The sequence below is a fragment of the Arvicola amphibius genome, chromosome 15, assembly GCF_903992535.2.
Source record: "Arvicola amphibius chromosome 15, mArvAmp1.2, whole genome shotgun sequence".
NCBI lineage: Eukaryota > Metazoa > Chordata > Mammalia > Rodentia > Cricetidae > Arvicola > Arvicola amphibius.
In genome coordinates, this window is record NC_052061.1 from 13,253,165 (window position 1) to 13,829,880 (window position 576,716).

The 576,716-nt window shown below is 41.0% G+C and overlaps 5 protein-coding genes and 1 pseudogene across 11 annotated transcripts in view; 4 read left to right on the forward strand and 2 right to left on the reverse strand.

Annotated features, from left to right (window-relative positions):
• Positions 1–86,007: 86,007 nt before the first annotated feature.
• On the reverse strand, positions 86,008–261,874 carry Phkb (phosphorylase kinase regulatory subunit beta). Of its 7 annotated transcripts, none has more exons than XM_038312373.2 (32): positions 261,737–261,839; positions 259,778–259,882; positions 235,396–235,485; positions 232,445–232,583; positions 230,955–231,054; positions 222,176–222,283; positions 215,289–215,369; positions 197,511–197,626; positions 181,577–181,640; positions 177,263–177,358; positions 175,971–176,168; positions 172,598–172,655; positions 171,447–171,524; positions 169,604–169,762; positions 162,477–162,571; positions 139,042–139,097; positions 138,473–138,566; positions 132,676–132,759; positions 132,097–132,201; positions 131,114–131,196; positions 130,533–130,623; positions 127,232–127,293; positions 126,980–127,142; positions 125,995–126,076; positions 123,965–124,022; positions 123,023–123,113; positions 118,724–118,926; positions 105,963–106,097; positions 100,238–100,367; positions 91,075–91,182; positions 88,912–89,052; positions 86,008–88,291 (listed from the first exon to the last, which is right to left on the reverse strand). In XM_038312373.2, exons 2-32 carry the CDS (start codon positions 259,827–259,829, stop codon positions 88,154–88,156), a joined length of 3,258 nt encoding a protein of 1,085 aa, XP_038168301.1. In that variant the 5' UTR covers positions 259,830–259,882; positions 261,737–261,839; the 3' UTR covers positions 86,008–88,153. The 7 variants fall into 7 exon arrangements, with proteins under 7 accessions (XP_038168301.1, XP_038168302.1, XP_038168300.1 ...); XM_038312374.2 differs by having other exon boundaries at positions 261,783–261,800; XM_038312372.2 differs by lacking the exons at positions 123,023–123,113; positions 259,778–259,882 and adding an exon at positions 121,810–121,900 and having other exon boundaries at positions 261,737–261,874.
• LOC119801767 lies at positions 192,542–193,344 on the forward strand (annotated as a pseudogene).
• An 11-nt stretch (positions 261,875–261,885) lies between the features above and the next one.
• Itfg1 (integrin alpha FG-GAP repeat containing 1) lies at positions 261,886–382,518 on the forward strand. The gene is made up of 18 exons (XM_038312378.2): positions 261,886–262,302; positions 264,361–264,433; positions 267,587–267,732; positions 269,322–269,379; positions 276,374–276,448; positions 292,734–292,828; positions 321,567–321,628; positions 324,468–324,549; positions 341,228–341,322; positions 343,569–343,741; positions 360,766–360,916; positions 363,234–363,342; positions 365,769–365,812; positions 368,562–368,640; positions 375,781–375,905; positions 376,506–376,588; positions 379,359–379,476; positions 381,198–382,518. The coding sequence occupies exons 1-18, from the start codon at positions 262,098–262,100 to the stop codon at positions 381,255–381,257; spliced, it is 1,833 nt and encodes a 610-aa protein (XP_038168306.1). The 5' UTR covers positions 261,886–262,097; the 3' UTR covers positions 381,258–382,518.
• A 12,087-nt stretch (positions 382,519–394,605) lies between these two features.
• On the forward strand, positions 394,606–451,016 carry Neto2 (neuropilin and tolloid like 2). The gene is made up of 9 exons (XM_038312931.1): positions 394,606–394,716; positions 414,036–414,092; positions 417,118–417,261; positions 417,887–418,135; positions 423,556–423,579; positions 423,689–423,816; positions 437,716–437,944; positions 448,355–448,468; positions 449,624–451,016. Exons 1-9 carry the CDS (start codon positions 394,683–394,685, stop codon positions 450,202–450,204), a joined length of 1,560 nt encoding a protein of 519 aa, XP_038168859.1. The 5' UTR covers positions 394,606–394,682; the 3' UTR covers positions 450,205–451,016.
• Positions 451,017–529,060: 78,044 nt separating this feature from the next.
• Positions 529,061–552,995, forward strand: Dnaja2 (DnaJ heat shock protein family (Hsp40) member A2). Its single transcript, XM_038312671.1, has 9 exons — positions 529,061–529,250; positions 530,498–530,557; positions 531,232–531,455; positions 540,727–540,807; positions 541,033–541,166; positions 543,240–543,436; positions 551,316–551,460; positions 551,590–551,717; positions 552,215–552,995. Exons 1-9 carry the CDS (start codon positions 529,173–529,175, stop codon positions 552,404–552,406), a joined length of 1,239 nt encoding a protein of 412 aa, XP_038168599.1. The 5' UTR covers positions 529,061–529,172; the 3' UTR covers positions 552,407–552,995.
• A 10,824-nt stretch (positions 552,996–563,819) lies between these two features.
• Positions 563,820–576,716, reverse strand: part of Gpt2 (glutamic--pyruvic transaminase 2) — a 41,818-nt gene continuing 28,921 nt past the window's right edge. The window contains exons 7-12 of the mRNA XM_038313143.2: positions 576,345–576,424; positions 574,211–574,347; positions 572,893–573,067; positions 570,319–570,474; positions 568,124–568,236; positions 563,820–566,074 (exon numbers count right to left, since the gene is read on the reverse strand). Coding sequence (XP_038169071.1) covers positions 565,984–566,074; positions 568,124–568,236; positions 570,319–570,474; positions 572,893–573,067; positions 574,211–574,347; positions 576,345–576,424 — 752 coding nt within the window. The 3' untranslated portion in view covers positions 563,820–565,983. The remainder of the gene's footprint in view (positions 566,075–568,123; positions 568,237–570,318; positions 570,475–572,892; positions 573,068–574,210; positions 574,348–576,344; positions 576,425–576,716) is intronic.

Here is a 576,716-nt window from a genome sequence, read left to right on the forward strand (position 1 = left end):
GTGGAAGACCTTTATGACAAGAACATTAAATCTTTAAAGAAATAAATTGAAGAAGACACCAGAAAATAAAAAGATCTCCCGTGCTCTTGGGTAGGTAGAATTAACGTAGTAAAAATGGCAATCTACAGATTCAATGCAATGCCAATAAAAATCCCAGCAAAGTTCTTCACAGGTCTCGAAAGAAAAATACTCAACTTCATAAGGAAAAAAAAACCTAGAATAGCTGAAACAATCCTGTACAATAAAGGAACATCTGGAGGCATCACAATCCCTGACTTCAAACTCTACTACAGTGCTATAGTAATAAAAAACACCCTGGTATTGGCATAAAAACAGACTTGAGGATCAATGGAACCAAACTGAAAACCCAGATATCAATCCACACACCTATAAACAACTGATTTTTGACAAAGAAGCAAAATATAAAAAGCAAGTATATTTAACAAATGGTAATGGCATAACTGGATATCAATATGCAGTTAAATGAAAATAGATCCATATATATCGCCATGCACAAAACTCAAGTCCAAATGGACCAAGAACCTCAATATAAAGTCACCCACACTGAACCTCACAGAAGAAAAAGTGGGAAGTACACTTGAATGCATTGGCACAGGAGACCACTTCCTAAATATAACCCCAGGAGCACAGACACTGAGAGCAACAGTTAATAAACAGGACCTTCTGAAACTGAATAGCTTCTGTAAAGCAAAGAACATGATCAGCAAGACAAAATGGCAGCCTACAGAATGGGAAAGGATCTAACCTCACATTGGACAGAGGGCTGACTTCCAAAATATACAAAGAACTCAAGAAATAGGTCATCAAAAGAACAAATAATCCAATAAAAAATGAGGTACAGACCTAAACAGAGAACTTTCAACAGATGAATCTAAAATGGTTGATAGACTCTTTTAAAAATGTTCAACACCCTCAGTCATCAGAGCAATGCAAATCAGAACAACTATGAGAGTCCATCTTACTCCTGTCAGAATGGCCAAGATCAAAAACACTGATGACAACTTATGCTGGAGAGGATGTGGGGTAAAGGGAACACTCCTGCATTGCTGGTAGGAGTGCAAACTGGCACTGTTGCTTTGGAAATCAGCATGGCGATTTCTCAGAAAATTAGAAAACAACATACCTTAAGATCCAGCAATACCACTATTGTTTATATACCCAAAGGATGCTCAATCATATCATAAGGGCATGTGCCCAACTGTGTTCATAGCAGCATTATTTGTAATAGCCAGAACCTGCAAACAACATAAGTGCCCCTCAACTGAAGAATGAATAAAGAAAATATGGTACATTTATGCAAATGTTGAGCGTAGCATTGTATTAAAGCCATGATATTGGACATAAACACCAAATACCTCTGTGTTAAATTTCCTTTTCATAATGGAGACTACAGGAGATATAATTCAACAACAATTATCAATAACATTCAAATTTTAGGTAAGCTTACAACAAAAATATAATATTTTCTGCACATAATAAAATAATTGTTATTAGGTCTTAACACAATGATCACTACGAATATCTTATTTTTCGAATAAACTTCTACTCAGGTTTATAGCATTAAGATGAAAAACATTACCTCTCTACATGTGCTCTCCTCTCTCAAAAACACGTTTTTCAAGGCTCTTATCTTGTCCGGTTTAATTTTTTTTTTCTTTTTTTTTTGGTGTTTTGGAGACAGGGTTTCTCTGTAGCTTTGGAGCCTGTTCTGGAAACTAGTTCTTGTAGACCAGGCTGGCCTCGAACTCACAGAAATCCACCTGCCTCTGCCTCCTGAGTGCTGAGATTAAAGGCCTGCTCCATTACGGCCCGGCTTTCAATTTTTTTAAAGTAGTGATTTTTTTTTTTTTTTTTTAAAGAAAAGCTATTAGTACCTTCTCAGCTTCCTTCAAGCCTTATCCATAACCAGGCTAGGCCCCTGCACTTACAATCAAGGGTCTTTTGCTTTATACTAAACATCGTGTCTTTAAAGGTAAAGACTGAGATTAAGTGTCATTAATACTTTAAAAACGAAAATGATCTGATCAGCAGTCTAACTTAAAACTGGTAATAAAGAATCTTTGTTAACTAAAGACCTGTTTTTACATGCAGATTCGAGTGTGCCTGCTTATGTTTTTTACATAGTTTATGTGGTACCAACTTAACCACATGGTCGGATGAATTAAAAAAATTAAATTATCCCAGATTTCTCTTATTCTGTAATGTAACTGAGAATTTAAAACACAAACACATGCAATCAAGCAGTCTTCTCAAGAGGCCGTCTGGTTCACTAATACCTCCACTCTGTCTCCAAGTGTTCTAGGATGCCTTTGTCTCTTGGGAAAGCATACTGGCCTTTGGGACATGGTGGCTCCTTCTCCAAGGTACAGCCTCATCCTCGGGAACAGTGGCTCTCATCTGGGGACTCTATATATCAGAGTCCTCTGACTCTGGTATCCCTACCGCCCAAAGACTGGTGCAATGCCTTAGCGCTGTGTTTTCAGCTTTCCTTGAATAGTTACTGTGTTCACCCACAGAAGTATACGTTACACAAAATAAAAACAAAACTGCCAAAATATTTATCCTGGGAGAGCGATGTGTCTTTCTAGCTCACAAGCTATTGTTCTGTAATGTAACACTTCTGGGAGGTGTTTAGCAACTCACCAGCACTGGCGAAAAGGGGATAGTGGAGCCTAGTAATTCTGTGAAGGAAATGGAAAAGCAAGCTTCTGAGCAGAGAAGGCAAAACTGATAAAGGAATAGAAAAAAAAAAAAAAAAAAACCTCAAAAAGCAGGCTGTGTCTAATGCCCTCTGGCCTCCTATTGTACATGTTCATACCATTATTGCTGGTTTTATGTCGAGAGAGTTGAGGACTCAGGATCACCCATAGACGGAGCAGGTGGGCTTCTGCGGTGTGATTTCTGGGGCAGGAAGACTCCAGGCCCCCAAATAGGTTCTTCTCCCTGACTTGACAGGGCACATTAAGTAGCAATTGCCTCAGGTTTCTCTATTTAAATGCAAATAACTCAGGAAAAGATAGTAAGTTATGAGAGTCATTAGACATCAGCGTGATTAGCTTATTAGAGTGCTTTCCTTGAAGACTCCGGAGGGAACCCGCTACAAAAAATGGCCACGGCGTAGGGATCCGTCCACACTAAGCCCCACAGTCTCAATCTCCGCCACAGTACGGACTCCAGGGCTGGCCAGGTCTGCTTCTCGGGTGTGTGGGAGTTAAGCAGGAGGCCGCGAAGCATCAGAAGCGTCTGCCCTGACAAGCAGAATCGACCACACTGAAGGCCTGAGGGGAAGGAGCACGGATCCGTGTCAGAGGTCTTGATTCGCAGCCATAAAAGCAGGCAAGGACATGAGGAGAAAGCTAAGATTTCGGTGATCAAAAAATGATTAGGCTGGATAAAATATCCAGCCTAATTATTCAGGCATGAAAAGTAAATTAAACAACAAGACACCAGATTTACCCATAAAATGAAAAAAAAAAAAAAAGGCTATAAAATGATGACGCTCGAGCAGAAGAATACAGATGAAAACGGGCGGCTGGTGGGAATACAAATTGTCTATTTAGCATCATGGATCAAAAGACCTTAAATGTGTGAACCAGCAATTCTAGCTCCAAGAGCCGACCGGAATAAATAAATGGGAATGCGCATCCAATTCAGCTGCGGGCCTTTTCCCCACAATAGTGCTTGTAATCACAGAGGTACCAGGAATTTTCTAAATGACCGACAAAAAAAAAAAATGATCATAAATCATGGTTCAAAACCACAGCTGTATACTACTCCTATTTTGAAACGCCATGAAAGTATATTTATTTAGAGGGAAAATGATTAATGATCTTCCAGACGACGGCTGTAAACCATGTACCGCGCGCATTCACGTCAGGTATTTTCTGCGTAGGTATCTCGCCTTACTGAGAGCTATTTGCTGGAACACGAAGAGTGGCTACAGATGTTGCGAAATCATGAAGTCTTTTCACTCCTTGTTTAGCTGCCCTTCTAGAAATGTCCCCAGTAACTGTGGTCGCATATGTTGGAACCTGAGTAAAGAGGCATTCAATGGGAAGAGAAATTCTCATACGAGGACAACTCTTTCGGTTTGAGCCAAGGACTTTAAATCAGCTTCCCGATGTAGTCCGTAAAACTCTGAGGAAAAGGGATAAGAAATGCGTGAAAAGAGTTTTGAAGCCAATAAATCTCCCCGTAGCATCAAAGAGGAGGAAGGCTGCAGCACCGTTATTTCCGCTCAATTGCCTGTGAAAAGAAAAAAAAAATATGGTTTCAGCAATGTTAACAGCAGGTTTCTCAGCTGAATTGGAAAACTCGCCCCAACAAAGGCAAACAGGAGGCAAGAGAGTTAAAAGCAGCCTTGAAGAAGTGCATCAATTAACACAAGGACTCGTTCAATTAGAAGGGCTGCAGAGTGAGCAGTCAGTCCAGGCACTTGTCCTTACACGAGTCTCTATCTGCTCCTATCTGTGGTGGGACTGGGTGGCTGCCTGCATTACTGTGTACCGCGCATTGCACCTGAGCATGGGGCGCAGGCAGCCCCACCACCAGCCAGAACAACTGCACACAGTAAGGTCTTCCTGATTTTGCTAACTCTGCACCCAAATTCATCCATTGCTTCACAAGTCCATGACCCAAGGAGAGTCCTGCGGTTCAGCACAGCCGCGAGAGCTGGCCACTGAGCGCTCCCCTCCAAGCCCCCTGCTCAGAGCAATCACAGCATCTCAACCCTCAGACACTGCTCCAGCAGGGGTGAAAACCATAAGCAAAGGGACTAGGAGAGCTGCCTCCAGGGTTGTTCTCTGGTCCAGGTTCCCCTCCTCTTCACCCTGTTTTTATGAAGAATAACGTCTCCCTGCTTGACTTGAGTCGCTTTGCAATTACTAGTGAGCACAGTGGTACTAGACCTAGAATCCAACACAAAAGTGGGTAGGACAAGACGCGTCCAGTCGTGGAGTTAACATTCTGGTGGAAGAAACAATGAACAACAGCGAGCTAGTAATAAGATGATGGGGTGATATGGGGAGTGAGATGGAGCCCTGGTCCAGCCTGGTAGGTCTTGGGACACCATGTAAGACCAAAATGCATTCAGTGTGGAATGGGAAGCCAGCTGGGGAGTCTTAGGATGGAGAGTAACCCGATTTACATATACACACATATACACATACATATATACATTCATATAAGTGTGTATACATATATACATATATTTATGTATATAATTTCTAAACTATTTCTAGAGCTGTTGACTGACCTACTATGGAATTTTCCATGAAGCTCTTCCAGGGTCATTATTTAAAACGCATTATAACCTTTTCCCTCATTCCCGTTCAATTAGATAACGAAAGTGCTGGGCATCTGACTGGGAGCTCTGAACCCGGGCAGAAGCATTTTATACAGCAACCGCATAGGTAAACTCAAGGGCAAATAAAGTTACCAAGATAAGGGGATGGAAACTGGTGAGGAAAGACGGTCAACCATGGAGCCAAGCACTCCTAAATTCACTCTCGGAGTCCTTATTCCCTGCCTGCTACCAGCGCAGTCTTGGCCGGCTTCCATCCTTAGAAGTTGGTGATAAAATTGTATGAAACAAGCATTCCAATAGTTGGAGATTATTGAAATGTATCTAAGCCATCCCTGTGAGTTCCTGAATTGGTACCATGCTGTAGGAGCATGTTAGGGTTTAATTTCGTATCATAACACTGAGCATGCTCAGCTAGGTACCACAGCTTCAGATGAATCAGATAGCAACAATATCTACACACTTCTTCTCTGTGCATCGTTTATTTTTTTCCCCGAAAGTGGTGAAATTTTGGAAACAGACTTTGGCAAAGAAATGTTCTTATGCTAAATATAAAAGGGAGGCTAGATATTCTAACCCACTCCGATTTCTAAGCACTCTTAAATATCAGTATGACTCTACCAGAACAAAAAAATGTTGCCTTTTGGTAAAATCTTATGCTGAATTAGTTGGCCAGGTGAGTTGCAATCCACCTCTAATCACAGAGGACTTGGCAGAGTGGCAACTGTTCTGCAGGGTGAGTAGTCTGAGGCGCTCTGATGTTGCCCCTGTGACATAAGGCTTGGCGTCATATCATGCAGTCGCCTAGGAGACAGGGCTTCTAACAGCCACTCTTGACTTGATTACAGTGTCTGCCCTACAAGTGAATTCATAGACTTTAGAAACCAATTTCATCAAATAATAAATTGAGGCGCCTGGAGAAAGTTCTACAGTGTGAAGAGGAGTGTGTGGAGAGATGCCGCTCAAGAGAAGTTCTTCTGACAGGACTGAGAGGCAATATTCCAGGATAGATTGGAGACCAAAGATGGGCAGTAAATTCTAAACCTGGAAGAGAGGTAAGAAGGCCTCAGCGTCCAACAAACCTTCCCACAGGGTTTGTCTGTCTTCCAGTATAACACCACAGCCACCCACCTCATCCAAACGAGGTGGGGAGTTACCAAGAAGGAATCGTTCAGAGCCAATACCACAGTGTTGTGTGCCAGACCATCTCAGCCGTCACTGTCTCAGATAAGCAACTGTAACACTGGGCCGTGAGGAGATGGGTCAGCAATTAAGAGTCCTTCCTGGATTGGCTTTCCAGCACCCACCTGGTGGCTCACAACCATCCTTAACTCCAGCTCCAAGGGATCCAACACCTTCGTCTAAACTCCCTGGGCACCAGGAGCACACATAGTATACATACATACATAAAGACAAAACACTCATACATACAAAATAGAATTAATTAATTAAAAAATTCTCCATCATCCTTTACCCACCTCTCTCAAACCATAGCTTCTCGCTTATCTGAAGTAAACAAACTTTTACCTTCTTTGCTCAAGAGTCAGTCATTTTTCTCTCAAAGTCCTGATACTTCTTAGAAGTTGTTTTGCTTTTACACAAGGTCTCACTATGTATCTCAGGCTGGCCTTGAGTTGGAGACATCCCTGCACCCGGCTGCTGAGTGCTGGAATTACACATGTGCATCATCATGGAAGTACTGAGATTCTGAAGGTTCTTTTCAAGTTACGTTTTAAAAAATGATTGTATGTGTGTTGGCGGTGAGGCTGCAAGGGTGGGCAGCATGTAGAGTGGCACATGCATGGAAGTCAGGGGACCGCTTTGGGGAGCTGATTCTTTCCCTCCACTCTAGGGAGGGTTCTAACTCAGGTGTCTCCATTGGAGGCCAAGTGTTTCTATCTGCTGAGTCACTTTACTGGTTCTTAAATGTTCTTTTAAGTCAGCTAAGGGCAGGCAAGAGGCTCAGGATAAGAGGCCTGGTAACCTGAGTTTGATCCGTGGCACTGACTCAAAAGTGGAAAGACAGAAATGAGACCACAGAGTCGTTGTCTGGTCTGCACACATGCACCCCTTCATGCCTGCCCCACCCACACCATAATAATACTTCTTATAATGGACTGTCTGGTCTGTATAATGAGATACTTTATCGTCAGCTAGAGAGGGAGCTAGCATGTGGGTTTTCAATGCCCAGCTCAAAGCAGGATATGTGCTTAAAGCTCTCAATAAGGTGACACTTGAATATATAAATGCACCTTAGAAATTGCTGTCACCTTCCAAACCATGACTCAAGTCATAAATGAAGAGCAGAAGGCCATTGATGAGTGACCTTGAGGCCGCTGACAAAAGATTCATAATGACTATGGAGTTCATTGTGGTAGCTGGGTATAAGAATTATTTTCCTGCTTAGAGAAGACATTGGGTTAGAACCATACACACATGGAGCATCCCTCATCCTGTCTCAGTTCTCTGGAGACAACCTCTGGGATGGAAGCAAGCATTCCACGAACTGAGAGAGCAATGTAGGAACCCATAACTGTTTGAGAGAGGTGTTGGGAATTGGCAGAGGGCAAATCTAAACTTTATTGCTGATACAAGACGAGACAGAAAAGAGCCATGGTTGAGCCATATTCTGATGGTGGGGCAGGGCATCAGTTGTCCAACCTAGAAACAATGAGTCCGGACTGTTTTCCCTCACTGGTAAATCACTGGACGGGGACTGTCCTTGGGAAGAGATGTCAACTTAGATGAGGTGGCTTCCTTAGGCAGAGGGAAATTCCTCAGGGGGGAGCCTTGGGTGGCCGCATTCCCTGCATCTGGAAGACTGCATACCTCAGTCCTAAAAACAGCAACACACATCACTGAGCTCCAGTTGGTCCAGCCTTGGAGCTGAGCTTCCCAGGAAACGCCTGAGTACCTGAAGTTCCTGCTGCCTTTGGATTTGCCTCTTCCTCCTGCTAGTCACCTCTGGTCACTGATCCCACCTGTTGTCCTCTTATTGAGAGGATCTTAAATCCAATTAAAGAGCTGTTGGTTACCAACAAGGTACATGTGTTACTACTGAACTGGTGTGGGAGGTCCTTCTGTCTCTGCGTTGCTTTTATTGGTTAATGAATAAAGAAAACTGGCTTGGCCTTTAGCATGGGAAGAGGAGGCAGAGTTAGGGAGAAGCGATGGAGCCTAAACTTTGCTGGTAGGCCACAACCTCGTGGTGATATACAGATTAAGAGAAATTGTTTAAATTCAGATGTAAGAGTTAGCCAATAAGAAGCTAGAGCTAATGAGCCAAGCAGTGTTTTAATTAATGTAGTTTCTGTGTGATTATTTTGGGTCTAAGCTAGCCTCATTGCAACACTGAACCATTAGGGTTGTTGCGTCATGCTGGTTGTTGGTGTGGTCCATAAGCATCACAACTGGATTGGACTGTTGGTTTCTTTGACTGCATGGCACTTGCTGGTAGCATAAAAGCTAATTCTCAGAGAAGAGACATTCAGGTCAGTTCCAACTCAGGTCCACTGTGTCTGAGGTGCATGGTGTCTTTGGCAATAAGAACTTACCCTCCACCTCTGGGACTACCAGGGACAATAGCAATAAGCTGTATGTTTGGGAAGTCTCTTGGACAACCTTGTCTGACAACTCAAAAGAGAGCTTCTCATGCCTGGTGTCAGGAATTTGATTAGGTGGCACTTGGATCTTGGAGGAAGTATTGTCAGTCCAGATGAGAAAACTTCAGTAAACTATCTATGTATACTTCTATATAGAATTATGTGTATTATAGATTTTAGATAATTAGTGAATATAATTACCTATGACTTTTTCAGACATCGTTTTATTTTACCCTCCTCCTTCCTTCTGTATTTATCTCTCTCTCCCCCCTCCCTATAGAGTCCCCCACTTTGCCATCTCCCCAGCTGGATTCCTTGAGTGCTGTTATTCCCTTTTCTACCACCTCCCTCCGCTACCCTGGCAATGGTCCCTTTACTTTCTTGGTTTCTGAGGTTACTCCAGGATATGTACTCACATCTGAAGATTCGGAGTTAGTGTCTCTAGCGAGAAAGAAAATGCAATGTTTGCCTTTCTGTGTCTGGGTTACCTCCTTCAATATGATCTTTTCTAGTTCCGTCCTTTTATTAGACTGGATCCTGGAGAGAAAAAAACATATTTTTTGAGACTCAAAGGGAAAGAATGGCCAATGTCTGGTTGGAAATTATTGATGGAAGATTTCCAAGGGCTGGGATTTGGGTTGTGCACACACACCCATTCTTGGTCAGTATGGGGCACTTTTGAAGAAGATGCCAAAATGCCAGCTGTCCTTTCCTCCCTTGAGGACACAGTGAAGAATCGCCATCTCTGAGCTGGGAAGACACTCTACAGACACTGAACTCTACAGGCACTTGGACCAACTCTGCAGCCTCCAGAGCTGGAAGAAAACATGTGTTCATTGTTTAAGCTAACACTGCTATGTAACAGTAGCTTGGCAGACCAAAACAATCATAAAAGACTTTCTTTTTTTCAAAGATTTATTTATTTATTATGTACACAGTGTTCAGCCTCCATATACGCCTGCAGGACAGAAGAAGGGACTAGATCTCATTGCCGATGGTTGTGAGCTGGGAATTGAACTCAGGACCTCCGGAAGAGCAGTCAGTGCTCTTAACCTCTGAGCCATCTTGGATGCCTACTCAGGTGCTCCATCCAAAAGACTGATGCTGCCCTAGTGGCTGCTGGGGGAAAGTGGATGCAAAGGGTACAGTGTCTCCCTGCCTTCTGCCTGCCCTCTCCTCCCACTTCCTGTCTCCACAGCTCCGGTATCTCCAGCTGCAGGTGTGTTTCTCTAACATTGTCTCTACAAAGGAGAGCTTGATCTACAATGGGCCCAAACAGTAGAATGGGGTGTATCTGAAAGTCAAACCAAACTCCCAGGAGCCTGTTCTCTCCTGCACCCCGAGTGACCTTTTCCTATAAATTAATCTCAGATTTTTCAAGATGCAGGCACTGAATTAAATGGAACATTTTCCATTGCAAATTTCCTTACTGTCTTGGTTACTTCATATGCCTGAAATTACTTTATTTTTAGTTAACACATTAAAAAAAACAGAATTAAATGCAAATCCTTGCAGAAATTGTCGGACTCCTGTGATGCTTAACGACATGAAATTTTCACTGTATTATTTATATCCAGATATGCTGCAGCTGAAATTTCATATGTAAATGTTCAGAATTCTAAGTTACTTCACTGAAAAAAATATTTTTTAAATCTCTCTTCAACGAAAGTCTTCTCCAACCTTTTATTAAAAAGCCTTAATGTTGATACTTTAAAACAAAACTTTGGGGCCCTCTTACGCCCCAAAGACCCCAATCCAAGCTAACAGTTCAGGTGATTCCCAAAAGAATAGAACACCAACACATTTGAAAAATGTTTAGCTTATTATGTAGACAGCATAAATGGAACAAAAGCCCTAACAAAGGTCTGAGGGCGAGCACTCTCCCTGCATACGTGAAATGAGAAAGATCTGACTTCCTCCAGTAGCTTCTCCCATCTCTGATTTTGTGCCCCTAAAGTCAATTATTAAACTTTTGACCTGTAGTGAAACCTGAAAAGAAATTAGACAGCTTGAAAATCTCCAGGGCAACAGGAGGCTGATTGATTGGGAAGAAACACGAGGGTACCAGGAAGAGAGCATGATGCTGTGTAGATGCAGACTGCCCAGCAAATACCCCGAGGGACTCGGGGTGCAGAAGGGAGGACTGGCCACAGAATCTCTCTCTTCCTTGTGCCACCACGTTCTCCATTGTCCTTTGTTTGATGTGTAACAAGGCAGCTGTTAACTGGGTTGCATACTCCACCACGTGACGGGCTCTCTGAGAGTCTAGGAGGGGGAAGTAGAGAGAGAATCGTGCACACCTGTGAAGAAAGGCCTTGCTCTGAGTGAGGACTTCTCAAGCGATGCTTCTGCCCTGGAGGAAGAGACCCCAGTGCTGCTGTCGTTTTCTCTCTACTCACATGGCCCAGGGTTATGTAATTCCAACACTATGAGCATTTCAGTGCAGGCTGGTGGTTGTCAAGTACTTCTTGGAACTCTTGAGTGCTAAGATCCTAGTAATTTGCATTGGAGTTGTAGAATAGTCCTTAGAAAGAGGCCTGGGAACTTCCTTCTTTCCCTGACTCAGTGGTGGTGTCCCACAGGCCCCAAAAGGCCCATCTTTGGAGAAGGCTTCTTCACAGCAAGCCAGCAGTGAGAAAAGGAGCTGGGTGTCTGGAGGTGCCTCATGGTGCTGTCAGAGAACACTTCCTAGAGGCAGTGAGTGATAGGAGCAAGAAGCTGGCAAATGAATGCCTGAGAAGTTGGGAGTGCCTGGGAACTAAGGAGGGAAGTCTCAGTCTACAGGAGGGAAAGGAGAGGGAGACAGGGAGACAGGGAGAGAGGGAGCGAGAGAGAAGAGAGAGAGAGAAGAGAAAGGAGAGGGAGGGAGGGAGGGAGGGAGGGAGAGAGAGAGAGAGAGAGAGAGAGAGAGAGAGAGAGAGAGAGAGAGAGAGAGGCTAGAAAAAGGAAGTGTGCCCGGATGTGCTGTAGACCTCATTGTGCAGCTGGATGGACCCAGAGGGAAGAAAGAACTAAGTAGTTTGTTCAGGCTGGCAGCTAGAAAACTATCCCACTAAAAGATGTCCCCCAGAGATCATAGAGAACCCAAGAAGAAGAACTAAGCAGTTTTGGTCAAGATGTAGTCTGGTTAATCACTAGTTCCGTTAGTTCAGTTGTGCTTCTGCCAGATGGCTTAAGAAGTCTTCATTGCTTGGGATAATCTGTTCTGCTTTGGGGCGGGTCTCATCTCTCTGTAAGGCTCTGCCCACCCTACAATCCAAGGTGATTACAGGCTTAGGACAATGACTGGAGACTTTTGGGTCTCTTTGTAGCCTGGAGCAGGATGCTGTAAAGCTGACAAGAAGATGTCTCAATTCTTGTTCTCTTTGTGCTTTCAGCATTGCAAGGGGATGAAGTGGGTTAGGTTTCCCTGGTTTTTAGACAGACATTCCTCAGTGACCAACAGCACTGGGCAGAGTCAAGCAGAAAGTCTGACCTAAACCCCAGTGTCCGGGCTAGTTCGTTGTCAGCTTGACACAATCTACAGTCACCCAGGAAGAGGGGACCTCAATTGAGAAAATGCCCCACCAGATTGACTTGAGAGCAAGCCTTAGAGCATTTTCTTGATTAACGATTGGTGTAGGAGGGTGCAGCTCAGTGTGTGGGGTGCTGCCCTGGTCAGGTGGTCCTGGGTGCTGTAAGAAAGCAGGTTGAGCAAGCCATGAGGAGCAGGCAGGTGAGCAGCACTCCCCCATAATCTCCCCATCAGCTCCTGCCTTGGGTTCCTGCCCTGACTGCCCTTCGTGATAGGCTACAAGCTGGAAAACGAAACAAACTCTTGCCTTTCCAAGTTGTTTTAGTTTTTGTTTGTTTGTTTGTCAGGGTGTTTTATCATAGCAATAGAAGTTCCAACTAAGGAATTCTGCGAGGAAAATAAGCACAAAATGCGGTTGTCTGCTTTTTCATCTTGCTTTTAGCTGTCTTGTGATCCTAAATAAGGAGGCAATGCTTCTTAGCAAAAGCATCTTCTAAGAGGCCCAGTGCCCACTGGAATAGGATTCCAGGCATCTCCCTTTAGTGTGGCCTCCACTGACACTCCCATTCATGATCTGCTGTCTTTACCAACCATGGTGGCTGGAAGAAGACAGAGTCCCCTTTAGTTTTTTTCTCCCCCCAGAGGAACCCACTTCTCCCAGATGGCAGATGCTTGCAGAGAGAAAAACTCCCTGAAGAATGTGGGTGCAATCACACAGAGATGGGTTCTGGGCTGCAGAAATGAGCAATGCACACCTTGGGGTCAGTGCTGCCCCATGGCACGGAGTTTCTGAGGGTAGGAGTCTCACCTCCCTCTTCTGGCTCTGAAGATACTGTTTCTCGGAGCCCAGAGCTTCCTGCTGGAGTTCAGAGCTGCCAAGACTACAGGAAAGCCACCCTCTCCCCCATCCCTTCACAGGTCCCACAAACACCCACTGCTGCCTGTGGTGGCACCGGAAATGAGAAGGTAAGGGAGGGAAGGCCCACAGAGACTGGAGGAAGTTGTAGGCAGGTCAGAAACTTTCCCACAAGCAGAGCAAAAAAAATGACTGCAGAGAAACCCAAGAAGAAATCATCAAATGATGTCTTAAAGAGAGACCCTCGGGCTACAGCTGACAGGTGTCAGGGACTAGGGTGGCCAAGGGAACAAACAATGACTTCACAGAACCCTTCCTGTATTTGCATACCTTGCTGTCCTTTGGGGAAGGTTTTTGCTTCCATCTGACTCCCCTTTTTCATTCCTTCCCCAGCACTGTTGGATTTGGGGGTATGGGGTGCTGGCAAGTGGAGCCCAGGTACAGGTGGATGGAGGTGGAGAAGCAGAAGGCAGGAAAGTCAGGATGCTGGGGACATCCAAGAGCTTAGAGACAAGGCTTCTGCGTCCAGCGATGCTACTGACCTTTCTAATCAGCCCTGCCAGTGGGTCTTCCTAAGCCTAAAGATTCCTTACGCAAAACAGGGAAGGGCATCCCTTCCTCCAAGCAGATGACACTGGTGGAAGGCAGGTACGGATAACCCACACCCACTGATGATGCAGGTAGGAGGCCAGTATGGATAACCCACACCGACTGATCCCACACTGACCGATGATGCTGGTGACGGGCAGGTATGGATAACCCACACCGACTGATGACGCCGGTGGGAGGCGGGTACGGATAACCCATACTGCATATTTCCACCCCTCCCTCCTCCAGGCTCCTTGTGCAGTGAAAACCCTGCTGGACTCTCTTAGCATCTTCTGTTCAGTCAAGCCTCATAGCCTTTGGACCCCTTTCCCCACCCGTTTAAAAAAAAAAAAGGAACAAGAGTTAGCACCCTGTTCAAGTTGTATGTGTATTATTTCACCCTTTTATTGTGAAATAGAATGAAAACCAGAAAACTGAAGGCGCGAATGTGAAATGTCCCATGGCTGTTTCAGAGAGAAATGAAGCCATGTCCAAGAAGAGGCCTTGGGGATAAGGCTTCTACATCAGTACTAACCAGTAATTGAGCCGGAGCTACTGAGGAACACGTTTTCTGTGGGAGGGCCTTGGTGGAGGGTCTCTTTCTTGTCCTGAACTTGAGTCTCTCTGAGATCTCTCAGACGGCCCCTGTGGCTGCTGAGCTGAGCCATAGTGGAAGGTCAGAGCTGAGCTATTGTGCTGGGCCTACCAGAAGCCCAGGGGCAGATGGGAAAGACAGGAAAAGCGATCATGGAGGAAAGTAGAGAGCCACGAGGGGACTGGTCTCATCCTCCTGCTCTGTGAGAGTAGGGGCGGGGGGGGGGGGACTACAGAAGCTAGCTAACCACTTGTTTCCCCGCTAAGACGGTCCACAGCCAAGAACCCACCCTGAGAAGCGGGAGCCCAAGTCTTCCACACACCCAGCAACTCTAAGGACTACAGACAGGGACCTATTTGAGTCTACTTGACCTAACTTACAGGAACAGTATCTGTCACAGGCGCTATGTCAGTTTTCCTTCAGGTTTGCTGTCAGCTGACTCCCAGTATCGTTGATGGTGTAGGAATCGAGCCGAATCCTTAACACACTGCTTGTCCTGAGTCTTTGTTTTATTCTGCTGCTATAATAAAACACTCTGACCAAAGCAACGCAGGGGAGGACAGGGCTTATTTCACCTTATAGGTTACAAGCCCACAATTCGGAGAAGTCAGGGCAAGAGCTTGAACAGAAAACATGGAGGAATGATGCTTACCGATTCACTCCGTGGTTCATTCATAACTAGCTTTCTCACACAGCCGAGACCACTAGCCCAGGGAATGGTGCTACCCACAGTGGGCTGGGCCCACCTATATCAATTAAAAATCAAGACAATCCCTCATAGACATGCCCAGGAAGAATGACAATTGAAGTTGATGTCTGGTCTCCAGTTACACATATGCGCACACACATGTACACATGCCCATATACACAAGTGCACACAAACACACACGCATACACAGAGTTTACCCATCATACTTTTTTCTTTTTACATCTTTTATTAACACTTATTAATTGCACGAAACTTGCATTTTATTGTTGTGACATTTTCATATGTGCATATGATATACTTTGACCCTGTCTGCTCTCCAATACTTTTATTGTACTCCCTTAACCCCATCTGCTCCCCTAAAAGTCTCCCTTTTGCTACCATGTCTTTTTCTCAATTTAGACTGCAGTTATGAGAAGAGAAAATGTGGTGCTTGTGTTTCCCGAGTCTGGCTTATTTCAAAAACTAAGCTCCACCTCCACCCATTTTCCTATGATGGCATAATCCCATTCCTCTTTATGACAGAATAGAGCTCTGTGTTTCCTGCATCTGTCTGATGATGGCTGCCTAGGCTGGAAACATCATCAGGTGACTGAGGAGCCACGTGAGCCCCAGTACTACCAAGGAATGTGACTGGACTACATGGTGGTCCTAATTTCAGGCTTTTGAAGAACCTCCACACTGATTCTTTTTTTTTTTTGGTTTTTTGAGACAGGGTTTCTCTGTAGCTTTAGAGCCTGTCCTGGAACTAGCTCTTGTAGACCAGGCTGGCCTCGAACTCAGAGATCCGCCTGCCTCTGCCTCCCGAGTGCTGGGATTAAAGGCGTGCGCCACCACCGCCCGGCCTCCACACTGATTTTTGTGCTGGCTGCATTCACTTGCATTTCCGTCAACACTGTAGAAGGCTTCCTTTCCCTATACATCCTCACTAAACTTTCTGTTTTGTGTTGTCTTGATTTCAAGCCATTTTGAGATGGAATCTCAATATAGTTTTGATCTGTATTTCCCTCATGGAAAGGATGCTGAACAATATTTTGTGTGTTTACTGGTAATTTGTACTTTTTCTTTTGCAAGTTGCCAAGTCAGTTCATTTGCTCATTCATTGATTAGAATCTTTCTTTTTCTGTAGGTGTCTAATTTTTGAGTCCCTTATGTATTCTGGGTATCAGTCGTCTGTCGGATTAGTATGCCGCCTCTCTGCGGTGTGTGTCGCCTCTTCGTCTGATAATTGTTTCTCTTGCTGTAAGGAAGTTTTTTTAATTTCACACAATCCCACTTGCCAATTCTTGCTATTACCTCCTGACGACTGGAACCTGACTGAGGCAGTTCTCGGTGGTGATTTAATGGAAATCATCGATAGATTGTGTGACCTGGTAGCAAGTCACTTAATCCCTTGATCTTAGAAAATGGCTTACTCATTTATTTTCCTACATGTATACAATGTATTTGAATCATTTCCAACCCTCATCTTCCCCTCCTCCCCCATATTTCTTCCCAGCTTCCTGTCACCTTACATTTTTTTAAATGACACATTGAGTCTAATTAGCACAACCTAGCAGGGGTCAAACTCCCAAAGAAAACTTTCTCGTCCTTCCCAAGTAGGCGTTAATTGCCAATTGCTCTCAGTTGGAGTGGGCTTTGCCCCAATCTAGGCTGAAATACCAGTTGACTTTAGTTTGCACAGACAACCACAGAAGCTGTAAGTCCATAGGTGCGATGGCTCTTGTTTGGTCAGAGGTGACATCCCAGCCCCTGGCATTCATCCTTGCAGCCTGATGGATCAGGAAGCTCCATTTCAAGCCCTCTTTCCTGGGAGTCGCCTTGGTCGGGACTCGACCTCCGGGAAAGCCAGCCAAGCATTGACCCCTCCCCAGGGAGGGTCAGGACCACTTCCACAGGCTATTTAGGCTGCTGCCCAGAAAAGGAAGACATAGTCTCCGGGTTTCGTGTGTTCTCCCCTTCTCTCTCACTCTCCCCTCGCCATGCTTTCTCAGGCCACCCGGGAGTGCGGCATTAAACGTGGGCATCTTTTATTTGGTCTAATTTGGTCTGATTGGAATTATTTGCCTCAGCAGAGAGGCTCGTTTTAAGAAATATACCTAACAGCGCTGTGAGAGATGTTTTCATAAGTACAGGAAATAGCTCAGTCGTACTGACCATGTCCTGACCTGGACCAGCAAGTCATTCTCCAGTGACAGAGTCCTAAGGGGAATGACCAGGGGACGAGAAAATAAAAAAGATTAAAAAGCTTGGAATCAGGAGGTCTCACACAGCTAGTGGCTCAAGCAAACAAGTTTATTTAAAAATGCAACATCTTATTTACAAGAAAAATGAAAGGAAAAATGGGATAGTGTCAGCAGCAACAGCACCAACAACCAAACAATGGAGCGAAGTCAACAAGAAGCCAATAGCAATGTCATTGCACAAAGGGAACACGAGATACCTCAAGGCATTGCAAGGCAAGCACACAACAGCCTTAGCCCTGACAACTCCAGTCTCTTCAGGGGGAAAGTCAAGGTTCCCAGGAAGCCTTAACTCCTAGGAGGCCCTGGTCCCAAGCTTCCGGCCACCAGCCCCAGTTCCAGCCCAGACCTTGCTGAGTCTGCCCTGGGAAAGGACACAGCCCTAGTTTCTTTTGGTCCTTTCATCAGTACCTCTGAAAAGCCGTAAGTCAGCTTGGCTGTCAACATCATCCAGTGTTTACCCAAGAACCAGAAGAAGTCAATCCTTCTCCAGGTCCTTGAGAAAAAGTTGCTAAAGTCTCAGATCCACAGCTCATCACACTGCCTCTTTGAAGATATGACACAGGAATTTTTGCACAGCGGATACAAGGTACAGATATCCAGATATCCATGGCAGAGTGCGTACCATTCCCAGACAAGTAGAAGATTAGAAAGAATCTCCAGCTGCTGGGGTCATTTGATGACGGGGCCTGAGTTTGTCAGGAAGAGTAAAGAGCTTTCATTGATGCTCGTCTCCAAATATTAATAACAAATGAGTAAGAGCAGTGAGTCGGAGTCACCTGTCTACACAGACACAAATGCATGCATCGAGGCAAGCCAAACAGAGCGTGAAATGGGTATTAGTTTTCCATCCCTACAATGAAATACCTAAGACACCTAATAAAGAGAAATGGTTTGTGTTGCTTGTAACACGGAAGATTCCAATCCAAGATCAGAAGGCATGGACGACCTCTCTGGAGAGAGCATCACGCCATAGCCAGAACATGTAGTAGAACAAGGTGCAGACAGCACCATTCAGGAAGTAGAGAGACTAAGACTGTAGGCATGGCCCCCTATAACTGAGGGGCCTCTCATAGGTCCCACTCCGTAAGGGTCCCACCATTCTCCAACTGCAGCACCCTGGGGGCAAACCTTTTATACGTGGACCTGTTGGGAAACACTCATCCAAAACGTAGCAAAAGGACTGAGGGGGATTTGCAAACTTTAGATTGCCCAGTGTGTCGATGCTGGACCCTGTGTTTTTTATTCCTGTAGTCTGAGTCAGGAAAGAAAGTGAGTTTGTGTTCCCACACTGAAAATGGCAGAGAGTAATGAGAGATCAGCAAGCCCCGCCACAGCAAAGTTGGCCCTTCCCATGCATCCTCCAGGGAACTAAACGAACTTGAGACCGAGGGGTGGCCTTGTGAGCTGGCTTAGAGCTAAAGGATGCTCAGCACTGAGCAAGGGCAGGGAGAGAAGTATCTGCAAGTCCCTGGTCATGGGTCTCTTTCCTGTACCGGTGGGACAGCCGTAAAGTAATGATGCTGACATGTCTGTTTCATGTATGTTCCTGCAACATACAGAGCGACTGACCACAAGAACAATCCGACATGCCGCTATTCTTCACAATCACCCACAAGCTGCCACTTCCCTCCCAGCATCTCTTGGGTGGATAGCTTTCTCTGGCCTCCCCAGGTCTCCTCTTGCCCTGCCCTCTGTGCTATGAGGCAAACCTCTAGAGGCCACATTGACAGTTGTCTACGTCATCTCAGCCAGTGAAGATGTACCAGGGGACCTAGAGAGAGGGACTGAAATCAAATCGGCACTCCCACCCACCCTGCAGGTCACCCTTATGCACAGCCACCACCTAGAAGAAAAGCAAGTGTACTAGTCTGTGCAGGTGTCTATGGATGAACAGGAAATGGTTTAGAAGTGTTGTCTTCTTTCTTCATTATTGCTGCCTTTTAAGCTATGGCTATCCTAGTCAGCAGCTGCACTACCAGCACGGGGGGGGGGGGGGGGGGGGGGGGAGCAGCCTGAGGAAATTCTGTTCCCTCAGGCACCGACTCTTTCAAAGGTACAAAGGGAATTTATCTAAATCTCTGTCCCTCTAAAAAAACTCAAGATTCAAAGGTTGAGGTAGAAGTTTGCTCCCCAGAGAGGCTGAATAGCAAGCCACTCACCTAGCTCACCTCATCTCCTAAGAACTCCTCGTGTTTCTCCTCACCCTTCCTTAAAAACCCTTCTCCATCTGGCTCCTCCTTACAACTTCCAGTCAGCTAGTTGCTGCTGTAGTCTCCTGACCACAGGTCAATTTTATTTAGTCAAACATATCTTTGCATCATTAAGCAAATATTCCAGAGCATAAACAAAAATAACATACCTTAAAATAATATTCTACAACATACACTAAAATTGGAAGTCAACTATGGGGAAACTGGTAAGATTTGAGTAGGGCAGAAGGTACAAATTTCGGTTTGGATATTTTTGATGGCATATATTCATATTCCTTTTGTAACTATAAGTAGTTTGTATTGGACATTTGCGGTGTCTGAGGACCTCAAGGCTTGGCATCTCTTAAAAACTTCATTCCATTTGCCTCTGTGGTCACACTGTCTTGCTGAAACCATCCAGTGATCCCGGATTGGCTAATCCCATTCTGGTATACTTTCCAGTACTGCAGAAATGGTGGCTGTCGTGATAACTTCCACCCTGTGGCAGGGGCAGTACTTTCTCGATTGCCTAGAGCTACAGTTCAGTTTTCAGAGTTACTGGAAGATCTGCCTAGACTCCCATTAGTTAGGATTCTCCAGAGGAAGAAAGTCATTTGGAAAGAAGGGATAGATCAAGGCTTTTTATAAGGAAATAGCTCATGTGATTGTGGAGGCTCGGCGAGTCCCACCAGCTGCAGAGAGTAATTAGAAAAGAGATAAAGGTCAGTTCAAGTCCAAACAGGGAGAGCAGCTGACCCAATTAGAAGACAGTCAGGCAGCGTGAATTCTTCCTGGGTAAAGAAATCTTTTTTTTTTATTTAGCTGATGGGACTTTAACTCGCATTACAGAGGCCAATCTTCTTTATTTAGTCTACTTATTTAAACATTAATCTTAGAAAAGACCTTCACAGAAACATCCAGAATAATGTTTGACCAAATATCTTGGAATCCTATTGTCTGGTCAAGTTGAAACTCTGATTGATTTTGACATCTATCCACAGCTCTTAATAAATGTTTTCCCCCTTAAATTAACTTAGTTTGGCTAAGAGTTTCACTCAATAAAGTAAGCCATGATAGATTGCTTCTTAACTAAAGTCTTCGGGAGAGTGAGAATACAGACTTGGCTGTGCTTGGGCATGAAGACAATGAAGACTTGTGGCATTTTGCTGCCATTACATTGCGTCTAGCCAGTAGTCCTGGGACCAAAGAGTAATACATACTATTTTATGTAGTCACCTGAAATTGAAGACCTATTGAGATCAAGGCTCAGGAGGGCAGAATGGTGGATAGGATAAAACATTCTGGGCACATGAAGAACATGAGGTATTTCTCAGTATGTTAATAACTTGAAAAGAATTAGCTTTTTTCAGCACGAAACATAGTAGTAGATCAAGGGAAGTTTTAGAACTGTTACAGAAGATGATTTGTATAATTACACAAAATATGGTTTGTAAGATTGTATAAAATATGATTTGTATGTCCGTAGGATAGACACAAGCAAAATCTGAATAAAAGTCAGGCCTTGTGGTGTTTGTACCCACATAGTCTTCCAATGTTTTCTGTCAACATTGGGTATAAGCGAGGAAGCATGTGACCTTTTGGATTCAGTTGGCGATTTTTGATGAGGTGACTGCCTCTGGGTGTCTTGAGCCTCTCTCTAAGCTTTGCTGATATCATCATGCATTAGAAACAGCATCCCTGCTCTGTCTGCAGATTGTATTCTGCTTCTATTGAGGAACTCGTAGTAACTTCGCCCGTAGGCCTTTAGATTGCAAGGGACATTAACTGACCTCATGCTCCACGTCCAAAACCTTCCTTTGCTTTCGGGCTGGACTCTCAGCTACAGAGTCAGACTAAACTAAAAGCCAAGCCCCAGAGAAGACACCAAACACTAAAATAATAATAACTTCAGGCTTTGCATATTTCTTAATAACAACCTGGGAAAATATCTGGATTGGACTTTGGAAGTGCATGACACAGGGGGCAGAAGCAGTTTTGTTCCACATACATCTACATATGCAAATGTGTTTTCAGACACTGGATCCAGTGGTCCAGCTCAACTCACTGAGGTTCTATTTGCTTATTTCACAAACTGGCTTTTATTTTGTCCCAAAAGTCGCGAAATGTCCCTCCCCTAAAGAGTCTCTCCTCTCATTTATCTTATCCTGCAACTTCCCCAACCTCAAAAAGCTGAATTATGAGCCTGTCACCCCAGCCCCCCTAGTCTTTGGCCAGTAATAAACTTTCCCTCTGTTTGATCAGTACTTGGTTCTTTTACCAATTACAAGAGAAGAAAGAAGCCAGTTTGGGTCACAGAAAGAAAGTGGCCCAGATGACATTTCTTTCTTTAAATAATGAAAAATACATTGTTGATCCACATCTCCAAACCCTTAAATGAATTTTGACTCTTCTCTCTCCAGGGCCACATTGAAGCAATACGCAGATCACCACGGTCCTGCCTTCATAATCTATCCACAATTCAAGTGGGCCTCACCCTGTCCACTGATCCCTCTCCCCTGGGATGCTACACAGGGCTCGAGACTTATCCCCTGAACCTTCTGCGGTTCACCCTTATTCCACCTCCCAGACAATGTCTACAGTGACCCTGTGCTGTGTCTTTTGTTCAATAATCAATCCCCAGTTATCCGTTATCAACTGGATTGCCTGTAATTCAATTCAGTTGTGACACTAACTCAAAATTTTCACACATCCCCACATGTTAAAGGTTTGATCCCAGAAGACTGCCTCCACTTCAGAACCTAGCTATGGTCAGCTGGGGTTCTCAAAATACCTGCACTTTGGTGCAGTCTGTAGTTGAAGGTTACCCCAACTCAGTTGCTCCCCTCCCCAAGTCAGATAATTTGCTAGAGGAACTCAAAGATCTCTGGAGTGTGCTACATTTGCCTTTACAACTTTTTTGGTTTTGTTTTTCTGTTTTGTTTTGTTTTTTTGTTTGGTTTTTGTTTTTGTTTTTTGTTGGTTTGGGTTTTTTTTTTTTTTTTTTTTTTTTTTGGTTTTTTGAGACAGGATTTCTCTGTAGCTTTGGAGCCTGTCCTGGAACTAGCTCTTGTAGACCAGTCTGGCCTCAAACTCATAGAGAGCCACCTGCCTCTGCTTCCCGAGTGCTGGGATTAAAGGCATGCACCACCACCACCCAGCTTGCCTTTACAACTTTTTAACAAACAATGGTTTACCTCAGGACCCAACAAATGGAAGAGCTGCAGAGGGCAAGGTGGGTACACTACACCCTCTTCAGAGCCCCTAAATGTGGCTCAATGACCGGCAAGCTCTCCCGGTCTCCGTGTTTCAAGCTTTAGTGGAAGCTTCATTACACAGGCACCCTGATTAAATACCCATTGGTGAATGAACCACATTCCACTCTTGAGAGGTGGGGCAAAGCCGGAAGACCTAACCCCTCAAACCTGTATACTTGGGTTTGCTGGTGATTGGCAACTGCTCTGAAACTCTGGAGGGTTCCTTGTTCCCCCATCACCTCATTAGTGCACAGAGCCACTCCTGTCACTGTGTCAAAGACTTCAGTTCTTTCTTCGAATGCACACTTCAAAACGTTGACTTTATTCTTATGATCATAAACAGACCTCCAGGCTTTTCACCTCAGAAACTGAAATTCTGGCCATTAACTCCTCATTTCTCCACCTACTCCACACCACACACAAACCAAACCCTAGAACCTTCTATGAATTTGTCTATTTTAAGAATTCCATGTGCGTAGAAGGATATGGTATTTGTTTTGTGGGGAACTGGCTTATTTCACTTATCATGACGTCATCAAGAGTTAAATGTATTATAGCATGATTCTATTATTCCTTTTTAAAGCTGGGAGGTGTGTGCACGTGTGTGTGCATGCGAGTGTGTGTGTACATGTGTGTGTGTGTGTAAAGAATTGTGTGTCTGCTCATTCATCATCAGTTGAATTTTGGTCACTTCCACTTCTCAGTTATGTGGTGATGTTACTATGAACACAGACATGTGATAAATATATTGGAGACCCTGATTTAACTTTTCTTGAGTAGGGTTGATGGCTACGTTGGTAAGTGCTTACCATGCCCTGAATTTAGATTCCCAGCAGCCACGTAGAAAGCCAGGCACAGCAATGCATTGGTAGAGCAGAGACAGGCAAATCCCTGAAGCTCATTGACCAACTAGTCTATGAAATCAATGCGCTCCATGTTCAGTGAGAGACTGTTTGAAAAAACAAGAGAGATCAAGAAAGACACCTGACATTGACCTTCAGCCTCAACATACACTCCCACACTACCCCTCATACAGAGATAAGTACATAACAAATAAACACATAAACACATACATACATACATACATACATACATACATACATACATACATAAATTCATTCTCTTGAGTTAATCCCTGGATTAAAGTTCCTGGATCATATGATAACTCATATAATATTTTTAATATTTTGAAAAACTGTGTAATACTTTCCATAGTGGCATCAACATTGCACAATCTCACCAGCAAGGAACCGTGTTCCAACTTCTCTACATCCTCACCAAAACTTGTTTCTGGGCTTGTTTGTTTTTGATGGTAGCCGTCCTAGTAACTGTGATGTGACATTGAGCTTTTTAATGCTTGTGCATTTGTGTAGCATCTTTGGAGAAACGTCAGTTAAAGTGTCTTGCCTACTTTTTTTTTCAAACAGGCTATTTAGTTTGTAGATATCCCATAAAATATACAAAGTCCTTTGAGGAGCAGAGTTGGACTGCATCAGCTTTCTTTAATATTTGTGTACTTGATGTATGGTCCAAGACAAGTCTTTGCTCAGTGTGGCCCAGTGAAACTGAAAGTTCAGACATCCCTAACCTAAAGCAGTCGTAAGGGAGATGTAATGTGGAGACACTTAAAATGTTGATAAACAAATGGATATACATTTTGGAAATATTGTATATATTGTGTATATATCAGGCAATGTATAGAAAGTCAAGTACAAAAATTGAAGAAAACAAAAAATATAGATTTAACCTGGAATATGTATTTTCATCCCCTGTAATTTTCCATAATCAAGAGCCATACAATCAAACTACAATCAAAAAAAAATCACACGTTTTAGATAAATTTATGATTTGCAGTTAGACTGAATTCATAGTTATTTTGAGCTACAGGTTTTCATGCCTACTCCAAGTCTTGCATCACACACACATGCATAAATACACACATATGTGCACACACATACATGCATTCATACATATGCACACATCACATGCACACATATGTACATACACACATACACCCATATATAGATCTTATCAAGCCTCAACCTACATGCCAACAATTTAGCAACATAAGGAAATAAGCCTTACTTCCTTGTGCTTTCTATTTCCACATGTAATTTATATTTCTAGCTACAACAGACTATAATATTTTGGCTTCAAAAGAATATAATTTTTGTGGGCAGTAGTGGCACACACCTTTAATCCCAGCACTCAGGAGACAGAGGCAGGCAGATCTCTGTGAGTTCGAGGCCAGCCTGGTCTACAACTAGTTCCAGGACAGGCTCCAAAGCTACAGAGAAATTCTCTCTTGAAAAACATATATACCTTTAATACATAAGAAAAGGAAAAATCTGTTGTTCCAGTCATATTTTTCTCTTATATCACATTCTGACTTCCTTGCTGATATTCTGAGATTTCTACTTCTTTCTAATTAAAAACTTGACAATTTTATCCATTCTGATAACTCTCACACCCCCACTCTCTTATCTTCCTCCTCCCTACGAGTCCTTTTCCCATGTTCATTCTTGTGTTACTGTGTTTTGTTCTGGTTTATGACTCCCTGGCTTTAACCAGGCCATGCACATGACCATGGATGTGGAACTGTTCACTGGAGCCTGCTGGGCCCACCAGGGAGTGCACAGCTACAGACAATTCCCACTCCCCATCATGCTCACTGACAAATACTACACTCAACCCTGAACACAGTGATTCTCTTTGCAGCAAACTATGAAGAATTGCAGAGACTCTTGACTGCTAAGGTATTGGGAATAAACCATAGCTGAGCGCACAGCCCTAAAGAGGACATTTATACCACCAGCCCTTACCGGTCCAGGAACATTGCGGAAGAGGGGGTGGAAAGAGTGCAAGGACCAGATGATATGGAGAAGGGCTGCGAATGTTGTCTCCTGGGTGTGACACCACCACCCACAGCAGTCGCTGCCTTCACTGGGCCTGCATGAGCTTAGACCTGTCAACAATTAGTCATGGGTAGAGGAGGGGCTAGTGAGCCCTATCTCTTTCTCCTGAACTATTGGCTATTGGTTCCTACATTTAACCTGCTTTTCTGTTTAAAAGTCATTTTTATACAAGCAAATTAGACAATAAATTCTCTTAGATTTTTTTTTAGTCATGAATATCATGATTTCTCCCTTATTCCTGAAAAGTACACACCCTGGGTTTGGGTCTGGGAGCTCTTTCTCTTCTGTATTAGAATGTACTGGGCCACTTCCCTGCCTTGAATTTCCCCAGCATTTTCCATTTGCCGGTTTCTATCTGTTGGCAACTTTGGGGACATTCCAGCCATTACTTCTTTCGGTTCACTGTCAGCCAGGTGCTTTCCCCTCCTTCTGAGATGTCAACGACACAAACAATAGACCCACAGTAATAGACTCCCATGTCCCTGATGCTGCCCAGGGTTTTTGACTTTTCTCTCTGTTGTTTAGAGTAAGCAACCTCTACTGCTCGACTTTCACTTTTTCTCATCTTCCTCCCGCCTTCTGCTGTACACAGCATCCCTGGGATTGTCTTCAGCTACTTCATTTTTCAACCCTAAATTTGCATTTCATTGTTTATATTTTCTGTTCCATTGATGTGTCTATTTCTTCACTTCTGACATAATGTTGATAATTGTTCATTGAGCTTCTTTTATTACTGTGTCATAGAAATCTAAAATTTCTGTGTCAACATGTATTGGTTGTCATCTTTCATTAAGTTTGATATTGTTCTGAATCTCCTTCTTATAAGATAATTTGTAATAATATTTTCATTGATCCTGTGGACATTTTAGACATTACACAGAATATTTTTTTTGGTTTTTTTCGAGACAGGGTTTCCCTGTAGTTTCTAGAGCCTGTCCTGGAACTAGCTCTTGTAGACCAGGCTGGCCTCAAACTCAGAGATCCGCCTGCCTCTGCCTCCTGAGTGCTGGGATTAAAGGCATGCACCACCACCGCCCGGCTATACAGAATATTTTGATCACCTCCACCAACCACTACTTCCCTCCAGCATTTTTTCGTGGCCCCACCTCATCTCCCTCAGATAAATGCTTTTTTTTTTCAAATTGGACATTTTTATGTACATTGTAAAACTCAAAATACTCTTTTAAATGTTTTTAGTTGTATTTTCTGAAGCTTCTCTGGTAGGGAAGGGGTCCTGCCTTGCTATTACCAAGAGGGAGTGTAAGCTGAAGGTCCCCGTTCAGTCTTTGAACCTCGGTGTTGGGGGCCCCTCGTCTCTGCCAGCAGAGGTAGACTCCCCCTGTGGCCTCCATATGCTGTGTCACAGGTGGCAGTAGAGAAAGCCCCAGCTCTCTCCTCTTCCTGCCTTCACACCCACCAGAGGGGAAGAAGGGGCTCCATGTAGTAATTGCCCATGGCAGCTGCAGTCCAGAAGCTTCACTGACACCATGGGGCAGAAGGCACCAGATCTCCCTGCGCCATCTCTTTGGTTTGGGTACTGGGGCCTTTGTACAGGTCTTGAAGATGACAGTTAATTTTCTAACTTGGTGTTTGATGGTACGTGAGGGAATAGGGGGCCATTCTTTTCCCATGGTGCTCAGCTAGAGCAGAGAAGCCATTACTTAAGGGTTTTCCACCATTATCACTTTGAACCTGACATCTTCCTCATGGACTTATGATCTGAGCACTAAATCCCGGTTTACAGAGCTATTTTGTAGGCTCTGGAGCCTTTAGGAGGCAGAACTTCCTAGGAGTCACTAGCAAGTTTGCTTTGTTTCTTTGTTTGTTTTTATTTGTTGAGACAAGGTCCCATTATGTAGCCTTTGTTGGCCTAGAACTCAAAGTGTAAACCACACTGGCCTCAGACTCAGAGAGATCCGCCTGCCTCTGCCCCGAGTACTGGGATTAAAGGTGTATGTCACCACATTTCACAAGAGCAGGCTTTTGAAGGCAGTCTCTTCCCCTGCTTCCTGCTATAGTCTCTGCTTCCATAAATGTGTCATGAGATGCTCAGTAGATGCACACTTCCATCATGATGGGTAGATTCCTCCTGCTATCACGTCCTCCCTGGGTAGCAGACTGAAAGCCCTCGGATGCTATGAGCCCAGGTTCACCTTCCTCCCTTTCAGCTGTCTCAGATCACAACTGTGTAAACAATACCACACAACTTTTCTGGACTCTTTCAGGTTCTCGGTGAGGTCTCCTGCTGCTCTTTGTTTAGGACGTTGTATCTATTGTTATTTGCAAGCTCCTTCCTCTGCATGTCAGGGGTATTCAAAGCTGGAGAACTCAGCGTCCTGAAGTCCACCAGAGTCAAGGTCTCTCACTCACCCATCCTTCATGTTTCCCCTGAGGGTTGTTTGTATGTAAAATCCAGGGAATGTTAGTTAAACTCAGAAAGGGGAACAGGAAAAAGTTCATATACTTCACTTTCTGGAAATGAAAAACTGTTGCCCATTTTTAAAATGGAGACATTTTAAATTTTGAGTTTTAATAATATCTTTGTTTGCTAGACATGAAATGTTTTCTCACCTTCTTGTTTTCTTGTGTGTGTGTGTGTGTGTGTGTGTGCTTTATTGTTCGCAGCCTTATTATTTGAGATAGGGTCGCTTTCCACACCTGAGCTCACTGTCTCAGCTAGACTGGCTGGCCAGCCAGTTTTCAGGATCCACCTGTCTCTCTCCCCTCCCTTCCTCCCTTCCAAAAGCTGAGAATATAAGGACACACAACATTTCTGACTTTTGACATGGATGTCTGGGATCTCAGGCCCGCGTGCTAGTGAAACAATCAACTGAGCCACCTCTTCAGCCCCTTCTTGTGGCCTTAAGAGTATATTTTGAAGAGTTAATGGGTGGTTTTGATTCTAATGAAATCAAATTGATAAATTTAGAGTGTTTTTTTCAAAGATTTTTACTTTTAATTATGTGTATGTTGGGGGGTGTGCACATGAGTATGGATGCCTGTGAAGGACAGAAGAAGATGCTGAATTCCTGGACAAGGAGTTAAAAGCACTTGCGCATTGATAACCAAATTTCCTCCTTTGGAAGAACAGCAAGTGATGCACGATGAATAAAAACTCAGAGACAGATACTGGGGTTCCGTCTGATGACTAGAAAAGCCAAGCAGCCAGCCAACTGGCTCTTACCTCTACCTCAGTCCAAAACGGTGATCCTGCCTCCAGGAATCTCAGAATGAGATTGAGATTGAGAGCTGTCTCCTCCATTTTATAATCCTCTCTAGATCTGAGATTTAAGGCGTGCACTACTGTAATTAAAGGCATGCACTGCCCGGTTTCTATGGCAACTAGTGTGGCTACTGGAATTAAAGGTGTGTGTTACCATTACCTGGTCTATCAGGCTGACCAGTGGGGCTTGTTTTACTCCCAGATCTTCAGACAAGCTTTATTTATTAAAATACAATTGAAATGTCATTGCAAGCAAGTTCTCCTAAGAAGCACTCTCCAGCTCCATAAGCTTGTTTCTGTTTTTGCTGTTATTCTGGTTTGTAAATGCCATATTTACGATTTCGTTGCTCTTGTTAGATATTGTTTGGTTGTTGTGGATTTACATTTATATCCCATTTTGCACCATAACCTCTCGCTGCATATTTGGATATGCCGTGATAGAAAGGTCAGTCCCCGGCGAGGATTTTGTGCTCCTCTACCACTCTTTGTCATAAAATTAAGAGACAGTTAATAAGGCGAATTATAGGTGCTTGGTTTTCAAAAGTTCTATGAACTTGGCGTTTCTAGCCTAAGAATATTTTTGGTCATGAAAAGTGATTTTGAACCCAGCCTTTGGAGGCAGGAGATCCACCATCCAACAGCTTCCTTTTTCCACATAGGCTGATGCCACTCGTGGTGAGAGCGGACCACTGGCAATGCTTTTCGGGCTGAAGAGAGCTGACCTCCATCTATTCAATGGGTGATGATGCCCATGCATCTGAACTAATACCTGCTGGAAGATGGTTATCATTGAATTCCCAGAACAAAGCAATGAACAGCACTGGTCCTGCTTGCCTTGTATGATTAATGATGCCAAGGGTCTGAAAACAGGACTCGTTTGAGTCTGTGAAATAAAAAAAAAAAAGAATGAATCCTATTACTGAAAGCCTAAGTCTGTTGTAGATGCACAGGCACTGGGTGAAAATGTGCATTGAGACGATACAAATGCTTGCATGGGATAGTCTGCTTTCCTGCCGCCAAGGGACTAAAGATCAAGATAACTCTCCATTAAGGACGTGAAAATACTAGAGCGGCTGGGAAGCGAGTGGACGGCAGCTGCTGCATAATAACAATAATAAGGAATATTTCTGGATCCGGAGGAGCCTCAAGGGAAGCATCTGGCCCGTGCAGCACTGGGACAGTCTCGGTGGGGGTGTAATCCAACTATGTAAAGAGATGCCGTGACTCTCCTTCCTGCCTCCCAGTAGCTACCTGGGAGCATAGGAAGCCAGACCTGACTATCCAGGAAACCATCTCTCTCCCTTTGCCTTCCTTGCTCTCTCTTCTCCACTTTTATCTTTTATTTTGAGATAGAGAGATGAATTATGAATGAATTGGAGGCTTTCCTCCCAGCTGTGCTGCCCATAGAGAAAGGCACGAGCTGTCCACTAACAACTATTTTGCCATAGCACAAACAGCTTCACCAACCTCACCCTACAAACCTTGGATTGTCAAGTAAAAAATGTAACGAATTTGCTGGGCAGTAGTATTAGCACACACACCTTTCAGCTCAGCATTGGGGAGGTAGAGGTAGGGGATCTTTGAGTTCTAGGGTAGCCTGGTCTACAGAGTGAGTTCCAGGACAGCCCGAGTTTCACAGAGAGACCCTGTCTTGAACTCCACACTACAAAAAAAAATCATTTATCCTGATAGCCATAGTATTGGAGAGTCTCTGTTCAAATCCCAATACATACTCTAATGGCCAACTCATTTCTGACGTGGTCTCATGTTTCACAGTTCAGGATCACTGGGGGATTCAATAGTCTCCTTTATTGGTAGAATCACTACAATTTTAAATTCTCCTGGATTAATAAATAGTGCAGCCCATCTTCAGCTCCACAGAAGCGAATGGAAAGGGGTTGAGATTTTATGAAAACATCACTCTGAGGAAGATGTACAGTTAGCCAGATGTTCTCCCACTTTTAGCTGATGATGGGACTAACCAGATTCCTCTGAAACCAAATAGATGGCCAAGCCTTGACCAAGAGGATGCACACATGTGAAGCTTTCAGACTTTGTACACAGTGCAAACATGGTGAGGAACTGACTCTGCTAGTGAGTGAGGGGAGCACTGTAGAGCTAGCAGAAGATAGCCTATCAGAGTCGGGGAGAAAGTCTATCTTATGGAAATAGCTCTGGTGGGTACAGAGAAGATCTCAATAGAGCCCATTTCTTGTCACTACAAAAAAAAAAGTGAATTTAATGCTTGCTTTTACAAAAGAAGATGTTTGTTTTCCTCCGTTTTTGAGGTTGAAAGTCAAAGATCAGGGCTATCCATCTGCTTGGCTCCTAGTGAGAGTCTCTTGTTGGAATGCAGCATGGTGATGGGACCAAATGCAGGAGATTAGGAGTCAGAGAGAGTCAACCATCAAATTTGCTGTTTTGTGACAGTGCAGGCTCCTGGGAGCTAACCAGGGTCCTGAAAGAATTATCTTAAGCTAGCAATGTCATCGGAGGGAGATGCTCACAATGACCTAATCACCTCCTGCTAGACCCTGCCTATTAAAGGTGCTACCGACCCCTATCACCCCCAATTTACCACCACTCAAGACCAAACTTCGAGTATGCAAAATCACTGAGAGATACATTCAAATCGCAGCTAAGCAATAGCAGACAGCCCAATCAATCTTGTAACTGATCACACGTTATGTTGTCAAAGTGTAACGTATGTTGTCAAAAATGTAACTGAGATAGGAAAAAGAAAAACCTGGCTTAAGAGTCAGGAGAAGGTGTCTTTCTGTAGGGTCACAGAAGTTGTAAGGTTTCTGTATGGGTGTGATTGGGACAAGTCCTTTTGCTTCTGTTGGTCTCAATTTCTCCTTCTAAAATGGAGTCTGGACAGACAAGACCAAGACAAGAGCATGCCATACCAAGCACAGCAATGCATAAAAGGAAAAAAAAAGTGTAGTTGAGTGTGCCAGAGGTGAGCAAATCATCAGGAGCAATTTTTTTAACATGTATTTTATAGGAAGAAATTCATGCTTTTTCTCTCCCTCCCACCCTTGGTGTTATTCTCTAAGACATTTGTGTTTTTGAATAAACCTTATACATTGAGTGCCAAAATTCCATCTGCATCCTCCTGCTGAGAAGTCATAATGCCATGTTTATGACACCAGGCTCTGTTTCCATGGGGATGAGTGTGTCAACGTAATTCTAGCATATGACTTCTGGGTATGTCTGAGAAGATGGGTGAAAGCAATAGAAAAATCTTCGGATACACACATTTATTTTTTGATATTCCAATTACTGACAGCTACAAGAATGATGTTGCTGAAAATAGCAAGGCTCAGAGAGATGAGTGAGAAGCCTGAGATTGTCTTTCCCTTGTGCAGAGGGCACTTACTCCCTCAGCCCTTCCTCTTGGATTTGGATCTGCATCATTTTCTTGGTTTTGTTTGTTTCTAATGTAACATCATGCGCACGAGGCGATAGTCAGGCTCTCCCTGCCCTGCCTTGTGCCCCAGTTTCCCATCTGGGTGGGACTGGGCTGCACGAACCTGCACAATGGCGTTTTATTTAAATTCACTACTCAAATTCAGTTTTACACAGAAGCCATCCCTCCCACTCCATCTGCAAATCTGGAAAGTCAAATGTAGAATCTCCTCATGAAATTTCCCACAGAGGGAAACGTAGCCATTTAAACGTGTGCTGTGGGCAGTGCAGATTTGATGAAAAATACCCTTTTCAAGAATTTATTTGATTTCGGTATAAAATTGTGGTTTTAAACTTTTCCTGATTATTAAAGTAATTTGTGTTCACTATGTCAAAAAAATAATAAATCGAAAACTGAAGCTAGAACAAAAGCTACTCTGAAGAGCTAGCTCCTATAAAAACATCTTTTTATTACAATGGTTCTTTTCTAAATTTTAAATATAAAAAGCATGAATATTTACATCAGTTGAGTCCTGTGATGCAGCACAGAATGAAAGACAGAGGTGACCACGACACACTCCCTATCCTATGGTCTCTCCCAGGCCTTCCCACTCCCTAGCAGCAAGTGTTGCCTATCTTGCTGAGTTAGAGCAGGCTTTTAGATTGCTTCAGTACCCAGACTATGAAGATATAATGTTAAGCTAGTTCCACACACACATCTTGACTAATTTGGCCACTCCCACTTTCTGCTCATTAGCAGCTTCCCCCTGTTATGGATGTAGGACTGCCCTGGCACCGCCATGCTGTGAGGAAGCCCAAGCAAGCCTGCAAGAGGAGATTTCTGGCTGGAAAGTAAAGACATCTGATTGCACTGGGGCACCGGCCAGCTGTTCTGTCCCAGTTCCCACAGCTTTGGGCCGAAGACAAAGCATCCAGGGAGCCCCGGGCCCACTACAAAAACAGAAGGGCTTAGCTGCTCTTAGCCCCTAGATAATAGGAGTGTTTGTTACATTACCTACAACCATACCACACTGTGGTCTTTTTAAAATGTGTAAACAAATTTAAAAGTTCTCGCCTCTTAGATGGCCTCACATTGTCTGTGTCTTTAGTTGATTTACCCGTCTCTGGTGTGGGTGCTTTACCCGTCTCTGGTGTGGGTGCTTTAGCCTCTCTGGTGTGGGTGCTTTAGCCTCTCTGGTGTGGGTGCTTTAGCCTCTCTGGTGTGGGTGCTTTAGCCTCTCTGGTGTGCTACACTGAAGTGAATGTTTCTTTGTATTATCAAATCATATCTGTCGGACCTGAAGGATGCGTTTCTTATGTTGCATTGCTGAGATAAAAGAGAACTGAAGTTGCTTTTGGTATTGCCAACCTGATTATGCTTCAGAAATAGACATATTTGTCTTCACCCCAGGGTTCCAGGAGAGATTCTCCCCTACATATTTTTATCAGCCTTTGCAATCCTAGCCAAGCTGCTGTGGTTGGTGTAACTGAATTTCTATATTCATTTTTATAATTTTATTTAAAATTACTTTTATTTTTTTATAAGCACTGGGCTGGTGTCACCTTCCTGAATTTGAGCACTTAGGAAGTTCAGGTAGGAGGATTCTAATTCCAAGACTAGGCAGGGTCATTTAATGTAATCCTGTCTCAAAAGAAAGAAAGAAAGAAGGAAGGAAGGAAGGAAGGAAGGAAGGAAGGAAAGAAAGTCCTCAAATAATACAAAAACTAAACAAAAAGCCATGTAAATCATACTTGCTTTAGTATAGTGTTATAAATGCATATATTTATCTATATCTTTATGTAACAAAACCAAGGTTTTGTCTTATATATTATACACGACATAGTATAGAATAGCTTATTCTCCAAAATATTTATTGCATATTATATTTAATGCATAAAAATATGTTGAATTCAGTGCTTTGCTGTTCACCAGCATGGTCTTACTTTCTTCTTAGTCCTTAGACTTATATATGTCATGTATCTCGATTTAAGAAAAGAAAAAGGGCCAGATGATGTGGTACACACCTTTGATGCCAGCATTTGGAAGCCAGAGACAGGTGGATAACTGTAAGTTCAAGGTGAGCCTGATCTGCGGAACTAGTTCCAGGATAGCCAGGGCTACACAGAGAAACCCTGTCTTGAAAAGCAAAACGAAATAAAATAAAAAAAACAAGCAAACAAAGAAAAGGGGGCATCCATATCTTGAGAAAACCCTGGATTTGTGGTAGTCTGGTCCTCTCCCCTTACCTCTGGACCCCTTCACCCCCCCGCGTGGCAGCAATCATGACAACGTATTAGTAGGGAGAATGGAAGTTTTAGCTAGCGCAACCAGAACATTTGCTGAGGAAGTCTCTCAGATCCTCACACTTTGTATGAGCAAGACATGAGTTTTTGATTATTAATATGGAGATACTGGGTAGCTTATTAATCGAGTAGCCTCATTCAAGCCTTCCTAAGCACGTCCCAGCTGTGACCCTTTCCATTTGAGAAATCTTCACATGGCCTCAGATATGCAGGTACACAAATAATTACCGATGATAAATCCCCCCAAAATTTATTTGGTATACACATCATTCTAGGCTTTACTAGAAACAAAAACAAGTTAAATCCCAGCTGAACTTTGGAAGCATAGGAAGCTGAACAGCTTCAGGGTTTTAGACCAGTGTTTCGGGAAATGGCTGGGAGCACCTCTTCAAATAAATACCCAGTACAAAATGGCAGAAATATTTTTAGGCCATCTCAGACACTGCCAGAAATTCTGACCTAGCCTCAAGCCAAAATTCATTTGATGTTTTCTTTTTTAATGGAGTTTAAGTAAGCAACTGTATAGCAGGATTTTCACATAAGCAATGTGCTATGGGCTAATTTGATACTTACATGCTGAGGAATGGCAGTAGGGAGTTAGGGAGAGCATTTTCCCACAACTAAACTGTGAGATATCTGAAAGAGCCAAGCAGTTGAGCTCACTGTAAAGCCACTGAAATTTCCCAGCATACGCTTGTCTAGAATCCGAGCCAGATGTTTCCAGCAGTGTTCTTCCTCAGTGAATGGCAGCAACGCCAGCAGGGTGTTCATGGTGTGTGTTCAGAACCAGGGCTGTGGTGCAGTCAAGGGAAGCTATATGCCTGGGTACTGCCGGAAACACCCTGGATTCATAAGCATTTGCTTTTGAGTTGTTTATTGTGACACACAGCCGCAGCTGTGCATTGGGGCAGTTAAGTCCCAATGCAACACATATGTGGACAGAGATGAGCTTTTCCAATCAGAACTTACTGCTTGTCTTGTTGGTTTGTTGCTTGGGTCCACCAGCCACCTACGCGGCCAATGCTGATGACATGACGACCTTCAGAGAAGGGTTAAAAAACTGATCCAGCTTCCTTTGTTTTGCCTTCATGCTCATACCGCCATTCAAATAGAAATGTGTCCACGCAGTTTGATTTTACTTTGTTTTAGGAAAAACAAATAGACTGTTTTACATCTTAATGTCTTACTCCATAGTAAGTGGCAGACAAAGCCACCCACTGGTAGCTCCAAATCATTCATTTTGCTGATGGCTCGATGGAACGTTGCGTGTGGGTAGCAGAATTTACTGGGTATTTGCCTCTTGATGGACACCCACTGTGATCTCGTTTCTGTGCCGTTAGACACAGCACAGCAATAAACACTGCATTGTGTTGATCTGTCTGTTTTCATTCCCATTGGCTTTCTCAGTGGGGACCTAGTAAGGTTAAATGACACATACGATGTGGCTTTATTTTTCATAGATGTTAGATTACTTATGCCAAGGACCATGACACAAAACACTTCCATCAGGATGTGTCTGTGTTGTTTTCTTTATGGTCCTCTGAGGAGAAAGTGCTACAGCTCCTCCTAATAAGTGCAAACTGGGACGTCACCGCCCATTGACCCTGTATCCCTTCTGACTTTAACCATCTCTTCATATACCTTAAGTTATCTGAATTTACTCTTCTCTGAGACTTCTTGAGCTAACTTTAGACAGTTTGGTGTTTGTTTGCTTGTCAGTTTGGACAAGGATTTTGAATATACGGATTACTTATTTCTATGTGTCATTTATCTACATTATTTTTTTTTCTTGATGTCCTTGTTTTTTAACTTTAATTGCCTTCATAGTCACATAAAAATATTATCATTCCTCCCCGACCCCACACTGGAGATGGCGCCTAAGGCACCGTAAATACTCAGCAAGCACTCTACCCCTCAGCTGTATCCCCAGGCCTCTTTTTTACTTCTTATTTTGAGACAGGTTATCATGAAGTTGCCCCAGCAGGCCTTGAACTCACAAGTAGTTGGAATTATAATCATAAAATTGTATTCTTACTTAAGCTAAGAATGTTCCCCCTGATTCTCAACATTGCAAAACTTTCTTGAGGGTTTTTTTTTCAAACTTGAGCACATTGGTAATAAAAAGTTTAATTTTTCTTTTTAAAATTAAGTTATTTATGTAAAATAAAGCATCCATATTTTAAGTATACCATGTGATAAGCTGTAATTACTTATAGATCACATGGTAACCTTAGTCACCATGGAAGAACTCCAAATCAAATATTTCCTACCCTCATCCCCTCAACACTCAATCCAGGTGATCACTGCTCTGCATTCTGATACTATGGTTTTTCTGTTTTCTGGAATTTCGTGCAAATAGATCAATCAGCATAGATGTGCATGTTGAATTTCTCACTTACAGGGTTTCTGAGACTCAAACATGATGCAGAATGCATTGGTCATCTGATTCTTGTTGAAGTCTAGAATTCCATAGAAGAGATAAACCACAATTAGCGTCTCTCTTCACCGTTGTTTGACAGAAAGTATCCCAGTATAAAGTTGTGTGTGTGTGTCTTTGTGGATATCTTTTTCTTTCTCTTGAGTAAATACCTAGGAATGAAATTTCCGGAGCACATGTCAAGAATCACCACTATATTGTTTTCTTTTTTACTATTCTTTTTAAAGTTAATTTATTGTATGACAATTTCATGAACATAGAGTAAAATAACAGTAGTTTGCTGCCCCTAGTCTTTAGAGTCTCTTCAGCCATGGTCCTTTGTCCAGGTCCACAGTATCAAACATAAACTTCCTCCTACATACATCCAATCAGAAAATAGCTGGTTAAATAATCAATCAAGTCACCATCACATCAGTAAGAGCCTCTTAACTGGAGGCTGGTGATACAGTACACAAGGTCTAAAGTTGAGAAAACTCACTGGTGACTGGTGGGATATTAGTTAAAGATGTGATGCATTTGTTTCTGCTGTGGAACGTTTGTAAATGCTGCAAAGATGTATTGCATCCTGTCCATTTCTCTGCAGTTTTCATTGTTTCGTTTTTCTTTACAACTGAATAAAATTCCATTGTGTTTATGCACCCGGTTTCCATTATCTACTGCCTGTAGATGGGCTGGCTCTGTTTCCCAGCTGTTGTGAATAAGAATGGCAATGAACAAGGATGCGCAAGTACTTCTCCAGTTGGATCCAGAGTCCTTCGAACATCTTCGGTGGTGCAGGGTATTGCCAGTACTTACCAGTGAAACAGGATGTAGGTTTTAACTGGGTTTTCTGTGATGAACAGTGGTATGAAGAATTCTTTAATATGCCTTTTGGTTATCTTTGCACATCTTCATTTATACAATGTCTGTTTACAAATCTAGCCCTTGTTTTGCAAAACACATTCTTCAATTTTTGTAAGATAATTACTTTTTCAGTTATAGTTCTTTGTGTTTCCTAGGTTCAAGTCCATTATCTAATGCTTGCTTTCCAAAATTTTTTTCCTCTTTAATCCCAGCACTTGGTAGGCAGAGGCAGGCAGATATCTGTGAGTTCGAGACCAGCCTGGTCTACAAGAGCTAGCTCCAGGACAGGCTCTAAAGTTGCAGAGAAACCCTGTCTCGAAAAAAAACAAACAAACAAACAAAAAATTTCTCCTACTCTGCAGATTGCCTGTTTATTTGCCTGTGTTGTTTTTAATTCAAAAACATTAAACCTGAACAAAGTCCATGTTTTTTATTTTAATTTTCATTTAATTTACATTTTATGCTTTTTGTACCCTATTCACAAGGTTTTCATGTATGTTTTTCTCCAAAAGTTTTATAATTTAAGTTCTTACATTGAGATTCACTTGGAGTTAATTTTGTATAGTGTAGGCCAGGGTGTTAGTTCATATTTTTACATGTGAATATACAATTGCTCCACCACCGTTTGAAAAGATGATCCCTTCTCAACAGTCTTGACACTCAACTGACCACACAAACAAATGTGGACTATCCTGAATTTTACCTTATTCTGTTGGTCATATGAGCGTCTTTACGGCAGTCTTGGCTGCTACAGTGTTAAAGCAAGTCTTTAAATCAGATAGTGTGAGTATTCCAAGATTACTCTTGCTTTTCAAGTTTATATCGACTGCGAGGTCCATTGCTTTTCAACACTAGGTTATAAATCTGCTTAATATCGATTTAAAATCCCATTAGTTACCAAAAGATGAACCCTGAGTTCTCGGAGCACCTGGATGGCCTGGTTCGGACTAGGGGCAAGAGCTAGTGAAGGAGTGAGAGGGAACCGCTAACAATCGAGCAAAGCATTATGGGAGAGTCTCAAGCTGTTGGCTGCTAGGTTAAAGATAGTGATCCCTTGTCTTGATCTTATCCCTGTAAGTAGGAGGAGCCGTGGAGCACTTAAGTATGGTCCGGAGATGGGAGGGAGGGGCTTGGAATCACCTGGCTACAAGCCAAAGAGTTGGGAGCAAGGGATGTCCGGGCGCTGCCAGAGCAGAGCGCCAGTGCTGTTCAGCACACGGGTGTGAGAAGAGCCTTCCAGAAGAGCAGAATAATACCTGTTCTCACTATCTGAAGTGGAAAATTCCGGAATCCTAAGGCTCTGGAGAACACTCAGAAGAGTTTCGCCTTGTAGAGGAGACCATTTTGCCCTAAACAGATGTTGCCCCAATGCTTCTGCTATCAAATCTTAAGTCAGAGCTGGCAGGATCAAATTGTTTCCAAGAAATAAAACTTCACCCCCTAGTGTGGCTCACGTATATGTGAAAATATAATAATTTAAAGGACCCACGAAGAAAAATTTGACAAAATTTGGCAAATATGCAAAAATTACGAAGTGAGCAAAGTAGGCCACGTCTGGCCCATAATGAGGAAAGTCAATCAAACTGACCCAGAAACGACACTGATGATAAAGCTCCAGAAGAGCAGCATCACGAGGCGCTGAGTAGACCAGGAAGCCTGACCATAATGCTATATGGACAATATTTAAAAATAAAACCTACAGGGCCAGCGAGGCCGCTCAGCAGGTAAAGGTGCTGGGCCCCAAGCCCGATGACCTGAACGACATCCCTGAAGCTCATATGGTGGAAACAGAATTGACTTCCACCCACAAGCTGTCCTCTGATTTCCAAATATGAATATGAACTCTCTCCCTCCCTTCCTCCTTCCCTCCCACCCCCCTCCCTCCCTCCCCCATCCCCCCCCTCTCTCTCTCGTGCACACCCCCCCAAAGAAATGCAAGTGAATACGTGAAACATGTAACTCAAACTGTTTGCCTTCCCAATATTTTTATTTCTTAATTTTATCACTCGAGTTTAACACTCTGTCTTCAATTTCTTAATTTTCTTCTGCCATATCTGTTTAGATTTTAAATCTAATCACTGAATCCTAAATATTTTTATTTTTCCATCCTAGGAATTTCCTATTTTTATGATGATATTTCCTTGTCTGTCCGAGACTTTCGTTCATTGACAGTTTGTTCTGTCTTATTTTATTGAAGGCAAAATTATTACCATAGAATAGTCACAGTTTCTTGAGAATGTGATCTGTTTTCTTGCTTCTTTTGTGGTTGTTTTCGGGTGGTTATTTGCTTGTTCTTTAAAGAAAAGTCAGGCTGATATAATGAATATAAGGAATGCACTATTCAGACCAAACTGTTCTTGAATTTATGATCTTTTGGCTTCAAACTCCAAGGGCTAACCTTGCAGGCCTAAATCACATTAGATAATCTTGGATAGAATCCAGAAGTTATGGTAACACTTCTATCATGAAAGTTATTGTAACAATTGCCAGTTCTGCTACACAGAGGTATTTTTCCCTTCATTCTTGCAGATCCTTTTTGGACTGTATTTAAACTCCAATAGCTGCTTCTCGGCAAGCAGCCTTAGTCTCGGTAGGCCTAGATCTCAGCTGCCACTGGTGTTGCTCTGAGTCTTCTGCACACTAACAAATTTGGAAGCCAAGCACAGCCATACCTAACCCCCTCCCACATCTTCTTCAGTGTGTGTAGTAGCCCAAATTCAATTTTCTTGCTCCCTAGGCCAGAATGAAGACATATTTGACCACACACACTGTTCTCGTATAACTTCTCATCTCCCTTCCTGTGAGTAAGTGGCTGCTTCCCACCCTGACTCTCTGCTGCCTCAGGCTTGAAGGCCTTAAAATTATTTGTTTTCTACAGTGGAAGGGACTGCCTTTGTCTGTTTTCTGTTGTAAAATTCCTGAGGCCAGATACTTTATAAAGAAAAGAGGTTTCCGTAGCTCAGTATGAGGAGCATCTGTCCCGTGGACTTCATAGTCCCACTGATTGTGTCACAATGTGGAAGATGGCATCATTACAGAAGCATTTGTTTAGCGAGATCAGATACCAAGATGGAAGCCAGAACAAGTCGGGGACCAAGCTCACTCTTTCTAATACTCTCCTTTGTGGGGGCTACTTGGGGGCTCAGGAAAACTATAATTATACCTTCTAGGAGTGGTGCCTCTAATGACTTAATTACTTTACATCAAAGTCCATCTCTTAAGGTCTCACACCCTCCCAATGTGACTCAGTATAGACCGGGCTTCCAGGAAATGAAAACACTGGGGGACACGCTTACAACCACAGTTGTGTGCTAGCTAGCATGGGGTCTATATTGTGTGATATTTTAATTGTGTTCAGACAAATAAAGCTTGCTTGGAGTCAGAGGACGGAGATTGTACCAGCTAACCCAAATTAACCAAAGAGGTTTGGAGGATTGTAAACAGAGAGGAGACAGGAAGTGGTAAGGCGGGGCTAAGAGAGGATTTCTGATGGAGGAACAGGAAGAAGTGGGAAGCAACTGGCCGCTGCTCTCTGTTCTCTGATCTTTCAGGATCTTACCCTGATATTTGACTCACAATCTTTTATTGATAGAGATTGATTAGATTAATGCTTCAGTTCTATCCCATTGTACTGAAACTTGGAGGAGTCTGTGAGAAGCTTATTTTTGAAGGAGCATAAGAATTAATACATCTATATGTACAATTGTTCCGGCACGTTTATTAAATCGGCCATCATCTTTGTCCCCACATAAATAACCATTTTTGTCTTATGTCATGTTTTCAAACACGAATTCAGACTTGGAAGTCTCTTTTCTATTTCTCTGGTCTTCAAGTATGGCACTGATTTACAGTGATTTTACTTCATAATATTTAGTTATTTGTGTGTGTGTGTGTGTGTGTATGTGTGTGTGTTCATTCATGCATGTTCCATGGTGTTCATGGAAGGTCAGAGGTAACCTGCAAGAGTCGTTCTTTCTTCCACTATGTGAGCTCTGTAGGCAAAACTTAGGTCGTCAGGAATGGAGGCAAGTGCCTTTACCCGGTGAGACATCTGGTCTTACTCATAAAAACATGATCTGAAAAGGAAATTCTCCATCATCTTTATTCTTGGTTTATATTCTTGGTTATATCATGATTTTCTAGGTTATTCTAGAGACTTGTTCTTTAACATATATTCTGAGATTCTTTTGGGGGTTTCACAACGTATCCATATTTAGGAGTTGCATAATATCCCTATATTCATTTAGGAAGAACTGACTTAAAATGAGTTCCCATTTAGACGAGTTTCTCTGGAAGATAGCTCTCATATCAGCACAGGTTTGTAATTGTCAATCAAATAGATCCCGGAGCTTTAAATGACCCATTTTATTCCATAGCACTGTATAACTTGCTATTTATAATAAAGATCGCCTTGAACTCTACCTCCCAAGCACAGGGATGACAGGTGTGTGCACCAAGCCAGATTTTATGCTCACTTTAAAGACTCACTATAAACACTGTCTGGACTCACGTTCTTGCTATCATTGCATTGACTGCAATTTGTTTGAGTTTAATTCATTTTTGTTGTTTGCATCTGTGAACCCTTATCCATCCATCATCATAACTCTATTTTCTCTTCCTGCTATTTGCTCACAACTTTAACAGCCACTAAATTCTATCAAATATTTTTCTATCTACTGATCTGACTCTTGCTTTATGTCATTATTGTTATAAAATTACACTGATAGATGACAACGTAATCCTTCGTTCCTTGAATAAATCACAGTTATTGCTTTGAAATAAAAATTCGACACATACTGGCAAAAGTCTAAAAATGATTTTGTATTTATAAGTAACATTTGTTAAAGGAAATTTTACGGAAAACTATCATGAACAGTGCTAAAATTGCATTGACTTTTACAAAGTGAGTGTGAAGGTTACATTTTCCATGGCCTCAAATGTCTAACAAGTGCCATCCTAATTTATCCTTGGGCTCGAGAGATGGCTCTGTCAGCTACAATTTGGATCCCAGCATCGTTCAAACATGGTGGGCATCTTACGCATGCTGCAGCCCGATTCAGGAGGGGCAGACACAAGAGAGTCAATGAGGTGTGCTAGCTTCAAGACTAGCTGAGAAAATTGTGAAGCTCCTGGCTCAGGAAGAGGACTCTGCCTCTAAGGAATAGTCATGGAAGACCTCTCCTGGCCACTGCACATACAGGTATGCAACAGCTACACACACCAACACAACACACACACACACACACACACACACACACACGCACGCACGCATGCGCGCGCGCAAGAGCACGCTTACCGTGGACACAGACATACAAAGTGAATAAATAATTTTAAGAGAATAATTTATCCTCTAGGGAATAATCTCATCTCAACCATACTGAGTTTACCAGGATAGAAAATTAAATAAGATTTTAGATCTTCCTTACAGTCTTTGTTCAGCCAAACTATTCTAACCCCTGATTATATTTAGTCATTTTATTTTTCTAAAAATTCCTATTCCTTAGGCTCCAAATCTGCGTGCCACAGAGTTACACACAATTCTTATTTGTAATTTTTCAGATGGATACAGCCTCTTGCTCCTGCCAAATGTTGCCTTGGTTGTTCTTTATTGCCTTAATTGGGCTCGAAAGCGACAGCGTTTTTCAAAGAAGCCAGTATTCTCAGTTATCTCCTTCACGTCTTGCTTACCACTCAGCTTTCATCGTATTAATCCCCTCTTCTTAGTTATTTGGTTTATGTTGTTACTTTCCTAATGTAAATGAAATTGCGGAGTGCTTTGCTTTTTGAAGTGTTTGTCTGTTTTTGTTTGATATTAAAGTTTTATCCATGACTAACTTCAGTTTTATGAATATGTTTTCAAAGGAAAAATGTCTTTTACACTGGAATGACATAAACATTTGCTTGCAGTTACCTGATCAAGTGCATATGATCAAATCCCCCCCACACACACACACACCTTGATCTTTCTCAAAGGTGCACTGCAGCCAACTTGAAGAGCACCTGCTGGTCAACCAGGAGTGATTTGAGCAGCAAACTAAATAGAGCAGAGTGGGGTGATTGTTGTGAGCTGGGAAACCTCTGTCACTTTCGAGGACCATGACGTTTTGTGCTGCCAGAGGCCCAAAGCGATGGAGCCAAGTGACCATGGACTGTTGTGGAATATGGAGTATTTCTTTACACTGTGTGAAGCTATGTCACTGTGACTGGTTTAACAAAAAGCTAAATAGCCAATAGCTAGGTAGGAGGTTTAGGTGGAACTTCCGGACAGAGAGAGGTCTGGGAAGAAGAAAGGTAGAGTTGCCAGCCGGACACAGGGGGAGCAAGATACGCAGGAGGAGAGGTAAAAGCCACAGACAATGTGGCAACATATAGATGAATAGAAATGAGTTAATTTAAATTATAAGAGCTAGTGGGAAGAGGCTAAGCTATACGCTGAGCTTTCATAATTAATAATATGTGTCATTTTTTTGTGAGCTGGAGGCCCAAAGCAAAGTCTGTCTACGGTGGACTGACACCTTTGAAACCTGGAGCCAGAGCAAATCTTTCCTTCCATTGCTTGTCACTGTGGTGTAAAGCTGCTGCCTTCTACAAAGCCACACCCAAAATATAAAATGGAGCCACAAGCTCATGTTTGCACAGAAATCCTTGGGTTAAAAATGGGGTGACATAGTGATATTTTGTTTGCAATCTAACAAATAGAGCTTGCCTGAGGATCAGAGCACAGAGCTAAACCACTAGTTAGCCATAGAGGCCAGGCAGTGGTGGAAGACACCTTTAAGCCCAGCACTCAGGAGACAGAGGCAGATGGATCTCTGAGTTCAAGGCTACCTGGCCTACACAAGATTGAACCTGTTTAAAAGAGAAACAGAACTCACACAAAGGTGATCCCAGCACTAAGGAGGTGGAGACAGGAGTGCTATAGCTGGGCTGAGAGAGGATTGAGGATTGTAAGGTGGGAGGAGACAGGAGCTCAGATGTAGTCTGAGATTTCATAGAGAAAGCAGTCTGTCTGAGGATTCTGCCAGAGCATGCAGTCTGGGGATTCGTAGAGACAGGATCACCCGTTTTCGTCTGAGCATTGGTAGAGGTGAGAACTCTCTAGTGGCTGGCCACTCTGTTTCTCTGATCTCTCAGCTTTCACCCCAATATCTGACTCTGCGTTTATGTTGGTAAGAACAATTAGAATTCATGCTACATGTTTATGTAACTTCATTAAAATCATATCCATGTAAAAACTTTTCTCTGGAATGCATTTGTCAAATAATTTAAAATCTTGGATGCTTTAGGCTATGAATAACATTTGAAGTGAACAATAGATTAACCAAAAACTTAAAAAGTTGAAGAGACATCTCCATAAGGCCAGAAAGGCTACAGTTCATGCAGGAATAGGCCTGAGCTCAAGGAAGCTAAGAGGGGCTGGGGAACTGGCTCAGTAGTTAAAATCACTTGATGCTCTTAAGAGGAACTGGTTCGGTTCCCAGAACCAGGCAGTGACCCACAGCGGTAACGCCAGTCCCAAGGGATCCAAAGTCCTCTTCTAGCCTTTGAGGATAACAGGCATTTAAATATTTGTTTTTTTTTTTTAAAAAAAAAACCATGGGTGCCGGTGCGGGTGTCGGCGCATGCCTTTATCCCAGCACTCGGGAGGCAGAGGCAGGCGGATCTCTGTGAGTTCGAGGCCAGCCTGGTCTACAAGAGCTAGTTCCAGGACAGGCTCTAAAAAAGCTGCAGAGAAACCCTGTCTCAAAAAAACAAAAAAAAAAAAGAAAAGAAAAGAAAAAAGAAAAAAGAAAAAAAAAAACATGGCATTTAGAGTAGAAATAAAAACACCAGACTCCTTTATCAGTAATTATAGCAAATATAGATGTAATAAAGGTAAAGACCAACAGAAGAGGTTAAAATATAATTCAATCATATGCTACACAAAATTCACTTTACATTCAAGAACATAAGTGGGTTTAGAGACATAGAGAGATGTAGTTAGCGTCATTAATCTAAAATATGAAACCAAAATGTTACAAAATCCAGTGCTTCATAACAGAAATGATACCAAAGTCCTCTATCTGATCTCAAAGCAGAGGCACACTAAAACATACTAAAATGACCATCGTGGGTGGGTGTGAGTCATATATGCAACAGTGAAGGGACAGGCGTGAATTTGCCATGTGTAGGCTTGAGTACCACTGCAAAGATACTTTGTTCTATAGATGGACTATACAATTACCCCTAATAGATGCAGAAAAACATTTTACAAAAATCCAATACCCTTTTATAGTAAAGGAGGAATAGAATGTCTTTCCCTCAATCAAATAAAGGGCACTTTGAAAAGCCATAAGCAGTACAAGACTGAAAGATTTCCCCGAAGATCAGGAGCAAGACATCCATGATTTTCACCTTTGCCACACAATACTGCCCCAGAAGTTCTAGTTGGGTCTAGAAAAAGAAGTACATCCAGACCGCAAAGGAAGTAAAACTATCAATAACCAACATACATTCAAAACTATTAGTGAGTTCAACAGAGTTGCACAATCTAAAGTCATGCTACAAGCTGAATATGAAGTGTCCCGCACGAGACTTGTGTGCTGAAAGCCTGACCCCAGCTAGCAGTGCTACCCTGATGAAGCTTCTGAAAGTGTGGTCTCAAATAAGTCTTCTGATGACTGTCAAGGTCATCAAAACAAAGAACATACGAGAAAAGGCTTCGGAGAAGAGAAGTCCATGGGGACATGGGGACTAAATGAAATGTGGCGTCTTGGATGGGATCCTGAAATAGAAAAGAGCATTAGGTAAAAACTAAGGACAAATGAATAGAATGTGTGTTTAGTTAATATAATGTATTATTATTATTATAATGTTGGTCCATTAGTTATAACAAATGTGCCACACTGTTGTATTTTAAGATGTTAATAGGAAAAATTGACATATAAGGTACGTAGGAATTATATACAGCCTTTACAGTTTTATCTATAACTATTCTACAATATGAATATGAGCTGGAGATAAGGCTCAGTGGTTAAAAGCACTTGTTACTCTTACAGAAGGCCTGGGGTTGGTTGGCTTACAGTCATCTGTAACTCCAGTTCCTGGGTATCCAATGTGCTCTTCTGATATCCATGCATACCAGGCACATATGTGATACACAGACATATATGTAGGCAAAACATTCATATACATAAAAGAAATTAATATATCTTCTTAAATTTTTTTTAAAAATCCAAATGAAATTATAGAATTGAGTCATGTTCTAATTTTGCCTTCTATTGCTGTGGTAAACCACAGCCCTCAAAAGCAATCTGGAGAGGAAAGGGTTCATTTCAGCTCACAGTTTTAGTTCATCATTAAGAGAAGGCAGAGCAGGAACTCAAGGCAGGAACCTGGAGGCAGGAATTGCTCAGGTTTCTTGTTTTTTTCCAACATAGTATTTTTTATTGATTCTTTGGGGATCCACATTATACACACCTATCACATTCATTTCCCGGTCCTTCCCTGTTCCCCCCTCCACGCTTGTGACCTCTCCTCCCCCCAAGCAAAAAATAAAGTCCAATTTTTGTTTTATATATATATATATATATATATATATATATATATATATGTGTGTGTGTGTGTGTGTGTGTGTGTGTATATACATATATACATACGACATACACTATATACGTATTGTACTATATATATCTATATTATATATATATAATATATCTATATATATGCTATCAGTGGTCTGCCCCTTAAATGGAACTGAGTTCTTCCCCCAGCCATTTTCCTGCACCCACTGCAAGAAGCCATCGATGTGGAGAGAGATACTTCAGCACCCATTACAGTTTTCAGAGTTCTTTTTGATGGTTTCCTGTTTAGGCTGTTACTGTCTGAGGGTGGTGGGGTGTTGGGGTGGAGGTAGGGACCATCATAGAACCTTACATTTCTCTTTTCTCGAGTGTGCACCTGCAGTCATCAATCTCAACACCCAAAGTCCATGCTCCTTACAGTCCACGGGAGCATGGATCCACATGGTTTCGGTTGACATCACAGATTACAACCCATTGCTATAAGGCTTACAGGCCAGGAAAGGCCTGTGATACATCTGGGATCATGAACATCAACATGGATTCAGGTCATAGCGTTAGGACCATGGGAATCTGTCCAGACTTTGGTGCCTAACACAGCTCACGGACATGAACACAGACCTGGCCACGGTACGATCACAGAGCCAGACGTGGCCCCTTGGCCGGCATTCATGGGTCTGGGCATCACTATAGGCCCCAGGGGGTAGCAGGACCACCCTACATCAGTGTGGTCCCCAGAGAGGGCACAGCCCAATGGACATCCCCTTTATGGCCTTCAGGCCACAGCACAGACCATGGTCACCCAATGGCCTTCAGTGGTGGCATATGAGCATGAACATCAACAAACCACCCCAGCTGCATTAAGGACTGTGACTTGGCTTTCTTATACCATCCACCACAATGACTCTTGCCCAGGTTCTGGCACCTCTCCCAGTAATCCGGACCACTCCCAACATCAATCATTAATCAAGGAAAATGCTTCCCACAGACTTGCCTACAGGTAATCTGATGGAGGCATTTTCTCAATGGAGGTTCTTCTTCCCAAGTAATTCTAGCTGTGCCAAGTTAACAACAAACAAACAAACAACAAACAACAAATCACACCAGGACAGACTGGTTGATCCTTGTTTCTTTTTGTTGTTTAAGACAGGATCCATGTAACCCAGGCTGCCCTCAAACTCATAATCTTCCTGTCCTCAGCCTCCAGAGGACTGAGGATGTTGAAATTAAAGGTATATACACAACCCACACTCAGTTCTGAAGAATGTCTGAGATATCCATTAGTGAGTTTTGATCAATTCATGTGTTCAGTCTTCCAGGCTCTGATCCACACGGATGTGAGTTGCTTTATTTGTATGCTGTAGTTTCTATTGTTTCATATTTACCCTGTTTATTGCTCTTGTCCTAAACTGCACACTAAGTGTTAAAGGTAAATCTGAGGTGAGCTAATTTAAGGATGACTAAGGAAAAAAACCATTAAGCAGTATTTCTGAAGGGAGTTGATTCATAATGTCCCAACCTACCATATGCACAGGTTCTATTTATAGCCAGTGAAAGGAAGTGACATACAGAAATATTCTGATAGGCTAGAGTTGACATTTGCCTTCTATGGTCATAATGTGGTGTGCTAGCTAGTTCTGTGTCAACTTGACACAAGCTATTGTCATCTGAGAGGAGGGAAATCAATTGAGGAAAAGCATCCATGAGATCAGGCTGCAGTCAAGCCTGTGGGGTATTTTCTTAATTAGTGATTGATGGGGTAATGCCCAACTCATTGTGGTTGATACCACCCCTGGGCTGGTAGTCCTTAGTTCTATAAGAAATCAGGCTGGGCAAGCCTTGGGAGCAAGCCACTAAGCAGTACCTCTCTGTGGCCTCTGCATCAGCTTCTGTCTCTAGGTTACTGCACTGTTTTAGTTCCTGTCCTCAACAACGAACAGCGATGTTGAAGTGTAAGCCAAATAAAGTGCCCTTGTTTGTGGAGCCTCATCAGAGAAATGGTAATCCTAAAACATGTGGCAATGGTTAGACCGGATTGCCTGAAGGGATGGTTGCTGTGCTTGGCCAAGCTTCAGTTGATCAGTTGTTAGAGTATTCACTTAGATTAGGGTATAACCCGCCTGCAAATCAAGATAGGTTGCTGCCTCAATATATATGGAGGTGACTTTAGTCCGAATTTCATTGTGCAGTTGAAGAAAAAGATGAGGCCAAGTTAGTCAACACTTTTAACTGCCCCAGTTTTGTGGGTCATGTCACATTGTCACATTAGTAGAGCAAGGAAGGATCTTTGAAAATTTTTATTGTTATCTTCATTCTTCTTCATAAACTACCTCATAGTCACAATAAGTTTAAGATTTCTGGAACTTTCTGGCTTCTCCTGAGTCCCCACCTCCCAGTTCTATTTCCTTATCCCTTTGTTTGAAGAATTTGTCTTTGTTCTCTTGTTTTATGATCGTCTACTTATTTATATCTGTCTATAGACATTTTGTTATCACCTCATTTTTCTGGTTTTTCTCAACTTGTTTGTGTGTGAATGTGTGTGTGTGTTTGTATGTTTGTGCATATGTATATGTGAGCATGTATACATATATGTGTATGTGTGTGCATAGATGCATTTATGTGTGTGTCTGTGGCATGTTTGTGCTCACTATTTCTATAGTGTTTTCTTCAGGGCGAGCATGCTGGTGATAAACACTTCAACTTTGCATGAAAACATATCTTTTTAGATCCATTTTTTAAATGATGAGCTACTTCATGAATCTAAACGACTCAGGTTTATAAACAATAAAAGAGTTCTCTTCTCCTTCTGTTCTCCCAGATCCAATCCTCCAGTCTCACCCCCAGCTCTGCAGCAGAACACCTGCTGTGGATCCCACAGACTTCCCCTTCCTACCTTCTTCTCCCCACTTTTGCTTTATCCCAACCCCAACTCCAACAGGCACCTCCTGCTAACCCACAGACCACTCCTGCCTGGGAAGCAGGTGGGCTGACTGTAAATCTTCTGCTCTCCTTCTGTTCCTCTACATCCAAGCCCTGGTTGCATCCCAGTGCTATGGCAGAGCCTCTGGGGTGACAGCTCTTCACTGGCTCTTCCCATTCCAAGGAGATAGAATAAACATATCCTTCCTGAAGACCCTGCTCCCTCCGTGGACTCCCTAGGACCCCTAACCTATTGCCATTCCTAAGTGTCAGCTCCCAATGCCCGGAAACACATTTTACCTGGAACTCCCAGTGGTCCAAGCTGTCAGGTCAAAAGAATAATCCCTACCAGGCAACACACGGGCATCATACTCTCCGGAAACCCAGAGAAGAAACAGAAGAAAAGGAACAGAATACCACTCAATGAAGACAAAACCAGAAATCAGCACAAAGACTAATATCAATCCAATTCCAAATGCATATACACTAGCATAAAAACACAATCAATAACATTCAGGGCAATGCGTCTCCACTAGAGCCCAGCTATTCTACCACAGTAGGCCTTGAATACTTCAATACAGCTGAAGCATAAGAAAAAGAACTTCAAACTGCATTGTGAAGATGATAGAGATTCTTAAAGAGGAAATTAATTTGAAGAATTTTATTGTTATCTTCAATCCTCTTCCTAAGCTACCTCATAATCATAACAACGTAAAGATTTCTGGAAATTTTTGGCTTCTCCCAAGTCTTAAAGAAATCGAGGAAAACACAAATTGTATATGGAAATGAATAGAACTGTTCAAGATCTGAAAATGGAAATAGAATTAAAAAAAAGAAAACTCAAACTGAAGGAATCCTAGAAGTGAATAATTTAGGATATGGAACAGGAACTACAGAGGCATGCTTTACAACAGAACACAAGAGATGGAAGAGAGAATACCAGGGGCCCTGGGATAAATAGAAGAAATAAAAAACATGTGTCAAAGAAAATGTTAAATCCAGAAAACTACTAACACAAAACATCCAGGAAATTAGGGACCACTATGAAAGACAAAACCTAAGGAAGGAATAGAGAAAGGAGAAGAAACAGCTCAACGACCCAGAAAATGTTTTCAACAAAATATAGAAATTGTTCTTATGTCTAAAAAAAGATTGGTCTATAAAGGTACAAACACCATCTAGAACACCAAAATAGACTAGACCAGAACAGAAAGTCTCCCTGGCACATAACAAATCAAAACATTATTGTACAGAACAAATAAAGAATATTAGAAGATGCAAGGCGAAAAAACAAATAACATACAAAGGCAGACCAATTAGTATTACACCCTCTCTTCTCAATGGAAACTCTAAAAGTCAGAAGGTCATAGTTGTTGTGGACTCTAAAAGACCACATATGCCACCCCAGAAAAACTTACAATCACCATAGATGAAGAAAATAAGATATTCCATAATAAAACCAAATTTAAACAATATCTATATATAAATCCAGGCTTACAAAAAGTGTTAGAAGGAAAACTCCAACCTAAGGAAGTTAACTACATCTATGAAAACACCAAGAACTACATAATCTCACAAAAGCAAAATCAAAAGAATGAAGAAGAACATACACACAAATACACACACAAACACCACCATCACCACCAACAAAAAAATAACAAGAATCAACAACCACTGGTCATTGATATCTCAATATCAATGGTCTCAATTCACCAATACAAATACACAGAATCAATACGAAAGCAGGATCCATTCTTTTGCTGCATGCAAGAAATACATCTCAACATCAAGGATAGATATTAGGGTAAAGGGTTGGAAAAATTATTCCAAGAAAATGGACATAGAACTCAAACCAAAATTAATGAAATGAGATAGGGAAGGACATTACAAGCTCATCACATGAAAAAGTCACCAAGAAGATACTTTAATTCTTAAAATCTATGTCCTAAACACAATGGTACCCACTTTCGTAAAAGAAACACATATTGATTCTCACCCACTGATGGTGGGAGACTTTAATATCCTGTTCTCATCAACAGACAGATCATCCAGACAAAAACAAAGTGGAGAAATTCGGAACAAAATAGATGTTAAAACCAAATGGATCTAATAGATATTTATAAAACATTTCACCCAAACACAAAAGAATATATGTTCTTCTCAGAACCTCATGGAACTTTCTCCAAAATTGACCATATACTTGGACACGAATAAACTCTCAATAGGTACAGGAAAATTGAAATAACGCCCTGCATCTTATCAATAGCAACAGAAACAACATAAAGCCTACAAACTCATGGAAACTGAAAAACTCTCTACTGAATGAAAACTGGATCAATGCAGAAATAAAGAAATTAAAGACTTTCTAGAATTCAATGAAAATGAACATACAGCACAGACTTGTCGGACACAATGAGAACAGTGCCAGGCAAGCTCATAGCTCTAAGCACCTACATTAAATAAAAAAAAAATTGGAGAGATTTCATACTAGCAACTTAACAGCACACCTGAAAGCTCTAGAACAAAAAGAAGTAATAACACTCCAGAGAAGTAGACAGCTGGAAATAATCAGACTCGGGGATGAAATCAATAAGATAGAAACAAGGAGAACAATACAAAGATTTGATGAAAGAAAGAGTTGGTTCTTCGAGAAAATCAACAAGATAAGCATTACCCTTATCCAAACTAACCAAAAGGCAGAGAAGAATTTCCAAACTATCAAAATCAGAAATTAAATGAGGAATCACTAACAACAGACAACCATGAAATTCAGAGAACCATGAGGCCATGCCTTTACAACATATATTCCACATAATTGGAAAATTTAAAAGAAATGAATACTTTTCTCAATAGGTGCCACTTGCCAAAGTTAATCGGACGAGATAAACAATTCAAATAAACTTATAACCCTAGTGAAATAGAAGCAGTCATTAAAGTCTCCCAAACAAAAAACAAAACAAACAAACCAAGAAAGAAGCAAAAAGAACAAAAAAGGGATGGATGATTTCTATCTACCAGACTTTTCAAAGAATAGTTAACACCAATAGTCCCTCAAATCATCTCCACAAGAATCGAAACATGAAGGGCGACTTTGCCCACTTCCTTGTATGGGGCCACAAGTTACCCTGATACCCAAAAACACTTAAAGTACCAACAAAGACAGAGAATTACAGACAAATTTTCCTCATGAACATTGATATAAAATATTCAATAAAATGCTTTCAAACCAAGTCCAAGAACACAATCAAAAAGATCATCCACAATAATCAAGTAGGTTTTATCCCAGAGATGCAGGGATAGTCAATATTAAAAAACAATAAATATAACCCATCATATAAACAAAGTGGAAGCAAAAAAACATATGTGATTCATCTCATTAGATGCCAAAAAGGCCTTTGACAAAATACAGCACCTCTTCATGATAAAAGTCTGGAGAGATTAGGGAATACAAGGGACATACCTAAATAAAATAAGGGCAATTACAGCAAACTTATAGCCAACACCAAATTAAATAGAGAGAAAATCTAAGCAAGTCTACTAAAATCAGGAACAAGACAAAGTTGTTCACTCTGACCATACCTATTCAATATGGTACTAGATGTCTTAGCCAGAGCAATAAGCCAACTAAAGTAGATCAAGGGAATACAAATTGAAAAGAGCGAAGTCAAAGCATCTTTATTTGCAGATGATGTGATAATATGCATAAGTGATACTGCAAATTCCACTAGGAAACTCCTATAGCTGGTAAACACTCAGCAAAGTAGATGGATACAAAATTAGCTCAGGAAAATCAGTAGCCCTTCTATATACAATGACAAACAGACTGAGAAAGAAAACAGGAAAACAGCATCTTTCATAAGAGCCTCAAATAATATAAAATATCTTGGGACCTCAACATAAAACCAACCACACTGAACCTCACAGAAGAAAAAGTGGGAAGTAGTGTTGAACGCATTGGTACAGAAGATCACTTCCTAAATATAACTCTAGTAATCCAGACACTGAGAGCAACAATTAATAAATGGGACTTTCTGAAACTGAAAAGCTTCTATAAAGCAAAGGACACAGTAACAAGTAAAAATGCCAGCCTATAGAATGGGAAAAGATCTTTGTCAACCCCACATCCAACAAAGGACTGATCTCCAAAATATACAAAGAAATCAAGGCTAGACATCAAAAGAACAAATAATCTAATAAAAACTGGGGTACAGACCTAACAGAGAACTCTCAACAGAAGAATCTCAAATGGTCAAAAGACACTTAAGGAAATGTTCAACTTCCTTAGCCATCAGAGAAATGCAAATCAAAACAACTCTGAGATTTCATCGTACATCTGTCAAAATAGCCAAGATCAAAAACAGTAATGACAGCTTATGCTGGAAAGGAATTGGGGTAAGGGGAACACTCCTCCATTTCTGGTGGGAGTGCAAACTTGTACAGCCACTTTAGAAATCAGAATGACAGTTTCACAGAAAATTGTGAGTTCACCTACTTCAAGACCCAGCAATACTACTTTTGGGCATATACCCAAAGGATGCTCAATCACATCACAAGGAAATTTGTTCAACTATGCTCATAACAGTATTATTTATAACAGTCAGAATCTGAAAACAACCTAGATGCCCCTCAATGAAGAATGGGTAAGGAAAATGTGGTACATTTACACAATGGAGTACTACTTAGCAGTGGAAAATAATGACATCTTGAAATTTGCAGGCAAATAGATGGACCTAGAAAAAAAACTATCCTGAATGAGGTAATCTAGACCCAGAGAAACAAACACAGTATGTACTCACTCATAAGTGGGTATTAGACATAAAACAGAGTATAACCGGCTTACAATCTACAACCCCAGAGAACTTAGACAACAAAGGGGACCCTAAGAGAGACATACATGGATCCACCTAGGAAGGAGAAAAAGACAAGATCTCCTGAGTAAATTGGAAGGGGGGCGCAGGAGAAGGTTGGAAGGGGAGAGAAGAGGAGGGAGAGGAGTGGGAAAATGTATAGCTCAATAAAAACAATGAAGATGCAGAACAAACAGTATAATGGCTGTTTATGTGGCATTAAATAAAGAAAAACAGTTACACTGAACTGGATAGATGAGAAAGTGGGGAATATCCTTGAATGCATTGGCACAGGAGACAACTTCCTGAACAGAATACCAATAGCAAAGGAACTGAGACCAACAATTCATAAATGGGACTTCATGAAGCTGAAAACCTTCTGTAAGGCAAAGGATACCATCATTCGAACAAAGTGGCAACCTACAGAATGGAAAAAAAAATATTTTTTTACCCAACTCTACATCTGATAGAGGACTCATACCCAAAATATAAAAAAGAACTCAAGAAACTAGATATCAAAAATTAAATAATCCACTTTAAAAGTGAGGTAAAGACCTAAACGGAGAATTCTCTATAGAGGAAATTCAAATGGCTGAGATTCACTTAGAGAAATGTTTGACATCATTAGAGATCAGGGAGATGCAAAACAAAACTACTTTAAGATTACGTCCTACACCTGTCAGAATGGCTAAGATCAATAATATAAGTGACAGCTCATGCTGCTGTGGATATGGAATAAGGGGATCACTACTCCATCATTGGTGAGAGTGCAAAGTTGTATAGTCACTATGGAAATCAATATGGCGGTTCCTTAGAAAGTTAGAAATCAATTGACCTCAAGATCCAGCTATGCCACTCTTGGGCATATGCCCAAAGGATGTTCCATTCCACCACGGGACACTTACTCATCCAGTATCACTGATGCTCTATTCATAATAGCCAGAAACTGGAAACAACCTAGATGTCCTTCAACCAAAGAATTGATAAAGAAAATATGGTACAATTATACAATAGAATATTACACAGCTGTTTAAAAAATAATATCATGGAATTTGTAGACAAATGGATGGAACTCCAGAAAAATCATCCTGAGTGGGGTAATCTAGACCCAGAATAATAAATACGATATGTATTCATTTATATGTTATTATTAGCCACGAAATAAAATAGACCTATAATCCATAGACTCAGAAAGATTAGCTATAGAGACAGGGGTTGTGGTAGGAGCACATGTATCTCCCTGGGAGGGAAAAATAGAACAGATTTTAGGGGTGAACTGGGGTGGGTTAGGATATGAATGGGGGTATCAGGTGGGGAGGGGGGAGATAGGTTTGAGGGAGGAAATTTTGGGAGAGACAGCTAAAATTGAGGGCATTTGAGGGATGGTATGGAAACCCAGTGCAGTGGAAACTCTCTAAAATATGAAGGTGAGCCCAGTAAGGCCTCCTAATAATGGGAGTGACAGAATCACAACTGGTCATCTCTTGTCACCAAATGAGTCTTCCAGTACTGGGAGTGGGTTGCATTCAATTGAGTTCCCATGGGAATCCCCAAACAACCTAGGCTATTGCTAAGATAAGGGTTGCTTTCCACAAACTGACTGTAGGACCCCATTGCTGAGGGCAACACCCACACAACTCATTGCACATGGAGAAGTCGAGTTGAAGCCTGCATCGAGCCTTCACCCCTCAGTTTTAGTGTCTTTGGTACATGGAGGAACTCTGCAGGCTACCAAAAGAGAAATATAAGTATCAACCCAGCTACAAAAGCTTTGAGATAATAGGTTCTACCTGTAAGATACTAGAGCAACGGTGGCACAGAACTCATAAGAATAGCCAATGAATGTCTGATTTGACTTAAGGCCCACTCCACAGATAGAACCCATAGCTGACACTGGGTGACCAAGGACTAAGGAATAGACAGCCAAGAGAACTAGGGTTAATAAAAGTCACAATAAAATGACTCCTGATAATGTTCTTCTATACTCATAGATTGGTGCCTTATTCAGCCATCATCAGAAGGGCTTCCTTCTACAGCAGATGGGAACAAATACAGAGCCACACAGCCATACTTCAGAGAGAGAGAGAGAGAGAGAGAGAGAGAGAGAGAGAACGACTAATAAAAACCCAGAGACAGATATTGAGATTCAACCTGAAGGTCAAAAAAGCAAAACAACCAGCCATAGGCTATTACTCTACCTCGGTCTAAAATGGCGATCCTGCCTCCAGGAGTCTCAGAATGAGACTGTGTCTGAGAGCTGTCTCCTCCCATCTTAAATTCCTCTCTAGGCCTGGGATAAAAGGCGAATACCACTACCACCTGATTTCAATGGCAAACTGTGTGGCTACTGGGATTAAAGGATTGCGTCACCGCTGCCTGGTCTGTAAGGCTGACTAGTGGGGCTGTTTTACTCTCTGATCTTCAGGAAAGTATTATTTATTAAAATACAAATGAAATAACACTACAGATTGAATTGCATGTTTGGTTGTTATCTATTAGAAGTCCGTTCTGTTCTAAAGAGAGACAGAAAAGGAGAGGATCTAGAGAGGAGGGAAAGTGGGAAGGGACTGGGAGGAGTAGAAGCAGGGAAAGCTGTAATCAAGATATATTATATGGGAAAAGACTCTTTTCAATAGAAGAAAACGTTTAAAAATGAACAATTTAAGAACTCAGTAATGGAAAGTAAGAACGACTGACTTTTCTGTCATTTGACCTCTGTGGGATAGTTCCCATCTCATTCCTTCCTGAATTCTTGGGGACAGGTGGAGCTTTTCTCTTCCAAGAGAGACCCCCAGGGTGACAGGAGAAAGTGGAGGCTCTCAGAGGCATCTGCCTGGAGCAGTCAGAAAAATGTGCAAACACAAGGACCTCTGAAAACCTTAGCCAAGGGTTTTACCTAAGAACAAGTAAGTTATTTCCTCCCTACACATGCTGTTCCTTCTCTTGATCCCGCACTTTGGTGCCACTCATCTGGGTCTCAAGGACTCACTGTAATTTCAATACAATCACACTTTCTCAGATCACAGGAAAAGCCCCTGGAGGAGATTTTTAATTACCAGACAGACTCAGCATTTGGGCCTCTGCAGTATGGAACATCTTGGTCAAAGTCAGGCAGGTGAGTTCTGGGACCAAGTGGGAGTTTTTACAGTCTATGGAAGGCACTCAGCTCCTCTTATCCCCAGATGTGTTCTCGCCTCATCATCGGAATATGGAACATCTGCACCATTGTTCTCAATTGCATCCTTTGCTAGGAAGCTGTATAAGCTGATCTGCTGCACGGTATAGCTATTGTATCAGGATTATCATTTCCATCAGAAAAAGGGTACACTCCAGGGGGCCACATATTAAACATTTTATCTCTTCTCTTTAAAACAATCAGAGCTAAATGTTTTTACAGGTAACCCAAGATCTCATTATGGAGAGTAAATGCGCACATCTGAATGTTCCTCCTTGGCTTATTAACTCCAGTGCTTCTCTCCCTGTGTCACATTTAACCCCATTTTCTCACCCACTGAAACACACCTGAAGCATCTCTATTTGATGGAGCAATGATGGTGTCCCCCCCACGCCAAATCCAAAGACAGTTCCTATAAACTGTTTACTTAATGCCATCCATATAGCTTCACACACAACACAAAAGCTTCCTGTGATGGAGGATTCTCATTGGCTAATAAACAAACTGCCTTGGCTTTTTGATAGGGCAGGATTTAGATAGGTGGAGTAGACAGAACAGGAAGAAGGAAGTGAGGTAGATGGCTCAGACAATTGCCCCACCTCTCCTCTCTGGGACAGTCGCCATGACTCTCCTCAGTGAGCCAGATGCAATGAAGCTCCAGCCCAAGATGGACATACGCTAGAATCTTCCCGGTAAGGCACCACTTCGTGGTGCTACACAGATTATTAGATATGGGTTAATCAAGATGTGAGTAAGAGGCTGAAACTAATGGGCCAGGCAGTGTTTAAATGAATACAGTTTCCATTTAATTATTTGTGGGGCTAAGCTAGCCATGAAGCCGAGAGCCGGGCGGGATGAAAAGCAGGCCTGCCCGCAGCTCCTCACTACATTCCTGTCCTGGTGGTCAGGCTTGTCTTTATTTAATCTCCACAAGTTGCACTGTATTTTGAAGAGGGGACAAATCAATGCACCTAGGCATTGCTACCCTTGCCCCGTCCTGAAGTATTATTATTATTATTATTATTATTATTATTATTATTACTAAGACATGATTGAGTCTGCAATCACTTTCTTATTTCATTTTCTTATATATTATTTTATTCATATAATTATTTTTCCTGCATGCAGGTATATGCACCACATGTGTGGGTGGTATTTATGGGAAAGTTACAGATGTTTGTTACAGATGGCTGTGAACCTCCACATAGGTGCTGGGAACTGAACCCAGGTCCTTTGCAAGAACAAGAAGTGCTCTTAGCCGCTAAGCCATTCCTCCTGCCTGTACGCTTTCTTTGAAGGCAACAATGCCTCTTGAGTCAAGTAGTCCAGGGAACTTGTCTGTTCTCTCTACCTCTGGGTAGGCTTTGGTTTGGCTACCATGCTTTCTAGACAGACAGATATTTTCAACTCATCCTTAGCCTCCCTCTACCATCCATAGCCTCTCTTACCAGGTGAGTCATTGAAGGAAATCAGGACAAAATCTCAAGCAGGACAGGATCCTGGAGGCAGGCGCTGATGCAGAGGTCATGGAGGGGTACTGCTCACTGGCTTGCTCCTCATGGCTTGCTCAGCCTGATCTCTTCTAGAACCCGCGGCCATCATTCCAGGGGTGGCTCCACCCACAACAGGCTAGGCTTTCCATCATCAGTCACTAATTAGGAAATGCCCGTATGGAGGCATTTTCTCCAATGAGGTTCCCTCCTTTTAGATGACTCTCGCTTGTGTCAAGTTACTACAAAATTTTCCATGACCTCACTGCTGCTCACTCTTCACCCCATTCTCCATAAGACATCTGTTCTCACTCTCCACGTACCCCAGCCTGAGAGCTCCGCTATTGATCCTTGCTGCTTAAGAAAGGCAAACGGTCTGCTCAGAATCTCAGGCTCACATAAGACACGATGAACCCCCGGATCTGTATTTCAACAAGGTCCCCAGATGATCTGTTCGCACAATAATAATGAAAAAGTATTGGATTCATTTACTTGTTACAAGTTTGGCTTGCACATTGACGCCACCCGAGCAGCTCTAAAACATGCTACTATCTGAGTCCTGCTCCCAGAGATTCCGAATATGTGTAAAATGCAGCCACACTGCTGCCTACCTTTTTTTTTTTTTTTGTAGTCTCCAAGTGATCTGAATGTGTGTACACGCAGCATTAAGAACTACCGGTCTACCACATGACTCACTCCTCCCTATTGCCTCCCAGGCAAAACACCCAGCAGTTCCCTCAGCTCTGAGGCACCTGAAAATCCTTCTCACTTGCAAAGGTGGCTGAATGAGGAGAGAGAAAAATAGCAAAGTCACTAATGGTGACCACCCCAGGCAAAGAATACCTAAAATCCAAATGCAGAAAAAGTTATTCTTAAAATTTCTGGTGCTCGATCACCTATACGGTGCACGTGTGTGTAATCTACATGGAAGTAAATTGCACACATAAAAATAATCTCAAAATTCTGGTGCTGGCTGTTGTCTCTTTGATCACGAATCCTGCGTTATAGAAGTGTAGACAAGCATTTTATTTGTATCTGTGTAATATGCAAAGTCTCCCAGTGTGGAAAGTATTACTGAGGAAGAGGACAGCTAAGAGGGAGACAGAAGAGGGCGATGGGAGTGGGTATGATCACCTTACATGCTCACGTGTGAGGTCATAACAAATCTTGTCAGTCTGGCTCTGCTATTGGGCCATCTCGGGATTCCTTTGTTAGGTTATAGAGTTAACTCAGTTGGAAGTGGTACGTATTTAGAAGACAGGCCTAGCAGCATCAACTCTCAGCCCCTCTAACATCATCACTGTCTTTCCTCTTCTATTTTCAGGCCAGTGGTATGCGCTTCTAAACTTGAGTACTGGATTGAAATGTGAATAATGTTTAAATTCTGAATAACATTAAGTAATATAGCTTTTGCCTTAAGCATCTCCTGAAGGCAATGTGTTAAAGAACTGGTCCCAGTCTGGGAACTATTTGGAAGTATGGGACCCAGAGGAAGGGTGTTACATCACTGTGAGTGTGACCCTGAAAAGATACTGGTATCCTGGTGCCTTTCCCTTTCTTTTCTCACTTTCTGCCACTGTAAGATGAGTAACTTTGCTCCATCACATGCTGTCACCACAATGTCCTGCCTCACCATGAGTCCAAAGTGGTAGAGCCAACTGGACTGACACTTTTGATACCAGGAGCCAAAATAAAATTTTCTTCTTTTTAGTTGTTTACCTCTGGTGTTTTGTCACAGTGGTGGAAAGCTAATATAGAGTATAGGAATTCCTTATACAATAATTACTACCATTTGAAATAATTTTGAAAGAGATGGGAATATCACATGCCTTACAGTTTTCTGCAAACTTCTTGAGAATATTGAACTATTTTAGACTAAACTGTTTTCAGCAGTGCTGGGACTTCTGGAAACCACTCTGATATGTAGTTCAAATGACAAAAGAAAGAAAAAGCATGCCGTCATTTCAAAGATCCCACGGGCATCACAGACTCGGGCTTGTCTTTTCCTCGCTCTTCGTACGGCTCCCTACCAACAAGACGAAGCAGAATTTCTGAGCGCTGTACTTTGCATGGACCGTGGTCCAGAGCTACTGATTTGTTTCTCTAGGAGGTAGAGAAGTTAAAGGAGGCCATGGAGAAGTCAGGAAACCAGCAGAGAGATTGAAGTACCATTTATTAGATAATTAGATACACTTTTAGAAGTATGACCAGGCTGGGCTGGATGACTCTCTGTGTCAATATGTACCAATACTCATATGCACCAAGCGTGAGTACTCATGTGCACAAGCATGACCACACACACATGCAGTTGTTGTTTTTACTCTTTTGGCTCTTTATTGGGGTGCCTGCCACCCAGCTCTCAAATAAATACACACAGAGGCTTATTCTTAGGTATAAATGTCTGGCCTTAGCTTGGCTTGTTGTTAGCCAGTTTTTCTAACTTAAATTATCCCGTCTACCTTTTGCCTCTGGGCTTTTTCCTTTTCTTATTTCCACATATCTTACTTTCACTCTGACTCCTTGGCTGCCTGTGTGGCTGGGTGGCTGGTCCCCTAGTGTCTTCCTCTCCTCCTTTTCTCGTTCCTTGATCTCTCCTTCCTTTCAAATCTCTCCTCCCACTTCTTCTCTTTTCCTGCTGTCCCCACCTATCCTTTCCCACCAGTCTATTGGCCATTCAGCTTTTTATTAGACCAATCGGGTGTTTTAGACAGACAAAATAACACAGCATCACAGAGTTAAACAAATGCAACATGAAAGAATGCAATGCATCTTTGCGTCATTAAACAAAAATTAATCCACAGCATAAACACCTTAAAATAATATTCTAGAACACACACATACACACCGAAGCATTTGTCTCATTGAACAGCCCCCGTCTTCTGAAGATCTCTGGGAGACAGTATTGTAGTCACTGCCATTTCCTCATGTCACCGTGACCTAGAAAACACGTGGGACAGGTAGGCTCCTAGAGGGAGAAAGGGCCCCAACTGTTACCAGTGCGGTGAGAGCACTCCATACACGGGAACGAGAAACACAGCAGTACCGCGCCTTAAAAGTCATGTGGCAGGTCCCTGGGGAGAGCAGTTCTTCGAAAGCTCTGTATGAGATGCCATCTGGGTACATCATTCTCATCACAGAGATACAATAGTACTCGCTCCCACTCTATCTGTGATTATATCTCAGAACCGTCTATGCTTCCAAGTTGTCTGAGACTCTGTTTCTAAAAACTAAGGAAACTTTATCTTCGTACAGTTGGTTTGCAATACAATTGCAATCCATTTCCCCAGATCCCAAGGAAAGGAGAAGTAATTTACATTTGAGCTAGGAATGTGTGAGGTTTTTAGAATATTTTCCTTCTTGCTTCCTGAACGCGTTCTTACTTAATTGGATAGTGAAGATATGTTAGCTCTGTGCTCAGGCAGACACAAGCTGAGTGTGCAGAGAGGCACGCGGTGGAAGCTGGAGGGGAGCCAGGCTGACTCAAAATTTATCAACAGCTCTTTAAATTCCACACCAGTGAATATTCCTGACTTCCTAGAGAGCTGGTCACTAACATCCAATAAGACAGAATCCACACGAGTGGGACGAGGAGTGGTCTTTGAAGAGGCCCAGTGGAGTTTAAATACAAATACCACACTCTCGTCATAACAGCTTGCCGACCTAGAGATGGCAACTGCCCCTGGTAGTTTATTAAAATGAACCTCTCCTAATTTTATTGAGTAAACCCCACCAACTAACCATGCCACAAACAACCTGAACCCTGTAGCATGGGGCATCCAGATGTCTCTATTAAACTGTAACCATCACGCAATGACCCTACAGGCTTCCTCACACCTCTCTAGAAACCAGACCCGAGAAACACAGAAGGGGAACAGGCTTCAGTTTGCTCTCAGGTACACAAAGAGTAGAGTACCACAGTAAGGCTCTCGCTCTCCTGTGGCGTCTTCTCAGGCAGGGGCTGCAACTCAAGCCTCAATGCCGCTCTCCATGGGGCATCGCTGTGCCCCAGCCGGCTTCTCCACTAGTCCATCTCCTCGAGGCTGACCTGGAGGCTTTACCTTGGCTACCACACCACAGATCTGCGTGTGGCTATAGCGTCCTTCACTGACCATGTCATTCACCAGGAAAACCATTCGCTATGCTTGATTGCATGACCTGCAGTGCTTTGCAGTTGTGCATGCAAATGTCTCTTTATAAAAGAGAGCCAAGTGTCTGTGTATGGACTCCCTTTTAAATGTAAACCAGGGCATATGGGATAGCTCACATGGTAAACATGCTTTCTGCCAAGCCTGACCTCTGTGTTTGATCCCAGGAATCCACATGGAAGAAGGAGAGAACCAGCTCCTAAACTTGACCTCCATTTGCATGTCATGGCATACATAAGTGTGCACACACTGTTGAATAAATAAATGTAATACATGGTTTTTGTGGGTTTTTTCTTTTCAAAAATTTATTTGTTTATAATGTATACAGTGTTCTGTCTGCATGTATGCCTATATGCCAGGAGAGGGCACCAGATCTCATTACAGATGGTTGTGAGCCACCATGTGGTTGCTGGGAATTGAACTCACTACCTTTGGAAGAGCAGGCAGTGCTCTTAACCACTGAGTCATCTCTCCAATGCCCTTTTTTGTTTGTTTTGTTTGTTTTGTTTTGTTTTGTTTTAAGAAATGTAGGCAATAGAAAGATAGTTCATCAGCTAAGAGTTCTTGCTGCTCTTCCAAAGGACCAAAGTTTGGTTCCCAGCATCCACATGGAAACTCACAACCATCTATAACTCCATCTCCAGGGGACTTGACTATTTTGGTATTAGCGCCTGAACATTTGGCATATATACACACATAAATTAAAATAAAGATAAATCTTTAGAAACAGAACTGTAAACAAACACTCTGGCCCACAGAGATCACTCTGATAGCACCAAAGCATGTAGGGAACATGATCTCACTCCATTTTAACAACTTAACATTTAGACTTTAAAGTTTAGAGTTTATAAACAACGTGAAGAATAATCAAAATTCAAAGTCATCCTCCTTGACACAAAGAGTTTGAGGCTAGCCTTGGTTACATGAAACATTGTCTCAGAACAAAACAAAATAAAACAACAAAAACCAGAAAGACAAAAAAGAAAAAAAAGAAAAGGAAAGAAAAAAAAAGGAGGTGGCCGGCCGTGGTGGCATCCACTTTAATCCTAGCAGTTGAGAGACAAAGCCTGGTGGTTATCTATGAGTTCAAAGCCAGCTTGGTCTTCGTAGCATGTTCTAGGTTGGCCAGGGCTACACAGTGAGAGCCTTAATCACAAGCAAGCAAACAAATAAATAAATATGGATTTGGGAAGTTGAGGAGCTGATTCAGCGAGTAAAGTAGTTGGCATGCAACTATGAAGTCCTGAGTTCAAATCCCCAGAATCCATATCAAAGTCGAACCAGTGTTACATGTCTATTGTCCCAGAGCCCCATGACTAGATGGGAGGCCAAAACAAGAGAATCCCTAAGGTTTAAAAGCCAGTCAAGGTACATACAATACCCAAGATTTAGTTCCCACACTTGTATACACACACACACACACACACACACACACACACACACAAGAAAGATTGGTTGACTGAGAAAGGAAATCCAGATTCCGTCCATGTTGGCCCAAAAGACAACGAATGGGGTGTGGTTGTCTGTACAGAGCAGCTCGACAGAGCCTTCCAGCTCCATCCCCATGACTAAGGTATTTGAACCTGGCTGAGCTGTGACGTCTTCATCTCTAGGGTACAACTTAGATGCGGTAAGAATGCATGAATAGCATGAGACACAATGGAAGTATTAAGCTAGTGCATGCTGTTATTTCTTATACTATTTCCTTAGTTTAATCTCCTTTCAGTCCCTTACTGAAGTATCCTGAGAACGGTAGGTAAGTGACTTCAAACTAATTTGAGATCATTTTTCCATGGTGGTGACGGAGGATTAATTAAATTGGAAATAAACACCCAAACTCAACCAGACAGGAGGGATCTGGTAGATAAGCCAGTCTACAGAAGAGCTGGGCTCTGGTAAGGCTGGAGCTGGAGGCAAAGCGATGTGGGGGTAATAGAAGTGGGGAACACTCATCAGACACAGCTTTCATTTTGACTGTGGCTGCTCTTTGCACTGTGCCCTTGAACAAGATGAACCTTGGATGTGGGGTGTGTTGCAAGAGTCCCTGTTTCAATCTGCTGACTCCCAGAGCCAGCCATCTGCCACATCTGACTGGGGAGTAGAGATAAACATCACTCCCTCACTCCTAAGAAATCAGAGGCTGGCAGGCCAGTCAGCTGTTTGCGGACGGTTCTATGCATATGGCGTAGAAAGAGGTAGGGCTGCCACAGTGGGAGAGTTGTACCTCCAGGAAAGACAGCATCCCACAGCAAAGTGCATAAAAGAAACCATTATCCTGTTGCTGTGTGTACATCTCTGTATTGTCAAGGCTTCCCAAACCAGAAGAATTGTGCATAGCTTTTAATATATACATATATGAGGGGCATCTAGGAGTACACAAAATGAAATAAACACGTTTGTTTCCAAGGTAACTGATTCAAGGTTAACTTCATTAACAGTCTTCGGGTGTCACAGTGCGATCAAATATTCCACAACATCAGAGTTTACATAGATTTAGAGGAAAATAAGTTTATTTTTACAGTTAGGGAGTTACTTGCTGGAATGTGCCCATGGGAGTTGTCTTCTTTAAATAAAGTCATGGAAAACAGGACTGATATTCTTATGATTGTGACAGCCCACACGACTCTCTCAAAGTTCTTCCAACCCGTGTCCAAAGTTGGAAAGGATAATGTCATTCAGCCAGGTGGGCCCTGGTTGACAGACACAACTCCAGTAGGAAAGCAAGTCCTTGAAGAATCCAGTCAGGATAAAACTTTATCTCAGTGTGGCTTCAATTAGAGAAATAAGAGTTTCAAATGTGCAAAGAACCCTAAGGGTACTTCTGGGCAGACACACATAGGCTTCCGAATGTCATAGTCGCGAGCATTATTTCCTAGTAAGATAATGAGGTAAGTACCGCTCTCCTTATTTTACAGAGTGTAAGTGTCAAAGAAAGAGCCAGTGCAATGTTTCTGTGTTTTTGCTTTCCTGTCCCTTCCCATAATTCAGCTAGAAATAGGTGAATACATGTGAAAAGTATGATTGCCCATTAAAACAGGTGTCTTCAGGAAGTCTGAGCTGTTATATGGAAAACAAAGCGAGCCCTCTCCATCTGTATTGTTTCTATCTCCCCATGCTCAAAAATGGTCTGCCTCTAAAGCACCTCTACTCGGCCCTCTGGACCAGATAGATAGCATAACCCCACCCCACGCCCTTCTCTCCACAGCGAGCCAGACAGTATGACTCCCCACCCCAGCCTCTCCTTTCCATGTGTAGACAAATAGAAGATTCACCTCACTCCACCCCCTCCTCCACACAGTGAGCCAGACATGACCCCCACACACATCCCAGCCTCTCCTCTACACAGCAGAGAACCAGCAAGTTACTGAGTACAACTTTCCTTAAGACACAGTTAAAGGAGTCTAGATTTCAGTTTATAAACAGTGGGGAGCCAAGGGAGTTTCTGGTCAGAAGAGGAACTCGGGCTGGGGCATGTGGCAGCAGTCCACAGCAAATGCAGTTCTTTTGCGGAGGGAAGTAAAGGTAGGGACTGGGTGCTTTTGTTGATGGTGTTTTATCCCAGCAGCAGCAAGAGAGACCCTACCATGAGATGGTTGATTCTTCCATACATAGAGTCATTAGCAATATGCATGAAGTTAACAAAACCCCAGAGATTATGAGTTCAGAGGAAAACTGCTACAGTGTAAAATGGACATGAGTATCTGGGGACAAGGTCCTTCTGGGTGAACTAGTTTGCTCCTCCGTTGCTGTGATGGACACCATGACCAAGAGCAGCTTAAGGAGGAAAGGGTTATGTTGCTATTTTACAGTCTAAAATCCACTGCTAAGGGAAGGCAAGGCAGGAGCCAGGAAGCAGGAACTGAAGAGGGACAGGTAGGGCTGCTATTTACTGGATTGTTCTCTATGGCTGGCTCTGTTGGCTTTCTTGTATAATCCACAACCACCTGCAGACATTTTCACAGTTGAGATTTCCTCTTCCCAGACGACCCCAGCTTGTGTCAGTTTGACAAAAAAGAACTAACCAGCACACTGGGAAAGAGGTACTAGAAGCTCTCAAAATCTAGCAAAGGTGTCTCTTACTTTCCTTTGCTGGGAGAACCATCATCAGAGAGAGTCTTTGCCAATTACATCAATCAAAGTCCCCATTGGTTTTCTCTGGTGCCAATATCCTAATTCAGAGGTGTTAGCCTCCAAAGCTACCCTGCTGGCTCCCTGAAAAGATGGCAGATGGTATCTTGCGCCTGTGGGGTTATCATGTTTTTATGAGTAACATTTTATAAATGTGTAGACTAGACTTTAAAATCATCAGCTCTACTATCCATTGTAGGCCTCACTCAAAGCTAACCCTGTGCCCTGCTTTCTCCACCTACTACAAAAATAAGAGCTGTCTAAAGATCTATTTCCTCTTCCTGCCCCCATTACTATCACCTTAACCGTAGCTGTTAAAATGTGACTGGAGAAAAGCATGCTATAATTCTTTAGCAGCTTGGCAGGGATGCTGCTGGGAGCCAATCACAAGGAAGCAAAGGAAAATGCAGCATTGAGATTCATCAGAAAGTTGCACCTCCCTTGTGCACCGCGACCCAGACACCGACCCTTACTTGTGAAGGACATAAAGGGTTTGAGTCTACACATCACAGGAAAATAGCGTGTTGGAGGCTGTTATTTTTAAGTGTTGAATTTTTCATTTCTCCCCTGCCAAAAGAGTGATGCATTTTAGAAATGATCTGATTTCTTATCTATAATCAGCAGAAAACAAAGCACAATTTAGTTTACTTTGGGTAAATGGTGTTTGGACCAGAATCCCCAAGCAGATAATGTGGCTGGTAGGCAAGTCCCCCGCCTCCGAGGACTTGGCAAGAGCTGCAGAAGAGCCTTGCCTGGCATTTGAAAATGTCTCTTGAAACCATTAGGGACCTGCCCACGTCTTGACAGGGAGCCGGGAAGGAGAGGCCTTTTAGAGGAGACTAGGCAGTTCTGGAAGCCTGCCGACTTGTCTGGTGGCAGTAGTTTTAGAGGCAGAAAGCTAACTCTGCAAATGTGGCCAAATAATTTTAATTAAGGCCAGAGCTTCTTCATTAAAAGAAAATAGAACCTGAGTTCAGAAATCCAATATAAGTTGCTGCAACGAGATCGAAAGGGTGGAGGTCACTGGCTAAACTATAGAACCGAAAGTAGGGAGGATTTGGGGCACGTTTTCTTACAGCTTGTCTCAAATGAAAAGCCAAGGATTTAACTGGGAACACAAGAGGCAGTATGCTAAGAAACAGGGAGTCTGAAACTTGGTTCAGATGCTACACACACTCGCACTGTCCTCGGCCTGGGGTGGAACTGTCCCTCTGTGTCAGAACCCTGGCTTTAGTCCTCTAAGTTCTTCTGGTTCTCTGAGGCATTATTCCTTCCCACGGACTCTTACAACTCACCAAACACTTCACCTGTTATTTCTGCTAAGCGCCAAACCATAGCCAAGGTCTGCACACTTCCTGCCTAACCCTCTGAACGCATACCTCCTCATCTTTTTGATCTTTAGTATCCCTCGACTCTTTTCTGTTCATGAACACAAGCAATCTGTTCCTGCCTAGGGGGGGGCTTTGCATTAAAATCCTCTGTCTCTGGAATGGTTGGACTATTCTCTGGGTATAACTAAGTCCTTCCCATTATTCAGTTCAAATATGCCCTGCGCTCAGATTTCCTGAACATTTATCTATCCACGATGTTCTAATCAGTCCTCTGGGCTGTTTTTGTCTTCAGCATCTACCATCATGTTTCCTTGCTTGCCTATTGTCCTCTCTTCATCATAGACGGTAAGTTCACTGGGACAAGAAGCCATGCCTCATCTACCACTAGATCCTTTATAACAGGGCTCTGGTTATCCTGAAACGAATGAGTTTGTTGAGAGACTCATTGTGATAATTTTAAATTTTTTTATTTATGTGTATGTGTACCTGCATGAGTTTATATGCACCATGTCTGCTCAGGTGCCCGCTGCGGGCAAAAATTGTCGGATCCCCTAGAAATGGAGCCACAGATGATTGTGAGCTCCCTCGATGTGGGCCCTGGGAACTGAACTCTGAACCTCGCTGGAAGAGCAGCCAGTGTTCTTAACTACTGAGCCATCTCTCCAACTCTTGTCACAAGTGATTTAAACTTTAAGGAAAAAAAAATCTCTAAAGATCTTGCAGCCATCAGGTGAGTGTATCCGGGGTTACACCAACTGGCTATGCTCTAGAGAAAACCAGCATTTGAATCCTAGTCATCCCAGAAACCCCAGCACTTTGCTCTCCCAGCTGGCCCTTAAGGGAGTACAGTGAACTGGGTGTTCACTAGTTGGTGAATGAAATCGCTCTTCAGACCAGAACAGGAAAATGGCTTATTGACAGGCTGGAGAACAGAGATCTAACTGGATGGAAAAGATTCTGGGCTGCAGGGGTTTCCACTGGGGAAAGGTAACTTCAGGTTACTGTAAGTTTCTTCGTGGGGTTTCCTGCCCATGTAATTCATGCCGTGTGAAGGTATACAGTCAAGATTGGCTGGCATAGAGTCATGGGAGGACTCTATACACGTAGACACTGTGCAAACTCTGCTATGCAAATAATAGGGGCCATACAAATAGGGGCCATGGGAAGGACCGTGCAAGTAAGAACAGTTCCGGTCAAAGCACAAGTCAGGGAGCAGAGGTGATCCTTCTGCAGCATCCGATATTAGAATCCCACAGGCTAACAGTGTATAACTCCTGGACCATGCCTGTGAAGTGCCAGTGGTCGGACTTGATATCACTTCGGGTGTGATGGAGGTGAACAGTAAGTGTCAAGGAGTGCCAATTTTAAGCAACTAGGAGGTGCAGATGGGGTGGCTCTTAGGTCAGGCATATCTGAAGTTCACTGTGTTTGCCCTATAGAGAATGTCCTAGCATCCCCAAAGTAGTTGTTCAGGCTCCTTTGTTAAAGGTTGTACTTCTACTGACTTCTACTGATACTGTTTTTGTTTTTGTTTTGTTTTGTTATTTGAGATGGAGTCTTACTATATCGCTCTGGCTGGCCTAGAACCTGCTATGCAGATCAGGATGATCTCAAACTCTGTCTCTGTCTCCAGAATTCTGGGAGTAAAGGTGTATGTGAACCCTAGCTGGGCTTTTGTTGTTTGGTTGTTTTGCTTTATTGTTTTGGTGGTTTGAATGAAAATGTCCCCAAGACTCATAGGGAGTGGCACTATTGGGGGTGTGGCCTTGTTGGAGTAGGTGTGGTGTTATTGGAGGAAGGGTATCACTGGGGGTGGGCTTTGAGGTCTCTTTAGCCCAAGCTACACCCATTGAGACAGTTCACTTCCTGTTGCCTGCAGATCCAGATGTAGAACTCTCAACTTTCCCTCCAGCACCGTGCTGCCTGCACTCCACCATGAGGACAATGGACTAAATCTCTGAAACTGTAAGCCAGACCCAGTTAAATGTTTCCTTTATAAGAGTTGCCATGGTCATGGTGTCTCTTCACCGCAATAAAACCTTTACTAATACAGTTTTAGTTTTGAAAACAGTTATTAAGCTTTACAAACACGGTTAAAAAGAACAATTAAAGAAAACAAATTTGAAAATTAGTTACCTGTCTGCAGATCTACCAATATCTATTAATTCTTAGAAGGCTTTTTATAACATTAGAGGTGTGTTGTTAGTTCTTTTGGCTTTTTACTCTTTTTGCTTTTTTGAACGTTTTGTGGGGGGACATCTACCACCCAGCTCCCAAATAAATCACTCACAGGAGCTTATTCTTTACTATGAATACTAGGTAGTAGCTTGGCTTGTTTCTTGCTAGTTTTTCTAATCTTAAATTATCCTGACTACCTTTGGTCTCTGGGCTTTTACTTTTCTCTTACTTTTGTGTATCTTACTTTCCTGCTTATTCTGTGTCTACCTGGGTGGCTGGGTGGCCGGCCCCTGATGTCCTTCTCTCCTTTCCTCTCATTCCTCCTCCTCTTCCAGACTTTTCCTTTTATTTATACTCTCTGCCTGCCAGCCCCACCTATCCTTGCTCCTGCCTCACTATTGGCCATTCAGCTCTTTATTAGACCATCAGGTGTTTTGGACAGGCACAGTAACACAGCTTCACAGAGTTAAACAAATGCAGAATAAGCAAAAGTCACATACCTTAAAATAATATACCTCAACAAAGGTATATATACATATCTATATAGAACTGTATAGAAGCCCTTTATGTATTAACTTTGCTTCTAGATATAAAGCAAAATTTAAAATCTTTTAGTTCAGTAGGATGAATCTATAGCATTGACAAACAGAATTTTAGAGTGTTTACAAATTCAGGGAACAAAGATAATTACTACAAACAAATAATATGCAAGTATACTTAATATTTACAATGACAATACACTTAGGGCAAACAGTATTTCAAATAGAAAACTCACCCACATGGCAGGTTTTTGCTATGAATATATTGAAAATAGCACTTACTGATCTCTTCAAATATAGTAAACTTTTGTGACAACCTTTATAAGCACTGAATGTTATATAAAGTTCAAATACATAGTTATACATACATCCATCTCATGGAATTCAAGTCAGGAACTTGGAGCAGAAACCCGATGGGACACATACCTGGGGTCACTAGACCCCACGCCAGACAATGGTCCTTAGTCAGGTGGCCCCCATGTTCCCTTATTGAGTTAAACCAATTCTCTGATAAGCAGAACATGTTTCTTCAACAGTCCAAGGGACTGTGGTTCTCAGATATGATATTTAATCAAACAAGATGTTATTTGGATGACTATTTCTCACTAATGGTTCTCCTCTTGAGCTATGTAGATAGATAGATAGATAGATAGATAGATAGATAGATAGATAGATAGATAGATAGACAGATAGACAGACAGACAGATAGCCCATAATCTTTGGCTTAATTCAGCACTGTAGTGTCTATCTGTAGCTGAGAAAAACAGGCCTAGCATCTTAAATGCTGAGGTCAAATCTAAAAGACAAAGCAAAAACAGAAACCATATTAACCAATTGTGGGATACTGTTTCTTTCTGGAAGAGCGCTTCCCACATGATGTGTCCCTCTGCGCCTAGCCACCATGTTCCCAATTCGAGGAGGCTGTTGTCAAACTCACAGGTTTGAGGAAAGTTTTCATGATGCAAGAGCAGAATGTCCTTGGACAATCCCTTAAAATAAAAGATGTATTTCTCTTCCAGATTGTCAATTAGACACTGATGTATGGTTGTGACCTCATCAAATAGAGCTCGATTTCTCCCAGGTTTGGCCCTCGGTGTTCCTGCCCACTGGACCTCACACCTGGTATACAGGTAGAGGCATCTCTTGCTAGGAGGGCATTGGTTACCTCTGGGACAGTCCCTTGAACTGACTTCTCTTACGGTTTCCTGCCCTTTGCTCCTTATGCAAGAGTCTGGTGTAACAAACCCCTGTTGCACGGTTACATTGACATGCCAAATAAAACTTATATCAATCTAGATATAGAGAAGATGATTTCTCTGACCTTATCCATCCACAGGGCTCCAGAACACAGTCCAAACAGCTGCACAATCATGCTCTGGCTTGCTAAACGAGACTTGTGTTAATCGTAATGGCAAAGAACTTTCCTCATTAACTTTGTCTGTTAATGTTCTCCACAAGGCTGGAGAGGAGACACAACAGTCGACTTTCTGAATTTCACACTGGCCAGGAAAAACCATCTCAAGCTCCCGAGCCTTAGTCAGGATCTACATCTTGTAATGGACATGTCCTCTTGCTTTAATAAAGGCAAAACTGCCCCAATAATTTCCTAACTATGCTCTCAGTGGGAATTATAATGTACTAATAGTTTCGCTTTCTGTGTTACAGGTGCTCACATGCAAGCCATGTTCCAAGGATCCACGCTAGCACCACATGGTTCTTAGGCTCTGAGTCTTCAAATCTGTTCATCTACATCACAGCACCTTAGATAGATGAGTCTGAGACATTGACTGCTCGCCCTCCATCACTCCTTTTGACGCTCATAGACGCTACAGTGGTCACCTCCAAACTCCTAAGTACAGCTAGGGTGACCTCTGAGAATCAGAGAATGAGGGACTGGGAGCTAGACAGACTCCCTGGTAGGCAGACAGATAGGGAAGGGGGACCATGACTTGATAGTAAAGACGGCAAGCTTCCAAGATGGCTGGATTCTTCCTCACACGCCTGACCTGAGACAAACCTGGCATCTTACAATTAAGGCTTGGTGGGCTTTCTCTCCCACCAGGAGGGCCCCTGTTAATGGACTCTCTAGACAAGCTCACGACTGGATCAGGACATGTTTATACAACAGTTGTGGGCCAATCAGCCATCCATCTTCCTTCAAAATGAACAAATCTAATTCAGGGAGGAAAGCCCTTTAGAGACTTTACATCAGTGGTTCTCAATCTTCCTAATGCTGCAGCCCTTTAACACAGTTCCTCACGTTGTGGTGACCTCCAACCATAAAATTATTTCGTTACTACTTCATAACTGTAATTTTGCCTCTGTTATGAATTGCAATGTAAGTATCTGTGTTTTCTGATGGTCTTGGGTGACCTTTAAAAGGGGTCATGATTCACAGGTTGAGAACGGATGCTTTAAAGTAATCCAGCCCTCACGGAGAGGCTGCACTCGAGTTTCCTGAGTGTCCCCTCTGCTTTGCAAGGGGTCTTTTTCTCTCTATTGTGTCTCCTCAGCCCCAATAAAAGGGAGGCTTTATCAGTTGGTTCTGTCCCTGCTTGTCTGTTATGTTTGAGATTTTCCCTGCTAGAATTTTTCCCACGTGCTCATTCTTTACTTGGAAGATCAAAGAAACCTGATCAACCCTTAGATGTTGTGCAGCTAGCTTGATGTCAACTTAACACAAGCTACAGTCATCTGAGAGGAGGAACCTCACTTGAGAAAATGTCTCCATAAGATCCGACTATAGGCAAGCCTGTATTTTCTTAATTAGTTATTGATGTGGAAGGGCCCATGCCATTATGGGTGGTATGTCATCCCTGGGCTCTATAAGAAAGCAGGATGAATAAGCCACGAGGAACAAGCCAGTAAGCAGCATCCTGCATGGCCTCTGCATCAGGTCCTGCCTCTAGGTTCCTGTCCTGTTTGAGTTCTTGTCCTGACTTCTTTCAATGATGGATCACATTTCAGAAGTGTAATCTAAATAAACTCTTTCCTCCTCAGCTTGCTTTTTGGTCATGTTATGTTTAGGGCAGGGTACAGGCATTGAAAACATGATCTCACAGTGACTGTGATTGCCTGCACTTGGCCTGTCAACAGCCAATCACGGACAGAGAGGAGTTCATAAGCCCTACCCTCTCCTCAATAAACTTCTGGCAACTGATGGATTCTAGGGGAGTCATTTCCTTCAGCTGTGTGCCCACCAGGCTCCCAAGGGTCCTCCTAAACCTGTCGTCACATGGGTCGTCTTGGGTAAAATCAGAGGGTCACAGAACAAGAACAAAGCACAATGTGGACGGAGATCGGTAGTGAGGGAGTCGGGAAGTGAGGGAGTCAGGATGAGATGAGTGGGGGGGAGCTGAGAGTGTGCGGTTTGAACACGCGAACAGAAAGCACTGTATGCGTGCATGAAATGGGCAAAGAACAAATGGAAACCTGAAGAAAGAACTACTCCCCAGCTGCCAAATCTGCTGGATCCGCTCATTCACTTCCCAGTTCAACAGAAGCGGAAAAATCACCTGCGGGATTAATCTGTATAAAACCTCCCAACTTCAGATGTGATTTGAAAGCTATTTTTATAAAGCAAAGTTGGAATCCTCAGCTTTTTGCTTTCAAATGACTAAAGTCATTTATCAGCTGTTCTCATAAATGCCAAGCTTACATTTTGGCTTTTTTCAAGATGAGATAAATATATACAGGTTTGCAGAATGCCTCTAACTTCACAGTCATATATAAGCCTAGGAAAACAGCCACTAGTCCTTTTCCGACTTTTAGATATGATTTTCAATCATGGCTCCCCTTAGAGAATTCTCCTTTCGTTTTATTTATTGTTCTGTCGCTTAAAACGCGGTGATCAGCAAACATTTGTTTAGCTTCTGCTGCATGTTCATCATGAACTGGGGTGTGCTGGCTGCTGAGTCAACCCAGTTTGTTTACCCTTTATTGAGTTCTGGTCTCGGAAGTCTTACGTGTCATGTAAAAGGAAGGTGACTTTAAAAAAGGAATGACTGGACTGGTGGATCCCCGTGTCTACAATGGCATGGAATGACTTGACATCTCAGGCATTCCAGGACCGAGAGACACAGAATTTCAAGAGTCCAGAGGGTAAGAGGACTTAGATGCCTCTTTAGTTAAAGACAGGTCAGGTGACACAGTTGAGGGATCCCAGCTTGATTGTGACTGTCTGAGCTGACTCACAGAGGCAGACATGAAGGACCAGGGAAGGTTTGTTTGCAAACTGAACAAAGCATTTAGAGACACCCCACTTTGCTTCAACGACTGGAAGGAAATAGTGAGACTCGAGCCTGACCATGGATAAGCAGAAGGTAAATATTTAGCAGAAGGATATGACCTCTCAGAGACAAAAATTGATCTGCTCAGCCTTTGTCTTACTTTCCTGGCAGAATCCAGAAGCAAAGGATCCTAAACGGATAGGTTGAAAAGTTTTTACCAGCAGATAAATCTCCCCACCTATGCAATAATCCAAATCAGACCAAATCAAACTGAATTAGAAAAAGCCCAGGTTTAATGGATGCCAGCGCTCCCCGGTAGGCAGGAAAGGAAGACCAGGAAACCATGATTGTTGTCTGAGTTGCGGTCTAAATACCCTGTGAGAGTGGTCTCAAGCATCTCTGGGGAGGGGTCGTTTGGCAGGCTTTCTCGGGGGTGGAGTCTGGACTGAGGCAACTCTCGGGGAGGAGGCTTGGGATGGAACATTCCACCCAAACATTCCAACCATACTCTTTGGGTATAGGGGTGCCAGGGACTGGTGTGAAGCCTTAACACAAACATTTCAGACTCTTTAGGTATATGGGTGTCAGTGGCTAGGGTGATGCTTTTAACCAAACAGGCTACAAGAGAAAAGGGGAAAGAGAATACGAATCCCCAGTAGTACCAATAGGGGAGCCATGCTATAGTTTGATTATATACAGTTAACATCAGGATCTGAGGATCCCCAGGATAACATCATTTTCTTTCCTGTAGCAGAAAGAATGTCTTTACACCTCTCTAGACCACTTTTCTTTTTGATGGTGTCTGGGGAAGGTAGGCACAGTGGAGCAGTGTTGTATCTAGTTGGAAAATAAAAGGTACCCTCCCCATGGAAGATGTGTGGTTAGCACTGGACCTCTGGGTTGAAAAAAAAACCATTTAGAATAAGCATTACCACTGGTCCTTTCGAGGTCTGCCTACCTTGCTTGCTGCCGTCCTCCCTCAACCCTCAGGGCTTTCTACTTACGAGTTTCCCTTCTAGGATTAGGGCAAGTGCATCCTGTGGAAAGCCCCAGTAGTGGTTCGAATGAGAATGTCCCTCAGGGGCTCATATGTTTGAATACTTTTTCTCCAGTTGGTGGCTCTTTGTGGAGGATTAGGAGGTGTGGCCTTGCTGAAAGAAGTTATGTCATTGGGTTTTGTTTTGCAGTTTCAAAAGGCTTATGTCATTTTTCTTTTGTTAGCTCTCACTGCCTCTTGCTTGTGGATCCAGATGTGAGCTCTCAGTTATTCCTGACACTAGGTCTTTGGCCATCATGGACTCTAGGCCCCTGGAACCATAAGGCAAATTAAAAGCTTTGTTTTATTAGTCATGGTGTTTTATCACAGCAACACAAAAGTAGTGAAGAGAGAAACTGGGACCATTATGGGTACTGCAGTGACAGACATGACTACGTTTTGGGGAGGACCATGAAAAGGTACTTCGGACTAGGAAAGCAGTTGGATGACGTAAGCAGAACTTAATGGGCCATCCCATGAAGAGTTTGGAAGGCAGTAGTGCTGGGAGCTATGCAGACCAGGGAGACCCAACTCAAGAGGTTTCAGAAGGAAATAAATTAGCAACTAGGTTAGATACCATTCTTGTGATAATTGGGCAAAGAAAGTGGCTGCTTTCTTCCCTTGTCCTGAGAATTTGCCCGAGGGTAAGTTTAAAGTGATGGACTAATTTCTTTGGAGGAGATTTCAAGGCCACCTCATATTGACTCTGCTGCACGGCTGCTAGTAATCACTGCTCTACAGGACACACACAAAAAAGAACAAGCCAGCAAGCAGCACTCCTCCAGGGCATCTGCTTCCAGGTTTTTGCCTTCCTTTGCTGATGGGCTGTGACCTCGGAATTTTAATCTGGGATAAACCCTTTCCTCCCCAGGTTGCTTATAGTCATGGTCTTTACCACAGCAATGAAAAACCTAAGACAGCCCCCATCATATCTACTCCCGACCGTGGCATGTAACCATATGGCTGAACCAATCCAGGAATTCCCTATGCAGCCAGGCTAGCCTTGAACGATGATCCTCCTGCCTCTCATTCTTGAGCATCAGGGTTACAGGTGTGGAACACTGCGCCCAGTTAAGACCATGAATAACAGTGAGCTTCTAGACAGGGAGTGATAGCAACAAGCTCTGCTGTCCCATTCAGTCAAATGCACCATGCCCACGGGAACTGTGGCTTGGGGAGAACCAACCCAAGAGACAACTCTCAGGATGCAGGACAACCAAATGTCCCAGCTCTCGGTGAGACTGTCCTTAACTGCTGCTGAATGCCCTTAAGAGCAGAGGAAATCTCGAGATGCAACGGAACAGAAACCGAGGAGAGAGAAATGGAGAGATGGTCCCACGTCTACAGCCAGGGGTTTTCTCCTGAACATTACTTCAGGATTGCTTTCTACTGGCCACAATTGTAATCTTTACAGAGGAATGCAGACGGTTTAAAAATAAACCCAAACTAAACAGTTTAAAAGGTTAAGTCAACTAGTGAAGTTCAGAGTCCAGACACAGCATCCTACAGACTTGGTTCTGACCAGCTCCATCCCTGGCCTGGCACAGTCTGTTGAACCTCTTCATTTGTAAAAGGGATGTGAGAACACTGCCTCCTCCCTCACAGAACTGGTGATGTCTTAATGAGCTACATCGTGCAAAGAGCTTAGCAGGGGTGTAGCTCAGCCTCCCAGGGTTCTTGGCAAGGAATCCCAGGCTGGTCCATAGCCAGGCTCTGATCAGGACCCCTGGGAAAGCCTCTGAGAGCGACAAGGAAGACTTGTTGGGGCTCACGGTTTCCGTCTGTCAAGATCTAGCAGCTCAACTCATGGTGGTGGCAGTGTGTCGGGGAAGGGAGTTTGTTCCAGAACTAACCAGGACGTTGGCAGCACTGCTGCAAGCGGGAGCTTGGCATAACCTGCACAGACCTGCCCCTAGGAAGTCACCGCTGCCGGCAAAGTGCCACTTCTCCAGAAGCGCCACTAGCTGGGGAGCAAGCCTCCCCAGCGTGAGACCGTGGGGGACATTCCCGATGGAAACCGTAACACCAGGCAGGCAGCTGACACCACATTCCTTGTTTGCTGCACTTGTGATGTTGTCGTTTGTATAATCAGGCAGATGAGATGACTCCCCGCTTAAGTCAGAAATGAAACGTGCTACAGACAGACCAGACAATGTGGGTCCTGGCAGTGGGAGGAAAGGGAGATGGCGGATTCTGAACAAAGTGAGAAGGTGATGGGACTTGGCAGCCCCGAAGAGGGCTCTTGAACGGGGCTTTAGGTCACAGAATAATATGCTGCCATGCAGAGGAGACCTTGGAATCCGAACACAGAATGTCTGCTGGGAAGAAACACATTCTACATTAGGAAAGATGTTTGACAAGACCCAAACAAGGCAACACCAACAGATGTGTGAGCACGGAAGGGGGAAGAAGTCCTACATTCTTATTTTATGGCAGACTCGGTGTCAAACATGTGCTGTGTGCCTCTGTGCTTCTCCGGTGCTTTGAAAGATGGAGCGAGGTCCTGGCTCTCCATCATGTATGTCTCTGGGTATCTCTTTACAAGGAAGGACTGAGCTAGGCTCCAGAGTGCATGGTTCCCACCATGCCCCACACCCATCCTGCTGTCTTCAAGGTACCTCGCGTCACAGAACAACAATGCTATTGCCAAGTGACGGAAGGGAGGGACAAGGGGGTCATCCCAGCCCCACTCCAGCTTCTAGAGCAACAGATGACCTTCTCCAGGAAGCGTCTTTGCTCTCATCTTATGGCAAGTTTGAGAACTGTCTAATGTTACTGTGTATCATCCGTTTTTAAGTTTGTCTCTGCCTGTGATGGCATTCTCTGAGTTCTGCTTTTGTAACCCAGAGACCGACTGTTCAGAGGTTTACTAATGGTGGGAGTTCAGAAAAGATAACTCTGCCCCGATTTTCTCTTCTATGTAAGATGCATACTTCTTACAGAGAGCTATGAAGTAGAGCTAAGTGCCGGGTATGGTGGCTTATGTCAGAAATCCTAGTATTTAGTCAGGGGATTTGGGGAAGGGGGGGGGGGAATCAGGAGTTCAAGGTCATCCCTAGTTACACAGCATGAGTTACACAAGCCTTGTCTCAAGGTGAACAAACAGGAGAGCTCCGGTGCCCTTTGTGTTGTGCTCGGTAAATATACGCAATTATCAGTCCATTTCTGATTGACTGGACTAATTGGTATCATAGCTAGCTCACATTTTCTTCAAGACAGCATGACTAAAGCTAATAAGGAATCGCACACGTACTTGGAGGTCGATAAGGGAGCACGTGTAAGCGTCCTCAACACAAAGCACTGGGCGGCACGGATATTATCTTGACAATGCACACATGTCAAACACCACATTACGCTGTAGATGAGAGGACTTGAATCTTAGGTTATTTTCCTGCTCATCTCATCACATTCATTCTGCTTTCCTTAGGCTCACTGTAAGTTTTACATTAAGGGGGATTGCTCCTTAATTCATTATTTGTTCTATTTTGTTGGTCACATGCTTAAAGCTATTACTTTTTCTATGAATCTGGTTTTAGCCATTATATGTGCAATAATTTGATGACAGTCCAGATAGCCTGAAAATTGTTTTGGTTTCAATTCAGAAAGGAATTTCAAGTCAGGTGTGCTGGCGCAGGCCTGTAATCCCAGCACTCAGAAGATAGATCATCAGTTCAAGGCAAACCTGGGTTCACAAGACTTTGGACAGCTTAGACTCTGTCTCAAATGAAAAATACAGGAATCTCACAATTCCCAAAGGCATGCTCCTGTCCTCTTCAGTCTGGTTATTAGTTGCTGGTTCTGCTCTTGTCTTAAAGTACGTGAAGGACCTGAATGCCTTAGCACCTGACAAGTTCAGCTTCAAGGAAATGTTTCAGAAATAAAATAAAAGGAGTCCTCTGTTTGGAGGGGGACCAGATATTTATAATTAGTGATAAGATTATCCCCACTCTTCATCTATGTCTGTTTCCCCCCTTGTTTCCAGACAGCACTTACTTAACAGTGTACTTAACACTACTGGAAAACAGACACTGCCTTGCCTCTGAGCAAATAAAACTTCACACCCTTTCAGTTTCCTAACATCCATATACCTGGTTAAAAGCCTTCTTTAAAGTCTTCCTAAGTAACTAGGGAGTTTCTATTGTCTGGACCCTGGCTCACCGCTAAGGTGGGGGGCAGGGTCTAGAGCAGCTATAGGCTGTCCTCCAGTTGGGCACCCAGATGAAAATGGTTTGGCCATCTTCTACCCCGTCTCCTGTGTTGTCATTCCTGGCTTCAGGCATGGGGAAGAGCGAGGAGCACGTATTGAGGGTAGAGACAGGACTAGTAGGGTCATGTTGACAGAGGTTTTCTGTCCCACCCAGTCCTACAGCCATTAAGTCCCAAAGAATCACACAGAAGTCTACATTAGTTATAAACTGATTGGCCCATTAGCTCAGGCTTCTTATTTACTAATTCTTATAACTTACATTAGCCCATAATTCTTGTCTGAGTTAGCCAGGTGGCTTGATACCTTTCTCAGTGAGGCAGTCACAGCTTGCTTCCTCTGAGGCTGGGTCGTGACTATGGACTTAAACTTCCCTCTTTCCAGAATTCTTGTTACCCTGCCTCTACTTCCTGCCTGGTAGCCCCGCCTCCACTTCCTGCCTGGCTACTGGCCAATCAGTATTTTATTAAAAATAATTCAAGTGACAGGATAAAAGACCGTTGTCCCACAGCAGGGTCACTTGAATTTCTGTTCCCTTTTCACAGAATGCATGGCTAGCTCAGCAGCCAGTGCCCAGCTATGGCCCTGGTGTCTGGTAGGTACTGGTACGTAGCTAGAAGTTTCTGCGGCAGCGCTGTTCTCTCATGTGCATTCTAGTTACAGGTGAATACGCTACAACCTGATGCAACGTCTGATAATGAACGACAAATTGCATTGGGTTGGGAGGCTGCCCGTTTTCTTTTATCTCAAGCCTTCCGCCCCCAGACACTTTCCTGGTAATTTAAACTTTTCAATAATAATGTTTTCTTTTTATTGAAAGCCTTGCTTATTTGCAATGGAACATGATCATGTCCACTCCTTCCCCCCTTCAATTTACCCGAAGTCCTCCTGACAAAAGTCCCTCCGTAATTCATGTCCTTTTGTTTTTGATAACCTACCAAATCCAAATTAGCGCTGCTTGTGAGGACCTCCACAGGAGCGTGAGAACTCTATCATTCAAGAGAGAATGATTCGCTCTCCCCAGCAACTCGCTGCCAGCAGCTCCTCAGGAAGGGTGAGGCCTGGAGAGCACCTCCCATCTATTCCAGAGTTTTGGCTGGATTGATCTTTCACAGGCCCTGTGCAGGAGATTGTTGATGAGCACAGTGGCTGTGTCGAGTCCAGGAGACTGTATTTCATGGCACCCCTCCCCACGCTTCTCATCTCCTCCTGAGTCAGTCTCTGAGCTTCAGTGCTAGTGTGTCAGCAGTGTGTGTGTGTGTGTGTGTGTGTGTGTATGTGTGTGTGTGCGCGCGTGCGCATGCATGTGCACTGGGGAGTGGTAAGGATGTCCCAGTTTAGGGATGCCACTCAGTCTCTTTCAGCACCATGAGGAGTTCTGTATTAACTGTGGAAAGAAGCTTCCCTGACTCAGGTGGGAGCAGTGACCGTTTGTGGGTGTATGTAACATAAATTTGCATAAGGTGTCTGATTTTGCCTTTTCTGTTGCTGTGTGTCTTTGTTACAGTTCTACTGCTGTGATAACACAATGACCAAAAGCAACTGGGGAGGAAAGGATTTGTCTCCTCTTATGGCTTGTAGTTGTCATCCAAGGGCAGGAACCTGGAGGCAGGAACTGAAGCAGAAGCTGCGGAGAAGTGCTGCTTACTGACTTGCTCTCAAGGCTTTGCTCCGACCTGCTTTCTTATACACATCAAGACTACAAGTCCAGGATTGTATCATCCACAATGGGATGGTCCTCCCACATCAATCATTAATTAAAAAAATGCACCACAAGTCATGCCCACTCCCTCCCCATCTGCCTGAGGCAAGCTGATCTTCAGCCTCTAGCCGGAGTCCTCCCCCCTCCCTTTTCTCCACTTCCCCCCCATAACCCACTAAATAAATATCCAACATCACTGTGCATGGCATGCCTATCCATCTCTCTGTCTCTGGCCTGCCATGTGGCTCCCTGCCCCGGGCAAGCCGCCTACAGAGACCTGCGGCATGGTCTCATGGCATGCCCATCTGTCTGTCTCTCTTCATGGGACCAGCTCCCCCATCGAGGCCTCTAACCCACCATGTGACTCTGCCTGGGACTTGTAGCTCGCTGCAGCCACTCGGGGAACTGCACCATCCCTGCCTGGGACTGGCTGCTCTAGGGACCCGCTGCCCACTGCCACTTCAGGGACCTGCAGTATGGTCTCATGGCCTGCTGCCCACTGCAGCCACTTGGGGATCCACAGCATTTTATTATTACATACAACCAATTATGATTCCCTCTAATGGCGAGGCTCCGTCAAGGAAGAAAAAGAAAAAGTAACTTTGAAAGCACAGAAATGTGAGAATGAAGATAAAACACACACGGAGCCTCTCCTAGAATGAGAGCTGGGCTAGTGTCAGGAAGTTAAACATAGCTAGATGGCTCTAGAGAAGGAGAACAGCAGCTGGAAACCAAGCCAACCAGACTACAAAGCAAACTGGGTTCAGCATCTTTCATTGCTGTTCTTTCTGGTATTGAGGTGGCTTTTTAAAAAATAAGATGTTTCTTCTGTTTGTTTCTTTAAAAAATATCAGTGGAGAGTTCCTAAAGGGCTCTGGCTCTATCATGCCATTTCTACAAACTTGCCTAAAAATGGGCGAGTTACCTGTTTAGAATACTTTGTGAATCTTGTTGGGCTTCATAACTAGACAAATAAAGGCTGACAAATGCCTGGACAGATGTGGTTTATTCTATCATCTGTGGAGATTTTTAGGGAGTGTGAAGACCCTTTTGAGCCGTCACCCAGGTAGAGGAAAGCACTGAGCCTGCAGTCACTCCACGGCTCAACCGTTACAGGCTTCTCATCTACACAGGCTCATCTGTTTTTGCTCAACAACCTAAGCATGAACTGCTTCACATAAATTGCAATACTGGCATTTGAGCTTTCTCGGATTCCTCCAGAACTTTCTTTTCTCAACAGCGAGCTGCTTTACTAAACTGACACCCATTTGAAATAGAAAACAACGCCACTCATGGGCAGCGCACGGGCACAGCACGGGCACAGCATGCCCGTCTTCCCAGCATCAACAAATCCCTAGGGTTGGTTCCCAGCCCAAGTGAGGAGGGGAAAACTCACGAAAGCCTAGCTCCAAGTTTCACTGAGGAACAGGGCCACATTTTCTTCCACCAGCTAAAAGAGCAGGAGTGAAGGGATAGATGTGTATCTTTAAAGCTGGCCATGTACTACTGCTGAATAGGCCACGTATGGATTGTCAGGAACATTTCACAACGCGTGTTATGCTCATGGACACAGGATCTATGCCCTTGACCAAGCAAAGTGAACACAGAACCAACAGTTTCAAATAACATCATAGGAAAACCTAAACAAATGAGGGTAGGGAGAGTGTGTATTTATCAAATGCGACCAGATCATAAGCCTTACCTTTGCAGGGGACAAGACACAGGTGAGAGATAGTCACTTCCAGACTGTCCGCTCAGACGTTACACCTTTGGAGGGATTACGGTCATCCCTGCCCCTCATCTGCCTCCCTCTCAGATGAAATGTCAAAATGCCCACTGTCAACAGTTTCCCCTGTGCTTGGGCCGCAAAACTGTGGTAGTCACCGGGGCTGAAATCCACTTCATTCTCAGCCACATGTCCTTGTGCTGTACCTGTTCAAGAAGCTTGTATTTGGGCCCTAGGGTGTGGCTGTCTAGAATGGGCTCTTCTCTAATCCAGGGGCTGGCACTGGTCCTGCTGGAGCATACGGTGGGATGCTGGAACATGTACTGGGAGAAGAGTTTTTACTCTGGAAGAACGCTGGCGCCACACTCATCTGAGACTCTGGATGCATTGGACTTTTTCATAATTTACCCATGATCCTGTTCAGCTGCTGGGAAGCTGGGATATGAGGGCCACAGGCAAATTCTTGCAGCTCTTTTGTCTTTTTGCTGTTTTTCTAAGTGTATGTGGTGCCCGTCCCCTTGTGTGAAGGCTGCTACTCTACCACTGCTGTTATAAATCTGGCCTCCCATGCACACGTTTAGTTTGAGACAGGGATCTAACAGTCTGGCTGCATACTACGATGCTGCTCCGGCTCTTCCTAGTTTGAATGGGGTGCACCTCTGCTGCTAGGGCTCTTTCCACACTGGGCTGCCTCTGAGACTTTTATGGGGCATCTATAATATTCCTGTTCATGAAGGGCTTAGCAGTGTGTACAAATATAGTCTTTAAGATTTGGGTGAGAAGTTGAATGCATTCAGATATTCAACAAATGTTTAATGATACCCATAAAATATTGGAAGCTTATGGAAGATGACATCAAGATGATCTCATATTTTGATTTTTAAAGGCTGACATGTCTCTTTTTAAGCCTTAAATAAAATGGAAGGAAGTCTGGAAAACATCTTGCTTCTAACAATGCTCTGGAAATGCAGTTGAATTTGATATGCAGGCAGGAGTTTCCAGCAGAGGCTGATTGTACAATAAACTTAGCACCGAGACTCTGCCAGTGTGACAGAGCAGCTTTAAATCAGGTTTAAGGCTTGTCATACCCCAATACATGTGCTAATATTTCAGTCAGCCTCGAGTGCAGCTGTTAAAACATGTGGGCTCTGCAGATCAAATGGGACTTCTAAATTTCATGAATTCTGTGTTCTGAGTCTCAGGACTATTTTGCTTTACTAATTAGAAAGCAGACATTGTTTCTGATAGATGAACATCAAGATTTATTGATCATCCCAAAATATCTTCCAGAACAATAAATTTTGGATTTCATAATTTAAGAAGTTGATGCACAGTCGCTGATTTTGAGCACTTTCAAGCAGCAGAAGAAAGCGCCAAAACCTCGAACATGGGACAGGAAGCTGGAGCTCACTCAGAAAGCAGATCTGCTAGTGGTGTCTGTTTCCACCAGACAGCAGTTCCTCGCAGCTTTGCTCAGCTAATCAAAAAAATTAATTCTTAAGGATACAAGTGTTTACTTTCTTCTGAATTTTAACAAGTCTTAAATATTTCAAGGGCTTTCCTCTCTGTCATTCTTTAATTTCTCTTCTCTATCCATCTACCACTGGAACTTTTTCTCCTCTATGGGCTTCATGACTCTTTTTCTGGCTTAAGTTTTGTGAGTGGCTTCCTCAGGACCATCTTTTAATAACTTCTCTTCACACACTGTCTAATTTGCAAGGCTGGATTGAGCCATTATTCCCAGGCTTGCTGACTGACACACACACAGAGTCCTATACATGTTCTATGAGCCAGCCATACTTTGACCTGGTCAGAGCTGTGTGGGACTGCTTCTTCAGTCTACACACACATTTACTTGGTATCAGTTGACTTGCATTAGGCTACATATCCTATATGACAAATCTGATTACCTAGATGAAACTCGGGAGGACTGGTCAGGAAAAAACAATGCTTGCTGGGATTGGAGCCCAATCCCAAGCAAGTGGGCCACATTGTGACATCTAGGAAGGAAATAGTTTAATAAGATTTAAACACTTAATCTACTTGCATAAGTAAATTTGGCAGCAAATTCCACTTTCCAAATGAATTAAATGAAAACATTCAGGACTGTTAAGTTCAGTGTTATGAACTTGAGCAAAGAATGTTTCCAGATACATTTGTTAGTTCAAAAACAGAACTTTTTTGACTTTCAACTTTGCTTTTACAAGGTTAACAGTCCTAAACTTAACTATTTAAACATTTTTATGTTTATTTATTATTTGCAATTATGTGTAGGTATATATGCCTGCATGTGGCATGTGCATGTGAGGGCAGCTGACACACTGCTGAACACTTCTGTTTTTAACAGGTGCTCCGAAACTGTTTGATACATTGTATCTTATCCAACTCTCATACTTAGCACAATACCAAACCGCAGTCATGTTTACAAGGTAAAAACTAAGAGTTTTGAAGAGTTATTAATAATGCAGCTTCTGAAGTTAAATATCAGCGTTCACTTTGCCTTTTTTGATGTGCGCTGCACATCTTCTGTTTTTAGTGCAACAGCGGTACACCTTCACCGTCCTCACACTACCTCCTAAGTCCCAGTACGGCCTCATCAGCTGCCCAGTTTGTTTTAATGGCTGGAAGGTGAGAATTCAGACTAAAGAAGCAGAGTTTTGATGGAATATTTGATCACAAAACATGCAGTACTGAATTTTCAATTCACAAACTATTTCTATGGTTCAGTGAAGCTGGCACAAATGGCGAAAACTGGGGTTTCACTTGATTCCAATCACTGCCTACCATTCAACTGCCGCTGGCATGCAAAGGCCTAATGCCAGCAAACAGAATACAGCATCTACCTCGCTAACACATCAGTTCGCCCATTACTGGCTGCCTGGGCTAGTTAGCTTCAACACAAAAGGCACAGCCATCACCTCCGCTTTCTGCACCCCCTCTAGCTAACCAGACAAGAGTCCCCATTGCTTGGCTTGACTTCCCCTTCCAGCAGCAAGCTCATCACAACCTTCATCAGATAGCTGCAGGTTCCTCGTTTTCCCAGTGGGGGCGTGTTGTAGAAGGAGGTCATATCATCCTACAAATGAAGAGAATAAACAAGGCCTTAGGATTGACAGGTGAAGTCAGCGGCTGCCTAAGAAGCAAACAGATTTGCAGAAAGATTTCCTCATGGAAATTACAAGCTTTCCTCACTTCGCTTTCGTTTTCCGGAGGTGTCTTCTCAGCACATAAAACAAAAGCAGACGTTTTTAGTAGCCTTCTCTCTGCTAGTAATTTTTATTTACTCAGGGAACCCTTTCACAGATAAGCATACAATATTAAGCAGAGAGCCCAGAAGGGACTACATTAGACAGTACACAGCCCCAATGATGCCCGTTCTACACTCCCATCTTCCTCTGAATTTATTTTACAGCCTTCTGGAATCAATGGTTCCTCCCTGGAAAAACACATTTTAATTGTAAGCGATATAAAAAAAATTATATCATCTTAGATTTCTTTTTCTTCTTTTGTCAGAACTTCATAGCTCAATTGACTAGCAATTAGCTAAGAAGTAATATTAGTTCCTCAAGTAAGTCTGACTGACTCTCAAGCACTCTAATTTTGTACTCTGTAGATCTGTTTGGATGGTAAGATTAGAGAGCATTTCAACAGCCGAGACAACCAGACATTCTCCAGAACACTGTCCTCTCCACTTACTTGTTTTTCCGTTCCTTTGAGCCGACTCTCGTCCTTTTGGAACTCATGAAATGCTTCTTTGACCAGTCTGTCGAGATCCACTTTGTCTTGAAATTCTAGTTCAGGGTTTCTTTCCAGCACAATGGACACGACCATTAGTAACTAGAAGAGACAGATGTCAAAAGCCACTGACATGAACGGCAATGGTGACACAGTCTAGACAGGATGTCCTCGCTGACCTGAGGGGCGGTGCTGTGCATATCAAGATTAGCAGCACATGTTCTGTTTAGAACACGCATGTTTATCACAGTATCCCTGTGGTCACAGAACATGCATGTTTATCACAGTATCCCTGTGGCCACAGAGAGGCCTTTTTAGTCACTGCTGGTGTTTTGAAGATGGCATTTTGGGGATGGAGAGAGAGCTGCTGGCGTACAAAAGAGCCCCATGCAGCAGAGAGCTCAGTTGTTGAAGAGCTTGCCTTCATCAACCTGTTTGGCTGCATCTTAATTTATTCACAGAAGTACTGCTCATTTTGAGATTCTATTTTTGATTATGTATAAATGTGTGTGTGTGTGTGAGCGTGTGCGCGTGCAGTATGTGCAAGTGAGTGCCCTGCCCACAGAGGTCAGGAGAGAAGAGGGAGTTGGATCCTCTGGAGCCAGAGTTACAGGCAATTATGAGTCACCTGATGCAGATGCCGGGGACCAAACTTTGGTGCTCTGGAAAAGCAGCAAGGCTCTTAATCACTGAGCCATCTTTCTAAGCCCTTATGATGCTCATTTTATTATTAGTTTTAATTTTCAGATTTTTTTAAAGAGGGTCTCTTTACATAGCCCTGGCTGTCTTGGAACTCACTGTATGGACCAGGCTGGCCTGGAAGTCAGAGATTCACCTGCCTCTGCCTCCCAAGTGCTAGGATTAAAGGTCTGAGCCACCACAACTGGCTTATAATGCTTGGTTTAGATAACAAACGTCCATGTCCAGACTGTAGCTGTGTATGTGGCAATTGGTAAGGGCCTTCTGATAAACCTCATGCTTTGTACACTAACCAGGAAAAACTCCCCAGTTCTAAGTTTAAGAATCTTACTGGCATCTTATTGGGTGCATTTTCTCTAAATGCTGAGAGGCAGAACCTGAAGACACTATAGTAAAATCCAGGGGCCACAATGTGGCAGACCCACGGGCGTGGCAGGCTAAAGCTAGGTTTTTGATAGTTTCAGACAGAGAATCTGGACTTGTGTTGCAGTTCTAAAGGAAAGTTCTTCAGCCAGGGCAAAGGCACCAGAGGCATCAGAGGCCAACAAGAAGCCCTAAATCCACCATCTGCCCTGGGCACTGGAAATGAAAAGCTAAAGACACAGCATACAGAAAACATCCCGCCACCTCTGCCTTTCCAGACCCCCGTCTCTGCATCACTCCTCTGTCTTCTCCTACTCCACATCCTGGGCCATCAAAGATGAGACTGAGTGTCACTCAGGTTTGACTGCAGCTCCAGAGATAATGGGCTCAGCAGGGGCCAAATTTACCTTAATATTTACTGATAGCGTCTATGTCAAAAAGACATATGACTTACTTGCAAGAATATAATGTGTGACAGAGATATTGCCAGAGAAGGAGGCAGTGAGAGGACTGGCCATATACTAACTGCTCCACTCCAGGGACTCACCACGCAAGGTTTGGGGGGGACGGAAGGGCGGGTGTGTAAATGCGTGTGCCTGGGTGCATGTACTTCAGCATTCTACACAATGTCTTCTCTTCATATTTGGAAAGACGTCTTTCAAAAAGCTAGCAGCAGTGATCTCTTGCTCCCCATAATTCTCTGGATTGTTGCAACACTCTACAACAGTAGTTATTATTCCTAGAAGTAGGAAAACTAAAAACTAACTGGAAAGAAGTGATCTCTCCCTCTGTTGCTATGGCAGTGCTGATGTGCTGAGTGCAGCTGGGTGGTGGTAGGTTTGGATTTTCCACTTAAGGGAGTTTAAGGTACTTGAACCATAGGACAAGGGGCTTGATCCAGGTCAGGGATGTCTGTCTTCTTGATGACTCTTTCAGAGAAGCTGACAGGTGATGGACAAAGCTCTTGGTCTCGGGGGAGAGGGTAGTTTTTCTATATGAGTCTTCAGTGAGCAGACAGAAAGCAAGCCTTCAGTGATCTATGTTTTTGTTTATAATACAAACCTCTACAATGATCTGTCTGTACTTTGGCTGGTCAATGTTTCCCAATATGTCTTCAACGAGGAGAGAAAAATTCATCTCATACATAGTCATATCCGACAAGGTTGGTTGCTGAAAAAGAAAAAGCCTCCACATTAACATGCTGAATGTTATCCTCTGTGTATTGTTTAATAGAGGAACTTCATTTTCTAATCAATAATCTTTCCAGTTTCTATAAAACTAGAGAGAGCATTTTCACCCCTGTGACTAAATTTTATATATGTCAAACTACTGAATCCAGCCAGCTGACTATTGTGATAAATTAAGCCTCCCACTTTTAGTAGTTATCATCATTATGTTAATAATTTTAGGAGAAAGAACTGTATTAAAAATCCATCCCATAAATAAAAGTAACAGCTCAAAATTGAGACTATGAATAGAGTGCATATTGCATTCAGAATTAACATGAGGAGTTATGCTTGCTGTTGGACTTCAGGATGTAAGGCACTGCTATTGAATTGATAGAATTTCTGGGTTTTTTTCCAAGCTTCCATCAGAAAAATGTTACAAATAAGCAAAAATCACGTGCAGAAATTACAGAAAACAGAAAAAGAGACAAAATTTAAGGAATCTTTCGCTTTGCTTTTCCTTTAGAACAAATCAACAGTCTTTTATTCACTGAGCCACCCAGTCCCATCCATATAGAAGCATGGACAGCGTACTGGCCAACTGTGACTGTCAACTTGAGTGGACTGAGAAACGGAGTATTACTGAGGCACGCGTTTGGTTGTATCTGTGAGGACGTTTCTATAATAGTTTGAGTAAGGGAGATCCAGCCTAAATGTAGGCGTCAAGAGCTGGAGTCTGAACAAAAGGGAAAAAAACCTATGATGTACTGGTATCCTTCCCTTTCTGCTCCTCGGTCAGCACCCTGAACCCAACTGTTCCCCTGCCGCGGCAGACTGTGTTCCTCTGAACCATCAGCTACAACAGACCCTTCCAACCCTTGTTGCTCTGGGCCAGGTACTTGTTGATGAGAAAAGGAAATGTAACAGAGAGCATCCCTCAGGCACGGGAGGGAGAATGATGAGGAAAGTGGATACAACAGGGAGCATCCCTCAGGAAAAGGAGGGAAAGCCCTGATGATAGGCTGGTGTGTCACAAAGCAGAGAAGGGTCATATTATCCCAAGAGATGCAGAAAGGACAAGGCCCACTTGTTTTATCTCAGTGGTTTACAGTGAACGTAGCCATAGCTTTAAAACAAAGTACATCCATTTGATCCTTAGACAGGGACTGAGGAAGTCCTTCTTCGTGACTTAAGGTGACAGAAAGGTGTTCAGTCTGGTGTGTGTTGCAGGAGCTCCTTCTGCTCCTTCAGCCAATAGCCGCTGAGATACCAGCCCATTGGGGCGTGGTCTCTTTTTTTTAAAAATGCAGCCACTTCCCTCCGTTTGCTCTCTGGCTTCCAGCTGACGACTAGGCTCCCTTCCTGATTGCGCAGAGGGCTGTTGTCTGGAACGGTGATCTGTAAGTTTTTCCCCTTTAAATAAATAACCATTCTATTAATCATAATTCCAAACTGGTGTGGGATTGTTTGTGATTTAAGCCATCATCTGGCGCCCAACGTGCTTCAACGCTGCAAACGTGACTTTGGGTGATTGTCCAGGTAGCTAGTTGTCTCTGTGATTTGTTGCATGTTTTAGAAGTTGTTTGAATGCACTTCCTAATTACTCAGGTAACATTATTTTCCTTCTCAGATCTTCGATGGGGTTGAAGACTATATAAATGTAGTTACTTTCCTCTCATGACTTGGCCAAGTTATTTATTATACAAGACTTAAGCTAGTTGGAATAGGATATTTGTGCTTATTGTATATAATTTCATAGTAGGTTTAGAACTCTCTTACTTAAACAAAAGGGGGAGGTGTTGCGGGAGCTCCTTCTGCTCCTTCAGCCAATAGCTGCTGAGATACCAGCCCATTGGGGCGTGGTCTCTCTTTTTAAAAATGCAGCCACTTCCCTCCGCTCACTCTCTGGCTTCCGGCTCTGCTTCTGACGACTAGGCTCCCTTCCTGATTGCGCAGAGGGCTGTTGTCTGGGACGGTGATCTGTAAGTTTTTCCCCTTTAAATAAATAACCATTCTATTAATCATAATTCCAAACTGGTGTGGGATTGTTTGTGATTTACGCCATCAGGTGTGATAATGCCTCAGTCCAAAATTCGGTACGACTACTGTCAGTCTAAGCCGACATACAGTTACAAGTAGTACCTGACATGGGAAACCTGAAGCTTGGCTGCCAGGACAGTTGGCTGCTGTGAGTGTCTAGATGTCTAAGAATGGGGTCAATGTAGTTCTAGAAGGAAAGATTCTTTTCTGGTTTCGTATTAACTTCTTAACAGATCTTGTTGGAAAGGCAGCCTCGCTCCTAGGCATTGGTGATGGTTTCTCGCAGAGAGGAGATGTCAACCTTGGCTTATTTTCTGCTCTTCTGCAAGGACTGAGAGTAGAGCAGAGAGGTAAAGAGAAAAAGCTCAGAAGCCAACCCATCAGGTGTCCATTCCTTACTGAGTGTGGGACCCTGGGGAAAACCATCCCACTGTTTGGTTTCCTCGTCCTGAACTGCATGGAATAATGAAGCACCTTTCTTGATGTTTGGGCGAGATGGAGAGCTAGACTTTGCCCCTGTGTGATCTGGTTAAGGACGTCAGAATCCTCACAGCCCAGTAAAGAATTAACTTCATGGAAGAAATAGATGAACAAACAAGAGTGAAGAAAGCTGATTATGTCTAACCCAGTAAACCAACTAGAAAACGCACCAACAAAATTATAGGAATTAGTAAACATCTTTACATAATAACCTTCAGTGTAAATAGTCTCAGCTTGCCAATGAAGAGACACAAACTAGATAGATGATTGGACTTAAAAACTGGACCTAACTATTTGTTGCCCCCAGGAAACACACCTCACTGGTAAAGATACCCGCCAACTCAGAGTCAATGAATGGAGTCAATCTATTAGGTGAACAGCAGCTAGGAATGAGCTGGAGTAACATGATAGCTGAGAAATTAGACTCAAATAAAAATAAAGAAAGGCGATAAATAAGGTCATTATAGCAATACTAATAAAGGGAACAATCCATCAAAAACCTGTAACAGCTGTAAATATATATGTCCCAAATGTTGGGACTCCCAATTCCATACATAAATGCTAACAAACTTAACACAGGTCCTAATATAATAGTGTGTAGTGTCAGCACCAACTCTCATCTTTAGATAGGCAGTGCAAGGGGAGCTCAGAGCTCACGATAGCTAGTTAGTTTTGATTGTCAACCTGACATAATCTACAACTACCTTGGAGTCCCAGTGAAGGACTTTTCTATATTAAGTCAGCCTGTAGGCATGTCTATGTGTGTGTGTGTGTGTGTGTGTGTAGCTATCTTGACTGATGGGAAGCCTTGTCCACTGTGGCTAACACCGTTCCCTGCACTGGGGATCCTGGAATGCATATGAGATGGAGAGAGAACAGAACGCTAGCATGCACACAATGATTCCCTGCTCTGCTCTCGACTACGGAGAGAATGTGATCACCTGCTTTAAGTCCCTGCCACTCGACTGCCCTGCAGTGATGGCCACAGTCTGGAGCTGTAAGCCAAATACACCTTCCTTTCTTCAGTTGCTCTTGTTTATCAGAGCAGCAGGAAGTGAGACCGAGAGAGATTAAACTACAACAGAGATCAAATAAAAGATATGTCAGAACATCCCACCCAACAGAATGCACAGTTTCCTCAGCAGCTTATGAAACTTGCTAAAAAACAGATCACAGTCTAGGCCACAAATCAAGTTCTTACCAAATACGAAAGAATAAAAATAACTTCTTGTGTCTCATCAAACCAAACTGCACTAAAACTAGAAATCGGCAGCAAGAAAAACTATAGAAACTGCACGAACATGGAGAGAATGAACAACACCTGAATGACCGGATGTTTGTTGAGGAAATCAAGGGGAAAATTATAAATTTCTAGACTCAAATGAAAAAGAAAGTACAATTTAGCAGAACCTTTGAGATACAGGTCAGGTTATATGATACTTAATGAACGGGTGGTTGGAGAGGTGGCTCAGTGGTTCAGAGCATATATTGTTCTTCCAGAGGAACTGAGTTCCACTCCCAGCACCATGTCAGGTGGCTCACAGCCAGCACCAATGGCAATGTGGCACCTCTGGTCTCTGTGGGCACCCACACTCATGTGGTACATACCCACCACATAGGCCTTTAATGCAGATCTTTCAAGCTGGGAAGAGACACGCCTTTAATCCCCAATCTTGAGGTTCTTTAACTTTGTCTTTCATCTTTCCTTTATGGTACTATCTCTATAACTTCTAAAAATGGCTTTCTTTCACTAAATATTTCTGTATATTTGAATGTATTAATTTACGTAAGTGGGTATTTTAATTTACGTTTGTTAGGGATAGGGTTAGTTCAAAGTGTCTAGTGGTTATGGATTCTTCTGCGTGTAGATCCAGATGTGTTTGTAAGTTAACCTACACAGTGATTATTCCAAGCACACTTTCCAGTGTGCTTACCTTGTTACGACTTGTCTCCTCTCACAGGCTGTTGACTATGAATCAGGATCCTATGTCTAATTTGAGGAGAGTGACGGGCAGAGTGTGCGTATTTCATCGCTCTATCCCTAATTTACTACTAAAGCCTGCCTAGTCCTTTACATTTCGTAAAGGATAATGTGAGTGCTCTAATTAGGAAAACATAGCCCATTCCTTCCCAGTTCATGGGCTACTGCACCTTGATCTAACATCTTTAAGGCTGTTCTTTTGCTTACTATTATTTCTTTATAGGGTTTGATGAAGGTGCAGTATATAGGCTGGGGGAAGGCACATTCCTTAGTCTAGGTACTGAGGCTGGAAGACACACCTCTAATCTGGCCTGCACCTTCTGCTGGAAGCCTATAATAAGGACATGGGAGAAAGAAGCTTTTGCTCTTGGCCTGCTTACTCCCACCTTGCTAGCAAGTCCATCCCTTCACTGGCACTAGAGCCTACTTCTTCGGGATTCTAGCAATGCTGAAGACCAGCTGAGACATGCAGACTTGTAGACTGAACAATTTCTTTGAACTTTCCATTCACAGCCAGCCATTGCTGGATTAGCTGGACTTCTGCCAGTAAGTCTTTCAAAAAAAATCCCAATTATACACATACATACATACACGCATACATGCATACATACATACATACACATATACATGCAGAGACATATTCTGTAAGTTCTGTTACCCTAGAGAAATCTGATAAATACAATATACATAGTTAAAAATAAGAAAAGTAAATAAATAAAATATTTCAAATAAATAACCTAATTATGCACCACATGGTCTTAGAAAAAAACAACACTCTAAACCCCAAAGTAATATATGAAAATAAATAATACAGAGCAGTGCAAAAATTAATGAATAGAGACTAAGAGAGCAATATGTAGAATAACTCTGGTCTATAACAATCAATGAGCCTGAAGCAGCAAAAGTCTCCACTGAAAAGTGCAAGAATGGATGGATTCACTGTCAAATTCTCCCAAACCTTTAAGTAAAACCCAATGCCAATGCTTCTCCCATCATTTCATAAAATAGATTTTTCTTATTTTCAAATTCATTCCAGGCAGCTGGCATTGCCCTCATAGTTCCATGAGATAAAGATACAACAGAAATAAGAAAATTGTCATAACATTTGCATCAAAATTGATGAAACTAGGAATGGTTTTGTTAAGCCAGACTCGGAAAGACAAATTCGAATTACTTCTCTCATAGAGAGAACCTAGATTTAAACGTGTGTGTGTGTATGTGTGTGTGTATGTGTGTGTGTATGTGTGTGTGTGTGTATGTGTGTGTGTATGTGTATGTGTGTGTGTGTGTGTGTGCGCAGGTGCCACAAAAATAAAAAGCGGATCATGAGAGGGGAGAAAGAGATCTTAAGAGATGGGGAAGTGGAGAAGATAACAGAATACATGTAATAAGAGAGCAGAAGGTGGGAAGGAAGGGAGCCATCTCAAGGGGCAGGGGTGTACAGGGAGTATAGCTGAGGAGAGGAACTAAGAACAAAGCAAGACAACATGTGCACAAAGATGCTGGGATGAAACTCATTACTCTGCATATTAACCTAAAAAATAACTAAAACAGAAAAGACACAGGAAATGAGTCAAAGCAAAAATTATTATACTAAGAGATGTAAGGTTGACTTAGACAGACCTCATGTTTTCTCTTACACATGAAGCCAGGTGAACTATACTGTCTCTCTGCGTGTGTCTACATGATGTACACACATATATAATGAAACTGGAAAGTGGATCATGAGAGGGGAGAAAGAAATCTTAAGCAAGCAAGGAAAGGGAAGGTGTAATAAATTAAAAGAAGGGACTATCTCAGAGAAGGAAGAGGATTAGCTAGAGGGAGAAGCAGGCATGGAAGAAGGCAGTGGGGGAGGAAAATGAATGAGAACAAAGTATGAAAATCAAATAATAAAACTCAGTGCTCTGTAACCTAACTTTAAAAAATTAATAAAAAGGAAAGGAAGAAGGAAGGAAGGAAGGGAGGGAGGGAGAGGGAGGAAGGGAGGGAGAAAAATGAAGGTTACCAAAACTAAATGCCACTTGAGTTTGTAAATTGAAAGACTACATAATATTTATGTACACATTTTTAATGCAAAGAGAGTGTGCTAAACATTACTGAGGCTATCACAGAATCAAATGGAACATGATAGGGTCAGTGGGGCGGGGTGGTGGGGCAGAGACAGGTGTCAACAGGTGGCCACACTGCACTGCCAATGAGGGCAGGGATGAGCAGCATCGGGGCTGACAGCAGAGGCGCTGCCATGGTTGTCAGGAGACAGACTGGCCAGAGCAGCAGCCACAGGGCAGCTGAAGAAGGCTAGAGCAACCAACTTTTGTTCTGTTTTGTTTTGTTTTTCGAGACAGGGTTTCTCCAGAGCTTTGGAGCCTGTCTGGGACTAGCTCTTGTAGACCACCAGGCTGGCCTTGAACTCACAGAGATCCGCCTGCCTCTGCCTCCCAAGTGCTGGGATTAAAGGTGTGCAGCACCACTGTCTGGCTTTAGAGCAACCAACTTTTGAATTCAGTTTTTGAGTAAGAAATAGACTTGTGACATAATTCAAACTTTGAATGGCTAAGGGGTTTCATTGCCGCGTCCACAGCAGATCCTAGAACCTCCTCCTGAGGAGAACACTGTCAATTTCCTGTGAGTTGTTCCACACTCTTGCGTCTATATCAGCAAAATACATACTGGTACATCTGAGACTATTTCTTTTTCATATAAAGAGCTACCTCAAAATTAATGTGGGTAAAGTTTCAATACTAGAAGCAGGTACAGTACTCTATTTCTGCTTCTGTATAAGCTGAGTGAGTTAAATACCAGGACTAAATAAATGATATCACATCAAAGAAGCAGGCCATTTTAGATAATCAAGAAAACCATCCATGCACAGGAGAGTCAGCACTCCTTCAACACCATCAGTAAGTCACACCACGAGGAACCTGAAAGACTATATCTCAGCCCAGTGCTATGTCTGTCTTAGCAGTGCTTCCCTGCACCACTCTGCATTGCTAGGCTGGATCTACTGCTTTTCCGCACGTTTTGGGTCTGGGAGACCCCAGCAGTGGCTCACCACTTAGCGGTGAAGAGATACCACAACTTGAAGTAAAGCTAACATCATGTCAAGGTTAGTTTCTGTCAATTTAGCACAAGCCAGGGTAATCTGGGAAGAGGAACCATAAACTGAAAAATTGCCTCCATCAGATTGGCCAGTAGGGAAATGTGTGTGTGTGTGTGTGTGTGTGTGTGTGTGTTTTGTGGGGGGCCATAAAGGGGCCAGTTCACTGTGGGCCATGCCAACACCCCTGGGGCCAGTGGTCCTGAGTTATGTAAGAAAGCAGGCTGACCCACCTGCCATCAACTGCAACACTTAGAAGAGCCAGTCCTGTACCTCATCTGGGCAATACAATAGAGACAATCCTGTTGGCCGAGGTGTAGAGGTGTGGGTGAGTATGCCCCGAAGTTGTGAGCATGGGAGAGCTGTCCCCATTACTCATCTACCATGTGGTGGCATGGGCAGGGGAAAGAAGCCCCCTACCTCATCAATGCCTGAGGCAGGTGAGAGAGCTGACCTGAGGGCCTAAGAGCAGGAGATCTAGCCCAAATGCCACCCCTGGACAATACAGTAGAGCTGGCCCTGAAGGTGTAAGTGTGAGAGATCCAACCCTGGAGACGTGAAAGCAGAACTGGCCCCACCCCTTGCTTATTGATGCAAAGGGTTAAAGCAATGCAAGAGAGCTCACCCTGGTGGTGGACAAGGGAGAGCTGGTGAGCTAACCAACCCAGCAACCACTCAGGCCCACAACCAGGATTATGAGTTGGCCCATCCCAATATCCACCCTATCTGTGATCTGCTGGAGCACGTAAAGGGATCGGTCCTGTAGACCCAAAGATGCAGGATCTCCATGACACAGGACAGCAACAGGCTAACCAAGAGGAGTTCCATGAGGGTCCAGCATTGGTAGTGTAGCAAAAAGTAGAAGCCTCAAACCAGACCAATAACTCCTTTGCAATGAACACTTGAAAGTAAAGACACATGAACAAAGGGGTTGATGTGTGACTCACTGTGTCACAGTACAGCTTCCATGATGAGATTCCCGCCACTTCTTTCTTTTCTTTTTTTTTTTTTTTAATTTTATTCGGGGGTGGGGAGAGGGCGGACACACAGGGATGGGAAATGAATGGGACCGAGATGTACGATGTGAAGGACACAAAGAATAAATAAAAAGCAAGGAAAAAAGGAAGGCTGAGCAAGCCAAGGGGAGCAAGGCAGTGGGCAGCACTCCTCTGTTCCTCTTTCAGTTCCGGTCTTGAGCTCCTGCCCTGACTTCCCTTCACGGTGGACTAAACACTGAAGATGAAATAAGCCCTTTCCCTGACAAGATGCTTTTGGTCATGGTGTTTATCATAGCAAATGATGACTTATTTTCTGGCATTTTATTCTGTCTTGAGCACCCCAGTTTGAACATTCTTAGAACAAAGAATTTTTGCAAAGAAGAAAAGTTGTCTGCAGTGCAGAGAGGAGAGAATCCCTTCCCTCCTGTTGGCCCTTTCTCCCGAATTAAGTGACCTTTACCTGTGGCAAATGCTTCCCGGCTACAACTATGCCATTAGGTGTACGTTCCAGGATCTGCCATACTCGGTCGTAGAACCCTGGGGGAGTTCTGTTCAATGACCCATCGATCTGACGTCTATCCAGCCAGCATCTGCACAACAGAGGGAAAGTCGTAATATTGAAAATCAGGTTTGTTCTCGGAGAGAGCAGGGTTCTGCGTGCCAGCTGAGTGAGCAAGAGTGAACGCTTCAGTGGCGCATATCTGCCGTGTTTAGTGCGGGAGCAAGAGGGGGAGCGTCACAGCCAAAGGAGGGGAGCGTCACAACTTAAGGAAGAGCAGGCAAAACGATGTTCTTCAGCAAGCTACGGGCTGCTTACTCCATCATCAGATGATTTCCCACATCAAAAATGGTCACAACCAGCTTCACAGTTATTTTTTTTTATTTTTATTTATTTATTTATTTATTTATTTATGGTTTTTCAAGACAGGGTTTCTCTGCAGCTTTTTTAGAGCCTGTCCTGGACCTAGCTCTTGTAGACCAGGCTGGCCTCGAACTCACAGAGATCCGTCTGCCTCTGCCTCCCGAGTGCTGGGATTAAAGGCGTGCGCCACCACTGCCCGGCTTTCACAGTTATTTTATACTGTTCTCACATTAATAAAAAAACAAGCACCAGAAAGCCATGGGAATCATATAGTTAGATCTTATAGATCCTTCCCAGAGTTGGCTCAATAAATATTTGGTAAGAAATGAACAAGCGAATGTTCAGAAAAGTATTACATAGTTACATATAGATGCATGTATATGCTCATATAAAATGAAATGATCTTATTTTAAATCTTTTTATTAAATAAGAATGTCTATTTAAATAAGGCTGAAGACTCAGTCCAAAAAACTAGTCATAAAATCTTAAATGCCAACCAGATAATTTTACATATCAAAGTTATGACCAGAATTGTAATAATAAACTTAAATTCTAGAGTAGATATTAACCTAATATACCATTCAAAATTGCCAAAGGTTCAGAACTTCCTTTGTTTTTAAAGACTGCACAATGACACAGTATAATTTTATAGAAGCTAAAAATTATGTGTGTGTGTATGATTGTTTATGTTTGTGTGTCTGTGTGTCCGTGTGTGTCTATTTACACTAGGTTCTTAAAAAGAAGGCAGATTGAAATAATCAATTATCACATGCAAGAGGTGTCAGGATCAACAAACTGACAATATTTCTAAGTACAAAAGTGGCTGTGTAGGCCAGAGTAAACAGCTAAAGACACTTGTTTTGTGGCCGAATACCAGTGCAATTTGATGAATTTAGTAATCATGAGGACTCTTTTTCCGGATGGCTAAGGTTTCCATCAACAGACCCAGACTCACACTATCGCTTTCAGTGTTTTGTTAAAAGGCAGCAAGGTCAGTGATCTAGTGGTTCCTTGATGATGTTTTTCTTCGGTCACTGAATACCCTCTGCATCTGGTTTTTAACCATATTCCTTAATACTGTTAATATATGGTGACAACAACAAAAATATATTTCAGAGCTCTATGAAGTTATGCTAATACTATAAAAGAAGCATTTGTTTAGAACATAAAAAGAATAAGAGATTACTCATAATGGAGCTGAGAAGTTATTTTAGAAGATAGTATTATTATTAATTATTAATCTGTCTGGGTATTTCACCTATATGTATGCTTGTGCATTATGCAGGGCTGGTGCCTGTGGAAGCCAGAAGAGGGCACTGGATTCCCTGACTGTGGGGTCACGGTGGTTGTGAGCTACCATGTGGGTGCTGGGAATGGAGTCAGGTCATCTGGAGGAGCAGCCAGTGCTCTTAATGGCAGAATCATTTCTCCAGCCTCCTTTAAAACTGTTGCTTCATTATGGAAAACTTTATACTTACAGAAGTCACAAAAATATAATGCCTATTTCTTCTGCCTCTTCGCTCAAGCCCTCTCCCAGTCTTACCACCATACATAATCATGGCTTAACCACTGGCACCAAGAGATCAAAAGCCATACAATAACAGGAAGTGGGCTCCAGTTCAGGATGCCATGTGTCATTTAGTTTCCATGTCCTGGGGGCTCCTTGAATTTGTGGTAATTCTTTACTCATTTATTTATGCTTTTAGCTCTCATACCTTAGCAATATCTGCTGTCTCAGGATTTTCCTCTGATTGGGTTCTATGGGGGTTTCTTGTGAAATCATGCATTTTGGGCAAGAACATCGGGAAGATACAGGGTCAGCCCCATAGGAGGCTACACGGAAGTGAAGCCTTATCACCAGCGATGTCGTCATCTGGGCTAAGGGAGTCATCAGGTTTGTCCCCTATATAAAATTGTTTTCCCTGTGCTACTGTACGGATGTTGAACAGAAATACTCAGAGGCTGTGAGAGTTCTCACTCCACATTTCTTCTAGCAATGGTTCTTGCCTGCAGCTACTGCTGCATTTTCTCAGTGATCATTTTCTGTTCCCAACCGTCTACCTGAACTTAATTAGTTCTGCTGTAAGGCGGAGTCCCTTCTCCCCCATTCACTGATCTCTATCAGCTTATCTGTTTATAATCTATTACTAGTCTATGTGTATTTCTTCTACACAAATGATTAGTTACACATTTGGGGAAAACAAAAACAAACAAAAAGACCCACATCTCAGTTGGAGTCCCGAGAGCCTCTTCCAGTTTCTCTAGTGTCCACCTGCACAACTCTGTGGTATTTTGAAATTTTTTTTTTCTTTCTGGCACAAAGATGCTCCTGGCTTACATTTTTTTTTCCTCGTATTTTTTCCTGCCTTCCTCTGAAATCAACCATTTCTCCAATAAGGGCCAATTCTTTCATTGCAATGTTTAGAACGCAACTGTTTCAGGTTTGCTCACTACTGTGGCAATTTCACGGCTCCTAGGGCTTCTCAGTAGACAGAACTAGGAAACACATGGATGCATATGTGCACACACAGACCTATGTTCATTTCTGTATCTACCAGTGCAAAATCATGACTTCATATTGGTTTGTCAACTCAAATCAACCTTACCCCCGCCCCCCATAGGAATGGCCACTAACAGTGAGGAATCTCCTTTTCAGTCATAATACACTTACTCATTTATTCAATCTTATTGTATACAGGAAATTCAGACTGCTAGTGAACAAACATTGGCGAGAAGCAAGCTTTAACAGGAGGCAGTGTTTGTGTGTGGTTTGGCTTATTCAGACTTTCGGCGTCTAGCCAAAGGAATGCTTTGACTCGGCCTCTGCCTTTGCCACCCTCCTTAGTGTGGTGCTCACTGTGTGAGCTGGGCTTATTTGTTGGTTTCCGCTCTACCATGGGCTCTTCCACATATGGACTGATTTTAATACATTTACTTAATTCTTGGCACATATAACACCCCTGCCACTTAAGAGGAGGTGTTCCATGCACAGAGGTCAGTGGGGACAGGCTTACGCTGTGCGTATTCCGTTACGCTGTAACTGCTTCACCATTCCCATTCCTTCTTACCCTTCCCGAATAGCACTAGCTGCAGTAGCTTCTGACTTATTCTTCCTGTATTTCTTCTGCACAAATGAAGGCATACATTTTAAAACTAAGAACTGATATTCTTTTGCACCTTGCTGTTTCATCTTACAATATATCTTAGAATTTCATTTTTCAAAGGCACACAGTACTCTATTGTGTAGCATACCATATTATGTTCCAATCATTTCTTGTGTATGAAAAGTCAGGTTGTAGAAATACTAACATTTTCAATTATAAGCAATGATATAATCAATGATCTTATGCACACACATTTTCATGTTGTAGATTACTAAAAGGACCTGGGTTGAAGCAGAGTTCTTTGATGTCAAATCCCACCAGCAGGGTTGTACCCCAGTTACACAGCAGTTCCTTCTCTTCACAGCCTTGGCAAATGCTCGCCACATGCTCTAACTTGGGCCCCGAGACAGGTAAGAAGTCTCCTGGCATGCCCCAGACACGGCTCTAATTGTATATTAATATGAGCATCTTTTTATAATAGTCAAAGGCCATTTTTATAAAATATACATATTGTTCATGTTCCCCTCCATTTTGATCTGGGGTGGTTATCTCTCAGTTCTTAAGAATTCTTGGATACTAACTCTTCAGAACATGTTAGGGTCCAGTTTCTTGGTTTTCTTTTGAGATTCGCCTTGCATTAAAAAAAATGTTATTTAAAATCTGATAAGCTTTGCTAGGTTCTCATCCTACCTTTGGGTTAAATCCTACTTAAGGTCTTTCCCACACCAAGGTTAAAGAGAAATTCACTGGTGTTGTCTTCTCTGTCCCATGCTTTACATGCTGATCTCTAGTCTACTTGGAGGTGGTTTTGGTCTCATAACAAGTATCTGATTTTACCTGTTTGCAAACAGCGATCCAGTTGTGAAGAGAGTTTATTTTAAAAGTCCATTCTTGATGCAGTGACTTGTGATGGCAACGTTCCCATGTGGTGGATCCCAAATGTGTGTTTATGGAAGGCTCATCTCTGCCGTCTTTCCTGCCCAGGGCCATCTGTTACCACACTGTTTTACTCACAGAAGCTATGCCCCGGTTAAAACCATCGGAGAAAGCTTTTCGTTTATGTTTCCCAGTTCTCTCGCTAGTTTTTCCACATGGAGCTCAGGAAACGGCTCTTGGGACGTCACTATGATGCCGTTACATTTACAACCAACATCTTATAATGTCAACTGTCCTATGACAAGGAGACTCACCTGTTTGTTCAAATATATTGTTAGAGAAGACAGTGAGGCACAGATCTATAATCTATAATTTCTCTCTCTATATATATGTATGTATGTGTACATATATATACACACACACATACATACACACTTTAATAGACAACCTCTCTTGTAGATAGTCCAGTTAGAATCTTCTAGGCATATAACTTTGTCATCTTGGGGATGCTTTAATGTATTTAGCAAACACACTAAATAAGTACTTGCCTAAATAATTATACTACTGTTCGTTCTGGAATTGGTGGTGGCGCACGCCTTTAATCCCAGCACTCGGGAGGCAGAGGCAGGCGGATCTCTGTGAGTTCGAGACCAGCCTGGTCTACAAGAGCTAGTTCCAGGACAGGATCCAAAGCCACAGAGAAACCCTGTCTCGAAAAAAAAAAAAAAAAAAAAAAAAAAAAAAATTTAAATTCAAGGCAATCCACAAATACTTGTTTTGTTTTTCTTCTAAGTGAAGTATATGGAAGGATTTATGTCTGATGCTTATAGTCTACTTAGGGAGACAGAGTCAGGCAGCACATCTACATAATGCTACTAAACCCAGTTTCTTCTGCCAAAGTGCTGGGAGGAGATGCCAAATACTATAAAGCTCCTGAAAAAAATTAATCAAAGTTGTATAAAGTGTTATATAGGGCACAGATAATAAAAAAATAGAAGAGTGTTGTAAACTATACCTGGAAAAAACATAAAATGCAAATCAACACAGAATCATAAATCCAAACATTTCATTCATCCGTGTCCATGCTGTCTGGCTGGGAAGGTGGCTCATGTTCTGCTGAGCCTCCTTCTGTTTTAGCCAGCCTGGGACTCATGGTACTCACCAGAAAGCCCAGACAATCATTTTGTCTTAGCATCATAAGTTCTGGGATCATAGGTATATGCCACCCTGCCTGGCGTCTAAATTTTCTTACTGATGTCATACTAATTTCTTATCCATATCAGCTGAAAGATCGGCTGTTGCTGTGTCTTTCCGTGTCTACAGGAAACAAAAGCCTCTGTTACCTTCCACTCTGCTGAGGCTGGAGAATGTCTAGGAGTAGCTGTTTAACCTCACTGGGCGAGAGCTGATACAAGTCCACGGCTGGCTCATCTCCACCGCGGATCTGTAGTTCATACTCCATGGCATGGATGATCCACCTGAAGCAAGAACAGAGAACTCTTCAAATGCAGTCACCTCACGCTGCTTCCAGCAACACCCTTCACAGCACTGATGCATCCATAGCAGAATGCGGAAAAGGCCATTTCCGTTTCCTGGATCACTGATATTTCTTCCATCCAGACTGTGACCTGATCAGAATCTTAAGGATGCTTTTAAACATGCAATTAGGTATAAGACATGGGGTAAGCTAAGGACTTAGATTCCTTCCAGGTCAGACTCACTATTGCCCTGTAATTGTGTCTGTAGCTGCTGCAGGAAACAAGCTGCAACCAAACAGCCCACAGATGATTCCTCTTAAGATAGGGCTGAGACGCGCTATCACATAAAAGTCTCTTCCTGGGAACGACAAGAATAATGATGATTTCTAAAAATACGAATTTCTTTTTTAACCTCGGAAGTCATTGACTTGGGATTGGTGGGAACATAGAAGTGCCTGTGTTTGGAACACAAGGGGCAGTGAGCTGCAACCTAACTGCAGCAGTGTGTTACAGAAAAGGTCACTGCCCCAGACAGAGGACTGTCTTTCTCCATCTGTATCCCCTTGAAGAACAACCCACCACTCTTAGGTTTGCACAGAGGTGAAAACTTAAGGCCGATGTAGTCAAAAGATCCGGTCCTTTCTGCCAAAGCTGGTCTGTAAAACACCAGTGACACTCGTTCGTGGGAAGAGTTTAATGCCTCAGTGCAAAGGATGGGAGAAAAACCACCCCAGTGAGCAACAGATGCAATCGGTAAGGTGCAGGTCCCTGTGTGCTGGGCCAAGCCACAGGCCACAGACCAAGAGCCTCGGGTCTGTGACTTCCAGTCTCTGTGGTCTCAGATGAAGACAATTCTCACTTCTCCTCTCTCCTACTGCTGTTCTTTCTGGATACCAGGAATTTGAGTACACACCATAAAATGCTTGGCTTGAGAGAAACAAATTGTTCACTTGGATCTGACCCCCAACCCATCACCACATGCACACACACACATGCACACACACACATGCACACACACACACACACACACACACACACACACACACACATCTGATGCACTCCGTAAGACTGAGAACTGGTAGAAACTTTAAAAGGAGGGTCCCGGACTGGTTTTCTGGTCATGGGATCATGTCCAAGATGGGACCCTTCCCTTTCTGCTTAGTGTCTCTTGAGTGCCAAGATTTACTCTGCCAAGTGACGCTGCTGTGTTGTGCTGCTTGCCCCAGGCCCAACAGCAATGGAGACAACTGACTATGGACAAAAACCCTCAACACTGAGCCAAAACAAGTTTCGTCTTTGTAAAGTGATTCAAATATTTTGTTTCAGTAAGGGAAAACCCAGAAAACAAGGACAGGATGTTAACAATGCACTAAAAATTATTACAGGGTTTGATTTTGTCCACCCCAACTGCCTCCAGACATCCCCAACACATTCCCATCCCCACTCATGTCCAGTTTTGTCCAGGTGACCTAGTGAGCCCAATTAGTGCTGTCTGTTGCAGTGTGGACTGATAACATGGTTTGGGTGGCTTGATATTGTTCAGGAACTGTGCACAGCTACACTGAAATCACAAGTCCAGTGGCCATGTCACATCCAGAGACAGCATTTCATAGCGGCCTCTCCACCCTCCAGCTCTTTCTTCCTTCCCCCTCTTCCTTGATGTGTCCTAAACCTTGGCGTATTTCTTTAAATCAGCTGAAAACTGAACTAAGTTTATCTATCTGGCAAAAAGTAGAATTTCTTGACTTGTTCGCCGCCTGTATTAGAGATTATATTTGCCAAAATGGTATACAAACATAACAGTCACAAGAACACAGTCATTTTGGATGCTTTGATGTTAAAGTTCCTTATAAAATTGTTGCAAACATTTTAATTAAAAAAATTCTCAACAGACTGAACCTTTTCTTTTTATAGTCTACATAAGTTTAACTTAAAGTTACTTATAATTCTACTTTATTTTCCTTTCATTTTAATGCTAAATTTTATATTTATAGTAGCTTAGAGTAATGGCCCATTATTGAGCCATGCAATGGAAAATCTGTACTCTGGTCTCTTAGAAAGCCAATGGGATAAAAAAAGAACCATGGAGTGGAAGGTACTCTTCTAGACTGCATGACTACAGATATGTACTAAAAATGCCATGTGTGGCCTTGTTTTAAAGAGGAGGCAGGAAGTCTTTTGGGGGCTAGAAATTGGATGTTTGGTGATGTTAATTTTGGGTCTGATAACAGCACTGTGATTAAGAAATCATGCTAGTTGAGCAGTGGTACACACAGTACTTTTGGTGCTTAGAAAGTAGAGGTAGGAAAACCCTGACTTTGGGGCAAGTCTGGGCTATATGGTAAGACCATGAATCAAACCAAAACAAAAACCAAACCATCAACAGAATTGAACAACAACTGAAATAGAATGCCTCCCCCATATATGTATGTACGTATGTGTGCATGTATGTATGTATGTGTGTATGTATGTACGTATGTGTGTATGTGTGCATGTATGTTTGTGACAGACTTTGAGGTTGGCCTTTGTAGACCAAGCTGGCACTGAACTTGTGATAATCTTCTGTCTTATTCTCTCATGTGTTTATATTACGGGTGTGAGCCACCATGTTTGGCTACAAACCCCTTTCAAAATGATTACTCCTTCTCTCTAAGATACTCAGGAATGAATGTCAAAACACTCAACGGCAGATGTGATGACTGCCACACTCACACGTGTAACTGACACACTAGATTTTTTATTCAGGTGCAAAGAAAAATGAAACTCTGAAGTTCTGAGGAAAATGGGTATTACTGGGAAATATACCAAGTGAAGTAGTCCCAGGCTCAGATAGACAAATGCAACTGGACTGCTCTCATTTGTAGAGCCTACCTTTGACCTCCGAGACTTGTACATTTAACTTGTAGTGTCTTTAGAGGTCAGGAAGCTAAGAAAGGGTCAATAGAGAGGGCGGATTAGGGACGGAGACAAATAAGAATATACAGAATATGGAAGTAGTTAGGGGATGGAGAGGCTTAAGCAAGGATAGGATATGGAAATAGGAGAGAGGAAAAGCTGAAGGGAAAGATTAACCAAAACTAAGCATGTTAGAAATGCCTTTATGTAAACCTATTATTTTAGAGTAAGCTGATTAAAAAACATAGTTTAAAAAAATTGAACAGAAGCACCTTCTATGAATGGATACTGCTCTTCCCAGAGGCCACAAGTTACTAAGCAAAAACCCCAGTGCCAGATGTGGTTTTCCTCCCTATGAGTTGTGGGTTGGGATGTCCCAGAAGCTTCCAGAATAAAATAGGCTATTGTCACTGCTCCTGGTTGCCCATTGAGGTAGATGTTGAAGACGCCACACACTTCAGCTGCAGGACACAGAGAAATCATACTGGGACAAGCTGCAGATCTCCACTCTGCTGACTTGCTTTCATGATGCCTGAAGTACTATGGAGGCTCCTGGGAAAGAAAAGCCATCAGCAATTCCACACAGCTGTGGACTCTGTGGGTACAACACCAGCCTGCCAGGCAAGATGTGTCCACTGGTGCACGGTGGCCTGGCTATTGTGGGAATGGGTGGCAAAGCACTTTTGCAATGCACATGAGGCCTGCCTCACTGGAGGAAGGCCATACCTGCTACTTTAAACCTGGTCAAGAGCTATGGGAGTTTGGAGGTAATTGGCCCCCAACGCTCACAGGGAGTGGCATTGTTAGAGGAAGTTTGTCTCAGTTCACTTCCTGCAGATCAAGATGTGGAACTCTCAGCTATCTCTCCAGCACCACGTCTTGCCTGTGTGGTGCTATGCCTCCTGCCAAGCTTAGGCAGTGAAGGTAACAATGGAAAATAGAAAGCTGGTGAAGAGGTAATTCAATGAGGGGGCATGTTCCAGCTCCAACAAATAGTAGAACTTGATAGCTTTGGCCACATGGTTCTGGTTTTTAGGACAGAAAAAGGGGCTGTGTAATATTCCTCCATGATTAAGGAAAGCTGCTGAATCAGGCATGCATCAAGGGTGTCCTGGAATGGAGGCCAAGAGAGGCCATTGCATGAAGCTGAGGAGGTAAAGTCTGGGTTGCCTGGTAGACCCCAAGATATTGGAGACACCAGAATCTTGGGATACCTGCCAAGGAAAGCTGCTAACAGGCAGTGGAACCAATCCAAAAGAGAGAAGTGTGTTATAGTTAATAAAGTTGAAAGGAGTTGGAGCTCTGAAGAGTTTTTGACATCAGATATGGAGATGCAGAGTTTGGAGTTTGTCAAGATGGTTTCCAGACTTGCTTTGGTCCAGCAATTCCTCACTGTGCTACCTTCCCTACATTCTGGAATGTTAAAGTATATCCTGTGGCATTATACACCAGAAGTTGATGTGGGATTCCCCTCTGTATGACTGAATATGTTTTATTACCATTGGTTATTAAAGAAGCTGTTTTGGCTAATGGCTTAGCAAAGCAAAGCCAGGCAGGAAATCTGAGCAAAAAAAAAAAAAAAAAAAATAGAGAAAGAAAAGATGGAGTCAAGAGACACCACATAGCTGCCGAAGGAGGACTCAGAACCTTTCTAGTAAGCCACAGTATTGTGGCAATACACAGATGAATAAAATGGGTAATTCAAGATGTAAGAGTTACCTAGAAATATGCCTGAGTCATTGGCTGAACAGTGTTGTAATTAATATAGTTTCTGTGTGATTATTCAGGTCTGGGTTGCCAGGAAAGAAAAGTGTACTCTCATTGTTGAGACTGTGATAGACTATGGGAACTTCTGAAGTTGGACTAAATACATTTTGCATTAAGATACTGTTACAAGGCCACAAGGGTCAGGGAGTGGAATGTGATAATTTGAATGTAACTGGCCCCCATAAGCTCATTAGTGGCACTATATTAGGAGGTATAGCCTTGTTGGGGTAGGTGTGGCATTGCTGGAGGAAGTGTGTCTCAGGTTACTTCTTGTTGCCTGTGGATCAAAATGCAGGACTCTCAGCTCCTTCTCCAGCACTATGTCTGCTTGTGTGTTGCCATGCTTCCCACCACAATAATGGGCTAGACCTCTGAACTGCAAGCCAGTCCCAATTAAATGTTTGTTTTTTAATAACAGTTGCCATGGTCACAGTGTCTCTTCACAGCAATAGAAACCCTAAGTAGTATAGACACTGAGAGCAACAATTAATAAGTGGGACATCCTGAAACTGAGAAACTTCTGTAAAGCAAAGGACATGATCAGCAAGACAAAACAGCAGCCAATAGAATGGGAAAAAAAACTTTACCAACCCCACATCAGACAGGAATGATCTCTAAAATATACAAAAAAAAAAAAAAAACCTCAAGAAACTTGACATCAAAAGAACAAATAATCCAATACAAAAATGTGGTACAGACCTAAACAGAGAACTCTCAAAAGACTAATCTCAAATAGCGGAAAGACACTTAAGGAAATGCTCAACATCTTTAGCAATCAGAGAAATGCAAATCAAAACAACTCTGAGATTTCATCTTATACCTGTCAGAATGGCCAAGATCAAAAACACTGATGACAGCTTATGCTGGAGAGGATGTGGAGTAAGGGGAACACTCCTCCATTACTGGTAGGAATGAGAATTTGTACAATCCCTTTGAAAATCAGTATGGCTATTTCTCAGATAATTAGGAAACAATCTACCTCAAGACCCAGCAATAACACTATTGGGTATATACCCAAATGATGCTCAATCACACCACAAGGATATGTGCTCAACTATGTTCACAGCAGCATTGTTTGTAATAGTGAAACAACCTAGATGCCCCTCAACTCAATAATGGATAAAGAAAATGTGGTACATATACACAATGGTATACTACGTAGTGGTAAAAAAAATAATGACATTTTGAAATTTGCAGGCAAATAGATGGATCTAGAAAAAAACATATTGAATGAGGTAACTCAGAACCAGAAAGACTAATATAATATGTACTCACTCATAAGTGGCTTTTAGACATACAAAAAGAAAAACCAGCCTACAATCCACAATCCCAGACAGCAAAGAGAACCCTAAGAGAGACGACATACTAGGTCTACATAGGAAGGAGAAAAAGATAATATCTCCTGAGTAAATTGGGAGTGTGGGGGACACGGGAAAGGGCAGAAGGGATGAGGGAAGGAAGGGGGAGCAGAGAAAAATGCATAGCTCAATAAAACGATAAAAAAAATCCTAGCTAAGATAAGAGTCCAAGACTAAGGAGATCACAGCCCTCATGAAGAACTTACTACTGTTGCTTTGCAAATGGACACGTTGTCAAACTGTCTTCTAAACACTAAGTCTGTACCCATAAACTAATGATGTTATTATTTCATCACAAACGGGAGAGCAGCTCATGAGGTCCAACCCCTGCTCCTGAGGATTACTGATCATTAATGGGCACGGGATGGTTTTTTCTTTCTTTTCTCTCTTTTTTCTCTTCTTCTTCTTCTTCTTCTTCTTCTTCTTCTTCTTCTTCTTCTTCTTCTTCTTCTTCTTCTTCTTCCTCCTCCTCCTCCTCCTCCTTCTCTTCCTCCTCCTTCTCCTTCTCCTCCTCCTCCTCCTCCTCCTCCTCTTCTTCCTCCTCCTTCTTTTGACAAGGGATCTCACTATGAAGCTCTAGTTGTCATGGGTCTCACTATGTAGACCAGCCTGACCTCAAACTCAGAGACTTGCCTGATTTGCCTTGAATGCTGGAATTAAAGGTGTACGACACCACACCAGCAGGGGGTTTCATTTTCTTTAGTGGTGTTGCTGTTGTTAAGTTGTTCATGTTTCAGCAAACATTCCATCAATGCTCATAATTAAGTAAGCAACTTAATTAAACTCAGTGGGGGAGAAGAAGGAGGAAGAGGAGGAGGGTCAGCAGGAGGAGGAGGGGTAGCAGGAAGAGGAGGGGTAGCAGGAAGAGGAGCAGTAGGAGGAGGGGGCAGCAGCAGGAGGAGGAAGGGCTGCTGGAGGAGGAAGAATGACACCAGAGTAGGACTGGGCTGCTTGTGCAGAAGAGTTTCAGCAGGAGGGGTGGGGGTGAAAGAATGTATGGGGGAGTATGTGTGCAAATGACCCAAATTTATTATTCAAATGTATAAAACTGTCAAAGAATTAAAATAAATAAGTTTTAAAAACACAGCTCCAGTTAAAGAATGAAAACTAAAACAATAACAAAACCCATCACTTACTAACTGTGCCCTACTGTTGAGTTACTTTTCAAACGGGGATGTTACTATTTCTCATCTAACTGACTATACTGTACAATAAATAAGGCCATATATATTTTAAAAGGCCCTTTGAAAGTCTAAAGAATCATAAAAATGTTAGTAAAGACTAATTTTTATATCAATTTTTAGAAAGACTAAAATAAAAACAGGAAACAACATTGCGCATAAAGTACTAAGGACAGTGTCAGACTCAGAGAAAGCAAATTACCCAGTGTGACACTGTGAAGATCAGAAGGTTGAGACTCAGTACCACTGTAACAATCAAATGCCAATGGGAAAGGAATAATAAAGGAGCTTACTTAAAGGAGAAGGTCAAGAGACATTTTATCCAGGACTACTAATAGTTTAAAAGTCCACAGGAGTCTCTACTTCTTGTCTTCATTCCCATTGCCAAGGTCACAAAGGATGTGGCAATTCCAGCAATAAGAGCATTTAATTCCCAAAGTGGGGGAAAGAAAAAGAGAAAAGTATGGGAGGTCAGGAGAATGATGCTTATCTCTGGACCGCTGCCTGAAGAACCAGACACGTTCAATTTGCCAATGAGCAGACGAGAAAGTGGCAGGCACACATGACTGACGGATCAAGCTTCAGACGTTTCACGGATGGCTGGAGGATGAGAAAGTCCTCCCTAAGGACAGCTGGAGGAGTTCTCCAGAACTGTCCAGACAACACGCTTGCCTCTGAACACACACACCCCTGTGGTGAGTGAGCGAAGGGCACCACTTGATGTGTCAGCATGCTATTCAACAGCTCGCCCTCCTCAAGGCGCGCAGTGAAAAGAGCATAGGTAAGTGACACCGCCCAAAACACTCAGCTGACGCCTTCTGAAAACACAAGCCAGAAATAACAGTCCTGGTCCCGGGCAAGAAACCATGTTAGCAATTGTTTGCATATTATTTCAAGAGAATAAGGACTGACATTTGTGCTTAAACAGCGTAGTAAATGACTGTCCACACTGTCAGTCTCTTAAACCATGCTGTTTGCTATGCTGTAACACTACCCCTTTAAATCCCTGTCTTGAAGCCCTGGTCCCAGTGGAAGCACACCTGGAGCCAGGGCCTTTGGAGGTACTAGGATTAGTTGAGTTCCCAGCAACATTAGTGAGAGAGTATCTGGCTACTGGGAGACTCTTCACCAGAGCCAGATCAACCCTGAACTTCCAGACAGTGAGAAAATTAAATCTGACTATTTAAGTCACTTTACCTGTGAGATTTTACTATGGCAGCCCAAGATGTCTAAGATTCCAGGGAACAGGAAGTGGCGAAGTTATACTAATGTAGAAAGTGTAACAGTTTGCTGAAGCAACTGAGCTTCTGGTTACAAAACTGGAACCCCCCACCCCACCCCGTGACTCCTTCCCTTTGTCCCAAACCTAATCAACGTAACAGGGGTGGGGCAGTTGTCACCTCATTTCCTCACCTCCCAACAAAGGTTCTTCAAATCAAAGGTACCAAAGGGCTCAGTGGTTAAGAGCATTGCTTGCTCTTCCAAAGGTCCTGAGTTCAATTCCCAGCAACCACGTGGTGGCTCACAACCATCTGTGGTGAGGTCTGGTGCCCTCTTCTGGCCTGCAGACATACACACAGACAGAGTATTGTATACATAATAAATAAATAAATATAAAAAAAAAGGTACCAAAATGATGCTAATGAACTTGGGTTTGCAAGCAGCAACTCTCTTCCCTTGCCCTAGCAATGCTAATCTTTGACACTGGTGGCCTTCTCTGAGCAGCAAATATGTGATCTACAGCGGCCTCCTTGGACATCAGACAGGATTCACCTGGGTCACAGTTGCTTACAGAATGCCAAGGCAACAGGAAAGGCAAGCTGAGAAAGGCCTGATAGCACACATCCCCCGGGGTTTCTCCTATAAAGCCTGACTGACAGGCCTACAGTAGAAAGCAGTTGATTGCAGGTCTTTACAGTAATGGCCTGTCAGGAACTTGATCTATTTTAACATGAAGGCTGGCACACAAATCAATAATGAGACAGCAAATCAAATCATTATAAGGCTAGGGTAGCATCCCTGTGAGCACACTGATTCTCTTCACAGGAAAGCTGAAGAGGCCTCACCAGCAGGATTAGCCTTGGAGAGGGGAGAAAACACTGGGCTCCTGGGGCAGCTGGGGCAATGTGTGATGCGAATCAAGAAACCTTGGAGAAGACTCGGGAAGGTTAAAGCACAGATAAAAGTGTGGGCAGCCTGTGGGAATTGAGGATAAGAAGTAACAGGATTAAAGCACATGCATTCAGCCCAGCCTAGTGGATACTGGCATTTCAAGAATATTAACATTAAAAGAAAATAACTGAAAAATTTAGGACAAGAATACCCATCTGAGATGCTACCATCATCTAAATAATCAAAAAATTACTTTCTTTATGTTATGATTTCAGCCACAATAAGGCTGATACTTCCGGGTTCTAGGGCCATAAATGTGCGGACAAGCCCTCAGGCAGAAGTGTCTAATGGCCTGGGGATGTTAAAGGGCCCCCACGTGACCCACGTGCGGTGTGGTTGCATCATCCATGTATGACTCAGCTAAGCCCTTGTTCGCATGCGTGAGCCCCGTCATCTGCATATGATGTAGTCATGTCAACCCTCTGTGAGCACACGCAAGGCAGCTTTTAAAAGCTGCATGCTCTCTCTCCACCCCCTCTAATAACTCCTAAACAGCTTTGTGTGTGTTCCATGTTTCCTTCTCACTAGCGCCAGGTAATTTCACTTTAAATCTTCCATTTAAAAAAAAAAAATCCTACAATTAATGAATATCTTCGAAGCAGCTACAGGTTCAATAATTTACAAAGAATTTGGCCTTGAAAAACTGTGTGAATAATTTGTTCACCAATTTTAAGCTAATCAAAAATGTTCCAGGACCTAATTTATAACGAAACATATGTTTGTGCCAGCAGGCAACCGTTAAAGGTGTGTACAGGGGAGGGCGGTCACCTAAAGGAGTAGAGATCTTAGTAAAAACTTCTTGAGCATGAGGTAAATAAAAAAAGACAAACATGTAAACTGGAGTCCCGGAAGGAAAAGCCACCAGTGTGAAGACTCTAGCAGATTAACATGTAAACTGGAGGCCCAGAGAGGAAAACGTCCCCTGAGTGAAGACTCCTGCCAGCTGACAGATCAGAACTCCCTGTTACACCAGGAAACTGTTGCTTTTAAGTACAAATAGTGACCTTGAAAATATGGCCAGATAAATCATTTTAAGCTCTTCTTATAGTTCGATTAAGACAATATAGATCTAGATTTAGACAATATAGATAGCAGAAAGATTTGCATTTTACAGTTTTGTTTTGTTTTTTTTTTTTTAAGTGTGGTTAACATGACAAAAGTCTCCTTTGCCAGAGGTAATTTCCAGTATCAGAAGGACAGAAAAGCTTACTCTAAGAACTCCAACTTTTAAGACAGCCTTACTCTATCTCTTGAAGCAGAACGGGGACTTAGAATTAGTTTCAATTCATCTGCATTTCTTGTCTCATAAGTAAAGGTGTAAAATCTCAATTTTTTTATGTTTCATTATAACCTTAGACATTCTCAATGTATAGTGTCATGATGGTGTGAAATCAACCTGAGTTTAATGGCAACCACACTTCAAATCTTTATCTGGACCAGCGATGGGTAATATCATACTTCCTCATGACTCTGGGTAGCAGGAGTATAGGTCCTAGCTACTGGTCTGTCTAATCATAGACAAAGAATTGATAACTTACAGTATACTCATGGTGTTGCAGAGAGGAAGGACAAGTAGCTATTACCGAATGAGTGTCTACACTTTGGTAGCTGTCTGAAATAAAAACTAAGAAGCTGGAAAGCAATAAATGATACAAAGGAAAATATAATAAAGGCACTTGCTACCAAACTTGACAGCCTTAGCTCAGTCCCTGAGACCTACATGGTGGAATGGGGAAACCATCTCTGTCTCTCTTTCTCTCTCTCTCACACACAAGTATAAAGGTAAAAATTGCTTATTTCAAGAAGAAATTAATATGAGAAATTGCAAAGATTTTTTTTTAAATCAACAATCTAGGGTCAAGCAGAGCAGAAACAGTGTCCTTATTTATACTTACACACCCATGCATTCGTACTCAACAAATAGAGAATGTATATTCTTTCCAACATTTGTTATTCTATGTGTTTGGATATGATCTATCTGTTTGGGTAAGGGTGTATTTATATGCCACTTATAATACACTTTATGGGTTGCCATAGTTTTTGAAGCATTTCCTTCTTCCATAGAGCACTGAGGATGATGTGGAGGAAGGTTGGGAAGGCCCAGCACCCTCCAGGGCTACAGAGCTGTAAAGGAGTAGGGCCACAGAGCTCATCACCCTACTTACACTTACCAAAAAGACTCTTGGTTAGGTATGAAAGTCAGAGAGCTTGAGCCTACTCTTGCTTTTTCAAAGTTATTGACGAGAGGACAAGAGGTCTGACTTAAGGTGTGGCTACAAACAAGATATCTTGATCTAGGATGTGGTTACTTGGTGTTTTAAGTATTGAGAAGGCCCACAGAGGTAGATCCGTCCCACCCTGACTAAAGGGCAAAGAATTCAAGCCTATTCACCTTCTTCAAGGACTTGACAGCAGGTTTGACCCAGGGAGTGACTACCTAGAGGGTACTTGATGTTGCCTTAACAATAAAATGCTTAACTTAGGACATAGTGGCTTTATGTATCAAATACTGAAGCAGGTAATTGCTCTGTTTGTTCTTTGTATCATGTTAAAACAGTCTTTTGCCTTCTCTCCCCCTTTTTGGACTGGGATATATAAGCATATGGAGAATAAATGCGGGCATATTCAGTATTCACTGGATTGTCCTCCTGGCTCTATCCTATGTCTCTGTATTTCTTTCATATATCTATTCTTCCTACCAAAATTTCTAATCCACATGCCCCTATACTGGAACAGGCAAACCCCATTGGGGTTAACCCCGTCAGTTAGGGACATTTGGAACCACCAGTACCTTACTTTCAGTTTTTTAATCTAAGTTTACAATAGCAGCAATTCAACAATAGAGTTCAGTAGAAAACACATGCAGAGTATCCTTAAAATGCCAATTTCTTACTGTATCATGTCTTCTGACATGGTTTTGCTGAAAAAAAAAACATTTTCCTATCATGGCTCATCCATTTTATTTTTAAGAATTTTCACAAGTATTTGCTTATTTATTTATTTATTTTTATGTGCTATAACTGTTGAAATCCTTGGCATTTGATTTCATTGCTATTTTTACTTGGGAAGTACATACAGGTGTGGATTCTTTTAGGCCACTGGAATTCGTTCTTTAAACCACCTGATGCTACTCCCATAGGACGGAAGAAAGGGGCACTGTCCTAAGAATCCACAGACACTGGCTTTCCATGTGAAGTCCGGATCAGCTGGAGGACCACTTGAGTTAAGTCTCTATGCAAATCAAAGCACTTACCCAATTCGTATTTTCAGCATGCCACTGAACAACTCGGGGCTATTGGAGATGATCCAGCCAATATGGATGACCAGTTCTTGCTGAATGACTGCCTCCCGTTCATCATGGGTATTACACTTATAATAGATAATGTTCTTAATCACTCTTGGAGACAGTGGATTAGAGATGACCTCCTCTTCATGTCCAAAGGCACCCAAAGTTACCTGTAATTGCCAGATTGTACTGTTAAAAAAATTCCTAGCTACAAAAAAAAAAAAGAAAAAAAAAGAAAAAGAAAGAAAGAAAAGAAAAAAGAAAAAGAAAAAAATTCAAGGTTCAGGATGACTGGCAGGCTGAAATTGCTCTAGGCAAGCTAGGGAGTTAGGAAGGATAACTGTTTCTGATATTTATTAAAATGGCTTTCAAAGCATGACTCCCACTGGGGTGCACGACGGTTCAGAGTCTGGTCTAAAATGTAAGTGCAGATGAGGGTCTCAGGGGAGTGAAGGTTGAGTAGATATAAATAACTATTAATTTGGGGTTGGGGCAATGTTAGTGCTAGAAAAGTCCCTAGAGCAGCCAGAATACACAGATAGTTGTATTCTACTATACAGTTCAGCATTTAGGAGATCTATTTTTACCGTTCTCAATAGAACCTTCTGCTCTATAACATTTCAACCTTTCCAAAGTCAGGAGGAAGGCCATGTAGTCTTGGGTAGCCCTCACTTACCCTGGTATAATGGTAGGTATCTGTGGAGGGTTATGATCCATGGTACTAGAGGGCTCACCTATGGAATGAATGGACTGGCTGCCCACAAGGCTGCCAAGGAAAAAAGCTCAGAGGGAAATGACAAAGCTCAAAGCAGAAAATGCTGACAGAGCTGGCAAGAGAATGCTCACGTCTCCCCTTTCCTTGGCCAGCTGCTTCTCAGAGGGCCTGCAGCTCTGGCTTCTTCATCACTACCTCTCATCACGTACAGCTCCTAACTGCATGAGGTAGGGAAAGCAGCAGCACCTCCAAGACACATGATTTTAGAGGTGAGGGATAAGGAGCACAACATGGTCTCTTGCTCCAATGTTGTTGTGGACTAAAGTAAGAACTAACTGGCTTGGTAGAGTGGCAAACATCTAAAAATCTATTCTCTTGGAAGCTGAGGCGGGATGATAATGAGTTTGGGGCCAGCCTGAGCTTTAGATAATACATACATATATACATATATATTTAAACCAACCAACCTCTAAGAACTACTGATTTAGCAAACACTAATGACACCAACTAGTAAATATGAATATGATTACATGGATTAAATGTCACCATGTAAAGAAAACAGAGGTACATTATTGGCGCCCAGATATAATGAGACTAAACTACTTTTATCCAAGAGAGCTTGAGATAATTTACAAGTCATTTGAGGAAACCACACTACTTCAGGCAGAAACAGATCTTAAAAATGAGCAAATGTACACTTTGCTCTATTTCCATTTCTCTGTCTGTGGAGGATGAGAATCAGTCAATGAAGAAACTGCCTGCCTCTGGTCATTAGGCTGAGCTGTTGGCATCTGGCCTCATTAGGCTGAGCTGTTGGCATTAGCCTCACCCTTTGCAGTAAGAGAATATTTCCCTGGGAGACGGTGTTGGTCTGGTGGACAGAAGTCCAGCCAGAGCTGGAGCGCGGGCTCTGAGACTTCTGAATGTGGGAGCAGCGTATTGAGGGGAGGCTGCAGCATCTTATAGATACTGTTCAGAATGGATACAACAAACCTACCCTTCTAGGGTCAGGTCAGTAACCTCCAAAAGGTCTGAGACCTATCAGCACAGGCGTGAGAACAAGCTGTACTTCAGTGCCATGGGCCTTAAACCAGGAGAGACATGTTTCTCAAACCCTGGCTAACTTTCTTTCACAGATGCAATGGTGTGGGACAAGAGCACAGATTCTAGAAATAAAAAGGTACTGGGTAAACGACTTCCTGTTCCTTGGTTTACCAAATCACTGACAGTGGTTTAAAGTTTACCTCCTAATGGAGAAAACTATACGGGAAGTAACTTTTTCTCAGCAATTTCTTATTAGAGTAATTATTCTTCATTGTTGAACAACATCATACGAGAAGGTAAATAACATTATCCCAACATCCCTAAAGCTGGGTCCTGAATGAAATTATTTCAGTTTTAATTAAGAGTCCTGAAATATGACTAATTAGTTGGTGTTATTAAGGAAGGTTAAAGAACTCCATTATTAAAGCTCACTATATCCCTAGATTAGCTGTCAGGAACACACAATAAACACATACATCTCCAAAGGAGAGACAAAGTAAACAGAGCTTCACTCTCATCAAATAACGAACCAGCCAGATGATTAGAGATTACAGAAGATGAGCAGCAGCACCCAACTCCACATGCACAGCTCAAGCCAACCCATTCACCATCAAGGATTGAATAGGAAAGAGACACAGGGCTGGAGAGGGAGGAGAGTGGGAAGGAGGGGGACAGAGAGGAGAAAGAGAGAGTGTGTGCAGCTATAGATGGGCCTGTCAGCAGAAGTGAAGAGCTGACCCTGGTGGCTAGAAAGGAGCTAGGCGATGGGGGGGGGGGGGCTGCTGGAGCGGGAAGGATGGAGGAGCAGCACAGGCATGTAGGCTCTGGCTCTTCTTTTACTTGAGTGGATCCGTAAGGAGTGGGAAGGGAGCGGTCGGGTGGAGTGGAAGGAAAATGTATCTTTGCTATGCACCTAGCTTCTGCTCTGAGCATCACGACCCTGGCTGAGTGCCCCTTTAGGTACATTATTCTGCTCTGAGCATCACGACCCTGGCCGAGTGCCCCCTTAGGTACATCATTTTGTTTTCTACACTGGAAACTGCACTGAACACAAGTAAACACGGGGGCTGAAAATGAAAGTCCCAAGGTGCAAGGCGAAAATGAGATGGCCCACTAGAATGTTCTGCTACTTTCAGACTGTGTGTGCATCTTTTGTGCTTGAGAAGAGAGACTTTTGAAGAAACCCCCAAGCCACTGGTAATCTCTTTGTGAGCCATCTATGCCATCAAGGTGTCCAGACTGAGTGTCCTAAGCAGAAACCGCTGTGACTGTGATGTGGAAAACAGATACTTACCTGCTTGCCCTGCACTAAAACATTAGTAATGGATGGGGCCAGGCTGTCCACTACTTTACTTAAAAGACTTGCTGCACGGCGTACAACCGACCTGAGGGCAAAGAAGAAAGCAGGCCAGATCTTCACAAACAGAAAAGATGAGGAGTGAATGGTGCCCTTGATTTGAGGAAACTTAAAACATATACAGCTGGGGCCTCACATGATAGAGAAGAAACAATAAACTGTGCTTAGACCTGACTCTTCGAAGACAGTCTCACCTCACCTCAGCCACCGAGCGGTGGTAAAGAAGCATCACTGGTACCAAGATCAATGTCAAAATAATATGCGAAAGAAAAAGACCAAGAGGCCCTAACTATTCTGTTAACTGGGCCAGGAGAGGGAGGAATTGAGAACATTCTGCTTGGTAGCAACAGATGCATGAGAGCATCTCTGGTGGCTGTGACTCCTATACAATTATACTACAGGTCTCTCCACAATATTATTATAACTCAGTGTATATGTGTGTGTGTGACTATGGGTACACATGTGCACGTGAATGCAGGTGCCTGCAGAGACTGACAGCCTGGAACCCATGGAGCCAGAGTTACCAGTGGTCCTTAGCTGCCAGATGTCAGGAACCAGGCCTGAATCCTCTGCAAGAGCAGTATACGCTCTTAACTAGTGGGCCAGCTCTTCCTAGCCTTGAATTATGTTTCTTTTGATACCGGGATAATCAGATGCCTGGATTAGAAGACTCAGTAGTGAATTTCAGAAGTGAATTACCCTCACTTTCTTTCTCCATAAAGACAGAATGTTGGGGGATAGAATTCACACTTCTATTTATACATTCCTGAAAAAGTCTTAGACTATCGAGAGAACAGATTTACAGCCCCCAAATTACACCACATGCAATATATACAACATTCCCCTCAGAAGTAAAATTTATGTGAACATTTAGAGAAAGTAAAATCAAAACCAATTTTTAAAAAAGAAAAATTTAGGATCTCCACAGAAATTGGCCTATAACAAGCATTTATATTTCTTAATTACAACATGAATGGACTAGTAGAAAATCAAGCCAATAGCTGAACAAGTTAGTGAGACACATACTCCCATTTCTAGAAAAACACTTTTACCGAATACTTGAACACCAAAAGACGCATATAACCCTTGGAATGCAGATAAACCCACACATATCAAGCAACTTGAGTTTCCCAAATTCTGAGCGTGTTACCTGTTTCCCATGCACCAGAAAGGTGGTAATGTGAGGGGCTATAGAGGAGGAAAATTTCTGGGTAAATGCAGCCCCGTATCGCACAGCCAGCCTGGGGGCAGTGGAAAGCCATAAAAGGGAGAATAGAATAAATAAAGCTTCCAGGACTCTAGTGTTTAAATATAACAGTCAGCATTTCTAAATGTTTGCTACTTAGTGCTTTATCAAGACATAAGTATAATGCAGAAGCAAGAATTGGCTTTGCTTAGTGCAAGCAATACTACATGTACACGTGAAACACACTATGTATAAAAACATCTACTGACTGCATGTCTTACTGGACCAACAACTTACGGTGGAAATTTGAAATATCTAAACTGGATGCTTATTTCTTTAGCAGGAAGAGTGTATTCACCATAAAGTAGAGCTGTAGTACCACTTACAAATTATTTTGTCCAGTCCCCTAATTTCAGAGAATAGAAAGCTGAGGTTTACTACCATTCGGGGAGTTTCATAAGAAACTACTTGAGACTTAATTGCATCAAAATGTATATCTGGGTACACTCTCCTCATTGTGAATTTAAACAGCTTTCTTTATGACTTTTTCAACTTAAGTGATGACATAATTACCTTTAATTATTTTTGCTAAGGATTAAATGGTATTTTACGACCTTCTAAAACAACAGAATAGATTTTCTGGACATAGGCTAGAGATGAAAAAAACCGTCCTTGGGATAGTGCAGCATGGCAGAGTGATTATCCCGCCGTCCGGCGAGGACGCTCAATCCCTGAAGAGGTTTTTATCCCATATATTTTTCTAAGTCTGAAGTCAGGGTGCCATAACTTTAGAGTTTAAATGTCAAAATGAGGATGAGTATCACCTGTAAGAATAAACTGTTATTGTTAAGGTGCCGAATATAACAAGATAAGAAATAAAATAACAACAAGGAAACTAATACGAACCAAAGCTTTTTGCTGCCAGCTCTTCTATACACTCTCTCAATGTGATCAGACACAGTACCTAGGCATAGGATAAGAAAAGTCTTCATTGAATAAAGCTTTTAACTAAATGCACAATATTTATCCCCTTAAATAAATAAGTAAATGGAAAACCACCTCTTAAATATTCATTTTGTTTTAAACTGACTGGTTTAAATACATAACCCAAATAAGCAGTGTGGTGCTTTCAAAGTTATTGCTTTCTTAACTAATATGTAATCCAACCTTTTAAGCAAATACAAGTATTATTTTACCTTTCTATAGAAAACAGAACATAGTACAATAATTAGGCAACTGAATATATACCCATTTTTTTTTCCAGTGGAAGGTTACTAAGGCCCTGTTGAGTGTGTGGAGCTGTGATAACCCAACACACCCCGAAAATTCACACTTAAGCCATGACTCGCATGTGGTCAATACACCCCCGGGATTATCGCTTTGGCCACAGCTTACATGTGGACTGGTTTGTCGGTAAGAAACAATTTGACAGAATTGAGCACCAATAAGTTAGTAAGGATAAAGAAAAAAAATCTTTCCAATTTCCTATCACTTATTTTTACAGCCATAAATTAAATCTACCCAGGTTCCATGATGCCTGCAAATGCTGGCTTGGCGGTGCAGACTGTATTCCAAGCTACTCAGCTGAGGCTGGAGGACTGCAAGTGCAGAGCTTGGCTGGAGCACAGAGAGGTCAAGGCACAGTGTGCACAACCTGGTGAGGCCACCTCTAATAAAGTGTAATAGCAGGGTTAGAGGGGCAGCTCAGTGCAGCACATTCCCCAAGCAAGCACAAGGCGGAGAGTCAACCCCCAGTACTGCAGAATAAAAACAAATTTAAAAAAAAAAAAAAGCAATTCTAAAGTCATTCAGATACCTAAGTAAAAGATGTTTATTAACAAGTTTATAAAAAATGCTTTGAAAATATTTCCCAGTAGTAAATAACCGAAAATAAAAACCCCAAGATAACTCCAAGTGTTTTTTATTATATAATATTTTAATGACTTAAAAGATTTAAACATTGTTAAATATATACTTAAAATTTTAGATTCCTAGTAACAAGTTGAAATCTTTTTTAACTTTAAAATATCTTACTTCCTTTTGGCTTAACTAAAGGTTAAATGTCAATGACTTTCCTTAATACAATTAAGACTGTCAGTGTTTAGTATTAAGACTTAAAAAAAAATAAAAGATTGTGTTTGAAATCTGCTTCATAATACTCGAGAATTATGACTGCTACAATAATGTGGAGCTACGGAGGCTTTGTCTGAGGAAGCTGAGTTCATTACCAGACTGTAACCGTGAGTCTCACAGTGGCGTTTAGGACACTTCCACTTCAACCAAATTAACACGTACCACTGAACAGTGTTTTGAGATAAGTCAGAAAATCTGATGACTAGAAGTTAAACATATTTCAACATATCCTATATTATTCTGTATTATAAAATGCCGGAAACAGATCATGATCTAGAACTCTAGGATTCTTTATAGCAGAGACCTTACATACAAACGTGGACTTCAAGGATAACTGGGTCTCCTTTCAGGGTAGAGTGAACAAAGACACAATTAGAATGACTTATTTTTTTTTATTGATCACCATCAGAGCAAAATTCTATTATTCTGTTCCAAATGGCTACAACAAACCATGAAGAAGCCATTTTTCATAAATGCAGCTATTCAATACTATTTTTGAAAAATGGCAGGAAATAAAGAGGGAAACAACAATGCCAATAAGCAGCAATGGGGCTCTCAGAAGTTCAGAGTCACAGGCAGAATTCAGGCTCAGGAACGGCCAAGCACAGAAGCAAGCCACTGCATGAGAGTCACATCTGAGTCTGCTGTGCTGGAGGGAGAAGGAATGTTTGCCATTTAAGGAGTAAGGCATTTAATGGAAGAGGAAAATAACTTAGAACAGTGGGCATATTTATGTATATCTGATAGATATTCAGATTCTAGAGGTCCTCTTATAAATATGCCCTCTGCTTATTTACTCTTACCTTCCATGGTGATGAAGTTAGGGCCTTCTCTTTTCAGCAGTATACCCAGCAGGATGGTTTGACCGGCCAGACAGCTGCAGTCCTGAAAACATCAATTGGCTTAAGAACTCGGATAAAATGAATATCAGTAACCATAGGATTTAACTAATAATAAATCATGATACAGAGAGAAAATATGAAACTGAAAAAAAAGATGTCATTGATATAATAAATATAAGATGACATTACAGACCTCTTGGTCTGAGAGCCTGGAAGGCAGAGGGTACACAGGCCAGCTTCTGGATATAGCAGGATTTAAAGATCAAATCAGATTCTACACTGTGTGCAATATTAATGTACCAGTATCTGAGACTTTGCCAGTATCCGAGACTCTTCCTGATTCTACTTATTTATTAATGGCAGATCATGCTACAGTCAGGGTATAATGAGACACATGAAAGGAAGGGACACATATAGAATGTTTGTATTTCAGGACTATTTATATTCTTTGTGGCTGCTATGTGATAGTCCTGTTTATGTGGATTAATAAGAAGCTAGTCACGACTGGAAGGAAAGTAGTCTATATGCTGAAATCTGTGTGGTCAAACAAGACCCAGAGTTCACAGTTCTACCAGTAAGGTTTAATCTCTTTTTATAAGTGTGAGGAATCTCAAGAGATTAACAAATTGCTAAAACACGCATGTGGGCACAGTAAGAGGACTATGTTCCTCAGTGACGGGAGAGACAAAGCAGTCATTGGAACTAAACCCTGGGGCAGAAGAGCTGTGAATGGAGCAGAGAGGGTAAAGGGCGCTGAGTGAGCCGCTCCGCACAACCAGCTCCGACCTGAGAGACTCCTGTAATCTACACTCTTTCATGCAGGCACACCGACCATGGCCAATAGGACAACTTTCTACTGCTTGCCCTGGATACAGAGCAGAGGACACAGACACACAGCCTGACAGAGAGGTCCTATCCTGGCAAGTGGGATTACATCTTTGCTTACATTCAGCTTCTGGAGGATTTCATGGGTGGATTTGTTTCTCCACTCGGTAATGGTGATGTCCGGTTCCTGTCTCAGCTCAGGAGTATCTACGGTACTGCTCTGTCGTTTGACTTTTGAATGCTTGGGAAATTCAAGTTCTTCAAAGCTCTTAAATTCTGGAAGTCTGGAAAGCAAAAGAAAACATTTCAGATTCCCTGCTTCCTTAATGTAATCATAAGAAATGCAAAAACCAAGTAATTCAAGGGGACTTACTTTTCTGTGTCACTAATGCGTAGAAAGTCAAGCTGTTCTACTACAGCTCCAGATATCAATGTCTGAAATGTGATGATTCAAAACGTTTACATCTGCTAAGCTACACTCTATGCTCATACTTTTCTATAAGCAATGCTGAAGTTTACTTAAATACGATTTTGAAGTGATTTCCTAAATGAACATTCCAAATTCAAAGATTTCTATATGTAACAAATGAAAACAGAATCCAAGCATCTATAAATAGACTGTATACACCAAACAACAAGTTCATGAGTCATATAAAATAGGAAAGCCACCACAAGATGGTCTCTCTGATCATTGAATTACAAGCATTTATTTATTACAGTGCTGGGGATTGAGCAGAGTCTCCACTGACTGTTTTAAACCTCCATCTTTATATGCTTTGTTTTTAAAGTAGGTCCTAAAATATTTCAGCATTTATTAAACTTTTAGAAAGTGAAGTACTAAATTGTTTGAGGGAAAGGCAATAGAAAATTATGCCTTGGATTCTGATATTGCAATATATTTCAGAGCCATCCAGTGATGTAATAATCAACTCTCTATTTTACAGGATCATGAAGGTAATGATTAGCTAAGTAATTGCTTCTCTTCCTCCCAGCACGTGACAACCCATATGGTCATTCTATATTTCACTACTTCTCAATTATAAATTGAGTAAACTAAGCTGAGTCTAAATTCAAACACATTTTTTTGCTTGTCAGTACATCATGATGAGTAGCATGAATGGATGATCATATGGAATGGCTTGTAGCTTTATCTATCACTTCTAATAATCTAAAGAAATAATCTCAGAAAACAAACTGTAAGTTATTATTATTTTTTAAATTAGGTATCCTTTTTAAGATTATCTTACAAATATTATTTTATCCCAGTTTGTTTCAAATATGAAGAAGCTGAAGGTAGGAAATATTGCTTTTGGAGGCATATGAACCCATCATTTCTCTAGTAGAAATGATGAAAGAGGAACATCCACAAATACGTTATTACAGATGCAGGGAGGACACACAACACAGGCACATAAATCTTCCCTGTAGAGCAGGAATAAGAAAGCCAAATGTCCAACTCCTGTGTACATTTCAATGACGTTCAATTATAAGCAGATTGAACATATGCAAGCATTATATTAGGTGCTAAGGATTAGCATGAAAAAGATATATGAAATCTTTGTTCCCTTAAGCTGATTGTGGTGGTTTGAAAGAAAATGGCCCTAGGGGAGTAGCACTATTAGGAGATGTGGCCTTGTTGGAGGAAGTGTGTCACTGTGGGGGCAGGCTCTGAGGTCTCTTTTGCTCAAGCTTCCTTCAGTGTGACAGTCAGTCAACTTCCTGTTGCCTACAAGATGCAGTACTCTCAGCTCTAGCACCATGCCTGCCTGCACACCACCATGCTCCCATCATGATGATAATAGACTGAACCTCTGAACCTGTAAGCCAGCCACCCTAATTAAATGTTTTCTTTATAAGAGTTGCCATGGCATGGTCATGGTGTCTCTTCACAGCAATGAAAACCTAAACTAAGACACTGCCCTTATGAGTATGTCTATGAGATGGATACTATAAATTTAGTACACATCAGATGATGTAAGTGCAAAGCAGAGGAATAAATGCTAAGTAGAAATAAGAACAGCAAGGGGAAGGGACACTAGGACAGAGAAATTTGAGGAGGCAGGTTAGCCATTATATATGTGACCAGAGAAAATTTCTCTAACAAGATTCATATAGCCGGGCGGTGGTGGCGCACGCCTTTAATCCCAGCACTCGGGAGGCAGAGGCAGGCAGATCTCTGTGAGTTCGAGACCAGCCTGGTCTACAAGAGCTAGTTCCAGGACAGGATCCAAAGCCACAGAGAAACCCTGTCTCGAAAAACCAAAAAAAAAAAAAAAAAAAAAAAAAAAAGATTCATATGTAAATCAGACACTGGAAGGAGGACTATAGCCAACATTCTGGCTGGAGGAGGATCTTAGTCAATGCTCAGGCTGGAGGAGGAGTGCGTGCAGTCAGTGCTCAGGCTGGAGGAGGACCATAGTCAGTGCTCAGGCTGGAGGAGGACCATAGTCAATGCTCAGAATGGAGGAGGACCTTAGTCAATGCTCAGGATGGAGGAGGACCTTAGTTAACGCTCAGGCTAGAAGAGGACCATAGTCAATGCTCAGAATGGAGGAGGACCTTAGTCAATGCTCAGGATGGAGGAGGAGTGTAGTCAGTGCTTAGGCTGGAGAAGGACTATCAAGTGCAAAGGTCCCAGGGCAGGAGCATGAAGGATGAATTTTAGAAGCAATAAGGACAGTGTGGCTGAAATAGAGTGGCTGGGAAGTTGGTAGCAAGCTGGGCCCATGATGCAGGTGCAGGACTTACAGATCACACAGAACCATCTTTGGGACTCTGGTCTCCACTTTTGTGGAGAAGAGAAGTTACCAGAGGTTTACAATTCATGTGACTGCTAGTGACAGGTGATTATGACAAAACTAACTGTCTCTAGTAGAATCCAGGGGGTGAAAGAAAAATCTAGTGAGGGACAATGGTAGCCTGCATCATGGTGTCAATGCTACAGGAAGCGAATTAGAGCCTAGATACACTCCAAAGGTCCAGACAACAGGGTTTAGTAAGTAATTACCATGTACAGTATGAGAAAATAAAAAATTCCTAATTCTTAAAACTGATAAAAATGTTGAGAGCACACAAATGAGACTTTTACTTAACATTTTTTACTTATATATCCTATTTACCCTTATTGGATATTTCTGTTAATAAAGTAAATGTTTGCCTTAAGTTAACTGGCTAATGCCAAATCCTATTAATATGCTACAGATTTCTGTTTTAAAACATCACTTGGTATTAGAGAGTATGAAATTAGTTAAATGCTTGATTTTTTTCTGGAAGAGGATGTTTAAAAGGAGGCAACAGTGCTCTAGCTGGGGCTTCTGTTCAGGAACTGTGTGGGCAAGGCTGTAATACTGGAATGGAACAATGATTTCTCCTGGTTGGATGTTATATAGTTCTGTAAGCAAAACAGCACATGACCAAAACGCCTGGGAAAGCCCAAGGTTATAAGCAAGACATGTGTCCACTTATGCACTCGTTTCCTCAAATACCAAAATGAAAGTTAAGCTTCCAAAGTCTAAAATTCTGCATAGGAAACAGCCGCTGTCCAGCACCTGGCTGACACAACTGGATAATCCGGGGGGATGACAACAGAGCATGGAGGTGGGCACCCCGAGAAACATGGCTGCCCCGAGATTAGCCGTTCAGAACAAGAACCACGCTAAGGTTTGGAAGGCTACCTGTAGACGATCAACATGAACTTTGACTCCTCCAATTACTCCCTTTTTAAAGGCTGCCAGCATGTCTAATATGGGGTTGAACCTGCTACCTCTAGAATAAAACAAATAAACAAAATAAATTTATTAACAGCAGAATGGGAAATTAACAATCAAATATTTGCTATATATGTGAAAGAGCTTGCAACATGCTAAGAAGAACACACAAATACCAGGAGGCCCTGCTTTCAAACGTTCTATGTTAATAGCCAGAAGGCAAGTAAAGTTTATAAAGTTTATAAATATTGTGTACTTTACTTTTAGTTATGTGATTTGTCTCTCTCTCTCTCTCTCTCTCTCTCTCTCTCTCTCTCTCTCTCTCTCTCTCTCTCTCTGTGTGTGTGTGTGTGTGTGTGAGTGTATGAATGCAGTAGCCACAAGGGCCAGAAGAAAGCATGAGGTTCTCTGGAGCTGGAGTCACGTGTTGTTGAGAGCCACCTGGCATGAGAGCTAGGGACTGAACTGAGGTCCCCTGCAAGAACTGTATAGGCTTTTAATGGCTCAGCCCTTTCTCCAGCCCCACAGCTCACTTTCCACCAACCTACCTTATGTTGTCTTCCCGGATGAGAAGAAGGAAAAGTGGGCGTCCGTGCATTTTCCAGTATTGCTTAATGAACTGTAGTGCATTCTATCAAAACATGAGATGGAAGAAGGCCGTCACCGAGTAACATCTGAGGTTACCTGGGTCATTAACTGAGCGGCAAAGAGCCTGTGACACTTGTGACAACTGATACGCAAGCCCTGGATGACTTAGGCTACTCGGAAGTGTAACATCATTTTCAGTTTAGACTTTGCTCTCTGTTTTGAGGTTCTGACTTATTGACACCTTTTTCTACCCTCTCCCTTCATGTTTCTTTCTCTCCCCCACGCTCTATCATTCAGGAGACTGTCACTGCCTTTCGCTATGGATTAGTAGCAAGAGGCGGCAGAGAGTGACCTGCACCCATGGAAACCATCAATGGCGTGCTCTCGTCAGCACTGCATGACCCTTCCCCGCTCAGTGACGAAGTGCTCACACTTGTTGAGTGTTTTACATATATGAATTCCTCGGGGCGGCCCTTTTATTATCTGCCTTTTCAGATGAAACAAGAGGTACACAGGAGCTAAGTTACTTGCCTGAGAATACACAGAGTCAAGCATTTAACAGATGCAGCCTGGTCCAGGTGTTGCAACTAAGGTTCTAAGCCTCTCTGCCCTACATACGGCGTGGAGTGGAGCAGATCTTAACCCATCCAATTATGGGTTAGCTGAAGTTCTACTGGACAGTCTTCGCAAAGAAAATTATTCTGCTAATTCAACTTTGTTCAAAAAGGGATGAACTATTAGTACCAAAGAAGCACAGTTTTAAACTGTGTCTTTTCCATTTCTAGAAAAGTGTAATTTTACTCGAGCATGGCCAGAATTCCAAACTCTGCCAAGGCGCTGCTTTACTTGGTGTCGCCCATTGTCACAGACACCCAGGAGCACTCTCCATTCAACAGCACCTGACACAAGTCAGGGCGAACACAGCCATCTCTCCCCACAGCACCTTTATGTCATCTATCAGCAGGAGAACGTCCTGGGACATGTAGAAATCGCTCAGGTCGAAGATGATGGGATAGCAGACCACGGTCTTGCCAAGGATGCGATAAATCTGCAAGAGGAAACAGAAAGCAAACAGATACAAAACACGAAGGTGTGGCATCCGAAGTCTCAACCACAATTAACACTGACACTTATTTCTGAGTAGGCAAAGTAATAGCTTATAAAACTCTTACATTTTAAAGGTTTTTTTTCTTTTTTCTCTTCTTTTTTTTTGCTTCAGCCAGTATGACAGTAAACTTAAAGTAGAACATTTCTAATAAGGTTGAAAACCCTATGCTTGAGTAAATATTATTATAAACGTTTTACAAAGCTTAGCAATAACGTGCAGTGAGATGTTCATTTATTCCCGAAAGCTTCAGTAATACGACACTCAATAAGTAAGATTTATGTGCAGAAAATAATAATTCAAACAAATGCCTCAAGCAATAATGAAATGTGACAAGGGGTGGCCAGAGGCCAAGCATGACTTCAGCATGCAGAATTACTACCCAAACCTACTCCATGAGGAAAACCGCATGCTCACCTTTGATGTGCCAAGGCAGCCAATGGGCCTATCTGGTCTTCCGGACAGTCCTAGCTTTTCATTGATACCCAGATGGAAATAAGCCTGTAAGAAACAAATCCTTTGGCTTATTAATGGTATTTCTAGAGAAAACGATACTGCAGAAGCTCCATCTAGAATCAACAAACTAGCCAAAGAATGGTGGATTTTGGATAGCTGAGTTTTTGAAAGCAAAATATTTTAGATTTACTTAGTGACATTCTAAACTGTAGCACTGTTATTGTATTGGTAGAAGTGTACAGCCTGCATGGTTTTGATTCACTACGCAATTCAAAAGAGACAAATGCTTCCCTTGTTATTACAAAAAAAAAGGAAAGAAGGAAAAAAAAGAGAAAGAAAGAAAGGAAGGAAGGAAGGAAGGAAGGAAGGAAGAAAGAAAGAAAGAAAGAAAGAGAAATCCATCCACTTAAAGTTTTAAAAAAATCAGGGCTAGCAGGCAGAGTTGGCGTATGCCTTTAATCTTTAATTTCAGCACTCGGGAGGCAGAGACAGGTGGATCTCTGAGTTGGAGGCCAGGCTGGTCTACAGAGCAAGTTGCAGGACAGGCTCCAAAGCTACCCAGAGAAACCCTGTCTTGAAAAACAAAACAAAACAAAACAAAACAAAACAAACAAGCAAACAAACACTCAGGGCCACACATCTCCCACTGAGTTTCTACGATTAAAATGGAATCGTTTTTATTGATTTGTTTCCTGATTACATGAATTTCAAAGTACTCCAAACCAACATGTTGGTCTTGTTTATTTTCATACCTTATGCAACAATTATTTGACTCTGGTATATTTTGAAAGGGGTGTATAGGTTAACTGTATAAGCCTGAAGAAGCATCGAAAGATTCTTAAAGGACACAGGTTAAACGTAAATCTACAATATATTCATGGATCAATGGGCACACATTAGCATAAATGGTTCCTACAATATATAATCTTCTTGATGTCCCAGTTGTTGGGCTTATTATGGCAGTGTTCCAGACACGATGTGGAGACGGAGCACTGGAGGGCAGGAAGGTGCCCCACAACGCAATCCTGGAATTGCTGAGTTAAAAACATCCAGCCCAGGCAGGAAGCCCCTTTTCCTATGTAGCTTCCAGTCCCCAATGAAATTAGCTCTCATTTTTTTGTCATTTAAAAAATATTTCAAGCAATATCTTTGAATGGTATGCAATTATATCCACAAGACAATTTCTTAGACTTGCTTGACCAAGGAGACCATCCTTTCTTTTTGAAATGTAATGTCTGGTTTTTCACGCTCTAGAAATATATAGCAATTTACATAGTTCTTTTATGTTCAGTCTTTTCGGGTTGAAATGACATTTCATTTTACTTCCACACTATGGCACTGGCATATTTTTGGGTCATTTTCCCAGTGTATTAAATGTGAATGTTCTCTATTTTTCATTTGTTCCCCCTTTTTCATCATATTTGTCCCTTTTTTCTGTAAGACAGTAGAGCCTTATCCTCTGAAGTAAGTATTTATCCAGTTTTTAGTGTTAGAAAATCTGAGAACTCCATAGTATGAAAAATGTCACCCACTGAGTGGTATTTCAGTATTGATGTATTTTCCAACTAGGAAATTTCATAACCAGCTATGATTTATCAGCTTTTTATGCTTTAGTTAGTGAAATCTGCCACTCATCTCCCAAACTGCTTGCTTGGGCTGGTATCCTAAATATGGCCTTTTTGTCTTAATAGGCTATGAAATACATTCCTCTATTTTTTTATTCTAAGTGATTTTATATTTAAATCAATTTGAAATACTTAAATGGAATTGGCAAGATGGCTCAATAGGGAAGGCACCTGCCTCTAGGCCTATGGGCCAGAGATTGATGTCGTGGGTCCCACTTGGCAGAAGGAGAGAATTGACAGCTGTGAGTTGTCCTCTGACCCCCACATGTGTGCTGTGGAATGCAAAATAAATAAATAAATAAAATGTAGTAACAATTAAAATACATAATGTTTAATCTGCCTAGAATGAATTTGCATTTCCATTTGATAACATATAAAACCCTAAATTTTTCTAGATGGATAATCAAACTCTTCCTGTACAATATGATTGTGATTCAAACTGTCCGCAAATAACATCACCACATACAAATCTGCTGTTGTATCAGATCTTTAAACTATTATGAATGTCCTCCCAAGCAGCCTATTGTCTGAGTAGCAGGGACTTTAAACAACTGCTCAGAATGAATACTTGGCAGCACCACACTGCCCAGGTGCACTTGAGACTGAAGCACAGCACGCTAGACTGGACACTCTTTCCCACAAATACTTTTTACATTTTCTGAAATAACTGAATGACTAAATTTTGAGAAGTAGTAAAATTAACCAATCATGCGCAAGTTAAAATTGGCCTACTTAGGTAGGACTGTTATTCTTTATTACAGTAAAAGGACTCTTCTTTTTTTTTTTTTTTCTTTTTCTGAACCATGACAAGGCAGGTCTACGACGACTAAGTAGGTGGTACCTGGCAATGCTGTCCCTGTGTATATACACCCATATATCTAGTGTGCTGAAACACATGGATGAGCCCCAACCACCCCAAAATACAGCCATGCTTCAGACTTTGTACTGTATCCAGATCACCATGACGGACATCTCACCAAGCACATTACAAGTTTAACCACATGAGGCAAAAGCCCTGCTTCCAGTTGTCTGTCCTTACATCCTCTTTTGTGTGCTGAAACAGGGTGCAGCTTCTCAGAGGAAAAGCAGCGGTGACTGGCATTAGATTATGTGCATCCAACTAAAATTAGTGAGATTTTTTTCCTTTTAAAAGACAGACTTATAACGGATACACACATACAAACACACACACACACACGCTAAACAACATATTTTAGGGGAGGAAGCCCCACATAGCAGCTAGTTTGGAAGACAGGTTGGAGCCACAACCAAAAAATACTCTTCCATCTTGACACAAGCACGGGGAAGCTTGGTTGGTCACAAGTTTGTCTTAAGTCCTATCTCACCACCAAAGCATAAATCACTTGCTAACACCATTTTAAAACAATAAAATGCAAATCAGGACATGCTTCAGATACTGTGCAATAGAATGTTTTCTATTGCCTCTGTGATCCTACAGCACTTTGTACAAATACCTAACTGTAGCTGCTATCACAGGGAACTGACATACATACATACTAGACTCAGAGGTCATTTAAGTCACACTCAATGCTTTGCATATTCCAGCAGTTTGCTGATGAATGGATAAAAGCTATATTCAAGTGATTTAGCTTTTATCTATACTGACTGTCTTTTTACATATAAATCACATGTCATCTGGTAAAAAAAAAAAAAAACTACCTATCTACCATTAAAAATGTGCTCATATTAATTAGACTTGAAGGAAGAGCTTTGGGTTACTTTGCTTTGAGGCCATACTTCTCAAGGACTAACCTTCCTTTCTATTCTCTAGCACTGCCAGGGAGAGAACAGGAAGCATCTTGGCTGACACAGCCTGTGCCTGGCTGTACTATGTGATGCTTTGGGTTCTGGCATCCTTTCCTCCCATTTTGTGTTACCATTTCTCCTTGCAGCCCCCCATTTCCTGGTCTCTTATATCATAAAACAAAACAAAACAACAAGAGCAAAAAACAAACAATAACAAAACACAAAACTCCATCATTTCCACTTAGGTATGACTTTATTTTAAGTGTTATCTATTTTAAGAATGCTTATAATTTTAACTTTATCTTTTTTTGTTTTGTTTTGTTTTGTTTTTTGAGACAGGGTTTCTCTATAGCTTTGGAGCCTGTGCTAGAACTAGCTCTAGTAGACCAGGCTGGCCTCAAACTCACAGAGACCTGCCTGTCTCTGCCTCCCGAGTTTTAGGATTAAAGATGTGTGTCACTGCCCAGACTAACTTTATTTTTCTACGGTGTGTTGAGTAGATGGAAGAAGAAGGAGGGATGTACATGTAAAAAGAGAACACGTTTAAACTTATTTATTGTGTGGGTACACACGTGCGATAGCCTGTGTGTGAAGGCCAGAAGACAACTTCGAGGACTCAGTTCTTTCCTTGCCTGCTGTGGTTATGGAGATCTAATCAAGCCCTGGGGCTTGTGGTAGCGCTCTTATCCTCAAGAGCCATCTCACCAGCCCAAAGCCCTGTGTTTTAAAGAAGAATGAGGTAGTGCTCTTCCTGCCTTGAAACCAGGTTTTCGTTTGTGCTGTCTTACTGGCAAGCCAAGTCTGACGACCACGGATTATGGGCCCCTGCATTTCCCTGAATAACACACACCTCACTTTCAGCCTTCATTCTTTAGCAACGGTCAAGGCTATGACCTCTATCATTTATGTCAATGTAACCTTGTTTCCTGGAGAGGTATTGTTGTGAACACTCTGTCCAGCAGTGGGTAGCTTGTTTCTGGATCTTTAAAACCAACTATTAAATAAGATGTGTTTATAAGTAACGAGTGGGGTTGGTAATTTCCTATATCCCACAAGCAAGAGAACCCACAAACACAGGCACCTCGGCACCCATCTTCAGACCGAAGGGTCCAAGAATAAAAATAGAAAAATGTAGATTCCAGAAATAGGAATGTAGAAATAAAGAAATAGAAAGTTGTAAGCCTGGGAGAATGGGAACAGACTGTTGGCAGCTTTCTCAGTAGCTTAGGGATTAACTATGAACAGTGGTTACTCTGCTTTACAACCCATAGCTCTATCAACAAGGCCCAAGCATCTCTCTGCAAACTGAGAGCTAGCCTACGGATATGAGCCGAGTAAACTTTTAGGAAACAGATATATGACCTCTGGGTTATGCATTATCCCTGCTATGTGAAACTGGTAGCATCAAAGGGGAGTGCTCAGGGCTTCAGCAAACAACCCCTGGAAGTAGCAAGAAAGACAGCAGATTAAGTACAAATACTAGTTTAACTGAAAAACTGTTAATGGAGATTGTAAAGTAAGGCAATCTGTATCTGAGCTTTACCTTGAGATTGTAGAAATTCCTTTGTTCAGACCCAATGCTTGGTGCCCCTACTATAAAAAGGTGGGTTCAGAAACCGGCCTTCGCCACAGCCTTACAAAATCCATCTCTGGCTGTGGGCTCAGCTAGCTGAGCTTTTTGTGCCCCATGGAGATTTTTTTTTTCTGGATTCTGGTTTCTGGAATAAAGTTTGCTTCTGGTTTATTAGACTTTGCTGGTCTGTCCCCATCTTTGCATGATGCCCCTGGACCCAACAAGACTAGTTCTCAAAGCCAACTTTTAATCTCACCCCAAATAGGTATCTAACTATGTCAAAGCCAGTTATTGCCATTAAATTTCTTTAGAGTCAACAAACCCAACATCTAAGAATGATCTCACCTTCCAAAAAGTAAAGCTTGGAAAAAGCAGGGGCAGGGGGCAGTGATTATAAAAAAAAAAAAAAAAAAAAAAAAAAAAAAAAAAAATTAATCTGAGGTTTTTACGGTAGCACAAGGAAAATAAAATAAAACTGAAGATTTCACATATGACATCGAAAATTGAGATTGGTCTATCATTTAAAGTGCTTACCCAAGTCTAGTAATTGATTTTAACAAGAAAAGAAATCAAGACCCACGAATATAATGTACAAACACACACAATGAAGGATTTTGTTCATTTTGCTTTTTAACTTAAAATATAAAAAAGTGGACTTGTTAACTTAATTACCAACTTTAAGATGGTGACCTCTCAGATTTTAAATTTAACTATGCATCTTGCCTTTGAATTAAGTCCAGCAGTTTTGTTCCAATAGCTCTCTGCACAAGGAGGAAGACACAGAATTACTTACTTTTACCAGCTCTTGCTGAGGCCAGATCTGAATAGGTTCCACCTGCTGAGGAGTTTGAGTTTGAATACCATATGTATTGAGGAAAACTTGAAGGCTAAATAGAGAACAGAGAGATGAGGTGGAGAGGAAGGAAGAGAACTATTTTTAGACATTACATTTCTAGTTCGGGAAATGTGAATGAAAGAGGTAGAAGGGAACAGACAATGCTAACTTGGAACATAGGGTAAATTTGTTATTATCTGAAATACACCATGTACACTAGAATCCGAAGGGCTCGATGGCTTCTTCCCCCAAAGTATCATGAGCTTTGGGGTTTCAGTCAGAAAGACAGGCAATGATTTTCTGTAATCTCTGTAATGTGTGGGCATTAATTTCTCATATCCACATTTACGTTTACGATTTACGGCAAGTTAAACATGAAAACTATGTTGTACAACACTAAAGGTCACACGGATGATACGCCTGAAACTGCCGAGGTTTATTTCCACCCATTCTCAACATGATAAACAGCAAGCAACCATTCCCCACCCTTCCCACAGAAGAATGCACCATTCAGCTGCATCTCATACCGCTGGCTTTCTGCTACAAGTGCGACATGAACCACCAAGTCATTTTCCAGTGGACCCTGCAAGGCACAAAAGGAGGAAGGAGAAACATTGAGAAAGATTTGATCATGACCAGCTATAATGAGAATCAAGCCCAATATTAACGATCACCAAGCAGTTCATTCAAGGGATGGACAGCAGCTGGGTCTAAGCGCTGCCTTCCTTTTCTTGCCCATCACTACCTACGGATCAATTTGATGGTGTAGACAGAGTAACAGAACACCAGGAGGGAAAGTCATAAATCTCACCAGTTCTAGAGAGGCTAGCTTGTCAGGGCTTTTTTGAATGACGCATAAGAGTGGTTTGGGAACTGAGAGTAATTTTCCATCATTTAACTCTGAAGGGAAGAGGAGGAGCTAAAAATAAAAAGCTCAATTTATGTGCTCCCCATAAAAAATGACTGTGAGTTAATACTGCTCATTTGACATCTTAACCATATATAAGCTTATTCCCTTTCTGTTAGCCATTTTTCCTTTGGCACTTTATATATATCAAATTGCTTTTTTCCTAATATTTTGTTCCTACATATTTGTCTACATAATTAGCATTATGTCATTAAATATTAGCTGTTAGTATTGGGTATTTGCTACAATTGTGGAGTCACTATGATATATATATATATTATACATATATAATTAACATATATGCTAAAATGAACCCAACTTCAAGCCTGTACAAATTATCTATATTAGCTGCTCTGAAAGTACTGATCAGCTATAACTATTTTCCAGTAACAAATCCAGCAGTCCCAATAGCATGCTATAGAACCTTTGATTTACCGTAAGTTTCTGTGGGATGGCAGACAAGAAACAGTGGAATACTTCTATTAGCAGTAAACATCATAAAATCAATAGGAGAATTCCCAGAACCATCATGAAAATGACATTACAGGCAGACTGTCATATGATTTAAGTAAATGAAGAAGAGAAATATGACTTAACACGCCAACAAAATCAAACACACCTTACAAGGTTATAAACTGATACTTGGTAAGACCTTGCAAATGACTGTTTCTCAAAACAACGAGAAAAGTTAATAATTCAGAGTCTCATCAAGATTTCAAATAACAAATAAAGCCATTAAGCCAATGAGACCTATTAATGACTTTGTTTCCAGGACAAAAGATGTTTATGGATTTCTTAGTAAACAGTAAGGCAAAACATACACTCCAATACAGATGTCACAATGAAGCCCTTCCAGCCCCCACTGATGAGCTGCTACTTCTTTCTGAATCACAGGTGGGTTAGGGTGACATTGTTGCCACTTGTCTGTGTTCAGAGTTAAAGCAGCCATTATACCTTGAATCACCATGAGTACCTAGTTAGGCTCATTAGATAACAGGGCAGAAAACCAGCATAGCACAGAGTTCTGATGCACAGTCATCTCCCAGATGCGGCTGGGCTCTGCATCGCCAACACTACCCCCAGCCCACTCCACACACAGGGGTAGTCCCATCACAACTCCACGCCTTCCACTGTCAGAGTCGGAACCATCTTTCCCATTTTTAAAAACCAACTGCTTTCTAAAGACTGCAAATTTGCTCTGACAACTTCCTTATCAGAAGGCAATTAGTACCTTCTGAGTGGTATTTTCTCGAATAATAGAGTATTTTCAACGTCTAAAGTTCTCCTCTCTCCCCTTCCCCTCTGGTCACCCCTGCGTAACCCCCACTCTCCCTTTCCCATCATGCCTCCACTTCCTCACTTGACCAAGCGCGTATTAACGCACAAGGCTCCACGTTAGACCGTATTTCAGCTAAATCTAGCTGCGTCCCTCCTTGAGGAGCTCAGTCCACTGGGAGACGCAGAGAACTGCAAGCTGTGACGTATGTCTATGATAACATAAAATCTTTCGTCGCAGTTTATTATGGTAGAGCTACCTTGTTAGGAAAACCATCTCCAGGGCATATTACATTACACAGACAGACCACACTTTACTTAAGGAATGCTTACTTTAGTAGACACTTGGGTGGTTTCTAATTTTTTTTTTGTTTGTTTTGCTTCTGCAGAAGATTTGTCGTTACTTCAGAGAACTGTCTTTCGGGGAGAACAAAGCGCTTCGCATATCTGACAGAGAAAACACTCACTGAAAGGGCTCCGCTGTTTTTACACCCACCATGGGACAGCTGACCCTCTCGGATGAGTGAAAAATCTATGTCACCCTGGATCCACCATTCTAAGACATGTAGATCGGCCATTATCATATAGATGGCTAGTTCCTCCCTAAAGAAGTTCAACATATCTCAAAAAAGTATAGTCATCTTTTATGATAATATGAATGTCTCCCTCCTTTGCTCTTTAAATGCAGATGCTGAAATTTTAACCCTGAAGCAGGACTCTAACCCAGAAGGAGGCCCACACTAGATAGCGAGCGTGCCAGTTCAGGGATGTGAGACCTGCAGCTTCCAGCACCCTGAGAAGATGTCGTTTAAAAGCTGCCTGGTTCGTAGTGTTCAGCTTCGGGAGCTGAGCAGACGGAGACACTTTTCATCTTTCTCTTCTCGAACGTGAACATAACCCTTCTGCGCCTTGCCTGTGCAAGTCTCCCTCTGCTCTGCCTGCAGGGATGCATGACCCACATACTGAGGTCCTTGGGAATGTGTGAGCACTCATTCCATTCTGTCCATTCTCAGTCTCTCTGAAGCTTCAAATTATTATCTATGAGCAGGTCTTTCTGTGATCTCTAGTATTCAACTTGCTTTCTAGTTCCAGTTCCCGCAGCTTACTTGTTTTAGGGACATTTTCCTCTAGGTTCTTTCTAAAGTGAGTTTTAAAACTTGACTCTTCATTAACCCGGCCCTCATTCCAAACAGGTTTTTATTACAACCATTTAATTGGTCACTGTCTCTCAGTGCCTCCGAGTCATCTTTGATACTCTACCCTTTAAGTCCAATTTCTACAGCAGTTTTCTGAAGTGAAAAATGACATCAGCTAATATAAGTATTGTATTATATTATATTAGACACCACTTTGTGTATAAGAGCCATTTAAGTGCTTAACAAACTATTCCTACCTTAAAGATGAGAAAAAGAAGCCCAAAAGCCTTAGCCAGCTTACATCCAAGAGCACAAAGCTAGCGACAATCAAAACTAGAATCCAGAGTCCAGCAGTCTGGGCCAGAATCTGGCCCTAACCATTCACTTGCTACAGGACCACAGAGAGGGCAGATTTGGAGACTGAAGAAATCAGTCTCATAGGATCCCATCTTCCCACCTTCAGTCGTGACTGGTCATCTAACAGGAACCTTATACTCACCCTGACGAAAACAGATGTATTAATTTCCAACAAAGGATTCTTTATTTATATGAAGCTCACATTATGAATTCTTGCTCTGTTAAAAAAAAGTTAATTCTTTTTGCCGTCTTTTCAATAATAACTAAAAAAAAAAAAAGATCAGCTCACATGAAGTATCAAGAAGTTATACTAAATTACTCATCGAAATGCCTCTATTAGATATGTTATTACAATGGCTCCATTTACTGATGAGAAAACTCAGGCATGGAGAGTTTTAAGAACCTTATGGGCTTGGGATATAGTTCAGAGGCAGAGTACTTGTGAATGCATGAGGTCCCTGTGTGTGTGATCCCAGCACCACAAAACCAACAACATTTATATAACAAAATTAAATTTAGCAAGTGGCAAGGCTGGGATAAAAACCAGTCTAGCCTATTTCTTATACGATTAGAGTGTGCTGTGCGCCTCTCTAATGTGTTGCTCTGCCTGTCCCCTCCCCCCACACCCTAAACACGTTTCAGCCCTCCGTCTGCACTGTCACTAGAATCCTACTCAAAAACGCAAGGATCCTGGACGTGGTCAACTAACTGGTCTATCTGTCCACTCAGTGCCTCCCTCCTACAGACAGGGATTTAAAAAGTATAAATCCATCATTCATAATTGGCTTCCCACCCCATCCCTACACGCATGCCATCCAAACTCTCCAATGGTTTCCTGTCATCTGTAGGTCAAGAACCAAGCTGCTTTAAGGGCCTTCCTGCTCTAGCTCCCGCCCACTTCATTCTCTCTCTTCTTTCCCACCCTGCTGTATGGACACTGGGTTCTCTCTGCCCCATCACAGGGCTTTTGCAGTGGCTGCTCTTACTTGGACTGCTTTTCCAACAGATTGTTAAATGGATGACTTTTTACCACATGGGTCCAACCATAATCCCTCCCTCTTAGGGTCTTCTCTTTCCTCTACACCTAACCTGCTTTGCCCCAGAATCTCCAGCTTCTCTCTCTATTCTACTACCTTTCAGGCTACCTAAAGGTTCTGTCAGCTCCAGAATTTGTGTTACATAGTTCATTGTTATTCAATCAGCAGAAAGTAACTCCGTGAGAGCAGGGACTCCAAGCTACCTTGTGTTTACTTTTCTGCCCCAGTGTTATTACCGTTTGATAAATGAGACCTCAGGAGAGCCTCTCAACTCAGTGTTCATCTGTAATTAGGTCTACCACACACGGAGAGGTTCAAAGTAAAACTGACGTCATGTAAAATATTCACAACCCTTGGTTTACTACAGAAATCATATTTATACTATTGTTTTTCATGTGATTCCTGAAGTCACTTTTAGCTCAATCTGTGTTTGCTTACTCAGCTATTCACCAGAAACAGTAAAAGTCTACTTCAGAATCGGGGATATAGCCAATCGGTAGAGCACCTGCCCAGCACACACATGATTCTAGACCCAATCTCAATTTCCAGTGAAAAAAAAAACCAGAAAAAACTAAAACAAAATATATATTGCATGTAATTATGATGACTACATTCACATTTCACACTGGAATCCAAGACCACTAACTCTACCGCTTTTTTTTTTTTTTTTTTGGCCCGAAAACTCAAATCAGACCAAATCAAACCCAATTAGAAGTCCAGGTTTAATGGATGCCAATGCTTTACCAACACCACCCTGGAAAACCCGGAGAGGGAAAGGAGAGACCCTGTATTGGTTCTCTGAGGAGTAGTTTAAATAGCCCGTGGGAGTGGTCTTGAGCCTCCCTGGGGATGGGTCACCCTTGGCGGGCTTTCTCAAAGGTGGAGTTTGGATTGAGGCAACTCCCAGGGGAGGAAGCTTGAAATGGAGCTTTCCACCCAACATTCCAAAGTGGATGCCAGGAGCTGGGGTGAAGCCCCCAACCAAACACTCCAGACTCTTTGGATAAAGGGGTGTCAGGGAGTTGAGGTGACGCTTCCAACCAAACAATCTGGAGTCACCCTGACAGCTCCCCTGGTGTTTTCCTTCAAGCAGGCTTCTGTCAGTCTTCTGGACTGCAGGGTCAAGTTACTGTCCTCATGTCATTGATTTGCACAAAGGAGGTAACCAATTGTTGAACAAATGAAGAGAAGAACGATGGGTAAGAGAAAGGATAGCCCTATGCTGTGTTTAGGACATGGATTCTCTACTCCACCCAGTGTCTCATTAGAACACTGCTCTCCTCTCTGTGTACATTAGAATGCTTCACAGAAAACACGGTTCGCTCTTGCCCATCTCAAGCTACTGCCTGCTGTCCTTCATGTTAGGATGCAATTCTCTTCTCTGTCTATTCACATCCTCTTCCAAGGATTTAGTCTACTCTAACTACGACTCCAAAACATCAAAGTGCTCATGCTTCTTCCATCTCTGCTAGCAAGAGCAGGTTCCCACAACAATACTGAGCACTCATCACAGACTACTTTAGGCCATTTTTTGGAAGACCTATCCGCTTATGGAATGCTTATGAGTCTATATAATGATAGACTGTTAGAAGGACCCTTTTTTTTAAAACACAGGAATGGACATAATACCTTGCTATTCATTTAAGAACTTGGAAGAAAAACATGTTTAGCATTCCTGATTGCAATATATGGATCCTAAACACGCACAGCAAATGTTTGCAAATATGGGGCTGGAGAGATGGCTCAGAAGTTAAGAGCACTGGCTGCTCTTCCAGAGGTCCTGAGTTTAATTCCCAGCACCCACATGGTAGATCACAACCATATCTAGTGGGATCTAACGCCTTCTTCTGGCATAAAGCTGTACATGCAGATAGAACACTTATACATAAATTAAAAAATAAATCTTTAAAAAGTGTAAGTCTGGCAGTGGTGGCGCATGTCTTTAATCCCAGCACTCAGGAGGCAGAGACAGGCAGATCTCTGTAAATTCAAGGCCAGCCTAGTCTACAAGAGCTAGTTCCAGGACAGGCCCCAAAGCTACAGAGAAACCCTGTCACAAAAAGGGGGGGGGGAGTTGTAAATTAAACAGAATTATTTTTTTTTTTTTTTTTTTTTTTTTTTTTTTTTTTTTTTTGGTTTTTCGAGACAGGGTTTCTCTGTGGCTTTGGAGCCTGTCCTGGAACTAGCTCTTGTAGACCAGGCTGGCCTCGAACTCAGAGATCCGCCTGCCTCTGCCTCCCGAGTGCTGGGATTAAAGGCGTGCGCCACCACCGCCCGGCTAACAGAATTATTTTTAACAATAGGAAATAATTGTAACTAGATGTATATATGTAAAGAAATGTAACATTTCTATAAATAATCATGATAATTAATGTTAACACATAGTTGAAAATATTCATTAAAAATTTTCATATCTATAAATAAAACCAGGCTGCATCCTGTTTTTAACATTTCCCACCTTGATAACAAACACATTTAACATTAATTTATAATATTAACCATTTTTAAGTAGACAGAAGAACATTTATGGAATGCCTTGCCCATCAGCTGGGTACTACTTAGATTAAAATTGCAACTCATCTTGCTTAAAATTTGAGATGATAATTAAAACATTGCACGTACGTCTGTCTAGATTCAAGTTTTTAAATTACTCACATCAGGCCAAAGTAGTAGCAGAGAAGATCTGCACCTGGGGACTATAAATAAACAGTATAAAAAAGTTCCAAGGGTGTTCAGAGAAGCCGCAATGCGGGTGTGTCCCCAGACTTTTCTCTCTCCTGTTCTTTCATTTATCTAATGCGCTTCAGAAGACAATTCACCCGTAAGAAACAAAAACTTTAAATTACACAAAGTTTTCTGAAAATGTCTAATAATTGCATCTTTGCTCACCTACTTCATCATCATCTCATAAACAGAGACCTGCAATGATTATTTATTTATAGCTCACACTAGAGTTAGCCCATGCTATAAAGCAGGTGGAATGTATATAAACATAGAGTACTTCTAGTGATTTTTTTTCCACTTAATGATTATATTTGTTTTCACATGTTAGTACAGAGAAAACAGAACATGTCTTCATATTCATTTCGTTTAGCAATCCATTTTATAGTTGATTAACACTATCTCACATTTTTAACCACTTAGAGAAGACAACCTACTGCACTGAAATCGCAGGAAATAGTTGTGCTTACATAGCAGAACCATTCAACATCAGGTGTTAATCTTGCTTTTAAGAGTTGAACACTCAACCTAACTCATTCAAGGCATTGCCTACCACTGGTTTATGTGAGTCACGAGAAAACTATTACGAGAAGCGATTAGTAGGCCCAACTTTGAAGAGGAAATGTGGCTCCTTTTTTTAAAGATGATGGCATAGAAAGATACACAGATGTTCAGTGGCAATTTATTCACAGAAAGTGCAGCTTTCTGATAAGATGCATCTCGTTATTTCTCTGCTTATTTTTGTCTTGTGTTTTTAGAATGTTCATGTTGAGAATGCTAGTGTTTCATGCCACGTGTTATTCAGCACTCTGTTGCACATTCTCATGACAATGCTTTAAAAATTAGGAAACTGGCACTGAGAGAGAGGCTATAGAATTCCCCCAAAGTCACAAATCTCATTGGTAGAAGGGGACTTGGCTGAAGCTATATCAAGGGCTAAAGTCAACATGGCATTTTGTCATAGTATATATTTTACAGACTACGTGCTGCGGCTACTGTATTTTATACTAACCAGAGTTCTCCAGAGATTCAGAACTCACACATGCACATTCACGTGGAGAGGGGCAAAGTAAGGGACAGAGGTGGGGAAAGAGAATCATTGTAAGAAGGTAGCTTGCATAGTACGAAATGGAACAGATTCCAAAGGGTACAGGATTGGCGGTACGTTCTTGTACTGGATGGTTTTTCAACAACTTGACACAAGCTACGGTGATTTGGAAAAAGACTCTCAATTAAGAAAATGTCTCTATAAGATCGGCATATAGTCAAATCTGCCAGGCATTTTCTTGCTTAATGATATGGGAGGGCCCAGGTCACTACTGATGGTGCCAATCCTGAGGATGTGGTCCTGGGTTGTATAAGAAAGCAGAGCAATCATGAGAAGCAATCCAGTAAGCAGCACTCTCCCACGGCCTCTGCACCAGTTTACTGCCTCTAGGTTCTTGCTCTGACATCAATGATGGACTAAGATGTGGAAGTATGAGTAAATGCTTTCCCTCCCAAGTTGCTTTTAGTCATAATGCTTATCATAGCATAGAAACCCTTACAGAGATAGCCGAACTCAGGAGGCAGTATCTACAGTTCGAGTCTGAACCTGAAGGGATGGGGTAGCCCCAATCCAAAGGCTGAAGGCTCAATACCTAGGAAAAGCCCAAAGGCAAGAAAATAGCCAATGTCCCAGGGAGTTTCACTAGGAGGACCCTCCCCTTATGTAGAAGGTTGGACTTATTCTATTGAGGTCTTCAACAGTTGAGGGTGGTCAAGCTACAACAGGGGACACAACCATGTTTACTTCTTGTTTGGACTGAAATATTAATGCCACTCAGAAACACCTCATAAAAAATGAGAATTGTCCAAATCCTGAGCAGTCTGAGGTCTAGTCATACTGACCCATAAAATTAACCATTACGTGCTTACAGGGAAGTGTAACATTGGTGGAGATAGGCGGAATGGGGTCAAGTCCCACCAACAGCCACTTGAGATAATTTTAAAGATAACCTGAAGAACTGCCTGTAAAACACACATTGTTTTTCAAATATGCTTTGGGAGAATATAATTTTTTAGTGCTTATCAATTAAATAAAAAACCAGAGCCAGGTGGTGGTAGTACACACCTTTAATCCCAGCGCTCGGCAGGCAGAGGCAGGTGGATCTCTGTGAGTTCGAGGCCAGCCTGGTCTACAAGATCTAGTTTCAGAACAGGCTCCAAAGCTACAGAGAGACCCTTTCTCAAAAAACAAAACAAAACAAACAATAAAAAAACAGTTCTATTAAATAATCTACATAGTATGGAAAACTCACAATTCTTTCTTCAACACTGCCCTGAGCTTTGATATAATTCGCTTCATTTTTAATATGTCCTATGCTGCATAAAATAATCTTCTGTGGCTGGCCTTTTACTGAAATAAAGACAAGTGAGGAGAGAGAGGAAGAATACAAGCAAGTCAACGCAGAAATCCAAGGCCAGTTTTGTCTCCAGGGCACAGCATTTGCAGTACCCTGTCCTCCGCACTGGGGGATTACAGACACCCACTTCTGCTCATTAGCCCTCTGCAGTAGGTCTTGCCAGCATTAGACATTTGTCATTACGTGCAGTTTTCAGCCAAACCTTATTAGCTGAAGAAACCTAGCAGACACTTTGTCCATCTCAATTCCAAAGCGAATGCTACACCACAGTGTTGTTTCCCTGGAGCTAAGGAACAGGCCACACAGTGAAGAGGCACGCTCAGCTTATGATGAAGGCTATCTGACATTCCCAGGAAAGCCAAGGCAACAACTGGAATGCCCAATAGGAACAAGAGGAAAGTCAAATAGGAGTATCAGAAATAACAGCGTCAAGCATAATTAAAAGGCTAAAACTGGCTAAAGATTAGAACTAGCCAGGGAGAAAGAGCCTGAAGGGCCCATCTATTTATTTATTAGATTAGTGATTATCTACAATTTCATTTAAAAGTAGAAAGTGAATTTTAAAAAGTATCTGTGGATCTCAGCTGCAGTTTCAGTGTCTGAAAGAACAGAGCAGGCAGGCCAAGCTTGCTGACGCTTCTTCCAGGGCCACAAATACCTTACAGGAAAATACCAGCAACCTTGACACAGAAAACTGATTTTTAAAACAGTTTTTACCTCTTTCAAAAGCACTTTCTGTCACTTGATGGTTCTACATACTTATCTTAAATGACAGAACTAAAGGTCTTGCCTCCGTCCCGGAAACAACAACAAAGCAGCCACACGGGCCAGGCTGGAGAGCCCAACCCATGCTATTCACAGCTGTGATTACATGGAAGGGAAGAGCAAATATTGAGAAACCAATAGGACAACTACAGGAAAGACCAACCCCAGGAAACATCTGTGAATGGGGATGGGAGGGGGAAGCAGTTGGAAGTGCCAGTTCAAATACAGCAGACAGGCTTGTTCTGGGTATTCTCCTCTGCGTGCTTACACTGACTGCCTCAGTTCTCTGGCATCTGAGTTAAAACTGTTGGGTTTTCTTGTAACGAAGTGGAAGAGGTGAAGGAATTCTGTGCAAGGGTGAAATAGGAAAAGCGTTTGGGGAACATTTTGTTTTCGGGGGAAGACACTCAAACACAGCTGCAGAATCAGGTAAATCTGGAAACTTAAAAAACGCTAGAAATCTGAAGAAAAGAATATCTAGACAAGGATGGTGACACACATGTCAAATCCCAGCACTTGGGAGACAGAAGCAGGGGCTCTCTGTGAGTTTGAGTCCAGCCTGTTTACAGAGTGAGTTTCAGAACAGCCACGACTACATAGAGAACCCTGCCACTACTCTCTCTCTCTCTCTCTCTCTCTCTCTCTCTCTCTCTCTCTCTCTCTCTCTCTCCCGACGTATGGAACAGGTTAAAGATGGAGGGAAGAGCCAATGAGGTACTTACTGCCAAATGATGACCTCAGTTGGACCCACAGAAAACCTTTTGGAGCAAGGAATGTGAACCTAGTCCTACAAATTATACTCCAAATTTCACATGAGCACCATGGTACATGTGCCCTCTTGCAAGAAATGAATGCAGCTTAAAAAGCTTTAAAGTTGGATGGAAGAAGGGCAAGCTAATTCCTGGTGAAGGGGCTTTCCCAGCCTTCGGAGAACTGAAAGAACCCTGCAGAAAGAACCCTGCAGACATACTAGAGGCAGAGGCAGGACCTCAGTGCACACTAGGACTTAGTGGTCCTCTTTGACTTTATTTTACAAACCTTACTGAGAACTTAAAGGTCAACCTTTCACTTTTAATAATTTTAACTTAAGAAGTATAAAGAAGAGTTCATGTTGTGCAACATGTAATTCATATTCTTGTGGGGACTTTATAGTCTTTCAGTCCCCAACACACAACATGATGAGAAGAGTCACGACCAGCATCCATTGTCCCTTTACAAACTCATCTTTACACATAATCACAGACTCCCACAATGAAAGATCTTTGTAAACAAGACTGGGAAATATGACAGCCAAAACCAATATAAATAAAATATAAATATTTGCTGAAAATTCATGAAGATTCATGAAATCATAGGAAAATCATATGAACTGTATGAATATGCAGCCTTCTAGGTTCCAAACAATTTCCAAACAATATTATTAAGCATTAAATTTGGGCATTTATAATTCAATATTTATGAGCAGATATGCAAAGATAGTGCAATCTGACAAAGGACAATAAACAAGCCATATCTGAGCCAAATCAAAACGATCAATAAGCAGAGCTAATATTTTAGTGTAACTAAAACCATAGTTTAAAAATCTGCCTAAATTAAAACAATGGCTCACATATGTATGAGTATAATCTTAATCACACAGAGATTTAAGAAAACTGACAGGTAAAATAATAAACAAAGTTTAACATTCCCTACAAGAATAATGTTCTCCACTTCATGAGGGTGGACTTCCTCATTATTACTGCAATACTTTATCAAGTCAAAGCTTCACGCGTCATTTGCAAGACACCAACAACATGTAATCCAAAAATATTATCAACTTATCAACTTATAGGAAGTAACGGGCAGAGAGCTAAAAGCAAACAGGACACTTTCCAGTTCTGAAGATCACAAAGACACCCAGAAAGTACGTTGGTTTTATAGTCTGTGAGTTGACAGTGAGTATTTACTCCCCCGCTATACAGACACTGTATTACTGGTGTGAGGAAGCAGCCATGCAAACCATGCCGTTTAGGAGGTTTATCACAGGGGGAATGCGGGGGACGAGAATGCAGGACAGTGATGTCAAATTCACATTTCCCACACGGCCCAGAAGGCCCCACATTAGCACACCTGGAGTCCAGCCCCGTGCCTGCTACCTTGTGACCTGAGAGACGTCATGTCTCTCTCAATCCCCATGCCAATTTCAAGACTTACAAACTAAAGGCTCTACCCAAGGCCTTAACAGTCTCTAACGCCTATACTGTGATATAGGCAATGAGCCTAAGACTCTGTACATGATTTTGAATTTTCTTAATGAAAGTAGAAAAATAATCCCCCTTCTGTTACAGAGATGAGCAGCTTAATGGCTTATGATTATGATGCAGGCACTTAAAAAGAAAAAAAGAAAAACGAAGCCAAAACCCCATCTCCAATTCTAGGTCTGCAACAATACTTGTAGGGAAGTTTACTGAGGGAGGCTTTCATTTGTATAAAACTATCGATGTAAATTGTTTTATCATCTCTTTCCTTGTTTTCAGGAGCTATATAGTATAAAATGTTCTATTTAGGAATAGAGAAGTATTGAGTAAATAGAAATCATCTGATGAAATCAATAGTTTTTACATGCTACAGCAACATATTTATTTGTTTGTTTGTTTGTTTTCACAACAATAAGTATCAGACCGTGGTTGGTTCCTATTAGAACCAACTTGTAGCATAGAAATGGTCAACAGTTATCTGGTAAGGGACACCTGATATGATGGTTAATCTTCATGCTAACTTGGCCTGATTTGGAATCACCCAGGAGACACACCCCTGACCATGCTGCAGGTGTTTCCAGGGAGGGCTAACTAGGGAGAGAAGATCCAGCCTGAGTGTGCATAGTACCATCAGGTGAGAGGAGTCCAAGACAAAATAAGAACAAAAGGGAAGAAAACTGAAATTAGTCTTCATAAATGAACGAAATGTGAAGAGACACCTGACATGTCGCCACAGCTAGGACAGTCTTGCTGCCACACCTCCCTCTTCAATGCATAGCACCCTCAAACTGTGAGCCAAGATGGACTGCTTCTTCCTTCAGCTGCTTTTGTCTGCTACTTGGCCACATAAACACAAAAAGAAACTGGTGCGCTTGCTATAGAGTAACACGGGAGCATTACACAGACATCTAAAGTACTTTATAAAAATAATGACTAGTAATTGAGTATCAAATATATGTTAATGATTAGAAAATGACTATCCAATAAAGATATAACCACAAAATAACGTTTACATATATCTACATATTTGTAAATAACATTTTCTCTCAGACTTATCAATATTTTCCTTATCTCTTAAATATGCAATTTGAAATAAAAGTGCATCACACATTTTCTTAAGTGTCCATACATTGTCATTTGTGACGCCGTAGTCAGGAGTTACCATTTCTATATAACAGACAAGCAAAGGCTTAGAGACATTAAATTGTTTAAGGACATAGTTGAAAACGGAAGAGATAGGCTAGGCTTATATGATACAAATACCACACTGCATCACTTCTGCAAGTGTGTGCGTGCACACACACACACACATACACACACGCTCAGTGCTTAATCTTCAGAAAGATACTTCATAGAGAATTTACGGTATTTTTCGAGACAAGATTGAAGTCAGTTTGAATATATTAAGTGATTGACTCCAAAAGGAAAAAAAAAAAACATTTTCTATGACACACACACAGACACACAGACACACACACAGTGCTTAATCTTCAGGAAGATACTTCATAGAGAATTTACGGCATTTTTTGAGACAAGAGTGTAGTCAGTTTGAATATATAAGTGATTAACTCCAAAAGGAAAAAAAAATGAAGAAAGAAACCATTTCCTTTGGTGTCATTTAACCAAGAAGGATTCCAGATTTGTGTTCTCAACTTCACCCTCCCTGGGTCTTCTATCCTCTGTCTGTTGTGTGATCCTGAATCTGTGCCTGCCTGAAGGCTGTCTTGTGAAGTGCTGTGTCTGTGTGTCTGTGTATGACTGTGTTCCTAACAAAGGGCTTCCCTCTGTGTGTGTGTATGTGTGTGTCTAACAAAGATATTCCCTGTGTGTGTTTAACGAAGGGCTTCTGTGTGTGTGTGTGTGTGTGTGTGTGTGTGTGTGTGTGCACGCAACAAAGGACTTCGCCCTGTCTTTATGAATAGCACAGAAAGCATCATGTTGGGGGAAGAATGTGATATTTTACATTAGTTTTATAAGGGATAAAGTCACTGACTCCAAAGGACCCAGAAAACAAACAGTATTCCAAACATCATTGTTTATCAAGCAGTATCCAAATGTGTTCGACATTATCCATTTATGATAGATATTCATTCACTTTGGAAGGTTGCTTTCAACTTCTGTGTTTGCTGCTTTCAGCAAATGATCCACATTCATCACCATGGACCCGCAGCACGGGAGAGCTCATAACTTAAGATAATGACTGTGCATGAGCTTAGGCTGTAAAAACTGATGACAAGGGAAATCCAAGGCAAGTAAGGCTGATTGTTACATTGTTCTAAAAGTAAGTTACACGAAAGGGTTGAGGCCTTTAATCCCAGCACTCCAGAGGCAGAGGCAGGTGGATCTCTGTGAGTTTGAGGCCAGCCTGGTCTACAAGAGCTAGTTCCAGGATAGGTTTCAAAGCTACAGAGAAACCCTGTCTCAAAAAACCAAAAATAAATAAATAAGGAAAGAAAGAAAGAAAGAAAGAAAGAAAGAAAGAAAGAAAGAAAGAAAGAAAGAAAGAAAAGAATTACATGGCAAAAATAAAGGAGGGTAGAGGAAAGTTCCAGGTAAAGCTAATAAATATATTCATAAGTGTATAGGCCAAAAAACTGTGAACCAATTTCACTTTGTGTAAAGATGAAAGAGTTTTAGCGTGCTCCGAGTTGCTGACAACAAGTGTGGCTACTTACGCTGACCTAAGTTGTGGCTACTTGGTGTTTTGAACATTTGGTCCAAACAGGTAGTTCCACTCCACCCTGACCAAAGGTCAACGAATTCTATCATACTTCTGTTCCTTCTTTTGAATTAGGAGGTTTGACCTAGGAAGTGGCTACTTTCAGGACACTTGGTCTAGGGTGAGCTCACTGCATAAACAATAAAACGCTCTTCTCAAAAATTAAGGACTTGATGTCTCAAGTACCGAAGCAAGTAACTGTTCTAGTTGTCCTTTATGTCATGTTAAAACAGTCTTTTACTCCCCCGCTCCCACATTGTATTGGGGTATAAAAATGTATAAAAAATTAAATGCAGACAGATTTCAGTATTCACTGGAACTCCCTCTCAGTACTATCCTATGTTTCTGGTTTATTATTTTCACTCGCGTCTTTATTCCCTTTATTTTTTTATCCCCATGCCCTACCCTAGTAGGAGGTAGGTGTCCTTGTCGAAGCCAGTCTCCAACACATGAGGACACTCACTGCTGTTGAGTAAGGCATCAGAAATGGTCATTAAGACAGTACCAGTGTAACGGTAAAAATAAAACCCTGTGGTTCCCCTGAGGGGCAGCAGCAGGTGCCAGGCAGGGAGCCACATGGTGGGTGAGAGACCTTGGCAGGTCAGTCTGTCCCACAAGGAGCTGAGTCAGGTGAGAGACAGAGACAGATAGGCACGCCATGCGGAGGGAGGTTGGATATTTATTTAGTTGGTTAAGGAAGGGAAGGGGAAAGAGGAGAGGGAGGGAGAATGGGGACCAGGAGAAAGGCAGAAAGAGACAGAGAGAGACAGAGACAGAGAGAGAGAGGAGGGGGGAGAGGAGAAGGAGAGAGAAGGGAGAGAGGCACAAGCTGCCTCTTGGTGGGGAGAGACCAAAAAGGAAGGGGAGAGCTCAGACTGGAAGCGGAAGGAAGAGGGGGGTGGGGCTTGTCTCTTAAAGGGACAGGACAGACCATTACAGCCAGGCCTACTACTCACTGTGTATCTTTACTTTTGACCATACATCATACTTTCTTAGTTGGATCTGTTTCCCCTTTTATATTTCATCCATGACTAAAAGAAATCATCTTACACATGAAATATTTTATTATATATCATGCTTATTACCGAGACTTAATTTTAATAAGTTCAGCAGGTTAATTAGAGTGATGTTATTAAAAGCTCTCTTTAAACATGCAACTCAACTTTCTTAGTTCTTAACTTTTTGATCAAGGTACTTAGTTTTTTAATAGGCTCTGATACAAATAGTGTTGATAAGAGAGTCATATTTCCTTTGAGAGTAGAGAGAATTACCTAAGGCTAACCCCTGCATGGCTGTGGCATAGCCAGCCTGGGTTTTCAGAAACACTGTGGATGCCTTGACTATTTTAGTCTATTTTATTATGGTAATCATAATAATTTCTATGCTCTATTAAACTTTACTCTCACACATACAGGTAAATAAATTTAGATTTTTGGTCCCACAGGAACACTTTATATTTTTTTTTTTTTGCCAAGCTAATTGAGTTAGCTTGTTTTGTTTCTTTGAAGAAGAAATTATGTCTAAAGCTGGTTAATTATTTGAGGTCATATTGATGAATCAACCCAAAGAGAAGTGGAAATGCTCCCAAATCATCCATGATCAATAAACCTTTAAAAACTGAATAGACTTGTCAAAGAACCTAAAAGGAAAAACAGCTGTAAATAATGTGGGAGAAGTGTTATATAATGTACATACTAAATTATGAGACCAGATAGTCTTTTTAAAAAATGGTTATTCATGTACATTGGTGTTTTGTCTGCATGCATTTCTGTATGAGGGTGTCAGGTACACTGGAACTAGAGCTACAGAGAGTTGTGAGCTGCCATGTGGGTGCTAAGAACTGAACCCAGGTCCTCAGGAAGAACGGCCAATGCTCTTAACTGCTGAGCCATCTCTCCAGCCCCATAACCTTTTGTTTGTTGTTTGTTTGTTTGTTTTTGCGGGGCAGCAAACTCAGCTTTCTGCACAGATGGCCTTTTGGCCATGTAACTGCTCCTTAACACTCAACAAAAATTACTCAGAGTTTACTGAAAACCTAGACCACAGAAGACAGTACTAGAAGTCAAATCTTACCAAACAATTCTAGATTTGAAGGTGACACCCACGAGGCTGGCCATGAGCGCAGACCCACCACCGAGAGTGGAAACTGCAAGAGCACTCTGCAGGGCCACAGGGGAGAAGTGGGAATGGCACCGAGACAGTGCCCAGCTCCACAGGGAGCTAGTCGGCTATGCAGCAGGGCATTTCCTCCACAGCATTAAACACACAGGCTTGTACTGCCCCCAGGCCAGCTAGAAGCTACAGCAAAGAGCACTCTTCATGTTCCCGCATTCGCCAAGGGCAGAGGGATGTGGGTCTGGATTGCTTCCTAGCAGACACTTGGCTCATGAACAAGGCTAGCCAGGAAAAACCTCCCAATTATGTTCTCCACTTCTTATAGGGGAGGAGACTACTTAATGTCTGAGAATAATCGGCACATTTATTGTACTATAAACAATCAGCTAATGAATCACTCCAGGCACATAGCAAAATAACTACCAGAAAGAAACGGAAACTCCACATTAATGAAAAGTACAAAATTATCCTGGAAATTATGCTTAGTGAAATGATCAAGAAACAGAAGAATGATTATTGTGTGATTCTGCCTACATTATTTGCCTATCATAGACAAATTCAGAGACAGAAAGTATAACAGGGCTTACAAGGTGGAGGGAGGGGGAGCTGTCATTGAATGAGTTCTTGTTAGAGACGAAGATGATTAAAAAGTTTTTAAGGGCGGTGGTGGCGCACGCCTTTAATCCCAGCACTCGGGAGGCAGAGGCAGGCAGATCTCTGTGAGTTCGAGACCAGCCTGGTCTACAAGAGCTAGTTCCAGGACAGGCTCTAAAGCTACAGAGAAACCCTGTCTCGAAAAACCAAAAAAAAAAAAAAAAAAAAAAAAAAAAAAAAAGGTTTTAGCACGGACAGTGGTTGGTGATGGCTATAAAATATTGCCAACGTATTTAAAACCAACACGCTATTTGCTTTATGAATGGTTAAAATGATGAACATTGTATATATTTACTCCACTTAGAAGCATATGTTAAAAATTACTCAGCAAATGATGGCAACTAGAGATCAAACATGCAAAGAAAGAGGTTGGATTCCTGCCTCATATCAGCTATAAAAATCCAGGAAAAATGGACAACACACCCAAATTTAAGGGATAGTACTGCAGAATTCTTAGAAGAAAAGGTAGGCGTAAGCTACAAGGTTGTAATTTTGAACTAGGTAATGGCTTTTAGACATGACACAAAAAGCAAAAGTAATCAAAGAAAAACTGGGCTTCATCAAAATTTAAAATTTCTATGCTTCGAATGACAAGAAAGTGGAATGATAGTTTACCAAATGGGAGAAAATGTTTGCAGTCATACAAAGGAATCATCTGGGACACAGAGAATTTTGGTAACTCAACTGCCAGCAAACATATGAAAATATGATTATTTTTTTGCAACTAGGGGTATGAGAATCAAACACAGTTAGGTACAACTTCACCACCCCCGCTACCTTAAAGCCAAGAAAATAAGCATTAGTACAAATGCAGAAGAATGAAAACCCTCGCACACTGGAGAAAATGCAGAATGGCGCAGTCACACAGAAGCCAGCCTGGCAATTCCCCGAGAGTTCAACTGCAGCTTAGCATATGATCCAGCAATCTCAGTCTTAGCTATATCCAAGAGAAATGAAGGCATGTGGAACCAGGGACTGCACTGCGAGGCTGGCAGCAGGATTATTCATAATGGCCGAAGCTTAGACACAATTTACATGTTCATAAACAAAATATACCGTAAACCTAAAGTGGCATGTTGTTCTACCATAAAGGGAATGGAGTGCTGTTAAGTATTGTCACTGATATAAATCTTAAAAATGTTATGCTGGGAAAAAATGCCAGTCACTAAATATTACAGATCATACAAATAGGAAAAACTCAGAGATGGGGAAGAAACAATGACAGGAATTGAGGTTTTTTTTGGGGGGGTAACAAAAAAGTAAAACTGATTTTAGTACATACAGTGCAAAAACTATTGAACTACACACTTTAGTGAATTGTATGAAGTACAAATTATGTGTTAAGCTGTTACAAAAAAATACTTTAAATGATATTATTAGTGTTTTGAAAAATAATTTTAGAGCAAGGTCAAGGAACACAAAATCCTTGTTTATTCATTAGAAGACTTACAAAATATCCATTAAAACATCCTGGTAGGAGGGAAAAGGTGCCCAAGACAGAAGATTCCAAAAGACTCTGAAAACAGGTAAGGCAGCAGGCTGGACTGCCCAGATATCTGAGTCTAAATACTGGCATCCAAGTGGGATTCTGAGACCCTGCACTCTCTAGGCTGGGTCCTGGAGAGGTTGGTGGTCTAAAGCAACAGACAGACACAGCCAAGAGAACAAAAGACAGCATTCTTTCTCTCTGTAGGAGCAGGGCACAAAAACAGTGACCACCATGCAGAGCCTCGTCCTAGTTTCTCAACAGAGGCATCAGTTGCCTACCCACGGTTCTGTACAAATGCCTATCTGAGCGTAGTTAAGCATACCTACAGTGGCTTCAGAGTGTGGCAAATCTATTCAACCCCCTACTCCATGAAGTATCAGCTGGGCCTAGTGACATAGGAGACTTAACACACAGTCGTCAGTTTTGAACTGGCAGAATTTCTCACCTGAAACTACGGAAGCCATCGACCAGGAATCCTTCCTATATTAAAACAAACAAATCCTACACTTGAGTCCTGAAGGCAACATAAAAATGCTCCCTGACAAATGGAAACTATGAAACTGGCTGCTGGAAGAGTTACCCAGAGATAATGTAAAGACGCTTCTGAAACAGAAAATAACACTGGAAGGAAATAACAATGAGAAGGTAGATAGTGAGGTAAGCACAATGCGCTGTCTTTCATTTTAATGATTTTCTTTAATCAGACTGGTAGGTGAATAGAAATTATAACAACTGGACGTTTTGTTCAATGACCAGAGGGGGAATAGTGAAATATTCACACCCAACAGCATGTCTTTTACACGGCAATGGTAAAATAAACTATAGTATAGTCATCCCATGGAGTATAACTCAGCCACGGAAAGGAGCAAACCATAGATACAACATTTAACTACTGGCTGCTCTTTCTTACAGAAGAGCTGCGTGATATTTTGATTGTGTTCTGACAAATAAAGCTTGCATGGAGTCAGAGGGTGGAGCTAGCTACTAGCTTACCAAAATTAACCATAGAGGTTTGGAGGACTATAGACAGATAGGAAAGAGGAAGTAGTAAGGTGGGGCTGAGAGAGGATCTCAGCCTTTTGGATGAAGAAACGGAAGAGGTAGGAAGTCACTGGTGGCTGCTCCCCTGCTTCTCTGATCTTTCAGGTTCTTACCCCAATATCTGACTCCCAACTTTTTATTGATAAAGAATAATTAGTTAAGGCTTCACAGAAGTGTTAAGTTATACATAAGTGAGAAAAGACAGTCTTCAAATTGATAGCTATATTCAATTATTTAAGAGTCTTGAAGTGAAAAAAATATAAATCATAAAAGAGAACACATTGGTAACAAAAGAAGCAAGCAAGGCTCTAAGATGGAAGTCTTTGTGGTGACATAGTCACCGTGCAGTGATACCAAGCTACATGTGATGCAGTAGATAGATGTAGCACTACAACTATGTGTGAGAGCAACTGGCTCAACGAAAGCTTGCACTGATGCTAGTTTTCTGTTTTTCATACTGTTTAATAAAGTACACAGGCACCGAGGGTGTAGATTCCTGGAAACTCTGTGTTCTCTGTGACTTCTTGTGTGAGGGTTGAGGAAGGATTCCTAGGAACTTTCTCTGTAATTTCCTGTGGCTTTTTATTTCTTTCAAATTAAAGAGCTATTTTTATTCAATCAATAGCTACAAATTTTGACGACTTAAACGTGTACATGACTGACACTCAGTAGGAGTCATGGGCAAGGATACCTGAGCATCTTTCCTGCGTGGCAGTGCTATACACTGTTGGATTACTAAGCACTTCTCTTTATCTCCATGGGAACAGAGGCTCAGCTTCATTTCCATAAAACTTGCCAAAACGCCTCTTCCTTTAAGGTCTTATTCGGCAGTCTTTCCCTACACTGAATTCTGTGTGTCTACTACATTTCCAAGTTTTGTGGCCTCTACTGACTTGTGAAGGCCAGAGGCAGACCTGAGACCTAACGCACCCTCCGTTCATGCCAGACCTCTCCGTTCAGGCATCATCTGTATTTTGCTCTTCTCTATTTACCTTCAGAATATCTGGCAGAGCTTAGAGCACTTGGTCAATCCCAAGAGACTCTTTACTCATGGATTTCAACATGGCCAGTCACAACCCAGCCACAAAACAAACCAAAGAGAGGGCTGCGTATCTGGTGCATTTCTGACCCCCACGTCTCACGCACTCAGCCCCAGCAACGGCTATAGGCATGTCAAGCACGCTATCACGGTAAGAAAGCAGCACAAGAGGACGTGCGTTACAGCCAGGCTCCCGATGGAGAGGGCAATCCTAGTTCCCAGCAGTTTTCTGTTGGGAATCCTCATCCTCCCTTGCAGAAACTCGGGTTAGTGCTGCACAGACACACTCTGCTCATGCTGCAGGAGAGGAGCCCCAGCCTTCACCCCAGAGAACTCTCTTAGCTAAGAAGTGGCTGAATCTAGAAGGCTTGCCAGGCATAGCCCTAGAGCAAAATAAGCAAATAATTCTGATATAAGTAGCTAGCAGGAAACCCTCTCTACAGTTCACCCTTACTGTTCTGTGCTCTGAACAAACTTTCCTGAGTAGGAGAGAAAGAACTGCAAGTATATTGTGTTCTGTAATTCACAGACAGCCTGCAACCTGCCCGACGTATGTCAAGCATGAGAAAAGGAGCACTTTTGCTAGTCACATGCCTAAACAGGCTTTGTAGTTCTATCTCCTCCTACACCTCAATTTAAGAAAAGGCTTAATATACTGTCACCCTGGAGAACTAGGTCAAGCCCGTGAAATACCGTGTAAATGACAGTCTGAATGTACACACAGTCTGGCAATAGCAGAGTTCCGGTACTCTGCTCTTTAGATAGACTCCTCATTTTATACTTCTTAAGTAAACATGAACATCTCACATGGTACAGGCTGTACACTGGCAGGACACACTGGCTTAAGATAAAGGTCAGTCCTTACCTTACAGAGGATAATAGGCCAGTGAAATTTCTTATTTCATATTAACACAAAGCTTTTTAAAAAATTTTAACTTTCTTTCTTTCTTTCTTTCTTTCTTTCTTTCTTTCTTTCTTTCTTTCTTTCTTTGTGTGTGTGTGTGTGTGCATATGTGCATTTTTTAAAATAAGCATTTGGATTTGTAAGCATATCAACAGCAAGTGCTGATACCACTTTTATTAAATGCATGCTAACTGCTTGGAAACCCAGGCACACACTCAGGTTCATTTCCTTTCTCCTCAGGCAGTTCCCACAATCTACAACATTTTCATTTTAACAGTTCTCATTACTGGTATCATTTAATAGTTGAGGATTTGCTCAAGTCAACATCAATTTTGCTGATACTGCAAACACTTTAGCGTGTGTTGACACAACACAGTCTAAATCCATGGCTGGTAAACATGAGAATTTAAAAACCATCCCTTCCCGGAACATGGCACTATGTGCTAAGAGGAACTCTCCAGGTACACAGTCCTGTCAGGGAGACACAGGAGGAGACAGCAAGCACAGGACCTCCCTCTCCCGTGGCCTCCTACTCCCTTCCATGGCTTCCTACTCCCTCTCCCGTGGCCCCCTACTCCCTTCCACGCGGCTTCCTACTCCCTCTCCCGAGGCCCCCTACTCCCTTCCACGGCTTCCTACTCCCTCTCCCGTGGTCCCCTACTCCCTTCCACGGCTTCCTACTCCCTCTCCCGTGGTCCCTTACTCCCTTCCATGGCTTCCTACTCCCTCTCCTGTGGTCCCCTACTCCCTTCCGTGACCACCTGCTTCCCCTCCCATGGCCTCCTACTCCCTTCCGTGACTGCTCACTTCCCCTCCCGTGGTCCCCTACTCCCTTCCGTGACTGCCCACTTCCCCTCCCGTGGCCTCTTACTCCCTCTCCCGTGGCCCCCTACTCGCTTCCACAGCACACTGCAATCCTCCTGCAAACACATGCACCACATCCATGACGTCTGGAATCCCTATTTTCTGGAAACGTTTATATGGAGGACACTTAATTTGACTCCCTTATCAACAAATAACCTTTGCTACTTAATCTTAAGTAAAAAGATGTCTTTCTGACAGAAGGAGCAAGAAAAATACATTTTGAATAAAACTGCTTCTTTAATGAACATTTCGATGTCTTTGGATAAATCTAAATTAAGAACTGAGTTATCTCTTTACCTGATTGGAGTATCTCATGCTCACATTACGCTGATTCTGGAGCGGGACAAAGCGCTGGACAGGGTCGATGTCTTTAGGACTGATTAACTCATCAACTGCAAAAAGAAAGCAAGTGACATTATAAACAAAGCACAGCACACCAATACACAACACCCTGAGCCAAAAGAGACAACTACAGGAAATCTCACTCAACAAGAGATGGGTATCTGTTTTCCTCAGCCCAGTCCCTGAGAGATAAGATGCGCTAGGTCATTCTCTCCCTACAGTGCAATGAAATAAGAAGCAAGTGACAAAGAGATTTCAGAAATTTACAAATATATGGAAATTCAGTAACACCTTCATAAATAACCAATGGTCAAATGCAAACTCAAAAATACCTTCAGCGTCAGGTTCAGAGCGCTCGTTAGCATATACATGGTTCTAGTCCCAGTATTCCTCATGGCCAAACAAGGGGAGGAGGAGAAAAGGAGGCAGAGGGAGGAGGAAGAGGGGAGGAGGAGGGGAAACATCCTTCAGTGTACTTTTGATGAGATGAATGAAGATAAACACATCGAACTTCAGGGGCTGTAGAAAAAGTGCTGCTCATAGGGAAAATATCATCATTTGTGTACACATTAAATAGAGCTAAAATCTAAAACCAGTCTCCTAACTTCCCACCTTCAGGTGATGGGGTGGAAAGACAAATCCAAAGAGGAGGAGTGAGAATGATGAAAGTCATAATTAGTGAGATAGAAAGACAATAGAGAATATCAAATTAAAACCGGGCACAGAAAGGGGTAAAATAACATTGGGAAATGGCTAAACCGGCCCCCAAAATAAATACACAATCAAGAACAGTGACAGAGAAAGAAATACTCAGAGACCGAAGTGGGAACGCGGATACAAAATGTATGGCCGCAAGCTAGATAACCTGTGTGAATGGACACACCCCGCAATAACACGAACTGGGTAAACAGCTCAAGGGGCACTCATACAAAGAACTGAACAGATGTATAGAAAAGAAAGTGATTGAGACTTTAAATACACACATCTTCATACAAATGCTCCTTCATATACACATACCACACAAACGACCAGCGTAAGACGATGGCAGTCCCGTGCGGCAGTGCCCGTGGAAGCCCTTTCCACGTGGCAGTTCAGTGTGGCAACTTTTGATAAAACCCAAGTACGGAGCAAGCAAGCCAACATCTAGATGGGAGGGTTGGGGTCAGGCAGGTGGGGAAGAGAGCCCTAAGTCAGTACTTCTCTGGCATTTTGTAGACCACACCTGGGTGATGGTCACCAGCACCTGAGACTTGGAGGCATTGTGTTAGGGAGAGCTGAGTGTAGGTAAGCACCCCTGAAATAAGATTCTGCCTAACTTCTTGGGATTCAAGTTGGGAGATACTATGCAAATTTGCAGGACAATCTCCACTGTAGACAAGTGTACATTTGCACATTATCTTAGTTATGTCCCCTATCTATACATGAGTAGAGTTAGAACTAAAAAGTGAAACTAATGTCTACTAAGATGCATTGGTGCACCCCTGTATTTTATTACAATTAACCTACAGAGTATGCTCATTTTACTTTTCATTTTTAGCTATACAGTGACCATCTAAAAACAATGCCACGCCACGTTCGCTACAAATGTGCTTATATCTATAGACCCTTTATTTTTTTATTTTTCAAAAAGGACAGTTCATTTTCCACAATGCTTTAGGTACTGCTTTTAGGTAATGAATACTTCTGAAAAACAGACCAGGGAGGTAATGATTGTAAAATTCTCTGCAGCTTTGGGAATATTTTTCCATTATAGTTCTATTTTGTGGTAACTCAGAAGCATGTCTGCAATGTTGTCCAAGAAACAAAATCACCAAAGGGTATTTCAGTAACTGCTGGAAGTTCTCATTAATAATAGGAAAATATTCCGAACAGCAGAAAAATCAGCAAGGGCAGGAACCCTTAAAAGGTGCTTACTAAGGTCTTACTATTGTTTAAGCGCCGAGCATGTATTAATTCTAACAGCCTGTTCATTTTACAGATCACAAAATTTGCACACAAATGCTTAAGCAAATTGTTCATAGCTATCATATAGCAGATGTACTTTTATTTGGAAGAAAAAAACTTCTTTTCCAAAATGAAAACCAAACACAGGCTTCACTGCAGTATCTACATGTAACGATTTGTTGATTTCAGTTTAGTTCATGAATCAGGGTTGATTTGTATACCCATATTCTTAAAAAGCAAATTATTCCCCTGTTCATTCGTAGAATCATTAAAATGTAAAGATAAATCCCACAATTGGCAGTATTTATAATGTGTTGCTGTTATTCTATAGAAATGAAATTCTTTCTTTATTTATTTATTCATCATTTGTAAGTGACGACAGATCAGTTAAGAAAAGCTTTCTCAAGCTTAAATGCTAATCTACTAAGACAGATAATAAATCATCTGGTTAGCAAGTCCTTGAAGAGATTATTTGCATTCCGTCTGTATTGCTTTGGGCACTACTTCTATGTGTGTGCACATTCCATTTCTACAATGTGCACTGAACACCACAGGCTGTGCACTTTTCCTCACTCCTGTATTCTTAGTACCTGGGACTCACACCGAGAAACCTCCCTAGACTGACTCACTAAACAAAAGAAACGAAACTGGTGGCATTAGCAAACATTGACACACTAATTGTCCTTGTCATTGCATTAACTTCCACAGTGGTAAACGTGACAAATGCCCTTAGAGGAGCAATGACACACGACACACACAGACACACAGACACACACACCCCACCACCACTACCACCACCACACATACATACACACACACACACACACACACACACACACACACACACACCACATACCCACACCACTCCCACACACATACCCCCTACCCTCCCCCAATCCATCATGATCTCTGTCACTCAGGAGACACAGGGACAGGTCCTCATGGTGTTAATTCAATGGCTTAAGTTTTCTCATGAGGAGAGATAATGAATAAAATGTAGTGTAAATAGTCATTTACATTTTAATATTTTAACATTACAATAAACCATGGCTGAAAGAAGAAAGGATTTCTACTTTAACAACACAATGAATGCCCAACCTCAAAGGTGGGGTAGAGACCAAGAACAGCAACTGTTGGGGAAAAGTCTTGTTATGACAGTCTGGGGACTAGCATGGAGACTCTGGTCTGGGATAGGCTTGTTCGGGTGAATCAGAATCTAGATGCCCATTGCCACAGGTAGCTTGGCTGTAGTGAGTGGGTTTGGGGAACTAAGGGCTTTTCCTAACAAACAGAAGCCCACTTCAAAAGACTGCCGAGGGAGGCTGAGTTTTGTTTACTTAGTCAGAGTCCAGCCTGAGCCGAGCCCATACTGTCATTTAGGACACAGTGGCACTGCCATATTGGGGGCCTGCTTTGGACCTAACAGGGATAACTACCTTTTAACTCCTTAAAAGAGAGGTTTAGTCGCCTTGCTGTCTGCAATGAGGTCATGAGGCATCCCAAGGTGTTTGCAATTGACAAGACGATACCACATAGTCAACATGTGAAAGGAGCACACAGTCAGAACTTATTTCTTAAAGACAAAAATAAAAGCTATTGGGTAATGACAATTCCTCATGATAGAAAAATTAATATAGATGATTTGGCAAGATGGTGATGGGGTGGAAATCTGTAGTTTGCTAATGAAGCAGCTATGCTAGAAAAATCAATCGTTGGTTAAAGCTGTGTCACACCTTCGGTAGTCTTCTGTGTCGATGGAGATATCACATTATTTCGATTCAGCTTCTCTGGAGGGAGGACATGAAAGTGTTTGCTTTTATTCAAATGGCTAGTGCTGCAGCTATGGGACTGAGTCCCAAAGACTTTCTCCTTTCTGTGAAGGTGGCTGGACATGATCCCATAATACTAAACCTTGATTAAAAACTAATTCGGAGCTGGACATGGCAGCATAAACCTTTAACCTAGCACTCGGGGCAGAGGCAAGATCTTTGAGCTCGTGGCCTGCCTGGTCCATATAGCGAGTTCTTGGCTACTGGCAACTACTTACTGGCCACAGGGGAGGAGTGGTCATTTTTCTTCAGTGATATACACACTGCTAAGTTGCCTATGCATCTGGAAATGAGCTCATGCCAAGAGCTCTGATCAAACTCCCTGGGTCGTAGAAAACAGAGTAATATAATTAGGCGGACTTGCTGGGAAAGAGGGCTCTGGACAGCGTGGTAGGGAAAACTAGAAAGGTAATGGGGCGACTGTGATCAAAATGCATTGTATATTTATGTGAAACTGTCAATGAATAAAAAATATAAGGGTAGGTTTGACTAAAACTAAGGAAAAGCCATACAGAAACCCATTATATTATTTGCTACTACTTTTAAAAGGAGTTTGGCTAGAGCTACTTTCTGTACTCCCACAAAAATATTTTAGCTCAAAGATCACAATTTCAGGCTTATTTATTTCCGTGAAAACATCAAAAAGGTACTCTGTGTTCTACAGACCAATCTTGTGGTTGGCAAGTTTTCAAGCTAAATAAGAGTTGAAAGCATTACAGATATGGGTTTAAGAAGAGTCAAATAGGTCTTAAAATACATCATGTGACTTAAACATTTATAATTTACTTATTAAATAGAAACTCTGACTTTCTAGAAGTTCATTTTCGAAGAAAAAGGATACATTGTAAAAATGAATCATTTTCTGAAAACAGTGGGTATTAAGAAAACTATACACAGGATCTTTCTTGATCACAAGAATAAGAGGCACAGTGTTGTTGCATAAAATTTACATAGGCATGCACACAGCATAGCATCCTCACTAGATTTCAGCAGGATAAAAGCTGACCTGAATTAGTGAACGTCCGAGTATTTCTAAAGATTCCCTTTTACATGATTCACACGTAAAAATATTAACTCCAGTTAACTGTCTTTTTATTTTCATTGTGGGGATATCATTCCTTTAATGATTAAATACAACTTTGTTAGTAAACACTGTGTCTAGAACCTTAATGCACACCCATGGACATTTGATGGGTAATGAAATGTTCAAGAATTCAGAGTGGCGGTTAAATTACCCAGCCTCCTAAATGCTGATCGGAACTAGCACGCATGCTCAGATGATGCGGAAGGCCAACGTGGCGGGTTACAACGCGGATTTCCCTTCTCGCAGATGGAAATCAGTACATGATCTCATGCAGCATTCCTTCTACATGCTCTTTAACACCTTCAGAACTTCAGAAGGTGGGAAAAGACGGCCTTCTTTTTGGGACAGTTCAGAAGTGTTCTTGCTCGTTTGGGCCATGAAATAGAAGTGGGGGCAGAACAGTACACATTCCTGCTCACAGGAAAATGCGACCTGCGTTAAGGAGCTGCACACATCCGACACTTAGGTTTGCAGTGAGAACAGGCAGCGCTTTTCTGCTGAGGGAGAATGTTCTAAAATCCTGATTTTAAAGGTCAGTTTGCCATGGAGAGTGCGGTTTCTTTTTTTTTTTTTTTTTTTTTTTTTTTTTTTTGGTTTTTCGAGACAGAGTTTCTCTGTGGCTTTGGAGCCTGTCCTGGAATTAGCTCTTGTAGACCAGGCTGGCCTCGAACTCACAGAGATCCGACTGCCTCTGCCTCCCGAGAGCTGGGATTAAAGGCGTGCGCCACCACCGCCCGGCGGAGAGTGCGGTTTCTTCATCCATCAGCGTTTCCCAGGGGCTTGTCTAGGCTGTCACTCTTTCCAGCCGCAGCAACACCAAGCGGGATATTTACCAGGAAGAACAGGGTTTACGATTTCAAGGCCCAGGCCAGTTTTCAGACCCAGGGTCACAGAAACATTTCATCACGTCCTCTACTTTCATACCTCACCTAGCCGCCCTCGGCTAGAACCTGTTTAACTTAGTTTTGAGTCTCAAAAACCTTTCTATTCACACGGAAGAGATGGACATGAGCTTTCTAGCCACAATAGTCTTTGATTCTTTTCCGTGAGCCTGGAAGCAGCACCTGTATCAACGGTTGCTGAGACAAAACAAATCCCTTTACCTCTTCAAAAAGAGAAAATTACATGCTCTTAATTAGGGTTAAATTTACACCAAGACTGAGAAAACAGACACAGGAAAAAAAAAAAAAAACAAACTGAAAGGAGCATCAGCTTGATTTCTCTGCCTGGTTTTTTTGCTTTTGGGTAATGCGTATGAAAAGCTCAAACTGAACCTTGGGAATCAGGCCTTGGACATCTTATTTCCTCATTGATGATGAAAACAAGCCAAAGATGCTCATTTTCCAGCACATTCCCAAACGACAAAGGCAATAGTATATCGTACAGTGAGAAGCTTTGTTTTTGTTATTCTTTTAGCTTGCTTGCTTCATAATCTGTCATACATGGATCCTGACTCTAAATCTCAACCGTTTTTATAAACTGCCAGTAATACTAGAGATGTTACAGAAGTATGGGATGGGAAAAACATTGTAAGTCTTTTGTTTTTGCCAAATTTTCTCATAGATATTCTTTTTCAGTTCTAGAAATAGCTAAAAAAAATTTTAAAATAATTATAGTTTTTATTAAGCCACTAGATAGGAAAGAAAATTACCAACACATATTTACTGGACAAAAAGACAACTTTCAAAGATGACCATGCAGTTTACTAAAGCAATGCTCAACAATGCTGGTTAGAGTAAGTCAGAAACGTTCTCATCTTACACAAAACCAGCTCAAAGTTTTCACAACCTTCTGCTAAAGGCTCCAGGCTGGATGCAGAGACCGTCACACACAGCCACAGTGCACCTGCACCTACTACACCTTTCTTCTTTTTTCTTTTTTTTTTTTTTTGGTTTTTCGAGACAGGGTTTCTCTGCAGCTTTTTTAGAGCCTGTCCTGGAACTAGCTCTTGTAGACCAGGCTGGTCTCGAACTCACAGAGATCCGCCTGCCTCTGCCTCCCAAGTGCTGGGATTAAAGGCGTGCGCCACCGCCGCCCGGCTCCACCTTTCCTTCAGGAGCTGTTGCACACCATCTTCACCTTTGCAGTCTAGAGACTCACCAAAGAACTAACAGAATCCACCCTAATCCAATTTCATCCAAAGGAAGAACATCACCCAAGCAATATTTATTGCTAACAACCTGATAACAGGGAAAGAAAATAGGCTCCCAATCAGCTCCACTTACCTAGGAGTTTCGCAATGACATAAAGAGCTTGTCCCCAAAGAAACAATTTCCCATCACGGCCACAATTACTAGGAAACCGTTTCTGACTACCAGGGTTTCTCTTTTCATATTCTACAAAGTCAGCAGGCACATAATAGTACTTTGGTACTACAGGATATCCTATAGAGTAAAATAAAACAAAATTTAATTTAGTTTAGAAGCAAGCATGTTAAAATACAACAAAACAGTATTCTTCCCAAATTTCCCTTTGAAGAAACTGTGGACAGAACAGCAGGGACAGCAGCGGGTTGTACAGGGGCAGATTCAGTGAGGTACAGAGAAGTCTAACACTCTGGTCGTTTCAAATATTGCTAGGGAAATCCATGGAGGGAAGGTTTCTTGACTTTAGAACTAATCCAATAGTATATTAGGATTTAGACAGTGATGAATGTGTATCTCCTTTAACAGCAAACACTTTTAAGTCAATATATACAGACATATGTGTTTATATGTGTGTATAATATGTGTATACATATACACATGTGCATATATGTGCATATCAAGGATATATATGTCTATATAGTATACAGATATTCAGAGTGATAAGAGAAGTTATATTAAATAAAGTCAGTCTAAGAAGCATTATAAATGAGATACTAGTGAAAATAAACCCCTATTTAAATATTCAGCCTGTCTTCTACCATTCAGTGTCCCTGAAGGCAAAAAAAAAAAAAACTCAGCCTTTTATTAAAACATATCTTTAAAAGATACATCCTTCAGCAAATAAAACTATTATTTTAAGGATATGTTCCTTGTAGGGTGAAGCAGACGGTATTTTGTAACAGAAGTCTACAGTAAACTTAATTTTTGTAATAAAATAAACAATAGCCTTGAAATTCTGCTATCTTCTTCATCCATCACTTGATAGTGAGAAATGTGTCTAAAATCAGGGAAAGCGGTGAAGAGCTATGGGGAAGACTGTGAACATCACTCTGAACATGAAGCCAAAAAGCAGAGTATGTTAGATGACCACTTCCATGTGTCAACGATCCCTTCCTGAACACTAAAAGACCTGACTGTGGAAATTTCAGATATTTCACTACTGTACTGCTTTTCCAAGAAGACAAGGGAATATTTAAAACACAAATATTGAAAACAAGTGGCTATTGAAAAAACTCTTTTTTAAAAATTAGCATTTATTTTTTAATTTAAAAATGTTTGCTGTGTGATGGTGGTGGTTGATCCCAGCACTAGGGAAGTAGAGACAGGTGGATCTCTGAATTGGAGGCCAGCCAGGTCTAGGACAGCCAGAGCTACACAGAGAAACCCTGTGCTGAAATACCAAAAAAAAAAAAAAAAAAATTCATAAACATTTCACAACTTTTAACATTATAAGCATTGAAAGGGTAAAGCAAAATAAGAAGTATTTTATTCAGGTATTCCTGGAACCTTCATCCCCTTCACCGGCTCACAATTCCATGTACAACAGGAAAGAGCCCCAATGCTGTGAATGACACTCCATGCTTTATGTCCAAAAGACTATTCATTTGTTTTGACTAGCCCATCAAAACTCAAAACATTTTGACCCACATACAAATTTTTAAAGCTATTCTCATGAGACTATAATTCTATATAATTCTAATAATATTTCCAAACCAAAGGTATCCAGAATACTGCCCTTGAGTATATATCCTTACCTCCAAGATTTGGCATTTTGATTATTTCTAAAACATTGAATCTATCCGCAAAGAATGGCATATTGGCTCAAGGAAAAGCATTCAAAACGCAATGCTAAAATCCCAGATGTGTCTCCACAATAGAGTCCCCTGCCTCAGCTGAAAGCAGTCTTGATAAAGAACTATACCTTCTGTGGTCTGATGAAGCAAAGGAGTCAAAAGGTCCTGATATTCCTTGACTTGCTGAAGATTACCTCTAAAAACACCTAAAACAGAAAATACAAAATCCAAGTCTAGCCATGCTCAATAAGCATAAAAACATTTTGACTTAAAAAAAACTTCTAAGTCCTTTTAAAATTATTGTGCCAAATTTTATATAAATGAAAACATAAAATTAAAGAGAAATGTAAATAGGTATGACATTTTTATAGAAACTTATTTCAGAAAGTCATGTTAGCATTTAGAATTAAATATTGAATTAACTGAAATTTCACTATGCTTAAGCATAAATGTTATAGATATTCAATATTATGATCATAGTATTCATGACTTCTACAATACACTTTTCTTTATAATATGAACAAGATACTGGCATTAATATTAAAGATTTCAAAGTGATTTTAAAAGTTCTTTAAACATGTGGAAGGCAAGGACTAAAATCTAAGGTTGTCCTGACTTCCAGGCATGTGTTGTGGCATGTGTACACCTGCACTCACATGAATGCATGCACACACATCATACACACACATCACACAAATACTTCACACACAGAGAGAAACAGACAGACAGAAATTTTTAAAAATTCCTTAAAGATCTGACATTCACTCAGAAAGCAGAACAACATAAAAGGAAGAGTTACCATTGCGTAAGTCTAATCCATTGCTAAATGAAAGGAATCACTCACTTCAGCAGTTCTTTTAAGATTTTATTATTTTTACTTTGTATGTTTGAATGTGGCTTATGTATGTGCTTTTATGTGCATGTTCATGAGTACATACAGGTGAACATGCATGTGTGTACACGTGTGTGGAAGCCAGAGATTGGCACTGGATGTCTTCCTTAATCCCACTCCAATTCTATGAGACGGGTACTTGAACTGAACCTGGGGCTCTCCCATTTGGTTAAGCTAGCTGGACGACGGCTTCAAGGATCCACCTATCTATGCCTCCCAGAGCTGAAATTACAGCCATGTGCTTTTCAGGCAGATGCCAGAGATCCAACTCAAGCCCTTATACCCACACGGCAAGCACTTTAGCAGCTGAGCCATCTGCCCAGCCCTCAGCTATTCTTTAAGACACGTGTATTCTACATCTTAAATTTCAGGAAAAAGGTCACCTACCATCAATCATCATGTAAAGAAAAAATATGGGAAATTCACATTCAATACCATCGAAGAGCTAAAAGAGAAAATAAAACATTAAGATATCCATGAGCAAATTAGAGCAACCCATTTTAAGTTATATGTAAGGGACTTATTTATAGTAATAAATTCAGGTTGAGAACAACCATTCTTTAAAATTTTTTCAGAACTTTTATTCAAAAGTTCATTTATTGAACTCACTAAAGAACAGTCATTAAATAAACATATACTAACTACTCACTAACGGCCAGCACTAGACAGTGTTTCTCAACCTTCTCGATTCTATGACCCTTTAATATAGTTCTTCATGCTGTGATGACTCCAACTATGAAACTATTTCATTGCTACTTCATAAGTGCAATTTTGTAACTGTTATTAATCGTAATGTAAATATCTTATATGAGGGATATCTGATATGAAACCCCCAAAGGGGTCATGACCCACAGGTTGAAAGCAGCTGAATTAGACAGAGCCCTAGAGACAAAAGTTAGACACCATGTCCCCAGAGGCGCACAGCATAGTGGGAAGACTGGCAAATGAATAAATAACCACAGTTCAGCATACACTGACCATACACATACATTAGCAACATAGACTGAAAAACATCTGGGTCTGTCTTGAGTGTGGAGAAGCGTTATATAGCAAGAAACCAGCTAAAATGTAATGCACTGAGCAAACACCAGAAACTACAGACTTACAGAGTCATAAAACATGCTAAAGAAACAATCACGATTCATTAATTCTAGAATACAAAGGCATAAGCAGTAAAAGCGGAAGCCCAGTGGATGGGCAGGAAGTCAGATCAGGATTCTTACTGCACAAAGACAGACTGATTTGGAGGTAGTCATGAACACTGAGAAGGGTCGAAGTCTTTGTTACATTTATTTCCAGGCTGGGCAGCTGGCAGTACTAAGGAGTTGAGGAACAAGAAATATGAAAATCAACTCAAAACCATAATAGTAATTCAAAGAGAAAAGATGACACCCAGAACTGCGTGTCTCAACTTTAGTACTATGAACATTTTGGGCAAATAATTCATGTGCTACATGGGCTATTTTGTATCATTCCCAGCCTCCACTAATCTGAGGCCAACATAAGCAATAATAAAAAAAATCTATAGATCCTGTTCAGTCTAGTTTGGTAACAAAAGTGTTCAAGGTTATGAACTGCTGGCTTAAGTCAAGGAGTAAGACTGAAGAAGGGGGAAATATTAGGATTTCTGAAGAGGCTAACTCAGTCACATTTTGTGAATGATAAAATTGGTTAAATGGTTGGGGCTAGCAAGACGGTTCAGCGGGAGAGATTGACACTTGTTGTCAAGCCCAAGGGCCTTAATTCCATCCCCAGAGTCCACATGGTGGAAGCTGTCCTCTGATCTCCATATGCTCACTGTAGCATACTCATACATATGGGCACATGCACGTGTGCATGTGTGTGCAGACACACCCAGTCAGTAAAATGATTAATTTTTTTAAAATGTGGTTAAGTGGCGAGGAGATGCCTAGAGTGACTCAGATATGGGCCTAAATGGAGGCAGCCTGTAGGCCACCTAAGTGAAGACGTGTGCCTAAGCAGCAGGTGCACATGTGGGCAGGGCACTTTGGGCACACTATGAGTCAGGGATAGAGTACATCATTAGCAACAATAGCCGTGAAGAAAAGCACAATGACAGTGGATCACAGAAGTAGAAGACGGAGACTGACAAGGAGAGAAGGGGTGGAGGGGAAGACGTGGCCATAGCAACCAGAATACTCCAAAAGAGAGAACAGAGTTAATAGATACAGACACCAAGATGTTCAGGAAAACCAGGTAAGAGAAGCAATAATCACTCTGACGCAGCCGCTGAAACTGCCTGAAATCAGCCGAGAGCTAGGAGGAGGCAATCACAGTGTCCCAAGTCAGTGCCGCTGTTGTGAAAGCTTGTGAGAACTTGCTGAGGTAAGGCTGGACTGGCAGCCGACAGAGCAAGGCACTAGAGGCAGGCTTTGAGAGTTATAATTCAGAGGCTTTGCTTCCAGCTCGACTGCCCAAGAAGCACATAGTTCATGCTGCCAGAGCCATGAGACATGCCTTCCTGCCTTGGTGGACTGTGTCCCTCGGACTAGGAGCCAGAATTACTCTTTCACCACACAAATTGTTTCTGTCTCTAGTTCTGTAACCCAGGAACATAACCAATACACTAGGTCTACACACAAAACACAAATCACTCTTTTCGGGGTGACGGCCATAGACAGAAGGCAGAAGATGGACAAGAATAAGCACTGAGGGATGGTTTAGTTTGGATCTTTAGTTATAGGCATTAATGTGTTTATGCCAAAGGAAAAAGTAAGTTGGGAGAAGCAAAAGGAAGGGAAGGTAGAAGTGGGGAAGATGAGGAACGCAGTCATGTGTCCTATCGGTGAAGAAAATGCTCAGTGGGCTTCACAAGGAAATGAGAAAAAAAAAAAAGATGTACACACAGAAAGAAATATATGTGTATGTGTCTGTATCTATGTAATATTTCTCCATATGTAACACCTCAAGAAAGAGCGATGGCATCTTCTATGAGGTAAGACACGGGGTAAGCACTGATGAAGGGAAAGATGCAGTGGAGTCTGCCACACAGAAACAAGGGGTTAGCAGCAGGAATAAGGCAAAGAACTGAGAGCCGGTGTCCAAGGTTGGTTTGCTTTTTAATAGGGGCTTTTTCTATAGGATCTCACAGCAGAAATGGCAAGAAGTGCAAGCAGTTACAAAGCTGAGTCCGCATAGGTATCCTGGATTTGGCACACACTCAGGCTGTGGCTTCCTCTAGCTGTCCCAGCAGGTGGAGAAGTGCGTGGAGGAGTACAAGCTGATATGTTTTTTGAGAGTGTCTCTCTGTGTAGCCCTCACTGGTCTGGAACCCACTACGGAGACCAGACTGATCTAAAACTCACAGAGATTGCCTGCCCCTGCCCCTAAGTGCTGGCATTAAACACACGAAACACGAGGCCTGGCTCAGAGTAATAGCTTTAATGAGATCATCTGCTTAATAACATAAAAGCAGATCACACATAGAAACAAAGCCATGTAAGAGAAATAGGCAAAAGACTGAAAATGCTAAAAGAATGATTTAACCAATGAATCCATGTGGCCCATGTGGTGAAAAGCGTTAATACTGTTTGATCAGTTCCTATGGATGAAGCGCAATTCTAAGCATTGATACATAAAATCATACAAGCCCCAGAAAAGCTCATGGTATAGGTGATATTATTTGTAGCAACAAATAATGCTTATTTATTATGGAGCAGGATCTTAAATCAAGAAGGCAGTCTCCTGGATCTGTGCTTTCCACCACTTGCACGTGCGAGCATGGACCAGTTTGTGGTACCTTAATTTCAGCTGGTTTGTAATAGCGTCTGTTGGGATCTTCCAGTGATGTTCTGTACCCGTCTCTCAAGAAACGCTTAAATCCATATTTCCCTTTTAATTTTCTGATCACTTTATCAAGTGTCTGGCTGAACAGAACTTCATCATCCAAGGCAAACGCAGGGTAACTGATGCATGGGAGCAGGGCAGCGTCTGTGTTCTAGGGACATTAAGACAAAGAGACTGTTGTTTTAAAAATAAATAAACAGGCAGATAAAAGATAAAGAGACTGTGAGCGTCTGCAGTGACGTGACTAACACGATACAAGAAGAATCACATCAAAGTAAAGTCAAAAACCTTATCAAGTGACAGCGACCTTAAGACAGACGGAGTTTCTATGATGTGTTTCTGTAAACACATAACAAATAACACGTTATCCTTTAACAAAAAGAATTTTCCAGCTTCAATACTAGGCTGTAACTTAAAAATTATAACTGAACAGAATGTAAAAAATGTAATACTTATTACCACAACTTAGTTAGTACAGGAATTTGCCCACAATAGTGAAAAGGAGAGAACCAACAAAAGGCCCAACAACTAACAAGTAAATCAATAGCCATTAGCATTTATATTGTAGAAGCAATTAGATTTATATTACAGAAATTTGTTTATTGAATGGAAACATGCTTGCCCATAAAAACCACTAATATAATTTTTAAAGCAAAAATTATGTTCACTAAAATATGTGGAAATGTATCAGAATGTTGCCAAAGACTATTTAAATGGTAGGCTAAATGGATAGAACATCATTAAATAAACAGATAATACTTCTTTATTGGTTTTGTATTCATTACAATCTGGAATTACTCATATAAAACAGTTAACTATTCTACTTGGTGTAGTTTTTGAAGGCAAAAACCATAAACAATCCCTGGGAAAACATACAGTCAGGTACAGGAAGTATACAAATGTTCATTAGACAAAGAATCAAACATGGTCGGCCACTGTGCCATGCTGAACACAAATTTTTTATATCCCATTATAAAAAAATGAATCCTTTGTTAAAAACAAAAACAAAAAAAAAAACAACGTCTATTTTCCCTGTGGTTTAACAAAAGACTCAAAGGACTGGACAGGTCTGCCTAACTGTTTACTTCCTGACCAGCATCGGAGGCTAGAGGAGGAGACACGTCTCCACTGCATCTCCTTATCCTGCATGAACTCAACACTGCAATGTGCACTCTTGAAAGATATAGCCAACAGCACAAGAACTGTAAACGAGAGCTCATTCTAGTTTGCGGTACATCATCTCACATGAGAGCGTGATTCTCTGGGTAACAGGGAGCACAGTGTCTGCCTGTTGCGATTGTGAGCGTCGAGATCCACAAATATCACTGACCAAGAACAGCCCTGGAAACCGAAAAAGAAACACATTTCAGGGAATTATAAACCACGTGGTATTCTTTCTGTGAGAAAAGACAATTCAAAAACTTTTTATCACTGAATGTAACTCTATAAGAGATTATTAAAGATTAAATAATAAAAATTATTATTATTATTATTATTATTATGTTTTACATATAAATAGATGCTTTGCCTGCATCTATTGTGCACCACATGACTGCCTGGTGCCCATGAACACCAGAAGAGGGCATCAGATCTCCTGGAACTGGAGTTACAGACAGTGTGGGCATCTATGTGGCTGCTGGGAATTGGACTTGAGTCTTCTAGAAGAACACCCAGTGCTCCTTAGACATCTCTCTAGCCCTTTATTTTCTTTTTGTATGCTTTCAATATTTCCTGAATTTCTCGAAGCGATCATATATCATTAGATATTATTTTAATATTTTCCTCTTTTCTTATAAATCATGTTTTGATCTTATAAGTTGTCTAATAAATACATTCATTTTAATGAAGAAACAGTTTAGCTACTATGCTGAGATAAATCAAGAAATAACTTTGATAAATAAATATGCTTGTGAACACCTAAATAATTTTGATTATATTATCAAACTACACAAGTTTAGGTAACAATCCAGAATTATGTATAAAAATATGTTACAGTACAAAGTGATGATCGGAGAATCTTCAGTAACAACACTGGCAACTCCTCTTCATATTTTCATGCCTGACTTCATGAAAAGCACATGTGGCGAGGGCTATCCCTCCAACTGATGATGGCAAACCCTTGCTCAGCAGAGTAAAGCGAGAAAATCCAGTCTGCCACAGAAACCCATTTAATGAACAATTGGGCTATATAATTTCCCTACACTTAAAAAAAAACTTTGAAGGACAAGAAATTTGAATAAAAAGACATATATAAAAAATGCCAATTGATCTGCAACATGTCAGAAAAATTTTGCCATTTAGACATTACTGCATTTCATGCTCAACAGCACAGTATAAATGAACATAACTTTAATGGGAAGCTAAATATTTTTAAAACACATAATAAAAGGGCACTAGAAAGATTGCTTCCATTACAAAAAAAAAAGTACTCAAAAAATAAATGAGAAAAACCAGGCATCATTTTATTTTTTAGGTAGTTTTACAATCACATTCTAAATCTCATCCCAATTCTACCCAACATCAAAGACTCACACACTCTGAAACGCCAAAGCCTGGACTCCATCACCTAACTGAAATTTCTAGCCTAGGAGGACCAGCCAGGAAATCCGAGTATCAGACTCACTAGTTATATATGCTTCCTGTAAACTCGTGTTCTCTGTGAGCATTCTCTTGTAAAACAGAATGATTCCTCATTCAGAGCGCCATCTTCAACAAGCCTCTTAACTCTGGCAATGATTTGATAAAGGATGAGTGAGGCTCTCTCAACAGCTATACTGCAGCTGAGCAGAGTCCTGGGCTCCCGACGTTCCTACTGGCTTTAGAAAGCATGGCTGGTAGCTGCTCTCGTCAGAGTACAACATATTCACTGTGACGTAAGCAATAATGAATTTGAACACCGCTCCAGAACACAGAACTGACCCAGATGCAAGGCACATGGTGATATATGACAACCTCACAACTGGCTTGGTGGGAAAAGTCCCTGGGTCGTGGGAGAACTGAGGATCAAAGCCAGAGCCTGAATAATGGCAGAAGCAACAGCAAGCAGACAGAAGAAAGTAAGTGGGTTAGGGGTCTGTGAATACACAAAACAACAGGAGCTAATGTATCTGTAGGCCAATAACTGTCTGGAATAAGACCTTCACAATATACAATCTATGAAAAAATAATTTATAACAAAAGAGCAAATTTGGTAAATCTATTATGTGATAAAATAAACGGTAAACTACTATTTTCTGGCCACAAATAAGTAACTTAGTTATTTAAACTCATCAAGTATTTGTTGTGGTCCCAGTTTTTATCTGTTAGTCTTGAGACACATGCCTACGGAAAAATAATCTCATGAGGTGACACCTTCTAACACTGAGATGGAATATCAGTGAACTCTACCATTTGTATAAAAATATATATCACACTATAGGCATCATGGCCCAGATTTCCAGGAGGGGAGGAAACAAAAAACAAAACCCCAAACCACACAGGAGTTAGAAGCAAGTCTTTCACGTCACTGAGGAGAGCCCTCACAGAATTATCACCCGCACATTTCAAAGGAATGCAGATGTCTGCTCTGTTTAGAACACAGCAGATCGTGAGCAATCTGTCATCACCAATTACAGATTCTGCCCTAGGTGCATTTATCAGTCCTTCCCTCCCACAAATAAACACAACAGGAAAAGAGGTGTTATGGGAATTACTTGAGAGACCCTCTTAACTTTGGCCACTTGATATTTTATGTGTATAAGTGTTTTTGCTTGTGTGTATGTTTGTACCTCATGTGTATGCCTGCTGCCCACAGAAACCAGATGGGTTGTCAAATCCCCTAGAACTGGAGTTTAGTTGGTTGTGAGCTGCCATATGGGTGCAAGGATTAGAACCTGGCAGAGCTCTTAACCACTGTGCCATCTCTCCAGTCCCTAGGTTGATTTTTAGCCTCTGCTCCGTAAAACCATAGCTCTGTAGCTATGCTGACCCTACCCAGAGCCTCCTTACAACTAACAGCTCAATCTTTCTGTTCAAGTTAGTATCTGCCATTGCTTGTTCTAATAGAGACACAAGATGATTGAACTTGACCATCACCTTGGACATGAGCTTTAGCAGTATGGAGGGCTGTCCTCTACCCTTCCTTCAGCCTCATGACCAGAACACTTCTGAGACTACTGAAATACTTGTTGATCTGATAGTTTCTGTTTAATTTTCACTTTTTCATGTACACTTTGGTACGTCAATTGGCTGGTTTTAGGTTGTGTCTCACCTGAATAGGCTTTTATGACTGTCTTTTTTCTGTATCTGTTCCCATTACTACTTGTGTGGTTAAAGGAAAAAGACCTAATTTGCTTCTATTTCTACCTGCAATAATAAATGAATAGCCCATTTAGTAACACTTAACTATGTGTTATGTTAAAAAACAGCCATGTTCTTGACTGCAGTTTAGAATTTCTGAGCATTAAAACTCTAGGGTGGCTATAGCTTCTTTTATACCAGGTCAAGAGGGAGCCTAGGTGTCATGACTGCTTTGTGAATTCCTGTAATGTTTCTAATGTGCACACAAGATCAAAAAACACATTCAGAAATAATATTGGCAGAACATTTATAGCTAAGACTCAAAATGCCTGGTTAGGCAAGTTTCAGAAAGAGTACAGCTTTGCTAATCAGGCAGGGACAGCAGTCACAGTGACAGTCTGGAAAATGCCTGGAGAAGAGGGGCATGCTGGTAAACAGCATGCATGGCCTCAGGTACTTGGAAGGGAGGTACACCGTGACCAAAACCAAGCCAATCACTACAGCCCGGACACTCAGCCCGACTCAGTTTTCTCCTTGGCAGCCTAGGCAGGTCTGACCTTTCCAAATTGCTGTTATACTAAACGCTTCTGCTTTAATCCAGGAAGCCTTGAGAAATTCTAGAGGCGTCTTGGTTCAGCCCAATTTGTTAACTTCCTTATCGGGCTTCCTTTTCTTACCACTTTAGCAGAGCCTGTCCCTGGGGTCAAGGACATCACAATAAAACTGACAGAATCAACTAAACTGGACTCACAGGGGCTCACAAGAGACTGAACCAACAACCAGGGAGCCAGCATGGAGCTGGTCTGGGCCCTTTGCATATATGTTACCGTTGTGTAACTTGGTCTTACGGACTCCTAACAGTGGCAGCAGGGCTGTCTCCGACTGTTCCCTGCTTTTGGGACCCTTTCCTCCCAACAGATTGCCTTGTCCAGCCTTAATAGGAGAGGAGGTGTCTGGTCTCACAGCAATTTGATATGCCATGACTGGTTGATGTTGATGGGGGGGGGGGCTGCCCTTTTTTAAAGAAAAAGGGAGGAGGAGTGGATAGGAGGGGGATGGGGAACTGCAGTCAAGATGTAAAAACAAACTAACAAATAAAAAAATACCACTACCAGCAAATGAAAGTTAAACCTTAATTGGCAAATTATTTCAAAGCAAAGCTGTTCAAGCATGGGCTACCACATACATTTCAGACAGTCATAAGTTTTAAGGAAATGACTTTGATAACAGACAGTAAAATTACATAAACATGCAATTAATCAATTAATTATTTTTTTTTACCTGGTTTCCAAAGAGGTTAAATCCATTAATTGCTTCTAAGGCTGCTTTTGCTAAACCAACAGAGCTAGAGAGAAGGAAAGACATTATGTTAATTTTATTTTTTATACTAATCACCCCTGAAAACTGTTTCGAGGTTAACCTTGACTTAGATTCTACCACTGAATGGGGCAATTTTATTTCCGTCCGTGAACTCCAGAAAGAATGGTGAACTTGGGGGTGAGCCTCGTGCAGTCGCCGCCAGCCGGACATTACTGAGATCAATGGAACGGGCTCTTTGGAAGTCAGTTCTGAGCCTTACAACAGAATTGTGTGTCATATACATATTACAGAATGCAATTTGGCATTGTCACTCAAATATGCACTCTCTAGGATCCCATAAAATCGGCATTACTTCATGTTCTCAGAATTACGGATCACTGTAGCTCATTCTGGGCTATATTCTGTAGTAAAATGAGTGCTATTTCCCTCAGTGTCCCACTCCTTTGGCCTCTCAGAGGCTACATATAACAGTGCTGAAAATGACTCATTCCATTAAAAACACAACGTTCTATACAAGTGTTCTAAGAAGAGTCGATTTTCATCCTTGCTTCGATCACGCCTGTTTCTGGTGGAACTGAAGTTCTCATGTCCAGTTTGCTGTACTTACTGCACATCTGTATTTATTTTACACAGAGTTCACATTATCGAAAATCAACAAACTGTCATCAAGTCAGTATTTCTCTATTATAGTCCCTAAGTAGGAGCAGCAGCAGCAGCTAGGAACATGCTAGGAATGCCAGTTTTCGCTCTTCGCTGGGGGACGGTCCCAATAAGTAATGTTTAAAAGCCCTCCATTTGTTAACATGCATGTCAAATTTCAGAATGACTGGCTGAGTGTGTGGCTCTGTTGCAGGACCCCATCCTCAGGGTACAGCATGGCTGTTGCTATCTTAATCAGAGCATGTGTGACTACGCACAAGAGATGGGGAGGGGCATTACACTCTCACCTGAAATCCCAGCCCTCTTCAGATTAGCCCCGCCCCACCCCGCCCCAGCATATCTAATTCTGGTCAGATGCATGTGGCTTGTGGAGAGGCTGGAGTACAGAGGGTAGAACGTGAACTGAAGTGGGGGTCAGAAGAATCACTCCAACTATGCAGCTGTAACATCGTCATTCATGTTGGGGTGGGGGGTTCTGGTGATGTAGCTACTGTGCTCACCTGTGTTCCCATAACTACCCAGCACCTTGCTCCTGTAAGTACGGTAAAGTCACTGGCTCACCAAGCTGAGCACGGATGCAGTGATCATTGGCTAGGGCCCTGCCTGTGGCAAGTAGTAGTTTACCCACATCTCTCCTCGGAAAAGTTCATTGGACAAGTTCAGTGCTTCCTACTTTAAGGCCTTGGACTCTTTTGGGACCTACCAAAAACTGAACAAATGAATGAATAAATGAGAACTGTCATACTAAGCTATTTATTACTGCCTTATCAGCATTTATAGATGTTTATATATAAACTGTTCTCAAGCAATTCATTATAAGGCAAAAAGTGATTAAACACTTTAAAATCGATGTGGATGTGAGGGTGAGATGGGAATGGCATTCCTTGTTCTCATTACGTAAAACAAAATCCCAGACATTACAAATAAAACACATATTAAGGCTCAAAAGACAAGGCCATAATCTTCAGAACTTCAGGAACAACAATGTAGTGATTTCCCTGGGTTTCCTTCTTTGCCTTGTAGACTGACAGCTACAGATGAACTGAAAATGCAGAGACATACCAACAAAGCACTGATAAACAAGGCTCGTGGCTAACTACCCTGGAGTATGCAGAGCAGTAGCAGAGGCAGGAACAAGGTGCACGAGAGACTGTACCCTGGAAAGTTGTGCTGTGACCCCCACACTACTTCCCAGGGCACAGCATATGTTCATACAAACACATGCGCTCTCTCCCCTCTTCTCTCTCTCTCTCTCTCTCTCTCTCTCTCTCTCACACACACACACACACACACACACACACAATTATGTGGCAAGGGAACTCATTTTTTTTTTTTTTGTTCAGCCTCTTTGATGTTCTTTAAGCTAGTTTCTGGTACCTTTATAGGCATGTTCTTCCTTAGGTTGAGAAAGTTTTCTTCTATGATTTTTTTGAATATGTTTTCTGTGCCTTTAAGATGCGATTCTTTTCTTCTTCTATCCCTATTATTCTTAGGTTTTGTGTTCTCATGGTGTCTCAGAATTCCTGGATGTTTTGTGTTATGAATTTACTGGATTTAATATTTTCTTTGACCGGTAAATCTATTTCCTCTATCCTATCTTCAACACCTGAGGTTCTCCCTTCCATTTCTTGTATTCTGTTGGTGATGCTTACATCTGTAGTGCCTGTTCGTGTTCTCAGATTTTCTATTTCCAGAATTCCCTTGGTTTGTGTTTTCTTTATTGTTTCTATTTCAATTTTCAAGTCTTGAACCATTTTCTTCACCTGTTTGTTTTTTCTTGGCTTTCTCTAAGGGATTTATTGATTTCTTCCAATTTTTTGTTTGTCTTTTCCTTGACTTCTTTAAGGGAATTTTTATTTTCCCTTTAAGAGCATCTATCATCTTCATAAACTAATTTTTAAGTTCATTTTCTTGGGTTTCAGTTGCATTGGCATGTTCAGGTCTTGCTGTTGTAGGATTACTGAGTTCGATGGTGCTATATTGCTCTTTCAATTATATTCTTACACCTGTGTTTACTCTTTTCTTCCAACTAGTGTGGTTCATGCCTGTGCTTGTTCTTCCAATTGTGGTTTGCACCTGTGCCTATGTAGTCTGCTGGGGTTGTTGGGGAGAGGGGTGTTGGTTACTGGGAGGATGTTCAGTTGCATGGCGTAGCAAAGTGGATCTTGGAGGGACAGAGTCCAGTGAGTGGCAAGGTTGGGGGCACAGCCTGGAGGCAGGTATCTCATGTGCTTGTAGGCTGGTGGGGACTACACACACACACACACACACACACACACTCACTCACTAGAACTATGAAAAAGGTTTCTCTATTTGATACTAAGGACCAGGAAACAGCAATCATTTAGATAATAGCCAGCCCACTCAGATAAAACTGTGATGCTGCCCTATTCAGTCAATGCATGCTCAGTCTCAACATCCTCAGCTTCTGTGATGCCAAGAAAGTAAAGAGAGAAAGCCAAGGGTTCAAGATGGATGGTAAGAGCCCTTCCCAATCAACCTTGGTATCAGCAAGGACTCTGGGCTCTCACCACCCCCATGATTAAATTATAGAAGTGAACATTTCTTTCCTATTAAGATTGTGTCAGAAGTAACCTAGTAGGGAGGCATTCAGTTAAGAGCAGCTGCTGCTCATCCTGAGGACCAAAGCTCAGTTCCTAGCACTCTCATTGAGTGATTCACAACTGCATGTAACTACAGCTCTAGAGGATCCAATGCCCTCTTCTGGCCTCTGGGGGCATCTGTACACATGCGCACACAGACACACAAATAACTAAAAATAAGAAATCTTTAAAAAATAAATTAAAAGAAAATGAAGAGTTAAACTACAATTTAACTACACACTGCCAGTGAAAATCTCGTTTCAAATATAACAGTACAGGCAGAAAGTAAATAGTTAGTAAAACGTATATGCCATATAAACACTATTCAAAAGAAAACAGGATGAATACAATAATGATAGATGAAGACTACTTCAAAGCAAAGAAAATAATCAGAGAGACATTATATGATAAAAGAGTCAACGCAACAAGAAGACATAGTAGTGCTGAGTATAATATATATGAACCAACCACAGGACTTCAAGGTACACGAAGTCAAAGTGACAGAACAGAGAACCATCAAAGGACAGTCACGCTGGAGACATCAATGATCTCCTTTAACAAGCTGGTAGAACAAAGGGATGAATCAGTATGGATATAGGAGGACTGAATGCAGCTACCACTGGGAAGTGGGATACAGGAGGACTTAATGTCACTACCACTGGGAACTAGGATACAGGAGGACTGAATATCATTATCCCTGGGAAGTGGGATACAGGAGGACTGAATGCTACTACAACTGGACTTGAGATACAGGAGGACTTAATGCAGCTACCACTGGGAATTGGCTTTTAGAATGATCTATACAAGGCAAACCACACAAATACTTAAAAGTTTGTTATTTATTATTGTTGCTTGCATGTACGTATAATGTGTGTGTACCATGGTGTGTGCGTGGAGGCCAGAGGACAACTACTCGTGTTGTTTCTCTCTACATACCCTTATGTGGGTTTTAAGGATCAAATTCAGGTTGTGAGGCTTTCAAAGCAGGCTTTTCACCCACTGAATCATCACATTGGCCCCAAATACACATCTTTTAAAAGTATATGCTAATATACACCAACACAGTCTATACACTGGCCATAAATGGACGCCTCAAAAATAAAAATGACTTATGTCACATTGTGTTCTCTGTTAACAGTGGAATGAGTGAAGTTGATAGCAGAAAAATAACAGAATCTGACTGTTCTCTCATAGTAGGTCTAAAAAGGCACACCCTTGCAGTTGCCACAGGGCTCACAGAGAACATCTCCATGAAATAAAGGAAACAATGGATACAGCCAACATATGACACGTCAAAACATGTGTGAAAAAGCTAAAGTATTTTATAGCATGTATTTAGAAGAGATTCAAATCAATTATCTAAACCTTCACCTTAGTTAAGCCTTCACCAGAAAAAGAGCAAATCATACCCAAATTATATCAAGAACAGAAATCAATGAAATTCAAGACCAAAAAAAAAGTCAGAAAAGTTATGAAATAATGAGCTGGTTTTTAAAAAAGCATCACTAAAAATGACAAATATCTAGAAAGACTAGCAAAAAACCACAAAATGATAGACACAGTGACCAGTATCAAACACCAGAGACACTACAGATACCAAATGGATAATAAAAAATCTCTACATGCATAAATTTGCAACTTAGAAACTCCATATTCCCCAGAAAAGCAAGAAAACATAAACTACTACTATTTTCTCAATATGAAATTAATAAATTATTAGGAGGTTTATGCACAACAGAAGAAAGCAGTTTATAATGGGAGGTTAAGGAAAGTCAATATGAAGGAGAAGGAGGAAAAAATAACACTAAGGATGCTTGAAATAACCACAGGGAATTTTACATTACTTTATATTAGTCTAAAATAACATATAACACATCTAAGTTTATATATAATATATATGAATGAAGTTATGGTTATGCCATGTGGAAAAATAATGCTTCCCCCAAGAGCCACAGACTATCAAAAATCCTAGCACCAATCATGAGAAACCTCCTTTAGAGTTTGCTAGGGGGATCCAAGAGAACCCCCAAATAATAACAATGTAGGATATTGCTATTGCCTTTGGTTGCCGCCCAGAAATTGAGCGTAGGACCATGTAGCTAAAGACATCACCAACTTTGGACACAGGACTTGGAGGACTCAAGCTTGATCTGACTCCAAAACTTCCTTCTTGAGGACTAGATTTCACAGTATTAGAAGGTCTATGCAAGCTGCCAACAGAAGAAAGCAAGCAATAGTCCTGTCCTGCGGTGACCCCTATGAATCATAACAATGATTAGCAGGGCAGGATATCCTTGAAGGTGGCATTTATGTTTAGGGAGCAACCAACAGTTATCTAACAGGACTTAAAGCCTGATCAGAGGAAAGAAATCTAGCAAACCTAGTGAGGTCCTGGGTCTTAAGAGAACAGAACCTACTGCCGCTGCTGCTTCCCAAACAGCATTCCGCATGCGTACCCTTATACCCACAGATAGTGTAGGTCTTAGCCTTCATCAGAGAAGCTTCCTTTTTCGAGTAGATGGAGACCATGACAGAATGCCACAACCAGTCAAAATACAGACAGCAACTGACCATGGAGTGTCCAGCCCCAGTTAATACATCTACAACAGAACTCCTACACCAAAGACTCAGAGAACATTGTGGAAAAGGGAGAAGAAATATCATAAGAACCAGAGGACCAAGAAGCCTACAGTGGTCTGTATCCTACAGATATGACAGGAAAGCTACACCCATGAAATTTCAACAATATGGCTGCTTAAACAAAATCTGAACAATGGCAATGCCAGCTGGCATGTCAACACAGGGGAAACCCTAAGAGTCCACCTTAAATGAATGACAGGCAATTAACAACTTCTGAGAGAATTAACCTTCCCTGAGGAGGGCCCCACTAAATGGTTACTATACCAAGTAGTCAGAACTAAAATAAGATACATAGAAGCAACACTGAGCAGACCCAGTAGATTGTATTTGTGTGAATATATATATATATATATATATATATATACATTTTTATATGCAATAATAGTAATTCAAGAAAAAGAGGCCACAAATTTTAAAGAGAATGGATAGTACAAAGAGTGTTGGATGGTGTAAAATTATGTAATTATAATTTAATTAGAGAAATAAAGGTCAAGACAAAATTTTGAGGACTATAGGATTTCATTAGATTTATGCCAAATATTTAAAATGAATAATAGAACACAATTCTCCCATGTAGAATTCATGTTATGAAGAAAACATTACCTCGACACCAAAAGATACACATAAGATACAAAATAAAGTCTATATCCTATATACCTCTCCTGAACATAGCCATTAAAATCCTCAACAACATTTGACAAGGTATTAAATAAACTTTCATTATAACTCAGTGGGAATTACTCCAGGGATACAGCCTCATTTAATAATAAAAAGGTCATTCGATGTAATCTATCATATCAACGCTCTATAGCCATATGGTTATATCAACCAATGGATAAAAAGGCATCTAGAAAAACTCAGTGTCTGTTCATAAGAAAAGTTCTCAATAACTAAAAATGAAATTTGATCTAAAAAAATCCCACAGCTAATATTCAATTTCCAAATGGCATGACTATCTATATGAGAAGTCTATTAAAAGAGATGTCAAAGCTCATCAAAATCCCAACAAGACTTTTGTAGTTACAAACAAAATTACTCTGTATTTATAAGAAGAATATAAAAATAATTGCAAAATCAAAGAATAAAGTGAAGGAAGCAGTCTATTCCATTTCAAAATTTATTATACTACTGTATAATTTATTGAAGCCCACATGGTACTGGTAGATGACAGACACACAACTCAGCAAAAGATTTGATACGCATGTCCATTTAAAAATTACTGATAATAAACTATTATCTATACATGTATATCTGTATACATACGTGTGGACATATGTACTGTGTGCCATGGCACATGTGTGGTGGGAAAAGAACAACTTTGTATTGTAGATTCCAGGGAGTGAACTGAGGCCTTCAGGTTGCATGAGAAACATTTTTACTGGCTGTGCCATCCTGCCAGGCATAGGCTCATGGCAATCAATTAACTAACTGAATTTACTTTGTCATGCGAGTGTTCAAACTCCAGGCTTTACGCATGGTAGGTAAGTGATCTCCTGAGCTATACTTCCCCATTTTATTCTTAAGAGTGAGAAAGGAAGACAGCATATGACAAATGGAGTTCAATATCCAGACAGGCAAATAAAGAAAAAGAAACTTTCCCAATCTCAATTTTCACACTTCATAGCAAATTACCTGAAAACAGATCGTGAATGTAAAACTATGAAACTTTGTGTGTCGGGGGTGTGTGTGTGGAGAAAATCTTCAGGATCAAAGAGCTATCAAGCACCACATCAAAAGCGTAAAGCATAAAATTAAGAATTGATAAACAGGTCTTCGTTGGAATGAACAACGTTCCCTTTACAAAAGGAATCCTGTATTACTGTTAGAAGGCGCAGGATGGAGAGACGGCTCAGCAGTCTAACTGTCAGTTCAGTTCCTAGCACACACATGGCAGCACCACCATCTGTAACCCAGTTCCAGGGGAGCCAATGCCTTTTCTGACCTCTGAAGGCTCCTGTGCGCATGTGGTACTCAGACACATACACAGATGCATAAAATAATTTTTAACTTTTTAAAGATAGGATGAGATGTTGTGTCTATAACACGGGGCAGAGCACTTGCCTAATGGGCATGAGGTCCTAGGTTGAGCCCCCACGATCCCAACAAATAAATAAACACTGGTATATAGATTATAAAAAGAACTCTCAAAACTCAGCAAAAAAAAAAAAACTAACTAGAACAATGACAAAAATATAGAGAAACATTTTTGCCAAAAAGGATATACAAACCACAAATAAACACATGAAAAGATGTTCAACATTATCAGCCAATGGGAAAGCCACATAAAATCAGAATTAGACATCATTATAAGCCAGCTAGACTGGCTAAAATAAAAACTACTGATGAGCCCAAGATAGAGAGACACCACATCACCGCTGGTGTTGGGAAAGCAGGTTTATACACGTATTCTAGAAGGGTTTGCAAATATCTGGACAAAACCTAACCATGTAACTATGACATGCATATAGTTACTAAGTATATAACATCTTATACTATGCATTGAGCCCGATTTCACCTCACACAAAACCTGTATGATGCAGTTTCCTTTTGTGATGCCTGTGCTTCAGGCATCAGATCCTAGAAACCATCGCCTGATCCTAGGTCACAACTGCTGTGCTTAGCTTCTTCCCGGCCAGCTATAGTTCTCCATATTATATACAGTCTTTGAGCTACATCAAGTTTATTTCTGTACATGTAAAATCCATATCTACCTATTGGTTTGCAAGTGGCTATCCATTTGTCCCATGATTCCATACTGAAAAGACTATTCTTAATTGGGTTATTGTACTATCAAAACGAATTGACCATATATGAATAGACTTACTTCTGGACTGTTAATTCTATTGATCTCTATGTCTATTTGTATTGACAAATCACACTATCTTAAATTACTGTAGCTTTGTAGTAAGTCTTGTTTTGATGGAGAGGGGAATATTTTATCTTATTTTTTTTTTTTGAGTCAGGGTCATATGTAGCCCAAACTAGTCTCAAATTCACTATGTAGCCATGATCTTGAACTGCTAATCCGTCTGCCCCTGTTCCCACCTTCCAAGTGCTGATAGTAGAAACATCAATTTTGTTTTGCTTAGTGTGGGTCCCAAATACTCAGGAGGCTGAATCTGGAGGACCATTTAAGTCTAGCAGCTGAACCATTTGTAAACATAGAAAAGGCAGTGGGGCTAGGGAGGAAGGGCAACTAAGTGGCTATAAAACGATTTGTAAATGGTTTTACAAAAGAAGTAAACACTGTATCTTAATTAAAATACACATTTACGGCTTACGTATATTTTAATCTTCTTTCCAAATATAATTAAATAAGTAATTAGACATGCTATAAATTGACAAAACACACTAATTTGTTGTTCACTAGTTATTGAAATCTTTGGCAACAGCAACTTATTTCTATTGTGATCTTACATTTAACTGACAAATAATACGTGCTGTTGGGAGAATTAAGAAATACTTCAATGGCAGAAGGAATTCATGATCCAGTTATTAGCTGTTGACTGTATTAAGTGACTGTGCAATAGAACATATGCTGAGAAGATCACTGCAAGGTGATATCGCAGGTTTTGTTCCAGCGTTCATTTAAGAAAGCTCAAATACAGCAATAATTACTTAAAGATAGTTTGTAGTAAAATGATTTGTAATAAAAAAACAAATAATTTCTAGAGAAGATGATAAAATTAAAGCTAGGTAATTGATAAGATACCAGGAAACCTACACATCGCCAGGCATGACACCAGGCTCACAGACTTCTGCTTAGACCACTTGGCCTTAGTCCTGCGCTGTTCAATTGTATTTATAGGACAAGGACTTTACAGTAGTGCAAATCCAACTGTGGTTTACAAATGGCTCCGTATGAAAAATGCATAAAGTGAAGCAGAATCATAGAGAGATGTTTATAGTCAAATTAGAAAACAAAAAGTTACTTAAGAGTTCCTAAGTAAGCCAGGCATGGTGCTACACCCCTTTAATCCCAGCACTTGGAGGCAGATGCCAATGGATTGCTGTGAATTGAAGCCAGAGCTACTCAGTGAGATTCTGCTTCAAAATAAATAAATAAATAAATAACAAAAACAATTTAAAAAAAAGACCAATTAGTTAACTTAACTAATGAATGCCATAGGAATAAAAAGGAATCAAACCACTACTTATCTAATATTTTTTTCTTTACTAGAAAACAAGAACAGAATATAAAACTTTTAAAACCTTTAAAATTGGATTTTAATTCTTTTACTTCTAATGTCATCTTTAATTTCAAACACAAGAGTTACTGAGGAAGCAAGGGGATGATTTGGTTGACTGTGAGAGTCTATTTAGGAGTCAGAGCAGGAAAAACTATCCCTTAAGGCTAGGGTTAGGGTTCAATGGATGCTTTATTAGTAAAACTTGACTTTTCACCGAGAAAAGGAGTCCAGGCTAAAACGCAGCCCCAGAGGCAATTTGAGATTAGTTGGATAGGCAACAGAGTTGAGAACTGATAATGCTATAAATAGAACCAAGGTGCTATTGGCCTCGGGAATGAACGGGAGAGCGAGGAGGAACATGGTCTGGTGGATCCCACGTGTCCTGGGAGAAACTGGAAGAAGTTCAGACTCAGAAAAAACCAAATCAGCAGAAAAAGCATGCGCCCAGCAAATGAGATGACTCAGGAGATGTTTAAGACAAGTGGTAAATTTGGAGCAATTAAGGGAGCCGTCTACTGAAGCTCTGGGAAGGGTGGGACTGCACTGATGGATTCAGACGAAGGGTTGAAGAGCATGGTTGAAAAACAACAATCTGGGGCCTTTCTAAGAAACAGTAAGTAAGCATAGACTACAGAGCAGAATGTCAAGACCTAAAGATAACCTTGTAACCACGGTGTAGAGGGTTTATGTTTCACCCTAATATTCTTGACCTGGAATCTAGTTCTGATTCTATCATTTACAATGAGTTATAATTTAAAGGGGAAAATTATATACCCCTCCAAACTTTACTTTTTCCTTTTATAAAAGGGGCTGAGACCTCTCTCCTCCAGCCCAGCAAGATGCCCAAGGGAAAGAAGGCCAAGGGGAAGAAGGTGGCCCCAGACCCCGCAGTCGTGAAGAAGCAGGAGGCGAAGAAGGTAGTGAATCCTTTGTTTGAGAAGAGGCCTAAGAACTTTGGCATTGGGCAGGACATCCAGCCCAAGAGAGATCTCACATGCTTCATCAAATGGCCCCGCTACATCAGGCTGCAGCGGCAGAGGACCATCCTCTATAAGAGGCTCAAAGTTCCTCCTGCCATTAACCAGTTCACCCAGGCCCTGGACCGGCAAACAGCTACCCACTTAAACTTGCCCACAAGTACAGGCCAGAGACCAAGCAGGAGAAGAAGCAGAGGCTGCTGGCCCGTGCTGAGAAGAAAGCTGCCGGCAAAGGGGACGTCCCAACTAAGAGACCACCTGTCCTTTGAGCGGGCGTCAATACAGTCACCGCTTTGGTAGAGAACAAGAAGGCTCAGCTGGTGGTGATTGCCCACGACGTAGACCCCATTGAGCTGGTGGTCTTCCTGCCTGCCCTGTGTCGGAAGATGGGGGTCCCCTACTGCATCATCAAGGGAAAGGCCAGACTGGGGCGGCTGGTCCACAGGAAGACATGCACCACTGTTGCCTTCACACAAGTTAACTCGGAAGACAAGGGTGCTCTGGCCAAGCTGGTAGAAGCTATTAGGACCAACTACAACGACAGATATGATGAGATCCGCCGCCACTGGGGAGGCAACGTCCTGGATCCTAAATCTGTGGCTCGAATTGCCAAGCTGGAAAAGGCAAAGGCCAAAGAACTCGCCACTAAACTGGGTTAAATGTACTGCTGAGTTTTCTGTACATAAATATAATTACAAAAAAAGGGGGGGCTGAGGCTCTCTGCATGACTGAAATACAAATTTGATAACTCTTCAATACCACAGACTGCAATTATTAAAGAACTGTTAAGCATAGATATAAAAGGGAGGACTGCAGAGTCGTCTCGGAAAACCAGAAATGAGTTGTTCAGTGGCCAAGGGCCGAAGCCTTCTGCATACAAAGTGCAGCTTAGAAGGGCACTGCTCAGTGTGCCAAGAGAAGGAAGAGCCAAAGCTTCAGCAACAGTCAGATCCCCCATCCTCCACTCCATCTTCTGCTACAGAGATCTGTAAAGCGCAGACACAGGAACGGCAAAGACTCCAAAAAGTAAGGAGAGTATACATACCACAAGCATTGCTACACACAGACAGATGCCTGATTCAAGAGAATCACAGTGACCATGAGTTTAGAACAATGCATTCACCGGCCTGGGCCTTGCCAAGTTGGCTAGGCTGGTTGACCAGCAAGCCCCTAAGATCTACTTGTCTCTGCCTCCCCAGTGCACCACCCACACCCTGCATTTTAACATGAGACCTGGTTATCAAAACAGGTCCTCAGTTCTAAGGCAAGCACTTTACTGAAGGCGCCATCTTCCCAACCCCAGAGACAGATGATTATACTGAAGCCCTACCCTACAAACAGGATTTGGGTAAATGACTAAAGGGTCCTGTTAGACTCAACTAGTTGTGCTGGTTCGAATGAGAGTGGCTTAATGAGATTAAGCACTCAGATATTTGAAAGCTTAATCACCGGGGAGTGATACTGTTTGGGAAGCCTTATGAAGTATGACCTTATTGGAGGAGATGTGTCACTGGGATTGGGTTTTGCGACTGCAAAAGCCTGAACCAGCATCACCCCCCTCCCCCCACCAGCCATCTGCTACCTGCAGATCAGTATATAATGCTCTCAGCTACTGCTCCACAGCCATGCCTTTCTGCTTCCTGCCATGATGATAATGGACTCACCTCTGAAACTGTAAGCGAGCCCTCAATTAAATGTTTTCTAAGAGTTGCCTTGGTCGTGCTGTCTCTTCACAGCAAGATAACGGTGACGGAGACGCTAGCATTTTTATTATACAGTGATGTAAAAGTGATAGCAATTAAGCAGAAAACACATTTTAAACTTTTATCTTTTCTCAGGCTAGAAATACAATTATACCCTACACAGCTCCCAGTCAGCCATGCATTATGAGGATAAACAGCTGATAATCCTTGGCATCCTATATAATGCAAAACTATGATGCTTAGTAAATATACTAGACACATGTTCTACTTATGGACTGTTCAATCTATGATAAGTCTGTCTAGAAGTAGCCCCATTTAGAAGAGCACCCATATAGATTAATTCAAAGCAGTGTGAATTAAGAGAAAAGCTTACGGATGTAGTAAGCCTTGTGAATTCTGCGGTGGTGAACAGATACAAATAGGCCCACACAATATGTAGGTATCCTGTTATAGAAATCAATGAAGGGTCATGACTTGATCCTTAGGTGGAATGAGCTCTATATTCTACTACACAGTGCAGAAAGACCCTAGTTACCTATCATTAATACCATTACTCTGTCCATGAACACAATGGAACAGTTTCCTTATTGTTTCAAAATATATTCTTTTGGCATCAGAGATGAGACACCTAAAACAGGCGCTCAGAGATGGAGGGTGTCTACGAAAAAATAATTTCGTATAGAATAAATAATAAGAGTAATATTAAATGCATGAAACCTACCAAACTCAAATGGCAAACCTCATTACCTCATTAGCTGGCCAGCTACAGTTAAAATTAATTTTTCATGGAAAGAATAGCAAAGAAAAAAAATCACAGAAAGATTTTCTAATTATTGAATTAAAATCTGGCACCTGAGTTGTAAGAAAACCACTAGACGTTTCTGTGTGTTCATCACTGACATCTCAAGATGGTCACTTTTGTTTTTTTTTTTTTAATATTTATTTATTTATTTATTTATTTATTTATTTATTTATTTAGTATGCAATATTCTGTCTTGTGTGTCTGCCTGCAGGCCAGAAGAGGGCATCAGATCTCATTTCAGATGGTTGTGAGCCACCATGTGGTTGCTGGGAATTGAACTCAGGACCTTTGGAAGAGCAGGCAATGCTCTTAACCGCTGAGCCATCTCTCCAGCCCTGTTTTTATTTATTTTTATGTTGTATTTATTATTACTATTATTTTTTGGTTTTTTTTTGTTTTTTTTTTTTTTTTTTGAGACAGGGTTTCTCTGTGCAACAGAGATCCGTCTGCCCCTGCCTCCCAAGTGCTGGGATTAAAGGCATGTGTGCACCACCATGCCTGGCTAAGATGTTCATTTTTTAATAGGGCTTTTAACCAAGAATTCTTTCTGAGTTTCTGGTAGTTTCTGTACAAGGAAGAAATTTTAGTTCAAGTATTTTAGAATGAAAATAATATAGTAGAATCAGAATAGCATCTAATTAAGTGGTTACTAAAAAGCAAGGAAGGGGCAAAAATATTAAAAAAGAAAAGTTTTAAATAACACTGTCTATACAGATCAATTTTTTTCTCATGCAATTTAACTGCTGTCTGAATGTTGAGGATGTAATTTAGAAGGTAACAGAAATAAAACATATTACACTTGTTTAGGAGTCATCAGACATAATGTCTAAATGAAGCTTTCTCAGAAAATTTCTCTACTTCACTAAATTCAATGATTGCTGCTATTCTGCTCTACAAGTAAAAGTGTGTCATGTGATAAAAATTTATACCGAACGGTCTATATACTAGCTTATCAGGATTAATTTGACAGTGCTTTTTATTTCAGTCTTTCGTACTGAAATGTTCTTAAATAAGTGATATATGAGTATTCTAGTTCTCACTAACGATAGGTATTCAAAATATATAGCGTATTTAAATTATTGTAGCAACCCTCTAGAGTAGCTACCATTAGTCCCATTTTAAAGATGAAATAGAGCCGTATGACGATTATACAACTTATTCAAGTTTACACAGCTAGGATCTGGAGGTAGCTTTAAAATAAGTATATTACATTAGCTTAATTCGTCGTAGATTCGTTATTGATTAAAACAGACAGAGTTGTAAATTCTTTTCTAAAAGGATTAATTTTATTATTTTAAGCTATGCAAACATGTGGGCCTGTTTGTGGGCCTGTGCACATGAGGTGGTGTCAGAGGACATCAGATTGCCTGGAACTGGAATCACAGGGCGGTTTGAGCCTCCAGACAATGGAGACTGAGTGAGACTCTGGTCCTCATTGAAAGACCAGCACATGCTCTTAACTGCTGAGTCATCTTTCCAGCCCCAAAGATGTAGAGTCTTAACCACTATTTTCCAGCCTTGTTTCTATTCTTCATCGGAGAGCCAACAAGTCAAACTGCTTGCTAGTGATGGATGACCTTGGCTTAAGTTTGTTAGTGCACCACCTTTCAGAAAAAGCAGAGCCCGTGGACTTGTACTGTTTTTAATCAGTCCAAAGATAACCTCCAGAGCATTTAGTTAGGATAAATGAAAGGTCTCATCAGTTATTAAAGCTATTTCTTCAACAACAATGCATACAGAAAATTTATAAATTATCAACCTCAGTCATCAGCTATTGTTGCTTTATTCGAACACAAGTTACAGATCAATATGTGATAGCAGTCAGGCTTTATTGAAAAGTATGAGCGCCCGTGCTTCGGGTAACAATGATCTCTAACATGGAAAGGAGTCTCACATGCGCTGCATATACCGCTGGCGCTTGGACATAACGTATTTGATATCTCAAGTAATGTAATTGCAAGGGAAAAGATACAACATGGTTTACCAGAAAGGTCAAGCTGTGGGTTAAAGAGAGGTCTGAACTGTGGGTGAGGAATGGAAGACGGGCCTTGCTCCTTTCAGGCATCTGTCTATGATGCCAAGCACATTGCTTTTATTGTAAGTGAATCCTATTTGGATTACGGACAGGAATAGAAGCTGTACTAGAATTAACAAGAGATCCGACTTAATGCTTTGAAGTTGCAGCTTCATATTTAAATCGATACATTTAAACAACCCTAAAATGCCCTGGAAGCTGGGGCCATACCTCGAGTGTAGTTCTGTGCTGCCATTAATCGATACATTTAAACAACCCTAAAATGCCCCTGAGGCTGGGCAGTACCTCGAGTGCAGTTCTGTGCCGCCGTTGTTGTATTTGCTTCCTCTTTCCCAGACACCAAAGTCAGGAACACGGTAAACTCGTTCTACACAAAACACAAGGTTTTGAATAAAAGAGACCTAAAAGAAAGGAAGAGAAGTGAACGTGAGAACACATGCAACACTGAGAAGAAGAATTAAATACCATGTGAAATCCAAGTATGAACTTATCTCTCAAAGTATATTATTGTCTTTCCTTTTTTTCTTAACATGGTTTTATATATTCCAGACTAACCTCTTGCTGTGTATCCAAGGATGACCTTGAATTTCTCATCCTCCAGCCTCCACCTCCCAAGTGCTGTGATTACAGGCATATGACACTCCTGGACTGGGGGATGCTGGATATTGCACCCAGGGCTTTGTGAACACTAAGCAATCACTCTACCAACTAAGCTACATTCCGGGACCCTACAGAACTTTTAAAAACACATTTAATTCTTCTGATTATTACATTATTAAGAGTCCTCTGCTATACTTAGATTTTCAAATATAATGTTTACTTTTGATGAGAACCTAATTAGTATTATACAGTATAGAAATAAAATTTAAATAATGTTCCAACTATAATTCTTCTATGAGGTAATATCACTGTTTATGAGGGCTATGTATCATATCATAAGAACTAAGTAAAACATAGAACAGTATTTTATACTGGGCAATATTTAGAAACTTAACTGTCTGTATGAATTACACACACAGGCGCACACACAGACACACACACACACACACATATACTGTAAAGCTTTGAAGAATAAAAAAATAACCATTTAAAAAATTAAATCGAGCTTTGTCTCTGTCTCTCTCTCTCCCCCCCCCCCCCTCCCTTCTCCTTTAATAAAGCTTTATTTAAAAAAATGAAATCGAGTTTTATTTTCTGCACAATTTTTGGTTCCTTGTTGATAGAGCTGGAGTTTTCAGTCCATGCTTCTGGAAAGTAATTTTCCTTCCTGTCCTTTCTGTAAATATAGATCCTGATTATAACCACAGCCCACAGTTGGAAGCTGTGCAGGACAATGGAGACTGGAGAGCAAGTGCTACACTGAGATTAACATAGAGGAAGCCACCTGGCAGCAGGCTAGGCCTTCTCCACTTCACTCTTAAAGAGACAGTAACTTCAGCCGGGCGGTGGTGACGCATGCCTTTAATCCCAGCACTCGGGAGGCAGAGGCAGGCGGATCTCTGTGAGTTCGAGACCAGCCTGGTCTACAAGAGCTAGTTCCAGGACAGGCTCCAAAGATACAGAGAAACCCTGTCTCGAAAAACCAAAAAAAAAAAAAAAAAAAAGACAGTAACTTCAGACAGTCAACCTGATTTCTCTTCCATATCTGTCTTCTTCAACCCTTTTCTGACAATAAAACCAGTTTCTTCTACATGGTCCTGAGTGGTCTTTTCAAAATCTTTGGAGGTGATACTGTCCAACTCCCAAATCACTAATGAAAGTAATTAGAGGTCAGCCATTTTTCACCTCATTTAGTCAAAAATATTTTATGAATCTTAGCCGGGCGGTGGTGGCGCACGCCTTTAATCCCAGCACTCGGGAGGCAGAGGCAGGTGGATCTCTGAGTTCGAGGCCAGCCTGGTCTACAAGAGCTAGTTCCAGGACAGCCTCTAGAAACTACAGGGAAACCCTGTCTCGAAAAACCAAAAAAAAAAAAAATATTTTATGAATCTTGACAGTGTTGTGATTTTCGCAGTGGACATTCAAGTCCTTCTTTCTCTACCCACTCTCCTCACAGGCTCTATGGATTAAACTAACCTCTGACTGGACCTGGGTTCCAGGAGGTACAATCATGTTAGTCTTGCTCATTTCCAAATGAAACTATTCTTTTTTAAAAAAAAAAAAAATTGTCCTCCATCTCAATTCAAAATGATGAAATAGCTAATAATTCTCCATGTTCTTGAAGCCATAATCACAGCTTGTTATCTTTCGTTTCACACATTGCACCCCCACTCCCTCTAATGGTACACTGGTCTACTCCTCTTGTTTGCGGGTACAAAATTCCACAAGCTCTCAACCAGCTTCTTTCCCCTTAAATCATTCTTCAGCAAAACCAGAAACTGAGGGGATTTCTGCCTAAGGATTTTATGTGACTATTCATATGCTTTATTAGAAAAATATTAATGTGAGGATTATGGAGTTCTCTCTTAAGCCTTGCTGGAACTATTGTATTTCTGAACGGTATTGCTTTTAAAATTACATTCATTTATTTTGTGCACACGTGTGTATGCGTGAATATGTATGCATCATGAGTATATGCGCACGTGTGTGAGTACATGAGTGTCACAGTACTGCATGTATATGTATGCATTCATGAGTATATGTGCACGTGTGTGAGTACATGAGTGTCACAGTACTGCATGAATATGTATGCATTCATGAGTATATGCGCACGTGTGTGAGTACATGAGTGTCACAGTACTGCATGAATATGTATGCATTCATGAGTATATGCGCACGTGTGTGAGTACATGAGTGTCACAGTACTGCATGAATATGTATGCATTCATGAGTATATGCGCACGTGTGTGAGTACATGAGTGTCACAGTACTGCATGTGGAGGGCAGATGACAACTGTGGAGGTAGAAAACCATTTCTCACCATGTGAGTGACCTTGAGATCTGAAATATACCTAACTGCAAAGGATTTTGCAAATAAGGAGATAAAGACCTGCATAACAACCCTGACTCATAAATATAAATCCTTTATGGTTTTCACATAAATACATCAACAGATGAATAGATGAGAATCCAGGCCCAGGGTTATAATAAATTATAATAAACTGAGTGGATAGAGAAAATGTGATCTAGATAAACAGAATATTATCTGGTGTAGAAGTTCCCTCTTTTCGTGTGTTGCTTTCATTGGTTAATGAATAAAGAAACTGCCTTGGCCTAGCTGACAGGGCAGAAATTAGGTAGGCAGAGAAGGCAGAACTGAATTCTGGAAGGAAGAAAGCAGAGTCGGAGAGACGCCATGGACCGTGGCCAGAGATAGATGTGCTGAAACTTTTCTGGTAGGCCACAACCTCGTGGTGATACACAGATTGATAGAAATAGAAAGAAGTTAGAGCTAATGACCAAACAGTGTTTTAATTAATACAGTTTCTGTGTGGTTATTTCGGGTGTAAGGTAGCCAGGCATCTGGGACAAACAGTGGGCCCTCTGTTGCAACAATTATCCTATAATTAAATAAAAAAAACCAAAATTACACAATTTCCAGGAAAATAGATTAATCTGGACCTCTTCCTGATAAGTTAAATGTTATTCTAGGCCCAGGGAGACAAATAGTATATGTTTTTCCTTGAAAAGGAACTGAAAGCAGAGAAAATACTTAGGAAGAGGAGGAGGATCAATGGATGGGGAGGAGGGAAGGAGAGAACAACAGGGATGGACCAGATACAAACACATGATTTGGATGAAAGAGAACATCTAACTCATCATTGCTTAAAGAGAGAGAACTGGGTACCCAAGGAGACAAGAGGTTGCACAAATGTGAGAGCAAAGATCACAACCACTTCCTAGGTATTCTTTGTGTTAACTCCAATACTGATTCTATAAACCTGTGCAAGAGTCATCCTGTTGCTGTGATAAAAAACAAACAAACAACAACAAACTTCTTTGTTGATCAAAAGCAGCCTGGGGAGGAAATTTTTTTTGGGCGGGGGTGGGAGAGAGATATGCTTCCAGGGTATAGTATATCATTTAGGGATGGGGCAGGAGCTCAAAGCAGGAGCCTGCTGGGCAGGGACCAGGGAGGACTACTGCCTGCTAACTTGCCCTCTGGGAAGGCTCACTCATGCTTAGCTAGTTTTGTCATATATCCCAGGAATTTCTGAGGAATGATGTCACCCACAGTGGGCTGGCCCTTCTAAATCAATGAATAAACAAGACAATTCCTTGCAGACAGGCCTACAGACCAACCTGATCCGGCCAGTTCCCCAGATGAGGCTTTTATCTAGGCTGTGTCGCGGCAACAAAGAAGGTTAATCAAGACAGGGACCAACGTTATTTGCCCCCTTTCTGATGCATGCCAACTTTGAAGGTATATATCGTTGAAATCTATTTTTGGAAGAAGTCCATATAGAAATATTTCTAGTAGAAACACCTTCAATATTCACCTCCAAATTATGGTTCTGTTATTTTCTAAATGTTTTATGAATATCTTTAAAAAATAACTGAAACAATTGAAATGCTTTGACAATAGGGAACAAATAAAATAATATTTTAGGACACAGTTTAATGTGGCTAACATTGTGCTAAAAGCAAAATCTTAAAGGTCTTTATAAAATTTAAGGTATGTAATGATAATAAATTTGCTATATTTGATATTAAGAGGACCTCAAAGTGAATAAACAAGTATGTTGATAATTAATTTACAATTAACTCAAAAAATTATATATGTGTGTGCATGTATACAAAACATTCACTACAATAAGCCAAATTAATCAATATGTTTAGTAACTCCTCACTTTTTAAGTTAGATTCTCAGAACTATTTATGGGTAGATGGTTAATGCTTACAAAATTCGGTTAAGAAGAATAAAATCTAGGGTTCAGTAGCACTAGGACTAGTTAGTTAAGTGACTATAGTTAGCAGTTATTATATATTTCCAAAAGCTATAGAAGGGATGATTTTGAATATTTGCAACACAAAGAAATGTGACTGATATGCTAAATTACCTATCCTAATTTGATACAATGTATAACTTGAATCAAAACATCACACTCTACACTTTGAATATACATTATGTCAAGCAAACTTTTAAAATTCACATATAATTTAAACGGCAACTTCTGAGTGAAGAAGTTAGGGCTTGAAGAGTTGGCAGTTAAGAAAATGTATTGCTATGGCAAAAGGTGGAATTGGTTCTCAGCACCCACAGTAGACAGCTCAGAATCACAATGTGGCTGACAGTGGAGGAGGACTGAGAAACCAAGGACAATGGCAATGAACATGAACTCTACAGCATGGACGGGCTCACTGTGAGCCTTGTCAGTTTGGTTGCTCACCTTCCTGGACTTAGGGGGAGCTGGGAGGACCTTGGACTAAACATAGTGAAGGGAACCCTGATGGCTCTTTGTCTTTGGAGAGGGGCGGAGTGGGGGTATGGGTGGAAGGGAGGGGAGGGAAGGGGGAGGAGAAGGGGAGGAGATGGAAATCTTGAATAAAAAAAATGAGAAAAAAAAATAAAATAAAAATAAAAAATTAAATGAAGAAATTAGGTGAGGACTGACTGAAGTTATAAATGACCCAACAAAATCATTAAGAATATCTTAACTAAAATTTACTAAAATAAAATAGATCATGGCCTAGGGAGAAAATTCAGTGGATATGAGAACTTGCTGAGCAAGCATGAAGACCTAAGTTCAAATCCCCAGCACTACAAAAAAAAAAAAAAAAAAAAAAAAAAAAAAAACAAAAAACAAAACAAAACTCCAGTGATGGTGAGCAAGGGCAGAAAAGAGGGAAAGCTGGGGCTTGCTGGTTGCCAGCCTGGCTCTAGTTTTGCTGAGAGACCCTGATTCAATAACGTAAAGTGGAGCAATAGAACCAAACACCTGATATCTTCTCTGACCTCCACAAATACAAACACTTTTACTTGCATAAACATGTGTGAATAGCAATCTAATGCACATACAAATACACATAAACAAAAATCACAGACCCAACAGTAAAGCCAAATTTTAATGACGTGTTTCTTATACTTTGGGATGGCTATTCTTGGTTGTCAATTTGGCTATATCTGGAATTCATGAAAACCCAAGCAGCTGTGCCCACCTGTAAAGGATTTTTCTTGATTGGATCATGTGAGGTGGAAAGACCCACCTTAAATACAGATCAGTTGAGGTCTGAAATCCTACGCTAAATCTGAGCCATGCCTTCTGGTGGCAGCCTAAATAAAGGGCATAGTGGAAGGAAGCTTTTAATTTTTTGTCTGCTTTCCCACACTCTCATTGGCAAAAATCATTCCTCCACTGGTACTAGAGACCAGCTCGGGATTCTGATATACTGAGGAGCAGCTGAGACATCCAGCCTCAAGGACTGGGTGAATGACTCTCGGATTCCTGGACTGTCCACTGGGAGACAGTCACTGTTGACTAGCTGGACCACAGCCACTCTAAGAAATCTGCTTTCTATATCGATACTTATGACTATATACAGACTTATTCTATCAATTCTGTTTCTCTAGAGAACTCTGACTGGAACACATGTTTAATTGGTAAAATTGAGCGCTATATTTCTACTTACTGTTTACCTTTGATAGAAATATTTCATGATTATCTTTACTCACAGTTTCAAAATTGATTATTATTATTATTATTTTAAAAAGGCATGAGGCCTCAGGCTTGGTTTTCAGTATCACTGAAAATAAAAAACAACCCCCTCTTCCCTGTTTAGCACAAAACATCAACAACAAAGTCTCAGGAGTTCTCACAATGTTCAGAAACAAAGACATGAAATCTAAGATGGATAATCATATATGGTAAGCCAGTCTCCAGGAAAACAGACATGCCAAACAGATAAGGAATGGCCACACCAGGGCAGCAATAGCTGAAACCAGGAGACTCCTCCTTCTTTGGGCACTTAGTAATGGCAGCCAACCCAGGAAAATAAGACTCCATTCCAAAGACTTTCCTTGCCCCAGGTGGCTCAGCAATGGAGAGTCTCTGTGAAGTACACTGTCAGCAAACTCCAACTGGGTTGTATGCTGAAACCTGACAGACATGATACTGAAGCTGGGACGAAGGGATCAAAGTCTGCAGATAAACCTTCACAGACTCTTCTCCCCATGACACTGAAGAGCTGCACATTGGGCAAGTCTATCATTCTAACCCGGGCCCTGAAGGAGCTCACAGACGAGAGAGCGGAACAAAGGGATGAAAGACAGAAGAAAGAAACTGAGGCATTGTGACTGCATACATCAAAACCCTACAGAGCCCACTAGAGAACTAAGAGATAACAAACAGTTAGGGCAATATGTCAAGATGCAAACTTAACATATGAAAATGCATAGCCTTCCCGTGTACCAACGACAACCATGCTGAAAAGGCAATTAAGGAAGAAGTCCTGCTCACTACCCTCAAACAAAGGAAAACAAAAGCCTAAGCAAAAATGTTGGAATAAACTTCACTAAGGAAATGAAGACCTGTATACAGTGAAAACTTTAAAATACCAAAAAAGGAACTTGAGGAAGACTCTAGAAGATGGAGAGACCTCCCATAATCACAAACTGGGATGACTATTGTGAAATGGATGGACTATGTCTGCAGATACAATTCAATCCCCATGCTTCAGAGAACCACAGAGAACAATCCAAAAATTCAGACAAAACAAAAAGATCTGAATAGCCAAAGCAACCCTGAGGGAAAAGTAATGCTGGAGGCACATCACACTCAATTTAGCAGAGTCATGGTAATAAAAATTGCACGGGACTGGGACCAAACCAGACATGTAGATTAGCTGGGGAAAAAGGGGGGACCCAGATATAAGTATCCATAGTTACACAACTAGATTTCTGACAAAATCCCCATAAATATACACTGGAGAACAAACAGTCTCTGCAAAAATGGGGCTAGGAATGTGTATCAACATGCAGAAGAAAGAAAATAGATACTTACTTCTTACCTGCATGAAAACCAACTCCATATTGATTACTACCTTGACAATAACCAGAAACTCTGAAATTATAGAGGAAAAAGGACAGAAAACACCTCAAGATATAGGCATACATCATGACTTTACGGTTGGTACTCCACATCGCTGAGGAAACACAGAAAACAACAAATGGAACCTCAAGAAACTAAAAGAGCTTTGCTATAGCAAAGTAAACAGTTCATGAAGCAGAAACAGCCTGAAGACAGGAAGAAAATCCTCTAGACCTGACAGAGGATTAATACTCAAAAATAAACATGGAAATAAACAGTACAATCAAAAAATGAGAAAAGAACTTCAAAAGAAGAAACATAATTTGCTAATAAATATTTTTTAAAATGATCAACACCCATAGCTATTGGAGAAATGTGGATTAAAATAACTTTTAGATTCACTCTCACCCCAGTTAGAATGCTGTCCTCAAGACAGCAAGGCAAGTGCACGCAAAGGCCCATGGGTGGAAGTCAGTGGATGACTTCCGTTTGTTGGCTCTCTCTCCTTCTACCATGGGTTCTGGGGATGCAGCTCAGGTCATCTGGGCTGTGATGAAAGACTTTTTACATGTTAAGCCATCTCAGTGGACTGAGAAACTTTAAAAACCCTCTTTCTCAATTCTTATTTACCAACGCAGACATGCTATCCAGAAGCTGTAACGTTTGGATAAATTGTGTCAATAATGGTACCAAACAAGCAAGGAAAAAGTATTTTACATTCTCAACAGCATACATCAGCCCAAGATGGCCGAGATGGTCTACAAGCAGAATTATTGGTGCATGAAAGAAAGCTGCTACTAACTGGCGGGGCTGTTGTTTAATTTGCAGTGAGCACAGCTTTCGTCGATACTTGATTCACTGCCATCCCCAGCGTCTCCTCCTCTTCTTACAGTCACTTGGCGTTGGTTTGAACATAATTCACGATCTTAACTTTTCTATCCAATCAAAGCAATGCATTTTTCGTTCTCTATCACACTGTGCCGTTTGAGCTGGGGGCAATGAATTTGTCTTATTTAGAAAGTGGGCTTTTTGCTAACTTCCCCAACTAACATATGCATTTCAAAAGGCGGGGTCTTTGTTTTCATTGTTCGTTATGTAGAACAACCGCCACTGGCAGAGATCCAATGAGAATTAAAGAACAGTTAATGATCAAAGGAGCACGAGAGGAATGGAAAGAGAGGACACAGGCATGGTTAGTCTATAGTTTGACATCTCTATACTAGCCGTTACTGTTGCTCTAGTTTTAAAGTTGGTTTTGCTGGGAATTGTAATTTTGAAACATATTCCTATTTGTAATAGTCAGTGCTTTCTTCCTTCTACATCCTTTGTGTTTCCTAAGGCTTTCTTTTTTTCCGGTACTAGGCAAATGAGCCAAAGAGCTTGAGCATGCCATGGGAGTATTCTATCATGGAGTATATCTATTTCCAGTCTCTTACTTTTTGTTTTTGACATGGTTTCAATATAGTGTCCAGGTTGGCTTTGAACTCATGCCATAATCCAGGTAAGCTTTGAGCTTACAATCCTGCTGCAACTTCCTGAGTAGCAGGGATTGGCCCAGACAACACTGTCCATAAATATTAAAAAGTCATTTTATGTCATTCCACAGTCCTTCCCAATGTCCAGCTTCCTTCTTTAAATTATGTCTTATTTACTGCTGTTTTATTACTGTGAAGAGACAACATGAGCAAGACAGCTTATAAAATAAAGCATCTGATTGGGATGGGCTTACAGTTTCAGAGGTTTAGTCCATTGTCAATAAGGCTGGGAGCATGTGGCAGGCAGGCAGGCAGGCAGGCAGGCATGGCACTGGGGCAACAGCTAAGAGCTTACATCTAATTCACAAGTTGCAGGCAGAGAGAGAGAGAGAGAGAGAGAGAGAGAGAGAGAGAGAGAGAGAGAGAGAGAGAGAGAGAGAGAGAGAGAGACAGAGAGACAGAGGCAGAGACAGAGAGAGAAAACCAGACTGGGCCTGGCATGGGCTTTTCAAAATCCCACCCCAATGACACACCTCCTCCAATAAGGCCAGTTGCATTAGGACTTACAGCAGAAGAGAAATGAAGAAAAAAAAAAACTAAGTGAAGCAATTTCCAGATTCTGCATATTGCATCAGGAACATTAGATAACGTGTAAATGACAGTAAATCGAGTAAGCAACTGTGACCAGTGCACAGTCTCTATGTGCACTCCCAGCACTTGACGTGTAGCCAGAATCGGTTTCCAGCACAAATTACAAAGCAGATTTTAAAGAGACTCAAATAAAAAAATAGGAAATGTCTCTTTAATCTTTAAATGCATTACACACTACACTATCACAATAGACTCCATATTTATCAACAAATTTTCAAAGTGATTTTATCTGTCATTTTCATGTTGTTACCAGTCAATTGTAAATTACCTATGTGGTTCACGGTTTCTCTCTGTAGAGAAAGCTTCTCAGCCTCCTTGTTCATCTAATGGCCACTCTGAACAGCCTTGCCACGAACAGCACAGTAATGGGGACTTTTGATATTTCTGAAAAGAACGACTACATTTGATGGGAAGAAGCTAATATCCCTCTTCTGCTTTAATTAACCTTTCAGCTTCTTGTCACTTTTTTAAAAGGCAACTTGGGATAAAAAAACAAATCAAGCTGCTAGCTATCCTCAGTCATCTTACTATATGAGAAAAATAAGTACTTGTTTATTTAAGACACTGAAATCATATGAAAAAGATGAGTTAACCTAGTATTTCGTGATTATAATTTAAGAGCTAGGTTGAAATGTAAATTACAAATAGGCTTTTAAAAACATGATAAAAGTACCATATATCCAACAAAAGTTACAAAAGTAATTATTTTAAAGTCTGAATTCATTTCTTAAAAATCAAAGACACTGATTTGGACTAATCATAAATTCATTGCCTCATCATGAAATCAATGAAATGACAGCAATTTCAAGATAAGAGCTTAATTTTAAAAATTTAAGTATCCCACCAAAAATATGAATAAATATTCAGCAGAAGATCACTAATAGCAGCATTAATACATATGTGTACCATCACAGGAAGCTAGAGTTCCAGCGAAGGGCTGACACAAACACCCTGCACAGTAGACAATGGTCTGCAGAGTTCTGACACATGGCACCGTATTAGCAAACCTGTAAAGCATTTAGTGAAACCTGTAGAATCACGTGCTTACTCTGAGAGCTTCCAAACCGTGCCCTGAAACACAAGCAGAGGGGATGACATCTCCAAAGACTAGGAGACAGAAGGACAGGAGATGGAGAAGTAGGAGGCAGACAGGTAGGGGATGCGTAGGTAGCGGATGGATAGGAGATGAACCAGTAGAGGAGATGATGGATGGGTAGGAAGACAGGGAAATTATGGCGACAGGAGGGAAGGAGCCTGTCATCCAGCGAGAATTCCAGCACAGTTAACAACTGGAGGACAGCAAGATGGCCCAGCAAGTAAAGGTGCTTGCTGCCAAGCCTGGAAACCTTAGTTTGATCCCTGAATCTCATATGGTGTTAGGAAAGAACCAAATTCTATAAGCTGTCCTTTGACCTCTATGGGTGTACCATGGCACACACATTCTGCCCCCCATAAGTATACAATAACTGTACCCCAGGCTACTATTCATTTCTTATGTAGCCATTTTATATTAAAGTAGCAATGACTTAAAGGCCTAAAGTCTGAATGTATATGACCTTGGGTAGAGCCTCACTCCTTTTCCCAGACATTGCCTAAGAATTCTAACAAAACTGTAGATGTTACAGACATCCCACCTTCCAGGATCCCCACGATACAGACTTTTTCCTTATCAATTTCAATCCTCTAACGTGCCCCTTAGGAATCACCCAGTGATGAAACAGCAACTTCAAACTCCACCAAGATTCCACATCTAGCTACTGAAAAAACACTAGCTACAAATCTCACTTGAGGAGGCCTTGCCCACTTTTAGGTATCTCTTCCTTTCTTCTGAGAGCCCACTCCGCTTCTCTCCTAGTTCTCAAGCTCAATAGAGTCTCCAATTCTGCTCCATAGATAGGCTATTCCTGAATTTGACCTGAGTAAGTCACTAAAACTGTAGAGCTATCTCATCAAGCTGCCAAGGATAACAGTGGGGAGGTGACTCCCAAACCTGGATTCCCCCAACACAGACAAATCACTTAGGAAACATGTTCAGTGATTAAGTAGGCATGAATTAACAAAGCAAACCCGTTAGCGGCCACACAGGACAAACAGTACAGAATACAGAGAATAAGGAGAAGACTCAGGAAAGATACAAGCAGCACCACAAACACAGACATCAGCACCAGCACATGTGTAAGAAGAGGACCTGATCTCCTGGGATGGCTGAATATATTAGTCAAATTGTTCATTTTCTTTATTTAAAATGCAGATCCAAGCCACTGCTGAGACTCTGTCTCAATGAAACCAAACTGCAAAAGCCATGAAAAGCCATGAGACAGACCAGGCATGAGAAGACAAAGATGCCACAAATGATCAGGTTCAAGAACCAATGGAGGAAGCCATTCGAGAACTTAGGAGTGTAAAATGATAAGGAATGTTCTGGAGAGGTGCACGCTAAACAGTTGAGGCTTGAGAGTGGAAGAGAAATGTGAACGCCCGCAACTCTAACACAAAAGGCACAATGGCTGGCTCAGTGAACAGGAGTTGGGATGAGGATAATGGACCTTTACTTGTATTTGGAAGTTTGTACCCTGCATATAAGTGACTTAAATATTGGTACCAGTCAGAAAAAAGAGAGACATGGCTGATGAATTTTTAGTTAAAGATTTTATTTGATGCTTAAGCATTTTTGCCTGCATGTGTGCCACCATGTGCATGAAGCAGCTGTGAAGGCCAGATCCCTGGCGCTGGTGTCACAGAAAACATGAGTCACCAGCAGGTGCTGGGAAGAAGGCCTGGGTCCTCCGCAAGAGCAGCAAGTGTTCTTTACCACCGAGCCTCTCTCTAGCCACAAATTTCAGGCTATTAATTTTCATGTGTATAAAATTTAGCAAGATAGTATCTCTACAATTAAACAAAACCTTTGAAGACTTTAAGATGTCAAGGTAAGCCAGATGTATTAAATTCCTGAAGAAATGTAAAAAAAAAAAAAATGACATAGTGCCCCAGTAAAATGGCAGCGCTGGTCACTGGCTATTGAGGACTAAAGAGCGCCGCTGCACTCTGAAATGCCTCGAGTTCTCACACTTAAGGGGCTATCGTATAATTTTGCCTCTGGGATTAGAACAGACAAAATGTGATGCTGACTCTTATTAGGGAACCTTCTATTTGCTGATGAGCCTATTTCAAAAGCTCAAAATATAATGCTAAAATGTTTTATTATCTATGTATATAAGCTACAAAAACCTTGTAATTAAAATGACTAATATATGATATTCTTTTACAAAGAGGACTAAGGCGTAATTTATTAAAGCCACAGTTGTGTTTAATGTTCCTAAACTGCTTATGCAAACAATATTTTTGCATAAATAGGTGTTAAGATAAACAACTTATTTCCTTCAGGGACTTTGAAATTAGCACAGAATTAAGCATAGGATGTGTGTATGATCAGTCTCAAATAAAACCTCAGCAACAGATCTTTAAAAAGTCAACTTGGTAGAGAACTTCCAAATGAGTTTGCATGGTAGATGCTAGAGGAAGCAACTATGTCCCACATGGCTATAAAAGACTCTTGCGAGCTTACATGCCAATTTCTGTAGCTTTTGTTCCACACACCCGTCCTCTTCCTGGTCTCCCTTCTATTCCTTCACTGTAAACCGCAGCTATAACTGAATACGTTGAGTCCTCTGCGTTCGCACGGACAAGCACTTGAAATAAGAGTTTGTCCTCAAGGCTTCCCATACAGCACTTTAGTTCATTATCATGGCACATAGAAGTAAAATTTCAAATAATGACTAATGGACGGACTCAAAAAAGATGTGATAATTCATTTGAAATAAATTTCAAAAGAATATAATAAAATGAGTCACTCTTTCTAGTTAATAAACCATTTGTTTTGGGATAAATGGTTTGTGGCATAAATTCCCAATCCTACCCCAGCTACTCAAGAACTTTGCTCATTCAGTTCCCAAGGACTAAATTTATTCAGTTCCAAATGATCAAATTTTTGCATCTACACTGAGTCTTTTGCATTAGTGTATCCTCTAAACACAATCCTCCCATCAGAAGATTCTCCATTGGAGTTCTTCAGTTCTTCCATGTGTGTCAGTAGGGCACGTTGAGGGTCAGGCTTAGGGCTGAACAAGCACTGACCATAACTGAGCGATAGCCCCAACCCTTTACTATCATATTTCTGTGGCCCTTTTCAGGAATACTGTTGCTGCTCCTTCTTCCTCCTCTCCACAAAGACATTGATTCTACTGAAATCCTTCCCAGAAATCTCAAGGATGACCTCAGTGATGTACAATTTGGATTTATATCTGTTATCCTCAAATAATTGCAAATACTGCCCCCCCATTCACTCTAAAAGTATTCTCACATGAGATGAGTCCCCCACTATGGCTATCCATTAAGAAAAATGGTGCTAAAATAATGGTAAATTTTCCATCCCTATGGTTGATCTTGTGATACAGCAGAGTTATTCCTGCCTTTTAAATTACTTGCTTCTATTCGCTTATAATTTGGTTCTCTTTCACTAACTTTTCGCCTTTAACATTGTTTGCTAGATACTCATTATTTGTCTTACTGACGTGATGAGGACTCAGCCCTCTTCCTTATGCTTCAGATACATGTAGTTCCATGATTTAAGTACCCTGTGTAAATGACACCAGAATTCCCATTGCCAGTCAAGCCATCTCCCCTAGACTTCTGATGAGGTTATGAAGCCCTTTCCTTCAAAGTTTCAAAGCTATCCCGAGTTTAGCATTTGCAAAGATGACCTCCAAACTGTTACATGTAACTCTTCTCCTACACTCTCTATACATCAGTTAACAATACTGATCAGCTCTGCAGGTTCACAACTGTGGGGTAATTGTTAACTCCTTCTCTCTTCCACTGCTCATCCATTCATAAATTAAAAGTACTGACTTTCTGTTATTATGTCTTAAATAAAGTACCCGCTGCTAAAACATAAATCTGTCACATCAAAAGTCAGAAAAAAACTAAGACAAATAATGCACTGATCCTTTTTAAGGTTTTAGAAGAATGAGAACCAAGCCAACCCTAAAAGCAGTAGACAAGGAGAAATAATTAAGAGCAGGGCAGAAATGAATAAAATAGAAACAAACAAACAAAAAGTACAGAGAATCAACGAAATGAAGAGCTGGTTACTTGAAAAGATTAATGAATTTGTAGCCAAATTAGCCACTGGTGTGGGTGAAGACCCAAATCAGTAAAATAAAAGATAAGATGGAGATATTATTAGAGATAACACTGAGATTTTAAAAATGACATAACTTAAAAATTTGTATTTTGCTAAACTAGAGAAAACAAAAGCAAATTGAGGTTTTGATATCTACGATAATCAAAATTAGACAAAGATGAAATAATTTTAAAATTTATAACCAACAACAAAACTGAAGTAAAAAAAAGTGTCATTCCTCCCTGCAAGGAAAAGAAAAAAACCCACCCAGAAGTAGACAGATTCGCTGTACCAGACTGTCAAAGGAGAACTAACACAAGCACTATATAATTATTTCACAAAATAGAAAAGGTAGTAATGACTCCAAGCTCTTTTTTTACAAAGCTAATATTAAAACAAAAGACAGACATAATGAAAAGAAAATTACAGACAGATTTCCCTACTGAACATTGATACAAAAATTCTCAATAAAATATTTAGAAACCAAATTCAAAATCATATCAAAATAATCATTCATCATAACTAAGTTAACATCATTTCACAAGACAGGCTTGGTTCAACATAAGTCAATAAATAAATGCAACTCAACATATAAATGCATTGATTTAAAGACAGAAATTACATAATCAACTCAATACACACAGAAAAGGTCATTTACAAAATTCAAAACTCCTTGATGATTAAAAAAAAGTTGAAAGGGTAGAGGTGGAGGAGGGATACTGCAACCTAATAAAGGCTGTGTACCACAAACCTATAGCTAACATCACAATAAATGGAAAAAACTCAAGGCATTTTCACTAAGATGAGGAATAATGTAAAGCTGTCCAGTCTCCAGTCTATCCAACATAGTGCTTGAGGACTTAGCTAGAGCAATACGCAAGAGAAGGGGGAATAGGAGATGCAAACAGAAAAGAAGTCAGACTTTCCACATTTACATAGCATAATCCTATATAAAACATTAAAAGTGCTACTAAAAAAATCTTAGAACTGGTAAGTACTTTCATCAAAGTGATAGGTTGTAAGTTAACACAAAAAGAAATCAGTAACTTGATCAATGATTAACACACTGAAAAAGAAATCAACAATCCATTCATGATAGCCGACAAATAAGTGAACAAACCCAGCCAATGATCTGAACAATCTCACAATGAAAACCTTTAAGACACTGATGAAAGAAACTGACGAAGACACTGAGAAATGGAAAGAACACCTATGATCATGAATTAAAAGAATTAACATTGCAATAATTACAATCACACCAAAAGCAACCTGTATATTCAATACAATCCCAATCAAGTTGCATGACTTTGTCAAAGAGTAGTCATACAAAGGAATATGTGAAAAAAGTACTGAGAAAATTTGTAACAGTGATTTCATTTTCATTGTGATTAAAAATTTCTAAAAGTTACGTGCTGAGCATTCCCTGAAGTTCCGCCACCTACATTACACTATGCTTGCTTGTAAACTGCAAGTGTCATTAGGAGAAAAATGGATGAACTGCACCAGACTCAGACAGACGAACATCAAATAATTTCTCTCATATGTTGTGATGGCTGGTTTTATGTCAGCTTGATACACAAGCCAGAGTTATATAAAAGGAGGACTCTTAATGGAGAAAATGCCTCCTTAAAATCTAGCTGTAAGGCATTTTCTTAATTAGTTATTGATGGTGGAGCATCCAGCCCATCGTGGGTGGAGTCATCCCTGGACAGGTGGCAGGCTGAGCAAGCCATATGAAGCGAGCCAGTAAGCATCGCCACTCCATGGCGTCTGCATCAGCCCCTGCCTCCAGGTTTTTGCCCTGTTTGAATTCCTGTCCTGACTTCCTTTGATGATGAACTATGAAAGCGTAAGTTAAATAAACTCCTTCCCCACTTAGTTTTTGGTTATGGTTTTTTTTTAACATGGTCGTACCTAAGACATATGTGGAAACTGGTTTTGTGTGTGTGCATGCACACGCGTGTGTGCATACATATGTATACATGACACATAAAACTAACAGATGGGCTATGAAAAGGGAGGAAGTCGAAAGAAAGAGAGAGAAGAAATAGAGACTAATAGGAAGAACGAAAGAGGAAGCAGGGAGGATAAGGATCAAGGCAGTATGAGGGCAGTACAACAATCTCTACCTATTGTATGAGTGCATATAAATGTTATACTGAAACTTATGTCATACACTAAAAAATTAACACAAAAGGAATTTTGGTAAAAAGATAATTTAGATTTAATCCAAAAATCTAGTATCTACTATATAAAATTTAAAAGTGCTTTTTTTGTGTGTGTGGTTTCTGGAGACAGGGTTTCTCTATGTAGTCTCAGCTGTCCTGGAACTCACTCTATAGACAAAGCCAGCCTCAAAGTCACAGAGATCCACCGGCCTCAGCCTTCCAAGTGCTGGCATTAAAGACAGGCGCCACCACAGCCTCGCTAAAAAGTTTATTTTTAATCAAATTAAAAGTAAATTGTTAAGAAAGGGAAAAATCAGATATCTTCTACATAAAGTTCAGTAACAGAGCATGTGGGCGATCATACCTCGTCTGTGTTATAGATTATCTGGACCACACCTCGTCTGTGTTATAGATTATCTGGACCACACCTCGTCTGTGTTATAGATTATCTGGACCACACCTCGTCTGTGTTATAGATTATCTGGACCACACCTCGTCTGTGTTATAGATTATCTGGACCACACCTCGTCTGTGTTATAGATTATCTGGACCACACCTCGTCTATGTTATAGATTATCTGGACCACACCTCGTCTGTGTTATAGATTATCTGGATCATACCTCGTCTGTGTTATAGATTATCTGCAGCCCTGAAGAAATCATTTCCACCAGGTACAGGAGAAACAGCGACACCGCATTTATCTGAAAACAAACAGCAACAGCTAAAAGTTAAAGGGAGAATGAAAATATTACGATATGAAATTAATATATACGCTGTAATTTTTGCCAATAGTGCCAGATACAAATAATTTCTTCCCTGTCACTAAATAAACGATATGAACCCAATACAGAACAAGGAAAACCGGCATTTTATGTGATGTGCTAAAATTCCAGATTCACTGTGCTGGTTATCACATGATGGGTCTGAAAAGGCCGTGAGGGGAATTCTTAGCATGGCTTCTGTAACATTTGTTTCCTTCAATTTCCGAATTCTGAGTCTAAAGATCTTATTTTTGGAACAATTTTGCCCCAGAGGAACGAATATGATGCCATTCATCTGTAATGAAAAAGCTACTGAAAGACAAGACATCGCCTCCATCGAGACACTATGAACAACGAGGAGTGCATCTCGAAAACATCTCACTCTAAACAGAAGTGAAGGAGTGTGTTACCTGTAATCACTGGTATGCTTTATAACGTAAAGCCACTTAGGAAAGGGTGTTAAGAATACATGAAACTATTAGTGTATTAAATGCATGCTTTGTTTGATCTAAACAAATCAATGCTTCCTAATTTAACCATAAAAGACTCGTAGGAGAATATATGAAGATCCCATATAAAAAAGGAAAATGAAGTCTCCAATATGGACACATCGTGAGTGATGATTAATTTTCAATGTCAACTTGACTAGACACAAGGACCCCAGAGTAGCTAGTAAAACACTGCCTCTGGATGTGGAACAAAAAGGCAGAGGAAGGGTGCTTTCTTTGCCAGAGCCAGAATATTCTTCTTATGGCTTCAATGGTAAACTCTAGGTTCACAAGTTTTGGGGTTCTAATCCCAGAATTGGGTCCTTTAGCCTCTAGATGAGAACCACACTTTCAGACTTGGAATGAGCATCACCATTTGAATCCTTAGTATTCCTTGTGGCTAGGCTGTTGTAAGATTTAGCGTCAATAATCAAGCGAGCAAACACGTGTGATAGAAATGCCTGAAATTCTACCATTTGGAAGGATAAGTTCAGCTATGCAGTGAGTTGCAGCTACTGTGAATAACAGTGAGGCCTTATTTCTCCAAAGAGATTAATAAAAATTTATATGAGCCATTTCCACAAATACTACCTATGGACACACAAGTCTGAACATACTGATCTCAAGCAGGCATACAAGTCTATCCTTCCTTCCCTCCCTCCCTCTTCGCTCCTTAACTAGGGAATCAAAGAAACAAAAGTCTCTCCAACATCTTATCTTATATGATTGCATTTATATATGAAATATGGGGTCCAGAAAGATGGCTCAGCGGTTAAGAGCACTGGCTATTCTTCCAGAGGTCCTGGGTTCAATTCCCAGCAATCACACAGTGGCTCACAACCACCTGTAATGAGATCTGGTGCCCTCTTATGGCCTGCGGGCATACATGCAGGCAGAATACTGTATGCCTAACAAATAAATAAATCTTTGAAAAAAAACTTTGGTATATGATGTATAAGCAGTCTATAGAGGCATAAAGTGGACTACAGGTTGCTTAAAGCACTTCAGGGAAAATGGAGAGTAGCTGATTTTGCTTAGAGTTTCAGGGCGAACAAAGGTTCTAAATTTGAATGTGGTAATTTGTTGGTGACTGGGGGACCACCAGACCCTGAATTTCTTGTAAACAACTTGTTTTCCTCGGCTCTGAGTAGCCGGCAGCAGATCTGAGCAGGGACCCTGACAGCAGGGAGTGGGTTCTGCTGAGTCTGCCACTGAAGGATCCAGAGAGCTGGGGCGTGGCCAGAGCCCCACCTAAGCTGCCCCTGAGCACAATAAAGTGGGCATTCTTAGCATATTTGCTTCAAGGACGTCCTCGTGGCCCCATTAGTCTGTCTGTGTTTGTGTGTTTTTAAATTTTCACCCTAGTTCCTATAGCGCACAACGAGTAGAGAGCAGAGAGCGGAACAGAACTGGTAAGAACTGGTATAGCCGTACAGTAACTGTGGTACAACTTAGAATATACTAAAACCACAAAATGGTACGCCTCAAATAGATAAACCATATGGCAAACAAATTATATCTCAATAAAATTTTAATTAAATAAATAAAAATTTAAGCAAAAGTATGTCAGGATACTGCAAACCTGAGTTAAAAAGTGTAAGTAAGTAACCTGCAGTTTGTATTTATATGTAAAAGACTGTCATTCCCTAACTGTGTTGCTGGTTTGCATTTCCCTATATTTCCTAATTTTCACTGAGTTACATCAGGAAGTTGGGACAGAAAATTACTGGTGCCTTTCAAAGTCTTGAACAAAGTAGTCCTGTGTCACTAAGACACTGCTGCGGGGCTTTATAGAACCTACACCTATTTTGGAGGTCTTCATAGCTCCTGGAACCCTGGAAGCCAAGTTTGTCAAGGTACAAGCGTGCCCTACAGGAAGACAGAGTATCTAGGTTTGGAACATTCTTCCTGAGCACATGCCAGAGTAGAGTTCTCCCTGCAGGGAAGCTCATCCAAAAATCTTCTATCAGTGTGAACAGCCTGCCAGGAATGATTTCAGAGAAGTTCAGTCCTGTGGGCAGAGTCACAGGAACACTTAGAAGGAGCAGAGAATTCTGTGCTTGCACGTTTAGGGCATGTATGTGAGTAACTAGTGAAAGACCTGGATAAAATCAGGTCTCCCCAAAGAAAGCCCTGGATAAATCCAGGTCTTTCCCCCCCGCCCCCAAGCAGGAAGAAAATAGCCAAAAATCTAAGCAGGGAGAGAAAAATCAGGAATCTAGGATTAGCCAGTTCAGTGACTATGTTTCAGGAACTAGCTAAAGATAAAGTTAGATTGTAATCTTGAGAATAATCTTGAGAAAGGAACTAGCTGATTAAGACTTTGGGAGTGGTCTTGAGAGGCAGGGAGTTGCCCCCTTGTGATCATCACTGGTATTCTCGGAATTTTCTACACCCTCCCTGCCCCTTTTGGATCACTGGGCAATGGTTTCTTCCCTTAAAAGCCCCTTCTCCTGGTCACTCGGGGTCGAACTCTTCCCCTGCGTGGGTTATGAGTCTCGGCCCCAGTGCACTGGTTCCCGTCTCATCTCATCATTAAACCTCGTGTGATTGCAGCAAGGACAGTCTCTCGTGAGTTACTGGGGGGGGGGGGGGGGGGAGGGGGAGGAGGGTCGTGTTATCCCGAGACTTGAGTAGAAGTCTCCCCACACTGGGGGTCTTTCACTAGGAAACTATAGCAGGATTCTGTTCAATGCCTACAATGTAAGAGGCACCGAGTTCAAATTCTGGATTACAAAATAAAGCAGGTGGCACTGAGTTCCAGCTACCTGCGAAGCTGAAGCAGGGAGGATCATTTATCCCAGGAGATTAGCACCAGCCAGTGCACTAAAAAAGATCCCATCTCTTAAAATAAAAGCAAAATAAAATAACAAAAAAGAAAGAAAATAAACAGATTGAAGCATATGTTGAAAACAGACGGACCAATGGACCTTAACTAATATTAAATCCTAAAACAAAACTTTTTTACAACCAACTGGGCTGTTGAGAAAGAACCATAGTCTCTATAATGAGCAGCACTGAGAAAGGGGAGGCTCCCATGCAGAAGAAAGAAATCTGATCCCTCACTCATCATGTACACAGCTAGACCCAAGTAGAATAATGAGTTAAACGGAAGGCAAAGAATTATAAAATCGATGAAAGGAAACACAGGGGAAAAGCTCTGGGGGCAGGTGTGGTGCCAAAGCACAAGCAGCAGTCAACAGAGTCAAGAGAAACTGCAGAACGAGAGAATCTACATAAGGGACTAATTTCTAGGATATATACAGAACTCAATGCAACAATAACAAAGTAATACAATTAAACAATGACCTAAATAGGCACTATCCAAAAGAGAACATAAAAATGAACAAAAAGTATAAGCAAGAATGGAGAAGATAAATCAAAGTGGTAATTAGATAACATCTTTTCCCAATCAGATTGACTATTATCAAAAGAACAGAAGATGAATGTGAAGCTAGGGGACTCTCAATAGTGCAGCCGTCACAGAACACCCTACGGGGCTCCTAAAACACCCCACAGCTACCATGACCAACAGTCCTAATCTTATGTGCACATGAGAAGGACAGAAGCCAACACATCAAAGCGACATGTAAGCTCCTAAGCTCACTATAGCAGCACTCACAGCTGTCAACACAACTTCAGCTGCTGATGGACGGCCAAAGAAAAAGTAGGACATGCACTCAATTCAGTGTTACTCAGCCATGGGAAAGAATGAAATTCTGCCATGTTTACCAACATAAGTGGACTAGAGGACATACATGAAGCAAGTCAGAGACAACAATGATGATGAACACATGTTCTCATACATGGATACTAACTAGGCAATCTCAAAGCAGAGACTGGATTAGCATTTACCACAGACCTGGGAAAGGCATGGAAATGTAGGTAAAGAGAGGATTGTTAACTGGCACATGGGTATAACTGAACAGAAAGAATAACACTAAATGTTCTTAACATAACAGGTTAGCTACTGTTGACAAAAATTGAGTATTTGAAAATAACTATCAAGAAAGACTTTGAATGTCTGCCACACCAAGAAATTCTAAATTTCTTAGATAATAGATATGCCAATTTGTTGGAGAATATTATTTAAAGTGTGTGACTTTTGTTTATGCCGTGTTTGGGAAATTCTGTGAAGCTGTGATTCTTTGCCTGTCTAAAACACCTCATGGTCCAATAAAGAACGAAACGGCCAATAGCAAGGCCGGGATGTCAGGCAGTGAGTATAAATAGAAGGAGAAACGAGGGAGCTGAGAAGCAAGAGAAAAAGGAGACAGGGGCATTTAGAAGCCAGCCACCCAGCCAGCCATGGAGTAAGAGCTGAAAGTAAGATAAACAAAAGTAAGAAAAGGAAAAAGCCCAGAGGCAAAAGGTAGTTGGGGAAAATTTAAGTTAAGAGAAGTTTTCAAGAAACAAGCCAAGCTAAGACCGGGCATTCATAAAAAGAGTAAGTTTCCATGAGTGATTTATTTGGGAGCTGAGTGTCAGTGGACCCCCCAAAGAGCAAAACAGTAAAACCTTACACTACACCAATTATTTTGATCTGATCACTGTATCTATTTATTGAATTACATACAATATCTCATGAATATACAGAATGCTTATCAATTAAAAAATAATTTTCATTATGCATATTCCACTAAAGAATGAAAATGGTAAATGGTAAATATGAACAGCAACAATAACCAAAACACTCTTTTGAGAGGGCTGCTCTTTTTTGATGTAAGCGCTTTGAGACTTTGAAGTCTTCTTATGAATTTAGTAATCCTAAGAATTTAAATTTTACTATATTTTAGCTCTTTGCCTATGTGCATGCAAGCATACCATAGTACATGAGTGGAGGTCAAAGGTCAGATTTCCAGAGTTGGTTCTCTCCTTCCCAGGTTCATCAGGTAGGGTGGCAGGACCTTTATGTTCTGAGCCATCTCACTAACATAACGTTTATTTGTTTAAAAGAAAGTTAAGACTACACACTTCTATTTTGATTTTGCTAATCTATAGGCAAGTTTTTAGAAAATACATTTAACTGCATCATCATTAAAAACAAACAAAAGTTTGTACTATATAGAAACGGGTACAGCATTTTCTGTGTTTGGAGACAACATACTCAAGTTTGGTATTCTTCCAAATTTATAAACATGGTTTTACTTCTGAAGATAGGTTCCATCTTCTAAGTAGGAATAATAATATAATCCTCTCAACTGATTCATTAATTTAATAAGATATTTACAACAGGGGGGAAATTATAGAAAAGAAAAACTCCAACTGGAGAGATAGCTCAGCTGGTAAAGTGCTTGCCACATATGAGAATGTCATAATCTCCAGAACCCACGCTGGGTGTGCTGGCACCGCTGGTAATCCCAATGCTGGGAAAGCAAAAATAGACAGATCCCAGGGCTCAGTAGCTAGCCGACCTAGCCTTATCAGTGAGCACTAGAGCAATGACAGACCCTATCTCAAGTTGGATAGTGCTCAAGTAACTAACTATACTGTAGGTTGTCCCTGGCTCTATATGCACTCATCTACTATATATAGATGTATGTGCACACACACACACCTGTAAGTGCAACTATACACAAGAAAAACTCTTATTTTTAGTAAGGAATATATGATTAATAAGTACCTTATTCCAAAGTAGCAGGACACACAGGTAAACAAAAATAAACTCTGTTAAGGATAAATAGTATATATAATATTTATATCTTATAAACAAGCTACAGGATATCCATCTTAAAAGACACAGACATGAGGGTGGTATTGAAAAGACACTCTATGGTACATTTTTAGCATAGGTATAGAGTTTAACAAAACACAAAGCTGACAGGTCTCAAAAATGTTTGTGATAGTCCCATAGGTGTATTTAGCCTTCCCTGGAGTAGATACACTAAAAATGATCTGTGGTCCAACAAAAACTTCTGAGTAATTGTTATACCCCTGTCAATGCTTTTTATTTCCAAGTGCAGGAATTCTTTTAAGTATATAAACAAGTTTCACTTACTGGAGGAAGAGTGGACATCCACCTCCTAAAGGGAAATAACCCATCTGATCACTCCATGAATGTGGTATGTTTTAATATTCTATGGCAGCAAATCTTTCAGCCTCATCGGTTACCAATGAACTTCCTTTTCTATTTCATGATTAATATACTCTACTATTTTAAAGTTATGAAATTTATTTTGAAAAAGTATAAGTAGCCTCAAACATGCCATGATATGAAATGTAAATGGTAGAGAAGTAAATATTTAATTTTTCCTTTACCTGAAGATGGCCATATTCTTCGTAGGTGAGTAACTCGTCTCCTGTGTGCACACTGAAAATGGAGTGGAGACACGTTGTGGGCCGTGGGTCTTGCTTAAACTGCTGGACCTGGAACCGAATATAACATATGCATGATGGTCATTCACGTGCTCATCTAAAATTAAGAGTGTTAGTTATTTTCAAGTGATTTTCTTCTTATAAAGAAAGCTAAAGCTTACAAGCTGGGGAACAAACAAAGTAGAAACAGCACCTTTCTAAGGAACCACTATAGACAAAAGTCACAATGACTAGCTTATTAGAGTGGACACAACTGCCAAATGGTAGTTCACAGCACTGAATTCGGATGAAGTCGGGAGCATGTAAGCATGACAGCAACAGTTTGTTGGCAATGTTTTGCATATTATTGATTGAGTTTTAACATATTTTATTTATAGTGTATAAACAGATTGTGTGTGTGTGTGTGTGTGTAGTTGTAGTAGTAGTAGTAGTAGTAGTAGTAGTAGTAGTAGTAGTAGTAGTAGTAGTGGTTTGAATGTGATTGGCACCATAAGCTCATAGGGAGTGACCCTATTAGGAGGTATGGCTTTGTTGGAGCAGGTAAGGACTTGTTGGAGGAAGTGTGTCACTATGGGGGTGGGCTTTGAGGTCTCATATATGCTTAAGCCATGTCCCATTGTCTCAGACAACTTCCTGTTACCTGGAGGTCACTATTTAAGAGCTCCTTCTCCAGCATCATGTTTACCTGCATGCTGCCTTGCTTCCCACCACGATGATAATGGACTAAACCTCTCAACTGTAAGCCACCCCAGTAAAATATTTTCCTTTAAAAGAGTTGCCGTGGTCATGGTGTCTGCTCACAGCAACAGAAACCTGCCTAGGACAGTGTGTATTGTGCCACACATGATACTGAAGGTCAGACGACAACATGCGGGAGTCAGTTCTCTCCTTCCGTCATGTGTGGCCTGAGGATTGGCTTGGTGGCAGGTACCTTTACCTGTTTAACCACCTTGCCAGTCAATCTTATTTGAGTTTGAGTAAAACATATGTTTCTTAGGTAAAACAAGGTCCCCGTGACAATACTTAGCTATACAGTTACCTGGAAATGCTTATTGATATGACAGTTGAATGGAAAAGTACTTTAGACTATATTCTAATGCAGTTAAGTATCCAAACTTCAGATTTGATTTCTTTCTCTAAGGATAAACACATTTTAACTATGGTACTGCAAATATATTTTCATTTCTCATCCAGACATAATTACCAGGATAACAATTCTGATGGTATTTTTATTTACTAATTACATATAATTTTCCCCCCAGTTGGCCGTCTCTTGTTATGTTGGCGAATCTGATCTCAAATAACAAGCTGAGGGGATCTATCTACTTCTTTGGAGCAGCTGGAACTATGGGCTAATGATCCTGTATTAATCATTGTAGATTACAAAGTACAAATTCTAAACAATCCAAGACATAACTCCAAAGACAGAAACGCCCATCCCCTTTCAGGGCCTGCTCAATTGAACTTAAAAAACATTTATTGATTCCAATGTTCATTCCATGAACTGTTAAAATGAAATACTGACCCTAAGGAAAACTCATGGGACCTCAAATTCATAGTGAAGTCAGATGTGGGTAACCTAGGGGCCCACTGCTTGTTAGTGGGCTCTGAAGTCAGAGGTAGTTTTAGAGTACTGAGCCTACAGCCTCTGTAATCTACATGGAGTCCAGGCAGTTGACGGTAAAATTGAATTAAACAACAGAATGCTGGATGTCTCCAAATGGAGATTTTCTTGGTGTGAAGCATCCTTAGATTTGGTTTTAGCAGTAATGGGAGTAAAGAAAGGTTCTCCTTGGTTCGCTCTCTGATAGGACTCTAGAAGGTACCTTGTCTAAAATGGTAACCCTTTTTTATGAGTGACTAATCAAATTATAATTATTTAAAATTGCATAGGCTTATAGAGTCAATTGAGAAATCTACATGCCAGAAAGTAGATTTCTGGCCATATTTCAATTGTTCCACAGTCACATGAGGAAACTATATATGCTTAATATGGACACAGCATTTCCACCATGACAGAACTATTCTAGGAGACCTGGCCCCATTGTAGTTAGCTGTTTTAACTCTTTGGGCTCTTTACTCTTTGGGGGGCATGCCACCAGGCTCACAAATAAATCACACATGGAGACTTATTATTACTTATGAAGGCCTGGCCTTAGCTTGACTTGTTTCTAGCTAGTTTTTCTTAACTTAAATTAGCCCATCAACCGTTTACCTTTGGGCTTTTTTCCTTTTCTTACTTACACTCTTATTCCATGGCTGGCTGTGTGGCTGTGTGGCTGTGTGGCTGTGTGGCTGTGTGGCTGGCCCTTTTTTTTCTCACTCCTTGTTTTCTCTTGCTTCTCCTTCCAATCCCTCTAATATTTGTCTCCTATTTATTCTCTCTGCCTGCCAGCCCCGCCTATCCTTTCTCCTGCCTTGCTATTGGCTGGTCACCTCTTAATTAGACCAATCATGTGTTTTAGACAGGCACAGGAACACAGCTTCACAGAGTTAAACAAATATATCATAAAAGAATGCAAAACGTTTTGCATAATTAAACAAATGTTCCGCAGCATTAACAAATGTAACACATCTTAAAATTATATTCCACATCACCCATGACCCTGCCGAAAAAAAAATATGACTAAAGTCAACAAAACCGAAGTCAGGCTCTATCAGCAAGATATCAGACTGAGAAAACAAGGGGATACGCAATGAAAAAAGCAGTCTTCTGGTCATGACACAATCACTGAACTCATGAATTCACTGCAGTTACAATTACCCACATAAGAGCAAGCCAACAGAGCAGTCTAAATCCCAATAGGTAGCACTAATTAGACTCAAAGGCTTACAAAAAACAAGAAATTGGGGAGCGGGGGAGGTAGAAAGGGCTGGAGACATGGCTGAGCAGGTAAGACCACTGGCTTCAAGCCATAGCAGATACATGTGGCTTACAACTTGTGTATCTCTAAGTCCTTGGGATCCAACACTCTTCTTCTAGCCTCCAAGAGCAACAGACACATATCTGGTACATAAACATAAACAAACAAACAAATAAATGCCTTTTCAAAGTAGAAGACATGAAGTGATGGTGAACATGTTAGGGTGGATGTGGTTAGAACACATTATTTATATGTACAAAATTGTCAAAGTATATTAAATAGTGTATTACAAACAACAACAAGCCAGGTAGTGGTAGTGCATGCCTTTAATCCCAGCACTCAGGAGGCAGAGAAAGGCAGATTTCTGTAAGTTTGAGGCCAACCTGGTCTACAGAGTGAGTTCCAAGACAGGCTCCAAAGCTACAGAGAACCCAGAAAAAAGAGGAAACAACTGGGGATGTACATTTTCCATTTATAAAGTAACTGAGGGACTCAGAGAAGGTAGACATTGTTTCCATTGAAAAACATAAGCAATAGCCTGGAAATGCACAAACAAAAGTCATTCCTTTCTCACTGCCATGATTATTACATTATTATATTAAAGAAATGAACATTATTCCAGACTTCGAATCATAAATATAGCTGAACTGAAACAAGACTCATGTTCCCTAATGTCCTAGTTTGCTGTGTTCCTGACCCTGAGAAACACGTCCCTCAATGATGCCAGTCTTAGATTAATCACAGCTGAGTGTTCAGCCCCAGGAGCCAGCATCTATCGTCCTAGTAAAGAATACCATGTTTCATTTCCACAAACTTCTAATCCACATATATCACAGGAACAGTCCCAATAGAGTCTTCAAGGAACTCTCAAACTTCCCTGAGATTTCACAAGCCAGGCTTCCACAGTCTGCATTTCTCTCAATACATTTATCTTCCAATCCCTCTGAGGACTCAATGGCTTTCCCAGCCAACAGTGCCAAGCTCTCCCACAACCCTCCCCCCAAACACCGTCAGGTCTAGCACATCACTAACCCCCCTCTGTCCCGGATCGCTCTTCTGCTGCTGTGATAAACACAGACTGATATTTAGCTTACGGGTTACAGCCCATCAGGAAGTGAGGACAGGAACTCAAGGAGGCAAGAGGCAAACCATGAAGCAGAGAGCATGAAGGAAGCGCTGCTGACCACAGTTTTCCACGTCTTGCTCAGCTCACTTTCTTACACAGCCAAAGACAGCATGCCCAGAGGTGACACTGCCCACAGTGGGCTGGGCCCTATCATGTTAATCATGAAGCACAGGCCAATCTGACGGAGGGGATTTGATCGAGCTTCCCTCCTATCTCAGGTCACACCTGTGTCAAGCTGACAACTAACAGCACCCCATGTAACAGGGATCTAACAGGATGAGGCTCTGTCAGGTGAATGAAGCCACTGCAGCTGTTGACAAGATGATGCTTGTCATTTGTCTTTAAGACATGCAAGAACCCAGCAGGAAACTTTATTTCTAAGCACTGTGTCAGGGGAAAACTCACTGCTAAATGATTAAAGATGCTCACATGGGAAGTTATAGAATGGCTTTGAATTTCAAAGCTGCTAAGAAGCATGCAATTTAAGATTTCAGAAAAAAATCAAATTCTGTACACTTTGAAAATTAATGGGGTATGTTGTATGTCAACTTCAAACAAAATGCACTCTTGAGAACAGTCAAGAAACAAAATACATTAATTAGTGTTTTATAGGCTACCTAGCATTTCCTAAGATCAAGAAAATGATTATAGTGCATGTTTTTAAACCATATCAGAATTTATTTTACTTGTATTTTAAATTTTTCATGAAAACTTTTTCCCACTGTGAATAAATAGTTTATTTGGAATAGCTAGTTAGTCATCTAGTCTTAATTTATAGCCTTAAAATACACACTTGGAGGAAAATAATCATCCCATCTTTGTACGTGTTCTGGAAGAGGAAATTTTACAAAAGTTCAGTGATTTCTCATTGGTTCAAAACTACTCTGCAGCATTGTGAATGAAATTAAACACGGGGCACAGCCACTGAAAGCCCTCCAGGCAAACTGCAGGGCAGCCGTGAAGCTCTGCACTTTCGTCCAAGGGCGGTGAGAAAGAGCTGTCTCGCTGGGGCTTCTACGGTGATGAAACACCATGACCAAAACCAGCTTGCAAAGGAGAGGAATTATTTCATTTACACTTCCACATCACTGTCAAAGGGAAGTCAGGGCAGGGGCCTGGAGGCAGGAGCCGATGCAGACGCCACTGAGGGGAGTGCCTACTTACTTGCTCCCTGTGGCTTGTTCAGTCTGTTTTCTTATAGAACCCAGGACCACCCGCCCAGGGGTGGCCCCACCCCAAATGGGCTAAGTCCTCTCACATCAATCACTAACTATGAAAATGCACCACAGACTTCCTACAGGCCAATACGGTGGAGGCACTTTCTCAATTGTGGTTCCTCTTCCCAGATGACTCTAGATTGTGGCAAGCTGACATAAAACTAGCCAGGACAAGAACAAACCGAGTATGAGGAAGTAAGACATTAATAAACAATAGCCCAGACAAAGTAATAAAACACAAAATGATACCATTTCATATCCTACAAATCAAGGCCAATTCCATGTACTCACTTCAACTCCCTAATAAATGTAAAGTATCTTTTAGTTAATGTTTTTACAAAATGCCCAGGAAGCACATTAAACACACACACACACACACACACACACACACTCACTGAAATGAGAAACTCAGACTTTCTAGATTCTGAATCAATTTCAGAAAACAAAGAATATAAGACTTGAGGCCAAGAAGCATAATCACACAAGTGTGCTTGCTTTAGTTGTAAGAAAGGGTGAAAAGGTCATTTCACTCTTTAAAGGCCTAGAAAGGAGGTTGCCACCAAGCCTGATCCTGAGACATGGTGGAAACTGAGAACTCACTCCTTTCAGGTGTCTTCTGCCCTCTACACATGTACCATAGTATATATGCGCACACGTGCACACACACACACACACACACACAAAATAAACACACGTTCACGGGCAGGTGAGAGCTGTGCAGGTAAAGATGCTTGCTGTCAAGAGACCTGAGTTTGTTCCTGGGACCCATTTGGTGGAAAGCAAGAACTAACTTCAGATGGTTGTCTTTGGACCTCCACACGTGTGTGCGGCACACACATGCAATAAAACAATATTCACCCTGCCATTGATACATAAAGAAAACGACTCACCCAGAAGGGAAGAAGTAATAGAAGGTGTGATGCTTAGATTACTTCTCTCCTACTGTTACCATTGTGCAGGTTTCAAAAGATAAAAACCTAGAAATCTTAGTGCAGAGTCTTTCTGAAGAATTATCTAGATCAGGTTGGCCTGTGGGAATCTCTGCCTTGATTTCTGATAGCAGTAGGAAGACTCAGCACCTTGGAAGCAGCAACACAGTCTACATGGGGATGGCCTAAACAGCACAAGAGGAGAAAGCTAGCTGTGCAGGAGCAAGCAAGAGTGTGCTTATTCTCTATGCGCTAGACTGTGGGTGGGACGTGACTTGTTGGGTGACTTCATGTCTTAACAGTCCCAAAATGATAGACTGTAATTGGAATAACAGCTAAATAAACCCCTTTCTCTACCAAAAGGCTTCTTGTCAGGATGTTTTATCACAGAAACATATATAAAACTAAAACAACTCCCTTCATCAGAGCTGCTGTCGCTACCTGGAATAGACCCTTAAGATCCAGCCTGTTGCTGGGTGTGATAGTGCACACTTTTAGTCCCGGCACTTGGGAGGCAGAGGCAGAAGCAGAGAAAGAGACAGGCAGATCTCTGTGAGTTCAAGGCCAGCCTGGATTACAGAGTGAGGTCTGGGACAACTAGGGCTAAGTAGCAGGCTTTTTCGGAACGCCAGCTCCCAAATAATGAAATGGAGACATTTCATAACATTAGTTATGAAAGTTCAGCCTTATCTTGTTCTTGCCCCACTAACTCTTATGTGAAGGATAATTAACCTGTTTCTCTTCATCTGTGTTTTGCCTCAGGGCCCTTTACCTTTCTTTCATTCTGAATGTTCTACTTTTACTGCTTCCTCCCTGTCTCACTGACTGGAGGCTGCCCGGCTGGCCCTGGGCATCTCCCTCTCATTCTTCCTGGTTCTCTCTCCTTTCCTCTCTTGAGCCTAGATTCCCCCTCCTATTTGTTCTCCCTTCCCACCAGGCCCGCCTATCCCTCTACTGCCTAGCTATTAGCCATCAGCTTTTTATTAGACCAATCAGGTGCCTTAGGCAGGCAAAGCAACATATCTTTATATGGTTAAACAAATACCACATAAACAAATGTAGCACACCTTTATATAGTTAAACAAATGCAACATAAACAATAGTAGCACATCTTTGTCTAGTTAAACAAATATTCTACACAGATCTACAAAGAGACTGCCTCAAAGCAAGCAAGCCAACTAAAGAAAGATACTGCTATATTCTGTTGGCAAAATATAATATTTTTTAAAGTTATAACTTCAAAAACAGATCTTAGAAAGATCTGCTATCACATTTGAATTTTTTCAAGTTAAAGTTAAAACAATATTTTCATATGATCATGACGTACAAACCACTAAGAGATCACTGCTGTGCATCTTTGCCCAAGTGAAGAAGCCGTAAACACGTTGGAAGGGCACAATCTAACAGGAGAGGGAAAACATTAATACTTGGAGGACCAGGACCCCAAGTGCGTTTTGTACTCTATTTCACTCTCCTCACAGGAACTGTATGAAGCAGGTATGATTGGGATTCATAGCTTACAGATAAAAACAGCAACAACAAAAAACAACACAGAAGCATGTGGAAGTCAGCTTATCTAAATGCAGCTGGTAAAATTAGAAGCCAGCACATCAACCTGTTGACTGTCCTGAAAAAAAGCTGGTCCTGTAAGTCGGCACCTGACTTTTCTTTCAGAAAAGAATGTTTACAAGTGTCACCGTTGGCCCTGTGAGCTAACTTATATTTGGAAGGGTTTCCACTATTCTCTCCTAAGAGTGGCGTGCATGTCTAAAATTGATGTGGTGTAGGCCATACCAAATTTTCTCTTAGGTGTCTGGAATTTGGTTGTTAGGTAGAGGGTATCTAAACTAATAAAAATCTTGTGGGAGAAAGAGCTCTAATGATCTACCTTGACATACAGCATCTTACATGTGCTGCTCTAGGAAGCCACCAACTATGACCTTGATGAGTGCTGTGAGAATCATTACACCTGAGTCATCTTAGGAACACTGTAAATATTTATGTGGACATGGTGTCAGGAGTTAGGGACTCAACATAATAGGTAAGTAAAGGGAACAGTGTATTATAAATATCTAGAACTTTACAGTTTAGACAAACCATGATAGGAGTATTGTTTCTTTCATTTCCATATAACATTAGAAGGCTCTGTTTGCTAACACTGTAATTCCTGGCCTCTTTGCATGCAAATGAATGAGACATTATACTTTTAAAATTCCCCTTTGCCACACCAATTCGCACATCCAAAATTAAGGTTGACAAGGATATTCTTTAAATAATAAGTTGTTAAGAACTAGTTATATTTGTTAGCTTCCCGAGAATCTGGATCTTTATCATAGAGGAAAAAAAAATCAGGAGCACAAATTCAAGTCTAAATAATAATTTTCAATCATCTCTCAATGAAGCCGCTACCTCAGTTTCAAGATTTCAAAGGCTTAGGCTGGGCAGGGAGAGGCTGATTTAAACTCCATGGACTGTCTAGGAAGTGGCTTTCCCTTTTTCAAAGTACATTCTCCACAAGATGCTATGGCAGTGCTGGTTAAATTAATCCTTTAGAACGATAGGAGAATTTCGGTGCACACGCTTTACCTTATCAGCCTGACGCATATAGCAGTAGAGAATTCCTCTCATACATTTTATAGCAGAGTGCTCCAGCTCATGGGTCCTTCCCTTGTCATCATCAATGCGCCTGGGTGAGAGAGATAACTCAGGAAACAAATTGGAATTGCATTTGAAAAGGGAGCAGAGCTTTTGATAATTAAGTATTTAACTACTGACTAATGCTGTGTTCTGGTGACATCTACTAATTCTGCCAGTGAAGTTTCATCTTCCCAGCAGATGTAGAACTGCTGCAATTTAAAAAAAAATCCTCACAGTAAAACTTGTGCAGCTTCTTCTTTGCTTTATGGGAGGGAGTCAATTCTTTTTAAATGGGAATTTTCTACAATGATCTAGCTAAAATTTAAAGCTTATTTCTACATTAGAAAAAAAATCACCCACAATTATTTTAAATTCACTGTTAAAAATGCGGACAAGCTATCTCTTTATGATATGTAAATCCCGGTTGGATTCAAAGAAGCAGAAATGCAGGTAGGCATAAGCTTTCTTTGCTGTGCCCCAGGGAATATATCAGTCTTTAAAGAGGTTCTCAACTAAACACACACCCAATGATACATATGGTATATTCTGCCATCAGTTTAATTTAAAAATGAATTGTTCATATTTTACTTCTTTTGCCTTAAAAAAATAAAACCTAAAATCTAATCATTAAAGTAGATTAAGATGTTCTTTCTGGGCAAAAAAAAAAAAAAAAAAAAAAAGTCTTTTAATTATTAATGACCTTAAAAGATACAAGAAATAACCACTGCTAAAAAAGTAAGAATATGCTCATTGTTTCACTTAAATATCCACAGATCACTGCCACTTAATAAAAACTGCCCATGCCCTCTTAATAAAGTTGCTAAATTCTGTTTCTGTAGTTATCACAGGCATGGGGGGGGGGCGGAATGTCAGAAAAGTAAATTACTCATGATTGGCACATCTTAGAGCATATATAATGTAGACATTTGTCCTGTATCCTATTTCTTCCCTGATATCAGACACAGATTGGGAGACTCAATTCTCTTCTGAGGTCTTTGGGAAAGACTACTGCCTGACTCTAGCCCCTCTGTTATATATACGCTTTTAAAACAATGTTCTGTTCCTGAGCTGTTTCAAAACTTTCAAAGGTGCAAAAAAGTTAAAAGTGGTTTACAATATAAACCACATATTCTTTACCTAGATTCACCAGCTATTAAGATTATCTTGTCTTGTATTCCATATCTAAGTATAATTTTTATTCACTATTTGAAGGCTATAAACATCATTAGAAGCATCTCCAGAGGAAAAAAAAGCCATTCTCTTACATAACCATAAACAGCATTAACTACGGTCAAGACACTTAAGAGTTAATGCTGTATTATATAATACACAGTCTATACTCGAATTTATCTTTCAATGATCTTTCAAAATATGCCTCTTTCAATGCCTTGGTTCTATAAACTAGTCTACTGGGAGCTATTAGAACAAACCCAGCTCACCTGTATGCTAGTGCCAGAGCCCAGGCGCCTGCAGCACAGTACAGGCTCTCGTGGACTTTGGACTTCTGATCTCCACCACATGTTTTAGTAGGAAAAAGCCCTGTAGTCGGACTTTGATACATCAGCATTGTTGATTTGACTACAAAACAAGAAGAAAAAAAGAAGACAAGGAATGAATGCACAAGCAGTCCTTTCTCTTGGTTTCTTCATCCTATTTTTTTTTGACAGTTTATTGTTTCTAAACTTAGCTTTAACATAAAACTTTCAAAGATGTTAAGCCACTTCATGTCACTCTGGCCAAGTGGAAATCCACACTGCATGAAGGTGTCTTTATAGTTCTGAAGAAAGCACTCAACTAATTAGAGCACTAGAAGCTTGTCATTATTATGCTGGTTAATATTAATAAATGATCCAATTCTTATTAAAATAACATCAGATATGGGGGAGAAAATACTAACCCAAAGAACCTGACTATAATATTTTGGTCAAACTCAATTAAACTAGAAAACTTAAGGCAAATGTACAATACATGATATCATTGACTTCCTAAGTCATAAGGCCAGTTCTTCTGCACTATGCAAACTAAATGATCAGCAATTTAGGTAGAAAGAAGGAAGAGCACAAAACAGGCCAGAGCCCCATGTTTCACTGATGACTGCTAGTCACCAAGGTGTTCATTTACTCATTCAACTGTGCAGGTTAGGGATCTGTTGAAATTTCAGAAGTAAAATCCCATTTTTATATAGCAAGGACAGCAACAGGGAAATGACTGTAGACAAAACAAGGGCTGAAATCAGAGCTTTGCTCTCGTTGTCAGAGTCCCAAACTAGAAAAACAGTCTACAGGACATTTTTACATTTCCTAAAAGAAACTTTATTTTTGTATAAACAAACACTGTTTTTCCCCAAATACACTAAATCAATGTAATCTACATTACAATAACAATTTTTTTCTTTTTCTATCTTTTTTCATTTAAACAATATAACAGCATATATTAGTTATATATAATGGGTTCATTATGACATTTTGATGTATACAGATACTGTATTTTGATCATATTCACCATTATCTTTTTTCAACTTGCCTCCTCTTACTTAATGCCTCATGGGTGGTCCAATGAGTTTCATTCAAGTTGCTACAAGAGTAAAGGTTTGCTTGCAGGAGTCTTGGCACCTTACCAGTGGATTATAACTGAAGAAAAATCTCTCCCTCCCCTATCAACCAAATAAAAATCTTCAGGCAGGGGTGGGGTTCCATAAGGCCCCTCTAATCCATAACAGGGGTGATGTGTGATTCCCCTCTGTATGCTGTGAAAACCATTGATTAATTAAAAAAAAAAACTGCCTTGGCCTGTTGATAGGGCAGAACTTAGGTAGGCGTGGGGAGGGGGAACTAAGCTGAAGGCTGGGAGAAAGGAGGTGGAGTCAGGGAGAAGCCATGTAGCCCACTAGAGACATATGCTGGGAACTTTACTGGGTAAGCCACAGGCATGTGGTGATACACAGATTACTAGAAATTGGTTAAATTAAGATATAACTGGTAGCCAATAAGAAGCTAGAGCTAATGGGCCAAGCAGTGTTTTAAATAATATAGTTTCTGAGTGATTATTTTGGTTCTGGGTAGCCAGGACAAACAAGCATCCTCTTACAACACAGGATGTTATTAGGCTCAATCTTACACAGATCTTTTAAGTTCAAGAGCACAACATCCATGTTGTGCTTAGAAGAAAGTTTTCCATTCTATTCCCCCAACAACTCCCCTTTTCCAGCTCTGACATTAACACTTTTTTGTTTTTGTTGTTGTTTATTTGTTTCTTAAGACAAGATCTTACTAGCAGCTAGTGTGGAATTTACAATCATCCTATCTTTACCTCCTAGATGCTGAGTTCAGGTCGGGCCACCACAGTCAGTATTGTTTTCTCAGACTAACAAATATTTCCCAGAACACTGATTATCTTTCTCATGGTAAAGAACTGGTCCCTACAGTGCAAAAGTAAATACTGGCTATTTCTTTTTAAATTACAATTAGTACTCTTTAGATTGTTATTGCTGTAAAGATAACAAAAAAGGACAATATAAGAATGCATGTCAGAATCTTGATGGAAAATAAACTGAAATAAAGCTGATACAAGGTTGAAACAGAAAAAAAAAAACATGTTTGAGGAGGTGAATAAAATTTTATACTCATTATCATAAGAGAACAATAAATAATACAAGAAGCAAGGTTGCAAAAAAGGGCATTCTAATTCATGGTTTGATGAACAAAGGATTCCATTCATATATATCTCAAAGCTGCTTACTCACATTGAAAAACAAATTTGCCACATTGACCTTGGACAAACAAAACTTAAAATCAAACAAACCAACAGCCAAAACCCCCAGATGGCTGATACTGTTAATGGGAACAATTACCTGAGACTGACTCTTTAAGTTTGGTTTGTTAGAAACTAACGATATATATGTAAATGGTCAAGGTAATACCCATATGAAACATCTGTCTATTAAACAAAAGGAAAACATACTCAAGTTTTAAAATCTATTAAGGTTGACGTGGTAGTACAGACCTTTAGTCCCAGCACTGAGAAGGCAGAGACAGGCAGATCTGTCAGTTTAAAGTCAGCCTAGTCTACATAGAGAGTTCCAAGACAGCCAGAACTACACAGAGAGACGCTGTCTCAAAATGCCAAAATTAAAAAAAATATAATCTATTAATACTTAGGAAGGTTAAAGAGATACAAAAGATATTGGTAACAAAATTATTCTTGGGCCAGATATTAGCTGCGGATTCCCTTTATGTCCCATAGACATACAACTGGAATATATAGTACTTAAACAGTAAAATTACCCAATCTCCAAGTTACAGAATAATATCTCAACATAATATATGAAATATAACTATGGACCAGTGAACACTAGTTATAGTTAACTATGATTTCCTCAGGTGGTACTTACCAATTCTGTAATAATGATCCAATTTATCCCAAAGGGTTTCATTATCAGGTCTTGGAAGATTAATGCTTTTAAGAGGTTCATAAACTGAACCTAAAAGAAAAATGAAAACTCATGAAATTAAGTAATTTTCACCTAGATAAACAATGAAATTTTCTAAATAAATGATGATGCAATTACTAACAATATAATTTTCACTTCATTTCTGAACTACCCTATTCACTCCTGGAAATAATTTCAGGAAGAGAAGAGCAGAGAAGATTCCTCACAAGCACAAAGAAGCCCTAAATGCTGTCCTGCCTTCAAAGAAACCATTCCATCCAGCAATGTGGTGTGTACCCCAGGCCTAACAACCTGGTACCCCTGACACTCTCGGAGTGGTCAGAAGCTCAATGATTTCTTATCAATGAGAAATAGATCTAACTTCGGGTTCTTAAGTCTAAATCACATTACTTATGCTAATACATAGTACACAATATCTGTGGAATGATCACAGTTTACAAACCTCCAACAATAAAGATAAGTGCACACATCCTAAAGCCACCAAGTCTATACATATTCAGCTATGCTTCAGTAGCTCACACGCCCCATAGTCACCTGCTATATATTCAGCTACATTTCATACTGGGTGTTCTCTTGCATTGCTATCTTGACTACAGGCAAAACTCACTGTTTCTCAGTCACAGAAACTATTCTAAGGCATCAGCAGAGCATGCTGCTCAAAAGCTCCAGAATACACAGTAATCATGATGATTTGCCACAAAGTGAGTAGAGAAAATTGAGCACTTGACTATGCATTTTCTTAGCTACTACATGAAAGGAAGCCACCCGAGCCATCAGCCATCAGACTAAGTACCTATCTCCACGCTTGCTAAAAGCACTCAGAAATTATAACATCTCAGTCATAATAAATTCATCTCTAGATTCAGATAATATGTTCCACATAGTTAAAAAAAACCCAGTACAAAAATTAACTTACCACTTACCAAGGTTAGATAAACCATGTTGACATACATTAAAAGTCTATTTCTAAATAAAATCAAATAATTCATGATTATAAAATTACTATGTCCAATATGTTGATTTACAGCCAGACTAGGGCTGACAGATGTCTCAACACAACAGTGCTTGCCATCAAGTTTAACAATCTGAGTTTGCTCTATAGAATATTGGGAGGAAAAACCCATTATTGTCCTCTGACCTCCACACGAGGCAGTATGGCATGCCTGCCACTTCCCACAAACAAACAAATAGAAATCTGAAATAACATGCTCTGCGTTAAGCCATTTTCTAATGGGTCCTAATAACGGTACCAACAGGAATAGCTCCATAGTAAAGAATGGAGACCTCTGCAAACGCACACTGATCCTCACAAGAACTTTCCTCCAGGTACACAGGAAACAACAGCCTAGTTCTATCCGCTGCCATCGCTGAGGACCCCTATAAATGTAAGGAAAGCTTATCATCTGGGAAAGAACAATGAGGCCCCTGTTAATTAGTAAGGAATTAAAATTTGGGAAACTATATATTCCTAGTGAAGTTCATCTAAGAGAAAAATAGCAAATGCAAATGACCACAGCTTTTAAGCATGAATGAGTACCCTAAAGACAGTGTTTTTTAGGGGAAAAGATTATAAGCATATAATATTTTTCTTTTTACTTAAGTCTTTTTTACATTATATGTGAAAAATAAAATTATCAAAATTTGAATATATGGGAATCTGAGAAGTCTCGGCTGGTAAAGTAGTAGCCACATAAACACGAGGACCTGGCATGGGATCTTCAAGAACCCAGGTAAAAAGATGGGTGTGGCAGTGCATGCACTTCTGCAATCCCGGTGCTGGTGAGGCAGGGACAGGCAGGTCCTCAGAGCTCACAGCCAGCCCATCTAGCTAAACTACTAAACTCCAACTTCAAAGAGAGAATAGCTCTCAAAAATTAAGATGAAGAGTAACAAAGAAGACATCTGGTGTCAACCTCTGACCTTCACATCCATATGTACATACCTGCATGCACAATGAACAGACACAAACCGTTATAAACACAGAGAAAACATATAGACCTACACAAAGATGAATATGTACATCTATGACAATTATGTAGAGGATGCAGCGCATTGAGTAGAAACTGAATATGAAAAATTGAAACCAATGGCAGGTGACTTCAGAGACAGTACTGATTGATCACGGCTAATACCATTGCACTTACTACTACACAGACTAAAATTATTGTCATATAATTTTTCTTTACAAAAAAAGTACCAATGAAGGTGCTTGTTACTATTTCTTTTCATGTAAAGAAACAAAGAGAAAGAATTCTTTAGAAAATACAAATCTAGTTAAAGGTAAAACATTTAGAAAACACAGGTCCTCAGTTCAACCTGTAGGGCAGTGGAGGGGGACAAAGGGACACAGAGAAGAGAGAAGAAAAGAGGGAAGAAGAGGAAGATGGAAAGAAAGACTGTTCAAAACAAAGCAGAAAAGTATAAAAGTCAAATCATCTTATTTATAAAATGTATTTATTTATAGGATTTTCATTGCATCTTCTTGAAGTCTACATGTGTTTAAGCAGCGTGACATTGCTAGTGTTATCTGGGAACAGAGAACATCAATTTAAAAAACTAACAAGACCAGATAGGCCCATGGTAAGCATTTTTTTAATTAGCTCATTGAGCCATCCCTGGGATGGTGGTCCTGGGCGCTCTAAAGAAAGAAGACTGAGTAAGCCCTTAGGAGCAAGACAGAAATCAGGATTCTTCCATGGTTTCTGCTTCGGTTCCTGCCTCCAGGTTCCTGCACTGCCTGAGTTCCTGTCCTGATTTCCATCACTGATGGACTGGCACCTCAAAGTGTAAGGAAAAATAAACCTTTACTTCCCCATGTTGCTTCTAGCCTTGGTGTTTTATCACAGAAATAGATATCCTAACTAAGAAAGAAACTGTTACTGGCAGGGGGGAAACTGTTTTAAGAGACCTGACCAAGAGTCTTTGGAAGATCGTGGTAGCAGGTGAACTTTGGGCAGTGGGGCGCTTGGAAGCGGAAGCTTGGAAGATGAGAATGTTAAAAGATACACGGGCAATGAAGGCCTGACAAGTGACATTCCAAATGGAAGTTTGAGAGCTCCTTAAAGAGTACTGGGACCATTGATGAGATACACTGAATTATGGATCTATAGTTTCAGTCAGATGGGGATGAAGAGTCGGTGTGTTAACAAGAAGCCAGCGACCTTTGCTTTATGGGGACAACTCATGCAGGTCAACAGGGGCTGAAGAATCAGCTGTGATGAGAAGAGACCAGTATTACTGATGGGAAATCTGGAAGCACATCCTCGGCGTCAGCACACAGAAATGTGGGCCCCCTCCACTGCATCTCATGCTGGCAGCAGAACTTGGTAGTGTAAGAGTCACCCAGATGGTGCTGGTTTTGAAGGCCTCAAGAGGCCATAGTGAACAGCTGAGGCTTGGCATTGTGTGGTATGGCTGCAGTCCCTGAAGATGGGCTAGGAGAGGCCAGTGGTAAGGGTACAGTCTCGGCTGCAGTAAAAGGCCCAGTATTGAGAGGGTTATAGAGAGAAGTTGAAGCGTGGCACCACCTGGCAGGGTGAAAGTCCCTGCAGAGAGCCCAGAAGTGGCTCTTGGTGAAAACAGGGCCTCGTTGCAGCAGGAGACTGCAGCATTTTGGAGATTCCAGTAGCACTGCCAAGCAAAGCAGCACTGTGGAATACAACAGGCTTGAGACTACAAGACAAGTTGTGTTGTGTTGTGAATGGCAAAGCCAGAAGTACGACTGCCCTTTGGAGGCCAAAGGAACATGAGTGAATCCCAGATAGAGGATACTAAATTATTTACACTGCTGGAGTTTAGTTTTGCTTTGTTTTATGAATGTGCCTTGATTCTTCCTTCTGGAAGTAAGCAAATATGCAACTGATTTTTGATTTTACAGGAACCCACAGTTAAGAAACTAAATTTTTAGAGAGACTGAAGAGACCCTAGCCCACTCGAGCATGTGGTTCTAGCAGGCTTTGCCCTTCTCCTTCATTCCCTCTGCCTTGGAAAACAAAAACAAAAACAAAAACCATTACATTCCCAAAGCTAGCCACCAAGGTCTCTCCCCTTATTTGACTACTCTTCCTCCTGAGGCTGACTACCAAGGTCCAGCAATCAAAAGCCCCTTTTGGCTCACCTAATTAACATGCCCAATTAAAATGAAACACTTCATCCTAACGCAGGATTTCCCATCTTTATTTTAGAAACTGCCATTTGTCTATGTGCTACATCTGTCACCCCTGTCCAGAGGCAGTCCTTTGTCCCTGTGGGACAAACACCCCTTCACCCTTTCCCTTGTCCCCTTCACCCTCTCCCTCATCCGGTATCGCCACAGCATCTAAGCCCATTCCAACACAGACCTCCCCTTCTCCTCCTAAGAATGACACCTGCAAGGTCATTTGCTGCTGTTTTCTGCCTGAGTCAGAAAGTAGTTCACTTTAACTATTTTTCCAAGCTTAATAAAGGATCTCTCTGTGAAAATGGGTGTTTGGGTGTGGTTTGTGCCTATCTGAGATCCAGGAGGAAGCCCCCACTATGGGATAGCCTTCAAAGACTGGAGTTTTACAGAGACTTTGGGGTTTTAGAGAAACTGAATATTTTAAAGAGGCCCGAACTTTGAGTATTATAAAGAGACTGGACTTTTAAGGTGTTTGAATTTTAAAGGCTGTGGGACTCTTAAAAAGTTAGAATGCTCTACTTTGTCATATTAACATGTCATCTTGAGGACAAATGAGAAAAACATTCTAGTTGAACAATGATGTATCTGAGTGGTCAAGTTGACGAGGGGCCAATTGTGCTGGTTAGATTTATGACAGTTGGCACAAGCTGGTCATTTAGAAAGAGAAAACCTCAATTGAGAAAATGCCTTCATAAGACTGGCCTGCAGACAAGCCTATGGTGCATTTCTTTAATTAGTGATTGATGTGGGAGGACCCAGCCTGTTGTGAGTGATGCCATTATCTGAGCTGGTAGTCCGGGGTAAGCAAGCAACAAGGAGCAAGCCGCTAGTGAGCATTCCTCTGGTCTTGGGCAAGGACACAGCTTTTGTTCTTTGTCCTTTCATTAGGGCCTCTGGGAAGGTTGGGGCTGCCTGGCTCCCAAAAGATCAGAGACAATGCAGGCTGTTGGTTGAAACCTCTGCAAGGAAAGGGCAGGCCTCAAAGTTTTGGTTCCTGGGAACTTGGCTTTCCCCATGAAAGGCTGTGGTTATCAGTCCTAAGACAACTGTGTCTACGGTATCTTGCATTCATTCTATTGCCAACATTGACTTAGTTCTCTACTGACCTTGGCACATTCCCCCTCCCCCCAAAATCATACTTTTTTGTTGTTATTTTTACTGAACTATACATTCCTCTCCACTCCCTTTTCTTCCTCCCTCTCCCATTCTACCCTCCCCCATGATCCCCATGCTCCCAATTTACTCAGATCTTGTCTTTTTCACCTTCCTATGTAGATGCATGTATGTCTTTCTCAGGGTCCTCTTTGTTGTTTAGGTTCTCTGGGGTTGTGAACTGTAGGCTGGTTTTTATGTGTAAAAGTAACTCATGAGTGAGCATATATCATATTTGTCTCTCTGGGTCTGAGTTACCTCATACAATATGTTTTCTAGATCCATCCATTTGCCCGCAAATTCAACATGTCATTATTTTTTATCACTGTGTATTACTCCACTGTGTAAATGCACCATAATATATTTAACCATTCTCCGGTCGAGGGGCATCTAGGTTGTTTCCAGGTTCTGGCTATTACAAATAATGCTTTTATGAACATAGTTGAGCACATGTCCTTGTGGTATGATTGGGTACATCCTTTGGGTATATACCCAACAGCGCCATTGCTGGGTCTTGAAGTAGGTTGTTTCCTAATTTTCTGAGAAATTGCCATACTGATTACCAAAGTGGCCTGTGCCTTACTTCTTAATAAACTTGCTTGACACAGCCATCACGTATGGAAAACCTCCTGGCAGCAGCTTTTCTATCTTCTTTATTTTCCCATCCCAGTTGTTCCCCTCAGGAACTTGTCACAGAAGAACTCACTGGTCCAAGGTACTAGCCTATCTTCCTTTCTTGAGGACAACTGAAAATTTAGAAAAATGAGCCCTGGCATGGTGACCTTATATTATAGGATGGAAAATATCTAAAGAAACAGTCTGGCAGAAAAACCCAAAAGGAAGCCTTAAAGAACACTCAAGACTCAAGTTTCCTCCGAAGATAGACACAACTTTATATATTGTTAATGAAATTGTACACTGTGTGTTCCTAACTGTTTTCATGTGGCTGTCTGTATGCCATTCTATGCTAAGAATGAAATAAAACTGAATCTGCCCTAAAACTGCCCCAAATAACTAATAAAATCTTTGGATGCTCTGATTTTTTTGTAAATAAGTTTTTGTGTTCTTATTTTTATTTTTAAATATTTCTTACTTCTTGGCATGTCTAATTTAACAATGTGTGCATACACATGTGAATGCAGCTATTGGGATATATAAGAAAAGGCCTAGTAAATACAGATTCATAATTGTAAATACTATTATTTCCTTAAAACCTACTGTGGTGGTGTTTGGAGCTCTATTAACTGTTTCATAGACCCTTAAAATGCTACTTGTTTCTATAGGATAACATTCAAAGGAGTCATTAAAACATTGTTAAACTATGAAATCTTATACATGGGTTTTGGTTCTGAAAGAAATAATTCTAAATCTCCTTCTAAAATCAAAGATAACAGGAAAATTATATAAAATGCTTTCTGTTAAACATACTATTTCTAAATTAACCAGGAGAGATGGCTCGGTGTCATCCAAGTGTAACAACTCAAGTCTGGAGTTTCAGAACCCAGTGCCATCTGTAGTCCAAAGCACTCTGCAGAGAGACACAAGGCAGAACCAGGCGAACTCCTCCCAGCTCATGGGCCAGTTAGGTTAACATATGCAGCTTTGAACATCAAGAGACCCCACTTCAAAGGAGAAGGCCGGGAGCAGTGCCAGAGGGTGTCCTCTGACCACACTCATAGCTTCGCACATGTGTTACATGCATGCATGTACACAAACACAGCCACACATGTACATGGTAAATACCTCTAAGAAATATACATTAAAATCCTCTTATTAGACTAATTATTATGGATTTCTTCAGAAATTTTCTTTATAAATGCTTTATATGATTATATTTAATAAAGCTATAATGCATGTTAAATGATAAATATGTCTATGAAAAATTGTTAAATTTTGTGTTCACAATAAAAATTTGAAGAAATACAATTCTGAAAATAGGAGTATTCTATGTTTTTACTATAGATATAACAAAATAGCTATGTTATTAAGTTTCAAACTACTAATAGCTAATATCTTACTTTTGCTTTTATACTCACAGAATAAAATTTAAAATGAGAAAAATATGAAAATTGTAATGATATATAATAAGATATTCTATGTGCAGCTTTAACCTAACTATAGCAAAATTAGATTAATAACTAAGTATTCAATGTCTCCAACTGTATGTACACATGCTGGTCACTGAATACCTTCCAAAAGCCTGGAAAGACACAACCAATGGTTAAAAGACCACCACTAAAGAGACTAGTGTACTTTTATTGCCTAAAGTTTGTATTATGTAAGCCTCATATAAGAATGTATTTATTTACCACGTATATAATTTTTTAAAATGGGAAAAGGAAATTAGAATGCCTAATCAAAACATATCATACAGAGTTAACATACACCATTCAGATTCTTGGCAAAGCTATGAGGATGATATTAAACGGAGACACAAGGAATGTATTAAATGGTGGTGTAAATTTGAACACAGGGCTCTCTGAAGATGAATGAGATTATGGTCTCTTGTCCTTATGACACAGTCTCATGAAACAGTTTACTGAGAAGTCTGATTCTTAATCTTTGCTTCCATTTTCTGCTTTAAATAGCAGCCTGCCACACACTGTGTATCTTCTGAACCTCCATGTTGGTATGTGTCGCCAGAGAAGAGCTAAGCTGGGTAAGAAACATCTGAAAGGAAATACAAACTAGCAAATGAGCAACATGATTGTGTAAGAAGGAAGTCAAATTTGCTTCTTCACCTAACCCGAAGATGTGGAACGGCCATGTGCCATTCACATTTCATTTTTAATAAAAAGATATTAAGTTCTTCCAGTGCCCTTTAGAGAAGGAGCAGGGCCCATAAAATCCACTTAAGGGCACTAAATACGGCTGGCATTTCATGTGTGACTTTAGAATACCAATCATTCAGTTAGTGATTCCATTTTCTCTTTTTTTATATGTTTTTATATGTTTTTTATATGTTTTATTTTTTATATGTTTTATTTTTTATATTTTTTAATTTTATATTTTATATTTTATTTTATATTTTATTATGTATATATTATATATAATATTTTATTATTTTTATATTTTATATTTTTTATATTTTTATATGTTTTATTTTTTATATGTTTTAATATCTAAGTGAGCTTGGCACATTTACCTATGTGCAATTCTCGAAATGGGTGTTGGATCCCCTGGAACTAGAGTTACAGGTGTCTGTGAGTCACCATGTGGGTGCGGGGTTACACAGGTTACAAGTATGACACATTAAATGTGCTCCGGATCACTTCTCCTCACTGCGGCAATCCTCGTGCCAATACAGTCCGGCATACAACAGTACTTAAAACATACTTAGTAAGCCATGAAGCCATCGCCCTCTGAAGCCTTCCCTTTCCCAAAGGCTTAGAATCGCATGCAGTAAATCCAGTGGGGCAGATGGACTCGAGCGTGACTCACATAGCCACCACAGAGCCTGTGACCAGAGGAGCTCAACGGGCTCAGTTACGATCTATATATGCTTTCCTGTTCTCATGAAGACACGAGTGACTGAAGCCATGAGTGAATGATTAAAAATTACCTGGGCAATCACCAGATTACGCAAATAACCTTTTACGTGGATCATTCTCTAAGGGATAGCACTAAACCTAAACACAGAAAAATTTCTCAAGAAAAATCCAGGATCACTATTTCACACTTAAAATTTAAATTTAGATTCCAAATATCTAAGATGAAAATTGTGATCTTATCCCAGCATTAACTGAAACATAAAACAAGGGAAAACCATACCACAGCATTCTGTCTTAAAAAGTAAGATTTATCATGTCTCCTGTTATCATATTAGTCTTAGCAATATTACACAGCATATTTAATACAAAAATCACTACTGCTAATTAAACAACTTCCTGGTATTACTTTACCTTATACAACTGGAATGACTAGAAGTCTTGAATGTTAAATAAAATTACAATAAGCAATGAATTATTAAAAGAGCTTCATTTGCAACATTATTTACTGACCATAAATAAAAATACTCATGATCAAAATAAAACTAGAAATATTTCTGAATGAGAGTAGAGTTTGCATGTGTTTTGTAAAGGTTTTACTGTGACAAATAATAAATGTAGTATTTTTTTTAAGAAATATGCATTAAATGGAGGAACAGTTTATTTGGGTTCAAGGTTTCAGTCCACCTTCACTTGATCCTGTTACATCTGGCCTGCAGTAACACACTATAACACAGTAGGACACACGACAGATGAGCCCTGTTCCTATCACAGTGGTGAGGATGCAAAGAGAAAGACAACAGCATTCCAATGTCACTTTCAAGGGCACAGTCATTCAACATCTTCCTGCTTACAAACCAGGCACAGTGGAGGCAGAGGCAGGCCTGGTCTACATAGAGAGCTGCAGGACAGCCAGGGCTATATAATGAGACCCTGTCTCAAACACAGTAACTTCTTCCTGGTAGGGCCCATCTCCCAAAGATTCTACAGCCTCCCAATAGCACCAGAGACTAGTAAGCAAGCCTTTAACATATGGACATTGTTTCCATGATTTCTTTCTCATTGTTTGGCATTTTTTTATACGAAGGTTACTGATTTTTGTGTATTAATCTTGTATCCTGCTACTTTGCTGAAAATATTTATCAGTTGTAGGAGTTCCCTGGTGGAGTTTTTAGGGTTTTTTATGATTATAATCATACCATCTCAAATAAAGATACTTTGACTTCTCCCTTTCCAATTTGTGTCCCCTGAATCTCCTTTAGTTGCCTTATAGTTCTTGCTAAGACTTCAAGTACTATACTGAATAGGTTTGGAGTAGACATTCTTCTCTCATTTCTGATTTTAGTAGAAATGCATGGAGTTTCTTTTCATTTAATTTGATGCAGGATGTGGGATTGTGGCAAACTGCCTTAATTATGTTGAGGAAAGTTATTTGAATGTGTAGTCTTTCCAGGACCTTTAGCATGAGAAGAAATTTGATTTTTGTCAAAGGTCTTTTTCACATTTAATGAGATAATCCTGTGGATTTTGTCTTTCAGTCTGTTTATGTGGTGGATTATATTTATTGGTTTACCTGTGTTGAAACATCCCTGGGACAAAGTCTACTTGATCATACTAGATGAACTTTCTGATGTGTTCTTGGATTTTGTATGCAAGTATTTTATGGAGAATTTTTGTATCTATGTTCATAAGAGATATTGGTCTGTAATTCTCTGTCTTTGTTGGGTCTCTGTAATTTAGGTGCTAGAGTAATTGGGCGGCTTATGAAAATAGGAAATATTCCTTTAGTTTTTATTTTATGGAATAATCTGAGGGGTATTGGTGTTAATTTATCTGTGATGCTCTAGTAGAAGTTAAGGCTGAATCAATCTGACCCTGAACATTTTTGGTTCACAGATTTTTCATTAATTGTAGTCTAGGTTATCTGGGATTGAGATTTGTGGGCTGGTTTTCTTTGCTTTATATTTAAAAACCATTTATGAATGAGTACATGTGATAATTATCTTTCTGGATCTGGGTTACCTCACTCAAAATGACGTTCTCTAGATCCATCCATTTGCCTGCAAAATTCAAGATGTTGTTTTTTTTTTCTGCTGTGTAGTACTCCATTGTGTAAATGTACCACATATTCCTTATCCATTTTTGGTCGAAGGGCATTTAGGTTGTTTCCAGGTTCTGGCTATGACAAACAATGTTGCTACGAACATAGTTGAGCACATGTCTTTGTGGCACGATTGAGAATCCTTTGGATATGTATTACTGGGTCTTGAGGAAGGTTGTTTTCTAATTTTCTGAGAAATTGCCACACTGACATCCAAAGAGGCTGTACCAGCTTGCATTCCCACTAGCAATGCAGGAGTATTCCCTTTACCCCACAACCTCTCCAGCATAAGTTGTCATCAGTGTTTTTGATCTTGGCCATTCTTACAGGTAGGTGTAAGATGGAATCTCAGAGTTGTTTTGATTTGCATTTCTTTGATGACTAAAGATGTTGAACATTTCCCTAAGTGTCTTTCAGCCATTTTAGATTCCTCTTTTGAGAGTTCTCTGTTTAGGTCTCTACTCCTTTTTTTTATTGGATTATTTGTTCTTTTGATGACCATTTTTTTTGAGTTCTTTCTACATTTTGGAGATCAGACCTCTGTCTGATATGGGGTTAGTGAAGATCTTTTCCCATTCTGTAGGCTGTCATTTTGTCTTGTTAACCATGTCCTTTGCTTTACAGAAGCTTTTCAGTGTTAAGAGGTCCCATTTATTAATTGTTTCGCTCAGTGTCTGTGCTACTGGGGTTATATTTAGGAAGTGGTCTCCAGTGCCAATGTGTTCAAGTCCAACTTTCTTCTATGAGGTTCAGTGTGGATGGCTTTATGTTGAGGTCTTTGATCCATTTGGACTTGAGTTTTATGCATGGTGATAGATATGGGTCTATTTTCATTCTTCTACATGCTGATATCCGGTTATGCCAGCACCATTTGTTAAATATGCTTTCTTTTTTAAGAACCCTTACCTCCAACTTTTTAAAAAATACATTGCTCAAAGAATGTATTTTAAAAGTAAACTTGAACGATTAAAGGTTACCAAGTGTTGCCACAACTGACGGATGAGAGAGCAGTGTCAAAATTCATCATTCTGGGCAGAGGGGGCACAAATGGCTTCGCAATCTGAGAAGAGTATCACAGCTGAAAGGTCATAAGCCATTCTGGCCCTAAGTACACACAGATGGCTTCCAGAATCTGAGATCACTGCTAACTCTTAAAGGTCGTAAGGCATTCTGGCCCTGAGTAAGCATAGCGAGAGCTCTCAGAAGGAGCAACTGTAGCAGTTTTCGTCTCTGAGGTGTTTCCGACTTCTTGGATCTGGACTCTACCAGCAGGACAGTAAAGCTGGACTCCAGGGTGAACGACCCCCTTTTCTCCCCACGTCCCCTTAGATCTCCATCTTTTTATTTAGTCTCATTACTAATGGTATCATAAGAAAGTAACTAACATTACTTGAGAACAAGTCAAATACTGTATTGGGAGCTTGGTAATTTTGTTTTAATTAATCCTCTTATAATCCTAATAAGTAGATACTATGATTTCCATTTTAAAGACTGAAAGTCAAGGCTTTGTGTACTGGAGCAGCTGCAACTTAATCATAGGAACACGGCTTATTTCTGTTTCCAGTAAAGAAAGCAAAGAAAAAGGGAGCTGAACAGAGTCACCAGTCCAGGCTTCTGAAAGAGTCTTAATTGTAAAACAATAGATTCACAGTGGAAGAAACCTTTTTCTCTGTCACAGAGGGCTATCCTGCCAAGGGCCAGCTTTCATAAACTTCTCCATCGTATGGACTCTCATGTACACGCCTGCTTCCATCCCTAGGCACCCTGGCACTCCACCAGCAGACCCTTCCCCTTCACGCCAATACCAATCAGTCGGCTGTGTCAGATTGGGAGGCTGAGCTCTCCTTACTGGAGACAGTCCCCACCTAAATCAGAATAAAAACCAAGTACACATCCCACCTGGGTGCGCTTGCTTCCTGGCTCTGGATCAAAGGGCACCTCTTTTACAACAACAACAAAAGGGGGCTTGCTGTGTTACTTTTGCTTTGTACCTGTGTTTCTTTCAACACTGGGAATTTTCCTTCTCAACAAGAGCAATATATAGCCTGTATCCAAGGCAACACTGCTCTTACAACAATTATCACCCAAACAGTAATGCATGTTCTAAAACAGTTCTGGTATTTACTTTTGTACTTTGTCAACTTCAGCCATGAAAGCAAAAATAAGTCATTTGGTGGTGATTTTATATGATGGCCTCCCCTTTACTTGGATTTCAGTTCATCTTATTTCTATTTCAGAAAAATTAAGACAACTGCAATGCACAAAAACAAAAGACCTGCCTTCCAGAATTAAATGTAAGAGTACTGAAACTCAGAGTTGAAGAAGTCTATCATGAAAACACTGTTCTTCTCTAGTGGATTATTGAGCATTGTGCTTAAGGCTTTTCCAAAGCAGATTTCATGTAATAGCGTATTTGGAGATGGGGTGAGATGAAGCTATCTAAATCACAAGATTTAGGGTGTTAATTTTTTCCCTACTTCACTTAAGAGTATCATTTCATTTCTTCACTAACAGATTCCTTATATTTAAATGTCATGTTCAAATTCCTTGTTACTTGAAGGGAAGTCTGCCCAGGGATAGACAAGGCCTATCATGTAGATCTGACCTCTTTATGCTACTAGGGACTTAAATTTTGATAACAATGTTAGTAATTAACTTAAGAGATTTCTTCCACTTCCCCTTTTAGGGAAAGAGAACCAAATATAAACAACTGACTAATGCTTTAAGCAAGAGATAGACGCCATGAGGGTCACACAGGCTGGCCTAGGCGTGTCTTCACTGCGTTCGCGTATCTGTTCTGGAGAGGGCATTTGTGCCTATGATGTATGTGTTCAGGTGGGTGGGCAGCTGAGTTTTCATGCACGGACACACATATGTGCCAGCACGTGTGTGGGAGGCCAGAGATGGACATCAGAGGTATCTTACTCAATTGCTCTCCGTCTTATTTTTTCAGACAGGGTTTCTCAGTGAATACGGACTTCATGAATTCAGCTAGGATGGCTAGCTCATGAGCTCCACGTTTCCAGCTGTCTCCTTTTGATCAGCACTCGGGTTATAGGGGAGCACCACTAACCTCAACGTTTATGTGGGTACTGGGGATCCAGACTTAGGTCCTTAAGTTTGTAAAGCACACATTTTACCAACTGACATACCCTCTAGCCCCACACATTCCTCTTTTAAACCTGACTTTAGGACTTTTCTGAGCATTAATCACTAGCGGGGAAAATACACTTTTACTTAGAATACATTTTCCCACTCAAAAACTAAAAGAACATAAATTCAACAAACAGAGAAAGTTATATAATTAGGCAACACAGCAAGAAGGCTCATTTTGTAGAAAAATCACATTAACTTTTCAGTATGCTTCATTAGCTCATTTAACTTTCATTTCTATCCAACCTGAGACTCCCTCGCATCACACCCTATGCATACATCCTACTGATCACACGCTATCGAGACAAAAGTGTAATGGATCTGTGCCCTAACCCTGAAGGATTCCACAGCCTAGTAAGGAAAATGTGTCTGTCAGTCGTTATCTATAGGAACGCAGTGATAACAAAAATCAAAGAACCATGTAAAAACTGTCATGGAAACAAGTAGAAATTGAAAACCAGGATACAGAGGTGTTACCAAGAAACACAGAGGACACGAAATCAGAGCAGAATAAAAAGATATGGTGTGCGCCAAACTACCAGGGGAAGGCTCCCTAACATACAAGAAACCTCATGATAAAAGAGCAGAAGTCGGAAGAGAAAATAAGGACAAGCTATGGGGAAAGAATCCCGAAAGGTAAGGCCTGAAGCCACTGAGCAGCAGGTTACACCTTTCCACGTTGTCCTTGAGCTAACAGAGAGGCAAGGGTTCAAAGGAGCCACAGTTTATAGAAAGGCTTGATGGCATCAAAAGACAAGAAAAACTGAGTCCTAGGAGTAAAGGTCCATTTCTAGTCAATAATCTTGAATTAAGACAGTGACATCAGATATGCAAAGAACAGGAAAAAAATATTTTTTTTAAAAAAAAGGTATTTAAAAAGTAAAAAAACAAGGAAGTCATAGACTAGATCTGGACAGCAGGGGTAATCTTTTTTAATATATTACAGTAAAATAAGAACAAGATAGACCACTTATAAAATTCTTAACCTTAAGTTTTTCATTCCTTCACGTACACTCTGCTACGATTTTTCTAACTTGCAGTTGTTCAACGAAAAACTATTATCAATGCTAAAAGTCTACTGAAAATTAGAATAAGTAGATAATTAATCAGGTCTCACTGTATATTTTCAAGAAAATATAATTATATAAACAAAGAATATTACCTGGATAGATACGAAAAAGGGAATAAAAACTCCCATAAAGAGTCCACAAAGCAAACTAGGAAAATAAGTTCAAACTTTAAATATCTCTATATTAATAATGTTTAACATGAAAAATATTTGCTATCAGTGAACCACTTAAAAACAATTTAATACAAATAAAAGATAAAAGCCTTAACACTTAAAAATTAACATAACTTCAACAAGCCATACTCAAAAGGGACAGATTTGCATGTAAAAACTCCTGCAAAAGCAGTAACAACTGATGATCTCTGTACTAGTGCGTGTGTCAACGTGACACAAGCTAATCATCAGAAATGGAGGAGCCTCTGCTCAGGAAATGCCTCCATGAGACCTAGCTGTAAGGCAGTCTCTCAATTAGTGATAAATGGGGGAGGGCCCAGCCCATGGTGGGTGGTGCCATCCCTGGGCTGGTGATCCTGGGTTCTACAAGAAAGAAGGCTGAGCAAGCAGGCCCCCTCCACTGCTTCTACATCAGTGCCTGCCTCCAGGATCCTGGCCTGTTCGAGTTCCTGTCCTGACTTCCTTCAATAATGAACAGCAATTTGGAAGTGTAAGCCTAATAATCCCTTTCCTCCCCAACTAGCTTTTTGGTCATGGTGTTTCATCTCAGCAACAGAAACCCTAAACTATGACAATCTCTATCAATACTTACCAGACTACCAAAAAATTACATTTAAGTAGGATTTAAAAAACTTCAAAGATAGATACATTTTAAAGAACTCTAAGAAAGCATGAATGTTTGCAGGGTTAAGAGAAATGTGAGTCCACAAGGCATGCATTATTTCTTACAGTCACCAAGCCTCACAATACACAGCAGATTTTCTCTACATCCTGAGCTTTCCTACAGTGGTTCTCCAGATGTAGCCTAACAAAATCTATAGCTCCTACCTGGCTGAAGTCCAAACAGTGTTACTTAGCACTCTTAGACTTATCTAGCAACAGGACTGCTCACACATTCTGTTTGTTTAAGAAGGAAGTAAATGGAGCTGGACTGATGGCTCACCATAAAAGGCTAGGCTCACAATCAAACTGACTAGAAGAAATTAAACAATAAAGTCACCTGGTATAGAAAGACAAACAAAGGCTACTTGAGATATGGTAAAATTTCTATCCTTAAAATATACCAATAAACACATCAAATATTTGAAATCACCAATTGCATTAAATTTAGAGATACAGTCTCTTGTCCTTACTTTAAAAAAATGTATTATTATGTATGTATGCATGATACGTGTGGAGACACAAGTGCCACAGAAGTGTGTGGAGCTCAGAAGACAGCTCCCCAGAGTCGGTTCTCTCCTGACTATGACTTTGACACAGTCTCAGGGATAGAATTCAGGTCTCTCAGCTTGTGCAGCAAGAAGCTATACCCACAGAACTATTTTGGAGACTCCTTAATAGTTGAAGTGTCAAAACTGTCTTTCAGTTATTCAGACGAAAATTCATGATCAAGACAGTCACACAGCACAGGAAAAAAAATAGACTAAAATCCTTCTAAACCAGAGGCTACTAAACATTCAGATGTGAGCCAGTTAGTGGTGGCACATACATGCCTTTAATCCCAGCACTCAGGAGGCAGAGACAGTTGGATCTCTGTGAGTTCAAAGTCTAAGTAGTGAGTTCTAGAGCAGGCTCCAAAGCTACAGAGAAACCTTTCTCATAAAATTAAAAAAAAAAAAATCAGATGTGAATTGTGGAAAATAATAAATTGGCCTGAAAGCTGAAACCCCCTAATTTATAAAACACCATAGAAATAAATTGAAAATAAAAAGCTAAGTTCATGCTTTTTGATGGGCTTATGAGGCGCAACTAACCCCTAAAAAATGTATGATGTCCTCTGAGACATCAGTGCTTTCAGTTTTGAATGCCTGGTTTATGTGTACAGTAAGCAGAAGAAAAAGAACAGCAGGTACAAATAGTAAAGATTTAAAAATCCTCAAATTAGGACTTTACAATATCCAGACATAATTGGAGTAACTCAATTGGCTATCTTAGATACTGTTGGGAAGAGATATCAGAACCAAGCCAATATTGTAAAAAAAGATTTAGTTGGGTGTTTGTTTACAGTTTCAGAGACTTAACCCTTTGTGATCATGGACAGGAAGCATGGTGGCGCACAGGCAAACATGGTGCTAGAGAAGAAGTTGAGAGCTCTACATCCTGATCCAGAGGCAGAAAAAAAGAGCCCAGGCCTGACAGGGACTTTTGAAACCTCAAAGCCCACTCCTAGTGACACACTTCCTCCACCAAGGCCACACCTCCTAATCCTTCTAATCCTTTCTAACAGTACCACTCCCTAATGAATAAGCATTCAAATATGTGAGCTATTCTTATTCAAACTGCCACAGAGACAAAGGCAGCATCCTCAAATCAGGGTCTTATCAAGCATGCAGCAGAAGTAAACTGGGGAGAGGTTGAGACAGTAAGCCAGAGTTCCCCACAGAACTTTTTCTCCACGGGTTAGCGTCTACTTCTCTTTTCCACTACAGGCAATTTTATACTGTGAGATAAAAACAGCTGTAACTTCTTGGGAACAGTCTACATTTTGCTATTTTCAATAACACAGTATTTTTCCTCTTGGGCTGTTTAAGTTTTTCTCTTTCCCTTCTAAGGAACCAGAAGTCAGCCTGTTCCCTGGAGAGGGGTCTTGGAGGGCACTTGGAGACAAACCTGCTTACATTTGAAATGGGGAAGACGAAGGGTAACACCATATGCAGAGCCAGCTTCTTAATGAACATAAATGGACCATGAAATTTACCAACACTATTTAGAACTAACCAACATGATATTCTAACTGCCAGAAGACCGTTATCAAAATGCATAGAAAATTCTTCAATGATTCAATGAAGAAAACAGGAAGAAATAGAGTAAGAAAGGTAACCATTTAGAGAGACTATGTTTTTAATAGATACCAAGAAGCTAAAAAATGTATGATAAAGGTCAGATACCTATTATACTCTCTACTCTCAGCTTGAGCTATAAATCTTGATATCTAATACAAATAATAGTATGGATGCTATTTGCAAAATTCATTCCTGACCTAAAACTTGAATTGTTGAAGGCTAAAAGGGGGGACTAGGATATTGTATGAAGTTACTAATGATAGAGGAAAAAAAGCTTTTACTAAATTAAAAACCAAGGATGTTCATTTTTGAAAGATTAAATCTTAGATTATAATATATCAAAATGGGGTGAGTTTTAATCATGCACTTAGAAAGGTACTGGGATTTTCAGAAGTGACGAAGTTTAGTTGCCACAGTGATTCATCTGAAAACGCCATTAGAAAGACACCCACCTTCCTGAAGTCCCCACTTGCACCCAAGCAGCCTGCGTTGAGTGCTGGGCTTGCGATAGTGTAGAAGTAGTTACTGAGTCTCCAAAGCCTGCCAAGCTGTTCACACACTCTACTGTGGCCTTGAGAAGCGTCCAGGCCACTCCTAAGGAGCACTTTGCCTCTCAAGTCTCCAAGAAGTAGATGCCTCCCCCTACTCCTCCTCCGAAAACCCAAAGGACCAGAGCAAGTGGATAATTTTTCCTGAGAAGCTCGGCCATGAGGCCATGCAAAGGTAGCCACATGCCATTAAATACTGATTAGGCCTCTACTGGGGTCTGCCAGGGCAGTTTAGTCCCTACCTACCCCTCAAACTATGCATAATTAGAAAATGCAAGAGCTTTTCACCTTTCTAGTCAGCAAAGGGATGAGTCTCTAGTAACTCACTACAGAATCTATTTACAGAAAAAGGACATGTAATAAATCCTTTGAATATGCTTAATGGCTCCACGCTTTACCTTAACATCATAATTCTGTCTGCACTGGATAGTTTGCATTCACTTGATGCAGGGTACAGTCATCCAGGAAGAGAAGCTTCAGTTCGCCCTGATCTCACTGGCCAGTCTGTCAAGTATTATCTAGATTAATGATTGGTGTAGGAGGCCCAGCCCACAGTAGGCAGTGACACCCCTTGGCAGGTGGTCCTGAGTTGTATAAGAAAACAGAATGAGGAAGTTATGGGGAGCAAATGAGTCAGCACCATTTCTGCAAGACCCCTGCTTCAGTTCCTTCTCTGACTGCTCTCAGCGACATATAAGAAGAAATAAACCCTTTGCTCCCCAAGTTGCTTTCAATCCTTATGACAACAATAGAAAGCAAACTGAGATGTCATCTAAGACATCTTTAGAGCAATGTTATCATCTAACTCACCAATAGAGAAAAGGGGAAAATGTTTCTCAGAAACTTTATGACACACAACTTGAGAACCACCAAAATGGTATATGTGATTAAATGCCAAGGTAATTAATTTCAACTCTCCCTTACGTCTGGATATGTCCTACTCTCTGATGTTCTCATGATGAACCCCCTACCCACACTTCAGTATGTCTTCCTCTCTGCAACACCCCCTCAAGGAGCCCTACCTACAGCTGAGTTGTGATTGTAATGGTCTGTACTGCCTCTTTAAAAGAGAAGCCACACCCACTCCCTCCCCTCCCCTGCCTCCATCTGCTGAGGCAAACTGATCTTCAGCTTCCAGCCTGAGTTCCCTCCTTTTCCGTCTCTCCTCCTCCTCCTGAAGAGGCAGTTTCCGTCTCTCCCTTCTCTTTCTCTTTCTCTCTCTGCCTCTCTGCTCTTTTCCCCTTCTTTCCTTTCTCTCCATAACCCACTAAATAAATATCCAACCTCACTCTGCATGGCATGCATATCCATGTCTCTGTCTCTTGCCTGCAGGGTGGCTCCCTGCCTGAGACCAGCGGGACTAGCCAGAGACTTAAGGCATGGTGGTCTCGTGGAGTGTCCGTCTATCTATCTCTCCTTGTGGCCTGCTGCTGCCACTTGGGAGAACTGCACCAATCCCTGCCTGGGACTGGCTGCCCATGGCCACCACTGGAGGGTCTGCAGCATTTTTACTTAATCCATTGCAGTGATTCTTTGGGACTCCCCCTTGAGGAGCCTTACCTACAGCTGAGTTATATTCCTTGGGACTCCCAGATGAGGAGTGCATCCCTACATTTAGATGTGCCTTCCTTCTGCCTCTGCACCAGCCTCCCACCATTCCATTCCCAGAAGCCCAAGACCATGGCTTTTCTCCTTACCTCCATGCATAAAGTCTATATTAAACTGCCTTTAGTAAAATCTCCAGCTATAGCTTTAAATTCCAAGGGCTGAAATCCTTTCCTATAAGTGCCATGAGTATTAGTTTAGTCTGACTTGACCAAAGTCCCTAAACGACTAGGGAAACTCCTAAGTTTCTGAGGGTGACAGCATGGAACTATGTTTCTGTCCCCAAGCTATGGGATATTCCCTGAGAAAAACTGCCAGAACAGAGAGGAACGAGCCCACACAGGACACAACAGGAAGGGCGGAGCTGCCAGAGCCCCTCGGAGTCCAGATGATCCCACCACAAAGCATAGATGCGAGACAGAATTTGATATGATCCCTCCCTAGGGCATGCCTCAAACAGGTTATTAATGGAAACATGCAATAAAGAACTCACTTGCAAGGACAATGTCCACAGAAATATAATAATGTAAAGCACCCAATTTCTATCATAAATGCAAGTTCTAAATGAGTAAATTACAGATGCAAATTAGCTGAGATAGTATTTTAACAAATAAATGTCTACACACTTCTTTATAGCCTTGTAAATTTTGGGGAGATGAATCTCATCAAAATGTAAACACTCAAAGCATTAGTCAAGGAATTAGTCTATAAAATGGATAATACTGGAGTTTGGTATTTTTCTACTTTGTTTCTTGATGCATTTGATTTAACAAGTTTCTGATCTCATATCTGCAAAGACTCTGTTAATGTTAAAACAAAATTCTACTTTCTTTAGCAATCTATTTACCTTGAAGTAATTAGTAAATTTAGTAGTTAAAAAAATTTCACTCTTTAGTAAGAAAATCAAAATAAACAACAGTGCCTGTGGCTGAAAAATTTACACCAACAAAAACCCAATCAACTAAGTTAGTGAGATGGTAGACAAGGGCACTTGTGTAAGCCTGTCAGTCTGAGCTCAGTCCAAGAAACCCAAGAAAGGTGAAAGGAAATAGCAGAAGACTCCACCTAGTTGTAGTCTGACCTGCACAGGAATACTGGGACGAGTACAACTCCACTTCCAACATGCCACACATCCAGACACGCACCCTGGGCTGGAGAGGGTGGTTCAGCAGGTAGTGTACACCACGCTTGGAGATGTCCCGAGTTTCACTCCTGATATCACATCCAAGGACTCTTAACGACAGTTACTCCAGCTCTAGGGCAATAGAACATCTCTGGCCAGCACATATGCACATACCCACACAGACAGACAAACATGTTGACAGGCAGAAACACACACACAAATTGAAACTAATAAAAATAAATCTAAAAACATAGGTAAGTGAAAAACAAAGACAGCCCTTCCACCCCCACCAAACGTTCCCTCCCTGAGCAGGAGCCTGCTCCAACCAAACCACAGCACATGGTCCAGGCGAGGAGGGAAAGGAAGGCCCACAGCAACACAGCCATGACCTCTTCCTACCCCTGGGGGCCTGCACCAGCAGAAGCACCGCATATGAGAACTGGCCCAGCACAGATCAGGTAAGACAGTCGCTATAACTGGGACCCTCTTCCTGTTCCAGGAGCCGGCTCCAGTTAAATCACCAAATGTGGCCCTACCTGGTGAAGAACTAGGCTGGCAGCCCTTTACCCTGTCATCTGTGACCTCTCAGCTGCACCACAGTTCCCTGTTACCCAACCACAACAGAAGACATGACCTATGTGTGCATTTGCAAAGCATTCCCTCCACTCCAACTTCCTCTTCCACCCCTAGGGCCTCTTCAGCTGATGCTCCATGAGCAGCCCAGCCAGGATCCAGTAAATCCAGCCTTCCTACCCTCCTCCAGGCTCTCATCTTGAGGTCTTACTCAATTGGCTAAATATAAATAGCAAAAGACACACACACACACACACACACACACACACACACAAACCAACAGTGTTACTCCAGATGCATGGCTCATCAGAAAAACACAAAAAAAACAAGATAGTATGCCCCCCACAAAAAGCACCAATATCATAGTAAGTGGTCCCCAAGGAGGACAACTTAGATGAAATCCAACACACAGAATTTAAAAGAACAACTACAAACAGTTCAAAGAGGACACTAGCAGTTTAAAGAGGACACTAACATCTGAAAAAATTAAGACAGAACAGGAGAAAACTGACTGAAGTCCATGAAAATAGAAATAGGTAAATGAAATAAGGGAAACAATTAAGGATATGAAAAATGAATTCAATAGATAAGAGAATTACTGGGAAAAAAAACAAAGTAAAATAAAAAATTTCATTTAGTTAAATAAAAAGTTCAGTAGAAAGCATTACTGACAGAATGAACCAAGAAAGAACACAACGATTAGAAGATAAGGTAAAGAAATTTATTCCATTCATTCACAGAAAATGGTCAAAAAATTTATATCCAAGAATGGAACATCCTTTGGGATACTATAAAAAGAACAAATCTACAAATATAAAAGGTATAAAAGGTATAAAAGGAGAAAAATTAGAAGGCAAAGGCATAGAAAATACTTTTAATAAAATCATAAAAGAAAATTTCCTAACTCTAGAAAAAGAGATGCCTTCCAAACCAAGAGGCCCACAGAGCAAAAATAGGTAAGAACAAAAAAGAGATTCCCCATGGCATATCATATTAAGACACTAAGATCATAAGATGAAAAAAAGATCTGGAAGCTGTGGGTACATGGGCCATGTCACTTGGAAAGTCAGGCCCATCAGAGGAATAACAGATTACTAGTTAGAAAGTCTTCCATCCAGAGGGCTAGGAAAGATATATTCCAACTTCTGAAAGACTACAACTACCAACCTACACTCAGCAAGGCTCTTTTATAAGTGACATTGCAGTAAAAAACTTTCCACGATCAAAGCAAACTCAAAGAATTTATGACCACTAAGCCAGCACTACAGCGGGAACTAGAAGGTGTATGTCAGAAAAAGAAGGATAACCACACAAGAAAACACAAGGACAAATAAGCAATATCAGAGCAGGCAGAAGTACTAAAGAAAAATATCAATATGACAAAACAAATATCTTTCAAAAACAACTAAATATTAACGGACTCAATCCCCCCCCCCCAAAAAAAACCAAAAAACACAGACTAATAGACTGTATTAAAAAAAACAAGATCCAACTTTTCATAGATCCAAGAAATGCGTCTTTCCTCCAATGATAGAGAACTATCTTGGACTAAAATGACACTCAGGAGGCACAGGCAGTCAGATCTCTGAGTTTGAGACCAGCCTGGTCTACAGAGCATGTTCCAGAACAGTCAGGGCTACACAGAAAAAACCCTGTCTCCAACAAACAAACAAACAAACAAAACAACCCCAAAACTTAACTCTAAGAAAACAACCTAATTAAAACATAGGCTATGCATCCAAAACAAGAATAGAGCTCTCAAAATAAAAATTATAAAAATCTAAGAAACTCTTTTAAAAGTCACCAGCATCCTTAAACATCGGGGAAACGCAGACTAAATAAAACTACTCTGAGATTTCATTTCACCCGAGTCAAAATGGCCGTCATCAAGATCACAAATGGCAAGAGAGAAAATGCTGCCATCCGTGTCAATAAAAAGGACTATTATCAATCGCTAGTGGGGTGTAAACGAATGCAGCTACCTTTAAAACAAGGCTGAAGGATTCTCAAAAGCCTAAAAATAAACCTACCATCTGGGCGTGTAGCCAGAGGAATTTATCCCACAGGACAGAGACACTTGCACAACCATGAGCACTACAGTACCTAGAAAGTGGGCAAAATCGTTTACAAATCAATCATGCAAGTCCAGCTGAGGCTCCCAGACACTAAGAAACTGCCTTCGGTCAAACAGCTTGCAATCGTCAGGACAGGGCCTCCACCACAAGACACATTCAAAACACGATGGAAACACAAGCCCAACACTAACTGAAATGGCACTGAAAGTTCACCCTAGGGGAAATAAGAGAAATGAAAAATACCATATAGTGACATCAGTCTTCGGAAACAATGATATATAAAATTATCAGTTGACCCTTTGGGGGTCTGTACACTTACCAGACCTTAACAAAGCAGGTGAAGAGAAGGCTGCATCGGGTGAGTGGGCCATTTCAGCTGGACTCTTATCATAAGCGTTGCAGCTAAACTACACCACTGTTACCACTGTTTAGTGAAGGTTAGAAGCAATCAGCATTAGATTAATTCAAAGCAGTATGAGCAGTTATTAGCATGATGCAATGTGCAAAAGACAATCAAAAATAATTTTAGTTCATCTTTTATGACTTGAAAATTTGATTTCCTTTATTTGGCAAATTAAGTTTGCTTACAGGAATAGACAGAAACATAATACCCACTTATTAAGAAACATTTCATGAGTTGCATCCTTTATTGTAAAGTTGTTATGATACTATGTAACAATGCACAGAACTCCAAAGAGGAGTCTATCTCAGCAACAGATTAATCTTTCAAACAAGGCTGTTTGTATATTCTCCTAATAGTTGTAAACAGAATCAAGTTCATTCTTTGTAATAAGCAGGGAGTAAAGAATGTGGTTCAAAAGCGTTTATTGTCTCTATTTCCCAGAGTCTAAAAATCAGAAACTGCAAAGATTTGCCTCAGCTGCTTTTTTTTTTTACTTCTATCTAAATTTTACTCTTATAAGGTAAACATATAGGAACATTCAAAATTGATGCTATTCAGGTAACTACTGTGCACGGGACTGGGTTTAAGAAACAACATTCAACAATAGCAAATAAAACAAAATTTATCCTAATAAGAAACGTAAGGTTTTCAGAGATTACTGCTGTGACATACATTTGAGCAAAACAAAGACTTGAAGAGAAAATTGAATCTATATGCTTATTAAAAAAGAATTCTGTTGCAAAAGTATGTGTTGGGGTCATTGTTCAACTCTCTAGAAGACTAGTTATTCTCTTTGCCCAGAAAGCATAACCTGGCGAACACTTTTTATACTTCCACAACCACACTATCAGTCACCAAGTCAATATTTTTATATGACATAAAAAAATTTAAGAAAAAGTAGGAAACATATATTCTGTGACTGTCAACTACTTTTGAGAAATTCAGCTTTTCATTTGGCTGCTCCATTACAGCCCTAAGTAAATAAACACAAGGATTTTCAGATGTAAAACAGAATGAAATTGGTACTCTCCACAATCTTTCCTCACTCTTTTACAAGGGAAAGGTCCTTCCTTGCTGGAAGATTTGTCCGTCCACCACCTCTCGTGTTTAAGGACGCACTATTTGCTCAAGATTCTATCCAGTTTTAACAGGGGCAGTTTCAATCTTGGTTCCCTGAGGAGTTGTTAACCAGGAGTACAACTTTTAAAGCGTCGGTGACTTTGCAATTTGAACAAGTCAGTTCAGGACACTTGAACTGTTGGCATCTTCTGACCTCCGTTGTTTGGACCCACAACTGGAAACTAGGTGCTGGGATCACTTGACTAAAGAAGAGGCCAGTTTCATTGTGGACCCTAACTGCATGCTAACTTACTTTGTGATCCAGACCCTGTCTTCCTCGATTTCTGACACACGGAACTGGCTGCGGCTCAAAATAACTGCAAAATGTGATGGGGGCATATGAAATAAGACAAGAGTAGTCTCCAGCTCTTTAGGACCTCACCAAAATTGAAGGTTTATGTTTTCAGAGAAAGAGAGGTGGTAGGTACCTTCCTTCCCCAAGAACTTGTCACTGCCATTCTTCTAGGGGCAACTTTGCTGGAGAAGTCAACTTGCCGCTAATTTTGGAGAGGAAATAACTTAGGGGGAGAAACACCGAAGTTTTCTAAATGCGGGAAGTGCGGGGCATGGGGAGTGGAGCACAGGTGGCACAAGATCATAGCACAGCCAGGACCACCTACTGTTTTCTGAAAACAACTTGGGAACACAAGTTGATCCCCCACGATCGATCCCATCTGCCTCCCGCCAAGGGACTTGAGGAAGCGCACCACCCACTGTACCCAGCAGAGACAAGGTTGTTGTCACAGGCAGCCAAACCTGAGCGCTTGGCCCGGGCTCGTCGCTCCAAGACCTTCCAGCTTACTTCGTCCATGAGTCCCTCCGCCCCAGCCATCGCACAGTGCCCACCGCCTGGGCTGCCAGTCAGCACCGCCCGCCCAGCCCCGCCCCCGCGCGCGACACTGTCGGGAGGCACGCCGGCCGGAAGTGAGCTCCCAGGCAGACGTCGCCCTAGCTCCTTGGCCTCTTGGTCGTCGGAGGGACAGCCCCAGGCGAGCGTGAGAGTGCAGAGCGAGAGAGCCCGTGAGCCCGCACCCTGAGTCTTTTCTCGGTCGGGAGGTCGCACGGTGCTTTGCGGCTGCCGTCAAGCGCGGCGGAGGCCGGCCGGGCCGAGGGCGCCATGGCGGCAGGCCTGCTGCCTAGCGCCGGGGCGTTGGTGGCGCCCCTGCTCTTGGGGCTCGTGCTGCTGAGCATTGGGCCTGCCCCGGCGCGGGCTCTGCACAATGTCACTGCCGAGCTCTTTGGGGCGGAGGCCTGGGGCACCCTGGCGGCCTTCGGGGACCTCAACTCCGACAAGCAGACGGACCTCTTCGTGCTGCGGGAAAGTCAGTGCTTGCCGGCCCTCCCTGTTTGCCCCTCCCGGTGTACCCACGCCCCCTTCTTCCTCTTACCCTCCCTCTTGCATTTCCCAGCCTTGGGGCTCTCCTTTTATCTTCATCATCCTTGACAACTTTCCCTTTCCCCGGTTTTTATCAACCCCGGGTCTTGACCCAATCACCGCACGGTTTGGCCATGAGCCCCCAAACCTTGGGAACACACCAATCGCCCCCTTCACCCAGTAGCCTGGAGCCTTCACCCGGTGCATATTCACCTGCCGGACAAAGTTCTTCCTGATTCCTAAGAGTCTTGGTTTCTGGCCTTAGCGTTTGTTTTCCCTTCTTTTGTCCAATGTTCCGCCTCCTTTGTTTGGAAAAGGCGGAACAGGACAGTTTCTTACGAGAAATGCACCCACTGCCGCTACCATTTGCTCAATTCATTTAGTCTTCCTTTTGTTAAGATCCACGTCTCTCTGAAGGCACTGTGCCTTCTTGAGTACCAAACCCACCACAGCGCACACAAGCATTTTTGGTTATTAGCTACTGATCTCCTTCTCACCCTACAGACTTAGCCAACATGAGTTGCCTGGTCTGTAGAGTACATCTGAACCTTCCTCGCCCTAGTTACTGCTGGAGTTTTCGACAGCTAATCACTGTAGTTTTGCATCTCATGTTTAGCCAACATGCCATTCTTGAAGGTTCGATAATTACGTGAAGCCTTTAAAGGGGGAAAAAAATGGATGCTAACAAAGTGCGTTCATTGGAAGATGCTGACTGAGGACCAAGGCCATGAATAAAGTTAAAAACCCATACAGAGCTGAGTGACAGGGTTCCAACAAGGACTTTTTTTTCCTCTCACTTTTAAGGAATATTTATTCATTTGTATCTTTGTGTGTTTATCTGTTGAAAGAGATTTCTGTCCCGCCTGGTCCCACAGCTGTTCAATCCCAAAGAAATAACACAGAAGCCTACATTAATTATAAACTGGTTGGCCTATTAGTTCAGGCTTTCTTATTAACTAATTCTTCCCCCCCTTATATTGATTTTTATTGAGCTCTACATTTTTCTCTGCTCTCCTCCCTACCTCTACCCTCCCCTTCAACCCTCTCCCAAGGTCCCTGTGCTCACAATTTACTCAGGAGATCTTGTCTTTTTCTACTACCCATGTAGATTAGATCTATGTATGTCTCTTTTAGGGTCCTCATCGTTGTCTAGGTTTTCTGGGATCCAACAAGGACTTTTGAGGGTTCTTTCCCACACTGCAGAACCTCTCTCTTATAAACCTGGATGGTTTCCCTGTATTTGAATAATTACCTCTGTTATATGAATGGTGCAAGCCTATAGCTAATGCATCCAAACTGGATATACAGACTCTCCTTAAATTTAAAGATATCCTGTGTTATATTAAGCACTTCTGAAAGTCTAGCCCAGTGAGCATTAATTGAGTTTCATGGACCCACCCATGTGGAAGGTAGTTCCATAGCAAGCAAAGGAGGAATGTTTAGAGGGCTCTGCTTTTTCTGCTTATGTGCTGAATTGTATTCGTATTATTTGTGAGAAGAAGATGTAGTAGGAATTCCTCCATCATTGGTATGATGAATTTGTATAATGAAATAAACAGGTTCACATAAGGGAGACCTGATTGGATGCGGAAAAAACACAAGACTAAACAGTAGCACAACAAAGAATAAGGGATTTTTGTTGGTTTTGGGGTTTTTTTGGCGGGGGTTGGGAGGTAGTGTTTTCTCCATTGCTGCAGATCAAACCAGAGTCTCATACTCGGTGTACAATAGGATAGTTTAAGACGTGTTCTTTATATAGATGGTTCTTTTAAATTAGCTCATCAGCCAATTGATGGAATCCCATGGCTTCACTTTGCCTTGAACAAGTATGTTTTTCCGTATTTCCCTTTCCTACATTCCATTAGGTTAGTGTGAGTATCCTTGCTGTCTGACTAGATTAGAATAAAAGGTTTCTCATAGAAACCATACCCAGAAGTGTTTATGCACTGACTGGATGATTTACAAAAAACCATTCTTTCTAAAATCATTTATTTGCTTCTTTTAGGAAATGACTTAATCGTCTTCTTAGCAGATCAGAGTGCGCCCTATTTTAAACCCAAGGTAAACATATCCTTGAGGTAAGTACAAATGATTATTTTTGGAAATATTAGTTCTTATAATATGAATATGCAGTACCTTGGGTTGTGTTTGAAATGAGTTCTGTACAGCTATGGTATTATGACACAAAGTTCCTGGTTCTGAAGCCTGAGTAGAAAGCAATTTGTTAAAAATAAATAAGTAAAAGAATATGTAATGACTGATGAGATGGCACTTTACTACTAAGTCTGATCCCCTAAGCTGGATCCACATGGTAGAAGGAGAAAACTGACTGTGGATTGTCATCTGATCTCCACTTATACACTGTGGTGCCAACACACACACACACAGACACACACACACAAGCATGCACGCACGCACACACATGAGAGAGAGGGGGTGTGGGGAAGGAGGAAGAGAGAGAGAAACACATAGAACAAAATGTAATTTTTTTAAAAGAAGAAACAATTGAAAATAAATTTAAAAATAATCCACCTTTACAAAACTAACTTTTGGTGGATCCAGGTCTGTTCCTTCATTCCCTTGCAGACTGCTTTCTTGAATGAACTGTGTCTCATGATAGTTCCTGCAGAAGCAGATCACTCACAAAAGTCTCACCATCTTAAAAATATTTTGCATGTGGAGGAAAAGTCAATGACCTGTCCTGTTCTGTTTTGGCTTTGTTTTTATTTTTCCTTTTGTTCTAATGGTGAGTTTTTAATATTGATTTTGACAGAAATGAAATGAAGCTTTTGAAATATCTTAATATTTAAAATGTGATTTAAATAATAGTTCTTTTTTTTTTTTAAATTATTTATTCATTATGTATACAGTATTCTGTGTGTATGTCTGCAGGCTAGAAGAGGGCACCAGACCCCATTACAGATGGTTGAGAGCCACCATGTGGTTGCTGGGAATTGAACTCAGGACCTTTGGAAGAGCAGGCAATGCTCTTAACCTCTGAGCCATCTCTCCAGCCCCCTAAATAATAGTTCTTATCATTTCTTTTTCCTGGTTGATTATTATGAAATAATGGAAATAATAATGAAAATAAATGGAAATAATGAAATCAATGGATCCCAATGATCATGAGCCAACATGATTTGGGAACTCTCAGAAACAAGTTGGATGCTCTCTCTAAGCTAATGGAGAAAGAAATGGGTCAGTGCAAACCAAAGTTGCAGTTCCAGACAGTCATGGGATTTGAGCTTAACAACATAGCTTCAATAAAATTTAGTTGATGTTGTTTGAGTACATAGCATTTAGAAAAGATGGCAATGAAAATAGCATTTTAAAAAGGTGTGAAAAGATTAACTTGACAGAAAAGGTAGAGACACTTGGGAGAATGACAGTCTGGGGAAAGGACATCAGAGCAGACTAGCATCCTTCTAAATACTGAAAATGTTTTAATTCAATTAGATGAGAAAAGAGGAGTCATCTATGTTGTACAAAACACAGATTACGAAAAATGTACTTACATTGTTTAGCCTATAAATCACATACAGTATGAACTGGGATCACAGACTAAGAGATGTGTTTTTAATTACTGCAGAAATGATAGGAAGATGGCTCGGTAAAGTGCCTGCTTCACACACATGAGGAACTGAATTTGTACTCCCATCTAGGAGAGAGGGGACAAGACTGACAGACAGAGGCTTCCACATCCAGTGAGCGAGCCCAATTGAGGAAGGCTTGCACTACCATCTCTGCATTCATGTCCCTGTGTGGACTACGTTCTGCTCAAATTCAGCAGTATCTAAAGTCAGAATGCTGTTAACAAAAACACTGGCCTTAAATTAGACTATTGGGAGGAAATTTGTAAAGGAATGAAAAATAATTTACATCCAGAAATATTTTTGGAGTAGTTGATGCCATGAATATTTAGAGTAAGAAAAACAGAAATGGATAAATACAAGAAACGAGCTAACCACCTAGAAATGAAGGTTTTTTCTTTAAGAATTATAAGTCAAGGAAATATATAAAATATAAAGGGCTTGAGTTTTAGTTTGGTTTGGTTTGAGTTGTTTTTGTTTGTTTGTTTGTTTGGTTGGTTTTTTGAGGCAGGGTTTCTCTGTGTAGCTTTGGGGCCTGTCCTAGAACTTGGTCTATGGACCAATCTGGCCTTGAACTCACAGAGATCCACCTGCCTCTGCCTTTTGAGTGCTAAGATTAAAGGCATGAGCCATAACTGCCCAGATAGTTTTATTAGATTAAATAAGACCTCCAATTTTTTTGAATTAATACATAACTGATTAATAATAATTAATGTTAGAAATTGCTGTTTTAATTTCTTAAAGATTAAGTGTGTGTATGTGTGTCTGTCTGTCTGTGTATCTGTGTGTCTGTATATGGGCATGTCAGTGAGTACGAGTGTCCAGACTGGGCTTTGGCTCCACTGGAGTCACATGTGTTTGTGAGCTGCCCTCCCTTCCTGGTGCTGGGAACCACGGTACATTTTCTTAACCACTGAACCCTTTTTTCAGCCCTTTGTTTTAATTGTTATCTAGAACACTTTTGAAAGTAAAGCTAATTGTCTTTATACCTGCACTCTATTATTCCTCTCAGATGCAACCATTTTAATCTTTAGTGTTTATTACCATATTTTCAAATAAATTTTTGCACAGTGGTTTTGTTTTTGTTTTTCTTAAACATTTATTTTTTAAATATATGAGTATACCTGAGTTTCTGCAGGTGCACCGTGTACACACAAGAGCCACCAGAGCTCAGAAAACGGCACCGGATCCCCGTGAAACTGAGCCATCTTGTGGGTGCTGGGAATCTTACTCATGTCCTCTGCTAGAGCAGCAAGTGCTCCTAACTGCTTAGCCGTCTCTTCAGAATCTTGTATTCGGTTCGCTTATGTTTAGGGGATAGTGGAAGCCAAATCCAGAGCCTCATCCATACTACACAAACACTACCACTGAGCCTGAGCTTGAATATAAATAAGTTTTCTATTGCTATAGCTTAGATTTATGGTATTATATAAACTGTTCTATATTCCATTCATTATGGTTTCTTCTGTAAACCAGAAGGTTCTACATACCTAAGGGGCATAAGATACAAAAGAAATAATAAATTTAATTTTTATATTAAATTTTTGAATTTTGAATTGAAAATATTTTGCACAGTAAATATATAGATGTCCTTTTCTTCTGTAACTTTTCTGTTATTTTGTAAATTTTTATTTCCCTTAGGAGTCACAGTGCATTAGTAACGAGTGTAGTCCCTGGAGATTATGATGGGGATTCACAAATGGATGTCCTGCTCACATATCTCCCCCAGAATCGTAGCAGCAGTGAATTAGGAGCTGTTATCTTCTGGGGACAAAATCAAACATTAAGTGAGTTTTAAATTTTTTACTATTTATTATTGGCTGGGAAAGATAAATTGTGAAAGCATACCTGATATTCTTAATGAAAATGAAAGTTATTGTTCTCAAAACAATTGAATATTCTGTTCTTGTATTCTAGTAAAATCTTCTTAAAAGTTCATTTTCTTTTGCAAACTAGCGTAGTCCATTCCAGAGAACAGGATTACCTCAAGAAGAAATATATTGTTAGCTTTTAACGTTATTGCAGTAACTAGAGAATTAACTCCAGGCCTACTATGATGGCACACACCTTTAACTCAGCACTTGGGAGGCAGAGACAGGTGGATCTCTGTGACATCCGTGCCTGCCACAGCTAAATGTGAGACTGTCTCAGGGGAAAAAGAACACTTTAGGACTTTGGGGGAATAACCCTAAGGACAATAAGGAAGATACCGTGTCCATTGGCCACGAGAAGTGGCTGGGTGCACAACAGCTGCTCTGATGATGCCCGTTCTCACCATAGTCTCACCAGCAAGCGGATGATGCACGCAGCCTCTTCATGGCTGCCAAATTCAGTGCAGGCACGCGAAGATGGGTGTACTAGAATTATAGACGGTGCCTTACCACACGTGCCAGTAAAAATCAGTCTCTCTGGTTAGCAAGTGTCTTAGTTAGGGTTTTATTGCTGTGAAGGGACAACACACTGTGACCACATAATTCTTATTTACAGTTCTGAGGTTTAGTCCATTATCATCATAAGTAGGAAACATGGTGGCAGGCAGGCAGACATGGTGCTGGAGAGGGAACTGAGAGTTCTACATCTTGAGCCGCAGGTAGCAGAAGTGAATGCAACAGTAGTCCTATCTTAAGCACCTGAGACTTCAAAGCCCACCCCCACAGTGACACACTTTCTCCAACAAGGCCACACCTCCTAAAAGTGCCACTGCCTATGGGCCAATCATTCACACACAGGAATTTTTGGGGACCAATCTTATCAAAACAACACAACAAAGCTTACATTTATTTTGCATTGCAAATGCGAGGATGTCTGGCAAACCCTCCTTTTTGCTTTTTGCAGTACAGAAAAGTACTAAAAGTATAGATTGTGAATCAATCTACTATATCCATTCACAAATATTGAAATCCTATCTGAGAAGCCAATTGATAACTCAGAAGTAGACCATCTGTTGAAAGAGTATGCAGACAATACTCTTACAGCATCCACTCATCCTTTAATCTACAAGAGTGCCTTTTGCAGTGCTGCTTATGAAAGAAGCATGGACATGCAGAGTGGGATAGGTTCAGATCTGCTATTTTATTTGTCTACATTGAAGTCTTGTTGGTTATCAAATTGTATAGAAAAAAATTCAGCCGAAAGATATTTAGATGGAAATCTCAAATGAAACATTCAATTGAATCTTAAAGTGAACTCTTGTCATGGCTTATCACTAAATGAAGCTTTTGATGTCTCCTTAGTGATAGATGTTACAGGAAATTAAAGATGAATCTTGTAAAGAATGAAAGATATTTTGTAGATAAATGCCACTTCATAGTCACAAGTATTGTATGCATGTATATGTGTGTGGATATACTCATATACGTCCCTTTTTTTTTTACAGATACTAAAAACATGACCATACTCAATAAGACTTTTCAAGACCAACCACTGATTATGGAGTAAGTGTGTGCTTGCTTTTGAACAATTTAAAACTTAGAAACATAAAATAAATCTTTTACTTAGGAGGGTATTTTGCCAAGTAAGATTGACACTAAATTCACTTCTTATAGGAATCTGTATGCATGATTACATGAGATTTGTTTGCTGTGATGAAGGAAAGGCACAAATGAAAGAAAAAAGTGATTATCTTGAAGAAAGGAATATACAGATTTGGATGACTTTGTATGTGTTACTTGTGGATCTATAATGATATGTAGTCATGTATCATTCTTTAATTAAGATAGCAGTTTTTGAGTTAAAATGTTCATTGAAAGATATAAAGAATATAGCATCCCCTCCAGAAATAAGGAAAGATTACCACATTAGAAGAAAATGTGGTCCTTCTTTATCTTCCTTTTTTTATTTATTTCCTCAAAATAAACGAGATGACTAAATCTGAATTTCAAATAAGATGATATTGGTAATGAGGTAAAGATCATTCTTGGAACATAAACTATGGTCACATTCCTGTTTCCAGTGGTGCCATTTATAGCTAGTGAAGTCATTCCCACATCATGGGTCAACGGTGGTGTGAAAGCTGAAATATAAACTTGTGTATTTTTTCATTGTTGTAATAATCAATGACAAGTTTGAGTTTTTATAGCAGCTAGGGATTCTTTTGTGGGTTAAGCCTAACATTTCCAGAAATTAGCACTGTTTCCCTCACTGTCGGGGAGAGACAGGAGCAGAACATCTTAATGAGCCCTTCCCACTTGTCCACATGACTCTGCTATGTACATGTATGATGGAGGTGTGCAAGTCAAACACGCAATGACTGTGAATCACTAAAAGCTTTACCTTAAAATAATTGGGTTTTATACATATAATTTTATTGTTAATTTAAAATTAGTCAAATTTACCTACAAAAATGAGGGTGTTCTTTTTAAACTTTACATAGCGTTGGCAGAGGCTGCTTGTGCATTCCTGGCCACTGAGACCCAAAATAGTCACACAGAAGCTATTAATTACAGCACTGTTTGTCCAATAGCATAGACATATTCCTGGCTAACTCTTTTATCTTAAATTAACTCATTTCTATTACTCTGTGCATCACCATGTGGTTGTGGCCTACCAGTAAGGTTCTGTTTGGTGTCCAGCGTTTGTCTCCTGCTGCTGCTACATGGCTTCTCCCTGACTCCGCCTACCCTCTCTCTGTATCTCTTCCAGCATGGCTATATTCTGCCCTACCATAGCCCAAAGCAGACTTATTCATTAGCCAATAAAAGCAACACATATACAGAAGGATGTCCCACAGCAACATAGGAACTAAATCTTGGCTGCGCATTTCATAGTGCAGAATGTGGAGCTTCTTCATTGTTTTCCGGAGATGATCGATATTTCATTTTCTACACATCAATGCTGAGAATGCCACTTCATATAAATTTTATATAATTTTTTAAAATGGCAGATGTTTGTTTAGGGTCATTTCAGAAATTGTTGGAAAGTCTACTTAACCCCAAGCCATTATTGATTGATTTTTTTCATGAAATTTAAGTGAACAACTTAGAAGTTAATTTTAAAAATCAAACATGCCAACAATACAATTCAAATAGCGGCTAATTTGTTACTCACATGCTGAGAAATGACAGGAGGAAAATACCCTTTTTCTCTCTGTAATAAAACGATCATGTTTCCATAGCAGCAGAAACTCTGTGTACTCAGAGGACATATCATAGTGTCCTACTGATGTGAACCCGGAGTTTCAAGCAGCAGAGCCTTGGTTGCCATTGGGTGGTGCACAATGATTGTTTTGTGTTTATAACCAAACGACAGTGCAGTTATATTATAGAAAAATACCTCAGATTCATCAAATATTTGCCTTTAAATTAATTTTTGTTTATTTCAAATTCAAAAACATTTTACTGTTGCCAAATAGTTGCAACTGCTATATCAATTATGGAATCCCTCTTGAGGTCACAACCCATCCTTTAAGAAACTAAGCCTTATATTACACAGAACTCATAGATTAACCCAAAAAGTCACAAAATAACATTAATTCCTGCTTTACGATATGTCCAGGATGGGTTAGCAAGAGGCTTTCCTTTATACTACTGCTTAGAAAGTACAGCTGTCAGAACCCCTCTGTCTCCAAAGGTAACTCATGCAAATACAGTTCTTTTAAGATTATATTATAAATACATTATTTTGTCCTTCCCTTTCCTCCATCTAAAACCCTCCCACATATCCTTTCTTGATCCCCTTCAAATTCATGGCCTCTTGTTTCTTAATTGTTGTTACATGCATATATGTATGTACCTATGTATTCCTAAATATAGCCTGCTGTGTCTCTATGGTGTTAGTTGTAGATCTGTTTAGAAGGCTGACCATCAGATACTTGTTGGTTTACTTGTCCCTGGAGGAAACTACTTCTCCTACTCTCAGTCTTCCTAGTTACCTATAGTTCTTTTTGTAGGCTTGGGGCCTCCTGGGCTTTCCCACATGCATTTGCATTTTAGCATGTCTGTTACTGTTATCCTCATTCAACTCATGTTTAGGCAATAATGTTGTCTACACTTCATGGGTATAGCATATATGACATTTTATAAAATTAAATCCTGATTATTTTAATTGTTTGGATAGGAATGTGCTGTACATTATTCCCCACTCTTCTTCCACCCTCCCACCTCCCTTTCCATCCACGCTCCAAATTTACTTAGGAGATCTAGTCTTTTTCTACTTCCTAGTCAGATCCATGCATGTCTCTCTTAGTATCCTTTTTGTTATCTAGGTTCTCTGGGGTTGTGGCATGTAGACTGATTATCCTTTTCTTTATGTCTTGTATCTACTCATGTGTTAGTACATATTATATTTGTCTTTCTGGGTCTGGGTTACCTCCCTCAGGATGGCTTTTTCTAGTCCTGTCCATTTGCCTGCAAATTTCAAGATGTGATTTTATTTTACCTCTGGGTAGTATTCCACCATGTAAATGTACCACATTTTCCTTATCCATTCTTCAGTTGAGGGGAATCTAGGTTGTTTCCAGATTCTGGTTATTATGAATAATGCTGCTTCAGGACAGCCAGAGATACAAAGAGAAATCCTGTCTCAAAAAACTAGATAGATAGATAGATAGATAGATAGATAGATAGATAGATAGATAGATAGATAGATAGGTAGGTAGGTAGGTAGGTAGGTAGGTAAGTAGGTAGCTATGAATATAGTTGAGCACATGTCCTGTGGTATGCTTGAGCATCCTTTGGGGATATGCCCAACAGTGGTATTGCGGGATCTTGAGGTAGATTGTTTCCTAATTTTCTGAGAAATTGCTATACTGATTTCCAAAGCAGCTGTATAGGTTTGCACTCCTACCAGCAATGGAGGAGTGTTCCCTTTACTCCACATCCTCTCCAGCATAAGTTGACATCAGAGTTTTTGATCTTGGCCATTCAGACAGGTGTAAGGTGGTGTCTCAGAGTTGTTTGATTTGCATTTCTCTGATGACTAAGGATGTTGAGCATTTCCTTAAGTGTCTTTCCACCAGTTGATATTAATTTATTAAGGAATAAAGCATGGTGATCCAATAAGACACAGTGGTTATTTCAATTTTTTGCATCTGTTTACGTTTGCTTTGTTACCGAGTATGTAGTTGATTTTAGAGACAGTCCCATGGGGTGCTTAGAAGAAGGTATGTTCTTTTCTGTTTGGGTGGAATTTCTATATATGTCTGTTAGGCCCTTTTCAGTCATAATATCCGTTAGTTCTTTTATTTTTCTATTGAGTTTCTCTCTGGCAAACCAGTCCAGTGGTGAGAGTTGGGTATTGAAGTCTCCCACTATTAGTGTTTGGGCCTAGATGTGTGAGTTAAGCTTTAGTAATGTTTCTTTTACGATTGTGGGTGCCCTTGTATTTCAGGCATAAATGTTCAGAATTGAGACTTCATCTTGATGAATTTTTCCTGTGATGAATATGAAATGATCTTCTTCGTCTCTTTTGACTAATTTTAGTTTGAAGTCTATTCTGTTAGATATTAGGATTGGTACTCCAGCTTGTTTCTTAGGTCCATTTGCTTGGAAAATCTTTTCCTAATCCTTTACTGTGAAGTAATTAATGTCTGCTTTGTAGTTGAGGTGTGTTTTGTGTATGCAGCAGAAGGATAAATTCTGTTTTCATATCTAATCTGTTGGCCTGTGTCTTTTTATAGGAAAATTGAGTTCATTGATATTAAGGGATAATAATGACCTGTGATTACTAGTTTTTATTATTTTTGTTTTTGGTGGTGGTGGTGGTATTGTGTGTGTGTGTGTGTGTGTGTGTGTGTGTGTGTGTGTGTGTTTCTCTTCTTAAGATAATCCCACTTAAGTGTTTTTGCCTGTGTTTTTGTGGATGTAGCTAACTTCCTTGGGTTTGAGTTTTCCTTCTAGTTCATTGTGTGGGTTTATGGCTACATATTGTTTAAATCTGGTTCTGTCATGGAATATGATAATTGAAAATAATCTATGGTAATTGAAAATTTTGCAGGGTATAGTAGTCTGGGCTAGCATCTGTGGTCTCTTAGTGTCTGCATAACACTTGACCAGGACCTTCTGGCTTTCATTGTTTTCATTGAGAAGTTGGGTATAATTCTGATAGGTCTGATTTTACATGTTGCTTGGCCTTTTTCCTTTGCAGCTCTTAATATTCTTTCTTTATTCTGTATGTTTAGTGTTTATATTATTTGTGGGGAGTGAACTTTTTTTAGGTCCGTCTATTTGTTGTTTTGTAAGCTTCTTGTATTTTCATGAGTATATCCTTCTTTAGTATTGGGAAAGTTTTCTTTTATGATTTTGTTGAATATATTTTCTGTTCCTTTGAGCTGGACTTCTCCTTCAATTCCTATTATTCTTAGGTTCAGTCTTTTCATGGTACCTCTGATTTCCTGGATATTTTGTGTTAAGAATTTGTTGGATTTAACATTTTCCATGACCACTGAATTTATTTCCTCTACTGTATTTTCAACACCTGAGATTCTCTCTTTCACCTCTTGTATTTTGTTGTTTGTGATCACATCTGATTGTTTACCCAGGTTTTCCATTATCAGAGTGTCTTCAGTTTGTATTTCATTATTGCTTCTGTTTCAGTTTTTAAACTTGAACCATTTCCTTCACTTGTTTAATTGCTTTTTCTTGGTCTTTAAGGGATTTATTTATCTTTTCCAATTTTTTGTTTTTCTATTCTTCCATTTCTTTAAGAAAATTTTTTCTTTCCTCGTTTAGTGCCTCAATCATCTTTATGAAGTTATTTTTAGTTTCATTTTCTTCTATTTCATCTGTGTTGGAACGTTCATGTCTTCTAGCTATAGAATCTCTGGTTTCTGGTGTTGCTGTATTGTTCTTTGTGTTGTTGACTGTATTCATACCTTGTTGTCTACCCATCTCTTCCTCTAATCGGTATGGATGGAGCCTGTACTTCAAGGGGTCCCTCTTCCTTCAATTGGTGTGACTGGAGGCTGTGTCTCCCTTGAATGCTCCCTCAGGTGTAGGCAGGACTGAACCTCTGGTAATCGCTCCTGCAGGTGTAGATGGGCCCAAGGCTCAGATGGTCACTTCTCTTGGTTCAGGTGGGGCCATGGCATCCGTGGTCATTCCTCCAGGTGCAGCTGGTGTCCTGTCTCTGGCGATAACTACTCTAGATGTAGGCAGGGCTGAGGCTGAGGATCTGGTGGTCGAATATTTTTGGAGGCCTCTGCTGTCACCGCGCTATGTGGGTGGTGATGCTGTGTCCAGGTGTGGCCTGGTCCTTCAACAGGGCAGGTAGTGATGCTGTGTCCTTGTGCAGTCTGGTCCCTTAAATTTTCTTTCTTTTAACTTGAGCTTCCTGTTTCTTCTCCATGTCTCCTGGAATCCCTCTTGTGACTCAAGATTTCTCCTCCTATTTCCTTTCTCTGCCCTATGACATTTTTAAGAGACACAATCTCACAGCAAACTGAGAGTCTTTTCTTCTGACTTTCCCAATCTTTATGTCCCCTTTTCTGCAATGACCCTTGAGTCTTAGGTCCAAGAGGAGTTATGTTGTAGATGCATCACTGGGAATGAGTGGTCTTCTTCTGTTGCAAAGAGAATGCATAAAGAAGTTTCCTTGATGAGGGGTGTGGACTTTGTGAGTATGAGGATTAATACTGAGAATATAATAGGAATTGTGCGGGTTTAGTAAAGTGAGATTGATAGGTTCTCCTCCAAGATCCATATGACATCACCACCTTGGGTAGTTGACTAAGTTTCCAGTACCAGATATGATTTCACTGTTGTTGAGAGGGTCTTAGTTACAACTTAATGAGCTGTTGTTTCCCACCAAGGTGTGTGTGCCACTACTGTAACCTTAGGGTTATTGTGCCATGCTGTTTGTCGTTGTGGTTCACTGGAGTCTAGCTGGGTAGGACTGTTAGTTGCTTTCCTACGTTGGAAATTTGCATTGTAACCCTTGTTACCATGAAAGCTCATCTTAGGGGAGAAGATTTCAGGTGAGTTCTAGCTCAGGGGCCTCCAGACCCTGGGTCTGAAGAGCATGGTGTCTTCAGGAGTAGGGACTCATGTAATATTTGGGGAATCTCTTGCATAGCCCTGACCAACAAGTCAAAAGAGAGCTTGCATGCCTGTTGTGGCTTTTCTTAAATGTTATTTGACCCTTGGACGAAGCATTGTTATCTTAGGTGAGAAATTTTCTTTCAAGTTAAACATATGTATATTTGCCAACTTAAAATGTATTATATGTATTTTTAGATAGATAGCTAATGTATTATTTCTGATCATGCAAATCTAATTCTTATAGACTTCTTATAGTTGGAGGTTTATTGCGGCTGGTGGGTCCATTAGCAAAACTAAAAGACTTTAGTCTGGAAGGGGCAACTGTCTGTTTCATTGGCAACAAATAGATACATGGTAATATCGAGTATGGTAATATTCCACACTCCTGAAAACTAAGTTAAAAGTAACATTTTAATAAAACAGCTACCTAATTTTTATACTATTTTCTTTTCAGCTTCAATGGTGATCTAATTCCTGATGTATTTGGTATCACAAATGAATCCAGCCAGCCACAGATACTATTAGGAGGGTGAGTAACTAGCAGTATATCTGTGTAATTAATCATGTATTCTTTTGCTGCCAGAGCTGTGTGTGGACATTGCTTTTATCTTTGAAGAAAAGCCAACTCATTAGAAATGGTTGTTTGAAAAAAACATTTTGAGAGTATTTGGTCAACATGGAAGCTTTCTCAAAGAGTTGGGATTTGATCTGTAACTGTTTTGTATATAAACCTACCTTAGTCTATTCTGCCAGTAGGATACAGGCTTTACAGATCTCTGTGTAAATAGCAGTTCATTAGATGTTGCTGGAATTTAATAAGATGAATAACTCTAGTCTACTAGGGCTATAATTGTTCTTTTAGCTCCTATACTTTAGTTCATAAATTGTGCTTCTCTATTTCATTTGTTAAATAAAAAAGTAAATGAATAATTGCCAAAATTTTAAGCACCCCCTTTAATTCTGGATACTGTTCTGTGTGAAATTTTTCATTGACCAGATATATACTAAGGTTTTCGTGATGTTTAAGTATGCAGTTCAAAGGTTTATGCCTCAATTCCTCTGGATTTCAATACAATTTTCCCCCTAACTTGGGACAAGTGATGGCATGGTACTTTTTATGAGGGGCCTTCAATATGTTTTCTAATGGTTCATTATTTTCTGCAGCTAGTAAGGCAAGTTTTTGTGCATGTATAGAGATCATATTTGTTTGATTGCTTGTTCTTTTGTTTGTTTGGCCTTTGAGGAACTGTAGAGAATCACCCTTTTCAGTATGTCTTCCAATAGTTACTTGGCACTCCAACAAATTTCTGTTTTTGAGCCATAATATGTTGTTATGATTATGTTTTCTAATGTGATTTACAGGTCGACATTAGTACATTGTATTTAAGGTGTTTCATGGAGAAATGCTCAGATTTCCTGCCATCCTTTAGTAAAAATTTTTTATAAAAAATATAAATTTTGGATACTAATCAAAATGAACTTGTAAATTGTTGTGAATCTTGAATGAGAAACCTTTCCCGTCCTGCAAACTTTACTAAATATTTGAAGCCAGTCATGCTCTAGAGATAGCTTAGAAACAGATCTTCATTTGGTTCAAGGCCATTTCTAAAAGGAACAGGATGAGTGAGAAGAAAATCATACACTCACCATCACCGCCCCAGCAGGTCGGTACTGCTCAGGAAGCCCAAGCTACTCAAAGTCAGACTTGTGACTGAGATTGTGCTGGTGACCTCTGGCTGGTTTTTCATGACATTTCCATTTTGGCACACATTACTGAAACATCATCACTGTATTTTTTTTAATTTGACAGACACTTTCATTTGTGGCATTTCTGTTTGATCCTTTTACAGATTCTCAGTTTTCTTGCTGAACTTTGCTACTGTGCTTTTGAAATTGTTGGGAATACTACTTACATCTTCATACATTCTGGTACTTTCTTATTCGGTCCTGAACTGGTTTTCTGATTTCAGTTGTCTTCTGCCACTTGAGTCCTTTGTGATCTCTGCGTCTTTTGGAAAGTAGGACTCTCAGATCTTTCTGCCATTTCCTTTTCTTTCATTTCCAACACTGAGGGCATAGGAGGCTGTGGTGGTATCATGCTAACTTGTTTCTCATGCCTTTCATTTTGTTGTTGAGTTTAATGAATTTATTGAGATAGATGTGCCTTTCTGCTAGACACTGAGATTGTTATTTCCCACCTATTTGTTTATGTTTGCCTGGTGAGTTGTCTTTGGAGATTTGCTTCCTATTGCTAAGTTAAAGGGGTAAGCAAAGGTAGGAGTGAAAACAATGGTTTGACAGCAGTCCAATGGGAACAGGCAGGGACAACACTGCTCACATCCGTGTGTCTAGTGCGGCTCAGAGGCAGAAGCCCAGCACTGGTGGGAATGCAGTCTGGGCGTTTGTAGAACTAAGGGTGCTAATAGTAAAGGACAAAGAAAAGGAGGAAAGAGGGAGTGGTTTAAGAATAGGAGGGAAAGTATATGGGTTGGAACTGTAAGAAATAATAGAGAAAAGTGTTGTAGAGAAGGTGCATGAAAAGAAAGAGGGCCAGCAGGTTGGTCCAGTGTATGTGAATGATTGTCACAAGCCTGAGGAGACATGGCTTTATCCCCAGGACTCATACTGGTAAAGGGAGAGAACCAACCCCCTCAAGTTGTCCTCTGAGCTTCACAAGCATGGTATGGCATATGCATCCTCCCAGAATAAGTAAGTGTATGTAACAAAAGTGAACAGTTATAAAAAAAAAGTCTCTAGATAGATAAAAGCTTAAACATTGCAAAAACTGAAATAAAAAACTATGATCGGAGCTCACCAAGGCCAGCTGGACTGGGACTGAAAAAGCACGGGATGAAACCGGACTCCCTGAACATGACGGACATTGAGGGCAGCTGAGAAGCCAAGGACAATGGCACTGGATTTTGATCCTACTACATATACTGGCTTTGGGGGGGCCTAGCCTGTTTGGATGCTCACCTTCCTAGACCTGGATGGAGGGGGAGGACCTTGGACTTCCCACAGGGCAAGGATCTCTTACTGCTCTTCGGACAGGAGAAGGAGGAGGAGAGAAGGTGGGGAGGGGGAGGTAAATGGGAGGCAGGGAAGAGGCAGAAATTTAAATAAATAAATAAATAAATAAATGAGATTTCCCATCAAGGTGGGGATGGTGACAAACACTTTGACTTCCAGCACTGGAAGGCAGAGAGGCAAGCAATCTTAGTGAGTTCAAAACCAGTCCAGTCTACAGAGTTAGCTCCACAACAGTCAGGGCTACACAGAGAAACCCTGTCTTGAAAAAAATTACATCATATTGCTTCTGATCGTTATGCCTCATCTAATGTTCTAAGCTTGAATATGTATAGATGATATTTGTGTGTTTTTATTCTCAAATTTAAGTTTAATGTTGCTGCAAAAGTTGGTTGATTGCATGTAGTGTGTCCTGTTAGTATTTCTTTTGTGAAATAAAATTTACTTAAGGTGAAAAAAAAACAAAAAAAACTATAAATTTTAAAAATGAAGTTACAAAATGAAATAAGAAGTATATATTATCAGTCAGTATTTCCTCCTACTTAAGATGGTTTTCCCCAGCACCTTGGTTCTGTCTTTGTGGTTGGCTCTGAGTAGAGTAGGAATACTAATCTCCATAACTCAGACCAGGTAGATCTGTATTTCAGTGCCGACAGGAGTTATTGTGTCTGTGTCAGCCTTTCTGACTTTCTTTCTAAAGGCATTTCTTAATTCTTTCTGGTGTGCTCGGATCAAACTCACCTTGTGAGATTTTATGTGGGATTTTATGGGCTTTGGGTTACAAGCCTATGCTTGGTTTCAGCTTTGCCACTGATTTTTTTTCTACCTGCCTCCATCCTACCCACAGTGTGCTTTTGAAAATATTTGTGCCCATAGGGTTCTGATTTCACGTGCTCTTGTGTTCTCATATGACTCGCCTAGGCTGTAGTGAGTGCAGCCTTCCCTGTATTCTTCAGACTAGTCATTCCAAGGCATTTGTGTAGAATCCCAGTTTAAGGTTTGCATACTGCACCTCTGCAACAGCCAGCACTGCCCTGCCATCTCTCAGCCCCGCAGTTCCCATCCTGTGATCTTGTCTCTGCAGGTCCACTCTGTCATCACTGAAAAGCTATTACTTCATTTTATTTGACTGTAAAATTTAAATTTATAAAACAGCAAAAATAATAGTTCAAAAATAAAATTCCAATGTCTCAAGGACTTAATAAAAGTTGATTTAATAAAAATCAACCAGAAAAACTCTTGAGAATAGCATATGAAAGTGCCATGTCATTTATTTTGACTTTTATTTAGGTTTTCTCTAGTGCTTCTTTAAATAGCTTTTTAAAAAGTAGTATCACTTTTAAAAATTATTCTGCCTAAAAATATGTTCCTTTATTTTTCTTATAAACTGTATTCTTATATGAAACAAATTAGACTAAAAGTCTGCTATTATATGACATCTCTCATTCAAAGTCCAGTCACAGATTAAACAGTAATTTTCTCTCCAACTTAATAAATTTTTAAAGATTTGTATGTTTGTGTGTGTGTGTGTGTGTGCGCGCGCACACAAACAAGAAAGAGAGAGTTGGGTACCCTTTATACCTAATGTTGTTCAGTTCCCTAGAGTTGGAGTTACAGGCAGTTGTGAGCTGCCTGACATGGGTGCTGGCAATTGAACCTGGGTCCTCTGCAAGAACAATATTTACTCTTGACTTATAGCCATCTCTCTAGCCCTGAATAATTTTTTAATTCACTCACACAAAAATTTCTCTTGTGGTTGGAAGTATAGTTTGTGCCTCAAATTTACTGTACCCTGGCTTGAACCCGTGAAATACTGTATCACGCTGCTTAGAAATGACACCTACCTATGAAGTGTTAGAGCATCTTCCACAGTTACATGAACTTATCATGAATAGGCATTTTCTATAACAGGGTGTTTGAAACTGATGTTAAGCTTTCAGAATACCTTTAGTATTGAAATAAAAACATTTGTGTCTGTAATATTAGTCAGGTCTAAAAATAAAGTTTTATGCTCAGGATTTCTCTGGGTCACAGACTGGATTCAGACACATTTTTCAGTCAAACCAAAGTTTTAAATTTCATAATATGTATGCAGCTACATAACAAATATATACTTTACCATTTTCTGTTTACTTCACACTTAAAAGACATGAACAGCAACTTTTTAAAGTATAAAACTTTTTAAGAGTATTGTAAAATTTTTAATAGATGCATAATTATTATACATATTAATGGTGGCAATGTGATATTTCAGTGCCTTTATACCATATGTAATGATTACATGAGAATATTTATTATATCCCCTACCTCAAATGTTTTTGTTTTTATTTTTTGAGATTATAATTACATAATTTCCCCTTTCCTTTCCTCCACCGAGACCCTCCCATATATACCTCTTCTATCACTTTCTTTTATTCATTAATTATGATTATGTAATATCTGGACATGTTTATTCCTAAATGCAAAAATATAACCTGCTCAGTGGATATAATTTTACTTGTATGCATATGTTTTCAGGGCCGACCATTTTCATACTGGGTAAACAGTTGGTTTACTCATCCGTGGAGGAGACTATTTCTCCTTGCCTCACCTTCACCTTAGTTCACTAATGACTTTAGTTCAGGAAATTTACTGCTTGTGTCTTAACTCTCAGGAAAACTAATTAACCATCTACCACAGCCTGGGGGAAGGGGGGCACTCCACTGGTGCCTCTGATAGTCATCAAGTACCCCTGGCCTGATCTTAGAGTAAAGATGTAAACTTCAGACCCAAAAAGCCCTTAGAGCTTGCTAACATTTGGCAAAAGTGATAATGGACCAAGACCATAAACTTCCCTAGTCTGTTTACATAGGTGGCCTAGTTGCCTAAGCCTGCAAGGCTTTGTAGGTCTTCATAGCTGGGTAAGGACAAAGAGAGTTAGCAGAAGCGGGAACAGAAAGAAGCTGGAGCAGAAGTTAGAGCAGAAGCATCCCAGAAATTAACAGAGATAGAAAAATAAAAAGAGGAGCAGGCAGAAGAAGAGAAGAAAAGAAGAAAAAGAATGTAACAGAATTGGGAATAGACTTGAGACAGAGAATTAGAGTTAAGACAGTTAGAACAGAAGAATTAGAATGAAGAACATGGATATAAAGAAGACCGTGAGTAGACTTCTTAACCTCACATTTTAGTTTCTTTCACTTATTGTAGCGTTTTTCTCTTGAACCCTGAGAAGAAGCCTCAGAGATTCCTTTAAGTCCTTTAAGGTTCCTAATATTTTTTGTTTTCTTTATATATTCTGGATATTAATCCTCTATCAGATGTATAACTGAAAAAAATTCCCTCCTACTCTATGTGCTTCTTCTTCACCTGGCTTATAGTTTCTTTAGCTGTATGGACATTTTTTAGTTTTATAATATCCCACATGTCAGTAGCTGGCCCCAGTTCTTTGGCAAATGGAGTCCTATTCAGAAGGTCCTCTCCTACACCTGTATCGTGGCCAGCACTGTCAATGTTTTCTTCTAGGGGTTTCATTTTTAGTTCTTTGATCCTTTGGGGGTTAGTTTTTGTGCTGAGTGATAGATAGAGGTCTTTTTATTTATGTATTTATTTATTTATTATGTATACAATATTCTGTCTGTGTGCCTGCCTGCAGACCAGAAGAGGGCACCAGACCTCATTACAGATGGTTGTGAGCCACCATGTGGTTGCTGGGAATTGAACTCAGGACCTTTGGAAGAGCAGGCAATGCTCTTAACCGCTGAGCCATCTCTCCAGCCCTAGATAGAGGTCTAATTTCATCCTATTGCATATGGATATCAGTTTTACCAGCACCATTTGATAAAGAGGTTTTATTTCCTCCAGCTTATGTTTCTGATTTGTCAAATATTAAATGGCTACAATTATGTACGTTTGGATCTTTGATTTTTAATTTCAATGAGTTCTCTCTTTGTGTCTTCTTTATTCCTTGAATTCTTTGATGAAATCTATGATTCTTCTTTTAACTTCTGTGTTCTAGAGGTCATCTAGGCAATTCTCATTGACAAACAGTTCTACAGGACTGGTGATACTGGCTTGAACTTTCATGTTTTTGGATCTGTTGGCAGAAGACAGGATAGATGCCCCAAGTGGGTTAGGCCTAAATGTCTGGTATTCTTAGGTAGAATGAAGTCAGGTGGATAGAGAGGATTGGACTGATGTGCAGGATGTCCATTCCGGTCTAAGCCTTGTGTCTTTGTTGTTTTTTGTGTTTTGTGTTTTGCTGTGAAGAGACACCAAGGCCACAGCAACACCTATAAAGGAAAACATTTAATTTGGTGACTTACATTTTCAGAGGCTTAGTCCATTATCATCATGGTGGCATACAGGCGGACATAGTGCTGGAGAAGTAGCTGAGAGTCCTACATCTTGACTCACGGAAAGTGGTCTGTCTCACTGGCTTGACTTGACTTATATATGGCTTGAGCCTGTCTCCACAATGACACACTCCTCCAACAAGACCACCCCCCCTAATAGTACCACTCCCTTTAGGGGCCATTTTCATCCAGACCACCACGCCTAGAATATTGGGCTAAATCTGACTGGGTACAGAGGTTGCATGTGGTATGGGAGGTTCAGTGGGTCTGAGGCAGACAGGGCCAATCCTGGTAGAAACCTTGTGATTGGTCCAGGCAGGGGTAGCCAGACTAAGCTGAGGCAGTGAGTATGGTATTTGGGCTAGACTCATGTGGGAAAGGGTCAGGCACTCACTGGGATATGCCATGGAAAAGGATGTGCAGGATCTGCCTGGATGGAGAGGCTGGGTGTACTGTTAAGGGGCCTGTATGTCAGGCCTGGCAGGACAGGGCCTGGCAGAATCCTGGAAGTTAGTTGCCAGTTGGTGCCAGACTAGGCTGAGGCACTGGATATAGGAGCTGCTCTAGATCTTGGGGGCTGGACATGATCAGACTGACTTATTTTGCTATACCCTGGAGAAGGTTACACAGGACTGGCTGGATAGAGGGTTGGATGTACTGTGGGGAGGGCTTGTGAGTCAGAACATGAAGGATTGGTCCTGGAAGAGTCCTGGAGATTGGTTGTTGAGCAGACACAGCTGGTCAGACTAAGAGCCCTGGAAGTAGGACGATGACTAGGTATAGTGGGTGTAGGAAAGGTCAAGCCACCTCACTGGGTTAGTCCTTGGAAAAGGATGTGTAGGATCGGGCTTGATGTAGATGTCAGATGTGGTGTGGGAAGAACCTGTGTTTGGAGGATGCAAGGATGGGTCCTGGTGAAAGCTATTATTTTTCAATTTATTACATTTTATTTATTCATTGAGTGTATGTGTGTGTGCACATATGTGCTAACACACATGTGCTTACACTTGCCGTAATGTGCATAGAGGTCAGAGGACAACTGGCAGGAGTCTGTTCTTTCCTCTTGTAGCTCCCAAGGATCAAACTCAGGTCGTCAGGCTTGTTGTCAAGCAGCTTTACCTGTGAACCCAGCTTGTCAAGCCTCACACATTTGTCATTTGTTTCTTGTTATCACCATTCAAAACTGTTTGTGAATTATGTTTTAAAATTTGTTTTATTTTTCATTATGGGTAGGGATTATGGGCATGTGCATGTGAGTGCAGGTGCCTGGCAGTCCCGAATAGTGGGTCAGAGTTCCTGGAACTAGAGTTACAGGTAAGCGACCAGGAACTGAACTGCTGTCCTCTGGAGAGCAGTGTGCACTCTGACTCGTTCAGAAAGATTATCATCATCTTTTCGGAAAAGCATAGTTATGAGCTTTGTCCAGCGAAATTTAAAAATAACATTTCACCATGAAATTAGTAACCAAAAGTGTTGTAGACAAGGCATGGTTGCTCATGCCATTAATACTAGCTAGTAAGCCGGGCAGTGGTGGCGCACGCCTTTAATCCCAGCACTCGGGAGGCAGAGGCAGGCAGATCTCTGTGAGTTCGAGGCCAGCCTGGTCTACAAGAGCTAGCTCCAGGACAAGCTCCAAAGCTACAGAGAAACCCTGTCTTGAAAAACCAAAAAAAAAAAAAAAAAATACTAGCTAGTACTTGGGCTGCTGAGGCAGGAGAATTGCCAAGAGCCTGGGCTTTGTAGTGAGTTCCCAGGCAGCCTGGATGCCAGAGTGAGACTGTCTCAAAAGAGCAGTGAGGCCTGAGCTGTGACTCTGCAGGTTACAGCACTGGCCACCAACTCTAAATGTGTCCATTTCTGTGCATGGTGCTCCACACCTGTTAGCCAGGTATTTGGAGGCTTCAGGCCAGCATGGTCTATAGAGTGAATCACTGTCTTTAAAAGTGGGGTGGGGAACTTGTTAAATATGAAAGGAAAAATATAAACTTTGATCTGTGGGTTTGAAAGTATGAGGAGCATTCTGATCACTCACAGTTTTTGTCACCACCCTTTGGGATGAAAGGCCACTTTCCCGCAATGAGGTACCCATCCTAAAGATGAAGCATTGGCAAGTAGCTAAACGGGGTTTTTATTTACTGTTTTGTGAATATCATTAAATAATTTTTGCAAGTTTTAAACAGCTTTTCACAATACATGCATTTCTTTTGTTAATGTTATAAGTTTTATGTTTAATGAAATAAAATGCTATTATATCTGATTTTTATATTCATTTATTTATTGTTCTCTGAAAGTAAGACACTAGGCCTCAGTGGACATACATTTACCGAAGGACCACTGTGTACTTCATTATACTTGTTAAATGAATTATTCCATTGTATTGAAAAACAAGGAACTATCTGACGCTCTGCATATTCTTTTTTGTCCCAAGCCCTATCTCCTGTTATCTGCTTTGACCTGAATTTCTTAAATAGTTAGCATTCAGTGATGAGATGATCTTTGATAAGTGGGTAGAAGTCATGTCGAATAACTGTTACCATAGGCAACCAAAAGCTACCTTGGCATTAATTATATGTAAATTCATCCTTTGATAAATGCTATTCTTTGAGATAAAAGCTGATGATGCCCACAAATTAGAACACTTTGATATAATTATGTTTTCTGTGTGGGAAGTTAATTGAAATCTACAAAGGTCAAGAAGTGTTAGTGAGTAAACTTAATGTTAGCTTGGAAATATCCATTTTATTTTCATCTCTGTCCTTCTGTTTTAATCAGCAGTGTGTGACATTAACCTTCAAGAGAAGCTGAACACTTATATGAGATTACAATTTTTATCTGTTCACTTACCTGCAAAATATGTTACCTGCTTTTTATTTCTAGAAGGCTGTGATGTGCACATAGAGCAATTTCAGAGATGAGAGAAGCAAATTTTATTATCAGCCATAGATTCTAAGTAATTTACTTATGATTAGACTATCCTGCTATGCACTGCCAAAATAAACATCAGCGCTTCCCTGTCCCCCGGCATCAGCTCTCATCAGTAAATGGACATTGCATATAAACCTAAGGGTTAGTTTGCTGCTACCTCTTTAAGTGATGTTCATGTAAAACAGCAGATCATAGACAAGTAGAAAGCTTAAAGCACTTAAAGAAATTGGATGCTGACTTGAAACATTAAAGAAAGCTAGAGAGTATAATTAGTACTTTTCAGGAGTTTCACATTCACATATCAAGAGGGACTCGGAAGGAAGCCCAAGAAGTAATTGGTTTGTCGGGATTGGGTCTCTAGATGCCCAGAGCAGCAGGTCTGTCTAGCAAAAGCCATTGGCCACCTGACCTACTTAATGTGCAATCTGATGGGTTGAGGGTTTAGGTAGTTTCGTTATTTATTACACCAGTGAAAACTCAAGCTGTGGGAACTGGGGTCCAACACGTTTGTGCTGACTTTCAGTCACAGTCTGTCACTCTGCACCCTTTCTTTACTGCTGGTAGCAAGTTAGCTAAGTAAGCCCCGACAAAATGTCACAAATTGAATTGTTGAAATATTTAAGCTTCAGATAAGCTAGACACTGGGGAATGAGACCTGTAGCTACTCAGTGTAGTTACGTGATCAGTCTCTTTGAGGCCAGTGCCATAAAACCTGCTTTTAATTGAGTCAGAGCTAATTTGTATGTATTTGGTTTTGATTTTACTCTCTCATCTAACTTTAAAAAATTAATATGAACAAAGATTATACAGAAAAGGCTGTTGTTTCTTGCTTTAGGGAGAGAAAGTCTTTACTTGAAAAGTGTTTATTCTTTTCCCACATTCAACCCTCAAGAACAAATTAGTTTGATCTCTTTTTGCTTTCCAAAAATATCAAAATCAGCCACAGATAAAACCTTGGTGCCTGGTAGACTCACCACTAAATACAGATCTGAGGACAGTTACTCCCTCTCTCCCAGAATCCTTCAGCAGTCAGTAATTCAACAGGGAGGTGGGCCCCAAGAGCTCCTCTCCCATTTAGGACTAGCTGTTGGCAGGTTCATTCTTGTGTGGACAGCATTATTTTTAGCACCTTGAGCAACCAACTTCTGTATTCATTCACTGCCATCCATTGTAAAGAGAAGCTCCCTAATTAATACAAAAAGCAGCTTACAATTACCATTCTGGTGGTGGTAAAGTGATTTCTCATGGTGGCTGTATTTAGCATTTCCCTAATGACTAATGATGTATGGAGTAGCCAGATTTTTGTTTTCCTTGTTGTTGGTTTATTTAAGATTTATTATTTTATCTTTTTTCCCCACCTCCATACGGAGACCAGAATTACTGGTTCATGGATTGAGTTCTTTGGTTTAATCTCTTTTTTTACTTTATTTATCATTATTATTTTATTTTATTACTTTAAAAAAATACCAATCCAATCTTTATTTTTGGTTTTTGAGACAGAGTTTCTCTGTAGCTTGGATCCTGTCCAAGAACTAATTCTTATAGACCCAGGTTGGCCTCAAACTCACAGAGCTCTTCCTGCCTCTGCCTCCTGAGTGCTGGGATTAAAGGCATGTGCCAACATTGCCCGGCTTAAGATTTATTATTTTTATTATTTTAAGTTATATGTATGTGGGGGGGGGGGCTGTGATTGTAGGTGGTATCCACAGAGGCGTAGGATTTCTTGGAACTGGAGTTATGCACAGTTATGAGTTGCCTGGTGTAGGCACTGGGAACCCAACTAGGGTACTCTGCAGGAGTAGTAGACTGTTAACCACTGAGCCATATCGCCAGTCCCTTGGCTTGATTTCTGTTTTCTTGTTGTTGATTTGGGCTTTGGTGGGGGTGATTTTGTTTATATTTGGTTTGAGTTTTTAAAACAAGGTCTCAGCTGGCCTAGGCTGGCCAAGAACTCATAATGTTACCCAGGCTAGCATCAAATTTATTAACCTTCTACCTTAGTCTTCTGAGTGCTTGAATTAGAGGCATTCATCACCATACCAAGCAGTCATAAGTCTTTGGAAAATTTTCTAGCCCTTAGCTCTATTTAAAAATAGATTGTGGGGGTGGGTAGATGGTTGACTGGGTAAAGCATATGCCATGTGAGCCTGGGGACAGTAGATCCCCAGATCTCATACAAAAGCTTAGTTGAGCATAGTGGCCTCCTATAATCTCTGCAAGTGGAAAATGGAGACAGTGTTTCCAGGCTAGCCAGGCTAAGCCAACATTTAGTTCTGGGTTCTCTATAGACCCTACTCAATATATAAGGTGGAAGGTTATCAAAGACAACTTTCACTGTTAACCTTAGGCCTCACATGCATGCATATGCACCAGCCTATGTCAAACTGACATAAACACCAACCAGCCCAGTTGACTCCTTGTCCACTTGGCATACGAACACATCACTGTTCAACTATAACCTTTCCTTTATTGTCCATCTTCAAGACCTTACAGAAATAGCAACATTGCAATATAAAATATGAGAATAACTTCTAAACTCTGTCTTTAATAATTCAAGTACTTTAAAAGTTCAATTTATTTAAAACATCCAAAGTCTCTCAAAACTTCCAAGTCTCTAACTGTGGGCTCCTGCTGAGTCACAAGTAAGTTAATACTATTTACTCAGAAACAGAGAAGCAGGCACAGTTACATTCAAATCACGGATTTACCCTGCATTATAAAGCTCAGTGTCAAACCTCTAAGACTCAGAATCTTATAGGCTCCAAAACCTTGTGACAGCGCCCATAGCTAATGTCAAAGGCTCAGGCTGGCTCCACTCCACAACTGCTGCTGTTCTTGGCAGTTGTGCCATGGTGCTGGCATCTCCAAAAGGCTGAGGTCTTCAATGTAGCTGGGATGCACCTTCACTAACAGCCTCTCCTGGGCTCTCTTCTGGGACTCTGATGAATCTGCCACACTGTCCTAAGCCTCAGCTTATCTCCATGACCCCTTCAATCCCAAGACTTCTGTCAACTAAGGTTGTATCTTCACCAGTGGCCTCTCCTAGTCTCTCACAGTGCAAGCCTCTGCTGCTGTACTTGACCCCTTCAAAAGCAGGACCAGCTGGAAAACTTCCGCATTACCAAACTTACTGTCAGCTCCTCTGCACGGCAGCTGATCATAGGAAACACTTCCCAGAAAACTTTGCCTCAATGTGCTGCTGTCTTCTTAGTCACAGCTGATTCTTCAGTTTCTACTGACCAGTGTCAGCCCAGAAAAGCAAAGATTTCACTTTATAGAGTTCTTAACTCAAAGTACCGCATGGACCACCATGATAGAGTATGGGTGGGATTTGGAAACTTTACAGGCTAGGCCTTCATCATCTGTACTTTTCTCAGAATTATGTCTAAGTTTCCACAACAGCTTTTTAAGCTCTGAACACTCGGTGACGTTTCTGACTCAGAGTCTTTCTATTATTACCCCTAAAACATGGTCAGGTCTATAATGGCAAAACCCCACTTCTAGTAATAATCTTCTCTCTTAGTACTTGCCTATTGTTGTGATAATCACCATGACTAAAAGCAACTTGAGGAGAAAAGGGCTTATTTCATCTCAGAATTTGAAATTTATTATTCAAGGAAGTCAAGACAGGAACAGAAACAGAAACCATGAGGGAACATGCTTACTAGCTCCATCCTTCATGACCACTCCTAGGTAGGTGGCACCACCCACAGTGAACTGGGCTCTTTCACATCAATCACAAATCAAGAAAATGCCCTATAGGCCAATGTTATGGGGCATTTTTCAATTTGGTTTTTATCTTCTTATGTAATTCTCACCAGTGTCAAGTTGACATGAAAAACTTATCAGTATAAAGTCCTTTTGCCTTCCTTTGATGCATAAAGTTTTTTTAATTTCTAATAGAACAGTTTGTCTGTTTACTTTTAAAGATTTACTAATTTTATTTTTAGTATTTGAGTGTATGTCTGTGCACCACGTGCATACTTAGTAGTACTTGAGGAAGTCAGAAGAGGGCATTGAATCCCCTAGGACTCTTGTTAGGAATTAAGGTTGTGAACTGTCAGGTGGGTGCTGGGAGTCAAACCCTAGTCCTTGACAGAGATAACTGTTCTTAACTACTAAGCCATCTCTCCAGCTCTCGTCTGTTTGCTTTTGTCATATGGTGGTGGGGAGACAAGGTTTATGAGTCCCTTGTCAAGGGCATGATGTTGCGTATCTTTACTCCCTGCCCCAGAGAAGCAGAGACAGGTAGATCTATGTGAGTTCTAGGTGCCTTGGATACAGAGTGAAACTCTCTCTCAGGAAAAATAATTTTCTTTGCCATATCCAAAGACATTAGTATTTTCTTTGCACTTATTTCTAAGAATTGTACAATGTTAGCTTTTGGGTATATTTTGACTTAATATATTGATTATATTGTGAAATAGGCTTTGAATTCATTCTCTCTCATGCTCCAAAGAATCATCATTCTTTTAACCACTTCTGTGAAATAAAATTTATGCCTTCTTACTTTACAGAGAATGCAAAGCCAACATGAACTAAAACCATTTTTATGACATTATATAGTACCAAAAGAATAAGTAACAGAAAGAAAAATAGATGGAATGGGGTTCATCAAAACTAAAAACTGGTTTTCTGAGATCACCATCAGAAATTGAAAGACAGCCCTGAGACTGGAAAACAATGTTGTCTAACGTCTTATGAATCAATAATAAAGCAATAAAGATACAATTTTAACATCAGCAGATGATTTGAACAGTTATTTCCCTAGTGAAGAGCTACAGATGGTCAAGAACCATGTGAACATGCTTGAGATCTTTAGACATGAGTAAAACACAAAGTAACCCCTCTGGGGTGGTAGGCAAATTATCAAAGATACGGCAGTATTGAAACATTCCTTCCCTGATGATGGGAATACAGAACGGTAAAGTCACCTTAGAAAATAATTGGTTTACTTCATCAAAAAGTAAACATTATAGCCCAGCAATTCCACTCCAGTTGAAACATTCATCCCCACAAAACTTACAGACGAATGTTCTTAGCCAGAGTAGAAATAACCCAATGTCCATCAACAGATGACTGAATAAACAGAATATATAGCCATACAATGGAATATTAAGTCCACAATAAAAAAGCATGCAGGGTTAGCTGGGCAGTGGTACTGCACACCTTAATTCCAGCACTCAAGAGGCAGAGTCAAGCAGATCTCTGGGTGGGAGGCCAGCCTGGTCTACATAGTGAGTCCAAGGACAACTACAGCTATACAGAGAAACCCTGTTTCCAAAAAGAAAAAAGAAAAAAAGGTTTATTGTTGTTTTGGTCTTTTGAGACAGCATCCAACTGTCCAACTGAACAGCTCTGACTTGTCTGTTACTCACTATGTAGAACAAATAATAAAAACCCAGAGATAGATAGACATTGGGGTTCAAGCTGAAGATCAGAAAAGCAAAGCAGCCAGGCCACCAGAGAACTCTCACCTCTATAAATCTCCAGACTGAAAGAGCTTGAGTTCCTGTCTCATCCCGCCTTGCATTCCTCTCGAGTGCTGGGATTAAAGGTGTGCACCACCACTGCCTGTCCTGTATGGCTGATTAGTGTGGCTGCTTTGCACTGATCTTCAGGCAAGCATTATTTATTAAAACCAAAATAATATACCATTATACAGGATGGCCTTGTACCCATAGAAATCTGCCTGCCTCTGCCTCTCAAATGCTACCACGCCCAGGTTAATGATACAGTTATGATGCAGTGTGGGTGAACTTGAAAATTAGAGTGGCTGCACATGAAGGGTCATCTGTGATGTGTACGTTTATGTGAAGTGTCCTGGGGAGGGGAGGAATGTGAAGGTACCAAATTAGTGATTGCCAAAGGAAGGAATTGGGGAGTGACTAGGACATCCAAAGTTTCTTTTTCTTTTTTTTTTTTTCTCTCATGGTTTATTTTTTTTTATATTTAAAAATTTCCATCTCCTTCCCTCCTCCTCCCCCCTCCCTCCGCTCCTCCTCCCCCTTCCCTCCCCTCCTTCTCCCCCTTCCCTCCCCTTCCCTCCACCCATATCCCCCCTCCCTCCCTCTCAAGGCCAAGGAGCCATCAGGGTTCCCCACTCTATGCTAAGTCCAAGGTCCTCCCAACTCCCCCCAGGTCCAGGAAGGTGATCGACCAATCTGAGAAGGCTCCCACAGAGCCCGTCCATGCAGAAGAATCAGAGCCCAGCGCCAATGTCCTTTGCTTCTCAGTCAGCCCCCGCTGTTGGCCACATTCAGAGAGACGGGTTTGGTCGCATGATCCATCAGTCCCATTCCAAATGGAAAGTTTCTTTTTCAAATGAAAATGTTTTGGACTTTGAGAAAAGCATCAACTTTACACTGTGACCACACTAAATCCCATTGAATTATATATATTAAAAATGTGGATTGTGTAATATATAAAATATATCATAATAATATTTTAAGTGATCATATGTTAATATTCTTATACTTTAGTAAAATACTCACTTAATACATGCCTTAAAAATATTTTTTTATATTTTAGAAATTTATCTTGGCATCCTGCCTTGACCACTAAAAGTAAAATGAGGAATCCACATTCTCATGCATTTATTGATCTGACCGAAGATTTTACAGCAGGTGAGTTCCATAGTAATGAAATGTATTATGATCTGCCTAAGAATGATGGGATTTTTATATCCCCATAAAAATAATTTCTTAATCACATTATGCTATGATCAAACCTTTAAAAAGTTACAATGTAATGTAGGTAGCAGAAGGTTAATATACTGGAAATAAGAGGAAGTATTTAGTGTGATGAATATGACCTTAGTTCTTACAGTTTTTGTTGATGTTAAACACCTTATATTTGAATTCTCCACTGTTTAGAGATTTTTGATAATTTGGACATATGCCACTCAATATTTTTTCCCTTTACATTTAAGTCTTTTACTAATAAATACCATAAAAAATAATGGTTGAAAAATTATTTAGCTTGAATACTGAAAAGGAGCAAATAAGAACTGTTGTTGACTGTGGAGCACTTGCTGGTTAACACTTTAACACTGAGCTCCTTCTTCAGGCCTGGAAACTCCTGTAATATGTTACACATTTACCCATTGCCTGGCTTTAAGAATTATAAGTCTACATATAGGTGGATAATTTATCTGAATGCTACCAAATGTCCCTCAGAAAATCTTAAAATCACAAATTTCTCATTTCACTTGTGAATACTTCAGTATGTACTTCTAAATGATGAGTATTTTAAAGATTCATTATGTTTATTTAGTGTAAATAAGAGTTTTGCATGTATGTCATGTACCACACACATGCTAGTACCTAATGACACTGAAAGGGGGGCACTGGATCCTGGAGTTCGGGTGACTGTGAGCCACCATATGGGTTCTGGAACTTAATCATGGTGCTCAGAAAGAGCAGCAAGTGCTCTAGACCAGCTGAGCCATCTCTTCTATCCCAAGAATGTTTTTTCTTTATTTCCACCAGTAGATTATTCTGAACCCAAAATGTTTTACAATAATTATTTAATAGTAAGTATATAGTCATTATTCAGAATAGCCCTATATACTCCCCAGGGTTTTGTTTTGTTTTTGTTTGGGATTTTGTTGTTGTTGTTGTTGTTGTTGTTGTTGTTTGTTTGGCTGGTTTTTTTTGGGGGGGGGTCGAGACAAGGTTTCTCTGTAGCTTTGGAGCCTGTCCTGGAACTAGCTCTTGTAGACCAGGTTGGCCTCAAACTCACAGAGATCTGCCTGCCTCTGCCTCCCAAGTGCTGGGATTAAAGGCAACAGAATACCATACAAAGAAATGTTACCAGTTTGCAGAAATATCTCTTTTCTGAGTCTGCTCTGGTTTGAAAGAAAATGACACCAAATGTAGCGACACTATTAGGATGTGTGGCTTTGTTGGTATGTGTAGCCTTGGTCGAGGAAGTGTGTCACTGTGGAGGCAGACTCTGAGGTCTCATATATGCTCAAGCCATGCCCAGTATCTTAGTTCACTTTCTGTTGCCTGCACAAGATGTAGAACTCTCAGCTACCTCTCCTCTGCCATATCTTCCTGTACACTGCCACATCCCACCATGATGTTAATAGACTGAACCTCTGAACTGTAAGCCGCCCCATTTACTATTTTCCTTTAAAAGAGTTGCCATGGTGTCTCTTCACAGCAATAGAAACCCTAACTAAGGAATCTGTCCCCATGGTGTTTCTGTGTTAATTTGTCCTTAGGTTTCAGTAGTTAGAGTCTGGAACATAGTCTGTGTTTTAGCTAATTAAGAAGATGCATAAATTTTTAATGTGTTATGATATTAAAATTAAATAGTCTTTTCATCTTACTAGGCATAGATCATTATATCCCCTTTCATGGATTTAGGCAGTATAGTGGTCATTGTCAAAGCCACTGTTTCAAAACAGCTAGAATGGCACTGTGACTTTCACTCCTTTACAGTGTTACCTGGAATTGTCTGTTCATAAAAAGAACTGCTGCCATTGTCTCTTTAGTCACCTGAAGTACAATCGAGTCAGGCAAAATAAATGAATAAGTGTGTTTGTTCTCTCATCCCATCAATTTTGGGCAGTTAAACCCCACAATCCAAATTTTCAATAACATTGTATTGTAAATCAGGAAACTAATTGCAGCTTATTAAATCAGGCCTGGTAACTGCTAGCAGTAAATATCTTCTTTTAATAGTATCATGTAGCCAGGTATGTTAACTCTTAGAGCCAAGGCAGGAAGGTCCCAAATTCCAGGCCAGTCTGGGCTACACAGACTGTCTCAAAAACCTAAAAGAGTGTTTGATGGCTGGCAAGAAAACACAGCAATTAAAACATCTGCAGCCAAGCCTAATTTCCTGAGTTCAATCCCTCGGACCCACACGGGAAAGGAAGAGAACTGACTCCTGCAAATCCCCTCTACCTCCCCATGTTTGCCATGGCACATGCAACATGCACACAAAATGGAAGCAATAATGTTTACCAAAAAAAGAAAAGTATTCTAAGATGAAATACTTAAATTTTATTTGAGACAAAAATTTTATAACCATATGTTAGTAGATTGTTGACTAAGAATTCTTCTAGTATATTCTCACTGTTTGCATATAATTTACAGTGTTAAGAAAATTGTAAGGAACCGAGTAAGTATGCTCTACATCTTACTAACTTTAAATAAAGAAAAAACATTCCTGTTCTGATAAGTTCATTATGCTTCAAACTTCCTGGGTCCTTGAATGTGCATCAAAATGGAGGCATTGACGAAACAGCAGATGTTCTAGTGTAGCCTGTCTGGTTTGCTAAATCATACAAAGCCTCCAGAAAAGGTTCTAAGTGTATTGTAATCAAAGCCACTCTTTTTTTTAATTTATTTTTTTAAACTATTTTTTCTTGTGTTACATACCAGTCCCAGTTCCCACTCCCTCCTGTCCACCTGCTCCCTCTGCCTCCCCCATCCCCACCTCACCCCTCATCCTCGTCTCACAGAGCCGTGGGAGGACAACAAAGTCTAGCATATTTCTTTGATGCAGGACCAAGGCCCTTCCCAATATATCTAGGCTGAGCAAGGTATTCCTCTAAAGAGAATAGGCTCCAAAAAGCCAGTACAAGCAGTAGGGATAAATCCTGGTCTCACTGTCAGTGACCCCACTGTCTGCCCCAGCCATACAACTATCAACCACATTCAAAGGGCCTAGTTTGGTCTTATGCTGGTTGTCCCCATCCCCCCCCCCCTCCACAGGGCAAGGCCAGTTCAGGCACCCTCACCACATTTGCTTAGGGTCTTAACTGGGATCATCCTTGTAGATTTCTGGGAATTTCCCTAATGCCAGGTATCTTGCTAGCCCCATAATGGGTCCCTATATCAAAATATCTCTTTCCTTGCTCTCCCTCTCTGTCCTTTCCCCATCTTGACTATCCCTTTCCCTCAAATTCTCCTCTCATTTCCCTTTTCCTGCCCTCCCCCTTTCTGTCCTCCCTTCTCCCGCTAGCCCCACACTCCCAATTTTTTCAGGAGATCTTATCTAGTTCCCTTTCTCAAGGGGATCCATGTATGTTTTTCTTATGGTTCTACTTGTAACCTAACTTCACTGGGGTCATGGATTATCGGCTCCTTTTGCTTTGCTTTACATCTAGTATTCACTGATGAGTGAGTACGTACCTTGCTGCTCTCTGCGTCTGGGTTACCTCACTCAGGATGATGTTTTTTTCTAGTTCCATCCATTTGCATGCAAATTTCAAGATGTCATTTTTTTAAACCTCTGAGTAGTACTCCATTGTGTAAATGTACCATATTTTCTTTATCCATTCTTTTGTTGAAAAACGTCTAGGTTGTTTACAGGTTGTGACTATTACAAATAATGCTTCTATGAACATGGCTGAGCACATGTCCATATAGTAGATTGAGCATCCTTTGGGTATATGCCCAAGAGTGGTATTGCTGGGTCTTGAAATAGGTTGATTCCCAATTTTCTGAGAAACCGCCATACTGATTTTCAGAGTGGTTGTACAAGGTTGCATTCCCACCAGCTAAGGATGAGTGTTCCCCTTACTTCACATCCTCTCCAGCATAAGCTATCATTGGTGTTTTTGATCTTAGCCATTCTGACTGGTGTAAGATGGTATCTCAGAGTTGTTTTGATTTCCATTTTCCTGATGGCTAAGGATGTCGAACATTTCTTCAAGTGTCTTTCAGCCATTTGAGATTCTTCTGTTGAGAATTCTGTTTATTTCCGTACCCCATTTTTTAATTGGATAATTTGTTATTTTGATGTCTAAATTCTTGAGTTCTTTATGTATTTTGGAGATCATTCCTCTGTCTGATGTGAGATCAGTGAAGATCTTTTCCCATTCAATGAGCTGCCTTTTTGTCTTACTGTGTCCTTTGCTTTACAGAGGTTCTCAGTTTCAAAAGGTTCCATTTATTTATTGTTGTTCTCAGTGTCTTTATTACTGGCGTTATATTTAGGAAGTGGTCTCCTGGGCCAATGTGTTGAAATTTAATTCTCACCTTTTCTTCTGTGAGGTTTGGTGTTAATAGATTTATATTGAGGTCTTTGATCCATCTGGGCTTGAGTTTTGTGCGTGGTGATAGATATGGATCTATTTGCATTCTTCTCCATGCTGACATCCAGTTATGCCAGCACCATAACTTGTTGAAGATGCTTTCTTTTTTTAGATCCATCCATTTGCTTGCAAATTTCAGGATGTCATTTTTCCCCACCGAGTAGTACTCCATTCTGTAAATGTATAACTTTTTTATCCATTCTTCAGTTGAGGAGCATCCAGGTTGTTTCCAGGTTCTGGCTATTACAATGCTGCCATGAACTTAGTTGAACACATGGCCTTGTGGAATGATTAGACATCCTTCAGGTATATAACCAAAAGTAGTATTACTGGGTCTTGAGTTAGATTGTTTCCTAATTTTCTCAGAAATCGCCATTCTGATTTTCAAAGCAGCTCTACAAGTCTGCACTCCCACTAGCAATGGAGGAGTGTTCCCCTTACCCCTCATCATATCTAGCATAAACTGTCATCAGTGTTTTTGATCTTGGCCACTCTTCTGACGGGTGTCAGACGGAGTCTCAGAGTTGTTCTGATTTGCATTTCTCTGATGGTTAAGGATGTTGAGCATTTCCTTAAGTGTCTTTCAGCCATTTGAGTTTTATCTGTTGAGAGTTCTTTGTTTATGTCTGTACCCTATTTTTTATTGGATTATTTGTTCTTTTGATGTCAAGTTTCTTGAGTTCTTTGTATATTTTGGTCATCAGTTCTCTCTCAGATGTGAGGTTCTGGAAGATCTTTTCCCATTCTGTAGGCTGTTATTTTGTCTTATTGACCATATTTTTTGCTTTACAGAATCTTCTCAGTTTGAGGAGATACGATTTATTAATTATTTCTCTCAGTGTCTGTGCTATTAAGGTTATATTTAGGAAGTAGTCTTCTTTGCCAGTGTGTTCAAGTGTACTTCCCACTTTCTCTTCTGTGAAGTTCAGTGTGGTTGGTTTTATGTTGAAGTCTTTGATCCTTATGGACTTGTGTTTTGTTCATGGCAATAGAACAAAATACATGTAGGCAGAAACTGCTTGTTTGTTTCCCACATGCCAAGACATGAAATAATCACACAGAAACTATATTAATTATAGCACTGCTTGGACTATTAGCTCAGGCTTTTTATTAACTACCTCTTACATCTTAAATTAACCCATTTCTATTATTCTGTGTATCGCCACAAGGCTGTGGCTTACCAGGTAATGTAGCTCTGCTGTCTGTCTCCTTCAGCAGCTACATGACTTCTCTTTGCCTTTCTCTCTATACCTCTGTTCAGATTTCCTGCCTGGATTTGTTCTACCCTACCATAGGCTCAAAGCAGCTTCTTTATTAACCAATGGCAATAAAACATACTCACAACATACAGAGGGGCATCCCATATCAGATATGGATCTATTTGCATTCTTCTACATGTTGATATCCATTTATGCCAGGACCAGTTGTTGAATATGCTTTTTCCGTTTTATAGTTTTAACTTCTTTGTCAAAAATCAGGTGTTTGTAGGTGTGTGGATTGATATCTAGGTCTTCAGTTTGATTCCATTGGTCCTCCTGTCTTTTTTTATGCCAATACCAGGCTGGTTTTGTTCCTGTCACTCTATAGTAGAATTTGAAATCAAGGATGGTGATGCCTCCAGAAGTTTCTTTATTGTACAAGATTGTTTTGGCTAGCCTGTGTTTTGGGGGGGTTGTTTGTTTGTTTTTGCTTCTTTTTTTTTATATGAAGTTCTTTCAAGGTCTGTGAGGAATTTTGCTGGGCATTGCATTGAATCTGTAGATTGCCTTTGGTAAGATTGCCATTTTTACTATGTTAATTCTCCATACCCAAGAGCAGTGGAACGCTTCCCATTTTCTGGTGTCTTCAATTTCTTTTTTCAGAGATTTAAACTTCTTGTCATACAGGTCTTTCTTTCACTTGTTTGGTTAGAGTTACCCCCAAGATATTTTATGTTATTTGTGGCTATTGTGTTGCTTCTCTGATTTCTTTCTCAGCCCATTTATCATCTGTAGAAAGAAGGGCTACTGATTTTTGGATTTTTTTTTTTTTTACTTAATCTTGTGTCCTGCTGCATTATTGAAGGTGTTTTACCAGTTGTGGGAGTTTCCTGGTAGAATTTTTGGAGTCACTTATATATACTATCATATGATCAGCAAATAGTGTGAGTTTGACTTCTTTCCCACTTTCCATCCCCTTGATCTCCTTCTGTTGTCTTACTGCTCTAGCTAGAACTGCAAGTACTATATTGAATAGATATAGAGAAAGTAGACGATCTTGTTCTCTTCCTGATTTCAGTGGGATCGCTGTGAGTTTCTCTCCATTTAGTTTCATGTTATCTCTTGGCTTGCTCTATATTGGCTTTATTGTGTTTAGGTATGTTCCTTGTATACTTGTTCTCTCCAAGACTTTTATCATGAAGTGCTGTTGAACTTTGCCAAAGGCTTTTTAAACATCTAATGAGATAGATGATCATATCTTTCTTTTTGTTTCAGTTTGTTTATATGGTAGATTACATTGACAGATTTTTGTATGTTAAACCATCCCTGCATCTCTGGGATGAAGCCTACTTGTTTATGGTGGATGATTTTTCTGATGTGTTCTTTGATTCAGTTTGTCAGTATTTTACTGAGTATTTTTGCATCAATGTTCATTAGTGAGATTGGTCTGTAATCCTTTTTCTTAATAATGTCTTTGCGTGATTTGGATATGATGGTTACTGTAGCCTCATAAAAAGAGTTTAGCCATGTTCTTTCTGTTTCTATTGTGTGGAACAATTTGAGGAGTGTTGGTATTAGTTCTTCTTTGAAAATCTTGTTGAATTCTACGCTGAAACCATCTGGTTCTTGGCTTCTTTTAGTTGAGAGACTTTTGATGACTGTTACTATTTCCTTGATGGTTATAGGTGCATTTAATTTGCTTATCTGGTCATTATTTAATTTTGGTAAGTGATATTTATCCAGAAAATTGTCCATTTCCTTTAAGTTTTCCAGTTTTGTGGAGTACAGATTTTTGAAGTATGACCTGAAGACGATTCTCTGCATTTCCTATGTGTTTATTGTTATGTCCCCTTTTCATTTCTGATTTTGTTAGTTGGGATATTATTGTCTCTCTGTCTTTTGTTCAGTTTGGAAAAGGTTTGTCTATGTTGTTGATTTTCTCAAAGAACCAGCTCTTTTTCTCATTGATTCTTTGTATTATTTTCCTTATTTCTATTTTGTTGATTTTAGCTCTTATTTTGATTATTTCCTGTCATCTAGTCCTCCTTCTTTTTATTCTAGATCTCTCGGGTTTTATGTTAACTTGCTAATGTGGGATTTTTTTCAGATTTCTTATGTAGTCATTTTGTGCTATGAACTTTCCTCTTAACACTGCTTTCATTGTGTCCCATAAGTTTGGGTAAGTTGTGCATTCATTTTCATTGAATTCTAGGAAGTCTTTAATTTCTTTCTTTATTTCTTCCTTTATCCAGGGATTATTCAATTGAGCACTGTTCAATTTCCATGAGCGTATAGGCTTTCTGCAGTTAGTGTTGTTTTAGAATTCTAAGTTTAAGCCATGGTTATCCAATAAGATACAGGGGGGTTATTCCAATTTTTTTGAATCTCTTGAGGTTTTCTTTGTTACAGAGTATGTGGTCAATTTTTGAGAAAGTTCCATGAGATGCAGAGAAGAAGGTATATTTTGTGTTTGGGTTAAATGTTCTATAGATGTCTGTTAAGTTCATTTGAGTCATGACATGTCATCTGCTCTCTTATTTTTCTGTTATGATTATGTCTGGTTGACCTGTCCATTGGAGAGAGTGGGGTATTGAAGTCTCCTACTATTCGTGTGTGGTATTTAATGTGTGATTTAAGCTTAGTAATGTTCTCTTGTATTTGGGGCATAGATGTTCAGGTTTGTGACTTTATGTGGTTTTCCCTGTGATGAAGTGTTGTTCTCCATCTCTTCTGATACAGTTTAGGTTGAAGTTTTAAAACGATTGGCTTCTTTTTATAACTCTCTATACTCTTTTGCTTCTCTTTCCCAAGCCTAAATACTTTTATCCAACACTGTGACTCATTTAGAGGTCTTTTTTTTTAACTGAATCTGTCTTTATTGTGTATCTGTGATAATTTTCTGACCAGAAATGCTTTTTTTAATGATAAGTGGGTGTGGCTAGAGCCAACATGGCCCTGCCTGCTTGCTCCTCCTAGTCCTATATGGCAGATACATGTTTGCTGCCTCAGAACCATGTATATTGCCCCATTTTTAGGCACATAGTGGGTCTATGTTGCCATTAAGCAAGTTGTATCACTGCTCACAAACCCCATTTAAATGCTTATTGGTCGGACCTCCTGAAAGAATCAGAGCCATTTGTGCTAGTGGACCAGGATGCCACCATTGATACTGCAGATCAGGAAGATCTCTCTTAAAAGAGCTACAGCATGCCACCAGAAAACAGAGCCCATCCAGGAAAAAAAAAATGTGGCTAAACTTTGCTTTTTAGTGTCTAGAATTCCTTTCCAAGCCCTCTCAGGTTTTTTGTGGATTTAGCTAGCACATGTTGGAGCACCAACTTGTTATAGGAACTCACTTATTCATTTCCCAGCCACTCAGATGCAAATAAACACACAAAAACTATATTAATTGCAGTACTGTTATCCAATAGCTTAAGCGTATTTCTAGATAGCTCTTTTATTTTTATTTAACCATTTCTATTATTTTATATTTTATCATGAGGTTTGTGGCCTGCCGGCAAGGTTCCAGCTAGTGGCTTGCATCAGGTTAGCATATTACATTTTCAACTGCCCAGTTTATTCATAACTGAAAGATATCTTTGACCTGCAGATATAACAGATAACAAAGGGAATTCTTGAAAAAATTTCTACATACTTCAAAAGTCCAAGCTCTGCTTTTTGTTGTCATTCCTTAGTTTTGGTTACGTTAAGTTTTGTGTGGCTTTTTTTGGTTTGGGGTGTGGTATGGTATGCTGTGCTGTGGTATGGTATTTTGTGATAGGGTCTCACTGTCCTCTAGCCTGGCCTTCATACTAGAAAGATGCTTCTGCCTTCCTTCCCTCTTGCTGGATCACAGGTGTGGATCACGGTGCCAGGTTAAGCATTCAGAAAGGATTTTTCAGAAATATATAAAATACTCAGAAAGTTTGACTATGTTAATCCTGCTTAAGCAATATTACAAATGATGGGGATCTTCTTTATTATTGTTATTTTATGCAAATTAAGCCTCATGATATCATGAAGTGACCATCTGATTCACTGAAATACATTGTGTTTGAAATTACTCCAATTCTGTTGTAAATAATAGGTGGTCTCTATCAGCAAAGATGAACAGACCTATTTACTAATATCTGCAGTTCTTTCTATTATATTATTTATGTTCTTTGATAAAGATGGGACACCAGGGAAACAGACTTATAGATTATTTTTATTACAAGTATGTTATGCATACAGATGGCTTTTCCAAACATTTTAGTGAAAAATTATATAGATATTATTTTGTGGCAGTCTATTTTATTAAAGATATTCTGATTATGGTTTCCCCCAACTCCTCCCTGATCTTCCCTGACCCTCCACACACCCCAAATTATACCCTTTATCTTTGTCTCTCTTTCATTAGAATACAAATAAGCTTCTAATAATAATAATAAAATAGGGTAAAATAAAACAGACAAGAATATGATGAAGAAAACAAACTACCAGGAGAAAAGGAGCCAGACAAAAAGCTCAAGAAACACTTCCCTTCTCAAGAGTGGGGCCCCATCTGGTTCAGGCACATTCAGGGAAGCTGTGTGCTGTCTCTGTGAGTTCATATGTGTGTCAGTCCCAGTGTTTTTAGAAGGCCTGTTTCCTTCGGCCCACCTGGCACTTAGAATCTTTCTGCCTCCTCTTTTGACTAGTTCCCTGAGCCCTGAGGAGAAGGGGTCGATGGAAACATCACATTTAAGGCTGAGTGTTCCAAGGTCTCTCACTCTGCACTTGGTTCCATTTACTTCAGGAAGAAGCTTGTATGATGATGACTGAGCAAGGCACTGATGTATGTCTGTAGCAGACTGCCATTAGGAGTAAGCTATGGTCCTTAAACAAAAGAGTAGTTGGATTTCCCTGTGGTTCCTGACCTATGTAGTCTCAGATTCTTGGCCACTTTAGTAGTGTTAGGCTTGGGTTCCCTCCCATGGAATGGGTCTTAAATCTAATCAGATATTGGCAGTTATTCACGACTTTTGCACCACTGTTGCATCAGTGTATCTTGCAGGCAAGTTACTATTATTGATTTAAGGGTTATAAATGGGTTGATGTTTACCTTTCTTCTCTGGTAGCATACAGAGTACTTTCTAATACCATGAATACAAGTCTGTCGTGTGAAAGCTCTGGGTAAGGCATCAACTTGACTTCTCCATGTTCACTGAGTTATATAGGGGTGTGTGTGTGTGTGTGTGTGTGTGTGTGTGTGTGTGTGTTTTCAGCAATAGGACTTTACCATCAGTTTGTGGAGAATAACTAATAGCCTTGTCAATGCCATGGGTTGTTTAGGGTTATCCATGGAGCCATTTGGCCAACAACTCAATTAGATATAACCTGTTCCTGGAACTGGAGGTGTCATTTAGTGATGAGAGATGTCTAGTTATGTCTTTGTCTTCTCCCATTATTTGGTAATTCCATTTAAATTTCTTTCATGTATCTTAAATTTTTAAGAAGTTTCTACTATATTTGTTTTCCATACAACCCCTCAAATGGCTCTTAGTTTTAGCTGTCCTACCCCATATTCCCTTCCTAACCTCCTCCTCTTTGCCCTCCCTGGTTGATCTTTCTTTCTAATCACTTCACAACCCCCATCCATCTACAACTATCTATTCTAGTTCCCCTTCCTAGGGAATTCCATTCCCTATCCACAGTCCCTTATTCTTTACTTAACCTCTGTGGTTATATGGATTATATAACCTGTTAATCAAAGATGTAACAGCGAACATTGTGGCTGTTTTATAGTGACTACGTTACGTTATCCAGCAAATAAAAGTTTAACAAAGCATTTAATTTATTAATGTCTTTTTAGTCTTTTTCTTAAATACTTGGTAGTTTGAAAGAGAATGGCCCCATAGGCTCATATATTTGAATTCTTATTTACCAGGGAGTTGCACTATTTCAGAAGGATTAGGAGGTATGGCCTTGTTGGAGTAGATGTGTCACTAGGAGTGGGCTTTGAGGTTTCAAAATCCTAATGCCAAGCCCAGTCTTCCAAACTCTCTCTCTTCCTGACTTGTTCATGGTATTAGAAAGTACGAGGCCAGCCTGGTCTACAAGAGCTAGTTACAGGACAGGCCCCAAAGCTACAGAGAACCCTGTCTCAAAAAAGCAAACAATAAATAAATAAATAGAAAGTACTCTTGTCTGTGGTATTAGAAAGTACATGCTGCCAGAGGAGAAGGTAAACATCAACCCTACTACAAACCCTTTGATCTACAATGGTAACCTGCCTGCCCTCCCCTCTTTCCCCATCCCATGCCCCTGCTATGTGTATGTGTGTTTGCCTACACATCCATATGTAGAACTCTCAGCTACTTTTTCATCTCCATGTCTGTCTGCCTGCATGCCACCAGACTCCTCAGTATGATGATGATGATGAACTACACCTCTAAACTAAAAGCAAGCCCCCAGTTAAATGCTTTCTCTCATAATAGTTGCCATAGTCATGGCATCTCTTCACAACAATAGAGCAGTGACTAAGAAAAATACAGTCAGGACTGCATAATAATAACCATCATGATTTGGACTTTTAGAAAAGCATGACCCTATTGTAAGCATTTTATGCGCATTTACTTACTTAATCCTTACATATGGAATAAGGTTTTGTAATTCTTTTTTCACCTTGTGAAGCCAACTAAAGATGTTAAATAGCTTTCCCCATAGGTACTCCTTAACTTTTTATTTCAAATGTTTGATTATAATATGTCTTTTTAAATATTTATTTATTTTATATGTATGTGCATGAAAGTGTATGTATGTGCACCACATGCATGCCTAGTGTTGACAGACATTTCTGTCCTGTCTGGTCCTACAGTCGTTCGGTCCCAAAGAAACACACAGAGTCTACATTAATTATAAACTGGTTTGCCTATTAGCTCAGGCTTTCTTATTAAGTAACTCTTACATCTTACATTAACCCATAATTCTTGTCTGTGTTAGCCACCTGAATTGGTACCTTTATCAGTGAGGCATTCTCATCCTTGTTTCCTTGCATCTGGGTGACAACTGCGGAATGAGCCTTTCCTCTTCCCAGAATTCTCTTGTTCTGGTCTCGCTGCCTATACTTCCTTCCTGGCTACTGGCCAATCAACGTGTTATTAAACCAATAAAAGCCACAAATCTTTACAGGGTACAAGGCCATTGTATCACAGCATGCCTGGTGCCTAAGGAAGTCAGAGAAGGCTAATAATATATTCTTGGGCAAATTATTTAGCCTAAGTTTCAAGCACTTTATCATGTAAAGTGGGAATGACAGCTGAGTCGTGGTTATACAAGCCTTTAGTTCCATAACCCAGGAGGCAGAGGCAAGTGGATTTCTGTGAATTTGAGGCCAGTCTGGTCTACAAAGTGAGTTCTGCAGCATCTAGGGCTATACAGAGAAACCCTTTCTTAAAACCACATGGATGGATGATGGATGGATGGATGGATGGATGGATGGATGGATGGATGGATGGATGGGGAGTATTAAAAGTGTTAAAAGTATGTGGGGCAGATAGAACCAAAAAGCCATGCCATTTTGACTGTGTTTTTTTGCTAATAAAAGCATGAATACTTGGAGAAAGAAATATTTGCAATTCTATTAATAGAGACTTTCTGGCTACTATTGAGTAATAATAAAGTATAGGAACCGCAGATGAATTTTCAGTTGGACAAAAATGTAATTTCCATATGACATGAAACAAAGTCTTTACTTGCTATAGGGAATATACATATAAAGCTAGCTATGATATATTTAAAATGTACCTTATAAATCATGTGTGCTGCATGGTATGAAGAGTGTATTGTAGTGAGTAACAGACAGAAAATATTCAATTTCTGAATTTTCTCTAATGGAAACTATTTCCTCTGAAGGTATGCTTCTCTTCTTTGAGTATTTTTTTTCTTTTTTCTCTTTTCAAGAGTTTAAGGCCTGGTTTGATACAGGGTCTTATCTTATTCCAGGGTAGCCTTGAATTAATGATCCTCCTGCCTCAGCCATTTGAGGACTGATATTTGCAATGTGTCTACACATTTGGCTTCCTTCCTTCCTTTTTTTTTTTTTATGTTGTTGGTGATGTTGTTATTTATTGCTAGGATGGACTCAGGCCCTCATGCATCCCAAGCAACCCAGCATGTAAGTGTTCTTTAACTGTTCTGTTCACCTTTATTCTTTTGTGTGTGTGTGTGTGTGTGTGTGTGTGTGTGTGTGTGTGTGTGCTCGCGCGTGCCTGTGGAAACCAGAAGAGAGTGTCAGAACCCCTGATTTTGTACTTACGGTGGTTGTGAGCCATCCGATGTAGGTCCTAGGCACTGAACTCGGGTCCGTTGGAAGAGCAGCAAACACTCTTAACCACTGAACCATTTCTCTAGTTCCTTTATTTTATTGTTTTATGTACATGAGTGTTTGCCAGTGTATTTATATGTTCACCATGTGTATGCAGTGCATGCAGAGTGCCAGATCTGCTGGACCTGAGTAGCAGTTGAGAACTTCATGCTCCACAGGAGCAGCAAATCTTTTAACCACTGACCCACTTTCCAGCCACTCATGAAGTGTCATTAAAGAAGAAAATTTAAAAGTTGCTCTCTGAAATCCCATTTAATAGTTTTAGAGCTCTTTAAATTTTTTGTTTGTTAAAGCAGTATTTCATACTAGCTTAAGCTGGCCCTGGCCTTGTACCTATCTGATTGCCTCAGTTTGTAGGTGCTGGGATTATATATTATGAGCCATCACACACCTGGCTAAAATTCTTCTAATAGCATTTCTTCATTTATAGTTTATCTCATTTTCACCGAATTTATCCATTAACAGTATCAGTTGGTTTGTGTCTTTGGTAGCAGTTCTTCAGTCTGTCTGTTCCTTGCTCTCAAATGTGGACCTGCAGCAAAAGCTCCACCTGGTTCCTCACTAAGAAAATGTTTGCCATTGTGGATTGTATTGAGCCTAATCCATGCATGGAATGTGAAGAGCTGGCCTCTCTCTCTGATAAATGTTCACTGGAGCATTATCTGATGAATACACTTTACCTGAGCATAAATAGGAATGTTGAAGTTGTATTAGCTCCCTAATGTCACCAGGGCTCCATTTAGTACACTGGAAGAAGAATAAATGACACTTTGGCATTGTGGTTGTCATTCTGAATGGAATGCCTGCCAGCAGATCAAATTCTTCTGCTGTCAGAAAGGATCTGATTCATCTGGGGATGTTACTACCTTTGTGGCCTTATCTGATGGCTTCATTTATTTTCAGGGAGCGGAACAGAAAAAGCAACTTAATATTCTCTTCGTAGGAGCAGATTGCCTCAATTATATTTAGGCTTTCATAACTCTCCATCATTACAGAAAGTAACTGCTAACTGAAGTGAGCCAAGCCAACTAAACGCAGGTGCTAGCTCAGCCTGAGCTGTTCCTGAAGAGGGGTTAAAGAGACCACAAAAGGGCAGTGCCTTAGGGTTGACATGTATGAACATTTCCAATACTAGCAGCACAGTACAGCATATGCTCAGTATTTCAGCAGCAACTTGGATGTCTCTTACATCAGTTCAGACCCTTTCTCTCCTTTCCTTTTTCTGTCTCTTGGCTTCTTCCATATCGTTCCTTGTTCTTCTCCATAGACACTGGGAATGAAAGGGGAAATTAGCCTTTTCCATATTTTCTCTGATTTCAAGTTTTGAAAGGGTACATGATACGTTGTTTAAGTATAAAAAAACCAGCTTGTGGATTGGGAGAATATTTGCAAATCTCTGATAAAGGCTAATATAAAAAAATAATAGCAAACTTATATAGCTTAAGTATAGTCCAATTATAAATGGTCATATAGCATAAAAATACAGTATAAAATAGCCAACAGGTGTAAGACAAGGCAGTCAGTTTAACTAATCATCAAAGACAGAAAAAAAGTTTACTTATGCTGGTGATATGATTGCATGTTGGTGTAGTCATTATTTTTAAAAAAGAGTATGGAAATTTATCTTAAAAGTAAAAATAGAGCCGGGCGGCGGTGGCGCACGCCTTTAATCCCAGCACTCGGGAGGCAGAGGCAGGTGGATCTCTGTGAGTTCAAGACCAGCCTGGTCTACAAGAGCTAGTTCCAGGACAGGCTCCAAAGCTACAGAGAAACCCTGTCTCGAAAAACCAAAAAAAAAAAAAAAAAAAAGTAAAAATAGAATTGCTGCATAACCTAGTCATCTCTTTTCTAAGATGAAATCACCATGTGAAAAAGGTATCTCTACTGTTAATGTTGTTGTAGCATCAGATACAACAGGCAGAACATGGAACTGACTAGAGATGTCCATCAGCAAATGAGTAGAGACAGTGAATTTGGGGTGGTTTGCAGAGTGAGTGTGCACACATAGAATGGGATGTTTCCAGACTTTAAAGAAGGAGTTCTAGTCCTCTGGCATAACACAGATGGGCCTAAAGACATCATACAAACAAAGTAAACCAGATACAGAAAATAATCTTTATCTAACTTATATGAGAAATAGTACAGAAAAGAAAACCAGAGACAGAAAATAATTCTTAATCTAACCTATATGAGAAATAGTTTTATATTATGGCAGATATGTGTGTGTATATATGTGTATATGTATGTTCTAGCTTCATTTCTATAGCTATGATAAAATACTCCAGCAAAAATCAAGTTAGGGGAGAAAGGGTTTATTTGAGTTACATTCATCATTTAGGGGAAGTCAAGGCATGAACTTCAGCAACTAGTCACATCACATCCACATCTAAGAGCAGAGAGACTCTAATAGACCCTGTGACTATTTGGTCACTGCTTATGTTCAGCTAACTTTCTTTGCTCCTACACAGTTCAGGGCTCAGCCCATGAAATGGTACAGCCAATATCAGGGTAGGTCTTTTTATATCAGTTAACCGTCAAGATAATCTCCCAAAGACATGCTTGTGCACCAGTCTCATCTAAGTAATTCCTCAGTTTGGGTTCTTTTCTCTGATGATTCTAAACTATTCCAAGTTGACACCTAAAACAAACCAGTACGAACTGAAATGTTTTTATATGTACAGACATACATGCACATACACATACACGGACACATGCATTCATACATGTGCATGCACGTGCATGTGCACACACACACATACACAGAAAGATTGAAATATTTACCATAGACAAGGCAGGAGGAAAGAAATACAGAGACACGAGTCAACGGGTATAGAGTCGCAGTTTGTGGAAGTTGAATGGTTAGCACATGACGTAGATACCTCAGCTAGAAATGAGTACATTATAGATGTTTTTGCCACAAAGAAATGGAAAACTAATTAATTTGGGGACTCAACCTGTTTCACTGTAATCATTTTATCATTATGATTATGCATCTCATGGTATCATTGTATTCTTAATGTACATAATAATTATTTTGCAGATATCTATTTTAAAAATCTGGATTTGGGGCCTAAGAGCTGTGTGTGCCTGGTGCACTGTCGATCACATGAAACCTTACAGTTCAGTTAGGAGACTTTGTTGAGCATTAAGAACTGGTTAGAGTGTGTTTAAAGTACTTATCAACAGAAAGGATCAGTATCAGCTCTCCAGTTATCTGTAAAGCCTTTCCACCTAGTGGTTTTATAGCATCCATTTGCTCAGAGACGTGAGTCACTCCTTTCGATGTCCTAGAAGAGGCTCTAGTTCCTTTACCAGCATCTATTCTTATTCCCTGGCTACCTGTCAAGTTTTGTCTCTTGTTCTCTGCTGATATCAAATGCTTCCTGAACCAGACTACTTTTTCTTGAATACCCTCTAATTTTCCTCATCTGTACTTGCTGCTTCCTGTGACTTGAAAACTCTAGTATGGTACTATTGACAGTTGAGTTGGATCGTTAGCGTAGAATGCTGTCTGCACATTGTAAGATGTTTGGCAGCATCCTTAACTTTTACTTTCTTTTTAAAATTCTTCGTGTATGTGTTTGTTTTGTGTGAGAGGAGCTGTGAAGTCAGAGGACAGCTTGTAGAGGTCATTCTTTCTTTCTACCATGTGGAGCCGAGGGATTGAACTCAGGTCATTGGATGTGGCAGCAGGTACCAACTCCAAGTCCAGTAGCAACCAAAAACGTCTTTAGACATTTCCCGTATTGACAGGTGAACTCTCAAACTTCATCTGAGATACGGTTTGTGTCTAATTTGTTCCTGTTTTCTCTTTGCTTCCTTGACTCCTGAGTTGTTTCTAGTGCCTGATGCAGGAAGCCATGCACTTGAGTTCTGTACATTCTCCATCTTACCCTTGCTGGTCCCTGTGCTCTCTTCTATACTTCTGCTCTGTCTTATCACATGCAAGTCAAAGATCAGCATTGTCAGCTACATTCATTCTGTTTTCTACAGTGTTTCCTTCACAATTAAAGGAAGCATCCTTCCAACTGTCTCAGGTAGAATGCACCAAAACTCATTCTGGTCTTGGGAAAATACCTTTACTCCTCAGAAATGATTGTGCAACTTTCCTTTGAAGCTTCTGCCTTCCAGCTCTACAACTGTCTTCTACTCTGATTTCCCACATAGACAGATTTGCTGCTTCACTGGAGACATAACTTCCTGCATAGCTATGCAGCTGTGGTGTTGTTACTTCAGAACACAGAGATGGCTCAGCCCAGCACTTACCTCCCATCCTAGCTATCTGTTCGCTCCCTGTGCCTCATGGGTACTGGAAAACTTGCTACGCTTTTTTTTCCCAAGACAGGGTTTCTCTGTATGTTTTTGAACCTCATTGTACCCTGTAGTTCACTAATTTTTCTTACTACATTATTTTCATCTTTCGCCCTCCAGTCTTTATTTCTCCTGTTCATTCTAGAAGCATTCTTACAAATACACTTAGCTCACCTATGTTCCTAGACACTCTCATCCTAGGACCATCCAGACAACTATAGTCTGTCCCCAGAAAAACACATTATAATCTCTGTTGGGAAACCATCCCTGGCTACACTTAGCCCTTTTTTATTTTCTCTTACGATTACTGAACTTTGCCTCCACTTCAGTCACAGGTTGAATTTGAGTCTTCTTTCTCCTCCGGATATATGACAGCCTTCAAATCTTGCCTCCTTTGCCTCCCTACTCCACCTCCCCTCTTCCTTCCACTTTGATGGGGCCCCTGGGGAAGATAACAGTCGCACTTATGACAACAGGTAATAGCTATACTTACCTTGTCTGGGCATTTAGCAATGTCTGTGCTCTGGGGCACTGTAGAGGCAAATGTAGCCTCTGCTTTGCCGTGATTCTTTTTTTTTCTATGACAGGGTTTTTCTCTATGTTGTCCTGGCTGTTATGGAACTCACTCTGTAGGTCAGGCTGGTCTTGAACTCACAGAGATCTGTCTGCGTCTGCCTCCCATGTACTGGGATGAAAGGTATGCACCACCTTGCTCAGCTCTCCCCTAGGATTCTTAATTGTTTTCACTCATAATTGATAGATTTGTGTTAATGCCTTAATTTTAACCTTTAAAATGTTAATTTCCTATGTGTGTATGTATAGTCTTCCACCTTTTCGAAGTAGGGTCTCACGTGGTTTTAGTTAAGTTCATTGTATGGTAAATCAGCATTGCTGAATACAGCCCCACCCCAAAGTTTGTTATTCTTTACTCATTCCACATGACAGGCTATCTTTTGCATGTTTTCACTAAAATGTAGAATTTCTGATACTGTTCCAAAGAGGCTGTAGCTTTGGATGTCTGTTCGGTATTCTGGGATGTCCATTCTTTAAACAGATCTCTGTCCCTCCTGTTATACTCAGCTTTTAGGCTCCATTAGTTGCCAACTAATTATTCTGTAGTTTCTGATAATACTTTGCTCCATAACTTTACTACTTTTCCCCACCAAATCTGTATTTATTGTGAGCACACACTTAAGTTTGAACTTCTCCACATGCTCTTTTGGATCAAGTTAGCTCTTCTTAAAGCACATCTTTGTAGTTGTCTGTGTTACAGCCTGCCTTTCCTCTAGGGCATGATCTTGAGCCATGAAGATGCCCTTCTGAATGATACCACTGTTTTACAGAAAAGTAGCCATGTTCCTTATTCTGAAAAGAAATGAATAAACATCTATTCATCCCAGATCAGGCACCAATGAACAAGGATACAATTCCATCCAAGTACAGCTTAGGGAACAATGAGTTTATTGGGCTTACAAGAGCGTAGGGAGAGGAATTACTTACAGGAGTAATGTTAACTCCCAACAGATATGTCACTGATGAGTTACAGCCCAGCAGCAGTGACAACCTTCCCAAAAGCTGCAGATGGAAGCCCCTTTTTAGACTTCCCACATCTTTTGAATATAGCTATAGCACTATCAGAGTTCACATGAAGGACTGCATATAACTAGGATACAAGATAGGGCTGAGAGGCTGGAGTCACCCAACTCCATCTATGGGGGAATGTTAACACAAGCCACATCTTGTGCTTGTTGGTAACCAGAGCTATTCAAGTTTCAAGATGGCTTGGCAGCGTCATCCTGAAGACAATACTCAACAACAGAGACAATTCAGAACGATATTGGTGCTTCTGATCATTGCCTCTTGCTCTAGAAGGGAACTTTTGCATCTAGTAGACATTTGCATACCTAAAAATTATCAATCCTAATGTCACATTAGGTGGTTTGGGTTGCATTGAGAAAAAAGATTTTGTGATGGTGCTACGTAGAGTTTTCTGTCATGTTTTTCATTCTATAAATTTTAATATGAGAAATTAGCAAAGCAGCATTGGAACTCTCTTGCCTGGCTTGATTAACTACTTTTCATTTTTGGTACAGTGTTTTAGTCAGTTTTCAGTTTAGGATGCTAAAAATTCTAGTTCTCATTTAAGACCCTTTGTCATTTAAAAAAAACTTCTAATGAAATGAATACTCTTATAATAATGTGTGAGTAGCATTTTGCTGTTAAATAGGCAGAGAAAAGAAGGAAAGAAGATAATTTAAGATTGATAGGTAACTATAAGGTTTACAGTTTGCAAATGTACATTAAATTAGGATTGTTATTTAAATTGCTTAATATATCTAATTGAATTGAAGTTTTTAAAACACGAGTTTAAATATTTCTTGGTTAGTTGTGTGTGTGTGTATACATGTATGTATATGTGCATGTGGGGGATGTGGGAAGTTAGGTGTGTGTATGTGTATGTGGGGGTGCATGTGTGCCCAGAGGTGCGTGCGTGCGTGCGTGTGTGCGTCTGTGTGTGTGTGTGTAATTCAGAAGAAAGCCTCCAGGAGTCAGCTCTTGACTTCTACTTTATTGACGAAGGCTCTCTGCTATTGTTTCTGCCATGACCTATATGTACTCCACAATAGCTTCCCGGTCAACTCAAGAAACTTCTTGTCTCGACCTCCCATCTCATCATAAGGCTGTTGAGATTACCCATCTCACTGTAGGAGTGTTAGAATTAAGTTGCATGCTGCTATGTCCTGTTTTTAACTTGGGCTCTGGGGAAGGAACTCGGGATTATGTAGCAAGCAGTTTCGCTTGTTTAAACCCTCTTGCCAGCCTTGACATTTCATTCTTTGCCAATGTTTTCCTTATTTTTCAGATAAATATCTACATTTTCAAATGACAAATTTAGGGACTACATAAGTCAAAGGTCATCATGCCGAATAAGTTACTAACTTTTCATAAGTATCAACTTCAGATTTCAAAGGTGAAACGCTTTTATAAATGTCAAGTGTCCATAGCATGCCCACTGCATTAATAAAATAAGCTCAGTTCTGTAGTTTTGTTTGGGGCCTCAGGTAGAAGATATGTGTCTCATTTTTTTTTCAGTTTCTTCATTTGATTATTTGATTTTTACTTATGTACATTAAAAAATCTTTAACATCTATAAAATGTCGCATATCAATAATGTATGCATTTCATTGATAAAAGTAGTACATTTCTGGTACTAGGGAGATAGTTTAGTGGTAAAGTACTTTCTATGTAAGCATGAGAACCTCAGTTCAGATTCTGGGACCCTAATAAAACCCAGATGTAGCAGCATATGCTTGTGTCCATGACACCTGCACCAGGATAAGCCAAACCCGTTCCAGCCTTGTCACCTGCCAGCCTTGCTGAAATGTGAGCTCCAGGTTCAGTGAGAGACCCTGTCTCAACCCCAGTTAAGAGGGACAGAGGAAGGAAGACACCAGTGTAAAAAAAAGGACACTCATTGAAAAGAAGTTTTAACATGTAAGGGGGTGAGAAGCCAAGTGGGGGGTGAAAATTATCTGTAACCACTTGTGCACCTATGAAATTGTCAAAGAACTGAAGATAAGTTTTGAAAATCAGATGACAAAGCAATTGAGGAAGGCATTCAAGCTTCAACCTCTGACCTCCAAATGCATCCATGCATGTGAGCACTCACATACAAGCACACATGTACAAGTGCAGAAGAATGACACATTTCTGCCTAACATGTATATGTCACTTCTTCCTTGATGTCTTCCCAAAATTCATCTGAGCAGATAATGTGTCCATATGAATAGGATCCGTTCAACTCTGGCACAGCCATTACTACAAAGTATTTGTCAGTTTGTACATCTGTCTTCTCAAACATCAGGGACATTCTTAATCAGTGTCTCTCTGATTCCTGTTTGAGTACCAAACATATGGAGGGTTCTTGAAGATGTTGAATAGATGGGTGGCTATAATGTGCACAAAAAGAAAAAGAAAATATCATTTACTGTAAACAAATTTTATAGCCAGAGAGTAATGCCAGGATGGCCCACACTTTACATTACCTTCTCCAAGTCCCCAGGATTTATCACATTGCAAACATTTTATCATACTACTCTAAGTTCAGCACAGACGTGATATCTGGAAGCTGTGTAAGACCTTGTTCCTGTAAGGTCACTGTCATTCTGTCGTATGAAAGTTCCTTGGTAGTAAGTAGACAGGGAACTGTGAACAGATAAGAAGAGAGTTTCTGGACTGGATAAGAACTAGCTAGAGGTCTGCTGGCTCATCCTTAGCTATATTTTGAGTTCAAGGCCAACCCGTGCTACATGAGACCATGTCTCATAAAAACAATAAATTGCAACAATAAAAATTTATTTCATATTTAACTATGCTTTCTGTGGTTTTACAAGAATAAACTGCTGAAGTTAATCTATTTTATTATGTTTTGTAGTTTATTCTGATCTAATAATTATTACAGAGAACAACGCTACTCAAATATTTTAAGTGTTTATTATTATTATTGGGTGGCAGTGGAGACGGGATGGTACTTGAGTACCACAGCATGTGTATGGAGATCACAGGGCTACCAGTAGAAGCCAGTTGTCTCCTTCCACCATGTTAGTCCCAGGAATTGAACTGAGGTACTCAGGCTTGACTGCGAGGAGCTTTATCTTCTAGGCCATCCCTCCAATCCTCTACTGATAAACTTTAAAGCATTCATCTTCTTGATTAAAATGTGTGACTTTAGAAATAAATTACTTTCAATTGAAATTGATTTTGCTTTATTTTTAATAGTTAAAATTTATAGTAAAGAACTTGCAAATTAAAAAATTACATGGTGAGATTAGCTAGAGCCCAAGACTATATGTGTCAGTGAACTTTTGTCCAGTTAGAACAGCTGTTCTGAGGCCATGGAGCTTCGTGTTGGAATTTACACTTCCACTTTCAAGTCTCTTTCTCTGCACTATCCACACCGAAGCAGTCACCGTCGTTGGCTGCTGTGAGTAGTGCTGCTGTGGCTACAGATGTCTCCTGGGTCTTGGTTTCACTTCTTTTGGTTATATTCCCAGAATTGGGAGAATAATACACCTTTCTCTTTTTTGTTTCTTTCTTTTTTCATTCTTTCTTTTTTCTCTCTTTCTCTCCAATTTTTGTGGTCCTTCCACACTGTTCTCACTAATAACTATAATGACTTACACTCCAAAACAATACAGAAAAATTTCCTGTTTCCTATATGTTCTCCCAATATTTTTTTTTCTTTCTGGCAATAGGTATTCTAACTGTAGAGAGACATCTCATTGTGCTTTTGATTTGTAGTTCTCTGATAACTGATGATGTCACGCATTATTTCTTATATTTATTGGTCACATACCCCTTTTTTCTTTTGAGAAATGTGTATGAGATTATTTGCCTATTTTTAATTTGTGCTCTTTGTTCTTTGTTGAGATTTTGTGCCCTTTCTATAACCAGATATATAGTCACTATCAGATAAATACAACCAGTATTTTGTACTTCTTCAGTCTTTTTATTTCCTTTGTTATTTGTTTATTTTTGCTTTTCATTTTTATGCCTTTGGGATCATATCCCAAAGCATCATCTGTATTTGTCCTGTGATTCCTTCTGGTATCATAGCTTTGTAATTTCAGATCTTATATTTTTCACCTTTGAAGCATTTTGAGTCAGTAACCTGTATCCCCACATTTATTGAAGAGGCTATACTTTCTCCAGTTAACGATTTTGATGCCATTGTTAGTAGCCTGTGGGTCTCTTATGGGAATTCTGTCTTCTCCTGTTTTGTGTGTGATGTTGTCAGTACCATGCAGTCTTGTAGCTTATCTTGAGACTGGGATTGGGATGCCTCAGTTTTGTTCCTGTTACTCGTGGCTACTGGTTGCTTTGGCTATTCAGCATCCGTTGTGCTTATATGGATTTCTCCCATTAGGTCTAATATTGCTGTATGTAACTGGGTAAGACAGTGTTGGGAGCATATCAGTTTGCAAATGTTAACTTACAGTAACCTTCTGTATCTCTTTTTATAATTTGTAACCTAAAATTCATTTTATTTATATATACCTACTTCTCATTTTTGTTTTTCTTTTTGATTTTACCTCTCTCTCTTCATTTTCATTTTATGTATGTCCTTCAAATGCAGTAAGTTTCTTGTAGTCAAAATATTATTCATTGGGTTTAATTTTTACCCCTTCAGGTAGTCTGTATCTTTTAACTGGGAGATTCATTTCATTTATATTGAAATTCCTTACTGCTAAATAAAAATATGCTCTTGACATCCTGTTGGGCTATTTTCTGGTTGTTCTGTCAGTCTTTTGTTCCTCTCTTCCTCTTTTGTTCATTCTTTTTGGTTTAGTAGTTTTTTTCTATTGATAGGATTTGATTTTATCTTTTTATGTGTATATCTGCTGCTTCGCTGGTGATATTTGTATGTCTACATAACTTCATGGTAGTGTTTCTGTCTTTTGCTTCTACTATAGGAGTTTCTTAAGTATTTCTTATAGAGCTGTTATGGTAGTGGTAAATTGTTTTGTCTTTTTCTGATTTTTATTTTAGATGTTTGGGTGTTTTGCCTGCATTTTTCTGTGTGCCATGTATGTGTCTTCACCTAGAACTGGAGTAACAGATTGTTGTCAACCATCTGGTGATAGGAATCGAGCCCAGGTTCTCTTGTTTTTTGCTTGTCTTTTTTTTTTTTAAAAAAAAATATTTATTTATTTATTTTATATACAATATTGTGTCTGTGTGTATGCCTGAAGGCCAGAAGAGGCTAAGAAAAAAATCTACTCCTAGATATCTGAAGTAAAACTTTGGTGTATATACTATACTTCAGTGGCATCTTTCTTTTTCTCTTCCTTCCTTCCTTCCTTCCTTCCTTTTTCTTTTCTTTCATCCTTCCTTCCTTCCTTTCTTTCATCCTTCCTTCCTTCCTTCCTTCCTTCCTTCCTTTCTTTCTTTCTCTCTTTCTTTCTGTAAGGACTTTGAACATATTATTCCATTCTCTCCTGGCCTGTAACATTTATGCTAAGTAAATTTGCTACTAATGTAAAGAGAATCCCTTACAAATAATTGTTTTATATTTAGATTTCTGTATTTGTCTTGGATTTTTCAACAGTTTTGAGTATGATATGCCTCTGCGATTGTTGTTGTTGTTGTTATATTTGAGCCCTAACGAATTTCCTTTTCCTGAAGATAGACAAGATTTATAAAATTTTCAAGAATTATTTCAATTTTTCTACTCCTCTTCCTTCCCTCCCTTCTCCTTTTGGTTCATAGGCAGCTGTAATACACATGATTCCTTGCTTCCTGATCTCCCATAAGTATCAAATATGCTCTTTAAATAATTCTTCGTCTATCTGGGTTATTTCAAGAGCTTTATCTTCATGCTCAGTAATTCTTTTTTCTAAAAGTTTTTTCTTCTCAAGCCTTACATTGTTTGTGGGTTTTGTTGTGTAGATTCTAATGCCAGTGAAGAAATGGACTTGCTAGTGAGAGCAAGAATAAGCAGAGAAAAAAAGAAGAAACTTTATTCTTCCCTATCCTTTATATAGACTTCCAGCAGAAGGTGTGGCCAGGAATAGAGGTGGATGTTCCCACCTCGAAGATCTCTGTTAGGAAGAGATCTTCTCACTTTGAATGATTTAATTAAGCAAAAACTCCCTCACATGTGTGCCCATCAATTTTGGCGCTTTACTTAATTTCAAATGTAGTCAAGGTTACAACCAAGATAGCCATTACAACCGCTCACATTTAATTGCTCAATAATAGTTTAAAAATATCATGTTTCCAAATACATAGAAACCACAGAGATAATCAATTAAGCAAGACCCCCCCCCCAAGAAAGTACGAAGACGTATGTGAATTCAGAAATTCACCATGAAGAAAATGTTGTGCCTCAAGGAAAGGGAGAAATTTGAGCCAGTTTTGAAAAATTCTTCTGTGAGGTGGTTCTGAAGTAGAAGTGTATATTAGTTAGAGATGTTGCTTCTGTGATGAACACCATGACCAAAAGCAACTTGCAGAGGAGAGGGTTTATTTGGCTTACACATCCCAAGTCACAGACCACTGAGGGAAGCCAAGGCAGGAATGCGACTGCGCAGAAGCTGATGCACAGGCCATGGACCTTATGGACTTGTTCTTCATGACTTGCTTAACCTGCTTTCTTATAGCACCAAGACCATGAGCCCAAGATGGTACCATCCACAATGGACTAGGCCCTCCCCCATCAATCACTAATTAAGATGCTCTATAGGCTACTTCCCAATCTTATGAAAGCATTGTCCCAATTGAGGTTCCCTCCTCTCAGGTTACTATAACTTGTGTCAAGTTGGCATACAACTAGCCAGCACAAAGTGCAAGTACAGATGTTCTGTACATGTAGGTACTAGTAGATAGGGGACAGCTTGGTGAAGTCCCATGGCAACTGCTCTGTGAGAGCATGCCTGTGCGAATAGTAGGGCAGGAGAAAGAAACAGATGCTAACTAAGGCTTTCCCGTGGAGGGTGAGAGGTGTGTTCTAACTCCAAATAAAAGGAACAAAGACAACTTTGATTTGGTTAATTATTCTAAGTGCAATATGGGGGATGCATAGCAAAAAGAGAAGACAGTGCTGGTAGGTATATCATCACGAAATCCCAGATGTTTCCAGAGAAATGTGAAAGTGAATGCCTCACCCAGAGTAGGCCTGTGATGAAAAAGGTATCAGTAATCTTCATCAAATGCAGTAATTCTCCATCTAGAGGTAGAGTGTCTTCAGCTTGATAGATAGCAAAGGCTGAGGTATTTGATGTGTGAACATAAAAATTATTCTCCCTGGAGCTAGGAGTCTGAGTTCAACTAATTATGAGAGTGAACAAATTAGTTAGCATTCTTTGAAGCAAGCTATAATAATTACATATACCACCTTCATAAACTTGTATAAAATTTGTCACAGAGTAATAAAATGTGTCTGCTAATTTTCTAAACATCATCTTGGGGGAAAGCATGTCTTTAAAGTATTCCTGGTCTCATGTCACAATGAGTAATAGTCATTTTAGAGCATTGGGAAACCACCTTAATAGTACTAGAGTCACCCATTAGGCTTCAGATCTTAATAATCACTACATAAAATTGCTGTTATAAAAACAGTGAATCATATTTCTCAGATAGATACTCATTCACCTGGACTTGGCATTAAGAGGGTGTTTGATTTCCCTGTCAACCTATCATTTTCTAAAGACATTTTACCTGTGCACTTTGACGTCACTTCCTGTAGTGTGGGTTTTGAGGACAAAACTTTAGTTACTCAGAGTTACTGCCAACTTATTGTGAGCTCTGAGATTTCATTTGCTGAGATGCTCTGATTAAACATAGTACTGGACTTTCCTGTGATAGACATGTGTGGCTTTAAGGGTGAAAATATAAAATGATTGTGATCAAATTATCACCTATACCTTGATATAAAAGAAGATTTACAAAGCATAGGTAACTGGTGAAGGTGAAGAAGATGGGGAGGCAGCAGCAGTTGACGTTTCCATGTTGAGTGACATGATGGGCATGTTTGACCGGCGAGCTATAGGGCCTACTTGTTATAACCTCTGGGTTCATCAGTACAGGCTAAGTGGCTTTAAATGTGTAGTTCTCCTTAGTTCTATACTCTCAACAAAAGATTTCTGCGAACTTAGGAAGTGATTTTTTTCTTTCTTTTTATTGATTTTATTGAGCTATACATTTTTCTTTGTTCCCCTCCCTACCTTTTCCCTCCCCTTCAACCCTTTCCCATGGTTCCCATGCTCCCAATTTACTAAGGAGATCTTGTCTTTCTACTTCCCATGTAGATTAGATCCATGTATGTCTCTGTTAGGGTCCTCATTGTTGTCTAGGTTCTCTGGAATTGTGATTTGTGGGCTGGTTTTCTTTGCTTTATGTCTAAAAATGACCATAGCAACTCTTACAGAGGAAAACATTTGAGGTGGTAGCTTACAGTTTCAGAGGTCTAGTCCATTCTCATCGTGGCGCCAGGCATGGTGGCGAGTACGGTGACACGCACACGTGATGGGGAGTGACTGCATTTGATGAAGATTACTGATACCTTTTTCATCACAGGCCTACTCTGGGTGAGGCATTCACTTTCACATTTCTCTGGAAACATCTGGGATTTCGTGATGATATACCTACCAGCACTGTCTTCTCTTTTTGCTATGCATCCCCCATATTGTCCCTGAAAATACAGATTGCCTTCAGAAGTCTCATAGCAAATATGCCCTTTACAGCAAAGAGTACATTTTCCTTAATTGTTCTCTTCAGGGTCATCTGCCATTTTAGAGGAGTGATCAAACTTGCTAAAATGTAATCAAACAATTTATGTTTAGATATAATTATATTTATAGCCATTCTACATATCACACTTCCTTCTGCTTTTAAATGTATATACATCAGTATGACTACAAACATTGCATAACTGTTTCTTCTTCTTCTAGATTTATTCCTCACGACATTGTCTGCCTCAGATACATTCCAGTTTGAGATATGGGAAAATTTGGTAAGAAATCATTTCTCTGAAGCATTTTTAAATTCTCACTTTCCATAAGGGCACACAATATTATAAAGTAAGATTACTGTGATCATTTGGTTGGTTTCAGTAATAAACAGAACAGCATTAAGAGCCTTTGGTTGCATTGCTGCACTCAAACTGCTGAATACTGAAGAAAGTGATTTGTTAAGCATCAGGTCCTCTGCAGGTTTTTAGGCTTGACTGCCAATTAAAGCAATAAGCCTGCTCTAATGGGGATGTTAACAGGACCCCTGCCGGCCTGTCAGCTGTTGAAAGAGGATACTGACATTTAATTTTTCAGTTTGGTGATTTGTGAACTTTTTTTAAAAAGTAATTTTTTTCTCCTCACCTTGAAACTTAGATAATTACATAGAGAACTAAATAATTGGGAGAGATAAGAACAGATAGAGTGGCATAATCAAAACACATATATCTATATGAATGTGTCAAAAAAAACCCAAAGATTTTAAAAGAATAATTAAAAACAAATGACAATTAGCTTCCAGATTGGCTGAGATTAAGGAGTCTTTCCCCATTGATGTTCATAGTTAATGAAAGGTTTTCAAGATTTGATTTTTTTTAGCTTAATATAGGTCATATGAAAGATAAATTAGTGAAGAGCAAATCACCAGAAATAATGAAAGCTCAATTTCAGGCTGCATAATGGAAAGTAGAATTTAAGGCCAGTGAAAATGGCCAAGTCGGTGACGTTTGTTGCGTATTAGTCAAATATGAAAGTCTCTTTCCTCATGGGAAATGGCATAATAAATAGCCTACCTACTCAGTAAAGTGTTTGAGAAGAAAACATAGTGGTGCAGAGTAGGCATCAAAGTTTAGTTTTAAAGGTTTTGATTTCCCACCTAATTACTCCTAATTAACTAGTTGTCTTTTCTTCAGTCCAAATTAAAGCCATAGCCTAGATCTTATGATAATTCTGATAGTAAACAATCAGTTCTAGCAAGTGTATAGTACAAACTCATGGGACGAGATTGCTGGAAAGTCCTTTCTTATCACAGGGCCAGTGCTGTTGCTCATGACTCATGAAACTAAGATTCCTCTTTAAACTAAATGCGATTGGAACACTGGCTGCCTCAAGATGACTCATGGCAGTTGGCTTTTAATAGGACAAGGGAGGTTGAGAAGGATGGTGAAGCAGAAAGTGACCTTGGTCAGTATCCTAGGTTTTTAAAAATGTAACTGCATTTTCTGTCTGATGATATGAATCTCGTTAGTGTTATTTTTTGTAGTTGACACTAAGACTCTCGCTGTTTGAGAACACTTGCTTGAAGATGGTCTTTCATTCCTACCTTGAGTAAATCTTGAGCTTAGAGCACACAAGACCTATTTGATTAGTTTGTACCAGAAATAGGCAGGCAAGCCTCAATACAAATAAGTAGAACTTATATATGAGATCATAAAGTACTTTTACATGCATAGGATCCTCTCATTCTAGCCTGATATGAAGGTAAACAAACATAGCAAAGCAAGGTTCATGAAGAATACAGATTCTTGATTGAGATTTTTTTCTTTAACATCTTTTTCTTTTGTAAAAAACAAATATTTTATTAACATAAACTAAGTTGTTTTAATAAAGTGGCAGGGTCAATAAGTAACTATTAAAGTAAAAATTATTTAAACACTTGCATAAAAAGATAGTCCTGGTGATACATTTTTTTTAATCTCAGCACTTGGGAGATTGAGGTACACATATCTCTGTGAGTTGGGGTCAACCTGCTCTACATGGCACATTCCAGGCCAGCCAAGGCTATATAATGAGACCCTGTCTCAAGCAAAAATCAAAAATAAAACAAACAAAATAGCCAGGGGGCTAGAGAGATCCCTCAGCTGTTCAGAGCAGCGGCCACTCTTCCAAGGATGCTGAATTTGAGTTCAGATCTCAGCACCCACATGGTAGCTCACAGCTTCAGTCCTCCACAGGCACTGCATGGTATGATGTGCAGTCATGTGCAGGCAGAACACCCATGAGTGTAAAATAAAAATTAAAATGGTTTTAAAAATATCTTTTTAATTAAACACTTGCTAAAGATAGAAAGACAGGTTTGATTTAGGGAGACTATTTACAATGGGGCTTTGATATGGGGATGGGAGTACTGGGCTTAACTACAAACACAAATAGAAAGTGAAATTTTTATAGTCTAGGAACAAAAGAATAATATTACTAAGAGGAAGGAATGGTCTTTGTCTGAACCTACCTAATAGGATCCTAGCTTAAGGTAGGCCAGAGCTATTAGTTAAATGAAGAAAGTAGGGATGCTAACTAACCTAATTTAGTTGCATTTTTATAATTCTATAAAGATGGGGATGAATGGCCAACTTTGGGCTAAGTAGAATTCTTAAAAGAGAAGTTACACAAAGAGACACTCTGTGTCAGTACTCACTGAGTATATCACTAATATAAATGAAGGGAAATATATGTTGAAAATTAACTCAATTAGATAACAGTATTCATAAAATAGCTTATCATTGTCAGTGAAAGACTAGTTAATACTTTTTAGTAATATATCAGTTGACAAAATAGAACCTCAGCATGTAAAAGCACACTAGCTAGTAGAGCACTGAAACTGAGACAAGTCTTTCCTAGGGCATTATGCATGCTTAGCTCAGTGCTCACACCCTGGGAAAGAGCAAGCATCTCACACACCTGTCTTCTCTGGCTCACTATGGCTTCTCTGATAATAAAGGTGGATAGGAGATTGGGGTGCTTTTAGAGAAAGAACAAAAGGATTGAATCATTTTCTCTTCAGTTTTCCACTTGACAGATGAATGCATTATGGTGGCCTAATTGAAAATATTTTGGCTTTAACAGGGTGGAAACTTCTCTATCAGTAGTGTCTTTGAAAAACCTAAAAACCTGGTGGTGGTTGGACAGTCAGCGTTTGCAGACTTCGGTAAGACTGCTTTTGCCTTTCAGTGCCCTCACATTCCCACATTCACAAAGATTAGAAATGGTCAAAATAACGGGTTCTCTCATGTCTGCCTTCCCTGCTTTCTCTTACGTGGTTATAGAGTAGGAGTGAACGACGAATTGTAGAGTGATAAAGAAGAAACTAGGTTAAAGATTTATTGCCCAATAGAGTTTTTTTAAAAAAAAAAAAAATAGTTGTAAGAATTTCTGTCCCAGAATTTCTTAGTTTGTGTAAAATTGATTCTGTCTTCAGTTACATGAACAACTCCATTAGAAAAGTCATATAATTTTACAGGATCGTTAACTCTTACAAATTAAATGCAAAACTTAGACCTCTATTATACTTAAATTGCTGTACTAAAACCAATGTAATAAAGCTGAAGTTTTGAAAATAAGATCCTTGCCTTAAACAAATATAGTGTACAAGTGGGAAGACAAAGGATAAGTATCCCAGAAATAAATACAGGAACAATGAAAAACAATTACCACATTTAAGAGGGAAAAGAGATGATAGTTTTTTCTGAGTATGGAATTGATACCACAGGAATAGTGGGAACTGTCACATGAATGGTCAGTGGGGGTGTGGACTGCACTTGGAGGCACCTGTAAGGTTCATGTAAAGTCTGCGGTGCTGTGTAAGTGTTATGGTTAGTGGCCAGTAGACACACCAGTTCGGCTTGCATGGAAAGTTTCTGTAAAAATGTAGAAACATACAGAATTGACTAAGCACTTTGGGTTATCAAGATGATTACAGATCAGCAAAGACTGGGTTTATTCTGTAGAATTTGTGGAAAATAGAACAGGTTCGAAGAGTTCTTAGTTTAAAACACCTTTATATATTGACTTCTAGAAATAAAGTTTCTGGAAGCCTTTGATCTAGTGAAATGTGTTTAAGGAAATGTTTCTTAGGCTTTGGGGAGACTGTTGGAATCTATGAGATGCCTCGAGTTTTCTGTCCAAGAGAGGCAACTGGAAGCAGTATTAGGACACTTTAGAGACGGAAACCAGTCAGGGATGGAATTACAGCCACATGAGTGAATGAAGAGGCGGGTGCAGGAACCTAGTAAGGAAGCATTAGTAACCCATCTAGTTATTTTGACACTAGAATAGATGAAAAGTAAAACTTTTGCTTTCATGTATGTATGTACACTACATGTATGCCTGGTGCCTGTGGCAATCAGAAGATTGTGCCCAGTTGCCTCAAACTGGGGGTACAAAGAGTTGTAGGCCACCATGTGGATGCTGGGAGTGGAACCCAAGTCCTTTGCAAGAGCAACAATCACTATTAACCACTGAGGCAACTCTCCAGCCCACCTAAAAAGTAAAGTAAATTGATTCTGAAAGACTTAAAAAATAATAAAGACATGTAAATAATGAAATAAAGCTAGATTGCATCCTTCGGTGCTTTAATCCTGTCACATTAATAATATGGACAGAAACAAAGCTGGAATATTTATCAAGCCTAAGCAAAGAAATAAAACCAAAGCAAGTTAGAGAATCCTTCCAGAGCCCAAATATCAGGAGCTGAATGAACTCTCTAAGGGAGACATAAAACATAAACTGGCAGAGGACAGGAGATGGAAGGAGAGCTACAGGCGGTCGGGAGCCACTGGCAGATGGAGAATGTGATGCTGGAGGATGGCAAGAAGAGGTTTATGGTTTAGTGCTGTATCAGTTTTATCAGTTACCATTTGTAGAACTCAGCGCCCTTACTGAGCTGCAACCCGCTTAGTAACAACTGCCAGTGGGGCCTCACTCGTGGAACTGTTAGTGCCGCTCAGCTGACACTGTAGGACCTGTGTCTTCTAGAAGGCACTTCGTTGCTTTAGTTTGTTTTGTGACTAGATCTCATTGTGTGGCCTCAAAGTTCTGTAATCCTTTCCCTCTGCCCTCCAAGTGTTCTAATTACAGGTATGTACTGCCGTGCGCAGCTCTGGAAGACATGTTTTATGTCTTTATTCTATTTCATCTGTATCTGCCCTTTAAATGATAATGTTAGTTTTGTCTCTTCCTACTCAGAATATCAAAGTATAGAATATCAAATAAGTCGCTTTTTACTAAATTACATAAAGCAAAAATTGGTAAAAAAAAATAAATAAATAAGGGCATTTTTCTAACAAAAAATTATATAGGGCTAGATCTAGAGAAAATGTATTAACTTTGTATGTATGCAGTACCAGATCTAATGTGAAAATCAATGAAAAGCTGTATAGCTGGGCTGAGAGATTAACTCAGTTGGTAGAGTGGCTTCCTGATATGAACAAAGCCCTGGTTCAGTCACTAGCAGCACAAGAAACAGGCATATTGGTGCATACCCACAATCCTTGCACTTGAGAAGTAGAAGCAGGAAATACAAAATTAAAGGTCATTTGCAACTACATAGCTAGTGAATTTGAGACCAGCCTGGTTTATATGAAATCTCTGGTGGTTTGAATAAGAATGACATCCAGAGGCTCATATATATACATGCTTAGTTACCAGGAAATGGCACTGTTAGGAAGAATTAGAAGGTTTAGAAATTATAGCCTTGTTGGAGGAAGTTTGTCACTAGGTGTGGGCTTTGAGGTTTCACAAGCCCATGCCAAGACCAGTATCTCTCTACCTGTCTACCTGTGGATCAGAAGGTAGCTCTCAGCCACAGCTCCAGTGCCATGCATGCCACCATACTCCCTGCCATTATGATAATAAACTGATAAAGCTCAGAGATGGATATTGGGGCTCAACCTGAAGATCCAAAAAGCAAAGCAACCAGCCGCTGGCTCTTATCTTCAACTCTGTCTGAAATGGCAGTCCTGCCTCTAGAAACTTCAGAATGAGACTGAGAGCTATTGTTGTCAGAAGTTTCTCTCCCGCCCGGTCCCACAGTCATTCAGTCTCAAAGAAACACACAGAGACCTACATTAATTATAAACTGGCTGGCCTATTAGCTTAGGCTTTCTTATTAACTACCTCTTACATCGTATATTAACCCATAATTCTTATCGGTGTTAGCCATATGGCTTGGTACCTTTTATCAGTGAGGCATTCTTATCTGTATCTGGGTGATAACTGCAGACTGAGCCTTTCCTCTTCCCAGAATTCTCCTGTTCTGTTTGCCCCACCTATCTATACTTCCTGCCTGGTTACTGGCCAGTCAGTGTTTTATTAAACCAATATAGGTGAGAAATCTTTACAGGGTACAAGACCATTATTCCACAGTAATCTGTCTCCTCCCGTTTTATAATCCTAAAACTAGGATTAAAGGTGTGCACGACTAGGACTAAAGGCATGCACCACCCAGTTTCTGTGGCAACTAGTGTGGCTACTGGGATTAAAGGTGTGTGTTACCACTGCCTGGTCTGAAAGGCTGACCAGTTCAGCTGTTTTATTCCCTGATCTTCAGGCAAGCTTTTTTTTTTATTAAAATTCAATTGAAATGCCACTAGAAACTAACCCTCTGAAACTGTAAACAAGTCCCCAGTTAAATGCTTTCTTTTATAAGGATTGCCTTGGTCATGGTGTCTCTTCACAGCAATAGACACTGACTAAGACAGGATCCTTTCTCAAAATAAAAGCAAACATGTGGCTACTACATAGCTAGAGGAAAAATGAAACCTTACATAAGATACTGACATTTTCTAAACATGGAATCACTTCAAAACTCAATATCCTCATATATCTATACTGATATCTTCATGTATCAGATCATCGTAGTATCTGATATCCCAATCTTTAACAAGAACTAGACATAACTTTGAAGCATCCATGTGTTGTCTTAGTCTCCAGGCATCCTATCTTTTTGGTTTGGTTTGGTTTGGTTTGGTTTGGTTTGGTTTGGTTGTTTGGTTGTTTGGTTGTTTGGTTTGGTTTTTCAAGACGTGGTTTCTCTGTAGCTTTGGGGCCTGTCCTGGAACTAGCTCTTGTAGACCAGGCTGGACTCGAACTCACAGAGATCCACCTGCCTCTGCCTCCTGAGTGCTGGGATTAAAGGCGTGCACCACCACTGCCCGGCCAGGCATCCTATCTAAAGAGACTAGTAAAACAGAAAACTTTGCTATCCATGAGGTTGTTAACATAGAAGAAAATACCAAACAATGTAAAAATAATGCCATTGATTGTTAGCACCATTGTACCTATCATAGTGGATAATTAAGAAGAATTAGGAAAATACTACCATAAAATTATCTTATGAAATCTGGATAATGCTTGGCAAAAAATTTTTTGTAATTTCAGGTTAACTATGGTAGACCAGAAATGATCATATCTAACCAACTCTTAGAGCATTCAGATCCACTGGGTTTACAGATAGGTGATTTAGTAATGGTCTGACAAATTTAATTTTTTTGTTATTGCTTGGTGAGGAATAAGAAGTCAGATAAGCCATATATAGAGATTTAAATTTTATATTTAATCTATATGTTAATTAGCACCTGAATGTTCTTATTCTCTCTTAGAAAAGAATTTTAAAAATTAAATACAACCAGTAGACAAGCAATAACTATATCATAAATATAATCATAGAGAGGATGTTCTAGGTAAAGTTATGTGACTCATTTAAGGATACCTTTAATTACTAATTTTCAAGTAAATACGGTTTTATTTGTTTAATTCTTATAGTTGAAATTTGGCTGTTCTCCTTCATTGTTTTCTGAAAGTAATGAACTCCAGTGAGAATCATCAATAAAGCAGAAACGTCTTGGAGATCTAAGAAATTAATTTTTAAATTTATTGCTATATCACTTTTACTACTAGTCATAACTTTTTAAGAAAATGTAGGTACTTTCATAAGTATAATATGACAAACTTAATCAAGTGATGGGTCCAAGAAATCTGATTAGCTTTTATTTGTTATGGCTTTTATATGTTATGGCTTTGAATGCATTGTATGAGTAGGCATTGGTTCAATCAAATAATTAATTCAATATGTTCTTTAAAATCATATTCCCATTTTTCTTCCATTTAGCTTCCTTCTCATTTTGTAATAAAAAGTTTATACTATGTACAAGATGTCAATTAATGTATTCTAAAAATTAACTTTGAAGGCCTGTCATGTGGATTAAATCTGTTTCACATATTTAACATTTGGCCATGAACAAAACATATGCTCATGAAATTTAAAATCTATTGAAAAGGAAAACTAAACAAATAAAGTTAATATATTTAAAAGGTATGGAAAGAGGTATGAGGAAGTAAAACGGGGTACTGAAATGAAAAATTAATAAAGGCTACTTTAAGTAATTACTTGGAGGTTGTGTTTGACCAAGACTTGGCTAAATGAGCTTGATGTTCAAAGAACAAAAAGAAGACTGTCTCTTGGCAAGGACTTATGGGTTTGTGGATATCCCTATACCCCTCCTTGCTCTCTTTCAAATCCATGCCTCATTTTTAATTAATTGATGATGTGTATATGTATATATTCATAAATACATAAATATAACCTGCTTGGTCTGTATAATGCTACTTGTATGTTTTCGGGCTGACCATTTAGTATTGTGTAAACAATTGGTGTGCTCTTCCCTGAGGAAAACTGTTTTCTCTCTCTCCACGTTACTCACTTGCTTGTAGTTCTTTGGGCAGGATTGAAGCTTCCTAGGCTTTCCCCATTCACATTAGCATGTCTGTTGTCCTTATTTGGCTCTTGACTTTGTATTAGTCAGGGTTCTCTATAGTAACAGAACTTATAGAGTGAAACACACACACACACACACACACACACACACACACACGGAGAGAGAGGAAGGAAGGAAGGGCCTCACCAGCTGCAGCCCAGCTAATTCAACAATGTTTGGCTATGAACAGAAAGTTCAAAAATCCGGTAGTTATTCATTCTACAAGGCTGGATGTCTCAGCTCATTTTCAGAATACACTGAAGAAGTAGGCTCCAATGCTAGTGAAGGAATGGACTTGCCTACCAGAGTGAGGGCAAAGCAGGCAAAGATTCCTTCTCCTGTGTCCTTTGTGTACAGACTTCCAACAGAAGTTATGACCCATATTAGAGGTAGGTTTTTCCACTTTAAATGATCTAGATTAAAGTTATGTTCCGCCTCAAGATCTGTATTAGAAGTTGACCTTCCTACTTCAAATTGTGCAAAAATCCCTCAGAGATGTGCCCTCCATTTTGGGGTTTTAGTTAGCTCCAGATGTAGCCATCACAATTGTTACGGATGTAGCTTCTGTGATGCTTCTTGGAGACACAACCTCACAGCAAACTCACTGTTCTTCTGGTGCTTATAAAATTTTGCCCCCTCTTGGAAAGATCCCTTAGCATTTTGGGATCAGAGATCCTTAGCATGATATTTGAAGACATTTAGCTACTAAATTTGAGTTTGATTCTTAAAAATCAAGTAATCAATGGAACTTTTTCATTTGTTTAATATAATTCATCAAAACTATTTAGGACACACCCTTCTCCAGGGTCTAGCCAGTGGTCTGTTCTTAGAAATCATATTGATTGAGGTGATCCAGGAAGACAAACATCACATGTTCTTTCTTATATGAGCCTCCTAGCTCTAAATCTTCAGATGCAAATTCATAACTTAGAATAACTGTTGAAACCAGGAAATTAAAAAGGGATCAATGAAGACGGGAATAGCGCATTACAAGTGATCTGAAGAGGAGATCGGGAAAACCAGTCTTCTTATTTTCCTTTTTCTAATTCTTGAATTCTGATCATTGAAAAACATGTTACTTCAGCACTTATTTTAATGGAAAATGATATTTATACAGCTACTTAATATTTTAATATTCTTTTGGTTTTTTGAGACAGGGTTTCTCTGTAACTTTTGGACCCTATTCTGGAACTCGCTCTGTAGACCAGGCTGGCCTCAAACTCACATAGATCACCTGTCTCTGCCTCCCAAATGCTGGGGTTAAAGGTGTGCACTACCACCGCCCCGCCTTCCTTTTATATCTTTGTACTGACAATTTTGTTTTCGTGTGATTAAAGTCAAAATAACCAGTTTAGACATTTCTCCTTCTATCACTCCAAAGAAAGATAATAATACTACTATAAATTTTTAGTAAAACAAACATTGCATTTATACACATTCCATGTGGTAAATGAAGTGCTGAGGTATTCTTAGAGTACTCTGAAACAAATACTCAGTGTATTCATCAGCATTCCCATACTATGTCACTTTGCAGATGGCAGCCTCACATCACCGTAGCAGACGATTGGTCCCAGAATTTCTACTTCATAGCAAAAAGTTGCACACGACATCTATTATGATGAGTCAGTAGATGCCGACTATCATTCTGATAAATAATTTGAATGATTTTATTGGGAATGGTAATTATGATGGTCAGTGTTAATTGTCAACTTGAACAAATCTGGAATCATCTGGGAGCTGAGTCTTTTAAGCATACTTGGGAAGGGTTGTCTTAATTTGCTAATTGCTGTGGGATAACTTGTATTAATTGTAGGCAGGGAACTCTAAATAGATAAAAGTGGGCAAAGCCAGCGGAGCCCTGGCCTGTATGCCTTTATTGCTCTGTTCTAATGTGCTGCGGTGTGACAGCTTCCTCGGGTCCTGCTGCTGTGACATACTTACTCTGATGGACGGGCTGCAGCCTGAAACTGTGAGCTGCAGTGAACCCTTTCTTTCTCCAGCTGCTTTTATGGAGGTGTTTAGTTATTGCAAAGGGAAGGACACCAAGAGAAGTTTATATAAGAATTATAAAATTGCTACTTTAGATTCTTGACTTTTTATATATATACTCAGCATTTAAAGCTGATATGTTTAAGGAAAAATTGGAACACAGTGACCCTGAAGGCTATGTGTAGATTTTTATATGATAAATCCTTGACGTACGAATGAGTTTTTATAAAGCCATACCTCAGACTTAATTACACAGTCTCAAACTACTGCACAGTTCACAGTTTTTAGCGATGCCTATTAGTGTGAATACAAAATTATCCCTTTGAATGTAAAATTTTTGTAGAATGATGTCTTTTACACTGTTGCATGTATTTCATAATTTAATGGATATATTCAGTGTTTTGTAATATAACACCACTTAATTGACCATGTATCACTATAATTCTGCTCTGATTAGTATAACAACCTATTTCAGTGCCCTGTGAACTTCACAATCTCTTCATTCTTTGATTTCTACAGCAGTGTAATAGTGACTACTGAAGACACCTTGTCTATTCTTAGACCTAATAGGTTCATACATCTAATAAGATGGTAAAATATATTTCTCTCTGGCAAATTATACCCGAGAGAAATTTCCTGCTGTCAGTCAGAGCATTATAGAAGCCTCGGGATGATGCGAAGGGACTAAATGTCCTGTGCTATTTTCAAACAAGTCTCGCTGTTTGTGATTACCCTTTTTCTTCACGCTACAACTCTGCAGTTTCCATTCTGTATAAATGCTTCATCCAGTAATTAGGAAAATCAGTGTTGTTTCTTAGATGTCAGTGGGTCCTCGAGTCCTCTGCTGAGCTTTCACCACTGAAGAGCTAGACGGAGGTTTAGATAGCTAGGTAAGTTACATTAATGGTGACAGGGAAGGTGAGCAGGTAAAAATGCCCTTTGCCACTTTCCTTTTGTCCAGATCATTCTATTCTGTTAGCAGCTTTCACAAAGACCTTCCATATTCCTATTCCCTTCCACGGTGGCACACATAGAGACGAATAGGCATTATATTATATGTATTTAATTTACCATGGCCTGTCATCCCATTACCCCATAGTACTAACAGTCACAACTTAATTAAGAGGAATTTTTCAAGGTTTTTTTTTATATCATTAACGTGGAAAGGATCTAGAATTAGGATATATTTATTTACTTCTCTTTTATATTAATAATACTTTTATATCAAGAACCATTTTATAAGAAATTTTTTATAAGCCAGGCATAGTGGTAAATGCTATAAGCCAACCTACATGGGAGAAAAACAAAGCAACCCCATCTCTAGGGATGTGAGGGGGTGCTGTATATGTAATTTGAGTGATTGTTCCAAACATCTCTGAGGTGAGAATTATTTATTCCACTGTACAGTTGAGATGCAGAGGTTAGGAAGCATGCTCAAGTGCTAGGATGGAAGTGCTGGAGATGGAAACGGAGGCTTAGTTCTGCATCAGCTTTGCTTGCGTAGATCATGGTCTCTTCTTCCCTACGAGTTCCTAAGATGTGTGACTGACCATCCTCACTGATGGCAACCGGCAGGGAGCTGCTGCTGTATAAGAATGGAAGGATTTAAAACCATGTATTTCTGATGATGTTTCCTTCTGCTCCTTACACCTCATGGCCTTACTCTTAAAAAAGTGTTTATGCTATATGACCATTCTCCTTAGTTATCCATTTCAAAAACCTGACACACATGTAGTTTCTTGATATATTTATTTGTTTATTGATTCTGGGGAGAAACCAAGCAGATTCTCTTACAAAATTCAAAAGTGTTGCTTTGTCTTTGGATGAGATTGCCATTTTGAAAGATTTTATTATCAAGTATTATTTTCTCATCAGTGTAAATTCACTCCATGAATTAAGTTTCTACTGCATATTATAGTCCCTAGAGAGAAATTCCTTAATTGCCCTTGAATTGGAGCATATTTTTAGCTATTTCTCTTTTCTGAATTTTTGTTCCTCATTTAGAACCAGGATTTAACTTTATCTGAACATACACTTTCCTAAATATTAAATAATAAAGACACAGAATTTCTCTTTGTTTTCTTCTTGTTTCTCATCAAGATTTTTTTGGCTTCACATTTGCACTTGTTTTCTCCTCTAAGAGTCTACGTGTGAGTCACCTACTGCCAGCTCTGCCGTGTGTCAGCCAGTGTTCTTGCCACCATACCCAGCTTTTACACGGGTACTGCGGATTGAACTCTCGTCCTCATGAATTCACAGCAAGCCCTGACCACCAAAGCCATCTTCTCAGACTGTTTTGTTCTGTTTGACATCTTCTGCCCCTAGGGTTTCTGATGACAGTGAAGAGTTTATTCAGTGTTCCTCATTCATGCTGAGCTGCTTCTCTCTGAAGGAGCTCACAGACGGGTGCTGATTCACTTCATAGTGTCTCACAGGACCCTTCAGGTCTGCTACCTGACTCCATCACACTTAATGTCCGCCGTGCTGTCTGCAGGTATACCAGCTGTTTGTCCTGCCTGCTCACCTCTACATTGACCCTCACACGCTCTCTATTGAACTCCTGTTTCATGTATTATACTTTCTTAGCTCCAGAATATTTGTTCTACAATTTTTATATTGATACCATCTTGTTCATTTTTCTAATAGCAGCCAGTTTATGATCATGTTTTCTTTGGTTTTGAACTTGTTTCAGATCATGTTTTTAAATTTTTTTTTTTTGTTTTTTTTGTTTTTTTTTTTTTCGAGACAGGGTTTCTCTGCAGCTTTTTTAGAGCCTGTCCTGGACCTAGCTCTTGTAGACCAGGCTGGCCTCGAACTCACAGAGATCCGCCTGCCTCTGCCTCCCGAGTGCTGGGATTAAAGGCGTGCGCCACCACCGCCCAGCATGTTTTTAAATTTTTAATTCAATAAATTTGGTGGTAACATTTCCACCAAGGTGTCCTGACTATTTCTTCTGTTCTCTATGTGCCCTGTGCTTTTGTTGCTGTCATTTTTGTTTACAAAGTAAACATTTCAGTATTACCATCTAGTAATGGTGGTAACTGATTCTCATCTTTTTCAGGATTTGTTTCTTTTTTGATTATTTGTAATAGTATGTTTATTTAGTAATTTTTATAAGTATTTTATAGTGTTCTTGTCATGTGAAGTCACTAGTCTCTTTCTTTATTATATATCTATCCAATGTTTTGATAGAGATTTTATTTTGAATATCAAGTGTTCAAACAAAACTGTAAAAACCAACTAGCAACAACCAAATTTTCTGCCTTTCGGGCAGTCACTATGCGGAACCACTCTTGAACATTTGTGCTGATCCTAGGGACGAGCTGGAGGTAAACCCTGAGTATGAGAAAGCTGGCTAAGTTTGGGCCAACAATACTTAAGAGTCCTCCATGGCTTCTCTTTCAGGTCCACTTGTGTTCCTGCGCTGACTTTCCTCTTTGTGGGACTATTACTTGTAAACTAAAATAAACCCTTTTCTACCCAAGTTGTTTTTGGTTAGTGTTTTATCAGGAAGAAAATCAAACTAGAACAACTATTATGTTTGTTTGTTTGTGTCTTTTATATATTATTTTCCTGACACTTTGCTGAACTGTTTAACAACTCTAAGAGTTTTCTCCTATAGCTTTCAGGGTCTCTTGCTTGTAGAATCATCTCATCTGCAGATAAGGCTGCTTTGACTTCCTTCTTCAGAAGTTACTACCCTTTACATCCCACATCTCCAGTCCTAGCTAGTATTCAGAATCGTGTTTGTTCAGAGTAGAGAAAGTAGAAAGTCTTATTTTGTTCCTGACTTTGTTGGAAATGATTTGAATTTTTCAGCTTGAACTTAATGTTAAATATGGGTTTGTTGTGTATATCCTTTATTACACTGATGTATGTTCTTTTCAGTCATAGTTTCTTCGGGACTCCTTATCAAGAAGAGCTGTTAGACATTGTCAAAGTCTTTTCTGAGTGTATCAAGATGACCATGATATTTCTGTCCTTGGGTCCAATTTATAGCATTTATTGATTTATATGTTGAATTACTCATACATCTCTATAATAGAGTCAACTTTCTTAGAACAATAAATATTGATCTTCTGGGAGTATTCTTGAATTTGATTTACACATATCTTATTAAATATTTGCATCTGTATTCATTGTAGAAATTGCTTTGTAATTTTCTCTTTTTGTTTCATCTGTTTTTGGCTTTAATATATGGGTAATGTTAGCTTCATAAAGAGCTTGGATCTACCCCTCCTTTTCCTGTTTTATGAAATAGTTTTGTTATGCCAGAGTCTGGACCCTAAGAGACCACCAAGAGACCACATCTGAACCAAAAGCAAAGAATCTTTTACTTGCAAGATCAGACCTGGGTCTTGTCCGTCTGAAGCAGTGGTGGAGTAGGAGAGACCCCGAGTAGCAGTGGGGCAGGGTATATATTGGGGATAAAGCAAGAGAGGGTCCTGGGGGCTGAACAGACTCAGGATTGGTGTACCTCTGAACTGGGGACTTCTGTCTTTGGTTAATTGGTTCATTTGCAACTGCAGGGAGATTGAATGTTTGCTGTGGTTACTACACTCTACCTTTATCAGGAAAGTGCACTCATGGCCTTCTAGCTTAGCTTTTAATTGGTTCCCTATATATAAGGAACGTCTCTGGGCTTCTTTTTAGCAATGAGTACAAGGATGGGGCACTCTACAGGGTCAGGGGCACAGCACTTCCTGCCGTATCCTGTGGAGTCAGAGGCCTACATCCTGCTAGGCCGTTCCTGCTGCCTGTCATGGCTGCAGAATGGACAAAGCAGGGATCTGAGCAAGGGCCTGGGCTCTTCAGTTTAAGAATCATTAGTACATACCATATTCATATTTTTGGTCTGGGCTATCTCACTCAGGATAGTGTTTTCTATTTCCATCCATTTGCATGCAAAGTTCAAGATGTCATTGTTTTTTACCACTAAGTAGTACTCTAATGTGTAGATGTGCCATACTTTCTTTATCCATTCTTCCATTGAGGGGCATCTAGGTTGTTTCCAGGTTCTGGCTATTACAAATAATGCTGCTATGAACATAGTTGAACAGTGCTTTTGTAGTATGATTGGGCATCTCTTGGGTATATTATCAAGAGTGGTATTGTTGGATCCTGAAGTAGGTTGTCTTCCAGTTTTCTGAGAAACCACCACACTGATTTCCAAAGTGGTTGCACAGATTGCATCCCCACCAGCAATGGATGAGTGTTCCTGTTACTCCACATCCTCTCCAGCATAGGCTATCATTGGTGTTTTGATTTTAGCCATTCTGACAGGTGTAAGATGGTATCTCATATGGTATGTACTTACTCATTAGTGGATTCTAGCCATAAACAAAGGACATTGAACCTATAGTTTGAGATCCTAGAAAAGCTAAGTAATAAGGTGAACACAAAGAAAAACATATATAGATCCTCCTGGAAATTGGAGGCAGACAAGATCGCCAGGCAAAAGTTGGGAGCATGGAGGTGGGGGTGGGGTAGGGGAAGGGAAGAGGGGGAGAGAGAAGGGAGAAGGGGAGGGCTGGGGAAAGCTGAGGGGAGTGGGATGGTTGAGATGGAGAAAGGATCTATATGGGAGCAGGGAAGGAGATATCTTGATTGAGGGAGCTATTTTGGGGTTGGCAAAAGGCTTGGCTCTGGAGGAGTTCCCAGGAGTCCATGGGGATGGCCCCAACTAGGACCCTGGGCAGTGGAGGAGAGGGTACCTGAACTGGCCTTGTCCTATAGTCAGACTGATGACTATCTTGAATATCATCATAAAACCTTCACCCGGCTACAGATAGAGATAGAGACAGAGACCCACATGGTAGTACTGGACTGAGCTCCCAAGGTTCCATTGAAGAACAGAAGGAGGGAGAATATGACCAAGGAAGTCAGGACCACGAGGGGTTGATCCACCCACTGAGACAGTGTGCCTGAACTAATGGGAGCTCACCAAAGCCAGCCAGAATGGGACTGAATGAGCATGGGATCAAACTGGACCCTCTGAATGTGGCTGACAATTGGGGGAGACAGAGAAGCCAATGATAATGGCACTGGGATTTGTCTCTACTGCATGTACTGGCTTTTTGGGATCCTAGTCTATTTGGATGCACACCTTCCTAAGCCTGGATGGAAGGAGAAGGGCCTTGGACTTCCCACAGGGCAGGATACCCTGCCCTCTCTTAGGACTGGAGGGGGAGGGGGAGAGGGGAAGCAGGAGGGAAGTGGAAGGAGGGAAGAAAGTGGAAATTTTGATTGGTATTATTTATTAAGTAATTAAAAAAGAAAAAAGAATCATTAGTATTCTAGGGTATAGTGAAATTCACCAGTGAATCCATCTGGACCCGTACTTTTTTAGGTCAGAGCTTTTTAATTACTGCTTCAATTTCACTGAATTATCTCATCTTGGTTTAATTTAGGTAGGCAATATGTATCAATTCACCATTTTTTTAGATTTTTTCCAATTTAATGGACTATATCTTTTTAAAGTAAGACCTAATAATTTTCCATATTTCATTGGTATATGCCTCATTGGTTCCCTTTTCATCCATTACTTTTATTAATTTGTCTTTTCTTTCTTTTGGTTACTTGGCTAAAGTTTTCTCAAGAACCAACTATTTTGTTGATTTTCTATGGGGTTTTGTTGTTGTTTGTTTTTTATTTCATGAATATTTGTCCTGGTTTTAATGATTTCTTTCTATGAACTGATTGAGGGTTTGGCTTGTTCTTTTCCTGAGGCCTTAACATATACCATTAATTATTGTTAGGATTTATTTTATTTCTAATTGAGGTACTTAGCACTATAAACTTCTCTATTAGAAATGTTGTCCCAGCACTCGGGAGGCAGAGAAGGCGGATCTCTGAATTGAAGACCAACCTGGTCTACAGAGCAAATTCCAGGACAGGCTCCAATGCTACAGGGAAACCTTGTCTCAAAAAGCAAAACAAAACAACAACAACAAAAATGTTGTCATTGTATCCCATGGGTTTCGTATGTTGTACTCTCATTTGATTCTAAGAATGTACTTCCCTCTTTATTTTTTCAGTGATCCATTCAATTACACATTGCTATCTTTGGGAATATGTGTGTATTCTCAGGCTTCTCTTGCTGTTGATTTATAGTCTTATCTCGTTGTGACTGTATTGAATGTGACCAATTGTTTCAATGTTCTTCTATTCAAAATTTTGTGACCTAATATTTTAGAGACAGTTCTATAATATGTACTCTGCAGTGTTTGGATGGAGTACTTGTTAAATGTCTGTTAAGTCCATTTGTTCTGATACCATTTAATTCAGCTATTTTTCTATTTATTTTCTGTCAGAATGACCCATCAATAAGAGTGTAGTATTCTGAGTTTTAAATATAAAAAGAACCCCTTTGCAGAAATTAGACAAAAAAATTAATATCATGTAATGATTGAAGCAATAGTTTTCCATTTATGCCATTTACACAATAAATAAAAATAAAATTATACTGAGTTATTCATTGTTAGAGTATATGGGCAGCTCGGTGCTGGGACATCAGGTGAGAACAGAGTATATTGAGATATTTCCCATACAGTATAACAAGATACTGTGCATTTTATAAACTAGACCTGGTGTATCAAATTTTCAAGGTTGCCAAACTGTGTAGAATATACTGCAAAGCACTTGCTATATGTATTTATATAAGGATACTCAGGAAACTACCACCATGCTGCCCCTGTAGAAGAGAACAGAGAAGAGCAGAGGGAGCGTGCTTTCTAATACATACTAACCCTTGAATGGTTTTAAAAATACCAGAAGTGATCTTAAAAAACATACTTTTTCTAACGGTCTGCCTCCATTGGCTAGATCTTTGTCCCATGCAGCCTAACTTTTTTTTCCTTTTCAAATTAATTATTGAGGTGCCTTAAACTTGTTTTAATCTTATACTTCTCTTCATATAGCTCTATACAATGAAGGCGATCTTTGTATTGATAGTCCTTTGATTTACAGCCAACTATAAATACTACATTGCACCCAAGCGAACTAATGAGTAAATCGTAGTAAATTAATTAGTGATTAAAGAAGCTCAAAAGTTGCCCCAAATTTAGAAGTTAAATTACTACTCCGATCACAGAAGGATTTAACTCTAGGCTCTCAAGCTCTCTAAACTTCAGACAGGGTGGTCTTCATGTGTGAGGGAGCATCAGAAGAGGTGATTTCAGGGTGTTTGGTGTGTCTGTCTCAGAAGGTATATACAGAATAGTAGCTCTCTAGCCAAAAATCCAGGCAGATATAAAGGAACTGTGCCAGACAACCTTGTGTTATCTATAAAGTTCACACTCAAGAACTATGCAATCTAATTACATCATTTTCAAAATGTCTCTAAGTGTTTTAATTAGTTAACAGTTGCGTTTTGGACCAGTATGCATGGGAATTGGACACAGCAGTTGAGTGTATTCCCTTCCTGTGTATCTTTATTGATGAAAATACATAGGCTTTTTTGAGAAGCCAATGAACAGAAAACTCTGTAACTCATGAGTTAAAGTTCATGCTGGCTAAAAGCCACTTAAAACTACATATATGTCCCCCATGTTTAAAATTGGCTATATAATAATGTTACTGTGTAGATACATGTGTGTCTTAATTGCAGTATAGATAACTATATAATAAAATCAAAAACTGCCTTTTAAAATAATGATTATTTAGAGTTGGCAATGTAGTTCAGGGGTAGAATACCTGATATGTGTAGACACCCAAGTTCAATCCCCGAAGCATCATCATCATCATCATCATCAATAACAATAATAATAATTCAGAATAAGTTTTGAAATGACTTTAAATCAGAATTAACTTTAATAATTATATATAATAACATCTAACCACAAAGAAGTTTGCAATTTAAAACAAGACTCAGAAATAAAATAAAGCAAGATATAGTGTTACGGATGGAGTGTTATTTTTTTAATGAGTCACCTTCATTATAAAGCTGTGTGTCAAGTTGTTAGTTTTGTCTGGATAGATGGAATCATTTAACAGATAGGACCTTTAGTTGTGACACATGAAGATGTTAATGGACTCCCGACTTTCCTTAAGATGTTAATGGACTCCCGACTTTCCTTCTGACAGATGGAGACGGACATGTGGACCACTTGCTGCCAGGCTGTGAAGATGCAGACTGTCAGAAGAGCGCCATATACTTAATGCGATCTAGAACGGGGCAGGTGTGTCAGCTGGGGGGGCGCTGTGGATGATGATATGTGCTTGAAAAGTCTTAAACCTTAGAAAACCTGTCGAAGCAGGACAGAATAAAATACAAAATTATATTATAGAATTCTTCATTTTACCTAAGTAAAATACATTTAAATCTTTTCATTCTTTCATTGAAAATGGCAGTGCTGCTGCGTTGATTTTTAGTGAAGAAACCCCATTCTGGATCCTGTAGTTAAATTAAATGTAGCATTTTAGGTGTCAGCAATATAAAAAGCACATTATAATAAAAACTTATGAGGAAGATGATTCCGCTCCTAGAGCAACTCCTGGTTTGTTTCCATGTGCAGATCCATTCCATTTCTCATGCTGACTTGTTGCCTATTACTTAGTAATTTAGAATTATGAGAGTCATAGTGGAGGATTAATATGGAAATAGTAGGTCATGACACTTTTAGATTTAACCAGCTTTATTTTCTTGGGGCATTAATAAATAATAGGATGCTGACTTTTATAGCCCTTTTGAGTAGGAAACACTACATTTTATATTCAGAAACTTGATAAAAAATCTTTATTCATTCAGCATTTTAAAAATCATTGAATTGTTTTATTATCTGACTATATTTGGATAGTCATGAATCATTTAGAACACTAGCTCAAGAGACTTTCCATAATTGGTGCATAGGAATAAAAATATACACTAAGAATACTTGAAAATTATATAGTTAACCAGGTATGGTAGGACACACCCTTAATCCCAGCACTTAGGCAGCAGAGGCAGGCAGATCTGAGTTTGAGACCAGCCTGTTCTACAGAGTGAGTCCAGGACAGCCAGAGCTACCCAAAGAAACCCTACTTTGGAATAAAGGGGGGGGGGGGAAGGAGTGAAGAAAGAAAAAGTAAAATAATATAGTTACCTAAATCTACAAAGACAAATATCATATTCTTTGATGAGTGTTATAGATAATGAATTGAGTGGGAAAAAAATTAACAGTTATCTTAACAGAAACTCTTTATCTACTGTATATTTATCCCTCATTCTTAAATTCTTGACTGCTTCAAAAATTTGGGGTTTTTTGGGTTTGGTTTCTTACTGCATTTTGTTTGTTTGTTTGTTTGTTTGTGGTTTAGGGTTCTTTTTGTTGTTATTTTTTGGTTTTTTGAGACAGGGTCTTCTCTGGCTCTGGCTGTCCTGAATCTCACTATATAGAACAGGTTGACCTTGAACTCATGGAGATCCGCTTATCTCTGCCCTAGGACTAAAGGTGTACAACTCCACACTGTACCTGGTTTCAGAAATTTGTAACAATTTAAAGTTTTGTGAAATTTCCAGCTTTCTTGCAACAATTTTTTTTCAAACTTAGGTGAAATTATTTAAATGTTTGTTTTTGAAGTTCACAAAATATAAAGTAGTACTTTTTCCTTAAATAAATTTATTCAATATCTTTGTCATTAAAGTTCCTCCTCCCTCGCCCCATGGCAAATCACACTTTCTTAGGAAAACTTATAATACATTCGAGATACTCTTTTTTTTTGCTAGACCTTTCTTTTTTAAAAGAAGCCATTTTAATATACTTTGATTTGCAGCAATAAAAATTAATCAAGTGCTTCTGAAGAGGAAAAATGCATGTGTGTGCATGTGTATGCATGTTGGCCACTACCATTTGAAGTCTGCTGTACCTGGTTCCACTTAGGACATGTCCAGGTTCAGTGCTAGCATAGGGACTCTTATGGGAACATGGGCACATCTGTGATGTTAGTGCCATGATTTCTAGTCTTCGGATTTTAGTGTTGTATTAATTTATCGAAGGGTGAAAAGAGCTGTGCAATCAGAGGAGGAGGGAGAAGATCAATTTAAAGGCAACCTGTTGTTCTCTGTCCTTTTGTCATAATCATGTAGAAATATGAAGAGTTTCTAAAGCCTTTGCTCCCAGCTATTTTAGTGTCATAGCCTCCTTGTCTGTGCTTTGCCTGTCAGGTGAGGACGGAGCTTGGTCATTCCCGAGGTTGAATACATGTTGTGAGGGACCTGTGGCTCTGTGTGCTGTTCAAGCAAAAATGCTCATGACAAAGCCTGTGGAAGACCAGCTCCCCAGTGTCCTACACATACATCAAAGTAAATTGCAGTAGCTTATCATTGCGTGAAGATGAAGAAGTAAAATGAGGCTGTTTTCAACATTTTTAATAGATCATTCCTTTGCGAATGATGACTTTTTCTGAAGTGCTTATGATTATTCTTTTTTTTCCCTTTTATCCTTAGTGGGTTCCTGTGCTTCAGGATTTTAGCAACAGGGGTACACTCTGGGGCTTTGTGCCATTTTTGCATGAAGAAAAGCCAACTTCAATACCAATTCCAATCACTCTTCACATTGGAGACTACAATATGGATGGCTACCCAGATGCTCTTGCCATATTAAAGAATACATCTGGAAGGTATGGAGAGTAAATTCGTGGCAAACACTTGTAAAATGTCTTTACCATAGCAGCTTGTGACTGGCAGCACTTAAACTGGTACAGTCTCTCCAAGATGCAATTGGTGGGCTCAGCTTAAACTTCCTTGTGTGGTCAGTGAACTCATCGCATGACTTAGGAAACATTCTTTCTACAGGCTCATTTTCTATTGAGAAAAAAATAAACATTCACTGTAAAATGAAAAGTTATTTTTTTATTCAGCTTTGTTTTTTCTAAAGACAAATGACAGTACATTTTGAGACTGAAGATTGGTAATTAAGAACTGATTCTAGACTTGAGTTTCAGCCTAGCACTTTCTGTGTGATCTTGACAGATCACCTAAACTCATGAAGTATGAAATGAGAGTAATAATTATCCCTCTGGCATAAATGAGGTAAAAGTAAATGGACAAGCCATTTAGAAAGATACTCTGTATGTATCAATGCTATTTAAGTAAATATTACGTTATGACTACTTGTTCTCTAAAAGTACCAGAATTCCCAACATGATTATTGATATGATTTATGTATATATGAGGTATGTAACTATGTTCATTATATAACCTGTGATTTGGACACTGTGGCAACTCTTTTCTTTTAAAAGATCCTAGAAGATAAGCTGAAATTCATAATTAGCCCAGTGTTGCTAGACTCCATGATTGCGACTACCACTAAGTTCCTCTTGCTTCGTTGACCTTACAACTAGTTGTATTCTTGGAGAGTAATCTTTCCTGTGCTGCTTACCCGCAGTTCATCTAAACATTATTTCATTGTTTACTTGAAAACACCCTGAGTACCTCTAAAATAGTTTAGAAAACTGTAAGTAATCATTATACTGTGTCAGTGTTTGTGTGGGCTCTATAGTGTGGACAAAAGGGGGGCCGTGAGTATAACTCTTACTTAACAACACAGTGACTGACACTGTGCTCCCTGGAAGGTGTTACCACAGATCACAGATTCCAGAGCAGCCCGGACTGTGTAACAAGATCTGTCCTTTTTGGAGAGAACAAAAGCATAAAGTCTCATGAAAACAAAGGAACATAAAATTGCTTTATTATGGACATAACTATTCACAAAATGATACATCTTAAATTCATTCAAACCTGATTTCTCATCCTTAGAAGATCATCCAAATAATTTATATTTTTCCTTTAAAAGTTTTTAAAAATTTAAAAGTTTTGTCAATTTTTCTCTTTTAAACTTTCAAATACTTGATCTGTATTCTTAAACTTTTAGCTTATAGTGATGGTATACACAGCTGATCAACTGACACAAAATGAATTTACAGCAAGAAATCCTAATTTCCAAAGCAAGCATAGGAGTTAGTTTTGTTTTGCTTTTATGTCTACTATGGGCATGGTACACATCTTGTCCCAAAAAAGGCTGAGGCAGGTGGAACTTGAGTTTAAAGTCAATGAGACTGTATAAATTAATCCTATTTCTAAAAACAAATTTTAAGAAGTCTAGATAGTTTTATAAATGTAACTATTAGGAGCCTAGAGTTTAGTTTCTTATCTGATCTTTTAGCATAGATGAGACTGGACGGGTAAATTTCATCGTATCTCAGTGTCAGTTGAACCACCAGCTGGGAAACATCCTAATTCTGCATTAAAAAGTCTTGGAAATACTGAATAAGAAAAGAAACATGGCATGTATTTGAATCATACCCCACTTGGATTTACTTTTGTTTGAGAGTTATTTATAACTTTCCCTGGCCTCAAGACTGGCAGTGCTGTGACTATCGGTGCTGAGTGGAGGATCACTCAGGAGAATCAGGAGCTCATGGCCACCCTTGTCTACCCAATGAGTTTGAGGCTGACCTGTATATGTGAGATTTTGTCTCCAAAACAATAAAATCCCTTTGTTGTGACTATTCGTTATAACTGTTAATAGGATTTGGGAAGAGTTTCATTGTCTAATTAATTGCAAACCAATTAAACAAAGCTTCCTGGGCCTTCTTGGGCTTTTATAGGAAAAGAAAACCTAGAAGTAGCAAAGATAGCAAAGTCTAAGACTCATCCATGAGAAAATATTGTTCAATTCCAGTAAATAAAGGGCCAAATAGAATGTATTGCCCGAGACCCAGACACATGAGTAAAAGCTCCTGCACCCAAGGCTGGTGACCATTATGAGTCCTAGTAACTGGAAATGGCAAGGTAACAACTAGAAACTGAGACTTTGTCAAAGACGTGATTCCTGGTAACTTCTGGTGTCAGTGTTGGCTAGTTAAACTGTCCAATTGTAATCTGCATTTTCAACTGCAACCTCTGCTTTATGAATTAATTTAGTTTGATTTTGATAACCTTATCTCTCAGCAAGAAAGGATACCTTAGACTTCAGATGCTCTGTTTTGAAGGGCAAAGAGGTTCACACTACAGGTTCCTGCCTTTCTAACACTTGTTTTTTATTTTTACTATGAAAAATAACAGATTTTCTTTATCATTTAAAATAACACATTTCTAAATTTAAATTTAGTAACTCAAATAGCTCATAGTTTCTGTTTTAAGTAAAATTTTCCTTTATTTTTTCTATGGATATGGGAAATATACATGCTTCCTAACCTGCAACAAACATTATACCATAAGCATCTCACATACTTTCTGGGAATGTTTGCTGGGTTTTGGCAAAATTAATTGTGGTTAGCTATGTCACATACCGTGTTAGTGTTTCTAGCTGTTCAAATGTTATTTAAGAAGAATAGCCTGTTTTTAATACTATAGCCTACACTATTTGCTTTTTGTTGCAGTGATCATATTTTTAAAGCATACAACAAAAATTTATTTTTAAGGAACTATTGAAATCACAACCTGAATCAAGAATTTTAACAGTCTCTTAGTTCTCTGCCCATGAGTCACTCCTAATGACGGCATTTCACTTACTGACTGATTTTCCCACTTTGTTGATATAGTTATTTACGCATAATTTCAAGATTTGATAGTTTCTTGGGTTAGCATTATGAACTGTGTCTTATTCTTTCTTAAATTCATGTTATTTTACTGGGGAAGAAGGACTGAGCAGCTTAGAGCACTTACTGTTTCTACAGAGGACTTGATTTGTTTCTGGAGACCCACATGGTGGCTCACAACTACCTATAACTCTGAATACAAGAGTTCAGTGCTCTCTTCTGGCCTTCATGGGCACTAGGCATGTGATGTATATTCATATGGTACTGAAAACATACATAAAATAATATGTGTAAATCTTTAAAATGTTTATATCATTTTTCTAGGTGGATTCTCAAGTAACTCCCTAGAAAAGTTTTCATTCTCTAAGATCTTCCCAGTCTTAAAAGTCATTTTATTTTCCTTAAAGTTCATTCACCATTGAATCTTAACTCACTTTTTCTATTAGAAAACCTCATGTAATCTATTACTCTGGTGTAGATCACCTATGCTCTTCTGTCTAAGATCCTAGACTGGTGCTTCATCCATCTGTTGTCGAAGTTACTCTGTTGGGTCCAATTATATCTCATGTAATTGGCCTTTTTTTAATGTCTTCTCTTCGTTTTCTTTTAAGTTTACACTAGAAAAGCCTTGATCTATTCTGCCTTTTTCTGCCCCTACCCTTTAATATTGTTTGCCCTTTTTTTTTAACTCTGTGTTCTAGAAAAGTCTTTTGCTCAACTGAGAAACTATTTTTATTATAAAAGTAAACAAGACAAAACTAGGATTTATTCTCTTTGTTTATTGTGAACAGGACCTTCTGATGTGTCAATATCTTACCCCTCCCCATTTTCTGGCCCTCTCCCGTCTCCCAGTCTTCCCCTCTCTTTTTTGATCTGTGCTGAGGATCAAACCTACAAAATCACTCTGCTGCTAAATGTCATTCACAGTTCATAGCATCACTTCTTAACCAAGCATTTGCTGCATTTGCTGCATTATATCAAACTTGAACTTCATAGAATAGAGACTGCAGTTGGTGTGGTTTTGTCTGCCTCAGTGCACTTGTGATGGTTAGTTTTAAGTGTCAACTCCACAACCCACAATCATCTGAAAGGAGTCTCTCAGTTGAGGAATTATCTGGGTCAAGTTGGTCTGTGGGCACATCTTGTAAGGGATTGATAGGAAGACCCGGCCCACTGTACTGTGCCATCCCTAAGTAGAGGATCCCTGCCTGTGAAAGAGAGAGAGCGGCTAAGCAGACAGCATGGATATATGTTTCTCTGCTCTTGACTGTGATGGGATGTTACCAGCGGCTTGAGTTTCTGCCTTAACTTTCACTTAATGATGGACTGTCACCCGTAGTTGTAAGCCAAATAAGCTCTTTACTTACTTAAGTTATCTTTTGTTAGGGGATTTTATCTCAGCAACAGAAATGAAAGTAGAACTGGGCCAAACCTTTTAATTTCTAATAGATTTTTTATACACTATGTTCTGATTACAGTTGCCCTCCCCCAGCTCCTCCCAGACTCTTCCCATTTCCCCACCCACCCAAATCCACAGTCTTTTTTTGTCACTCATTAGAATACAAATAGGGCCCTAAAATAGCAATGGTAATAAAATAAGATAAAAATTTTAAAAAAGGACAAAACAAACAGGAAAAAAAGAGCCAAAGAAAGCACAAAAATACATACAGGAGTTGAGACACACACATTCACATACATACACACACACAAAAAAAAAGGGGGGGGAGCCATAAATATAAGCAAAAGATTTGTAAAGTAACGTAAAAGGTAAGGTGATGTAGGCGATGGGGAAGGGGGAGGGCAAGGGGAGGAAAGGAGGAGAAGGGAAGGAACGGAAAAGAGAAGAAAGGCAAGGGAAGGGAAAGGAAGCTGTCCAGATTAAAAAAAAAAAAAAAAAACAGGAAAAAAAACTCAAAAAAAAACATTGCGTTCATTTTGTGTTGGCCGTCTACTGATGGATTTGGCCTGAGCTTAAGTCTGGTTTGTATACACAGTGAGACTCTATTGGAGAAAACCAACTGCTCTTCTGTAAGCACTTATCAATTAGAGATAGCATCTATGCTAGGGACGGGGTGTGTGTCCACTTCCTCTCTCAGGACTAAAACCCCCTGTGTCTTAGACCTGTGCAGGCCCTGTGAGTGCTGCCACAGCCTCTGCGAGCTCACACGTGCGTCAGTGTCTAGACGCCCTTGTTTCCTTGGTGTACTCCATCCACCCGACTCCTACAGTCTTTCGGGCCCAACCCTTTGAACAACTGTGTATACTTGGGAAACAGTCACTAAAGGCAAACTATATAAAATTTAAAGATAACAAAATGAGCATAGATATTGAAAGCCAGCCACATTATTTGTGAAAAATTTCACACCCCTCAGCCATAGTAGCCTCATAAGCAAAACAAATACAACAGGAATAATATTTTGTACCTCACAAGATTGTAAGGATCAAACTAAACAAGGTATCCTTGTTCTGTACCCAGCACATAGTACATAAGCAGCCTAGTGAGTGATGTGCTACTCCACATGGTCTCAAAACCCGTGGGAAAGTCCCCATCTGAGCCTAGTCAGTGACATACTGCTCTGCACCTCCTCTGGGCAGGATCTAGACTCCTGCTCTGCTGGGACTCTGGAGAGTCATTCAAATGAAGAGCCCCTGCAGAGTAGCTGAAGACTACTGAATCACCATCAGAATGCTCCCTCTAACTACCCTAATCCCTTGTCTTCCTCAAAGACAGTGGTTCATCTCTGTCCTCCTTCCTTGAAAGCCAAGCATGAGCAATCATTAGGTTAGTACTGTCCTACCTGAGCACAATTCTAATGAATGGGACTCAAACTCAAGTGGCATGATTGGTTGCTTTCCTTTTTAACCAGCACTGGGGCCAATGATCTACAAAAGCTAGAGACAAACTGATAACGTAAATGGAATCTGAGAGGAATCGTGAATAACTTGGGTATGGTGACACATTTGTTTAATCTTTCGGGGGTGAGAGACACAAGTTTTTAATCCTATTAGCATTTGGGAGAGTCAGGAGATCAAGGTCATACTCAACCACATAGCATATTTGAGACCCTGTCTCAAAAGATAAAAGAAAGAAAAGATATAACTTACCTTTGAGTACAAAAATATGGCTGTATTACAGAGGAAGAATAGCATTTACCAGGGACCAGACAGATTGTCTGGCAGCGTATACATAAAAATGCAAGAAATAGTATGTATGACATATCTGAAATTCAGCTAAACAGTTGTCATTTTTTTTCTGTTCTTTTGCAGTAGAAAGTAATACTTGACCTTTAGGTTACTTTTAACTTTGGTTCTAAGTAAACTACTATCACATATAGTTTTGATAATTTTCAATGATTTCACTTCTTCAGAATAAGTACTTCATCGAAAATTTTTTGAAATGTACATATGATTCAAGAAAATTTGGGGTGTCCATCTCCAGGTTTAAGAATGCTTCAGGGAAATCCCCTTTCCCATCAGTTGAGAAATATTTACTTCACTTGAGGATATTTTGTTTATTGATGAGATGTTAAAATCACTATGTAGTTTTAGAAACAAAATTATCCTTCCATGAATTATATCAAGCACGTGGTGTTTTTCAAAGATGTGTATCAAAAATAGCACACTCGTTCCTCTCTTGAGTCTCCAGGGAGCACAGAGTTATTGTGAGGTTGGCTTTGAGGAAGGCAAACATAGTTGACTTAGGAATTAGTCTGACAGGTAGTTGAAGAATGCACTGAAATGCTTACTAGGATGTTGGCTAATTTTATAACACTATTATTATGGGAGCATTTCTGTGTTTAAGGAATGGCTGCACTCTACAGTGCAACTCCAAGTCACATCAGAGAGGTTGAGTTTTATCCATTTGTATTAAACATTTTTGAAGTGAAGAAAGTACTTTGTAAGGATACTATGTAATAACACACTATCTGCTTAGGTAGGGTACATACAGTCATAACTAGAAGAATATATGATGTTCTCTATACTGTGATTTTAATACTTTTCATCTACTTTATTCATGTTTTATAATATTGTCTAACACCAATTATCATAAAATATGCATTGAAAATGTATAATTTTATAATCTTTGTTATGATTACAGTTTTGCATTGTTTTAGGGATTCTTTTTGCTGTGAAGAGACATCATAACCACAGAAACTCTTATAAAGGAAAACATTTAATTGAGGTGACAGCTTACAGTTCGGAGGTTCAGTTATTATCAGTCCATTATCATCGTGGGGTAGGGAGTATGGTGGCAGGCAGGCAGACATGGTAATGATGACATCTTGATCAGAAGGCAACAGAAATTGGACTCAGACACTGGGTGGTGTCTTGAGCATTAGAAAATCTTAAAGCCCACTCCCACAGTGACACACTTCCTTCAACAAAGCCACACCTACTCCAAAAGAACCCTACCTCCAGATAGTGTCACTCCCTTTGAGAGCCATTTTCTTTCATACCAGCACATACACCCATCCCCATATTTAGTTTTAAGATTTATCCCCCCTAAAATATCCTATTCTATAAGCCCTTATTTTCTAAACAGTAGAAAGCCCTCCCCCAAATATCTGCCTCTATATATTTGCCTATTCTATACCTGTCTCTATATTTGCCTATTTGAAACAAATAGAATCATAAAATATGTGACCTTTTATTATATATCACTACCTAGAATAGCATCAAATTGTGTATGTATTTCTTAATGCCATAGTAACAAGTTGCTACCAGTATAGCATCTTTTTTAAAGTGTAAATTTATTCTTTTACAATTTGGGAAGTCAGAGCTCTAAAATGGCTTTCGCTGTGATGAAGACAAAATAATTGTTTTCCTGGAGGTTATAAACCATTCTTTTCATCTTCAAAGCTAGCAATATGACATCTTGGTAAGAGTCAGGATTTCCAAACAGCAGAAACCCTAGGAAGGCTAAGGAGCAAGACATTGTAAGGTATGACATAATACTGTGTGCACTGTGCATCTTTAATACTCGAGAGCTAGCAAGATGGAGATCCAAGAGAGCCAAGTCCAGAAGACAACAACAAAAACAGTGACTTTGTAAGTTCCAGTTCAAAGCCCCATAGGATCTAGAAGCCAGACGAGTCAAAGTATCAAACCACACTTGAAGCCAAAAAAGGCTCTACTCAAACAGGGAGAACATCCTTCTTACACTACCTTTTTATCCTGTTTGACTTCTTTTTTTTTTCCAGTTTATTTATTTTTTATTAAAAATTGCCATCTCCTCCCCTCCTCCTCCCCCTTCCCTCCCCTCCCCTCCACCCACACCCCCACTCCCTCCCTCTCGAGGCCAAACAGCCATTAGGGTTCTCTACACTATGTTGAGTCCAAGGTCCTCCCAACTCCCCCCAGGTCCAGGAAGGTGAGCAACCAAACTGACAAGGCTCACACAGAGCCCGTCCATGTCGTAGAGACCAAGGACAACGGCAATGAATGTGAACTCTACAGCATGGACGGGCTCACTGTGAGCCTTAACCCTCACCTGGCGATGGATGGAGATAGAGACAGAGCACCACATTGGAGCACCGGACTGAGCTCCCAAAGTTCTGATGAGGAGCAGAAGGAGAGAGATCAGGAGAAAGAAAGTCAGAACCATGAGGGACGCGTTCACCCACTGAGACGGCAGGACAGAACTAATGGGAGACCACCAAGTCCACTTGGAATGGGACTGATGGAACATGCGACCAAATCGGACTCTCTGAGGGTGGCTGATGGTGGAGGCTGACCGAGGAGCCTGTTTGACTTCTTAATTGATTAAATGTATTTTCTCCAGCCTACTGTACCAGATGTTAATCTCATCCAGAAGCAATCAAAGAGAACTCAGAGCAAAGCTTAACCAAATGTATGGGTATTCCATGACCCTGTCAGGTTGATACATAAGTAAGTCAGCAGTTTTTCTGACCTCTGCTTCTTCCTAGGTCCCTCTCCTTTCCCCACACCTCATCTCCCTGTCTTCCTTCTCTCTCTCTCCCTCCCAGGCTCTCCCCTCATGTCCATTGTCAACTTATTACTTCATAAGGGTTCCTGTGGTCATCTGTGGGAGAATATTGTTTAGCCTTCTAGAACCACCCTCTGGCTTGTCCTGTCTGTAAAATGCACCACTTTCTGAGTATAGTGATGCATCTCAAATCTCAGCATTTGAGGCTGTAAGGTACGAAAATTAGAGTTCAAAGGCAACCTGGACCTTAGAGTAAAATCCTATCGCAAAAAAAAAAAAAAATCTTTCTCATGACCCTGACATCGCTTATAAAACAAAACATTTAATTGGGGCATTGGGGCTGGCTTACAGGTTTGGGGTTTAGTCCATTATCATGGTGGGAAGCATGGTGGCACACAGGAAGACATGGTGCTGGAGGAGTCGAGAGTTCTACATCTGAATCCATGGGCAGTAGAAAGAGAGAACCACTGGGCCTGTCTTGAGCTTTTGAAACCTCAAAGTCCAGCCCCAGTGGCATATTTCCTCCAACAAGGCCATGCCTACCCCAACTAGGACGCCTTTTAATCCTTCTAAGCAATGCCACTTCCTGATGACTAAGCATTCAAATGTATGATTTGAATGGGGGGTCATTCTTACTCAAACAGCCTCAAGTGGTATCAATTTTCTAGGCAATAATGAGGATTAAATAAGACACTATATAAACAGGTCTTTGCAATTGGTCAGGTTATAATTTTAGTACTGAAGGATATTAGCATTTATTCTGATAAAATTATACAAATATGTGGTAAAAAGGATAATGACTTCCCAATGACATTCTTGTAATGTTCCTTCAGACTTAGAAAACATGTAACCTCTATGATAAATGCCATTTTTTAGAGGTGATTGTGTCATTTGGGTGGGGGGGGGGTGTTTTGTGTTTCTTATTTGGGCACAATGTAACAGGTTCCTGAAAAGAAAGATGCTTGTGGTAATGTTAGGAAAGCAACAGGTGGGAAAAAGGTGACCTGATTTGTGGCCATATGCTAAGAATAAGGACAGCTTGTAGAAACTAAAAGAGGCAAGGAATAAATTCATGCAGGCATAGTTTAACTTCTTATTTTCTCTTCTTATTTGTTTATTTTTTTTTTACCTTTAATTTCCCACTCGTCTTATTGCTTCAGCTGGTGCTTTAAGCACAGTGTTGAAACAGAGAGTAGGGATGGACAACCCTGCCTTGTCCCTGGCTGCAGTGGGATTGCTTTAAGCTTTTCTCCATTTAGGATAGTGTTGGCTGTGGGCTTCTCACATACGACTTTTATTATGTTGAGGTGTGTTCCCTCTAGTCCTGCATTCTCTCTAGGTCTTTTATCATGAAAGTATGTTGTTGTTGTTGTTTTGTCAAAGGCATTTTCTGCATCTATTGAGAGATAATCATGCACCTTTTGTCTTTATATCTATTTGTAACACGAATTCTAATTGTTCTTAATCAAAACCTGGAGTCAGATATTAGGGAGTGGCCAGAGAAGCAGTGGCTGCCAACCACTAGAGAGACCTTTTACCTCTACTAAATCCTCAGACCAAAAGGTTGATCCTGCCCTCAGACTACCTTCTCAGGTTGCATCTTCTAAATGACTGTTTCAGACTGCACCTCAGACCACAATGACCTCCTTTCTCCTCCCACCTTATATTCCTCTCTCCGCCCAGCCATATCACTCCTGTCTCCACCTCCCTAGTGCTGGGATTAAAGGTGTGGGATCCCCAGTGCTGGAATCATCTTTGTGTGAGCTCTGTTTCTCTTTTGGACAGATTTCTATCTTGTATAGCCCGGGGTGGCTTTGATCTAACAGGGTGGCTTTGAACTCTGCCTCTGTGTACCACCACTCCCTGGCCCCTAGAGGCTAAGCTCTGCACTCTGATCTTCAGGCAAGATGTATTTGTTAGATTACAAAATATCACTGCATCTATTTATGTGGTTTATTGCATTTATTGACTTGCATATGTTGAGCCATTCCTGCATTTCAAGGATAAAGGCAGATTGGTCATGGTTGATGATCTTTTTTGCATATGTCTGTATTCAGTTTGCAGGTCTTTCATTGGGCTTTTTGAAATCTATGTTCATCAGGGAAGTTGGCCTGGAGTTTCTTTTTATTTATTGTTGTGTCTTTACCTTGTTTTGGTAATTAAAGTGATACTCCTTCTATGTAGTTTGGGATTGTTCATTCTAGTTCTATATTTTAAAAAGTGGTTTAAAAAGGGTTGGCTGAAGATATTTGGTTTAATTCTGCTTTGAATCTATCTAGCAATGGACTTTTTTATTTTTTATTGTTTTCTTTGAGCTATACAATTTTGTCCACTCCCCTCCCTTCCTCCACTCTCCCCTTTTACCCACTCCCATGGCCCCCACACTCCCAATTTACTCAGGAGATCTTGTCTTTTTCTCCTTCCTATGTAGTTCCATGTATGTCTCTCTTAAGGTCTTCTTTGTTGTCTGGGTTCTCTGGGGTTGTGGACTGTAGGCTGGCTTTTCTTTGTTTTATGTCTAAAAGCCACTTATGAATGAGTACATATTATATTTGTTTTTCTGGGTCTGGGTTACCTCACTCAATGTGGTTTCTTCTAGATCTATCCATATGCCTGCAAATTTCAAGATATCATCATTTTTTACCACTGAGTAGTATGCCATTGTGTAAATATACCACATTTTCTTATCCATTCCTTAATTGAGGGACATCTAGGTTGTTTACCCTGGACTTTTTAGTTGGAAGGGTTTTTACTACTATTTCGATCTTTTCATTTGTTGTGTGTGTCTGGGTTATTTATTCATCTCTTATTGGTTTAAATTTTGGTGCTTTGGCTGAATCTAGAACTTTAATCCATTTCCTTAGGTTTTCCAAATAATAGAGTACAGATTGTATTCCCTTTTTAAAAATTTAATGTTTGTTACAAAGTTTTTTCTGTTTGTTTCCAGTTTTGTTAATTTGAAACCTGTCTTTCTTTCTTTGCTCAGGTAGTTCAAAGGGTCTGTGAGTCTTGTTCAAAGTACTAAGTTTTAGATTTGTTGTTCATTATATTGGTTTCTTTGTTTCTGTTCCATTAATTTCTGCTCTGATTTTTATTATTATTGGGCTTGAATTTGGTTTGCTCTTGTTTTTTAGTTGTTTGAGTTGTATTCGTTAAGTAATAAATACTTGTGCTCATTCTGATTTTTTAATATAGGCAATTAAAACTACAAATTTCTCTCATGCTGCTTTCAGTTTGTCCCAGAGTTTTTATTGTGTTATGTTTTTATTTTCACTTTGTTCAGAATTTTTTTTATTATTTTTGAATTTTTTCTTTGACCCATTCACCATTCAGTAAAAAGATGTTCAATCCATGAAAATCTGTGTTTTTTCTAGAGATTTGTTTGCTATAAAAGTTTTACAGCTTTATGGTCAATTGAGATACTCAAGAGTTATTTAAATCTTTCTGAATTTGTAGATTTGTTTTGTCCCAGGGTGGGGTCTATTTTAGTGAAGCTTCGATGTGATGCTTTTGGTGTTTGGGTGGAATATCCTGTTGATACCTAAGTGCATCTGATATGATGTCATTTAATTCTAGTGTTTTTCTGCTTTTTTGTGGAAGGGGGCAGATGACCTATGTATTGGAGGAAGTATGGTACTGAAATCACCTGCCAGTATTGGGTTGGTGTTAATCTGTCTTTAATTCCATTAGTACATTTTTTTATAAGATTTGGCACAGGTGAGTTTGGTGAATATATATTTAGGATAATAATATCTTCTTGGTCCACTGGTTAGCTTGAAGTGTATCCCTTTTCTCTTCTAATTAGTTTTAATTTAAGTCTGTTTTGTCAGACATTAAAATAGTGACACCTGCTTGTTTCTCGATCTCATTTAATTGAAGTAGTCTTGTCCATCTCGAAGGCAGTGCCTATCTTTAAAGCAAAATGGGTTTCTTGCATACAACAGCTAGCCTGTTTCTTTTGATTGGAAAGTTGAATCTGCTAATAATTAAGGTTATTATTGAAATGTGTACTGATTGCAGTCATTATGTTGTTGCGTTTTGGTGTTCTTTGTGTTTAGTAATTATGGCTTCATATTTCTTTCTACAGTCTCTTGGCTGTGCTCATTCCTCTCTTCAGCCTGAAATGTTGCTTCCTGTAATTTTCTTTAGGTTTGGTTTGTTGAATATAAATTTTTAGGCTGTTTATATTACGGAAAGTTTTTCTTTCTCCTTCAGCTAATTTTTGCTGGATATATTATTTTAGTTGGCTCCCATAGTCTTTTCAGACTTGGAATGTATTGCTCCAGCATCTTCTGACTTTCAAAGTTTCCATTGAGAAATCACTGGTTATTCTAATGGGTTTCCTTTGTATGTGACTTGTGTTTTTCTGTTGAAGCTCTAAATACACTTTCTTTGTTATGTATGCTTACTTATGTATGTTATGTATGATATACCGTGGGGATTTTCTTCTATGTTCTTGTCTATTTGTTGTTCTGTGTGCTTCTTGTATGCTTGTTTCTTTCCTAAGTTTGGGGAAATTTTCTTCTATGACCTTGTTGAAGATCGGTACAGCAGCTCTGCCTGTGCTAGAACTCACTCTGTAAACTAGACTGGCCTTGAACTCACAGAGATCTGCCTTTCAGGATTAAAGGCATGTGCCACCACCACCTAGCACCTACAGAGTTTTTTGATCATGGATATTTTCTCATGATTTTTATTTTTTAACCTATTTTTATATTTTATATAAACTATTTTGTATTTATTTTAAACAAACAAACTGTTTTAGTCTTAGTTTTTTTTTTAAGCAATCTATCTCTAGGTTTAAACTTTTTATATTTCATACCAATGTTGAGTTGGTTAAAGTCCACCATTTTACTTTTTTATTTTCCTTTTTCTACTATGATTTTAAGTAGCTTTTATGATTTAATTTTGTCCTTTTTGTTATAAATATTACTTTATATTACTATAAATATTACTTTAGTGAATGTCTTAGATTTTTTTAGGCCACCTTTAAACTTTGTCTTCAATAATACTACATATCACTGATAGTTCTAGAACTTTTCAGCAGTGTGTACCTGGCCTCTTCCAGCTTTGTACTGTTTCCTCTGCTGACATTATTAGTGCTGTCCTTTAAAGAGATGTAATTTGCTTAGGCATTTCATATCTGCCTTCACACTTGGCCTTGTGTGCACTCATTGCTCTTCATTGCCTTATATAGATCTGGGCTGTTATCTGGTATTGTCTTTAGTCAGCCTGATAGACACCCTTTAATATTAATTAAGATGCCATAAAATATATTGACAAATGACCATATAAATATGTATAAAACTCTTGATGAAAAACACTGCACACAGAAATTTTTAAAGAATGGGAAGTGCTAACAAAATATCAAAGCCACAACAATAAATATTCTGAGAAAACTCCAGTAGCACATTAAATGATCCCAAGATTTCAGAAATGGAATTATGTGAAGTTACAAAGCTGCTTTGCAACAAAGGAAATATTTGCCAGTGAAAAGACAGCGTGTAGTGTGCAAATAAATCTGCCAACCACACATCAGACAGGGGTTATTATCTAGAAAATACAACAGAAGCTAAACCTTTAAATTCCTAGTCATCCGAGCAATAAATGGCTAATGAACTCGATAGTTGGTTCTCAAAAGCAGACATACAGGAGCTGGAAAGATTGCTCAGTGGTTACAAATACTTGCTACTCTTCCACAGGACCAACCTGGTTCCCAGCACCCACCTCAGGGGCTTATAACTGCCTCTACCTTCGTTCCATGTATGCAAGCACATGTGTGCACATGCATGTGAGAGTAACCCGCGCACACACACAGGAAAGTAAATCATTTTCTACATTTTAAAATTTTAATTAAAATCTAATTACGTCACTTCCTCCTTCCCTTTCCTCCCTCCAGTCCCTTCCATGATCCCATCAAATTGATGGCCTCTTTTTTTTTTTTTTTTGGGTCATTATCACTACACACACACACACACACACACACACAGAGAGAGAGAGAGAGAGAGAGAGAGAGAGAGAGAGAGAGAGAGAGAGAGAGAGAGAGAGAACATGAGGAGATGATGAAGTGTGATAAATTATATTACAACCTGCTAAATCCATTTGGTGTTGCTCGTATGTTTCAGGACTGACCTCTTTTTTTATTGAAAAACCAATTAAGTAGGTGGCCTCATCCCTGGGAGAGATTTAATTCTTCCTCCCTTGGAAGTCATTAATTGCCTATTGGTCTTTGTCTATGGGTGAGGGCCCCTATGCCAGGGCCTCAGTGAGATTTCTCCCATATCAGTATGTCTGTTTATGTTGTCATTGTTCAGATTTTCTTTAAACTGTCATTTTGTTGAAATATTGTGGGTGTAGCTTCCTTATCATTTCTTTTTTTTTTCTTTTTGTTTTGTTTTTCAAAACAGGGTTTTTCTGTGTAGCATTGGTGCCTGCTCTGGAATTAGCTCTTGTAGACCAGGGTTGCCTTGAACTCTGCCTGCTTCTGCCTCCCAAATGCTGGGATTAAAAGTTTGCACCACCACCACCCTGCCCTTCCTTGTCATTTCTAAAAGACAGTCTCACAGCAGACTTCCTGGTTCTCTGGGTCTTGCAGTCTTTTCACCCTCTCCTCAATGTTCCCTGAGCCTTAGGTGTACAAATTGTGTTGTAGATCTGCCTGCTGGGGTTGGGCTTTCCAGATCAGTTGACTGTAACCCTTGCGGTTTTCTCTAATGGGCTCTGTGAAAGCTATTCTTATCTGTGAGTACAAGGATAAGCTTTAGAAAGCAATTGGGGATAATCCTGGTCTAGTTGCCCTCTAAGGCGCAAGACTTCACTAGCTCTGGGTAGTTAGATGTTAAAATCAATGACAGATTACTGGTATAGTGGAGTTGCTATTAAAAGTGACCAGCCAGGAGGCTGAGAGATAAACATGATACAATGTCTATGGAGGGAGTTTTCAAAACTGTGTCTTCCCTCAGACTATATACATTTTCTCTATGAGTGTGCTATATTATGTAAAGGAAGAATGTTTTAGAATATATGTAGCAGAACCTAACTAGGTTTGGTGTTTTTGTTTTGAGGGAGATAGAGTACTTGCACATCCACATTTATTGCTCTACTAGTCTCAATGTATTTCCATGTACTTGCATGTACCTAGCAGTCTTAGAAATATACACACCAATTTATAGTAGTTATCTGTGGAAATAAATTATTTTTTACTTTTTAAATGTTTCTGTTATCTGAATTTTATAAAGTTCCCATAGTCATTTTGGAAATAAAACCAATTTTTAAATGATGTACTATATATATAATTGCCAAAAATTCAAACAAACTAAATCAAGACCATTCCCCCAAGGTTTCAGAAGCAAATGGATTAAAGTTTTTCTCTGTGAGGTTTAAATGAAATGTTAATTTTACAAGTAAGGCATTGACTCTCTCTATATGAAACACATATTAACAAGAGGAGTTTTAAGTTGTATGACTTCACTAAATGTTTCCATAGATTATTTATGTAGACTATTGCTTTACACTATGATTTACAAGACTTTGGGAATTCAAGAGTCTCTGAATCAAATTCAAATATTCATTGATCATTAATACACATCTGTGTGGGACTTAAGGAGATGAGAGCAGAGATCTATTCACTTTAGAAAGAGCACTAATCAGACCAAAGAAACCCATGTCTGTTTTGGTGCAACAGTGAGTTTATTGAGGATACTTAGAGGATCATAGGTGAGTGGGAGTGACCAACTGGAGCATGGGTGGCTCAAATACAGCTCCAGACCAAATAGCCCACCCACTACACGTAGTGATTCACATAAGCCATATCGCTGGGGCCCTCCTGACAGCTCTCCTCTCCCTAGCAATTCCTGACCTTTGTAAATTTCATTTTCTTATTGAGTCTTATGAGCCTCCTCCAGGAGAGAATACTTCAATTAGAGAGGATACCTGCACATTTAAAATGTTACCTCAATAACTTAAAATGCAAGGCAGAGAGGATAACAGTAGAAACGTGAGGGAGGGATGGATGTAGAAACTCTACACTAAAGGGGACAGAGCATTTCTCATCGCAATGTAGTAATCCAGAATTCTACACATAGTGTCTGGATGACAGGCACAGCTGCTGCTGCACAGCGCCAATTTTAACTGAATCCTCTTGTCTGTCACACAGCAATCAGCAAGCCTTTTTACTGGAGAATGTCCCGTGCAATAATGCGAGCTGTGAGGAAGTGCACCGGATGTTTAAAGTCTACTGGGACCTATCAGGCCTAAATCTTATCAAAGATGCCATGGTTGCCACCTTTTTTGATATCTATGAAGACGTGAGTTCAGAACTGTCCTATGTGTTTAAGAGTTTAATTGCTATCTATGTCATCTCATTGTAGCTTCATATTTTTTTACCAGAAAATGGAATGAAAATGATTCATTAAAGAAAACCTCTTTAATGTTCAGTAAGTGTGGGGCTGACTGCCGGTAGTGAAAGTCATCTCTGTAGTTGACTATGGAAGTGTTATCTCTTCTTGTGCTTATTTGGAATAAACTGCTGCAGAATTGTGCTTTAAGACTAGCAGATCTATATGTTCATCTGTTTACCCAAGCAGAACCAACAGGTACCTGCACACACAGCAAGGGAGTGCATTCACTACATTTGTCAACTGGAACGTGGCATCTGCTGACACTTTCCTGGCTCTGTCACTAGTTGCAAAGTGAGCTGGTAGAAGGCTCTGTAGGTGCCTGGCATCCACCTTTCTAAAGAGAAAGCTAGTTTACTACTTAGAAGAAGAAAAGAGAGGGGGCTGAAGGCTGGAGAGCTGGCTCAGCGGTTAAAAGTACTGCCTGCTCTTCCAGAGGTCCTGAGTTCAATTCCCAGCAACCACGTGGTGGCTCACAACCATCTGTATTGAGATGCAGCGCCCTCTTCTGGTGTGTAGGCAAACACATGGACAGAACACTGTAAACATAATAAATAAATCTTTAAAAGAGAAGAAGAAAAGCTTTTGAAGAGTATAAAGTTAATTTATCCACATACATCCTTACAGATTGTTTACTATAGAAAGGAAAAGCCATCAGAAGGTTTATATCTTCACTAACCTTTTACTCTGTTGTTCTGTTTCGCTCTGGGTTTAAGAGGCGTGAACTCGGTGGTGAGTTATTGACACCCACATTTCCTTGCTTCTTCTGCTGCCAAATTGCATTTCATTTCACTTTTCATTAGCAGTTCCCAAGCATAAAAGTAATTGGTAGAAATATTACAAGGAAAAAAATCTACAGAATTGCTTACAAATCAATATTTAACGTCTGTACATCAAAAAAACATAATAAATGAAATTTCAAATTATTTTTAAGTATGGAAAATAGAAATGCTACAAATGAATGAAGTAATTCATATCCTTATTATAAAAGTAAGTATTCAGACCAGCCTGGTCTACAAGAGCTAGTTCCAGGACAGGCTCTAAAACTACAGCAGAACCCTGTCTTGAAAAACCAAAGAAAAAAAAGGGGAAAAAAAGTAACTATTCATAGACACTGGTGTTTCACCAAAATCTCTCTAGAAAAGTATAGTCAATTTATAGAAAAAATATATTGCTAACATTTATAAAATGAAAAATGAGTAGCATCACGAGATGCAGAAGAGTATCAACTTTAAATGGGTATATGGTTTTTCTTCAATAAAATGGGCTGCATTTGTACTTGTTAGGGAGCGAAAATGTGGTGCCAGGGCCACAGGCACCACAGCGGGTAACTTGACCATATTTGCAGAGGATCTGACAGTTCCTGCACAAAATAGTGAGCTGTATCTACATTTGAAAAGTATGTGCTGCAAATATCTGGAAGCCTGACTTAGATCCCCAAACCTACTGTGAAAAAAGAGACTCAGTTCCTGAAAGTTGTCCTTGACGTCCACATTACACTTCCCATCCCCCGCTTCCCCACACATATACACACACAGTAATGATTCTAAAAATGAAATTGTAGGGCTGAATAGGGTGATGTGCACCTTTAATTCCAGTACTCTTGAAGCAGAGTCTAAGGCCAACCTGATCTACAAACTTGGTTAGCCAGTTTCAGGCCAGCCAAGGCTACATAGTGAATACTACCTTTAAAAAACTAAAATCACAGTGTATATACATACAATCAGAAGGAAATATACCAAAATGCTAACAGTTATTTCCCAGGACTGTTTTCTTTTTATTTCCTATTTAAATTGCATACATATATTTTTAGTAAACTTATTTTAGACATCAACCTACTAAGATTGTACAAATAACAAACTGCCCAAGAAAATTAACCTAAAAGGACAGAGGATTTCAGTCCACAGTCACTACGCCCTGTCTCTTGACTGGTGCAGCACAGTACATCATGACAGGACCACATGGTAGAGAAGGCCAGCTCACCTGTGGTGGCCTAGCAGCAGAGAGAGACAGCAAAAACTGAAGTCACAATACCCTTCAGGGATATCAGGAGCATACCCATTTGTAGGCCTTACCTCCAGAAGTTCCCACCACCTCCAGCAAGCTGCCAAGCAAGTCTTTAATACGTGAGCCTTTGGAGTAGCAATGACTCAAACTATAGCACAAGTCACACAGTGGTCTTTTTCTTTCACCTAGTAGTTTTTCTTACAATTTTTTGTTTTTTCAGGGCATCTTGGACATTATAGTACTCAGTAAAGGGTACACCAAGAACGATGCTGCCATTCATACGCTCAAAAATAACTTTGAAGCAGATGCTTATTTTGTAAAAGTCATTGGTGAGTATTTTAGATGTTACCAATCATCTTGTTTTCCTCTCCCCTCCCCTTTTCTCTCTCTTCCCTTCTACTCATTTCCTGGTACAAGTGCACACTCCTGTGTGGTGCATGTACAGCCCTCCCGATCAGGAAGTAAGCAGCAGCAGAGCATCGTGCTGGCCGTACATAGGCCCATTCAGATATACCAGCTGTCCCACAATGGCTCTCTTTCCCTTCTGGTTTAGTATTCTGCCCAGGATATGTTGAATATGTTGAATTTTTCACATCTTTCCAGACTTCCTCAATCTAGGACACTTTTTCAGTCATTTTCTATTTTTATCTTCATTGGTTTTAAAGAATTCAAATTTTATATTGTTAGATAATCCTCACTATCTAACTCAAGTTACCTGTTTTTGACAAAACTCCACAGCAGGGAATTGCAGAGCAGAGATGCTGCTCTTCCAGGTCACTGGAGCAGGAGGCACATAGTGCACACTGCTCACCTGCTCACAGAGAAGAACAGTTCAGTTTTTTTATATGTGTATGAGTGCTTTGCCAGCATGTACATATATGTACCATATGTGCGCTTAGTGCCCTCAGAGATCAGAAGAGGGGATTGAATCACCTTGAACCCTTGTCCTCTGTGAGAACAGTCCTCCTAACCACTGAGCTGTCTCTCCAGCCCTGAGATGATCAATTTTTATTTGTTAATTTATTTATTTTAATGTGTATTAGTGTTTTGCCTGCATGTATGTCTGTGTGAGGGTGCCGCGGCCTCTGGAAGTGGAATTACAGACAGTTGTAAGCAGCCATGTGGGTGCTGGGACTTGAACTCAAGTCACCTGGAAGAGCAGCTAGTACTCTCAACTTCAAAGCCATCTCTCCAGCCCCATGATGGCCAGTTTTATCTCTCCTATAGCCAGTCTTTCCCTTCCCTGTTTCTACAGACAGAGTTCTGGTATTGTTTGTATCCTTTTTATATCAAACTTTCACCTGCTACCACTAGAGTCTATTATCACTCCTGCCTCCGCTTTTGTCAAATAATGATTCTGCTTTGCATCATTCTTTTTACATTATATTTTTTGTATGTATTGATTGTATTGTGTGTATGGCTGCCTGAGTGTGTGTATCTCTACCACGTGCATGCAGGAACCCTTGTAGATCAGAAGGAGGGTTCTGATCCATCTATCTCCCCTGGAACCGGAGTTACAGTTGTAAGTCACCATGTGGGTTCTAGAAACCAAACCTGGATCCTCTGCAAAACCTCTTAACTGCTGAGCTCTCTCCACACCCCCATCCTTCTACATTTAGGCTGGCATTCAAAGTTTCATTTTGTACAGCCCTTGACCTGTGCCTTGAATCACACACATTTCTCCATGTATGTAAAACCCAGGCTCTCAATACTTAGTGTACATGTTAGTGGTTTGTTGTTTCTTACAGGTTCCTTTTGGACACACATAGGAAAATGGAAGTCAGGCTTCACATATATGTACGTCTAGTCATGTGCCTGATTAAGCTATGGATTTCTGCCACTGCTTCCATTTTTAATACAGCACAGTTTTTCCATGTACATCCCCTGTAGCAGTGAAAGTTTTTCCTCTCATTTCCCTGTGCTATTTCTTCTCTGTAGCCAGTTCCTTGCAGGTACCTGTCTCACTGGGGCTGGGCTCATAAAGGCCTTGTGTATTTTACTATGTATATTCCTGTATTATCTGGAAAGAGTTTAAATACTGCTGTATATTTTAATTTGGTTTTCACGTGTTCATTTTTAGTACGTGGAAATAAACATTTCAATGCAGCTCACTGAACTCACTTATTGTTTCTAGGAAGGTATTTTTTAAAATAGTTTTTTGGGAAATTTTTTCTTTATAGACAGCCATTTGTAAAGAGAAACAATTTTCTTCCCCTCTCCAATCTCTTTGCCTTTTGTGTCTTTATTGTGCTAGTGAGAAGGAATAAGAATGGACATCTTTGCCTTCTTTCCCTCATAAGCATCACATTTCACCACTAGGCACATTAGCTGTACAAGGACTTCTTGTGTCATAGTGAAAAGGTTCACTTCCTTCCTCATTGACTGGGCGTTTTATCAGGAATTAGTGTTGGAAGATAGCTATTTTTTAATACTACTAGAGTTAATCTCTGACCTCCACACATATATTGTGCCCCATATACATCTACACCCCACACACATGAACATACACAAAGATGTTAATTTTTTAACTAATTTTTAAAGACACATGTATAAAATGAACAGATTTTAAGTTTTTTTAATTAATTTTGAAAGACATAGGTATAAAGTGAAATTTGATTTGCTCAGAAATTGAAGTGGGTCCTATCTGTGGTCATGAGTCAGCAAATGTATTAATAGACTTTGAGGGAGGAATTAGAACTTATTTTTAATGTAAGCTTATATCATTAGTAATAGGCTGTTCTTTATCTTTCCACAGTTCTTAGTGGTCTATGTTCTAATGACTGTCCTCGAAAGATAACAGTAAGTAAGCTTAATTCTTTTTTTAAAAAAAGAGATCATACAATTTATTCATTAGCTCCAAAGGATAAAAGACACAGGGACCAGACAGAAACCAGATGTGGTAGATATCAATCAGAACATACCAATGATAAGTTTTAGATCTAAAAGTGCTAAATATCTTAATTAAGTCTAAGACTGTTATCTTCAAAGAACAATACAGTCCCTAACTGTATTCTGTCTTAGGATACACATGTCTTAAATAGAAGAACAGAAAAGTTGAAAACAAAGCCATGCAGAAGGGTATACCACACAGTCATGAACCAGGATGAGGGGATAGCTCTATTAATATCAGAGCAGACAGTGTGGCAAGCAGCTTAACTGGAAGCCGAGAGGTATGCCCATTACTAACTTACTGTCTGCCAGCTGCAAACCCACTGTATTCTGATACTGGAACAGAAATCTGTAGGTTTCAGTTCAGCAATCCCAGCTGGCTGGAAATGAGCTCTTTTCATACAGGGTGACTGAACCTGTGCAAGGCCGGAAGAGGGAGGTGGGCCTTTTCCGTCTGTCCTGGTCCCATGACTGAACCTGTGCAAGGCGGGAAGAGGGGGATGGGCCTTTTCCGTCTGTCTTGGTCCCACTCACAGTCGGTGCCTCTGCATGTAAGGGGCCAGGCAGCTTATCCTCTGTAGGGCTGACTCTCACAGTGCAAGAGAGCATACATGTCCTCTTTGCAAACATCACCACAGCCATACCACTCTTCTGGTTTCAGGGCAAGTAAACGCCACATTATAGACAATAATTACCACATCCAGCTTTTACAAGAGTCTGAACTTGTAGTGATGAGCTGTGGGCAGGCCTGCTTTTCATCCCACCCGGCTCCTGCATAGCTTATGCCCCGAAATAACAACACACAAATTGTATTCATTTAAACACTGCCTGGCCCATTAGTTTCAGCCTCTTACTCACATCTTGACTAACCCATATCTAATAATCTGTGTAGCACCACGAGTGGTGTCTTACCGGGAAAGATTCAGTATGTCTGACCTGGTGGCTGGCTTCATCGGTCTGACCCAGAGAGCAAAGGCATGGTGATTTATTAACTTCCCTTCCCAGCATTCTGTTCTGTCTACTCCGCCCATCTAAAGGTTGGCCAATCAAATGGGCCAGGCAGTTTCTTTATTAACCAATGAAATCAACTCAAACAGAAGACCCTCCCACATCATGAACTCAGCTCTTAAGCCTTGCAAGGCTTTAACCCGCTGAGCAATTTCCCCAGACTCAAAAAATACTAACCATCACTTATATATTAAACACTGAGCCTCAGAGAAGTTAAATTTTCCCAAGTCTTGGAGTCCAGTGAGAAATTTCAACACAATGGTAGATGTTTTGATGATAGTTTCATATCCTTACAATCCATTTAAAGCATTACAATTCCAATACTTTCATGTATGTATAGTCGAGAAACTTCTGTAGTGGAGACATCTTTACTGTACTTGGAAACAAAATAACTCTGAAGTAGTGAGGAAAGCAGGGTTGGCAGGAAGAAAGAGGTTGGTTTGCAATGCATGGAGGGCCCTAAAGCTAAGGTGATTCTTCAGACAGCCTCAACTGAAGCACAGGGTGAGGGCCTCTCAACTCCTGCGTTAATCAGATACCGCACTCAGACATGTGGCACAGCGCGCTTTAGCTGAGAAGAGTTGCCAGGTAGAATCCAGCTGTGAACTAGCAGCAGAATCCAGGAAGTAAATATCTTAGTCCTGACATGCAGGCCTAAATGAAGCAGGAATGCATGATGGTGACCCTAGCAAAGACACCTAGTAATAGGGATCCAGAGCCTGAACCAGCTCTCCTTTGTGACCAAACTAGTATCTAGCATAATTGTCATCAGAGAAGGTTCACCCAGAGACTGATAGGAGCAGATGCAGAGACCCCCAACAAATCATTAGGCAGAACTCTGGAAATCCTGGAAAAGAGAGAAAGGAAGGATTACAGGAGCCAGAAGACACCACAAGAAAACAGTGCACAGAATCAATCAGGATTCATAGAGGCTCACAGAGACTGAAGCAGCAATCAGGGAGCCTGCACGGATGTGACCTATGTCCTCAGCATATGTGATGATTGTGTAGCTTGGGTTCCTGTGGTACTACTACCAGTGGGAGTGGTGAGTGGGGGTTGTCTCTGACTCTTTCCCTGCTTTTGGAACCTTTTCCCTCCTACAGGGTTGCCTCATCCAGCCTTGATATGAGAGGACGTGCCTAGATTTACTGCAACTTTATGCCATGTTTGTTTGATATACATGGGAGGCCTGCCCTTTTCTGAAGACAAAGGAGGAAGAGTGGATCTGGAGTGGGGGTGGGGGACTGGAAGGAGAGGAGGGAGGAGAAACTGCAGTTGGGATATAATATTTGAGAGAAAAATAAAGAATTGGTTTGTTACTGATGGTAAATTGCCTATGTTCTAGTAGATGCCTATCGCCTGCCCCCCATACAGAAATGGCATCAGTAGGCAGCACTAAAGTTAGACTCATTGGACTACTTAAAAGAAGAAAACACAAAAGTGGGGTGCGGTATTGGGGACTTTGGAGCTAGGAGGGGAAAGACAGGTTAGGTATGAAGATACAGTATATAAATGTATGTAAATTTCTAAGAATTAATAAATATTCATTTTTTGCTTTGGTTTTTGTTTTTTTTAACTATATAATAAATTTTCCTGAAATTCAAATCATTTACTTACTTTCCAAGACTAATTATTTCCTTTCTCACTGTAGCCCTTTGGAGTGAATCAGCCTGGACCTTATATCATGTACACAACAGTTGATGCAAATGGATATCTGAAAAACGGCTCAGGTAAGAGCATGTGGGATGGCTACAGCATGTGTGGCATCTTCTTTCGGTGGGGAGGCAAACTGCTGTCACACTCATGTCACAGCCCTGATGAAATTTTTTTTATTGTACTTTTTCTGTGACATATATAAACAGATTTCAAGAGCTATTCAGGACAAAAATATGAACATTTATTTTTTCATTTTTTATTACTGTGATGAACCAAACCCATTATCCTTATTTTTCAGCTGAAATAACAGAAAATGAGAGGTAACTTGAGTTATCTTAAAGATTGAATTGGCAAATCATATAAATTAGCTCATTTTAAGAGAAGTGAGAGCTAGAAATTTGATTAATACTACAATCTAAACTAATCCTATATCTTCTAATGTGGAATAAGAGGTCTAAAATTTGGAGAGATGTCTTTGATATAGTTTTACAAAAGCACAATTTACTTGTACATTGCAACAAATATTATGGAGAAATTCAGTCAAAGAGGAAACAGACTGAAAGATGTCTGCATGTGACATACCTGAGATTCCTTCCAAATTACAGTCAATCCAGCTACCTGCAGAAAAAAATGACAGCCCAGCTAGGTGGCGGTGGTTCATGCCTTTAATCCCAGCACTTGGGAGGCAGAGGCGGGCAGATCTCTGTGAGTTTGAGGCCAGACTGGTCTACAGAGCTAGTTCCAGGACAGGCTCCAAAGCTACAGAGAAACCTCTTGAAAACGAAAAAAAAAAAAAAAAAAAAAAAAAAGGAAAGAAATAAAAGAATAAAAGTCCCAACATTATATGATTTCTTGAGAATCATAGAATCTTGTCCTTGAAGAAGCATAAATAGGCATGCTATAATAACCAGAAAGAATGTGTTAGTGGCCAATTTTGTATTTTATAATGGCCTTATGTAAATTAAGTATTTGTACTACAATGAGTTTATTTTGTAACTAATTATAAACATCTAAGAATTCATTGTGATGGGTGTGGTAGCACATGCCTTTAATCTCAGTATTCAGGAGTAGAGGCAGGCAGGGGGAATCTCTGTGAGTTCCAGGCTGGGTTGATCTACATAGTGGGGTCTAAGACAGCCAGGGCCCTGTAGAGAAACCTGCCACCAAAAGAAAAAGAAAAGAAAAAAAAAGAAAAAAGATGGAAGGAAGGAAGGAAGGAAGGAAGGAAGGAAGGAAGGAAGGAAGGAAGGAAGGAAGGAATACCGATAATGTACATGTACATTATTGTTAAATCTATACATACATTTACATGTGTATGCTTTACACACACACACACACACACACACACACACAAAACCTCCTGGGTTCCCTCATCCATTTTGACATGTCAGCTGGTTTTGCTACTGTCCAGGTCTTGTTTGGGCTACTGTATTGCTGAAATTTTATGGGTACAGCTTTCCTGACCTATATAGGAGACACAGTCTCACAGCAGATGTCTTATTTCTTGATAATAACCATTTCTGACCAGAGTTAAGGTAGAATCTCAAAGTAGTTTTAATTCACATTTCTCTGATGGCTGAGAATGTTAGAACCTTCTTTGAGTTTCTGTTGACCATTTGTAATTCTTTGAGAAGCTTATTCAATTTATTAGCCCATTTATGATTTTGGGTCTTAATGTTTATTTATTTATTTATTGAAGTTTTTTATAGATCCTCAGTAGCATTTCCATGCTTGACATGAAGTTAAAAAAGCTTTTTTTTCCTCATTCTGTAGCTGTCTCCTTTGCTGAGCAGAAGCTTTAGGTTCGTGTAACGCCACTTTGCAATTCTTTGGATCATTCCTATGTCCTATTTTCAGAAGACCCTGGCCTGTGCCCATTAATCTTAAAAGGCTCTCTCCTTACACTTTCAAGTCGTACATCATGGTCTGTACTCAGCTGACCTGAAATTCACGGCAGTCCTCACACCCCAGCCTCGCTAGTACTGTGATACAGGCAGGAGCTAACACATATACCCAGCTTAGTGTATATTTTGATGCCTTTTTGGTTCTAGCTGTGTGAGTTTATTTTGATTCCCTTGGTCATCATGTCTGTTTTTGTACCAGTTCACGCTGGTTCTGTGGCTCTTGAATTTGAGATCAGGTAATCTGAAATATCTTTAGTATTGACTGTTTTTCCAGCTCAGGATGGCCTTGGCTGTTTGGAATCTTATCTACTTCTCTAAGAAATTTAGGATTTTTATTCCAGTACTGTGAAGAATGCCATGGGGATTTTGATGGACACTGTGATGAATCTGCATCATTTTTTATAATATAGCCTTGTCACAACACTAATTTTGACAATCCATGAGTCTTAGAGACATTTTCTTCTGACTATGCCTTTAATTTTTTTCAGTGTCTTAAAAGTTTCCTTTGTAGAAGTCTTTTACATCCTTAGAATTATATCTGATTATTTTTGAAAGCTGTCATGAACCTTGATTTCTTCCTCAGCAAGTTTATCATATATTCTAATATATGTTGCATTTGTGTCCTGTAAACTTGCTGTATTGTAAACTTTACAAGTCTAAGGGTTTTCTACTGGGGTCTTTAGGGTCTTTGAAGTACAAGATCATTTAACATCGGCAAAAGAAATAAATTGACTACTGTTTGTAGCCCTCTTGTTACATTACCCTAAAACTTCCAGCACTTTATTGAGTTAACAGTAAAAAGCAGGAATACTATCTTTCCGATTTTTAGATGAAATGGTCATTTTTCCATATAATTATAGCTATAGATTTGTCATATGTAACTTTTTATTATGTTGACACATGTTCCTTTTATTCCCTACTTTCTTTAGAGGTTTTATTATGAAAGAACGTTAAGCATTGTCAAAGATCTTTTCTGTATCCATTGAGCTGTCCTTGTGTTTTCTGTCCTTAAGTCTATTTATATGCTATAATGTACTTACTGGCTTGCATATGTTGAACCAATCTTAGGAAAGAAACCAGCTTGATCATGCTGTATGGTTTTCTTAATGTAGTCTTAGTTAAGTTTGTCATAACTCACTGAGAACTTTCACATCTATGGAAGACCCTTCCTTCCTTAAGTTGTTTTGGCTGGGTATTTTGTCACAGCAAATGCAGACCAAATACAGCCACCAAACACATAACAGTAACAGCAAAAACAGCTCTAGGATGGAGGGCATGATAAATAATTCTAAATTTTAGTTGTCATGTTACCTAAAAAGTTAATTTTCAACAACATTTAGAGGTCATATAGATAAATAGAAATGTACCATATAAACATACCAAAAAAGAAAATGTTTCTAAGGAGCCAGATATTGGAATTAGTAAATAGAGGCTATAAATCAGCTACCTCTGTATTCAAAGTCTTAAGGAAAAATAAAGTTAAACTTACTAAGTAAAAAGTATAAATAGAGTCATTTTTTAATCAGATAGAGGTAGGAAGGCAGCCCAGTAATAGTAACTTCCAGCATGTATGTGTCCTTCAGTTTAGGCTTCAGACCTACCAAAATCAAGTAGGAATTCTGTAGTTGGAAAGTACAGTATTTGAAGATATTAGTAGATGGCTCTGTGATGTTTGAGCTAGGAAAATAATCTGAACACTTGACTATATATCAGTTGAAGGTATCCTGTCTTAAATTGTAGAAGAAAATAACAGTGACAGTCTTAGAGACTTGTGGAGACACCATCAAGCATACCAAGATATTGATAATAGAAGTATTAGGGCGAAAAAACAGGGAAAGAAAAGCAGAAATAATGTGCAAGTCATTGCTAAAACCACCCAATTTTATGACAAATGTTAATACACACATTGAGAAGATCTACAAACCCCAAATAGGATAAACCCAAAAACCCATATTCAGGCATGTCAAGTCTCAAGAAATATTCTTAAAAGCAACACGAAAAAAGGTAACCTATCACATCATCTGTAGACAAGAAGGCAGTGGATAATACATTATACATGCTGCAAGGGAAACTATCAGTAAAGATGGGCAAAACTGTCCTTCATATATGAAGTACCCTAGATATGCTCAGATAAACTGAAACAGAATTAATCACACTAGCAGAACTCTTTATCACTTAATAGATCCCCTTTAAAACTGATACAGACAGCAATTTAAATTCATACAAATCAGTTCAATAGTTATACTGAAGCAAATTTTTATATGACCTTCCAATTAGATTTCTATTAATCTGAACTAGATTTTTTTTCTGTGCTATTAACTGAAATCACTGGAAGAACCACTAGCATAGTAACACTCAAAATATATTAAAAGAAAACACTGCGGTTCTGGAGAGATGGCTCAAGTGATTAAGAGACCTTGTTCTTGCGGAGGGTCCAGGTTTAATTCCCAGCACCAGCACCCGCATGGCAGCTGCCCATGTTTGTAACTGCAGTGCCCAGATATCTGACTCTCTTCTGACCTATCTGGACACAGACATAAATTCTTTCATCAGGAATTATTTTTAAAGTAAATAAACGAAGCACTCAATCAAAAAAGGATCAAAAGATTGTATCAGAATTGATAACAAGATTATTGTGTTTATAGGGGATTCTCTAGACACTGAAGACAAAAACTGTTACTAGAAATGATGAAAAGGTGAGTCCGTGGTCTGGGGAGATGGTCAGGGAGTCAAGCTGAACAACATCGATCCCCAGGACCCAAACAGTGGAAGGGGACAGCTAACTCGTGCAGAAGGTCCTCTGAACACCACACATATGCCATGACAAGCATTTACACACATACACCAATAATAATAATAATAATAATAATAATAATAGTAGTAGTAGTAGTAGTAGTAGTAATAGTAATAATAATTTTTTCAATATGAGACCATCAGAAGATGCAACAACTCAGTGTATGTATGCACATAACATTAGCACTACAGAATTGATGAAGAATGGAAGGGATGGATAACTCAACAGTAAATAACTGGAGCCAGACATAGTCACGTGTTACTCTTTTCTGTGGTCCCAACTCCAAAGGCTAAAGTAGGAGAATCATATGAGCCCTGAAGTTCAAATATTAGGTTAGCAACATATTGAGACACACTAATTAACAAATGATTGGTTGATTGATGATTGACTGGTGAGGACATCTCTTTCAAAATGGGTCACACAACGAAGCAGTTAATCACTTAAAGATGTGAATACCTAAGAGAAATGCATAGAACACTGCACCTAGAATATGCATTGTTTTTAAGTGCACATAGAACATTTTCTCATATATGCTGTACACTATGTCATGAAACAAAACTCAGGAAATCTTAAAGGACTGAAATCATAACAAGTGTGTTCTCTAACCATATATTAAAAATCAGTAAGAGGGAGCTTAAAATATAGCTCAGCATTTAGAGCACTTGATGCTTATGCAGAAGTCGAGGGTTTGGTTCCCAGCACCCATGTTAGGTGACTCACAACCACCTGTTACTTCATTTCCAGGGGATCCGGATTACCCTCTGGGCCTCTGAAAGCATCTGTATGCATGTAGTGTACATATGTACACTCAGACACATGCACATATTCATAAAATAAGTAAATTTTCTTTAAAATCAAGAACATTTTAGAAGTCTGTAAATATATGGAAATCAAACAACACACTCCAAAAATAAATAATGGACTAGAAAAATTAAAGAAATTAGAAAATACATTGAAGTAAATGTGAACAAAAAATACAACATATTAAAATCCATATAATGCAGCTAAAATCTTTCTTATAGGAAAATCTATTGATTCAAATGCCTACATTAAAAAATAAGAATATACATGAGCAGGGATATAGTTCAGCTGGGAGAATAGTAGTCTGCCATGCATGAGGCCTGTGGATGATCCTCAGCAACTCTTAAACCTGTTTCACTGACCCATAATCCTATAGAACTCTCGAGGTGGAAGCAGGAGGTGCATAAATTTGAGATAATCCTAGATACATAGGGAATTCTAGACCGGCCTGGGCTACTGACCCTGTGGAAATAACTGTCTGTAGTGAGTATTGTAATATTTTACCTTGAGAAACTGGAAAACATAAACCATCTAAGCCAAGCAGAAGACAGGAAATAAATGAAGTAGAGAATATAGAAAAACAGCAAACCAAAGGATACTTTAGAAGCATATTTAAAAACTAGTAAACCTTTTCTTATACTGATCAGGAAAAAAGACAAAAATCAAGTTTGAAATCGATAACTACTAAGTTCACAAAAATAAGAAGACACACAAATGAACAACAAGCTCTTGAAAGAAGTTCAACATCATTTGTTAGTGGGATACAAGTTCAACTCTGATATCAGAGAAGCTGCTTCCTAGCCATCAAGGTGCTAATAACAAGTATTCACTAGGATATGGAAAATTTTGGACCTTCATACAGTTGCTTGAATGTGTATGAAATGGGACAGGTACATTTTACCTTTACATACATATATACTACATTTAATTGATACATCATGATTGTACATATTTATTTATACAATATAACATTTCAAAACATCTATAATGTATAATGATTAGATTGGGGTAACTGGCAAATCTAATACCTCAAACACTTATGATTGCTTCATGTTGGGAACACAAGCGATTGTCTTTGGTGCCTATTTTGGGATAGGCAATTAATTATCCATATTCTTAGGTATATATCTAGTAAATACAAAAATATGTATATTAATGTTCATAGCAGTATTATTTAATGATAGCCAAAGGTGGAAATTACTCGTCTATTAATGAAATTAATTAATAAAACAAATGTATGTATCATGCTGACAGCTAATGAAGTATTGAAACATACTATAGCATGAACCTTGAGAACATGTCAAGTGAAAGAAGCCAGCTACTTTATGACTATATTCATATGAAGTCTTCAGAATAGACTGCTTAGAGAGATTGCCCACAGCAGGAAATGTAGCCTGGCTGACAAGTAAAGTGTACTAGCCGTAGGTATCAAGCTTTTCACTAAAGGTCCTAAAATACATTGTGCTCACTGAGGTAAACTCTTAGGATATCTCAGAGCCATTTGCTATACTTTATAAGAAGATATTATTTATAGTATAGAAATTTTATCTCAAACAAAGCAGATTTTTGTGAACCAATAATCATTAATATTAATTAACTGAATGTTCATCTCACATATATATACCTGAATTTAACATTTTAGGACTTCAAGACTTGATGAGTGCAGTATTTTCAAAGGTGTTTATGTTTGTTTGTTTTTGTCTTCATAAATCTAGCTGGACAGCTCAGCCAGTCAGCACACTTAGCTCTCCAACTACCTTACAATGTACTTGGTTTAGGCCGAAGTGCCAACTTTCTAGACCATCTTTTTGTTGGTATTCCCCGTCCATCTGGAGAGAAGGCAAGTAAACATTTAGTTTATTACAATCTGTTTTAATATTTACCATTTAAACATTTAAATCCAATAATTTGAATATAATTGAATTTAAATTCAGATACTTTGCCTTTAAATAATTAAAAACTGATTCATAGTGACCTGTCTAAGTGTATCTGAGAATGTACCATGATTTGTTACTATATAGTTTTTCCATTTCTTCCCCCATTAAACTTTGTGACTTCTTATCCTTTTTATCTACTATTTCTTCTTAATATATATCTTACAGCATAAGTAATATCTGTTAACATAAAAGTAGCATTATTGCAATTATACACAATTTATATTTCCTGACTTGAATTTTCGCTCCAGTCAGCATTTACACATGGCACTTTGAATAATGCCTGCTAAAAGTGTCCAATAAGTATCTGTTAAGTGAATGAATTCATAACACACAAATATAATCCTCTATACTTAGGATTTCAAATTCTCAAAATACTTGAGGGTTTAGGTTTTTGTCTGGTTGGTTGCTTGATTGGTTGGTTGATTGGTTTCTTTTTCATATTTAAACTAATAATTGCTTTTTATATGTGTTAGCTATTAAATGTTATTAAATTCTCTTTTCAGTCTATAAGAAAACAAGAGTGGACAGCAATTATTCCAAATTCCCAGCTGATTGTCATTCCGTATCCTCACAATGTCCCTCGAAGGTAATATCCTTCCTTGCTTGAACTCAATTTGGTAGATACCCAGTGGCATGTTTTTATAAGCTATCATATTTATATTTGTTTCCCTGAGTGCCCAATGCCTCATTTACTTAGTCAATTTCAAATTATTAAACACACCTACCCTGGTGTTTCATAAGGGATAAATTCATTCCTATTAGGGCAAAAGGCAACTTAACTAGTAATTTATACATATTATATATGTTTAATTTTCATTAGTTGTAAATACTAATTTTATTTATTTGTTTGGGGTGTGTGTGTGTGTGTGTGTGTGTGTGTGTGTTTTACAGTGCTGGGAGTTGAACCCATTGCCTTGTGCATACCAAGCAAGCATTCTACCAGTAAGCTACTCTCTTAGCTCCGGTATTTATTAAAATTTTAGATGGGTATATGAAGTGGAATGCTAGAACCAGCACGTGTCATCTCATGAGTTCACTGTGTCCATCTTTTTCTATCTTTATTCAGTAAAGTCTTATTAAAGTCTGTTACTGTGATAGAATTTACCCCATGAAAACTAATACATGTCATAAAGCAGATTTACACACCCTGCTAGACAGCTGACTTGTCAGGACATCACTGCATGTCTAAGATAACACTAGTAAAAGTAGCTGCTTGCCTGCTTCAGAGCTGGAGTAGATTGAGGTTTGGTTTTGTTATTGTGATAAAGTCTCACCATGTTGCTAGGCTGATCTGAAACTTAGGGACTCCAACAATCCTCCCACGTCAGCCTCTTAAGGCCCTGAAACTACCATGCTTGGCCCTGGTGCCTGCTTTTGTTTGTTTGTTTGTTTGTTTGTTTGGGGGTTGCTTGTTTTGGTTTTTCTTTTCATTTTGTTCTGGTTTTTTTTTAATGGTCCAGTGTTGTATATTTGTGGTACCTTTCTCTACATGAAGTTGATAAGAAACTATAAAATGTGTCTGAAAAGCAGGAAAACTATAGAACATGTAGTAATAATAGAGTAGTACACTGTGATGACTCATTTATGTTTATTGTCATGGACATAGATCAGTATGCGACAGGGAGGGAAAAAAGAAAACAAGCAAAATGGAGAAATATATATTGTTATTTTTAAAGAAGATATCTGTACATACATGGTCATGTATGCATATCTCTGACAGAGTATACAAGAAATCTCCTGAGAAGACAACTGAAGATTAACCTTTTATTTCTCTTCTAATGAAAATGACAAATATCTCGATCTTTGGGGGAAAAGATCTATTTTTTAAAAAAATAGAACTAAGAAGGGAAAGAAACAACAGTTTTAGGGGCTAAAGAGATGACCCAGTAATAAAGAGTGATTGCTGCTCTGGAGAAGACCTGACTTCAGTTCCCAGCATCCACATTAGGTGGCTCACAACCACATGTAACTCCAGCTCCAGGAGATCTGAGTCCCTCTTCCATAGCCACACATCCATGCATACATGCGTGCACACAAAATAAACAGAAATTATTTTTAAATGTTTTATTAAAACTGGTTTTTTTCTGAACGTAATAGTTCACACCTGAAACCCCAGTACCAAGAACCTGAGGCAGGATAGATAATCTCAAGGATACATTGGGGGATATATATATATCTCCATAGCAAGACCCTGTCTCAAAAAAATACATAAGTTTTATTTTCTATTGTGAGGTCTCAACAATACTCGTTTTTCTTAAGGCTTATACTTACAAATTTCTGAAAAATCCTGTCACAGCTTTCTTCCATAATCAGAACATTTTTCATGTTTCTCTTGCTCTTTCCAAAGAAATGTCCTTTTCAAATTTATGTACATAATAAAAACCCTAATTGATTTTTGTTTGAGGTGTATTCTGAGATTTACTGACTAAAGACTAACTTATGGATCAATAAATTTTAATTATGTCAAAATACATCAATAGCTACTTGCTGTTCATTAGAATGATCTTGCCCTTATTAATCTTTTAAAATGAGAACGCAGTCGTTTCCTGTTTCCAGAGAGGACAAGAAGCTCTGTGTGCATAACTGCCCACAGAGTTAGAAATAAGACCCCAAATGTAGGCTTTGCAGTGTTTACAGGTGCTGCATTATGTTTAGTGTTTTAAGAGAGAAGACCTAATTATGTTTATGCTGATGTCATTGTCTATATATTGACATTCATGGAGAGGCTAAGTGACTTTGCTAGTCTCAACATAAAAGTTACTATGATAATTTTAAAATGCCCAACATAACATTGAAATGAAGCAAGTTTTACAGAGCCGACTCAGACATAAGATTGTTTTACTTACACTACATGTGTGGGTGGGGGCATCAGAAACTAAGGCTTAGTGAAATCACGTGACTTACAGAGCCATTAGAGTTAAAAATGTCAAATTCAACACATCAAAATGTTCTTTTTAAAAGACATCTTTAGTTGTCTAAAGTACCATTGGTAAGTTTACTTAATAATTCTGAAAATCAAACTCAAAAATACATATTATATAGCTCATCAACAATTCTACTTCAAGAAGATTGAAAATAAATCAGTTGTAAAGTGTTGGCCCTGCACACATGAAACCCTGGATTTAATCCCCAAAACCATACATGAAAAAGAAAATTCTAGTTCAGTTCTAAGAAAATGATGAACACTTTAGGATCATCAATATTCTTCAAATTATCTAAATTTAATTGCTTTTGTTAGATGAGTGAGTGATTTAACCAATGAAGTTTCATTAATTAATAAGCTTCTTTGCTTTCTGATCTCAATTTAATCGTGTTATTATGTTAAAATTTACAATTTTATTATTCTGTTTTTACAGCTGGAGTGCCAAGTTGTATCTTACACCAAGTAACATTGTCCTACTGACTGCAGTAGCCCTCATTGGTGTCTGCATTTTCATCTTGGCAATAATTGCCATTTTACATTGGCAGGAAAAGGTTTGTTTTTCAGTGTAATTTTGGTTAGTTTACTATGGTACAATGTTTCTCTTCAGAACTGAAGAGCTGGGCTATATAACTCCATGATCGAGGGAATAGGCTCAATTCCTAGCAGCACACAAAGAAAGAAGAAAGTAATTCCAGATACTCAGCCATAGATGCCAGCAATGTCCTCCAAAAAGGCTTCTGTCACAAAGGAGAGGGTTTCTCTTTTTTTCTTTGGACTGCCATGCCTACCAGAATTATGTTTTGCTAACTAAAATTGCTATTGTATCTCGCTGCTCTTGTAACTTACGAAAAAGAGAACATGTTGATTATTCTGATAAATATTTATAGATTTGTCACTCTGAAGAAAAATCACTCATGTATGAGAAATAATAACCCAAAATTATATATTCAGTTAAGTTTAGGATTGTAGACTGACACTGTACTTTGTCTAAAAGCAACATAATCCAAAGCACTCTATATTTCTTGACCTGTGAGAGGAAACTAAGTCCCTTATTTTATCAGGGTCTGACTGTGGGGTAAGTGTAGGGTCACAACAGCTCTGGTGCAGTAGCTGAAGCTGGCTGCTTAGCCATGTACGCACTGTATCACCTGGGACTCTGGGCCTTCTATTTCTTTACCCAGTTATTCACCTCTCCCAGCTGCTGCTATTTCCCATTCTCCCAATGCACCTTTCCTACACATTTGCCAAAAGCCCTCTTCTTTCTACACTTCCCAGCCTGTTTCCCCTAAAAAATCAACTATCATATCTCAAAATGTTTTCTCTTCATCGCTGTCTCTCAAAGTTTCTGTCTCCATTTCTAGTTGTAACAATGATCTATCTATACCAGGATCACTCACCCCAAAGCCAATATTCTAAACTTCCTCGCTCCCCTTTCTGACTCATCTTCAGCGTTAGTCAGCTGCCTTCCTGAGGATCCCGGCAGCTGCCCCCACGTCTCAGCTCCAGGCCGGTCTCTCCCTGGGCTGCACTGGACCCTGCGCTCATTGTCTGTCACTCACCCTCTTGCTCACTTCAGGTCACTTCCCACTGTCTAAGACACAGTGTTCCTTACCCAGGCCCTCACACTCCACAGTATCCCAGCTAGTGTGTGTGCTCCGTTTCCTTTCATGTGTTCCACATCCTACACTCGCCAGGCTTCCTCATGCTAAACTCCAGCTTGAAATGAATGCCCCTTCCCATTTCCATAAACCGTATCTTCAGAGCTTGCCCTTTCCTCACTCAAACCCAAAGTAAAGCAGTTAGGGTCAATCTGATGCGTGGTCGGTTTTGTTTTCATCCTTTCTAGGCTCTAAGTGCTTGAAGAACAAAATACAAAACTTTTACTCTCCAAGTCCTCCTGTCTTACTAGGAGAAGATGGTCAGTTAAGATCTGCTAAATCAATAAGCTAACTGAATATACTTAATAATCATCTTAATATACTGAGTGTAGATTGGTTTGTTAGCGGTAGTGGTAACAGTGCTTCTGTTCTAGCTTTCAAGTAGAGAGTAAGTAATGATAATGTAAACATTTCTTTTTGATTTTTAAATTCAAGTAATATATCCTTATTTATATAATAGCTACTAGATCTATACAAATATTTTTTAATATTGTTGAATTATGAAAATCATACCTGTTATGTTCTAAATTTCTTTGATATTTTAAAAAACTATGTTTCAGAAATGAATCTTAATATTTTCTGAGCACTTAAATTACTCTACAATTCTCTTCCAGAAAGCAGACGACAGAGAAAAACGACAGGAAGCCCATCGGTTTCATTTTGACGCTATGTGACTTTGCTTTAAGTATACATAATGGAACTCACTTGATTAGTGAAATACTACATTTTGACTCATAGTAAAAAAAAATAATGGATTTGAGATATTTATAAATTATGCCATCTTGTTAATTATTGAAAAATACTAAAATAAATATGGCCTGGATATCTCATAAAGTCTTTTTTAAGCACTTTGTATGTAATAATTGGGGTTCTTTATTCAGTAGTACTGAACATTTCTGTTCCTTTGTGGGATATGTTGCATGGACTCTTGTGTGTTTGCACTTATAATCTTACTAGAATAATGAAGGTGGAAAGACATGTAAATAATAATATTTAAATGAGCTGGGGCAGAGGCACTGTTCCACCTGAATTGATCTTGCTTCTTATCTTAAAAAATGCAAACTATACTTTCATAAATATATGGCAGATAAAGTTATTAAACTAACATTTATCACAGATCAGAGCTCTCATGAATGGCACAGAATGAGACTAATTAGCCTGGCTTTGGATCACAGTAGGACAGACTGCCTCAGACACCTGGCTCTACAACCTAACAGTTATTTGAATTTGGCGATTGCTTAGCCTCTCTGGAAGCCTCAGTTTTGTGTATATTGTGACTCATATGTACGATGTGCGTGGCTCAGTGCCTAATTGTACAATAAGTGTTCATCAGGCAGCAGCTGTCATTATTGCTGTCTAGGTGATTTTATTTGACTGCTATAGATAATTTTCAAAATATAGAGAATTGATAGTTATCTTAAACATAAGGACATATTCTTGGGAAACTTAAAATCTTGGTGGTACATATCTTAAAAAATTATTTGTTTAACTAATTGTTCTCCATGAGTAAATGTGTCCTTAAAATTGGTATTGAATGCTAATCCTTGTGCAATAATGAGAAGCGTTTGGTCTCCTGAAAGAAAGCTGTTACAGGCGGGATCCGGAAATGCACATGCGCCAGGACATTTCTGTCCTCGGGCTGGGGAGTCTCTCATCTCAGTGCAGGCCTCAGAGTTTATATTGTGAACTTCGCAGTGCCAAAGTTTACTTTAAAATTATTTAAATCTAGAGGTCAGGAGAGCAGTTATCAAATAATTATCACAGCTAACAGTGTTCTGATTAGCAAGACATGCTATGGCTGTAAAATATAAAAATTTCTCTGAGAAAGTTTTGTTCATGTTATTCATTACAGTTCACTGAAGGACGTGCGTTCATTTTTCTTTCTATCTAAGCATGTTAATATATCTTCTAATAAATCTTCCTTACTGAATGAAAGCACTGTGGTGAGCATTTGAATAATTTTTTGGCGCTTTCGAGGACAGCAGGTATAATGGCTGTGGATGAGGACCGCAGTGAAAGACTTGCCTGTTACCTCCAGGAGCCACAGGCAGGACTCAGGTTAGCCCGTACTTTTACAGAGATAATTAAGCTTAGTACCTTGCCATTGGTAAAACATGAATTCTAAAACTCACTTGGAGTCAGGATCTAGAAGGAACAGTGTTATAGATAAAATGTTTGTGACAATTAAATATATCTGGTGACAATAATATTTCTGTATTACCAAACACAACTTTGATATTTATTGGGTGTAGCAGGTTTTTAAAAAAAAAAAAAATGTGAGACCAGGTAGTGGTGGCTCATTCCTTTCATCCCAGCACTCCGGAGGCACAGACAGGTGGATCTCTAAATTCAGTTCCAGCCTGGTCTACAGAGTGAGTTCCAGGACAGCCAGGACTACACAGAGAAACTCTGTCTCAAAAAAACCAAACAAAACAAAACAGTGTCACTACACTGAGATTCCACAGAGATCCTTCTGTTAGTTTTACAAGTTCTGTTGGAGAAAGCAGACACAACTGGACACCCCAACTTTGTGACTTCTAATTAGTCACTTCATGCCAAGCTTTGGTTTCTTCATCAAACAAGGATAGTGAGAAACACCTGCCGTGAAGACCTTTCTAGAGCCAGGAATGGCAGTGTCCATACAGAAGGCACAGGGAACATGCAGCTCCTTTCCTTCCCCCGCTGACAGCGGCCAGCCATCACATCCTGGTGTTCTCTGCAGGGCTGTATTTCAGTGGTCCTCCTGAGTAATGACAAGTGATTAAGATTTACAGTCAGTCTGGAGAGATGATTCAGTGCTTAAGAACTCAAGCTGCTCTTCCAAGTTCAATTCCCAGCACCCACTGGAGGCCCATAACCATCTCCAGTTCCAGTTCCAGGGGATCTTACACCCTCTTCTGACCGCCACAGGGACCAGGTACAAATGTGGCACATAAACATACAGGTGAGCAGAACACTCGTAAATAATCTAAAAGAGGCCTAACGGTCACTCAGAAAATGCCGTAAACACGTTGCCAAAGCTCTGTTGATTTGGACTCAACATCACATTTCCTGTCATTCTTACAAATACCTAAAAGTTACTTCAAAGGAAACTGAAAAGTTAAATTATGTCCCAGAGACCTGGGTGATAAACCTGTCCTTGTAAATGACTAAAAGCCAGCCTGACTTTCCATTCCTGCTTATTTCTTAAGCTAGTAAAATAATTACCAGGCAAAGAGATGCCTGTAGTCAACAGCTGTGCCAAAGGAGACGGAAGGAAGCTGGGACAGAGTGGAAAAGGAGCCGAGCACTCCAAGGGGAGATAGCATCCCCTCTCCTGTCCACAAGGCAAAAGGCTGGATTCTACCCTCAAGTCATCAGCTTAGAAACCTCTACCAACAAAAAGGAGGGGGAGCAAGGAAACAATATGAAACATTGTGAATTGAAAAAGATAGTACAATAGAAACTGTACTTTTAAAAATGTTTTTAAAAAGATAATTTTATACCAATTAATTTAGAAGTTTATACAAAATTGATTCTCAGGAAAATATCTCCAAAATGGACTCCAAAAGAAAAATATGGAATTCTCTAGCTGATTCTGTGATGTTGTACTGAGGCCTTCTACCTCGAGTAACAGACGTATGGGAAATGAGAAGTAGTAAAAACAATAATGAAATGCATGAGACCTGAGACTAGAAGAGGAAGATCAGCAAGAAGAGGGCAAGTGGACTCAGGGCGGCAGCTGGGGAGAAACGCGCGGAATAAGAGCAAAGCACACACACATACACACACACACACATACACACAAACACACACACATACACACAAACACACACACATACACACACACACACACACGAAGGTACCGTAATGAAACCCAATGCTTTGCTACCTTGAAAATGAATTTTTAAGAACACAGAACTTATCATTTGGATGTCTGAAAATGCCAACAGTGTTTTGCTCTCAGCCTCATCTGAAGAGAGCGCATTTACCCAAGATCACTGGTCACTTCCTAATTGTTTTCAGGATGGGGCTCAGGAGGCTCAGCCCTTCCCTGAAGGGTTGCTGGCAGCAAGTGGTTGCTGGGGGAGGGGTGATATTTTCTTCAGGGTTTAGTCACTACTAACGTACCGTGCTTATATAAATAACCCCTCACCATGCTGATATATACACCCCTGATTAAAAATTCGTTAGCAAAAAAGGAAAAAAATACACGAAAATGGAAGGGCAACTAACTGGGGAGAGGAAAGAGATCAGTCGAAGTGGGAAGAGAACAAGAGAGGGTTATAGGGCGTGAATATGACCAGAGTACGTTATATTCATATATAAAATGGTCAAATCCTAAATGTGCATAAACTAAATATGTATAGTAAAAACTGACAGATCTATAAGGAAAAATAGCTGACTGTACCATTTAAATTAGTAACATTTCTCTATAGTTAATGATTAAAAACAGAAAAAAAACAACAAAACATGAAAGCTAGTTGGGATGGCTCAAATGTAAAAGTGCTTCCCATCCAAGCCTGGAAATGGGCACTCAGTCCCAGGAGCCCGCCTAAAGGTAGATGCGGAGAACTGGTTCTACAAAGTTGCCCTCTGGTCTCCATATGTGTGCCGTGGCAAGTGCACATATCAAAAACACACACCACATACACACAATATTAATAGTTTTTTTATCAGTTTAGAAATTACCTGAAAACAGTCAAACTAATTGATACTTATATAATATTCTGTCTAACAACAGGAATGGGATTAGAACAGAAATCAATGAAGTATAAGGGTGAATCATTCTATAAAAGTCAATAAATTGAAAAGTATTATTGTCCAGCTAATTAGGAAAAAAGATAATGGAGGTGAGTTAGCATAATAAACAAAGAGAAGACACCATGCTAGCCCTACAGACAGTAAAGGAGGATGAGGGAGGCCTGGGAACAAATCTATGCCCAGACATCCATCAGTAACCTTAAACAACAAGTTACTAAAGTCATCCAAGAGAAACCAATACTTTCTCATTATGATTTTCTTATAATTAAAGAAAACTTAGCAAAGGAAACTAAGGGGAAATGATCTAACTGGAAAACATTTAAGAATGAAGTACTATTTTATACATTCCTTTGGGAGAAATAGGAAAAGAAGGAATTCTTGCAAACTCCTTACAAGAGGCCAGTGAGTCTGAATAAGAAAACCAGTACAGATATTATGAAGAAATAAAATGTCTCGTTATTATATGTTATCACACAGACATACACACAAACAAAAAATCCAATAAGTAGAAAACAGTATCCAGAAATAGATTAAAAGGTAGTTCATAACCAGGGCCTCATTCTAGAAATGCAAGACTGATTCAGTATTTGGAAAACCAAAGCAGCTGATTCATCATATTAACAAAAATTTAAAAATCTTTTCAATGATGACAGTCATTCCTAATTTTTTATTATAAATCTAAAGAACTTCCTTAATAAAGACATGCATTTAAAAATCTACAGCTAAAACAATGTAAGAATGTTCTGTTCTCATTAAGATTACAGCTAGTATCCACTTATGAGTGAGTACATACTATGTTCATCTTTCTGGGTCTGAGTTACCTCACTCAGGATGGTGTTTTCTAGATCCATCCATTTGCCTGCAAATTTCAAGATGTCATTGCTTTTTACTGCTGATTAGTACTCCATTGTGTAAATGTACCACATTTTCTTTACCCATTCTACAGTTGAGGGGCATCTAGATCGTTTCCAGGTTCTGGCTATTACAAATAATGCTGCTATGAACATAGTAGAGCAAATGTCCTTGTATGATTGAGCATCCTTTGGGTATATGCCCATGAGTGGTATTGCTACTTGAGGTAGGTTGACTCCCAATTTTCTGAGAAACCACCATACTGATTTCCAGAGTGGTTGTACAAGTTTGCATTCCCACCAGCAATGGAGGAGTGTTCCCCTTACTCCACATCCTCTCCAGAATAAGCTATCATTAATGTTTTTAATCTTAGCCGTTTTGACTAGTGTAAGATGGTATCTCAGAGTTGTTTTGATTTGTATTTCCCTGATGGCTTTTATGGGGCTAGCAAGAAACCTGACACTAGAGAAATTTCCAGAAATCCACAAGGATGACCCATGCTAAGACCCTAATAGAGGAGAGGGTGCCTGAACTAGCCTTGCCTTGTAGTCGGATTGATGAATGCCACCATAGAACCTTCATCCGGCAACTGATGGAAACAGAGGCAGAGACCCAAAGCAGAACACTGGGCTGAACTCCCAAAGTCCAGTTGAAGAGTGGGAGGAATGAGAATATGAGCAAAGAGGTCAAGACCATGATGGGGTCACCCACTGAAACAGTTTACCTGAGCTAATGGGAGCTCACCAACTCCAGCCGGTCAAGGAAGGAACCAGCATAGGAACAAACTAGACTTTCTGTAGATGACAGTTGTACGGCTGGGGTAGACTGAGGGGTCACTGGCAGTGGCACCAAGATTTATCCCTACTGCTTGTACTGGCTTTTTGGGAACTCATTCTCTTTGGATGGATACCTTGTTCAGCTCAGATATAGTAGGGAGGGCCTTGAACCTTCCCCAAAGCAATGTGCCTTACCCTCTCGGAGGACTAGATGGGGGGTAAGAGGGGGAAGGTAGAGGGAATGGAAGGAAGGGAGGGAGTGGGAACTGGGATTGATATGTAAAATGAAAAAAATATAGTTTGTTTTCTTTTATAAAATAAAATAAATAATATTAAGTCTCTGTGTGTTTATTAGGGAGCCATCAGTCTTGACGAAAAACGCCTACAATGGGGCATTTTCTTGGTGATAGACGTGGGGAGGTCCAACCCACAGGGAGATTATGCTATCTCTGGACAGGTGGTCCATATTGAGCAAGCCAGGGGAACTAGCCAGTAATCTGCATTCCTCCTTGGCCTCTGCATTCCTCCATGGTCTCTATCAGTTACTGCCCCCAGATTCCTGCCTTGAGTTCCTGCAAGCTGTAGGAATAAGGGAACCTGATCCTCCTTGAGTTGCTTTTGGTCACTGGTGTTTATCACAGTATCACAGCAATAGAAACCCTAGCTAAGACAGTAGCCTACCAGCCTGGCCTTTAACTTTTCAATCCTCCTGCGTTGGCCTCCCAAATGCAAAAGATTACCGGCATGGAAAAAAAATCAAGCACACACAAAAATATTAATCAAGGATCTAATACAGTATGCATCTTATCTCTGTAGAGTAATTTATAAAACTTTAGGGATAGACACCAAAAAAGTTCTTAAATAAATCCATACCCTAGTTATAAAAATCAAAATTATAGATAACCAAATCCTTCCCAACTCCAATCAATATGCCAATACTCTAAGTGGGGGTTGTAGCTACTATCATTGTTGTTATTCCTGAAATTAATAAGTTGTTTCTTGTTTTGTTTTGTTTTTCAAATAGGGACTCTCTATGTAGCCCAGAGATCACCACTTGCCTCCTAAGTACCACCACATAAAGGTGTATGCCACCATGCTTGGACTTGCTGTTTCTAAAATGTCCTCAGAAATACAAAAAAAAAAACAGATATAACCAAGATAACTCTGAAAAAGAACAAGGACTTGTCCTACCATATGTCAAATTATAGTGATTAATAAAGTATGGAACTGCTGTTAGGGGTGTAGGGACACTCAAAGATTCACCATGACCATAAGTAAATTTTAATAGGTACTGATGCCCTAGAGCACTCCTGAGACACAGGCCCTAGCAGCATCAGCCAGAGGTTTATGAAGGCAAAACCACAAGATTACATGTATTCTGTCTACATGTAGACAGGCTCTAGTTTTAACATATATACCTTATAGCTGCTCTAGTCATCTTTTAAACAGAGTAAACAGGTTTAATTATAAAAAAAAAAATAACAGTCTTATGACCTACTATCTTTCTAAAACAACAAATTTTACAAGATCAACTGATTTAAAAATAGTCCTCAACATTGGGGGTGGGAGGAGTGGGCTGCTAGGGTACAGCCTATACAAGTTAGGGGCTTACATGTTAGAGTCTTCTTTTTTTATTTTTGGTCTCTCAAGCATACTTTACATGTAATGTTAACCATCACATTGTTAAGCAGACCAAGAAGAAAGTTTTAACAGTAAATGTAGATGAAACAAGTTACATGAAGACTAAAGCTTAATAATACTCCTAACTTTCAAGCATATTGAGAGTAAGTGTGACGTGTAAATGAATAAACTTCTGGATCTTTGGGGGTTGGGGTTGCTGTGGTTGGGGTTTTTGGTTTGAAGTGGTTTGGTTTTTGAAGTAGTCTTGGAGTAGCCAGGCTGGCTTTGAACTCTTGACCTTTTGTAGATATTTCCAAGCTCAGATAATTATTTATAGCTTAATATAAGTAACTTCATGATCCTGGAGAATCTGGATTCCAAGTCAAAACAGGCAGTAATTGCCCAGGAAGAGTGGAGGTTGTGGCAGAAGGAGCCAAAGCTGAGGGCCTGACTGAGCTACACAGCCAGGCAGCTAGCTCAAATTCAGCAGCAACCAAACCAAGAAAAGCACTGAACAGTAAGGCACTGTTTAACATCTGGAATGCACTAACATTAGCAACCTCTGTCCATCAGAGGTTGTTATAAAAAGGATGAAAACAAAAACGAAGATAATATTTTTCAGTGCATGGAACTGCTTAGGACCCAACATACAGAAATTAGACTAGAATAGTTTTTAAAGAAAAGTACATAACAATAAAAATCGAGCAAAAAGATTGACAGTCTTATAGCTGGTGCGATGTGGAGCGATGAGCCCCAGGTTCTCAAAGGCTTTGTAAACAATGGCAGCTCTTACTTTCATTGAAGTTTTTCTGTAAATTCACACCTCTATTCTCCTCTACAGAGATAAACTCTAAGCACAGAACATTCTGCATTCCCCTGCCCTCTGCAGATCCCACACATGCTTCTATCTACTGAGGTATAGCCACAACCCTAAAAATATAAAATTTTCTCAAAGATCTCTTTTTAGATAATACATCTATAAGTGAGATCCGTCACAAATCCTAGGTTCTATAGAACAAAGTGAAAATTTTGGCTAATTATAACTTTATATACCTTATACACACACACACATATGTCAAGGGTATATATTTATATATAATTATAACTTTATATACCTTATACACACATATGTGAACTCTTGGTGCTAGAGAGACAGCTCAGCAGCTAGGAGTATTTCCTGCTCCTTCAGAGGACCCAGGTTTGTTTCTAAATACCCATGTGGTGGCTCACAACTGTCCACAACTCATTCCAGAGAATCCTGGCCCCCAGGGGTACCAGGCACATGCGGTGTATGTACTTACATGCACACAAAACACTCATCTCCATGAAAGTAAATGTATCCTTTTCAAAGTTATGCTTTAAGGTTCAAATACAGTGCCATGCACAGAACTTTCCTGGCATGCATGTGCCCCTGGCTTAGATCCTCACTACAGAAAGTGGCAGAGGCCTAAGGAAAAGACAGAAAAAAAAGAGAAAATGCTTAAAGTCAGGTATGGTGGGTGGTACATACCTATAATCCCAGCACTTAGGAGGGAGACTGAGCCAGAATGAAGGTTGCAAGTTTGAGGCTAGCCTGGGCTACACAGTGAGCACCATATACCATCCAAGGCTACATAGCAAGACACTGTCTCAAAAAAATTGTTTTCATTTTAATGCTATAGTTACAAAACCAAGAGTGTGGTTCTGTGGTAGATAGAACCCTTGCCTGGCATTCTCAGGGTCCCAGACTCAATTCCCAGTACCACAAAAGAAAGAAAGTGGAGGGAGGGGAGGGGAGAGGAGGGGAAAGGAGAAGCAAAGAGAAGAGAAAAAAAGAAAAATGGAAAAAAAAAACAAAAACACCCATAGTTTCATATTACATGGATAAACAAGCATTTCTATCAGCTAACAATAGATTTAAACAAGAAGTAAACAGACATTTCAAAATGAGATTTTAGCTTTGAATTTATCTTTGAAGATACCATTTATGTTAGCAATTTTATCCTAATAAATATAACGAGTCTTTGTCTTTCACAGTGAAGTGAAAGTAACTGGTGACCAGAAATAAATTGAAGTTTTCCTGACAGAGTAAAATTTAAAAAATTACTATCAAAAAAGTCAATATTTCTTAAAACTGTCATAATTTGCAATTTTATTAAACAAAAATTTAGAAACAAGTTTTGCTGATAGTTTACCTTAAGACATATTTTTGATCCCCTTGATGGTCTTTGGGGTTACTAACAGTTGGATTCATGTATCGTGATCTGAACTGAATGACATTAACCTGTAAATTAGCATGTTGCAAATTAGTGCAGCCCTAACACCTATGTGGCTACATTTGAAGACAGGGTCTCTAAAGAGATAATTAACATTAAATAAGGTCATACTGTTGGTTTCTTTGCTAATCAGCTGGGGCCCTTATAACAAGTGGAGAAATATGGAGTTAAAAGCACTTGTAGAGGGCATGTGGTGGCCTTCAAGGTGGGAAGAGCCGGCAACAACAGGCAAGCTTGCTGGCACCTTTCTCCCAACCTTCAAGTCTCCTGGATGCCCATGGCACAGGATACTAATTTACCCAAAACATTTTTTTAAAAGGTAACTTTGCCTTTTCCTTCCCTACACTGCCCCACCACAGCTCTATAATGTGCAGTCTTCACTCACTGAGATCCTATATAATTTGGTTTTTCTCTCAATTTCATTATTATTGTAGCCATACTTGCACACTAATATAGGGCGGTTTTATTATTCTTTAATAAAATAGATTTTCTGTGGATCAGAGTTTGGTAAGTTACAAATCCCTTTGTCCTCCTTAGCTGTGTTTCTGAATTAGTCAGCTTGGGCTGCCACAAAATATTGTAGACTGAGTGGCTTAAATAGTGGCCTTTATTTTCTCACAGAGCTGGAGGCTGGAGTCCCACATCAAGGCACCAGCCAATTCAGCTTCTTACGAGGATTCTTTCTGGCTTGCAAATGACGATCTTGTCCTCGCATGGCCTTTCCTTGGTGACGGTGTGATGAGAACAAGCTTTCTTTGCTCTTATGGCGACACTCGATTCATCAGTTCAGAACTCTGCCTTTACAGCCTCTATCAACCTTCAGTATTTATTGAGACCCCCGTCTCAAAACACGACCCATGCTTTGTAAGGGGTTTAACTTCCACTGTTTAGGGAACATAAGCATTGTCTCTACGCATAGCAATGCACCTTTATAGTTAAGAGTTCCCAAACTACCAAAAAGAAACAACAAAACCCACTAAGTATACAAACGTTCTGAGAAAATGCTGCTACTTCCATCTCAAACCTCCTACCTCAGTCTTCCAAGTGCTGGGATTACAGGCATGCTCGATCATGTCTATTAATTTTTCAATGATTTGTTTCATTAATAAGTCAATGACAAATGGCTCTTTTTTCTTTTTTCTTTTCTTTAAAGACAGCGTCTATGTAGCCTTGGCCAGTCTGGAACTCACTATGTAAACCAGGCTGATCTCAAACTCATAGAAATCTACATGCCTCTGCTGGGATTAAAGGTGTGTGCCACCATGTCCAACACAGAAATGTTTCTCTTACTTGGTAAGAGAAAACCAAATCTGAACTACAGGAGCGATCCTGTGCAAATTGGCAGAGGCTGTATATGCCCAAAGGACTGGCCATGATACTACAAAAACAGGGTCCTTGGTCACCCCCAATCTGGCAAGTAATTAGGAACAGAATGGGTGTTACTGAGTGGTCTGCACAGAAAATAATAATTCGGGTACTGAGAAGGCAAACTCTTTTCCTTTTGATTTAGCTTACATATGGCCACATAGAAGTCTCATCTGTGATCTGTGCTTTATTACATTTATTTTACCACAGTACATCTAAAAGACAGGTGTCTTAAGGTGGGTCACTAAATTAGCATTCACAACTAAAGTCTACTCCCGAGCCGTTAGACTGGAGAAGTCTTTCTTTATTCTATCAACATGATTCTATCAAAAAAAAAAAAAAAAAAAAGCCACAAAGCTAAGTAAGTACAAGGCATTTACTTTTTTAATTACCGTGGTTTCCCTAATCTATCCCTTTTACCCCCTCAACTTGGCCGCCAGATTAATCTTCACAGAACTCCATGACTCCACTAATGAAAATGATTCCCTTGGCCTATAAATCAAAGTACAAACTGCTATATTTAACATTCAAGCAACCCTCCAAATCCTAAGGCGTTAGCCTCCAAGGGTTCAACAACTAATGGAGCAAACATCACTTTCTAAGTGTCTGTATTGGACACGTGCAGAGTTTCCCTATCATCTCTCCCTGACCAATAGAGAATAATTACTATTTACATATCATCTACACTGTGCTCAGTATTATAATTAACATAGAAATGATTGAAAGCCTAAGGGAGCATGTGTAGCATACATGATCACCATTTCCTCTGAAGGACTGGACATGTGCCGACTGAGGTGAGGGACAGGCGTCCTAAAACCAGTGTTTCCTGGATACTGAGAAACAGCTGTGCCTCTATATTCAAAGTCCACCTGATCTTTAATTTTTAGCTCCAGAACCTGACACTTGATGACCTCTCCTACCTCTCTCACTTCACTTCCCATTCAGAGCCTTTCCATTTTTCTTCTCTTCCATAGCCATTCTCTGATGACATCACATCTCTGATGACTGGTTTTTTTCAGTCAACAACTATGCATTATTGATCCAGAAACTCAAACGGCTTCTCAATTTCTTTACCCACTGTTGCCCAGGACTCAGACTGAATTATTACTTATTGGCCCCGTTTATCATTATTTTATTTGTGGGAGAGGTTCTGGAATACCTCATTGGCTGATTCTTGGGTGCAATTTTAACTGAACTGCAGGTGATTAGCTTAGAAACCCAAATCACACATCTTTCATAACCACTGAAGCACACAGCAAATGGGTTAAACAGCTTTATGTTAATTAATGTTAATTTGTTTTATTTATAAACTTGTGAATTACTTACACTTTTGTGCCTTTCTTGGAGACAGTCAAGAAAAGAAAGAACTTGACACCCTTTGGATATTTTGTTCCGTTGCCGGACATTCTAACTTAGCTATAATTCGCTGGACGAACATTTATGTGTCCGATCTATTACGGTAGGGCTTAATACTAGCTGTCTCCCCAACAGCATCATTGTTAAACATGCACAGGACTCGAGCCAGTAAATATGTGACGTGTGGAATACCGACTGTAGCATGCCTACATTCAAGTAGTTGCTGTTTTAATGGGATGAAGCGAGTTCTGCGACCAAGGCAATTTCAAAGCACAACCGCCAGAAGAAAACATGATAATGCCCAAACTATACAGTTGTGAACAGATGTGATTTTTTTTTTCCAGTGGCACTCTGGAAAATACATCTGTATGGCCATGGTTAGGGGGTGTCGTTGGGGTGGCCCCACCGTCTGGATTCAGTCTTGCCTCTCGTCTTAATTTCAGCCTGGACGAAAAAGTTTATTCCTCCAGCTGGTGCCGAGTTCCAGCCCACCGTGGTGAGTACTAGAAGCCATGCTCCCACCAGCGGAACGATGCCTGGCAGCCTGCTCGCGGCTCAAGAACTGCTGTGGAAGTATCAGCAACTGCAACAACCCTTACTGCTGCTCCCCTGAACTCACCAGCGCACGTCCAGGGCCCCACCGAGGTCTCCCCTCCACCGAGATCAGCAAGGCTGAGCAGCCCGTTCTCAAGCACCTGGGCTTGCGGGTCCTCGGCGAGGGGCCGGGAAGACAGCACCGGGCCGGAGGCCTCGAGGAGTCACCGGCAGGGAGGGGTCCGCCGCGCGCGAGGCCCGGGAGCCGAGGGGCGGGCGGGGCACGCGGGCGGGCGGGGCCGCGCGTGCGCAGTGGCCGCGCGGCCGGCACGCGGCGCTGCGCTCCCCGCTTAAATGAGCCGGGGCTCCCGGCGCGCGCCACTTCAAGGGAGCCCGCCGCGGGAGCGGGCGCCGCCAGCTTTCCTCGGCGCGGCGGGAGGCGGCGGCCGTCGGGGACCGGGCTCGGCGGGCTGAGGCGCTGCGCCCGCTGCAGGGAGGCGGCGGCGTCCGGCGATGGGGACCGAGCGGAGGCATCGCGCCGGGCCGTGACCGCCGCGCCGCCGCCTCAGGCGCTCTCGGAGCGCCGACGCTGAGGACCATGGCCCTGGAGCAGCTCTGCGCGGTCCTCAAAGGTAAGCGCGGGCGCGGACGGCGCCCCCTGCGGGCCAGGCCGCGCTCCGCTCCGCCGCTGCCGCCGCCTTCGCGCCCTTTGTCTGGCCCAGGCCGCCCGCCCGCCGCCGCTGCGAGCTAGCCCTAGGGGGAGCGGAGGCCGGGGGATGCCGGCGACTGCGCTCGCATCCCGGACCATTCCACGCCGCACTTCGCAAAGTGTGTGAGCGAAGGCCGGCGGTCCCCGGTCGCCACCGCAGAAAGTCATTCCGCACAGACCCCCAAAGCCCGACTCGGACGCGCAGGAGAGGCTTCCGAGAAGCCCCGCGACGCCCGCGCCTCCCGCGGGTCCCACCTGCTGAGGCCGGGAGGCTGCGACACCACTGCGGGCTCCGGCTGCGCGCGGCCGCCCTGCCCGCGACCCGCACCCCGCGCCGCCTTCCCGGGAGGGATCGCAGGGTCCTGCTGCCCAGTCTTGTGCGGAGGAGGAAGCCGGTCGTCCGCGGCCGGCCGGCCGACCGCACAAAGCTCGGAAAGCCACTTGGCGGCTGCCTCGTCGCCGAGGTGTTATGTCAGTCAGCTAAATATTTCTAGATCGTTTACATGGAAGGCAAAGTTTATTCCGGAACTCGTCCTGGATTGATCCTTTTATAAATCTCGGGGAAATGCCCCGCCATTCACTAACTGACTCCCTTTTCCCTTAATGATTTAATTGCAAATGGGATGTCTGAATGCTTTATTTTTAAAATCTCTCTTCATATTGAGAGAGACGTTAAGACAGTGATAATATGGGCATATATAGTTTTAGCACTGAATCTGAATATTTGCACAATTGCAAATGTTGGTGTTTCTCACGTCCGTGTTATCACCATATTTTCAAATTTTGTTTTTATTAGAAAGTTCACTAGAACTTTTCGTCGTTCTTGAACTAATGACGTTTTAGACAAACTTCATAACTGGACAGATATTCATAAATTCGTAATTGACGTTACAGCCTTTGAATTTAAATATCTACCTACCAAGCTATATGTATCAATACTTGTATATTCAAATTGTGCCAAGATAACCAATAACCTTCTAGCCCGTAAATATTTTCGGTTATTCCATAAATTCTTAGTGATTCCATTACTACATAAAAACAAATCCAAAATTTTGTCGTTACTTGTACCTCCTGATTGATGCAGTCATTTCCTTGGAAATGAATTTTGTTTCACTCTTTGGTAATAAACGAACCACATGCACAGCTGAATTTGTGCTGCTTTAGGGGAATTTTCTTCATTCTGATCGTGAACCCACCATGTTAATGTTGCAACATCATAATGACAAGTCCATTTGAGTGGCCTTCCGCGAGAAATCACTTGGATCTCGTACGCAGCTTTACCTGCAAAACTGGACGAAACTGAACTGGATTGGGCAATCTCCATGAGTACTCAAGGAATTGCAGCGTTCCTGCCTGTGTCTTTTCAGTGGGTACACACCGCCCTCTCTGGCCAACGCGGATTGTTGCGCCTATCCGGAAAAGATTCCTTCCGTGATGGCTGAGCTCCAGGGAAAACAGTGTAGTATCTGGCTTTTATTATTTTTTTCAAATATTATTCAACCTGAACTATTTTTTACATGGCAGAAGTATTTTTACAGCTCTAGATAATTGTGCTGTTGTGGGCTTACTAGAGAGAGTGCAAGCTATTTTTAATTCTTCTATACTATGCCTTGTAAGCATTAGAATTTGGTTTGGAAAGACTAAAAAAAAAAATATGTTAACAAAATTTGAACCTGAGAAGATAATCTGGAGGCTGAAAAAAAAGGGAGGGCTCGGGCTTTACTGCACACATTGAATCATTTGCTTTTTAAATCAAATGCATGTATTTCCTATATAAATAATACTAAAATGTGCTTTCAGACAACTACTCTTTTCCAGTGCTACTATTTCCTTGGGTACCAAGGCATGAACAAGCATCCCTTCAGTGTCTTAGAAGTGAGTTTTATCCACAACAAGAGGTTCTTCTCTGAAGTAGCCATTCAACACTTGTATAATTAGAGATGCTACAAGATCAAATCCTTGTTTTGGAATATAATGGTCAGTTTCCAGTTAAATATCAGAAACAAGTGTAAAGTCATGAGTAGAAAGTGATTTATTAAATTACGCTAATTTGTTTGTGTGTGCACACGAGTGTGTGTGGGCATATATGACAGCATGCATGTAGAAGTCAGAACCTGTGGGAGGTTGCTTTTGGGGGTTGAACTCAGATTGTCAAACTTGGCAGCAGCTTTTACAGACAAACATCTTGCCAGCCACTGGTTTTACTTTTTAAATATACCATTATTCTTTTTTCTATTTTGCAGCAGTTAGGACAAAACAATTATTTGTCTATTTGAGCCTTCCCAATATTAGTGAAAGTGGATACTTCACTTGTGTTATTAACTCCTTCGGGTATTACAGAATTTGAGTCAACCTTCTGTCTACAGTAGCTAGGCGTTGTAATCCTATGAAAATCGTCCATTGAGATTATGAAATCCTGTTAGAGCTATTGATATTCAAAGCTATATAATCTGAGGCTGGGTTTATGACATGATGGAGCTTAAGGACTCTTCGCCACATGTATTTAAAGGCCTGTCGGAAGTGAGTATTGCCTTCTGTTCCTTCATCTTAACCCTCGTCCTCTTTAACAGCAAAGCCTCTTTTTAATACAGCCTTTTTAAAATGTGACCACCACCTACGCGCGCGCGCACACACACACACACAGCTTGGAATAAATTGCTTAATTATCAATTGAAATTTCTTATTAAACAATGGCTTTATTATAATAAATGTTGAACTAGAAGCCAATTTACATTTTAAAACCACAGTGTTCCTTAAGGGGGGGAATGTGTGCATTACAAAGCAAGTTTAAATCAAAGCTGCTTTCAGTTCTTTGGGAATATGATAGGAAAATGATAGACTCCAAATTTCATACCCAGTTTTCAAACAGTATTTCAAATTTTAGAGGCTCCACCTGTTCAGCATAATCTATCATCTTCCTATGTATTCTTCAGAATAATTATTGATGTTTTAAATGAGTTTCTGGAATACTTTAAGGTTAAGATTGAGTTAAAAAGGAGGCTCTTAAAAGTTGATTTAACCAGGATTCCTAAACTTTCCTTAATGGCAGGAGCCCTTCAGAGGCACTGTAACAACAAAACCCAGAGCAGCAATTAAGAGGAGCATGGCTGTAGTTGTGGTTCCGAAACCACCCACCTTTCGGCATGTTAGTGTGTTTCTTACAAAATGACATAGTACCATATGCTAATCAGAAAGTTTAATTGTGTCCTGGTTAAGGTTGGTTGGATCACATATGCATAGAGTAATATATTAGAAATTACAACACTAGAAGATAGTGGTTATTCTTTCAGGTCTTACTTGATCACATGAAAATTTGATGACAGTTGCTATGGATGTGGAAAGTCGATTCCTTTAATCAAGGTGTAGCAGACAAACCTGCCCTGAGAGCACTCACTAACCGCATTGTGTCCCTTGTGCAGGAAGGAGAAAGCACTTCTGCTGCAGTCACTTTCTTAGAAATGTGCCTGGCAGGGGGATCAGCCTCTGTAGGCTGCAGTGATGTAATGTTCACCAACCGTCTTCATCCTCCGCCAGTAATAGAGGAGATTTAAGTTTGGGTATTTTTTGTGCTTTGGAATATAGTTGGTTTATGCTGCCGTCTCTTGTCAGATTTAACAAACCTTATATTTACTGTTTAGATGCTTACCACAGGAATACCTGGAAAGAGACATGTTTAATAATTGCTAGCAAAGATAAGTTGAGCCAAGTTGATAAACAAGAATAGTGTCTGGTATCTGAATAAAAAAAAAAAGTCTGTTCTTTCCATATCCTCCCTGATCCTGATTTATGATCAGATAAAGAGCTAGGCTGTTTACGTGCTACTTTTTAAGTGAGATGTGAGTTTGCCAGTACGTACAGCTCTCTCAGTACTGTGTGCAGTCAGATCCCTGCTTAGTCACTTCATGCCTTCCTCTAATCTGTATGGAGTACTGTTACCTGCCAGGTCAGTCTAAGCAGTGAAGATTTCTCAGTGAACCAGACAAACATGGCTCTTTAGTAAGAAGAAACTAAATAAGCACACATACACACATGAGAAATACTGGATATCATAAATAATAGTGACAGTGGAGAAAGATGATAAAGAAAACAGATTGGAGAAGCTTCACAAAATCAGAAAGGATGAAGGAGTCAGCCATGCAGAGACTAATTCTAGACATATAACATGGGTTAGTCCCTAAGACATGAACCATTTGGCATTGAAGTAATGGGAGGAGGTCTGTGGACCTACAGAGAGCAATCAGAAGAAATGCTAAGGTTCCAGATCCCACTGTACCTCAAAAGAGCATGGCGTTAGATGTAATGGGCATCTTTTGTAAGATCTAGTGAAAGGCTATGATGGGATCTAAATTATGCTTTGAAAAGATAACTGGCTGCTGTGCACCAGAGCTCTGTAGCACCACTTTTGATTTTCACCAGATAGCCATTACTCTTCTTTATTAATTCTCTGAATTTTAGTTAAAAAACGCGGTTACTCACAATAAAAATTGTTCCCAGTCTCTCTTGAGGTTAGGTATGGTTGTGTCATTTTGTCCTATATAAATATAAAATTATATGTACATCTTAAGGAAACTATTACTTTTTATTTATAATAAACTTCTTGTTTTAAAATAATTTTAGATTCTGGGAAAGTTTTGTTTTAGTTTGTGTTTGTTTTAAGGGGAAGGGAATAGCCTATGCCATGTCCTCCTGCATGTGGAGTATGATACAGTCATGGTAAATATGGAAAGTTGTAATGGCTGGCAACCTGATATCCACATTGAGTCATGAGATGACTTTGGGAACAGAAAGCCTAACTGAATAATAAGACAGAACAGTCTTGGCTCTCTGATAACAATCTGCACTTTGCTTTGACTGTTTACCTCTAATTTGCTTGTCATATATCAGAAGTTTGATAGTATCTTGTTTAAACTCTTCATTTTGGTATTTCTGCTACATAGTCCAGTCCTAATGCTAGCATATGAATGCACAAATTGAAAGGTAGCAAAGTCAAATTGGTAGAGAGCTAGTAAATAGTCCCAAAAATGAAAATGAGGATTCTGTCAAGTAAAGTTAATCTGGAAGAAGTTCTTAGAAGGAGGAGGTTTTAGACATTGTAGAGGTGATTTTCTAGATGAAAAAAAAAAAGATGTCTAACAAGTATGGAAAGTGAGAAACAATGAGAAATGTTTGTAGGGCCTTAAGAAAACAGCAAAGCAATTCTCCTGATCAACATTACAAGAACCAGTCAGTCCACTCCTGCTCCATCTGTTATTGGCCCAGACTTGTCTCTTTCAGTATCAAGGAAGAGAAAAGACCCTTTCTCTTTCTTTCCTATGCAGGGACCTCACAGTATGTATGATCCCAAGTCCAGCGGCACCAGCATCAGGAAAATGCACAGATGCTTGAATCCTGCTCTAGACCTTGAGACAGCTGAGAGTAAACCCCATTCACCCACCGCTCTCTCATCCGATAACCCCGGAGGTGACTGGTGCACACTGAACTTTGAAAAATACTCTATAATTCCTTTGTCAAACCTGAAATAGAATTGTAGGGTCAGGCCTGCACGTATTTTTGTATATATTTTTATTGTTTTTATTGAGCTATATATTTTTTGTCTGTTCCTCTTCTTTCCCTCCCCCCTCCCCTTCTACGTTCTCCCATGATCCCAGCTCCCAATTTACTCAGAAGATATTGCCTTTTTCTACTTTCCATGTAGATTAGATCCATATATGTCTCTCCTAGGGTCCTCTTCGTTGTCTAGGTTCTCTGGGATTGTGAATTGTAGGCTGGTTTTCCTTTGCTTTGTTTGTTTGTTTGTTTGTTTGTTTGTTTGTTTGTTTTGGTTTTTTGAGACAGGATTTCTCTGTAGCTTTGGGGCCTGCCCTGGAACTAGCTCTTGTAGACCAGGCTGGCATTGAACTCACAGAGATCACCTGCCTCTGCCTCCGAGTGCTGGGATTAAAGGTGTGCACCAACCCCGCCCTGCTCTCTGCTTTATTTCTAAAAGCCACTTATTAGTGAGTACATATTACATTTGTCTTTCTGGTTCTGGGTTACTTTACTCAGTGTGATGTTTTATAGGTCCATCCATTTGCCTGCAAATTTTAAGATGTCATTTTTTTTTCCACTGTATAGTACTCCATTGCACAAATGTACCACATCTTTATCCATTCTTTGGTCAAGGAGCATTTAGGTCATTTCCAGTTTCTGGCTATGACAAAGAATGCTGCCATGAATATAGCTGAACACATGACCTTGTGATATGATTGAGTATCCTTTGGGTATATACCCAAAAGTGGTATTGCTGGGTCTTGGGAAAGGTTGTTTCCTAGTTTTCTGAGAAATTGTCATACTGATTTCCAAAGCGATTGTACCAGTTTGCACTCCCACCAGCAATGGAGGACTGTTCCGGACCTGCCTACTTTTTAAACCATAGTACATTACCAGATGTAACATCCAAAAAGTTGTGCCACTTTTCAATCCAGTGGCAAAATGTAAATATACCCTTTCTAATAGCCTTAGCAACACTTGGGTGAACTTACTAAAAAGCTAATTATTCTAAAAGAATCCCAATTATTCTAGTTAGTAGGCTAACTGAACTAAATTAAAGTAAGTCTGGTAGCCATCTGTTGGCATGTATAGGGTGCTCATTCTTATTCTGTTCTTAGAGAAACCGCAAATTTTTTTTAATTTTTTGGTCCTTGCCTGGGTATATTCCTGTTTCAACTGTCAAGATAAGTAACTCCAGGACTGGAGAAATGGCTCAGTGGTTGAAAGCACTTGTTCTTACAGAGGACTTGGCTTCATTTCCCAGCACCCATATGGTAGCTCACAAACATCCATTTCCAGGGTATCTGATAAGGACACCAAGCACACATGGGTACACATACGTGCATGAAAGCAAAATACATATAAAATAAATAACTTTTTAAAAAGATAATAATCCCTAAAGTAAGTTTCATCTTTGCTTACCGGGACTAGCCAGAGTGAAAACAAGTTTAAATATCAGCCAGTCAAGCCCAGCACTTCCTCTGTGCTACCATTTATATAGCCTCGTTTATATAGGACTAGAGCCAAAGCTTTGTCTTTATCAGCCAGCTCTTTGTTCTTTTAAATCTCATTTGGATTTTGTACCAAAGGCTGTTGTTTACTCGGTTTGCAAAATACTGAAATATAGCCCCCTTATAGGCTTAAGATCTGTCTTAACAAATTTGTGTTGACATTCAGTGGTATGAGAATTGAGATCCAAAGGGCTCTTCCAGTTTTTGTACAGTATTCTGAATCAACACATATGCAAGAACAAAAGGCACTTGAGTTCCATTGTCTCCGTCGCTGTACCAGGCACACTGGGTAAGTCGCTTTTGTTTCGTGTATCCTGTGATTCATGCAGAGGTCTTGAGTTGCACGCAGAGATGTCTTCATTGGGTACACACAGAAGGGGTAAACCAGGGTTTAAACTCTCTTCTGCCACTCCAGCTTTTTTCATGACTAAGAGTCATATCCAAAAGAGTGATTGGTTAGGTCTCTGGACCTAGATAACCCACAGTGAGCTAAAACTCGTCTGTTTGCATGCCTCATTAAAACAGATAAAATGCTAAAGTCACCCCTTTATTCCCAGCACTCAGGAGGCAGAAACAGGCCAATCTCTGTGAGTTTGAGGCCAGCCTGGTCTCAGAGTGAGTTCCAGAACAGTGAAGGCTACACAAAGAAACCCTGTCTCCAAACAAAACAGGAAATAAAAATAAAAAACACTAAACTTGGCCAAAGCGTTGGGAAGCAATTTAAAGCTGGTGTTTTAGAGCTTATTAACAAGTGTGAGATCCCACAGTCTCTTGTCACAGAACTTTAAACCAAAACTCAGCAAGTTTAATGAAGAAACAGACACTTACCAACAAAGATAAAACTACATTTTCCCAGCCACCTACTCTCTGCATCCCACCCCTCCTCACACATCTCCCATTCTCCAGGCTTCCCTTTAATTTCTTCCCCTAATTTCCCTACTCCTTTCTCCAGTCTTTGAGAGTTTTTATTTTAATTGCACCCTTTAAAATCCAAATAACTAGAAGTAAAATATATTGCTGACATTCTTTATACTAACTGGAATATTCAGCAATTCTAAGAAATTTTCTAGTCCTCCTGATGGTTCTAAATTCCAAATTAATTTTATCACTTAATGTTTGTAGGAAATGGACATGCTCAAGAATGGAAGCTAGTTGCCTAGTGACAAAGTCCCTTAAATATTTTAAGCTAGCTGAGTACCTGGGATTTGGTAATTCACAGAGAGAGAGAGAGAGAGAGAGAGAGAGAGAGAGAGAGAGAGAGAGAGAGAGAGAGAGAGAGAGAGAGAACGCAACTAAAAGCCATTCTTAGTATCTTAGTATAAGACCTTCCCAAAAAGCTAACCCTGTACCCTTAATCACTTTAATATAGTAGAATGCACTTTTTTGTCAAAACTTAGAAGTTACAGAATTGTGATGAGACTTGATCTTTGGCTAGATTCAGAAGTGTTTAATCGGGGACCTTCTTAACAATTTCAGAGAGTTAGCTTGTGATCATCATGGTAGGGAGTGTGGCGGTAGGCATGGTGCTAGAGCAGTACATTCTGATCTACAAGCTCCAGGCAAGGGAGAGAGTAAGACTGAACCTGGTGTGGGTTTAAACCTCATGGCCCACCTCCAGTGACATAACTCCATCAACAAAGGCCACACTTCCTAAACAGGACCACAAACTGGAAACGGAACATTCAGCTAAATGAGCCTCTGAGGACTGTTTTCCTTAAATACAACACAGTGGATATTTTGTTCCTTATTAACCTTGACACCCTCATGTCTTCCCCCAGAGTTCCAAGTTCCTTCAGATGGTTGAGATTATTACCCAACCTGTGACAGTTTCTAAATCTCAACCATTTTTTTTTCTACTAATGCTCTCTGCTGGAAAGTCACTATGCTGCTTACTGATTGCTACAACCCCTCCCCCATGTACCTTGTAGGGAGAAAGTTTATGGACACAAAATCAAGCTCTTTCTTCCCAAAGGGAGAAACACATAATTAATCCCACCAGAAAGCCATATTCTAATACTGCCACACCTGCCTACATTCCAGTAAATTGACCAAGAACCTTTGGACTCACTCCAGTACTAATGTTGATCATATCCATTCAGTATCTCCAGGTAAAATCCAGGTGAATCCTAACAAGTTTCTCCCCAGTGTTAAGCAATAGTCATTAAGTCTGTTGGTGGCATACAACTCATAGATGATTTTACACATAAGAAATGTGTTCCCTCTACCTACTCTTATGGTATTTTTATCTTACCTGTCCACTAGCCTAATGGAAAAGGATATTTCTTCAAGATTTAATAGCTGTTAACAAAATCATTATTCCTTAACAGCCAGTGATTATTGTCCTTCATACTTTGTTGTCCAATGTTTCCCCTGAGCAGCCATTGGCTTCTATGGTGCTTTTTTCAGCATATCTAGTACATAGCCAGTACCTTTCTACTTTAACACAAAAGGATCAGCAGTCTACCTGGGAAGATAAGATGAAAACCCCACCTAATTCTTTTCGATAATTCAGGATATCTTAGCTAATATATCTTTCTAATATGGTTCAATTTTTCTTCAGTATTAGAATAATCTATTTTTATATGCCTCATCCCAAGAAGCCTGTACTGAAAGCCTCCACTTCTCTCATAGCCTGTCCTCTAGAAGGTATAAGGACTCCAATTCTGTCAAACCCTTATCAAATTTGGGAGTTAGCTCTTGATGCATAAAGATCTGAATCTTATCCTTACTGCCCTCAAGACATTTAGCTTCTCTTCCCTGCCCTGAAAGACAACTCCAGGAATTTTTAGAACTTACTACTTTTTTCCAGAACTGGCTACTAAACTTTTCTTTGGTGCTCTAATCTCTTTACAATTTACTGAAAAATTCCTGGCCTTACCATATTTAGTGGTTCTACAATGGAAAACGGTTCTTCGAGGATATCACGAAGCAACTGACATTAGCTCCCACTCTGAGACACCCAGTTACATTCTCTCTTTCCACATATTTATACACAGGAAAGGAAGGCACTAAGAATCCTACCTCAGATCTAGAAAGGTAAAACAGACCATTGGATCAGTACAGACAGCAGCTAGACCTACTGGCCCAAAGACTGTGTTCCTGTCTATATGAGGCTACTACCTCACTGAACAGTTTTCATAGGATCTTCTGTCATCTGTATCCCTCCCTCTGTCGAAGCTATTTTCAACTCTCACTATACTGAATGCTAACTAGCTAACTAATGCTGGCTGCTAACTCAGCTAGCAGCTCGCCTAGGAAAGTCTTTTCCTCCTCACCTCGTCTCACTGTCACTTGTTGAAACATGTTGGGTCCTGACTTTTTTTTTTTTTTTTTTTTTTTTGGTTTTTCGAGACAGGGTTTCCCTGTAGTTTCTAGAGCCTGTCCTGGAGCTAGCTCTTGTAGACCAGGCTGGCCTCGAACTCAGAGATCCGCCTGCCTCTGCCTCCCGAGTGCTGGGATTAAAGGCGTGCGCCACCACCGCCCGGCCTCCTCCTGACTTTTTTTGCACTAACAACGTGACTTCTCCATGACTAGATGAACAAGAAACTCCTTTGTGGAGTACATGCTACAATAATTAGTTTATAAAAGATTTTGTCTCAGATGATCCAGTAGTCATTATCAAATCAGATTTGCTATAGTTTCCTTTGACAAGATTATAGAATCCAGAACCTTTGCTAAGGCTAAAGCTCCATTCACTGATTATAGAAACCTTTATACAGACAGTAGATACATTTCAAGGGTCACATGTGTGCTGGGTCTACTCTAGAAGCCCAGAAGACGTTTACTTCCATAGGACTACCAGTGACAGTAAGGGCCATATCCTTGCCCCCTCATGTCACTCAGGTTCCAAGAGTTCAAATAAAAACTCTCTTCTAAGAAGCAAGCATATTAATGTCGTAGCCTATATAAGCTGCCCTGTGTCCTCCTCAACCTTAGGTTTGTGCAACCAACTAATATTTTCTACATGACCAGGAGTGGGGAATGGTTGGGAATGGGGGTTGACAGGAGCATTATTTGATATAAAAAAGATATCTTTGAATGGGTTTGAACTGGCATCCCATCCTGCACAATTTTTTCCTTTGTGTCTTGACTTCCTAGAATATTGGCAAAGTGGTCAAAGAGGAAAAGGAATATTATTGAAAGCCCTCACTCATCACTGCTTATGAGATATATTGACTGTAAATATGTCCCTGGTACAGCCCTGGAAAGCCAAATCATGCTTCTAGGGTCATCTCTCAACTGTCTAATGATCATTGGAAGCCTGACAAGGTTTATTTGCTGTACCACTTCACAGGATACTGGTATATAGCTGGCATGGTTTCATCTTGAGCTGAAGCTTTCCCTTACCACTAGTCTAGAACATGGGAAATATTTACCAGGAGGATCCCCTAAGAACTTTGTAGTGATGAAAGGATTCATTATACTAGACAAATTATTCCAGTTGTAAAATCAGCCCATCAGTATCTCCATTGTACTTAATATACCCAGTTGTCTAGATACATTGCACAGACCATTGGAGAAATAAATACCTAGTTGGTAAGAATTTGTGAGATATTTAGTCTGTCATTACCCAAGGTTCCTTCCCTTATTTTCCCTCAACCTTCCACTCCTATAGGAAGACATTTTTATCTCTTTTTGAGATCATTACTGGCTGAACAAAGCACTTAGCATCTAAGCATTAGACAAAGCACTTCACCAGCCTGTGCTTATTAGAGGATAAGTGCATTGCTACAAAGGGTTGCTTGACATCCTATAGTGTATTGCTACCTTTGTTAAAGATTCCTTCAACTGCATGCCCCCAGTATACAAAGCTCGCTCTTACATCCTGAAGCCTGGAGAGTTTATTAGAAATGTACTACCTCAGCTCCCTTCTAGTCCCACTAAAGGGACTCTTTCAAGTACTATTAATTAACCTATTTCTTTCCTTCTATAGAAGCTTTTTTCAACCCGTGTACAGCTATGTAAGTAGAGACTGTGTTCATTTCCCAGCTACCCAGACCTGAATAATCACACAGAGACTATATGAATTACAACACTGTTTGGCCAATGATTCAGGCATATTACTAGCTAGTACATCTTAAATTAACCCATTTTTATTAATCTATGTATTGACACAAGGCTGTGGCTTACTGGTAAGATTCTGGCTTCTTCTTCAGCAGCTACATGGCATCTGCCTGACTCCACCTTCTTTCCTCCTCTGTCTCTGCTTGGATTTTCTACCTTACTGTATTCTTCCCTGCCACAGACCAAAGCAGATTCTTTATTAACCAGTGGTAATAAAACATATTCACAACATACACAGGGGAACCCCACATCACAGCTAAATTAAAAGGTATGGCATAGGGGTTCATTTTCTAGGGTTGTGTCATTTACAGAGATTTCCTGACCCTCTCATTCTCAGCTAATGGACCTCAACTCCTGCCCTAGTATCAAAATCAAGTTAAAAAGAAAGCTTACATTCCAAAGAAATAAAATGACATCTGAGAAAGCATCTTCTCCCAAGAACCAGGACAAGAACAGCACAACTTCAAAATGAATTTGCATCTAGCTGAAAACTTAGATTTTCTTTATGCTACTTCCCCATGAAGTAGTCCTTCATAGTCCTATAACACCAATGTCTCTTTGTTATCACATTGATTGACATTCATTTCAGTTCTTCAATCTTCTTGCTAACATTTTTCTCTAAATGTCTTCAACTACCTGTGCTAGTTTGATCCACCATGAGATGAAATCATAAACAGCCTCTAGCACAGCAGTTCTTAACCTGTGGGTCACAACCCTTTGGAGGTTACATATCAAATATCCTGCATATCAGATTCTTATAATTCATAACAGTAGCAAAATTACAGTCTTAAAGTAGCAACCAAATAATTTTATGTTTGGGGGTCACCACAACATGAGGAACTGTATTAAAGGATCGCAGCACTAAGAAAATTGAGAACCACTGCCCTAGCATCTCCCTGATACTTACATATTCTCCACTCAGCTTCTCTGACATTGAAATATAATAGTGACTTTCATTACTGTTCTGCCTATCCTAGCCATCCCTTATGCCCTGCACAGATGACCATTATCTACCTCCCAGATCTTGGCTGTGAACAGAAATTTAGTGGAATACCAGACATGCCATCACACCCCTACTGAAAACTTTGGTATGAGTTTGCAACTTCACTGATGCCTGTTCTACAGTGTCCTGTCCTGAGACACTTAAGAATAAATTCTCTTAATAAGATCTGTGAAGTTTCTTCCTTAGCGTTTTTTCTTACTCTAGATTTAACTTTGTATCCTGAGCTGATGGCGGGGAGGAAGCTACTCACAAAACTAAACTTCATTGTTACCAACAGGAGCCTTCTCACTTGGACTGGTCACCTGGAAAACCTTTCTCCCTCCCATCACCCACAAGCCAAATGAATTACTACCAAGGTTTCTTCCTCAGTGACTTGGTGCTTCTTTCTTCTTACCTCCCTCCCACTGAAAGTCATCTTAACCAAAAAAAAAAAAAAAAAACCAAAAAAAAAACAAAAAAAAACAAGAAACCCACATGTCAGGGCTTTCTTGTGCCCCTGTTGGGATTATTTTCATTTGAGCTATGAGAACAGAACTTGGCAGTTAGAGATTGGAGGTACCTACCTCTTGGATATCTGGCTATGCCTTTTGCCATCTTAAAAATAGTCTGTTGTTCCCAGGCTAAATAACACAGTGTAGAGAGAAACTTTTAAAAATTATTTTAGAGGTAGTTACCATGATGCCAACCCTAAGTTATAAGGATAACAACTGTGGACATTCCTAAGGTATGGTTTACTAAGAGGAATTATCCTGGACATGGAAAAATACTGGCATCTTTGCTAGAAATTGGTACCACCTAGAATGAATTCATAATTGAAAACTTTTTCCATTCTGAGTTTTTAATTTTTCTTACTATTGTGTATGTGTGTGTGTTTTACATATACAAATTGAGATCAGAGGACAACTCTAAGGAGTCTGTTCTGAGGAAGGAATTCAGCATTATTTGGAAAGTGCTTTTACCCAGTCATCACACTGACCCCTCCTGTGCTGTTAACACAGCCACCAGTTTCACTACCCAAGACCATTAGGCCCACCAGAGCCCTTTGGACTCCTGTGCTCATATACTCCTAAATAATGGTCCTTGTTGCATGGGGCGGTGTCATTTCTGTTATATGTACCTCGAGTTGTACCTGGATACTTTGGGGCAGATTGAATTGGAAACTTTCAAACTCTTAAAGGTGGCTAAATCGTATCTGGCACTGGTTCCCTCTTGTGTTCTGCCCTACCACTTTCAGTGGTTCTCTTCATACAAGGAAGACGTTTGGCTTCTCTTTAAATGTATCATAAGCTGTTTTAACAGGTATTACAAGAGATACAACCAGACTCAGGGTAAGTTAAAACCTTTAAGACTTTGAATTCATCCCAACAAGAAACCAGAACCCAATTAACCCAAGAGATTTTGGAGATTCTAACAGGTATCTAGATGCCCTCACTGGCAGCTGGCTCCAAGAAGAGGTCCAGATGACTAGCTAGCAATAGAAATGAAGTCTGATAACAATTTGCTAACAGAGGGATGTGTTGATGTCACATTTTTCACGGAAAAATGACAAGCTAAACTTTTGGGGTCTCATGCCTAGTCATATTCCTATTTTCAGCTGCCAAGATAAAACAAATCTAACCAATGAGCTATATGACCTACAGTAAACTATGTTTTCTTTTTTACCTTTGTTTTTATTTTTATTTTATTTGTTTTATTTAAGCTGCCTACAGTTCAGAGGTTTAGTCTGTTATCGTCAAGGCAACTCACAGGCAGGACATGGTGCTGGAGAATCACAGGCAGCAGGAAGTGGTCTGTCTCAACTGGGATGGCTTTGAGCATGTATGAGACCTCAAAACCCTGCTTCCACAGTAACATACTTCCTCAACAAGGCCATACCTCCACCAGTAAAGCCACACCTCTGTTGCGGGAGCTCCTTCTGCTCCTTCAGCCAATAGCTGCTGAGATACCAGCCCATTGGGGCGTGGTCTCTCTTTTTAAAAATGCGGCCACTTCCCTCCGCGCGCTCTCTCTCTGACTTCCGGCTCCCCTTCGGACGACTAGGCTCCCTTCCTGATTGCGCAGAGGGCTGTTGTCTGGGACGGTGATCTGTAAGTTTTTCCCCTTTAAATAATAACCATTCTATTAATCATAATTCCAAACTGGTGTGGGATTGTTTGTGATTTAAGCCATCACACCTCCTGATAGTACCACTCCTTATGAGTTTATGGGAGCCAGTTACATTCAAACTACCACAGGTGTACACCCACCCCACCCAGCCTTAAGCTTTAAATATCAGCCAGTCTGTAATGAACACTTGGGCCAGCATGAGAACTTGGTCAAGAGCTTTATTTTAACCAAGCTCTTCATTCCTTTGAATCACACTAAGTTTATGCCAATGGCTCTGTATCCCCAGTTTGCCAACTACACGATTGTCTCTTTTTTTTGCCTTAAAATTTTTCCTAGCAATATTTTTCATCTTCATTAAGAACTACATTTTTTAGAGTGCGTGTTGAGAAGAGAGAGAGAGACAGAGACGAGGACAGACACGAGAGAGAGAGGAGAGAGAGAGAGAGAGAGAGAGAGAGAGAGAGAGAGAGAGCACATCTATGAAGATGTCCAAGGAAGCTGTAAGCTGTAAGAAGATGTGGGGTCCCTAGAGCTGTAGTTACAGAGTTTTGAGTCACTGGCTTTGAGTGCTGCAATATCTAGTCTTCTGGAGGAAACAGCAGCGCTTTTACTTCAGAGTCATTACTGCACCCCCAAATATACATTGTTTAATATTAATATATAAAGCTGAATTTTGTGGTTTTTTATTTGGTATATATTTCTGATGATACAACCAATTTTTCCATGTGTATATACAATAAATTTGTATATTACATATTTTAATAAAGTGTGCAAAATAAAAACATTTGTTTCTGTCTTTATTAAATTATTCACACACACCCATTTGGTTTGGTTTGGTGGAGTTGGCTTTTGTTTTTCAAGGACAGTGTTTCTCTGTATAGCCCTGGCTGTCCTAGAACTCACTCTGGTAAACAGCTGGCCTCGAACTCACAGAGATCCACCAGCACCAAGTGCTGGAATTAAAGGCATGTGCCACTGCCACCCAGCTATTTCTATAGTTAATATACTATCCCAAAACCATTGTTTTAAATTTATTTTATATGTGTGAGTTTTTATTGCTTACTATGCTTTTAGTTTTCTGACACACTTTTTTATCATAGTTTGTACTATGTGCTGTTACACCCCGAGGCCACCTCCAGCCCATGTTTCTTGTTTCTATCCTTTCTGCTTGCTTGGTGTCACTTACTTTAAAGCTATGAGTTATAAATGTGAAAACTGATAGTTTACCTGTGATTCTAGAATAAAGAACCTGAACAAAATGTATCGGAGGCAGTTGTGTGTCATCTAAATGACACACCATGGGAGCTGGGTTCCTCTGAGAGGATAATCAACATAAAGGAATGCTGCATTTCCTGAACTTCAGATTCCTAATGTTTGGGGATTATGGGATTTTTTTATCATAAATCTCTTAATTTTGTTGTGGTTATTGTTTTTAAGTTCAAGGTTCTCTTCCTCTAACTCAGTTCCAGTATAAAGATGGAAGTGTTTTGTTTTGAGATAGGATTTCACTATGTAGCCCTGGCATGTCCTAGAATTCACTAAAATCCTCTGCCTCTTGATTTCTGGGATTAAGACATGCTCCCACAACACCCTAAAACAGAAATTTAAAAGAAAAACAAAAGAATTGTTCATTCTGACATGGAGTCTTTAATCAAACAAAGCCTACAGTGGTTTTTCTGTTCTAATTAAAAGTTCAATACTTGTTCCAGGCAGACTGGTAGTATGCTTTCCACTGAATGGAAGAAAGCACCATTCATTAAAAAAAAAAGTCATTGAAAAAGGAAAGGCAGTCAATATAGTTAAAGGAGACAAAGGTTAATAAGGATTCAAGAAACCAAGGATGAAGAGGTCAAATGCTTAGATTTTAAGATGTAAACTAAGTGACAAGAACTGTATCTTTGCACATTGATAGTCTTGTTAATAGACACTGAAGATATGCTATTAAGCAAACCTGTGCTGTTACTTCCTCTGTGTGTGTGTCACTTGGCAAAGTCGTCAATCACTCTATTTCCCTCTCCCTAACATCTTGTAAGTTATAAATTGCAGTTCACTATGTCTTAAGCATGTCATTAGTCTCTCCAATTCCACAGACTTCTCTGCTTCAGTATATCACCATTACTTCGCAAAAGATTTTTTCATAAGTTTAGCCTCCAGACAACCATTAGTGAGTATTGGTCTGAAAGAAGTGGTAATATACTCTCTTGGTTTAAAAAACAATAGTGAGTGACTGGGTTTGGTGGTGCACACCTTTAATCCCAGCAGATCTCTGAATTCTAGGCCACCTAGCAGTTCCAGGCCAACCAAGACTATGTAGTATAATCCTGTCTACAAAAAAATTAAAAAATAAAATCCTATAGTGAGTAACTAGAAATGTATCTAAATAGTACTGCACCTGGGCTAGCCTGCCACAGCGCTGTGGGTTCATTCCCTAACACCACAATAAACAAACAGAAGTCTTGAGTGCTTTTTAAAAATTGTAATTGAAAGTATAAATTCATCAAATGGTATTTAAGAGTTTTTACTCTTCAGTCTTATCTTTCTTTTTTCTAACCTGCTATGCTACCATATTTCTTTCTCAGGAGTTCAAGTCCAATTAGGTCTGTCACTATATACCTCACTTCCAGATGTTTTCCTCACTCTGCCCTTTTATCTCCAAAAGAATGAATACCAGTTCCCTTCTCTGTGTTTCCATTATGCCGTCTCTAAACCTCTCTTTTCACCTGTATTTCAGGTAGTCTTTGACAGTTGACTCTAGGAAGATGATAACTTTCCCAGTATCTACCATTTACTTAGCAGAATACTTGGTACATACGATATGATATGCACACCATTGAGACTGGTCCCATCATATTAGTACATCGTCTGGATTTTGCAGATAACTAAAATGAAGCTTAAAAAGTCCTCACAGCTAGTACAGTAATATAAGACAGAAACCTAAACTCCTATAGTCACCCATCTCCTGAAGTCCTTACTGTTAGGCATTTTGCTTAATTTTGTAGCCATACCTTTGCCTTCTTAGAAGGAGATAAATGCTATTAACTAAATGTCTATCTACCAAACTGGTAGTTTGGGGCAGCCTGGTAGCACGTTTTCTATTGAATGGAAGAAGGTGCCATTCATAAAAAAATGTCTTTGAAAATCACCAAAACACAAAAAAAAGGTATATATTGTTGTTTGGGTCTCAAACGTTCGGGGTGAGGAGTGAAATAGCTTTAGTGTCTAATATGGCTTCCCGTTACAGCAAAAGCACAGCACAGTGATGCACAGTAGCAGTGTCAGTGGACTTCTAGAAGTCAGGTGAGCCACTTGAGCTTTGGCATAGCACACTGCACAGCTGACCAAATGCATAAACACACTTCAGGTAGAGTAAATGAAGAGGTTAGGCTTAGCAAAAGCCTGCACAACACATATATGTGGGCTTGTTTTCATGTTGAAAAAAATGTTTTTAACAGCACATGGTATTCATTACTTTTTATATATAAAGTACAAAATCAGTTACATCTTTTCTTTGGTTGTTTTGGAGTCAAATAGTAAATCAGAATATAACATTTATTTAGATTGTGAATATGTATGTGTGCTCATGAATATTCGCATGTTTGAGCTTTTACAAATTCCCACGGTGGTACCCATGGGAGGTCAGACACAACTTTCAGAGTCGTTCTTTCACTTATAGATTCCAAAGATCAAACTCAGGTGTTTAGGCTCAATGGCAAGCACCCTTACTCGAACAGCCGGCCCTCTCACTAGCCCAAGGACACAGCATTTCATATCTCAAAGACTCAGTGTGAATGTTGGTAAGAAATGGCGATTTTAAGCAGTATGTGCACATGTTTATAATCCCCTAGCACGGGGGAGATAAATGGAAGCCAGATTTTGAGTTCAAGGCCAACGTGGCCTCTGTAACAGTACCCATCTAAAACAGTGATTTTAGTCATTAACCCTTTATTGTCATTAGAGTTTCCTTAGAGGCGTAGTAAAATGTAAAATTAATGCGACTTTTTAACTAATTCTTTTCTGTTCTTTCTCTAGTGTTGCTAATAACAGTACTTGTAGTGGAAGGGATTGCTGTGGCCCAAAAGACCCAAGGTAAAGTATGGAGAGGTACATGGTATGTTTACAGTTTGAAAGAATTACAACTTTTGGATGCTCTTTCATAATCCTTTGTTTTAGTTTTTCTCTCTATTACTGTGATAAAATTTACCATGACCAAAACAGTTTGGGAGAGGAAAAGATTTATTTGGCTTACAGTTTCACATTACAATGCATCATCAGGGGAAGTCAGAGCAGGAGTTAGGGCAGGATCCTGGAGGCAGGAGCTGATGCAAGGCCATGGAGGAGTGCTGCTTACTGGCTTACTCTCCCAGGCTTGCTCAATCTGCTTTCTTACAGGACCCAGAATCAACTGCCCACGGTGGCCCTACCCAGTGAGCTGAACCATCTGACATCAATCATTAGTCAAGAAAATGCCCCACAAACAACTGAGGTGCCCTCGTAGATGACCCTGGCTTAGTTGATAAAAAAATACTAAAACAACACATTCCTCTTAATCATTTCAATGACCAAAAGCATTCTATTAACCTATGGATCTCAACTTAACCAGAATCAGCTATTAAATTGTCTGCACAAAGTTTGCCCTGATAAGCTTTTTAAAAAGCCAGCATCGCTAATAACTTTTAATACACTGTTAATTATACCCAAAATTTAAATGAAATTTACAGTTTTATCACTAAGAAGAATAAAAAAGTCTTTTCTAGTGTGAATAAGAAAAGTCTTTCAGTACAGTCTTCAAAGCCTTTGGTCCTGTTGTACTGTCTGACTTTGAAGAATAGCTACTGTGATTTTTTTAAAGCAAATTTTCATGTTAGAGTTAGTACATTTTTCTGTACAATTTATTTTTTATTTTTATCAAAGTTATATGTTCACATGATAAAAAAAATCAAACTATATAAACAATTGGAAAAAATTGCTTTTCATTCTATTCTTCCTGTTTCCTGCTTTATGAAAACCACGACTATTTTAAACTTTGTTTATATTTGTGTGGGGAAAGGTAGACACACATATGCTACAGTACACATCTGTAGAGCTGGATAACATTGGGAAGTGGGGTTCTCTCCTACCACTCTCTGAGTCATGCCATCATCTTGCAAAACATGAACTTTAATTCTCTAAATCAGTGGTTCTCACCAGTGGGTCAAGATTCTTTGGCAAGCCTCTAGTCTCCCCAAAAAATATTTTGCATTATTGTGGATTATGATTCATCATCATAGCAAAATTATAGTATGAAGAGTTAGCCAACAAACATAGTTTTATGACTGCGTTGGTGTGTCGGTCGATTCCTTTACCCCCGCAATTTGGGAGGCAGAGGTAGAGATCTCTAAATTCAAAACCCGAACCTGCGTCTACAAAGGTGAGTTCCAGGGGCCAAGCCAGAGCTACACAAGAAAAACCCTTCTTCCCAAAAATAAATTAAATAATAATAAATTTTTTTTTTCAGAAAAGGGGCGGAAGGAGAAGAACGCAAAAAATCAGCCATTTAAACCACTCATCAAAATTTTCAATACAAATTTGTCTCCTTTTAGGTTTAGAAATATTTTTGGTTGTTTGTTCTAGTTTCTAAAATTTCCTCATCCAGGAAGGAGGAGAAAAGAGGTCGATGTTGGGGCGGGTGTGACAGGATGGGACTGAAGGGGGAGAAGGAGGAAAGAGGAAAGGAAACTGATTGGACTGGGGAAAAATTAATTGATTAATTAATAATAAAAAATTCCTCCCTTCATTTTCTTTAGTGTTTAGGGAAATTCCCTATTATATTCTACAGCCTTTTTGGGTTTGTATTGCTGTTTTTTAAAGTTAACATACAAAGTGCTGAGTTCATTATGAATTCAACATAATGAATTCAATATATATTTAATTTATATTTTCACACATATTTTATTTCAATCTGGGGAGATTTCCTCAATTTTTATTCCATAAACTAACAATTACATAACTTTTTATGGAAAGAGCTAATAAATATTTAAGCTTCTATGAGCCTGTATCTGAAACAGTTACCCAGTTCTTTTGTTGTGTGAAAGCAACCAAAATGAGCAGTTGAAGGGTTATTGATATGTTCCAGTAAAACTCAACACACGCCTATGGAATCAGACCTCTGCTCTAAACTTTCTCACGCTTTGATTTTTCTCTGTTTGGTGGAGCTGCTTCTATTTTTTAAAAAAAATGTTTTTTGTTTTTGTTTATGACTGTATTGTTTTTCTGGTCTCTGGAGAAATTGCATGAAACCCCTGTTGTTACTCGTTGGTTGATAACCTTGGGTTTATTGTTTGTTTTCATTTTCTTGCATGAGCTTTATTTACTCAGGTTTGCTTTATGCCATGTGTCCAACATGTTTTTCATACCAGAAGCTTTCTTCAAATTCCTGGTTGTCCTTGCATATATACTTAATATTTTAATGGGGGCACTGAAAAAGCTGACCATGAGTTGTCTATAGGTATGGGTAGGAGGGTTTACCGTGGCTCTCATCTGGTATTTGAACAGACATTTGGGACTCTATGATCTGCATGATTAACCCTTTCTTATATAGATTGGCTGTTCCCAAATATAAATCTCTGTTTGCCTTGTCAGAGTTCTGTTGCTTCCAACCAGACCAAGTGGGGAGAAAGCTTGGACTGTTCAGTGAGTTCATTAACATTCACCAGCCTCTCAATTTTCAATTGCTGTTCTCACCCTCAGCTGCACCTGGTTTGTCCCAGTCCATTAATCTTGCTTTACTTTCACCAAAGTAATGGTGTGAAACTATATGGGTTGTGGAGGTCAGAGGACAGCTCATGTTTCTGTTCTTCCGATCTATGGCTATCAAGAATCAAACTCGGGTTGTCAGACTTGGTGGCAGGTGCCTTTTTGTGGCAAACGTATCCTTTACCATCAAGCCTTAAAATAAGTAAATATAGAAAAGCTTTCTTCCACCTTCTTGCTGTGATCAGTTGGTTATACTAAATTTGTCAGTGGTTCTCGTGGAGTATCTATGCACACTGAGTAGGCAATTGTTTAGGGTATTGAGGGGAGAGAAAGAATGCTTTTATATTTTGCTGTAATGATATTTAAAATTCCCTTCAAGATGGACCAGAACATTGGAATCAAGCACATTCCTGCCAACCCAGTGTGGCATTTGGGTTCGCACCAGCAATGGAGGTCATTTTGCTTCACCAAATTATCCTGACTCATATCCACCAAACAAGGAGTGTATCTATATTTTTGGAAGGTATTTAACCAAATGTTGGTGTTTTTCTTGGATAAACTTCCTATTTCACTATAAAACTGAGGACATTAGCTAAATGCCCCCTATTTAAACCAGTTAGGACAAATTTTTAAATATGTTTGTCAATTAAATTATAATAAAGATAAATATTGTAAATATCAAATACATTAACAAAATAATAGTTAATTTTTAATGAGAAATCTTGTACTTGTTTAAACTATAGTTAAAACTATGTGCATCGCTGTGTCTGAGAAACTCCCTGATAAGGACGTAAATCACCAGCGTTCCCTGCTGGGCTTCTGTTCGTGCTGAGCGCCTTGCTGTCTCTTCTGTATCACACATGACACACTGTACATTGTTTTTAAAGTAAGCAAGAATTAGCCTTTCACTTCTTCTAATTTTAGTCAATCAAATATATTTAACCTAAAGTAATGACATACACCACAGGAAATGTTACTATAACTCTACAGCATAGCATGGTATCCCTGCGAAGAGCTTTTCTTACAGCTTTTGCATACGCAGTTTTTCAGTGAGACTCTCAGATGTGAAGCACTGACGTGACTGATTTGCTTGTCTACACGTGTATATCTTGTTCATGCTGCCCTGTTTGCTTACTCCTACTTTATAGCTGCTCCTCGTCAACGGATAGAGCTGTCGTTTGACGAACGCTATTATATAGAGCCATCATTTGAATGTCGCTTTGATCACTTGGAAGTTCGAGATGGGCCATTTGGTTTCTCACCTCTCATAGATCGTTACTGTGGCATGAAAAGCCCTTCGTTAATTAGGTCAACAGGAAGATTCATGTGGATTAAATTTAGTTCTGATGAAGAACTTGAAGGACTAGGATTTCGGGCAAAATACTCATTCATCCCAGGTAACAAATTAAGTGTTCTTAAAAAATAAGTTACCTTTCAGTATTTGACTAGAATCTTAAGGTTAGAAAATGATAATTTGATCAAGGTAATCGGATTAAGACTAAAGAAATTGTCAAAGTCAAAAGAAAATCAGTCTAGGAACAAGTAAAAACTTTTTAAAATAGGGAGCAGTAGACCACATCCCAGTCTAATTCTGTGGTAGATCAGGCAAAGTTGCGTTTTCTTCTTAAATACCTTTTAGGGCACACATCTAAGACCAATAACATCAAAATAAATATATACCTTTAAATAATTGAATCCACTGTCTTTTAACAGTTCCCACAAAGGCAGATATTTTTAATTGAATTTATTATAATTACTTTAGAAACTACTTAACAATAGAAATACTCCTGCACCTGCATTTAAGCGGGCTAGATCTGGTTTGTCTTTTCTCTACCACTCAGTAGCTATAACATTGAAGCATGAAGTTGTACCTGAGACATAGGTATACGTCAGTATACATTCTGAATTCACCTCCTGGATCTGATATAACTAGTTTATACACATCTGGTAACTTAAGGAAAGAGAAATACGAGTTGTAGATCTAGAAGCCAAAAATTCCAAAATTCAGTAAAGCCTAGCTCAAAGAACAAATCTTATTTTGTTTGGGGGTACAGGTGGGAGATTGAGACAGCCTTTATGTACCCCTAAGCTGTCCTCAAACTCTCTATGTAGACCATGTTAGCCTCAAACTCTGCCTGTCTCTGTTGAGATTAAAGGCGTGCACCACCACACCCCATTAGATCTGTTCTTTAGTTCTTCCATTGTCTGGAAGACTATCCCAGCATTTCTGTGTTTGTGACCATATTCCTCTAACTTCTGACTTCACAGCTTTTCTTAATATTCTTTTTCTTTTTTATTTGTATATGGGGTGTGGGTGTGTGTGTGCGCACACGCGCGCGCGCATCTACTCTGCGTGTGTGTGCCCACAGAGACCAGAAGAGGGCATCATGTCCCATGAAGCTAGCTACAGGTGGTTGTGAGCTGCCTTATGGGTTCTGGGAACTAAACTCCAGTTCTCCCTGCAAAGAGCAGGAAGTTGCTCTAATCGATGATCCATCCTCTTCAGACTCAGTCTTCCTAAAATTCTTATTAATGTATTTTCTGTTGTAATGTAATAGTCACTCTTTTTAATAACCATATATAGTAAAATTCACAGGGATTTGGATGTGGATATATCTGGGCACTACTACACTGTCAGCCTATGCATCATCTTAGCTACACCTTTGTAGGTAAAAACGCTGATCAAATGCTCTGTGAGAACCTCTAAAGCCCTATCCGGTGAAAAGTACATGTTCTCTAATGCGGCAAAGCTCAGAAATTGGTATGTTATTGTGCCCAAGGAGTTTGCAAACATAACAGAATGAGAAGACAACCTTGTGCAGCGAGATGTTATAATCTTTTTGTTTTTGTTTTTTATGGAAGAAATTTAGTTGAAAAATTACACCAAATGAAAATAATTATAATCCTGTCATTTTATGTTTAAAATCATTGCTAACAATTGGTAGTTACCTCTTAAGATGAATTTTCTTTATTCAGTTTGTTTTTACAAAACTGGTTCATGCTACGCATTAAAACCTCTATTACCAGCATTTTTTTCATTAAAAATAAAACAACTTGTATCTGAATCATAAGCATTATGGAAGTTTTCTGCACGTGTATCATCTATCTAATATCTGAAAGGACAGTATTTCCAAACAGTAAAACTCACCTAATAAACTTTAATAACACATTTAGGATCACAACAAAACTAAGCAGGGTAATTATTGGATAGCCCCTCCAGTCCCCTATATCCACATCTTTCCAAAAGAATGGTATCTCTTTGGTACAATCTATAAACCAATGGACACATCATACTACCCAAAGTCTTTAGCTTACAATATAGTTCACCCCTTGGTATTAAATGTTTGATGAGTTTGATAAATAGCATATACCCACTGTTATACAGAGCAGTTGACTGCCTCAAATTTCCTGTGTTCCACTCACTACACATCCTTCCTTCCTCCTAACCTGCTGGCAATCACTGGCCTCTTTCTTGGTTTACATTTCTATTTCTATGTCATGCTACAGTTGGGATCATGCAGTATCTTGACACTTCTGGTCAACTTTTACTTAATTATATGAACATAAGTTTTTCCATTGAATTGATAGTCGATAGGGTTGTGTGGTGTGTTACATTTATTGTGTATATGTTTGTCACTGTGCATGGGCAGAGGTAGTAGACAACTTGAAGAACTAAGCATATTCTCTCTACTAGGTGGGCCCCAAGGTGATTAGATATGTGCTAAGGGAAATTATTTAAAAACAAAAGGCAAATCCAGTTGTCTAATTCCAATTATATAAGTTATCTAAAGTTGTTTGCCACTCTAGTTGGTAACATGAACCTGGGAAAGCGGGTTCCTAAAAATGAGGCGGACTAAAGTCTCATGCAATAGCCAATTTTATTCAGAGTATCAGACAGTTTATACCTGAGGGTTAGGAAGGATCACATGAGTAAGGTACTCAATTACAAGGACAGGCCATACTTGGCCAAGACATGCTTTTCATAGAAGCACATGAATAACAACAGCAGAAGCAAACTCACTCCTATCTGCTATACCTGGGAGAAAGGCAAAAGAACATTCTAAGAACAATTCTGTGTTTTGAAGAAACTGAGGTCACAAGACTCTTGTTTCCTTGTAGTTCTTACAGGCACTCCAAATTATCACACAACTCCATTCTCGTACTGTGGTCTGACATCAAGTAGGCAAATTTATGGAAATAGAAAGTAGAAAATGGCACTGTAATGAGTACAGACTTTCCTTTCTGATGATGGAAACTAGTTCTGAAAATAAAAAGGGGTGATTGTTGAACAGTACAACTATGTAAGTATACTAAAACCACTGAACTGTACATTAAAAAAATGTTAGCATAACTAGGAATGGTGCCACACACTTAAGATCCTAGCTACTCAGGAGGTTGAGAAATGCAGATAGCACAGCCTGGGCTATATGCAAGACTGTCTCAAAAACCTTAGTTAATGTGGTATGTTTTATTTGGGATTTATTACAGGTAAAATGTAGTAACTTGTTTTCTCAAAATGACAAAGTTAAGAAGAATGGCTGACTCAGTGATACAAAGGATAGTCTCCCTGTAAACTTGTTCACAGAGCTGGACCAGCCATTTCTAACAAAGTGTAAAAAAGTGATTTGCTTAAATAGGTCAGGCATGTAATATTTACAACCTAAATTAGCTGAAGTAATCATTTTAGTGTCGGAAATACTATTAGAAAATCTTATATATATGAATCACATTTTTACGAGTTACCTGAAACAACAAAATAGACAGTAAAAGGTGTTCTTTTCAAGGTCTGGGAAGAAGTTCCAGTGATTAAACTGCTTGCTATGCACTTGAAGGACTACACTTCCATGTAAAAATGCAAAGCTGTGTGTGTGGTGGCATACACCTGTAGCCCCAGCACTGGAACGCAGAGACCAAGGGACATCCTAGCAGCTCTGACCCATGCTGGTCCAGCCAAAACTTCAGACTCTAGTTCTGTGAGCGATTGTTAAGTTCAATGAGAGATCCGTTTCTTGTTAAACAAAACAAAAAACTGGAACATGATAGAGGAAGATACCCAAGTAGACCTCTGGTCTCTACATACATATGTAATTTTTAATAATCTTTTTAAAATATTAATCAACCAAATTTAGGGCTGGAAAGATGGCTCAGCAGGTAGAAGCATTTGCACGTAGGCCAGGCAACTGAATTAATCCACAGACTCCCACAGGTGGCAGAGAGAGCTGAGTTCTGCAAGTTGTCCTCTGACACACACACACACACCCCCTAATTAATTAACTTAAATTAATCTAACTTTATATGTAAAGACACTCACTTTGAACGAAAGTTGTTTTGTTTGTTTTGTGCTTTTTTACCGTATCATGAGAAATTTTTATACGTTTATAGGTAAAACTGCTTGGGATTTCTGGAATATTTTATCTTTGTTCCTTATAGGTCTTCTGGTACTACCTACATTAAATTTTATACTAATGGAGTAGTAGCATAAAGATTATATAATATCCTGTTTTACAGAATTATAGAGGAAGCCTAAGAATTAGTACTTTTCTATACAGTAGCAATCCAGGACTATATTGAGTTTCCTAGGTTATTTCTTCTAATGTGTCATATTTCCTTTTTCTGTAGGACAGGGATTCCCCCAGTATTTTATCTCTAAACTTAGAAAAACAAACTCATATCAATAAATATGTGATACACAATGAGCTAAAGTGCAGCTGTGTTTATTTTGCTGTATTATAAAGGCATATTTCCATTTATACACTACATACAGAGTTTAAGGCCCGCCTATACACACTACAGCACAGGTAATAGATAACTTGTGAGTTCCAGGCAAGCCTGAAAGAGACCCTATCTATAAATCAATCAATTGATCAATAAATAAATAAATATTTCCAAAAAGATCTATAGCTTTCCCCCAGTATAGTTTAAGATTTTAATTTGCTTTGATTTTTTTTCTTGCAAAAGACACTGGAGTCCACTAGTTGACTCTTTAAACAAGGATGAATTTAGTTTTAGTTTAAAAAGAAAAATCACTGAAATGTATTTGAGTTCAGCCAATAGTTTATTTCTCCACTTTCCAATATGTCATTTGGTAACTTGCTGAAATATCTTCAATTAAAGACAGTATTAAGAATGAGTGCCCTCTTACCTTGGAGTAAACCATGTATGTAAATTAGTTTTTTCAGAGTTATATTTGTTGCAGAGCATAAATAAATGTAACACACCTTAAAATAATATTCTGTAAACAAATATAGGAGTCTTATAATTAGTAATTTCTATTTAACTTAGAAATAAATGATATGCATCTGTGTAATATATTTAAAAAGAACATTTGACTGTGTTATTAAAATGAACTATTTTTTAACTCAGTAGCATTGGGTATATTATTTTGCAAATATCACTGCTATTAATTAAAGTAAATATTTTAGAAAACATTTAATATAGCTCAACACAAAGGAAATGTATTCCTTTTAAGACTAATAGTATTATAAAAAAAAAATAAACCATGAGAAAAAAAAAAAAAAAAAAGACTAATAGTATTCCATTGTATTAATGTACCATATTTTATTCATCTGTTCATATGTTAATGGACTACCTATTACATTTGACAGTTAATATTTTCAGCAGTAAAGCTTGCATAATTTTTAAAAAGTGTACAAATTTTCATTAAATGTCAACCCATAGGCATTGTCACAGATGGCTAGTGATATGCAGCATCTATCAATAAAAATGCCTCTTAATGATGCGATGTAATGAAGCTTTAGATCTAAGTTAGGTCTGAAAGCTCAGCACCAATGACTTTCTTCTCTTTTCTGTTTGCCAGATCCAGACTTTACTTACCTTGGAGGTATTTTAAATTCCCATCCCAGGTTATTTAGTATATTACCTTTTGTCTTCCTGTGACATTTTTAATTAGTTTTATTTTTCTTTGAATATCTTTTCTTTTTTTTTTCTAGATTGCCAGTTTGAGCTCTCAGGAGCTGATGGAATAATACGTTCTAGCCAGGTAGAACAAGAAGAAAAAACAAAACCTGGCCAAGCAGTTGATTGCATTTGGACAATTAAAGCCACCCCAAAAGCTAAGGTATTGTTTATTGTACGTTGACTTACTCAGAAAAAGACCTAAAAAGACATGATTTCTATAATGTACTGTTTGAGTGTACATGTAAATATTTGTGACTCTAAATTTTGTTGTTTTATTTCCTCTATTAGGCACCTACTAAGACCATAGTGGTTTTGCAGTTAAATAAACTGAGATAGAAACAATTAAAAGTTTTATACATATATTAAGATTCTTCTTTAATTTTTAAGTATTGTGTGCACAAAGACATACGTGCCACAACACACCTTGGAAGTCAGAGGACAACTTCGTGGACTTGGTTTCTCCTTCCACCTTTATGTGGGATCTGGGAGTTTAAATTCAGGTCATTGGGATTGCACAGCAATCTTACCTGCTGAGCCGTCTTATCAACTCCATATTAAGGTTTTTAATCTGGGAGTATTACAGTTTTTAAAAAATTTGTGGGAGTTCCTAAGTGATGAATACAAGTATTGATCAACCACTTGTTGGGTCTGGTTGTGTGTTTGTTTTGGTTGGTTGGTTTCAGGGTTTTGTTTCTGTGCCCGGGAAGATGGCTTGGTGAGTAAAGTGCTCGCTGTACAGTCATGAGGACCTGAGTTCAGATTCCCAGCACCCACATAATCCAGGGCCCTTTGAGGTAGCACACACACATCTGTCACTTCCGTACAAGGAGGGAGGGAACAGGCGGGCTCCCAGAGGCCGGTCTAGCTCAGGAAGGGGAGCTCCAAGGTTCAGTGAGAAACCCTGTCTCAAAAAAATAACTAGGTAATATCAAGAGAGGAATTACTGGCTACACATGTACCGACATGACACACACCATATGTACAAAATGTCTTCCCCTTATCTGGCAAGGACCTTTAGGCTGGAAGAAGTTAATGTGTCTTAAAGGGTTGGTCATACAAGTTGAAATACATCATTGAATCTCACTCCAGTCGTTCTCACTGCTGCCCTCTGTGATCGTGAACACTGTTATGGAACCATGCTATGAGAAAGAGTGCCTTTCAATGACTTTGAGGTTGATCACTGACTACCTTTGCTTTTATTTTTAATTGGTACTTCTAGGATTATCAACAGAAATAAAATGAGACTTGATGTTTGCATATGTAAAGGAGGAAGAAAAGAAAAAGGAATTGGGAGAACATACCATGATTTGGGGACCAACCTGGGCTACATAAGTGAGATCTGACCCTCCCACAAAAAATAAATAAAAATGAGATTTATAATTATGGAAATGATTAATAGCCTTAAATGTTTTAAAATAGACCAAAAACACTTGGAAATATTGGACAAAACTTACAGGTATTCCCCAGAAAGCAAATACAAGTTCAAAATAAAACCAGTAATTCTTATGAAAACAGACAGCTGTATATTAGTACAATAAAATAAAACTGATACAATGCCCCTGGCAATTTCAGTTACTCATTACTGCCGAGGGGTCAGGGATGGACATACTAGGAGTTTGGTTTTAACACTAACTCTGAAAGAGAGAGAGAGAGATAGAGAGAGAGAGAGAGAGAGAGCGCATAAGGGCTTGTGTAACCATTGTGAGGCCTTTTACACAGCCAGAACTGTTTTTTATTTTATTTTATTTTACCAATCTTTTCTCATTTTACATCCTAGTTCCCACTCCCTCCAACGACTCCAGCTCCTTCACCTTCCCCCGACCAATCTACCCTCAGAGAGAGTAAGGCCTCCCATGGGGAGTCAAACAAGTCTAGCACGTCCATTTTGATACAGGATCAAGCCCTCCACCCCACCCCGCTTCGTATTTAGGCTGAGCAAAATATCCCTCCAAAGAGAATGGGCTCCATTCAAACACTAGGGATAAATCCTGTTCTCACTGCCAGTGGCCCCACAGACTGCCCCAGCCACACAACTGTCCCCCACTTCTGAGGGCCTAGTTTGGTCCTATGCTGATTCCCCACACAGTCAGAACTCTCAAAGGGAGACGACTGCAGTGAAGGGAACCAAGAAAACATGTTCATGGCTTCTTCTGGTGACGTGAGGTTTTGTTTGTTTTGTTTTGTTTTGTTTTTGAGACAGGGTTTCTCTGTGTTAATAGTCCTAGCTGTCCTGGAACTTGCTTTAGACTAGACTGACCTCAAACTCAGAGATCCACCTGCCTCTGCCTGCCAAGTGCTGGGTGGGATTAAAGGTATGTGCCACCATGCCTGGCATTATTCTGTGATTTCATACCTAGAAGGTTACCTTTGTGTTTGGGATATGAATTGATATTGCTTGGTCAGTCCAGGAAGTACAGATCACAAAAATTAATAAGAGTCTAGTCCTGAGCTCACAACTATAAGGCAGTTAATTCATCCAAAATAGCCAAACATACTATGGAGCTTGCACCCATAAAATGCCACTGAAGGTCACCTCTCCAATCCCAGCTAAGTAACCCCTCTGCTCACAGTCCATCATGAAGTGGAAGTAGACAAAACAAGGAGAAAGAAGTTTAGTCTCCTGGGTTTTAGATTTCCAAGAACTGTATCCTACAAGAAGGAACAGAAAGATTAGAAAGAAAAATTACCAGATAGATTCTTTTAAAGGACTACATGTATAGAACATCAATAATAAAAGGAATGGTTATTTTTTTAAACTGAGGAAATTTAGTAATAGGAATGTGTAGCAGTATCTTAAGATATTTTTTCAAAAATTGATGGAAGGCTTAACACAGTGGCTCCCAAAAAGAAAGTATGTTTAAATGATGTGGAGATAGAGCTCACAGACAGGAAAAAATTTAAACAACTTGAGAATAGGAAAATGGTCTCCAAAGGATATTTACTCATTTATTGATTACATGTAGTTATTTATTATATATGTGAAGGAGACACATGCGTGCTTGGCACACGTGGAGGACAGAAGACAACATGCTAGAGTCAGTTCTCTCATTTCTCCTCTTGGGACCCAGGAATCAAACTCAGCCTTCACAGTGGTGTCTTTACCCACTGAGTTATCTTGCTGGCTTGATGCTATTTAGATTGACCCTAATAAAATAGAAGCCCAAGGAGATGGATGTCTTGAAAGTAAGAAAAATAATAGCTGGTAACTAAGTTCTATGTCTGGATGAAGAATGAAAGCAAAGCTGAGGGGATTTCTGGCTAAAAATGATAAGTGAACTAGGTGCAACATTTAAAATCCAAGTAAGTCCTATTTATAGGACAACTGTGTAAACGTTTGAAGATAGGAAGTTAAGAGATGTGTCTAGGAGTTGCCTCTGTGAGTAAAGTGCTTTCTGTGTGAGCTTTAGGAAACTGAGTTTGGTTCCTGGCACCCATGTAGGGCAAGGCTGGGCATGTCTATAACCCAAGAACTGGGATGGAAGGGGCAGGAACAGGCAAATCCCAGTAGACAATTACTCTAGCTGGAATGGGGAATCACAGATTTAGCAAGAGACCCTACCTCAAAGAATAAGATGGAGAGAGGAAAATACCCTCTAAACATCCACACACAAGTGAGCGTACCTGCACGCACATGAATGTATGAGTCACACAATAAATAAATAGTAAGACATGCCCATAAAATACCAAAAGAAAGTAGATATTGCCTATTAAAATAGGAATCTAGAGTTACTAATTGACAAGAAAAACATAATTTAAAAATCTTACAGATTATGGCTTCAAAGTATACAAAGCACAAACTAAATTTTCACTTCAATAATTAATAGACCAAGGTTAAAAAAATTATTATGGCTCTCAAGGTTTTTTAAACAACATTTGGTATCTTGATAACAGCATCTGGACAGTATATGTTCTTTCTAAGCTTAGACTTATCAAAATTGATACATGTATTAGACCAGCAGTTTTCAACCTGTAGGTCTCAACCCCTTTGGGGGTCAAATGACCCTTTTGCCAGGGTTACCCAAGACCATCAGAAAACACAGATATCCTGCATATGAAGATTGCAATCCATAACAGTAACACAATTACAGTTATGAAGTAACAACAAAAATAATTTTGTGGTTGTGAGTCACCACAATATGAGGAACTGTATTAAAGGGTTGCAGCATTAGAAAGTTTAAACTAACTGTGTTAAACTAATGTATATACAAAGTCAAATGTTTGGAAATGGAACATATGCTTCTTAGTAATTTACTTAGCACAAAAGAAATCAGGATGGAAGTTTAAATACATATAAAACTTAGTAATTAAAATACTTATATTAAAAATTGTGGGATACATTTACAACAGTGCTTTAAGACTATTTATGACCATACATGCATTTTTGGGGGGGGAAAGCTTGAATTTAATGACCTAATGTTCATCTTGAAAAGAAAAATAATAAATTTCAAGAAGGTAAAAGATAATTTTAAAAACAGATGTAAGTAAAAGCCTAAAGTCCTTGTTAGTTGTAATTGTCAGCTACCCTAGAGTCATCTGAGAGGAGAAGCATCAGTTGAGGAGTTGCTGACAGACTAGTCCATCAGCATGTCTGTAGACTGTGCTCTACCAGTTTCCTCAGCTGTGCAGCCCAGTTTTTATGTAGACCCCCTATTGACACTCGGTGCCTCTTCCTGTGCTATTGAAGTTCTTCCTGGAAAGTTCCTGCGCCCACTGCAGGGTCTTGAAGAAGGTTTCCCTATGACTTATTTGAAAGGTTCAGTGCTTCACATTCTAAATTAAGGTCTTTGATCAATTTTTGATTTTTGTATAATGTGGATGATATAAATTTAATTCTATTCTTTGGCAGGTAGAGGTCCAGTTTTACCAGCACCATTTATTGAATAGACTATCTTTTTTTGCCCCCAGTGAAAGTTTCTGACTCCTTTGTCAGTTAGGTGTGGGCATAGTTTTGCTGGTTTATTCCTGGGTTCTGATTGACCTCTCTGTAGTAGTACAAGGCAGTCTTTACCACTATAGCCCTACAATATAGTTTGAAGCCAGAAATTGAATTGCATAAGAAGAGGCACCAAGTGTCAACAGGGGATCTACATTAAACAAACAAACACACACTGCTGAACAGGTAAGGAAACTGTTGGTAGAGCACACATCCTACAGAAAGGGAGAGAATCTTTACCTCAGATAAGGAGCTAATATGCAAAAAAGAACTGCAGAAATTAAATACCAAATAAATAAAACTGTCAGTGAGCAAATGGGCTAATAGACAGTTTTCAAAGAAATACAAATGACCAATAATAATTTTCTAAAATGTTCAGCCTCCCTGGTCATTATATAAATATAGCTTAAAGCTATTTTTAAAATACCACCTCTCACCGGGTGGTAGTGGTGCATGCCTTTAATCCCAGCACTCGGGAGGCAGAGGCAGGAGGATCTCTGTGAGTTCGAAACCAGCCTGGTCTACAAAGTGAGTTCCAGAACAGCTAGCGCTGTTACACAGAGAAACCCTGTCTCAAAAGAAAGGAAGGAAGGAAGGAAGGAAGGAAGGAAGGAAGGAAGGAAGGAAGGAAGGAAGGAAGGAAGGAAGAGAGAGAGAGAGAAGAAGAAGAAAGAAGAAGAAAGAAAGAAGAAAGAAAGAAAGAAAGAAAGAAGAAAGAAAGAAAGAAAGAAAGAAAGAAAGAACGAACGAACCTGACTGGTTATAGATGCCATTGATAAGAAAGAAAAACTTTTTTTATAGTTCATGAGAGTGAAAATTAACACAACCATTATGGAAGTCAGTTTGGGGATTCCAGGGGCAGGGACTAAAAGTAGGGCTGCCATCTGACCCGCTATTTTAATCCTGGACGTAGACCCGGAGGACTCCTTTCCTATCATATTTGCATTCCCCATATTTATTGCTGCTCTCTTCACTATAACAAGGAAGTAGAACTAACCTAGTTGCCCAACAACACATGAATAGATAATGAAAATATGGTATATATTTAAAATGGAACAGCCTAAAAGAAAAATGAAACCACAAAATTTGAAGGAAAATGAATAGACTTAGAAAATATAATCTTGGTCTAGGAAGGTGAACATCCACACAGGCTAGGCCCCTCCAAAGCCAGTACATGCAGTAGCTTCAAAACCCAGTGCCTTTGTCCTTGGCTTCTCAGCAGCCCTCATTGTCCGCCATGTTCTGGGAGTCCGGTTTTATCCCATGCTTTTTCAGTCCCAGTCCAGCTGGCCTTGGAGAGCTCCCATTAGATCAGCCCCACCATCTCGGTGGGTGCGCTCCTCGCAGTCCTGATATCCTTGTTCATGTTCTCCCTCCTTCTGCTCCTCCTTTGGACCTTGGGAGCTCAATCCGGTGCTCCAATGTGGGGCTCTGTCTATCTCCATCCATCGCCAGATGAAGGTTCTATGGTGATATGCAAGATATTCATCAGTATGGCTATAGGATCGGGCCATTTCAGGCTCCCTCTCCTCAGCTGTCCAAGGACTTAGCTGGGGATATTTCCCTGGACACCTGGGAACCCCTCTAGAGTCAAGACTCTTGCCAACCCTAAAATGGCTCCCTTAATTAAGATATATACTTCCTTGCTGGAGGGGCCTAGCCTATGTGGATGCTTACCTTCCTAGACCTGGATGGAGCGGGGAGGAGGACCGTGGACTTCCCGCAGGGCAGGGAACCCTTACTGCTCTTCGGGCTGGAGGGGGAGGGGAGTAGGGGGAGAGGGAGGGAAATGGGAGGCAGGGAGGAGGCGGAAATTTTTAATAAAAAAATAAATAAGTAAAAGAAACAAATGAAAAAAAAGAAAATATAATCTTAATCAGTATCACCCAGTCTCAGTAAAAGTTCTCATGATCTTCCTCATACACAGATCCTAGCCTATAATGTATACATGTATAATTAAACAAATGACATGTCTTTATAGAAAAGAAAAATGCTTACTAATGAGTTCATTTATAGTATAGTTTGTGTAAGTGCTTTTAATGCTGTATCTAGGTTTAAGGCATTTTCAGTGCAAAATAGGTCCTTAAATGAGCAGTGTCCATATGTGATCTCATGAGGGGCTATTACTGGGAGACCTAAAGTTTAAATTATGTTTTTCTCTGAATATTCCTATAGAATGTAGTTCCTTGTAAGTACTATGTTTAATTGTGTATTTTATTCTTTAAACAAGAATTTTTAGCTATTCAAATTATAGTGTAAAAGTTGTTAGGTAAATACTTCAAAATAATTTTGAAAGCACTGAGAACACCTGGTAATATTGATTTATTGTCCCTGAATCTCAGAGTAACATTCCAGGCATTTGTTCTTTACATACTTTGAGTTTTTTTAATAAAAATATACAAATAGCCCATAGATTTCAGAAACAGCTAAGCATCACTATTAATCATAAAAACAAATCAAAATTTGACCAATTAGAATGGCTGTTTCCTAAAATTCAGTAGCAAATACTGAGGAGGCTGAGGAAAGGGTAACTCCTGTACCTTGTTTATGGAAATGTCTATTAGTTGTAGCCACTATGGAAAACAGTGTAGGACTTCCTCGGAACACTATAAATAGCACTGCCATGGGATTTAGCTCCTCTGCGACCAGATGGAGCCAAATGGAAAGCAAGTCGGCGTTCAAGGAGATGACTGCACGTTGGTGTTTCAGTGCTGTTTACAGAAGCCAAGCTATGAAATCAACAGATGTGTGAATGAACATAAAAGGTTATATATACACAGTAGAATATTATTCAAGTATGAAAATGAAGTACAGACATTCTGAGCCTAGATGAGATTAAGTTAGTCAGATACAGACAGGTGTTACACATTCTCACTTGTAATGTGGAAGCTAAAAACAGCTGGTCTCATTAGAGAGTAGACTAGTGATAAGCCAGGCTGGAAAGCAGGGAAGAGAAAGGGAAAGAATGACTGACAGGTACAGGGGTCCTGAGGGATAATTAGTTGACAATTCTCTGTGTATTGCAACAAAAATGACAGAGGTTGTTTTTACATTTCTAACACAATGGTAAATGTTTAGAGTAATAGCTATATGCTTATCAGCTTTAGTCATTACATAGTATAGTTTGAACTGAACAATTACTATGTGTTTACTAAAAATAAAAATAAACCAGTCAGTGGTGACACACCCCCTTTAGTTCTAGGACAGCAAGGCTACACAAACCCTGTCTCAAAAAAGAAAAAAAAGAAAAAGAAAAAGATGATGAAAATAAGCTGGGTGTGGTGGTATCACATGCCTGTAATTGCAAAGTGCAGGAAAGAGTGGCAGAAGATGACAAGTTCCAGACCAGCTTCAGCGAATTTAAGCCACCTGGAACTACATAGTAAAATCCTATCTTTTAAAGGGTCAGTAAAAATATAGGTAAAGGTTCTTTTTAATTCTATGTGTATGTGTTTGTCTCCATGTATATAAGTGTACTATGTATATATCTGGCACCCTCAGAAGTCAGAAGAGGGCATCAGATCCCCTGGAACTGTATTTACGGACAATTGTGAGCCTCCATGTGACTGCTGGGAACCAAGCGGAGTCTTCTGGAAGAGCAGTTAGTGCTCTTAACTACTGAGCTCTCTCTGTCTCTCTCTCCAGCCTCCTAAATAAAGATCTTTTTAACTATTGTAAGACAAACCAACCATAAAGTATACCAAATAAACAGCAGATACAAATCTGAGAGAACCACTGGATTTAGATATTAAATCCAGTAAACTCACAGAATTAAATTATAAAAGGAAATGATTCCTGAGATGATTGAAAATTTGAACACTGGTGTATTTGATATTAACAGTTTGCTTATTTGTTTTGACTGTAGCGTGGGATAGGATTTATGGGGGGGGGGGGGTGGGCAGAGGTCAGCCTCAGGTATGGTTTCTTGAAAACCATCCACTTTGCCTTTGAAAATAGGCTGTCTCACTGGCCGAGGGATCACCAGTTAGACTGAGCAAACTGGCTTCAGCAACTCTGGAGACCTATCTGATCCACCTCTCAGTGCTGGTACTGCAAGCCCACCATGCCCAACTTTCCACTTTGGTGGAAAATAAAGCAGATACTTTATTGACTAAGCCATCTCTCCACATTTTTTCCAACGTGGTGCATATAGAACCACTTACAAATAAAATTAGTGTCTAGCATTTGTCTGTAATGGGGCAGAAGTAATGAAAGACAAAAGACAAAACAGAATTTGCCGAGTTGATTGTTACTGAAGTTGAGGGGATAGTTTGTGGAAATATTATATATTTTGTCTGCTTTACATGTTTAAAGTTTTCCAGTTGAGAGTTTTTAGATGATCACAAGAATATCATGGGAAACTTTATTAATAGGTTGGTAAATAGTCTAAATTGTGATGTCTGGATTATCGAATCTCCCCGTTTCCTCACTGTGCCTCGCTTTCAACCCTGTATCTTTCTCTTCACAATAGCTTAGGAGACTAAAACTGAGGACATTCTCTCATTCTTGCCAATGAAGCTGGGGAAAGGAGGAACACTGCCAGGTCAGCTAGAGAAGACACTGGAGAGAAGTAGAGGGGACAGCACTGACTCTGCTCCTCCACTGCATGGCAAGTTACATAAAAAGCCACATTCTCAGTCTCTGAGTGGAGCATTACCTGGATAAGGGTACACAGCACAGCAAAGATCTAAATACACCCAGCATTGTGACCACCACCACATGAAGTAAGGTTGAGCTTGTAGTGGGATGCTAACAGCATTGATTGCCTGTGAAGGCGCTAGGAGAACAACAAAAATCAGTGATCTACAGGATATTTCAGTCTTACATCATAATATTCAAAGTGTCTAGGATTGACAAGTAAGTTAGCTCATGTTATAATCCCAACACTTGGGGTACTGAGACAGAAGGATGACTGTAAGCTCCAGGCCACCCAGAGCCTCATAGCACGATTCTGTCTTAACACAGAAACAGTCTAGAATAAGTTTAATGCATTCAAACAACCAAGAAAATAGAATTAATTATGAAATTAGATTCTAACAATTTCCCCACCTTAGTGGGATCCAAATATCAAATTGTCAAAACTTAAGTTCATCAGTGTAACCAAAACCGGGGAGGAGGTTGGGGGTGGTGGTGATAGGACTCAGCAGAGAAACTGACATCAGGCTGAAAGAATGTCTGAAGCTTTCAGAACTGCTGAAGATAATGTCTGTCAGAATGGAGAGAATAGAAATTCAGCACAATCAAACTTAAGTTGGTAGAAATTATCTAACGTGAATCACAGATAAGTGAGTGGAAACAGACTGATAGAGCCTCCGGCCACTGTGGGACAAAGTCAGACGGCCTCGCAGTTGCATCATCTAGTATATGAAGCGAAAGCTTATGCAGAATAAACATTAGAAGAAGTATTTGCTTTTACAATCTCAAGTTTGGTGAAAAATATAAAACTTACAGACTTAAATTCACTGTGATTTGGGCATGGCAGTGCACACCTTTAATCCAGGCAGATCTCTGAGTTTGAGGCCAACCAGGTCTCCAGAGAGCTCCAGGACAGCCAGGGCTAGGCAGAGAAACCCTTTTTCAAGAAAAAAAAAAAAAAAACCTTCATTTGCAAGGGGTTATTAATTGGAAATAACTTCTGAGTCCAGGCTGGGATCTTGTATCCACTTCTTTTGGCAATGGACCTCATCTAGCACAGACCCGTGCGGGCCCTGTATGTGCTGTATGGTGAGTTCACATGTGTGTGAGTCCTGTTGTTTAGAAGGCTTCGTTTCCTTGGTGTCCTCCATCCCACTGGCTCTTAGAATCTTTCTGCCTTTTCTCTCACTTTTTTTGAGCTCTGAGGAAAGGGTTTTAATGAAGACATCCCATTTAGGGCTGAGTGTTCAGAGGTTTCTCACTCTGCACTTTGTTCTGTTTTAGCTCTCTGGTTTTTGTTCATATCTACTGCAGTAGCTTCTCTGGGCAGCATCTCTGAGGATGATGAGATACACTTATCTATGCGTGTATCTGAATTGACAGGAGTAATTTTATTATTTCATTCCTTTAGCATAGCAGTAGTAGTTGGATTTCCCCCAGGGTCTCGGGCCTATCTAGTCTATCTAGGCTCTGGGCCACTCTATCAGTATCAGGCATGGGTTCTATCTCAGGGAGTGGGCCTTGTGTGGCTGCATTGATGCATCACTCCACAGGAAATGACCAGTTTGGGCTCCATATCCCCTGCTGCTGGAAGTCATAGCTAGAGTCGCTCTCATAGATTCCTAGGTTTCTAGCTCATCCCAGAGATACCCCGATTCCAGCTGTCTCTCCTAATATCCCCTCCTTCATCTGCCTCACAATCTGATCTAATTTGTAGTTTTAAAAACCTAATTATTACCTTCTGTGAGCAAGAATATGATAGATTATGATTTAGCATATTATCCTTCTCTATGAAGACATTACAGTAATGGAGGAGAAAATTACAGTGTTAGAACCATGAACAGAGTGTTTTTATTACATAAGTAGTAAATTAATGAGAGCTGCTTATTCTAGATACTTAGAAAGGGTTTATTTTATCTGACTACTTCCAGGTAACAGTCCATCACTGAGGAAGTCGGGTCAGAAACTGAAGCAGAAGTCATAGCACCCTACTGCTTACAGGCTTGCTCAGTTTGCTTTCTTATATACCAAGGATAATCTGCCCAGAAATGGCACCTCCTACAGTGGCCTGATGTATTACAAATTCTAATTGGTATTAATAATAAGAACCCAGAGTCAGATATAGAGTTAATGCTGAAGATCAGAGAAGTATAGTGGCCAGCAACTAGAGAGTTCTTTTACCTTTATCAATGCTCAGACCGAAGGAGCGAGCCTGCCCTCAGACTGCATCTCCAGACTGCTGCTGTCTCCCACAAACCTCAGACTGCCATGAGCTCCTGTCTCCTCCCACCTTATATTCCACCCAGCCATATCACTCCTGTCTCTACCTCCCTAGTGCTGGGATTAAAGGCGTGGAGTCGCAGGGATCACCTTTGTGTGAGCTTGTTTCTCTTTTAGACAGATTCAATCTCATGTAGCCCAGGGTAGCCTTGAACTGACAGAGATCCCCTCTGCCCTGTTCTCTAGTGGCTTAGCTCTGCACTCTGATCTTCAGGCAAATTTATTTGTTAAAACACAAACAAAATATCACTACAAGCTGAGTCCTCCTACATCAATCGTTAAATAAGAAAAACCTGTACAGACTTTCCTACAGGCAATCTGATGGAAGCATTTACTCGATTGATGTTTCTATTTCCTAGATGTCTAGGTTTGTGACAGGTTGACAAAAGCCAACCAAGACACAAACAAACAGTAAACATAATTTTTAAATTTTAAAATATACTTTATTTTAATATTAATGTTAATTATTTTTAATATTTCTACTTTTGATTTCTCACTGGGCTGCTAATATGTAGCCCAGGATGACCCTTGAACTTGACAAGTGAGGCAAGCATGAGTTCCTGGTACTCCTGCCTCCACTTCCCAAGTGTTAGGATTACAGGTGGGCACCACTTTGCCAGCTTGTTTTGGGTTTCGCTATAGGTAGTTTTGTTTGATTGGTTTGGGGGTTTTTTGAGGCAGAGTCTCATGTAGTTCAGGCTAGTCAGGAATTTGCTATATAGGATGCTGTTTTGCCATGGTTTTGTTGGGTTAAGCCTTTTAAGGGTAGAAAGACTACCACTGCCTCATGAGTGACACCTGGGAGGTGGAGTCCAATGACAAGTCAGAGGAAATGCTGCTCTTCACACAGGAAATTTTAATTACAGCACCATCAAGGCAAGTAGAGACAAAAAGTTAGAATATATGTATGTGTGTGTAAATGTAAGGCTTCCCTTAAAGTTGAGAAACACACACTTTAAACACAAATCAGCCTGAGTTCAAATTCTTACCCTTGGGGGCTGGAGAGGTAGCTCAGCAAGTAAGATCATTTGCTGCTCTCCCAGAGGAGCCGGTTCTGTTCCCAGCACCTGTACTAGAGGTTCACAGCCACTGTGAGTTCAGCGCCAGGGGTTATGCTAACCTCCTATGGCTTCTGTGGCTTCCACATACACATGACAGACACAAAAACCTACAAATACACATAAATCAAAATAAATCTATTTTTAAACTCTCTGCTCCATATGACCCTGAGCATGTTGGATCTCTTTTGCTATAAATAACACTGCTTTATAAGGTTCTGTTAGAGATTAATGCATAGTCTTTGTAGCTAAGAATGTAACAATTGACTTATTATTTATTGCAAGTTGGTTTACATTTGTCTGAAGATTTATATTTTTACATTAAGAAATTTTATAAAATGAATAAAGCAAACACTAATAGTGGTTATAATACAGATCCTATGTTCTGTCTGAAAAAGTAGAAAGTGTTATTTACAGAGTAGAATTTTAAAAATGCTTGAGTGTGTAGCAGTGGAATTGAGAGTAAATGATAGGGTGCTGTTGGGGGAGGATTGAAAGAAAGACTGTTACTGCAGAAGTGGGGTGTATTATCTTGTGCATCTTATAGTTAAACTCGGGTTCTGAGAGGTACAGAAAGGGCTGGGGATGCAGTTCAGCTGTCAAGGCCCTTGCTTTCTATGGATGCAGCTCTGGGTTTTGACTCCCAGCACTGCATAAGAGCAGGTGGGGTGGTATATGCCTGTAATCTCAGCACTGGGATGGAGGAAAGAGGAGGATTGGAAATCCAAGGTCACCCTTGGCTAGATAATGAATTCAAGGTCAGCCTAGGCTATATGAGATGTTGCCTTGAACATAGATAAGTAATAGAATGCACAGAAAAACTGAAAGTACCACTAATAACTGTTAGAATAGAAAAACTTTGAGCAATTCTTTTATTTCCTTTATATATTAATACCATGAAATTATCATTATAATGAGATTAGATTATGTAAGGATACTCTTTGTTTAACAAAAAGCATAAACTTTAGATTTCTTAATGTTTGGATCCATTAGTAAGACTGTTATTCTTAGGCCTTTAACTACTGAGGTGTCATCCTTCTGTCATTGTGTTTTTCAGTCAATCATTACAATTCAGTCTACTATGTTGGCCGAATCGTAAAATAGAAAAATTTTAAGTATTTTTTTAAAAAACTCTTGTGTTTTGATATTACAGATTTATTTGAGGTTCTTAGATTACCAAATGGAACACTCAAATGAATGCAAGAGAAATTTTGTGGCGGTCTATGATGGAAGCAGTGCTATTGAAAATCTGAAGGCCAAGTTTTGTAGCACTGTGGCTAATGATGTAATGCTGAAAACAGGAGTGGGAGTGATACGGATGTGGGCAGATGAAGGGAGTCGGCTTAGCAGGTTTAGGATGCTCTTCACTTCCTTTGTGGAACGTAAGTAACTAATTCATATCTGTTGCATAATTTTCACTCATTCACGATATGCTTACTGAATACCTACTTTTTTGACAGAAAAGTACTTTTCTAATGTAATTTTGTAAATTGTCACATCACATTTTTTAACTCAACAGAAGCATTTTCCTCACTAACTTACAGCAAACCCTTTGCCAAGTCAGCAAGTTAATTCAAGAATAAAGGTCGTCGGGCAGAATTTGGAAGTCAGATTATGGCACATGATGCAAAAACAAATGATTTTATACACCATAAAACACTAACTTTAAATACATAGTGAAACATGCTTGTTTTAAAAACATCAACATTAATTATATTACAAACCAATAAATTATCCAAAGAAATTGTTTTTTCTCTTTTAGATATTTTTATTTTACATGCATGCGGATAGATACAGATCTATTTGCATTCTTCTGCTTGTTGACATCCAGTCATGCCAGCACCGTTTGTTGAAGATGCTTTCTTTTTTCCAGTGTATAACTTTAGATTATTTGTCAAAAATCAGGTGTTTGTAGGTGTGTGATTAATATCAGGGTCTTCAATTCAATTCCGTTGTTCCATCTGTCTGTTTTTGTGCCAGTACCAAGCTGTTTTCATTACTATAGCTCTATAGCAGAGCTTGAAGTCAGGGATGGTGATGCCTCTGGAAGTTCCTTTATTGTACAGGAATTTTTTGGCTATCCTGGCTTGTTTTTTTGTTTTTTCATATGAAGTTGAGTATTGTTCTTTTGAGATCTGTGAAGAATTGTGTTGGGGTTTTAAGGGGGTTACATTGAATCTGTATATTGCTTTTGGTAAGATTGCCATTTTTACTGTGTTGATCCTACCTACCCAAGAGCATGGGAGATCTTTTCATTTTCTGGTATCTTCTTCGATTTCTTTCTTTAAAGACTTAAAGGTTATGTCATACAGGTCTTTCACTTGTTTTATTAGAGTTATCCCAAGATATTTTATATTGTAGCTATTGTGAAGGATGATCTCTGATTTCTCTCTCAGCCCGTTTATCATCTGTATATAGGAGAACTACTGATTTTCTTTTAGTTCATCTTGTATCCTGCCATATTACTGAAGGTGTTTATCAGCTATAGGAGTTCCCTTGTAGAATTTTTTGGATCACTTATGTAAACTATATATATATCTGCTAATAGTGGGTTTGACTTCTTTTCCAATTTGTATTCCCTTGATCTCTTTTTGTTGTCTTACGGCTCTAGCTGGAACTTTAAATACTATATTGACTAGATATGGAGAAAGTGGACAACCTTTTCTTGTTCCTGATTTTAGTGTAATCTCTTTGAGCTTTTCTCCATTTAGTTTGGTGTTAGCTGTTGGCTTGCAGTATGTTGCCTTTATTATGTTTAGGTATGTCAAAGGCTTTTTCCACATCTAATGAGATGGTCATATTTTTTTTCTTTCAGTTTGCTTATATGGTGGATTACATTGACAGATTTTCATATGTTGAACCATTCCTGCATCTCTGGAATTAAGCCTCCTTAGTCATGGTGTATAATTTTTCTAATACGGTCTTGATTTCTATTTGCCAGTAATTTGAGTATTTTTATATCAATGTTCATAAGTGAGCTTTGTCTCTAATTCTTTTTGTTGAGTCTTTCTGTGGTTTGGGCATCAGGGTAATTGTAGCCTTGTAAAAAGAAATTTTGAGGGGCTGGAGAGATGGCTCAGAGGTTAAGAGCATTGCCTGTTCTTCCAAAGGTCCTGAGTTCAATTCCCAGCAACCACATGGTGGCTCACAACCATCTGTAAAGGGATCTGCTGCCCTCTTCTGGCCTGCAGGCATACACACAGACAGAATATTGTTTACATAATAAAAAATAAATAAATATTTAAAAAAAGAGATTCTGAGGTACTCTCTTCCATCTCTTGTGTTCTGTAGTTCCTGATAAATTACCCAGATTTTCCATTTCCATAATTCTCTTGGTTTGTGTTTTCTTTATTGCCTCCATTTCAGTTTTCAAGTCTTGAACCATTTCCTTTACTTGTTTGAATGTTTTTTTTTTCTTGACTTTTTTTGCTTTCCAATTTTTTTTCTTTTGCTACCTGTGCTCTTACTGTGATAAACAAGAAAATCACTAATAAAAAAACAATGTCATGAAGTTTTTCTTCATCTATTTCTGCTAAGAGTTGTATGACATTAGTTCTTACGTTGGGTCTTTGATACACTGGAATATATTTGTTGTATTTGTACAAGGTGAAGACCCAATTCATTCATGTTCAAGTACATAACCAGTTTTGCCAGAGCCTTTTGGTGGAAAGATGGTGCTAGTACTCTTACCAAAACCCAGTTGACTTCTTATGAGAACTCTTGCTTCTGGCCCCTGTTCTAGTCTGCTCTTGGCTGCTTCTAGCTGTTTTGATTTGGAGTGTTGTAGACAGTCATAAAATCGGAAAGTACAGGTCTTCCAATATTTTCTTTTTCAAGACAGCTTGAACTGTTTGTTCTAACTCCCTTCAGAGTTGATGAAGTTTACTATGGATTTTCTTTTCTTTTTTTAATTTTAGCAAAATATACTACTGGGATTTTGATAGGAGTCACTTTAAATTTATGAATCAGTTCGAGTAATACTGCCATCTAAACTACATTTTCAAATCAGTGAACAATAGAATGTCTTCCCATAAATACAGACTTTTGTCATCTTTCATTTTTTAAATAATATTTTATAGTTTTCAGTTTCTAAGTTTTTCGTTACCTTTGTGAAACTTCCTTGCAGTTTATTTTAGTGCATATTTATTATGATAAAAATAGGTCCTCTCCACTATGTTAGTTTCCTGCTGCTATAAAACACTATGATGAAACAGCCTGTAGAACAGTGGTTCTCAGCCTCCCTGTGCTGCGACCTTTAATATGGTTCCTCATGATGTGTTGACCCCAACTATAAAATTAGTTTTGATACTCCATAACTATAATTTTCCTACTGTGTGAATCGTAATGTAAATATATAATATGCAGGACATCTGATATGTGATTCTCAAGGGGATCACAATCTACAGGCTGAAAATTGCTACTGTGGAAGAATTTATTTTGACTTATGGTTCTAGAACGTCCATAATGGCTTCCCTGATTCCATGGGTATTCCACCAAAAGCCCTTGCAAAAATGGGGTGGGGGGGAAGCACAGCCTTACTCTAGCAACTGTCAAAGCTTTCTTCCCCTGGTTCCTTCAGATATGGAAGTATTTCGTTGCTCCTGAGAAGCGAGAGGTCAGCCTTGCTCAGATCAGTTTTCATTTCCAATGAGAATACCTCACTCTGTGACTTTTCATTAATATCAGTGGCAGGATGATTCTTCTGAGAAAGTGCTTTTGCTGGCCAGGGCCTCCCCTTACTGTGTTTGTGGTGGTTTGAATAGGTATGGCCCTCATAGACTCATATGTTTGAATGCTTGGCCCATGAGGAGTGGCCTGTTAGGAGGTATGGCCTTGTTGGAAGAAGTGTGTCACTATGGGGACAGGATTTGTAGTCTCATATATGCTTAAGCTATGCCCAGTTTACAGTCTCTCCTGCTACCTATGGATCAAGATGTAGAACTCTCAGCTCCTTCTCCTTCTGCATGCCACCATGCCCCACAGTGATAAGGGATTAAAGCTCTGAAACTATAAGGCAGCCCCAATTAAATGTTTTCCTTTCCAAAAGTTGCTGAAATCATAGCGTCTCCTTCACTGCCTTAGAGACCCTAACACCAGGAACTGGGGAATTGCTGTGATAGGCCAGACCATGTTTTTGTTTGTAGTAATATGAACTTTGGTACTGTGATTCAGAGAACAGGTAAATGCTTTAAGTGGGCTTAATGAGTCATACTAGAAGGAACATGGAAGACTGAAGTGCTAGGGGTAGTTTGAACTGTGGGAGCCTAGGTCAAGAGGTTCAGAGAAGAATGTTAGCATGTGGCCTAGAAACATGTCTTGTGTGATATTTGGTGAAGAATGTGGCTAATTTTTGTCCTTGTCTGAAAAGTCTATCTGAGGCTAAAGTGAAGAATTTGGGATTAGTCCCATTGGCAGAGGAAATCTCAAAACAGCCTGGTATTGACTCTGTCATATGGTTAATAGTGTTCACTCTTATGAAGATATATGATAGAAAGGATCAAGCTTGGCAAGAAAAAAAATACAAAATGTACAATTTGAGGGGGAAAGAGGGAGCAGAAAGTGGAATAGAGCTAAAATCCATGTTCAAGGAGATAAAAAGATTAAAGGAAATCCTGATGTTAAATGGAATAAAAGGGAGTTGAGACCTCAGGCCAAGACCCCACTTAGCTGAGCTTCCAGCTTATGAAAAGGAATTAGAGAACAAGTTGGGCCCCGGTGTAGTAGTGCACACCTTTAATCTAAAGATGCACAAAACAGAAGCATCCCGGTCTCTGAATTCAAGGCCAGCTTGGTCTGTATAGAGAGCAAGCTTCCAGGACAGCCAAGCTTAGGTAGTGAAGGAAACCGTGGGAAACAGAAAGCTGGGGAAGACGTGATTGAAAGAGGGGGCCGTGTTTCAGTCCCAGCTAGCATCAGAACTTGGCAGCTTTAGCCATGTAGTTCCGACTTTAGAGTCAAGGATACAAGAAAGGAGACATGGAATCCCCCTTCATGACTAAGGAAAAAAGAAAGCCTCTGAGGCCAGGTACGTGGTGGGGTGTCCCTGTGTGGAGGCCTAGAGAGGCCATTGTGTGAAGCTGTGAAGGTGAAGTCTGGATTGCCTTGGAAACCCCAAGATGTTAGAGATGCCAAAGTCATGGGATACGTGCTGAAGAAGGTTGCTAACAGGGAGTGGAGCCCAAAGAAAGAAGTGTGTTGCAGTCGACAGAGATGAAAGGAGTTGGAGCTCTGAAGAGTGCTTTGACCTCAGACGTGGAGATGCAGAGTTTGGAGTTTGCCCGGCTGGTTTTCGGTCTTGCTTTGGTCCAGTGTTTCCTCACTGTGCTCCCTTTCCTCCATTTTGGAATGGTAATGCATACCCTGTAGCATTGTATGTTGGAAGTATGTGATCTGCTTTTTTATTTTGATTTTATAGTTAAGAGATTGCATGAATCTAAGAAAAAACTTTGGACTTTTAAAGATTGTGAATGACTCTGGGGGCTTTTGAAGTTGGACTAAATGCATTTTGTATTATGTTATAACTAAAAGCCCATGGGGGCCAGGGAGTGAAATATGGTGGTTTGAATAGGATTGGCCCCCGCAGACGCAGACGCGTGTTTGAATGTTTGGCCCGTAGTGGCACTATTAGGAGGTGTGGCTTTATTGGAGGAAGTGTGTCACTGTGAGGGCAGGCTTTGAGGTCTAAAAAATGCTTAAGCTACATCCAGTATACAGTCTCTCTGGCTGTCTGCAGATCAAAATGTAGACAATGTTCTTTTTCTTTTCTTTTCTTTTTTTCTAAGCAAGGTCTCAGTATTCCTGCCTGACTGTAGCTGAAGGTAACCTCCAACTCCTGATCCTACAAGCTTGAACCACACTCAGTTTATTCAGTGCTAAGGACTGAACCCAAACCTTTTTTTATTGCTTTTATTACTAAATATATTTTTCTGTGCTCCCCTTCCTCCCTCTCCCATGATCCCCACACTCCTAATTTACTCAGGAGATTTTGTCTTTTTCTACTTCCCATGTAGATTAGATCCATGTATGTCTCTCTTAGGGTCCTCTTTGTTGTTTAGTGAACCCAAGTCTTAAACAGCTGTACTTATGAAGTGAAAGGCCATAAAGCTTAACAGATTTGCAATTATAAATAACTTAGTAAATATGATCAAAGTACATTATGTGCACAGATGAAAGTATCACAATGAAACATTATTGTAATTAGTATACACTAATTTAAAGATATATAACACAATTTTATATAAAGTAGTCTGACTATATCAGTGCAGTCTTCTGGTTACTTTAAATAATATAGAGAACAATTGTAAAAGAAAAAACCCTGTATTAATGGGCTGGCAAGATGGCTTAGCAGGGACAAGTGCTTGCTATCAAGCCTGGTAAACTAAATTTGATCCCCAGGCTCCACATAGTAGAAGTAGAGAACCAGCTCCTGCAAGTTGTTCTCTGACCTCACACCTGTGCTGTGACATGCACACCCACATACGTGAATTAAAATGTAATTAAAAATTAAGTAACCTGCCGAGCAGTAGTACACACCTTTAATTCCAGCATTCGGGAGGCAGAGGCAGGTGGATCTCTGTGTGTTCGAGGCCAGCCTGGTCTACAGAGTAAGTTCCAGGACCGTCTCCAAAGCTACAGAGAAACCCTGCCTTGAAAAGAACAAAAAGAAATGAGAAATACAGAGCAGAGAACCTATCTTACAACACCTTGAAGTTAGAAAGAGCCATCAAAATGTGGCCACATGATGGTCTAAAGTAAATCAGAATACCGAGGAGCCATAATGATGTTTATAGCCTCATCAACTTGTCTTTTAAAAGTAACTTATCTCCTCTGGATCTCTAGTTATGAGCTATATAAGATAGGTTGTAGAAATAGAATGATTTTTATCGTGTATAATACAATTTGTGAAATTGTTTAGGCCATTCTTTATAATTAAAGTGCATTCATCATAGATAAGTTTTATTACATCCATGCCACAGCTAAAATAAATATATACTAGCAAATTTACAAAGTAAGTAAAATGTGATTGTGCTTTTTTATTGAAAACCTTCAGTTTTTTATATATCTAGTGCCTCTCGTCTTATGATGGCTTTCAAGCCACTAAGCACTTCGAAGAATCATAGAATCTTGAGTCTGGGGTAGAGGTTTAATTAGCAAGTATGCTTGTGCTCTTGTCCCATATGAACAAGGCCCTGAGTTCAATCCCCAGCACCCAAAATTAAATGAATGAATAAGTGAATAATCATGAAATGTTGCTTATGTAATGTTTTAAGTGATAGTGTTTAGCAGTATAGTAAATCACTTATTAGTTACATGCCTCTTTGCTCTTATATTAAAGGCAAAAGGATCCATATTATTGTGACTACTGATTACATTGCTCTGTCCACTCTTAGAACCAAGAACTCTGGAATACATCATATGCTATCCAATCTTTTATTTTTTCCTGAGACTGGGTCTCATGGAAACTCATTCCACAGCCCAGACTGACTTCATATTTGCTGCATTCACTGTCTGCTCCAACTGCTGGGATTACAGTTGTCTCTGGAATGCCCAGAAACTTTTAGGTTTATTTGTTTCATGAAACAGACTGTGTAGCTCATGATAATTAACTATGGATTAATTACCAACTGCACAGGAATTTTAGTGAATGCTACCTTCTAGGGGAGTCAGCCTTTTGTAGCAAAGAAGTTTTGGATAATTTCCATTCAACTACACTTCCAGGTTTTGTTTTGGATTTTACCTGTTTCCTGCCCATACTGAGTGAGAGTCAGCAGTGGCAGAGACTACAGCTCTGGCTGGTAGGCACTAAGATGCCAGTTATATAGCTGATACTGGGCAGTAGGAGAAAATGGCCAGGCATTCCAAAATCACCCAAAAACTGTACTCTTTAGAGGAAAAAATATTACAGCCCTAACTATATTTTAATGAAGTTTATTGTTTACATATTAAGAAAAAGACAATGATTGGAAAGAAAACTAATTTATTAATCTAGTACATTTTTAGACCTTCCTTTCACCTTGAAAGGAAACTTTTAGGATTTTGTTTACTTGACTGTTTGTTTGTTGGATCGGATTGGTTTGGTTTGGTTTGGTTTTTGTTTTTTGAGACAGGGTTTCTCTGTGTAACAGTCCTGGCTGGCCTCGAACTCAGAGACTTACCTGCTTTCTGAATCACAAGTGCTGATATTAAAGGTATGTGCCACCAAAGCCCACTGAAAAGAAAAAAAGCTTTTTAATTTATAAGTATATGTGTGTGTGTCAGTATAATATATCACAATATTCAATTCTTCCTTGAAAAATAATATACTTTCTAAAAATAAAAACTAGAGCCTTTGGAGAGATATACATTTTATACAGTTGAAAGCTATAATTTTTAGAAGTTAGTTGAATTTGGCAAGCTTGTTCTACCTCCATAATCTAGTTTAATGGTGGAAAATATTAAGCCACCTGTCTCCTTGGCCGTGTGTGTGTGTGTGTGTGTGTGTGTGTGTGTGCGCGTGCGCGCGCACTCTGGATCACATGATACTGTTGTTCTCAATTGTTTCCAGCACTGCTTTATCTTAGCAGAAGCAAGCACACTGCATCATGACCCAGCATAATAAATGTTCACCTATACATGAGAAGGTATCAAAGACAGAGGCATGGAACATTGCAAAAACACACCAGAGGCATTAACACTTCGGAGAGTAAAGGGCATTTCTCATTTATAGGAAAATATTAAAGATTTTGTTGAACTTAGCATAAGGGCTCACGCCTGTAATCCCAACACTTGGGAGATGAGGCAGGAAGATTGCAAGAAGTCATCCTTGGCTACAGGATGAGATCCTGATTCAGAAAAACAAGAAGAAAAAGATTATCTCGAAAAGCAAAAATCATAGTAACCCTTAAGAAAATGAGACATTCCTGCTTGCAAGAACTACCGACAGGTAGTACATACATGGCCAGTCTTCTCTATATGTGTGCTGTTCTTGGGGAAAAGGCCCTTTTTGTAATTCTAAATGGATTTTATCCTGACAAAAAATTAATAACACAAAACATGTTTTGGTTTTGGTTTGTTTTTTGTTTTTTTCTGTGAACCAAAACCAAGGCCTCATGCGTGCTAGGAAAGTCCTCCTCCACTAAGCCGTATTCATTTCCAGCCCCAGAACTTTTAGTTGTGTGAACCAGTGGCATCAAATACATTCACACTGTTGTGCTTGTACAACCATCACTACTGTCTCCTTTTTTTGGTGTGTGTGTGTGTGTGTGTGTGTGTGTGTGTGCGTGTGTGTATGTGTGTGCAAAGCATGATGGATGTGGAGGATAAGCTTGTGTACCCCAGCATGTGTTTGGAGGGCAGAGGACATCTTTGTGGAACTGGTTCTCCTTTTCCACCTTTATGTGTTTTCCAAGGGGATGGTAGGCAAGTCCCTAGTCTAACATAGCAAGCACCTTTGCTACTGAGCCATCTCACCTGCCCCTCCTAAGCATTTTTATCATTTCAAACTGAAACTCTTTCCTTTAAATACTATCTTGTCCCCCAGTATCTGAGAAGTTTGGTTCTATTTTTGATCTCTGAATTTGCTCAGGAGCCTCATATAAATGAGGTCATATGAATTTGTCATATGATAATTATTATCTAATTATGGGAATTGAAGTAGCTGCCTTGCTTTGCTTAGCATTATGTTATCAGCTCTCAGCCATATATGCAGCAAGATTTTTTCTTTGTCTTAATATTCCACTGTCCTGTTTTCTTTTAGCCATGATGGACATAGGGGTGGCTTCTGCCTGTTGGCTAATGTGATTAATACTGCCCTCCATTAGTATTCAGGTACAAATTTGAGCTCCTACAGAGTATACTGTTGGATATATAGCTAGCAGTGGCATTTCTGGATCGTGAGACAATCTCATGTTCAACTTTTTGAGCAGGAACCAAATTTCCACATCTTACGGATTTTCCCCCCTGCAACACATAAACAGTTCCTAATGTTTCCATGTCCTCTGTATTGGTTGCTTTTCTTGTTGCTCTGATAAAAGCAACTTAAAAAGGTATAGGTCTATTTTGGCTCATGGTTTACGGAGACAATCCATCATGGCAAGGAAGATATGACAGCAGGCGCAAGAGGTAAGTGGCCATTTGATGTCCAAGGTCAGGGAGCCAATAGCCGATGAACACTAGTGCTACACTTGCCCTCTCCTTTTCCTTCAGTGAGGGGCTCCAGCCGGGGATACCTCAGCAAACCTTTCTAGCAGCATCCTCACAGACATGTCCAGAGGTCTGCCTCCTGGGCCCTTCTTATCTCATCAACTCGTAATTAACCATCACAATTGATAGCATGGTCTTTTAAAGTTTTGAAAAATTTTGCTCACCTATGTAGAAATTCCTTGAGAAGTATGGAGCATATACTATACTCATATTGTCATTACACTGAAAACAACTTTTTGGTGCCCAGCATTTAAAAAGTTGTATGAGCCAGCATTACAGAATATGGCCCTGTTCTTACTGGTTGTATATTACATTGTGTTCATGGAAAGGTCTGTAAGCTAAGAAATTACTCTTATAATTAGTCAATTCTTTATTTACTTTGAGGCAGGGTCTCTGTACATAATCCTGGCTGTCCAGAAACTCACTTTGTGGACCAGGCTGGCCTTGAACTCAGAGAGATCCAGCTGCTGCTGCCTCCTAAGTTCTGGGATTAAAGACGTGTGACTTCACTCCAGGCTAAAGTTAAATTCTTAAGTACAAAATAAATGAAGATGAGTTTTTAGTCTTTATGTCACTGTTCTTAGCAACATTAGTTTTCTTTCTTTCTACAGCTCCCTGTACAAGCAGCACTTTCTTTTGCCATAGCAACATGTGCATCAACAATTCTTTGGTCTGTAATGGTGTTCAAAACTGTGCATACCCTTGGGATGAGAATCACTGTAAAGGTAAGTCTGATGCAAAGGCCAGCATTTCTATGAGGAGTAGGGGTTCCTTTCATAAGAAATTAACTAAAACGTCTTTTTCTACTGGTATTCTTAGCATGGTTGCTTTAGCACATAATAACATTCTTTTTTTTTTTTTCACTGAAGAATAGGTTTCTCTTTGTAGCCCTGGCTGTCCTAGAACTCATTCCATAACCAAGCTGGCCTCAAACTCAAAGATTCACCTGCCTCTGCATTCCAAGTGCTGAGATTAAAGGTGTATGCCCCCACAACCTGGTATAATAACATTCTTGAAGAATAATTGGCTTCTAAAGCATTTCTTTGTAGAGTGTATTGTCAGGTTATTCAAAAGTATATCTTTTTATCTCTTGCCCTGTATTATTGCTGAATCATGGAGTTAGATTGTTTAGAGGACAACCTCGAGAATGGAAGAACTAATAAGACCAGCTAATAGATTGTCACAGTGATGTAAAAGCAACGCATTATAGAATGCTTTTTCTTTCTTTGTTCTTTTCCCTTCATCAAGTTACTTGTGTTTCTAACATATACTCTGAAGTGCAAATATGATGATGAGAGGCCTTAGATACCTGTAGCTTGGTAATCGCATCAGTTGGAGGAATAAAACATATCTGTCTTTCATCTTCCTGAGAGTTGGATGAATAAATATCTTACTGTGGGAAGGTGTTGTACTCTGAAGGCAACACTTACTACTTGGCATGCAAGTACTTATCATTCCAAAACAATAGGCTATGGTGGTACTCCTGGATTATTAGTCTGATCCCACAGATAGGAATCAATACAGCATTTGTCAAATCTGCCTTACAGCAGAAAACCAAACTTGATAGATCAAGAGTATTTGTTTTGACATTTTCTATACTAATGTAATTTGCAGATTGTAAGCACTTATGAACCTTTTGAGTAAGGGAGCTGAAGCTGAGTTTTTCTGTTCCTCGCTAGCTATATCATGATTTGTTACTTGACTCGAAAATCATGGTTAATAGTATTTTCTGTTTGTTTAAAAAACAAAAACAATTCTTCAGTTGAATTTTCTCTGGTATGTTTGAATCAAATATCCTGTTTTACATAAAAATGTCTAGTCAATATGTGCTGGAATTCCTATTAGTGAATTGTGAAAACCTCAACATTTCTTTCTTATAGAGAAGAAGAAAGCTGGACTGTTTGAACAAATCACTAAAACTCATGGAACAATTATTGGCATTACATCAGGGATTGTCTTGGTTCTTCTCATTATTTCTATTTTAGTACAAGTGAAACAGCCCCGGAAAAAGGTAATGGCTTGTAAAACTGCATTCAATAAAACTGGGTTCCAGGAAGTATTTGATCCTCCTCATTATGAACTGTTTTCACTAAGAGAGAAAGAGATTTCCGCAGACCTGGCAGATTTGTCAGAAGAACTTGACAACTACCAAAAGATGCGGCGCTCCTCCACAGCCTCGCGGTGCATTCATGACCACCACTGTGGATCTCAAGCATCCAGTGTCAAACAAAGCAGGACCAACCTCAGTTCTATGGAACTTCCCTTCCGAAATGATTTTGCACAACCACAGCCAATGAAAACATTTAATAGCACCTTCAAAAAAAGCAGCTACACTTTCAAACAAGCACATGAGTGCCCTGAACAAGCTCTAGAGGACAGAGTAATGGAAGAGATCCCCTGTGAAATTTATGTCCGGGGGCGAGATGATTCTGCGCAAGCATCCATATCCATCGACTTCTAATAGTCAGCTTAAGGCGCTAATTATTAAGTATGTGTATGCAGCCTACACCAACACCCATTCTGTCTCAGCAACCAATCTTGTTCTGTCAGAATTTGAAAGACCTTCATAATCTATCATAATGCTGATGTTTTATTATCTCAGGCAATCTATATATGTGAAACCAACCAAGGAACTTAATGTATTCAGTGGAAAAAGTCATCATCCGTTGCTTGGTATCTTATCTACAAAATACCACCAGTTCAATAACAGTTGAGGAGCGAGTGGTCATGTTGAGCCAGGCTCAGCAGCCTGGAGGCGTTGACATCAGGATACTATTCTTGTTCGCACAGCCCCATCAATTTGATCCCACAGTAAATTTAAAAGTAAGATTTTTCTTTTTAGTCCTTTTGTCTTTCTTTTCTCCGATGTGTTTGTTTACCTGTGGTTTTACCATTTTGGTTTCCTGCATAAGGGGACAAAGCGTCACTATATTCAGCATGGGCATGTATTTGCTCTTACGTGTAGAATATGGCTAGTCCTGTGATGAGTGGCAGTTTCAAACACAGTCGTATTTCATTTCTCCCTGAATCATTTCTATACTGTTGTCTTTAATAACTGTAACTTTAGTCCTCTTTTATGTGGGAAGTAGTAGATGACATGATTTATCACCTTGAAATCATGTTTCATCTTTAATTGTGCTAGAAAAGTAACAATCCTGGGGTGTATTATTACCAGTTAATCCTGACTGGAAATTTGAAAAAGATTAAAAACATGTAGCAACCTCTGAAGTTGTTCCTGTTGGGTCTCATTCAGTGACAGACATTCATCCCAATAATCAGTCCCAGAATTCACTTGTAGACAGGCCTTTAATATGGCCTCATGCAGAACTTCACGTCAGATCTATGCTCCTATCATCTTTCCAAAAGATTTATTTGTTCTCTTGGTATTGGTTTGTCTTTGGCACATGGTAACCATGGTTACTGAAAGTTTAAAGATGTCCTCTGAGAAACTGTGTGAGCCTTTACATAGCTTCTGCTTGGAACAGTGCATTTTTCTAGCCATTATCATCAATAGAAACTTCAACTTTTTTTTAAAGCACTTTTGACCTTGTTTTATAAAGTATATAAAATGATAATTTATAAACATATCAAAACTCATTGGTTTTTTAGACTTTTGATATTATTTGATACTGTACAAACTTTATCAAACCAATATTTAAGACACACGAGACAGATTTCTTTGAATGTTCACATTAGAGACTTTGTGTAGAAATAGGCTGTGGTGGGACTGTACCATAAACTATTATAAAGACCTTGGTCGTGGGGACATGTACATAAGCTTTTTCTTTCTTTGCTGCTGTATTTAGTTGGTGATAAGTTTTTCACTGTGGTATTTATTGTTCCAAATCACAACAGAAATCTTATATTAAAGTATACATTGTTACATGATCCTTCAATTACATTATTTATAGCAGGAATACTTTGGATAAGATATGAATGGGGAAGAATCCATATATTTAATGATAGCTAATATAAATAATTTCATTTTAAAGAGGTAAATTCTCACTTTCTATATTGAACTAAATTTTCAAATGAAATAAACAATTCAGGTTTCAGTACATTTCACTAATTCTTTTAAGTACTACATAAATCTGATCTCTCAGATTGCTGAGAACTGTGACCTTCAGTGTGATGTACTTTCTGCCCAAACTGTGTTCTCTGTATGACGTTTTTATTTTTAAAAAGGAAATTATATCAAGAAGATAGGAAAACCTACACTTAGCATAAGCATGATTTTATTTTTTAAGGCAGTAAACATTCCTGCTTCTAACAATAAGAACTTGGAAAAGGAAAAGGAATTTCAAAACATAGTAATCACTGAACTTTCCAGAGAAAGATTAGTAACTGTGTTCTTTCAGCAGCTATGAAGTAGGCATTTTATTAGATGAGACTGGTGAGCCAGTATCCCAGCAGCACAGTAAATACTTAAATTGACAGCTGTGACCTCAAGAAAGAAAAATTAACATTTCCTATATAAAATTATAGCCAACATAAAAATAGTTGCCATACTCATTCTTAATTTTTATGTTATAGAGCTTATACCTTGATTTTGTTCATCATTATCACTTGTAGCTCTATTTTTATTTTAACACTGTATCCTATTTTAAAGGAATTTGAAGAGACTTACAAAACACCAGTATTTGTAGAAAACACTGGACGTAACAACAGTGTAAATTTGCATGATCTCATGCAGCTCAGCTTGGGCAGTCATTTGATTCAAAATTCTCTGACAGAAAACCTGAAAGTTGTTTCTTTGCGCAGTAGAAAACACTCATATTCTGAGGCTAAAGTGAAAGCCATAAATTTAGTAGCAACCGCCATGAAATTTAGCCTCTTATGTGAATTATTACATCCTACAGATTACCCCAGTGTTAAACATGCCTTCTGACAAAAAATGTGAAGCAGAAGTGTGGTAAAATCTGCAAGGCCGGAGAGTACTAAGTACTGGGTGTAGGATACCACCATTGCTGTCTTCCACCCAAAGGTCAGCACAGGCAGTCACGCCCAGGGCCACAGACCACACCCTACTCCTCCACCGTCTCAAAGACGTAGGAATAAACTGGGCTATTCCTTTAGCAGAGGACAGATATTCAATATAAATATTTAACCAAAGCCAAAGGATGTTCACATTTCCTATCACAGAGGTCTAAATGGCTCCTTTACTTTGATTTAATAGAACCCTTGTCACTATCCTAGCTGTGTTTTCTATAATTGAGGAACCGCAGCATCCCTGAATGCTTCGTAGTTCTGTTACTACCTAATGAGGGTGCTTGCTCATTTCCGGGGCATGTCAGATGAGAAAAGCCTGGTTGTTGTTCCAGGAATAATTAGCAGTCAGAGATTACACTTTGTGGCAAAATGGTGTCTGCTGTATGTCCATGTTTCTTTATTGAAAATACTAAATATATATATATATATATATATATATATATATATATATATATATATATATATATATATATATGCCTGATTTGGCACATTGATTCTGGACAGAAGGAACTTTAGGTTTTGTTCTTTTTAAATATCCAAAAGAGATGATGTCGTCTAGTTTTGTTAATGAGAAGACTAAACCCTAAAGACAGACTTCCCACATGTCTGGACTCCTAGCCCAGTGTTCATCCTTGGCTTCTTATTCCCTCCCTGCTTAGCGTTTAAAGTCACACAGTTCTAAATGTCAGCCTAGATGTTCTATGCAAAGCTTGTAAGTTGTTCTTACCTAAAATGTAATGCTGTAGCTTTGTTTACATTGTGGTTTCCACCCCTCCCTTTTTCATTTATATAACACTGCTAGCCTATCTTTTTTGTTACCAGGCTTTCTTGGTACCTGAAAAATATGTAATTACTGTGAATTCTTAATAAACAGTGCTGGTTAGCAGCACACAGGGTGATGCCAGAGAGGAAGCGCCTGTGCTTTCGCTTTTGTAATGTTTTTTAAGTTAAAAGAACAAACAATGTACATTATAGAAATTATAAATATTGGGGTACTGTATCTTGAGTTTTGAGAATTATTTGAGTCTGAACCACAATAAGAAAAAAAGCTGACCTGGAATATCTTTTTAGCTTCCTGCACCATCAATTACCTGTTTTATATACCTCTACTAGTAATATGCTCTTCTTTACTAAGCTTTTTAATATACTTGTGACTATATTTCTGAGATTGGTTTACTGGCTCAAAAAGCCCACCAACCTAAGGATGAGGGTGCACGTATAGTGAGTACTACCTAAACTTGTTTTCTAAAGCAGTAGATTTTTATTAGAGATGAACTTCCAGATCATGTAAGAATTCTCATGTGCTTAATCCACATTTGGCACTTTAAAGTATTTAACCCTCGAACTGCAAATAAAAACTCCTGTTTTGATTTTCTTGCTTGCCTCAATTTCTAAGGTGTATAAAAGTAGAGCGTTTAGGTCACTTTGGGCATCAGAGTTTACATGCCCTTCCTAGGACAGAGAAGGCATTCCCTGTTTGTTATTAGTTCCCAGATAAAATAGTCATAGTTGAGATTTATTTGTTAAAGCAACTTTGGATGATTATTAAAATTAAGTACCATTTTTTACTTTCAAATTAAGAGAAGATGAGCTTTAAAAAATAAAGGTATAGAATGGGAAACTGAAGAGATGGTTTAGCAGTAAAGAACACTTTACTACTCTTCCAGAAGACCAGGGCTCAATTCCCAGCACCTACATACATGGCAGCTCACAGCCACTGCAATTCCAGTTTCAGGGAATTTAGCTCCTCTTCTGGCTCTGTGGGTTCCAGGCATGCATGCTGTACACAGACAGACATGCAGGCAAAACACTCATCTACATAAAATAAAATTTGTAACTAATAACTCTCTAATTGGATTTAAGACCCACTCAGCAAGAGAGAGATCATGCCTGGTTCTGGAAACCTAACCAACTAGCCAGGGCTAGTAAAGTCGTGGATCTTGGAGGAGAACCTATAACTGCCATTTTACTAAAGCAATACAAGCCTAATTACACTTTATTTATTCCTATACCCACAGATAAGTGTAGTTCTCACCCCTCATCAAGAAAATTTCTATGTGCAATGGAAGGCGACCATTACAGAAACCACGACTGATCAAATTACAGAGTTGTGGAAGCCTGTCCCAACTGACACATCTACAGCACAACTCCTGTACTACGGTAGAGATCTGTGTGAAACAGGGTGCAACAGATACCGGGAGTTCTGAGAGACTATGTCTCCTTGAAATGGCAGAAATCTGTATTCTATATACATAACTACATAAACATGACCTGACAAGGATGACATCATAGACATGCTTGCATGGAAGGGGAAGCTCGTGAGACCTCAGCCATAGACAAAGAACTACAGGCAACTAAGGAGTGCTGAGAACTGGAGTAGTTTTCTCTGGGCAGGAGCACAGTAGTCGGTTGGTTATCCAATAGCACATGGTCAGCACTGAAAGCAAACATCAAGTAACATTATCCAGATTGAGTTAGTTGTATTACGCAATCTGGATAGGTAGGAGATAGATACATAATTATATAGATCGATTGACTGATTGATTGATGATTGATTGATTTAGGGAAATAGACAACACATCAACTATTAAAGAAAAGAGGGCCAAGTATTTAAATGAGAGCAAGAGGGGATACATGGGAGGGCTTGGAGGGAGGAAAGAAAAGGGGTAATGATATAATTAAAATCTCATTAAAAGTAAAAATATATACTATAAAATAAAAACTAAAAGTTTTTAAAGATTCTGAATCTTTAAAGAAAAGTTATAGACTGGAGAGATGGCTCAGCATGCAAGTAAGAGTTCTTACTGCTCTTCTAAATGATTGAAGTTGGGTTCAGTCACCTGTAACTCCAGCTTCAGGAGATCTGGCGCCCTCTTGGCCTCTGAGGGCACCCACACGTGGTATATCTTCACAAATAGACATAAATAAAAATAAACATGAACCTCTTTTTTAAAAAGATAACCTTTTATATGTGCGGGTGCTCTGCCTGCATGTATGTCTATAGAGCACATGTGTTGAGTGTGGAGGCCAGAAAAGGGCATCGAATCCCCTAGGACTGGAATCAGACAGGCGAGTGCTGGGAATAATCTGGGTCCTCTGGAGGAATTAGGAGTGCCGTTAACTGCTGAGCCATCTCACCGGTCACTGAGCCTCCACATTCGTTGTACATTGCTAGCAGGGTTTAGTATTTCCCATGCTGCCCTCTTAACTCATTGTGTTCCTTGAACTTTAGATGTTCCTGTATCTAGTTTCTCAGTGCTAGGATTGTAGGTATTTGCCACCAAATCCAGATTGTGTCTTGATAGTGGTAGAACCCAGGGCTCTATGCTCTACCAGCTGAGGTGTATTGTATCCTCAACCCTTGCTGTTCCTTTGAGATGCAGAAGGCATCCATCATGCCTTCACTTAATGAGGATGAACAGACAGGTCTCTGGAAGGTACACATACGCTGAGGGGTGGCCAAGGAAAGCGACACCTCTCTTCCCCTAACTGTTACAGTCACCAGACACACCCAGAAACAAAGGAAGAAGGAACAGAGGGAGCTAAAGGTTTTTCTTCACTAGTAATAACAGAGAAGTTGTACTTCCTGCATTATTTGGGATGAAGAAGCAGGTTTCTTTTGAAAGTGCTCTCGTCTTTCAATCTTTGTCTACAGTATTCAATGCTGTCGGTCTTCTCAGCCAGCAAGTATATCATTGAAACATGTCTTTTTTTTATTTTTGAGACTGGATGCTGTTGCTAGAAGGAATTTTTATCAGAAATCTAGGTATTGAACCATGCTTTCTTTTCATATCTTCTATTCATCGGTAACATGTGGCATTGTGTTAAGTAGTATTTCAGAGAACTGTTCTCAGATTTTGAAAAGGAAGAGGATGCACGTTCTTCTTGGCCCCTGGAGTTGGCACTCTGTTATGTGCACACCTCATAAGATAATTAGCTCACAAGATAGTCAACTGGCTCAGCTCTAAAACCGAAGCCTTTTAAATTCAGTTAAGGAATTCCTTAGACACTAGCTTTCAATGTAGAAAAACACTCGCAGTTGGAGACTTCTGAGACGAGACCGTCTGTAGTTCTCTATCCTTCAGTAGGACTTAGCCACAGATGTCCTTTCAGAGATAAGGTGACAGACCAACCTCGCTGTTTTGTGCAGTCCTACTGTTGGGCTTCCTGCCCAGGAAACCAATTGCAATGTTGAGAGAGAGGCCTGTGTGATAAATGGAAATTTCTGTCCAGCAGCTGAAGTGGAACTAAGGTCCGCACTGCCACATCCTGTAAAGAATGGAGTCTGTGTCCTGGCTTGGTCCCCGCTCTCAAGGAGGCAGAGGCAGGCAGCCTGGTCTGTGTATCAAGTGTATATATCAAATTCCAGGCCAGCCAAGGCTGCATAGTGAGACCCTGTTTCAAGAGGAGGAACAGCAGCATCTGCAACCATGGAGTGGCTGCAGCCAATACCTTACTTGCAGGTATGTGAGAGTCACCCAGGACACTGACTCAGAAAAACAAAGGTGTTTGCAGCTTAAAACAGCTACTAGATTTGGAAATTAATTTTTATGCAGTTATAGATAACTAATATAAAACTAAAACGGGAAGGCAGAGTCTAGAGAGATGGCCCAATGGTTAAGAACACGTGCTACTCTTTTTTTTTTTAAATATTTATTTATTTATTATGTATACAATATTCTGTCAGTGTGTATTCCTGCTGGCCAGAAGAGGGCACCAGACCTCATTACAGATGGTTGTGAGCCACCATGTGGTTGCTGGGAATTGAACTCAGGACCTTTGGAAGAGCAGGCAATGCTCTTAACCTCTGAGCCATCTCCTCAGCCCCCACTTGATACTCTTGAAGACCCAGGTTAAGCTTCTAACACCTAGATGGCAACTCACAACTGCCTGTAACTCCAGTTCCAGGAAGTCTGACACCCTCTTCTGGCCTCTGCAGGCACATGTGTGGTGCACGCACATGTGTGGTGCACACACATGCAAGCACACAAAATAAAAATCCTTAAAAGAAGGGGTGCAGGAGAGATGGCTCAGTAGGTAAGAGCAGCTGTTGCTCTTCCAGAAGACCCAAAACACACAATGGTCACAACCATCTGTAAGCTTGACTCCATTTTGCTGCACTCCACCCCTCTGATGTGCTGGAAGTAGAACCCAGGGTGGAACCATGAAATACACCGCTGATCTATACCCTCAGTGCCCACCCTGACATTTTCAATTTCTAGATGACAGTCAATAGCCATGTGTCCTGGTTATACTTTCTGTTGCTGTGATGAAACACCATGACCAAAAGCCACCTGAGAAGGAAGGGGTTTATTTGGCTTACACTTCCACTTTATAGTCAGTCCATCATTAAAAGGAGGTCAGAACAAGAACCCAAGTAAGGCAGGAACCTGGAGGCAGAAGCTGGTGTAGAGGCCATGGAGGAGTGCTGCTTACTGGCTTGCTCTTCATGGCTTGCTCAACAGTGTCTTGGGGTTTCTATTGCTGTGAAGAGACACTATACCATGACAACTCTTATAAAAGAAAACCTTTATTTGAGTCTGGCTTACAGTTTAGAAGTTTAGTCCATTATTGTCATAGCAAGAAGCATGGCATGCAGGCAGACATGGTACTGGAGAAGAAGCTGAGGATTCTATATCTTGATCCGAAGGCAACAGGAAGTGAACTGTCCCACACTGGGCATAGCTTGAGCATATGAGACCTCAAAGGCTGACCCACAGTGACACACTTCCTTCAATAAGGCCACACCAACTCCAACAAGGCCACAACTCCTAATAGTGCCACTCCCTAATGGCCAAGCATTCAAACTCAAGAGTCTATGAGGCCCATTCCTATTCAAACCACCAGTTTTCTTCTAGAGCCCAGAATCAGCAGCCCAGTGCCATCCACAGTGGACTGGGTCTTCACCCATCAAACACTAGTTAAGAAAATTCCCTACAGCTGGATCTTATGGAGACATTTTCTCAATTAAGGTTCCCTCCTTTCAGATGACTCCAGCTTGGGTCAAGCTGACATAACACCAGCACACCAGGGTTGTTGATGTGGCTTTACCGTTGTGTTTTAGAGACCTGGCCTCCACCGTGCTGAAGCTCCACCCCGCAATGGCTGTGCTCCAGAAGTACTTGAGTTTGTCATGAACAGAGCTGGAAGAATGCCTCCTGAGTGCCCTGTTACTTTTTTAAGAGAATGCACCTCTGCTAAATCCTTCCTCTCTTGCTCTTAGCACTTTCTTTCTTGAAAATCTGCTTTGGTTTCTTTTTCTTTCACTACTCAAAAGCCACACAAATCAGGCTCTGTGAAGAACAGGCCAGTCATGAAAAAGAAGGAACTAACAGATTGGGCCTGTCAGCAGTAGACTGAAGCCGTTTACAGAAATTAGCTTTACCAAAAGCCACATTTTAAAGAGTGTGCCAAAGAATGCTTCTATTTTAAGCTCCCTCCTCACCTCTCCATCCTTAGAAATAGCTAACTACTCATTGCTCCCTGATTAGGTGTTTTAATTGAAGGTTTACGTAAACTAAAATTCAAGAGCTCTGATTCATTGGCCTGTAATTGACATTCCAGGTGTGTAAGGTGGGAACTTAATCAGGACATCGCAATAACAGCTGCAGACTTTAGTCCACTGTGGAACAGCAATGTACTGCAGCCAAAAAGCCTAAGCTGTTTCTCTCACCTGCCCCTTCTTTCCCAGAAGAGAGGGAAACTGGAAGCTGCTGCCTGTCCGTGGGGCTTCACCTCACAAGAGATTCCAACCAGAATCCACTCAGCAATTTGGGCTACGTATCTGCTACTTAGCAAAGTATCACGATTGTTGTTGTCTAGCACCGTGCCAAGAGTCAGGTGTGGATCCTTACACTTGCTAGGCAGGTGCTTAGCACTAAGCTGGGGTTATCGGTGTGCACTGCTATGCTGATATAAAGGTTAATTGTTAATGCTTTAACCATGCTTCCTGGGTACTGGAGTGTTTTCCCAGTGGCTTTGCTCAAACGTTTTTATTTCCTGAAGAAGCTTATGTACACAAGAAATATTGTGAACAAGTTGCCAAGTGATAACAGCTCTGTTCCCTATGTTCTTAATGAGGAAAAAAGAAAATCTAGTTTTTGAGAAGCTTACTTTCTTGCACCGAAGGACAGTTTCTCAAGCTCATCAATGTGCCTGAGGTGGGCCTAGTGACCTTTGGCAGTGAGGAGACCACTGTGTGCATTGTAAGTAAGACTGGGAAGCCTTCCTGACTAGATGCCAGCAGCACCTGCCCCCCCTACACCTCCAGTGGTGAAAGAAGACAGTGCCCCCTACTGGAGGCTGAGAGAGAAACAGAGCCTCGCTGAAAGACATTACTGCTACAGGAAAGCTCGAGGATTAAAAGAAAAATGAACACCAATGGTGTTGCATTCTTTTCTTTTTCAATTAGTTTGGACATGATTAAATATAAAGAGCAATGAGCACCACCATACACAGACCCCTACTTTAAAAGATAGTAGTGGTCTAGTGAGATGGCTCAGCAGGTCTGGGAACTTGCTGCCAACTTGGCTGACCTGAACTTGATGCCCAACACATTGGAATCCAACTCCTACAAGTTACCTACTGACCTCCACATGCATTTCCCTCTTCCCACTCCACGCCAGAGGGCCCAGTCTTGACATTTGTAATTGTAATGCATGTACAGCTTAGAAGACGTAAATATTTTGCTTATTTTCTTAGTAAGCAACCTTATTATTTTCAGATTTTTGCGTGCATAATCAAGCAAACCTAAATTATTTCTACCCTCTTTTTGATAAGGAATTATATAGTGTTACCTGCAGCAACCTCCCCATCTTGAATAGTTCTTCAGTGTCTTAATTCAGTGTCTTGTTTGGCTCTTAGAATGGCGAACGTTTTGTTTGTGTGATAACTATTCCAAGTTTCCCTTGCTTATCAGCTCGCTCACTCTTACCTGCTTGTGTCTCACCCACCTCTGCCCTGTGTCTGTTAGAATCATTCGTGGACACTCTGGGAATCTGGTTTTCTGAGACTCTCCCTGTCATCATTGGTAGTGCACCCTGCTTGTGAATTCCTCCACCCACAATTCTGTCTCTGGGCTCACTTCAGGGTCACCTGGCTGCTGGGAAATCTGAATCCCGGAGCCTGTGATCTGTTTCTCCGTCTTTATTGATTTACAGTATTCTGTTTAGCAAGGTGTCCAAATCTAGATGTTATTCTGGTGACTTCATGGTTCTTATGATACCTTTTATCAATTTTGGAAAATGCGTTCATGTCTCGGTCTTCCAGCATTTCCATTTGTTCTTATTTCCGTTGCAATACACATTCCCTTAGCCACCGCTCAGCTTGTACAGTTAGTACGTGACTTGGATGATTATATTGCTTATTTTTAGAATTTCTATTTAGGGGACTGGAACAATGGTTCAGTGGTTAGGAACATTACAGAGGACCCCGGTTCATCTCCCGGCACCCATATCAGGGGGCTCGACATCTCCTGTGACTGCAGCTCCCTGTGAGCTAAGGGCCTGTGAGGTCTGTGGACAGCTTGCAGTCACACATGCACAGAATTTAAAAGAACTTAAGAAATTCTGGTTTTAGTGACAGAGGCCAAGCAGATCTGTGCTGGTGAGACCATCAGGTCACACAGATCTCTTCAGCCCTGTCCCCCCTCTACCCTAGTTTGCCGATTGCTTTTTAATCAGTATTGAAAGCTGTTTGATTCCTTAAACTACAGTTATCTGCTTGCCTGTTCCTCTCTTTCTGTTAGGTTTTATATTTTTTGTTTGTTTGGAATTGTTTTGAGGGGAGTTTCTGTTTTGTTTTTTTAGAGGGGTTTTTTGTTTTTCTGTTTTGCCTTTGGGGTTTGTTTTGTTTCGATACAGGGTCTCACCCTAACCTAAGCCCAGCCAGGCCTAGAGCTAGCTCTGTAGGTCTCTAACCTAGATCTTGCTCTGATCTCCCTGCCCCTTTCTCCTTAAGTGCTGGGTTAGTGCTCACCACTCCCGGCTGAGGCTTTGCAAGGTTTCAAGCTCTCTTTGTCTTATGGAGTTGAGCCCTCTGTCATTTCAGATGACTCAGCCGCTGCATCCCTGGCAATGGTTCTCACCCTCAAGTTTGATTTGTTTCTAATCAGTATATTCAGTCCAGCTTTGTGAAATTATTGTTTGTGGTATACGTTTTCATCTTAATGCTTTTAACCTCCATTGTGGAATACTTTTCACATTTGAAGAAATCTTCAGTCATTTTGTTGTTGTTGTTGGTGGTGGTGGTGGTGGTGGTGGTGGTGGTGGTGGTGGTGGTGGTGGTGGTGTGTGTGTGTGTTATATAACTAGACCTGGCCTCAAACTCTTGGGTTCAATTACCTGTCGTTTTATCCTCTGAACAAAAGGCCATGCTCTTTTTCACATTCTGTCATTCAGAGCACAGTTCACGCCCCTAGCACAGGACCAGTTTCCACCAGCTGTGAGCGCTGATGTGCATGTGTGCACACTCCTTCCCCTTCTGGAACTCAGACTAAGGATTGTGCCAAACAGTGGCAGCTACTGGTAAGACAGAGGATGACTTCGAGTGAAATGCAACATGGATTATTTTGTCACATGGTCATTAAAACATAGCTAGGCGCTTACCGTCTATGACAATTTGATATAGTAATAGACACATGCTTTGGTTTTTGACCTCAGCTTCTGGTATAACTCCCAATCTCTGAGATTTTCCTGGGTGACAGGAGCATCTTTACTTTAACGAGGTGCCCTGTAGTGGCTCAAGGACAGAGCAGGTCAGCAGAAAGCCCAAGCCGTGAAAAAGCTTGGGGCATCCCCATGGGAGGAAAAAAAGGCTGAAAGTTAATATCAACCGTGCCCATAGGAAGACATTTCCTGCAGACCCTGCTGAGTGTGGAGAGTTTCCAGACTAGGGAACTGTTTCATTCCAGAAGAGTGGCTGACCCCCCTTCGTGCAATCAGAAGCACCTGTGGTCAGGACCCTTCCAGGCCTCACCTGGTCATCTGCTTGACCAACTATTTATCCACTGTAAGTTTTTTAACAGGGTCTTCCCATATAGATCTGGCTCCTCCGGAACTCACTATGCAGCACAGGCTGGCCTTGAACTCACAGAGCCCTCCTGCCTCTGCCTCAGTGCCCCCCCAACCTGGCTCCACTACAGTATTCTTTCCAGTAAACCAGTATATGTGTCCTGAGCTCTGTAAGCCATTCTAGTGAGTAATGAAATGTGAGGATTCATCGTCCACCACATGGAACTTCTAAAGTGGGGAGCAGGGAAGGGCTGGGGCACTGTCTCAGTGGATAAAGCACCTATCCTACCAACATGATGGAGTTTGAATCTCCAGCTTCCGCAGAAATCACAGGGGTCATGGCTGCCTAACTATTATCTCAGCACTTGGGGTGAAAACAGGAGCCTGGGCCAACCCATCTAGCTAGGCTAGCCAAATCAGTGAGTTCTAGGTTCAGGGAGGAACCCTACTTCACGCGCGCGCGCGCACACACACACACACACCAGCCCCCACCACCATTATATTCCCACAACGCAATTATGGCAGCATCCCAAGAATTAATGATTGAGAACAATTTTCTTGAACAGAACTTAAGAGGCAAAGATTTTCAGATGACCAGATAAGAAAGGAGAGTGAGCAGGGGCATCCCACTCAGGCCATCCACAGTGCCTCAAGAAGTGTCCAAAGCCCTTTGTGTGAACATTCTGGCAGGAAACTGTCAGCAGAAGTTTCCTGTCCCTGCCACCCAGTCCCAAATACCTGGCAGCTGCTTCCCAAATTTCCAAACGGAGGCTTATATTAATTATAAATGCTCAGCGAATAGCTCAGACTTGTTACTAGCTAGCTCTTTACACTTATATTAACCCATAATTCTTATCTATACTTAGCCACGCAGCTTGGTACCTTTTCTCAGTACAGCATTCTTATCTTGTTTCTCTGCATTTGCTGATGACTCTCTGACTCCTCCCTTCTCCTTCCCATCATCCTTAGTTTGGTTGCCCTGCCTATACTTCCTGACTGGTTACTGGCCAATCAGCGTTTTATTAAACCAATTCAAGTGACAAACCTTTACAGTGTACAAGTGGATTATTCCACAACAGGAAGCAGTAGTGTGTCTTTAAGGAGAGTAGTAGTTTGGCCTATAGCTTAGGCTTATTCCTAAGTAGCTCTTATAACTTAAATTAGCACATATTTTGATGAATCTACCACGTAACATTTGCCTCTATCACATTTTGTGTGTCTGACTTGTTCCACATCTGGTTGACTTCTCTGCCTTCTTCTTCCCAGCGTCCTCTCTGTCCAAAAATCCACCTAGATATTGGATGTTCAGCTTCGTATTAAACCAATCAGAGTGACACATCTTCACAGTGTACAGAAAGATGATTCCACAACATAAACCTTCTCTAGATGTTTCTAGTGAGGTCACTTAAATCCCACTGTACTTCACACTGTCTTAGACAGGCCGTCAGCTTCTCTGAGGCCATTTTATCTGTATTAGAGAGATCATAAAGCAAGCAGTCCCGGTCTATCCAGTTGTGATGTAAACTAGCCTTCCTGTCAAATTGACTAACAAGGATCCCTGGGAATCATCACACTTGGAGGATATCTCCTGCCCCACAGGAGTTTCCAGAAAATTCCTCAGATCCATGGCTGTCCTTGTTTCTCTGTTCAGTGCTAACACAAATGTGCAGCCCAATCTCTCTCTCTCTCTCTCTCTCTCTCTCTCTCTCTCTCTCTCTCTCTCTCTCTCTCTCTCTCTCTCTCTCTCTCTCTCTCCTTCTGTCTCTTAGTGTCTTTGTTTCTCTCTATTTCTGCCTCTCCCTGTCTTTCTCTTCCCACTCCTCTCTGAGGTAGGGTCTTGTCTTGCTGTGTAGCACAGGCTGGCCCGTCTTGCTGTGTAGCATAGGCTGGCCCGTCTTGCTGTGTAGCACAGGCTGGCCTGAGACATGCAATATCCCAGCCTCGGTCTACCAAGTGCTGGGACTATAGTTATGAGCCACCATATCCAGCTTCAGCCTTGGCATCTTTCCCTGACCTCCCCAACAAGCCGGCTGCCTCCTATAGTCTGACCAGATTCCTCCTGTGTTTTTGAGAAGAGTCTCACACAGAGGATGCCTCACAGTGCAAGCCTACCCCAGAGCAGTGAATTAGCTTGTCCCGGGCAGAATACACACCTGTTCCTGCCCCAGAGTGAAACCTGCCCCTGATTAGGAGGACCTTTTTATTCTATTTTATTTTACTTGATTTTATTTTTGTCTTTTGTGACAGACTTACACTGTAGCCCAGCCTGTCTTGAACTCACAGCAATCCTCCTGTCTTCGCCTCCCAAGTGCTAGGATTACGGGAGCGAGACACAGGCAGGCAGTTTGTGGAGCCATCTTAGCAACCTGGGACCTCTGCCGGCACTGAGCTATACACACGCCTCTCTCCAAACAAAACAACCAGTAACTGCCTTTAACTCCCTGACAACTTCCCTTAGTGCTCAAACACATCTGGAACATATCCTGGAACCAGCAGTGAACTGATCACCCTGTACTAATTTGGGGAGCATGTGCAGTAAATTGTTTTCTCAGATTAAACTTTTCAGGAGGGGCTGGAGAGATAGCTCAGGGGTTACGAACATGTGCTATTCTTGCAGGGGACCCACATCAGGTGGCTTATAGCTGCCTGTATCTCCAGCTTAAGGGGATTCATCACCTCTGTCCTTTGGGGGCACCGAATTCAAATGCACATACTCCTACACACACACACACACACTTAAAAACAATAAAATTTAAAGTTCCTTTGGGCAGTAAATGGTGGTTGTTGCAAAAGCTCCCAACTGGTCACAGTGCGGAGAATTAAGTGTCCATGGGGTGCCCAGCCACACATGGAACATCTGCATCACCATTTGAAGAGGAGGACCCCTCCACAGGGAAGGAGAAAGACTGGAAGACCAGAGCAAGCAGAGACTTCTGGGTGTACCAGGAGCCTTGTGCTCATGAGTGCACGGTAGCTGACCTACACGAGGCCTGCACAAGATCAAGCCAATCTGCATGGATCAGGAAGAGTTTCACAGACCCCTACCCTGGAGGAGCTGTGGATACTGGATGACTTTCGGGGGATGAAGAACCCGTTTTCATTAACGGTGTAGCTTCTAGTAGATCAGCCACGCCCCCGTGGATGGCCCTGCACCTGCCCACAGGTATACTGGCAACACTGATGGGGGTTCATGGGTTACTAAGAATAAAATAAAATAAAAAAGTTGAAGGGGAGGGAGGTGAGAGTAGATGTGGGAGGAGTAAGAGAAGAGTGGGGGTAAATATGATCAAATACAGTGTGTGAAATTCTCATTAATAAAATGTGCATAGCGAACAAAGGCTTATATAACCCAAGCCTGTGAATCAAAATAGGAAACCACACACGTCTACCTCCTGGCTGCCAGCTTTCCCTTCTCTTGGACCCATAAAAGAAAGGCCCAAACACTAACTCAGGGCTCTCGAGCAAACCTTATTTGGGCCTAATGTTCTCTGACAGAATAGCTACTCTGTACTTTTGCTTTGCTTTTGAAGAAGCCTCTTCATTGCCTTGTTATTTATATGGGCTTCTCCAACTCTCTGAACAAGGGTCCAAGAACCTGGAATACCCGGTTCAGACATTGACTTCAGATAACAGCTCCGCACACTAGCTTTCCTCGTAAAGCTCTGCCATTCAAATGTCCTAGGAAGACAGGGATGGGGGGAAAGGCAGCAGTGTCCCTGCTCACAAGCTGTGCAGAGATTTGGGAGACCCATGAAGGCATGTATCCCAATAGCTACTCGACTTCACCACCCTCTGGACAGACTGGAAGGCTTTGGGGAAGGGCATGGAAGGGGACTATCAATCATACCATCTGAAGGGAATCCCAATGAGAAAATGTGACATCAATCCATGCCTGGCCTTTGGTCCTGATGAGACAGTTCTGAGATACAAGCTACGGCCCAACTCTGGGGAACATGTCCAGACCTCAGTCTAGAACTGGTGTACGTCCACATTCTCCCCTCTGCCTGCTGCCTGTTCATCCATCCTCTGCCTCCCAATGCCGTCTCTTTCTTCTTTTATTTTTTCTCTCTTTAGTGATTCTCTCTCCCTCTCTCCCTTTCTTCCTTTTTCCTTCTCTTTTGATGGTTTTACCTATGAGGCTATAGACAAACTTTTAAAAACAAGTTAGAGGGCCAGGTGGACCAGAATAAACTTGGGATCCTAGCATTTAGATCTTTAGGTAGTGATGGCAAGTGGGTCTGAGCTTGAGACTAGTTGTTGTTTGTTTGTTTGGTTTCATTTTTCAAGACAAAATTTCTCTGTGTAGCCCTGACCATCCTGGAACTCACTCTGTAGACCAGGCTGGCCTTGAACTCACAAATATCCACTTGCCTTTGTCTCTGCCTCCTGAGTGCTGGGATTAAAGGCATGTGCCTCCACTACCACTACCCAGCTAAATTGTAATAGTAATGATAATGATAAAATAATAATAATAATAATAATAATAATAGCTGGACAGTGGTGGCACATGCCTTTAATCCCAGCCCTCAGGAAGCAGAAGCAGGTGGATCACTATGAGTTCGAGGCCAGCATGGTCTACAAGAGCTAGTTACAGGACAGGCTCCAAAGCTACAGAGAAACCCTGTCTCCAAAAAAAAAAAAAAAAAAAAAACCAATAATAATAATAATGATGATGATGATGATGATGATAATGATAACAATAAATCGGAGTTCAGCCAAGGTCTCCTTATTTGGAGATGACCACCATTTTAGACAAGTCCCCCTCACGGGTTTTTTCTACGCATAGCTACATGCTTACCATCAAATCAGGAGTTCCAAAGATAACATTCCGTTGTCCCAGTAACTCCAGAAAAAGTCAGGGGTTAGGAGAACTATGGATGGGGAGGCAAGGCTTGCCTGCCACCACCTGGAGAAAGGGGACTGGAAAGAGCCTGAATGCAGGCTGTCTAGAGCAGTGGTTCTCAGCCTTCCTAACGCTGTGACCCTTTGCACAGTTTCTCCTGTTGTGTTAACCCCAAACATAAAATTACTTTTTGCTGCTTCATAACTGTAATTTTGCTACTGCTATGAGTTGTAATGTAAATGTTTTTGGAGATAGAGGTTTGACAAAAGGCTTACCACTCACACGTTGAGAACTGCTGGTCTAGAACATTGATCACCCAAGGACAAAGGACAGACTGGAGTCTCCTTTCCTACCCTATTCCCCTCAGGGAGTCTGGTTAGGGATACGACCATGAGAAAGCTTTAGCTGTACCTGTCCTCAGGTAAGAGCTGGGCAGGAAGCATTTCTGTTCTCTCCAGCCCTGGACAGGTTTCCTCTAGAAGGAAACAGGTAGAAGCCAGATGGGACCAGAACCCACTGGGCAGAACCGGGAAGACAAGCCTGCCACGCCCCACAGCCCGCCTCCCTCTGCCTTGCATCTGGACCAGTTCCCATTCTCAGATGTTGTCTGAACTTTCAACACCTCCACCCAAATTGAGCTGGAAGGGCATCCTGGCCAAATGGATCAGGATGGATCTCGGGGGCTAGCTGGGGACATTTCAGTGACTATAACAAACAGTGCAATCCCAAGGTCTCTAAAAATATTAAGCTTGTTACAGAATATTCAAAGACTGTACATTTTTATGTCACCTTCCACCTGAAGGTCAGAAGGTCCCCACAGAAGTGGCCACTGAAAACTAGTTGCCTTCTTCGAGTTGTTCTTACACATAAATAGAATATAAATGAATGTGAACTTTGTGTTTCACTTCCGCGGAAACTCCCTTCCACACCCAAGCCTTTCTCCCACCAAGCCAACAGAGACTTGCAGCAGGAGGACTGGGCAGCAATAAGGAGACACCACATGGGTGCGGAAAGCCTGGCGGCTGGACAGTCTGCTCAGGCTTCCCACCGGCAGTCCTCAGGGCCCTGCACCCAGAGGACTCCACCTTCTCCCACTGTGTGACCTTGGCAGAGTCACCAGCCCCCGAGTACCTGCCTCATGCTAGGAGGATTAAGTGAGAATCTATGGAAGGCTTGACAGAGCTCCCCGATACACAGAAGACCCAGAGTAATTAAAGTCATGATTATTATCTCAAAAGGTGGATGAACTGGGCTGAAGTTTATAGTTCACTAGTGGAGCACTGGTCTAGCATTACCTTAGAGGTAGAGCACTGACCCTAGGTTTAATAACCAGCCCACAAAATACCCTAGATAGTCTTGGGGTCACATCTTGTCCCACTGAGGGCCCCGGGGCCGGATCCTGGCTTCCCAGTTCGTTCAATAAACAAGACTACTTCGTTTGGAAGAAGGCAGTGTTGGTCCTCACTGCTAAGTCACTGCAGCAGCCTCAGTGACCACTGAGACTCCTGCTTCCTGTCGCTAAAGTTAATATATAGATATATAACCTTATTTCAGCCAATTTAGAAAATTAGAGGTCAAATTTAAAAACTGCAATTAAATATGCTTTGGAATTCTGATGCCATGCCAAGCAAGTAAGACAGCGGCCATGCTGGAATAGTCTCTCCAAGGACACCAGAAATTGAGATCCACAAATGTTTATTGAATTAGGAACGATCACCTCATCCAAAGAAGATGATGATGATAATAATAGAGCCCAGGTTTTCTAGAATGTTTAACACAAGGAAGGGGGACATCAAATCCTCCCAGAAAGCACTCCTGTTTTCCCTGTTCCCCTTTTAACTGTCTTTCCAGTCTTTGACTGAACCCCTACTTTTTTTTATTTGTTCATTTTATGTATATGGGTGCTTTGTCTGCATGCATGCCTGCCTGCACACCAGAAGAGGGCATCAGATCATATTACAGACAGTTGTGATTTGCCGTGCGGTTGCCGAGAATTGAACTCAGGACCCCTGGAAGAACAGCCAGTGCTCTAAACCTCTGAGTCATCTCTCCAGCCCCTGAACTCTTAATTTTTTAAGAAGAGCGGAGAGTGTCAGTCATGCTGATTACAGCCCCTCGCTGACAGAGCCTTCGTCATAGGCACATGTTTCCCAGCGTGATCACCAAAGTGGCTGAGCTGAACTTCTGCTTCCCAGATGTGGACGTGGAGGCTCAAGCAAGGTCATACAGTACAACTGGAAACCCATGGTGACATTCCTCCACCACCTTCGCCGCCCCGCTCTCTTCCAGTCTCCCATGACTCTGCCCCTCTGACATCTTCCCCTTCGCAGCTAGAAATCAGTATCCCAAACATCTGGGAGGAAATGCCTCCGAGAGTTCCCTTCGTAGAACATGGACTTTCTTTTCAGACACCTTTGTAAACTGGCCAAGCTGTCTCTTCCCTCCCCTTTCTCCATGCCCTCCACGCAGGGGGCTTAGCGGTAAATACTGGGGAAACACCTCTGGCCCCCAAAGGCACGATGTTTTGTGACGATTCATCCAGGGGTTTTCCTGTCTTGGTTCTAATGGACCATCTCTAGAGAGAAGCACTAGTGGTGGGGGTGGGGATCATTTCACAAGCCAGCCTGCCCTCTGCTGGCCAGAGCTGGAACTGTGGTTAGTTCATCGGGGAAACCCTTCTCCTGAAACTTCCCCTCCACCTGCAGTGACACAGCCCACCCGAGTCTTTTCCGACAGCATCTTTCTGCCCTTGCTCTTCTTAGCCACAGGAGCACCCCCAGAAGGTCCCCTCCAAAACCTCTGCTTCCTGGAGCCTTCCCGCAGCTTCCGTCAGTCAGACTTGTTGGCAGTACACAGCATCTCTTCATTGCAGCAGTCTTGCTGTGGGGTCTGCCCCTGTCTGCCCAGGAGGTAAGCGCTTCTTGCGTTCAAGCTCCTTGGGAAGAAGGTTCAGATGGTTTTCAGAGAAGCCAGAGAAGCTGTATGGTGGATGAGAGCTAACTCACCCCTAACCCACACATGGACTCAGCATCCATCTCTTAAATGATTTTAGGGTCTCTGGATGGGAATGTTAGGCAGCTATACCAATACTAGCTGGCAGGGAGAACACTGAGGAAGGACCCCTCCCTCATGGCATCCTCCTTGAACATTTATCAGAGAGCCTAAATGGTATCCCCTGATGGGCTGTAGCAGTCCAAGTCCAGATCAGTTCCCTAGCAGCTGCTGCCCTGCAGGACTGCTGGGATCCCCATCTCCCCATGAGGAATCTGGACACTAATGGATGAACAGTGATACATCTTTACCAAGAAGTCAGCTCTGGGAAGAGAAGAGACACAAAGATAAAAAGATAGAGCCGTTGCCCTCAGCAGGCCCCAGTTCATGGCTAGCCCACCAGTCTCCCATCCCTGCCGTACCCACAGCCAGCCCTCCAGCCTCCCATCTCTGTTATAAGGGGGGGTCCTCTTTCTCCCTTAAAAGTCTTTTGTAAACTTGTGTGTGTGTGTGTGTGTGTGTGTGTGTGTGTGTGTGTGTGTGTGTGTGTTTTGCTGCCATGTCTGCTTGTGCACCATGTGTGTGCCTGGTACCCACAGAGGTCAGAAGAGGGCACTGGATCCTCTAGAACTGGAACAAGGTGAGCCACCATGTGGATGCTGGGAATCAAACCCCAGTCTTCTACAAAAGAAACAGATTGTTCTTAACTGCTGACCCCTCCCTGTGGCCCCTCCTTTCCTCTTCCAGAAATTTCCTGAGTGACCTCCATGAATGCATCAGAGCCATCTTCCTTCTTCAGGCTCCTCATCCCCAAAGCCCAAGTGATATAATAGACAGCATTGCCCCTAACTACAGAAGGAACGAGGGCACCACACGGAAGAGCCCCCACTCCAGCCTGATAGCTACGCCTCCTTCCTGTGACTGTTTCCCACCTCCCACTCCTGCCCTGTGGTGACATTCCAGCTGGGATGGCATCCCCTGACCTGTGACTGTCACTCAGTTTTACAGAGTCGGTTTCCTGTTGCCATTCCCGCTGCTGGTCCTGACTTAACCATTCGCACTTGCAGTGAACCAGACCTTTGTCCCCTCGACCATTCTCCTCCCCAGCCCTGAATAAAAACCCCAGCCTGTAACAGAAGTTTGCGCTTCTGCCTACTCTCGCGAGTGCACTTCTCAGGTTTACTCTGAAATAAAACTGTCCCAACTGTTAAGCCATCTTACAGTGACATACCCCTAAAATGCCAGTGCTCAGAAGTCTGAGGCAAGAGGACGGCAAGTTCAAAAGCAGCCTGGCTACATAGCAATGTTTGTCTCATTGATTAATTAAATGGATTGGGTATGTACCACAATGCCAGAACCCTGGATTCAATCCCAGCATGACAAGAGGAGAGGGGGGGGGGAGGGAGGGGGAGAGGGAGGGGGAGAGGGAGGGAGAGAGGGAGAGAGAGAGAGAGAGAGAGAGAGAGAGAGATCTCACCCTAAAGGAGCATGCCTGTGTATTTTCAAGCGATGTAGGCCAGTTCTGCAACCTCCCCTATTCCAGTCTCTGCCTTGGCAGCACGGAATAGCGAAGCTGACCTCATGAGGACCATAGTTGCAAAGCACCTAGATTGATTTTAGCAGCAGAGGGAGCACCCACTGATGCTAGCAGCCCTTACATTTCTTATTATTTACACATGGCTTCCTGGTCTTTCTCCTAGCGCAGCACTGCATTCTGCCCCTTCATGTTTGGTTTGTTTTCTTTGGTTTTGTGTTGAAGATAGAACTAGGGGTGTAGGGCCCGGGTCTACCCTTGTTCCTGGGGCTCATCTTGAGGACAGTTTCTGGTCAGCTAACTAAGCATCCTGTTTGTTCCTGTGCTCCCTCTGCCCCACCTGGTGATTAACTGTAGGGCATTGTTGACTCCATCATTGGTATGGTAATTTCCCACCTGTCTGGGTGGAAATCCTTGCACAGCAGCGAGGTATTTAAGGATTTCCCCAAATTTAAATAAACGGCTTTCGGCTGATCTCCTTTCGAATGACCCAGGTCTCTTTGTGTTTTTTTTCAATCTCCAGGCCCTTGCCCGACTCGCGTATGGTACAGTCGCGAACTGTACCAAGGGGGTAACACAGAATCGGGTGTTACATAGGAGCAAGTGTTCTTCCATTAAACCACACTCACAAGACAGAAAAGAGATTGCCTTCTGCCTGAGCCAAGGGCGAGACAATATGCCTTCCCTGGCTGCCGTGATCTCTTGACACCGTTTCCTGTGACTGGGCCCCATTCATTCTCATTCTGGTGACCGTGCTGGGCAGGGTTTTGATGGGCAGCAGGACTCTTCATTGAGCTGAAAAGCGTGTGAAACACGGAGCCGTGTGAGACAATAAGTGCCATCGCCGTTCTGAAATATGCTTACATTTGGAAGCAGTTTGGGCTGTCATTTTTGATCACACAGCTCATCCGTCTCGGAATTCAGGGCCTTGAGACCTGTGTTCTCCCGCTCAAGCATCCGGGGGTGAGCAGTGATACCACACCTGCGCTGGAGTAGGAATCAGCCCCACGAATCAAACTCACAGTGGCTGCCCATCGCCCTTGGCCTTTTCACAGGATGGGGTCACACATGGACATGTCATTTGAGAGTTCGGCCTCAGGGTCCCTCTTCTCCTAGGCCTGAAGGGAACAGGACAATTGGGGCTATCATCTGGCCACTACTACATATTTGCTGCTTTAGCTGGTATTTGTGCCATATCCAATGCTTAATATCAAATTATCACTTGTGACCAAAAAAAAAAAAAAAAAAAACTTGAAAGTGACTGGCGTGGCGCATCTTTACACCCAGCAACTCAGGAGGGAGGCTGGGGTAGGCAGATCTCCGTGAGTTCAAGGCCAGCCTGGTATATATAGTGAGTTCCAAGCCAACTAGAGCTACCCAGTGAGACCCTGACTCAAAAAAAAAAAAAAAGAAAGAAAGAAAAAGAAAAAGAAAGGCCATGAGATTTTAATAATTGTAAAATAATAAAAATAGTCTCTTTAGCTGGTGAGATGGCTCAGTGGGTAAAGGCCCTTATTGCATGTAAGAAATATTAGGCATGAGTCTTTTCTATCAAATACTATAAATTGATGTCTAGGACAGGAATTCAAATCTTTTTATCTCTACCACCTTATGAGTCTTTTCTGCAGATTGAGCAATCAAGTAAGACTGTGAGATCTGACCCAGCCAATGAGAAAAAGGTGTAGCCACCACTTGAGCTAGAATAAACTCATGAACAGGTAGAAGGAAAGAACCAATGCACACCATAGCATGTGCCCCAGGATCATACATACACACACAAACAGGTGATGATGATGATTACGATGATGATAAATATTTTAAAAGAGTCTCTGAAATTGTGCCTTTGCTTTGCTGGGTTAAAAAGAAAATAATTGACAGGCCAGATGTTTAGGTTTCCAAAGTAACAAATGTAACATATTCTTCCACTTCTCATGCAGCTGTTCCAGAATACCATAGGCATAGGCTCTGGCTCCAGCTTGGGTTGAACCTCAAAGCCTGTGAGATAGATAGATTCGTGTGGGTACATTCTTTATAAGCTCCAAGAAGCAGAAAGAGATAGGCATGGCAGAACATACCTGTAATCTTAGCACTTGAGAGGTAGAGACAGGATAATCAGAAGTTCAAAGGTATTTTAAACTAAAAGCAAGTTCAAGGCGATATGTAACCCTGTCTCAGAGAAGAGGGGTGAGTGAAGGGAAGGAAGGAAGGGTGGGAGGGAGGGAGGGAGGGAGGGAGGGAGGGAGGGAGGGAGGGAGGGAGGGAGGAAGGGAGGGAGGGAGGGAGATAAGAAGGAAGGAAGTTAGTTGATTCTGCCCAGGAAGCCCTAAAGAAAGGCTGTGACTACACATGGCTAACCAAGGAGCCAAGGTAGGCCCAGGCACTCTGTAGTGGGCTCATGGTCTCTCCATAGTCCCCAGGGCCCCTAGGGAGATTTCTGTCTCTAAAATCAAGGTGTCATCTGATTCTCTTGACCTTCATTTTAATGCAGAAAGGAAAATAGGGAGGTAATTACTGGGTTAAATAAAGAAGCAAGGGCTGCTTAGGCCTGGCAAGTCAAATTCATTTATCCTTTTCCTTGGAAATTCAGGTTGACTTTAATGATGAAAAATTCAGTGGCTTTCAAACACATCTTGCAATGCTAATAGAACCAGACACCCTTTCTTTAAATGGACATTGACATATGCAGGAACACACATATCGTCTGCTCACTATTCCGGGCTATTTCCCTTGCCCCTGGTAATTTGAAACCACCAACACATTCACTATCTTCATAGGAGAACCATTGTCTTTATATCCAAGTAAAACAAAGGGTCTTATTTGCACTGAGAAAACTTGTGAACCCTATAGGAACTGGAGATAAGAACGAAAATCTAGGCCGGTGGAGATGTGGGAGACACTTGTCTCCTTTTGCCACTGAACTGTGAAATGGGGCACCCCAGGGAGTCAGCACCCCAGGGAGTCAGACCTCCCTTCACGCTTGGAAAGGGAAAAGAGGAAGCCTGGTGCCGGCCAAAGAAGAGCTTGTCTCCTGGAAATAGTTCACATAGTACCAATGCCTCATCAGACCACCTTGCTAGAGACAATGATGGGGAACCACACCTTGACTACATTGCTTAGCTCTGACCTTCTACATAAACTTTGTGTCAGAATCCCAAAGATGGACTAGGGGGGTCATGGATCTCTTTGTCCCTCTTCCTAATGTGGCTACATTGAATAAGTCTCCTTTTTCTGCTTTTCATTCTTCATTTGGCCCTTTGATTGGCTTACCCAGGATGTGTTGGGGACCTTGTCTTGTGGGGGCACAAGCTTTAACCCTAAGTCTGGTCACACTTCTCTTCCTCCTCAGGTTTTATTACAACATAAAAGGTCAGGGTCAGAAATTGGGGTTCAACCTGAAGATCTGAAAAACAAAACAGCCAGCTTCTGGCTCTTATCTCAACCTCAGTCTGAAATGGCGATCCTGCCTCCCAGAATCTCAGAATGAGACTGTGAGAGCTGTGTCACCCCGTCTTATCGTCCTCTCTGGGGCTGGGATTAAAGGCATGTACCGCCGGGTTTCTGTGGCAACTAGTGTAGCTGCCGGAGTTAAAGGTGTGTGTTACCATAACCCGGTCTATAAGGCTGACCAGTGGGACTGTTTTATTCTCAAGATCTTCAGGCAGTCTTTATTTATTAAAATACAATTGAAATGCCACTACCTTTAATCTCTTTGATTTCTTTGTACTCTGCTCTCAAAAACAGTCTTAAGACTATGCCGTAAACTCTTAGGATTTGTAAAAGTCGCTCATCTGGTATGCTTTAAAATCTATATAGTCTGTAATAAAATTTGGCTTTAAACTTTTAACAAAAGGCTTATAATTAAAATCTATACATAGGTGTGTGTGAGAGTGTATGTGTGTGTGAAAGTGTATGTGTGTGAGAGTGTATGTGTGTGTGAGAAAGAGTGCATTGTGTGTGAATGTATGTGTGTGAGAGAGTGTATGTGTGTGTGAGTGTATTGTGTGAGTGTGTGTATGTGTGATAGTATATGTGTGTGAGTATATGTTTGTGAGTGTATGTGTATGTGTGTGTGTGTGAGTGAGTGAGTGATTCACTGGAGTAAACAGGAAGTACAGACTAGGTGTCTTATTTTGACACTTGAAGAGTTTCAATTCAAAAATCATTATTTTTAAGGCTAAACCTAACAGGGATCAAATGTAAAGTCCTAGTCTTATGAAAGTTATTAAGTTACCATAAACTATTAAAGATATTCAGACTTGTAAGTTAATAGTCAGTTACCTTATAAATGACCAATTTTTTTTAAGATTTATTTATTTATTATGTACACAGTGTTCAGCCTCCATGTATGCCTACAGCCCAGAAGAGGGCGCCAGATCTCATTACCGATGGTAATGTGAGCCACCATGTGAGTTGCTGGGAATTGAACTCAGGACCTCTGGAAGAGCAGTCAGTGCTCTTAACCTCTGAGCCATCTCTCCAGCCCCCAAATGATCAAATTCTTATGAGCTATACTTGTAGTCATGCTGAGGACTAATGTAATTAATCACAGGAACAAGCCTTATTTAGCTTCCTGTATGTTTCCAAAGTTAGCCTAAAGTAAGCAACTAAATCAGGTATATGTAATAGATAATGGTCCTCAGACTCTTCAGAGATCTGCTGAATATGGCATTTAAAGTATGTAATTTTAAAAAAGTTTTGCATGATAGAGAGACACACCAGCTCGTGGAAGCACCCCTGCCTCCTCCAAAGACAACAATAGGCACAGAAGAACCTCCCCCTCTAGCTTGTTTTAAATGTGGTAAAGCTGGCCACTGGGTGAAAAACTTCACTTGCTGCCAGGACCCTGTCAACACTGCACAAGCGGGACCCAGAGCTGATTGCCCCACTTTGCCTAGACAAAGTAGGTCAGTTCTTCAAGTTCCCCCTCCATAGGAAAGTCTGTCAGGTTGCCTGGGCCTGATGGCCAGAGACTGATGTTGCCCTGGGACCTCTGCGCCTAAAGACCATGGAGGAACCTAATACGATTATGCCGGTAGCCAGAAAGTCTCTGTAAGTTTTAATAGATCGGGAAGCTGCGTGGTCTGCAGTTCCTGTTTACTCCAGTGAGATTTATCCTCAGTCTCCGTATTGATGACGAGGCTGGTGATAGCTTTGCCAGTTTAACAGCAACCAAGGCTTCAGCTGCCCCCTCAGATCTCTTCAAAGGTTAAAAACTGGGCCACAGGTCTCTCTCTCATAGAGCTATTGCAAGATCTAGACATGGTTTACCTTGTTAACAGACTTAGAAAAGAGATAAATCACCACACAGATTCCAAAGTGACTTTTTACTATTCCTTTATTAAACGGAACTCCATTTACAAGGACTGCACTCCATCAACCTCCCGTGTCTCCTGAGAATGGTTGTTTGAAAAAGGTGTAAGCGAATGTAAGGAGTGAGGCCCGGAAGCGTAAGTGGGGATAGGAAAGTGGCTGAAGGTGTCCAAGACTGAAACAGGCTCCAGGTCTCTTTCCCTCTCTGTGCTATTGCTATATTAAGACTTCAAAAGTTCAGAGTTTTAACATTAACCAATGGAGTTCCGAGAAGCTACTAGTCTAGGTCTGATAAGCACTGACTACTATTATCAGAGTTATAAGATCGAGGTTTTAAATCCCCTTTGGTGGTTTTCTAAGTGTAGACTTAAAAAGTGCTTCTCATGGTGCTAAAAACATCTGTCTAATCTATATATACCTAGCCTTCTGGATAGAGGAAATAGGCCCTGCTTTCACCGTCTAGAATCATACTGAAAATCGAGATCAAGTGAGCTTTTGCCCTTCTGCTCCGTGTCAGGTTTCTGTCCTCCCTGTGCTCGTTGTAAAGAGTACACATGCTTTTAACCTGAAAGACCCCCCGGAGTGGGGAGATTCTCACTCAAGTCTCGGGATAACATGGCCCCTCAGGAACTCATGAGAGACCGTCCTTGCTGCAACCACACGAGGTTTATTGACAGGAACCAGCGTGCTGGGGCCGAAACTCATTTTCCACGCAGGGGTAGAGGAATTCAACCCTGAGTAGCTGGAAGAAGAGGTATTTAAGGGAAGAAACCATAACCCAATAACCCAAAGGGGGTAGGGAGAACATCATTGGAAGATTCCGACAATACCAGTGATGATCACAAGGGGGTAACTCCCTGTTTCTCGAGATTATTCTCAAGATTATAATCTAACTTTATGGTCAGCTAGTTCCTGGAACAGAGTCACCCAACCGGCTAACCTAGATTTTTGGTTCTTCTCTCCCTGCTAGATTTTTGGCTCTATTTTTCCTGCTAGATTTTTGACTCTATTCTTTCTGGTAGAGGGGTCTGGGTTTATCCGGGTCTTTCAAACCCAAGTCATTTTCCAAGTTTCTACTATGACACAAAGGTGTGAGTCTTTTCTCCAACACAGATTTCAGTACAATTGCAGTGGTAATGGTAACATTTCTAAAATTTATCTCTTTTCATAAACATAAAAAAATTTCTTGTAGTAGGGTGGTAGTGGCACACACCTTTAATCCTTGCACTTAGGAGGCAGAGGCAGGAGGATCTCTGTGAGTTCGAGGCCAGCCTGGTCTACAGAGGGAGTTCCAGTGCTGTTACAGAGAAACTTTGTCTCAAGCACACACACACACACACACACACACACACACACACGCACGCACGCACGCACGCACGCACGCACGTGCACACACGCACGCATGCACGCTCAAATTCTTGTAAGCTTCAGGGAAGAGGCTTGAATCCACCTTTCTTGGGTCAGATGGACTCCAGAGAAGTACTTCTGTCAATCAACAGCCTAAGTTCCTCACCTACTGCCTATGCCTGAGGGTGGGAGCGCTCCCCCTTTCCTGTTCCTGGGACTCCCCTTTCTCAACTATCAGGACCATGGGCCTAAAAGTTTCAAATGTACACCTAAGGAAAGATTTCCCTTAAACTCCTTAACTTTATCTCCTGCCCCTACTATACTGTTCCAGCATCCTGCCAGGTCCAGGTGTTCCCTCCTGGGCAGCTCCAAAGTGGCCAGTCTCACAGACTGCTTCAACTAGGCCTGCATTTCCCTAGCTCCAGATGGTCCCACAGAGGCTGGACCTGAATGAAAACCCACTCTCCCAGGCCTTGGCCAGCATCCCAACTGTCCTGGGTCCCCCAAAATGTCGACACCCCCAGACAACAGGGGGCAGTCTAAAGAGCATGGTGAATCCATTCCTGCCTCACCATTTCCCCTTCCTATCTCCTCACCTTTTGTAATAACCAAAAATCAGGCATTTCAACAGCATGGGACTGTTCCCCAGGGACTCGGGGTCTCAGCAGGTACGTCATCGAGCTGCCAGCCCTTTAAAAGGTCCCTGCCATCCCAGATGGCTTTCTCTCATTCTCTGTCTCAATCTCTCCTGTCTGACACAGCCTTTTGCTCCCCACCCCAGTCAACCTTTCATGTGAGATGTTAGATGCTGTGATCTCTTTGCAGCACACCTTGGCCCCGCCCCCGATAAATCCTAACACTTTAATCCTGGCATTCAGTTCCTCCTCCTAGCAAAAATTAAGTTCGGGATCTATATCCTAGCCACCTATATTCCCTGATTATAGGAGGATGCCAGATACTGTTATTAATCTCACAGCTTTGAAAGTTATTCAGCATATCCAAATGGTATCTTTGACAATTGGTTTTGTGTCTGTATAGTCAACAAAGGATTCTATGAAGCCCTCAGGTTCTTCAAGAAGAGATGACTCAGATGAAGGAGTTTCCCACCAACCTGGACTCACCTGTTATAGGGAGCACGGAGGTCTTCATGCTCACAGACATGCATTTGGCCAGTGGTTTTCAACTTTCCTAAGGCTGCGAGCCTTTAATATAGTTCTTCACGTGGTGATAACCATCAACCATAAAATTCTTTTCATTATTACTTCGTAACTGTAATTTTGCTCCTGTTATGAAACATAATATAAATATCTGTGTTTTCTGATGACCTTAGGCAACCCCCACCCAATGGGGCTGCCACTTTGGAATCACTGTACTAAAGGAACCTGGAACATTAAGCACAGAGGGTTGTTCCCTCAAGAGAAAGAGTTAAAAACAGGTTTCCAGCTGAGAAGGCGGAAGTGGACGTGCTTTCTAGCCTGGAGACCTTTGCAAAGTCTGTGTGGCCAGAGACTTTCCGGCACCAAATCCTCCTCCAAACCCAGCTCGTAAACTTGCTTCTTTCAGTCAATCTGTAGAACTATCTTTATGGAAGGCACCCCATGTTCTCTAGAGTTTCCTTCTAACCACAGCCGTCTGTATTTAGTTTACTTCGTTCCTCAAAGAGACTTAGATGTGCTTTGTTGTGCAAAGAGAGAGACTTAGGTGTGCTTTGTTGTGCACATGGGATGAGACAATCATCACAAAATTTGTTTTCACCAGATTATGCGGTTCTTAATTACACCTAAAATAAAAGATTGGGGGGGGGTCAGACCTCTAAGTGTGAACTAACACTGGCTACTGGGTCATGCTGTACCTGTGTCTTCTTACCTCTGTAACTCATCATTCTGTTGCCTGTTGCAGAGATCCCCGGAACCAGTGGCTTTGAGACTGTGATCTAATCTCTACCCAGATAGAGAGTACACAGGCCTTGGCAGTGATGCCTGTGGATGTTTTCAAAGAAATTCTAAGGACCAATATTTGTTAAAGCTCGTTTAATCTAGTTATCTTGCTTTATAAATAATGCCTCTAAAAGTATTTTTTTTTTCAGATAGAGCAGTGTTAAGAAATATGTTTACTGTTGTCACAATGTGGTGACCTAGAGATTTGTCCATTTACAGAAAGCATAAAGAGTTGGTATCTAATTAGAGTTTCTACTGCTACGCCCAAACACTGTGGCCAAAAAGCCTTATAGCTGGGTCTCATGGATGCGTTTCCTCAGCCGTGGTGAGGCTCCTTCCTCTCTGATGACCTTAGCTTGTGTCAAGCTGACACACCAAGCCAAGCAGTACAGTTGGCTTTAGCTTTTTCTGCTAATTCAGTCTATGTTACATGTAAATTCTTTATTACAGACTAGACATGACGGCTTTCATCTGCCATCTGTTGGTTGAGTGTATAGAATGAAAATGTTGTAGGGAAATTTTAAAAGGGTCTGTTAGTGGGATCAGTTATAAAATGGTGGTTAAAGAAAGCATTGACTCTTGACATGACACTCGGTGACTCAGGATGACTTTGGATGTTTTGTAGTGTTCTAAAGAAATGCCCACTGAGGAGAAAGCAAGGTATTGTTGTCTCTGGGTGGATTTTTAAACTGAAAGTTAAAAATCACTTCTTCTTAGGGAATACAGCTTAGTTTGGGGGTTTGGGTTTTTGTGTGTGTGTGTTTTAGTTTCTAGAGACAGGGTTTCTCTGTGTAGCCTTGGCTGTCCTGAAACTCGCTTTGTAGACTAGGCTGGTGCAAACTCGCAGAGATTCATCTGCCTCTGCCTCCCAAGTGCTGGGATTAAAGGCATGTGCCCCCACGCCTGACTTTACAATTTAGAATTAAATTGCCTTTTGATATAGCCTGACAATATAAAATATACTTACTGTATAATCTTGGAACTTAGCTATAACAGTTCGATGCTAACAAAAACATGCATTGTTGTGTTTTCAAACACTGGATATTTGGGGCTGGAGAGATGGCTCAGAGGTTAAGAGCATTGCCTGCTCTTCCAAAGGTCCTTAGTTCAATTCCCAGCAACCACATGGTGGCTCACAACCGTCTCTAATGGGGTCTGGTGCCCTCTTCTGGCATGCAGGCATACACACAGACAGAATATTGTATACATAATAAATAAATAAATAAATAAATAAATACTGGATATTTAAGGTAATAGTCCCAATTTTACAATTTTACCTTATCAAATTGTTTCTAACCAAAAGTTGTGTTTTACTTAGGAAATTCTGGTTTTGTTCATTACACAATAGCTGGTGTTGTTATTATTTAAAATAAATTTACAAAGTTCACCCATGTTGCGGGGTGGTGGTAGCACACATAAGTAGTCCCAGCACTCTGGAGTCAGAGGCAGGCAGATTTATCAGTTTGAGGCCAGCCCGGTCTACAGAGTAAGTTCCAGGACAGCCAGAGCCACATAGAGAAACCCTGACTCAAAAAACAAACAAATAAAAACCATAAAAATGTTGAAAAGTTTTGCCCATGTAACCCTGTCTCTTCACGCTCCCCACAAAGCTGTACAGTTATTCCTTCCTGACCTCTGTTCTGGATCTTTGCCAACTGTTGAGTTCTGTCATGGCCCCTTGGATGGACCCTCTTCTGAGGCGTTCTAACTGCTGCTCCCCTCACCGCCCTCTGTCAGCCTTGAAGAAGTTACTGAGAGACTGATGTCGCCAAACCCCTAAAAGTGACCTCTAAAAGGACTAACGGGCCATGAGCAGCCCGACTCATCCTTGTTCTTGCCACTCTTGACATTGTTTTGGGGACTCAGAACTGAAACAGCTGGACTGAAGCCTCCTTTGCTTCAATTCTCCTCTCTGTCTCACGGGCTCAGATCAGCCTAATGGCCTTCAGGACCAGCTGGACGTGGTGCCCGCTGCAGTACTCCAAGGCTATAGGACCAGATCTGACTCCTGCTAAGGATGGGACCTGTGTCTCCTCGAACAATCCTGCTTCCACACCAACAAATCCTAAGTGGTTTGAGATGAGGACCAGGCACAGCTTCCCTCTGGTTCCCTCCCGCTCTGGCTCCTCCCCTGGGTCACTCTTTCCTCATTATTATCCGCACACCTGTGCTTTCACCTGTCTGTTAAATGTTTCACTTTCTGAGCTTCACCCTAGACCCGGACAAATGTTCCACGTCAGCTCTCTTGATAGCTCATACCCTACAGTACAGCAGCTCCATTTGCTCCTGATGCATCTGCACCAGACCTTTTGGATGCTGTGGAGAAACTGACTGAAAGAGACCTTCATCCCTCTCACCCCAGGCTAGATACAACCTTTTACGTTCACCCTCTAGTCTCTCCTGTTCCCTTCCTTTGGTGCCCTGTAGCCCCGGCCACATCCGCTGATTCCTCTGTTGTAGCAGTCCTGGCAATGGGACCGTCACGGTCACCCTCAAGAAGCTCTCTCTGTGCCCACTTCCTCCCTATCCCTCAGCCTTCCCAGAAAAATCTCCACTTTCCTCTGTAAACCAAACTCTCTAATAATTAATTTCCAATTCTCTTCAGCATGGGAATCACATGATCCATTGCAGCTAATAAGGTTTGATAAGGTTTACACTTTCCCCCAACATATAACCAGAGGACCCGCTCCTCAATGGACCCAGAGCTAAGCTACCCCCTCTGCCCCCTCTGGCAAAGACCTCCTCAGAAAAAAAAAAAAAAAAAAAAAAAAAAAAAAAAAAAAGCCCAGCTATAATGACCCTGCCCTGCATTTTTCTATCCTCTTAGTTAGGAAAAATTGTTTCCTGCCAAAAGACTACACTTCCCAGCGTCCCTTACTGCCAGACCAAGCAGTTCTGCCAGGAAGGGACCAGGGCATGGTTCTGCCCTACAAAGGGCGAATCCCATCTTCTGTAGGCATTTCTACCATCTGCACATGTGAGTGACGAAAGTGTCCCCTCGCCGTGAGTAAACACGGTCCCACACGGGCCAGCCCAGCCTGTCTCTCCGATGTCTGTCTACAGCTGCCTTAGTAATCTAACGCCTGCTAGTTATTAGAGTCCCGACCAGCTGCTGCCCTTCTGCAGCCTCCCCATCCACCCTCATAGCTGATCCTGGACTCTGTGGCCCCAGGGAGACAGACTCCTCCGTGAGAGCCTGGGAACAGACTCCCAGGTGTCCAGATCCAGCAGCCAGGCCCTTTCTCACCTCCTCAAGGAAGCTTACAGGCCTCAGACTTAGCATCAGAGGGCTGTGGCGCATCCCCTGCTGGAATGATGGGTACACCTCACTAGCTATGCCCCCTCTTCCTCACTTCCCCTACCCCCTCAGTCTTGCGTTTCTTCCCTGTGGGGAGCAGAAGAAGCCTCCAGTGAAATGTGTGAAGCCCTGGGCTGACTGGTTCCTGTGTCAACTTAACACAAGCTAGAGTCATCAGAGAGGAAGGAGCCTCACCTCAGCTGAGGAAAGGCCTCCATGAGATCCAGCTGTAAGGCTTTTTCTCAGTGATCAGTGGGGGAGGGGCCCAGTGCATGGTGGGTGGTGCCATCCCTGGGCTGATGGTCCTGGGTTCTATACGAAAGCAAGTTGAGCAAGCCATGGGGAGCAAGCCAGTGAGCAGCTCCCCTCTGTGGTCTCTGCATCAGCAGAGATCAGGATCCTGCCCTGTTTGAGTTCCTGATTTCCTTCAATAATGAACAGCAAATGTGGAAGTGTAAAGCAAATAAACCCTTTCCTCCCCAGCTTGCTTTTTGGTCATGGTGTTTGGTCACAGGAGGAGAAACCTTAAGACAAGATCAATAAAGTCTTAAGAGAATGTACATTGTTGAAGTGGTCCCAATGCCTCAGACCCATGGGAACTGCAGAACTTTACCCCACAGTAGTCTTTAGAGGAATGGCAAACCCTTCCTCTGGTCCCAGCCTGGATGTTGGCAATGTCTTGGAAAGCTAACAACACAGCTTCCTCTTTGATGTTTATATACTGGGGATGCTCGCCTACATATACTGGGGATGCTCGCCTACAGAGACCTCCTACAGGAACCAGTTCTCCCTCCCCATGCTGTACCTAAAACATGCTGAGGTTCCAGGTCGTTGCTTAGTTGGTACTCTACGTCAGAGTGCACACACCCCACCTGACCCCAGCTTTCCTGTGTGTGTGTGTGTGTGTGTGTGTGTCTGCGGTTCTGTCATTTTTTTCCCTTCCCTTCACTGCCCCGGTGAGGTTTCCAGGATACAGGATGCAGCACTTCCCCGGGATGCCCCCTGCGGCCCAAGAATCAATGACAGCCTGGCTGAGGCTTGAGATCTTCCCTTTCCCTGAGACCAATAAAGAAGTGTGAGGTCATCTAGGGTGTCAGGAATAACTGATTTCAAGAATAAAAAGAAGGAAAAGCAAGGTCTCAGCACTTGTCAAATTTATTGAAAGCAGAAACACACACACATACACACAGAGAGAGAGAGAGACAGAGAGAGAGACAGAGACAGAGACAGAGCAATATACACACATAGCAAAGCACACAGAGTCCACAGTGTTGGGAGCAGTGAGACCCCAGATCCTGAATTTCTTGTAATCCCCTGATCTGAGTGCCTACAGCTGCTCTGAGCAGGAGACCTTCAGGAGTTCCTGATGGCAGGAAAGTGGTTTCTGGTGGGTTTGGCTGGGGCGTGGCTATCTCTATAATCTGCCCCTGAATGCAATAAAGGGGGCATTCTTGGAGAATTCAAGGATGACCCGTGTCGCTGTCTCTCTGTCTGTGTGTATCTGTGTATTTTAACCTCCAGCCCCTTGCCTGAAGCTCGGTAACTGGGTTCAAGCACACGGAGCACAGACATGGGGGCGCGGTGCGCGGCAATTGGAGGTCCCCACCGAGATATAGGCACGCAGCATTGGCAGGGAACCCGAGGATGGTTCTGGAGTTGGGTTGCATATATTTGGGAAGGACCGAGAGATTGGGAAATCCAGACAAATAAAGGAAAGCTGGTTTTTCTCCCCATCCCCAAGTCTGCAAGTCCCACTCAATAGTTCTCTCTGGAAGAAGGGGGCCAAATTTTTGTTTTGGAGAGGGAGAAGAATCCTGAAACCAATCATCCTAAGTGTTTAAGTGAAAGGCATATTAACTCTCTAGGGTCTCTTTCCTGTCTGTGTGCCCGCTGGGGATCTGTCTGGCTCTTCATCCCTCAGAGGAACCCGGCCGGCCTGCTCTGCCTCATGGGCCTGAACCACTGCTCCTACCCACTTCTGTGACGTAAGCTGCTCCTTTCCTCCACCTGGCAGACACCTGGAGGTGAGACCTGACCACAGAGAATCACTGCTTACTGGGCTGCTCAGTCTGCTTCCTTATACCTCCCAGGACCACCTGCCCGGGGTGGCATCACCCACAGTGTGCTGGGCCCTTTCACATCAACCGTTAATCAACACAATGCCCCACACATTTGTCTACAGGCCAACCTGACAGGGGCATCGTCTCAGTTGAGGGAACAATCCCTCTTCTCAGATGACTCTAACTCGTGTAAGGTTAACAAAACTTAACCAGCACACCTTGTAAAGTGCATTGCATTGACCTGTGGGCCAGCTGTCTTCCGCAGACCAGTATAGGCCACCCAGCTCATATAAAGGGTTTGACAGTTTGCTTTTCCGTCTTCACAATGTGACAGAAAATGGGAGAAAGGACTGTTTTTTTTTCTTTTTCTTTTATTTTTATTGATTTTATTGAGCTATACATTTTTCTCTACTCCCCTCCCCTTCAACCCTCTCCCATGGTCCCCATACTCCCAATTTACTCAGGAGATCCTGTCTTTTTCTACTTCCCATGTAGATTAGATCCATATATGTCCCTCTTAGGGTCCTCTTTGTTGTCTAGATTCTCCAGGATTGTGATTTGTGGGCTGGTTTTCTTTGATTTATGTTTAAAGGCCACGTATGAGTGAGTACATGTGATAATTGTCTTTCTGGGTCTGGGTTACCTCACTCAAAGTGATCTTTTCTAGCTCCATCCAGTTGCCTGCAAATTTCAAGATATCGTTATTTTTTTCTACTGTGTAGTACTCCGTTGTGTAAATGTACCACATTTTCCTTATCCATTCTTCAGTCGAGGGGCATTTAGGTTGTTTCCAGGTTCTGGCTATGACAAACAAAGCTGCTATGAATATATGAGCACATGGCCTTATGATTGAGCATCCTTATATACCCAAAAGTGGTATTGCTGGGTCTTGAGGTAGGTTGTTTCCTAATTTTCTGAGAAATTGCCACATTGACATCCAAAAGGGTTGTACCAGCTTGCATTCCCACCAGCAATGCAGGAGTGTTCCCTTTTCCCCACAACCTCTCCAGCATAAGTTGTCATCAGTGTTTTTGATTTGGGCCATTCTTACAGGTGTAAGAAGGAATCTCAGAGTTGTTTTGATTTACATTTCTCTGATGACTAAGGATGTTGAGCATTTTCTTAAGTGTCTTTCAGAAGGGCTGTTCTTTCAAGTGAGCCTGCCGCTAGGAAAGCAAGCATGGTGAGCCCCGTAGACTTTAGAAGGCATGTGTAGTTTACATCTAAACACAAGGAAGCAAGTAGCTTTACAAGTTCTGGACGAAAGAATCTACAGCTTTTTCAGTCCTATTACTTAAGATACTTGAGCCCCAACCTGGGCACGGTAGCTTGGGCTGTGGTCAAAGCTTTAAAAAGAAAGTAACAGGAGGACCAGGAGGATCAGAGGTTCAAGACCAGCCTTAGCTCCATAGCAAGGGCAAGGTCAGTCAGACTAAATGAAACCTCATTAAAAACAAAAAAATACAAAGGCTCTTAAGCCTCAAATGCAGTATGACTATCACTTATACACATGTCAGAAGAGTTCAATGAGGGGCTGGAAATGAAAACAGCCCAGGCATTAAGAGAGCAAACTGCTCTGCCAGGAAACCTAAATTTAGTCCCCAGGACCCTTGTCAGATGATTCACAACCACCTCTAGCTCCAGGGGATTTGATGTCCTCTTCTGCCCTTCCCAAGGTACCTGCTCTCAGGTGCACATACCCCCAGCCAGGCACACAAACACATAATTTAAAAGAAAGAAATCTCCAACAGATTCACTAAATAGGCCTGAGAGCATCATTAGATGGTAAGAGATTCCTCCCAAGCCCTCAATTCTATATTCTTTGTTTACTTATTTTAAAATATATGCTATTTTATGATTCTTTGAGAATTTTACACATGCATAAAACACATTATATTTACCCTTCTCCTCTCTGAAGCAGCCCGGATACCCACCCTGTTCACTTTGGGGTGCGGGTCCTGAATTTAGTTTATTTCCCTTAACCTAATGTTTTCCAGCTCCACCCATTTTCCTATAAATGTTTCTGGCAGCTTTAAGAAATGTGTAGGGTGCTTTGCTGGTGTGTGTGTCTGTGCACTACTTGCGTGCCTGGGACTGGAGGTACAAATGGTTGTGAGCCACTATGTGGGTGCTGGGAATCGAACCTGGGTCCCCCGGAAGAACAGCCAGTGCTCTTAACTGCTACCATCTCTCCATTGCCCCTCTAGTAGTGTTTTTATTATTATTATTTATTGATTATTTGGGAATCACAATCATCCACCCCAATCACGCTCACTTCCCAGTCTTCCCATGTCTGCCCTCTCCCCTGTGACCTCTGTCCCCTGCCAACAAGAAAAAAGTCTATTTTGTGTTGTTTTTGTAGACACTGGAGCATGGTCAAATTCCTAGTGGCCAATCCTCCAAGGGAGGATGAATCTCCTCCCCCTCCCCCCCTGTGCCCACAGTAGGGTGAGGCCAGCTCTCCCGTGCCCATGCCACCACCTGCCTCTCCATGCTGTGGGCTGGTGGGGCCAGCTCCCATAAGGAGCAGGACCAGCTAGCTCTTCAGCGCCTATGGATATTAACAAGGCTTCAGGTAGCAACCCAGACCTCAGGCATCTGCATGGGCTTCAGTGGTAACGTGGGCCACAGACTTCAACACAGCCCTTGGCCGTATCAGGAGCACTGACCCACTCACAGCCCTCAGCGACTCTATGGACCGTGAACCTCAGCGCGGCCTCCGATGATTACACATGCCACTTACATCAGCATGGCCCCCTGAGGCAGCAGAGACCCGAGAATATCACCAGGGCATCGGGCAGCAGCACAGACTGCATGTGTGCACATGAATCTCCGGTTTCTCATAGTGTGGGGCAGCAGCATGGCCTCCAGTAGCATTGGGACCATAGAGATCCTCGGAGGAGGTCCAACCCAGGAAGCCAAACTCCGCATCTTGAGTCTCCAGTGGTAGGTTCGGGGGCTGAGTCTTCACCTGTATAAACCCCAGGCTGTTGTACACCATTGCACTGACACCCGTGCAGTGACAGCATGTCGGCCTCAGCTCTCTCGCGCATCTGTCGCCACCGTCTCCACTTCTGTATTCCTGCGCATATACTGGTTCATTTTCCTGTCTTTCCCACCTTCCTTCATATTCGTTCACTGTAGTGGTGCCAGCCACCCCGGACCATGAGGCCAGGGCAGCTCTTAGGTGTCTTCTGCTGCCCGGGGGTTACTTATATATTTTAAGATTTATTTGTTTTTGTTTGATGTGTATAGGTGCTTTGCCTGCCTTTATGTGTGCACCATGTATGGGTGTGGTGCCTGAGGAAGTCAGAAAAGAGTATTGGATCTCCAGAACTATAGTTACAGATGTGATGAGCCACCATGTGGGTGCTGGGCACCAAACCCAGGTCCTCTGCAAAAGCAGCCAGCGCTTTTCACGACTGAGCCATCGCTCCAGCAGGTGAACTATGGGGTCCAGCTTACAGAATTTCAGAAAGGAGCAATAGCATCTAAGTTAAGAGACCATTCTTGCGATATTCTGTTAAAGACTGTGGCTGATTTTTGTGCTTTTCCAAAACATCTGCCAGAAGCTAGATTGTAGAGTTTTTGGGTTAATGTCATTGGCAGTGGAATGTTCAAAATGGCCTGGTACTGGCTGTGTCACATGGTTATTAGTGACTGCTCATATGCAGATCTGAGGTGAACACAAGCAAGCAGGGCAAAAGAAACACAAAATGCATAGTTTGAGGAGAAAGGGAGCACTAGGAATTTTTTTTAAGACAAAGTTTTTCTATGTAGCCCTGGCTATCCTGGAACTCACTCTGTAGACCAGGCTGGCCTGGATCTGCTTCATCTGCCTCCTGAATGCTGATTAAAGGCATGTGCCACCACCACCTGCCATAATGTTAGAGCCAAATCCTGTGCCCAAGGGGATGAGAAAGTTCATGCTAGATGAAGTAATGGGAGCAGTGCCATCACTGAAAGACCCCACCCAGCTCACCCTGCAACCTATGAAAAGAACAGGTCTCTGCCTAAAAGTAATCAAGTCTAAGCTTATGCAAATGTAATGCAAAGATGGGACCGTGTCCCAGCCTCAGCGGAGCAGCAGAACTTGACAGTTTATGTCCTGAGGTTCTGGATTTAAGGCTCCAAGGGTTATTGATATTACTGTGCACAAGAACAAACCACAAGATATACAAGGAAACCCTCTTTAAGAGTTTTATTAATAAAGAGAAAGGAAAAGGAAAGGAGGGGGTGCACAGGCCTGCCTGAAAGCATGGTGGTGAGAAAGCTGGAGCGGGTGTGTCTTCTTGTTCCAGGCTGTTTAGCACATGCGCATAGGGGCTTACATAGCCATAAAGTTTACATGACCAAGCTGTGCACAGACTACATAGGGCATAAGGGCCTAGGGTGGTTTCTAAAGAGATAGTGGGAAAAAGCATGTGGTTAGGCACCACATAGAGGGGGACCACCGCAGAATTAATGAGCCAGAGGTCTTGAACCAGGCAGTAGGTTCTGTTAGATTTCTTTTTTTTTTTTTTCTTTTTCGAGACAGGGTTTCCCTGTAGTTTCTAGAGCCTGCTGTTAGATTTCTTAGCTGCAAGTATGGGGTGTTGAAGAAGAGGTGGGGTTAAGCAGGTTTCTTTTCCTAGGAGGTCAGAGATGATAGACTTAAGTCCCCTAAGGCTGTGGAGTGAAAGTGGGTACTGAGCTTGGGTAACGGGACCTGGTAGGATCCTGTAACTGGATAACAATGGGGAATGATGTTTAGCAACAGAAGGGTTTGGGGTGTCGCAGACTTGGGGAGAGACTGGCAAAGGCAATGACATGTTGGAACCAGTAGGGTGGAAGGCTAGGAAGAGGAGAGGATCGGCTGGTGAGCCTGGGTCAGGTAAGTGGGGGGAGCAAATGAAATAAAAGCTCCTACTTTGACCAAAAAAAATCTCTTCCCATCAGGGGTACAGGGCAGGTTGGCACAACCAAAAAATGAATGAGTGAGAGGAATACTCCTGAAAATGCAGTTGACTGGTGGGGTCCGAAGAGGTAGGCAATGCTGTCCCCCCACCCTGACATCAGGGAAACAAGGAGAGGTGGGTCCCCAACACTCGCTCAGGACCAAGTATGTGGCCCCAGTGTCCAGGAGAAAGGAGACATACCACCCTGATATCATGGTGTCTACCCATGGCCCCGTTACAGATGGCAGTGGTCTGGTCAAGGCAGTTGGGCATCCTCAGCCGTCCATAGCCAGACCTAAAAGGTAAGTCAGAGGGTGGTCTGTGTTTGATGTCTCTATGCCATGAGGTGCATGGGGGCAGTCAACTGCCCAGTGTCCCTCTTGATGACACTTTGGACATGGTCCAGAGGCCAGAGGTGAGAATTAGGGCAAGCCCAGGCTCAATGCTTGTTTCCTCCATATTTGAAACAAGGAACCAGCAGTTCCAGCCCGGGGGTCAAAGGAGCACAGGCAGTCACCACGGACAGCCAGCCACCGCTGGTCAGATGGTCTAGGCCAGAGTTTGGTATTTTTGTTTACAGGTGTTATCATCTCTTCCTTGATCCACCTTAAAAGCCAGCACTAAGACTTCTGCCTGCGGAGTCAGGGGGCCTCTCTCCAAATGCTTAGCCCTAATGTCAGGGAAGCTCTGGGAAAAGGAATGGGTCAGAAGGAGCTGTCTGCCCTCTAGGCTCTCAGGATCTAGGCTAGTATACTGCAAGAGTGCCTTAGTGAGATGTCCTAGGAACTGAGACGGAGTTTCCAGTCCGTTCTGAACCACATCCAGGAGTTTATCATTGTTTACTGGCTTGAGGGCAGCCTTATAGAGACCTGCCAGGAGGAAGGTCATAAACGGATCTCTAACTAAAAGGCCACCTGGGGTATTGTAATCCCACTGTAGGTCTCCACTGGGGGCTGCCTCCTTGGGTGTGGGGGTGGGGATAGACTGCATTAGTCTGGTGGATTTCATCTTTTTGTTCTCTAGCCTGCTCCCAAACTCGCCTACCCTTCTCAGAAAGTAGGTTGTAAGGTGATGGAGGAGGGTCATCTGTCTATGTGTTACTTTCATTGGTTAATAAAGAAACTGCCTTGGCCTTTGATAGGACAACAGCTTAGATAGGTGGAGTAGACAGAACAGAATGCTGGGAGAAAGAAAGCAGAGTCAGGAAGATGCCTCAGGCAGTTGCCATGCCTCTCTCCTCTCCGAGACAGATGCAGGTTAAGATCCTTTCCTGGTAAGCCACCACCTCGTGGTGCTACACAGATTACTAAATATGGGTTAAAGCAAGATGTGAGAATTAGCCAATAAGAGGCTGAAACTAATGGGCCAGGCAGTGTTTAAATGAATACAGTTTCCATGTAATTATTTCGGGTAAAGCTAGCCGGGTGGCGGGAAGCAGCCCGCTGCTCTTTCTACAGTTAGGATTGTGTGTGTGTGTGTGTGTGTGTGTGTGTGTGTAATATTATATAATATATAATGAAAGGTGAGACTATAACATTGGGTAATGTATTGAATTTGTTTTATAAAAGGTAGAGTTAGATGTATAAGAGCCCAGTTTCCATTCTCTCCAAGAGAGTTCTGATAATGAGAAAGGGACATGTTCCTTAACCAGTCTGTCCACTCTGGCTACCAGGTTGGTTTGGTCAGGGTGGCGTCCCTTCGCGGCATGAGAATGCATAGCAGGAGGAGTGAAAGTGGGTGCTAGAGTCATGGGGTTGCAGCGGCCTGGTACCAGAGAGGAGGAAGGAGCCAGAGGGGCTGGAGGAATAGTTGCTGGAGAGATGGGAGAAGCTAGAGAAGCCAAAGATGCAGCTGCCTTCTGGGGTCAGAAAGGTGGGGGTTCATTAGCAGGGTGCACAGTAGTAGTGGGGTGATCCTCTGGTTCAGATGGCATAGCTAGGAACACGTGAGTGGGTGAGCAGGAGGCAAGGACAGAGGGCTTGGAACTGAGACAGAGAAAACTTGGATATATGGATACTATTTCCATCTTCCTGTTTGTTGACAGAAATAAGAAAGTCCTGTAAAATGTCAGGACCTAGAGAGCTGTTTGGAGGCCACTTTAGGTTACTATCTAAGGGGTACTTGGGCCATTTCTTAATGCAAAGGCAGATAAGCTTAGGAGTTGTTAAGTAGAGCATTAAACTTACAGTTTGAGGGTTTCTAAAAGATACCCCAGAGGAGATGTTGGGTTTATATTGTTGGAAGGCGTATGTCGCATGGCTGGGTCAGAGAAAAATAAACGAGATCCAATGGCTTTATTTAATCTCAGGAGTCCCAGAGATCAAGCAAGGATCAAGTGAAACGGTACAGGCCACTCCAAGTCCCATCAGACAGGGAGCAGGGGCCAGGACCGAGAAGCCCAAGGAACAAAAGTCCGAGTGACAAGAAATGAGGGACAAAGTCCGAGACAAGAAAAATGAGGCTCAGTCCTCAGCTGTGGAAAATTGCCGGAGGTGATTGTTGGTCAAAGGGGCTAGTCATGGCCACGAAGGTGGTGACTGGATGTACCCCCATTTCCAAACACCAGAGGACACCAGATGCTCAACGGTCACTTCCACAGGTTCAGGGAAGCATTTACACTGAGAAGGGGAAAACTCAACAACTGAAGTGGCCTGTGTTGTGTGCAGTGGCCAGCAGCCTAGCAGATGGAATATGGGCAGTTGTAGATGATCGCGGTCCGCAGGCCAGGGTCCCGAGCCTCGGCACCGATGATATTACCGTGCACAAGAATAGACCGTAAGATGTACAATGAAACCCACTTTAAGAGTTTTATTAATAAAGAGAAGGGAAAGGAGTGGGGTGCACAGGCCGGTCTGAAAGCAACATGGTGAGAGAGGGTGGAGTGGGCGTGTCTGCTTTTGAAAGGCTGTTGAGCACATGCGCATAGGGGCTTACTTAGCCACATCACGCGTGACCACACTGTGCATAGATTATGTGGGGCATAAGGGCCTATGGTGGCTAGGCAGTTTGCCTGAATGCTGATGGGGCATGCGCCACCGTGGGACCTGGAAATGTTAACACCTGGGGTGAGTTGGACCTGGAAATGTTAACACCTGGGGTGAGCTAGCATTCTACCTGAATGCTGGTGGCTGTGGGACCCCGAATGTGACGGAAATAAGGACAGTTAGGGAATCTTCCCCTGCAGTTAAGGAGAGCTGCAGGCATGCGTCACGGAGTCCCTGCATGGAGGCCCAGAGAGGCCGTTCTGTGAGACTGAAAATGAAGGCCCGGACTGCATTGGAGAACCCATGATGTTGGAGCTGCCAGAGCCAGGAGATGAATGCCAACGAGAGCTCCAGGCTGGGAGAGAAACGAGCCCAAGAGAAGTGTGCGGCAACCGAGGCCGAAAGGAATGGGAGAGCTAAGCCTCGGGGCCTCAGATGCAGATCTGGAGAATGCAGAATTTGCCATGCTGGGCTTCAGTCCACCTTTGGTCCAGCATTGCCTCGCTATGCCCCTTTCCCTCCGTTTTGGAAGGGTCATGTATATTCTGTGACAATGTGTGTTGGAAGTAGGTAATATGTAATACAGTTAAGAGATTGACATGAGTCTCAGAAGAGGCGTTGGGTTTTCAGTGCCGAGGCTGTGGAAGACCATGGTGACTTCTGAAGCTGGACTGAAAGCGTTTTTGCATTGTGGTACGGATACAAGCCTGTGGGGGCAGGGAGTGGAATGTGGTGGTTTGAATGGCAATGGTCCCCACCAACTCATATATTTGAATGCTCAGTCCCCAGTTGACTGTAAACAGGAAGGGTTAGAGGTGTGTCCTCGTTGGAGTAGGAGTGCCACTGAGAGTGGGCTTTGAGCGTTCAAAGGCCCCCACGGGGCCCACACCAAGCCCAGGCCCACTCTCTTTCTGCCTCATCCCTGTGGATCAGGATGCAAGCTCTCACTACTGCGCCAGCGCCATGCCTGCCTGCTGGCATGCTCTCTGCCGTGACAGCCATGGACCAGATCCTCTGAAACTATAGGGCCCGTGGGTCTACCCCTGCTCCCGGGGTTCATTTTGAGGACAATCTCTGGCCAGCCAGCATTCCTGTTTGTTCCTGTGCTCCCTCTGCCCCCGCTTGGTGATTAGCTATAGGGCATTGTTGACTCCACCTTGGGTGTGGAAATTTTCCACGTGTGTGGGAGGTGGGGTGGGGTGGGGGGAGTATTCCATTGGGCACCAGCTAGGTACTTAAGGTTTTTCCTAAATTTGAATAAACGGCATTCAGCTGATCTCCTTTCAAATGACCCAGGTCTCTTGTGTGTTCTTTCAATCTCCAGGCCCTTGTCCGGCTCGCATGCGCATGCGGTACTGTGGCGCACGAACTGTACCGCAGAGTAACACAGGCACAGGCGTTTCCTGGAATGGCAAGCAAGTCACCAGTTAAATGCTTTCTGTTATAAGTTGCCATGGTTGTGGTGTCTCTTCACAGCAATGTAACATTAAGACACTTTTATTTTGCCCTAAATCCCAATGGCAGTGGTCTTGGGGGTTTAGGAAGGAAGGACAATCTCATCACCAAATGCTGAATGGTATCTAGCCCTTGTGCCGACCCTTGGAGGCCCTGGACATGTGCTAGCACATCAATTCACCCCATGTCACTCTTTAAGGTACTGAAGCTCCAAAGAGTGATAAAATTTGCTCAAGGGACATAGACAAGGATGAAAAACAGTTCTGAAAGATCCATCCAGCCAAATTCAAGATCCTGTGATCCCTTCCTGTCAGTAAATCTGGTGGTGGGCCTGAGAATTTTACTTAAAATTCCGTGGACAACTCTGAACACCAGCTAAGTGTGTGCATGTGCGCGTGTGTGCACGCGTGCATTCTGCTGATCCCTTATTTTAGTAAGTCCCCCTTTTTATTTTCACGTTTGTTTGTTTTCCTATGATCCACTGAGTTTATAGGTACTTGCTTGAGCATGAGTGGGAAGGTATTTACTGGAGAATAAACACCTTACCAAGTGACTAAATCAATGAAGAAAAATGATTCTCTTTCCTCCAACCACCAACCACTAAAGACTGAGCTTTCATTATCCCTTCATCTTCTAGTGGCCATCTATGCTGGTTCTGTTGCCTTACTACTGCACACACACACACAAAAAGCAGCAATGAACATCGATGTGCAAGTGCCTCTGCGGTCAAGAGTCTTTTGAGGGCTACCTGGAGGTGCTATAGCTGGGTAACATGGTAGTTTTGGGGTTTTGTTGTTGTTGTTGTTTTTTCTTTTTGGCTTTTGGGGAAACTTCCACTCTGGCTTTCACAATATTTGCACAAGTTGACATGCCCATCATCAGCAAATAAAGGTTTCTCCTTCCCCACATCCTAGTCAGCATTTGTCATTTGTTTTTTATTGATGCCCACCCCAACTGAGGTGAGACTGAATTTCCAGTGGCTTTAATTTGCATTTTCATGATGGCCAAGAATGCTGTGTACTTTATGAAGTATTTATTAGGTCTTTGTACCTCTCAAAGGGCTATTTTCCGTTCCATAGTCCAGATTTTTATTTGATTGTTTTCTTGATATTTAATTTTTAAAACTGATATATATTATATAGTTTTGTTTTTCAAGAAGTTTTCTCTGTGTCAACAACCCTGGCTGTCATGAAATTCACTCTGTAGACCAGGCTGGCCTCCAACTCACAGAGATCTGCCCACCTCTGCCTCCCGAGTGCTGGGACAAAAGGCGTGTGCCACCACCGCCTAGCTTTTTATATTTATTTTTATTTTATGTATAAGGGTGACTTGTCTGCATATAAGTCTGCGCAGCACATGCATGCAGTGTCCACAGAGGCCAGAGGAGGTCCCTTGGGATTGGAGTCACAAAAGCTTGTGAACCACCGTGTGGGGGCTGGGAACTGATCCCAAGTTCTTTGCTAGAGCAGCCACCTCTTAACTGATGAGCTATCTCTCCAGCCACCAATACTTAAGTGTTTGAGTGCTTTGAATATTCTAGATATTAACCCTCTGTCAGACAAGTACTTGGGGAAGATCTTCTCTTTCTGTAGGCTGCTTCTTCATTCAATAAACACTTTGCCTTTAAGCTTTGACTTCCCATTTGTCCAGTGCTGGTTTTATTTCTTGAGTAAGCACATTCCCATGCAGAAAGTTTTGCCTATTCTTACAGCTCTAAGTGTTCCCATATTTTATTCCTCTAGCACAGTTTCAGGAGTGATGTTAATAAAGGTCTTCGATCCACTCGGATCAAAGCTGAGTTGTGCGCGGGGTGAGGCAAGGCTCTAGCTCCATTCTCTTACATGCAGAGATCCCATTTACGCAGAACCATTGTTCAAAGATTCTGCCTCCTCTCTAGCATGTGTTTTGGGCATTTTTATTAAAAATCAGCTGTGTACACTTACATTTGGGCCCTCCGTTGTATTGATTTACATATCTATGTGCACATAAGCAGGACCCTGCTGTTTTCCGGTAGTGAAACTTCAGGTGTAGCAGAGACACCTCCAGATTAATCCCAGTGCTCTGGGTTACTCTGGCTATCGGGAGGCACAAGTGCACAGGGGCATGTGTGTGTGTGTGTGTGTGTGTGTGTGTGTGTGTGTGTGTGTGGTGTTGGAATTCTGCTGAGCACTGCATTAAGTCTGTGGATTGCTTTTGGTAAGACAGACACATTTTCACAATGCTAATTCTTCTAACCCATGAGCATGGGTCTTTCCATCTTCTAGAGCGTCCTCTCTGGTATTTGTATTGTAGAGCTATTTTACTTCTTTGATTAGGTTTATTCCAGGGGGGGTGGTGGTTTGTTGTTCTTTTGTTTGTTTGCTTTGAGGCTACTGTGAAGAGGACTGTGTCCCTGAGTTCTTTCTTAGCACGCTTCTCGCTATTGAGAGGAGACCCACACGCCTGCCCATGGTACCCTGCTCTGGGCAGTGAGGAGAAAGCACCACTCTGTCCGGTGTCATTAAAACAGAGCTTGAGGAGACCACACACCTGCCCCAAGCGGTGAGGAGAAAACACTGGCACTATTGTGGTAAGTAAATAGAGGGTGGGGTATGGGGGGGAGAGAGAGAGAGAGAGAGAGAGAGAGAGAGAGAGAGAGAGAGAGAGAGAGAGAGAGAGGAGATAGAGAGTTTCGTGTCCTGTGGAGAGAGGCAGATCTGGAGAGGTCAAGGTGATGAGGAGTGGGCTGAGGTGCATTGCTTGCTCACCACCTGGAGCCATGGTGATGTCTGGGCCTGGCCTGCTGCCAAGGCCCATGTCTGGGTCCACGGCCCTGTTGCAGCCACAGCCTGTGTTGATGTCTGTGGTTACCACTGATGGCTGAGAGGACAGGGCTGCACAGAGTTGGCCTGATCCCTCACTGGCTGCAATACTAGAGGGAACTGGCCCTGCCCTTACCAGCTGCAGCACTCAGGAGGGTCCTGTACCTCGCCTGAGCTGCACGGTAAGGCTGACCCTGTCAACAGCGGCATGGGTGAACGTGGGAGATCTGGCCCCACCCCTCAACTGCCATGCAGTGGTATGGACGAGGGAGAGATGCCTCTCACCCCGCCCCTCGACACCTGTGGCAGGTGGGAGCGCTGACCCTGAGGTCATGAGAGCAGGAGCGCCGTCCCTGCCCCTCACCAGTTACCAGCTGCACCACTCAGGAGAGTGGCCCTTGCACTTGCCTGGACACCAGAGTAGAGTGGGCCCTGGGGGTATAGGTGTGGGGGAGCGTGAGTGCAGAACTGGCCCAACTCCTTGCTGCGAGGGGTGAACTAACCGGGGCAACGCGGAAGAGCTCACCCTGGCAGTGAGGATGGGGGACATCTGGTGGGCTGACCAACCCTGCAGCCACCAGGCCCCAAACCAAGGCTATGAGTTAGTTGGCTCACCCCCAAATCCACCTCATCTACAATCTTCTGGAGCAAGTGAAAGACCTTGTCCTGTAGACCCAAAGCTGCAGGATATCCACAACACATAGCAACAATAGGATATCGAAGAGGAGCCCCAGTGGGGCCTAGTATCAATAGTATAGCAGAAACCAGAGGCTTCGAACCAGACCGGTGACTCTTGGCAATGAGCATTTGCAAGTAAAGATGCATGGGCTAAAGGGTGCACTGTGACTCATTGTGTCACACCACAGGCTCCACACTGAGATTTTTCATTTTTTTGTTTTTTTTTTTTTTTTTTTGTTTTTTTTTTTTTTTTTTTTTTTTGTTGTTGTTTTGTTTTATCGAGACAGGGTTTCTCTGTAGCTTTAGAGCCTGTCCTGGAGCTAGCTCTTGTAGACCAGGCTGGTCTCGAACTCACAGAGATCTGCCTGCCTCTGCCTCCCGAGTGCTGGGATTAAAGGCGTGCGCCACCATCGCCCGGCTTCATTCTTTCTTTCTCTCTTCTTCTTCTCTTAAATTTATACTTTTTAAAAAGATTTATTTACTTATTATGTACACAGTGTTCTGTCTGTGTGTATGCCTGCAGGCCAGAAGGCGGCACCAGATTTCATCACAGATGGTTGTGAGCCACTACGTAGTTTCTGAGAATTGAACTCAGGACCTCTGGAAGAACAGTCAGTACTCGTAACCTCTGAGCCACCTCTCCAGTCTCCAATTTTATTTTATTCTATTTTATTTTGGGGGAGGTTGCAGGGGTAGATATGAAGGGGCAGGGAGGTGAATGGCATCGGAATGGAGACACATGATGTGAAAGCTACAAAGAATAAATCCAAAGCTTTTTAAAAAAAAATCAATAATTGGGCTGGAGAGATGGCTCAGAGGTTAAGAGCACTGACTGCTCTTCCAGAGGTCCTGAGTTCAATTCCCAGCAACCACATGGTGGCTCACAACCATCTGTACTGAGATCTGGTGCCCTCTTCTGGCCTGCAGGCACTCTACACTTAATAAATAAATCTTTAAAAAATCAATAATTAAAGTTAGATATGTCTAAAAAATAAACTTTAAATAAAGAAAGATTATAAACAAGGCTTTAAAAGGAAGCATTATGGCTTAAAAATTAAAGCAATTAAATTTTTTAAATAAGGAAAAGCTATTGATTTTTATTTGAATGAAGTATCCTGTTAGTCTGCTGAAAGTGTTTATCAAGTTTTCTTGTGGAGTCTTTAGGGTATGTATAAAATAATCATATCATCTGCCAATAGGATGCTTTAATTTCTTTCTTTTCTATGTGCATCCCTTTCTCCTTCTCTTGACTTTCATGCTAAGTCATCAAGCAGTGTATTTAACGGGTGGAGAAGGGAGATGTTGCTGTCTTGCTCCTGATCTTAGGTAATGGCTTTCAGTTTTTCTCCACCTATAAGATGTTGGGTATATGTTTCTCATAATGCTGCCCTTATTATGTTGAGACAGTGTCACACTCTGCAGCCCTGGCTGGTTTGGAATTTGCTATGAAGACCAGGCTAGCCTTGAACTCATAGAGCCACACCTGTCTCTGCCTCCGGAGTGTTAATACTGAAAGAAGGGGCACCATGCCACCATCTTCAGGTTTTTTTTTTTTATTATTATGAAAGAATGTTGAAATTTGTCACAGGCCTCTTATGTCTTCATTGAAATGATCATGTGATTTCTGTCCTCAAGTTCATCTGTGTGACGTATTACATTTACTGCTTTGCTCATGGTGAATAATCCCTGTATCCAACACCTACCAGTCCCAGAATAAGCACCCCAAAATGTGGGTGATTTAGATGAAATTACATTTCAAGGGAGAGGTCTCAGGTCTGGTCATATCTCTTCGGATCCCTTCAGGGCTCTGATTACAAACACTGGCTCTGTCCTCATTCAGCTCTTGCCAATGTCATGCACACTGCTTGGAGTCTGCCAAAGTTCTGGTGTTTTCTCTCGCTCCTTCCTAGATTTTCAGCTCTTTGAATGCTATTCAAAATGCTATTCAAAAGCTTATTCAAAATTTCTTAAGTAAAAAAGAAGTGGTGTGCATGTGTGCACGTGGACATATGTGTAAGTACCATGGTGTACATGTGGAGGTCGAAGAACACCCAAGGGGAGCCAGTTCTCTCCTTCTCCCATGTGAATAATCGCCATTGGACTCAGGTGGTCAGCCTAGCAGTGAGTTTCTCCTCCCACTGAGCAGTCGTGCAGGCCTGAGTTTACTTTTGGTCTTCCTCTTACCGTCCCAATATACAGTCCTCTGTTACAGACTAAAATCTCCGCGTGAAGACAGCATGTGCTCCACGACTGTGCCTGCTCATTCCCCCAGTCCTGTGCCCTTCAGCACTGTAACATCACAGAGGCAGAAGAACGGGGACATAGGACATCAGCAGACAGGGGCAGTGTGTCTCAGCCCAGCACACATGACTTGAGAGCCAAGGCATTTGCCTTGCTCCGCTCTAGTTTGAGAGCAATGGTTCTGTGGTCCAGAGTTGTGTCAGCTTCTTTTTGGTGCCAAGACTAGATTACGAGCTGATGGCAATAAAGATTAGATTGACGAGACAGTTCTATGCTCTCCGAAGCAACACTGGACTGAGATCATCTCGGAACTTTCCAGAACAGAGCTGTCCTTGCAGCAGGAGCTGGGAGTCTCAAACAGTTTAGGCTACAAGTCATTGCTCATGGACAGAACACTTACTGAAATAAGGAAAATAATTTTTTGCCCTGTGTTGTAAGATTTTTCTCCAGGTATATGTGTGTGGCAGGGGGTGGAGCTTCTCTCCTCATAATGACAAAGGCAGGTCGGTAGGAGTCTACCAAAGTTCACTATGAGGAGCCAATGAGTTTATTAGGCTTCCTTACAGAGTACAGGTGAGGAGTGGGTCAGGCCTTAAGGCAGCCACACTGGAAGGTCTATACCCAGCGTGAATGACAGCTCCTTATGCATAAATGGAGCCCCTTTCCTGGTCTTTCCCTCCCTGTGGACCTCTAGTTCCCCCTCCCCCAGGCCAAGTGCAGTTAGGGAAAACTGTGTAGACCTGCTTGAGGTGAGTAACTGGGTACTGGGAGAAGGTCCCACGACCCTGCCTGCCCTTTCTTTGATGCGGGAATGTCAACAATCTCCAAGTCCAGCTGTGATGATCTTTTGCAAGCAGGCACGGCAGAACTCGTGAAAATGGTGTTGGGCTCAGAGGACAGTTCTGGCCACCATCCTGCTTCTGCTTTCAGAACAAAGCAGAGCAGGCTAGATTACAGCCTTTAGCAAATGTCTCTCCAAATTCCAAAGCTGGTTTCCAAATATGAACTCCTTGTGCTAAGGGCCAGGGCCTACCTCAATAGCAGCTTGTTCATCAGGCTTTGTTTCTCTTTTCCAGCGCATAACCCTCTGGGTCCCCACCACCACTCACAGGCAGCCTGCAGGAGCAAAAATTAATGTAATAGCCAAAATAAATGCTTAAATCCTTTGTGTGGGGGGAGAAGTAGGTGTATCTCCCTACTTAAGCATTTAACTATATATCGATGGCTTTCCTACTGAGACTCTTTCCTACAGAACTGCCCAGAAGAGATAACCAGAAAATATTTTAATTTTATATTTATTTTTAATATCATATTTTAATTATATATGTATATATATGCATATACATATTTTTTTATCCAGTAAAAGAGGACTGGCTTGAAGTCAAGGTGCAAGGTCCTTAGTTTCGTACTCAGGACCAAAAGAAAATCTAGGAAAAATAGATAAAATGGCAGTGTAAACAACGTTATAACATTTGAATGAAGAACTGAACTTTCAGACAATCCTTACGGATACCATATTACAAAACCTCTTTTATCTCCACTGAACTGTGTTTTTCTTAAGAAATTAATTTGAGGGGGGAGCAGGAAGAAAGTGGGGAGGAGGGGAGGAAGTGGAAATTTTGAATGGTATTATTTATAAAGTAATAAAAAATTATTAGAAAAAAGAAATTAATTTGATTTGCTTGGTTGATTTCAAGTCCATGAAGTATATCAATTTCTATTGGTGCCAGTTACCTGCCTCCTAAACATTTGGCACTGTATTCTACTTGAAGTCAAAATATCCTATTGGCAGATATATGATTACATAGGATACATAAGACACCCTAAGGACTCCACAAGAAAACTCTTAAAGGCTTGATAAACACTTACAGCAAACTAGCAGGATACTTTGTTCCAAAAAAAAAAATTCAATAGTCTATATGACAAGCATACTGAGAAAAAACTCAGGGAAACACTCCTATTTACAATAGCTTCAAAACAAAGAAACCAACAAAAGAACCACAAACTAACCTTCCCCCTACAGTCCACTTGGAATACACCTAGCCAGGGAAGTGAAATTTCTCTACAGAAATTTGGTGTACAAACACCAAAGAAGAAACTGAGACAGCACTAGAAGATGGAAAGATTTATGCTCAGGGATTAGAAGAATCGATATCATAAGACTAGCAGCCAGATGGTGCACACACCTTTGATCACAGCACTCGGGAGGTGGAGGCAGGCAGATCTCTGAGTTAGAGGCCAGACTGGTCTACAGAGTGAGTTCCAGGACAGCCAGGATTACATAGAGAAACCCTGTCTTGAAAAGCTAAAAAGGGAGGGAAAAAAAAAAAAGAAAATAATTATTCTACCAAAAGCAATCTACAAATTTAATGCAATTTCCATCCAACACCATTCACAGAAATAGAGAAAAAGTCAAAGCAAAATTCTTGAGAACTCTATGTTCATTTCATTAGGCCATTTGTTGATTGGGTTGTTTGTTTTCTTGTTTAGTTTTTTTAATTCTTTGTATATTTTAGATCTTTTTTATTCTGTCAGTTGGTCCAAATGTCTTTCACATCTCAAACATGTAGACAAAGATTAAAATCTAAAGACTGTTTCTGTGAAACAAAACATTATCAAACAACCATTCAGTGAATGGCTCAACTGAGTCTTCAAAATGACAGCCTTTTCAATTCTGAGTTCTCTAAAAATTGGTACCAAGAGCACAAACCAAACCATGGTCCAGAACTCCCTGGGTCATAAAACTGAGCAAGCAAGACTGGGAAAACAAAAACTCCTTTTCTTCAGCAATTAATCCATATGAGATCATATGCAATCAACATAAGAACTGAGAACCAGGGAAAACTGGAAAAATTCCTGGTGGGGAGTTTGCCGTGATTCAACTGTGGGAAAGGACTTTTGCTTCTGGTTGACTTCACCATTGCAGGTCACTCAGGAAGATGAGCCCACCACCCCAGTTCCCTGTTCTTTCCTTTCCTTTTTCTTTCTTTTTCTATTTTCTTTCTTTCTTTTTTTAAGGTTTATTAAGACAGGATCTTATTCTGTAGTCCAGGCCACCCTCACACTTGTAGCAATCCTCCTGCTTCACCCACTTACAGGCTTCCATACATAAGGTTTCTCTGTATTCCCAAAGATGTCAAGAAACAAAAAATGGTATAAGAAAAATTGAGTTATCCATTGTTTGTCCAAACCAGGGAAAGTTTTTCCTAAACTCCCTCTACCTTTTATTTATTTACTATGTATACAGTATTCTCAGTATTCTGTCTGCATGTATGCCTGCTGGCCAGAAAAGGGAACCAGATCTCTTTACAGATGGTTGTGAGCCACCATGTGGTTGCTTGGAATTGAACTCAGGACCTTTGGAAGAGCAGGCTTTTAACCACTGAGCCATCTTGCCAGCCCTCCCTCCACCTTTCTTATAGCAGTGTACCATATCACAGACAAGACCGGCTGGCCTGGAGAGATGACTCACTGGGAAGAGCACTGGCTGCTCTTCTAGAGGACCTGGCTTTGATTCTCAGTGCTTATACAGCAGCTTACAACTACCACAGTTCCAGCGGATCCGACACCTCTTCTGGCCTCCTCGGGCACTGGGAACGCATGTGGTGCTTATACTTACACACAGGCAAAATACCCATATGCATAAATCTAAATTTAAGAAAAAAATAAAAATAAAAAAGGCGGTGGTGGCGCACGCCTTTAATCCCAGCACTCGAGAGGCAGAGGCTGGTGGGTCTCTGTGAGTTCAAGACCAGCCTGGTCTACAAGAGTTAGTTCCAGGGCAGGCTCCAAAGCTATAGAGAAACTCTGTCTCGAAAAACTAAATGAAATAAAATTAAAATAATAAAAAAGGAAGAACGGATGAAACAAAAGCCATAAAACTGGGTGAAATCCTTTCCTGGCAGGCAAGATTCCTGGCAGAAATTATAATTGGGGGGGGGGGTACCTATTGTTCTAATGTAACTGGAGTGATAGAAGTGGATACATTCTAGAGACACTTGTGTCCCTCACTGTGACCACTAAGCTTCTGAAGGGACAGACTCTGAGAAACTGGAATCCCCCCCCCCCCCAGAATCTACTGGGGAAAGAAGAAAAAGGACGAGGTCAGGATGTTTATGCTGCATTTAACTCTGTGAAGCTGTGTGCCTTTGCCTGTCTAAAACACCTGGTGGTCTAATAAAGAGCTGAAGGGCCAATAGCAAGGCAGGAGAAAGGATACATGGGACTGGCTGGCAGAGAGAATAAACAGGAGAAGAAAAAGAGGGGTGGGGAAGGAAGCGAGATCAAGGAACAAGAAAAGAAAGGGCCAGCCAACCAGGTACACAACCAGCAACGGAGTAAGAAAGAAAGAAAAGTTATACAGAAATAGAGAAAGGTAAAAGCCCGGAGGCAAAAGACAGACGGAATGATTTACGAAAAGCTAAGGCCGGGTGTTTGTAAGAAACAGGAAATTTCCATGTGTATTTATCTGGGAACTGGGTGGCAGGCCCCCAAGAGAACAAAGAGTTAAGAGCAAAACAACCAGCTATCCCTGAGTTCAGTCAGAGGGGTGAACTTGTCTCCCAGAAAAGATACGCCACAGCATTCTTCCACCTTGTCAGACCATCTTATGAGATGAGGCAGGGGTCCAGACAGTGATGGATCCGTGGTGGGCAGGACATCTTGACCGGGACTGCTTAAATGTTCATATCCTTGGCCCTCTATTTTGTTTTTGTTTGTTTGTTTGTTTTTGAGACTAGGTTTCTCTGTTTAGCCCTGGCTGTCCTGAAACTCACTCTGTAGCCCATGCTGGCCTCGAATTCATGATCCCCTTGCCTCTGCTTCCTTCGACAAATCCTAACAGCGTGCACCACCACAACCAGTCCCTGGCCCTCTGTTTAACTTTTAATCTCACTTCAGGACTCTGAAGATGGACTTGAGGGATCAATGGGTCTCTGTCCCTCTTCCCAATGTGGCCACAATTAAAGAAGCCTCTTTGGTCTGCTTTTTACTATTCATTTGGCTCACTTTTTTGCTATCAATTGAATTCTCAACAGTGGGTGGCCAAACGTGGCTTCTTGGGATACAGTATACCTCCAAGTATGGTAACAAGAACATCCATGTTTCAATATAGTACGTAAACAAGACGCCAGAAGCAAAACTATAAAAAAACCAGACATGGTGACACATGCCTATAGTCATATATAGATGATATAGATATAGATATATAGTCATATAGATATAGTCATATATAGATATAGTCATATTTATATAGCCATATATATATATAGTCACTTGGGGAGGGGGTGATGAGACAGGGGATTGATGTGAATTTGAGACCAATATGGACTACATATTAAGAGCCTGCCTCAAACAAAATGAAGTGATAGGAACAATGGGCACAATTTTGAGGAGCAAAACTATTTATCAGACCAGAATTGATATGGAGCTGTAATAAAGAATAGATATTGTGAGTAGAAACAGGAGGCAAATTCAAAAGGGGGGATATACCCCCACTGGGGAATAGGAGTTCTTTTATATAAATTGGAAGGGATTACCAAGGCTTGCCTCTTTGGCCACTTGTTGGGGCTCCCATGTGAACTCAGTTCAAAACAGCAGCTCACTGTTTTATATATGTCATATATACATCATAATGACACTCGTCCTCCCTGTGATATACCACTTGAGGTCCCATTACTAAACCTACGGTCAAAGTCTATACTTCCAAAAATTGAGTTCAGTCACATGTCCTTGAGAATTACATAGTTAATTAAAAGTCAAATTTATAGTAAAAAGCAGAAAAAAAGCCTCACTTTTTCTAATGTGGCCACAGTGGGAAGAGAGATGAAAGGACCCCCGATCCCCCTCAAGTCTTCCTCGGGATCTGGAAGTGAGAGTAGAGGGTAAATGGAAGGCAGTGTGGTCCTGCACATTAGTGGCTCCATCATGTCTCGGCTTTGGCTTACTCTGTAAGGTGGTGGGACTGTGTGAAATCTATTTTCCAGGAAACGTTTCCCCTCTGCTGGTGCCTGGAATGTCCATTTCTTTGAGGTCCGCGGTTTCAACAGTCTGATAGTTAGACTGAGAGTACAAGTGTCTCTGTTGTATCTTCATTTCTTCCAGGCCAGTTACTGTGAGGCACCAGGGACCATTAGGAGCTAAGCTCCACTTGTTTGTATGAGGTAACACTGGTTAAGTTCCAAGCTGTTAAGGACCATCTGCCAGAGAGTGGGATTTTTTTTTTCTTTCTTGAGACAAGCTCTCACTACGTAGACCTGGCTGGCCTGGAACTAGTTATGTCAAAGTAGACCAAGCTGGCAACAAAAAAGTAGATAGCCCCTGTCTCTGCCTCTTGAGAGCTGAGATTAAATGCATACACAACAATGTCTAGCCTTGTGGTGGTCTGAATAAAAATGCCCCACCATGGGCCAATACAGAGGGGCACTACTGGGGGGGGTGGCCTTGTTGGAGGAAGTGTGTCATGATGGGGGTGGGGCTTTGAGATCTCCTTTGTTCAAGCTACGCTCAGTATAGCACACAGTTGCTTCTGCAGCCTGGGGATCAAGATGTAGAGCTCTCAGCTTCTTCTCCAGCACCGTGTCTGCCACGATAATGGACTAACCCTCTAAAACCGTAAACCAGCAACAGAAGTCCTAAGACAGAAGTTGGTACCAGGGACTGGGCTATTGTGACAGGCCTGACAATGCTTTTGTCGGGAGGAATGTGGTCTTTGGGTTACAAAGGCAGTTGAATGCTTCAGATGGGGCTTAATGGTCATATTAGTAGGAGCATGGAAGACAGTGATGCCGAGGGATTTGAACTGTGGGAGCCTGGCTCAAGAGAGTGCAGAGGAGAAAATTATTAGTATGTTGCCTAGAGACTGTTTTTATGTTTTGTTGAAGCATGTGGCTACTTTCTGCCCTTGTCCAAAAAGTCTGTTTGAGGCTAAATTGAGGGATTATACATTAACAGTTTTAGTACAGAACATTTCAAAACAATCTAGCATTGACTATGTTGTGTGATTATTAGTGCTCACTTTTATGCAGCTCTATAATGAAAAGGAACGAGCTGAGCAGGGAAAAATACAAAATATACAGAAGAGGGGCACCAGGAAGAGAAATGGAGCTAAGCCCTGTGTTTAAGGAGATAATCAGATTGAAGAAAATCCTGATTTAAAATGATGTTAAAATGAATAAAGGAAGCACAGATCCCACCCAGATGAGCTTCCACCTGGTGATAGGGAACTAAAGAAAGGCTTAGAGCTCGGTGTGGTGGCGCACACCTTTATCCCAGCACTCCAGAGGCAGAGGCAGGAGGGTCTCTGAGTTTGAGGCCAGCCTGGTCTACAGATCAAGTTTCAGGACAGCTAAACTTAGTGAAGGAAACCATCAAAAACAGAAAGCTGGAAAAGATGTAACTGAACAAGGGGGCCATGTCTGCCTGCATGCCACCTACTGTGACGCATAATGCGGAACTTGGCACTTTGGCCATGTGTTTCTGACTTTAGAGCCAAGGACAGAAAAAAGGGGAGATAGAATCTCCCTCCACGACTAAGGAAGACCACCAAGGCCAGGCCTGTGTCAGAGCTTGTGTCAGGGGAGTGTCCCTTGCATAAAGGCCTAGAGAGGCTACTGTATGAAGCTATGAAGATAAGGCCTGGACTGCTTTGGAGACTCCAAAATGTTGGAGATACTGAAGCAGTGGGACATTTGCTGAGAAAACAGGTACCCCACTAACTAACTAACTAACTAACTAACTAGGAGTAATAAAACCTATCCAAGAGAAAGAAGTGTGTTGTGGTTAACAAAGATAAAAGGAGTTGGAGATCTGAAGAGTGCTTTGACATCCCAAAGTTTAGGAAACCAAGGCAGAAAGGAGTTCAAGACCAGTTTGGGTTATAAAAAACACAACAGAATCTGTAAGACAAGATAAATAGCTAAACATTATGGCTGACCAACCTAGCAACCAGGAGGCAGTGGCAGGAGGAGCACTGTAAATTTAAGGTCAGCCTGATCTACAAAGAGTTCCAGGCAAGCCATGGGACCCTATCCAGAAAAAGAGCGGGGAGTGGGGGGAGGAAGAAAAGGAAGGAAGGAAGGAAGGAAGGAAGGAAGGAAGGAAGGAAGGAAGGAAGGAAGAAGGAAGGAATGAAGGAAAGAAGAAAGAAAGGAAGGAAGAATGAAGGAATGAAGGAAAGAAGAAAGAAAGGAACGAAGAAGGAAGGAATGAAGGAAAGAAGAAAGAAAGGAACGAAGAAGGAAGGAATGAAGGAAAGAAGAAAGAAAGGAAGGAAAGAGGAAGGAGGAAGGAAGGGAGGAAGGGAAGGAGGGAGGAAGGGAGGGAGGGAGGGAGGGAGGGAGGAGGGAAAGAAGGAAAGAAGGGCCCCCATAGCTCGTATATTTGCAAGCTTAGTCCCCATTTGGTGAACTGTTTGAAAAGATTAGGAAGGGTGGCTAAGTAGTAGTAGGTGTGTTCTTATTAGAGGAGGTAGGTCTCTGGGGGTTGGATCTGAGGGTTCGGTCTCTATTTCTCTCTGTTTGCTGCCTATGCATCAGGATGTAGCTCTCAGTTACATCTCTACTACCTGCCTTTATACCATGCTTCCTCATGATAATGGGCTAACCCTCTAAAACCGTAAGCAAGCCCCCAGTTAAATACTTTCTTTTGTAAGAGTTGCCTTGGTCATGGTGTCTTCACGGTGACAGACCAGTGGCATGAGTCCTACATGCATGCACATACAGGCAACATTAAGTAGACTCAATGAGTTTTTATTTTTTTAAAAATTTATTTATTTATTTATTATGTATACAATATTCTGTTTATGTGTATGCCTGCAGGCCAGAAGAGGGCACCAGACCCTATTACAGATGGTTGTGAGCCACCATGTGGTTGCTGGGAATTGAACTCAGGACCTTTGGAAGAGCAGGCAATGCTCTTAACCTCTGAGCCATCTCTCCAGTCCCCTCAATGAGTTTTTAAAAAGAGCACACGAAGTAGGAGGGAAAAGTGATAGGAGAAGGAATTGGAGTAGAAGGAACAAGGGAGGGGGCATGATCAAAACACATTTTATGCATGTGTGAAAATTTCAAACAGGGCTGAAGAGATGGCTCAGTGGTTAAGAGCACTGGTTGCTCTTCCAGAGGACCAGAGGACCAGAGGACCAGAATTCAATTCCCAGCACCCACTGGCAGCTCACGACTGTCTGTAACCCCAGTTCCAAGGAATCTGGCACCCTCACACAAATAAATGTGCAGGTATAACACTAATTCACATAAAACAAAAATAAATAAATCTTTTTAAAAAGTTTCAAACAAGACCAGCCTGGTCTACAAGAGCTAGCTCCAGGACAGGCTCTAAAGCTTCAGAGAAACCCTGTCTCGAAAAACCAAAAAAAAAAAAAAGAAAGAAAGAAAGAAAAAAGAAAAGTTTCAAACAATAAAAAGTATTTTCGGGAGGTTCTGGAGAGATGGCTATGGTGGTTGGAATGAGAATGGCTCCATAGGCTCATATATTTGAAAACTTGGTCCCCAGTTGGGGGAACTGTTGTGATGTATTAGGAGGTGTGGCCTTGTTGGAGGAGGTGTGTCTCTGGGGTGGGTGGGTTTTGAGGTTTCTCAGTCCACTCTCTGCCTCGTTCTCATAGGTCAGATGTAAGCTCTTGGCTACTTTTCCAGCACCATGCCTGCCTGCTTGCTGCCATCCTCCCTGCCATGATGGTAAGGGACTCTACCCATCTGGAACTATGAGCCCCAAATTGAAAGCTTTTCTCCTCTAAGTTGTCTTGGTCATGGTGTTTTGTCATGGAAGTAGAAAAGTAACTAAGACACTGCTCAGTAGTGGAGAGTACTTGCTACTTTTGCGGAAGATGTGGGTCAGTTCGCCGCACCCACATGGTGATCCACAGCCGCCTCTAACTCCAGTTTTAGGGGATCCCAACACCCTCTTCTGGCCCATGGGCACCAGGCATGTACATGATGTGCATACATACATGCACACAAAACATTCACACAGATATAATAAAATAAATTTTAAAAATAAAAATAAAGGATTTTTTTATAGGAAAGGATGTTGTAGGAGGCTGCTTGTGTGTTTCCCGGCAGCCTAGACTCCCGAAATGATACAGAAACTGTATTAATTAAATCACTGTTTAGCCAATCACTATAGCATATTCCTAGCAAACTCTTACATATTAAATTAACCCATTTCTATTATTTTATATTTTACCATTAGGCTCGTGGTCTACCTGCAAGGTTCCAGCTAGAAGCATGCATCTTTCCCCTCTGGCGGCTACATGGCATCTCACTGACTCTGCCTTCTTTCTCCCAGCATTCAGTTTAGTCTTCCCCCTGCTTAGCTGTATGCTGTTAAGCCACTGGCCAAAACAGCTTCTTTATTCATTAACAATAAAAGCAACACATATATAGAAGAATCTCCCATACCACAAGGAGATGAGAGGATAAAGGGATTAGGAGGTCATATGATTCAAATCTCTGGATGCTTCCTGCTGGATTGGGGTGGTCCCATTATCTGGTAGTGGGCAGTGTGATTTCGGTCTTTGGGTAAGTACTTTGTATCTGAATTTATCCATTAGTAGGACATTGTCCATGTGTTGTAAAGCCACTTGGAATTGGATTTGTTGAATTCTAGAAGAAATCAATCCATAAGTTTAAGAAGAAAAGGTTGAGAGTGAATAGAAAGGTTCATAGTGAATACAGAACAGACGCCATCAGAAGAAGGAATGCCTATGAAAGCCACATCTCCAGTTGTACCAGCTCCCTGAAGAATATATTTGATATTTTATTAAGTTAGAGGAGGCTGTAGGGGAAGGCATTCGAGTAAAGATAGTTATAGAATAGGATTGTTACAGATACCCTTAAGGTTAGTCCTGGCTAAATGATTTAATAGCTTTGGAGTTTCCACTAGGAAAATATATTGGCAGAGATTAGCAGACATGTTTTCATTTTTTACATGTGGGCCCCAGAGGTGGAGCTTTCATTTCCCAACTACACTGTTCCAAATAATCATACAGAAGCCTAATATTAATTACAAAATGCTTAGCTAAACAGCTCAGGCTTATTACTAACTAGTTCTTACTTCTAAATTAACCCATTTCTATTAATCTATGTTTTGACACGTGTCTTGTGGCTTTACCTGTACTCTAATACATCTTGTTCCTCTGGTGGCTGGCTGGCATCTCCCCAACTCCGCCCTTCTCTTTCCCTGTATTCAGTTTGGCTTTCCCACCTAGCTATATTCTGCCTTGCTATAGGCCAAAGCAGCTTTTATTATCAACCAATGAGAGCAACATATATTCATAGCATACAGAAGGGTTATCCCACAGCAGTATCCTAGGTTAAACAAGTGAACTTGTGAAATAAATTTCCACTATGGTCAGCTTATGAATATAGCACATTTTAAGGTACAGTCTTAAGAAAGCTTTCTGGGAAAAGATGGGTAATGATCATCGACTGGCAGAGGACCGTAATGGCTGTCTCATGTATTTCCTGTGTTTCATAAGGTCCACCCTTGAGCTGGTGTCATTTGTATGTAGCTTCAGCCTTGAGTGAAGTCAGGTAGCCAGAAAGGGTAGATTTGAAAGAGAAATAATTTAATTGTCTGGTTATTAGATGTGGGTCAACAGGGGAGGGAATAAAAGAGGCCAAAGGAAGATTTTTTTTTAGGGTGTTTATGACATCAAAAAGAAGAGCAAGGCTTAACACCAGTGACCACTGAATGCAAAAGAACGCCTTCACTCTGGCGAGCATAAGGAAGTTCTCATTCACGGTCTAGCATGGAGAGGAGTGTGTCTAGAACTCCAGCCCAGAGCACTGTGTCTCAGAGCAGCCCACTAATCACCGATTATCTGTTTGGTTGGGGAGCCTTCTAGAAAGGCATTTCATATCTTTCGCTGGTTCACATGAGGCAAGCTGATGGGCTGGCTGCTTCTGCCCAGGAGTTCTGTCATAGGAATGCGGGATCACACACAGAGGTGGGTAATAAATTGGCTATGGGGCTGGGAATAGCTCTCTGCTCTTCTGGAGGACCTGGGTTAGATCCCAGCACCCACTGGGTGGCTCACAGCCATCTGGAAAGCTGGCTCTAGGGGAACTGAGTACCCTCTTCTCTGCAGGCACTGGGCACACACATGCTGAGTCACAGACACAGACACGGGCAAAGACCCATGCACATAAAACTTCCTTTGATAATTAAAAGATTATAATAAATTGCTAAGTTGAAAGACATTAAAATAGCCCCAAATCATTTTGACTTTCATTTTAGTTAGGCTTCTATTGTGATAAATTCTATGGCCAAGAGCAACTTGGGGAGAAAAGGGTTTATTTCAGCTTATAGTTCCCACCATAAAGGGAAGTCAGGGCAGGAACTGAAGTAGAGGCTATGGTGTGGTGCTGCTTACAGGCTTGCTCCCCATGGCTTGTTCAGTTGCATTTTTCTATACCCAAAACCACTTGCCCAGGTACGGCACTACAGCGGACTGGGCACTTCCACACTAATCATTCATTAATCAAGAAAACGCCCCACAGATTTGCCTACAGGCCAATCTGCTGGAGGCAAATCCTCAGCTGACATTCCCTCTTCCTAGATGACTCAAGTTTTGTTGAGTTGACCTCCAGTACAGCTCTGGGCCTCTAATACTTTACTCTCCACAAACGCGAAGTAAGTTCCTGAAAAGTCTAATAACCAAGGTGTGAATTTTATTCTGGAACTTTAGTTTTTACCTCCCTGTTGGTCAAGCACATCATTCTGTCATTTAGAACGTATTACCGTATGTCCATTGGTACCAGAAAGGCTTATTCCTAGGATATGCTATAGATGAGGCTGAATGCAGTTGAGAGAGGTGGTTGGTAAAGCCATTAAGAAATCTGTGGATCACATTAAATCTACTAGCCATCATGGTCTGGGTCTGAGGGTTTTTTTTTGTCCTATGTATCTGACATAATATTTAGCTGTAATGTATGAGTATTATATCTAAAGTTAATAAGAACACATTGTGATCCAAAAAAGGAAAGGTAGCAGATGAGGGAAACAGGTATTTTGGAGAAGAGCTAACCCAAATGTTTGGTTATCTCTAACTTTAAGGTTATGACAACTTTAAGGTTGTCAGATGTCTGGGTATGGAATGGGACTTTTAAGAGCATTTCATTGGCTGTGTCTTAACATTCTTATTATGGGGGAGGGGTCTCACTAGCAGCCTGAAACTTGCTATGTAGACCTGGCTTGCTTTGAATTCTCAATATCTGCCTGCACTACCATAGTACAGTATAGTACTGCTACAAAAAAAAATAAACATGTAGGCCAATGAACCAGAATAGGGGACCCAGAAATAAACTCACACAGCTATGGACACCTACCTTTTTAGCAAAGATGTCAAAAATATTCACTGGAAAAAAGACCACCTACTGAATACATAGTGCTGGCAAAACCTACAAAAGAATGGAATTAGAACCCTATTTCTCAACCAGTACAAAAAGTAAAACCTGGAACGTAGAAACTGATAGAGAAAACAATTTCAGATATAAGTATAGGCAGAGACTTTCCCAATAAAGCAGGAAATAGCCCTAAAAACTGAAACACAGGTTACATTAAACTACAAAGCTTCTGCAGGGGTCAGGGAAATGGCTTGTGGGTACAGGTGCTTGGTGTGCAAACCTGGTGACCCACATAAAAGTGGAAGGAGAGTACCAACAAAGTTGTTCCCTGACTCCTCTAAGTATGTCAGGGCACACGTGCACACACAATAAATAGCTTCTGTAAGTCAAAGGAAACTTCAACAGCAGAGTGAGCAGTCTACAGGAAAAATATCTTTGCCAGCTATACGTCAAACAAAAGGTCAATATACAGACTATAGAAAACAAAGATTTGTAAAAATTAGCTAGCCAAAAAGACTATAAATGGGTCGACAAATTGAACATACAGTAAGTATTTAAAACAAATACAAATGAGCAATAAATATTTAGGAAAGTGTTCTACATCTTTAGCCATTAGGGAAATGCAAATTAAAGCAACTCAGGATTCCATCTCATGCTGGTCAGAATGGTTATAACGATGAAAACCAGTGACAACCAGTGCTTATGTGGGAGGAAAGGGAAGCCCTATACACTGTCAGTGCGAGGGTAATTTAATAAAATCTACCCAGAAGACATGGCCATGAAGCAGGCCCAAGCTCCAGGCCACGAAATTTCAAAAAGCAGCTATCCCCACCAAGGGCCCTGGAAGCAGAGTTTGAGTGTGTGAGGCCACGCCCAAAGCCTCCCACTCTCAGCTACAGAAGCTGCTCTCAGGACTCTGCGGGGCACAGACACCTACACCTACATCTGCTGCTGCTGTACCCCTGCGTCTTCCCAGACACATATAGGTTAGAGGCCCCGTCCATCCCCAATAGGACCCTGGGACTTTTACTTCCTTTCAGATCCTGGGTGGGGAAGTGTCTCTTGTTCTTCCCAATAGTACCTCCAGGACCCTTAAGAAACTCTCAGAAACTTCAATCTGGTGAAGCTTCCAGCTTCCTCGATGTAGGAAACTAGTCCTAGCCCATTTCAAGCTATAACATGTGCAACAGCCCCCTATTCCTAAAGACCTCTGGTCTGTCTCAAAAAACATTCAAACATTTGTGCCTCAAGTGGATTTATCTGCCTGCCCCCAATATGCCCCCAACAACCAAAACTGCTGCACTAAGTTTGGCATGTTCAAGCCTGCGACCTTGTGGGTCCAAAACAAAATAAATGGTGAGAGGTTCCCCATCTTCAAGTCTCCTTTTGCTTCGACTCCTGTTCTTCCCTGTTTCTCCATTCTGCACATCAGGTTTTACTAAGCTTAAACTGCTAAACCCAATTCCTGGGATCCTCTTGCAGATCCTTACTGTGACAGATGAGGCCCCTCCCTAGCAGATTTCATCAGGGTTCATCCCACTCTGCCTCTCTGCGCGCACACACCTTCCCTCCCCCACACCATCTCCACAATCCATCCACCACTCCAACTTCCTTAGCTTCTTAAATTTGCCCTCACTGTGCCTCAGGACTGAACTGCTGGTCCATAGATCTCTTTTTCTTTGACACAAAAGATCCAATTGAGATCTATGACTTCTTCCTCTTGGAGGACTCCCTAGATCCTGCCTAGAACAAAACAGTCCTGGTCCACGTGGTTGCTGATGGTTTTAATTATTCACAGTAAAATTTCATTTGTGCTATGACACTAGGCAGGAGCTGCTGGAGTAAAAGCCACGGCAGCAAGAGTGCAACGGCCCTGTCTTCTCACGGACCCCAGGCCCAAGGAGTCTCGGCAGCCTTGCCGGCCGGGAGATCAGGAGCCCCAAGGCAAAGTAGCCCAGCTAGTTTTTAGTTCAAGTCCAGCCCCTTAGCAGGACAGACTGTGTAAACTATGTAGGGTCCGAACACCTGCTCTTTCTCCTTGGCCTTGACATCAATTTCTGGATTCTTGAAGATATCTGGATTTTAAACTATTGAGTCGATTTTATATAAAAACAAATGCCGGCTGGGCGGTGGTGGCGCACGCCTTTAATCCCAGCACTCGGGAGGCAGAGGCAGGCGGATCTCTGTGAGTTCGAGACCAGCCTGGTCTACAAGAGCTAGTTCCAGGACAGGCTCCAAAGCCACAGAGAAACCTTGTCTCGAAAAACCAAAATAAATAAATAAATAAATAAATAAATAAATAAAATAAAAACAAAAAATAAAAACAAATGCCTTTTATCTATATATCATATTGGCAAATTATCATGTACTTTTAAAAAAATATTTATTTATTTATTATGTATACAATATTCTGTCTGTGTGTCCTGCAGGCCAGAAGAGGGCACCAGACCTCATTACAGATGGTTGTGAGCTACCATGGTTAAGAGCTACCATGCTGGGAATTGAACTCAGGACCTTTGGAAGAGCAGGCAATGCTCTTAACCTCTGAGCCATCTCTCCAGTCCCTCATGTACCGTTTAAGATTACTGAGAAGCTGGCTCTCGATATGTGATTTGGCCCATTTCAGACTCAAACATGAGTTTCAAAGTCCTCTGTCCTGGGTCAGGCTGGTCCCAACTCTGTGGCAAGAAAAAGAAAAAGGCTGGGACTGGCATGGGCTTTTTAAAGTCTACCCTCAGTAACACACAACTTCCAACAAGCCCACAACTCCTGATCTTCCAAAACAGTTCCACCCACTGCAGGAGAGGAGGTACTGAGGGGGCATCCAAATATTTGAGCCTTAACCACTTCCATTCAAACCACTACACCTGCATATTTAGTTAAGATTCAAATTTTATTCAAAATTCAAATCATCTTTTAAAGATAGTATTATACAACACTTATCTTCTAGGTCAAACAACTACCATTTTCATAAGAGCACCTATGGAGGCTTAAAAAAGATCATGATGGGTGGCTTGCTAAATGTTGGCCTTCCTTTGCAGAAGCAGGAAGAATGGAGGGTCCCTGGACCCTTACTCCAATGAAAACAATTCTGTCCAGAGTTAATCTGAGATGTGGGGATCCCATGGAGAGTCATGCCATACTGGGGGATAGGCTTCCTTCATCATGGAGTTGAGTTCATAAGCAGAAAGAACTTGTGGTTTGCCACCATCTTGGCTAATGACATCATAAAGAGGACAACTTCACCACCATCTTGGTTACTATACCCACATGGCATAAACCAAAATGGTGTCACCCATAAAACTTTTCCATCCCACTGTACCCTCAGGGGATCACTACAACATCCCCCCGTTTTTATTTTTTTTAATCAGAATAAGGAGGCAACACCAGACATTCAAGATTTTTTTAAAATTTTTCAGTGTTTTGTTTTAATTGTAACACTGTTTTTAAATGGCATTGTTTACTGGCTTCTACAAAGAATTTAAGATGGAGGAGGTGGAAATTTTTAATAAATAAATTAATTAAATTAAAAAATAAATTAAAAAAAAGAAACTGAAATTGAGGGACATTGAGAGATGTGTACAACTATTTAAGCTGTGATTAATTACCTTAACATGAAACATTATTAAATTACTTAACATGTAAAAAAAAAAAAAGAACTTAAGATGGGGCTGGAGAGATGGCTCAGTGGTTAAGAGCATTGCCTGCTCTTCCAAAGGTCCTGAGTTCAATTCCCAGCAACCACATGGTGGCTCACAACCATCTGTAATGAGATCTGGTGCCCTCTTCTGGCCTGCAGGCAGATACAATACTGTATACAATAAATAAATAAATCTTTAAAAAAAAAACTTAAGAGTTTTCCCACCACATGCCTCCAACACTGGCCTCCTAACAAAGGGAGCCAACACACTGAAATTTGTAGGCACCAAGGGCTGAATCCTGGTAAAGCAAGATTCCAACAGGGACCCAAAGGACAAACTGCCAGGTGTTGTCTGCCCCATGTGCCCTGGATACTCTTTTTTTTTTCCTTCACTTGTCAGTTACAGCAACAGAAAAAGAGTAAAAATACATCACCTTCTGAGTTCTTAGATATTTTTTCTGTGTTTAGTATTCTCTAGATTAAAGGGACTTAAACCCAGTTTTCATGTGTGATTGAAAGGAGGCTTTCCCTAGGTAATAAGGAGGACCCTCCTGGGTAAGCTGGAGGCGGGGGAGGGGAAGAGAGGACCTAGGCTCTCTGCCTGTGGGTGACAGTTTTGTAGCTTGGTCTGTTTGTAGGGCCCTTAGCAGTGGGATTAGGACCTGTCCGTGGTGCAGGAGCAGACTTTTTGGAACCTATTACCCACGCTGTGATGCCTTGCCCAACCTTGATGCAGGGGGAGGAGCTTGGTCTTGCCTCAACTTGATGTGCCACGCTTTGTTGACTCCCATAGGAGGCCTGCCCCTTTCAGAATGGAGGAAGAGTGGATAGGGGTGGGGGTGGGGAATAGATGAGAGGTGGGGGAGGGGATGGGAAGAGAGGAGTGAGAGGAAACTATGGTTGGTATGTAAAATAATAAAAAAAAATTTAATGGAAAAAAACGAGGCTTTCCCAGTGAATTTATCTCTATAAATTTATTTATTTATCTCTATAAATAAAAAATAATAAATAAAAGAAAATCACCATGAGTGCTTATCATGTTTGCTTCCTATCTGGGTTTCTAAAATTGTATTATGGCCTTACAGAGTAAGAAAACAATCATGAGATGGGGAGCATAAGGCAGAGGAATTCCTCTCCTTTCTATTTTAATTGGAGCAACATGCACTTTCCTTCCCGCCTCCACCTGCCGGGAACTCTCAAAGCTTAAGTCAGGCTAAGCCAGGGCCCTGGTGTGTTCTCATCAGCTAAGGCTTCTTCAGGCTGTGACTTAAGATGTACTGGGAAGAGGGACACTCCCCTCTACATAAGACAACAGGTGACTTTAGCTTCCATGAACATCACAGCAGACAACAGGGACAATCCCACTGTGGTTCTATCTCTTCAGCTTCAGGCACCTCACCCTGATCTGTCAAAGGGGACTGATGCCTACCTCTTAGAAAGCTGGGCTTCTCAACTCCATCTGCCCTAGGGAACATTAAACATATGTATACAAATGTTCAGTTTTTCAGGTCGTCTGTCTATCTGCAGGCACACACAGACTCGTTATAAGCATAAGGTCTTCCGAGTTAAACAAGGCCAGGCCACTTTCACACCTTCAGCTGTGCCTGAAATGTTAATACTCCTCCAAAGAAAGAAGAGGAGGGCAGGGCCCAGGTAAATGTATGGTAGGTCAGTAGGTCTTTCTTTTTTTTTTTTTTTTCTTTTTCTTTTTTTTTTTTTTTTTTTTGAGACAGGGATTTTCTGTAGCTTTGGAGCCTGCCCTGGTACTAGCTCTATGTAGACCCACCTGCCTTGCCTCCCAAGTGCTGGGATTAAAGGCATGTGCCACCACAGCCCAGCTATGTCTCTTCAAATATAGAAAAGTGTGGTTTTTAAAGTATTAGGCAGTAGTTAAAATACCAGCCTGGTGGGACTTACCTTCTAGCTGTTCAAGAACCATATTTGGAGACCTGTACTGATGTGGGCAAAAGGATTAAAATGAAGAACATCTTTCCCCCGCCAAGGTCAACTAGATTCCAGGGATCTATGGGAGCATCTCTTGGATGATATGTAACCATGGAGAGTCACCTATTTCTTGACCAGGGAGAGCACGAAGATGCAGTTGGTGAATTCTAACCAGTGTCCAGTCTAGTAAGAGAAAAGTTAAAAGAGCAAAACTTTCTTCCATACTTCCAAGAGAAACAGTGGTTACAAAAGGCCTCTGGGTTATCCTCACATAGATGGAACAAGTGGCAGAAGAAAGACTAGAGGAGCCAGAGGTTCCTCCCGAATCCTAAGACACCTGAGAACTAGATCTTCAACTGGAATTTGAAGTAAAATGAAAGTATTTAACTTTGGTCACCTACATGGCCTTAGAACACCCGCAGAAGAGTATAGTCAGGATTAAAATGATGAGCACGTTTCTTTAACAGTCTAAGGGACTGCACTCCTCAGATACCAGTGTATCTCTCGCTAATGATTCTCAGGGGGAAAATATTGCTCATTTGTAAAAAATGATCTAGGCTCAATTCAGCGCTGCAGTTTCTACCTGCAGCAGGGAAAACAGGCCTAGTGTCTTAAACCCCACAGTCCAGATCAAAGAGGCCCAGACTCCTGAGTGCTGCCAACAGAGGGATTGTGCTCCTCAGAAACAATGCAGCTTTTTAAACTTTTCAGAGAAGCTCAATTCTGAATTGAAGTGCCATTATCACTTGGTTCACAATAGAGGATGAAGTAGAACACTGTTTCCCCTAGAGTCACTCCAGACTCAATATGCTGAGATAAAAATGGGCCAAAGTTTGGGCTACTCAAAAAGTTTCAGGCCATCCAAGACTGCACAGCGAGATCCTATCTCAAAATACTAAAAAACAAAGAAGTAAAATGATGCATTATCCTTCTTGCTACTCAGCTTGACAGAAGCTATAGTTATCTGAGAGCAGGGAATATCAATTGAGAAAATCCCTCCATAAGCTCCAACTGAAAGGTGTTTTCTTCCTAATTAGTGATTGATGGGGGAGGGCCCAACCCACTGTGGGTGGAGCCATGCCTGGGCAGGTGGTTCTGGGTTCTATAAAAAGTAGGCTGACTGAGCACTGAGGAGCAAGTCAGTCAGCAGCATTCCCTCTGCCTCTGCCTCCCAAGCGCTGGTGTTAAAGGTATGTGCCACCACCAGTGATCTGTTTCTCGACTATATGCTATATGATCAACTCAAGCTCCTGTAGCACTGATTTCTCTGTCACAATGAACTATAGTCTCAAATTATGAATCAAAATAAGCCCTTTCTCCCTTAACCTGCTTTTGTATTGTATTTTATCACAGAAACGGGAGAAGTAATTAACACTATTTATTTGTTAATAGTGGGGATTTTGTTTTTGTTTTTGTTTCTTGGGACAGAATCGCCTCAAACTAATAACAGCCCTCTTGCCTCATTACTGGAATTATATGCCTCAGCCACTAATGGGCTATTTTAGTAGTTTAGGTGAATGTTTATTTTTGCCTCACCCACATTTCTACCTTAAGCTCAAAATATATCCAGAATATTAAACATTCTTCATAAACTCTATCATTTCTACATTAGTCCAAATAATTTCTAACCTGATCTTTTTATTACTTGGGGTCTTTTTTTTTTTTTTGGTTTTTCGAGACAGGGTTTCTCTGCAGCTTTTTTTTTAGAGCCTGGCCTGAAACTAGCTCTTGTAGACCAGGCTGGCCTCGAACTCACAGAGATCCGCCTGCCTCTGCCTCCCGAGTGCTGGGATTAAAGGCGTGCGCCACCACCGCCCGGCTACTTGGGGTCTTAAAAAAGAGTTTATTACATTTATTTATGTGTGCACACCTGAACAGCTATACACCACAGCGTGCGCATGGAGGTCAGAGAACAACTTTTAAGAATCAGTTTTCTTGGCATCACAATCCCTGACTTCAAACTCTACTACAGAGCTACAGTACTGAAAACAGCCTGGTACTGGCATAAGAACAGACAGGAGGACCAATGGAACCAAATAGAAGACCCAGATATCAATCCACATATCTTCAAACACCTGATATTTGATAAAGAAGCAAAAAATATCAAATGGAAAAAAGAATGCATATTTAACAAGTGGTGCTGGCATAACTGGATATCAACATGTAGAGAAATGAAAATAGACCCATATCTACCACCATGCACAAAACTCAAGTCCAAATGGATCAAAGACCTCAACATAAAGCCAACCACACTGAACCTTATAGAAGAGAAAGTGGGAAGTACACTTGAACGCATTGGCACAGGGAACCACTTCCTAAATAGAACCCCAGCAGCACAGACACTGAGAGAAACAATTAATAAATGGGAACTCCTGAAACTGAAAAGCTTCTGTAAAGCAAAGGACACAGTCAACAAGACAAAACGACAGCCTACAGAATGGGAAAAGATCTTCACTAACCCCACATCAGACAGAGGTCTGATCTCCAAAATATACAAAGAACTAAAGAAATTGGACACCAAAAGATCACATACTCCAATAAAAAAAAAATGGAATACAGACCTAAACAGAACTATCAACAGAGGAATCTAAAATGGCTGAAAGACACTTAAGGAAATGTCCAACATCCTTAGTCATCAGAGAAATGCAAATCAAAACAACTCTGAGATTCCATCTTACATGTGTAAGAATGGCCAAGATCATAAACACTGATGACAACTTATGCTGGAGAGGTGGTGGGGAAAAGGGAACACTCCTGCATTGTTGGTGGGAATGCAAGCTGGTATAACCCCTTTGTATGTCAGTGTGGCGATTTCTCAGAAAATTAGGAAACAACCTTTCTCAAGACCCAGCAATACCACTTTTGGGTATATACACAAAGGATGCTCAATCGTGCTACAAGGACATGTGCTCAACTATGTTCATAGCAGCTTTGTTTGTCATAGTCAGAACCTGAAAACAACCTAAATGCCCCTCAACTGAAGAATGGATAAGGAAAATGTGGTACATTTACACAATGAAGTACTACGCAGCAGAAAAAAATAACGACAACTTGAATTTTGCAGGAAAATGGATGGAACTAGAAAACATCACTTTGAGTGAGGTAACCCAGACCCAGAAAGACAATTATCACATGTACTCACTCATAGGTGGCTTTTAAACATAAAGCAAAGAAAGCCAGCCTACAAACCACAATCCTGGAGAACTTAGACAACAATGTGGACACTAAGAGAGACTCACATAGATCTAATCTACATGGGAAGTAGAAAGTAGAAAGTAGAAAAAGACAAGATCTCCTGAGTAAATTGGGAGCATGGGGACCTTGGGGGAGAGTTGAAGGGGCGGGGAGAGGCAGACAGGGGAGCAGAGAAAAATGTGGAGCTCAATAAATACCAATAAAAAATCAAGCTTACTTCAAATTTGGCTCAAAAAAAAAAAAAGAATGAGTTTTGTGGGGCTGGGGAGATGGTTAAGAGCAGTGCTGCTCTTCCAGCAGATCCGAGTTCAATCCCCAGCACCCACATGGTGGATCGTAATTATCTGCTCCACTAGTTCTGAGGGTGCTGATGGTTTCTTCTAGCCTCCAAGTGTAACACACACACACACACACACACACACACACACACACGGTGCAGTCACTCATGCACACAAAACACCCACACACATAATAAATATTTAAAAAAAAAGAATTGGTTTTTCTCCTTCTACCATGTGGGTCCCAGGGATTGAATGCAGGTAATCAGGCCTGGAATCAAATACCTTTATCCTCTCAGCCATTTCCCTGATTCCTGTTTAATGTGTGTGTGTGTGTGTGTGTGTGTGTGTGTGTATGATTATATATTATATTGACTATATATAATACAGCTTACACACCTTTTTATCATTTTCCAAATGATGTGTATATATGCATGTGGGTTTATGGATGAGTGCTGGGGCCCATAGGGGCCAAAGATATTGGAGTCCCTGAAGTTAGAATTACAGATGGTTGTGAGTTGCTTGATGTGACTGCTGGGATCTGAACTCAGGTCCTCTGGAAGAGCATTAGGTTCTGAACTATCAATCCAGCCCCTATTTTGGCATTTTTATGACAGGGTTTTGCTGAACAGTCCAGCCTGTGCTGGAACTTGGGATCCTGCTGCCCACACTTCCTGGGTGTCAGGATTCATATCTGTGGTACCATTTCCTGACTCATCAGACTGGGTTTCCTTACAACAGCTTTTCAATAAAGCTGCGCTAGTTTCAAGACGCAACTTGTAGCTTACGATTTACTCAGAGGCATTGCAGTTGCCTAATATGGGCAAAGGTCCTGAGTCCAATCCCCAGTACTGAAAAAGAAAAACAAAAACTCTTGTGACTTTTCTCTTTAACCAGAACCTTTAAATGACCTTCCCATCTCACTCAGACTTAGTCGTATTTATAATGGATCCAAATCCCCACAACTTTTCTGACATTAGCTCTTCTAAGACCTTCCTAATTGTTTCCCAGCCATACTGGCCTCTTTCCTGGAATAAGCCAGGCATATTCTGCCTTAGGAATTTCTTTTCTCAAATGTCCTCGCAGCTAACTGGCTCACTTTGTTGAGATCAGTTTAAACTTCAAGTTATCATCTTCCTTTTTCTCTAGAAGGCATATTATCGTTCAATACCTTATGGGGTTACATATTTTCTGTATGCCTTCCCCACTAGGATGTAATTTCTGAAAAGAGAATGAATATTCTTTTATGGTGTTATATCTAGCACTGAACAGTACTTGGCACATAGTAGGGCCATTATATATATGGTGGAAGGAATACAGACATACCTTCTCTATAATTTTGTGCATATGTGTGTGTGGTGTGCATACATGTATCTAAGTGAACTTGGAGACCGGGGGTTAACTTTGGATTTCATTCTTCAGGAATGGCCCACTTTTTGTTGTTTGTTCGTTTTGAGACAGGCTCTCACTACAGAGCCTTAGCTGGCTTGGAATTCTTTATGAAGACCAGGCTTGTTTTCCCCATAAGGTGCTTATTCCTTCCCCACTACCTCCCCAGTACACTTGGTTTCTGAGACACGATTATTCTCAAACCTGAAGCACACTGATGAAGCTAAGCAAGCTGGCTAACCAGCAAGCCCCAGGAAATCTACCTTCCCCTGATACCTCAGCACTCAGATTACAAGTGTGCACTACCATAAATGAGTACTGGGAATCAAACTCAGATCCTTGAACTTTCCTCTTTTCTATCATTTTCCCAACTCAGATATTTAGATAGCTAAACCTACCATGGTACCAGATGACTGACATGCAAGCTTTCAAAGGAGAGAAGCAACCAACAAAGAGTCCTACCCAGCTATGATGTCTATGAATTACAACAACCAGCAAGGCACATTAGTCCCAGGAGTACAGCAGTGGCACACACACCTTGGTGCTAACCAACAACTCTCTAATTAGACTCAAAATCTGCTCAACAGAGAAATCATGCCTGGTCCTGGAAACCTGGTCTCCGTAGTCCTAGTGACGTCATTAGTCTTGGAGCAGAACCTATAACTACCACTTTACTAAGTCAGTATAATCTGTAATACATTCTAAACATTTGTCTTTATACCCACAGACAAGTGTGGTCCTAGCTCCTCATCAACAAAACCTCTCTTTGCAACACACAGGGACCATAAAGAAAACTACAATCAACCAAAGCACAGAGTTTTAGAGCCCAGTCCCAATGTATACACCCACAAAACAACTTTTGAACCTAAGGCTCAGGGAACATTGAAAAAGAGGGTATGCAAAGACTGCAAGAGCCAGAGAATCGAGGAGTTTTCTATGAGACCGTGTCTCCCGGGAAGGTCAAAAGCGATACCCATAAAGCCTTACCAACATGACTGCATAAACATGAGCTGAACAGGGACAACAGGGACAGCAATAGATATGGGCAGGGAAAGTCCATGAGGCCTCAACCTCAACTACAGGCAACTAAGGAAGGGCTGAGGGTGGGAGAAGCAGTCTTCCATAGGGAAGAGAAAGCTAATGGGTCACCCAATACCGAGTGGTCAGGCTTGGACAAACAAAGCTTTAAAGTGAAAGCAGAATCAACAAAGCACTAGTGAACTCCTTTCTGAGCAGCCTGAATGATACACAGGACTGTCTAAATTAGTCAACTGCATATTTCTACATTCAATTACCTGTAAACAGGAATGGCCTTCAAAACAGAATGATGTAATCCATACACTCCCCCAGTCCCTGTCCATCTCTAGCTCAGCCCAAACACACGCATCCTGAATCAAAACAGAAGAACTGAACAACAATGGGAGCTTGGCAGAAATCGGAAATCACTTTAGCCTTAAATTATTTGCGTAATGCAAACAGCCCTCGGTACGCACTGTGACTCGGCACTTTCTGATCCTGAGACATGAAATGAGATGAAGGTATCGCCTCCTTCCTGGCATTAGCTAAATAACAGAGCTAAACTAAAGAAGCATCTGGAAACTCAGAAAATGTCTGAACTGTTACAACGCTCACACTGACACAGGCTTAACTCAGGTTCACGATGTCAGGAATGACAGCCTCTGTCAGATGAGGCTCAGAACTATTCTGAAATAACGTGTGGCCCTACAAAATTAGCAGATAAAATGCTGACTACAGTTACAACTCAGAAATGAACAAAATATTATTAATAAATTTTTAAAAAATGGTTTAGAGGCAAGTAATACATAAACAAATAAAATAACAGAGCTGAGGAAATTTCCTGACACTGGTCACCTGAGCATCATAAGCTAAAATTGAATCAAGTGAAGATTTTTTTTCCCCTTTACAACACAGCAAAAAGAAAAAAGATTAACTAAACTAAAAGTGAAACCAAGGGGAAAAATCCTGCTCTATTCAAACTGTGCATGGACAGAAATAAGATAAAAATAGTAACTACACAAAGGTACTTCCTGCCGTGTGCAGCAGAAACTGACTGAAAAGGGGAAAGAAATGAGAAGACTCAGCAAACAGGAGACCTGGGAATGTTAGAACATGAGAAGGGACGGAAGGGCATTAATCACATAAGGAGGAGTTGAGGAAGCATGGGAAGCCAGGCATGCCAATGAATAAAGACAGCAGGCTCCAAATCAACAGGAGGAAGGTGGGCCCAAACTGAAGTCAACACTTCACACTACAGGTATGAGCTACCACATTGCACTTTTGTGGTTCTGGGGACAGAACTTGGGACCTCAAAACGCCAATTTATTCACTAACTTATCACAAAGCCACAGCCTACTTGAGAAAATTAGAGCTGTCGCATCAGAAGTTGCCGTTGCTTTTCTACCCTTTTCTTCCTTCCCAGAGACTGAACCCAGGGCCTTTGTGCCTTCTACACAGGTACTCTCCCAACTAAGCCACATCCCCCAGGCCTGTAGATCTATTGATAAATACCATCTTACACTAAGGAAATAACCCAGAAAAGAAAAACGCTACAGCTCACTCTTAAAAGAAGGCAGAGCCAGGCTACCAGCTTACATAGTCTAACTTCACAGTTTTATACTGTCTCATAGGAATCTCTCAAATTGGTGAAAAGTGGAGATAGGCATTTCAGAGTATTACACGAGGGAGAAATCCCTGGCCAACCTTTAAATCATTTGTAATAGGACTAATGTTCTTGAATTACTGGGGGTTTTTGTAACAGCCAAAGCCGTCAGTGAATGTGGCTTCGACATCTGTCAGTAGGGTTGATCGGGTTGCTCTGAAGGTCTAGGTGTGTGTTCCCTTTCCTCTACATTTCTCCGTGTACGTGTCCTCCTAAAACTGAGTATTTGTAGCTGTGATCCCCTGTTGGAAGTTCCAAATAAGTTCCCAGGGCCATATAGATATCTCTATCCTATTAAAGAATTTAGACTGCATTTGAGACCAGCTTCATGTTATGCAGCAGAGATGTCTACAAAACAAACATATTGGGGCCTCAAATAAGACAGGAAGTTTCCCCAGGTTATGAATCAAGGAAAATGTCACAGGTGAAGGAGCATTTTGATGGGCAGAAGAAGCATCTTAATTTCTCTTCAGACTCTTTAAGTTCTCAGGCTAAATTTCAGAAGTCCTTGGCATGGCAGGAAAGGCCTTCCACAACTAGGTCAGGAACCATTGACAAGAAAGGAACATTACCTCGATTGACAGACTTGGTCAAGCATTTGCTTACCAGCTCAGGTTTCAACAGACCAGGAGTGTTTTACACTCGGAAAAACAATTGGACGGCAAGCTGTACATCCTGGCACGTGGTAGAAGCACAGCATCTTCTGAGCTAAAGCAAATGACAATCGACTGGCAGCCACTAAACGACGGCACGCGTTTAGTGCCAACCAAACCTTTGTTGTTAGCTAATTTTAAAGCTGTCAAGTGAGACACTTTAACACATGATCCCGGTGGGACAGGGTGACCTTGGTTTATCTGGACAGTTCAAACCAATCGTAAAAGGGCGCTATTGATACTGTGTAAAGAATTGTCCTTTCTTCTATGTGACAGCGTGGCTACGCCTTTAAAATCCGTCTGCTAGATTATATATATATATATATATATATATATATATATATATATATATATTTATGAATGAAATTCTTTCCCTACGCGGGGATGCTGAGGGGGAAGTTAAGGAGATGAAATGAATTGGTGAACGTGCTGATAAAATCACATTAGGGGTGTCACACGCTATTTGGGAGCCTCACACACTCACACCCACGTGCTGTTTTTCACCGCGGCCCCGGGAGTACCACCCCAGGAGGATTCCAGGCCGGCTTCTTCCTCGGGCCTCGGCTGCACCGAGTGTTCCTTCCGAACGCCGAACAGAGCTCTGCTCCACGGAGCCGTGGCTCGCTCGTGGCCGAGCGGCGTCAGGAAATGAACCCCACCTGCCGCTCACCGGCGCCCACCGCCCAACCGCCCCGCCCAGCCCCGGGGGCGGGCCTGTGCGCCTACGTCATGGCGCTGCGCCGGGTCAAGGTTCAGCCCCGCCTGCGTCCCCTCGCCGTCTCCTCGGCCTGCGCCGCCGCCGCTCGTGGTCCGGGTCGCGCTCCTTCCGCTCCGCCGCCTGCTCGCGAGTGCTGCCCGGCAGGCCGCCATGGCGAACGTGGCCGACACGAAGCTGTACGACATCCTGGGCGTCCCTCCCGGCGCCAGCGAGAACGAGCTGAAGAAGGTACTGGAGCGAGCCGGCGGGCGGGCGGGCGGGCGGGGCGAGGGCGCGGGGCCTGCGCGGTCGGGGCGGCCTGAGCCGGGCTGAGGCGCGGTGGTGGCGGCGGGGGCGCAGTCGGATCGGCTGACCTTGGGCCTCCGCCCTCCCTGTGCCAACGCGGGCCGCCAGCCCGGCGCCCCGGGCCACCCGGAAAAACAGGTCGGACCGTGGTGCCCTCGCCGCCCGGCCGGCCGGCGAGGAGCTGACCGCCGGCGCCGGTGTGGGGCTGATGGCCGCAGTCGCCGGCGCCGAAGCTCCTCCCTCCGCCTCGCTCGCCCGGCAGCCGGAGCGGCGTGGGTCTGTTTGGGAGCATTGTTCTGTGGGCAGGTGATTCAAATACCCGGTGGCAGCTTCGGGGATGAGTCGTGTGTCCCAGCCAAACACCTGAGTGTGCACTCACTAAAAATAAGACACATCGCATTGTTGTCGTTTGTAGCGGTCCAGAATCTTCTCTGGACTTCAGAGCATTGAACGTCTTGATAAAATCCCGCAGCATCTTCTCTCGCTGTCGGTATCGAATCTGAATTTGTAAACCTAGAAAAACGAGACTGTCCCGTAAAGCAGTGGGACTGGTAAAGTCCGAAGGAAAACAGACTTCCTGTTACCCTACCGGAAATGGTAGGCTGTGTTATATAATTCATGAGTCTCCGTGAAGATTTAAATGCTGCATGCTCAGATCGCTTGATTGAGAGTATGTAGTTTCCCTACCACCTCGGACCTCAGTCAACCCACCATGTGCTAGTAAAAACATGACCTAGGACCATCTGGGGTTTTTCTTCCTGTTAGAGGGCAGGCAAGAGCCAGCACAGGCAGGGGTGCTTCTACCCTTGCTTAATTTGTGCAAGTGCTTGGGTTTCTGTAAAATACAGTCACTTAATCTGGAATTTGTTAGGTTATTGTGGTCTTCTTGGTCTGGTTATGACCATTGAAGATAGTGGATAATAATGAACAAACAAGGAATGATGTTTCAGCGTCTTACTTTGTAGCTTTGTTTTATTTCTATTTTTTTCTTCACTATAATCTCTTTTTCAACAATAAATTTATTTTGTTTTGGTACATTATTAGCAAGAAAGCAGTATTGAGATGGAAAATGTCAAATAGTTCTGACAATTAAGTGGCATTTTTGGAAGACTGTAACGTTAGAACGTTGCGTTAAGTGAATTTCTTAAATTGTTGTCTGTGTATAACTTTTTAAAAATCTCTTTTTGAAGGCATACAGAAAGTTAGCCAAAGAATACCATCCTGATAAGAATCCGAATGCTGGAGACAAAGTGAGTTATTTGAAGTTTTATTCTTGGGGTTTTAGTTTTAAGCTGAAGTTAAAATAAATCACCCTCTCAGAAACAAGGAATGTGGTAGGGGAAAAATCCATTTATGCCTACAGAGCAAAACTTTTGTGTTATTATTTTAACTTATTTGAAAATGCCATATTGAAACCTGATGCTTATAATATTCTTTAGAAATAAGAAAAAAATTAGCCAGTGATGATGGTAGCCCATGCTTTTTATCGCAGCACTCTGGATGCAGAGGTAGGTGGATCTCTGAGTTCTAGGCTGTCCTGGTCAGAGCAAGTTCCAGGACAGCTAGGAGCTGTGTAGAGAAACCCTGTCTCTGAGGGGGGAGAAGGAGAGAGGTTCTAGCTATTGAGGTAGCGCACAGCCTGAGCTTGATCCGCGGTAGAAGGGAGGTTGTCTTTCCACCTCCACACGTGCTCCAACTCTCGCACAGTTCATATACAATAATGATGATAACTTTTAGAGGAGTATTTCAGTTTTACAGTGAGAATTATTAAGATTTTGAGCAATAAGTGATAAAAAGAACCAAAATGAAATCAAAGGTAACTTTAAACTTTATTAGAATTAAGTGGATTCTGAGTTTCTGAAGTCTTTTTTACGTTCTTGTGCTTAAAAATCCAATTGTTTTCATTCTTTCTTTTCCCTTATAGTTTAAAGAGATAAGTTTTGCATATGAAGTATTGTCAAATCCAGAGAAACGAGAACTATATGACAGATATGGAGAACAAGGTCTGCGGGAAGGTAGCGGCGGAGGTGGTGGCATGGATGATATTTTCTCACATATTTTTGGTGGAGGATTGTTTGGCTTCATGGGCAATCAGAGTAGAAGTCGAAATGGCAGAAGAAGAGGCGAGGACATGATGCATCCACTGAAGTGAGTCTTGTTTTTCCAAGTGGTGATACACAGAGCACAGTTGCTATAGAATAGTTCATTTATTTTAAAATTTTTACTGTGTTCTCATTAAGTGACTAAGTAAAATTGTTAATTGAATGTATTTTGCTTCAGAGCTTGCAGGATGGAGGAGGTGCCCTAGAAATGTAGGTCAAGTGCTTAACTCACACACAGAATTCTGGATTTGATTCTGGGGAGTGTGTAATAGACCAGGTGTGGTCTTTACCTATAATTACAGCACGGGGTGGGGGGGTGGAGGCAAGAGGATCGGGAGTTTCAAGTCATATGCTCAACTGAGGATACATGGAAGCCTATCACAACAAAACAGCCGAGATCTTTAATATTAATTAAATTTAAATTAATTAATATTAAATTTAATATAATTTAATTTAATATTAATCTTTAACTATTCTTTAATAGTTGATGTTTACTGAGATATGTTTTTCACGTTGTTGAGGTTGATTGTAACTATAGGATTTAAAATTTCAAGTGTGAAGATTATATTCTTTGAAGTATTTAAATCCAAGCTTTAAAAAGAATGGTTGTTTGCTTAGATTATTTACATGGTAAAGTCCCTCATTACTTGATCCTCAACACTAACTCTAAGTTGGTTTCCATGGAGCCTACTGGCTGCTAGCCTGGCATTAACCTGCCAACGTACAAATAGTGTGGACCTTGATTGTGAACTAAGACTCCACGGTTCCGCTACAAACTGAAAATAGCCATTTCATTTTAGTTTGTGAAGGTTTTCGTGAACAATGGTTTTAGTAACAAATGCTAGAGACTGAATGGAGAGAGCGCGTGCTTACAACAAGGTCTCATGTAGCCCAGGCCAATTATGAGTTCCTTTGTGGTATCTGCTTCTACCTCCGAAGTGTTGGGATTACTGGGGTGTATGGTCATGCCTGATTCTCGGGTGTTTATTTAAAATATTTCAGTTATGGTTTTTGTTATTATGGGGTCATGTGCTTGCTGTAGTTGCACTGTAGTGCACACATGGAGGTCAGAGGACAAATTGAGTTGGTTCTTTTCTTCACCGTGTGGGTTTCAGGGATTGAACTCAGGGAGGCAGGCTTGGTGATGAGTGCCTTCAGCTATAGCCATCTCACCAGTCTTGAGTTTTTGTTCGTTTAGATTTATCTATTTGATTTTGAAGTGTTTTGCTTGCCTGTCTGTATGCCTGTGCACCACACGAGTGCCTGGTGCCCAGGGAGTTCAGAAGAGGGTGACAGGTCCTCTAGAGCTAGAGTGACAGGTGGTTGTGAGCTGCATACAGTGCTGGGGATTGAACCCAGATACTAATGCCTGTGCTCTGTAGACACATTACAAACTGAACTGATCTGTCTTCAGAAGAACTCCCACCTTTCTTTTTCTTTTTCTTTTTTTTTGCTGGAGTTTATTAAGTAATCCAAGCTGGCCTACAACAAACAATGATTCTCTCTCTACAACCACCATACTTGCCTACTAACGTTCTTCTGAGTCCTTTGATTTTATTTCATGATGATTAATCACTCGTCTTTTATGTGCTGGACAGGGGCCTATAATATTGTTGCTGTGCATTTCTTTGTATACGGTTTTATCTCTCTTTGGCAGATTCCCAGCCAAGCATCCATGGCTTTCTTTCTTTTTTAAGACAGAGTATCATACTGGCCAGGGCTGTCCTTGACTTCACAGGTACTATTCCTGAGTTAACATCTATGTTTTGAAGCTGATTTTAAAAAACAACAACTAAAAACCAAACAGTCAGTTTGCTTTATAGAGGAATTTTACTAGTTTAAGCCTCACTGGAGAGTGCCAATGCTGTCAAATCATTACTTGTAGGATATTTTACTCTTCTGGCTTTTTGAGGGGCCCAACACCCAAATAAATCACATGGAGGCTTATTTTTAACTTATGAATGCCTGGCCTTAGTGTGGCTTGTTTCTTGCCAGCTTTTCTTAAATTATGTCAACTGCCTTTGGCCTCTGGGCTTTTATCTTTATTTCTGTATACCTTACTTTACTTCTTTCTCCGTGGTTTGCTGTGTAGCTGGTTCTCTGGCCCCGATGTCCTTCTCTCCTTTTTCTCTTGTCCCTGTTTCTCTATATTCTCTGCCTGCTAGCCCTGTCTATCCTTGCTTTTCGCTGTTGGCCATTTATCTCTTTATTAGGACCATCAGGTGTTTTAGGCAAGGAATCACAGCTTTACACTTAATCAAATGCAGCCTAAACAAAAGTAACACACCAGAAATTAATATTCCCCAATGCTTCCTTTTTTCTTTCTAAAATAAAGTTTTAACTTCAACATAGTAAAACTCTACACAATAAGAACAATTATCAAATAAAGATTACATTCATAATGTACCAAATTTCAGTTCATTTGTTGTCTGGTAAATTTAAAGAAAGTACTTCGTTATCTATCCTATCTTAATAAATCCAAAATTTTATACATAACTTGCTATCATATCTAAGAAAAACTACATCTATCACTATCTAGTCTTCAACTCCATCAAAGACACCAGAAGGATATAATCGTATTCAAATAAACAAAAAATGCATTGCAAATGACTTCCAAAAACTGCAAAAGTAAAAGTGACGTCTGAGTGTTTGGATAGTCAGCCGAAAGTTCCTTTGCAACATAGGTCATCCATTTCCGCCTACAGGCTCACACTATCCGGCAGACTTCAGTAAAGCAGGAAATTTGAAAGCCTGTCCTGCCTATATTGTCAGTTTGTCAGTCACTTTTCCTCTGTGTCCTGCAGAATGTCTGGCAGTTTCTTCTGTGAATCAGGAACCCTGAATGACCATCCTGCCTTGTTTTGGCAAAGTTTGCAGGCAGTCACTTCCCTGTGGGTCCTGCATATTCAGTTTATACAACAGACAGTGAAGCAGTCTAGGCAAGAACTTTTTTTTTTTTTTAAGATTTATTTATTTATTATGTATACAGCACTCCTTCCATGTATGCTTGCATGCCAGAAGAGGGCACCAGATCTCATTACAGATGGCTGTGAGCCACTATGTGGTTGCTGGGAATTGAACTCAGGACCTCAGGACCTCTGGAAGAGCAGTCAGTGCTCTTAACCTCTGAGCCATCTCTCCAGCCCTAGGCAAGAACTTTTTGCCCAAAAGGCTAGCCTTGCCACATTAAAAGCAAAATCCATAAGGAGTTTCTTCAGTGCCCATCATCTCTGAAATACATTGGTGCTGCTAGGAGCAGATCTCTCTCTTCATGAAAAGCCCTAAATTAACATTTTAAATGCTGTATCCTGTAGGTCTTTGAAATGTTTGAAGATCATCTATCTGAAATATATCTCTATGATATAGAAAACATACCTAACATCTACAAATTTGATTGTTATAGATGACTATAGATGTTAAAGATGATTAACTACTGACCTGTGTTTTTTGATTATCCTAAATAATTCATAATAGTTTTCAAAAACTAGAATTTTACCTTACATTTTTAAATGAACTGCTTCGGTACAATACCTTAAACAAGAGCAGAAACATATACAGTGTAACAAAAATAACCTTAAATTGGTATCAGTACACAAAAATCCTTTAAACAAGAGTAAGAACATATACACAGTGTAACAAGTTTGACTTTGAATTTGTATCCATAAACCAAAAGCATATACCAAGACAAAATATCTGAGAGTACTTAGTTTTTCCTTTTCTTTTTTTCCTATATTCCCCTAAATTATAACCAACATCCATGACCCACAAAATAGCCAATAGCTTTCCACATCTCACTCTTGGAAATGTGATTGTTTTCTCTATTTGCTTCCTTTTGAATGTGGGTGAAGTATTTTTAGGGTCCCAGAGAGAAAATTTGGGATAATGGCCGAGTTTTGGAAAGAGCAGTTATAATCTTTGTTGATAATTATCACCTGTCAAGTTTCAGGAGCGCTCCCTTGATCAAACCAGATCCAAATCAACGTGAAATGAATCTACAGCCTCTTGTTTCCTGTGGAAACAAAAGCAAAACCTTCTCCAAAGCATTTTTGATTTCCACTTGAGGAGTTCATTTCTTTTTAAAAGTTTTTTTGACATTTTTAAAGTATCGAGGCTCATTTATTTTTACAGTTCCTCTCTCCCTCTTTCAGTTCCAGGTGTCTTTGCAGCTGTCCTTTGCTTTTCAGCAGTCAAAAAGTTCAAAATCAACACAGTACTATACAGGATCCAGATTTCCTGTATGTTTCCAATCTTTTACTTGGCCCTTTTACATTACTTTAACTGTCTCTGTAAAGACTTTATTTTACTTTTTAAAAACTTACTTTCTATAAGTGTCTGTACCCATTTTCTTTTTTAATTCTACGTAAAATACACTGGAACCTGTTTTAGAGTTTTTTTTTCTTCTCTCTTCTGGACCTCTTTTACTGCATATCTTTTAGCCTTTTTTGACCGCAGGAGCAAACTTTAGACTGTTGAATTACACCTGTGTGCTATAGTAGCTGGCTCCGCCCACTCTGGGTTGGGTTGTGAAAGCCAAGCTCAAAACTTGCAGCCAGGTTTGGAGGTACAAGACCAGGAACTGCATTCAACCTTCCTAGAGCTCTAGAATGCTGATATGTGTGCTATGGCAGGCATTTTTACTTTGTTTTTTTGTTACTTACTGGCTGCTCAAGGACTTGCCAGCAGGCACAAATTCCTTTTTTTTTTTTTTTTTTTTAGCATTTATTTATTATGTATACAATATTCTATATGCCTGCAGGCCAGAAGAGGGCACCAGACTCCATTACAGATGGTTGTGAGCCACCCTGTGGTTGCTGGGAATTGAACTCAGGACCTTTGGAAGAGCAGGCAATGCTCTTAACCTCTGAGCCATCTCTCCAGCCCCCAGGCACAAACTTTTTGGTTTTTTTTTTTCGAGACAGGGTTTCCCTGTAGTTTCTAGAGCCTGTCCTGGAACTAGCTCTTGTAGACCAGTCTGGCCTCGAACTCAGAGATCCGCCTGCCTCTGCCTCCCGAGTGCTGGGATTAAAGGCGTGCGCCACCACCGCCCAGCCAGGCACAAACTCTTAAACTACTTTTTTTTTCCCCCTTCAGCTTTCTTAGGCTCTAGATGGATTTTTCAAACCCCATGATGGAATGCCAGAATGTTGTAGGCTGTTTTACTCTTTAGGCTTTTTGAGGGACCCAACACCCAAATAAATCACACGGAGGCTTATTATTGCTTAAGAATGCCTGGCCTTAGTGTGGCTTGCTTCTTGCCAGCTTTTCTTATCTTAAATTATCCCAACTACCTTTTGCCTCTGAGCTTTTATCTTTATTTCTGTGTACCTTACTTAACTTCTTTCTCCATGGCTTACTGTGTAGCCGGTTGGCTGGCCCCTGATGTCCTTCTCTTTTTTTCTCTTGTTCCTCTTTCTGTCTTTATAGTCTGTGTCTGCTAGCCCCGCCTATCCTTGCTTATGCCTCACTATTGGCCATACATCTCTTAATTAGGACCATTGAGTGTTTTAGACAGGCAAGAATCACAAATGCAGCATAAACAAAAGTAACACACCTGAAAATAATATTCCCCAACAGTTACTCTTTCTCCTTGTTTTGTAAGACTCAAGATATAGATCAGTATATCATTAAATTGGGTGTGATGGTGTGTGGTTGATAATTTTTCATTCATAAGTGGGTTTTAACATTTTTACTGTGTGCACACAAACCAGGGAGAGGGTGTGAAGGTCAGAGGACAACTTGTGGAGTTGGTTCTTTCCCACCATGATCGAACTTAGGTCACCAGTAAGTGCTGAGCCATCTTGCCCTCCTGTAATTGTTTCTTTATACTGCCTACCATATAGGAAAGTTTGAGCTTAAAGTAACACTTTTGTTACCAGCTGAGCGGTGGTGGCACACTTGGGAAGGCAGAGGCAAGCGAATCTCTGAATTCAAGGCCAACCTGGTCTACAAGAGTTAGTTCCAGGACATCTAGTACTATTATTCAGAGAAACCTTGTCTCGAAAAAAAAAAAAAGAAGAAAGGAAAAAAAAAAAAGATTGAACACCGCAAAATAATGTAGGTGCCTTGGAGAAAGATTTTGAACTATTTGTTCCTTTACCTAAATTCAAGGGATTTAAAGTAGTAAGGAAGGCTTAAAGTCTGGTTGTACATAGATTAGTGGCAGAGCACCTGCTTAGCATGTGTGAGGTCCTGGGTTCACCCTCAGTAGCATGGGAGAAAAAAAGATTTCAAAACACAAGAATAGCCAGGTGTGATTGCTCACACCTTTAATCCCGGCACTAGGGACAAAGGGACGGAAGCGGATCTCTTGAGTTTGATACCAACCTGGTCTGCACAGAGCAAGATCCAAACAAACCAATCAACACACACGCGAGTATTATTAAACTATAATATAGATGGATGGTATTGGTAAATAATTTTTAGAATTTACTCTTTCACAATTTCATACACAAATGATTGTTCTATTACCTTTTTCTTATACCTTCCCTCCCAGCTGAACAACTCTTTCTTCCCAACAAGCCCCTCCCACTTTCTTGTCGGCTCCTCTCTTGGTCCTTTGTATTTATAGTTTCCTGCATGAACAGGGATGGTGGGTTATTTATTTGAACAAGGGCAACTTAACGTTGGCAACATTGCTGAGAATATGAGTCCCCTCCCTCAGCAACCAATAACTCCTTAGGGAGGGGTGGGACTTTGGTTTTTTGAGGTTAGTTTGGAAATTGAGTTGTGTTTTTTTAAGTTTTGTATGTACATATACACACGTGTCCATATAGTTTATTTGCTTAAGACTCCTGTTTAACCTTGCTGGCCTAGAATTTGGTATGTAGAAAAGGGTGGCTTTGGACTTTTGACAGTTTGCCTGTCTCAGTATTGACATTATAGGTATGCACCTGGCAAATACACTTCTCAAATTTATTTATTTATTTGGTTGGTTGGTTGGTTGGTTTTTCCGGACAGTTTCTCTGTAGCTTTTGGAGTTTGTCCTGGAACTAGACCAGGTTGGCCTTGAACTCCTAGAGACCCGCCTGCCTGTGCCTCCCCAGTGCTGGGATTAAAGGCATGCGCCACCACCGCCCGGCAAATTGTTCTATTTTTAAGAAACATTTTTTTTTACTTTTTTAAAAAATAAATTTAACTTTATTTTGTATGCATTGGTGTGAAGGTGTCTGATTCCTTGAAATTAGAGTTATAGACAATTGTCAGCTTCCATGTGGTTGCTTGGAATTGAACCTGGGTCCTCTTAAAGAGCAACCAGTGCTCTTAACTGCTGAGCCATCTCTCCAGCCCCATTTATTACTTTTTAAAAATCTGTTTGGATGTTTTGCCTGCATGTATGTCTGTGAGTGCCCATGGAAGCCAGAAGAGGGTGTTGAATCCTCTGGAATTATAGTCACAGACAGTTACTCGCCATGTGGGTGCTGGGAACTGAACCCAGGTTCTCTGCAAGAACAGCAAGTAACTTTGTTGAACCGTCTCTCTAGTCTTCGGGTATATTTTTAAATAACCTTTTTTTCCCTGTACCACTTTTTGAGGTATAAATATATAAAATAGTGTATACTTTTGATATTTACAGTTGACTGGTACTTTTTAATTCTGCTTTTTGCCTTTTTAGTTAGATACTTTGAAGATACATTAAAAGATGCTCATGGCCGCCATGCCAGTGTTCATCATGAACACCAAAGTGCCCTTGCCTCCACGTCAGAGGGCCTCCTCTTGGCTCACCCAGCAGCTGGTTCAGGCCACCAGCAAGCTGACCCAGTACATCACAGTGCTTTGGGCCACTCCTGTAGCAAGCTGCTATATGACCTAGTGGCCTGATTGCGTGTGCATCGGCCCAGACCAGATCTAAATCAGCTGTGTGACTTGCCTAACCAGATCTGCAGTGCTTCTGTCTTCACTTGAGTACTGGTCTGACTTATCTGGACTGCCATTCTTGGAGCCTTGCTGCATATAGCATTCTGTGTTCATCTACCCATAGTGACGTCCACCTCCTAGCCAGCAAAAGTCAATTGTTTAGAGACCAAAATTAATAAATAAAAGTTGTTCAGATATACAATATTTATTATGATTTGGCAGGGTCTTTAGAAACTGAAAAAATTAAGTTTCTCTGTTGAAGCTATGTTTTTTTTCCTCTCTGCAATAGTGAGTAGCTTTTTAAACATAAACAATTAAGTACCTTTTTTAATTTTTAAGAAATTCTGTGTATGAGTATTTGTTTGCATACATGTCTGTGTACCACATGTATCTTGTGCCTGTGGAGGTAAGCAGAGTCAGTTGTCCTGGAACCAGAGTTACAGACAGTTGTGAGCCTCCACGTGGGTGCTGGGAATTGAATCCAGGTCTTCTGAAGAGCAGCAGTGCTCTTAGCCACTGAGCCATCTCTTCAGCCCCTAAGTGCCTATCTTAAGCTATAATATACATTTAATTATAACTATACATTGTAATCTAATACATATTAGATTACAAATGTAATCTAATTATCTATAGTTTGCCCCTTCCACCCCCAACAATAAAGCTCTGGCCTTGGTCAAGTTGGTTAACTTCTCCTTGCTTCAGTTATATCACATAAAATTGGATGATAATTACAATTATTAGCTAGGGATGTAGCTTAATTGCTTTAGTGCTTGTCTGATACAAATGAGTCCCTGGGCTTCCTTTGTTCCATATAAAACTGGGCAAGGTGGTATTGTGCCTGTAATCTAGCACTTGGGAAGTAGAGGCATGGATAGCCATTAAGTTCAAGGTGATTTTTGGCTGCATTTTGAAGCCAGTATTAACCATAAAATCCTGTCTTTATAGTGTTATTGATGACTTGGAGTCATCAGTGCATAATTTGCTGCAAGTTGCTAGCTAGGTCAACCCTGTAGGTTCAAGAATTTAATATTTTTTCCTGGGCAGTGGTAATACATTTTTAATCCTAGTACTCAGGAGGCAGGGACAGGAGGACCTCTGAATTTCAGGCCAGCCTGGTCTACAGAGCAAGTTCCAGGGGCAGCTACACAGATAGTCCTTGTCTTGGGGGCAGTTAGAGTTGGTGTGTGTGCATGTGTGCACATGCGCGCACGCATCTGCCTGCCTGTAAGTATGTGCATGTGTGTACCAGTGCCTGAGAAAACTGGAGATGAGTTACAGGTGGTTCCAGTGTGCAGTTGAGAAACTTGCCTCTGAAGAGCAGTGTTAACACCACGTGTATTGTCCAAATTCATAAAGATTTTCTTGGGTTCTAAAAAAGTCAGAGTGAAATTTGGTCTGTAAGCTATATATATCTTTTAAAAATATTGGCAAAATTTGGTTGAACCTTGTTCTTTTTCCTGCAGAGTTTCTTTAGAAGACTTGTATAATGGCAAGACAACCAAACTACAACTTAGCAAGAATGTGCTCTGTAGTGCATGCAGTGGGTAAGTGTGTTGTTGCTTAGGCAGTCTCTGCTTTTTGAGTGGCATGCTCAAAATCTATACCAGGTAAAATATTTTTTTCATTTAAAGCTTAATAAGCAGCCAGGCATTTCCTGTTACCTCTAAAGACCAGTTAAAGTGGTTACACTGGGGAGTGAGAAGCACAATTTGTTATGTTTCAATGACTAGTGGTTGTAGACAAAAGTGTGATTTATACTTTTGCTTTAGCCAAGGTGGAAAGTCTGGAGCTGTTCAGAAATGCAGTGCTTGTCGGGGTCGAGGTGTGCGCATTATGATCAGACAGCTGGCTCCAGGAATGGTGCAGCAGATGCAGTCTGTGTGCTCTGATTGCAATGGAGAAGGTAAATGTGCCAGTATTTTCATTGCTTTTATAATAGAATATGTTCGGAACATAGAAGTTGGAAATGTTTACAATTTTTCTAAGTATGCTTATATTCATTTTATTCTAAAAATGATATCTAACAGAAGATTGGCAATTATTATACCATTACTGTTTGAGTATAGTGTCTCTAACCTAGGCTGACCTTAAACTGTGTATTCAATGAATTCAAGGATGATCTTGAATTCTTTTTTTTTTTTTTGGTTTTTCGAGACAGGGTTTCTCTGCAGCTTTTTTAGAGCCTGTCCTGGACCTAGCTCTTGTAGACCAGGCTGGCCTCGAACTCACAGAGATCCGCCTGCCTCTGCCTCCCAAGTGCTGGGATTAAAGGCATGCGCCACCACCGCCCGGCTGATCTTGAATTCTTAATCTGCCTCTGCAGTGTTGAGGTATTGTACCAACCCAGCTAGAAATTAATCTTTATTACCTAACTTGTAGAACTTCAGGGGCATTCTAAAAAGTCCTAAATCAAGTTCTAAATCTGTTTTTAATAGTTTGATTTTTAAATGAAGTTGCTTTAATAAGGAAAGGAGAGACGTGTCTAGTGTAACCAAGAAATTAAGTTTTTAATTAGATTAATTTATGTGATAGAATTTTACCAGCATTGGAAAGTAAACCCAAGTCTATGAGTGTGCTTGGCAAGTATTGAACACCAGCCCTCATTCTGACTAATTACATTACTATGCTTACCCAAGCCCTGGTATGAGGAATTAAACCTAGGGTTCTTACCATTGAGCCGCACTCCCAGCCTTTCCCTTGGCTAATTGTTAGTATAGTTGTAGAACTCTTTCCCAAATTCTTGGAAGTGATCATTTTCAGAAGGCATATATTGGGCTGAGGTAATAACTTAGTTGATAAAGTGCCTGCCTCGCTAGCATGAGGAGCTAGCCGTGGTACATGGCTAACCCATGTTAGAAAAGCAAGTAGTGCACCCTTAAGATCCCCATGTTCAGAGAGAAGTTGATCCCAAGTGCTCTCCAGCTGGCTAGCCTAACCTCCTAACCTCTAGGTCAGTGAAAGATTCTGTCATAAAAAGTGGAGTGGAGGACAGCTGAGGAATGATACCTGAGGTTGTCACCCTCCTCGACTGCAAGTTATATTCCTCTGAGGCGTCTCTGCATTGTACCTTGCTAAAATTTCTAGCTTCACTATCAAGAAGCCAAAGTCAGCTGAAGCCTAACAGCGAGAAGCAGAGCAGGACAGTGAGTTTCAGGCTTGTCAGTGCAACATAACAAGACTTCTTTTTAAAAACAAGTGCACCAGTGCTCAGTGAAGAAAACCTTGCTTTTTTCCCCCATACATTGTTATATACATCTGGAGTTTTAATTTCTTATACTGTAAGCAAATATTAGAGGGGAATATCTTCAAAAGAAAACTGTTACCCTAACCTTGGTACAGAAGTGTTCAGTGCCAGCTAAGTACTCAGATATCTCTAGTTGGTTTTGAGGATTTTCAGTTATAATAAAACTACACAAAAGCAGGATTGGAGGTGGGCGGAGAGTCCATGGTAGAACCTGTGCAGAGACCTGGGCTTATCCCCAGCTAATATCTGAGCAAGGTTTAGTCTTTTGAAATAAACTTGAGTACCAACTTTACAATTCAGTAATAAGTCATCAGGGATATTTGAGGATTAAATATAGACCAGTAGCAAACTTTTCGGTTCACTAACCCCCACTGGGAAGAACAATTAAAGTTTGACTTAGGCTGTCTCTGTCTGATAATAACCTAATTGGAGGTAGAACTGAAAATTTTGTAGAAGTGTTTGTAGAAGTTCCAGCACCTGACTGCCCAAACTTTTCCTTGTTCATTAGTTTTAGGGAATAGAGCCAGGAACTAATGAAATGTCAGGGTGTTTTACTCTGTAATCTTAGGTGGCTGAGCCCTTTGGGTGACCTTTAGTAAAATGTTTTGTCATTCTCACTAACTGTAACCATTGGTGCCCAAAATGTATCTTTGAATTAAGAGCACTGTCTAGACTCAGTTTAAGATTGGGGTATTATTTCTTACTGGAAGCTTAAATGACCTCTCTTTGCAGGAGAAGTCATTAATGAAAAAGACCGCTGTAAAAAATGTGAAGGAAAGAAGGTGATTAAAGAAGTCAAGATTCTTGAAGTTCATGTAGACAAAGGCATGAAACATGGACAGAGAATTACATTCACTGGAGAAGCAGACCAGGCCCCAGGAGTGGAGCCTGGAGATATTGTTCTTTTGCTACAGGAAAAAGAACATGAGGTAATTTACTTTTGATTTACTCACTTTTTTTTCCTGCTTTTGTTTTATTCAGAATTGATCTTGCTTGTGAATAATAGGATACATGCCTTGGAGTAAAACTGAAAACAAATGAAGTTGTTAAGGGGAGTGTGACAGAGTTACTTTTTAGCTCACAGTGAGCATGGCCGTCTGTTAGTCTGTGCCCTGTCATAGCTATAACTCAGCACTCTGCCCTTAAATGATCCTATTGTCTCTGCACCTCATTTTCCTTTATGTAAAATAAAGCCATTGGACTAGGTAGTGTTAGGCAACATAATTTCACTATAGAGCTCCTTGGATGTATCGGTGGGTGGGTAGAGGCTTCACCCCTCAGCACTTCTCCATTAATTTTACTGTACTTGCTACGTTTGCTGAGGTCAGGGTTTTTTTTTCCTGTTTGTTTGTTTGTTTGTTTTTGTTTTTAAGCTGTTTTATTGGTGTGATGGGAGCACGGGTCTTACTCATGTCAGAGTATGTATAGAACAACTTTCTGGAGTCACTATTCCCACAGTGGGTTCTGGGGGGTCAAACATATTTTGTCAGTCTTTTGTGGCAAGCACTTTTATCTTCTGAGCTTTCTAACTGACCCAAGTTCTAGAGATTTAAAACATCTTTTAATTAGTTCCTGATTGAATGTGTATTGGTTATATCTATTATGATTGAGGCAAAATGAACCTGTCTAGCAGTGAGGGTCATTGTGTGCTGTTTTTATTCTGGTCATACTTCCTTTCTCTGTCCTGCACCACCATGCTTAGCTCACCTGTAATTTGTAATACCTGGTGGCCCATTTCTATAATCCCAGAATTTAGGAGGCCAAGACAGGAGAGAGCAAGATTGAGGTCAACCAGGGCTATAGGGAGACTCTTCCTCAAACAAAATTCATGCCCTCCATAGTATCTTGCCACTTCTGTCCTAAAGAGTGTGTCTGTGGCTCTTTGTTTATAAAGCTGTTCAGGAAACACGCAGTACTTACATGTGAACACTTGATAGGGTTCTGGTTTGTACTAGAGACTTATTTAAGAGATCTCTAGGCTGGAGGGATGGCTCAGCGGTTAAGAGCATTGCCTGCTCTTCCAAAGGTCCTAAGTTCAATTCCCAGCAACCATACGGTGTGGTTCACAACCATCTGTAATGAGGTCTGGTGCCCTCTTCTGGCCTGCAGGCATACACACAGACAGAACATTGTATACATAATAAATAAATAAATATTTTGGGGCTGGAGAGATGGCTCAGTGGTTAAGAGCACTGACTGCTCTTCCAGATGGACCAGGGTTCAATTCCCAGCACCCACATGGCAGCTCACAACTGTCTGAAGATCCAGTTGCAGGGGATCTGACACCTTCACACCACTGCACATAAAATAAGGTTAAATAAACCATAAAAATAAAAAAAAAATCTCTAAAAGATTGCGCTTACGTTTTACTTATTTTAGACAGACTTGAATCACTTTGTTTTTCTTGTATACTGTGCAGGGCTGGAGAGATGGCTCAGTGGATAAGAGCACTGGCAGCTCTTCCAAAGAACCAGGGATCAAGTTCCAGCACCCACATGGCAGCTCACGACTGTCTGTAACTCCAGTTCCAAGTGATCTGACACCTCACACAGACACACATGCAGATAAAACATGTAAAATTACAAAAACAAAAACAAAATCCTCATTAAGCCAGGCACTGGTTGTGTACACCTTTAATTCCAGTCCTCAGGAGACAGAGGCATGCTGATCTCTGAGTTCAAGGCCATCCTGGTCTACAGAGTAAGATCCAGGACAACCAGGACTATTAACACAAAGAAACCCTGTCTTGAAAAACCAAAACAAAAAACAAGGACAAGGACATGCTATCCACAGCTGGTTCCTGGAGACTGGTGTGGGTTCTTACAATTTGGTTGGTGTATTCTTGATAGACCTGGACAACATGGACTCCTTCCAGAGGTCAGAGTTGGGTAGCTGTAGGTCCTAAAGATGGCATCAGAGGTGTCCTTGGCAGTGTGACCATGGCAGCCTGTAGCCGCATCTGATTCAGCCGTCAGCAACAACCTCTTGTGCAGAGGAGCAGAGACAATGCCATGGCCTCCGGGGGCAAGGATGAGGTGCACCACACAGATCCACAGGGCCTGTCACCTTGCATAGAATGGTGTAGGGATTTCTAATCTTGATCCCTCAGAAGCCTTGATTTTTGGTCTGCTGGTCAGGCCAAGTCTGCTTCTGCACTGGTGTGACCTTTTGAAACCTCATCTTTGAGATGCTTGCTGGAGACTGGGAAGATAGCTCAGAGGTTAAGAGCACTTGCTGCTGTTGTAGAGGAACCTGGTTCAGTTCCCAGCACCCACATAGTGGCTCAACCTTTTTTTAACTCCCGTTTCCAGAGGATCAGATGTTCTCTTCAGATCCCTGTATACACGTGATACACATATATACACAAACACACATAGAAATAAGATTAATGTACCTAGGGCTCTCTAAAGGAACTAAACTTATAGAATGTGTATGTATGTATAACAAAGATTTATTACAATAACTTAGTCCAGCTAGTCTAACAATGGCTGTCTACCAACAGAAAGTCCCAAGAATCCAGTAGTCCTTCAGTCCATGAGGCTGGATGTTGTCCAAGCCGGTCTTCAGTATACACTAGAAGGGAATCCCAAAGAAGTGGTCTCTAATGCCAGTGAAGGAATGGACTTGGCCAGCAAGAGCGAGAACAAGCAAGCAAAGAGCAAGCTTCATTCTTTCATGTCCTTTATATAGGCTGCTGGCAGAAGGTGTGGCCCAGACTAGAGGTGGGTCTTTCCATCTCAAAAGATCTGAATTGAAGGTGGATCTTCCCATCTCAGATGATTTAATTAAAAAAGAAAAATGTGCCCAGCCATTTGGGTTTTAGGGTTTTAGGCAGTCGTGTTGACAACCAAGAGTAGTCATCACAATTAACATAGCATAAATAGAGACAGTTGCTAGGTAAAGTTTAGTAATCTCAGATTCTCTGATGGGCAGAGAGGACAAGCAGATCTCTGGGGTTTGATCTTCATGACTTTGACAGGCAGTCTAGCTTAGTTACAGGATCCTCCTTGTCCTAGGCTTTGCCTCCAAGTGCTCAACAACCTCAGCACTGGATCCTCTGGTAGCCACTATGACCTCCCAAGCCTTGGTCCATTCACTGTTTGGTGTTTTTTCCCAAGGAAGAAGCTGCAATTTTAAAAGTAAAATCACGTTGAAATTTCAGTGGAGAACAAGGTTATATTGAAAAGCACATTGTAGAAGATTTATTCTCAGAAGATTCCAACTTGCTCTCTGGACTGTCCTTTCAGATCTTAGGAAGAGGGGTGTTACTGTTTTCTGTTTTGTTGTTGTTTTGTTTTGTTTTGACTTTTCTTTGATATGACATATTTTAGATGGCTGGAAAATAACAGTTTCCAGAATTCTGCCTTAAGGTCATAAAGGATGAAATATTCATGACTACTTTTTAATAAAGCCTGGGTCTTATATGAAGGTATTAGAAAATGCTCTGTCTCGGACTGGAGAGATGGCTCAGCGTTTAAGAGCACTGACTGCTCTTCCAGAGGACCTGGGTTCAATTCCCAGCACACATGGCAGCTCACAACTGTCTGTAACTCCAAGATCTGACACCCTTACAAAGACACATGCAGGCAAAACACCAATGCACATAAAATAAACTTTAAAAAAAGGACCACTATTTATTTTTTTTAAAAAAAAAAGAAAAGAAAGAAAATGCTCTGTCTCTGAGCCACATCTCCAATATTAGTATCCACAATACCTACAAGACATAAGAGGTGGAAAGCTGACCAGATAGCAGTGAGCTACATCGTTAAAAGTAGATTAAACCTCAGTGTTTATGGAACAGATCTCACTGGGGTGTTAGAGTGTTGTAAATACCTTTAATCTCAATGCTTGGGATTAGAATTGTATGATCGCATGGAATTGATGGTCACGACTAGAAAGTAGTAAAGGGCAGTCAGTGTAAGCCAAGGGTGAGGTTTAGACAGCTTAATTCATCTCGCTTGGAAGAAAAAAACACTAACAAACTTTAGTTTAAACTAGAACATAGGGCTTGCTAAATGTTCAAGAAAAGCATTGGTTAAGTTTTGGGCCTTCTCTCTTCACTCCAAATATATATCTGAAGAAGATGAGGCCATATTTAGGTTGGATGGGTGCAGGGCTAAATCTATACATATGTGGTTAAGTCCTCTGGCAACAGAAAGAGGGGAGAAGTTAGGCATTTATTTGTTTAAATGTTAGTGTTAAATTATCAAGTCATTCATCCTCCCCAACCCCCCAAGTGACAGGTGGACCCAAGGCTTAGTGGTGACCCTGTGGGAGGTACTCATTATCATGGCAGAAGGTATTTTTTACTTGTAGTTACTTTGAATGCTTTTTGGTGGTTGGGGGTAGAGGTTTGGTTTGGTTTGGTTTGGTTTTTCAAGATAGGGTTTCTCTGTATAAACAGTTCTGGAACTTGCTCTGTAGACCAGGCTGGCCTTGAGCTCATTGAGATCCACCTGCCTTCACCTCCCAAGTGCTGGGATTAAAGGCGTGCACCACCACTGCCCAGCCAGTTGAACACTTTGATACAAGTACATGGTGTCAGGGCTGGAGAGATGGCTCAGAGGTTAAGAGCACTGACTGTTCTTCTAGAGATTCTGAGCTCAATTCCCAGCACCCACGTGGTGGCTCGCAACCATCTCTAGTAAGATCTAATGCTCTCTTCTGGCGTACAGGTGTACATACAGGCAGAACACTATATATATGATAAATAAATAAAGAAAGAACATAGTGTCAACAACAACAAAAAAAAGCTGGGCAGTGGTGGCTCACCTTTAATCCCAGCACTTGGGAGGCAGAGGTAGGTTGAAAGACATCAGCCTGGTCTCAAAAAATTAAAAAAAAAAAACTATAGGTATTTGGTAAAAATTATTCTTGGACTATTGGTATCCTGAAGCATTGGCATTTTGTAGTATATATAGGTTTCTTTTTTTCTTTTGTTTTTGTGATTTGTTGTTTTGAGACAGGGCTTTGTTTAACTGTCCTGGAACTCGCTCTGCAGACCAGGCTGGCCTTGAATTCACAGAGATCTGCCTGCCTTTGAGTGCTGGGATTAGAGGTGTGCACCACCACATTTTGGCTAGCATTTTTTTAGTAGCATTGATGCAGTCTGCTTTTTTAAGTCTGATGACCCTGTTATGAGGATCCTGAGCAAATGTGTCTGCATTCTTTGGTTCTCAAACTTGAGCTGTGATTAGAATCCCTTAGGGCTTACTAAATCTACAGGGCTGCTGGGCCAAAGTGTTACTTCTAACGTGCTTCTAGTACTGTTGAAGCTGATGTTCTAAAGCCATGCTTAGGATAATTTATTTCATGGGTAGATTTAGAATCATTTGGAAAAGAACAAATTTTTCAGGCATCTTATGAACTAGCCAAGATTTTTCTTCAGAGACGTTACGTCTCAGATTTGTGGAACCAGTAAGAGAGAATAGCAATTGACTAACGGAGGGCATTTTCACTCTTTGCTGAAATAGAAGTATGAAATGAACTTGCACGTTAAGGCTAATAAAAGAAGTGGGAGACCATCCTGGAGGGCTGACTTGGTGGATAAGAGCACCGCTCTGATATGTGTATGACAGAGATAGGATTGCTGGATATTGATGGCCACCAGCCAGAGTGCTTGCAAGACACCCAAAGTCATCCTCTGTCCTACCCATGCCTCTGTGCACACACATTTGCATATGTCACATTCACAGAAGAAATGGGGGAGGTGGCTAGTACATGGCAGAATATTCATGTGTTTTCTGAGAATGGGAAGAGATTTCCCAGAAATTTAGGTGTTAATTCTTTTTGTACTTCTTTCTAATGGTTGCCATGTCTCTTCTGGTATTGCAGGGTCAGTTAGCATACAAATGGGATTAAAAGATGGTCTGGCAGTGATTTGGGTGGCTATCTTTGGTCTGACAGTTTCTTTTAGCCTATTTATTGCCTATAGACATAAAAGATTAGCTTGGGTAGAAATAAGCTGGCTCACTTATTACTCAGCATGACGAAGACTTTTGTTTTTTGAGACAGGGTCTCTGTGGACCAGGGTGGCTCAGAGATTCTCCTGTCTCTCAAGAGCTGTTATTAAAGATGTTTGCTACCAGGCTGGAGAGATGGGTCAGTGGTTTAAGAGCACTGGTTGCTCTTCCAGAGTTCCTGAGTTCAATTCCCAGCAACCACAAGGTGGCTCACAGCCATCTGTAATGAGATCTGGTGCCCTCTTCTGGCCTTCAGGCACACATGGAAGGAATGTTGTATACACAAGGCTCCAGCACACTTTCTATTGGATAAATCTCGATGACCTTTTCACTACAGTTAATTTTATTTCAGCTTACAAAATTTAAGTATAGATTTGGCGAGTTTAAGTAAAAATTGCAAGTTGAATATTTTTAAATTGATTTTTTTTTCCCACATCAAAGTTCAGGACATTCTTGGCACTTTTTCAGTAACATTTGCAGCATTGGTGCAGAAACACAACTCAACTCCAAGGGAAGAAGAGACTATTCTGGAGCTAAATGAATGACCATAACCTGTAATGTGGATTGTGCTTACAGCAAAATCCATGTTCTAACATTGGAGCAGTAATAGAACAGAGAAAATCATAAATCAAGTTGCTATACAAATACATTGGAGAAAGTAGACAATTACCGCAAAGTATACAACCTCAGTGATAGGCCTCAGAGTCTTCTCTGATGACTCCTAACCTTGGGTTGATAGAAACTACAGTGTTGTTAATAAATTCCAAAAGGTTTTATCTGTAAAGTCAAAGGATGTTAGGTCTGACACAGCAGTGGGCAGTTGGCTAATTTGGGGTACTTAGGTAGCCTAAGGTAAATTGTCATTAGACTTTGAACCTGCAGTGTTCTGGTGTATCTGAGTCACACCAGCATGTATAGTCTATAAGCTTATACTGTAAGATGGAATAAGCCAACTTTAGCATTTGCTGTATAATTTACATTAAGCAAGTTTGAATTTTTAAAAGGTGTTTGTTTGTTGTTGTATTCTGAGATCTGGTTTTTCTGTGTAACAGTACTCGCTGACCTGGAACTCAATCTGTAGACCAGGTTGGCTTTGAACTCACAGAAATCAGCCTGCCTCTGCTTTCTGAGTGCTGGGATTAAAGGCTTACACCAGTCACTATATCTGCACTAGTTTTTTTTTTTTTTTTTAAATTATGCGTATACATGTTTTCTCTGCATGTATGAAAGTGTACCATGTGTGTGCCTGGTGCTCAGTGAAGGTCCGAAGAGGCCTTTGGATCCTCTGAAACTGGCATTATGGATAGTAGTGAGCCACCTTATGGGTGCTGGGAGCCAAACCTCTACAAGAGCAGCAAGTAGTCTTTACCACTGACAATCTCCATGCCCAAGTTTGAATCTGAAATGCGGTGGAGCTCCATTGTACATGTGTAAAGTGCAGAACTGAAGCCACAGCTTTCACAACTGGGCTTTACTGGTTGAGGTTTTTGAACACTGACCTTGGACTTCCTTCTTGCGTCATTGAGATCATGTCTGGGGACATCCCAGGCTGAGTCCGTTCTTTTGAAGCCCGTAGGGCCTTTGGTGTTAGGCAGTGGAATACAATGGCAGCAGCACAAGCACCATTGGGAGCGCCAGCATTTTTCTCAATAGTCAGCTGTCCTGATAGAAGCTTCTGTCATACCCCTGGAGAGTAGCTAGTTTTGCTAATGATAATTTTAGAAATTAGAGACAGTGGCATTTTGGTTCTTCCAAGATTCTGATATTGACTTAAGAAATGTGCAATAGGATGTTACAGGTTCATAATCTTTTTTTAAAATAAGTTTTGTGTGTGCTTTTTCTGTAGGTGTTCCAGAGAGATGGGAATGATCTGCATATGACGTATAAGATAGGACTTGTTGAAGCTTTATGTGGATTTCAGTTCACATTTAAGCATCTTGATGCTCGTCAGATTGTGGTAAAATATCCTCCTGGCAAAGTAATTGAGCCAGGTAAATGACTTCATCTGATCAGGTTGTTCGTGTATTGTTAAAATTTTTATTTATAGTGGGTTAAAAAGAATATTATTGAATACCTTTCTTGGGTAATATTCTTACCTAATTTAATTTTTTAAATAATAGGATGTGTTCGTGTTGTTCGAGGTGAAGGGATGCCGCAGTACCGTAACCCCTTTGAAAAGGGCGATCTTTACATAAAGTTTGATGTGCAGTTTCCTGAGAACAACTGGATCAATCCGGACAAGCTTTCTGTAAGCTGTTTCTGCAGTTCCTCACACAGCTAGTGTGGATGTCCCTTCTGCTGCTTCTCACTCTTCCTTGCTTCCTGTGTGCTTCTTTTCTCTTTCTCTTTGTTTTGTTTTATTATAAGGTTTCTATCTACACCCTGGGCTGGCCTTGAACTCATGGCAGTTCCTCTGTTTCGGCCTTTTGATTGTTATAGATGTGACCAACCATGCCCAGCTTTTTGGAGATTGTGTCTTCCTGCTGGCTTTTTTTGTTTGCATGGTTGATGGTTTTTTTCTGATCATTCTGAAGATGAAGTTGACTGATAGAAATGTTTATGGGGCCAATCAGGCTGGTGAGAGTCTTTGAACTCTGGAGAGCAGATCCTTCAGATAGCATTCTGTTTAGAAGTACCATGGAACATTTCTGCAGTGTAGTTTTCTAGTGTTTAAATATGGATGTTTATTTTGTGTGAATGTCAGCTACATAATTTGACACATCTCCTGTTCTTTGTTTCCTGAAGGAATTAGAAGATCTGCTGCCATCTAGACCAGAAGTCCCTAATGTAATTGGAGAAACAGAAGAAGTGGAGCTGCAGGAATTTGATAGTACTCGAGGCTCTGGCGGTGGTCAGAGGCGTGAAGCCTACAACGACAGCTCTGATGAGGAAAGCAGCAGCCACCATGGACCTGGAGTGCAGTGTGCCCACCAGTGAACTGCAGGCGGCTGCACAGGTGGAGTTCTTTCCACATTCTCCGGATAAGCCAGCTGCTGGAGTACCTGATGAGTCCAGATGAACTGACAGACATCTGTTATCTATGTGTAACTTCTAAAATTGGTATAGTATCCACAGAGTGTATAATTTAAACTAACCACGAAGCTTTACATCTTCATTTCGACTGTTCTGTAGCAGAGTAAAGCACTTGAAATAAGACTCCCTTTCACATGTGGGTTATAAGTTTCAGTCCTGGTATCTGCTTGATTTTTATCAGTTTTGTGTAGACTTTATGTTTCATATTTTAAACTCAAATCCAGCATTGTAAAGTTTGTACAATTTGTCCTGAAGCTTTGTGTTTGGCTGCACCTGCATAAGCTGCTACAAATAGAATAAAGAATTCATAGCCTGTATCTATCATTTAGATGCATGGAAAAATGGGCTTTGCACACAATGGGTTTGAAGCTGACTGGGAACAGTAGAAAAAATTACATTAGCCATGGTTGTAAAGTTTTTTGGCTTTTTTTTAAAAAACCATTTTGTGAAAGGTTTCTGAAACTTGATAATAAAAAGCAGTTGGTGTAAATTACTCTGTGTCACATTTTTAGAAAGAGCCTATTTTGAACTGTAAACAAGTATCCTTACACTGAGGCGGGACTCTGGTTCTGGTTTTAAACAGCCCTTGAAGATCCATTGGCCTGAAGCTCAGGCTTCAGGGCCTGCCCATTTTATAGTTTGCAAACACTAAAGTTGGTTGAAACAGGCTTTTTTGATTTCAGTTGATACTCTGTAGCATCAAGAACATCCAAATCATCTAACTCCCAGGTTACCCTGAAAATTGGGACCAGCCCAGGCCCTTGTTAGCTTCTTGTACCCCACTTTTTGAAAATAAGGTAATGGCAGATGAATAGTAGAACCCTGTTTACACAGACCTGTTAAAATGCAATCTTTATAACTATTGTGAAAAATTGCTATCTCATTAAGTTGAATATCTGAATTTAGGGAAGCATTGACTGGTAATCTATGTAGAAAACTAATACTCTTAGGTCAGCAAACATGCACCAAGTGGCTGAGCCAGCGGTAAGGAGGGTTCAGTTCGATCCATGCCCTGGTCAGCACCTAGCTTTAGTTACAACCATCCTAATGAAACGAAAGGATGGGTTTCCATCTTCTGGTGATTGCTTTTTTCTCCCTGAAGTATTTTTTTTTAAATATGTTCATTTGAGGTCCAAGCAACACCAGGTACACACATTTGTCAAAGGAATAACAGGACAAAAATGGAAATTCAGATTTTTTTTCAGTGTTAGACCATCTCTGAGCCTAATAGTTCTTGGGTACATTTCTAGAGATAATAGAACCTGGATGAAAAAAATGTCCCCAAACTAATCAAGACCTGTGAGGGTTAAATTACTGCCCTACTCGCTCTACCTCCATTGTACAAAAATACTTTGCAACAAGCCTGGGCAAGGTTCAGCAGCATAATAGTTTTGTATTTGAGATTATTTCCCCACAACACTTTAAGGCTAAGCAAATGCAGTGATAATATAAACTTTGTAGCCTTTCCAATAAAGGTTTATAAAACAGTTGCTCAGCAGTCTTCAGTTCTTTTGCCGTGTGTGTGTGTGTGTGTGTGTGTGTGTGTGGTGCTGGGGACTGAACTCAGGCCCATGTATCCACCAAGCAGCTGCTTTCCCAGCTTAGCAACCTACAACTGCTTACCCTTTTTACTAGAACAAAATTTGCAAGCATGGAAACTCTGACCTGGAAGTGCCTCTAACTTCATCACTTTATGGTTTTTATACCATAAAGTTTTATCTTTAAGAAAATGCCCATGTCAGTGGTCTCCATATATCAAGACTTGTGTAGCAAAACAAAAAGCACACCGAGTCCTAATTAGTCCCATGTCATTTTCTTTCCAATCCTTTATGCAATTACTAATTCTGTTTCTAAATATTGTATTGAAATGTGTTTTTGAGTTTTATTCTTACCCAGCAGATAGCTTCTTCTTAAAAGCAAAAGTAGTATTGAGTATGAGTGTGCCATGCATTTTGCTCACTTCCTAGTGGACATTTGGAGTAGACTATCCAGACTGCAACTACGGAAACATGAAAGGTTTGTGGGGGATAATTCATTTAGATGCACACCCAGGAGTGGGATTTGGTCAAGGTAACTAATGATCTGAGGAACTACCAAGCCAGGGTGGCTGTTCCTTACCCTACCAGCAGTGCAGGGAGAGTGCGGTGTGACCCACATCCCCACAGCCTTGGCAGCAGATAACTTTGGTTACAGTCATCCTAGTGGATATGAAGTAGTATGAATTTTATTTCCCTGCCGTCTAATAAATGTGCTTTAATTCCTATGTGCTTTAATTGGCTGTATCTGAAGAAGTATTCTACCTGCTGCCCCTTTTCGTGTTTCAGAATTCTGTATCCTCTGCATAGGCTCCTGTTGGCTCCGACTGGTATAACACACCTTGTTTTTGAGGGCTCTAGACACTTTTGAGGAGTATTTGTTTTGAGTTTTGGGTTTTGATATTGTTTCCTTGCCTGCCCTTGAGGAATTCAGGGCAGTTCTGCCTTAGCCTCCCAAGAACTGGGATTAAAGATGTGCACCACCGGTCCTGGCCTAGGTCCAGTTTCTTACCCTTCAACAATTCCTTTTGAATTTTGGGCCAGCACTTTACTCCCTTAAGTTTGATTGTTGTATGTGTGTGTGCTATAGGCCTGTGGGTTGCGCCAGCTCAGGAAGGTGAGTCTTTTGCACAGCTGCTCCCTGGCTGTGAAGAACCAGGAAACCCTCTCTACTCTCTTTTTTTCCTACAGACTGAGCAGCTCGTGTCTCAACAAGAATTTTGTTGAAAACAATAAAAAAAAAAGAACAAATAAAATCTAATAATATACAATAAGATATCAAATTCTTGGTGAGAAATGTAGACCAATTTGTGAAGGTAAGTATCAACTTGTTAGAACCAAATGGGTCAATAATAAGTAGCCCTGGGACTGAGAAACAGTTGGATAAAATCATGAGTCCCTGACCTGACTAACCTTGTACCGCTGTACCTTTGTGGGTTTTCTCTCTGTAAAGGGGCTCACCTTCCTGTCATGGTTTCCACAGCTCATTTGTGAAGTAGGAATCAGTGTACGCATAGGGATTTGTGATGAGACTGAAGTCCAGACAACCATGGGTCTGTAGTGGGTGGGACCACACTTTGGCTGAACTGCCTAGGTGTGCAATATCCTTGGCTCTCTATTTAATAAACTTTGATTTTACTTGAGGACACTGAAGATGGACTTGGGTTTGCTGAATCTCTTGTCCTGTGGGAAAGCCAAAGTTAAAACTAAGTTTTAGTCACTATGCCTAAGAGATCCATGAAGCAAATATGCTTCTTTGTCCAAGAACAGATACTTCCTTAAGTGCTGGAGGCTATTGTTTATGGGGGATAAGAAGCTGCCCTAAACAAGTTGGCCTGGCCCCCATCTGCATGGGATGTGGGCTTGATCACATGTGAGCAGGAAATACGTCAGAATATACACTTTCCCTTGATTGAACACATAGGTGGGAGGTATCCTGACAAGCAGGAAGTACATCAGGCCGTCTGCTTGCCTCTGGACCTCATGGGAAATGCAGTGAACTAAGGATTTGGCCTTTTTAAGCCCCTGCAAAACGTGACTTGGTGCTATTTTCTCGAAAACCAGAGATGAACCTGGCCACATCAATCTGGTCAGTATTTATTTTTTTTATTTTATTTTTTTAAAATTTATTTATTATGTATACAATATTCTGTCTGTGTGTATGTCTTCTGCAGGCCAGAAGGCACCAGACCTCATTACAGATGGATGTGAGCCACCATGTGGTTGCCGGGAACTGAACTCAGGACCTTTGGAAAAACAGGCAATGCTCTTAACCACTGAGCCATCTCTCCAGCCCTCTGGTCAGTATTTAAAGCTTGCTTTTTGACTTTAGACTGTGGTATTTGTCTTATTCTCAACCAGTGAAATTAACAGCCACACTTCCCAATGTGACCACGTTGAATAAGAAAGGTCTTTTTCTGCTTTCCACTGTTAATTTGGCTCTTTTTATTGGTTTATTGAGAACGAGTGGCCAGACTTGGGGCACAAGTTGTAACCACCAAGTTCAGTAACAAAGCCAAAATGCTGCTTCCCCACAGTGACTAAGGGATTTTCCCATAACACTTGTTTCCTTGCCACATCTTAGGATAATATTTTGCAAGAATTAACCCTAGGCACCGCCATTGTTATCACCAACTGGTTTTGTGACAGTAGCAAAAACAAGTTCATTTTCAACTTTGATGTTAGCAGCTGAGTACTTCCTCTGGTGCAGGGCCTCTCTCAAATGCATGGCAGATGGGGACTATCTCTCAAATGCATGGCAGATGGGGACTATTTCATTAATGTCACCAAAACAGTGCCCCTCAGTAAACTTCCCACTGTGTTGGTGAATCCAGATTGTCCACATGATGGTATCTTAAGTAACTAAGAAGTATGTTTCGGGGCAGGCATGTCTGTGTTGGCATTTTGGGAAGGGATAAGGGAAGAAGCCTTTCCCCAGAGCAGGCAGCACCCTCTGGCAGCTGGCACAGAAGAAAACCAGTGTTGCTTGTCTACCTGCACTGGCTCTTGCTAAGTGGGTGCTGACCTGGTTGCTGCCATCCTTGCATGACCTCTGAACTCAGATGTGCAGGAATTAATCCTGCAGGCTTCCAGTGCCAGACTGAGACTGCTGAAGTAACCATCTTTCCGGACCGAGGAGCTACTGTGTTGTTGGCCCTCATCGACCTCTCCAGTTCCTATCACGCAAGCCAATCCACATCATCTTCGTGCCGTCAGTTCTTCACCTGTAGAGAATGCTGATGGATACTGTTCTTCGGCTTCTCCACTGTAGGGGTATTCTGTTGAACCACACCGTGAATACCAGCTGTGGCTCCAAGTTTCTAGACCCTGTGTAGCTTCCCAGCTTTCTCACCTGCCATCTTACAAGATGGGAAAGAGAACTAGGTCTTTATTTTTTTAAACCATTGTTTTATTTTGTGTGTGTGTGTATGTTTCCGCTGCACATCTACTGTGTTCTATGTGGCTGGTGTCTGTGCAGAGGCCAGAAGAGGGTGTCAGTTCCCCTGGATGGAGGTATAAATGGTTGCGAGCCAGACTGTAAAGTTTCTAGGGCAGGGCATGGAACTCAGTGGCAGAGCACTTGGCCTTGGATGAGTAAGGCACTGGATTGAGTCTGCAGAACCAAACACAAAACTTCCTAGTGTACAGAATATTGGTACAAAGTAGAGTGTAAATAAATATTTACTGATGGAAGTACTTCGTGCTCTTTTTAAACTAAATTTTAGATATGGAGGATCTGAAATAATAACCTGAAAACAAATTCTAGAAGAACAATTCAGCCCTTCATTATAGGAGGATTGCAGACAGGACATGTTTCTTCTTTTTGTGTCCTGTGGCCAACTTGGAACTACAGAGGCAGCCCATGCTGGTTTTGAACTTAAGAAGATCCCTTTGCTTTCCTAGTGCTGGGGTTATGGATTCTAGGCTTGAATTTTTTTTTCCAGAGGCGGTTTTGCTGATCCCCCGTTGCCCAGGCTGACCCCAATCAGCCTCCACTTCATCACTGCACCCTGGGACTAATCTCCTGTGTCATCATGCCTGGCTCTCAAATACCTTTAAAATGGATGTCATCCTGCAGTACTGGACGCCAGCAATTTTTTTATAAACTTTTTTTTTTAACCATCAAGGCTCTCATGCTGAGATACTTGGCTTCTCAAACAAGTAGTGATTATTCGCTTTTGTACTTACGTACAATTTTAAATATAGAAAACTGTGACATAATTCATAATGGAATCAAACCCATAAAATGGGGATCTGCAACGATGTCTACCTCAGAGGATACACGAGAACACTGCGCAGAATTTGTGACTTGGACAAAGACTTATGTCATGGAAGGTCCAGAAACTAACAGCCAATTCCACACCGCTGGTATTAAAACCATTTCGACTCTTATACTTTCTTTCTCATGGGTAGAATGAGTTGGGTAATGGTTGCACTGAGAGACACAGCTTTGTTGATTTTACACTCTAAGCTAAGACCGAGGAAAGCTTGCACTGTGAAAGCAACATAAACAGATTCTAAAATACCAGACCTCGTCTGTTGTCACATGCCTGAAGAAGCTGATGTCAACCCATTATGTGATGCTCAATTAGTAAAATAAATTGAGCCTGGGCAGTGCAGGGTGGGGTGGGTACAGGATTCAGCCAAGTAGAATGCTGTGTAGGTAGCTGAGAAAAGACAGGTACTTATTCAGTGAGACAGCCACCCAAAGCCCAGAACCAACCCTGTGCCAATCCTGATACCACCAGGAGTCGAGCTCCTCTGTGGGCCACTGATTGAAAGATCAAGAGGGCATCTGATCATATGGAACTAGAATTATGGATGGTTGTGAGCTACTATGTGGGGGCGGGTAACCAAACCTGGGTCCGCTGCAAGAGCAGCAAGTTAAGTTGGCTCTTAACTGCTGAGCCATTTCTCCAGTTCCCTGCTATAGTTATGTGCTTCTTAAAGTTTTTGTATTACTTTTTTGTTTGCTTGGTTTTGTTTTTGAGACAGAGTTTCTCCGTACAGCCCTGGCTATCCTGGGACTTGCTTTGTAGACCACACTGGCCTCAGATTTAGAGTTCTGTCTGCCTCTGCCTCCCAAGTGCTGGGATTAAAGGTGTGCACCACCATTGCCCAGTTATTGTTATTTTTAACACAGGGTTTCACTCCAAAGCACTGGCTGGCCTGGAACTCACTATGCAGACGAGGTTAGCTTCTAATTCAGAGACTCATCTGCCTCTGCTTCCTAAGCACTGACATTAAAGAGTGTGCTTCCATGACCCCCTGCTCCCATGGGCTGTGCCCTCAAACTGTGAGCCTAAATAAACCCCTTCTTCCTTAAGATGCCTGTTTTGGGGTGGTTTATCATGGCAATTGGGAAAATAGTACAAAAAATATTAAGTGGGTTATTGCCGTGATAAACCCAGCTGTGTCGTGCTTGGCTCTGTAACTGGTTTAATGGAGAAATGCGGAAGTGTTTGGCATGCAGGGCTAGAAAACCCTCTGAATCCTGCAAGCAGAGTTTGATGGGTCACACCTGGGAGTCTGGAGACTAAATGAAATGAAGATAACAGAGGCCCGGTTCACGGGGCTCCAGAGGGGAGCAGGATCCAGTGAAGATCAAAGATGGAGCAGGATCCAGTGAAGATCGAAGATGGAGCCGTTCATGTCACATTCTGGTAAATATTCTGCTCGTGCCCTGCCCGTGTCTTCAGAGTCCGAATCTGGTGGGCTTTAAAGGGTCAGTGTCTCCTCTGGGCTCTGCTTACACAGCTCACGACGGTGGGAGCACACACAGCAAGAAGAGGACTAGGAAGCCAACATCGCGTCCTGGGTGCACCTCCACGTCACACATTCTTCCATTAGAGCCCACCTCCGACAAGGTCCACCGTATCTTCAGAGTGCCACAGACTGGTGACCAAGCTTGAATGCACGGCATTTTGGGGGACATTTAAGTTCCAAATCATCTATCACCCTATTCTCTCTCTGTAGACTATTTACTATCTTGATCCATTTAGGAAAAAGTTTGCCTACTTCTGGTAGAAGAGACCACAACCTTATAAATACTCAGTCCAGAGAATTAGCGCTATCTTGTAATTGACTATCTAGGTTTTCCATCCCTTGACAAACAACGTCATCCTGCCTGGCAGGCCTAGCACAAAACATCTCCCATGCAGGCTTGCCCAATAGCTCAGGTCTTTCTGCATAGAGATAGGTAGGGACTATGCCCCATTGGCCAGAAGCTGCACTATGTTTTCTGTCAGTGGGACCAAATGTCTGAAAAAGTTTTTCTCATCAAACCCCAGGCTACGCCCCCTCCCCCGCCAGAGATACTTCATTTGTACACACACTGACCGTGAAAAGGTAAATTCATAAGTGCACAATAGTACTGTGGGCTAACAGGCTTGTGTGAACCCTGTCCAACAGGCACCGCATATAGAATGACTTATACATACCAAGCTCAGCATTTAGTGTTTATACGTGCTCTTTTTTTTAAAAAAATATTTATTTATTTATTATGTATACAATATTCTGTCTGTGTGTATGACTGCAGGCCAGAAGAGGGCACCAGACCTCATTACAGATGGTTGTGAGCCACCATGTGGTTGCTGGGAATTGAACTCAGGACCTTTGGAAGAGCAGTCAGTGCTCTTAACCTCTGAGCCATCTCTCCAGTCCTATACATGCTCTTTCATTGGAAACTGACAGCAACCTATAAAGTAAGGATTTTGATTTTGTTTATAAGCAACAAAGCCACATCTCAGAGATTAAGAAATTTCCAAAAGGAGGCTGGAGAGATGGCTTAGTAGTTGAGAGCACTTGCTACTCTTGTAGAGGACCTGGGTTCAGTTCCCAGCACACACATGGTGGCTCACCAACATCTGTACCTCCAGGTCCAGGAGATCTGATGTCCTCTTCTGGATGCTGCAGGCACTGTGCACATTTGGTACACTCATTATACACACAGGCAAACACACACGTAAAATATAAAATAAATGTTTAGAAGGGGAAAAGGTAGGTCACTTGATCAATGGTGAAGAGGAAATTCCAGTTCAAGTCCAAATTCCAAAGGCCCTGTATTTCAACATCATCCAAAGAGCCATGCCAGCAACCCCAAGGAGAACAGCAACTCTCTATACTTCCAAGATAAATCTTGACTGGGGCTCTTACTGATCTTGTGTGCGTTACATGTCATCCTGAGCTAATCACTATGGTCAGTTTGCCAGGGTACATTGATTAGCCAGGACTGGTCACATACTCAACTGGGAATCTTGAGGGAGAGCCATTTTCTCCTAAACGGCAGGACTTGATAGTAACACTGCCAACATGTCCACAGAACCGAGGCTTAGGGAGTACGCGCAAGGCTCTGGATTCAGTGCTCCGTACTACACACCAGGGCAAGTGGGTAGTTAACCAGAAAGATTTGGGACGTGAAGGGGAAATACCAATTTTCCATAGTAAAGAATGTATGCAGGGAGGGGGCGCCTGTTTAGCAGCATTCCTGGGTGCCCAGTGGCACTAAGAACCTGTCGTGAGTGCTCTGCATTTGGGCCATGCAAAGTTAGAATTGCTACATTAGAAACAAAGGGGTTGGCTCTGGCATCCCTACCCATCAATACACAGCAGATTACTAGAGAACGTACTGTTCTATGACATGATGTTAGTGATGGAAAAATTTATTAATGCACCCAATATGGCTTTTTAAAGTTCAGTTTTAAAAACTATGAGCATGTGCACAAGAGTGCAGGTGCCCACAGAGGACGACCCGTGACACGCAGGCCTCGGAGCTGGCGTTGCAGCAGTTGTGAGCTAGCTGCATGGATGCTAGGAACTGAATCTGGTTCTCTGGAAGAGCAGCACATGCTTTTTTCTGCTGAGTCATCTCTCTTGTCCCTCTTTGTTGTTTTAAAAATACTGAGATGGGGTTTACTCTAGTATAGTCCATCATCGAGTGCCTGTCAATCCTCCTGCCTCACCTTCCGGAGGACAGGTCTGTGCCACCAGGTATTCTCTTGGTTTCCTGATTTTAAGAGCCAATGAAGTCTTTGTTGTTGTTCCTATCAGTTAAGCTTCCATTGTTTTCAGACAAACAGCCTTACCACACATGTGGAAAAAGGGCTCTGTAAATATTTGTCTTTGAGCTTAATTTTTAGTTAAGAGAACTGGGAGGTGGCCGTGTGTCTACAGTTACAGCTGTCCTTCTGTCAGAGCAGAAACAAAGCTGGGGCCGGCCCTGGTTGTGTAGCGTTAGACAGCGACGGGGCTGGCACGATGGCTCATTGGACAAAGGTCCTTGCTGCCAAGCCCGATGATCTGAGCTCGGTCCCTGGAACCCACATGGAAAAAGGAAAGAACCCACTCCCAAAAATTGTTCTTAACCTTCCCATGTGTATGTACTGTGACATAGGCACATACATGTACACACTAAAAAAGTGAAAAAAATAACTCATAAAAATCTGACAATAACCTGGTTTATGCACAATATAGTTTGTTAATTTTGTTAGATGTGATAATAGCATTAAAGTCATGAAAACGTGTCTTTAATCCTTAATCCCAACACTCGGGAGGCAGAAGCAGGCAGATCTCAGTGAGTTCGAGGCCAGCCTGGCCTACACAGCAAGTTCCAGGACAGCCAGGACTACATAGTGAGACTCTGTCTCAAACAAACAAACAAACAAACAAACAAACAACCACAAAAAAAGAATCCCACACATAAACACAGGGTGAGGTGGTGAACACCATTAATCTTAACAGTTGGGAGGCAGATCACTGTCTATATAGCGTGTTCCAAACCAGCCAGGCCTACATAACAAGGCCCTTCTCAAACAAATAAGCAATGTCCTTTTAAAGGATGCACAATGAACTTATTAGTGTCATAGTGCAAGGTGACCTTGAAGCAGGAGGATACATGGTGAATTCAATCCAGCCTTACACACTACCTCTAAAAAAAACAAAACTGAGGGTGGGGGTGGGGAGATACACATTCACTTTTATCTAGGGATAATAGTCAATAATGTCTAAAACTTACTTTTAAGTAATTTGGAAAAAAAAACCAACTTGTTAAAATCAGGCATGAGAGAGATACAAGGTAACGTGTGTTTGTGTGTGTTTTCAGCAAAGGGTTTGTCTGTGTGGCTCTGGTTGTCCTTGAACTTGCTCTGCAGACCAGGCTGGCCTCAAACTCAAAGATCTGCCTGCCTCTGGGCTCCCCCACCCCCCAGTGCTGGGATTAAAGGCCAGCGCCACCACTACCGGGCTCTGTCACGTCTCACTTCACTGCCAGCAGAAGCCCAAGTCCATGTTCGTTTTAATGTCTTGTTAGAGCAGGGGACGGTGGTGCAGGCCTTCACTTAGAAAGTGGAGGGGACACACACAAGGTCATCGTCGGTGTACAGTGAGTCTGAAGTCAGCCAGGGTACATAGCAGTAGTATTATGCTAGGCAGCCAGACCTTGATTCAAAGCAAAAACACAAAGAGGCCTGAAGCTTCCCTAGCTCAGCAACTTCTGTCTTTAGGGCCAAATCCTAACCAGAAGCTGTTGGTTGAAGTTTGGGGTGTTTACACAGATTTGCTGATCAAGAACAAATTAAGCTAGTGACAGCCACTCACCTATTCACTTACTATTTGTTTTTATTTTGTTTCAAGACAGAGTCTTACTATATAGGTCAGACAGGACTCAAAGTCACAGACACCCAGCCTGCCTCTGCCCCTCAGTACTGGGAGAAAAGCATATCACTTGAATCCCACTCGTCCCCATTCAACTTTTAGAATTAATTGACAGAGCTAAACAGTCACCATTCTGGGCACATAGTTTATTGTTCAGAACTTCCCAGCACAGCTATTTCCAAGGACCTCTGTCAGGGAGGCCGGAAGAACTGAGACGAGAAACAGCCGAGAACAGGCAGGTCTGCCCCTGCCCTTGCACCCAATGCAAACAATGTCTTTGCGTGTCACTGACCCAGGTCCAGCCTGGCCCAGGCTTCCACAGCACCACCCACCCACACCTCTGGAGGAACAGCAACCTCAGGAGTAGACTCCCAAGGGAAACCCCAGACGACAAACAACTGTCTTCAGTGACGCTGAGAGAGAAAAGGCGTGGGAGAAGAATCTGTAGAAAACCCAAGCTGCCACAACCAGTATTCCTACCTGACATTATTAATCTCTTAGAACACCTAAGCTTTTATTTAAAAAGCAAACTTAGCATATTTATCATCTTTTTTTTAAAAACATGTAAACATTGCAAAATTTGGAGGATTATTTATAATCTGAAGAGACTTATAAAAATTATTGGACTTGTTAGGACTATAAATACTAACCCTACCACCACCCCCCCCCAACCATGAAAAAAGCAATTGTTACAAAAATATAAAAAATAGACTAGCTTCTAGTTAACCATTCACTGAGATATCTCAGAATGTATATGCCTAGCAAGCATACACGCTACCTTTTCAACTTTTTAAGGAAAGTTCCAGAACATTCATTTTGATAAGACCGTGGCTGCTTCCTTCACAGTAATCTCGTGTTAGCAGCTTGAAGCTCTTTTAAAAACTGCGCCCCCCTGCACAGACCCAATGTGGAATCACAGCACAGGACCCCACAGCCGTGCGCATCGCTCTCTTTAGCTCCTGCGTTCCCCCAGACTCGCTGGGTACGTGGGCCCCTGAGCTGGTGGTGGCTTCCCTCACTTCTCATGAAGATGGAAGACGGCCAAGGGATGTTGGGGAGGAAAACCTGGCCTGCTGCTCCCTGTAGCACCGTCTCCTTGGCATGCACCTGGCTCCACTCAGGTCCGGTATTTAAGGACTATGCCTGCTTGGTGGCGGCTACTCCGTGACATGAGGGATGGCTGATGACGTGGGACACTGTCCACGGATGGGGAAGGAGGCAGGAAACTGCTGTAGGAGAAGTTTGCTGACTCAGACTGCACACCCCTTCCTGGCAGTTGGTGTAGCGGGCACTGTCATCAATTACAGTCACAGAATGAGCCAAATTTAGTTTGAAACAGAAGACCTGCAGGGGCTGCGCTGTCAGATTTTTAAAAAGATCCACCTCCTCCTAATGTAGGGCACTTCTCAGCCTTTGCTGATTTCTACTGCCACCAGCAGAGGGCAATCGGTACAAAGGCTCAGACAGGCCCTTGAGAGAAAACTGTCCCCAGGTAACCAGTGGTATGGATCCTCACGTCACCAAGATATTTCAGGGCTCTCCCTGGTGTCCCTGCAGCCCAGGAGACCTTCCCTTTATACCAAGGTCTCAGCAAAAGCATGCGCAGAGCTCAGGGTGCTGAGTCATCCTGCACCTGCCGTGCGGCTCAGAAGACCCAGCTCAACTTGCAGCCTGTTTTCCCCCACTTCCCCTCAGGACCTCTAACCAAGGTCATGGCCCCTGCCAATGCTGTGTTCAGTACAATCTAGCCTGGAATCTGATGTGACCCCGTGCCACTACTGACTTCAGTATTCTGGTCTGTGAGGAGCTGTCTATATCCAGACCAGAATGACACGTTTTCTCTGGGTGCTTGCCGGACTTGCAGGCTTACTGTTCAAAACGTATGTTTCCGCGCTGCTAAGGGATCTCACTGTTGATTTCTGGGCTTCCGGTCCTCACCGTGTAAAAGTCACACATTCCCAACACCCGCTTGTTTCTGTAGGTAAGAATGCTCTCATTTCAATGTACCCTGGCTGTTCAAAACCCAAAGGAACTTTCCGAACACAGGAAGGATAGGTGATTCGGAGAATCCCAGCCACATCTGCCGAGCAAGTTGACTCTACTTTGGCTGCATTTAAAAAAAACAACAGGGCCTGCGAGACATTGCAAAATCACTGTTTGCTCAAGGCACAAAGAAAGTCTCCTGGGAAACATGATGATGAACCGGGCTGACGGCCTGCATGAGATCTGAGGCAGAGTCCAAGAGGAAGGCCTGGGTGGGATCGGGACCGAGACCCTCTGGCGCCTGAGGCGTCCTCATGCGTATTTCTCCAGGAACTTGAGGTGAAAATCTTTCACCTTATGGAGCACGGTCTTCAGTTTCTCCACGGGAGGGAGAATTGTCATTCTGTCAGGGAAGAGAGCACCATCAGCCGGGCTGTTCATAGGATGAACAACAACACTCCTTGCACTGCTGAGTGAAGACGAGGTTGGGAGGTCCCTGTGCGGACACAGGGCCCCACCTTGTCGGATTTAGAGAGAGCCTCTCATTTGTGAAACTACTGTCTCCCCTAGGCCTTCTTCCCATTCTCACATGCTGTCCAGACAAGCCATGAAGCCCCGAGCCTCAGCCTCCAGGAAGCTGGGAATATAGACATATACCTCCATAGTGGCTTTGTACACAGGCATTTTCACTACAGTGAGACCTGTCTACTCAAGCAATAAACTGGATTAACTCACCAAAATGTATCTTTCATTACTGCAGAAGGCCAGTGCTTTTGCTTTGCTTGTTGAGTTTTGTTGTTAAGAGTGGGTCTCTGTATGTAGCCCTGGCTGTCCTTAGAACTTGCTATGTAGGCCAGACTGACTTTGAACTCAGAGATCTACCTGCCTCAGCCTCTTCACCGCCCCCCTCCCAACATTTTCTTCCTCTTTTATAAAACAAGGTTTTATATGGGACTGGCTGTTCTGGAATTCACCCTGCTGCTCAGGCTGGCCTTGAGGTTGCAGTAATTCTTCTGCCTCAGCATCTTAACGTGCTTGTATTACAGGCAGGTACCACCACATCCAGCTAGGGCACCACATTCTGACTAGTATAGAACTTTCTAGAATATGACCCCCTCCCCCATTTTGTGGTGCTAGAGACTGGATTCAGGGTTTCTAGGCAAATGACTCTTACTCTTTTTTTTCCCTTCTCCAGAAATTAAACATTTGACTCTTTGGGTGTGTGTGTGTGTTCCAGAATCCGGCTTCTGACAGGAAGCCAGCCAGCCTCACATCTCAGCTTTCACTTCACAGACATCTCCAGTTGCCACAGCAACCCAGCTCTTCCCCAGCTCTCCCTCTGGTCCTGACAACAGGCTTCCCAGTTCAACAGCACTTTGGGTGGCACGCAGGGCATGGAACCCGGGACTCACACTTGCCATATAACCGACCGCCGAGCTACACCGCAATCTCAGCTCTACATTTCGGGTGGATCTTAAATCACAGCAGAGGCCCTGACCAAAGGTAAAAGGGTCAGGTAGTCTGTCCCTCTTAGGGCACAACCCGTGTCCTTTGACTAAGCATAGACTTGGCTCCAGATGCCAGCCGCTCATGACATTTCCTTTTTTAGCATCTGCTACAAGATACAGTGCCACAGGGGCGGTGAAGAAATGATCGGATTCTGAACGGAGCTGGCCTTGGGGAGGAACACTTGCCGAACAGCTCTGGGAATCTGTGTTCATGTCTATCCAGGGCTGGACCAGGCATGGCTGTGAACAGCCTCTCAGAATGTGGAGCTACTTCGGTGTCAGCGTGGTGCCTTAGCAGCCTTTGGGGCCTAGGGTAGTGTCACGGCCATGGTGCAGCCAAGGGGCTACAGCGCACCTGCCCAGCTCCAGGCTGTCCTGGTTGCTTCTGCCAACTTGACACAAGCTAGTGTTATTTCACTTTACTTGAGAAAATAACTCTATCAGACTGGCCTGATGATTGATGTGGAAGGGCCCAGCCAGGCACTGGCAGTGCCACGCCCGGGCAGATGTCCTGGATTATATAAGAAAGCAGGCTGAGCGAGCTGTGGAAAGCAAGCCAGTGAGCAGGGCTCCTCTGTGATCCTGCCTCCAGGTCCCGCCTCCAGGTCCCAGTACTGGCTCTCCCTGACTGTGAACTGTAACCTGTACGTTAAATAAACACCTTCCTCCCCGAGTTGCTTTTCATCATAGGGCTGACAACAGTAACAGAAACCTAACTAACGCACAGGCTTTGCTCCGCGCATCCAGAAGCACAGAATGTGAAAGGGACAGGAGGCAGCAGAGAGAACAGCCCAGGAACACTCAGGAGACCGCTGTGCAGTGTCCCCTTTTCCTTCTCTCCGACAGGGTCTCAGCTTGCCACGGTGGGAAGCTCAGACCCCTCAGTCTCTAAAGCAGGACAAGCCAGGGACCAACACCGCCCGCCTCCACAGAAGATATTTTACCTGAAGTGGTAGGTGCCTTCTCGCTGCCCAAAGCCACTGCCGGGCACGACACAGATGCCGGTCTCCTCCAGGAGCTTCATGCAGTAAAACATGTCTGGGGCCATCTTATGGGCCTGCGGGAGGAGGACGGAACTTGAGACTCATGTCTGGCTCTACACTAGACCCGCACACATTAAATCCAAAAACAGAGCCAGAGCTGGTTTTGGTTCACACCTATAATCCCAGCACTTGAGAATCTTCAACAAGAATGACTTGAATTCAGCGCCAGCCTGAGCTACATCGTGCGGTCCCACCTGGGCAATCAAGACCCCATGAGGTGGTGATCAAAGCCAGATAGAACCAGAATGCAGGGGGCTGGAGAGATGGCTCAGCCATTAAGAGCACTGACTGCTCTTTCCAGGGATCCAGGTTCAATTCCCAGGACCCACATGGCAGCTCATGACTGTCTGTAACTCCAGATTCAACACCCTCATACATACATACACACAGGCAAAACGCCAATAAAATAAAAATAAATTAAAAAAAAAAAAAGAACCAGAATGCAGAATGCCAGGCCCTCTTTTCTGTGCCTGAGCCCTTCCTTTCCCCATCCTGCCTACAAAATGAGGCAGGATATCAGGTCACGTCAGGAAGATGGTTCTGGGGCCCAGACATCTGAGGGCCCTCCCGATCTTCATTCAAGGGTTCCAGTATTTCTTGTCCCCATCCCAGGAACTGCCAAACAGACACCGACTGCAGATACCTGTGTGCCAAGTCATAAAAATGATCTGAAAACAAGGTCTTGGGGTCTAAACCCAGTGGGGGCCTTCAGGGGATGAGCCCCGAGCTACCGCTGACTGTGCTAATGATGCAGGGCTAGTGATGGCTGAGCCAGTCAACCTGACTGGATTGGGGGAAACCTAGGGCAGCAGGGGAGCACACTTTTCCAGAGGAGCTAACGCCAGGACTTGCCCTGACTGTGAACAACTTGCCCATGGGCTAGGATATAAGGAGCAAGACAAGCAGACAGACAAAGACGGACAGACACACACACACACACACACACGCACACGCACATACACACACACACACACACACACGCACACACACACACACACACACACACACACACACGCACGCACGCACACGCGCGCGCATGCGTGCTCGCACTGGCTTCTCCTTCCTCTGCTCCCTGATCCCCGCCCAGATGTGAGCAGGCGGCCTGTGCTTCTGCCCCTGCCTCATGTGACTCCTGCCTTCTCCATCACAGAGAGCCATTTCATAAACCAGGAGCCCAAATCAATCCATTCTCCCTGACACTGTACCCTGTCAGCCGTTTGGTCACAGCAATGAAGACAGCCACAAATACAGCAGGTTATAGAACAATCCCCGAGAGTCCTGGGTCCCAACACCGGGTGTCTGATTCTGTGTATCTAGGAATTCCCCGTGTCTAACAAGGTAGCCTGGAATTTCAGGGTAGCATGAGGATGCTCTTTTCAAGCATAATACTTGGACCTTGAGCCTCTAAGTGGGGTCTGCAACATCATCTGAGGACTTGGAACTGCAGGCTCTCAACTCCCGGAAGACTCAGTAAACCGGAAGTGGCACCTTCCCAAACCCAAGGTGTCCACTGTGAGTATTCACAGTGGCAGGACTGCAACGACTGGGGCGCTGAGGGCGCTCATTGCTTCTCTCTCTCACTATCACGCCCACTTGAGTCCTGCCCCTCAGAGCTGGCATGTCTTCTTGTTTCCACAGTTTTTAAATTTATTTATGTGGATGAGTGTTTTATCTGAATGTATGACTGTGTACTGTGCACATGCCTGGTATTCTTGGACTTCAGAAGAGGGTGTTGGCTCCCTTAAAACAGGAGTTATGGATGGCTGTGAGCCACCATGTAGGTGCTTGAAGCCAGACCCAGACCTTCCATAAGCATCAGGTGTCTTAGCAGCTGAGCCACGCCTCCGCCCACGGAGCAGCACTGCAGAAGTCCACGCTGGACGCTCACGTGGGTTTGGCTTCTTGCTTGCCTGACTGCCACCATGCTCTGCGGCTGCTGGGACTCTAAGAAGCTGCCACACGGTAAACTGCATCTGTCCAAGAGGCCCACAGAGTTCAGAACCCCTAAGGCCAGCAGTGCTGCTCGCCAAAGCAAACGCCAGCCATGACCCAGACAGCTCAAGCAAAACCAGGAAGACAGCCAACCCTCCACTGACCTGAGCCACCTCCACAGCCTTGGCAGGAATGAGGATCCGGGGAAAAGCATACATAGCTCCTTGCAAGGGGTTGCACTGAATCCCTGGGACTTGATTAAACAGGTCTTCTGTCAGCTTCGCTTTCTTGGCCAGATTACCAAGAACGAATTCTTTTTCCTGACAATGGACAGAAAGCACAAGTATCAATAACCCTAGGTAAGGCTATGGAAGGCTGTACTCTCAACACATAGGTAACAGAACTCGTCGACAGAAAATGAGCTGTGTGTGCACAGCACAGTAAATAGGGCAAGGGGAAGGGGGTGGACAGGACAGATAGACAGTACTTTCTGCAGGGTTCTTTCTCTTTCTTTCTTTCTTTCTTTCTTTCTTTCTTTCTTTCTCTCTTTCCTTTTTATTTCTTTCTCTCTTTTTTAAGATTTATTTATTTATTATACATACAACATTCCTTCCGTGTATGCTTGCATGCCAGAAGAGGGCACCAGATCTCATTATAGATGGCTGTGAGCCACCATGTGGTTGCTGGGAATTGAACTCAGGACCTCTGGAAGAGCAGCCAGTGCTCTTAACCTCTGAGCCATCTCTCCAGCCCCCCTTTCTTTTCTTTTCTTTTCTCTTCTCTTCTCTTCTCTTCTCTTCTCTTCTCTTCTCTTCTCCTTTCTTTCTTTCTTTCTTTCTTTCTTTCTTTCTTTCTTTCTTTCTTTCTTTCTTTCTTTCTTTCTTATTTTTCGAGACAAGGTTTCTCTGTAACTTTGGAGCCTGTCCTGGAACTAGCTCTTGTAGACCAGGCTGGCCTCAAACTCACAGAGATCCACCTGCCTCTGCTTCCTGAGTGCTGAGATTAAAGGTGTGTGCTACCATTGCCCGGCTGGGATTTTTTTCCCTTTTTTTCTTTTCTTTTCTTTTCTTTTCTTTTCTTTTCTTTTCTTTTCTTTCTTTCTTTTTTAAAAAGATTTATTTATTTATTATGTATACAGTGTTCTGTCTGCATGTATGCCTGCAGGTCAGAAGAGGGCGCCAGATCTCATTACAGATGGTTGCGGTTTCTGGGTACTGAACTCAGGACCTCTGGAAGAGCAGCCAGTGCTCTTAACTGTTGAGCCGTCTCTCCAGTCCCCAGGCATTTTTTTTTCATTCATCAATCTGAATGGACCTGACCCTGGAAGGAATATCCTAGAAACACATCTCTGCGAGTCACCAGCCCGTCATGTCGTCCAGGGACCGCCCCTTTGCATTCTCCGTCAGTGTGGTGTACTCGGACACAGACCCAGAGAGAACAGAGTCAGCAGAGCTGGAAAAGCGTCCACAGCCGGAGTGGAATCAACCGGACTTTCGGCAAGCACTGTTGTGTGAAAGGTAGGTCCTGAAGATGAGCGGATAAACAAAAGGTGGCACAGCTGTGCCGTGACATACGACCCAGTCCTCAATCCCAAAGCGACTTCTGCTCTTCTGAGTCCCTGCGCCAAGTGGAATAAGCCAGGCACAGAGGAGCAAACATTGTATAATTCCACCTCTGCATGTACATGTTAGGGGGGGATTCATGGAGACGTAGTAGAACACTGGCTTCCAGGAAGCTATGCATTTACTGGATCTGAAATTTCAGCTGGGGATGATGGAAGAGTTCTTGAGATGGAAGGGAGAGATGGCCGCACAACAAGCTGAATGTTGTTCCTTAATGAAACTGAACTGTTTGTTTGTTTGTTTAGACAGGGTCTCACTGTGGCTCTGGCTGTCCTAGAACTCACTATGTAGAACAAACTGGCCTCAAACTCACAGAGGCCCTTCTGCTTCTGTTTCCTGAGTGCTGGGATTAAAGGCATTCACTACAGTAGGCTAGAACCATATATTTAAAAAGAGCGAAGGTTTAGTTACTTGTATTTTACTATAAGAAAGAGGAAAAAGGGGGAAGGGGGAAGGGGTGTGTGGTAGTGTATGCCTGGAATCCTAGCCTTTAAGAGGTTGAAGCAGTAGGATCGTGAACTCAAAAACAGGGCTATTAGAGCTGAGCGATGGCTCAGCGGCTAAGCGCAGCACCTGCAAGTCCACAGGTCCGGAGTTCGATTTCCGGCTGAGAAACAGCGGCTTTTGGCCGTCTGTCCCGAGCTCCTGCGCCCTCTTGTGGCGTGTGTGGGGGAAAAAAAGGGCTATTAAACCCTGTGTCAGAAAAAACAAACAAGCAAATCTCCCCCTTATAGCCTCTACCCCCCCACACACACACACAGAGAGAGAGAGAGAGAGAGAGAGAGAGAGAGAGAGAGAGAGAGAGAGAGAGAGAGAGAGAGAGAGAGAGAGAGAGAGAGAGACAGAGAAATGTCTGCCAGCCATGGGGCTCTCCTGGGATCCTCCCCACTTACAATGCACACAGGTGAGAAGAGAACATTCTTCTCACTTCTAAACACACTCAGTTGCACTTTTGGACTTAACTCATGAGAGTGGTTCAGCCACCAAGAGACATCATGGGTGACCCTTGAGGGCTGGAAGCGCACGGACACCCATAGACTGTGGCCATCAAATGTGGCTGGTAAGGAACTGTGACCCCGACAACAGCGGTGACTCAGCTAGGTCACGCGGACTCACCCTGATGAACTGCTCGAAGGACTCCTCGCCTGGGACGGGGGGATTCACGACAATGTCCATGGCGGCTTGTCCAGACACTGGCGGGCAGAGGCGAACCGACAGAAGCTTGACCAGCTGCCCTTTGATCTCAGGGTGCAAGTTAATCACCTCCATGTAGCCCCCCCGGTAGCCGCACCTGCAGAGTTGGCGAGAGGGAGCACCAGTTACAGGAAGGCCTCGCCAATGCAGCTTGGACGGCAGATTCTGTACCGCCACCCCCTGAGAACCAGGCAGGCAGCGGTGGCTTGAGCTCTTGCCAGGGGGTGGGTAAACAGGTACTGGGACGAAGACACTTTCCTACAAAGAAAAGCAAGTGCTCACTTTCCTTTCTTCCCTTCCTGTTTCTGGGGAGCCGGAGGAGACAGAGACTACATACAGACAGTCCTCACCCTAAAGATAGAGACTATGTTGAGGAAGCAGACTCGCAAGCCACGGTCCTCGAATGACCCCAAGGAGCACAGTCTTGTTTTCCTGGATTCTTTGAAGCTTCTATATTTTAGGGCCATTTTGTTATCGCTGCTTACCCTGAAACCCAATCCACATACTAGTCTACATCAAATTAAGTCAAGAACAATCTAAGGAGGCAGTTCCCTTGACCTAGGCAAAATATTCCTTCAGTCTTCATATGCCACTCCCTCTGCCTAGGACGTTCTTCCTCCAAATGTCTCCCTTTCTGCAGCTCCAGTCCCAGCTTCCGGCATTTCTACCTCCTCTGTGACCTCATCTCTCCACCTGCCACGTGACCTTCCTCTTTGCTCTTCACTCCTCAATAACATATTGGCCATGTGTGTTACATGTATGTTACAGTGTCACAAACTCGGGGTGCTCGGTAAATCCTAGTCAAATAAACAAAGATGGGCCCCAGACTGGGCCTTTGGCCTTACAATCCTGTGCTAAGGCAGCCTTGGACACGGAGCTTGGTACCTCCCAGCTTGGGCCCACCCAGCGCCTCTCTTCACGGGCCCTCAGACTTCTGTCAGGATCAGAGCAGAAGATCCCAGGCTCAGAGCTGCTATGGGAGACTGTTTTCATGTCTGTCCCTTACCCAGAGTCTGCTCTGAACATGGCTGCAGGTCACTTGAGCCCCTGCCCAAGGACGGCTCTTACACCACTAGATCTGCCAGGGGGGTGCGGCCTGTCCGTCTCCTGACTCTCAGAGCTGCAGCAAAGGATAGGGGCTGCTTTCCAACCCATGGGCCACAGGGTCAAGCAGAAAGGAGGGAGCAGAGCTGGGACTGCAGGCCCGCCGGCGGCGGCAGAGGAGGGGAGGTGAACATACTCGCCCATGTAGCCCTTGGAGGTGGAGTAGAAGGACGCGAGCTCCACGTTGCTGGAGTACTCGTGCCCCATCTGGTAAAGCACTTTCTTAAAGGAATGGAAGCGACAGTCGGCAGAGTACACGTTGTCCTGATATACCTGCGGGGGACACATGACAGGGCAGTGAGTTCTCCTGGAAAGCCTGGACAAACGCAGGCTGCAGCCGAGAGCAGCCAAGGGTCCACACCCAAGAGGGGTGCACAGGCACCGCGTGAATCTGTCGGTCAGAGGTAGGTCAACAAAGTCCGGCCTTGAACAAACCAACCAGCCCAGCTTCCAAGGCTGTTTCCCCAGATAAGCCACAATGTACCTGAAGGAACCTTCCAGAACAAGCAAGGGAAAAGCCTCAGGCTGGATGCTTCAGTTTAAGAGCTTAGGAGCTTCCCTGACATTCCTTACTTCCCATACCCAGTCTCCAGCCTGCCTGTCTGGCACATCAGGTCAGTGATGGCACCAGGGACTCCCATCCTCCCACGCAGATTCTTCTCCTAAAGCATTGTTCACTCGTCCAGGGATGCAAAGTGCCAGCCGTCTCCTGCCCTCCGCTTTCTCTGTTTTAGGGGTACACTCCGCTTTCTCTGTTTTAGGGGTACACTCCGTCAGGGGTGCTTTATGCCACTGACTGGGTTTGGAACCATTTGTCTTCGCCTCTGCTCTTTCTGCCAGAGCACGGCGTACGCGCTTCGTTCTCCCCTGGGTCTAGATCTGGCGCTCATGGCCTACAAGTACCACCTGCCTGTTCCATAACCAGGGAAACTGGCTTTCGGGACCAGTGGGAAAACCAGGCATGCTCCACCTTCAGCGGCGGAGGCCCTGCCCTCCTCCCAGACCAGTGGGGTGGTTAGTACATTGTCCTAATCCCGAGGTCTCTCTCTCTGTTGCCTTTTTTTTTTCCCCTTTTAGAAATTAAGGCTTTTAGGTCCATGGTTAATTACAACTATTTAAATGTGGTAATATTGTGGAGTGCTTAAGGAGGAGAGAAAATAGTATCTAGAAACTACGGCTAACCAGAAAACATGCAGCAATGAAGATAAACTGACAACGGAACACGGTGGGTCCTCGGTTTCCTTCTTCCAGAGCGGACAAAGAATGGGCGAGCCTAGGAGCCATGACTGGGGTTCAAGAAATTACAGTTACAGACCTGAGATCCTCACGGGCTAGCCGGCGGTTGGAGAGTGACCGAGACAGGAGATGAGAACTACAGAGAGCCCATAACTGTACACTAGGAGTGGTATCGGCCGTCTCTGCCACAGGGCAGCTACACCCTGCACTTAGGTAGGAGCCCATGGAGTTCCCTCCGGGAAGGCCCTCCCTGGCTTTCCGGGTGAATGTTGGGGAAGAGCAGGGCAGACATCCTGCACCTTGCCGGGGTCTGACCAATCTGCATATTACAACACCAGGTGACAGTGATTGCTTTAATAATCGTGGCTCAAGTTCAATCAATCAGGCATAAACTTACTGGAACCACAAGGATCAAAGATGCTTTCTAGGCTGGAAAGATAATCAGTCTGTGTATGAGGCTGACACACAGAGATGAAAAAAGGACTTGGAAGACATAATCTGAGTCCAGGGTCCAGCCTGTGACCTGTGACATCATCATCATCATCATCATCATCATCATCATCATTATCATCATCTTCTTCTTCTCCATCCTCCAAGTTGAAAGCAACTTTAAAGCTGACAACTTTAAAGCTCTCAGCACTGGGAGACTGAAGCACCAGGGTTGCTGTGAGTTTAAAGCCAGCCTGGGCTACACAGTGAGTTCTAGGGTAGCCTGGGTTACATAGCAGAGTCTCAGTCTCCCTCTCCCTATCTCTGTATACATGGAGAACGTGTGTGTGTGTGTGTGTGTGTGTGTGTGTGTGTGTCTGTGTGTGTGTATACACTATAACTAGAGTCCAAGTTAACAGAGAGATAATTCGTGTCCCAAATTCACAGGTTAAGAATGTATATCCTCATCTTTGCTTGCCCAGAATCATTCTGCCTAGAGAGTTCTCTCTGGCTATAGAATAATCAGATCTGGATCCCTCCCCTAGAAGAGCAGGCTTGCCCCCTCCCTCTCTGAGCTTGCCCACCATCTCTGGGACTGCTCTTACCTCATCAGCCAGTAGGAAAAGCTTCTCTTCCCAGGCAAAGTGAATCACATCTTCTATGCACTTTCTGCTTTGTACCTGGCCTACAAAATCCCCAAAAAAAAACCAAAATGTAGGTTGTATTGCTACCGAAGTTGTCCCCAAGTAATACTCCCACCCAAATCACTTGGGTGTCCTAAGTTCCCTGGAGATCCCAGAAGACCGCCCTCCTAGTTGCTCTGCAGAGCAGTGAAATCAAGCCCCAGTCACACCTACAGGCTCCACTCCTGCCTAATTTAATGAAGTCGGGCATGGGCAAGGAAAAGTATTCCACACCTAACTTTTTCGTTAGTCTTACGACTGGGGTGTGCACATGTGTTTGTCTTTTCTAGAGGA

Bases quoted from the DNA above. Each gene is read 5' to 3' on its own strand.
- Itfg1 (XM_038312378.2), top strand. From the start codon at position 262,098: ATGGCGGCAGGCCTGCTGCCTAGCGCCGGGGCGTTGGTGGCGCCCCTG. The intron at 276,449-292,733 runs GTGAGTAACTAG...TTTATATTTTAG, and splicing joins CCACAGATACTATTAGGAGG to AAATTTATCTTGGCATCCTG. The intron at 365,813-368,561 runs GTAAGTAAGCTT...TTCTCACTGTAG, and splicing joins ACTGTCCTCGAAAGATAACA to CCCTTTGGAGTGAATCAGCC.
- Phkb (XM_038312372.2), bottom strand. From the start codon at position 261,812: ATGGCTGGGGCGGAGGGACTCATGGACGAAGTAAGCTGGAAGGTCTTG. The intron at 231,055-232,444 runs GTGAGCTGGGTT...TCTCTCACCCAG, and splicing joins GCTCTGGCACTAGCATACAG to GCGCATTGATGATGACAAGG. The intron at 176,169-177,262 runs GTGAGATGATGT...TAATGTCCCTAG, and splicing joins CCAGAGAATCACGCTCTCAT to AACACAGACGCTGCCCTGCT.
- Neto2 (XM_038312931.1), top strand. From the start codon at position 394,683: ATGGCCCTGGAGCAGCTCTGCGCGGTCCTCAAAG. The intron at 394,717-414,035 runs GTAAGCGCGGGC...TTCTTTCTCTAG, and splicing joins GCTCTGCGCGGTCCTCAAAG to TGTTGCTAATAACAGTACTT. The intron at 437,945-448,354 runs GTAAGTAACTAA...TTCTTTCTACAG, and splicing joins CTTCACTTCCTTTGTGGAAC to CTCCCTGTACAAGCAGCACT.
- Dnaja2 (XM_038312671.1), top strand. From the start codon at position 529,173: ATGGCGAACGTGGCCGACACGAAGCTGTACGACATCCTGGGCGTCCCT. The intron at 540,808-541,032 runs GTAAGTGTGTTG...CTTTTGCTTTAG, and splicing joins CTCTGTAGTGCATGCAGTGG to CCAAGGTGGAAAGTCTGGAG. The intron at 541,167-543,239 runs GTAAATGTGCCA...CTCTCTTTGCAG, and splicing joins CTCTGATTGCAATGGAGAAG to GAGAAGTCATTAATGAAAAA.